Raw genomic sequence first — 548803 nt, 5'->3', positions numbered from 1 at the left:
AAAAATTAGAGGAATGATTTATAAACTTTAGGAAATATTTGTACCTGAATTCTGAAAAATACATCTTGTGGGAAACAGTTAATGCAGATATGAGTCCAATTAAACAAACTGTACATCAGAACATTCCTGAAGCATAGTCTTCATCCTGCAACATTTCTCCATCTTCAAGCTTCCACTTGGCATTCCTTTTAGTACTTCATGATTCTTTTGTAACTCGAAGAGCGAATCTTTTAGCTTCATGCACCCGTTGCCTGCCACACGAAAGCAATTAATCTTCCATATAAGAGCCACATTTTATGCCTAAATTTCTCAGGTCTTCCAACCTTCCTACCACTCCATCATTGAAACATATCACTGCATCTAGTACACCAACTTGTAATGTACAAAAGTATTCTTGGGTAATCTTTCCCGTATGCAGTGGTTGAAACTTTCATTTGTATTCTGAGTGCCCCCATGAAGAAATTTACTATGCAAAACAGGGTCACTCACGTCTCTAAAAATTGATTTTATTTTATTCATAACAGACTCAGGAAGAGAATGCTTATGATGGTATACTTGACGACTTTCTTTTGCCTATTCGTAACCACACCAAGAATCTGCCCCTTTAGGGCAAAGTCCTTGAACAGGGTGGTCATCTGTGGTCAACTTATGAAAGTAGGTGGCCCATACAGCTTTTCTCATTGCTGTAAAATCATTCCGAGGTGCAGTTCGTCTAATGGCCAGTCCGCAATAACTCTGAAGAAGGTCTATTTCAGTTTCTGTCAATCTGCCTCGGCCACACAGAGATTTTCCATAAGATTGCAACTTTCCTTTCATTTCTCCTCATAGTTTTCTCAATCTAGTACCCATCCTCTTTTTCACATGTGCACAACACTCCAATTTTGTTACCAGGGTATCACCATAAACGTTGAACTCATTAATTTTATTGAAAGCTTTAGAGTTCCCATCGCCTAGGTACTCCTTATATTTAACTTTACAAACGGGCACCGACCTCTGAAATATTTTTAATCCATCATACTCCCTACCTCCACTGTAACCATCATAGTTCTTATAACATTTACGTTCAATATGTCCTTCAGTGTTACCATGGCAGTACTTAGATAAGTTCTCGAGAGAAGTAACACTTATAACACCATTCAAGGAACGATGTCCTCGACGTTGCCATGTCCCATCAAGTGCTACAGCAATATCAAAAATGGTTCAAATGGCTCTAAGCACTATGGGACTTAACATCTGAGGAGATGTTTCATCTTCTCGGGGGGTGATGTGGATGACACGACCTGATGCAGCTCGTCGTGTCGTACGGCGTTCCACGAACCATTGTGCACACACTCGTTGCACTGTCGAAACACTTCCTCCCACAAGAGCAGTAATTTCCCGGATAGATGCATCACATTCTCTCATGCCAAAAATGCGCCCTCTTTCAAACTCAGTGATTTGACAGTACGGTTCACGCATACGTCTGCGAGGCATCCCACACGTCTGCTCAAGTCGCACTGATCCATCACATTCGGTTTGTAGCGCCTACGAGAGGCGCAGGCACATTTTGCCGGTAGGAGGTGTTGCGCCGCGATATCGATGTTGTCCCTGAACCCGCGGGCCGACGTGGTTCAAATGCTAATCATTTCTGCAGAACTAGTAACGTACATGTCTTGTGAATATGAACGTCCTATCCCAGCCGTTCGAGGTATTCTGTTTTTTTCTGAACATGAGTGTAATACGTCCACCCGTCTTGGCTGTACCTGTGAATAACTCTGAACCTTTCTTCATCTTCTCCGTTTCAGCTACACGATTCTCGCGCAAATTACCCACTAACGTGCGACTGATTCAAAACCTCTCGTATTCAGATGAATATTAAATATTTACTTGCTGTCATCAGCAAACGTTCCCTCTCGGCATATCACAGCTGTCCAACAGCGAACTAGTATTTCTGTTATATTGTCAAAATTATACCACCTTTCCTCATACCAATCTATTCCTGTTCTTTTTCTTCCATTTCAGCTGCTAACATTATCCTATCACTTCTCACTCTACCCTGGACGAGGCATCCTCTTCTCCAAAATTGATTTCTTCGATACTGCTGACACACATTTCTGGTGGTATGTCATTAATTCCAGTCGATAGGCAATAATGAAAAACCTACTAATCAGTATGTTAACAACAGTGATTTTTCGGAAGTAATATATATTCATAATTTACATCACATAGCTGAAAGTAAGAACATGTTCATTCCATTTTACATTTAGCGTTCTATTAGAATATAGTATGTGTTTTTCTTTAAAGGCTATAACTTTATTTTCTGAAATTTTCAAGTTATGGAGATTGCTTATCAAATGCAAACGATGTAGAGTAAATTGTAAATCATCCTCTATCTTTTGTAAAATCATTTGGTCTTCAACAAAGAGTACAGGAATTAATTTTATTCCGGAGTTAACTTGTTTCCATTGTCTAAAAATGTTTTCGGTTTATATGTTTAATAAAGTGGGAGAGAGGCTGCAATCTTCATTATTAACACAAATGTGACTAAAAAGGCTATCATTTTTTTCATATTCTTTCCAATTCTTGTTAAGTCTTCGCGATCATTTTGTATTATTTTTGTAAAACTGGATCCCAGAGCTCTTTAATCAGCTGTAAGAACATTGTTGCAGTTGTCATCTCCAGTCAGAAGATAGATTTGATGCAGTTCCCCTGGGAAGTCTGTGGTGTACAAACCGCTTCATCTCTGCATAACCAGTGCAACCGATATTCCTTCGAATCAGCCTATTGTAGTGAAGTCTTGGTCTGCTTCTACGACTTTAAGCTCCCCCCTCGCCCAATACGTCTCTCCATTACCACAATGAGGATTCCTTAATGCCTCGGAATGTGTCGAATCAGCCTAGTCCCTCTCTGTATCAAGTAACGCCATAAATTTCATTGCTTCCCAGTTCGATTCAACACCTCCTCATTAGTTAGTCGATGTTCCCATGTAATCTTCAACATACTTCTGTAGCACTGCATTCCAAAGTGTCTGTACTCTTTTTATCTGAACTGTTCATCGCCCACGTTTCGCTTCCGTACGAGATTATGTTGCCGGCAAATACGTTCATAAAAGACGTCGCAACACTGAAATTTCAATTCGATATTTACACATACCCATATTTCAGAAATGACTGTCTGGCTACTGACAGTCCGCGTTTTACGTATGTCACTTGTACTTCTACGGTCATCAGTTATTTAGCTACGCGGATATCAAAACCCACTACTTAGATGGAGTAAGTTAATATTTATTGTAAAGGAAATCGCAAGATTGTAAGCCAGTGCCCATAATATTCAATTTCTGCATGGTGACTGTACAGTATCATACTTAGCTGTGCGCACTGTCGCCATTCTTACACTGCCTTCCAGTTGCCTCGGCGACTATGACCTTCCATTCATTGTTCGCCCTTACGTCAGTAGTCCGTTGTCTTAGTTTTCTCTTTCCAATAGTTAATGTCTCCTTGCTGGAGTTATTAATATAAAAATACAGCTGGTCAAGGCATTCATGTGGAGAGTGCATTCATGTGCTTGTGAAAGCTGGACGTCGTTGAAGACAGACAGAAAGCGCTTTCAAGCGTTGGGAGGGCGACTTTGGACAAGACTAACAAGGACCAGTTAGAAAGAAAAAAGCATTAAAGATATTCTGAAAGGGATCAGTGAGCAGGGAAAACTCATAAAAACTGTTCAAAATAGAATAATAAAACCTTTCTTGAAGTAACCAACTGCCAGATTTATAAAGGCCTAGAGTTATAAAACTACTGTAGGTGACCACCACAAGTAAGCATAGCCTACGGCAGTTTTCCTAGTAGACTTGGTCAGTGACCGGATTGTCTGTACATTAGGTGTGTTGCAGATCTACCGGGCGTTACCTCATTTCGATCGCTTTGTACATGCGGCGAGTGTCTTACTAGATTCCCCCAGAAAACCGATGCGGTGAACCATGTAGGAACTAAGTGAGGATATATAAAGTGCCGCGTACTCTACGGAACATTGTTGTTATACATAGTTATGCTCCGCCGGCAGCTGTGACCGAGCGGTTCTAGGCGCTTCAGCCGGAACCACGCAGCTGCAACGGTCGCAGGTTCGAATCCTGCCTCGAGCATGGATGTATGTGATGTTCTTAGATTAGTTAGGTTTAAGTAGTTCTCAGTCTAGGGAACTGATGACCTCAGATATTAAGTCCCATAGTGCTCAGAGCCATTTGAACCATTTGAGTTATCCTCCTGTCTCTTAGCTAAAATAAACAGTATTTATAGCAAAATTGAAATCGTCAATGTTTAATTCAGATTGTATTCGAAAAATATTGATTTGTAATGTGAAGCAGACGGATGTTACAGTAAAAATAAAAAAAGATGCATCTTAAGCAAATAGTGGTATATATAACCTTTTTTGTGAGGGAATTCTGTTTTCCACACAAAAACATCGCATCAATACTACGTCGATCTTATGTAAAACATATTTCTGATATTCATAAACAGCTTTCGCATTATCAATATCTTGCCTTTGATCATGAAGAAGAACTATCCGTTGGGCACAAAATAACAACAATAATTATAGAGCTTTTTTATCTTTCTGTGTGCAACTGTACTTCCATCAAAAGTAATTGCTTTGGTCACATAAAAGGGCAGCAGGCACGCGATCAACTAATTGTTATTACTTATAAAATGCAATTTGTATTTTGTAAGAGTATAATTAATTCTAAACATGTGCCCAACAAACAAAAAAAAAAACAAAGAGAAGTCTTCGGTTCCCAGTTTCTGTTCCAGACGTCCATTAATATTTTTGTCCCTACCAGTAATCCTACGATTTATTAGATCATTTACGCAGTCTACTAAAACTACCGAACCTAGAGCGCAACTCTGTAAAGAAGCGAGAGTACAGCGCAAAACAGGGGAGATTGACTGCAGCGAAAAGACTTTAGAAGATGACGATGCTTGAGACGCTAACCCGACCCTGGTAATTTTCGGAAGATTGTCGGCCAGGAGGTAAAAATATTCGACACGGTACCTCCGGTTGCCGCAGTGGAAGGCGAGGCGCGGCAGCGGACCGGTGACCCCGGCTGGGGGCCGCGCGCTGTAGATGGCCGATAGCGGGCAGCCTCACACGTTGTCACCTGTGTCCGCCTATCGGCTGAGCTGTCGGCCCAGGGCGGAGGTATGCTGTGCTGTGCTGTGCTGTGCTGGGCGCGGCGGATTTTTTCGGCGCCGTAGATTCGTGGAGCCGCGGACCGTGCAACCGTGACAAGCGGCAGTATATAACTGGCGGGCCCCGTGTAATTTGGTGTCGTGTGTGGAAGTGTTCGCCGGTTTATCTCGACGCCTGTTTTCCTCTCGGCCGCTATAATTAATTACCGCTTCGTCTGTAAGCAGTGCTCGAAATGGGTGGCTTCACTCTGCCTTATGATATATGGTCCCGCGCCTACCACATGTTATTTAGGATCGGCCCGCTGATTACGGTTTTCAATTAAACTATCCTTCTTGCGCGGTTTGCGCTCAAACACATTACTCCGCCTGCGGAACTTCTCCCGGACGTGGAACGCTAAATCAATTTATCTTTCGGCTGTGTTAGCACAGCGGAACCCGGATAATTTCACCAGACACTTGTAGGAGATATATTCGATACGTACAGTTTTACGTCGGCCGCGTCATATACGTTTGTTTGATACTTGTGTCTTCGCAACCTATTCGCAGTCGCTTCTGGGGTTTATGATATTTCTCTGCACGTACACTTTCTCGTCGAAATGATTGTAAGCTTTGGACCAGAATCCCGCATATACGAAATTGCGGCTTGTACTCTCGGAGGCATCTTCTCCGTGATCTCTGTCCTCAGCACCCTTTCTTGTGTCATTTTATTAACACTGTTCTCGTTCCTTCTCTTTCATCTCATTCTCCTCTCTCTCTCTCTCTCTCTCTCTCTCTCTCTCTCTCTCTCTCTCTCTCTCTCTCTCTCTGTGTGTCTCTCCGGAGCAATGTCCGTAGGACTCTGCACCCCAAGGCGCCCAGAAAAAAAATAAGGAAAAAGTAAAATGGGAAGTATTTACCAAAAATTTCAAAGTTGTTGATGGGCATCAGTTGTAAATAATCCTTAGAATGCCAGCTAAATGGAGTCCGATCTGATCATTCTGAAATAATGCCTTACTGTAGGTGACTGCAGACAACGGTGGCTGATTTCCGACAGTGCACCAACTCAGGAGAAAACAAGAGAAGAGATTTCCCCGATTAACTGAATATCTTCGGCCGATTTTGTATTAGCCTGCGTGGACGGTCCATAAAGCTGATTGATACACTGATGTGTCCAAGAGAAAAAATTTTAATGGAAGACTGTGAGGCACTAGCTTGCGAACATCACGCAGATACAGAACCACAACCGCCAGATTCACGAACAGCATGTTTCGAAGACCAAATATTGATACAGCTATAAATTATTAATGAAGACTTAGATTAAATAAAATGTAAATGAATGTACATCATAGTTAAAATAACAACAGCGTAAGAAAATGAACCTGTGCAAGGCAACTTCAGAAATATATTGAGTCGAAATGACTAAATGCTTACCATAAATACTATAAAACTTAAGAACAGTAGTTTCCCTTTTGAAGGACCACGCGTGCTTGCCATAAAGATACACCTTGGTGCATGAAACTAGTTCACATTCGCACATACATGTCCAAGCAAATACCAGCGAAACTAATTTTATACAGTTCAGTAATGGAATAGCCGGCCGAAGTGGCCGCGCGGTTCTGGCGCTGCAGTCTGGAACCGCGAGACCGCTACGGTCGCAGGTTCGAATCCTGCCTCGGGCATGAATGTTTGTGATGTCCTTAGGTTAGTTAGGTCTAACTAGTTCTAAGTCCTAGGGGACTAATGACCTCAGCAGTTGAGTCCCATAGTGCTCAGAGCCATTTGAACCATTTTTAGTAATGGAATCAGAAAATAATCATGTGTTATTCTATCAATAACATAAGCTACTCTTGCTGCATACGACCAGCCGACAACATACAATCGGTACAAAATATGTATCCTATACAGCAAACATAACACACTGTGGGCAGCCACCCCGCGTCATCAGTTATTAGCACTGCCTAGCAACACACTGCCAGTAGGTAGGTGTTATATAATGCCAGTTTCGGCAGGCTACAGATTACAGTACCTGTTTAGTAGATAAATCTGCTTGGCGCAGCTAGCTATATACGCACCACGGACACAGTGTAGCTTCGTGTGTCTGATATACAAGCAACGCCAACGCGCTGCAAGCAACAGGTTCGAGCGCATCAAGTCTGCTCAGTTCAGCAGGTGCGCCCCCACACAAATGCGCCTGCTCTCGACTTCTGACTGCTGCCGCAAACCAACCAGCGCCGCCAACATTCGTGGCTCCACTCACAGTTGCCTCTCTCATCGTTCTGTGCTGGCGGACAGGCGTTTCCTCCGCCAGGAAGTCACACCACATTCACCAGCCACAGAAACAAGTGCAAACCTAGGAAACCTAGACAAAAACAGTGCTGTACTTGCCACAACAGTAACAGCAGCTACTGCTAACAACACTAACACTGACAATAATAACAATAATTACCGTAGAAGACAGAAAAGTGTTCAGAATGATTCAGCTGCCCCTACGTAAGGGTTTTATGCAACCTGCAACACCTTCAAGAACTGAACGCGAGATTTTCATATTTGCTCACTCGCTGACGTGAAAACTGTTACTGCTACAGAAAAAAATGAACAGTACCTTTTTGTAGGAAATTTAATATAGTTAATTTTTTACAGGGATACGCTTTCACTCGAGACCACTGTTTTCGATTTATTAAAGAAAAACGCATTTGAAGATCTCTTTTGTACGTTTTTCTTGAGCAATTGGAAAACTACGGACTCTAGCGAAAACTACGTTAAATTTCGTACAAAGAAAGGTCCTGTTCATTTTTTCTGTAGGTTTAGTATGCTTGTAGCGAGTGAGAGAATATGAAAATATTGCATATGGTATCTAAAGAACATGAATATCTTGCACGTCCTATTCGAAGGCGCTTCAGGTAGGACAGATGAGTAACGCTGTATATGGTCGTACGAAAGTGAGTTGTTATGGCAAAGCGAGTTATAAGAGAGGTAAATTCACATGGACCGCCCAGGTAGAGACTTCTGAAAATGAGAAATGCTTGTTGGTAAAGCAGGGTACTTAGTTACAACGACGTAAGAAGTGCTTACGAAAACAAGGACATGCGTTGTTGTTCGAATGTTGTTCGTTTGGTAGGTAGATTATTAGATGTGTTTGGAAGCTGGAGATGTGATTCAGGTCTCTGATATTGTGATAGAGACGGTTTCAGAATGTGTTTCCTGCTGCCGGGAAGGCATCAGTGAAGGTGGTTGTATGATGACTCGAGAGATAAAGGATTGTACTCTGACGTGAAGAGTCAGGCTGAGGAAAGATATGACAGCAAAGGGGATAGTGCACAAAAATCTCTGCACGTAGCGAGGATAAATGGCAGAATATAATCGAAATGACGAACCTCAGAAATGACATGTTCAGATGCTGCCTACGAGCATATCGAACAAGCGTTGCTGAGGCGTACGCCGTAATGAGGTTTCCATCCGCTGAACAGATGAGGCAGGCCGACGTTGGGAACGAGTGCGGTATTCGTGTAGGGAGGTCTCCGAGGCTGGGAGCTGGAAGGGCCACGCCAGAGATGGCAGCGCCAGATGGGGCCGCGGTCGTGGACCAGCAGCGGGACCCGGCTGCCGGCGTATCTCCCGCCGCGCCGTGGCTCCCACCGCCCCTGCGAAGTCGAGCTAACGAGAGAGCTGGCTGAAACTCAGGCACCTGCTGCGGCGAGCGCCCTCGTGAAACAGAGCAGACTCGGGAGGGCAACAAAATACTTCCATTCTCCCTCAGAGTGAGGCACGTTGGCCGCAACGTGGCTATGAAGTTAATGGAAACTATTTGCAAGGACTTCTTTTGCAAATCGTATCACACGTCCTTGATGCAGAAAGCTTTCCTCTGCGACAGTGATACTTACCTACCTTACACCGTCAGGCTTCATATCTCGCAATGACAATTTGTAGAAAAAAATGCATCTCAGCTGCTCTGTTTAAGACCCATCCGACAAAGGACCTGTTCGGTCGCAATTGATTCACCTGTATGCCTATGCATTGATGTCTGCTGCTTCGAGAAAGCTAACCTAATGCAGGGCAAGAACCATACGACTCTGTTCCATACGGTATCCAACGACTATGCCCATAGGTCAGGTTCTCAAAATGACTCCCAAGAGTTCGATTTCCGTGCCACAATTTTCACTTATTTCTAGGCCGTCAAATAAGCAGAAGAAATACTGTTTACAAAAGCGGATTTTTTGCTTTGGAGGAAACTACTATATAACTGGCCCTTTGTAATGCTCTCCTGGACGGTGCGCATGGTTTGTTTTCTATAAGATTTATCGCACTCTCTCGGAATTCTATAAATCCCTGTCTGAAACAGCATTCAACAGTGTTTGACCGATGACAGTTGCACCGAAAGTTTTTTGTAGGATGAAATATAATGTTTTTCTGATATTTTTTCAGTATTTCACCTATTTTCACGGAAGAATTCGCAATGTATTGTGAATACTGGGCAGGTCCGAGTGTATGAAAGTCTATAACAGCCTACCTAGAACTGCAAGTTTTATTCTGTTGACGACGCCAGAAGGCGGTTATGTTGAGCACCTGGCGATTAGTCGGCACAGCACTAGAGTGTACTGATTAAGACTATGTAGATAGTTATTGTACGAACCTATAATCTATGTTAGCTTACGGCAGTTGTAACTCCTCAACCTCTACAGTCTACAGTTTTCCCAATTATGCTTTTGGAGACTCGTGGAGTTGTTAGCTTCCTCAACTCCTGTCACCCTTCTTCTACGAGGGCGACCTCTTTTCCTTTTTCCCTTATGGGATCCACCTCTATAGCTTCTTAAACCTCCAATTACCATCCATTCGTTCTAAATGGCCATACCGTGGTACCCTCGTCCTCTCAATACCTTCCATCACTTCAATACTTCTTATATCGTCTAATCTTGAGATTCCATCACTTCATCTTAGATAATCCATTTTCATGGATATCAGTACATATTTTCTCTCTTTCTTATTTTCCAAACTTCCGATTAAGATAATTAGAACTAATAGCGATTCCGGCTAGGACAGGAAGAGCAGGAGGGCAGAGGCGAAGAGAGAAAAAATCGAAACAGAATTTATACAGTTTAATTAGTTACATATTCCATAGATTAACTTTTGTATCCAAATGATGTTAAACTGTCAGTGTACACGGTGTGTGTGTGTGTGTGTGTGTGTGTGTGTGTGTGTGTGTGTGTATGTGTGTGTGATTTTTGTGCGGTTTCCCCACATCAAATGGTTCAAATGGCTCTGAGCACTATGGGACTCAACTGCTGAGGTCATTAGTCCCCTAGAACTTAGAACTAGTTAAACCTAACTAACCTAAGGACATCACACACATCCATGCCCGAGGCAGGATTCGAACCTGCGACCGTAGTGGTCTCGCGGTTCCAGACTGCAGCGCCAGAACCGCGCAGCCACTTCGGCCGGCTTTCCCCACATCCTACTATGTGAATACTGGGCTGGTTCCCATGTTCCGCACGCCACCCAAATAATTAGAACAATTTCTCGCACGTGCACACAGAATTTACTCTGTATGCGAGCAGATTGCGTCCACTGCTTCTGTGAACAGGATACTGACCACCTTAGCTGTTTGGTCTCCTTAAGCACTTAATCAGCAGCGGCAACGATGTATATATACGGTTAGCCACTGTGGATGTCTACTACATGCTGGCCATTTACTACAAGTTCCTAAATGGCACAGTGTCCTACATTTACCATTAATGGACATTTTATTTTTCACTCCTTCTCATGCAGCTACACTTAAAACTAGGTTTCTTCTTACATTCTACCAGATTTTAAATAAAATCTCGTCTATGGAATAGAAGAAATGATTTTATCGTTTCTATCTGTCAGCCGCAATATTGTATTGGGAAAATGATCAAAAGATTTTTTGATGCCGACTGAACTCCTTCTTGAGCCTCTGACAGCTTCACTAACGGGTAGTAAAGGTCACTGTTTTCTTCTAATGTTTCACCCATGAACATCACTGTTCTTTTGAAACTGTGATGGATTACTTACGATGAATTTAATTAGTGACTATATATATTGCGAAGATGACCGATACATGACGACCTTCGGTGAGGACTACGTATTATTCTTACTGTTCGCTTTTGTGTAATCAGTATTTTATTTCTTAACTGTTTGAGTTACCCCAGAAAATAATTCCATAAGACATTACTGAGTGAAAATGTGCAATGTTAAGCGGTAGATTCGTTTGTTTCCAAGACTAGCAATAACACGAAAATCAAAAGTAGCTGAATTGTTTGAGCAGCTCTGTAATATTTGTTTCTTAGAGTTCAAGTTTTATTAATGCATGTATTCAAATATTTGGAAATTGTATTCTGTTAACTACACATGTGCTACCTCAATTGCAGATTGCTATTTGTTGTACAGAACTGAGCACAGTGTATTTTCTGCCATTTAATTGGGAGACTATTTTCAGAGAACCATTTAATAATTCTTTGAAAAACATGATTAACAATTTTTTCTGTTGCTTTCTCTCTAATGGGAGTTGGAGTAAAACTAGTATGGTCTGCAAAAAGTATCAATTCTTTTTTATGTTAACTGGTAAGTCATTCACATGTACAAGGAATAGGAGCGGTCCCAAAATTAAACCCTGTGGGGTCCCTTTCGTGATTCCTAAAATTCTCTCTCCATGTAACACTGTTTGAATCATTCAATACAAAATTTTAGAATTTAGCACTCTCCACTCACCCTCATGCTAAATCATAAATTTTAAACTTGACGAGGTTCAGATTATTTCACTGAGTGTGTGACATTTTCTGGCAAGACTTCCTCTTCTGGAATGTGTACCAGAGGGTTCAGAATGGCGTCGCTGGAGACGGAGGAATAGCGGGGCAGGCCGCCGGGAACCGTTACGATTGCCATGCATGTGAGCAAAACGTGCCCGCAGATGCGCTATCGCGGCTCCCGGGCCGGACCCGACCCGACCCGGCCGCCTGCAAATTCGCGATGTGCGGTCTGGCCGCGGAGCGAGGTCCAGCCGGCGGGAGGGGAAGCACGCGCTCCGCGCACAGCGAGGCAGTGGTGCACCAGGAGGCGAGAGGCTTAACGCGTAAATACTGTCAGGCCTGTCAGAAACGAGGTGCGGAACATACACGCATTTACGGGGCAAGCCATAGAACAGTGAGTGGTGAAGGCTACCAGTGGCGGTGGATTTCTCCTCTACGCCATCCACGGACTGAACGAAGGAAAATACATCTGTAGGAACACTTCTCTCGTTTTCATGATCACTATGCGAGATATAAGATGCTGCCAATTGAACTGATGCACAGTCTTTCTCGAAAACCGCATCTCTAAATGTACCCAAAAGCTACAAAATTATTGAGGCCTTCGTGGCAACCTGTCGACAGACTGTCTGTTGACCTTTCATCTGTTCTTCGGGCGACGTTTGTTTGACGATTTTTCTGACGTGGCCACCAGCAATGGAAGGTGAAGCTTTGACAGTAGTCGTGCTGACGAAACGTCAGAAAAATCACCAAACGTCGGCCGAAGAACCCGAGGCAGAAGCTAACAGTTACCCTAAAGGGTTTCGCTAGAACGACCTACACAAATTTCCCATTTTAGTCCCCGCGATCAACTGTGCTACACTTCCGTACGGCCGGCCGGAGTCTGGAACCGCGCGACCGCTACGGTCGCAGGTTCGAATCCTGCCTCGGGCATGGATGTGTGTGATGTTCTTAGGTTAGTTAGGTTTAAGTAGTTCTAAGTTCTAGGGGACTGATGACCTCAGCAGTTAAGTGCCATAGTGCTGAGAGCCATTTAAACCATTGGTTACATTGACCTGTTACGATCTTAGTGGTACATGAATTTGTGCAATTCAAGGTGTCGTGCCCACTTGGTAAGAACTCGAATGCTGGCTCAATACTCTATAACTGGTCGCACTAGCGTCTTTTATGTGATTTGCGTTGCAGATGCACTTTTCCAGAACCAGAAGACAATCCGAAGCTGTTCACTTCGTAACACATTTAACAAATTAACTGTCGTGCGTTCTTCATCACTTCTGCAACACAAAAAGATTCTACAATAGCTCATCGATAATGTGTATATTATTTGAGGATGCTTGAGCTACGGCAGTAACAGTGTTACAACTTTACTGCCAATCACTCGCTGTTTTCGTAGATCCCAGCGACCGTGATGCTGTTATGTACCTCAAGGTGGCAGAATCTGACGTGTTAGAAATATGCTCGTTCTACGTGTTTCCACAATTTATTGGAAGACGGTGACCCTCATGTGCAGGACTATGGCATAATTTTTTTTCTATTCTTATGAGCCCTGCGTGATGCCGACAGCTTAGGGTTTACTCTAGTACTTTTCTGCCGTTGGATAAAAAAAAAAAATGTTGCGCCCTTATTTGACATCACGCGCATGGCCGTCTTCGCACAGTGACACTTGTTAAGACATGGTTCCCTACAGAAGCCGGCTATGACCTCATGCAGGGAGAAGAAGCCGTCGTGGAGTGGAGCACAATCTCTGCAGACAAAGCTCGTGTATACGTTCTCTAGATTGTAGTCTCTGTCCCCCTTCTTTACTATGATTCGACCGCTGCGCTATTTTTTTTTCCCCAAGTTGTTTAGCGTCTGAGTGAAGATTGGACATACAATACCGGAGAAACATACCGCGTGGTTATAATTGACGTACAATAACTCACATAGATCCACAGTGAACTGTAATTATCGTATGACAGCGAAACTTGGTAGATATTGTAATGTGTTAGTGCGGGACAGATTACGCTGGAAAAAAAAAATTAGTTCCAATTTTGGCCACCAGGTGCAAACCTGGTACTGTGAATGCAAGAAAGACGTGTAATGGATAGGAAAGAAGAAAGACGTGTAGTGGATAGGAAACAGAAGGTGCGCAGAAAAGGTCAAACAAGTGAGAAAGGGATAATGTCGATATCATTATTAACCGCCGCTTGCACAGTGTGTTCAGTACGAGCACCGGACACTTCGGTGAGATGCTGTACAGCGCCAGATTTACACCTGCTGGCCAAACTTTGAATTGTTTAACGCGTCAACACGCCTACCAAGTTTTGCAGCCCAGACTGTAACTCCGTGAGTGGAGGCCTTTCAATTGTAACCGCCCGGTACTTCTGCTTTGCATAAATTCTGATCTCAGTTTTTGGTGAATATGATTTTCATGACCGGTTCCTCTTACGACGACAATTTTGTGTAAACACTTCTGTGTTCGCTCAGGACGAGAGGTTCTGCCGAGCCTCTGCTTTTACTTTACGGTAGCGTTCTCTGCATATTTCGACCTGCTCTTTGGCGGCGAGGCGCCTCGCGTGTTCCTTTTTTCTCCCTTTGCCGCACTCGTCCTCATTCTGCCTGCCGGCTTTTGTTCGCCGTGCGGCAGAGGGGCCGCGTCTTTCCGCTCTCGTTATTTCGAGTTGCATGTGCACTATTTTAATTTCGCGTGTATTGTTTATAGGCCGGGCGGCCGGGGCCGGCCGCTCTCCGGCGCGCTATTGTCGGCGATGCAAATGACATATTCGGACATTCCGCGGGGTCGTCGCTTGATGAAGCACCCGCCGCAACAAAGGCTTCATTTGTAATGCAGGGGGACGCGGGGAAGGCGGGCAGCGGGCGGCGACGTAGGGGCAGCGGGCAGCGGGGCGGTGGGGTGCGTGCGAGGCGCCGCCGGCAGCGGAGTGCGTGCGAGGCGCGCCCGGCCACCCGTCACAGCCGAGTCCGCTGCAGGAGAGCGCGCCCAGCGTCCGAGGTAGTCCGGCCGCGACACGTCCACCCAACAGTTTGTACGTGCACTGTCGAACACGAAAACCAACTCGTCTCTTTCGTATACAGGAACTGATTTCTCCATATAATAAACAGTACAGAAGGTGAGGTTGGCGATTACATGCAACCACTCGCCTTTTCAATTTGACACAGTCTAGTGACTTTAATTACTGTGTGCGGCTAGACGCCAGCTAGTGTCGTGGTGCTGGCGAAAGAAACGAAACTTGAGTTATCAATTACAGAAATGTTTATGTAACGAAAGGACCGTTACGTTTTAGGATACTCACATGACACTGTCTCTCGCTACCCGTGGCGAATACCTGCTAGCTTAAGCACACGTACACAGTTGTGTTACCGCATCACAAAGAAAAGTTAAGTTTATATACACATTACAGCTTTCAGTGGTTATCTTTGTATGCTGGTAACTCGTTCACTCTATAATTATATACTAAATATTTTAATTTATTTGTTTGTATGTAGCTTTTCTATCCGTATCTCATGTACACTGTCAATGTATCATTATTCTGCAGTTTAATGCAGCTTATGTCGAAGACCGTGATGTGGCAAAGTTTGTAATCCAGCACCTTCGTATACAGGGTTCCCCAGAAGGAATTGCCGATATTCAGCGATATGACAGAAACGCTCGCTCGAAGTGAAAAAGTCTACTAAACATGGACACTAAAATGAATACAGTAAGACTTATGAGCGCTTCCTCATCTTCGATGTGTGAAACAAATCTCTTCTATTGCACGCTCTTTGCCTTCCATATTTTGAGAGGTGTATTATGTTCAAAAACAAGAAAACTGTGCAAAAAAACGTAAGCTCTGCAGTGCGTACGTAAGAGTTGTGAGGGCTTATTCGTCTTCGCTACAGACATTGTAATTCCGTCAGAGACAGAAAAGGACTTGGAAGAGCAGTTGAACGGAATGGACAATGTCTTGAAAGGAGGGTATAAGATGAACATCAACAAAAGCAAAACGAGGATAATGGAATGTAGTCCAATTAAGTCGGGCGATGCTGAGGGAATTACATCAGGAAATGAGACACTTAAAGTAGTAAAGGAGTTTTGCTATTTGAGGAGCAAATTAACTGATGATGGTCGAAGTAGAGAGGGTATAAAATGTAGACTGGCAATGGCAAGGAAAGCGTTTCTCAAGAAGAGAAATTTGTTAACATCGAGTATAGATTTAAGTGTCAGGAAGTCGTTTCTGAAAGTATTTGTATGGAGTATAGCCATGTATGGAAGTGAAACATGGACTATAAATAGTTTAGACAAGAAGAGAATAGAAGCTGTCGAAATGTGGTGCTACAGAAGAATGCTGAAGATTAGATGAGTAGATCATATAACTAATGAGGAAGTATTGAATAGGATTGGGTAGAAGAGGAGTTTGTGGCACAACTTGACTAGAAGAAGGGACCGGTTGGTAGGACATGTTCTGAGGCATCGAGGGATCACCAGTTTAGTATTCGAGGGCAGCGTGGAGGGTAAAAATCGTAGAGGGAGACCAAGAGATGAATTCACTAAGCAGATTCAGAAGGATGTAGGTTGTAGTAGGTACTGCGAGATGAAGAAGCTTGCACAGGATAGAGTAGCATGGAGAGCTGCATCAAACAAGTCTCAGGACTGAAGACCAAAACAACAACAACAGCGAAACACACCTCTTCTGCTGAACAAGTGCTCATAGATGTCAAGATATTCATTTTAGAGCCCAAGTTTACTAGACAATTTCTTCTTCTTTGGTCGACACTATTTCCTACCAAAATGTGGAACGCAAAGAGGCTGCAGCAGAAGAGATCTGTTTCAAAATATCGAGTATTAAGAAATGCTCTTAGCCCTCAAAGTGTGCATTTTAGAGCCCATCTTTACTAGACATTTTTGCTTTGAATAATCGTTCCTGTTATATCCCCGAATAGTAGACCATTCCTCTTGGCACACGCTCTATAAATAAGACTCTAACAGAAGAAAAATCGTTCAAATGCCTCTGAGCACTATGGGACTTAACATCTGTGGTCAACAGTCCCCTAGAACTTAGAACTACTTAAGCCTAACTAACCTAAGGACACCACACACACCCATGCCCGAGGCAGGATTCGAACCTGCGACCGTCGCGCGGTTCCAGACTGTAGCGCCTAGAACGGCACGGCCACACCGACCGGCCGAATCTAGAAAGGATACATTTACAGTGTACAAGAGAGCGCATCCAGACGATAGAACAAAATGGATAAATCTGTTAGGGAAGATGCTCAACACTCTTATTCCAAAGAACATACATCCATGTCACACAGGGTGACGATGACAAAGGTAAAAAGATGGAAAGATCAGGTCTGCAGACAATAATTGCAAATCGTCATAGGCTACACTTCTTAGTCGTCCATCTTTTCCTGTCTTGTGTAATATTTTCATCTCTTTGCAGATACTACCCCCTATTGGTTTCCAGCTCTACAGTTCCTTCCGGTGCAGAGAGGTAACGGATGCCCTTAACTTCTCGCATCTACTAGTAAGGGCTCCCACGGACTTTTTCTTCCCCACATGCTTGCTTTAGCACTTCACGTCGTACGTTAACCGGCCGCTAAATTTTTAACATGTTTGACTGCAAAACATCAGCTCGTGAAATAGGCAACTAAATCTGTAAAATTGTGAAAGGTTTTTGCTTAGTTTCAATCGGTGGAAGAATATAGAGTGACATAGTTCCATCATGTTCTAGAGCAGTGGTCCGCGGACCCCCAGGGTCCGCAAGGTGCTATTAGAATAAAAAATATATTAAAAATATTTCGTATCATAACAAGTTTTTTGTTTAGGACGCTTTCTGCATGAGCAGAGCTTTAGCGAACGCTAACTTCTACGTCTAGCGTCTTCCTAGAGCCAACTGACAGCCAGCACACTCTAGCGCAAAACTAGAATTAGATCGAGGCAAATAGTTCTGCTGTATGCCTTATTTTTCACACATGTCTACTCAGTGCAATCTCAAGTGTAGTACGCTTGAAAGACCAATACACTCGATTTTAATTGTTTCCTGTCATTATCAGTTCATAATCAATTTTTATTTTTTAAGGAAATTGTTATACTATACACCAAGATTTGAAGACAAAGACTTTGAGCAACAATCAAAAATTTAACAATAACAATGATGGCTAAATTGAAAAAGTTTTAAGCTCAATATTTTTTCAATAATGAATATGTCAGTGTTTTTTCTAAGTACGAAAAATAGAAAACGTATAAAAAGACTCTTAATTTGGCCTTTTTTAGGTACTCGATACTGCGATATGACAAGGTACCAATCATGCTCGATGAGGGGGTCCTCGAGAAAATTTTTTTGGGAACCCCTGCTCTAGAGTGATGCCGCTCCAAGTTTGTCGCCAGCAGTTAAAGGCTACAACGAAAGCAATACTAAATACAAGGGCGGCAGCAAGCTTCGCTACTAACGCCGACTGCTAGTCGCACGCGGCGGCGGCGGCGCGCCTGTTTGTTTCCGCGGGCAGCTGCCGCGCCCGACCCGACTAACCCCGCGGCTGCGGCTACGCGAGTGTTTTAAGAGGCGCTCGCCGCCCGACACAGTCAATGAGTCAGCCTGCCTGCCGGGAAAGTAGGGGGAGGCACGAGGCAGGGGTCAGTTCGGCGCTTTGTGATGCAAAATAGTGACCGCCGGCCGCCGCGCCGCGCCGCGCTGCCTTACTGGGAGGATAGCGCCGGGCGCGGCAGGGCAGGGTGGACGCGGTAGGATGGGACGGCGCTGTGCACATCCTCCCCGTGGCTGGGTCGCCGTAATCGATACTAGTCGATACTAGGCGATTAAATCACTGTTGATGGTGAGCTGAGCTTTGCCTGATTCTTAACAAAAGGTACGAGCAAGATATGGCGTACAACAATTATCTGCACACAGCCCTTTCTGTTGACAGCAGTCTGAGGCACGGTGTAGATCAGATGCAAAGGAAGCTGATTACAATTACCTGAATTCAGGTTGAGACTCCTCTATTCAGTTCCATGTATTAAGTGTGATAAATTTTTTAAAAGTATGTCTCCCTCTTTCTTTTGTCGTCTGTATTAACAAAAATGATGTACGTTTGCAGACTGAAGCGACGAATGAAAATTTGTACCAAGGTCCGGATTCGAACCCGGGTGTCTTTCTCTCTAGGCGGATGCGCTAGCCAGTACGCCATCCTGGCTCAGTGGCTCTGCACAACTGCACAGACTACCCTAGCACGCCTTCCTCCTGAATCCAAATTCCCGTTCACGCCTCTGCCCAAATGGTATTCCTCCTAAACTCGGAAAGCATTGCAGGAGCTCTCCAAAGAAATTGGAATAGCACCTCACCGTCGTAGGGGATCACGCCTGAAACCAAAGTATAGTTGCTTTTCATTTGTCGCTATAGCCTACATACATTGTATTGTATTGTATTGTATGTTAACCGGGGACCTAGAAACGGCGGAGAGGCTCCGTCCCGGCCACAGCCGCAGTGGTCCACAACCCCACGACGACTACCGCAGTCCACTTCACCCCTCCGCCGTCCCACACCGAACCACTCTTTCAGGGTTATAGTCCACATACATACATCATAGATGGTTGACACTTCAAAAGGACGCTGGAACCATATGGTTTCATTTGATTAAAGCAACTATGCCTGGGCTTCAGGCAGGATCCCCCGTTTGGTTCGAAACTGAGGTGGTGTTTCAATACATTTGGAGAGCCTGTTCGAGTTTAGGATGAATACCAAGTGAATTGGAGTTTTGATTGAGGAAGGCGGTGTGCTTGTGTAGTCTGTGAAACTGTGCAGAGCCACTATACCAGGGACGCGTAGTGGTTAGCGCATTTGTCGAGTAAGTAGCAGACGTGGGTTAGAATCCTAGCCTTGGTATAAATTTTCAGTCCTCGCTGCAGTCTGCTTCTATACGTCATAGATGTTTGAGACTTAAATAAGGTCTCTGAAACCATATAGTTCAGTTTAAATAAAAAGAATTTAGCACGTCCCTGACTTAAATAAAATCATTACCGTGTGGCACCTTAAAGTGTTTGAAACGGTGTTATACTCAGCGTTCAAAGTTGAAATATAATTACAGCAAAAAAGATGTCGTATGGCCCACAGTCGCATTCTGAAATACTCGTAGTCCGTTGTTCACTGTGTCTAAATGTACTGCTATCTTGCGTATGTTTTATGTGCGGTCAGCTTGATTGCTACCATTGTCTATGAGTCTGTTACTGGCGAATAAGTAAGTTTGTTTAAGCAAGGCGATGTATCTCATATATTATAATGTTCAGAAAAGAAACAGAACAGCTTGAACCACTACAGACAGGACGTTCACATTCAGCTGACATTTACATTAGTATGTTCTGCAGAAATGATTAGCATGTCAGTCACTTCGGTTCAGCATTATGTCCTGTTGCCTAGTAGGCACAGAGTCTGCCATGAGCCCCCATAACTTGTTCCATGCATGATGGCGTATAAGGCGCTAATGGCATCCTGTGGTATAGCAGTCCATGCTGCATTCACCTGGTTCCAAAATTCATCAGTCGTGGTTGGCACTGGGTCACAGCGCTACAACCGTCGTTTCACCATATCGCACACATTTTCGATCTGGTGATCTGACGGGCCAGGGCAAAAGACTGACATCCTGTGACACGTGTTCGTACAGCAGCTTGCGGTCGTGCATTGTGTTGCTAAAGAATGGGGTCTGGGGTGTTGTGTAGAAAGGGTGTGACTACGGGTTGAAGGATGTCATTCACGTTGTCATACTGGTCACAGTGCGCTGGACACGCACCAACTGTGATTTGTAGTTGTACCCAATAATATCCCACACCATAAAGCTTTCAGTTGGCGCTGTATGTCTTATGCGAATGCTGTAGCTGTGATGCCGCTGGCCGGCCGAAGTGGCCGTGCGGTTAAAGGCGCTGCAGTCTGGAACCGCAAGACCGCTACGGTCGCAGGTTCGAATCCTGCCTCGGGCATGGGTGTGTGTGATGTCCTTAGGTTAGTTAGGTTTAACTAGTTCTAAGTTCTAGGGGACTAATGACCTCAGCAGTTGAGTCCCATAGTGCTCAGAGCCATTTGAACCATTTTTTTGTGATGCCGCTCCCCCTATCTGCTGCGAATCAAAACGCGGCCACCATGTCCAAACAAACAGAATCTGGATTCGTTCGCAGAAACTATCTGATGTCATTGCTGTCTCCAGTGACGTCGTTCCATACACCACTGCTGTCTAGCATGTTTCTGCTCTATCGTCAAACGTCGGCGGAAACGTGGGCGACGCGCACCCAACCCATACCGTAATAAACAGCGACGGATTGTGATACCTGTTAGTGTACGATGTGTCGCTCTTTTCCACAATTGCGCCAGAGCCGAAAAAGACGCAGATCTGTCCGGCAAAACCATTCGGATGAGGTGTCGATCTTCTCGGGGGAGGGGGGGGGGGAGGGGGTGATCTGGGGGGTTCGACGTGACCCAGCTGGTCGTATTCTACGGCCTTCCGTGAACTATTCGGCACACACGTGTTGCACAGTGATCCATTATCTTCGGTTTATAGCGAAAATGAGAGACGCACGCACATTTTACTGGTAGGTGGTGTTACGCCGCGATATCGATGTTGACCTTGAACCCGCGGGCCGACATGGTTTAAATGCTAATCATTCCTGCAGCACATACAAATGTACATGTCCTTTGAATACGAACGTTCTATCTCTAGCCGTTAAAGGTGTTCTGTTCTTTTTTTCTGAACATGAGTGTAAATGACGAGGCCCCATGTAAGTGAGCCTCACGTGTTCGATGAACAGGCGTTGGTCGTTATACACTTAATTTCGCTTTCTAGTGGTTTGATGGACAGCAAATAATACTTTCGTACAATGAAATTATTTCTTGTTCACAACTAAAATGGGACATAGCTATTCGAATAAGAAGCTACTATATTTAGAAATTGCGTCTCTTTTGTTACTGAATGGTATTACTTTAACCCCATTTGTTATAAATGACCATTAATCTTTTATTCGCAAAATTCGTCGAGGTCTTTTGGAAAAATATTCAAAAATATTTTACTTACATTTTTTGATAAATATTTTTTTGTAATTTGTGTGTCTGCAAAACTGCATGTACGTGGTCACATTACCAATATTCGTAGAGAGCTCCGTCATTTCAAATAAACAAAACAATGGACAATGTTAGAATCTGATTGACAGCAGATAAACTCCAGCTGAAACCCTGCACACGCGCAAAAGCAGCGCAGTGAAGAGCTGAACTATCGGATGGATGCTGTTTCCCACCAATTCGATGTCAGGCTATAAAGGTGTTACAGTGAATGTGATTTTAAACTCTCTCCCTCTCTGACGAACAAAATGTCAGACGTAGCTCTTCCCACCCGCTGCACGTGCGCCCACTTTGTATTAATTCTCACATACCGTGTTGACTGTAGTGCAGCTGTAGGAAGCATTAATACCTGCACACCTGCGCGACTGTCAGTAGCAATTTGCATACAATAATAGGCCGCTAGTGTCCACGAGTTCGAGCGTGCTAAGCACAAGGAGACTAGAGTAGTGTAAACGAATTGTATACGTTTATTTCCTCGCCGCCTGTGTAGTAGGTGAATTAAAGCGACGGAATCACTGCAGCTCGCACCAACAAATAGAGGGGCTCCATGCCACCTACTGACCACACTTGGAAACACGCCGTAATGCTAACATTGCGTTTCCTCCTCAGGCGCGTGTCGTATTGTCTTCTTAGGCTTCTTCGTTTGGTAAACTATATTTAGACACGTCACACATCTACTTTACTACCGTTGTCACTTCAAAGTTGAAGCCATCTTACGGATGCGTTTTATTCGTGAACCATCTGCAGCAATTTCTCGGTCGAAAAAAGCATTTATTTCTGCGGTTTCACAGAAAAGAGTCAAAACTGGCAGGTTACTATGTGTGCTAGAAGAAATTAAATACTGAATTAATACTATATAACCAGTCGTTAAACTTTCATTCTTCAGTTACACCTTTCGAATGTTTTTCCCCATCATTAGGTGACATTTTTTGTTTTTAGATCCACAGAATTGCTCCCAAGAAAGGAAGTCATCTAAAAGTAATGCTGCTGAGCTAAAAAAGAAGTAAAGCCATCGAAATTCTTCGCAGTTGAAGAAATATAATTTAGTGCCTGGTTACACAATTTTTATATGTTATTTATAGTTTAAAAGTACAGTTGCGAGCAGCCTGTGAAACATGTTTGTGTGTCAGTAGCAGGTCTGCAGTTCTGCACTTGGCGTTTCAAGCTGTCAGGCGACAAGGTACAGTGTCTCGTACCAGCTGCATTAGCACCACTTGTAGGGTTTGGTCCGTCTTCCGAATAATGAACCCCACGTCTTCTCTATTGATTTCCCTCCGCTCGTGTCTTCGCTGCAAACGCGTCTCTTCAGTAGTAAACGACGCTCTTCTTTTTAGTGAAGGTGATACGTGCCAGAGCTTCCCCCCACGTTCTGCGTGTCTTCTTTGTTGAGGTCCTCGTTGCAGGACGTCTACATTTCTCTCCGCTGCTGTTGGCTTTGCTTTTACAGCACCCGTACGTGACCTAGTTACAACTTAGCCAACTTGCCGTTCGCTCACTGCTGCTGTCACTTTTTTTTTTTCTGGAGTAATGTGCGCCGGCTTACTCGACACAACCGGATGTCTTTTAGAGAGCGCTCCGCCCCCCTCCCCCGGCATTTGATTGCTGTCACGATGTTGATTCGTCGCAATGACGAGACCTTGACCAGGAAATAAGAAGTCCTTACGAAGTTCGAACGTACACTTGCAGGTTTTTGTAAAACAACAACGAAGAACTACTGCTTCAGCCGTTTCACAGTCTTGAGATAAGACGAGATGAACAATTGCCTTTGTACTCACCCTGTCCACCTCTCCCAACTCTTATATCTGACACATCGTTAGGCATGGTAAGGTCGCCATTCTCCACCTTTATTAAACAACGGCCATGGAGACTTGGAAGGAGGAGAGTTCATCGTAGCTTCAACCCTGATGTAGTAAATGCTCGCTCAACACGCTCGGCTTTTATTGGTCGTCAGACTTCTTGCCGCGTCAATTCAGGGTAGAACCTCGAGTTTTCGACGATTACCTCCATCGTCTTCGTCAGCAGCAACTGACTGTCAAAACTGCTGATGTGGCAGCCTTATATAGTCCAAAGAGAGCTTCTAATTGGCCAGTAATTACGTCATGCTGTCGCAGATGGTGTCAACGTCTTCGCCGATGGCGACACCTCTCCGGCCGTAGCGTAAACATTGCGACGAATATCTCTGGCTTGTGACTCCATAATCAGAGAGGCTGTATAAATATGAATATATGAGAAAATCTTCAACCGTGATAGCGGATATAACCTTGGCGGTGCGTCGAAGCGTGTTCTCGATGCAGAGAAGATCCAGAGATATTCTCCACAATGTTAAGGCTACGGCGGGAGCGTTGGCGCCATCAGATCAGACTTTGACACCATGTGCGACAGCAAGACGTAATTACCGACAAATCAAAAGCCGTATTCGGGCTAGATAAGGCCACGACAGCAGCAGTTTTCACAGTCAATTGCTCCTGACGAAGACGATGGAGTTAATCGTCGAAGGCTCGAGATTTTACCCCGAACTGATGCGGTGAGAAGTCTGAGGATGTTTCATACAACAATGCCATCACGGAAGACTTCGTTCTCATTTCAGTTACTCTGTTGGTGAATTGTACAATGGAACACGGTGAAGTATTAGTAGTCTAGACTGTTTCTATATTCCAATCACCAAGTTAAACTCGAGTTATTCGTGCTCCAGGTCTACATTCGCTCACTTTCACGTGAATAGCACTGCGCACAGACATTTGGGTACACATATTCAGTCCCGGTGGAGAGACGAGGGGTCATTTGGCACCCCATTAACTAACACTACCAAATCTGTTCATAACCACGCCGACTCTGTCCCTAAGCGTGACAAACGCACATAAAAAGAAGATATTCTTGTTTCAGGCCTCACTGGATAGCCGCTTTCTCTGTCTCACTAGTCGTGCTCATACATGCTGTGAAAAACTGTGAGGTTGCTATGTGTTCTGTAGGATAACATACGTGCGGGAAACCGTTAAAAACAGCTATCAACAGGTTGTCTTTCAGAAGGCTGAGGGGGTAAAAATCCGTCGCTACCCGTACGGGAGAGTTAAAAAATAACAGCAGAGTGTACCAGTGTTTCCATGTCCAGTACATTAAGTGCGTGGAAAAACGCAGAAGGTATGTAAACTGCTTACTTCTGAGCAAAACGTCAAGTCAAAATCGTGTATGTTACGAAAATGTGACGACTACATGAAAAATGCTGCGCGGTCGAAGATGCACTCGTGGGGACTGCATGGCTTCTACACATGTTGTTGATCGGCTCCTCATAAAATTATCAGATGGCAAGTCCATTTGTGAACTGGGTTCCAAAAAATCTGATAAGGAAGGAGTTCAGAGACTACCCGACGACGAACTGTAAGTAGTGCCTTCTGTGTATCCAATATTTGGTTATGTGGTGAAGTCTCGACAATATGATTTTCACCACACATACTTAACGCACCCGCTCTGATAGTCGCGTGCTTTAGTTACGAGCTTGCGGTATTGCAGGAGGTGCGGCGGTCGGTGTGCTGGCCGTCCGGGATATGGTTTTTAGGCGGTTTCCCACATTCGACTAGGTGAACACCAGGCTGGTACCCACATCTTAGCTCTGTTGCACGATTCGTAAACGTTCAGAAAACGTTCTCACAGTTTCACCCGAGACAACACCAGACGCAGACAGATGGAGTACACAAGTAAGGGGGAAGGGGCAAGGGATTGCAAACGGGAAAGCGGACGCGGCCGTCCTCTCCCGCTAAAATTTCCAAATCGAAAGAACAACACGTGAAGACACGTCCAGGAAGGTGAAAGAAGCCTGTAGCAGGTGAAACATCCTATGTTTACCACTGATTGCTCAGCTGCTCTTTCGATTTCCGCTTCGCCGGCCGCTGTGGCCGAGCGGTCCTAGGCGCTTCAGTCCAGAACCGCGCTGCTGCTGCGGTCGCAGGTTCGAATCCTGCCTCGGGCATGGATGTGTGTGATGTCCTTAGGTTAGTTACGTTGAAGTAGTTCCAAGTCTAGGGGACTGATGACGAGCTCAGTCCCATAGTGCTTAGAGCCATTTGAACCATTTGATTTCCGCCTGGTCCCTATCGAAACGTATTACGGTGTTTTACCGTACATTACTCGTCATTTCAAGTACTGTGCTAAATGGAATTTGACGTTATACTGTTTGCTTGCTGTTCGTCGCTTTAACGAATCACATATGCAGGGAACCTGACGCTTTGTTGTTCTGCTGTTACGATGCGTAGCGTGATCCTTGCCTGGCGCGGACGCCGGGGGCAGGGACGGCAGCGCAGGAGCAGATCATAGGCGCCACCGAGGCAAGTGTGGGGCTGCAGCACAAACGTACCGTAATAATGGTACGTACGCGTCTACCCCTGGAGAGGGCACGGTGTACGTTCCGCAGGAGGAATGCACAGGACGGTGTTTACTTCCGTGTCGAAGTTAGGACGAAGCCGATTTCCGGACAGAGGCCCACCAGTAGTGCCCCGGCGCGAGACAGGGCTCGGGCAGCGGGCTGGCACTAAGAAGGGCGCAGACTTATGACCTCCGGCGCGGCCGGCCGCCTGTCTTCACTTTGTATTCCGCGCACAATGGGGGACGTCGCGCTCCCGGTAAGGCCGTGCGGCGAGCGCGCGGCGGCGCGATCTCCCAATAAATGGCCGCCATTGTGTGCGCGTCACAGCCCCTAATTATTGCATGCGGCCGCTTTTGAATATGGAACGCGCGTCTATCACCTCGGGCCGCGCATCCGTGGAAGACGACAACAGCCGCCACTATTACTCCGTTTCCGGACGTCTCACGTACCATTCCGTTAGATGTAAATATCCTAGCTCTCTATTGCACGAGGGCGAGTTAAAAGTGCTCTTTGTCTCTCGGATGCGAGGTCGTTTCCTGACCTTCGGCAGAGCACGAGTGCTTACGAAAAGCGCACGTTCGGCCGAGAAGCGAAGAAGGACGATCAGTGTTTAACGCCCCGTCGACGATGGGGTCATTAGGGACGGAGGTACTGGAGGGAAAACACGGAAGACCTAAATCGGGACGACTGAATGCGGATTTGAATCGTCGTTCTCCCAGTCCAAGTCCGGTGTCTTGACACTGCGCTACCACACTCGGCGTTCACATTACTTCGAAATCATCGAGCCGGCCGCTGTGGCCAAGCGGTTAAAGGCGCTACAGTCTGGAACCGCGTGACCGCTGCGGTCGCAGGTTCGAATCCTGCCTCGGGCATGGATGTGTGTGATGTCCTTAGGTTAGTTAGTTTTAAGTAGTTCTAAGTTCTAGGGGACTGATGACCTTAGAAGTTAAGTCCCATAGTGCTCAGAGCCATTTGAACCATTTTTGAAATCATCGAGGAATAAAAACTAGGAGCAAAAAGTTCTCAGTTGGCTTTTCGACCTACAAATGACGCATCCATTCCAGAGAAAACTCTTTGATCTAAATGAGCTATTAAGTAATCCAAATTCTTGCTGTAATTCATTGTACAAAATGTTAGAGTCAGGGTAGCAAATCCCTTATCTACAAAATAAAAAAAAAAACAAGAAACAACTAAACTCTACCCGGACAGTCCACGAACGCCCAACGGTACCGACTGACCGCCGTGTCATCCTCAGCTCACAGGCGTCACTAGATGCGGAAACTGAGGGCAATGTGGTCAGCACACTGCTCTCCCGGCCGTATGTCAGTTTACGAGACCGGAGCCGCTACTTCTCAATCAAGCAGCTCCTCGGTTTGCGTCACAAGGGCTGAGTGCAGCCCGCTTGCCAACAGCGCTCGGCAGACCGGCTGGTCACCCACACAAGTGCCAGCCCAGCCCGACAGCGCTTCGGTGATCTCACGAGAACCAGTGTTACCGCTGTGGCAATGCCGTTGGCAAATCCATTATCTGGCGATTTAAATCGGCAACGCTACAGATCTTTTTCTACTGCATTGTGAGCGGCTGTAATCAGAGTCATGCCGCAGAATGAGCTGTGTGTTATTTATCGTAATTGCTTGACACACAAAACAATACATTTCTGATGGCGAATCTTAGATCCAAACGCAAGTTGGAAATAGCTTTGAAAAGTAACAAACTATTCCTAGAGAAGATAATAGTTAAAGGCGTCAGAATGTGATATATGTAACGAAAGTTTTCATCTTGTAAATGTGAAACGTTGCAGATGCAAAAACTTGTAGTTTTGTGGTAAGAAATAAATGTAATTATCAATAAACACTGTCTTATATCTTATATACACATCAGGTAGTGCGAGAGTTTAAGAGTAACATTAAAACCTGAACTACTTCGGACACTCTGGAACAAGTTTACTCTAATGCAAGTTGTCTCGTGTGCAAAAATTTATTCAAAAACAGTAATTAGATTCACCGCAATTTACGATGATCCTCTGGACATCACAAAACACGGAACACGCTTCCTCATATAGTGTGTGATCATTACAGACGGCCTACTAAAGTCCGCCGCTCGTGGTCTCGCGGTAGCGTTCTCGCTTCCCGAGCACGGGGTCCCGGGTTCGATTCCCGGCGGGGTCAGGGATTTTCACCTGCCTCGAGATGACTGGGTGTTTGTGTTGTCCTCATCATTTCATCATCATCCCGGAAAGTGGCGAAATTGGACTGAGCAAAGATTGGATAATTGTACGGGCGCTGATAACCACGCAGTTGAGCGCCCCACAAACCAAACATCATCATCATCATCACAGACGGCCTACAGGCTCTGCTTCGTGCTGGCCATAAGACTGGTAAAGCTGTTACTGGTAGTGCATTCCATTCTTCCACCAGCGTGCTTGACAACTGCTGAATAGTCGCTGGTGGCTGTGAAAGTTCTGCAATATGTTCCCACCGCACCCACACGCGCTCGATGAGATTTAATTTGGGGGGAACAGATAGGGCAGTCAACTCACCGAATATTCTCTCGTTTCAATACCTCCTCCATCTGACCTATCCCATGCGCTCGTGCGTTATCAACCACAGAAATGAAATCAGAGCCGAATGCAACCCTGAAAAGACGCGCACGAGTTACGAGCACAGTGTCACAATAACGCTAACCGCTCATCGTACTGTGTTCAAACATTTGGAGGTCAGTACACACACACACACACACACACACACACACACACACACACAAAACTGTGCCTCCCCGTACCATAACACATGGAGCATCAAAACGACCATGTTCCATAATGTACCAGGGTGCATTGCGTTTTCGCACCTGTCGCCATATGAGGGTAAGTACAGGACCATTAAGGAGACTGAAACTGCTCCCATCCAAGAACAGCATGTGACATCACTCCTCTTCGATCCAGTTCCTATGCGAGATCACCCCCATGCGGTCGCCGTGTCACTGTGGAACGTGAGATTGCTTGCCTTACAGTCCTGTTACATGTGCACCCGCTGTTTAACGTGAGTCTCCTCTTGCCTGCTGCACAATGGAGTGGTTCTCTGCTGCTATAGTTGACCGTGTTCGGGCAGCAGCACCTACGGTTCGGAACGCTCCCCCAAGCCAGTGAAACAGTGCTGTGAGCAATACGAAACTCACACCACACTTAGTCCTTCTTCCAGTTCCCCGATAGTTCTTCTCTGTGTGAAATCATCTGTATCTTGGGGCTATGCTGTACACCCCCGCAGTCCACCGTAACTGCTCGCTGATTGACAGAAACACAACTGCAGTATGTTGCGAGGCGAGTCCCAAGTAACTCTGCAGTCACGGTGACCTCGCGCCGCCTCACGTCCAACCTTGCACGTATGACAGGGAGACCTCTAGCAACACGACCCCCCACTTCCTTTTATTTCCACCGATTCATTTCCACTGAGTTGCTATTGTGTTAAGTTACTTTATCTATCACTGTCTTAAGTTTTGTAGAGTAGTGTATTTGTAATTGGGAACTGGTAAGGGCTGTTCTTCCTTATAGACGAATTGCCTGGATCAAATGAAAAAGAAGTGGAAGAGACATATCAAATATACTCACATGGTTTTGAGAGTTTGAAACTGGGATTTCTACGACATGGCTACTGTCATTTCTTTAGGTAAATCTTATTAACGTCACGAAATAAATATTGCGTAGCATTGCAGTAAAAGACCGCGAGAAAAGAAGCAAGGTGGAGACGTATCGGAGCGTGTTTCGCGTGCTTTCACAGCCACTGGCTGTGCGTCGAGAACGAGGCTGTGGAACAAAAAGTGACGCCGGCGCCGGTTCTTTCTCGTGTGATACTGCCAGGTGGTTCAGCTCACGACATCTAAGATGAATACAGGGATTAGTCGTGTGACAAGAATTAATTCAAGGCTGCTATCGAATAAAGGCGGTGTAAGGCTGGTCGATGGGATCTTTCTCGGACTTGCAGCTTTTTTTTATGGGGACAACGTTTTGTAGTGTGTGAGTTCTGTCCTGGCATGAAAAGCGTAGCTAGTAATACTTACGTTGGGCCAGTCGACAGTGTGTACGTAATGAATATAGCTGAAGAGTTCATTTGTAATTCTTTGCGCTTCACAAATTTTAAATCCTTCAAATATGCCATACTTCGAACTTTCAATTACTTATCGTGAATAACAAGATTTTGGTGAATAACGTAAAATCACTTATTGAAAAGAATTTTCCTGAAGTTATTCCGCGTGTGTTAATTGGACTACAATCGTGATTGGTCATCCAGCATCGATTTTGTATTCGTTCATGCTCGTAAAACCTTAACCCGGAGATGATTCTGGCCCTAACACCACTTTTCATTTAACCATATCTTACTGTACTGAATGGTAAGTGTAACACGCTATCAGAACGTATAAGGGCAGTCAAGTGAAAACGTGACGGATGGAAAAAAAGTGAGTCAACTGTTTATTATGTCCAAAGTAATCGCCGTAACTGTTAATACATTTATCCCACTGTGAGACAAGACGGTCAATGCATTCATGGAAAAATGTTGTCAGTTGCCTACGGAACCACGATTGTTCCCAAGCGTGCACCTCTTCGTCCGAAGCAAATCGGCGGCCAAGAATGTCTTTCTTTAGGGCTCCAAAAGTACACAAATCGCTTGAGGCAGAGACCGGGATTGTGTGGAGAATCTCAGAGCTTCTCAGCGAAACTTCCGCAGCCTTCGCCATATGTGGGCGGACACTAGCCTGCAACAGTGAGATGCCGCCCGTCAAGATTCCTGCGTGTTTGGGCCCCATGGCGCGTTTCAGTTTTTGCAAAATGTCCACGTACTGCTGTGCGTTAATTGTGGCGCCATTTACCAGAAAGTCAATGAGCAGCGGACCCTCGCAGTAAAAGAAAAATGTCAGCGTGCCTGCAGAAGTTTCACTGGAAAGCCATTACACATCCTCCATATGGTCCCCATTTCTCCCAGTGCGATTTCCATGTTTTTCCAGGCTTCAGAATGACATTCGTGACAGTCAATTTGTTTCGGATGAAGAGATGCACGCCTGGATACAACCGCAAGCATTTCACCATGAAAGCTTTGACGGTCACGTCTGACAGTGGGAGAAGTGTATTAACAGTTATGGTGATTACTTTGGAAATAATAAACGTTGTCTTACTTTTCTCGATCTGTTTCGTTTTCATTTGATTGCCCGTTGTAGCTGTATCATTCACATAACCGTCGCCGAAAACGTGACGTGAGAGAGAGACACACACAGGCTGAATTTAATTCCTTTTTATTTTTTGCAACGTGAAAAACTGCACTCTTATATATCACTGTGAGGGAACCAGGTATGACATTTGACTGTTGACTATGACAACGGAAAATAGTTTACTTAATATAGTGAACACTGAAGACTCATAGTGGAGGTAAATAAAGACCGTGTATAGAGCTTAAAAACTGTACAGAATCAGATTTTCCGCTAACGTAACTCGAAGGGTCAGTTGGAAGGATTAGGTGGTAAAATTATCCACTAGTATGAAACTTGCTGGCAGATTAAAACTGTGTGCCGGACCGAGACTCGAACTCGGGTCCTTTGCCTTTCGCGGGCAAGTGCTCTACCCGCGAAAGGCAAAGGTCCCGTGTTCGCGTCTCGGTCCGGTACACAGTTTTAATCTGCCAGGAAGTTTCATATCAGTGCACATTCCGCTGCAGAGTGAAAATCTCATTCTGTATCCACTAGTAGCTCTGCGCACATGTTCATACGTCTTTGTGTCTTTGCAGAATCTTTAGTCTGTCATCATCCCCAAGACGGATATCAGCATAAATGCTGATCCTAAAATTATCTAACGTATTTCCTGCATTTAAGCTTTGGTCTACGTCTTCAATGCCCCCCTCAGTATCCAAATTACCCATCCATTGACATCTCAGGATGTATTCCATTGTGACCCATTAGTGAAGTTGTGCCGTAAAGATCTTTTCTCTCCTCCTTCATTAGCTGCTCGATCAACACATCTAATCTTCGGCATTTTCCTGTAGTACCACATTTCAAAGGTTTCTGTTCTGTTGTATGTACTGTTTATTGTCCACTTGTCACTTCTGTGTAATGCTACACTGTAAGTAAATACTTTCAGAAAAGACTTCGTAAAATTGAAATTTACATTTGATGTTCATGTTAGAACCTCTTTTCAAGACACAATCAATTCCTTTCAAGTAATCTCCCATGTACTTTGTCGTCTCTAACAGCATTGCAATGTCATTGGCAAACCTCAAAATTATTCTCTCTTCTTCCTGAACTTTAATTCCTTTTCCAAATTTCTCCACAATCCCCGTTACTACTTGCTCAATATGCAGATTTAATAACACGGGGAGTATGATATAATCATGTCCTACTCCTTTCTCACTCACTGCCTACCTTTTACGGCTTTCGACTCTTAGAACTGCAGTCTGATTCTGTACAAGTTGTAAACTCTATACATGGTCTTTATTTACCTTCATTATGAGTCTTCAGTGTTGATTATATTAAGTCAATTATTTTCGTTTGTCATAGCCAAGAATCAAATGTCATACCTGGTTCCCTGACAGTGATATATATGAGCGTAATATTGATATGAATTCGATACGAATTATAATATGAAGTGATACATCTTTTTATATACATGACGATGAATCTTGTTTTACAATGCACAAGACACGAAGTGAGTAAATGTGGTTGACTCAATTACTATGAATGAACATGTACTGACGTGTATTGACGCACTTAATACTGAGCAGTTACTTGAGAACGACAGATACAATACCTACTTTCTCGGTTGCAGACAAATTTAATAACGGACCAGACGGAAAACGTAATTTCTAAAAGTCTTTCTCAGGATGATCTCGTAAGCATGGTCTTAACACCTTAGAGTTCGCTTTGCAATTTGCAAGTAACGATACTAAACAAGCTGAGCGTAAGATTCACGTTTCTGATCTGTTGTGGCGACACATTACAGCACTTGAATGAATGTCAGTACGGGACTAAGTTTCGTTCTTATCACTTGCGGAAGTATGACGACTTCAGAGAAACAATCACGTTAAGTGTTTCCCGATTATTCTGTATTCAGCTTTAGTGTCTGTGGGACAACCAAGGGATAGTGACAATGGAAGGTTCCACCTGTTGGAGGATATCCTTACACATAGACTAATTTGGGTAAACAACGAACAGTGATAACCGGAATTTGTAGTCTTGCAGTTCTCCAGAGCACGGAGTCGGTAAACGTGACAGCTGTAGGTGGGGCACAGATCCGTAGCGTGCACACCGTTACGTTGAGAGCCACGTGGCCAGGGCGCCTTCTAAAGGTCTGTAGTCTCCTGGCTTTTGGTCACCCCTGCACTACATCACCGGACACACAACGGGCTTAAGCCGTACGAGCATGAAGGGCTTTATCGTAATTAATGTGCCGAATTATTGTGAAGGATTCCCCACCTCCAACCGCAGCTGCTAAGCTCCCCTCTTCACATCCTGCTTCTCCCGGCCGAGAACATATTTCCAAGACAGACAGGCGAGGGGCAGGAGGGGGAGGAAGAAAGTGTGTGCGAGAGAGAAAAAGTCAGAAAGAAGTACGCTGGAGGAAAAAGAGCAGATGGTGAGCAGCATTTATAAGCATAAATCATACGGGTTTATAAGTGTCACCTCCTCGGAGTTCGTGCTACCCAGCCCGAACGACTCGTTCCCATTAGAGTCGCAAGAACTCGTCGACCGGCGCCAAAATTTCTCGATCTGAGGAGGCAGAAAAGATTAGCGAACTGTGTGCTTCTTCACACTGTCAAAAGAACTTCAGGAGGGAGTAATAAAGTACCGGCAGTCTCATTGTGCGGGCCTGCGGGATACGCAGTGCACTGGCCGCCCCGCTGCGGGCGAGTTTACACAGTTGTCGGTACGAGGCTGGGATGTGCCACGAGGAATTTCCCGCGTGCGCAGCGATTCCTCAGTCGCTATAAATCTCAATTAAGCTGAAGGGCATTTCCAAGTGGCTGCTTATCTCAAATAAGAAACGCCGCCGGCACGGTCAAAAGAGTTTCCCGGGTACCGCGCCGTCCCGTGCAGAATGAGGCTCGTGAAGTCTCAAACCGAGACGGGGATGCGTTAGTTGTGAAAATAAATTTGCCTCGGACCACTGATAAATTTTAGATCCGTGTTTCTCTTTCTCTTATTTTCGGACGCCACTTTATGCAGAGCCGAAGACCTTCATTGCCCGGTGTATGGCAATTTCTAGTGTTTCTATAAATATTATTACAAAATAACTGAAAATCTATCGCTTACGTGCTTCTCTCTGTCTGAGTGAATCTTCGTAAAACAGTCTGCCAAAACTCCACAAAAATGGTTACCAAACAAACTAATTCATAACTTAAAGTTGTGTACCGTGCTAAACTCTTAATTGTATTGAATTATACGAAGACATAATGTGATTGGCTCAGTACTGTCTACAAACTGAAGCTAACTGTTTCTATAAAAATGCAGTGCTATCCTCAATTTATCCTGACTTCTGAAATAAATACACAACTAAACTTTCAAAGAAATTCCTGGCTCTAAACTGCATTTTCATTTACTTCGTGTTTTGACAAACATTTTTGCAGATTTCACGAAAGCAGCGCACAACATGGAGCAGCAAAGCAACATTAAAAACTACGACCGCTAATTCCGTACCTCAAAGAACAATGTGCGTACGTACGTAATAAACCTAATAACAGTGGGAATTTTAACTGGTAAGAAATAGTTTCTGATAAAATTCAAATGGAACTCTATACTCATAAGTAATGCTTTAAAAATAAACTAAACGCACGCAACAGTATTTACGTAACATGAGCAAACGAAATAACTGTAAGCAAGGGGAAGCTCACCTTCCTATCAGAGCAATACATATAACAATTGTATTTCTGAGCTTAGTTACTACAAGCTCAATTACACAAAACAATGCTACGTGCCTGCGTGCTTACCTCAGTCTCTCAGCATTCCAGAAAAACGCACAAATAATCTCCTTAGCTTCTCTCTCCATAACTGCATCAAAAAACTCCAATTCTATTAATCTCATATCACATTTACAAAGAAAATTTCACGACCATTCTTAAAAATACGTCTGCTGCCCAACACTGCTCAACTTAAAAAGCGCTTACCTCTCAGGCAGAGGTGGTATAGCAACACATAGATATTGTAGCAATAGCCAAAGATTACTCAACAACATGGTTTTTCTCTGTGTGAGCTATGCATATTGATATTTACGTGAGAAATATTTACAGAATGGCCAAAATAATATGCGTACCTCACAACAGTCATCACATTTGTTTTCCAAGTTTGTTACATTCGTCATTGAGGGCTTTATTAATAAACTAAATATATGTTGTAATTTCATCACTGTCTCTCCGTCTCGTGTCACTTCAAGATTCCGACTGTTAGCTGACATGTGTCCAAACTCATATTTCACATAAATGTCAAAAGAGTATTCCACACATTCTAAACCACAGCCTAGCCCGTTCAGAACTTGCTTCTTACACAATAAACGTGATTCCTTTCGAAATATTCTGCTGGTAAGAAGCTGTAATTTTATTTTTACCGCTTATTATGTCAAACGGTTATTCTGTTATAAATTTTTACAATCAGGACAAGACTTTGTGCTCACCCTGTATATCAACTAATAGAAGACCTCGTCACTGGATTTAAAGCTGTCGGCGTGAGGGGAAAAAAAAAGAAAGAAAACGGTGCTGTAATGCGAAAGCAAGCTAACAGTTACAGTAGGAGAAACTGCCTGCTGAGCGTTAGCGTTGGCCTAGCAGTTTTAGAACGCTGAACTGTGATGTGTTGTTGTGTAGTCCTTCGTCTCCGACTTGTCCTTTCACTTTCTTCCTCAATAAGTGTTTGTTGTTTGACGGCATTTAACGAATGACTACTGTAAAGATTATTAGGTTTTCTGAGAAGGTATAATGTAATATTTATGTAGATAAGGCTATTCATCTCTCTTTAAAACCAAAATACACAAAAATAGTACAAGAAGGAACGCCACGTTACTGAATTACAAATTATTGCGGAAAGGTAATCTACACTTAACGCAACGACACAGTAATTGTTGCTAGTGTTAGTGGTTGAGCGAGAAGTACAATACGTGCTAAACTCTTAATGCACCAATTTTCTGTTAGTAGATATGTCAGTGTTGCCGTAGTTATGGCTGTTAGGCACACTTCTTAATCTGCTAATGTCACTGTTCCACTAGGATAGGAAGTTAGTAGCCAAAGCCGAAAACAGTTCCAGACGTTGAGTGTTGCCATAGCTTCACTTGTCTCTGAAGGTAAAATTTTCGTGGATGACACTAATCTGTGAGAGCAGTCCCGACTTCGACTTCACGAAAAGAACGTTCGTACAAAATTACTACCATATACTCCTGTTACAGAGCGCTGGACCGTTAATACTAATCTAAATGTCGTGGAATCAAACCAGGTTCTTCTCATTTCTTTTCCTAAAGATACTGCATCTGACGACATAATAGAACAAAAAAAGAGGAACACCGCACAGATGCATTCGAAACGTGAACTTCTGTAGCCACAGTTTCCTGGGTGCGTGGCCTGTCGCAACTGTCCATCACAAAAATGTTTTCTTACCAGCATTTACACTCTAGTTTTATAGAAACCGCTGCCAACTATAAGCAAAATAACGAAGAATTAAATTATTTTAATTTTGACTCATGTTTCGAGTAGTGACCTCATTGTCAGGCAAGTAAGGTAATGAAAATACATTTCCTTAAATGTACATAGATTTTAAGAAAAAATGGTTCAAATGGTTCAAATGGCTCTGAGCACTATGGGACTTAACATCTGTGGTCATCAGTCCCCTAGAACTTAGAACTACTTAAACCTAACTAACCTAAGGACATCACACACTTCCATGCCCGAGGCAGGATTCGAACCTGCGACCGGAGCGGTCACGCGGTTCCAGACTGAAGCGCCTTTAACCGCACGGCCACCACGGCCGGTTAAAAATGGCTCTGAGCACTATGGGACTTAACTTCTGAGGTCATCAGTCCCCTAGAGCTTAGAACTGCTTAACCCTAACTAACCTTAGGACATCACTCACATCCAAGCCCGAGGCAGGTTTCGAACCTGCGACCGTAGCTGTCGCGCGGTTCCAAACTGTAGCGCGGTTCCAAACTGTAGCGCCTAGAACCGCTCGGCCACTCCGGCCGGCATAGATTTTACTGTAAGCTTTGTTAGCCTCGGATTGTGCTGTACTGCAAATTGTGCTGACTGCGGATGTAGAGAAGTGTGGCACTTCTGGGACATTGCTTGTTTAGTTTGTTGATGTGTTGTTAATCACTTACTTTATTCAACAGAATTAACTGGGCTCGTCCTGCGTATGGTCCTTTCTCCATCACTGCTCTATACATTTTGTTGTCCACCATCTGTAACGTCGTGAAGAATACCAAGAATGCGCTGAAGCATACCAAGAACAATCTGTTTGTTGTTTGTTGTGTACAATATCATTGAGTACTAGAACCAAGACGATCCGAAGACATCCTGGTTCCACTTCACTACTGGTGGTTGCACGGTCTTCTATACACCTGGAAAAAGCAGATTTGATGTCGGTAGACGGAGTGTGTGGCCATATTACTTCTAACGACAAATAAGTCTAGGGGACTGATGATGATCTCAGATTAGAGCCATTTTGACATCGTTATTTCATTACTTTTCTGTTAAGAGTAACTTTCTGGTCACCTGCCGCCGTTACCAGAAAATTTGGAGTAAATTTCTAATTTTCAATTTCTTCATTTTGAATAAGTACGACTTCCGACTTCCATTATTGTATGGAACCTATATTTGTTTTAGGCTATCCGTAGGAGATTGCTAATGGATCGGAGTGAAAGGCACAGAGTTAAACACGCAACTTTTGCGTAGAGAAAGTACAGAATTGTGGATATTCTAGATGATAATGCAACTGTTTTATTGAATGATACGTTTAAATGTGCACTTAAGGTAATGCTATATAATTTTGAGAGTCACAATTGCCGTTTGATGAATTTATAGTGCAAATTTCTTAATGCAAAGAATTTCACATCACAAGTGATAAAATAGCATTGACCAAAAAAAAAAAAAAGGTTCAAATGGCTCTCAGGGCTACGGGACTTAACTGCTGTGGTCATCAGTCCTCCAGAACTTACAACTACTTAAACCTAACGAACCTAAGGACATCACACACATCCGTGCCGAGGGAGGATTCGAACGTGCGACCGTAGCTGTCGCGCGGTTCCGGACTGTAGCGCCTAGAACCGCTCGGCCACAACGGCCGGCAAAATGGCATTGACATTGTGTTGCCATATGGGAAAAGCTAATTTCATGGCGTTAACTCAAAATTTATTTCCAATGCACTTTATCTAGGACGCACTTCAAATGGTCCAAGGATTCAAGAAAAGCCAAGCAATTAATTGAATAAAATTTGTAGCTACAATAGAGGATCTACTACGGTCAGTTCTGCTGCTGAAATTTCAGCAGTAGTTTTTCTTGAGTGAGGATACGTGACATTTGTTATTATCGATCGGGTCCAGTGACTATGTGTAAAGATTCGTGTCATGTGCAGTTAAATTTTTTATGATTTTAACACAGTTGGTCGAATTTCGACCACAGACAATATTAGTGTCTAGAAATTGATGCATTCCATGACTCTGCGGAAGACGACAATGTTCCCAACCGTGACAAATTGTTCTGTTGGCAAAGTGCTGGTCGATTTCACATACTTAGTACGTGGAGGCAACGCTTTTGTCACGTTTGCGCTCGCGTCAGAGGTGAGTGCGACCGGCAGCCGGCGCTACGCGGGGAGGTGGGGCGGCGGCGCCGCGCGTTCGGGAAAAAAAGGGCGTTTGTGGGCGGCGGCTGCGGCGGCGGCGGCGGCGGCCCCTAATGACTTCATTGGCAGCCGGCGCGCCTCGCCGCCCTGCTGCTTTTGTCCGGCGGCCTGTCGCGCCGCATTCCTGCGCGGCGAACACCGGAATGAGCGCACCTCTCCGTGAATTATTGGCAATCCGCGGCGGCAAAAAAGTGCCCGCAAGAACGGCGGCGCGAGCACGGCGACAGCGGAAGTCGGCCAGCTGGCCTGCGTCTACTTGCTCTCTGCGCAAGCCTCTCGACAGTGCGTGCTGGTGTTCCCAGCCCCCACTGGCAAATAGAGCGGGGAGCGTATCAACGTGCGTATCCCTCTGTAAGAGTCGAAAACCTCCTCATTTTGTGCTTTCGGTCCTTTCGCGAGATGAACCTTATAGTTACCTGCATCTACACGTGTCCTGCGCAAGCCGCTGTACATTTCGTAGTGGAGAACATTGAACAAATGTTATCAGTTTCCTTTCCCGTTGCATTCGCGTATTGAGTAAGGCAGGGGCGGCCACGAGTGCTGCACGTGTGTCCGGTGCTCTCGCCTGGCCCCACACTTACCCCGCAACCACGCCGAGCTGTCTAGAGCGGGGAGTACGAGGGGTAAGCTGCGAACGGCCCGCGTTCACGTGCCAGTCGTAATCCGAGAGCCACACTGAACGTCTTGCATACCGCTCGGTGTCATACTTGGTGTCAACAAACATCAAAGCCAAAAATTTTCACTATTATTCGATTACTTTTTGCACACTGAAGACGTAATAAAATTTATATCTGGTACGAACTGTCGTCATATAAACAGCTGCATGCAGTTTCGCAAATTTTTTTTGTAATCGGGTCTCAATTAGTTTCACAGTTGTAAAAAGTCTTTTGCAGAGATATTTTAATCGGAAAGTTTGCGACTTCATTATACAGGGTGATTCACTAACTATTGTCAAATGGCTCTGAGCACTATGGGACTTAACATCTGTGGTCATCAGTCCCCTAGAACTTAGAACTACTTAAACCTAACTAACCTAAGGACATCACACACATCCATGCCCGAGGCAGGATTCGAACCTGCGACCGGAGCAGTCGCGCGGTTCCGGACTGCGCGCCTAGAACCGCTCGGCCACCGCGGCCGGCCACTAACTATTGTCACCTAAAATATCTCCGAAAGTATGAAAGTAGCTGAAAAGTATGTGGGAAAAATGTTGCATGAGAGGCAGCCGTGGTGGTAGAGCGGTTCTACGCGCTTCAGTACGGAACTGCGCGACTGCTACGGTCGCAGGTTCGAATCCTGCCTCGGGCATGGATGTGTGTGATGTCCTTAGGTTAGTCAGGTTTAAGTAGTCCTAAGTTCTAGGGGACTGATGACCTCAGATGTTAAGTCCCATAGTGCTCAGAACCATTCGAACCATTTTGTTGCATGGGACAACGGGGCCATAATGTAACGTTGGTTTTTAGTTGCTAGGTCGGGTCACGTCAGAGATACGAAGGTCAATGTTTTTTAAATGGGCTGCTATAGTTTGGTACTTGTTTTGTGAGGTGAATCCAATGATGTGCAACAGTAAGGTCTTTGAAGGTCAACGAAGGTTACAAAGGTGGAATGGACGTTCATTTAGAGAATGTGTTCGAAGTGATGACCATTGGTATCAGTGCAGTGCTGCAATCTTCTTATCGTGAATTGAGTGGTATTCCTTATGACTTCAGCACTTATCGAAGCACATGCTCTGACAGTTCTCTCTCGTATATCGAGTAAATAGTAAATATTCGCAGAATACGGCGTATCCATGTAATTCTTATGACACAGTCATAACCGGTTTCGGCCATACAATGACCATCTTCAGATTCTATAACAATACAAAATAAAATTTATATTAAAACCTAGAAACAAGCGCAATATTTAACCAAACTTATTAGTAATCTACTGAATGTATGCGAAATACATATAGTTCATATCTAAAAGCGGCATACACTGAACGCAGGTTCATGCGTTGTCAAACTAGCTGTAAAATGTAAAACCCCAGTCTTATATAGATATAAAAATTTGTTAAATTTTGTTCCACCTCTTTGCGCTAGATGTGCACGTTCTCTATAAGATGGTCTTCATTTTTCAAAAATCTTAAAATATCACAAATTTACTATTAATATTTAGGTCAAGTGTGTATAAAATTTAAAATTACAAAACAGATCGTTAAATCAGTGAAGTAACATTTTTAATTTTAAATTTTATATACATTTGACCTAAGTTATTTCACACTTTGCAAACGTCTTAGTATACGTAGTGTGCAGTCAAGTCCACTTAACGTGAGAAACCTGCAATCCATTCCGGATTTTCTAATTTTCGCTCCTGCTTTTCCTTTTTCCTTCATAAATTCAGCAACAGCGGGTCTTAAGTCGAAGAGCGTGCTACGGGAAGCGCTAATCTCGGCCAGGCCTGCCCTATACTGAAGCGAGCTGGACCGTCAGCATGTCCTCCAGCCCCGCTTACATGCGAGCTGCTGGCTCTCGGGACAGGAAATGCCGATGCCAGCCAGCTCGGTTTCACTTTTGGCCGATCATACTCCTGCGAACGTAATAGCTGCTCCGTCCCTCATATAGTAAAAATGAGGTGTACCCTGTATTGTAAAATTATCGGAGGATGAAGGAAGGAGAGGCACACAGCAGTCAGTCGCAGTCCCGTTAGTTGTTATTATTATTCCAAATCTAGATTTCGGCCATCTTCAGTGCATTTGCGTTACAATTCGACGGACTTGCGGCAGTTCACGTTACCATATTTTCTTACAGGTGTACAGGCCTGGGAGGGCAGCGGCCTTGCCGCAGTGGTGACACCGGTTCCCGTGAGATCACCGACGTTAAGCGCTGTCGGCCGTGGTCGGCTCTCGGATGGGTGACCATCCAGGCTGCCATGCACTGTTGCCATTTTTCGGGGTGCACTCAGATTAGTGATGCCAATTGAGGAGCTACTCGACCGAATAGTAGCGGCTTCGGTCAATAATACCATCATAACGAAATATACGAGGGCCATCCACAAATAATATTACGTTTTGGAATTAAAAATAAATAAAGTATTGGAAATTTTTTTTATTATATACAGATGAAAGCCACACTTAAATACTACTTTTCTACATAGTTGCCGTTTAAATTAAGGCACTTATCGTAGCGATGGGCGAGCTTGGAAATTCCTTCGTCGTAAAATTCGGCCGCCTGCGCCTTCAACTACGTGGTTACCTCTTCTTGAAGCTGTGCGTCGTCATCAAAACGCTGCATAGCCAACCACTTTTTCATTGCTGGGAATCAGTGGAAGTCGCTCGGTGCCAGGTCGGGACTGTACGGCGGATGAGGAAACAACTCCCACTTAAAAGATTCGAGAACTTCACGAGTGGCATTTGCCGTGTGGGCCCGGGCGTTGTCGTGAATCGGCAAGATCTTTGGGCCCAACTTTCCCCTGCGCTTGTTTTGTATTGCTCTTCTGAGGTTGTGCAGAGTTTGGCAATACCTTTGAGAGTTTATTGTAGTTCCTCTTTCCAGGAAATCCACAAAAATCACACCTTTTCTGTCTCAAAAGACAGTCGCCATCACCTTCCTTGCTGACATTGTCTGCATGCATTTCTTGGGTTTTTGGGGGGAATTTGTGTGCCCCCACTGCATTGACTGCAATTTTGTCTCGCAGTTCGCATGCTTAACCCATGTTTCCTCACCAGTAACGATGCGATCGAGTAATGAGTCGCCATCTTTCTCGTAAGCGTCCAAAAACGTTAATGTTGCAGCCATTCGCTGATTTTTGTGAATCTCTGTCAAGATTTTTGGTATCCATCTTGCACAAAACTTGTGGTAACCGAGCTTTTCGGTAATGATTTAGTGCAACAAACTTCGTGAAATTTGTGGAAAACTCATAGAGAGTTCCGTTATTGTGAAATTACGGTTTTCACGGACCGCGGCATCGACTTTTTTGACAAGTTCGGCAGTCACTAAGCTGGGTCTTGCACTTCGCTCTTCGTCGTGAACGTTAGTTCGGCCATTTTTAAATTTTATGACCCATTGGCGCACTCTACCTTCAGTGATTATGTTGTCCCCATACACTTCACAAATCTGCCGATAGATTTCTATCGGTGTACAGTTTTTTTCAGTCAGAAACCTTATTACAGCACGCACTTCACCCTTCGCGGCATTTTCAATTAACGCTGACATTTCAGACTGTCACAGTAACTCAACGGAGTACAGCACGAACCTCTCACTAGCACGGCACGATGCCGACTGAGCGGCGGAATGCCATGACACCAAGATGGCCGCGCTAGCCCCGCCCCTAAAGGACACAAACGAAAACGTAATGTACTTTGTGGATAGCTCTCGTAGATTAGCAAGAATAATAAAAATTGACGGGATTCCAACTGACTGCTGTGTGTGTCTCCCCTTCCTTATAGTCTTCGGTCGCTGTGCAGAACGGTTCGCGGTGGAATCAAAATGAAATTAGAATTATACATTAATACCTCCAGCTGCTGACGGGCGTTGATATATATCAACGGGGACAGGTGGAAATGTGTGCCGCGACCGGGACTCGAACCCCGGATGTCCTGCTTACATGGCACACGCTCTATCCATCTGACCCACCGAAGCCACAGAGGATATTTGACTGCAGGGACTCGCGCACGCCTCCCACATTCTCACCTTATACGTCCACACACTACGTTCATAGTGTCCGTACCCAACACACTCATTACTCGCGGAAGCGATTCTCACCGAGTCCCGTAAGAGTTCGGGTAATATGTGTGCATCCGCACAGAAGAGGGTCATGGCCGGTATTGGTAGAACTATGTGCTTATATGGATGTGGTGTCTGTTCTTTCGGTCGTGTGCGAAAGGACAGACACGCCACATCCATATAAGCATATAGGAATCAAAATTGGTTTATCGGAGGATTATTTTTGTGCGTGACGGCAGCGACTCACAGAGTGGTGAGTGCGGAAGGCCAAGGACGCGGAAGGCAGTGAGTGGCGGGCAGCGGCGGCCCGGGTCGTGCCTCGGGCTGGTAGTGGCAACTGGTCGTGGTACCGCGGCCACGCCCACGTGCCGCCGCGGCCTTGGCCGAGCGCCGGCGGTAATGAACGCGCCGCGTGTCACCTCGCCGCTGCCGCTGCCGCGAGCAGAACGTGCGCTACTTGCTGGTGCAGCTGCCCGCCAGACTCGGTGAACCTAGCCGCGGTTGGCCGGCTTGTGTACCTCAGCGACGCGTGGACTGCCCGGTTAAAAGCATGCGGACACCCCTATTACGATGCGGAATTGGCCGCTAGATGTCACCGGAGACGGACACGCGAGCATAACACGAGGCAGGGGAGCACTATGTTGTCAGTAGAGAAGCGGAAACAGCTGAATGGTTAGATCAGGAGAGCTCGGTCGCTTCGAAAGTAATCGTATATCACCTGAGTAACAAAACTATCATGGACAGTCTGAAAGCTGCCCAAGTCGGCTGTTGGCGATGTGATTGTGAAGTGGCGGAAGTGGAGGAAAAATCGCGGCCATCCACGAGCAGGGAGACCTCGTGTATCTGACGGACAGGGACCGTCGGGCACTGCGGAAGGTGGCTGTAAAAAACTGCACGACATCAGCGGTAGGAATCACTCGCCAGTTCCATGTTGGCACTTAAAGAAGAAATGGGGTATAACGGTCGGGCAGCTACTCATAAACCACACATTACTGCCAGTCAGTGCTAAGTGACGCGACTGGACAGTGGATGAGTGGTAATTTGGAGTGACGAATGAGCCATATCCTGTGGCAGTCCGCTGGAACGGTTTGGCTTCGGCGAATGGCTGGGAGACGTTACCTCCTGACATGTGTAACACCAACACTGAAGTACAGGGGCGTGGTGTTAGTGGTACGAGGATGTTCTTCGTGCTTAGGATCTGATCGCCGTATTCCACTTAACAAAACTCTATCTGCAGAAGGTTTTGAACGCATTTTAAGCATTGTAGACTGCTTGTAGGAGAGGAGCAGTTCGGAGATGATGACTATTTGTGTCAGCATGGCGATGCACCTGCCACAAAGCAACATCTTTGTAGACAGTAACATTCCTGAAATGGATTGGCCTGCCTACGGAATCGACTTGAACCCAGTGGTACACCTTTTGGGGTGAATTAGAACGTCGACTTCGCTAGAGGCCACAGCCCCTAACATCACTACCTTCTCTGGCTTTGGCTCTTGAGGGAGAATGTGCTGCCATTTCTCCGCAGACATTTAGACGCCTGACTGAAAGTGTCTCCAATTCTGTTCAAGTCATCAGGAGCGAAGGTTGGGCAGATCCCGTATTGATATCCACAAACTGGTGTCAACATATGTTTGATTACATAGCGTATGACCGTATATGCAACCGCATGAGACGAGCATCTGTGATCAGACCAGAATGACGTATTTCCCTTTTCGTGTCTGGGGTTCAGACGCTAAAAAAAAATTACATTTCTGATTTTCTTAAACTTCTGATATGTACTGACTCACAGTTTTCGCAGTACTCCATTTGATAATGGATCACGGGGTCCCGGGTTCGATTCCTGGCCGGGTTGGGGATTTTCTCTGCCTGGGCACTGGGTGTGTGTGTTGTCATTCCATCATCATTCATGAAAGTGCCTGGATTGGACTGGGTACAGACTGAGAATTTGTACGGGCTCTGAGCGCCCCGCAAACCAAACATCATCTTGGTCATCCATTTGGTAATGACGGCTGTCATGTTGGTACTTTGTATGGATCGCAAGGAAAACTACAATCTCTATATTTCCTGACGACATAAGGGCGTTATCATAGAGAGAGAGAAAAAAAATCTGGCGTAGGTACAGCTTATTGAACTTAAAATCAGAATGGATAGGTTGAATTTAGTGATGTGCAATAGCAGAAATAACAGAATTTTATGTCATGTTATCACAGGGTTATCAACACAAAATCGAATTGGGCCAATGTAGGAGTAAATCTAGTAACAAACAGGAAAAAAATAGTTCGGGAAAACTATTACGAAGAGTATAATGAACGCCTTATCATAGCCAAGATAAAAAAAAGATCCACTACATTAGTGCAATTGTGTATGTTCCACTGATGATGAAGACTTCAGAGAAGTGTGTGAGAAGTTAAAAAAATAATTTAGTACGTTAAGAGAGATGAAAATTTAATTGTGATAGAAGAGTGGACCTCTGTAATAGGAAAAGGAAGAGAATGTAAAGTTGCATGAGAACACGGACTGAGGAAATGAACTAAATGTGGCCCCCTGAAGAATTTAATCAATGCTAACACTTATGCCCTCACCCCCATGAACCATGGACCTTGCCGTTGGTGGGGAGGCTTGCGTGCCTCAGCGATACAGATAGCCGTACCGTAGGTACAACCACAACGGAGGGGTATCTGTTGAGAGGCCAGACAAACGTGTGGTTCCTGAAGAGGGGCAGCAGCCTTTTCAGTAGTTGCAAGGGCAACAGTCTGGATGATTGACTGATCTGGCCTTGTAACAATAACCAAAACGGCCTTGCTGTGCTGGTACTGCGAACGGCTGAAAGCAAGGGGAAACTACAGCCGTAATTTTTCCCGAGGGCATGCAGCTTTACTGTATGATTAAATGATGATGGCGTTCTCTTGGGTAAAATATTCCGGAGGTAAAATAGTCCCCCATTCGGATCTCCGGGCGGGGACTACTCAAGAGGATGTCGTTATCAGGAGAAAGAAAACTGGCGTTCTACGGATCGGAGCGTGGAATGACAGATCCCTTAATCGGGCAGGTAGGTTAGAAAATTTAAAAAGGGAAATGGATAGGTTAAAGTTAGATATAGTGGGAATTAGTGAAGTTCGGTGGCAGGAGGAACAAGACTTTTGGTCAGGTGACTACAGGGTTATAAACACAAAGTCAAATAGGGGTAATGCAGGAGTGGGTTTAATAATGAATAGGAAAATAGGAATGCGGATAAGCTACTACAAACAGCATAGTGAACGCATTATTGTGGCCAAGATAGATACGAAGCCCACACCTACTACAGTAGTACAAGTTTATATGCCAACTAGCTCTGCAGATGATGAAGAAATTGAAGAAATGTATGATGAAATAAAAGAAATTATTCAGATAGTGAAGGGAGACGAAAATTTAATAGTCATGGGTGACTCGAATTCGAGTGTAGGAAAAGGGAGAGAAGGAAACGTAGTAGGTGAATATGGATTGGGGCTAAGAAATGAAAGAGGAAGCCGCCTGGTAGAATTTTGCACAGAGCACAACTTAATCATAGCTAACACTTGGTTTAAGAATCATGATAGAAGGTTGTATACATGGAAGACCCCCTGGAGATACTAAAAGGTATCAGATAGATTATATAATGGTAAGACAGAGATTTAGGAACCAGGTTTTAAATTGTAAGACATTTCCAGGGGCAGATGTGGACTCTGACCACAATCTATTGGTTATGAGCTGTAGATTAAAACTGAAGAAACTGCAAAAAGGTGGGAATTTAAGGAGATGGGACCTGGAAAAACTGAAAGAACCAGAGGTTGTACAGAGTTTCAGGGAGAGCATAAGGGAACAATTGACAGGAATGGGGGAAAGAAATACAGTAGAAGAAGAATGGATAGCTTTGAGGGATGAAGTAGTGAAGGCAGCAGAGGATAAAGTAGGTAAAAAGACGAGGGCTAGTAGAAATCCTTGGGTAACAGAAGAAATATTGAATTTAATTGATGAAAGGAGAAAATATAAAAAATGCAGTAAATGAAGCAGGCAAAAAGGAATACACACGTCTCAAAAATGAGATTGACAGGAAGTGCAAAATGGCTAAGCAGGGATGGCTAGAGGACAAATGTAAGGATGTAGAGGCTTATCTCACTAGGGGTAAGATAGATACTGCCTACAGGAAAATTAAAGACACATTTGGAGATAAGAGAACCACTTGTATGAACATCAAGAGCTCAGATGGAAACCCAGTTCTAACCAAAGAAGGGAAAGCAGAAAGGTGGAAGGAGTATATAGAGGGTCTATACAAAGGCGATGTGCTTGAGGACAATATTATGGAAATGGAAGAGGATGTAGATGAAGATGAAATGGGAGATACGATACTGCGTGAAGAGTTTGACAGAGCACTGAAAGACCTGAGTCGAAACAAGGCCCCCGGAGTAGACAACATTCCATTGGAACTACTGACGGCCTTGGGAGAGCCAGTCCTGACAAAACTCTACCACCTGGTGAGCAAGATGTATGAAACAGGCGAAATACCCTCAGACTTCAAGAAGAATATAATAATTCCAATCCCAAAGAAAGCAGGTGTTGACAGATGTGAAAATTACCGAACAATCAGTTTAATAAGCCACAGCTGCAAAATACTAACACGAATTCTTTACAGACGAATGGAAAAACTAGTAGAAGCCGACCTGGGGGAAGATCAGTTTCGATTCCGTAGAAATACTGGAACACGTGAGGCAATACTGACCTTACGACTTATCTTAGAAGAAAGATTAAGGAAAGGCAAACCTACGTTTCTAGCATTTGTAGACTTAGAGAAAGCTTTTGACAATGTTGACTGGAATACTCTCTTTCAAATTCTAAAGGTGGCAGGGGTAAAATACAGGGAGCGAAAGGCTATTTACAATTTGTACAGAAACGAGATGGCAGTTATAAGAGTCGAGGGACATGAAAGGGAAGCAGTGGTTGGGAAGGGAGTAAGACAGGGTTGTAGCCTCTCCCCGATGTTATTCAATCTGTATATTGAGCAAGCAGTAAAGGAAACAAAAGAAAAATTCGGAGTAGGTATTAAAATCCATGAAGAAGAAATAAAAACCTTGAGGTTTGCCGATGACATTGTAATTCTGTCAGAGACAGCAAAGGACCTGGAAGAGCAGTTGAACGGAATGGACAGTGTCTTGAAAGGAGGATATAAGATGAACATCAACAAAAGCAAAACGAGGATAATGGAATGTAGTCGAATTAAGTCGGGTGATGCTGAGAGAATTAGATTAGGAAATGAGACACTTAAAGTAGTAAAGGAGTTTTGCTATTTGGGGAGCAAAATAACTGATGATGGTCGAAGTAGAGAGGATATAAAATGTAGACTGGCAATGGCAAGGAAAGCGTTTCTGAAGAAGAGAAATTTGTTAACATCGAGTATAGATTTAAGTGTCAGGAAGTCATTTCTGAAAGTATTTGTATGGAGTGTAGCCATGTATGGAAGTGAAACATGGACGGTAAATAGTTTGTACAAGAAGAGAATAGAAGCTTTCGAAATGTGGTGCTACAGAAGAATGCTGAAGATTAGATGGGTAGATCACATAACTAATGAGGAAGTATTGAATAGGATTGGGGAGAAGAGAAGGTTGTGGCACAACTTGACCAGAAGAAGGTATCGGTTGGTAGGACATGTCCTGAGGCATGAAGGGATCACCAATTTAGTATTGGAGGGCAGCGTGGAGGGTAAAAATCGTAGGGGGAGACCAAGAGATGAATACACTAAGCAGATTCAGAGGGATGTAGGTTGCAGTAGGTACTGGGAGATGAAGAAGCTTGCACAGGATAGAGTAGCATGGAGAGCTGCATCAAACCAGTCTCAGGACTGAAGACCACAACAACAACAACAACAACAACACTTATGCGAAGAATCATGAAAGAAGGTAAAGTGGAAGAAACCGGCACACACGAGAAAGTTTCAGATGGATTCCATTGTGGCATGCTAGATATTTATAAACCATATTTTAACTGTACAGCTTTTTTAGGAGTAGTCGTGGATTCTGACCTTAATTTGTTAGTTACGAACTGCGGATAAAATTACAGAATGTGGAATTAAGGGGACATTGAGTAAGTTGAAACATCCAGAGATTGCTGAGACTTTCAAAAGGAGCATTAAGAAACGACTGACAGAAATAGGATAAAGAAGTACAGCTGAAGACGAATGAGTAACTTTGAGAGAAGAAATAGCGAATGCAACAGAGGAACAAGTAAGGAAAAACACAACGCCCAATAGGAATCCTTGGATAACAAACGAGATATTAAATTTCACCGAAGAAAGAATAAAATGTAAAAATGCAGCGAATGAAGTGGACAAAAGAGAATGCAACGTCTAAAAACTGAAATTGACAGATGGTACAAAACGGCAAAGCAGGAATGTCATAACGGAAAAATTAAAGAAACCTTTGAAGAAAAGACAAGCAGCTGCATGAATATTAAGAGCTCAGATGGCAAACCAGTACCAAATAAATAAATGAAAGCTTAAGGAATGTATAGAAGGGCTATACAAAGGAAACGGACGTGAAGACAATATTATGTAAAGGGAAGAGTAAATGAATGATGTGATGGAGGATGTGATACTGCTGTTGTGCGTTGAAAGACTTAATCGAAATAGAGTACCCGGAACAGATGATGATCCCTCAGAATTAATAATATTCTTGAGAGAACCAACCACGAAAAAACTGTTCCATTTGGTATGCATTTCATATGATGAATATATTGTAATAACTGCAATACCAAAGAAGGTAGGCGCTAAAAGATGTGAATATAACCGAACAGTTAGTATAATAAGTCATGGCTTCAGAAAACTAATATGAGTTAGGTACAGAAGCGTGGAAAGACTGCTATACTATCGTTCTGTCGATTATAGATTATTACTCGTCACTCTGGGAACCTTAGCACGTAAGCTTAACAAAAGAAATAGCGATCCGAAAAGACGTGGCGCATTTCTTGACGGGCTGCTGTAGTAACACATTACGGAGGTGTTCATCATTCTGACACTGCGAAGGGCGTCGAGTGTAAGTTTAATGTGAAAATTTTCAGAGCTTACATTTGAAAAATAATCGTGCTACAAAGTATTTCTTCCCGCATACATCTCGCGAAATGGCAATAATGGGAAAATCATAGAAATTGGAGCTCATACGCAAACTACAAATCGAAAAGTCTCGGATTCGATCCCCGGTTAAACGTAGGATTTTTATCCGTCTCTTATCACTTCTTTTACACTCCTGGAAATTGAAATAAGAACACCGTGAATTCATTGTCCCAGGAAGGGGAAACTTTATTGACACATTCCTAGGGTCAGATACATCACATGATCACACTGACAGAACCACAGGCACATAGACACAGGCAACAGAGCATGCACAATGTCGGCACTAGTACAGTGTATACCCACCTTTCGCAGCAATGCAGGCTGCTATTCTCCCATGGAGACGATCGTAGAGATGCTGGATGTAGTCCTGTGGAACGGCTTGCCATGCCATTTCCACCTGGCGCCTCAGTTGGACCAGCGTTCGTGCTGGACGTGCAGACCGCGTGAGACGACGCTTCATCCAGTCCCAAACATGCTCAATGGGGGACAGATCCGGAGATCTTGCTGGCCAGGGTAGTTGACTTACACCTTCTAGAGCACGTTGGGTGGCACGGGATACATGCGGACGTGCATTGTCCTGTTGGAACAGCAAGTTCCCTTGCCGGTCTAGGAATGGTAGAACGATGGGTTCGTTGACGGTTTGGATGTACCGTGCACTATTCAGTGTCCCCTCGACGATCACCAGTGGTGTACGGCCAGTGTAGGAGATCGCTCCCCACACCATGATGCCGGGTGTTGGCCCTGTGTGCCTCGGTCGTATGCAGTCCTGATTGTGGCGCTCACCTGCACGGCGCCAAACACGCATACGACCATCATTGGCACCAAGGCAGAAGCGACTCTCATCGCTGAAGACGACACGTCTCCATTCGTCCCTCCATTCACGCCTGTCGCGACACCACTGGAGGCGGGCTGCACGATGTTGGGGCGTGAGCGGAAGACGGCCTAACGGTGTGCGGGACCGTAGCCCAGCTTCATGGAGACGGTTGCGAATGGTCCTCGCCGATACCCCAGGAGCAACAGTGTCCCTAATTTGCTGGCAAGTGGCGGTGCGGTCCCCTACGGCACTGCGTAGTATCCTACGGTCTTGGCGTGCATCCGTGCGTCGCTGCGGTCCGGTCCTAGGTCGATGGGCACGTGCACCTTCCGCCGACCACTGGCGACAACATCGATGTACTGTGGAGACCTCACGCCCCACGTGTTGAGCAATTCGGCGGTACGTCCACCCGACCTCCCGCATGCCCACTATACGCCCTCGCTCAAAGTCCGTCAACTGCACATACGGTTCACGTCCACGCTGTCGCAGCATGCTACCAGTGTTAAAGACTGCGATGGAGCTCCGTATGCCACGGCAAACTGGCTGACACTGACGGCGGCGGTGCACAAATGCTGCGCAGCTATAGTCTGTCTGTAAACTGAAGAGCGAGCGAGCGAGTCCCCACTCTGCCAACCCAGCTACGTCACAGGGCGCTTCTACAAGCTGTTTCACAACGTAGTACCGGCCCTGCCGCGGCGCGCGATTTAAATCTGTGGCGACGCCGTACACACATACGTCTCGGCTGCGTTTATTTTCAGACAAATGCATTAAGGCCATAAGGAATACAAAAGACGATAGCTTCTTTCGAAATACAACAATAGAGTAAATAATATTAACATAGGAACTGACGTCAGGATTCTACTACAAACATAGAACCGAATGCCTGGTCATGTGAATATGGTATATGTTCCTCCACTGCTATTCGTAAAACGAACCGCACATAATTCAATAAATCTGTAGAATTTATGGCTTGTTCTTACTTTGTGTTTCTACTGAAAGGTAGAAGTTTTCATTGAAGGACTGTGTTGAAACTTAACAATTCTTGCAAGATGAAGAGTGTTAAAAAAGTAAGCAGAAATTTATAATTTTATGTGCTAGTCCGATTTGCACTACTTTTTTGTCACTGTCTTCGTGAACATGTCTCTAAAGTATGTGTACAATGTTATGCATATTGGCTATTTACTCTGTTGTCAGTTGTCAAAAAGATTACATGTGTTTTGGTAGCATCAACGATTATTTGTTTTGTATAAAAATAGATCAGATAATCTGTATCAAATTTTGTTGTAAGAATGGAATAAAATGTATGAAATTTTTAGAAATATTGAATATTGCTTTTGTTGAACTTGTTATGAGTAAACCAAGGGCCTACAAGTGGTATAAACATTTCAAAGTGGGTCTTAAAGGGCAGCAGTTTTAACAAGTATGGATGAGATAAAAAATATGCAGTTAGAAGACCTATAAACTATCCCACAGAAACAGTTCCTAAAGTGTTTCGGGAATTGGAAAAAGCACTGGCATAAGTGTGTAGTATGTAATGTGGAATATTTTGAAGAGTATAACATTGCTGAAGACTAACAAATAAAATTCTTACCAAAAAATAAAAGTTAATATGTAAGCGCACCTCGTATGTCAAGCTTTCTGCTTGGAAGTCCAGAATCGGGGTATGTGTTTCGAAGTGTTTACGATAGCTATTGTGCACATGTCTTAAGCAGTATGTCTTAGAATCGGGTGAATAGTGACCGAGACAGAGATTTAGTGTTCCATCAGCATCAAAGGTTTTACGTGATTTTGAAACTGTCTATAAGGATGGGTTTCCTCACAAAATTATTAATTTCCTTCGTGGCGATTCCAGTAAACCATGCGGCTTACTTCCGCGTTTCTTCTTTATGCGTCCTATTGGGCGAAGCTGACGTTTGACTAAATTACAGCCGTTTGGTTGGGAGTAGTAATATTAGCCAACAGTTCTTTTTGCGTCGCCTCTTTAACATACGCTGTACTAACATTAGAGACGATCGCACGCTTGTTACTCCGCAAATATCTTCTTCGTATTCTGCACATTTTCTTACAATGCTAGACGATTATCCATCACTTCCGGATATCGAAGTATATCAGTAAGTGTACAAAGTTAACTGACACTGGCAACTAAAATCCCACGAACAGAAACGACGCATATCACTGCACGCCGATCTGCACCGCTATACAGGTAACGGGCAACAGATTTTGGGTGCCCCTGTAGTCCGGTGGCAGCGTTCTTCCGGGAAAGGCCACTTCCCCCACCAAAAGCGCTGCTCGCTCTTCAGTTTACATTCGACGGCCAACACCGCGGTTCCTGGTGTGTCCGCTGTGCCGTGCGTGTGATCATTGCTTGTACAGCCCTCTCGCAGTGTCCGGAGCTAGTATGGTGGGTCTGACACATCGGTGTCAATGTGTTCTTTTTTCCATTTCCAGTAGTGTATTTCTGGGAATGTTTGTCGATGTGAAAGAATGCCGCGTTGTAGCGTCGTTCGGAATCGATGTCAAATTATGGGTCCCCCTGTAATTGGCGGGTATACCTGTTCGAAGGTGGGAGGAAGCCCAACGATATACCACCTCCAACAGGAACATGCCTAGTAAAGCACTATTGTGTTGAAACCAATCTTCAGATTGATGAATGCATTACTTTTTTTTTTTACGGTAGATTACCGACAGTCGTTCATCCCGCAGACCATTCGTGAAAGAAAGAGTGAAGGGGGGAGATATAGCGGTTCCAGGTGTACCCTCCGCCACACACCATAACCTTGCGTGCTGAGTGTAGATACAAATATAAAAAGGGTTTTCTACGTTGCATATACAAGACTTCCCATAATGTCTGCTGTTCTTCGTGTTTTTACGAGCAAGACTCGTGCGTTCGTTTTAATTCGTTCGCTTTCTTTAATCCGAAATATACGGCCATACTGTAGTAGATATTGGCTCTTCGTTATGGAACTTTACTCTGAAGCGCCCACTCATAGACAAAGCATTTTATGGATTAGAAAACTTTTCTCTGGTGGTTGTGTACTTTTCACTTTCCGAAACAGGTGAACAGTCTATTGCTCAATAGGAGTGGCGGTTAGTGGTATCTGACGATGGGTTTCGCACTTAAGTTTCAGTGTTGCATTTTCACATGATGCTTTTACAGTTCTTTATCTCGGCGCTGGCGCTGGCTTCCCGACATTCGCTACCATGTTAACACACCTAGAGTTCATGGTATATGAAGGTCACAAAGTCCAGTTTACCCAGTTTACGATCCTCCGAAAATTTAGAGGTTTATCTATGACAGAAAAGTATACTATGATTTATAGACTATCTAGAAAAACTATTACCATTACGTAATGACTTAGATTCCTAGTAGAACTGAAATAAATTCATCGTTTAAAAGACTGGAGATAAGAGAGATTATGCGTTATAAGTTCACTTATTTTTACCTCAGTTGTACTGAAAATTTACCGTCCTCTGTGTCATTATGTAAACTTATCAGTCACCTACTGACTGAAGTCTGAGATCTCTACCACAAGATTTTTTTCAATCGAAAGCATCGCCAAGCCCGACAACCTTTCTTGGCTGATAGAGTTGCCTGCTCGAAGTACGATGCATCGCGGTATCCACCAGGGATAATTTCATTCTTTTTAAAATTGAAAAACACTTGTCTGCTTCGACCGCTTCATGGATATTGTGGAAAGTAGCGTCAACAGTTAGGAGAATCTTGTAATTATTTACGCTACTCATTATCACTCGCTCTCTGCAACTTAGGAACTACGTGACAAGCTAGTTCGCACTGTCCAGGATGTATCAGATGCAGAAACAAATAGAAAACAGCGGTACTGAGAAACAAAACGCCACAATATTTACACAGAAGGTTCTTGAAAATGATGTTTACACACGTAATTGACATAAACATAAAACACAAGCAATCACAACACTCTAGCCACTTTCCCAAAACCTCACAAGGTTAGCACTAAACTAAGCTCTATTTACGATTGACAAAAATATAAAATGAAGTTTTATTGATGAGAAAGTATTCCCTCCGAACATCTACGCTAAAAAAGAAAGTGAATGAAACGAAGTCATTATGATTGCTGTTGAAATATAGATATTGGTAATATTGTGGGTGGCGGGATGGCGTACCCTAGCGACTTGGATAACAAATTAACGCTATGCGAGGAGAGAAAGCTGGGAGAAGTGTCTTCTGCAAAGTGGTGCTACCTAACGGGGCATTTGAAACTGTTTCTAGACAGGAAGTTTGCACGCAGAGTGCAACACCCTGTGACGTCACTGGCGAGCATGCTATAAGGTGCTACGGACAGGTCTCGACGCGCCCCTACTCGAAGTACAATGCGTCGCGATGTCCGCCAGGGAGTCACCGTAGGAGTGGAAACCCTCGCAGAATGTTTCGATCCCGTCAGTGTTTTTGGGTTTGTTTGGAGGCAGTAGGCTGGACGACCAAAGATGGTTGGTTGTAGCATAGTTTACGGTAATATTAGGATTACTAAAGCAAAAAGTATAAGAAAAGGGGACGTTGTTGAGAGCTGTGCAAGACGGCAACAGTACGACGCGCCGCCACTTCTCAGTAGCCTGTATCCGCATATACGTCCAGCGGGGTGCCGTGTCGGCTGTGGCCGAGTCTGGTACTCGCTGCTGTCAGCAACAGCGTACCTCACGGTAAGCTGCCGCGCGAGGTAAGGAGCGGAGCGGAGGTGAGTCAGAGGGGGTCACACCGGACACGGGAGGCGCGCTCTGCTGGCCGCTGCGAGCCGCGTAAATCAGCCGTGGCTGGCTGGCTGGGCTCGGCTTTACGAGGAGAGAGGCCGGCCAGCTGCTCAAACGCACCAGCCTTCTCTTCCGTTTCGGCCTGATCGGATCGGACCCGGCCTTTGTCACACAGACAGATAACTTGTCTCGGGCATTTATGTAGCAACGCTACACCGGACTGAAAAAACATTCGACTCGCGGCACGGTACGCACCAGCATTCGAGTATAAATCCACTTCTTTTAAGTTATCAGTCGTTCTACTGGATCATTTTCAATCCTGTTTCGTATCTACATAACGACTACTCGTAAAGTCTTCCATTATCTGTTTAGCATATTATGCAGGTGGAGCCTCATTAATGTTTTCGTACTTAAGACACCACTTCGAAACTGGCTTCCTTTCATCGAATGCGAGTCTCTCACCAGCCATGTTTACTCACATAACTGAGAACATAACAAAACAACGCTTATGTGACGACTGTCACGTAACAAAACAAAATAACGCTAACTGCCGTCTGCCTAAAAATAAAATAGCGCCTACGTGGCGCCTGCCATTGCGATGAACTATTAAACCACCAAAAATGAGGCCTTTCTGTCACTTAATTTGGAAATTATGAACAGGTAAACAGTGTGTACATTTTTTTTGGCCACTCTGTAGATATCGGACCCCATTTCCTTTGGGCAAGTATACGTACGTGCGTGTTTTCTTTCTCCGGCTTACAATTATTTCTTTGCAGAAAGACATTTGATACATGTGTAGAGTGACGTTAGAAATGTTCGAGTGTGTTTTATTTTGGTGTTTTTTTTTAGGATGTATTTCTGTGTACTTGATGTTCCTAGTGTTTTCGTGTAGCTTGCAAGATCTCCTCGTTGTATTAAATCTCCATGAAAATTTCTCACATTAGCCCGGAGTCCGTAGAAAGCGGCATTGATGATGTACAGTACAACTAATCATACCTTCCCGCTCGAGATTGCGCAACGTACGATAAGCCTTTCTTAGATTACTTTAATAAATCGGTGGTTACGATTTACTCTTACCAGTATCTGTGAATGTCTCGTTGATGTCCCTCGAAGCAGTTTTTGTGACGCATCAGACTCGTTAGGTGGTGCCATGACGCGACGTGTGGTTATAAGTGGAAGTGCGGGTGGTTAATCTACTTGAAATAAGCTGCGGCTTGCCATTTCGATGTATTTATTAGCGAACACCGTAAAACAGTTACAGTTAGTGTGAAATGATTCATCTCAAAAATTAATGAAATTCGAGAGCATGTAAAACCGACTATCAAAGGAGGACAGCCCGGGACTGCCTCCTGTCTCCGACTGCCGAGATTGTCGTGCGGCCGAAATCTGTTGCATACTTCATAAATCTTCGCAGCTACTCGTATATTGTCGGCAGCTTAACAAAGTTTGTTAGCTTACTGATTTAACTAGTTTACTGCGTAGTGGTACTGTCGTATTGAAAATCTGACGAAACGAAGACTCCCGCTAATAACTACTATGCGAAAAGTGGACATTTGTTACTAACATGTAATGAAAAATAATAATTTTCGCGCGGGAGTGTATGTGGTTCTTCCCATATCTACAGATAGCGAAGCACGATTACTTCTCAAAGCTGGCCACCTCTTCTCACTCCCAATGATACAATACCGCGCCATGTGGTCCATCCGTTATCGACGGATGCGTGGGAACTGTAGAGTGATTGAAATTAGTTGATAGTTGACACTTCGTGGGCTGGAGCTGGTTTCTTCCAGTCAGAGCGCTCAACGTTACGCCCGAACCGTTCGCCATTGCCAAACAGCCACAGCGATTGTTCAGTTCAGCTTTTCCGGATTTCTTTCTTTGTATGCCGAATCCTGGATCTGACCCCTCAATTTCATATTTCGTCACACATGATAACCGTAAAACAACACCGCCCCCCCCCCCCCACACACACACATACAAACACAAAAACACACACAAAGATGCTAACGACGTACACAGCCCTACTGGATCCTTCCGCAGTAGGCGCGATTCAGCGTCACATGAACAGTTACTACAGTCCTGGAAATGGAAAAAAGAACACATTGACACCGGTGTGTCAGACCCACCATACTTGCTCCGGACACTGCGAGAGGGCTGTACAAGCAATGATCACACGCACGGCACAGCGGACACACCAGGAACCGCGGTGTTGGCCGTCGAATGGCGCTAGCTGCGCAGCATTTGTGCGCCGCCGCCGTCAGTGTCAGCCAGTTTGCCGTGGCATACGGAGCTCCATCGCAGTCTTTAACACTGGTAGCATGCCGCGACAGCGTGGACGTGAACCGTATGTGCAGTTGACGGACTTTGAGCGAGGGCGTCTAGTGGGCATGCGGGAGGCCGGGTGGACGTACCGCCGAATTGCTCAACACGTGGGGCGTGAGGTCTCCACAGTACATCGATGTTGTCGCCAGTGGTCGGCGGAAGGTGCACGTGCCCGTCGACCTGGGACCGGACCGCAGCGACGCACGGATGCACGCCAAGACCGTAGGATCCTACGCAGTGCCGTAGGGGACCGCACCGCCACTTCCCAGCAAATTAGGGACACTGTTGCTCCTGGGGTATCGGCGAGGACCATTCGCAACCGTCTCCATGAAGCTGGGCTACGGTCCCGCACACCGTTAGGCCGTCTTCCGCTCACGCCCCAACATCGTGCAGCCCGCCTCCAGTGGTGTCGCGACGGGCGTGAATGGAGGGACGAATGGAGACGTGTCGTCTTCAGCGATGAGAGTCGCTTCTGCCTTGGTGCCAATGATGGTCGTATGCGTGTTTGGCGCCGTGCAGGTGAGCGCCACAATCAGGACTGCATACGACCGAGGCACACAGGGCCAACACCCGGCATCATGGTGTGGGGAGCGATCTCCTACACTGGTCGTACACCACTGGTGATCGTCGAGGGGACACTGAATAGTGCACGGTACATCCAAACCGTCATCGAACCCATCGTTCTACCATTCCTAGACCGGCAAGGGAACTTGCTGTTCCAACAGGACAATGCACGTCCGCATGTATCCCGTGCCACCCAACGTGCTCTAGAAGGTGTAAGTCAACTACCCTGGCCAGCAAGATCTCCGGATCTGTCCCCCATTGAGCATGTTGGGGACTGGATGAAGCGTCGTCTCACGCGGTCTGCACGTCCAGCACGAACGCTGGTCCAACTGAGGCGCCAGGTGGAAATGGCATGGCAAGCCGTTCCACAGGACTACATCCAGCATCTCTACGATCGTCTCCATGGGAGAATAGCAGCCTGCATTGCTGCGAAAGGTGTATATACACTGTACTAGTGCCGACATTGTGCATGCTCTGTTGCCTGTGTCTATGTGCCTGTGGTTCTGTTAGTGTGATCATGTGATGTATCTGACCCCAGGAATGTGTCAATAAAGTTTCCCCTTCCTGGGACAATGAATTCACGGTGTTCTTATTTCAATTTCCAGGAGCGTATAATCAGGGAGATCGGCTAGCAATTGAAAACGAAAATTTTTGCAGGCTGCAATTTGTCGTTGATACTGGAATATGAGTCGCAAATGTAACAATCTGAAGCGAGGAAGTGTCATAGCGTAGTGGATGGCACATGAACTTTTCATGTATAAGCTCGGATGTTCGAAACCTGGGGAAGAGAGCGAAAGTTTTTTTTATTTCTAAATCTATTCTAATTACTTTCATTATTATTTTTATTCAATTAAACGTAATTTTTTAAATTTATAATCCTTTTCCTTGTCATTTTCACTACCGTATTCACTTTTTTATTTGCCCACGTTTTCTTCCTATTTTTCTTTTGTTATTTGGAATCTGCCAGTATTGTCTATAATCTACAACCAAGTGCAAAACTGGACTGCTCATCGGTTGATAAACACCAGTTCATGTAGTCGTTGTAGGGGTAATTTCAAGTAGCGAGAAATTACAGTTCGTTTTTTAGCGCTGAAGCGGAATTTTTTTTGTCTCGAGTTTACTCGTAGAGTAGCCACGAAGAAAGCGTTCGTGATTTGAGTTTGCCGCTGACTGGTGATCGCCATTTTTTCGGATACACTGCAGATCACAAAGTTGTGGTTAGGTTACAACACGAGCTTAAATTCAGGGCCACAGTACGCGTCGTCTACCGCAGTTCGGTCACAGGTCACTTAACGTCAGCAGCATTTCAGTCGTACCTCGCGGCGGCCGCCTCGAACATAGCTCCGCGTTACACAGTGACGGCGTTTGTGAAGAGACCCGCCGTGTTTCTGGGTCACTATAAGCGAGCGGTGGCCGGCAGGCCGCGTGGAAACACACTGTGCGGCAAGTGGCGGGCGTCAACTGTCGAGCAGTTCTGAAGCAGACTACAGCTCCTCACTCGGCGCTGTTGCATTCAGCAGCGCCGCTTAAGGCAGCGGATTGCTTCTGTTAACTGAAGCGTCCCAATGAAATGCACAATTTAGGAAAACATAATGCTGTCCGAGATGTGAGGAGCCGAGCGAGGAGGGAGCAGCGCGTCGCTCGGCGCCGGCACAGCACGGCACGGCACAGCACAGCACAGCCGGGCCACGGGCCACAGGCCGGGCCTCCTGCGGCGCGCGCGCCATTGTGCGGCGACACACGGCTGCCTTTAATTAGCAGCGAATTAGTCTCACCCGGCGCTCAATCATACGCCGGCTGGCCGGCGACCCCGGGCCGCGTATCGCCGCGTATTTGTCGGCGCGGCGCGGCGCCGCATTCTGCCCGCGCTAGCTCACCTCGCCCGCCGCTGGGGCGCAGCGGGGCTCCGCTCCGTAAGCGCCGCACGCAATTACGTAGACCGCGTCGCGGCCGACGGCCCGGTGCTGTAGCCGCCACCGCCTCTCATTCAACCTGGGCCTCGTTATTCGCCAGTGTTTTAGCAGCCTCGGTGGGCCGGTAACTTGTTCCCTGCGTTCATTCAGAAGTCGGCGACTCGGGGAGGTACCGTGGCGCCGGTTCGGTAGGCTTCGAGTAAAACGTCAGGGCTCTATCGCGGCGCACAGCTGCAGCGAAAAAAAAAAAGGTTCAAATGGCTCTGAGAACTATGGGACTTAACATCTGAGGTCATCACTCCCCTAGAACTTAGAACTACGGAAACCTAACTAACCTAAGGACATCACACACTTCGATGCCCGACGTAGGATTCGAGCCTGCGACCGTAGCAGTCGCGCAGTTCGGGACTGAAGCGCCTAGAACCGCTCGGTCACCGCGGCCGGCTAACTGCAGCGAAGTGAGAAAAGAAATTCATTTGAACATCGCGTGCGAGGGGTAGTTATGAAGCTTTTAAGATCACATCCAAAACATTTCCTGTGTTCGCAATTCGAGTCCGCGCTGCTGATTTTTCGTGAAAATGTCGGGATTCAATCGTAAAAAGTGTTTCGTATTAATACGTCATTTACTTATCACAATCTCTGTAACATAATCTTTGTCACTCTGGCAACAAGAGTGGGAGGTTAATTATAAGGCGCGCCCTATATACAACATATTCCCAGGTATTTAGGAGCGGCTGAAAATCAGCTATGCCGACCTCAGCCGTGGCGTGGTTCACTTTCTGACCGGAATCGGCCCTTATCCCACTCGTCTACATCGCGTGACACTGAGCAACGATTCAAACTGTGCATGCGGGGAAACTGGAGCCCCGGAGCACACCGTCCTGACCTGTAGCCTGTTCGACAACCCAGGCCAAACAGCACAACACAGAAATACACTACGCACAACATAGTGCGTAACGAAGACACACGGAACACACTGAACACACTAGCCGACACAATATGCCGCGCGGTCAGCGGCGTCTTGTCACGGGTCGCGCGGCTCCCCTCCTCGGAGGTTCGTCTCCTCCCTCCGGCAGGGCTGTGTGTGTTGTACTTAGCATAAGCTAGATTAAGTAGTGTGTAAGATTAGGGACCGATGACCTCAGCAGTTTGGTCCCATAGGAATTCACACACATTTACGACGCAATATCTCCTGCACTATACACTGAGCACCGGAATTGACGAGTTAGCCACAGACAACATAACAAGCAGCACCAAGATTAGCTCCAATAGGGTAGACGATTACAGAGAACGGACGAAAAAAAAGCAACAGCCAATATGGACATAGCACAAAACCCTCAAAAGCAAACATGTAAATACAGGCTAATCACATAGTAAGCTTAGGGACGTAAAGGGACCAGAAAATAAAGATATTAGTACCCTATAAAACAAAGTTGTACTACAAGGAGTCACTGTAAAGTTCGGCTTATCCCGGCGGAGGTTCGAGTCCTCCCTCGGGCACGGGTGTGTGTGTGTTTGTCCTTAGGATAATTTAGGTTAAGTCGTGTGTAAGCTTAGGGATTGATGACCTTAGCAGTTAAGTCCCATAAGATTTCACACACATTTGAACTGTAAAGTTGGACTTACATATGTAGAATTACAATTGTTATAAAAGTCACATTACAACAAAATTACCAGACTCCCTAGACAAAATGCATATTAGTTCAGTTTAGGATTAAAAATGGGGGTTATAATAATTCAGTACAATTAAAAGCGTCAGGAAGTCAATGTCTCGACGACGTAACCGAGATTTTCACCCCCGGACGCCTGAGGTGGGACTAACCTCTCCCCTCCCCTCCCCTCTGCACTGTCCCGTCGTCCGTTAAATCTAAATTCCTTCCCATCCTTTTGTTTTTCTTCTGTTACATAAAGTGTTGCGTTTAAGTATTTAATTCCGTAACTAGTTTTGAGTGTACAACTATTTAAAGCTGCAGCATCGTCACACTTGTCTTAGCCTCTAGGTGGCAGTTCTCTGTAAAAGATAGCAAATAAAATGAAACAAAATAGAAAAGCATAGTGGTCCGACACAGTAGTATAACGGTTAAAGAATATATAAATCACAAGTTGGGACTGCGCCGTTCTTTCATTTCCTTTTCAATACTGCCGTACTTGTCGCATTTGCTCGGCGCTAGACTTTTAGCTCTTTGCATTCCTTTCGCGCGCGCTCTCCAAATACTTGAGTTTTCTACAGTGCACAGCATATTTACGAATCATATGAGATGACATCTTCCACTATTTTGTAATTTTTAGTTTAATACCGATTTTCACTTATATCCCGGCGAATATCTGTATTGTCCCACTTATGGTCGTATCAGTGCTCCGAAGCTCTTCATAGTGACACATGAATCGACGTCCTAGCTAGATACGTTTCCAAGCTACATCAGTTTATAACTTTGCGGAAAGCTCACAATTAATGCATGAGTGGTTCACCTCCGTGCTATAACACTGCTTACTAACTGGTGCATAAATACTTCACCTCTTTACTATTACCTGTTGCATGTACCTCACGTTTTTCGTTCTAAATATTACAAGTATATTCATACCTATTTAAAAAAAAATCATGATCACAAATTTTCTGGAGTGTTTGAATGGCATTAGGAATCTGTATGGGGGGTTGGAGAAATTATTTTATGCTTTTTAGTCCAATTTAAAAACGTGGCATATTAAAAATTTATTTTTATTTAAATAATTTTTTTCATTTATGAGGTTTCGTGGCATCATGTGAGCCAATGCCACTTGTTTATGGAACGACTCATTATTTAATTTGCAGAAGGGAGAATTGAAAATCTGTAAAGAAAAACTTTAGAATTAATAAAACACGAAAAATATTTTGGGCGAGTGCGTGAATAAATACAGATTACAGAAGAAAGTACTCAACTACCGATAGACTCCCCTACAGAATGGAATTAGTGTGCCACGAAGAAATCTTTCAGGTTGATATGAAGAATTGGAGTTTACGCTCAATTTCGTTTCCATTTCTTCTCGAATCCTATTGAAAATGAAACTTGCTGAGCAGTGCGGATGCTTCTGTACAGGGCTTAAGAAAGAGCAATCCAACTGCAGATCCTTTTTCTGTCTAATCTCCGGTGAACGAATATTTCAGTTTCTTCTTCTAGCTGAGTCAATGGGGTCAATGTCGTGAACAACAAATCCTATATTGGAATATATGCACAGGAACGGCAAAGTTGGAATTCAAAGCACGTAATCAACAGCCCACAGATCTGCTTGTCCACCCTTTCGTAAGCCAAGAATGTTCTTGGTGAGTGCACCGAATTGACACAGAATATAACACTTACAAGATAAAAGCGAACGTAAGAAAAAGCAAACAAGCCTTCGCGAGCGGTTCTAGGCGCTTCAGTCCGTAACCGCGCGGCTGCTACGGGCGCAGGTTCGAATCCTGCCTTGGGCATGGATGTGTGTTTTGTCCTTAGGTTAGTTAGGTTTAAGTACTTCTAACTTCTACGGGACTGATGGTAAGTCCCATAGTGCTCAGAGGCATTTGAGCCAAGCCTTCGCGTTTCAGTGTTAGAGTCCGTGGAGATTGTTCTTTTGACGAACATAACAGCGTTTAGTTTTTGCACAAGATCTTGAACGTGGCATTTTCGAGAAAGCCTTTGATCTAATCTCCTTTGAATTTCAAATATCGACTTCAACTTGATACTTCCAAGAAAGTTTATTAAATGCCCTCAGACCTAAAAAAAAGGACTTCAGGCACGGTTTGACCACCGTGTGACAGTATAAGCTCGCTTTTAGAAGTTTTCCGTTCCAGAAACTGTATGCATTACGTTCTGTTGCAGTTAAGCGTCAACTTGTTCTCTGAAAGTGACGTGGTGACGTTACTACCGACTACTCTGTTAGCTGTAACGTTTTCGTTGCGTTCCAAGTCTTACACAAAGACACTTGTGTCATATGCAAAGAGATATATTTTGTTTAATCGTATGTCATACTTGGAAATTACTGATGCGGCATCGACTTGTTGAATTAAGGATGTATTTTTTTTTCTTCGCGTGGGCTGGTCTATTGTAGATTGGACAGCCATGTTCGCTTGCAGATCCATTCGACGCTGTTTTGAAGACAAGACCAGTTTTCTTGCTGCAATTTTCTCGGCTGCACGCTCACAGTTGTGCCGTGAAGTTACCTGAGCGTATACACGTGCTTCGGCGACTGCAGAAGACGAGTGAGTGACGGCGCGTGTCTGCTCTGCAGGTGTCGGCGACGGACCCGGACTGCGGCGTCAACGCGATGGTCAACTACACGCTGGGCGAGGGCTTCGGGCGCGGCGGGCAGCTCGAGGTGCGCTCCGGCACCGGGGAGCTGTGCGTCGCCGGAGAGCTCGACTACGAGGCGCGCAGCTCGTTCGAGTTCCCCGTCATCGCCACCGACAGGGGTCAGTACACCTCTCTCTCTCTCTCTCTGCTCTCCGCTGCCGCTGCTGCTGCTGCTGCTGCTGCGCGTGCGCGCGCGTAGGCCGACGCACTTCCCAGTCTCCTCCACGGAGTTTTGGCTGAAATTAATTTACCCCTTAACAAGACCTTCTAGTGTGGTCGGTGGCGTAACTAGGTCATCTGGCGCCCATCGCAGACTTCGATTTTGTGCCGCTGGCGACATCTTCCAGTATTTTGTCTAGACCTAACCCTCATCGCTGCTGAGCGACCGTACAATCAATTAAAAGGTACACATTTCGATAATTCTTTTCCCATTATGCAGTTCCAAACATGGAACAACGCACAGTCCAAATTTGTGTTGTCTGTAGCAGTAATGCGATTCCTTTACCGTTCTTTCATTGAGAATCAGTTCATCATCAGCAGCAGCAACGTTCTGCCCAAAGGCAGGTGTCGGCGTCGTTACTTTGCGCGCTCTCCTGTCTCCTGCCGTACTCTTGGGATCCCCGTAATTTCCGCTTCTCTTTATGTCTCTGTCATCTCGTATCTCCTGCTTCCTCTCAATCTCCTCTCACGAACTATGCCTTCCAAAGCGCCTGCGAGCAGGCACTCCTGTCTCGTCGAATATCCCACCCAGTTCACCTTCCTTTCTCGTATAACCTGCAGAGCTCTTTTCCTCTCACCGACAGTTTCCAACACTCTTTCGTTACTTACTCTTTCCACGCAGCTTATCCTCTCCGTACTCCTCGACATCCACGTCTCAAACGCTTCTATCCTTCTCTCATCCTCTCGTCTCAGTGTCCGTGTTTCCGCCCGATACGGGCCACACTCCAAACAAAACACTTGCCAAGTCTTTTCCACAGGCCTTTATCTAGTTTTCCACATAATAATCTCCTCTTCCTATCGAATGCCTCCTTCGCTATAGCAATGCGAATTTTCACCCCCTGACTGCATCTCAAGTCTTCAGTAATCGTACTTCCGAGATATTTTAATGCTTTTACTTGCCTAGTAACAACTTGTCCCATCTTAATATGTGCCAATCTCCTTTCTTTGCCGATCACCTTACTCTTTGTTTTTGCTGTATTGATTCTCATCCCATATTCCACACAACCATCATTCAGATCTTATGGCATTTTATTTACAGTTCGTTCACTTTCTGCCACAGATACGATGTCATCAGCAAATCGTATACATTCTATTCTCTTTCGTCAATAGACACTCCTTCTTTTTTCCATCCGAGTCTTGCAATAATCTCTTCCAGGTGTAAGTTGGACAACAAAGGAGAGAGGCAACGGCCATGTATAACGCCCCTTCCAATGCTGCTTCCTTCAGAATTTCATTTCCAGTCCTTATTCTTACTTTATGTTGTAAATGTAGGTTCTGCACCAATCCTCTCTCCTTCCAATCTACTCCTTTCCCCTTCAAAACACCCATCAGCTTGTTCCACTGTACTCTGCCGAAAGCTTTTTCGAAATCAATAAAAACAGCATAAATTTCTCTACCTTTCCCAATATATGTTTCCCCTGGGGGTCTAACCGCACAACAACCCCGACTTCGTTGTGGGGCAGCGGTGGGGTGGGTGGATTGCTGTGGCCTGTTGTGGGGCTGTGAACCACCGAGGTCTATGGCAGGGATTAAGCCTCTCCGTCGTTTATAGGTCCCCGGTTTCAATACACAATACACAATTATAAATGCACTCAGAATGAATTACATCTTTGCATCGTCCATGACATTTGACTTCATTACTTGTGGAGCTTACATGGCAAAACTCCGCTTGCAGTTACTATCTGTGACGTCAATAATTATGTCGTAGTTTCTGGTCATTTTTACGACTCTATGCAGGCTTTTGTGTCAACTGCTGGCACGGTTAGAGTGGCTGTACATCGCACATTTTACCTGCAGATCTAAAACAACAATGTTACGGACGATGCAGTAGTGTTGTACGCTGCGAGTGCATTTATAATGCTACATGTGATCTGAAGATAATAGTAAAGGTACCGAAACTGGTCACCAAATTTAAAAAAAAATTAATGTGAAGTGTAGTTGAGACAATATATAAACATTTTTTTAAAGTTTTAAAAAGTTTTATAGAACGTTTTTAAAATTTTTATGATTTTACGTTTGATTATCTGCTTACGACCGCTTTTTCCCATTCTGACAATGTGAGATGTATTCGTTAAACCTGCAGTATCGTTACGTAATGCAGGTTGTGTAATAAAAATTGTAATTGTACAAATATTAAAGCATACATTCATACAATCTTTATTCGGTGTTGAATAACTCTGCAAACTTCTTAAAACGAAATATCAGGATTATTTACCGTCGAGTAGATACGCCATTTAATAAAATATGAATAATGACATAGTACTCCTAGAGCAACTGGTGCTCTGACACTCAGAATGTATACCATTCTGAAGAACTAAATACAACTACTCATTATAACTGTTGACTGTACGCTACTGTCAGAGTACTCATGAATTATTCTGTGCACGTTACGGTATCTAGTCCACTGGAAGCCTTTCTAATACGAATTATTTTTTCTCTCTTGGAGTACGAAATGTCCAACCCCTGTCAAGAAAGAATTCCTGATCTCACATTGGTGGCTCGTCCGCCCCTGGTAGCTGAGTGGTCAGTACGACGGAATGTCATACCTGACGGCCCGGGTTCGATTCCCAGCTGGGTCGGAGATTTTCTCCGCTCAGGGACTGGGTGTTGTGTAGTCCTTATCATCATCATTTTTCCCCATCGACACGCAAGTCGCCGAAGTGGCGTCAGCTCGAAAGACTTGCACCAGGCGAACGGTCTACGCTAGCCACACGGCATTATCTTACCATTGGTGGCTCTACATCCTCCCAGCATCCAAAATCGCCTTTCCACCGGGCTCATCAGCAGCCATTTCTCCTGGAATATCCGAGGAGAACACGCCGCCGGACACTGCCAGAGAGTCTCGCGTCGCTGAAAAGGTCACTTCCTGATCTTATCATAACTCCCAGTGATATTTCTCCATCTGGATTGCCAGAGGGAGCAGTCTTCGAGACTGCGAGTCCAGCATCTTGCCACTGTGTCGCCTCGCTCGGTACGAACAATCTACAGAGGTTTTTACACCGCGTTAAATAATGTCGAAGGTTGTAGACGGTTGCTACCGATTTCCTCCGGCTGCTGCGCTTCCGAAAGCAAACCCGCCAGTCACCGGCGGTGGCCGCCAGTCATAGCTCGCTCCTAAATCAAAGCGGGCCGGGTGGCTGGGAGCTGTCACCCGCGCCTCCACATAAATAAGCGGCCGGAATCCCAGCGCCGCGCAGACGCCGGGCTTTTTCCGGCGCGCCGTCGCCGGCCACCCGGCTTTTTTATTGACTTCTCTCCCAGCCTCTTTCTTTAAATCCCGGCTGCCGCGGCTCCTCGTGTTGGCGCCGGTCTTCGCCCCCGAGTTCTGTAATCCCGCAGTCTGATTTAAATTACAGGCCATCTAGCACTCCAGGTTCATCGTTGTCGCTCCAAGCACTGTCTGCATCCCGTCACGACCCTTCCCCTATCAGCGGCGTTGGAAAATTGATTTTACTTCTCCCTGATCTTCTCAACACGACTCCTCATCCTGTTTTCCCAATTCTCACCCTATTTTTTCCTCCATACCACTTTTCCAGTGCCTCCAGCCCTCCTTGCTGATCTGTTACGAATGTCCGCTTACTGCACCGTGTAAAATTGTGCCCCCTCGTTTCCTTAGGTTTCCGTTCTTACAAAAATCAAATAAAAAGCAAGTAAACAATCATAATCCAATGGGTAACACAGATGGTGACCGAGAAACAAATGGATTTAGTTAAAACGGAACTGGTTGTAAGCCTACTCCATGAAGTGAAGAAGACGAAGAAAGATCTGAAATTCCCCTACGGCGTAAGTGCTCCGTGAAAACCTATTAATAAGAAGGCTTTCTGACATTTAGACGATACTAATTTTAAAATTTTATTTTTGTGGCGGTCCACAGCCTCAGCGTGTTTTGAGAATGAAAACATGGTCCACATAGGTTGTATTTTTTTATTATTATTATTATCTATACGATTGGCCAATTTCGACAATTGGACATTTTCAGGCACGTATCTTAAGCTTCCAGCTTTATTTTACATTATAATATATCGCTGAAAGCTTAAGATACATGCTTGAAAATGACCAAAGTTGAAATTGGCCAATCGCATAGATAAAAAAAAATGCAGCCTATCTGAACCATGTTTTCATTCTCCATACTAGTTACATTTACAAATTTTATCTTGGTTTCTGTATTATTAGTTATAATTTAAATTTGAAGTACTTACTGAATAAACCAAGTTTTCTCAATTTTTAAAATTTTATGAACCTTGGAAGTAAACAGAGTTTCCATCAAAGTATCAAATTCTCAAAGTGTTTCGTCAGAGGAAAAGTCTGGGAACCCCTGAATGTGCACTGTATCTAAGCGTGTCAATAATTTGTGCTTCATTTTTATTAGGGCCGGTGTTATATTAATTTCTTTTTTGAAATGAATGAAACTTTTCCGCATGCGAAACAGCTTCAAGCAATCACGTCGTACCTTGAAAGCTACTGATTTTACTGAAACCCTGTTTCATTAGTTGATTACGAAAATACCTCGCTCCGCAACTGATTTTTCCTAAGTTGCGTATCGTATTGCATTGTTATGTGTTTCCTGGGGGAATCGTTCATTCGGCTCGGCATTACGAAGATGTTCAGATAATTCCAGTGGCAGAACCTCCAAAAGAGGCTTTGTGCAACACGGAGAGGTTTACAGTTGAAATTCCGAGAGAGTAAGTTCCGTAAAGAGTCGGGAAACGTATTTCTTCTTCCTGCGTACGTCTCGCGAAACGATCACATCGAGAAAATTCGACGAATTAGAGCTTGACCACGCTTATTATTCCCACACGCCATTGGCGAATGTAACAGGTAAGTGCGACGAGATAGTAGTAACAGAAATACCCTCCACCACACCCCGTATTGTGTCTGCGGAATATAGATGTAGTTATTTAAATCGTGACAAGTACAGAGTTTAAAGCTTCTACCTCTTAGAAAAAAATGAATAAATAAATAAATAAAAATAAAATAAAATAAAAACACGAAAAATCCTCAAATTCATAAATTGTGTTGCACTGTGCAGTGCCTCTAACGATGTGAGAAAACTGTTCTCGATTTAAATTTCGTCCGAAGTTGCGTTTACTGTGCACATGGGTGAGTCCTGTTAACTGTACGAACAATATTGTGCGCAGCGTAGTCGCAACACTGTCAGAATCTAAAATGCTAGCCTCCCACTGACACATTGCCGGCGGGAGCATTTCTATTCACTACCTGCCAATGGCGGACTAATTTAAATCGGGCTGTAGATGTGCCGTTGCAACTACTCACGCACTACGTTTACTTGCCACACAACTGACGGAATTCGAAAATCAAATATCAGAAACTATTTTTTCTAGCATGTTTGAATGTTAGGACTGAACAGATTTTGCCTGCCCAAATAAGTGTCACCTTTCAAGCGTCAGTTTTACGCGAATGGTGCTTGTAAATCAGCTGCTCTGATTTCGTCAGCACGGTGTAACCAAGTCATCGGTACCTTAATAGTATTTTAATTGTGAGAGATTACGATTTCCTCATTGATATCAGTGAACTCGTAATAAGGTGGACATCGTTCGAGAAGAAGTGTTTAAAAATATTACACATCCCATGCGAAACTGCGTGTCTATATCGTGTACTTTGTAGAAATAAACTTGGCTGCTATAATTAGCGGAACATTATTGTACTCCAAAATTTTGGACACTTGGACCAGCTGGAGGACTTTCTAATGACTGAAGACACGTTCATATTCTTGTGCACATAATCAGCAAATGCTTTATCACAAGCCATTGATTGTTTACCAGTGCCTTAGCAACTCTGAGAGAGTGCAAGCAGACTAGCACTTACGTATCTGTTTGCAGCTAATAAAGATAAAATGCGCTTCTCTTTAAATAAATAAAGGAAATTAATAAAACTTTTACTTATTCTTCACTCCACACAAAATCGGTTACTCCACATTAAGTAACACTCTAAAAACAAAGAAGTAACTTGATTACCGACTCACAACTCGAATTCGGTAGAGCGTTTACGTGAAGAGAAATCTGGCAGCTCAGCGGAATTTCCAGAAGCGATTCTTAAGTGTTTACTTGGCTAACGAGAAGTGGAACTGGGAATTCGGCTCACAGAAAAGATGATTTGAATAAACGTAACAATTGCTGAGGCAATTGCCAATTCCTACGCTTCTTCCGAATAATTAAGTCCGGTTACCATATTGTCACCATTTTAGATTGAGTCTTGGTGCGTGTGTTCATTCCACGCCGTAGCCACTCGTATTACACTTGCGAGCACTGCAGCGCTCGATTTCCACCTCTAATCATTCCTCCGGGGTTCGACGAATGAGATGCGGTACTACTTTGTGAAACGAGGCCATAAATCCGCGTCTCCAGCCATCACGATATCAGTTTAAATTCTAGCTCGTGTTTTATTGAATCGAGGAGACAAAGGAGTGGCGCCCGTTTACACACTTGTCCGTGATTTACTCGACATGTAAATTGTTCTGGAAGCAGAAGGTTCGGGTGAGGCTAGGGCGCTATTTACCGATGGGCCCCTCCGGAAAGGGGAACTCGCCGAGGGGGGCAGTACGGAGCCGGAAAATTTACGGGTGATAAAACACGGAGGGGCCTGGCTCGTTACGCGACACGCGGGGAGCGGCGGCCACCCGCAGCCGCGATGACGCGCAGGATTTACGAGTTTTTCCCGCGGACGCGGCAGTCGTCACCGGTGGCGCGGCGCGCACAAAAAGCCGCGGTAAGTGGTCCATTTAGGCGGCCGATCGGGGTGCGCGCGCGGGGAGGGTGCATTGTCTTGTGCTAATGACGGCTCAATCCGGCGCTGCCCCCGCAGTAATGGCGGCCCCGCCGGACCCGGTATCAAACAATTTGGCCGCCAGTTTCAAGACAAATTGGGCAATTGCTCTGTGATGATGGGCGCCGGCCGCGCGCGCTCCGGAGAGAGCAATGAAGCGGGCGACTCATTAGGGAGGAAGGAGTCGGCGCCGCGCCGCGCTCGACACTTTATTGGCCGCCGGTGGCTGCGTAATGGACGCGCCGAGCTGCCCGCAGTCCGTCCGCCTCGGACTGACGACCCCCCCCCCCCCCCCCCCGCCGCCGCTACCGAGGCGCCTTCCGCCTCGCAAACGCGCCGTGGCGTCACCAGCAGGTGCGGGTGCGAGGGGGCTCCGTGGGGACCGGGACTCGCCCCCACGAGAAACCTGTAACACTGCAATACGTGTTTACGTGGCTCTTGTAATCAAATACCAAATTTGGTTTATTACGTACTATGCCCCAACAGAACAAACAGTTCTGTCACGGAAAAGCAACGTATAAAACTACCGTCCGCTGCTGCTATACCATAACCTCAAAGCTGGAGGCAGTTTGTAAAATGGAACTGTTTTGTTAGAGTAATTATGGTATAAAGCAACAGAGCAGTGTTACCCTCCGAGAGGAATTTTGTTATGTTGACCGTGATATACCTAACGGAGGTTGCGTATCGGAAGCGAAAGTCAGAAATACGTAAATATTTAAACCAGGGGCGGGCAGGAATCCTGCACGTGTGCGGTGCAGTTAACAGGTGTTCTGCGTGCACACAGGGGCAAGCTGGCCACCCGCTTACCTCCTCACCCCTTCATACCTTCTGCCCACTCCTTCCTCTGTAATGCGTTTTGTTTTTCTAGCTTGCTTTATTGAATGATGGAATAAGGTTAGCAGGAGTGCTTGAAATATATCATGGTTTGAAAGAGTACCTATTAACTACGATACGTTTTATTTAATTATCACAGGTTGAGTTTACAATACGTTTAATATCTGGAACAAAATTTCTGCATACAGACAAACGCAAACAGTTACGTAAATTTTCATCACTTATGTTTGCTCTTAACCGAGGCTTATTAATTCAGCAAATGGTTTTCCAGCTCTCACTATATTAAGCGCAATTTTATAGCTTGCACGTACCGCTGGGCTATTATTGTTGTCGTCCTGAAAAATTGAAAACAGTGCTCCATAAAATGTTAAATCAGTTAGATGAGAGACATGACGAGAGAAAGTCGCAGATCTCTCGTGACAACGGCAACTAAGACAGATGCATCTAACATCGTCAGGTCGCTCTTCTTAAGCTCAGTCAATTTTCCCATCCGCTCGGAATCCGACAATAAACTGTACTCGTCCTTGTGAAATTTATTATAATGGCCTTCAATACTAAACTTCCGCTGACCAGCGAGAATACTGCCACATATTAAACATTTCGAATTTTCACGTCTTTGCACGAAGAAAAAATGATTCTCCCATTACTTTTTAAAAGATAGCAAATCTCCACGTCTCCGTTTCCTTGATTCACTCTGCATTTTCCGGTTATTGAAATACAACGTTCACTACGTAGTGGTCGCTTCGCATCAACGCCCGCGGCTTAGCCTGGCACTACACTGCCGCAACCTGCGGGCTGTCGCCACAGCCCCAGTCGACGATTGCACGCGAGCAGCACACGTGCAGCGCTGTGCGCTCAGGAGCCGCGTGCAACGTTTGCCCGCCCCTGATTTAAACAGTAATAAATTATATTTAACCTATCCACACTGTTTAAAGGATAAAGAAAATGGTCGACAGCCTAATTAGGCAAGAGAATGATTAACATTCTTGTTCAAGAAAATAGTTATTAGTAACTTTAACGGACAAACACAACCTATACTTTACCACACGCGAGTGCAGTGGACTCTGACACCTGCATATGTCACTGTTGAGGTTGGGACTAACAGCTAGAGCAGCACAGACTATTTGCAAAAATATAACAGATAACGAAGCACACTATTACTTTCAGGGCTTATCAAACTGAATGCTCTTTATAACATTACTATTAATATTCACTGTAGAATCTTAAATTGGACATAGGTTCAGTATTACTTTTCACACATTTCCCTAGCTGACATAAAATTGTAAATGTAGTTCACTGCAAAATTATGAAATGATCACAGCTTCAATCTCTCTCAACTAAATACTTTTCTATTAAGAATGAAGGTTAAATGGAATTCGTTAACAGGTTACTTCTCACTGTCTTTTGAATAAAGAAATTATTCTTTTCATAAATAGTGGTCTTTCTATTAATTGTTATTTTTCATGGATCCTATTACACTATTAATATTCACTTTCAATACACAAAAGAAACAAATGCTTAGCAAGCATGAGTATACAACTTTCCACAATTCCAGTTTTCCACTTTTACTACAGTGAGACACAAAATTAACATATTTATAACATACTGACTCACCTTCTGTGATTTACAACAGGCAGCAATGTGATCATTTACTGAGCAAAACTTTATAAGCCTCAGTCTTAAGAAATTTTACTTTTGAAGTTGGCAGCAACATATTAATAATCAGTTTTAATATAAAAATTATTCTTTGCAAGCATCATTTACTTTAACTCACTCTCTTGCCACATTAACTTTAACTTTAAAGAGGCATTAATTAGCAAAACACTGGGATTTAATGTTATTTCAGTAAGGACACTCGGTAATCACTTTAGTTCAAACGGAGAGGAACCGGAGAGGTGTTATGATAAGAAAAAAATCAAGGTAGGTACATAAATTCAGTTATAAATTACCTTATGTTTGAGCACACTAACACATTCACTAAGCTGATCCTTCATTGTACATTATTATAGTGTTCCGTTACAGCGATTGCATTTTGGTAGGTCGAATTGCTGGACTCTGTCATTTCTTGGTGGCGATGATAGATACCAATTTCAGAATAATTCCAGCACTTTGTCCATCCATCCGAGGCACTGGAAAACGTCAGTAAAAGCCTCTCTTGGAACCAGCACAATATACAACTTTTACATGTGCATTTCGCAGTTTGGTACCTCGTCCCCGACTGACTCTTGGTTCCACCTTTTCTACCTAAGCCGACCACAATTTACGTGCGCTAGACAGTTCCGTTCCCGAGGGGAACCACTACACCTTTTACATACAAACTAAGAACCCTAAGTGAAGGTCAGCAGTTTACATAACAGCAAACAAATGTTTTAAATAAAACACAACATTTGCACATATTAGTATTTCTAAACAAAATTATTTAAATAAATTTATTTAATTTTAAACATAACTAAAGAGATTATATGAAGAAGACAAAAGATCATTTGCTCATATTGTGCATATTACAGAGATTACACTTCATTACAGTATCGAATTAATCGTACACTAATTACAGAAGTTCAACGATGAGCTGTTGAGCACAATAGAAAGCTAAATGAATCAATAAAAGGTATGTAGTGTCTAAGCTATGGTGTTACAAACCGATCGGTTAAAACCGGTACCGTTATTTTAGGTCTGAATCTCCCCTATTTTTCGGTATTTGACTAGTCTCGGTTATAACATTTTTCTTAAATTTCTTACTAATAAGCGGGTTAAAAATATCAATTTGCCGTAGCAGCAGTGCTAAAACTTTTGTTTCTTTAAATCAGACTTTCTTTTACGAACGAAAAATGTTTATTTGTAAAATTTCCATTCCTTTGAAATATTGGGTTACTATTTAAAATGGGAACAGCGACCAATGCTATTTTAATAACAACGCCAACAGTTACAAACTAGCAACAAGCAAATGCCATAAGAATCGCTACAGCATTGCTGAGAAAATAGTGTACTTTTATACCATGTGGCGTGGCATATGAAACGGTACGTGTGCCTTGCCACCACTTGCTCCCTATCGCCTTTGGACATCGGTTGTATTGCAGAATCGCACCATCCCTAGGTTCGAATTATTTTAAGAAGTGTGACAGCTATGAAGTACGGCGCTTCTCCGTTTGCTCTGAGAGATTAAAAACGTAAGGAGCCACATCAGACTTGCAACACGTTGTGAGGAGAATACATCAACAATGTCCCTCACAACTGAAGGCAAATTTAATTGATATACCTGTATGTTGCTTGAGGCTTTCCCGACGGACATGTTGTATATATGGTTCTCGGGCGAGACGTCGGATGTCATAATGAAAACTCCACAATATTTCATCAGCGCAACTGGCCGACATGAAGAATACCTATAATTTTATTAATGTGCTATAAAATTGGAATGATAACGGAACTCTTAATTTTGTGGTTGCTTCAGGGTGAAAAATCGGCACAAACAAAAGTGACGATGTAGGGAGGTCATCAATTTGTAGACATAAAAAACGAAAATCGATTATTTCAGAAACCGGTTATTTTGAACGGTTTTAAGAGTCGGGTTAAACTGGAGACGAAAAAGTCGGTATAACCAAAAACTGGTTTCTTTCACCTGTAAATGCCATCGCAGCCCCAAAGAACATTTTACTACAAGGTTTTACAAAACTTATCCATTACGGATATTGTTGAACCGACGTGACTGTGTATTAATTCTATATAAATCCATGAAAATGCTACGAGTGACTCATTGTTTCCTCTTCTTCTTCTTCTTCACTGGATTTTAGTCCAGACGCCTCTTCCGTTGTCTTCCAAAATGTAGTTTTCCTCGCGGTCCGCCATCAGCAATGGAGGGTGAACCTGTGACAATGTGCCAGGCAGTCGTAATCAGCGAAAGGTCATGAAAATCGTTCAGCAAACGTAGGCCGAAGTCGTCGAGACAAAAGCCACGACACATTATGTCAACAAGTGGCCACGAAAGCGTCAACAATTTTGTTATTGTTCCTTTTGTCATCATATCCAGGTGCTCTTCTCAACTTACTCCCTTATGTTTTATTAATCCGTTGACCAAATCAGCACTGATGTCTGCATTTCTTATCTGATTTCTCAGACTGTAACGTCTCGTGTGCCTCATAAATTGCATTTCAGTGGCTTGTAAAATCTTTTTCTGTCTTACTTTCTTATTGTCAGACACTCTGAACCGTACTCAAAACAAATGTAGCTATTACTTTACAAAATTGTATTTTGCGCACTTCGTTTTCTAATGTTCTTTGTATTCTACCACACATCTGAAATTTATTTAATTTATTGTGTTTGTCATTTCCATTCAGACAATTTATCTAAGAAATTAAAATGAGAAACTTGTCTTAAAACATTACCCTTTAGCACTACTTTAGAACGTAGAGGATATTTTCCTTTAAAAGCCATAATCTTAGCCTTTCAGTGAGAAATATTAAAATTTTTGCCCTTTCACTTCTGATCCAGACAATGCACTTTTCTTTACAGATCGTCCTCACTCCCTTGTAAAATTGTTCAATAATTACAACTAATTTTTCTATACTTTTGAGACTCCAGATGTGCCATACAGAAGTTACATAATTATGTTTGTAGAATGATGCTGTTAGTTACGTAGCGCATTGTGTTGCAAAACGAATTCTTTCACATTCTGCGGCAATATGGGCGGTATTCATGTTAATATCTATCTGGCAGCTTTCATTTGCATTGTCTCTCTGCCACAGAATCACTAAATCACAACATTAATTTACCTTCCCTCCTTTTATTCTCTAGTCTTTGTCGCACGAGAAACCTGTACGCAATTTCCTTTACTGATGGACCCCGCCTGTCTGGAACCCATCCAACAAATCTGTCTTTGATTCGCTTTACCTGTCCACAATGGGCAAATGTCTATAAGGTGCATTACATATGTAGAATTGTGGACAGTTGAGAATGTGAGTCTCACTGGAAGCGTGGAAGGGATAAGTCCCTGCAGTCACGCTATTCATCTGTGTCCTCGGTGGCACAGATGGATAGAGCGTCTGCCATGTAAGCAGCAGGTCCCGGGCTCGAGTCCCGGTCGGGGCACATATTTTCAGCTGTCCACATCGAGGTATATCAACAACACCTGTCGGCAGCTAAGGGTTTCAGTTAGTCATCATTTACACAATATGGCTTTTTGCAGGCAATAACTACTACCTATTCATCCTCTTTTTTACGGATAGATTATCTGCTTTTAACCATGTTAAAAGAGAACTGCAACTAATTACATCAATGTGAATGTTGTTCAGATCTTTCCGCATTTTCTTACGATCGTGTCAAGCTCCTCCATTAATCGTAGCTATTAAGTGCACTACTGGCCATTAAAATTGCTACACCACGAAGATGACGTGCTACACACTAGAAATTTAACCGACAGAAAGAAGATGCTGTGATATGCAAATGATTAGCTTTTCAGAGCATTCACACAAGGTTGGCGCCGGTGGCGACACCTACAACGTGCTGACATGAGGAAAGTTTCCAACCGATTTCTCATGCACAAACAGCAGTTGACCGGCGTTGCCTGGTGAAACGTTGTTGTGCTGCCTTGTTTAAGGAGGAGAAATGCGTACCATCACGTTTACGACTTTGATAAAGGTCGGATTGTAGCCTATCGCGATTGCGGTTTATCGTATCGCGACATTACGCTCGCGTTGGTTGGGATCCAATGACTGTTAGCAGCATATGGAATCGGTGGGTTCAGGAGGGTAATACGGAACGCCGTGCTGGATCCCAACGGCCTCGTATCACAAGCAGTCAGGATGATAGGCATCTTATCCGCATGGCTGTAACGGATCGTGTAGCCACGTCTCGATCCCTGAGTCAACAGATGGGGACGTTTGCAAGAAACAACCATGTGCACGAACAGTTTGACGACGTTTGCAGCAGCATGAACTATCAGCTCGGAGACCATGGTTGCGGTTACCCTTGACGCTGCATCACAGACAGGAGCGCCTACGATGGTGTACTCAACGACGAACCTGGGTGCACGAATGGCAAACGTCATATTTTCGGATGAATCCAGGTTCTGTTTACAGCATCATGATGGTCGCATCCGTGTTTGGCGTCATCGCGGTGAACGCACGTTGGAAGCGTGTTTTCGTCATCGCCATACTGGCGTATCATCCGGCGTAATGGTATGGGATGGCATCGGTTACACGTCTCGGTCACCTCTTGTTCGCATTGACGGCACTTTGAACGGTGGACGTTACATTTAAGATGTGTTACGACCCGTGGCTCTACCCTTCATTCGATCCCTGCGAAACCCTATATTTCGGCAGGATAATGCACGACCGAATGTTGCAGGTCCTGTACGGGCCTTTCTGGATACAGAAAATGTTCGACTGCGCACTGGGCAGCACATTCTCCAGATCTCTCACCAACTGAAAACGTCTGGTCAATGGTGGACTAGCAACTGGCTCGTCACGATACGCCAGTCACTACTCTTGATGAACTGTGGTATCGTGTTGAAGCTGCATGGGCAGCTGTACCTGTGCACGTCATCCAAGCTCTGTTTGAGTCAATGCCCTGGCGTATCAAGGCCATTATTACGGCCAGAGGGTGTTGTTATGGGTACTGATTTCTCAGGATCTATGCACCCAAATTGCGTTCTAGTATAATATATTTGTCCAATGAATACCCGTTTACCATCTGCATTTCTTCTTGGTGTAGCAATTTGAATGACCAGTAGTGTATCTCGGATGGACGAGCAGTATTCATGCACGGGTCGAACGAGATCTTTGTAATCCACTTCTTTTTCAGTCAGGCGTGTTCAAGTTTTCGTGTTTCTGGAGAAATCTGTGCCGATCGCCGTTGGCTGCCCCGGTCTGTAGTTTGGCGTGTGGACGCTTGTCGCAGGTGGGCTGAGCACGACCGCCATGGTGAAGGTGCAGCTGACTGACGTGAACGACAACGTGCCCACGTTCTACCCGCGCACGTACAACGTGTCGCTGCCCGAGGGCGGCGGGGGCGGCGGCGGCGGCGTCGGCGTGTCGGCGTCGCAGCCCGTGGTGGCGGTCGTCGCCACCGACCCCGACTCGGGGAAGTTCGGCGCCGTGTCGTATCGCATCGTGGCGGGCGACGCCGCCGGACTCTTCCGCGTCGACAGGTCCACGGGCGAGATCTTCGTCACGCAGCCTGGCAGGTGAGTCTTCCAACGTGTCTACCTGGTGTTTGTTTCCCGTCCCGCTTTTCGAGGTGGACTGACAGTAGCAATATATCTACTCTGCAGCCATGAAGTTGAAAATAAAAGTCGTGTAAGATATGATAAAATATGCAGATCTCGTTAGTCTAAAATGCTGATCTTGATGGGATGGTGTTACCGATGGTAGTTGTAATTCTGCAGAGGGTGTTGATGAGGGTGTTGATGTTGGAGTTGTAGGTGGTCTGTCTAGGACTTGATGATCAGCTCAGATTAAATGCGGAGTCTCGAAGTCTGAGATTATCGGAAAGAGAGCGGAAATAGGTGGTAGGTGGGGGGCTGATGAGAGAGAGTGGGTTGGAGAAGACAGTCTTCTGAGGACTGTGGAGGGTTGCGATGGAGGAAGAGGTTCTGGCTGAGTTTGTGACGCGGATCAAGAAGAACTAGAATGGAAATGTTGAACTGGATAAACACCCAACTCCATAACATTTCATATGACTTGCAGAACGTAGCAACGTTACACTGGAGGCAATAAGAAAACCTCACAACATGAGAGGATACGTATGAGGAGACAACATGGATTCTAGTTCTGTGTTACAAAGTATATGAGTCGTAGGTTACTGAGGTCCTTACACATAAGTGTTGGGCAACATACACATGATAGCCACAATTTGTATTACCGACGAAATAACAGTACCAGTTTAGGGGTTTATGTTTGAGCAGGTCACTGATGTCATACTCGCACTCACTGACGAAGGAGTGTGTTGGTTGAGGAAGGAGGTTTGGCATGAAAGCTTTCAGATATGGAGCGGATCTCCTCTGAAACAGTCTTTATTTGTAAGTCATTGTGAATCGTAATGAATCGTGGAGCATTTAGTATGATTCGCAATGCATTTTGAACAACCAGGAAGTTGTTGAGAAGCATAGATACCACATGTCTCCATATGGGCAGGCATACAGCATGGCCGGTTGTATTGCCGATTTATGATGCAGGAGACTGCTTTTCCTGTTCAGAAAAGACCTGCTTATTAAAAGACATGAGACAGAAAATGCGAGGGTTGTGCAGACTGTAAGTTCCGATCCGTCTCGAAGCGGAAACAACATTGAAAATCAGAAATGCAAGAGTCGGCTACACCTTCCAAGTTTCTTCTCTACATAATCGCTGCTCCGACTTGGACATTCGTCCCAACCTTCTAACAGTCTCGTCAGACGAGGCAGCCCGTGCTCCCCGCCAATTCCCTGTGGTCGCCTGCAGCTCGATGTCTGTGCCAAAGTGTCGTCTTTGTAGACAGCGGTTCGTGGTGAGCAGAAATGTGAAAATCAGAGGGAGCCTCGTCCCGACTGTACGATGGGTGATGAAACACTTCCCGTCGAAAATGCTGCAGGGACTTTCTCATCGCCCCTGCAGTGTGCAGCCGTGAATGGCCGCGAAGAAGGAAATGCATGGCAGTTGCATTATGTGGGGATGCCTGAAATCAGGCGCAGTGTCTTGGGAGGCACCCACGCTTGGCGGGACACGCTATTTCTAGGTATCTTTACGTGCTAACTGTGCCCTCAGAATTGCAAAATGTAACGTGACGCGGCTGACGTGTATACAAGAGACACTGCCCAATACATCTGTGCAAAGCTTCATCGGATTTTCTCTATGACTTCCATTTCGCGACCATTCAGAACTTACTTTCCGGACACCCCTCGTATAATGTTTGCTTTGTTCTCTACGCCGCTTATATGTACTTAAAGATAGGAGGTTTATAACAAGGTTATCAAGCCTGCAGAAAAAATGGAGTTGATTTGGGAGTGTGTCGCGGTCATGTTTAGGTGAAGTACAGAACGGGCTGCTAGTGTGATTTATTGGAAGACATGGAGCCGTTCAGCTCAAAGGGATGGATAAATTACGGAGAGCCTTGCTGATGAAACAGATTGTATCTTCGGTGGTGCGGTGGGACGTAATAAATTATTTGGAGGAAGTGTATCGACAGAGCGGATGTGGACGGCTTGTACTGGTTTGGTGGAAGAAGACACAGCCTTACATTTACAGGAACAGGTTTGGGGAAGGGGTTCAGGGGTATGATGTAGGTGTTATATGAGAGTGGAGATTTTAGTTGGGACACAGGACATTGATTCGAGGTATAAGGAGCTTTGCTATGGGAAAAGGTGTGTGTCGAATGAGGTGGCAGTTGTAGGTCACCATTATGATTAGACTTAGTGTCCTGAGGGTTCAAAGCGGTGTCTGCAGTGGGGGCATCATCATTAACTGGGTGATCGATACTTGAAAGGGATTCTTAGACTGTACAAATTACACTACTGGCCATTAAAATTGCTACACCAAGAAGAAATGCAGATGATAAACGGCTATTCATTCGACAAATATATTATACTAGAACTGACATGTGATTACATTTTTACGCAATTTTCGTGCATAGATCCTGAGAAATCAGTACCCAGAACAACCACCTCTTGCCGTAATAACGCCATTGATACGGCTGGGCATTGAGTCAAACAGAGCTTGAATGGCGTGTACTGGTACAGCGGCCCATGCAGCTTCAACACGATACCACAGTTCATCAAGAGTAGTGACTGGCGTATTGTGACGCGGCACGCGCTCGGTCACCATTGACCAGACATTTTCAGTTGGTGAGAGATCTGGAGAATGTGCTGCCGGTGGCAACAGTCGAACATTTTCTTTATCCAGAAAGGCCCGTACAGGACCTGCAACATGCGGTCGTGCATTATCCTGCTGAAATGTAGGGTTTCGCAGGGATCGAATGAAGGGTAGAGCCACGGGTCGTAACACATCTGAAATGTAACGTCCACTGTTCAAAGTGCCGTCAATGCGAACAAGAGGTGACCGAGACGTGTAACCAGTGGCACCCCTTCCCTTAACGCCGGGTGATACGCCAGTATGGCGATGACGAATACGCGCTTTCAATGTGCGTTCATCGCGATGTCGCCAAACACGGATGCGACCATCATGATACTGTAAACAGAACCTGGGTTCATCCGAAAAAATGACGTTTTACCATTCGTGCACCGAAGTTCGTCGTTGAGTACACCATCGCAGGCACTCCTGCCTGTGATGCAGCGTCAAGGGTAACCGCAGCCATGGTCTCTCCGAGCTGATAGTCCATGCTGCTGCAAACGTCGTCGAAATGTTCGCCGAGGTGGCTTCTGCATTGTAAACGTCCCCATCTGTTGACTCAGGGATCGAGACGTGGCTGCACGATCCGTTACAGCTATGCGGATAAGATGCCTGTCATCTCGAGTGCTAGTGATACGAGGCCGTTGGGATCCAGCACGGCGTTCCGTATTACCCTCCTGAACCCACCGATTACTTATTCTGGCAACAGTCATTTGATCTCGACCAACGCGAGCAGCAATGTCGCGATACGATAAACCGCAATCGCGATAGGCTGCAATCCGACCTTTATCAAAGTGATGGTACGCATTTCTCCTCCTTACACGAGACATCACAACAACGTTTTACCAGGCAACGCCGGTTAACTGCTGTTTGTGTATGAGAAATCGGTTGGAAACTTTCCTCATGTCGGCACGTTGTAGGTGTCGCCACCGGCGCCAACCTCGTGTGAATGCTCTGAAAAGCTGATCATTTGCATATCACAGCACCTTCTTCCTGTCGGTTAAATTTCGCATCTGTAGAACGTCATCTTCGTGGTGTAGCAATGTTAATGGTCAGTGGTGTAAGAATGTGGGGCCGAAGCTGTTGCTGACGAGAAGTGGGAACGAGGCTCGGCTGTTAGTTCCAGCTCAGCCTCACCTGCCACGATTTCGCGATGACGCCAGTGAGGCTGGGGTGGACTGGGCTTCGCTGCGACCGGAGTGTTTGCCGGCAGGCTGGTGGCGCGCTCGCAGCACCGCATCAACGTGTCGGCGACGGACGGCGGCGGGCTGCGCGCGCCGCACGACGCCGAGGTGTTCCTGAGCGTGAGCGACGCGTCGCAGCGGCCGCCCATCTTCCAGCACCCGCGCTACACCTTCAGCGTGCGCGAGGACGCGCCGCGGCACTCCGTGGTCGGCTCCGTCAAGGCCAGCAGCAGCGACGTCGGTGAGTGCCCACCCCAGCTGCCGCCCCGCGCGCTGCCCCGCCTCGCCTCACTGCGGACGCCACGCCCCTTCTCTCCATCGGAGACCCGGCGACGCTTATCCTGCCCTAGAAGGCCGGCGCGTGCACCCACAATGTTACACTTAATTGCACAGGCCAACTGAGATATACGTCTTTTTAATGAAAGCGTCTTATTCCCACAGTTTTTAACCAACTGAATCGTAATACGATAGCAAAAAACTCCTGTCATCCACCATGTTTTTTCTATCAACGCTCGATATTTGAAGAAAAATCAGCTCTTCTAACGAGATGTATTTTACACACTGTTTCAATCAATAATATTATGAAGCTGAAATTTCAGCGATAGTGATTGCACTGGTCAGTTTTCTCCTTATTTTTGCGTAAAAATCTCGTGGATGCGATAAAAAAGGGAGCTTAAAATAGACACTACACCAATAACAACGATGTTGTTTTGTCCGCAGCTCGTGGTCGTACGATAGCGTTCTCGCTTCCCGCGCCCGTGTTCCCAGGTTCGATTCCCGGCGGGGTCAGGGATTTTCTCTGCCTCGTGATGACTGGGTGTTGTGTGCTGTCCTTAGGTTAGTTAGGTTTAAGTAGTCCTAAGTTCTAGGGGACTGATGACCACAGCTGTTAAGTCCCATAGTGCTCAGAGCCATTTGAACCATTTGAACCTCTTTGTGTTTTGAAAGTGGTCAGTTTGATTTCTTCATGCGTTAAGGGCGGCCGCGGTGGCCCAGTGGTTCTAGGCGCTTCAGTCCGGAACCGCGCGACTGCTACGGTCGCAGATTCCAATCCTGCCTCGGGCATGGATGTGCGTGATGTCCTTAGGTCAGTTAGGTTTAAGTAGTTCTAAGTTCTAGGGGACTGGTGACCTCTGATGTTTAGTCCCATAGTGCTCACAAGGGAACGTCCCCATCGCACCTCCCTCAGATTTAGTTATAAGGTGGCACAGTGGATAGGCCTTGAAAAACTGAACACAGATCAATCGAGAAAACAGGAAGAAGTTGTGTGGAACTATGAAAAAATAAGCAAAATGTACAAACTGAGTAGTCCATGAGCAACATAAGCAACATCAAGGATAGTGTGAGCTAAGGAGCGCCGTAGTCCCGTGGTTAGCGTGAGCAGCTGCGGAACAAGAGGTCCTTGGTTCTAGTCTTCCCTCGAGTGAAATGTTTACTTTCTTTATTTTCGCAAAGTTACGGTGTGTCCGTTCGTTCATTGACGTCTCTGTTCACTGTGATAACTTTAGTGTCTGTGTTTTGCGACCGCACCGCACAACCGTGCGATTTTGTTATTGAAGTCGCGAGCTATATTTGCTGGATTCATATTGCCCACGGGATACATGTCACGTATTTAATGCACTCCCGTCCAGAGTAGCGAACAGTCAACTGCCAACCAGGGAGCCTCGTTAGCAGGAATACTCTCTTCCGTGCGCTGTAGTCGACTGACGTCTTGTGTTTCGATGTTTGTTGAGGTGTAACGTCCCCATACTACGGCGCAGTTACCTCGCATCGGACGGATGGAACGACAGATAATAATAACTGTCTGAAAATAAAAAAATAAACTTTTCACTCGAGGGAAGACTTGAACCAAAGACCTCTCGTTCCTCAGCTGCTCACGCTAACCACGGGACCACGGTGCTCCATAGTTCAGGCTATCCTTGATGTTGCCTATCTTGCGCATGGACTACTCAGTTACATTTTGTTTATTTTTTTCGTAGTTCCACACAACTTCTTCCTGTTTTCTCGATTGATCTGTGTTGAGTTTTTCAAGGCCTATCCACTGTGCCAAATTATAACTAAATCTGAGGGGGGTGCGATGGGGAGGTTCCCTTGTCAGAGCCATTTGAACCACCCGTTAAGGGTTCTTAAAGGAAGTATTTAGTCGCGCAGTTGTGCATTGGTAGTTCCTTCTCGGTAAGGATCAGGAAAGTAGGTGGGCGCGTGAGACATTATTTCCTGTTGCGCACGTTAAGCATTTCCCATATTCGTCGTAGACTTTGTCGCTCATCATAGTGTTGCAGCATCACGCTTCTCGTAAAATGTGTTACAGGGCAGTAGTTACAGCGTCTGTCGCGTCTTTCGGTTTGGATCTAAGAGTAATTCCTTGCAGGTGGTGCTGTCTAATGTTTGTCAGTTTACCTCTGTACTTTTTGCAGTAAGTGTCAACATTCAGGGCCTTTCCACTTTCAGACAATTCTCGAAAATCCAAAATTACCGCCTCCACCCACGGGGCATACCCTGATACGTGTCGTCGGCACCACCGCCGGCTATTGAGCTGATATAAAGGCTAATTAACAGCGCACAATGAGCGGCCGCGCCGGAGCAGCGAGCGCAGCCGGCGGACTGCGGTTTCGGTATTTAGAAAACGCGGCGCGGACGGCGAAAAGCGCGCCTCGCAGCAGGCCAAATACTTGAGTCGTCGCGCCCAATTTACGACTCAATTGTGGCGACCGAGGAGGCAGGCGGTAAGCGGCGGCGGCGGCCGCTCCTTAATGACGTCGGCGTCGCGGGGGTGGGGCGCGGCGGCGGAGGCGGCGTGCTTGCGGGCGCCACTGCCAGGTGTCAGCACGGTCGCGCCGCCGCCGCGTCCCACGCTCTGCTGACAGAGGCCGCAGCCGCGTAAATTAAACGGCGGGCGCGGGCGCAGGCCCGAAAAAGAGCAGCCAGGGGGCATTCCTCGCCACTGTTGACCTCCAGCGCCACATAAAACACCGCGGCCGGCAGAGGGGGCCGCGACAATGGCCGCGGCGCATGCACGCGCCGTCGCCCGCGTGCCTGCCCGACTTAATGGTCGCCCGAGTGGGCGACGCCGCACCCCGCCCCCTAGCAGCTGCTGAAAAGTGTGTTTTCGGGAAATTAACAAGGCCCGGCCCCGCGGCCGTCCTACCCACCTACCTGTAATTGTGTGCCGCGCCGCGCCGCGCCGCGACGCCTCGTGGCCGTTTTATTTTCGCGCCGCGGCCCGGCGTGCGGATTGTCTTATTGTGCGGGTCGTTACACGCGGTTCTACCAGCGACGCCGCATTCCCGGTACGGCGCGGGCGCTCGGCGCTCCGCCGACACGGTGGCCACTCCCCGGTACACACTGGTTTTATTACGAATCTTACATCACGACTCGAGACTTAAGAGGTAGCCACGCAGCCCTCTCTCTCTCTCTCTCTCTCTCTCTCTCTTTTCCTTTTGGGTTCTGTTACCTCCGAGCGAGCAGAGCGTAGCGTATACAGCGCTTGTGTCGCTTGCGAGGCGCACTTTTTATTTGGCGGATCTCTATACACAATTTATTGGAGTCGTGAGTCCGGCGACCGCTGCACGGCCGCTCGGTGCTCGGCTTCTGGGGCAGCGTTGGAGGGGAGGGGAGGGGAGGGGAGGGAGAAAGGGAGGGAGGGAGGGGTGGCGTCTCGCCCCGTAAGGGTGGCTGCGAAAAATGAAGCGCGCCGAACGGTTTTAAAAAGCGAGCGCCGGCTATCAGGCAGACATCTGTGGAGGGGGCGGGCCGCCTGTTTAACACACGGGAGTTACACGGCGCGCCAGCTGCAGCAGTCGCGTAATCAGGAGCATAAAGAAGTCGCCGGCGGCCGACGTAAGGGGCGCGGGGCGGCGCGGCGCCGCCTGTATAACACAGACGTCGGCCGCGGCGGAAGAGCTGCCGTGATTCACTGCGCTGCCGCGGCAAGGCACAGCACTCTCTCTCCGCGTTGTTGGGTTCACCGCCAGGCGCTACTCCTCACTGATCATATCGCGTCCAATACACCCAACAGGGCAGCAGGTACCGGCGCCCAGGTTGATGCTGTGTTCCTCGGCTTCCGGAAGGCGTTCTGCACAGTATTAATGCCGCTCTTTCGAAATTTCCTGACAGATTAAAACTGTGTGTGCCAGACCGAGGTTCAAACCAGGAACCTTCACTTTTCCGGGCACACAGTTTTAATCCGACAGGAAGGTTCACGTTCGATACCATTCCGGACTGTCGCCTAACGCACAAAATCTGTGGAACACCAATGGAATGAGGAGTTACGTAGAACAGAGCATGTCATTATTAATTTTTTTTAGGTGTAACAGTAGCTTCGGACGTATCAAAAAAAAAAAAACAAAAAAAAAAAAAAAAAAGAAATGGCTCTGAGTACTATGGGACTCCACTGCTGTGGTCATAAGTCCCCTAGAACTTAGAACTACTTAAACCTAACTAACCTAAGGACATCACACACATCCATGCCCGAGGCAGGATTCGAACCTGCGACCGTAGCGGTCGTGCGGTTCCAGACTGTAGCGCTTTTAACCGCTCGGCCACTCCGGCCGGCTCGGACGTATCCCACGGAATCTTGAGATTTGGCTTGGAAGCTTTTTCTGCCAGAGGCTTTTTCTGGCTGAGTGGATCTGCCAAGGTATTGATATATCTTTCAAGTGCATGTCCCGTAAGTAGGTTTGCAGTTCTGATTATTTATTTTCTTATTACTGACTTTAGTAGGCGTATGTTGCCCTTCAGTACATGCGCAAGTGATTAGTCTTTGAGGCCTCGTATTAGATCTGAAGTAAGGACGAGCAGTCCACGTGTGAACACAATGACAATGTATTTCTAAACGACCACTCTTTGTATACTGGAGAGAAACAGCCCACGTGCCGCGCGGGATTAGCCGAGCGGTCAAGGCCGCTGCAGTCATGGACTGTGAGGCTGGTCCCGGCGGAGGTTCGACTCCTCCCTCGGGCATGGGTGTGTGTGTGTGTTTGTCCTTAGGATAATTTAGGTTAAGTAGTGTGTAAGCTTAGGGACTGACGACCTTAGCATTTAAGCCCCATAAGATTTCACACACATTTGAACATTATTTGAACAGCCCACGTGTCGGCATTGCTATCTCATTTTCTTATGCGACTACCGTGTTGATTGAAGCTTCCGACTTTTTAGAGTCTAGACGATCAATTTAGTCTGTATTACGTTGAAATAAACTGTGTTCATCTGACATGCTTTTTACAGCCGTTGAAAGTGACGCTCGATTTAGTCACAATAATGCTGAGCCTCATGAAGGTGACGCGATCTTACTTACTTTTCGAGAAATTGTCAGTAACTTGGCCGCCGGAGACAGGAAACTAATTTCAGAAGAACTCACTAGTGTACTAAACCGTGTTTTTGCTGTTTGGAATCCCGAATTCTACCGAGCGAGGTGGTGCAGTGGTTAGACACTGGACTCGCATTCGAGAGGACGACGGTTCAATCCCGCGTCTGGCCATTATGATTTAGGTTCTCCGTGATTTCCCTAAATCGCTTCAGGCAAATGCCGGGATGGTTCCTTTGAAAGGGCACGGCCAACTACCTTCCCCATCCTTCCCTAATCCGATGAGACCGATGACCTCGCAGTTTGGTCTCTTACCCCAAATCAACCCAACCCAATCCCGAATTCTGCAGAGAGTGAGTGGAATTAAAATTTTGACTGTATCCGAATACAAGCTCAGTGCTTTAACAGTCCCTGCGATCTGTCGACTGGAGGGAAATCCTGTCGGCGTCAGTGTGTGCGGGTCCTCTGCGGGAGGCAGCCGTGTTTGTTGGCGCAGTGTGTAGCAGACAAGTGGTCAGCGGCGCTGTGGGGCAGACCGCGGCTCCTCGTGGCCGCGGGGCGAGGTAAGGGCGGCCGAGCCGCGGCAGCCGGCGATGCGTATCTGTCCTCCGGCCGGGCTCTCCTCTGGCCAGGTTCGCATAAATATGCATGCGCCCGGCGTTCGGGCACGGTCCTCTTTGTATATTTTAACGTGACTGTGAGGTATTAATTGGTTTCCGAGACAATGGGGGAATGGTAAACTGCGCTCTCTAAGTGAACGCCTAGGAAAACAATTATATGCTCTTAGGTTAACATCTAGGGCAATTATATCATAAATATTTATAATGCGGCCAGCGACGACGCCGACTGCGAGTGTCGCCTCGACATGAATTCCTCTCTCTCTCTCTCTCTCTCTCTCTCTCTCTCTCTCTCTCCCTCCCTCCCTCCCTCCCTCCCTCCCTCCCTCTCTCTCTCTCTCTCTCTCACACACACACACATACACATATACTCACACACACATTCACACACGGAGAGTTTAATTTTTGGCTGGGACCGTGGGCAACACTGTCTCAGTACTAAAATAGTTCCCTACTTGCGATCGAGATTTTCGGAAGGTTTCGCTAGGTCACCGAGCGAATGCCCCAGCTGGAAACCCCGTCGTAATAATTTCTTATTGACAGTCCCTCTCCCCCGCTCCCACCCTACTGCAATATTTTGCTGGAGAGGACAGAATTCCACAATAGCACTCCACTCTCAGATCTTACAAACAGGGAACGACAAATGGCAAAAAGAAAAACCTTTCCCGCAGCACCAACACTTCCCTGTGTCCATTCCAGTACGCACTCTGCCCCTTGTGCTAGTTTCGTGATGATCGCGCTAGAGGTATGAAAAAAACGGTTCAAATGGCTCTGAGCACTATGGGACTTAACTGCTGAGGTCATCAGTCCCCTACAACTTAGAACTACTTAAACCTAACTAACCTAAGGACATCACACACATCCATGCCCGAGGCAGGATTCGAACCTGCGACCGTAGGGGTCGCGTGGCTCCAGACTGTAGCGCCTAGAACCACTCGGCCACGCGCCGGTGGAAGACTGCAGTAATTTACTGGTTACCGATACTGAATTTTATTTCCTTCGCCGGCATTCACTATAATGGATAATTATCGAAGCAAGCTGCATCTATAGGAACTGTCCTCGATTTGCAGCTGCTGTATACAGGCTACTTACGTAAGGTCTGGAGCCACAGAAACCGTCAAACTCAAGAGATATGGAACGTATCCCGCTTATGGAAGTTGGCGATCATGCGGGATTGAAAGTTCAAATTCCTACAAGGCCGTGGTATACGACGACACATTTGTACCGAACAAAAATTTCCACCATCATTCGCCTCCTCTTGAACCACAGCGCTTTTCCTGTACGTCGACTCAGAATTTACCGTTGTCCTATATGTGAGAATCATCCTGAGTTAGAAGCTGATGTAAAGCGCATCTTGTTTTCGTGTCCCAAGTCTGACAGAAAACGATTGTAATTTTGTAACCCATTGATCAGTATTGGTGGCAATCGCCTTGCCGCAGTGGATACACCGGTTCCCGTACGATCACCGAAGTTAAGCGCTGTCGGACGTGGTCGGCACTTGGATGGGTGAATATCGAGGACGCCATGCGCTGTTGCCATCTTTCGGGGTGCACTCAGCCTCGTGATGCCAATTGAGGAGCTACTCGACCGAATAGTAGCGGCTTCGGTCAAGAATACCATCTTACGACCGGGAGAGCGGTGTGCTGACCCCACGCTCCTACCCGCATCCTCCACCGAGGATGACACGGCGGTCGGATGGTCCCGGTAGGCCACTCGTGGCCTGAAGACGGAGGGCTATTGATCAGTATAGAATAGCACCTCGCTCAATCAGTCTCCTCTGTTTCGTTTGCTAAAGACATTCATATTTATAAAGTGACTGGTAATTTCCTTAAGATCGCTGGCCGAAATCTGTAGGTTTTAATAGTATTCACTTTTGTGTATAGCTTTACGATTAAAAAATAGTGTGACTTGATAACACAAAAATATCTACTTTACCTCCCATGCGGTTTGTTAAAAATTTACTGTGGGAAAAAAGGTCTCTAGGGAGAAAATGTATAAACTCCTACTTACAATTAACTATACAATGTAAACCCATGTTTTAGGGTGCTAAATAGACTACCAACTCTGGAGGCCAAAATAAAATTGGGAAGTCAGCAAAGAAAGAATTACGGGACTCTAAAAATCGTGTAAACGCTCTTGAAACTGATATAATAGAAAATTCCTTTTCACAAAATGCAAATACATGACATTACGATACAGTTGTTAAAGCAGAAGTATTTTATGCATCTGAGGCTATCATAAACGCTGGTAGAACTCAAATCAAAAACACAGAATATATAGTAATGCAGCAACGTATTATCTCACATTATTTCCTGTGTACCAACTTTTTAAACTTCTGCATTTGCTACGAAGTAACGGAAAAGAGTTGTGAAACCGTGTGACGACTGTGGCGAAAGTTTTGCGAACTCTGGGCAACTCTGGAGCCCGGCATTCGCGAGCGTGAGAAACAAGTCGCGGGCCCACAAAGAACAATGAGAGAGAACACAGGGATGGCATTCCTGAGCACATTTACCTTCAGAAAGAATTTATACTAAAAGAGTAGTGCGCCTGCGATTTTTACTTATTTTTATTTTTTTCCATATAAAGAGACGGCGATAGGCCGGCAGCCGGTCCGGGTTCCCGGCGGACAGCAGCCGCTTGTATATTCGCCCCTCGCGAAATTTACACCGCGCGGAACGTCTTTACACTGCGGGCGAATAATGTCACCCCGTAGCTGGCCGGCGTGGAGCCGCGCGCGGCAGAAATAGAGAACCGCAGGGCCCTCCGCACGCTGAAAGCCGCGCGGGCCTCTTCGGCGACCAAGTTGTGCAAATGTTCCCAGAAGCCGAAAGTGTAACAGAAGTTAATGATCGCATTGCGTTCACCTGCGGCGATGCATTTCCCAGCAAAACGTTCGCATCGGCTCCCACCATCTGCGCGTGACATTTAGAACTTTTAAATGATTTATCTTACGTGCAAATGCCACCACAAGTTGAAGACTGGCACAACAGAGGAATTTGTGGCGGACCGCATCAAACCCTATTACAAGACTGATGATTTGTCATATATACACTCCTGGAAATTGAAATAAGAACACCGTGAATTCATTGTCCCACGAAGGGAAACTTTATTGACACATTCCTGGGGTCAGATACATCACATGATCACACTGACAGAACCACAGGCGCATAGACACAGGCAACAGAGCATGCACAATGCCGGCACTAGTACAGTGTATATCCACCTTTCGCAGCAATGCAGGCTGCTATTCTCCCATGGAGACGATCGTAGAGATGCTGGATGTAGTCCTGTGGAACGGCTTGCCATGCCATTTCCACCTGGCGCCTCAGTTGGACCAGCGTTCGTGCTGGACGTGCAGACCGCGTGAGACGATGCTTCATCCAGTCCCAAACATGCTCAATGGGGGACAGATCCGGAGATTTTGCTGGCCAGGGTAGTTGACTTACACCTTCTAGAGCACGTTGGGTGGCACGGGATACATGCGGACGTGCATTGTCCTGTTGGAACAGCAAGTTCCCTTGCCGGTCTAGGAATGGTAGAACGATGGGTTCGATGACGGTTTGGATGTACCGTGCACTATTCAGTGTAGGAGATCGCTCCCCACACCATGATGCCGGGTGTTGGCCCTGTGTGCCTCGGTCGTATGCAGTCCTGATTGTGGCGCTCACCTGCACGGCGCCAAACACGCATACGACCATCATTGGCACCAAGGCAGAAGCGACTCTCATCGTTGAAGACGACACGTCTCCATTCGTCCCTCCATTCACGCCTGTCGCGACACCACTGGAGGCGGGCTGCACGATGTTGGGGCGTGAGCGGAAGACGGCCTAACGGTGTGCGGGACCGTAGCCCAGCTTCATGGAGACGGTTGCGAATGGTCCTCGCCGATACCCCAGGAGCAACAGTGTCCCTAATTTGCTGGGAAGTGGCGGTGCGGTCCCCTACGGCACTGCGTAGGATCCTACGGTCTTGGCGTGCATCCGTGCGTCGCTGCGGTCCGGTCCCAGGTCGACGGGCACGTGCACCTTCCGCCGACCACTGGCGACAACATCGATGTACTGTGGAGACCTCACGCCCCACGTGTTGAGCAATTCGGCGGTACGTCCACCCGGCCTCCCGCATGCCCACTATACGCCCTCGCTCAAAGTCCGTCAACTGCACGTACGGTTCACGTCCACGCTGTCGCGGCATGCTACCAGTGTTAAAGACTGCGATGGAGCTCCGTATGCCACGGCAAACTGGCTGACACTGACGGCGGCGGTGCACAAATGCTGCGCAGCTAGCGCCATTCGACGGCCAACACCGCGGTTCCTGGTGTGTCCGCTGTGCCGTGCGTGTAATCATTGCTTGTACAGCCCTCTCGCAGTGTCCGGAGCAAGTATGGTGGGTCTGACACACCAGTGTCAATGTGTTCTTTTTTCCATTTCCAGGAGTGTATATAGATCGTTCATCTATAGGTTTTGATAAATGAATTTGCTAGTATCAAAATATGTGACATAAATGGCCGTACCTTTTGATTCCATTGACTTAGGAGCTTAAATTTTATACAACGGCAATTTCAGCTTGACACCACTACCCGTTCCTGAGAAGAAGGGCTCTTACCAGACAGGCAGACAACGAACTGACCCTACAAAGAGTTTCATTTTTACCGACGGAGGCACGGAACCCAGCCGCTATTTTTTAGAGCACAACAATGTATGGAAGTGAACCATGGACCGCATAAAAGATGGAAATGAGATACGAGAAGGAGGATGCTGAAAATTAAGTAGACTGACAAGAAATGAGGCGCTATTCTGCAGAATCGGAGACGAAAGCGTTATGTAGCACATACAGACTAGAAGAAGGGACAGGATGATTTGACATGATTTGTTCTGACATCAGGAAATAACTCGCATGGTACTAGAGGGACGCGTGGAGGACAGAAGCTGTAGAGGAAGGAGAGTGTGAAGTGTATCCAACAAGGGATCGAGGACTTTGGATGTAAATGGTACTGCGTGATGGGTCTGGCACAGGAGAAGAAGTCAGCAGAGAGAAAGGGAGAATGCGGACAAGTGGTGTATAGAGCGTGATACAATTAGCTGACGGCTTAACTATTAACAAAGCAAAGACGGAGGTGATTGGTTAGTGGGTTGATTGGGGGGGGGGGGGAGGGGACATAACAGTGAGGTCATGGGCCCCATCGGATTAGGGAAGGATGCGAAGGAAGCCAGCCGTGCCCTTTCAAGGGAACCATCCTGGCATTTGCCTGAAGCGAGTTAGGGAAATCACGGAAAACCTAAATCAGGATGCCCGGACGCAGATTGGAATCGTCGTCGTCCCGAATGCGACTCCAGTGTGCTAACCAGTGCACCACCTCGCTCGGTGACGAGGACTAGTGCGAAGAAGAACGACTTAACATGAAAACTGCAAATAATACAATTCATAGAGATTTGGAGGAATTCTCATATCTGACACGTAAAATCACACAGGATGTTCCAAGATATCAGAAAGCACATTCGTACAAAAGGAAAATGCGACAGAGTCGGAAAATTAAAAAAAAAAGTTAACAAATGTAGCAATCACGGTCGCCTCCAAACGATAAAAATTTCTTTTATTCATAAAAAAAACTTAAAGTAACGAAACATACGCAGCTGACTGAAAGGATGGATCAGTCAGTATGTGACGGGTTAAAAGACTGTGATCCGACTACAGAACTCCCAGGAAGAAAAGCTAGCACAGTGACAGACTGCGCGAGCTTCCAGAGTCTGGCCTAGGGCTAAGCTGCACCTGCAGCAAATTCCATATTTTCCATGTTGAACTCCCTTCCTTTACATTACAATTCTTTTACGATGACATAGCTATATTAGGAACACCCCACAGGTCTAGATTATTCAGCGATTTTTTAAAATTAATTACAGGTGAACTGAGCAGAGCTTCATATTACGGTCCAGTAACGCCTGTAACGAGTATTTTCCTCTTGTCCTGCAATTCACGTGCCAACAAAGAAATAACTATCCTTCATTCGACAAAACGCAATGGTATTATTTTGTTTTTGTTTACCTAGAACTATTTCGTTTGTCGTGAAGTTTTCGTTATGGTTTTAGTGGCTAGAGGAAGCCGGCAGCAGCCGCGCGGAGTGGCCGCTAGGTTTGAGGCGCCATGTCACGGAGTGCGTGGCCACTCCCGCCGGAGGTTCGAGTCGTCCCTCAGGCATGGGTGTTTATGTTGCTCTCAGTTTAAGTTAGTTTAAGTAGTGTGTAAGTCTAGGGACCGATGACCTAAGCAGTTTGGTCCCTTAGCAATTCACACACAAAAAATGGTTCAAATGGCTCTGAGCTCTACGGGAGGTCATCAGTCCCCTGACTTAATTTTTAAACCTAACTAATCAAAGGACATCACACACATCCATGCCCGAGGCAGGATTCGAACGTGCGACACACAACAAGCCGGCAGTATAAACAAATAACAAAAGAACTGACGCAATACGTGCGTGTTCAAATGTGCATCAGCGATGTTAGAGAACAGTATGAAATCTTTTGGAATGTTTTGTGATTCCGCACATTCTCTCCCAATTCCATGTCCTTCGCCTTGGTCACGATCGGACCCATCTGTAACTCTGCAAACCATCATTTCTTTTGCCTCGTGAAGTCCTGATGAATAAGTGCATGTATAATGTTCAGGGAAAGAGATTCATTCTTTTCTTGCTGCAGACGGGTAAGCTACTTCTCCTGTTGATCTGTAGTCCTTTGTGAACTTTGTCCTCGTCAACAATTCTCCTTCAGTTACAATGTAACGCTCGACTTTTCCATACCCTAAAGATCATTTTCTATAGGTCCTCCATGACTCCATCTATCTATCCATTTGGTTCTCGGTAGACCCTGTCCTCTCTCTCTCGATTTCCATCTAATAACCTTTTAGTTACTTCCGTATCATCCCTCCGTACCAAGCTGATTTTCTTATCCTTTCGTTATACGGAGCTTATACGTTGCACTTCTTCAAATAACGTTTATCTCAAAGAAATCAAGCATTTCAATAGCTTTTGATTCTTAATTAATAAGTTTCCGAGACATCGTAAACACTGGTCTTTTAAATGTTTTATAAATGGTTAATTTGGTAACACTTGTTAACAACTTTGAGGGAAATCGTTTTTTATTGCAAATTAGGCTCTGTTTCCTGCTATGAATCTATATTGATTTTGATAAGATGTGATATTTGAGTGGGCGACCTTCGATCACAGGCGTTTATAACTGCTCAACTCTCTCATAAATATAACTGACCAAAGTCATTGAGGGCAGCACATCGTCCTTACGTGTGCCTCCAGCAGCCACATATTTTGTTTTCTGTTGGTTGGTATTCAATCCAATATTCTGCTGGCTTGCTCAAGTGTGATGAATGTCTCCTCCATTGCTTTCTGAGTTCTTGCAACTATATCTAAAGTGTTACCTTCCATTGATTTATTCCAGGAATTTGGATAAAGTTCTCTAGACTGCAATGCTTTTAGAATAAGCGTATCCTATTATTATATCATTAAATGGGTGGAGTTTATTACAATATCGTGCTTGTAGTTCTTTCGGTGACACCAAATAATTTCCTCCGGTAGTTGTATTACTTTCAGTGTATGATGAAGTGTTATCCGGTGTGAGTAACAATAGTTACGGTAGCCAAGATGTTTCTGGCGCACAACGCGAATAGGCAGTGCAAAGATAACCGAAGGACGTGGCGCGGCCGAGTGCGCAGTCGTCCGAGTAAGAATCCTCGTTAGCGGTCCACCCTCCTGGTAGCGCCGGGTGGGACCGCCAACACAACTCTTAAAGAGCTGCACACTGCATTTTATTTTTGCAGTCCTCGTCTGGCTCGTTTCTTATTTCTGCGAAATGGGCGCGGTTTCCTGTTTTATTGCGTCGCTGAGGAGCCAGAATCGTGAGCACAGCCCGGTATGCTCCGCGAAATAAGCTATACATTCTAGTTTACACATGGCGGCCTTCTGCCTGCCTCATTGTTTCCGATTCGCATGATTAACTCGGTGAATATATTAACGTGCTGGCCGCAGCCTTATATACGACAATGTCTTTTAAATGCCGATGCATCTTTCATGAGTATGTGGGAGCGCAAAGAAAAAAATCGGCGATCAGAACTTTGCGAGCGGCTGACGGCTCTTAGTCTACAGAACGTTGAAATATCAAAAAAATTCACGGAGCACAGAAATAACGTAAAAAACGTAGAAAATGTTATTTGCCAAATGCTCACGATTTGTACCTATCTAGTTGTGAATAGAATGTGCAGTAGGCTCATAGGGACTTGTGTGTATTCTCTGTATTTTCATTTGTATGTTCAAAAAATAGCTATTGCGCCGTCCCAATTCGTAATGTAGAAGCATACAACTTTTTATTTCTTGAGAATATGTGTTCCGATACGATAGGATAATTTATAGCAACAGTACCGTTAGGAGAGGCAGCTACTTATATTTCTTGATATTTTCTTTTTACTCAGTTTATAGAGCGTCGCAAGTACACTGATGAGACTCACAGAGATCAAAATAGTTTATATTTTTTACGTGATGAACTATTTGTAACAACTTAATGTAACTTAAACCGACAGCCAGAGAACAGGATTGCGTTAACAGAATCTTGTATTAGCTTAGGAAGCCTTCTTTCGTCTATTTTGTTGATCTGATCTTTCTGTTTTCTCCTGTTTTGAACTGTTTTATTCCGATTGTTACCTCCGCATTTTACAATCTTTTCTTCTTGTTATTCAGCGTTCGTGTCGTAAATTCTTTACCCCTAACATGTATGACATCCCTCGAATAGGAATGTCACGAATAACTGTCTGTGGTCGTATATGAGAACTACATTGAGAAACCATCAATTTACGTGCAGAGGTGTAACGTGAGGCATGTTCAACAAAGACCGTCACTGAGTTTCCAAAACTTTATTTCCGAAGTTCGTACTTCTGTTACTGTCATCGTACATCTTACCTAGTGCGATGCACTTGCTCCCTCTGCGTTACCACTGCTGAAAGATGTGGTGGAGGCCGTTATTTACCACACATTTCAAAATCGCCTCTAAAGCTTTTACTTTCAGGATTTCATTACCGAACTGTGTCCCTTAAGGTCCTTTTTGACAGTGGGACAGAGGAATAAGCGCAATGTCGGGTCTAGATTGAAAGTTGGATATGGTACTGTACAAATCCTTTTCGCTTCACAAACGCTACCAAATTTCGGTCAATGTGAGTACCGATATTATCCTGATGAAGTGTCTACTTCTGACAATTTCTTCCCTTTTCATCGGAATGTTCTTCTTTGTCAGTTGCCTCAGGAACTGTCTGTTGTATTTTTTCGTGACTGTAGGTCTCTTGGAACAATGTGAGCGTACGTCATGACTTCATAGTCGACTAATTCGCGGACTACCGTACTTGAATTTTTTTTTTTGGGGGGGGGGGGGGCGTATTTGACCGAGTTTCGTGCACTGTGCACGGCTCCGATCCTTCCTGGGTCGTACTAAAACACTCGCTTTGATCTATAGCGAAGATGTTTCGCCACCATGCATCACTCTCATAATCAGCACACTGTTTTCCGCAGCGACTCACACCGGCACGTCCCTGCTTTTGGTCTCGAGTTAGCAACCGCGGATCCAGCGCGCACACTCTAGACGTGTGCAGAGTGTGAACACTTCCAGTCGACCAGAACACGCACAAGTTGTCTGTTAGTGAGGCGTGGATCACTGGGAATAGTGGCGACTCAGAGTCCATTTCCAGGGGCCTCTGGGAATGTATCTGCAGAATGTCTGCAATAATAACTACTTTGCGATTAGAAGCTAAAGTACAGTTGCCAATATTGTTATACGATTTTCGTCAAATTCTGATACTTAAGGTTAGCGAACACAATTGAACGGAGCGGCAGCGTACTTTTGTTTTAAGGGTAGCTGATACTTGATATCTGCCGTCATTCTTGCAATGTTTGAAGGCACAGGTTGAGCGAAAGACTGTTTCCTTCCTTACTTTTTGAATGTCAGTGCTTTAGGGACACCTAGCCACTCTATTTTACCACGAAAATATCTTTTCGGCAGTCTGTTAAGGGAGTTCTGTACGACATTAGTGACTGCTGACTAGGTGCGAAGTGCGAGTAGTGGAATTTCTGTTACCCCCAATTAACGTTTTTCGTTGCTGTAGTTACCACCTGAAGAGGGTATCGGGCCAAACATTACTGGCAGTGCGTTAGTATAACTAACACTACGTGCACAATTTCGTGTAGAGCGAAGCGAGATACCAAATTGAAATAGGCGGTTTCGACGAATTTTGCTTACATTTTTTTTTCTTGCTGAGGAGAAAGTCAAAGATTATAGTGGCTTGTTTTGCGTCTAAAAACACATTACTGAATACTCGCACGCGGATCAAAGACTGTCTATTTGACGTTACCATTTTCTTAGCCGCACAGACGTCTACTCTTCCCCATACGTGGTCACCAACCTGGGTGCAATTACCCCTTTAGATGTTAAATGAAATTTTCTGAAGGTTAAAACAAAAGGGTTCGATTGTGTTCCGCTTACAATTCAAATTTTTTCAGAGAACATTACTACTACCCTTATTTAATGAAACTGTAAGTTGCGAATAATTTCATTTTTTAATACTAGCATTAACACGTGACACAATGTAGTGGAGACTGCAGCTTGTGAAACGAATGTATGATCATCTTCTTCCTCTCAGAGTCCATCCACTACACCCGACTTCGTACGATGCATCTGTGATAGTGAAACTGAGACATATGCATCGCATATGCTTAAATATCTCATGAAAATGCCTTCTCCGAGTTGTAGGTAGTTCCCAAAATTCACCAGAATCTGTTTCATTATTCATTTCTCAACAGAAAAACGAACTAATTGACAGCAGAACGTAACAGTAACTAGCCCCACGCAATGGCTACTACCCTGTTGCAGAGTCTACACCTTACTATTAGCGCCAGTGGTCAGATACAAAGCATTTGCAGCCTGAAGTCTTCCAACTCCTGCCGGTTCAAAAGTAAAGAGACTAAGAAGTCCAACAATCAAATGATTTACGGACAATAGATACAGCGCACACATTTAAGTTGGTTGATTTTAAATGGGTGTGCCTGGTGTGAATGATGGAGGTGTCGCTAGGGAGAGGAGTTATGCAGACGAATCGTGTTTCGTAGCAAGAGTCATAGCGCAAATGCAGATGTTCCCTTTCTTTTCTAACAATGAGTTGTAGGTACCACTTGCGACACACTTTGTGAATTTCTTCGTCATTCTATTAAGAAAAAGGTTTTTAGGAATAACCAGTACCTGTTGTTGTTGTTGTTGTTGTTGTGGTCTTCAGTCCTGAGATTGGTTTGATGCAGCTCTCCATGCTACTCTACCCTGTGCAAGCTTCTTAAAAAAAAATGGTTCAAATGGCTCTGAGCACTATGCGACTTAACTGCTGAGGTCATCAGTCGCCTAGAACTTAGAACTAATTAAACCTACCTAACCTAAGGACATCACACACATCCATGCCCGAGGCAGGGTTCGAACCTGCGACCGTAGCGGTCGCTCGGTTCCAGACTGTAGCGCCTAGAACCGCTCGGCCACTCAGGCCGGCAAGCTTCTTCATCTCCGAGTACTTACTTCTGAATCTGCTTAGTGTATTCATCTCTTGGCCTCCCTCTACGATTTTTACACTCCACGCTGCTCTCCAATGCTAAATTTGTGATTCCCTGATGCCTCAGATGTCCTACCAACCGGTCCCTTCTTCTTGTCAAGTTGTGCCACAAAACTCCTCTTCTCCCCAATTCTATTCAACCACATCAAACCTTCAGCATTCTTCTGTAGCACCACATTTCGAAAGCTCCTATTTTCTTGTTGTCCAATCTATTTATCGCCCATGTTTCACTCCCATACATGGCTACACTCTGTACAAATGCTTTCAGAAACGACTTCCTGACACTTACATCTATACTCGATGTTAACAAATTTCTCTTCTTCAGTAACGCTTTCCTTGCCATTGCCAGTCTACATTTTATATCCTCCATACTTCGACCATCATCACTTATTTTGCTCCCCTAACTCCTTTACTACTTTAAGTGTCTCATTTCCTAATCTAATTCCCTCAGCATCACCCGACTTAATTCGACTACATTCCATTATCCTCGTTTTGCTTTTGTTGACGTCCATCTTGTATCCTCCTTTCAAGACACTGTCCATTCCGTTCAACTGCTCTTCCAAGTCCTTTGCTGTCTCTGACAGAATTCGAATGCCATCTGCGAACCTCAAAATTTTTATTTCTTCTCCATGGATTTTAATACCTACTCTGAATTTTTCTTTTGTTTCGTTTACTGCTTGCTCAATATACGGACTGAATAACATCCGGGAGAGGCTACAACCCTGTCTCACTCCCTTCCCAACCACTGCTTCCCTTTCGTGTCCCTCGACTCTCATAACTGCCATCTGGTTTCTGTACAAATTGTAAATAGCCTTTCGCTCCCTATATTTTACCCCTGCCACCTTCAGAATTTGAAAGAGAGTAATCCAGTCAACACTGAGAAAAGCTTTCACCAAGTCCACAAATGCTAGAAACGTAGGCTTGCCTTTCCTTAATCTTTCTTGTAAGATAAGTCGTAAGGTCAGTATTGCCTCACGTGTTCCAACATTTCTACGGCATCCAAACTGATCTTCCCCGAGGTCGGCTTCTACCAGTATTTCCATTCGTCTGTAAAGAATTCGCGTTAGTATTTTGCAGTATTGACTCATTATTCTGTCGTTGAATGAAACACCTACAGAAACTAAGTATAATTCATCTTCTGTCATTTTAAAACTAAGCGTTCGAAGAAAATTCTTTTTCATTCTGAAGTCTACTTCGTGATGGTGGAGAAGGGGTACCGGCTACACTGAGGGGTGACGGCCTCACACCACACAGGCTGGCACAGCGCACGCAGGCCTGTGGCCGTGTATCGGCGGAGCGACCCGCGGCCGTGTGTCGGCGCGCTGCGCCACCCCTGCACTCAGTATGCAAAACTGCCGGCCCGCCATTGTATTCGGAATGTGGCGTCCGCCGTAAGCCCCCCCACCCCCACCCCGCCCCCACCTCCGGCGGGCCGCTCGCGCCCAAATCCGGTCCCGGGCGGCGGGGCTGGCCGGCGCGCCGCTCCGGAGCCTTATTCCCCCGCGAGCGCGATTCGCCGATGGCATCGCGAAGGCCATGAAATTTCAACAGTGTTACAGTTGCCCTGGCCGCGCACTGGGTTACAGCGCGAGGTCGATAACCCGCAGGCCGCACGTAAAAGTGCAGCAGCTTCTGGCTGCACCGTTAGTTAAACCCGAATGGAGTATCATATTCCTTACATACGCCACCTGACAAAAACTGAAGCAGCCAGAAGAGAGTTACAGTTCTCTGTGACAGGTACACGACACCCGGGTTTTATATGTGTTGTTCATTTTTTACCAGCCTGGTAGGGGAAATAAAGGGCTTTAACGAAGTCAGATGTTGGGTAACCACTGTGAAGGACACGCAGATGCCTGGTATTCGTGTGAGACAGCGTTATCAGCCCATGGCAGGATTTGGAAGGGGCCTCATAGCAGGCCTCCATTTGGCTGGCTGGTCAAGTCTCCACACTAGTGGCGCATTCGAATGTGACAGTGGCCCGATGTCACCAGCACGGGAACGTTAGGGCAGGCGTGCTCTCCGTCCGAGCTCCAGTCGATCACGTCTGGCCACCAAAAGGGAGGATAGGCGTACTGTGCACCAACCACGTCTTAGCTCTTTCACATGTACGCCTGCCATCCGAGAACAAGTAGTCGACTGTCCGTAGCGTTCCGTGTCATCCCACTCCATCGGTTGGAGAGTAGCAACGACCGAGCTATGGAGTTACCGTTCCGTGTATAGGCCGCCATTAACACTATAGCACAAAAGGTCGCCGTTGGTGTGGTCCTCGGCCGGGAAGCACGGACTGCTGACGGACCGCGATTCTGCAGTACCCCGGATGACCGTGGTCGACGGCGACACGGGGAGACATCCTACTCCTCCAGTGGTTCGGAGAGCGACAGTGAAGTTCCTCTAAGCGTCGCGGTGCGGGGAACCATCGAATGTAACTTAAATTTACGGTAGTGACTGAGGGAAACCTGGCAGTACGACTTACATGTGTGTCCTCACATTTTACCTCTCATGAGACGGTATCATTGCGCCATTCTTCAACAGGCCACTACTTCTCGACGCATAGCACGTGTCTGTATGAACTTTCTGCGGAATGCTGAGATACTCCTCTGGACTGCAATATCCTCAGATCTGTCCCACGTAGAAAACGCGCGGGACCAGCTTCGACATCAGCGCCAATATCCGGGACACCAAGAAGCAATTGGAGCAGTTGTGGCTTCGTGACACCATTTGTAACCGAATCAGTGCCTCCAACCAGGACGGAAGTGAGACAGCATCGTACTGAAAAGTGGATTCATACTGCAAAGTTCTTTATAAATTTTACTCGATTTTGTAATGAGTGAAATCACATCCCGTACACTCGCAACCCGTGAAGTTTCCTTTTGTTCCCACCTCCCATTCTGGGTGCTTCCGTTTTTTGTTGCGTCTATTGGAAGCAAAACTGAATAGAGATGTTGAGTGCAACGAAAAACACATCAGCTGCAAGTAAAGGCAGTCTTTGATAATTGTGTCCAACAACGCAACATGTCAGTTTGTATTTGATGGAGAATGTTTCTATTTTATGGACTACTGCTCGAAGGAATGGAATTCCAAGCATGCTGTACTAACAGCGTGTGCCAAGGGTAGTCATAAAGCTTTATCACTTCGGAAAATAAGGTTACGTAATTTAATTTTTGTTTATTTGCCGGTTCGTTTCTGCAGACTTGATACACATTAAAATCGTGGTGCCTCGGTACCGCATCACCGCACTACGGAAGTCAATACGACACAGAGCATTCCATTGTTAAAAGTGAAACATCGTGCGTTAACTAGTTTTCAGCAGCAGTAGGAATGTTGCAGCTATGTCCGTCGAACCCAAATTACTTTTTTGGATGTCTGCATTGACTAATTCCGGTGCAACATTTCAGATGCTGCCGAAAATTGATTAACACACAGTATTCCACATTAACGATGGACGGCGCCATTTCATTTTGATCCATCTGGCGGCATCCCGAGGTGTGGTGGCGCGAGGAATGAGATTTGTATCAAGACTGTAGAAATGTTCCTACAAACAAACAAAAAAAATTATCTAACTTAAGTTTTAGAGTTGATAATTAAAACTTTATAACTACATCTCGTACAAAGATTCGCGTAACACAAACTTGTAGCTAACAGAAATACTGAAAGCTCTCAACTACCAGATACATAAGCACGGTTACTTTTTCTCTACACCTTCTTACGAAATTACAATACCTGACAGGCCACATTCCACGAATATCTCCACATGTTCTCCATACCCTCACCCCAAGAATTTTTTTCCGTAGGGCCTATTACAATAAAATTAGACCAATAACGGGTCACTGAGAGCACACGAACCAGCCTCTTTTCAACGCTATATCTTAGACTGAAACGAGAAGAAATTGTAGTATACGGTGTAGCGCGTATGATATCTGGCGTATTTAATACCGCCTGAAAGGACATATTTTAGTGTGAGAAGTATAGATGACGCAAGACGTGACGGCAACGGGAAAACCCATAGTTGAGGCGTGAATAATAGTAGAGTTTATTAATTATTGTAATACGAGTCGCTAATTGTCGGTATGATGTACCAAGACAAGAATTGTGATCCTTCTGAAGTCTTGTAAACATATCAAGAACTGATGGCGCTGTCGTAGCCGAGCCGCGCGGGATTAGCCGAGCGGCCTGAGGCGCTGCAGTCATGGACTGTGCGGCTGGTCCCGGCGGAGGTTCGAGTCCTCGGTCGGGCATGGGTGTGTGTGTTTGTCCTTAGGATAATTTAGGTTAAGTAGTGTGTAACCTTAGGGACTGATGACCTTAGCAGTTAAGTCCCATAAGATTTCACACACATTCACACACATTTAAATATCGTAGCCGAATGCTTACGGAAGGTAGACAATAGTATTGAGCTAAAGTTGCAGTGCACAAAAGTTTTAATTGACTTCGAGGAGCGATTCGAGTCATTAGCTCAGTAGTAATTTGTCGTATTTCAACACCAATGCTCAGATTTTTTCCGAATCAATAAAAAAATTTGCCGGCACCCTGAATTAAAATTTTTTGGTAGAGGTTGCATCTCGGCAGGTAATACTAAGCTACATATTTCAGAGAGTCACGACGCCGATCGAAGCTATCTTCTGCAGGTACATCGTGAGGCAAACGGATAATTAAAAGTGGCTGTAGCCGCCCGCGGTGGCCGTGCGGTTCTACGCGCTCCAGTCCGGAGCCGCGCTGCTGCTACAGTCGCAGGTTCGAATCCTGCCTCGGGCATTGGTGTGTGTGATGTCCTTAGGTTAGTTAGGTTTAAGTACTTCTAAGTTCTAGGGGACTGATGACCACAGCAGTTGAGTCCCATAGTGCTCAGAGCCATTTGAACCATTTTTAAGTGACTGTAATCCACCTACTTCTTGATTCAACAAGTTGCAAACCAGGGAAAGAAAGAAAGAGTAGAATAACCGAAATGAAGTCCCCAGTGCCAGGGTTTTAGCTTGCAAACGCTTGCACGAGTGATGTGGGTAGTGGCAGTGTAGATCACGAATCGCAAAGGGACGTTTCAAGCAGACTTAGTCAGCGTGTTGTAGAGAGTCCTATAGTTTAGCGTGGAATCTTTAATACTGAGCAACGTTACTTTTGCTTATACTACGTTAACTGCCTACCGTGCAACAGGCCGTTGGATTCTTATTTAAACACTTGGCTACTAACCCACATACTGATGAGACAGTGGTGCGCTCTTAAGCCCTCTGTGTATCGTAGAGCGGACTTGTGAAGGGAACAGGTCAGCCGCCATGTTTCACGGGGAACATCGAAAGAGCCGCCCGAGTCCTCCCACGCTCCGCCCGAACTGCTCACAAATCAATGTAATGCGATTAGCAGAACTCAACCAGCGCCGGAAGCTAATAGGTCTGGCCGCTTCCGCCGGTGTTGACACACACAAGGCGAGCAGTCAAAATATTACGTCTCAGCTCGGCACACGGGCGGCCGAATCGCGTAAATCCTGCGTCGGAGGCGACACGTGACGCGGATAAGCCGAGCACGAGTTATTAGGGGTCTGCAGCTGGAGAGTGCGTGCTGCCCACACGCCGGCCGCCGCCTCCTTCTTTTCACAAATTATCGCAGTCTAGCAGTAAATACACAGCGCACCGGCCCTAAATTTCGTCCCTGCGCCGCCTGAGGATTGGGGAGTAATCGGTCTAGTTCACTGAACCTTATCGCGTGTAGTGTAAAGGAGTGCGTAGCACTCGCCCAGTGTCCGCGTTTCAGCAGTCTAATTGTGGAAATGGGATTATTGCGCTCCGGTCCCAGATATATATCCGCTGAGACTCCATTAATAAAGCCGATGCCTGCGAGAGAGAGTAAAAAAAAAAAAAAAAAAAAAAAAAAAAAAAAAAAAAAAAAAAAAAAAAAAGGGAAGGCGTCGAAGAAGGATGAGGGAGGGGTGGGGATGCTTGTTGTCTCCTCGTAAAATACACGCAAAAGTTCTTCCGTGGAAATATATTTATTAGAAAACACCCGCAAGTGTGGATGTCCCAGGATTTATGGGTCCGGCCGGGGCAGATGCTATCTGGTCTCCGGGAAGGCCGGCGCTGCCCCGAAAACAGGCTGCGCGTTCCGCTCCGCTCCTCTCCTTGCATAATGAAGTCATTGGCCGGCGTCTGCGTCTGCGTCCGCGTCCGCTCTCCCGCCCCCCCCCTTTCCCCCCATCCCCCCACCCCCCTACTCGTGTATCTCTGGGCTGTGGATTAGCGCGTGCGTCTCTGCGGCGCCATGGCAGGGAGCGCTCTGCACGTCGCCTCTGTTACTCGGGTCCGCGGGCTGTCTCTTGCTCCTGTCAGCCCGTCCGGACTGCTCTCCGTTTTCTCAGTGGCCATTTACGCGTTGCTTAAAGCGCGCGCTAAAGCGAACGGGAAAGGCCGCAGAGCCACCACAAAGCGCACATCAGGACTGGCAGCACAGAGAGCAAGGTATCGTAGCGTCGAGTGCTAAAAGGTTACCAGCAATATCCAGATAGACGCTTTGCTCCATTTTTGCTTAATCGTGCCAGGATGGTTCCTTTGAAAAAGGCACGGCCGATGTCCTTTCCAATCCTTACGCAGTCTGAGCTTATGCTCCATATCTAATGACTTCACAGTCGACAGAGGGGACAATAATTCTGATCTTCTTCCCTCCTTTTCGTCGTGGCAGTCGACAACACGATAAGAACGAAACGGTCATTATTCGTGAAATAAGCGGTGAGCAGATGGCAGACGAGGAAAATCTCCAAAAATAACTTCTTTTATAAGACCAATACTCTTTTCCAGATTAACTGCGAATGAACGAGGATAGCTACTGATTCTTACGTGACCCTCCGAAGAGGAAAACAGTAACTTCTTCCGAGAAGTACGTAAACACCCTCACTGCCAGCTTCACCTCTATTAGACGCCTCAATGACACGGCTTTCACGCACTATTGTGAACGCAGAGATTTTATGTTCTTCTTAACTCCCTTCACTGTCATCCGCGGTCTAAGCTCATTTAACGTACTACATATTTCGTTTATTCGTATATCACGTTTGTTACTGTTCTGATAATCTTTACTTCTCATGTCCAAAAGACTGTGATTCAGTTCATATTGTTCAACTGAAAGCCTTTCTTGTTCTTTACACCAAGTTGTTGTAGGCTGTCTCCTTTCTTCTTGAAATCACTTCGTCATCGAGTCGCGGGAACTGTGGAGTGCTCAGCAGCAGACGACTTCACCGGTTGTGAAAGCCGCACTTGACAGTGAATGCATCGACATCGGTCGTCAACATTTGTGTAAGACAGTATGAGCTCTCGCGCACGGATATGGACTCACCTCCGTTTCCGTGCAACATGCAACAGTGAGGTGAGGGTAACGAGTTTATGCTTTCTGCACATTGCTAGGGTTCTTGTTATGCTCTAAAAACGACGCGGAAATAGGCGCCTCCAGATCCATCGTGTTATAGATCCATTCGTGAAGTTTCACCGAGAAAAAGGTGAACTGTTTCAAGACTAAAAATAATAAATTGTGTGTTGTTGTTGTGGTCTTGAGTGTGAAGAGTGGTTTGATGCAGCTGCCCATTCTACTTCATCCTGTGCAACTCTCTTCATTTCAGAATAACTACTGCGACTTACACCCTTCTGAATCTGTTTACTGTATTCAGCTCTTGGTCTCCCTCTACAGCTTTTATGCCTCCACACTACATTTGTGCTCCTTTGATGTCTCAGAATGTTCTCTATCAACGGACCCCGTGGTTTGGTCAAGTTGTGTGTTCTATTCAGTTCCTCCTCATTGGTTACGTGCTCGACTCATCTAATCTTGAGCATTCTTCTGTAGCACCATATTTCGAAAGCTTCCATTCTCTTTTTGTCTAAACAGATATCGCCGATATCTCACTTCCATACATGGCAACATGCTATACAATTACCTTCAGAAAAGATTTCCTAACAGTTAAATCTATATTAACAAATTTCTCTTCTTCAGAAACGCTTTCGTTCCCATTGCCACTCAGCATTTTATATCCTCTCTACTTCGGCCATTATCAGTCATTTTGCTACCCAGATAGCAAAACTCGTCTATTACTTTAAGTGTCTCGTTTGCTAATTTAATTCTCTCAGCTTCACCTGATTTAAATCCTCGTTTTGCTTTTGTTGATGTTCATCATGTATCCTCCTTTCAAGACACTGTCCATTCCGTTCAGCTGCTCTTCCAATCCTCTAACGGAATTACAATGTCGTCTTCAAACCTCATAGTTTTTATTTCTTCTCCATGAACTTTAATTTCTTCTCCAAAATTTTCTTTTGTTTCTGTTACTGTTTGCGCAGTGTAGAGATTGAATTTTACTGTTTGCTCGGTGTACAAATTGAATAACATTAGCGAGAGGCTACAATCCTGCCTCACTCGCTTCTCAAACACTGCTTACCTTTCATGCCCCTCGACTTTTATAGCTGCCGTCTGGTTACTATACAAGTTGTAAGTAGCTTTCCGCTCCCTGTATTTTACCCAGATTGTTAAAATTCAGGGCTTAAACTGTAACATATCGTTTCCTGTCCGTGCCTTGTGCGAGTCCCGTTCGCTATAATGGTACCCATGTCCAGCTTCTTATTTCAGAGTACATGAGCATTCCTTCAGCATGAGTGTGATGGGCCGGTCTTTCCCTAATCCTCCTGAATGGTTGGTGGTCAGAGCGGACGTGGCTGCTTTCAAAGGCGAGTAATTTTCCAATGACGTTTGGTGTTTTCCAACATTTGTCGCTGAGAAACGTAAGTCCGGACAAGAAGCAGCACTTTACAGCAGCGCTAAGATGGCCATGATGGCTTGATGAAAGAAAAATAGCACACTAGAAATCGTGGAAAAATTCGGAAATTTTTGGTACGTTTCTGTGGGACCAAACTGCTGAGGTCATCGGTCCCTGCGCTTACACACTACTTCATCCAACTTAAACTAACTTACGCTATGGACAAAATACACACTCATGCCCAAGGGAGGACTGGAACCTCCGACGGGGGAAACCGCGCGTACCGTGGTAAGGCAATTCAAACCGCGCGGCTACCCCGCGCAGCAGAAATCTTGCCTGGCTGATCGACGGACTACAGAGAGATGAGCCAGCAGCATTGAAACATACTAAACCCTCCAACCTAACAGTTTAGGCTAAAGTACGGAACTCACTATTTAGCACATAAAACAGATAGAGAGAAAAAATGAAAAATAAACAACGACATGTATTGAGGTGTAGCAGAAATGACATTTGCGACAAACTTTACATCGGAAATTGGGATCACATAGACGAGAAGAAAAATTCTACTGCCTTCAAATCTACATAATGGATGAGAAATTAAGCAAGGAGGGTATAAACAGCTGACTAGCACAGGTAGAGAGAGCATTCCTCACCAAAAGAAGGCTGGTAAAATCAAAGGAAGCTCCTCGAGAAAGCAGTTTCTCACGATGTCCGTCTCGAGCACCACACTGAATGAAAGTGAGTATGCCCGCATCTCGTGGTCGTGCGGTAGCGTTCTCGCTTCCCACGCCCGGGTTCCCGGGTTCGATTCCCGGCGGGGTCAGGGATTTTCTCTGCCTCGTGATGGCTGGGTGTTGTGTGCTGTCCTTAGGTTAGTTAGGTTTAAGTAGTTCTAAGTTCTAGGGGACTTATGACCACAGCAGTTGAGTCCCATAGTGCTCAGAGCCATTTTTGAAAGTGAGTCATGGACTGTGATATAAACTAAGAGAATCGAAACATTCGCTGTGTTACGAAAAATTTAGTATACCATTAATATGAGAACTGAGAAGTCCAAAAATTTTTGGGGATAATAGAGATTAGAATGTATATAACATATAATTCAGGACGCTCCGTCTAAGTGCTGTTCTGAGAGGAAGTGATGGCACAGTGTAAGAAATCTTTGCAGTCGGTAGACAGATGACCTAAAATTTTTTTTAAATACTCACATAGTTTGCTAGGTATTTGAGAGTGCTATAAAACTGTTCAGCCCAGTATAGTGTACACATTACTGTTTTATAGCAAATCATTTGTTGGAGAACGAAACTTAGCTAAAATTATTTGTAGCTGTTAGGGTCGTGGATGTGTAATAGCGTACTATTGTTAGAACAGATCCTCGAGCAACTCACAAATCCAGAAGTCCACTCAGTCGTTCCAACTGATTACGAACCGTAATAGGAACGCGTTTTTTTTCTAATCTACGTTGATACCTAACTGGGAATCACACAATTCACACAAACTACTGTGCCACAGTAATATTTATTGTCGCTAGACTAAAAAATGACTAATTTGATTACAATTGTTCGCATAAACGATTCATGCCTCTGCCGAAAGACAGATACTGCCATTGAAATAACGGTAAAAGCCCTCTTTCCAGACGAATCAATAGCGTTTCCCTGAAAGAATTTCCATTTACGTAGGTATAAATGTTTTGCAAGATTCTCCTGCAGATCGATAAAAAAGGATTCTGTACCACACCGTTTAAATATTTTACACGAACACGCAGACTAATACCGTCCCTGCAGTTACGCACATGTTTACTTAAGTTGTTAATTCTTTGAACAGAAGTGAAAAAAATATGTAGTAGTCAAATTAAAACTAAAAATCAACAGTATTCACAGTTCCGATGAAATTTTTCCAATTTATTTGCGGATTAAAATGATTCCTTCGAAACTACCTTTGTCAAGCTTACCAGAAAACTGTTAATTGTGGAAATACGTATTATAAAATTGCGTTCACACAGTGAAGTACTTGCGTCAATACTTGCTACAAAAATGACGCTTCCAGCGGAATGAAAATGGTTGGAAAGGGTGTTTAAGCCTCCATCCTCCCGAATTTAAGACCAGTCTGTTAACGGTAGCGGAACTTTTTTCGGCAGGCTATGTGTACTTGCTACCGCAGTACCTACCAACACGCTTGTAAAATCACCTGCGAGTGCCACTAAATCGTTTGGCGCGAAATTGTAATACTTTCGACAACACTGTGCTGTGTTGCTGCATTTGTTTGCGTCCAGAGTTCCCGACGAGCAAAGCGCCGTCAAGTGCTGCAACCCGCAGTACAGACAGCGGTACCTGGTTCCTACTGCACTCCACAGATTTGGCGCTGAGCAACATGTAAAGGCGCTCGCTGGGTGGCAAACAGCTCGTTATCGCTTACACAAATTTATTTCAGCCTCATGCAAAATCAGATGAAGTAACAAAGGTCGAGCACTTGTCCTAGTAGCCTGCCGTTTTCCTGGTAGCCTGCCCCCAGGCTTCTTTTAGAGATACGTATTTTTTCTGTGACCAGTTGCCTCTGTTTCCAAGCATGCTTATTATCACTACAAAATAATCCGCTGCAATCCTGATGGAGAAAGATTTTTCTTTACACGACACTACACTCTAGACGTATATTAATTATTTATGTTTATGACACGGCACTACAATAACTCATTTTTTTTTAATTTAGGTGTTTGTAAGCAATTTAAATTATGTGATGTCAGTTTCTATTTAGTAAAGTTTAAAGTAACATGAACAATAACTGACCATGCCACGAAGAACCTTCACATTAATATACATAAGTACTTTTGGTAGACAGTTCTCCAGTGGACTAGTTTTTTAACGATGAAGCACTTGCGTTCACAAGATACTATCGCTCTTCTAACATTCGAACGTCTAGCACCACTTTCTGCTTTAAACTGCAAGAGACCTTACGAATTATTCCTTATAAAGTGTTAATGTTCAGAAGAAAAGGAACCAAGTTCTCGCTCTCACAGCAGACGGAAAAGAAACGAATACCAAGCCCAAGAACAAATTATATTTGGAAATAAGTAGACGTTTGTATTACACAACATAGAGCACCGCCGTGTAAAAGTGTAGTTGTCGTTACATAACATAAAAATTTGCAAATGTTTCGTGTGACGCTCTCACCAACAGAGGTACCTCTGTGGCGAACATTTTTCGTAACAGATATTGTAACTTTCAGATTATCTCATAGTATGTTTTTGCCCACAGATAGGAATGCACTGAAATTTCCTTGCGGATTAACACTGTGTGTCGGACCAGGACTCGAACCACTAGCATTTGCGTTTCACGAACTACCCAGACACGACTCAACCCACGGAAGACAAAGGCTCTGGATTCGAGTCCTGGTGTCACACATAGTTTTAATCTGACACATTCCACTGAAGAGTGAAAATTCATTCATGAAAGTCCCGTTGTAGCCAAAAGTATCTTTTACACGTTTCAGTATTTGGCCAACTGAAAAGTTCTTCGAGTATATTTCAGTCTTGTAAACTGCTCGGATTTAAATACTACGGTATCGTTGACTGGTTTGATGCAGCTGTCCATGCTAGTCTATCCTATGTGAGTTTCTTCTTCTCTACATAACTACCACAAAATACGTCCGTTTGAACCTCCATTAACAAATCGACAATTCCTTGATGTCTCAGGATGTCTCCTATCAGCCGATCTCTTCTTCTCTCAAATTGTACCGTAAATTCTATTTTCCCCAAATTCGATTCAGTACCTCCTTATTTGTTATTCGACGTACCCATCTAATCTTCATTATTCTCTGTAGCACCACAATTGAGAATCTTCTGTCCTCTTCCTGCCTGCAATGTTTATCGTCCACGTTTCATTTCCGTACATCACGTGTTAACAAAATCCTCTTTTTCAGAAGTGCTTTTCTTGTTACTGCCAGTCAGCACTTTCTATCTTGTCTACTTCGACCATCATCAGCTATTTTACTGCCCTAATAATAAAACTTTCTTCTAATATAATTAGTTTTTTGTTTCCTGAACTAATTCCCTCGCCACCGCCTGATTTGAGGCGATTATACTCAATCACCCTTATTGTACTTTCGTCTCCTATTCTCTTTTGAAGACACTACGCATTCCTTTCAGCTGTTGTTCCAAATAAAACGCCGTCTCTGACAGAGTTACAATGTCAAGGGCACACCTTTAAGGTCATATTTCTTCTTCCCAACTTCTCATTGCTCTCCTTTACTGCTTGACAATGTACAGATTGAGTAACATCGGCAAGAGGCTACAATCGTGTCTCACTCCCTTATCAACTACTGCAACTCTTATAACTATCATCTGGTTTCTGTACAAGTTGTAAATAATCTTCGGCTCCCTCTACTTTATCCGTGCTACCTTCAAAATTTCAAAGAGTTTAGTCCAGATGTTAGTCATGTAGCATGTTTCATGGATACAAAGTGCGTTGTTGGTTCATCTGTAGTTTGTTTGCAGATGATCTGCCTGAAAAAAAAAAATCCTTGCGTAATATGGCTAGTGATTCTTCTGATGCAAATTACCTGCACAGAATCGGCCCCTCAGATTTTGGTCAGATACCGGTAGTGCCATGCCTCTCTGCCTGCGGTTGAGATATATGGAGGTCCGAAGAATGGCCGTTCTTCGGAATGTTCCCTCTCGGATAAAGTTCCGCGCATTCTCTGTCTCTAACCGCTTGATCCCTCTTTCCTGATTCTGTTTTATTTTTCTCCTCGCTCTTCTTCCCGCCAATAGCATCTTGTACCTCGTTTTGGATTAGACTGTTGTTCACGACAACAAATATCTGAATACTGAAGACTTTTGTGACCTCCGAGGAGGGTATCGACCGCTCTGTGAGATTTCTGGGCACTACGACTATAAAGAAGGAAACAAGATGAATGTTTAACGTCCTGTTGACGGCCATATCGTTTGAGACGGTACGACTACAAAGAGATAGCTGCTCATTCAAATTATTATTTATAGTAACGTTTCACGGAAGGTAGAAAAGTCGCCGTGTGTTCAAAAAGTGTCTTGCACAACACGGAAGTATCTATCAGTGCTGTTTGATTAAAATAAAGGTAAAGGCAGATAGGTATGACAGTTTTCCTTGTGAGAAAATTCTTGCAAGTGTCGTCATAGTGTACCAGAGTCACGGCGAGTTTGCAGTGGCTGCTATCACTTGTGTGTACGGGTGATTGAATTGTTCCGGGTGATTGCCGATGTCTTGATGGTGTGGTAAACGTGGTCTTTAATGCGAAGCGATTGTTGTTATAATGATGGTAATGAGGAGGACAATTGGAAGCTTTCAATAGAACAGTGAAGTTGATGTATACCAGCACCTTAATTTGAGTGGCAACGGTTTGGAGCTGGGTGCGAGTGGATACTAGAAAGGAGCCAGGCATTTGGTTGATGCTGTCTAGGAGAACTATCATAATTTAACCACGGTACACAAACCAAACTCTCATCCCCTCGGACATCTTAACTATAATTGAAGTTACTCAAAAAGTATATGAATTAAGAAGTGTAAAGCATCGAAGAAGGACTGATTCCATCTACGGGTATAATCCACAACACACTGTAAAATTTATAGCGGAGGTATGCGTACGGATATGCCTAGTGTCGTGCCTACCTGATAAGGACAATTTACACCGGAGCACAAGTTGTCACACTAGCTTTATGAGATTTCCGTTACACCTCCACTGCATTTTCTCGTAATCTTTTGAAGAAATCCAATATTCTGTTCCCATTACCCATTACAAATTTTACATGTTTGTACCATTTCAGTTCGGTTTTTAGTGCTTTTCTTACATATTTAAGCCGGTCGGTGAGGCCGAGAGGTTCTAGGCGCTTCAGTCTGGAACCGCGCGACCGCTACGGTCGCAGGTTCGAATCCTGCCTCGGGCATGGATGTGTGTGGTGTCCTTAGATTAGTTAGTTTTAAGTAGTCCTAAGTTCTAGGGGACTGATGACCTCAGATGTTAAGTCCGATAGTGCTTAGAGCCATTTGAACCATTTTTGAACCTCAAATATTTAAATGTGTTTCAGATTTCTGCCATAAATCTTGTGACGGATACTGTCGGTTTCTTTCTCATTGTTATTGACATTGTCTTGCATTAGTGCTATGTAAAGAGAGGCATAATTCATTACAGCAGGGGAAAACTCGGTCGAAGGCTTTTCTCGCATTTCCACACGACCGACCACTGTAGACCACAGCACGATGCTGCTGATCCACTGTAATGTATCGTTTATGTACACTGACAATGTTACGCGTCCTATTGCGCTTCCTAGGAATACACCGATGTTAGTTTCGTTTCTGTTGAACATTCAGCCTCCAATATAATTTACTGGGTCGTATTACCCAGTCATTCATCGAAACCATCCCCTATCTGCGAAGATGTTCCAAGTGATTTCGACGGGAATGAATCAAGTGCCACAGATCAGTTGAAGGACAACCCAATGGAAACTTCAGGAGGGAGGCACACCTGGAGCAAAGCGAACGCCGGACCAGGCGGCAGACTGGAGAGTCACGGCCGCCCGATAGCTGGAATTTAAAAGAAAAAAGGAGATGACGGCGGTGGCACACTGGAACGCCCACTAACCTCATCAAATCACGACGGCGTCGTCCGCAGTGAAAGGAGGCGTGGAGAAAGAAGTCGGGGCGTAGGGCCGTCCGGCGAACAAAACTGGTCCCCGGCGTTCCGCGAAGCGTGTGTTCCGGCTGCGACACCGTGAGAACCCACCAGCTGCGCCCGGCGCTCGGCCGGCACGCTGGCCGCGGTAAACCCGGAGCGGGCAGTCCGCGCCGGGGCTCGAACTCGGCTCCCTCCGAGTGGAAATCTGCTGCCTCAGCCACCGCGATGAACCGCACCGTCAGATACACGTTCAGAAGGTGAGCCACACAACAATGAAGTTCTAAGCCGAACGGTTTTCCAAAATAGATTTTGCAAAATGTCACGGAGCTTGTAACCTGTCCCTGTACGTCTGACTGCCAAGCGGATGTCGATGATCCGATTCCAAGTATTGCCAAGCATTTTTCTTCGACAGTAGGATTGGAACTGAGTACACTGTGCCTCGCGAGGTATACGAAATAAAGTAACGATTCGATATTAAAGTTTTTATTTTTGTTTAACCTGATGAGATTAATGCCTTACAAGGGTTTTACGTATAGACGATTTCTTAAATTACGTTTTTCTTAAATAATGATAATAACTGTAATACCATAAGTAGTAGTATTAGCGGTTTCAACAGAAATGAGGAGATAATTTGATTCAATGTTTTCATATGCGAGTATTTAAGGTCGTTTGGATAGTATGCTAATAATAATAATAATATTGGTGACAGTACAAGGTAAGATAAAATGTTTTTATGGGACTAAAAAGTGATACGTGCTGGAAAAGAGGATGTTTAGTAGTTGTGGGTCAAGGGGAGCATACAAAAATGAAGGCTAATATTACTGTTACATTTTGTGCAGGTAGCGCTTTGCATAAATATTTCAAAAAATGTCATATTTAAGATGCAAAACGTCACTTTTCTGGATATTGTTGGCGGTCGATCGCCGTGACTACACGGGGAGATGGTTTAGATTATCTAAATATAAAACCACGTTGCACTATAATATTGCCTTGCAGAAGGGTCTCTGTTACTCTTTTTTGTTGGAGGAAAGGAAGCGACTTGAAACAGAATTCCTCTTAAAAATGGATTTCATAAATTCACAAAATTTATTGTTGGAAGAAACAACCTACTCTGAATGAACAATGTATCATTGAACATGTAATACGGTAGTAGTCCCATATCGACAGTAATTATTGGAGCGGAGAGGACCTGCAAAGGGGAAACCGCATTGCGAATATTATGTCGGGGTGAGGAGCAGGAGGATGATCAGATGCACGGGAAAACGGAAGATAATCCGTCACTAATATTCTAGCCGACTCACACGCGTCTCAGAGCAGGCATGAAACCTTATATTCCTCCAGCACAGGAACTCCTTGGGTGTGCTGAGCAGTTCACAAGCTGCGAAATAGTGGTTACCATGGACAGGTGCTTCAAGTAGCAAGCACACTTCCGTATTACACGAGCTAAATAGCGTAACACAAATATTTAAACTCTAGTGATTGCTAGTGATCTCACAGGGAAATCTCACATAGATTATTATACTTGACATATCACTGAAAAGGACAAACTAAAGATCAAAAGCATCGAAAAATGAATCCGAAACAAGACGCAACTACTGTCTGAATTAACGTGACACACGATAACCAATAAAACGTAGCATATAATCATTCAGATGGGAGATTACTACTGAGTGCACATAGTCAGCGCCATCGTGAACGAAGCCAGGTGCTTGCCCACATGTTTCTCTCCTCAACTAACCAAAACGATTCACTGAAACGAAATAAAAACATTCCCGAACGTTCTGGAAACTTGAGTGAAATGACTTTCTGCTACTCAATAACGCTTTTCCACGCTAACAGAAGTACGAACATGTTAATCTGCTTTCCGAAGGAATAACAGGTCTAACCATTCCAGCGTCTGGAGCAGGTCTCCTCGATTTAAGACGGACAATGAAGGCGATAGGCATTGGAGAGCTGTTTCTTCTGCCTGTACTTCTGTATGACCTTACACCACCATAAGACTGACAGCTTAAGGCTTATGTTAATCGTTTTACGATACCTCATATGTAGCTGAGGGCAACTGATGGGAAATAAACGTTTATTTAATCAGTAGCCCTTGTTGGTTCTTAGATGTGACTTTCTTCAAACACTGTTGTTGTTGCAATGAAGAAATCTCTTACTGTCATTTGAAACTGGCGATGTTTCTCAGCTCTCTGACAGAATGAGGGAGACCATTCCAAAGATAGTTCCTGTTCCCGAGAAGTAATTAAAGAACGCGGCTATGTTGTGCGGTGGGACTGGAAGAATGGATATTTCTGCTGTTTCGTTAAGGAAATTTGTGGTAAGTTTCTATGTGATCAAACTGCTGAGGTCATCGGTCCGTAGGCTTACATACTACTTAATCTAACTTAAACTAACTTACGCTGAGCACAACACACACCTCCACACCCGAGGGAGGAGTCGAACCTCTGACAGGCAGGTGGGGGGGGGGAGGGGAGGGGAGCCGCGCGAACCGTGGCAAGGCGCCTAAGACCCCGCAGCTACCGTTAAGGCAAGAGCTTAAAGATCCAGGAGAGATGTGGAGGATTTCATTACGTAGCCAGTAAAGGTGCGTGTGGTATAGTGAAGTATCGTCAAAATTACGAACTTCACGCGGGTTTTCATCACCAGCTCAGACGCCGTGAGCTTTTCTGCAGGGTAAATGGTTCAAATGGCTCTGAGCACTATGGGACTCAACTGCTGTGGTGATCAGTCCCCTAGAACATAGAACTACTTAAACCTAACTAACCTAAGGACATCACACACATCCATGCCCGAGGCAGGATTCGAACCTGCGACCGTAGCAGTCCCGCGGTTCCGGACTGAGCGCCTAGAACCGCTCGGCCACCGCGGCCGGCTCTGCAGGGTAAGATCGCTGTACTTAAAAATTAAGTGCAGGCTCGGGAGCGGGTTGTGCCTTGCCGCCATGTTTTCGTGCAGTGACGCCGTCAGTGGAGGATAGCTCCGTGTGGCCCGGGAGCCCGAGCTCAACCGTAAACAAGCCGTGCACGTTTTGCTCGAGACAGTATTTACTTTTACGTTACACAGCACCACCAGCGGCACTAAGCGACGTGTAGGCAGTACTGTCGCCACAGGTTTGTACAGGAAGGGCGAACACAGGAAGGATAGCCGCAAACGCCTGCGAGGTGCGCGCTCCGTCCTGCCGCGCCCGTCCGACACGCTCGTCGCCGACTGGTTTGTGACGAACGAGACGAGTAAGCAGCGTCGGACACAGGCGACGATGAAGCGGGTGCGCCGCGGCGCGCATACAAAGCAGCCGCGCAGTATACTGCGCTGGCGCGGCGTCGCCAAAGGCTGATCGGTAAACACGGCGGCCGGCGCTGTTTGCAGAGCTGTAACTCACGCCGCGCCACCGACTGCGCGGCCTCTGCCGAGAGCGATAACTGTGTGGCGAGGCGGGGCGGGGCGGGGCGGGCAGAGCCGGGCAGGCAGCTGAAGGCCTTCCGTCTCCCATGCGGCCCGCGAGAGCCCAGCTGCTGCGCCCGCCTTGTTTCCTTACATGATTAGCAACATCCTGCCGTCGCTCGTGAGTTAGCGTTTACAGTCAAATCGTGAAACCGAGGACGCTTGGAGGACGTGCCTCGCACGCAACGAGTCGCACGAGCACGGTAGGAGGTGCGGGCGCAGCCGCACGCAGCGGCGCTCACCTACTTGCGACAGATTTCTGACATCGGAACGCCTGTTCGCCCTTCGGTCGAACGTTGTTGTGTGAGAGAGTACCGTCAGGTCTGAATCTCCAATAACAACCACATTAACGCCGGCCGCGGTGGCCGAGCGGTTCTAGGCGCTTCAGTCCGGAACCGCGCGATTGCTACGGTCGCAGGTTCGAATCGTGCCTCGGTCATCGGTGTGTGTGTTGTCCTTAGGTTAGTTAGGTTTAAGTACAGGGTTATTACAAATGACTGAAGCGATTTCACAGCTCTACAATAAATTTATTATTTGAGATATTTTCACAATGCTTTGCACACACATACAAAAACTCAAAAAGTTTTTTTAGGCATTCAAATATGTTCGATATGTGCCCCTTTAGTGATTCGGCAGACATCAAGCCGATAATCAAGTTCCTCCCACACTCGGCGCAGCATGTCCCCATCAATGAGTTCGAAAGCATCGTTGATGCGAGCTCGCAGTTCTGGCACGTTTCTTGGTAGATGAGGTTTAAATACTGAATCTTTCACATAACCCCACAGAAAGAAATCGCATGGGGTTAAGTGGGGAGAGCGTGGAGACCATGACATGAATTGCTGATCATGATCTCCACCACGACCGATCCATCGGTTTTCCAATCTCCTGTTTAAGAAATGCCGAACATCACGATGGAAGTGCGGTGGGGCACCATCCTGTTGAAAGATGAAGTCGGCGCTGTCGGTCTCCAGTTGTGGCATGAGCCAATTTTCCGCGGGCTACGCGTGAAACTTGCCCGCACGCGTTCAACCGTTTCTTCGCTCACTGCAGGCCGGCCCGTTGATTTCCCTTTACAGAGGCATCCAGAAGCTTTAAACTGCGCATAACATCGCCGAATGGAGTTAGCAGTTGGTGGATCTTTGTTGAACTTCGTGCTGAAGTGTCGTTGCACTGTTATGACTGACTGATGTGAGTGCATTTCAGGCACGACATACCCTTTCTCGGCTCCTGTCGCTATTTTGTCTCACTGCGTTCTGGAGCGCTCTGACGGCAGAAACCTGAAGTGCGGCTTCAGCCGAACAAAACTTTATGAGTTTTTCTACGTATCTGTAGTGTGTCGTGACCATATGTCACTGAATGGAGCTAAAGTGAATTTATGAAATCGCTTCAATCATTTGTAATAGCCCTGTAGTTCTAACTTCTAGGGGACTCATGACCTCAGATGTTAAGTGCCATAGTGCTCAGACCCATTTGAACCATTTTTGAACCAACCACATTAACAATGCGTAAACAGTGGTGTTCAGCCCAAAACGGATAGGTCACGCCTGACGTGCTTGTCGCGCAATATTCGTTTTGCTGTGAGTACGTCACCGTACCAGCGCATGCGCATGCGCGTCATTGTTACGAAGCAGCTTTGTGTAAACTTATCAACTGACGCAGCGTGCAAACTCGTTAAGCCACAATATAGACGCTGGTGTCATCACGAAATGCTTGCGGGGACCTACTGGGACCTTAAATGAGGCAATAAAAATTCTCGCTGGAATATAAGTGAAAATCGGTATTAAACTGAAAATTACAAAGTAATGAAAGACGTCGTCTCGTGAGACTCACAGGCATGCTCGGAATTACAGAAAACGCAAGTCAGGGGAAAGCTCGGGTCGAAAGGAATCCAATATGTCTAAAAAATCCAGTGCCGAGCGAATGTGAGAGCGACGGCAGCATCGAAAAAAAAGAAAGAAAAAGAAACGGCGCTAAGCGATTACGTAGCTGCTGGCCCACGGGACGTACAGCGGCCAGCTGTGTCGACAGTCGAAACTTGCGATTCATCTTTCTCGCAGCCGTTATACTACTGTGTGTAACCACTGCTGAAAAGTGGTGGATAATTAAATTAGATGTTAACACGAAACACTTGTTACCATTTCAGCCTGACGCTTTTACGCAAAATCTACGGCGCGAACTCGAACCGCGCACACAGAATTATTATTATAATTTTTTTCAGAAGCTTTTTACTTTGTTACATTTTCAAGGTCCGCTCTTATCTCTGCCACTCTTGGTCTCCTGACAGTATGGAAGTGAACTCTGTATGCCCGTGCTCCTACACCTTCACACATATACTGGATAAGTCATTAGTCTGTCCGTGGCGGAGAGTACTTTGCGCATTTGCTATTCACCTCTCTTTCTCATTTCTCTCTCTAATGCATCGAAGCAAGAATGTCTGTATGGCTCTGTACGTGCCCCGATGTCCTTTATTTTACCCGCATACGAGGTGATCGTTGGACGGAGCAGAATCTTTCTGCAGTCTGCTGCAAATCCTGCTTCTCGGAATTTCCTGAGTAGCGTTTCGCGATAAGATCTTTAATATGACCTCTTGCCAACCCCGAGCACTCGGGCGGCACTGAAGAACGGACCGCACAGGCTTTCTGTATGCCGCTTCCTCTGCAGATGCACTGCAGTTTCCCCATAGCCCTCCTGGCGCCCCATATGCCTTCCCCCACCTTTCATGTGACCGTTCCGTTTTGTGAGGTTACCTTTGCTGCAGCTCGATCGATACGAGAACAAATATACAACCTCTGCCAGGTGCGACAAAGCGCTGTTAAACTTCTTTTGGCTCAACGATGAGTATTATAGTGGCCTGTTTTTGAGCGCGCGATTGCGCTCCAGTTATTAATGTGGAGTCTTCAGGTGTGGTCCGACACAAACTCTCGCTCCTAGAAAACCAAGAAGTGCGCTACATTTTACGATCGCAAGTCGGCAGAATATTGAATAGTAAAAATCACACGTATTAAATGACCTCCATGTCTGAAGAATTTCTGAAAGGGGAAATTTTATTCGGATGTTATGGCATGACTTTAAGACTTATTCACTAATACAATTGGACAAAAGATGTATTAAACGAATACTGGTATCTCAATCCATTGTACTTAATGAACTTCACCCACCCTATCATTAAATAATATTAGTGACGAAACAATCAATCATCGTTATGGGGAAGTATAATTACCAACGAAGTGAAGAGAGAGAAGGAACCTCATAATTTCACATCATTTCTCCAAGATATTACCCGATGCGACAGAGTCAATCCAAACGTTCAAACGTAATAAGGACGTAGCATAATACTTAACGATAATACCTGTCATTGTTATCTAGACTTCGTCACTCATCGAACACCTCTCGACTAACACATTTTTATAATTTGTTCTGTGTATCTGACATATTCATGTTTCGTTATGGGGATTCTGTGCACCGTGTCCGAAATATTTCATTTTGTCAAGATAGTCACGAAATTTTATAAGCTGTTTACACCAAATTGTTGAATAGCTTCCACAAATACTCTAACGCTTATATTGAAGTTCGAGGAGTATTTCGTCTGGATGACGTTTTGAAGTGACTGAAATGGATCAAGTTCTTTTAGTCTTCATTTTATCATTACGTCTCTCGTTAGTGTACAATTCGTAATACATTCATAATTCGCCAGTGTACAAGTTAAAAATAATGGCACGGAGCTGGATTTTTTAGCGTTTGAAATCATTCGTAACGGCATGCTGTAGGAATTTAGTTTTAACTTTATTAAATAGCATAGAATATTTGCAACTGCAACCGTAAAAGCCAATAATTTATTGATTTTGTGATTTACCGGACAATTTTTAAGAATTTCTCATCCTCACAGTCCTGTAATTAAGCAAATAAGTTGACTCGTTTTTCTCATTAACTGTTCTTCCTTCCGCAGCAAGAGTATGTAAACTGCTTGTCACTTTCACTCATTGTGATGTATCAGCTGTCGCAGTAGTGATAGCGAATTAAGAATTAATTGACGATTTGTGCTAGCTCTGCGGGTCAGGTTGTATGTTTGTACCCAGAGGAACTGAGGTTCAAAATACCTCTTGTGACTGGCAGGTTTCCGTGTTTGAAGAGTACTTCAGCTTTGGTAATCGGTTCGAAAGCTCGCGGGAACGGCTGAATGCAGTGCCCCGTCATACAGCGGGTAAGTTCTTAGAATTCGAGACCGCCGACTAAAATTGCAGAATTATAGGCGGTACGGCAGCTGGGACCCAGACGTGTGGGAAAGAGGGGCAGTATCGCACCCCGAGCGCGGTTAAACTGCAATAAGTTATGTCCGCCGGCGTTTATTTACCACTTTGGTGGCAGTCGGTATTTCATTTGCACGCGTGATTTGCTGCGTTTGATCGATTACGATAAATAATTAGATAGGTGCGCGAGCGCGGCTCGGGCTGCTACACAGGCAGGCCGGGTGGATTTTTGCCTTCATTAAAACGTAATTGATCGCCGGCGCCCACCGGCGCTGCGCTCTGCCAAAGCCTACAGCGACCTTTCCAGCCCGGCGCCTATCTAATAAAGCAGCATAAGAAAGTATTTATGCCGCTCAGGAGGCGACGCGCCCCCCCCCCCTTGCTCTCCCCCCCCCCCCCCCCCCCCGTGTGTTGCGCGCGCGCGTGTTTCACATGCGAGAACTGCCCCCCCCCCACCCCGCCCCGCCATCACCACCCCGCGTCCCGTCCCGGCCGTCTGGACGGCGTCCAATGACATGCGAGCCGGCAGGCGGTGTTTTTCAATAAGTAACTGTAGGTGCGCGCTCATATAACGCGAGTGCTTGTCGGTGTCGAAGTCTCGCCGATGCATAACTCACGCTTTCACCGCTCTGCATCCCCCCCTCATCTGGCAGTCGCGGCGGGGTGCCGGCTGTAGTTCTAATTGAACGCCGATAGCGGCCGCGATACACTGCGACGCGAGCGCCAGCGCGCTCTCGCAGAAGAAAGCGAGCGAGTGGCAGAATCCGGCCGCAGCTTGACAGTGCGACAGTAGCCGATCCTCGCTCGATAGCAGATACCGTTTTTGTAACTTTATTAAATAGCCGCTATTTCATCAACGCCTGCTATCTTAAAAAACCAAGGATCACTATATTACAACGCATTGTTGTTCAGACTACAGTTATAAAGCTATTTGTAACAAAACAAAATGTTTAACGTAAAATAGTGAGCAAACTAAAATTAAATTCGCACGCGGAGACCAGAAAAAATCTAAACCCCATGTATGTACAAGGGACAGTCAAATGAAAACGAAACAGACTATACAGGTGGAAGGGTACAAGTACAGATATTTTTATTGGTGACTGAGTACGATGTAGTGAACAACATTACTTCAGTATTTACGTCATTTGCAGACTAATAATTGTAACCATAACAAGTCATATGTTTTTAGTTGCTTAGTACCTCCAAGTACATGTGGCAACAGCAAGCAATTAATGCAGATTTTCTCCTTGACAACAGGTCAAATGTTGAAGTGTGACGCATGGGTGCAAAATGATTAGTCTATATTGACAGTGGTGCAGTCACGATCGTGCAGAAGACCTCAGGTGGCAAATTGTGTGACATGTTTGCGAGAGAAAACTGTTGGACGCCGAGAAAAAAACAAGAAACACACAGACGTTTGTTTAGATGGTTCAAATGGCTCTGAGCACTATGGGACTTAACATCTGAGGTCATAAGTCCCCTAGAACTCAGAACTACTGAAGCCTAACTAAGCTGAGGACATCACACACACCCATGCCCGAGGCAGGAATCGAACCTGAGACCGTAGCGGTCGCACGGTTCTAGACTGTAGCGCCTAAAACCGCTCGGCCACCCCGGCCGGGTGAAGTTTGTACATATTAAGGTAGCAAGTACAAAAATATGTTCACTCACGCCCGTTGCACTCCGTATAAAGAGCTTGGCGCAGACGTTGATAACACTGGTACGTGTATGTACAGAAGTGACCTCTGTTGCGAATCAGGAAGGAACAGCGGGAAGGTTAACAACACTGTTCCATTTATCTTTCGGGCGTGCACAACGTTAGTTCAGCGAGTCCTGTGTGCGCCCAACTTCACCATGGAGGCCGGGATAGAGGAACAGCTAGGTGTAGTGCAGTTTTTGATTGTGGAAGCAGTGTCAGGAAGTGAATTTCATGCCCGAATGTCTGCTGGGTATGGGTTTGTGTAAAATAAACGATTTCGACGAGATCGAGTGTTGCTGAAAAACAGCAGTCGGGCAGGACAGGCTCATCAGCTCATTACTTCTTCTGTCACAACTGCGGTCGGAGCTGCTGTCAGAATTGACCGACGGCGGACTGCGGAAGAGGTTCGTTTCATGTTGGACGCAGTCACGGTACCGTTCACGCCATCATAAGAGAGCACCTGAGGTTGGGGATAATCTGTGCACCAGGGGTTCCCCACAGCCAGACGAAGGAACAGAAGTCGCACAGAATGTCAACATCGGCGCAGCACGCAGGACGGCATCACGATGAAGAATTTCGTTTCCTGCCCCCGTATTGTCGCCGGCGTCATCATTTTGAGCCGCAGAGCTAGCGACAGAACCAGCAATGGTAGCACATGGGTTCACCTCTACCGAAAACATCCAAAGCCGCCACTCCAGCTCCGGGGAAGTTTTGATAACCGTTTTCTTTGACTGCAAAGGCCCGCTGCTCATTGACTTTATGGAACAGGACGCCACAGATAATGCACAGCGGCACTTGGACACTTTGCAAAAATTGAAGCGCGCCGTCAAGTCCAAACGCCCAGGAATGTTGACGGATGGAACCATTCTGTTGCAGAATTGTGCCCGCCCACACATTACCAAGGTTCTCTCGACTACGCTGCAGAAAAATCGCTTTCAAAGCTTTGCACATCCTTCACACAGTTCCGATTTCTCCCCATGTGATTTCAATATGTTTGGAGCTCTGAAGAAAGACATTTGTGTCCGTCAATTTGGTTCGGACGACGATGTGCACGTCTGGGTACAGTCATGGTCCCGTAGGGAACCGCAAATATTTTCCGTGAGGACGTCGACCGTGTTATCTCGCAGTGGGATAAATGTATTAACAGTCATGGCGATTGGTTTCGAAATAATAATCTGCCTCGATTTCATTTGACTTCCCCTTAGGCTACTACATTGTTTATATTCTGCATATGTTAAACATTTTGTGGCTGTCTCGGGAGGACTTAGAATCTTGCCAGTCCCTTGTTGTGATTCTCAGCGCCATTAAGTAGGCCTACACCATATCTCATCTACTCGGTTCTCTCCGGTTGTCTGGTGACTAGGCGCCGTTCAAACGTTCGTAAGCCCGTGCGGGTTACTGCTGCGCTAATTCTTCTACATAACATCCAAGTACATCACCGGAAAGGGGTAAAACACAGCTCCATTTTTGTCAAGTTGTGCCCACTGATGAGCACAGTTCTGAATTTCTTAGAAAGTTATGAAGTTGTTGATAGAGGCTACTCAAAATGTTGTTTTGGGAGTACCAATCTGTTTGTATGGCTCATTTTACAGACACAGTATCCCATAACATTTTGCTTCTTGGAAGCCTGCCTCCACCAACTTAAAATAGGTTCACAACGTAATGGAGTTAGCCTCCCTGTATCAGCAGGACACGTGAAAAGCGAGACACTGTCTGAAAAGTAGCTTGTTAAGCAGGACCTTGTTCTTGACGTCTGTTATTTTCAGTACTTTCTGTGTTTTGCTTGTATGTTTTCCCAATTACAGCGAGGGGTGCGACAGGTGAAATCTCCCAGTGATGAGACAAGGGAGAAACAGAGCCATTGTTTCGTACACAGCTGTGAGTTTCTCCCATTCCAGTAGAATTACGCACCGAGGTATACACTTTTGCTTATCCTATACGAGTTCTCTCTGTCGCTCTACGGCGATTTCAGGCTGATAAAAGGTCGTTATTTTTTCTGCGTTGTTTCGTCACACTGATAGTTTAGACTGCATTGCTCCATTCCTCTGTAGCTTGAACGCATGTATATCTCGTCTCGAAAAATATACGATTCCTCTGAAACTTGCTCATTAACAGCTTACCTCGCTTGTGTTCTCCTGGACACGTTAGTGGGCCGCAGTTCTAGCCGAAAAACATAAGAAAATTGGAAATATAGCTTGGAATTCTACGCCTGCTTACGATACCGTACTGACATGGCAATCACAGTGGACCAGTAACAACATAAGCGAAACAGCATCTGCACTTCAAAGGCCCACACTTGCTTCGTACCTACAGTACGATTGCCGACCGATTCCTCAGTTTTCAGAGTAGACGAAGGTGCCGTGCGGTGTTTTAAGTTTCTAATGTGTTGCCACAGCAGCAATGAGTGTCTGAGGACGCTCACATCAGGTGAGTGAAACTACTTATATGAAGAAAATAATACACTACCTGTGGCGATTTACCTGCAGTTCACTTCCGAAATTATTTAAAAATACGCGACTTTCAGTCACTCCACCTCTGGACCACAATGCAGGCGTTCTCATTGACCGTTCCCTTGTTCCCTCTGATTCTTCTTGTGTCTTTTGGAACTTTCTTGAAAGTTTGTTGCCAAATGCCAAATTACGTGATGCTGGAGAAGAAACCTGACGTCACGGGAAAGGTTCGAGACCTTAAGCGAGCCCAATAGGGCGCGACCACAACATCTAGGATGCCTGCGCTACAACACGCTTTGCGCAGGTCGACAAGAAGATAACACTAGGCCACGAGACGCGCGTTGACTGCACTCTGACAGCGGCCGAGCCGAGGTCGCTGCACGGCCGTTTACCGGGTCACACTCAAAAGGAAATGAGATCCCTGCCTCGACTGACGTACGAATCGGATAATTACTTCTCCACAGCTCCGTCTCGACAGACTCGGGAATGAGACGTCACAGAGCCTCCATGCGACGCGCCGCGGCGAGCGTAGATGGGGGCGCTCGGCCGGAGAGCCGCTCTCGGCCGGCAGATTTGCAATTAACTCGAGTAACGGGCGCGGCAGTAAAACAATGAGATTTAAGGCTTTCATTACCGTTCGCAAGCCTCGGCCGGGGCCCCCTGTTGTCCCGGGATAGCTTCCGCGGCGCTGCCGACCGACGCCACACGAAGAGGCGCACTAACTGCAATTAAAGTGCCGCGACTGTGATTCGGCCAGGCAGTGAGGCGGCGCCGTCTGCGGCTTTGTCGTTAAGCACAGCGCCTGGTCCCCTCGGGCTGTCTGCGTCTGCAGCACGGCGAAGGCGGCACGCAGCGTCTACATCCGCAAGCCACCTAATGATGTGTGGCGGAGGGTACTTTCGGCACCACTGTCTGATCCCTCCAACCCTGTTCCACTCGCGAATTGTGCGTGGGACCAATGATTGTCGGTAAGCCTCTGTTGTTGTTGTTGTTGTTGTTGTTGTTGTGATCTTCAGTCCTGAGACTGGTTTGATGCAGCTCTCCATGCTACTCTATCCTGTGCAAGCTTCTTCATCTCCCAGTACCTACTGCAGCCTACATCCTTCTGAATCTGCCTAGTGTATTCATCTCTTGGTATCCCTCTACGATTTTTACCCTCCACGCTGCCCTCCAATACTAAATTGGTGATCCCTTGAACATGTCCTACCAACCGATCCCTTCTTCTAGTCAAGTTGTGCCACAAACTCCTCTTCTCCCCAATTCTATTCAATACCTCCTCATTAGTTATGTGATCTACCCATCTAATCTTCAGCATTCTTCTGTACCACCACATTTCGAAAGCTTCTATTCTCTTCTTGTCCAAACTATTTATCGTCCACATTTCACTTTCATACATGGCTACACTCCATACAAATACTTTCAGAAACGACTTTTTCACACTTAAATCTATACCCGATGTTAACAAATTTCTCTTCGTGAGAAACGCTTTCCTTGCCATTGCCAGTCTACATTTTATATCTTCTCTACTTCGACCATCATCAGTTATTTTGCTCACCAAATAGCAAAACTCCTTTACTACTTTAAGTGTCTCATTTCCTAATCTAATACCCTCAACATCACCCGACTTAATTCGACTACATTCCATTATCCTTGTTTTGCTTTTGTTGATGTCCATCTTATATCCTCCTTTCAAGACACTATCCATTCCGTTCAGCTGCTCTTCCAAGTCCTTTGCTGTCTTTGACAGAATTACAATGTCATCGGCGAACCTCAAAGTTTTTATTTCTTCTCCATCGATTTTAATACCTACTCCGAATTTTTCTTTTGTTTCCTTTACTGCTTGCTCAATATATAGATTTAACAACATCGGGGAGAGGCTACAACCCTGTCTCACTCCCTTCCCAACGACTGCTTCCCTTTCATGTCCCTCGACTCTTATAACTGCCATCTGGTTTCTGTACAAACTGTAAATAGCCTTTCGCTCCCTGTTTTTTACCCTTGCCACCTTCAGAATTTGAAAGAGAGTATTCCAGTCAACATTGTCAAAAGCTTTCTCTAAGTCTACAAATGCTAGAAACAAAGGTTTGCCTTTTCTTAATCTGGCTTCTAAAATAAGTCGTAGGGTCAGTATTGCCTCACGTGTTCCCATATTTCTACGGAATCCAAACTGATCTTCCCCGAGTTCGGATTCTACCAGTTTTTCCATTCGTCTACAAAGAATTCGCGTTAGTATTTTGCAGCCGTGACTTACTAAACTGATAGTTGGGTAATTTTCACATCTGTCAACACCTGCTTTCTTTGGGAATGGAATTATTATATTCTTCTTGAAGTCTGAGGGTATTTCGCTTCTCATACATTTTGCTCAGCAGACGGTAGAGTTTTGTCAGGACTGGCTCTCCCAAGGCTGTCAGTAGTTCTAATGGAATGTTGTCTACTCCCGAGGCCTTGTTTCGACTTAGGTCTTTTAGTGCTCTATCAAACTGTTCACGCAGTATCATAGCTCCCATTTCATCTTCATCTACATCCTCTTCCATTTCTATAACATTGCCCTCAAGTACATCGCCCTTGTATAGACCCTCTGTATTGGCTCTAATTTCTCGAATTTTCTCCTTGTGGCCAGTACACGAGATTTATGTGGGGGGAAGTAAAGTGCTGTCTAGGAATTTCAATGCGCAACACCTCTCTTGTCTGCCAGTGGAGATTTTTTAGCATCTCCGTAACGCACTCTCGCCAGCTAAATGATCCCGTGACGAAACGCGCAGTTCTTCGTTGGCTCTTCTCAGTCTCCTCTATCAGTCGTACCTGTAGGGATCCCAGATAGAGGAACAATACTCAAGAATCGGGCGAACAAGCGCCTTATAAGCCACTTATTTCGTGGTTGGGTTACATTTTCTTAATACTCTTCCGATGAATCTGAGTGTGGTGTCTGCTTTTGCCACTATCTGTTTTATATGGCCATTCCACTTAAGGTCGCTCTGGATAGTTACACCTAGATATTTTACGGCAGACGCTGTCTGCAGCAGCAAACGTCAGAGTGAAGCGTACTACATGCTCGGATATGTGAATGAGTAGCACTTCAGCGCAACCGCGCAAAGTAAGCGTGCCTGCCAGTACGCGTCCGTATTCGCCAGCAGCAGGGTCGTGACCCACCGATACAGCAATTTATCGCTCCGCAGTATTGCTGCTCACCTCGGTCCGGATCACAAGACTGACGTGCAGGTATGGAATCTATGGGTTCAGGAAAGAGACGCTGTATTTACATCTACACTCTGCAAATCATTGTGGAGTGCATGCCTGGGGGTACGTCCCACTGTACCAGTTATCCGGGTCTTTTCCCATTCCATTCTCATTCGGAACGCGGGAAGAGTACTTGTTTAACTGCCTCCCCGGACATAAAACGTCATCACGGATCGTCAAAACTCTGTTTGCTCCAGAGGACGTTTTAAGCGCCTTTGTATTCATTCTTGTCTGCACAGAATTCTTTCAAATTTGTTGTGTATTTTCTAGAATCATTAATGAAAACGCAGCCATTTCAGGCGTGTCTGTTTTCGTAGGCAAAATTTGAGTGTCTGTTGCATCAGATGAGCCAGAAACTGCCGCTTTGTCGAAAACCGTGTTGCCTAAATCACCTCGTGTGAACTTTTTGAGAACTGTGCAGCCGCTCTCGAAATCGCTACCACGGCCAACACAAACCAGAGCTGTTATCCTTGGCAGACGTGAGAAACTTCCACCGAACAAAGATGCAAAAGCTTCACGAAACAAAGGACTGGCAGAACACATTGCGTGATCATTCGGTCCACCCGGTGTTTGAAGACGCACTGCTCAGCCGCGAGCGAAGCACAGATAGCAGAAGGGCGCAACACTTCTTTCTTAATTGAAGTTAAGACGCCTGCTCCGTGGTCTCGAGTGGGCGGAGAGCGCCACGCTACGAGTATGTGTGTGTGTGTGTGTGTGTCCGTGCGTAAGGCACGCGGCCGCTCCGTGTCCCACGCGCACCTCTCACGTGGAACCCGCTACATCTGTTGATAAGCCGCGTTACAGTCGAGGCCTTAAATCCACGACTTATCCCCCTCCCCCCTCCCCCCCCCCCTGCTGCGGTCCGGTAGCCGCAGTTCCTCGCCGGTGTCGGCAGCTCTTATCGAGATGACGCGAAGCACTAATTTTTCTTCGCTTCCTCGCAGATTCTGTTACCTTTGACACTTCTTTGTAAATAGCTGAAATCCACGCAACGGCGTGTTCCTCCAGCAAAAAGTTTTATTTTCGCGCAAAGAAAACGCAACCATCTCAAACAGTTAATGTCTCATTCCGTACTGGAGCGACTCGGTAGCGTACTTCTTCGGGGAGAGTGATGTTCAGGTGGGCTGCTTTGGATTTTCGATGCCTTCTTCGATACCGGGACAAGCCCCAGGCCCTTTCTTCATTTTTGCCAGACTGACTAGTGTATCGGCTGAAGTGACGTTGATGGCTAAAATCGAACCTTCTTTATGTTAACAGGTTCGTTGGAGTAGTCAGTAGGTTGAAACCCATCAGTTTGAACGCTACGTGTACGACACCGCTGATCTTGCCAGTCGCAGCGTATATAGCGTCAGAAAACCAAGACTAGCCTCTGCTAGCTGTGCTCGTTTCCTTGTTGACGATGATCGAAAAAGCACAGTCGAGGCTGTGTGGATCAGATAAGCACGGATCGCTCATTTTTGTCCACCTAACACAACACTGCCGACCTTCGTGACGACGGGAGGCAAATCTTGTGCGAAAGAGCTAGTGCATTCCTCTACGTACGCCCCACGAGAAAATTACAGAAGATTTGTTGAAAACTTTTGTCGAGCAAAAGGGGAAACGCGTCTGGGAAATTAAAAGCCAATACTGTAGCAAAATAGGCGCTTTTTTTTACAAAGAAAGACTTCTTATTGAGACTTCTTATTGATACTTACAGTCGCTCTGATTACATGTAAGCTGCTGCAAATAAGCGAGTTCTTTAATTCTCATCGGTAACTTCACAAACGACAGTACTAAAGGGTGAGTGAAGTGTAGGCTTGCAGAGAGGACCTTCTCAGAGTATACAGACCCCTCTTCAACTCACCAAAACACACGCCTCAACAATAGATCTCTGCTTCGTTATAGTCTCTTTCGCCCCAAATAAGTTGGTTTATGAAGTACATTATTTTACATCCCATACTTATTCGCACGTCCACTTAATCCATTAAAGGTTTACGTGAGGAAATATTGATAATTAGGACTTCTTTCAGTATGAGTGAAATGGATTTTTGTCATTTAGTCTGTCATTTAGGTTATGCAGTATGTGCAATGTAAGTACTGTCAAACAAGCTAAACTAAAGAGAAATTCAGAATAGTAATAAATTACAGGAAGAAAAAAATAAAGATTTTTAAGGTTTGCGTGTGACATTGTAATTCTGCCAAAGACAGCAAAGAACTTAGAAGAAGGGTTGAACGAAATGGATACTGTCTTAAAAATGGGTAATGGGGTGTACAAATTAAAGCTGTGAAGAGTGTGACGATAGAGTTAGGTTATGGAATGAAGCGTTAAAAGTAATAGACGGGCTTTTCTATTAGACAGCGAAATAATGGTAATGACGGATGCAAAAAGGATGTAATGTATTGTAGCAGTAGCAAGTGAAATATTCATGAAAAAGAGAAATCTGTTAACATTGAGTGTAATTTTAACTTTTAGCAAATCTTTTCTGAAAGCAGTGTGTAGCTTTATATGGAGCTGTAATCTGGACGATAAACAGAACAGACAAGAAGAGAATAGAAACATGTGAAATGTGGTAGTGCTGAATTCTGAAGATTAAATGGGCAGCTGTAGTAACTAATGAAGACGAATGGATCGAATTAGAAACGACAGAGCTTTGCGGCACTACTAGACTAGTAAAAAGGGTGACTTGATCGTGAGACGATAAGGAAAAATTAATTTGCTGGTGGAGGGAAGAGTGGAAGGTGAAAAATGAGGAGGAAGACAAAGACCAGAGTACAATCAGCAGGTAAATAAGGATTTAAGGCGCGACCAGAGTACAATCAGCAGGTAAATAAGGATTTAAGGCGCAGTAGTTACGAAAATATGAAACAACTTCTTCTAGATAGCCTAACCTGTAGAGCTGCATCAGACCAGTCTTCGCACAGATGACTGCCACCACCACAACAACACTAACAAAGGAGATGGTGTGTGAAGTACACTGACTTACACCACACGTCTGCTCACTTGTTGCCACAGTCCATGAAGGAGTTACATCAGGAAGTAATGGTGAAGGCGGTTACCTTTAAAATCTCAATTCTGGACAATCAGAAGTACACTGACGGCAAAAAATCGTAACACCAAGAAGCAGTCGTGTGACTTAAACAAAAGGTGGTAGGCGTGTTTTTACTTCTGAAAGATGTTGTCTATTCAGTAGCATGAGGATGTTAATCAGGTTTGCTTTAAATACAGGCTGTAACGGTCGTGAGCGTTAGTTACGTTTGAGGTTGGACGTGTTGAATTGATGAGAGCCAAGAAAGCGTGTAAGGCGACAAAGACGCCATTATTAATACCTCAGTGAGTGTGAACGATGTCGTGTAATTGGGTTACGACAAGCTGGATGTTTCTTCTGCGATACTGCAGAAAGACTTGGCAGGAACGTAGCCACTGTACGTGAATGGTGGCAGCGGTGTTCACCAGAATGTATGGTCCCAAGAAAGCCGGGCTCCACCAAGAGGAACGGCACCGTAGTGCCTCGTACTGCATCTGCAGCACTAATACAGGGTGTTTCAAAAATGACCGGTATATTTGAAACGGCAATAAAAACTAAACGAGCAGCGGTAGAAATACACCGTTTGTTGCAATATGCTTGGGACAACAGTACATTTTCAGGCGGACAAACTTTCGAAATTACAGTAGTTACAATTGTCAACAACAGATGGCGCTGCGGTCTGGAAAACTCTATAGTACGATATTTTCCACATATCCACCATGCGTAGCAATAATATGGCGTAGTCTCTGAATGAAATTACCCGAAACCCTTGACAACGTGTCTGGCGGAATCGCTTCACATGCAGATGAGATGTACTGCTTCAGCTGTTCAATTGTTTCTGGATTCTGGCGGTACACCTGGTCTTTCAAGTGTCCCCACAGAACGAAGTCACAGGGGTTCATGTCTGGCAAATAGGGAGGCCAATCCACGCCGCCTCCTGTATGTTTCGGATAGCCCAAAGCAATCACACGATCATCGAAATATTCATTCAGGAAATTAAAGACGTCGGCCGTGCGATGTGGCCGGGCACCATCTTGCATAAACCACGAGGTGTTCGCAGTGTCGTCTAAGGCAGTTTCTACCGCCACAAATTCACGAAGAATGTCCAGATAGCGTGATGCAGTAATCGTTTCGGATCTGAAAAACGGGCCAATGATTCCTCTGGAAGAAATTGCGGCCCAGACCAGTACTTTTTGAGGATGCAGGGACGATGGGACTGCAACATGGGGCTTTTCGGTTCCCCATATGCGCCAGTTCTGTTTATTGACGAAGCCGTCCAGGTAAAAATAAGCTTCGTCAGTAAACCAAATGCTGCCCACATGCATATCGCCGTCATCAATCCTGTGCACTATATCGTTAGCGAATGTCTCTCGTGCAGCAATGGTAGCGGCGCTGAGGGGTTGCCGCGTTTGAATTTTGTATGGATAGAGGTGTAAACTCTGGCGCATGAGATGATACGTGGACGTTGGCGTCATTTGGACCGCAGCTGCAACACGGCGAACGGAAACCCAAGGCCGCTGTCGGATCACCTGCTGCAGCACTAGCTGCTCGTTGCCCTCTGTGGTTGCCGTACGCGGTCGCCCTACCTTTCCAGCACGTTCATCCGTCACGTTCCCAGTCCGTTGAAATTTTTCAAACAGATCCTTCTTTTCGGTGCTTTGGTTACATTAAACCTCCGTTGAAAACTTCGTCTTGTTGCAACAACACTGTGTTCTAGGCGGTGGAATTCCAACACCAGAAAAATCCTCTGTTCCAAGGAATAAACCATGTTGTCTACAGCACACTTGCACGTTGTGAACAGCACACGCTTACAGCAGAAAGACGACGTACAGAATGGCGCACCCACAGACTGCGTTGTCTTCTATATCTTTCACATCACTTGCAGCGCCATCTGTTGTTGAAAATTGTAACTACTGTAATTTCGAAAGTTTGTCCGCCTGAAAATGTACTGTTGTCCCAAGCATATTGCAACAAACGGTGTATTTCTATCGCTGCTCGTTTAGTTTTTATTGCCGTTTCAAATATACCGGTCATTTTTGAAACACCCTGTATGAGCAGCAGTTGGCTGCACAGTGACACAACGAACTGTTACGAATCGGTTACTTCGAGGACAACTACGAGCCAGCGCGCATTCCACTGACCCCACACAACGGCTACTTCAGTAGTGTCAAGCGAGAGCTCCTCGGATGGCAGGGTGGAAGCCTGTTGTGTTTTATGGTGAAAACTGGTTCTGTCTCGGTGCCAGTGGTGGCCACGTGTTGGTTAGGAGGAGGCCGGTTGATGGCTTGGAACCAACCTGTCTGCGTCCTAGGTACACTGGACCTACACCTTGAGGTATGGTCTGAGGTGCGATTTCGTATGACAGGAGGAGCCCTCTTATGGTCATCTCACTCACCCTGACTGAAGTTTTGTACGTCAGGCTGGTTATTCGACCCATTGTGCTGCCATTCATAAGCAGCACTCCAGGAGGTGTTTTCCAACAGGATAATGATCGCCCGCATACCGCTGTTGTAACTTAACATGCTCTACAGAGTGTCGGCATGTTGCCTTTGCCTGCTCGATCGCCAGATCTGTCTCCAGTCGAGGACATATGGGAAATCATTGGACGACAGTAAACAGCTGTAACCGTCCCTGTACTGACCGACCAAATGCATTAGGTACGGAACTCCATCACACAAACCGACATCCGGCGCCAATATGAAACAATTCATGCACGTTTGTATGCTTGCACTCAACATTCTGGCAGTTACACCGGTTATTAATGTTCCAGCATTTTACATTTGCAATGACTTATCTCGCGCCTACACTAACCTGTGATCTTCCAATGGTAATCACTTAAATATGTTACGAAGAGAAATGTATTCCCAAAATTTCATTACTCTACATTAACTATTTTTTTGGAATCGCGATTTTTTTTTCCGTGTGTGTATTTAGCTCCGTAGGCCGTTGACACAGACATGCTAAGAGGTGGACAAGAAACGACCGCGTGTCCGCCGCTGGTCGTTCTGGACGACGAGAGCCTAATGGCTCGCTAGCGTGACCAGCTCGGCCATCCGAACGACGAGTAACCACGCCCCCGGGAGCGTCGTACTCTCTGAAATTATAGGACAGCCTCTAAGAACCTCCTCCGCGAAGATATCATTGTTTCCTCAGCCATCCTATCTCTCTCTTCATGTTAATAAATCCCAGTTTTCTTATTTGGAGAATCTTTACACAGTTTGCTTTCTGCCGACTTCTTACTTCACACACATTCCGTGTGTCATAGTGTATCGTTTGTCTGAGTGTCACTCATCAGAAGGGAAAATTGGAGGATAGAGTCGCAGACAGAACCTTCTAGCGCCGGTGGAGGAAGTACAGAAGGGCCACCGAAACAGTCCGATGTCACTGTCCTCAACCGTGCTTGCAATATTTCTTTGTTTTGAAGTTGCAGAACGCAGAGTTCGCCATATTTTTGCACCTGTGCGTCTTGATATGTGTGGTTCCAGATGTGGCGTTCCAAATATCCAACATTCCAACACTATCGGGTGAAGAGCCAATAGCCAAGTTACCACACCAGCCGACGAGGCGAGAAGAATAACAGCTAATCTGCCGCGGTCTTCATTCCGTTTTCATGACGCGAGCTTCTCGTGGAAATCGCTAACGAGGCTAAGCCGTATAAATCACCTGCGGCGCCCCCTCACGGTCCGAGCCGGATACATTTTCTCGCTCTCGGCCCCCGTCCTTCGCTCGGCCACTTGTGTGTGCATCGTCCCCGCTGAAGTGCGCGGTAATTGACTTGTTATCGTCCCGTCAGCGGGGATGACGCTGTGGCGTGCTGTTATATCGCTCCCCATTTCAGCCTGCTAGTGTGTGTGTCTGTGTGTGTGTGTGTGTGTGTGTGTGTGTGCGTAGGGGACAATAAGATGTATAAATGTCGTCAGGCACGACTATGTGTTTGTTTCTAAAAACAGAAAGTGACCGAAGATGTAATCCTGCTTTCATTGGAAAGTCACAGAATGCTTAAGCCCATTCTATAATTCTCTCTGTTCTGTGCTACAAAGAGGATTATTGCTCTGAATAACTATAATCCCATGTTGAACTGAATGAATAAACTTCTATCCATTCCATTAACACTAATCCACGTTTATTTCTTATTTTTTCAAATTTATGTAAGCGGATTTGCTACATTTTATTCTAGAATAAGAAACCCATATCGTTTTACAGTTTCCGTCCCTGTCTGTGCAAACGGCTACTTTGTACACAGTAATGTCCTACGAGCTCATACTTATTATAATTTAATGTTTCGATCTTCTGAACAAATCTTAACACCACAGTGCGTGTCCAAGAAAAGCAATTTTATCACGAGTTTGCATCGCATAATGTATTAACGAAGGTCCAGGCAAGTTGGTATTTTACTTTTTCTCAGTGTCAGCTCCAGGTAAAACCGGGAAAAAATTAATTTCTGACAGCCGCGTTGCGATGATTCTCTATTCATGGATGCCACCATTATTTGCGAATTGTAATAACTGGTTCAACTGGTTCTGAGCACTATGGGACTTAACTTCTGAGGTCATCAATCCCCTAGAACTTAGAACTACTTAAACCTAACTAACCTAAGGACATCATACACATCCATGCCCGAGGCAGGATTCGAACCTGCGACCGTAGCGGTCGCGCGGTTCCAGACTGTAGCGCCTAGAACCTCTCGGCCACCCCGACCGGCGAATTGTAATATTTCCATACGCTTATTGCTTTACTGTACTGTACAGCGAGTCGTAGAATATCAACAGTCGTCAAGTGATGGCTGAGAAAATATGTTCCAGCAGGTGAAGGACAAGAAAAATGATTTTTTGCCCGCCGAAAATAATTTTCGAAATCGTATTGCTATTTGCATGACCCTGCGAGTGCAAGGTGACTGATACGGGCAGTCACACCATATGTTGCTGTTCCCACACGCTCCTGCCGAAATTCTAGTGGCAGCAGTTTCGACGGAAATTATTCGGACAGACATCGGTGGTGTCATGCAAGTTATGACCTTGTAAGTGAGCGAATTCAACAAGAAGAGGAGAGAGCGCAGATGTTGGATTTGGCAGTGGATTTTGCGCAGAAATAACACGAGGGTACCAAACACGCTTATAAAAGAAAATACCACTCGTAAACAAAATCCATTCGTGGACCACTCTGAAATAACAGAAGTAAATATCGAGTACTTTTTGATCTGTGTACAGAATCAGAAATCTCAAACGCACGCCAGAGATGCCGCACTGGCTCAAGTGAAACTAAGAGTAAGATGTTGAACATTTTGCGATTGCGTGATATACACTACGCCCCCAAAAGTACATATTCAAAGTTCTTGTACGATGTTCGAATGGCTCTGAGCACTATGGGACTTAATATCTGAGGTCATCAGTCCCCTAAAACATAGAAGTACTTAAACCTAACTAAGCTAAGGACATCACACACATCCATGCCCGAGCCAGGATTCGAACCTGCGACCGTAGCGGGCACGCGGTTCCAGACTGAAGCGCCTAGAACGGCATGGCCACAACGGCCGGCGTGTACGACGTTGATGGATGCTGTTTACAATGCCGTCAAGGCTCATTTTAAAGCTGGTATTTTCGCTCTTGTGCTACACGTCCGTTAAATAAGACGTTACAGCTTTTGTAAGTATTAAACTTATTCCATGTGGAATTTTGAAGTTACGCTTTGTGCAAATACACTAAAAGAGACGGTAATATTCATGTTCCTGCATTAAAAACTACTATGGAGCTGAAATTGTACTCCCGTAAGAAACGTTGTTACTTCCTTTCTCTAATTAATTGGCAAAGTATTTGAATGTTTCTGTGTCCTTGCGTTGGGAGTCTACAATCGGAAGATCGTGCCAGTATTGCATTACTTAATTTTTGTGATTCCATAAACGAGGTCGCTTTTTTTTTTTTTTTACAATGCGAAAAACTATACAGTTGTTGCCAACGACTCGTTGCCAACAAACATTTTTTTGGCATTTTTTTGGTGCTGAGAAATACACGCACGATAAAATTACTAACTCATAAGTGAGAACACAGCGATCTAACTTCGAAATTCATCCACGAGGTGGCTGTCAGATGAGGCTCACCAGGAAGAAGTGTGGCGTGACAAAGCTAAAGTGACTTTAACTTGTAGTTGCACGGCTAAACCTGGCGTCACACGAGTGATGGTACAGGAATCTGGGATATCCACACGCAATTTCGGTGACGCCACTCGAGAGGCCTCACTTTAGTTGCGCCGTGAACACGGCTTAGGTCGTCGCAAAATCCAGTCTGTACGCCAGTTCACTACGGAAGTCGCATCACGACTGCTGAACGCCAGCGTGACCCTGGCTGGTGCGGGCCGTCACTCTCCCACCACGACGGACGGATGTCCCGCGGGACGCCCCCTCGCGTGAACCACCTCAGCCGTGGGGCGCCCCCCCTGTGAACGGGCGGGCGGCCGCCGGTACGCTACGCTACTCTACGCTACTATAGGTGATGCCAGTGCCGCCTGCCCCAGCGCCCCACTCCCCCCCCCTCCCCCTCTCCATGTCCCCAGCAGCGCGTTAAGCGTAATTTACAGACGACCGGCGATTTCCACCGGCCGTGTAATCCTGAAATATGGATGCTCGCCCGTGCGAACAAGTCGGTGGACGGCGGCCAAAAAATTTCGTGGCCGGACCTCCGGACTGGAAGGTCGCGTCGGTGTCAGCCCAGAGCGCTCCACGGCGCACCACGCCACACGTGTGGCCCACACTGGCGGAGCCCCTGCCCCTGCTTCCGATATCCAGCTCGTCTGACACTGGTGAGGGAGTAACGACTTCGAGTCTTGCTATCAATACCACAAACGCTAAATATTTGCATTCGATGTTTCAGTAGATGTATCTCCTTATGATGGTAGTCTGCGAGTATACAAACAGTGAAACTTCCCCTTAGAACTATTATATACGACTGTACTTAAACTGACACACAATATTTTTAGCGCAACGCAGTCTGACTCAAAAATCCCTACAAAAGAATGGCCCTGACTAACATTAAACTATACCTTTCACAAATCACTTACCTCACAAAAATCTTCATTACTCGAACTACTGCAATACAGCGAGCGCCACTACTGCCAGCTAAATAAAAGATTCAAACTACTGAAGGCACTAACTACTGATAGGCATAGTTAGCAAATGAAAGATTTTGATACAGAACAAACAATGTATTTACCTTAACAGTGTTCAAAAGTCATAATATACATATCAGTTCATAATATCCAGTATTACAAATTTCAAAACTCCGCCATCTCTCTCCCCACACCCACCACTGCTGGGGGCTCACCTCCAACTGCGCAACGCTACGCGCTGTTCACGTCCAGCTGCCCAACACTACAATGGCAGACAACAATGCAAACTAGCCACAGACTGCACACAGCACAGCCAGTGATTTTCATACAGAGAGCGCTACGTGGCGGCGGCGTTACCAATATAAGAACCTAAACAGCCTACTTACAACACTTCAGTCTATCGACTATATCTCCAAAGGCTTTTGAGACTGTACCACACAAGCGGCTTGTAGTGAAATTGCTTGCTTATGTAATATCACATTAGTTATGTGACTGGATTTGTGATTTCCTCTCAGGGAGGTCACAGTTCGTAGTAATCCACGGAAAGTCATCGAGTAAAACAGAAGTTATTTCTGATGTTCCCCAAGGCAGTGTTGTAGGAGACAATCTGAGCCTAATGGAAAATTTGAACTGGCAGACCCTGAAAACAAACACCAGTTATCCCGCGGAACTTACAAAGTTTAAAGAACCAGTGACAAATGAAGAGCGTAGAAATCAGCTCCGCACTTACTGCACCTTCACACAGTCAGCTCGGATTTAGAAAACATCGTTCCCGAGAAACGCAACTAGCTCTTTACACACACGAAGTGTTGAGTACTATTGACGAGGGAATTGAAATGGATTCCACAATTCTAGATTTCCAAAAGGCTTTTGACACTGTACCACACAAGCGGCTTGTAGTGAAATTGCGTGCTTACGTAATATCATCTCAGTTATGTGACTGGATTCGTGATTTCCTCTCAGAGCTTCAGTCCGGAACCGCGGGACTGCTAGGGTGGCAGGTTCGAATCCTGCCTCGGGTATGGATGTGTGTGATGTCCTTAGGTTAGTTAGGTTTAAGTACTTCTAAGTTCTAGGGGACTGATGACCTAAGATGTTAAGTCCCATAGTGCTCAGAGCCATTTGAACCATTTTTTTTCCTGTCAGAGAGGTCACAGTTCGTAGTAATTCACGGAAAGTCATCGAGTAAAACAGAAGTTATTTCTGTTGTTCTCCAAGGTAGTGTTAGGAGACAATCTGAATAGCCGTCTTGGATTGTTTGCACATGATGCTGTCGTTTATCGTCTAGTAAACTCATCAGAAGGTCAAAACAAATTGCAAGACGATTTAGAAAAGATATCTGAATGGTGCGAAAATTGGCAATTAACCATAAATAATGAAAGATGTGAGGCCATCCACATGAGTGCTAAAACGAATCCGTTAAACGTCTGTTACACGATAAATCAGTCTAACATAAAGGCTGCAAATTCAATCACGAACAATTTCAAAAGGAAGGAATACGTAGAAAATGTTGTGGGGAAGGGAAACCGACGAGTGTGCAAAACACTTAGAAAATATAAGAGATCAGCAGACAGCTGTGCGGTCTGTTATCCTTACCAGATAGAATTAACAGAATACATCGAGAAAGTTAAAACAAGAGCAGCAAGTTTCTTGCTATTGCGAAATAGATCAGGGAGTGTCACGGACATGATACAGAATTTGAGATGGACACCATTAAAGGAAAGGCATTTTTCGTTGAAGCGGAATCTTCACAAGAAATTTCAACCACCTACTTTCTTCTCTGAATGCGAAAATATTTTGTTGACGCCAACTTGCATGGAGAGAAACGATCATCGTAATAAAATAAGAGAAATCAGAGCTCTCACGGAAAGATATACGTATTCGTTTTTTCCGCGAATTTTTGTGAAGGTGGTTCAGTGAGCCCTCTGAAGACACTTACGTGTGATTTGCAGAGTATCCATGTAGATGTAGATGTAGATGTAGATGCTGTCTCCCATAGGCAGATTCGACTAAATGCACCGCATACGGAAGTATTTAAACATTCATTATTCCCGCGCTTTATAAACTATCGGATCGCGGGAAAACCCTCAGATGTGGTGCAATACTGAATATCCTCTTCCATTTGCTTTAGAATGTTTTTCAGAGTAATCATGTAAATGTATGATCTTCCTAAATTCCTCCTTCCTCTGTGTTGATGCTGTAGCATTTTATGTGGAAATCTTGTTCTCTGGAATGCTTACAGCCATTAGACCGGTATTTTTGTACATAATGTTCCACTCTTCTACGGTCCATTGTTTTCCTATGTTTTCCTTTCTCAGTCTGTCTCTCAAAGTTTCGTCAGCCAGGGAACGCAAGAACGTCATCTGGGCGCTGTTTGATGTACTGTCACCGTCTTTGCGAACAGAGCGACATCCACCCCCATAAAAACTAGCCGCTTTTCTTACCTCATTGTGAAATATGATTTGTATTTCTTATCTCATTTCATTCCTAAAACTTCTCTTTCGTATTCCATTCAATTCGTTGTACTTTGTTACATTTTTCTGTGTATCTGTTTGGTTCATAAATTGCGAAATTGTTCCACATGAAAGATTCTTGTTTTGGTTTCCGAAATTTTCATTTTTACTTAGACGTCAGTATACCTTCCGGTCCCTCAATCCGCACTGTGCTATTGTAAAACTATTGATATTCTATCCCTGAACACTTAGTTAAATGACGTTCACACTCACCAACAGTTCGGCAGGGGCATTCATTTATCGTAATAATTCAGTTAGACAAGCAATCAATAAAATATAGGTACAAATCAAGGACATTTATGAAGTTATCCTAAGGACGTTTAGTGGAACCGATGACTGTAAATCGGAGGTTGCTCTTTCAAATGGCGGTACCAGCAAACACCGTTTTCCGAAAAGGGGAGAAACCGCTATATGACGTAAATCGTTAGCAATATACAAGAAAACGACCTCTCCACTATGCAGAATAATCTCTTTACTGATATTTTGTCTTTGTAAATACGCCAGCCATGTATAGCAACAGGATAATCCTCTATACTTTGATCCGAGATCTTTTGAACACTGAACGCTCGCACATCACTTACAAATGAATGCTACGGCGATTGTTGAATCTAAGTTTAAGACTCAGTGCTATTCCTCTCTTTCATAATGGAATAATTCAATAGAAAAAACAGATTTGGGCATCAAAATTCAGACGGAACCATTACAGATCACAAAATCTGGTGTGATCTGGTGTTTTACATTGCACTTCTCCATAAACATGTAATGAATTATCATGCAACTTCATAAAAAACATCCATTTCGAGGACTTGTTCCGAGGAAGTTGTTCTTCGCTTACTAAGCTGATAATTCTATTTTCGGACAGACGTTGTTGAAGAGATGTGGAATGGTAACTTGTGTCACTATTACCATAGCTCTCGTTTTCCAGTGTATGGTGTATCCACATACAATTGCCCGAGGTTGATAAATGTCTCCGATAAGTCAACGGCTCTTCGTCTTTGCGAATGTAATGTTTATCGTACTCCGATATAACCGTGTGAGCACTTATTAGTTGGTGTTTTACTGCCAGCGTGTTTACGACTGAAAGAAAATCTCGCATAAAGAATAGCAGCTATTACGTGCAGCGTCCTCGTTCTTCCAATAACGGCACTGGCCACGAAGATCTTCGCGAGAGAAAGCAAAATGGCGTCTCCAACCATGAGACTTCTAAATCACGGTTTTTATCGGTCGTGGCTGTGTTGCTGTTGGTCGGTATCTGCGATCTGGGGCACGAGCAAATATTATGCTACAAGGGTCCGCTTGTATTAATGAGCTAATTCCTCGAGAACAGTATCAGATTATATATTAGCGTACGTGATCGCCCTGCGCTATTAATGCGGTTGCCGCAGCCGCTTGTAAATTAGAACTCACAGTCCAAGCAGATGTTTCTACAATCGCGCGATTCCGAGAATGCACTCTCCCAAATCGTCAGCTGAGGTGGGTGGAGGTAGTTCGTTCCTTTGCTGTAGTAAATGCGTTGCAAAATAAGAAACAAAACCTTTAAAGCCAAAGAAAGCACTTTGCGCAGTGCGAGGTAATTTTTTGTCATTCTTGAGACAGCGCTCTTCTACAGCTATTATTTCTGTACGATATTGTTCTGGATTAGTGCTTCGAGAAGTAGGGAGTGCCCACGCACGGATCCATAGTTCGGGTCTGTGGGATACAGCTTCCACAACACCCACATTTGACGTGCCACAAATGCCTGGGACTTTTCAAAAAAATAGTTCCAATGGCTCTGAGCACTATGGGACTTAACTTCTGAGGTCATCAGTCCCCTAGAACTTAGAACTACTTAAACCTAACTAACCTAACGACATCACACACATCCATGCCCGAGGCAGGATTCGAACCTGCGACCGTAGCGGTCGTGCGGATCCAGATTGTAGCGTCTAGAACCGCTCGGCCACTCTGGCCGGCGCCCTGGGCCCAAAATAAATTACACAAAGTATTATAATAATAGTAATCTGTTTACATCATTAACTAGTGCAGGGGTTTTGCTTTTTTTGGGGGGGGATGGGGGTGGGGGGAGGGGTCGTTGCACTTATGATACTCTCTTGTATCCACGGCTGCGAATACAGTGTACCGAGGCAGCCGCATGTGTTCAGATTCATCTGTAATCTTATTCCGTACCCCACTCCAAAGGATCGGACCACTAGAAGAGAACGTGTAGACGCCCTGTATAATACGTGTTAAACTGTGACTGAAGAGGCAGTCAGGTGCCAGGGGTTAATGATTTACTTTCAGTGACTCTATGTCTGGATAAAAAGGAGGTAAAGCTGTCGACAGTTCGAAGGTCGCTTTGAACACCACAGTGGTTTATTAGATGAGGTCGTATTGGAGGTGATATAGCCCTTGCCTTCCTCCTACCGTCGAACTGCCTTACACACACAATTGTAGGAGGAACTACACGTAACGTGGACGTCGAATCGCGGTGTAGCTCGGCATTTTTGATATTAGCAGATAATTTTCGTAGGTGAAAGAGCCGATAAATGACACAAAAATTCTTGGATCGACCGAGGATGAAAACCAGGAGCTTCGGGTTTTTAACCTAGCACTTACCAAGCTAGTGTGGCGCACATTACTACTGAGTGATTCTGTGGTGATGGTACAAACTTTCAGGGATGACGGAAAATCTGAGGTAAGGGACCCTGGTTCGAAAACAATGGGCCGAAAGTTATAAACGAAAATAGTTCTGGCACCTCTGACAGTGGAATACACATAGCAGTAGTGGTGTTGGCAAGACTGCAAGGTAGGTAACTTTCACGGTAGTCTAGTAAACATCGCCTCTAAAATGCTTACCTATGAGCACTTGTTTATCTTCGCTACCATGAAACACATCTCTTCCGAAGAACAAGAACTCATAGCTCTTAATATATGCGTTTTAGAGCCCATGTTTAATACACAGTATTTTTCCTTTTTCGTCTGTACTACCTTGTTGATAAATATGGAAACCAAAGAGCTTGGTGTATGAGAGATTTGTTTTACTTTATTAAAGATGAAGAAGGGTTCGAAGCTCTTAACGTATGCATTCTAGAGCCCATGTCTACTGGCCTTTTTTTCCTTGTTCCGGTCCATACTATCGCTTCTGAAAGTTTCCTACCGTACAATCTCAGCGTCAACAGTATCGGTACACGTATTCCACTGTCAGAGATATCGGAATGATTTTCGCTTATAACCTACGACCCGGTGGTTTCCGGCCCAGGGCCCTTTACTTCAGATTTATACATTTATCCTGCTCCATCATCCCTGAAAGTTTGTAACGTCGTCACGAAATAACTCTGTATACACACCACCAAAGGTATTGTGCGACTTTCTGTCGTATTCCCTTCGCGTAATGAGCGATACAAAACCGATTGTATGCCTTTTATCTTGTTCTCATGAGTCCTACGTCAGATATACGATGGATGCAGTAGAACTGTCGAGGTCTTCCTCGAATTTAACTCGATAATGCAGCCAGCAGATTTTCGCAAGATCAGATTACAGGAATTATTCCAACAAAATTGACTGCCAGTGTTAGATTATAATTCAGATTTTTCCTTAGGTTGTTTATTGACGAGAGCGTCCTGAAAAGTAATGCCTCAGAGTTTTGTATGTGAAAACTCTAAAGCTTTTTAAATAATACAAACCCTTATTAACATTCTACGTCTTCATTCTTCACGTCTACACATTTACAGCCCTCTGCCGCTAGAGAGCTCCGAACTGTAGCTCGTAACGCGCAGTGTGTAGCGTTAAATATGTCGGTGCTCCTGTACGCGTGGAGAACGACGAGTGTATCAAACGTCAGACTTCTGCAAGGATTACAAAATAGGTGGTTCCGCTTCATCCTGGAGGCACCACGGTGGACTACGGTCCGGGATCTTCGTCTGGAACTCTACATGGCAACCATCCACTACCAGTTTGTTGAGAGGGCGAGAAAACTATTCGACAAGGTCGACGCTCTTAGACCAGCTACGTGGCAACTCGACTACGCAGGGACCGTCACACCAGAAAGGTGGCACCGTGTCAAATTCCCCGAGCAGTAATTGAAGCAGTAATTGAAGCACCCGTGTAACGCCAATCCCGAGCACCGACCAACACCATAGAAGGCTTTAAGGACCCACAGAGCCCACAGTCCTTCTCGAGCCTAATAAAGAAAAATGTATCCTTTCATGACTCAAATAGTAAGTCCAGTTACAAGGATGGTAGTACTTCTGCACAGTGAGAAACAGCATGGTGTAATCGATTTTCGAATCGAAGAGTTCGTTCGCACATGCAGCACCCTGTCCTTCAGCATTACAATGACAGATCACACACGAGCGCTGCGACATCTGCAACAATGCGACGCTTTGGATTCACTGTCATCGACCGTCCTCCATACAGTGCCTACTTGGCTCCCTCCGATCTCCATCTGTTTCCAAAATTTAAAGAAAACTCTAGACGACTTCACTTTCATAGTGATGAAGCGTCGTAAGTAGAGATGAAGTTACTGCTCCGTCAACAGAGTCGGACATTCAAAAATGATGGCATGGACAAACTGGTCTCTCGTTGGGAGAAATGTGTTAGCCGACAGGATGACTGTCCTTAGAAACAAATATGTAGACGTGACGAATGAAGATGCAGAATGTTAATAACCTTTGTTTTATTTCAAAAGCTTCAAGAGTTTTCAGATAAAAAATTCGGAGGTATTACCGCACTTTTCAGGATGGCCTCATATGACGCCATAACGCACCCCAGGGCTTCGGAATCGAAACTTCATGAAAATCGCCGCGAACAGTCATTCGTCTGTTGATACGCCCGTTATTGCGTGACGGTGATAGATGTGATAGCGTATCCCGTTGAAGACGGCGCGTCCTTCACGCAGGACGCTGCGTGCGCTCGCGGCATGTGTGAGCCAACAAAGCGAGAGTTCCCACCTAGCGAGAGAGCTAATCAAGCGTGCGCACGTTAAACAAAGGCGGGGTAATTAATATAAGTCGGGCGTCGCCGCGGGGGCCGCGGCCGGAGACTGGACCCACTCTCCGGGGAGCGCCGCGCCTCGCTACACTACGCTACACTACACTACACTACACTACACTACACTGCCTGCCTCGCCCCCGCGTCGCTCGTCGCCTGCAGTGGGCGAACCGGGGGCGGCCGGCACTGTCATTCTGTCAGGGACGGCCGAGGACTGGCGAGGGAAACTGAACTGGATGCACAGTGTAGTGAAAACGTGAACGTCTTTAGATGCGGCTTTACCGTAACTGTTACTGCTATCGAAAGAAACAACCATTTCACTGTTACCAGCCACTGTTTACTTATATCCACGACACGTTTCGATGGTTTGGACCTCCATCATCAGGCAGATTTACGTACGTCAGTATGACAACCTCCATCATCAGGCAGATTTACGTACGTCAGTATGACATGTGTGTGGTGTGTTACGATTTTGGGGTATCTTGTGGCACTGCCTAGTGGAGACACAAAAACACAATTAAAGAACATGGTTTGTTAACTAAACTTACATCTAACGGTGGAAAAAAAAACAAGTAAAATAGAATACCTCCAGTGATCACAGGTTCCTTCCTCCGTCTTAAAAGATCATACGTAAACTGCCAAAAACATTGTCTAGAAACTACTAGAACCACAAAACATATAGCAAAAGAGAAACATTATCTCGAAGTAGAAGGCAACATTATTATTTCGGAATAAGTTTGAAAGAATCTGGATATCTCTGTTTGACTTTTTTACTTTAAAGTCAGTACCGCCATTAGACTGTTGTTTATTTACAGTGTTACATTTACACTGACACAATCATGATTTCGGCTTCAAAGTGTCATTATCAAGTGTTTTAAGTGTTATAAATTGCCTAACATGGCATACTGTCGTATTAAAATACTCTATTAGACACATTGTCTAAGAGTCGATATTTCTGGCAGAGCCTACCGTTAGACAGTTGTGTCTAATAGTGTATTTTAATACGACAGTATGCCATCTTACGCAATTTATAACACTTAAAACACTTGATGATGGCACTTCGAAGCCGAAATCATGATTGTGTAAGTGTAAACCTAACACTGTGAATAAGCAACTGTCTAATGGCGGTACTGACTTTAAAGAAATATATTACGACTGTGGCCCTACATTATGAAAAAAAAATATTAAATCCCTGTTTGAGTTCTTGAATACATGCGTTGGAATAAATATTTCAGGTGGTATACAAATCCGATTCTGTTAAGTTTATATAGCTTAAATTTAATACTTGTTTATAAAATCAGGTGGCAAGTTGCGCAGTTTAAGTACAAGAGTTATGTTGTCAGCAGTGGTAAAATTATACATATATAGCAATTTTGGCTGGGATTCAGATAGGGATAAAAAGATGGACGTGGAAGGGGAAGAGAGAGAGAGGGGGGAGGGAGAGGGAGAGGGGGAGGGAGAGAACATCAAGTGAAACAACATCACGGAGTAAAGTCGGATTAAATCGGGTGATGGTGAGGGAATTAGGTCAGGAAGTGATACACTAAACGGATTCGAGTGATTTTGCTATTTTGACAGCAAAATAACTAGCGATGGCAGAATTAGAAACAGTTTGAAATGTAGACTGGACGTAGCAAGAAAATAGTTTCTAAGTAAACGGAAATTTCTTTACATCGAATATAAATTTGAGTGTTACAAAGTATTTTCTGGAAGTATTTGGCTACAGCACAGCCTTGTGCGGAAGCGAACCGTGGATAAACAGCTCAGAAAAGACCAGAGTAAATGCTTTTGAAATAATAATCCTACAGAATGATGCTGAAGATCAGATGAGTCGATCGAATGATTAATGACGAGGTACTGAATGGAACTGGGGATAAAATAAATGTATGGCACAACGGTACAACGTGACTGGAAGAAGGCAGCGGACCGTAGGACACATCCTGAGGCAGTAACTGAAGGTCACCTTGGCGAAGAAAGGCGCGCTTAAAAACATGAACGAGTTCAAACGTATGTAGTCTGCAGAAGATGAAAAGGCTTGCACGCCGTAGACTAGCATAGAGAATTGTGTCAAACTAGTCTTCTTACTGAGTACCACAGCAACAAAATTTGTGGATATCCGCAATAATAATTACTATATGGTTAAAAGTGTCGTATTATTATTTTCGTCTGTTTGCTTTACATAAAACATGGCTCTGAGCACTATGCGATTTAACTTCTCAGGTCATCAGTCGCCTAGAACTTGGAACTAATTAAACCTAACTAACCTAAGGACATCACACACATCCATGCCCGAGGCAGGATTCGAACCTGCGACCGTAGCGGTCGCTCGGCTCCAGACTGTAGCGCCTAGGACTGCACGGCCACGGCCGGCTTGCTTTACATACTATCGATAACAATAATAATAACTACCGTTTTGTTTTATTATTATTACAAATTGTGAACGGAGTGCCACTACAGTGGCTTCAGTTTTTTAGCGTCCTGAAAAAATAAATCCGTCTTCTTGGGTATCCATACAATTATTCTTGCATACTTATTCAGTCGTACCAACAGCTGCCTTACGTATCAGTCATCCCTGTATTGTTTTCAGTAACAGAAATCGCTTACGCAGTTACCGAAAGTAACCACGAAGAGATATATAAAGGGCTGAGTAACCTATGGCACATTTTTGCTCTATATAGTTGTACTTTTGTCTGTTACTTAAGAATGAACAATATTTAAAACCGAAACTGGCAATGGTTAATTGTGGTTTTATTCGAAAATGCTGTAACGTGACACAGAGGGATGTTCTAGTAAAAAAAAGCATAGTTTTATCGTATAGCGCCAGAGAACGCAATTTCCCAAAAAAGATAAAAAAAAGCTCAAAATAGAAATGTATCAAACATCGCTTCAATACTTCATCGAACTTATATAAAACATGGTCCTGTTTTTCATAAACAATTTTCGCATTTAATAATAACAATAAGGAGGTCTCGCCTTTGATTATCATGAAGAACGTTCTATTGAATACAAAATAACTGCAACATTTATATATACTTCTTAATATCTGTGCATGTAAACCTGCATCAGAAGTAATTGCTTTGGTAACAAACAAACGCAAAAGTTACGCTATCAAGTAATTGTTATTACTTACAAAATGCAATTTATATTCTGTAAGCATATAAAAGACAACACACACTGAATGATGTGCGGTTCGAATTATGTGCAAAACAAACAATCAAAAAAGAAAGACAAGTCATCAGCTTCCAGTTTCTCTCTTACATATTCTTGTACGCTTCTTTCCGTACCAGTTGTATCAATACTAGCAGTAATCGTAGATTTACTACGTCTTTAGATGCGGCTTTACCGTAACTGTTACTGCTATCGAAAGAAACAACGATTTCACTGTTACCAGCCACTGTTTACTTATATCCACGACACGTTTCGATGTGTACAAAACTACCGACATTGCCATTACAGTATATATTTTCTTTAATGTCGTTTTTTGTTAGCAATATTAGCCTATTCCCAAGAGTTAGTAGCTTTCACTCAATACTAGGCGGAAATCAAATCTGCACGTGGAATGCACTTCTTTGACTCTTGTGCAGAAAAGAGTGCAGTATTCTGCTGCATCTATTTTCAATAAGCTACCACAAGAACTCAAAAATCTTAGCAGTAGCCCAAACTCTTTTAAGTCTAACTGAAGAGTTTCCTCATGGCTCACTCCTTCTATTCTGTCGAGGAGCTCTTGGAAGAGCTTAGAGATTAAGCGAATTCCAGTGTTACTTGTTGATTTTCTTTATTTAAACTTACGACTTGTCGCCTGAATATGTTTTTTATATTTCATTTTATCTGTTTCTACTATCATGTTATAATTTCATGTATTGACTCGTTCCATGACCATGGAGATTTCTCCTTAATTTGGTCCCACAGAACAATAAGTAAATAAATAAATAAAACCGAACCGTAGTTTTGGTGGATCGCAACTGTAGTCGCTATCAGGTACCTAAATTTCACGTCTGTACGATTCCTAAATTCCACATCAGTGCGATTACCATAGAGAACTACAGTTTTTCAAGTAAAGGTATCTAATGTAATTCAGCAAGCGTTCTGAATGATTTTTCGTAAATCCAGCCAGTCATCGTTTTCCAGCAAGCGCGACAGTTCATCTGGACACCTGCCAGGTATCTTCAGACTGGCTGTAGAAGACTGCTTTTGGTGTCCCACCAGAAGAGTGTCTGAAAGGTGCTCAGATGATGAAAGAAATGTCGTGTTTGGTAGAAGAAGGTGATCGGCTGAACTCGGCAGACGTTGTCGAGTCTTCTGCACGCTGAGGAAATTTCAAGATTCGCATCAGCAAGTGTTGTTTAGTGCGAAGTCAGCCTCGGTATAAGCCCAGCGCGCACGGACGGCTCTGGTGGAAACTCGGCAAAAAAGATTTGCGAATTAATGTTAACTTCCGTTCTAGAGAGGTTACGGAACCAGCAGCGGATAGTTACGACCGATGGCTGCGCGTAACGAGGAGGCTGGCGGACGCTGTCTCCGTTCCCAGGTGCTGTAACGGACACCGTGAAGCGCCGGTAATTACACGCATTGTTCTGCGCGGCTCACGTCAGGCGAGTAACCGACCGTGCGACATGGTCGGCGCAGCCTGCTGACCCGCGGAACCTCTGGACAGCGTCCGACGTCCGCCTCGCATTGAAGGCCGGTTCCCACTAGGGCTGCCGCGCGTCAAAACCGCGCGTCAGCTGCGTGGTTGCCATGGAAACGGCGTCAGCGGCACGGCGCGGCGGGCTCTGCGTCGCGGTTTGACCATGTCGAACCGCTTCCGCTGCCGCGTGACGCGCCCCAGGTGCGCGCCGCCAATCACAGATCGCGCTGAGCGTGACGTCATGTACGCAACCCCGGGCCACAAGAACTTTCGCCGAACCGCTGGCGCGGACGCGGCGGCAGCTATGAAATACTTATCATCCGATTCCAAGGAAACTATTCGGTAGAAAAATTTGATTCTTCGGCATGTTACAGCCTGATATCTTCTCTCGATAAAGGGCCGAATTTCTTTTCGATATTCGTCGTGGTTACTTGCTGTATCGCATTTACGTAAACCTTTACACGAAATTTTAATGAGTGTGCAGAGGTAAAAAAACACATTGCGTGGACTTTGCGTACAGTTCATTTTAGGTAATACATTATTGCGTATGAAATTTAGTCAACATATCGAAATTGCTTTTAAAGCTGAGAGCAGAACGATAGCTATCACCGTTCTCGAGATATTGACTGATATGTCGGCGGACGGGCTGTGCGGTAACCGCGCGCGGATCGCTCGCGACGCGACCGATACTTCGTCCTGCTCGTCGTAAACCATGTGGTTGTATCAACTGCAAATTTCGTAAACGGTTCGAGAAATCTAAAAGCGTTTTTTTGCAAACTATAACTTGTAAAAAGTCATGTATTTCGTCGCATGATAAATATCCAAAATCTGTTTATCTACCGACATATGAAAGAAACTACAGTTTTTCAGAAGGGATAGATGATTTTTTTTTAACAGCATTTAATAGCGTGTGGAATGAGAAGTTAAACAGAAACTAATTTGCTGGTATGTCATAACATGTAATTTGCTAAGTATCTACAGCTATTGATTATTTCCTTTGGTAAGTAACAAACGTGTTTTTCTTTATCGAGTGTACTTTATTGGTTCAAGACGCGTTTCGCCTTTTACTTTAAGGAATTTTCGGTGGAACCTAGAATGATTCAGTTTTGTTTTAAATGCATAACTGATTACTTACAGTGAATCGAGTTTTTGGCGGACGTCCGCCTCGCACTGACAGGAGCAGCGCCGGCGCCGCGACGCCGCCTGGCAACGCCGCCCACGTATGAATGTCGTGTAATTTGACAAGACATTGTATAAAGGTAGAGGGAGGCCGAGCGTCGCGGCTCGTGAGAGAGGGGGGACAGTGACTGGCAGAGGAGTAAAGCGAGAGGGCGAGCGAAAGCGCCGAGGATACAGAACCAAAACGACGAGCGAGAGAGAGGCCCGAGCAGGGGGAGGGGAGGGGGCTCGGTTCGTAAATGAAAGACAGAAGAAGGACGAGATGGCGCCGAAAGCAAAACGAGCAGCACGATCGAGATGACGGGGAGGCTGAAAGCGAAACGAGAAAAGAATCTGCATGCATATTAATTCGTGTGGAGAGAGACAAGACTCTATTAAGGTATTGACAAGCGGCGTCAGCGGCTGTTGTGCCAAGAAGTGTCTGGTCAGTGGGAGATGGAGGACGAGGGGGGGAGGGAGGGGGAAGAGGGGGACGGGGGAGGAACAGAAGGGCCCTCGGCCCTCCCTGGCGGACGCCTCTAATTACTGACGCGACTTGGCTTTTATTACAGGCTCCGCCCCGTACAAATGTTTTCTGTCCGCGTCTATTTGTGACTTCATTACTGTCTGGCGGTGACCCGAGGTGAGGTCGCGCGACTCCCCCGCGCAGCGCTGCGCAGCCCCGTCCGGAGTCGGGCTGTCCAAATTAGGGGTGTGACAGGGGTGGTTTCACCGCAGCCGCTGTCTGGGCCGGAGGCCGCGAAAGTGTTTTGCCAGAGCCTGAGTCGGAGGTGGTATTTACGTAATTGTGATTTGTGAATAAGGATAGCACAGTGGAAAATTGTTTATCTCTTCTTCCTCTTCTGCTCCTCAACACATCCTCGTCTGTGCACTACTTTAATTTGGAGCAGCTTCCATTATTCTGGTATCTCATACTTTGCAACCTTGTTCTCTCTTTTGTCCATCATGTTTTCGTACAGGAACTCATTCTTTTCTGCAAAGTTCTGGCAGCGTGAATTTTTTATTAAAAACTCACCCTGTTGCGAATTTCTGTGTCCTGCATTCCCGTCTCATCTCGATCCTTGTGTACCTCTTCAATTTTTTCGTTCACTTGTCACACAAGAAACTTCATTGTCTGATGATACGTGCACCTCCTCTGGTTCAGTCTGAAAAAGTGTCCGAAGAACTTTGTTCTTCTTTCTCTCACAGTGTCGGAGATCCTTTCCATCTTTGCATACAGTTCTTTTTTCACTTGCCTTGTGTGTTGACCAGCTGTTGTTCTTTGAGACTCCAGTATCTTCCTGAGAATACTTCGTTTCATAAGATTGACCTACTTAGTAATCCTGGCAAACTGTGTTTTTACTAAATAACGAAATATTTTTATCGCAAGTGACTTACAGACAGCAAATTTGATGGTTAAACCGAGACATTCTAAAACTGACCGACTTATAATCTATCTATTAAGGGGGCGTATATAAACCCTGTAATTTGAGAAAGGTTCTTTCTTCCTACTGAACCGTTTGAAAGAGACAAATACGGTCGTTCCATGGGATGAAATATTTGGAACTTTATGTTTACGACGAAAGATACTCAACAGGAGAGTGCGTTTTAATCTTTTGTACCCAATGGGTTATCTTTTAGAAAACTGTTAAGGCTTTTACTAAAAATCTATTTATTGACACGATATTCCTTAGCTATAGAGTTACTATTATCATCATCATCGCAGATGGTTAAAATAAACTAAGACTGAACCATATTTTCACCCATTTTTGCCATAGTTTTAGTGCTAACGACCCGTTCAATAGACATTGCTTATAAGCTGTCAACGACTCTACTTTTTTTTTTTTTTTTGGAGGGGGGGGGGGTGTTGTAGGCTCTTACAGCCTTCAATTTGACTAACAAACTCACTCAATGAATCATTCAAACACGTTGGTTCTAACTGAACTTTTCTGTAACAGCGTCAGTCAAACACTTACTTTTAATAGTCAGAAGATCCGACCTTTCGGCATTACAGCTAACCTCCGTTACATCCCTAGTCTAAACGCCTGGATAATCAGCCAGTAAAAGAGAAACGTGAACTTCATTACTGGTACCTCCCCTTGTTTCTTTCCCAGCTACTGAGATCTGTTTGTGTGAACGTGGACAAATACTTTCGACTCTTAATGCTATCGCTTTCGTGAGTACTTAATGAAATCCACATTATTTTTAATGAATTCTGCAGTCATTTGATCTGTTGAAAGAACTTTTCCTGTCTTTTCAAACTTTGATATGCGTGATGGGAAGCGGAAATGTGGTGGTGGTGGTTAGTGTTTAACGTCCCGTCGACAACGAGGTCATTAGAGACGGAGCGCAAGCTCGGGTTAGGGAAGGATTGGGAAGGAAATCGGCCGTGCCCTTTCAAAGGAACCATCCCGGCATTTGCCTGAAACGATTTAGGGAAATCACGGAAAACCTAAATGAGGATGGCCGGAGACAGGATTGAACTGTCGTCCTCCCGAATGCGAGTCCAGTGTGCTAACCACTGCGCCACCTCGCTCGGTGGGAAAGCGGAAAGCTCTCTCCGAGGATCCATGGACTGACGTGTCCGATACAGTACACATTCAGCGTCAAGAGCTGTTTTTGAGAAGCCATAAAATGGTAAAATAAGAGTTGTAGTTAGCGAAAATGTGGTTCAATAGCGCAAACAGTCTGTAAAAATAACAGATATATAAGAAATTAGGATTTTAGTTGGCTAATCCGCAGTTCGTCCCTTAAGCAAAAAGATTACCTCATTTAAGCTTGCTCTGCGACAAAAATATAACATACCAAGAATGCCTCGGAATAAACATATAAGAAAATGACGAATGAACTTTTATACTTGTTGGAATGTTTTGAAGAAATCGCAAATTGTGTCAAATCTAGCTTTACCTTTGCAAAAAGACCAGTGTCAACGCAGTAAATTTGGAGGATACCTGCAACCGTGTGAAGTCACCAGTGTAGAAAACAACAGCCTACTAAGCTCATTTCCACTTCGTTGAAAATGTGAGAACACGATATTTTGATGCAACACTACCAACCACTTATTAAGACTGACTAAACTAACAGATTTACTGTCGGGTATTAAGGAGAGATAGCAGACTCGTAGCAGTTTCATAGCAGTATAAGAAAGTTCAGCGAAGCAGTTTTATATGTAAAAACGGCAGCTCTTTCCACAATCGACCAAAAATATTGAGCGTCATTATTCATCCGTTTTCTGAAACGACCGTATTAAGGGGCTCCGGAACGCCCTATACTTGCAATGTTAAAATAACGCTTATAAATTACATCTTTCCTCACAAAGTATTTGAGGTAGGAAGTTGAAATTTTTACAGATTATTTATTGGAATATGGGCTACAACTTAACACAGGGATTTTACAAAATTTTTGTTCAGTTATTAAAGATGATTTTTTTTTCAATTGTAATGAAAATTCACAACATTTTTTGCAATTTTTTATTTATATATTCAAAAATATACAGTTTTTTGGAGAAAGGCTGTGTTAAATTACGCAGAAGGTACTGTGTAACATTTACTGAAAGTTTGAAATAAATATGTTTGGAAGATCCTTAGAAAACATGTAATTAGTATGAGAAAATAAAAGTTTTGGGAATCGAGCGACAAAGATTGGATTAACTTTTTAGTGCATTCCAGGTCCATAGGATGGATTATCTTCATCCTCTGCAAACTCCTCCTGCAGTTTCCTCTTGTTCCTCCTCCTGTTTACTATTGCTTGTATTTCTAGACTCTTTACAGCCCTGTCTGCAGCCCGAAGGCGTTCCTTGTCTAAAGCAAGCATCGCTCGTACCATGTTAGAACCTATCTTCATTCCCATATTTCTAAATACCTTGCACCTTACAATGTTGCCGTCATTGAAAGTCGCAACAGCATCATACACACCAAAGTGAAGTGTTTCTATTCCAACAAATACAGTCTTGGGGATTCTCGACCATATAACACTATTTACACTTTCATTGGGGTTTTGAGTTTTTCCGTGAATACACTTTTTCAACAGTTCAGGTGCTGCTAAGTCTCTGAAAATAGGTTTTATCACCTCCATTATTGCATCTCACATCACTAAAATGTACCTGATGATCACGGACGTTAATAATAACACCATTTGACAGCAGTTTAACAGCGCCACAGTGGGTCACGCCCATGTAGAACACATTTAAAAAAAATTTAAAAATAGTTGTAGTCTTCGGAATTGAATAAATTATATATCTATTAAAAGGTAATAGTCTGCAGATTCAGAAAACGCAAAAAAGTAAAAATTGAACTTTTCATGATTTTGAGCCTTTCCGAAGCTTCATATTGTCTTACGTTACCGTGCCACGCCTTCCAGTAATCGTGTTCACTAAGCAGAGTAACCGTCGAGCTCCCTGGGAAGTGCCTGAAGGGAACCAGACTTGTGATGGTCCTCCCGCTTCCCCATATCCAGGGAACGTGAGAAATTTTACGGAAGCCTTTTAGTGCCGGCGGGGATTGCGCACGGACCCACTGCCGCCACTTGACCGGCGCGACCCGGCTGCCGATGCTATCTGCCGCCACAGCACCAGTTCCGCGTCGGAAAATTGCGCGGCAGGACGATGTGAGCCGCTTCGCTTTGCTCTCCGTCATCAGGGCCGCCCGCTAAGGTCACCTCCCACGGCACTGCGTGGGAGCGTGCGCGAGCCGGTCGCCACCGATAGCGGAAATTTGTTATTGGTTCTTGCGCGAAACACGCGGCAGCGGAGCATCGCCCGTCCGAAACAAAATCTCAATTTATGTTCTCGTTCGCCTGGATATTTGCTCACTTTCTTTATGGGCGGACGCCGACTGTTGCACACCGCCGATACGTTTCGACGATCCGATCCGCTGTTGCTTCGGCGAATTGCAGAAACCTGTTGTTTTACACTAAATCAACCTCCAGACGTATTGTAGCAGATAATTAAGTTAGAGGAACATATAAATAATTTGTTTTTCCTCGCCGGCATCGGTAGCGCCTTTTTCTTTGTGTTGGGATGACTCAGTAACGCGTTAACGCCTACAGTGAAGCGGCAAAATACCTGAGTGCATTCATAAACAAATGGTTTTTTATCGAGCTGTAACTGCAGCACTGGCATTTTTCTTCCCGCGAGCTGCAGCGCGCTGTGGGCTACATTAGTAATTCGATTTTCGTGACAACCGGGAGGCATTAAGTGATAAAATTATGCCGTTCTTCTGAAAAAAATAATTTTTCTTTGGATGGAGCACTGAAGCAAATCTAGCCTCTCATTCACAACGCAAAGTAACTGTTGTTAACGAGGCAAGTGAGCATCTGGAATAATCTCACAGAGTAACCTAAACTACTGTATCCCCTTTCCGTTTGCGTGTCTTATACGCCATCTGTGGATTATGAGTAACGTGAGTACACGAATGTGGGCAACACCTTAGTCCACCGTCATTGAATTTACTGAAATAGTCTGTTTAGTGGAAGTTAATATGCCTCCTAGTGGGAAATATGAAAGAATAAGTCCGCTGAACAAGGTCATTAGAGACCGAAAGAAACTTGAGTCACAGCGACAAAAATGGTAGACAGTAGTGAGTCAACGGCTGAAGTAAATGATTTGTAGAATTATAGACGACAGACAGTAGCGTGATTGTCCGGAAGCCTTATCCGTGATGAGTGGGTGTTGTGTGATGTCCTTAGGTTAGTTAGGTTTAAGTAGTTCTAAGTTCTAGGGGACTGATGACCGTAGATGTTAAGTCCCATAGTGCTCAGAGCCATTTGAACCATCTGAGGCCTTATCAGGAGTTATTTCCATCTTATACGTGGTCTTTGTTGTTTCTGAACAGCAGACGACATGACTGCGTGGGATGGTGTTGAGTGACAGGGCATTTGATACCCGTGCGTCGCCTGCGTTAATCATATTTCCGTTAAGTACGTACTCTCCTTCTCGTATTTTCGGCCTTTCTTTGTGATCACGAACGACGAATAGGCAACGTTAACACTCGTTTTCTAAAATGAAATATGCTACGCACACATTTTGTCAAAAAAATTAATTATTTTTTTACCAGTGTCAAAGAAATTCTCTGTCACTTTTTTCTTGTTTTAAATTCGCATTTTGCCTTATGATATGACACAGTTCTACACCATTTACCATCACAATTTATTTTAAAGAGAAACGTAGAGCTTTGCACTCAATTTATTGGTCCACTTTTTCGCACATTATTGCCTGTATGACAGAGAACAGTCTCACCAAAGATGATTACTTCTCCTCCCGAACAAAAATACTAGTACGTTTGACAGGATACAATCAATAAGTCGGATGGACACTTGGAAGTTCTGGTATTTAGTGCCGGCCGAAGTGGCCGAGCGGGTCTAGCCGCTTCAATCTGGAACCGCGCGACCGCTACGGTCGCAGGTTCGAATCCTTCCTCGGGCATGAATGTGTGTGACGTCCTTAGGTTAGTTAGGCGTAAGTAGTTCTAAGTTCTAGGGGACTGACGACCTCAGAAGTTGAGCCCCATAGTGCTCAGAGCCGTTTAAACCATTTTTTTAATTTTAATTTTTTTTATTTTTTTTTTTTACTTAGTAATCACACAGTCTCGAAAATCACACGTGGTTTAAGAGGGTCATTAATGCACGTGTGGATATCAAAATTTTCTACGATAGCATCTACTGTGGAAATATACTATGAGATAAAGGCTATTTGAAAGCGAAGAATAGGCCAACTTTACTATGGCATCTTTCGTAAGTCTGCAACGAGTACGGTCATTGCAGCAGGTGCTATTTACATTGCTCTATAATCGCAAGAAATTCGATGGAGACGAGAACCAGTACAGGTGGTGAACGATATAAAGTAGCACTGTGACAGTTAAGTTCGGTAAAATGGTAAGAGAGGCTGTGGGTACTGTTGGAATCATCCTCAGCGTTCTTGTTATCTTCGAGCAGTTATTATTATTTCGTGCCAGAATCGTGAAAACTATGACAAATTACAAGAGTAGAAAGATGATTGAAATCACGTGTCCCCAACAAAGCTTACAGACAGTTAAGCTGTAGGAACTGAATCAGATCTCGAGACAGGCTAGAGTTGACACCGATACATACGTACATCTCTAGTTCCCTGCAGTTACAATTATTCACTCGTCTTCTTACAGCTAACCCGATATCTTGAGGCTGCCCGTGAATTTTCTACCTCTACATCTGAAGAGGTTCAGCGTCTTCCAGGGTGTCGAGTACAGCTAAGTGTCTAGTACAGCTAGCTTGTAGAGGGTGGTCTTCAGAAGGAACCATTTCGTCAGACCTCAACATTTTGTTGTTGCCTACTTAATCAGAGTATACTGGAGGCTGTAAACGAAAATGCTCTTGCAAGTGGAGGACCACATCAAAATTTCGCATCAAAGTACGACCAGAGAAGAGGGGAAGTAGTTTCCGTGTCATTCTCTCCCTTTACCCCAGTTAATCAGCATGAAACAGACGCACACACACACACACACACACACACACACACACAAAGAGAGAGAGAGGAAGGGGGAGAGAGAGAGCCAGTCGTCATCCTGCCAGCTGCGCTGCGAATTCGTTTCGCGTGGTGATTGCTATTCTGTCACTGTCGCCGCCGCCACCCACGCCGACCGCCAGAGATCATGCGCGCCGCCGTGTAGCTGGCGCGCTCCCGCCGTGCCTTATGACGGATGCTCGGCCATCACTCACGCTCGCAGCGAGGCGCCGCCGAACACAGCGTACTTGTGTTAACAATATGCCGAAAACCGGCCCCGGCCATCCGGCCGTATCCCCCCCCCCCACCCCACCCCACCCCTTGCACCGCACCTCGCGCCCATCTGAAGCTGCCAGCTGCCACCTACGCTGCCACCACACAACCGACGGACGTCGTCGCTTGCTTTCGGCAACGTCCCTCGCAAACTGATGCCACCAACATAAGGGACTGGCACTTTCTACCACTTTAATTGCTTTCGGAAAGATTTCAAGATTCGACAGCTGCGGTGCAAATGTACACCGCTAACGGTCAATAAATCACCTCCATATACTCATCTGCAACTTTCACAGATATCTTACAAAGAAGGTTGTAACTCAAATCATCATCGGTCAAAAGTGATACCAAACTTGCCACGTAAACAAATGCAGTGTATTAGCTTTCATTAACCTTTGAAACGTCCCCTTAAAAAATTATACACGTGACTGTGCTTAAACTGACACACAATATGATAGACCACACAATATTTTTTAGCGCAACGCAATCTGACTCAAAAAGCTCTACAAAAGAATGGCCCTGACTAACATTAACCTATACCTTTCACAAATCACTTACCTCACCAAAAATCTTCGTTACTCGCACTACTGCAATACAGCGAGCGCCACTACTGCCAGCTAAATAAAAGATTCGAACTACTGAAGGCATAACTACTGATAGGCATAGTTAGCAAATGAAAGATTTTGATAGAGAACAAACAATGTATTTACCTTAATAGTCATAATATATATGCGATCCAGTCTTACAAATTTCAAATCTCCGCCATTTCTCTCCCCACATCCACCACTGCTGGCGGCTCACCTCCAACTGCGCAACGCTACGCGCTGTTAGCATCCAGCTGCCCAACACTACAATGGCAGACAACAATGCAAACAAACTACAGACTGCATACAGCACTGCCCGTAATTTTCATACAGAGCGCTACGTAACGTTGCCAATAAGAAAACATAAACAGCCTACTTACACCTTCGCCAGGCCAGCCTTTTTGATGAAACAACACATCCAGCCAGCTAATTCGATGACTTAGAGCCCTGTAATTCGTGGTCTCTTGTTTGTCAGTTGCGCGCCCACTACGCTACAAAAAGAGATGACGAGTCCACGGCCAATCACTGGGTAAAAGGTATGTTTCGGATGCCGTCGCTGGTGGTTTCCTCATAAAATCCGAGCGCCGCGTTTTTCGATTGAGTGGGGTTTGTTGTAATTCATTAAATTGTATCACGAAGAAACAAGTCGGATTCCCGTTATTCCTGTTATTAAGACGTCGGGAAAGTATACAGCAGAAGATGCGAAGTATGCAAAGAGACTAGTTTTTTGAACGTCAAGTTCAGTTGCGTCATTACTTCCGAACGAATTCCAGCACCCTAAATGAACTGCCTCACCACACACCTCTCAGTGTGCACAGTACCAGAACATTAAGTTTGACTGTCAGTGAAAAAGGTAAACAAGTGTTGCATTTTTTTTCTAGTTGTAGTGCCTTAATATTGTCTTGTGAAAGGTCCATAAGCGCCATGAAGAATACACTTCAGAAGTAAACATTAAAAACGACGTCAACCTAATGGAATCTTATCGCAAGTATAATAAACGTTCTTGGGATCGATTAAAGTTAATAAATCTCTCAACAAGACTAGGAGAGTTTTTATGCTGGAAAAAGAATGAGGTTTAATAACGAAACGTGGAAACTGCTGAGAAAACAAAGATGAACGGCAACAGAAAGATTCCCGTATTCCTAGATTTCCCGAAAGCATTTTTACATAATGGTACACTACGGACTGTAAAGGAAGATCCGAGCGTAAAGAACAGGTTTTTACATAGCGTGTCTCGAAGACTTCTTGAGTAACAGAATCGAGAACGTTGTGTACGGGAAGGTCGTGCCAGCGGGTGACTGCAGGACGACTTGAAAAGAATTTGTACCTTACGTTACGAATTGTAGGTGGTACGAGAAATGATCTTGTCATGTTCGACTACAGTATAGTTGTGTGCTGCATGACACAGTCACGTCGATTTATCTAGGCATGAAACTGCAAAGCGACATGAAACGGAACGAGGATGTAAGGTCGGTTGTAGTGTTGTTGTTGCTGTTGTTTTTGTTTGTTTGGGGCGCTCAACATCGTGGTTCTTTGGTACTAGAAAAGGCGAATGGTCGACTCCGCTTTATTGCGAGAGTTTTAGGAAAGTATATCTCAACTACAGAGCATTTGTGCAGCCCATTCTTGAGTACTGTTCGATTGTTTGGGTTCCCCACCAGGTCGAATTGAAGGAAGACATCGAAGAAATTCAGAGACGGGTTGCTAGATTTTTCACCGGTAGGTTCGATCAAGACGCGAGTACTTGGAAAATGCTTCGTGAACTCAGATGGGAATTCTTGGAAGGGAGAAGACCTTTTCGTAAAACAGCTTTGAGTAATTTCAGAGCACCTGAATTTTCGGTGGACTGCAGAACGATTGTACTATCACCAACGTAAATCTCGCTTGAGGACCACGAGGAAAAGATAACGGAAATCCGGGCTCGTACGGAAGCATATAGAGTCGCTTTTCGTCGCTCTGTATGCGAGTGGAACAGGAAACGGAGTAACTAGCGGTAGTGCAAGGTACGCTCCGACTGCATCGTACGGTTTCTTGTGAAGTATGTCTGAAGATGTAGATCTAAGGATTGAAATGACTACTGAAGTAAAACAGTATGTTGTTGTAACATTTTCTAAGACATTGCAAATCAAGAGGCTTATGTTAATGTAAGGAGTCGGAAGAATAACAGACAAGATGATCAGCGTACATGCTGCGGTCGACAGGAAGACTTTGTGCCGTATTTGGCAAGTAAATCGACGGACTTTGTAGAACCCGTGCAGTTAATAGAATTGGTTTAAACGGCACCATTATGAAACACCAGTGACTGCGATATAAAGTCTTATTTATCACACAGAACATGTTCGCATCAGTTCGTTTTCAAATCCGTTTTATATTGTTGTAACCAGTAGAAATGAAATGACAGTACCGTAATAAAAATGATAAACGTACTGACATAGGTACCAATCAAACACCAATGGTGGAACACGTATGTAATTACATGAAAGTACGAGAAACTACATTAGCTTTGTGATATCACCCTGGACCCGGCGGAGGTTCGAGTCCTCCCTCGGGCATGGGTGTGTGTGTTTGTCCGTAGGATAATTTAGGTTAAGTAGTGTGTAAGCTTAGGGACTGACGACCTTAGCAGTTAAGTCCCATAAGACTTCACACACCTTTTTTGATATCACCCCACTAATACCGGTAACATTGTACGGATGTGAAGCGTCAGTATTTAGAAAGAAAGATGAAAAAACTGTTAATAATCGAAAGAAGAAGTACCGAGGAAAACTTTTGGATCTGTCTGTGATAAAAGTAGCATGGAGTGGAGGATAAGGAAAAATAAAGAATTATGAGGGCTGTAAAAGACAATGGCTTATCGTCGAAATGCTAAATAATAGAAGTTGAACTAGCCAGGCCGTATTGCAAAAATGACGGAGAATAGACTGTCTAGAATGGCATTGTGCAGGAGAATAGAGCCGGCCGTTGTGGCCGAGCGGTTCTAGGCGCTTCAGTCTGGAACCGCGCTGCTGTTACGGTCGCAGGTTCGAATCCTGCCTCGGGCATGGATGTGTGTGATGTCCTTAGGATAGTTAGGTTTAAGTAGTTCTAAGTCTAGGGGACTGCTTACCTCAGATGTTAAGTCCCATAGTGCTTGGAGCCATTTGAATTTAGGAGAGTGGATGCAACAAGAAGAAGAGGAAGGCCCAGAATTAGGTGGCGCGATAACATCCGGGAGGTTACAGTTAGGATGGCCATCAACATCAGTTGGACAGAAAGAACTGGGAGAGGCTGTCAGAGCGGGCGTATGGCAGATGAGGCCGGTTTCACACCAGTTAGAACGGAGTATTGCCGTGATGTATATGACAGTTTTCAAACTTTAAACTGCATTTACACACCCATTCATATCTTTTGTTACCTCTTCTTCCGATTGTATATTACGTTGACGAATAGTCCATTACGTAAGTAAGAGTGCCTGTTGTCTTAAGTGGCTGCATTTAAACAAAATCGACAGATTTTTCCTTTAAACAGAAGGAGTACCCTGTCGATCAATACTCTTCTATTCGTATTGCTTATAAATGCAGGTCTTATTTCTTATCACGTTTATGACGTGTGAGAAACACAGCCTAGCTACTCATAACGCTGCACGGCAGCTGTCGATCCGCGCTTTAATTGGGGTTAGATGTCGCGCGTAATACCCCGCCTGAGTGTTAATGACAACAGCTGCACAAAGGGCTGTCTCGCCGCGATTCGCCGCCCGCTGTCGGTTCTGGGAAAAGCAATTATTGGTCGGGTGTTTCGCGGCGGCGTGAGGCCGCCGGGTTGCTAAGTAGCTGGCGGTGTCGGCCGCGGCTTGCCGCCACACATCTCGCAGGCTCCGTCCGCTGCGCTGGCCGGCTTCACCGCACTGCCGCGTCACGTCCACGGCCCTCGAACTGACTGGGCGTCACCGTCTCTGTTTCTTTCCCACGCACTGCCCCACTCTCGTTCTTGGAATTCCATCAGGCCATGTGGAGATGCGCATTAAACTATACGAGAATCTGACACCGTCGTAAGAAAAGCTCGTAAGAAGCTAATGGTATGCGCAGAAAATGTGGATTAGAGAAGAAGTGACGGGACCTTATAAAGAATCTTTGGTTTTGAACGTGAAACTTACTTTTCGGAAAGGCATTTATATTGTGACTACCCACATCACACGTAAGATGGACTATGGCCAATTTAAGCGATTGGCAACTGCAATCGTGATCAAAGGAACTTCACTTTGGCTTGTAACTCTTTGAACAAACTCTATACGGATCTAAACCGCTCACTTATTAAGTTTTCCCATGCAGAAGATAGCTCTGATAGCAGTCAGAACTCTCACGTAAGTGAGTTAGTACTGAGTGGCAGGATGCAAGTGGTTCAAGGTTCAAGTGGCTCTGAGCACTATGGGACTTGACATCTGTGGTCATCAGTCCCCTAGAACTTAGAACTACTTAAACCTAACTAACCTAAGGACATCACACACATCCACGCCCGAGGCAGGATTCGAACCTGCGACCGTAGTAGTCGCGCGGTTCCGGACTGAGCGCCTGAACCGCTAGACCACCGCGGCCGGCGATGCAACTTTTACAAAATCTTTAGAAGACAGGATCTCAGCAGATCTTCTACTGTGATTTAATAAAAAAAATCCTGAAAATTCGTGGACGTGATAAATATTACTGCCGAATTAAACACCTTTGTCTCTGCTAAGCCGAACTTCGTTTATTACTTAAAATTTGGCACTGTGCAGAGTTGTTCGGGTACTATCCCTACCCTCGGCAGTCATTCGGCTACGTTCTGTTGACAATAGTGACGTCTACTGATGTTTACTGCGCCTTCAAAGCAGTACTACTATTGTTGTTTACATACATCATATCGATAGTTACTGTCTTACGATTCCAGTAATTAATAAGTCCACATTACCATTAAAGTCTGAATTGTGGGTCTTCGCCGGCCGCGGTGGCCGTGCGGTTCTGGCGCTGCAGTTCGGAACCGCGGGACTGCTACGGTCGCAGGTTCGAATCCTGCCTCGGGCATGGGTGTGTGTGATGTCCTTAAGTTAGTTAGGTTTAAGTAGTTCTGAGTTCTAGGGGACTTATGACCTAAGATGTTGAGTCCCATAGTGCTCAGAGCCATGTGGATCTTCCGCTTGCTATCACGTCTTCTCTTCTACGCTTCTGTCGCTGAGCGGACCCCCCCCCCTCCCCCTCTCTCACCCAGGCGGTATTAAGCTTGTGAGATGCCACTTGCAGGCTATCTAGTTGTGCTCTTTACAGTGACAGAATATGACGTTGCAAAATTAATTTGGAAGAAAAATATGACAAGGATACGTTTGCAAGTGCATTGTTCTGCTGTATTTATCTTTCTCTATTATTTGTACACGGTCTTATATCCTTGGCTAATCTGCCTCAACAGTTCCATCTTCGTGTGTTTGCTGCAGTTTGTAAACCAGATAATTGCCTCATGGGAATTTTTTTGCAACTGAACCTCTTAAGTTTCTGTTTTCCGTTATTCTTTCACTTCAGAAGTAATTGGCTTTTCCTGTTATCCAGAATTACTAATAATATTTTTCTACAGCTTTCTGTCGTGCTTTTAATTTGATTCTTAAGGATTTTGTACTTGTTATTTACCGTTTCATTTATCAGTCGCCTTCGTTTCTGCAGAGACTTTGCTATTTGACTCTGACTTAGAGCACCTAGTCCAGTACTATTTCAGTGAAAAGTATCGATGCTAAGAAAATTCTTCTCTTTCTCCTCGAAGAAAATACTACATATGATTTGTACACGAGGTCAAACTCGGATTCTGCACATCTCTTCTTGTTTGATTCATCTCCCCCTCCTCCCCCCGCCCCCCCCCCCCCCCCCCGCGACAGTGATTGATTGTAAAGCTGCTGCGCCGGCCGCGGTGGTCTAGCGGTTCTAGGCGCTCAGTCCGGAACCGCGCGACTGCTACGGTCGCAGGTTCGAATCCTGCCTCGGGCATGGATGTGTGTGATGTCCTTAGGTTAGTTAGGTTTAAGTAGTTCTAAGTTCTAGGGGACTGATGACCACAGATGTCAAGTCCCATAGTGCTCAGAGCCATTTGAACCATTTTTTAAAGCTGCTGCCACGTCAGGACGCAGCCGGTGAGTCGAGTGACACGCGCGTCCAGTTCATACAAAAACGTTTCACAAACGTCACGAGGTCACTTGTTGGTCAGCCGACCTATGGCACAACCCGCTCATCAAAGCCAGTCTCGAGACCAAGTCCAAAAATGTTCAAATGTGTGTGAATTCCTAAGGGACCGAACTGCTGAGGTCATCGGTCCCTAGGCTTACACACCACTTAAACTAACTTAACGCTACGGACAACACTCACACCCATGCCCGAGGCAGGACTCGAACCTCCGGTGGAGAGACGAAATCCGTCACGGCACTGTCTGCGATGTCTACATGTGCATTCCAGTATTTAAAAATGTGTGCATGGCGCTTTAAACGCATCAGATGTGTCTTTGTGTTGTAGTATGATTTGTCACCACGTAGAAAGCTTTACTTTTTTATACTACAGATCTGTTGAAGTTAATAACACTATGAGGCAATACCTAGCGTTAGAGTCCAGTGCAGAAACTTGTTTCTGAGAAATTGTAGTGCAGTTGCGAAAGAAATCCTGTACACCACGTATACGCAAAGTACCCTTGAGTATTGCCCAAATGTTGGTCACCGTCAGCAGAGACAGATTAAAGGAGGAGTTTGAAGGAGGTTAGACGCATGCGGCAGGTCCAGTCAGTGCGAGGATGTTACACAGACACGTGGCCATCCTACAGCGGAATTGTTGGAAGAAATCACGACTTTAAAAAGACAATATTGGAGGCAGATTTTAAAGCAACTCTACTGCCTCCACTGTACATGTCCAGAAAACTCCCAGCATTCGACTCGCGCGTCGTACAAGAAAGGGATACGAAACTTCCAAGGTAAGCTGTTCTGTCGCGCTTAAGCAGTCCTCCCTACTCCCTCTCAGGACACCACAGCAACACATCTGTGCGGAGCTTCATCGGATTTTCACTGCGGATTCCATTTCGCGACCGATCGTTGCTTGCTCTCCGGATAGCCCTCGGACCAGGAGGTCGCTTGGCAGCACAGACGCAGTTGTAGACTACTGATTTTAGACAAAGCCACTAAATTAATGCTGGTGCTCGTACCTTTATTTTATCGCGATGGCCGTTGAAAATGGCCCGAAACATCTTCAGTGTGGGAAACAAAAATTTGTAGTGTGGCCACAAGTGTTTGATGTTGGTGCTATTTCAACGTTTCGGGAAGTTCTCAGTGTGAAATCCGCCCGTTTGACGTATATGTATATTTGTGAAATTTCACGTATAAAAAGCTCGAACTGCGTTTCACACAAGTGTTGCGTAAAAGGTCGTATTCGATTTTTGATTGGAAGCTAACTGAGGGTTGGCGCGCCGCCTTCCTCGGCATTAGTGCTCGAGATTTAATTACATTTGTAATAGAGGCAGTGAAGGTGAGTGTGGACGAGTCACGACCGGTGCCGGGGATGGAACGGCAGCGCTTCCAGGAAGCGCGGAAGTGTCGTGACGCTGTGGGAAGAGAAAAGTGAAGAGAGTGGAAGGGAAGGCGCACACCTCGCCACACCACACCACAGCACACCTCACCTCGCGTGTGTGCTGGCGTGCGGCTCAAGGACGGCCCGCGGCGGCGCGCCGCAGCGCACAATGGCCCGCGGCCGGCCACAAAAATTGAAATCTTAATTACTGCCGGGGGTCCGTATCAGACATAATGAGAAAACGCGGCCGGTACAGTCGCCGCCTCGCCGCGCCGCGCCTTCATTACCGCGGCCGGGTAATTAACGAGCCGCGGGCACGGGCACGGGCAGGGGCGCATGCGCGGCCCGCCGCAGAGATCGCGTGGCCGCCGGCAGCTGCCGCCTCTGCGGGCGCTAGCCCCGCCGGATCTGCATCTACATCTGTGCTCCGCACGCCACCTTACGCGATGTATTTCTGCTACCCCCATCATCAGCAACCGCGCCTCTCTCCCTCCGTTGTCCGTTTCCTTATTCCAGATGCGAATGTCCCATGGGAAGAACGTCGGTCGGTAGTCCTCCGTTTCAACTCTTATTTCTTTCACCTCTTATTTCTCCGACTTCGCTGTCATGCCAACGTCCCAAAAAGTTTCGAGAAGAGCAGTGGTGCCCCTCCTATCCTGCACTTCCATGCTATCACAGAACTACTGTCGCCTGTGCGAAAGGACTTGATTTCGCAGGCTACGGATCTACGTCGGTCTCCACACGTCTATGTGCGATTACCCATTAGTAGCGTCCCATCTGGAGAAGCTTTTTCAAGATGGTATTTTACAGCGGAGGAAACAAGTGTCACGCCAAGCTAAGATGAAAACAAACTTTCGCGTTAGTCGCATACAGGTGAAAGAGATCTTAGCAGATTATGCTGCCAACAGCGACAATTCATGCAATAGTACAAGGATTCTCTGGAATGGGAAAGTTATAATCGTTGTTGGACACCAGCGATGTCTCATCGGCCAACTGCAGCGGTCTCGATCTTACGAGGGTCACTCCAAAAGAAATGCACACTACTTTTTTTTGTAAATCCATCTATAATTTTACATGTTTGAAAGTTTTACAGTATGTAGCTACATCCTTTAGGAACCATATTTTCATTTCTCCACATAATTTCCATCCCTCTCAACTGCCTTACGCCGTCTTGGAACCAGCGCCTGTATACCCGCACGGTAAAATTCTGGACCAACCTGCTGGAGCCACTGTTTGGCAGCGTGCACAAGAGAGTCATCATCTTCAAACCTTGTTCCACGAAGAGAGTCTTTCAGTTTCCCAAAGAGATGATAGTCACATGGAGCCAGGTCAGGACTGTAAGGAGGGTGTTTCAGTGTTGTCCATCCGAGTTTCGTGATCGCTTCCATGGTTTTTTGACGGACATGTGGCCGTGCATTGTCGTGCAACAGCAAAAACATCCTGCTTTTGCCGATCTGATCGAACACGACCCAGTCGAGCTTGAAGTTTCTTCAGTGCCGTCACATATGCATCAGAATTAATGGTGGTTCCACTTGGCATGATGTCCACAAGCAAGAGTCCTTCGGAATCGAAAAACACCGTAGGCATAACTTTTCCAGCAGAAGGTGTGGTTTTGAATTTTTTTTTCTTGCGTGAATTTGCATGATGCCACTCCATTGATTGCATGTTTCATCACGTGTCACAATTCTTCCAAGAAATTCATCTTCACCATTCTCGTACTGTTCCAAAAGTTCGCTGCATACCGTTTTTCTTCTTTCTTTGTGACTCACTGTCAACATCCTGGGAACCCACCAGGCACAAACCTTTTTTAACGCCAACACTTTCAGTATTCTGCAAACACTTCCTTCCCCTATCCCATCATAGCGTGACAATTCGTTCACTGTGATGCGTCTGTCAGCAGTCACCAATTCGTTAACTCTCTGCACACTGTCTGGAGTGTGTGCAGTACGAGACCTGCCACTGCGAGGACAATCCTCAATATTGCCGTGCCCGCTTTCATCACGTAACCTACTTGCACACCGACTAACTGTACTGTGATCGACAGCAGCATCTCCATACACCTTTTTCAACCTCTTGTGGATGTTTCCCACTGTCTCGTCTTCACAGCACAGGAATTCTATGACAGAAAGTTGCTTCTGACGAACGTCAAGTGTAGCAGCCATATTGAAGACATGCTGTGACGGCGCCACTCACGGGAAGAGGTTGAACTAAGATTGAAAACAAGCGGGAAGGATGTATCTACACACTGTAAAACTTTCACACATGCAGAATGGAAACTGTATTTTTTACAAAAATAGTGTGCATTTCTTTTGGAGTGATCCTCGTATATCACGCCAAAGTTGTGACCATAGATGCCATCCTTGACCATAAACTGGGTTGCAGGATTTATTGCGAATTAACATGTTGCCTCACGCGTCTTCAGATGTACGATGTCGGCATTTCCACCAAGAAACTCTCAGTGATGTCGAACGCCTTGTCTTGTATCGCCTGTCACCGGAGTAGTTTGTTGAACACCCCTGTAACGTTAACGTGCCAGATTGCTGGGTATGTTACGCGTCGTATTGTAAAATAATTGTCACTGATTAAAACAGACGATTCGGCCGCTGCAGGCATAGCCGGAACGTCGGTTTTGTTCGGTGAAAGGTGTTTCACAATATGACGCGAGACTATACCCATAAATATTTTATATTAACTCACTCTGTCCGTGGAAGCGTATGCACATATGAAAAAGGTAACTGGACCAAGCGTAGTGAATGGACAAGTGACATCACACGCCGTTCTTAGGCATTTTCACACGTACATATTCCGGAAGCCACCGTTTGGTACATGGCGGAGGGCATCTGGTAGCAGCACTAGTCATTTCCTTTCCACTCGCAAAGAGTACGAAGGAAAAGCGACTTCCTGTATGCCTTCGCACGAGTTCCAATTTCTCTTATCTTATCTTCGTGGTCCTCACGAGAAATGTACGTTGCAACCATCAGAATCGTTCTGAAGACAGCTGCAAATTCCGGTTCTCTAAGTTATCTGAACAGTTTTCCGCGAAGAGAATGTACTTTTTCCTGCAGGGATTCCCTTTTGAGATCACGGAATACTTCAGTAATACTCGCGTGTTGATCGAACGCGCCGGTAACAAACCTAAAAGTACGGCTCTGAATTCCTTTGGCGTGTTCCTTCAAACCGACATGGTAGCGATCCGGAATACTCGACCAATACATTCGACTAGTACTCTAGAATTGGTCGCACAAGCATTATATACGCAGTCTCCATCATAGATGAGCTACACATTCCTAAACTTTTTCTGATAAACCAGAATCTACTATTCGCCGTGCATGCTGCCGACCTCAAGTGCTCGTTCCATTTCATATCGCTTTGCAGGATTATGTCTCACTATTTAATTGTACTGACAGTGTCAAATAGGATACCAATAATCCTGTATCCGAACATTACAGGATTGCTTTTCTTATTCATCTGCATTGGCTGAGGTTTTTATCTTAGTTTAGAGCAGGCTCGCATTCATCGCTGCAAATAGAAGTTATGGCCAAGTTATCTTGTTTCTCGCTACAGTCACTCAAGGACGATATTTTCTGGCACATTACAGCGTCAGCAGACAGTTGTAGATTGGCGCTCATGCTGTCCGTCAGATCATTTACGTATATAGATAAAAAGAGCGGAGCTACCACATTTCCCCAAGACTCTCCTGGAGGTGCGTATCTGTGTGATGAATAGTCACCCTCCAGGACACTGTAACGGGTGCTATTACTCAAGAAGTCTTGCTGCCACTTTCATATCTGAAAACCTATTCCGTGTGCTCGGACCGTTGTTAGCAGTCTGCAGTGGGGCGCTGTGTCAAATACTTTCTGGAAATCTAGGAATATGGGATCTCCCGCCCTGTTGCCATTCTTCTACGATTCGCAGGGTATAATGTGCGAAAATGGCAAGCTGCATTTTGCACAAGCGATGCTTTCTAAATCCGTGCTGATTTGCGAGCAGAATCTTTTGTGTCTCAAGCAAATTTACTATATTCGGACTTAGAATATGTCCAAGAATTTTGGATCACAATGGTGTCAAGGATATTGGTCTGTAATTTGCCGGCCGGCCGGAATGGCCGAGCGGTTCTAGGCGCTACAGTCTGGAACCGCACGACCGCGACGGTCGCAGGTTCGAATCCTGCCTCGGGATTGGATGTGTGTGATGTCCTTAGATTAGTTAGGTTTAAGTAGTTCTAAGTTCTAGGGGACTGGTGACCTTAGAAGTTAAGTCCCATAGTGCTCAGAGCCGGTTTTTTTTTTTTTTTTTTTTTTTTTTTTTTTTTTTTTTGTAATTTGCCCTTTTAATATAGAGGAGTCAGTTACGCATTTTTCCAGTCGTTTGAGACTTTGCGCTGTACGAGAGATTCGCGGTAAATACAAGCCAAGTAAGGGCCAATGCTGTGAAGCACTCTCTGTAAAACCGAACTGGGATTGCAATTGAACCTGGCGACTTACTTGTTTACTTTGGATCTTCTCCATATTAAGGTCTTTGCAAACCGGACTGGCGTTCCGTCGTGCCACACAAACACACCTATCAGTCTGAAGAAACGGAGAGCATGTTCTAGGTACTGGCTAATAACAAGTGTACTGAAAGCCATTTGTAGTGAAATATCGAAAGTATTTCGCCGTTCGCCGCTATCCTCCTCGTCACTAAAAATGCCAGGTAGCTATGGATTCTATTTGTACCTTCAGTTCGTGATGTTTTTTTCCTCGCGTTGCTGGCCAGTGTCAGACTATTCGAAAAATGGATATAAATAGTATCTGAACTGTACCTGCCTGACAGCTCAATAATACGTACAAATTTCATACAGTCCATACCGTCTCAGCTAAGAGCATCGAGATAGTAGATATTTGCCGCGCGGGATTAGCCGAGCGGTCCAGGGCGCTGCAGTCATGGACTGTGCGGCTGGTCCCGGCGGAGGTTCGAGTTCTCCGTCGGGCATGGGTGTGTGTGTGTTTGTCCTTAGGATAATTTAGGTTAAGTAGTGTGTAAGCTTAGGGACTGATGACCTTAGGAGTTAAGTTCAAAAATGGTTCAAATGGCTCTGAGCGCTATGGGACTTAACTTCTGACGTCACCTGTCCCTTAGAACTTAGAACTACTTAAACCTAACTGACCTAAGGACATCACACACATCATGCCCGAGGCAGGGTTCGAACCTGCGACCGTAACGGTCGCGCGGTTCCAGACTGTAGCGCCTAGAACCGCTCGGCCACACCGGCCGGCAGCAGTTAAGTCCCATAAGATTTCACACACATTTGAACAGCAGATATTTATTATAAATATTTGATGACCTACAAATACGATCTTCAACAGCTGTGAGTTTTATTTTATAAGAAATTCTGCTCGATCCCTCCCTCCCGCAAGTAAGAATCCAATACGACTCCTCCTCCCCTTTCCCTCCTCCGCCGAATCTCACATCGTGGGTCCACTCGTGGCCTCGCAGCCAGGCGGCACAGTTGTCGAGCCACTGCACTCGCTGACAGCCACGCTCGGCCACCCAGACGCAAGTTCTCCCTGGCAGCTGACGCCCCCGCCTCGTGTGCCCGCAGGTTCGCGCAGCTCGGTGCGGTACTCCATCTACTCGGGCGACCCGGACGGCTACTTCAGCATCGAGCCGGTGCTGGGCACCGTCGCCACGGCGGCGCCACTCGACCACGAGCTGCACCAGACGCTGCTGCTCAACGTGCAGGCCACCAGCGGGGACCCGCCCGTCTACGGCCACACGCAGGTCAGTCCGCGACCGTGTCGGCTCTGATCGACCGTGCACTCCGTGAGCACTAGTGTCAGTACTGTCATTGTTGTCGTAAGTGACGTGTTTGCCCGCCCGGTTGGCCGTGCGGTCTAACGCACGGCTTTCCGGGCGGGAAGGAGCGCCTGGTCCCCGGCACGACTCCACCCGGGGGATTTGTGTCGAGGTCCGGTGAACCGGCCAGTCTGTGGATGGTTTTTTGGCGGTTTTCGATCTGCCTCGGCGAATGCGGGCTGGTTCCCCTTATTCCGCCTCAGTTACACTATGTCGGCGATTGCTGCGCAAACAAGTTCTCCACGTACGCGTACACCACCATTACTCTACCACGCAAACATAGGGGTTACACTTGTCTGGTGTGAGACGTTCCCGGGGGGGGGGGGGAGTGTCCACCGGGGGCCGAACCGCACAATAACCCTGGGTTCGGTGTGGGGCCAGGGAGGGGTGACGTGGACTGCGGTAGTCGCCGTGGACCACTGCGACTGCAGTGGCGACGGAGACTCTCCGTCGTTTCAAGGTCCCCGGTTACAATACAATACAAGCGATGTGTTTACCGTTAGTTGGTTTATTCCCCACAGATCGTTTACACATTGACACACATTCGCACTTAACATGTAATATTAACGCTGAGAGATAAACTATTTAAACAGTTAAGGAATTCAGACATTATTCAGTGATTATTACAGAGGTGCTTAATTAACAAACGATTTATTTGTTAAGCACATTGCTTTTCTGTGTAAACATATTTGTAAACAGGTTAACCGATAATCATAAGAAGTGTCAGTATACCATCAGTCCTCACACGATGCAGCGCGCGCACACACACACACACACACACACACACACACACACACGCACAGACTGACACCAGGACCTTGGAGACATTTCTGCTTTTGTTTTACGTTCTGCTTGTTCCCCCATCTGCCATGACTCAGTATCCTTGCGCATGTGAGCGAGTTGTGCTCAGGAAAATCGAACGAGCTCAGAGAGCTAATCACCACAGATCTTGTAAAATAGACTATATTCTGATTTTGTTCCGCCCAATGACACAGGTGTTTATTATTACTTCACGTTAATTTTTTACCAGTCCCCACTCTGCGCCCTCTAAATAATTGTTGATTGTGTTGTATGTATTGTTTAACTTGTATTGTTCAACGAATCTTTTATGGATTTTTAGGTATCTCTTTAACCTCCTCAGGCGATGATTTGTACCAAACGTATCGACTGCTGCATAACGACATCTTCATAGTGAGTCCATTGACTATTTTTGGTCATTATTCATGTGGTCGTTTTATGTAATGTCAAAATGTCGTCCATGTTCTACATACTCGATCGACAGAAGTCATCCAGTGCTAAGGAGTGAATTTATACGGGAACTTTCTTTTTTGCATTGCTGTTTCTAGTCAGACCAGCCATCTAGATTCAAAGGCAGGTCCTATTCAGAGTAGTCAAAACTTTTACAGACAATTTGGAACTGCACTGCCGTTACTAAACGGCGCATTTCCTGGTCGCTCAGTCGCTGTATTCGACCACAGACCGTTCCGCTCGCAGCCGTCCCGTGTCCCACCACATGGCGGTGGACGGGGTTTCCTACCTGATTTAATTTAATATGTTGTTGTACAGCAATGGAAATTGAAAAATTATATTAATTAAAATACTGACAAACACGCGAAACTATGGACACTAAACTACGAACGAACGAAAACCTTGTCCCTCAATCAATGCAAAGATATATGAGCTTGGCTATATCCGTGTTGACCTAGACTCATCTTGTTGCAACTTACAATAAATACTAAACTTAAACGAATTAAGACCGAACGAGGTGGCGCAGTGGTTAGCACACTGGACTCGCATTCGGGACGACGACGGTTCAATCCCGTCTCCGGCCATCCTGATTTAGGTTTTCCGTGATTTCCCTAAATCGCTTCAGGCAAATGCCGGGCTGGTTCCTTTGAAAGGGCACGCCCGATTTCCTTCCCCATCCTTCCCTCACCCGAGCTTGCGCTCCGTCTGTAATGACCTCGTTGTCGACGGGACGTTAAACACTAATCTCCTCCTCCCTCCTCCTTTTAAACCAATTCCTCCAACTGATGCTTCTGATATCCGAGAAACCCTCGAGTTCACACAGTGCCTAATTAGAGTTTCCGGGCGGTATTTAGCCTACTCAGAAAGGTTAGAGTTCGGCCTATTCCACATAAAATGACCTCACAATAATGGTTGAAACATAGCACATAATTAACAGAAGTTGCAACATACAACAGCATACAGTACAGTAACTTATGAAGATTGTCACATAAATACAAAAAGTAAGAACATGACTAAAATAGTAATCTTTGAATACTACCTAAAAAACATATGCCGTGCTGTTTGCAAGTCTTTGATAGATCAGAATTGGCTGAGTCTGTTAATAACACTGTTGTCCTTCTATTCCTTTTGCTGGTCCATACAGGAAGACTTTTTTTCTCACTTGCTGCTGGGTGTAAGACCCACAGATTAATTTCTTGTGGTGGCTCGTTGAAGGCCTCTTAGCCTCTGCGTCTGTCCGGCGAGCTTCGAGGAGCCAAACAGCCCACCACCGATCCCTGCGTCCGTACGCATCGTTGCCCGTGTCCGCCACCTGGAGGTGGGGCCAATTATTTTACTCTTTTTTTTTCCTAAGAAAGAAAATAGAAGATAGGCTGATGACTGAGGGAGAATATTTCGGTTTTTGTTATCTAGCCGTTGATCCCCGGACACCATTCCTGATAAGCTGTTGGCGGTAAGGTAATTTGATTAAGCTAAATCTAAGTTCTTGGCTATAATATAAGTAGCACTAACGTTATGTGACATTCTGTAGATCCTTAGGTGACAATACACCAATACTGTTTACACACTCCCTTTTAGTTACTCCTATGTACATGTCTGAAGTAACCTTTCGGTAACAATAAGCGATCGGTATTTAGCCTAATGCATCTACAGGGTGTTTCAAAAATGACCGGTGTAGTTGAAACGGCAATAAAAACTAAACGAGCAGCGATAGAAATACACCGTTTGTTGCAATATGCTTGGGACAACAGTACATTTTCAGGCAGACAAACTTTCGAAATTACAGTAGTTACAATTTTCAACAACAGATGGCGCTGCGGTCTGGGAAACTCTATAGTACGATATTTTCCACATGTCCACCATGCGTAGCAATAATATGGCGTAGTCTCTGAATGAAATTACCCGAAACCTTTGACAACGTGTCTGGCGGAATGGCTTCACATGCAGATGAGATGTACTGCTTCAGCTGTTCAATTGTTTCTGGATTCTGGCGGTGCACCTGGTCTTTCAAGTGCCCCCACAGAAAGAAGTCACAGGGGTTCATGTCTGGCGAATAGGGAGGCCAATCCACGCCGCCTCCTGTATGTTTCGGATAGCCCAAAGCAATCACACGATCATCGAAATATTCATTCAGGAAATTAAAGACGTCGGCCGTGCGATGTGGCCGGGCACCATCTTGCATAAACCACGAGGTGTTCGCAGTGTCGTCTAAGGCAGTTTGTACCGCCACAAATTCACGAAGAATGTCCAGATAGCGTGATGCAGTAATCGTTTCGGATCTGAAAAACGGGCCAATGATTCCTTTGGAAGAAATTGCGGCCCAGACCAGTACTTTTTGAGGATGCAGGGACGATGGGACTGCGATATGGGGCTTCTCGGTTCCCCATATGCGCCAGTTCTGTTTATTGACGAAGCCGTCCAGGTAAAAATAAGCTTCGTCAGTAAACCAAATGCTGCCCACATGCATATCGCCGTCATCAATCCTGTGCACTATATCGTTAGCGAATGTCTCTCGTGCAGCAATGGTAGCGGCGCTGAGGGGTTGCCGCGTTTGAATTTTGTATGGATAGAGGTGTAAACTCTGGCGCATGAGACGATACGTGGACGTTGGCGTCATTTGGACCGCAGCTGCAACACGGCGAACGGAAACCCGAAGCCGCTGTCGGATCACCTGCTGCACTAGCTGCGCGTTGCCCTCTGTGGTTGCCGTACGCGGTCGCCCTACCTTTCCAGCACGTTCGTCCGTCACGTTCCCAGTCCGTTGAAATTTTTCAAACAGATCCTTTATTGTATCGCTTTTCGGTCCTTCGGTTACATTAAACCTCCGTTGAAAACTTCGTCTTGTTGCAACAACACTGTGTTCTAGGCGGTGGAATTCCAACACCAGAAAAATCCTCTGTTCTAAGGAATAAACCATGTTGTCTACAGCACACTTGCACGTTGTGAACAGCACACGCTTACAGCAGAAAGACGACGTACAGAATGGCGCACCCACAGACTGCGTTGTCTTCTATATCGTTCACATCACTTGCAGCGCCATCTGTTGTTGAAAATTGTAACAACTGTAATTTCGAAAGTTTGTCCGTCTGAAAATGTACTGTTGTCCCAAGCATATTGCAACAAACGGTGTATTTCTATCGCTGCTCGTTTAGTTTTTATTGCCGTTTCAAATATACCGGTAATTTTTGAAACACCCTGTATATGCAATCAGAATGTCTGCAGTTGTTATTCACTTAACAGAGTTATGTGTCTTCTCCATCCTCCGTATAGATTCTCTCGTTTTGCTGCAAATCGAGTTGCCGTCTGTATGGCCTAGTGCGCGGGTATTCTTTACAGGAAGTGCGTGCAGTTACAAGACACTGGCGGCAGCGCTCTGCAGACGGCGTTGCGGGTCGTGGTGGAGGGGGTGGAGGGGGCGGTGCGGAACACTGGCGACGCGCCGGGGACAATGGCGGCTGATGAGCGTGCTGGTCGGAATGTGTAATTAAAAGGCCGCCGGCATTCCTCGCGCCCCCCACAACGGCCCCCTGTTTAGCGCCGCTTAAGGTCGCGCCCCGCTCCACTTGTGCGTAAATTAAAAGCTCGCACCTCAGCCTGCAACGGTACCACTTACTCGCTTACTTGCCCACCTCGCTTAGCGCGCCTTCACCTTTGAAACTATTTGACACTGAAAACTTAGATACCGACCCAACGTCTATAATTTCTCCCCGTGGGTTAACCAGGAAAACTGCTCGTACTGTCTTGCAAAAACCCAGACAATGGTCGAAGGTAAAATCACTTCAGCTTCGCGTCATCAAAACTTCAACCGTACATACAAAAACGTCCAGTCCACTAAAATACCTTGGACTAACTAGCTCAGGACCGTCACCTGCTAATTATCTAAAACACGTTCCGCAATAAAGTGACCGACCACGAGAACTAAATGCCATTAGGCGCTACAGGAAAGGTATGATAGAATTTTTTATTTAGCTGTTATTTACATTGCCTCGCCGGACTTGCAGCTAGCATGTTGCCAACCTCCGAATAAAACAGTGAAAGTACACTGATTAGGGTGGAAACGGTGTTCTGAAGCTTGATGATATATATGGGCTACTCCTGGCTTTGAATCCTGTGAGGATAGTTGTATTCCGGGCTCGCGACAGCATTTTCTGTGCTAGGGACTGGGTTGCACATGGGACTGGACAGGTGCTAATATTAAAAAATGACGTGGTGTGAGTATTCGGAAAGTTGAAGACACAGGATGTTGGTGATAGGAGGCGGATAGGATCGCAGGGAAACGGTGGGACGGAAGAGGAAGTATAACTTATAGTGGCCGAGCGGTTCTAGGCGCTACAGTTTGGAACCGCGCGACCGCTGCGGTCGTAGGTACAAATCCTGCCTCGGGCATGGATGTGTGTGATGTCCTTAGGTTAGTTATGCTTAAGTAGTTCTAAGTTATAGGGGACTGATGACCTCACATGTTAAGTCCCATAGTGCTCAAAGCCATTTGAACCAACTTCGAACCAGCTATTGCCAGTGTCAAGTGCTGCCGAACCTGGGACACGTGTGTGGTACGCTAGGATTCTGTCACAGAGCCCTTGCTTAAGGGATTCGAATATGCTTCTGAAACTTCAAAGTCTATTTTCTCGAGAATTTTTGGAGTTAAAGCACGCTGTTCTGGGACATTGATATTTGAGTTCACATACCGCAAATGTAAAAGATTACAAAAATCCAATTGTCTTGCGATTTCGTTGTGAGTTGTTTAGTACGGGTGCCGTTAAGCACGTAGTTGAGAAACATAAACAGCTCCCCGTCCTGCCACCCTCTCCCTCCACTCACAGACACACACACACACACACATCGAGACATTGGTTAACCGGCTGTGTAGCGCAGGCCTCTGCCGGAGCACTCGGCAGGGGCGGGCCGCGACCAGAGGAGAGAGGTGTGTGTGGTCCTCTTGCTCCGCCGCGCCGCCAGCCAGCGATGGCCATCGGCGCCGCGCGCAGCCCCGGTTACAGGGGGCCGCCCGCTAGGGATACTCGTATCATTACCGCACTCGCATCGCGATTGCGTATTAGGTATTCGTTCTGGTCACGGCGCGAGGTATGCTGCCGCCGCGCCGCAGCGCAGCCGTGCTCTGCGCGGATCGCGGGCGTCCGGTTTCATTAGTAATAACTCTGACCAAAAACTGGGCGCCGGAGCCGCACTGCGGCCTGCCGTGAAATCCGATAATGCCTAATGAAGACGTGTCGGCCGAGCGCACTCTACACCTGCCGACAGCCTGCAAACCGTGATTTATTCTCGGGACAAAGCCTGTATCTTTTTCTGAACCTTCTTTTCTTACCTCACGTTTGCTAATGAGTTCCTGTTCTGCACAGGCGCTGCGTAATAATCCTTTTACTTAAGATGTTCTCTGAGAGGTTGCTTCCATACCTTGTACTGCACGGAACGAAGCTGCACTACTGGCCATTAAAATTGCTACACCAAGAAGAAATGCAGACGATAAACGGGTTTTCATCGGACAAAGATATTATGCCAGAATTGACATCTGATTACATTTTCAGGCAATTTGTGTGCACACATCCTGAGAAATCAGTACCCAGAACACCCACCTCTGGCCGTAATAACGCCCTTGATACGCCTGGGCATTGAGTCACACAGAGCTTGGATGGCGTGTACAGGTACAGCTGCCCATGCAGCTTCAACACGATACCACAGTTCATCGAGAGTAGTGACTGGCGTATTGTGACGAGCCAGTTTCTCGGCCACCATTGACCAGGCGTTTCCAATTGGTGAGAGATCTGGAGAATGTGCTGGCCAGGGCAGCAGTCGAACATTTTCTGTATCCAGAAAGGCCCGTACAGGACCTGCAACATGCAGTCGTGCATTATCCTGATCAAATGTAGGGTTTCGCAGGGATCGAATGAAGGGTAGAGCCACTGGTCGTAACAGATATGAATGTAACGTCGACTGTTCAAAGTGCCGTCAATGCGAACAAGAGGTGACCGAGACGTGTAACCAATGGGCCGCGCGGGATTAGCCGAGCTGTCTGGGGCGCTGCAGTCGTAGACTGTGCGGCTGCTCCTGGCGGAGGTTCGAGTCCTCCCTCGAGCATGGGTGTGTGTGTTTGTCCTTAGGATAATTTAGGTTAAGTAGTGTGTAAGCTTAGGGACTGATGACCTTAGCAGTTGAGTCCCATAAGATTTCATACACATTTGAACATTTTTGAATCGGAGGTCCTGCTGTCATTGTCTGGTCGGTCTCGTCGCTAGTCGTTTATCTGTCGAGCGTTCCCCGTTCGGCATGTGCGCGTGTTAAACATTAAAATGCTATTTCTGCTGAACCTCTCGGTGTAGTGTTATGTATACCTGACTTGTTGGATTGGCCTCAGCAATGTGGAGATCCATGTCCTTAAGCTGCTGCGGAGAAAATTATTCTCACAACAAGAGTCTGGTTGGTCTGGCCCACAGATACAATGAGCCAAACGTAAATAGCCTTGACTTGGACTGTGGACTGCTGAAACATAAACTGACATTCGCGTTTGCGATGCTAAACTTTTTTTTTTATTATTTGGAAATTTTTTAGTGTAGTTAATTCGGAGTCAAACCCGCTTTATCTCCTTGGCTTGGATGAAACTGGACACAACCAGTGAAGTTCAAAGTAACTGAGACTATAAAGTAGTGAATTCGTAGATAGTAGTCAGCTAACTTCCTCCTGGGAGGGACAGCTACTCGACATTTGACAAGTTTGGAGGAGTAATAACTGCAACAACTGTAATGCAACACTCAGTAATAGTTTAGATGAACCAAATGACCCCTCATAGCTCCCAGAGGAGGTGTTGTCAGCTTTCGCGCGAGGTAAGTGAATGTGGTTTTGCAGTCTGTCGCGCCGCTATCCTCGTGAAAATCCTCTCGGCCTTCAAGCCCAGTCATACCTGAGTTGAAACACGAGCTTTCGAAAATAGCGACTGTCTTCTTCGTCAGGAGATGACGAAGTACTTGTGGGATGTCACCGAAAGCTCGAATTTTATACGAGTGGCTTCAAGTCACAAGGCAATTTGACACGAGTAAGCGTGCTACGCGCGCGGTAAGCCTCGGCTACAAGCTGGACGGCCGGCTGCCCGCAGGTGAACATCGTGATCGAGGACGTGAACGACAACGCGCCCGAGTTCGACTCGAGCACGGTGCGCATCTCGGTGCCGGAGAGCCTGGGGCTGGGCGTGCCGCTGTACGCGGCGCACGCCAGGGACCGCGACACGGGCCGCAACGGCGCCGTGCGCTACCGCCTCGCGGGGGCGGCGCCGGGGGCGGGCGCGGGCGCGGGGGCGGGCTCGCCGGCGCAGCCGCTGTTCGCCATCGAGCCGCGCCTCGGCCACCTGACGCTGGCGCGCCACCTCGACTACGAGACGGCGACGCGGCACGCCGTCGTGGTCGTGGCCACCGACTCGGGGGAGCCGCCGCTGTCCGCCTCGCTGAGCGTGCTGCTCGAGGTGCAGGACGTCAACGACAACCCGCCCGTCTTCGAGCGCGCCGAGTACGCCGTCTCCGTGCTCGAGTCGCTGCCCGTCAACTCGCAGGTACGTCTCGCTGTCGGCGTCTACCACGCTGTCACCGTACTCCCGAGTCACGATTACGGTATTTGTATCATTAATTGTTGCACCCAACTATCTCCCTCACGTTAAAACTATTTCACGACGACCCTGTAATTTTCTCTCTCAAACAGGCTATTTGGCGTGTCCCCACACTCAGATTAGAACGTGTCCCTCCGATTTCCCTGATTTACGAGGGCTACTTCTTTTCTTTCCTTTTTTTCCGACCTCCGATCAGTCGAGAAGTTTGAACCACAGTAAAAATCTAATTAAGCCTTGCACAGATGTCTTGCGCAGTGTCTCCAGTATGCCCATAGATGGAATCACGTCACACTTTCCAGTTCTGAGCGTACGGTGAGGACATAAAGATGATTGGAACAATAGTCTCTCCTGTCGGTTGTGAACAGGCTCAGGAAGGGTTCCGCCTGCTTTCGTGCAGCTCACATAACGCGGCTGTCTTGCACGACAGTGCTCGGCCACACACTGCAGACGCAGCAGCGATGCTCCTGCGGCGTTTTCGGTGGGAAGTGTTTGATGAGCCACCGTTCATCTCGGACTTTGCTGCCTCTGATTTTGATGTCTTCGCTCGCACGAACCGCTGGCTACGAGGACAGCGTTTTGGCACAGACAGCAAGCTGCAGACCTGCGTAGTGAATTGTTAAGAAGCACACGAGGCTGGCCTTCAGTGACGGGGATACTGGACAGTTATTGTCGTGCTACGACAGATTTCCAAGTCGGGGCGGCGCCTTTACAGAGAAGTAGCTCGAAGGTGTAGCTAGCTGTTGCAAGTAAAACAGTTTTGATTTTCACCGTATTTTCGATTTCGCGAACGATCGGAGGTTGGAAAAATAGTAGCCGTCGCTGTTTCTTTGCGTTGACTTTGAACCAATTCGGGAGAATGCTGGGACAGCTTCCTCACAAAATCGTACACAACTTCCTTCTTCATCCTTGTCCAACTGAGCTGTAACACGTCATCTTTCGTGAGCTTATTTTGCAATGAGTCTTCACCATTCTTTCTTTCCGTCCTCCTCTGGAACATTCTCATACCCAATCGACCTGACTGAGTCAAGGAGCATTCCATTATTACAGCATTACGTGAATGTTTCTCTCACAAATCTGCAGTAAAATTTATTCACATTTAAAGCAAACTGCCCACCATAGCACCAAGTAGGAATTATGTACACGTCATCCCGGATTCATTGATTACACTACGATGTTTTCCTACACACAACGCCGACATTAGTAAGCAGTCTCAGACTGATTGTCACCCTATCTGGCGAATCGTTGACGTGTACGGGGAACGAGAATGGTCCACGAAAACTTCTCTAGCCTTACGTGACCGAGAGTCGGCTTGCAGGACTGCTGTTCTACCACTCAGAGTATCCAGTGAGTGGGTGGCGCCTTACGACGGCCACGTTTCTGCCTGCAGGTGGTGCAGGTGACGGCCGTCGACCTGGACACGGGCAACAACGCCCGGCTCACCTACCGCCTGCTCGCCAACGGCACGGACCACGGCGCGCCCTTCGGCGTCTTCCCCAACAGCGGCTGGATCTACCTGCGAGCGCCGCTCGACCGCGAGGCGCGCGACCGCTACCTGCTCACGGTCAGTACATGTTAGTTATCTAGTAAGTGGACCACAGCATGCTGGGCTGTGATGTTATCCGTGCGTCTCGGTAAGGCTACGCATTAACACGGTCCATCAGGTAATAGATAGTGGACGAAACGCGAGTGAGGGTAGCGATTTGAAGAGCAGAGGGAAAAAAGTGCCAAGGCTCGTGCTGTGGGAAAAAAACCTCTGCGACAGTGGGATGGGTAGTAATAGTAGTAGTGGCTTACTAGCTGCGATAGTTCATGCAAGGTTGGATTTGTTAGTGTGGGTATCATGCATCATTACCGTGTCAAGCGATGGCGATGTATCCCAGTTGCCGCAGCCGCTACATTCCTGGAACAATCGAGATCGTTATACAGTAGTGGGAGATCGGCCATTGATCATCTCACTGTGTGGGGGATGTGTGGAGCTTGTCTCCATGCAGCGTACGGTACGGCTTCCCTGCGTGGTGCCAGTTATTCGGCAGTGTATTCCAGCTGGATAACCAGTAATGGCGTCTGATTAACAGGGGCTCACCTGTACCGTTGTGTTTGCGTGTGCTTGGCCATAGATGTTAGGTCCTTACAAGTATGTCTTTTGGTCTTTTATGTTTCCATCTGTGGTTGTGGTCGTAGATCCGCACGGCGCCACGTAAACAGGCCGCCGGCTGTAGTGTTTGTCGGTACACGTCCACTACTGCACACATGGTGTACATAAAGTCCGGGAACACTATCAATTATTTACTGCACAAGAACCAAACACTGTAAAGATATCCTATATATTTCATTTTGAAGAGAAACCCGGAAAGTTTTTTTCATGTACACCGTCACACCGTAATTTTATAATCTGCCATTAGTCAGCGCTAGTCGCAAACATAGCGAGTTCAGGTGCGGAGATAACTTTCTGTGTGTTGGAGTTTGACAAAAACAAGTGTGCTACAGCTGTTCAACGGATGTTTAGAACCGAGTACGGTAAGAAGCCACCAACAAGGAAGGCCATTTACCACTGGCACAGCAAACTGAATTTGAGCGTGTTTCACCAAAGGCAAATATTTTTTGAGCCTTGTCACGTCGAAAACTGTACGGGCGATTCTTATTCACCGAGAGCACTGTCACTGGATATTCCTACTCGGACATGTTGCAGCAATGGCTGATGCCTCAAATGCAATCGGACTCTCCGTTCATCTTTCAGCAGGATGGGACTCCACCCCATTCTCATCGTGAAGTGCGTGGCGACCTGAACACGGAGGTGCCACATAGGTGGATCGGCCGCGCTACAGAAGGGGACAGCTGTTTCATGAAATGGCCTCCCCGATCACCAGATCTCACTCCGTCCGACTTTTTTTCTGTGGGGACACTTAAAGATCTGGTGTATGCACGCTGCCTGTACCACGTGATGCAGCAGAGCTCCGGGAGAGAATACGGGAAGCGACTGCCACACATGCTGGGACGGCTATGGCAAGAATTCGATTACTGTATTGACATCTTCCCGGTCACTCACGGTTCGAATATCGAATGTTTGTAAAAAAATTAAAATAACCTCTTCAAAATGCAATATGATGACCTCTGTACAGTGTTTGGTTCTTGTGCAATACGTAATTCAAAGAGTTCCCTGACTTTATGTACATCACCTATACAGGGTGTTTCAGAGTCTTCGCGACACATATCCAGGGCTGCTAGATCACGTCGTCACGGGGGATATCTTTTATTACAGACAAAATGTTCGCCGGCCACGGGACGGCGAACCAGCACGGACTACTAACCAGCTGTGCAGCGTTCTGCCTACACCTGTAAACTGATAAAATCGTTCTCAACAACGGAACTGGAAGAATAAGTGACTCTAAGCTGAGAAAGATAGTTTGGAAGCGAATCAAGAACTTATATTTTGCTCGGCAAAGCGCCTTTCGCGCGGAGAAGATGACTGGATGATAGGCAACACATGTTGCATACAAAGGGCGCAGAGTGCCTATGCCCTGTCGCCTCTTAGGGGCATAACAGTCAGAAAAGGTAGCGTCAGTGAACGTCCTGTCTCTGAGAAGCGTTGTCCCCCATGACGTGATCTATCAACCGTAGACGTTTGTCGCAAATACTTTGAAACACACTGTATAGAGTGTCCGAAAACCTTAGGCTCAAAGTTATACAAATGACATTGGAGGTACACTCTCTGTAATTTGAGTGATCGCAAATGAATATTTATTTCTTACTGTCATGAACAAATTACAAATTATGGCGGCAACTTGAACTCATACCCACTGCCCAACGTGACGGCCACCAATGTCAATGCATGCATCAAATTTTGCCGCACTCTCTCAGGTTTCAAAATACTTATATCTACATCCTGTACTGTCTCCATAACTTTGATCATGAATGTTTCTATGTACCTGTATTAACCTAAGAGAGGAAGAGTAGCAACTGCTTTGTGATATTAAAATTATCCTTCATTTTGCGCCGTCTCAGTTGCACAATATCTATAGTGATTACTGGTTTTGGATTGAGTTAATTATTTGTATTTTCTGTGGATAAAATTTTCGACCTTTCGCTGTCATATGAACGAGTAAGTTTTGCAATTATATAACATCTTCTCAGTGGAAAATATAGCACAGTCGTGACCATTTACATAATTTCTTAACTATTTTTTCGTTATGAGACCGTCTTTCTTACAAGATCATCTTCGTATTCCGTATTAAAGAAAATGAAAGAGAAAAGTATTTACTTTACTTAAGCTGTGAATACGCAGGAAATATTCGAGAAGTAATTATTACATACACCAGTTGCATTTACACCAGTTATAACCATATTACTATCAGAGTAAAATCAATTATTGCATACACTACAGTTTTACAAAATAACACCTGGTGTCATATCCACTTCCTGTTAGTTTTGTGTTGGCAGTTATGAAGTCTATATGTCTGGCAATTATTGAATATGTGAACAAGAGTTACTGTTTCAAACGGCAACGTAAATTGTAACGCAGTTTACACTGTTAGCAGTGTGGATGTAACTGATTGTATAGACAGCTGCATAGGTCAATGTTAAATTTAAATTTCTAGCTGCAGATCCGTTTGAAGAGTTCTGCGCAACTGCGGTTGCCACTTGATAAAACTGAAAACCCCGTTTCTGGATGTCCTGAGTCCTGGAAGCGCGTTGGGAACAGCAACACTCAGTACTGTGAGCTTACGTAAAGTAGTCTGATTAAATTTACTTGCTAGTTGACGCTTCAGGGACTGGAGCTTCAGAGCGCTCAAAGTCACGCCCGAGCCGCTCGCCGTCGCCAAACAGTTGGTGAGTTCGACTTATTCGGCTTTCTTTCTTGTTGTGCTTGGATCCAGAATCCTGCATCTGGCCCTTAGTTAAGTATTTCATCACCCATGATAACCATAAAACAACACACACAACGACGCTAAGAAAATACAAGCGTTTCAGACGCAGCACTAACCAAACACTACTAGATACTCGCGCATAAGACGTCACTCAGCATCACTTATACAGTTATTATAATCAGAGAGATCTGCTTAAATTAGAGAAGTTTCGCACGACATTAGTTGAAGCCAAATTTTTGAAGGTAGCAATTCATCGTTGTTACTGGACTATGAGTCACAAATGTAACGCCTGAACATCTTACTCTCGTAGTGTAGTCAGTAGCGCATTAACTTGCTGTGTAAAATGTTGTAGGTTCGAGCCTTGTGAAGAACAGCGATAATTTTTTATTTCTAAGGCTAATCAAAACACTTTCACTATTGTTTTCATGCAAAAAATTGATTTCAATGTATTTTTTGATTTCTGATACTTTGTCACGTCATTTTCATTATCGTACTGACTTTTTTATTGCCCTTATTTCTCTTCGTATCATTCTCTTTTCAATTGGAATCTGCCAGTTTGTCTACAAAGCGGCAGTTCGTGTAGCCAGTGTAAGGGTATAAATGAAACTTTTCCCCCTTGAGTTTACTCCTAGAGGTTGGCTTTAACCTCAGTGAACAATGCGATCGTGATTGTAGTTGTGCCGCCGTTTTCTCGGATACATTGCACATCACGAGGTTGTGAATAGGTCAGGACGCGAGCTCAAATTCAGGGCTACAATAAACGTCGTCAACCGCAGTTCAGTCACTGGTCACTTAAAATCATCTGCCGGCAGAGCATCTCGCGATTTCGCCATACCTCGCAGTGGCCGCCTGCAACATTGTTCCGCGTTACACATTGACAGCATTTGTGAACTGACTCGTCGTGTCTCTGTGTCAGCTGTAACCGAGCTGTAGCCGGCTGCAACACTGTAGTGGTAAGTGACAGACGTCAACTATCAAGTCATTTTAATCAGACCATAGTATTCTGTGTACGAGGGTCACTCCAAAAGAAATGCACACTATTTTTTTTTAAATCCATCTTTTATTCTACATGTTTGAAAGTTTTACAGTGTGTAGATACATCCTTTAGGATCAATATTTTCATTTCTCCACATAATTTCCATCCCTCTCAACTGCCTTACGCCATCTTGCAACCAGCGCCCGTATACCCACACGGTAAAATTCTGGACCAACCTGTTGGAGCCACTGTTTGGCAGCGTGCACAAGGGAGTCATCATCTTCAAACCCTGTTCTACGAAGAGAGTCTTTCAGTTTCCCAAAGAGATGATAGTCACATGGAGCCAAGTCAGGACTGTAAGGCGGGTGTTTCAGTGTTGTCCATCCGATTTTTGTGGTCGCTTCCATGGTTTTTTGACTGACATGTGGCCGTGCATTGTCGTGCAGCAGCAAAACATCCTGCTTTTGCCGATGTGGTCCAACACGACTCAGTCGAGCTTTAAGTTTCTTCAGTGTTGTCATATATGGATCAGAATTTATGGAGGTTCCACTTGGCATGATATCCACAAGCAAGAGTCCTTCGGAATCGAGAAACACCGTAGCCATAACTTTTCTAGCAGAAGGTGTGGTTTTGAATTTTTTTTTCTTGCGTGAATTTGCATGACGCCACTCCATTGATTGCCTCTTCGTCTCTGGTGAAAAATGTGAAAAATGATGGAGCCGTGTTTCATGACCTGTCACAATTCTTCCAAGAAATTCATCCCCACCATTCTCGTACTGCTCCAAAAGTTCGCTGCATACCGTTTTTCTTCTTTCTTTGTGAGCCACTGTCATCATCGTGGGAACCCACCACGTGCAAACCTTTTTTAACGCCGACACTTTCAGTATTCTGCAAACACTTCCTTCCCCTATTCCAAAGTAGCGTGACAATTCGTTCACTGTGATGCGTCTGTGAGCAGTCATCAATTCGTTAACTCTCTGCAGACTGTCTGGAGTGTGTGCAGTACGAGACCTGCCGCTGCGAGGACAATCCTCAATATTGCCCTACCCGCTTTCATCACGTAACCTGCTTGCCCACCGACTAACTGTACTGCAATCGACAGCAGCATCTGCATATACCTTTTTCAACCTCTTGTGGATGTTTCCCACTGTCTCGTTTTCACAGCACAAGAATTCTATGACAGCATGTTGCTTCTGACGAACGTCAAGTGTAGCAGCCATCTTGAAGACATGCTGTGATGGCGCCACTCACGGGAAGAGGTTGAACTAAGTTTGAAAACAAGCGGGAAGGATGTATCTACACACTGTAAAACTTTCACACATGCAGAATGAAAACTGTATTTTTACAAAAATGGTGTGAATTATTTTTATTTTTATTTTTTATTTTTTTTTTGAGTGACCCTCGTAATTTTATTTTAGACCTGATAATGATCTTGTTACTGCGTAATTGATCTCCATGAACATTGTGCATGTGAGATGTAGGAAATAAAGGATAATTTTGATACCATGTACTTATGTTTCTTAATGTGGCATGCATTACAATCAAGTGTGATACCTGGCGATTGCAACAAAGACGGGCAGCAACACGGATACGAGTAGTAAAGGTGGAAGTATGTGTGGGATTGTGGTATTTTGGAGGGAACGTGTGGTGTAACTGCAGGTTTGATGGATGTGGATGGTGATACGGAACCACGCGAGGAATTGCATGGTGAGTAATGGACTTGGGGAAGTTTAAGAAAAAGGATCTCGATACAAGCTGAGAGGAGCCCCTGCACAGAGGAATAAAGGAAGGCTCTCTTAGGTCTGGTCCGAAGTGTGGGCTCGGTATGGTGGAGCTAGAGAGTGGTGGTGTGGGTGTGGGGAAAGCGCTGGGCTGGAGCTGAGCGGCCGGAGGTGTGGCGTGCGCAGGTGGCGGCCACGGACAACGGCTCGCCGGCCAGCTCGGCGACGACGCGCGTGCTGGTGACGGTGCTGGACGCCAACGACAACGAGCCGCGCTTCTCGCAGGACGCGTACCACTTCTCCGTGGAGGAGAACCTGCCGCGCGGCGCGCACGTCGGCCAGCTGAGCGCCGCCGACGCCGACCTGGGCGCCAACGCCGCCGTGCGCTACTACCTCATCCCCGCCAACTCCAGCTTCCACGTCAACCCCGTCACCGGTGAGTGCAGCGGCTGCCGAGATGCCAGGGGCGCCGCGCAGCCTGCCGCGCTCGCGCGGCTGTCGCGTGTCTACTGTACCTGCGACCGTAGCGTGCATGTTGTCTGCTTTGCCTCTAAACAAAACACACGTTTACAAAATCCAGGGACGGATTCATAACTGGAAACGAAGGAAAAAGTTTCCTACCAACGTGTTGCCGGAAATGGACGTTGCGCGTCCAACGAAAACAAATCGTCCCGGCCCACAATACAGATGATGATGATGTTCGGTTTGTGGGGCGCTCAACTGCGTGGTTATCAGCGCCCGTACAATTTCCCAACCTTTGCTCAGTCCAATTTCGCCACTTTCCTGGATGATGATGAAATGATGAGGACAACACAAACACCCAGTCATCTCGAGGCAACCCCACAATACAGAGCTGCACCACATCTAGAGGGCATATAATTTATGTAAATAATATGCCCTCTAGTATTACGGGTAACTCTAAAGTATTTCTGTTTGCTGATGACACTAGCTTGGTAGTAAAGGATGTTGTGTGCAACATTGGCTCGGTTTCAAATAGTGCACTACATCACCTCAGTTCGTGGCTTGTAGAAAATAAACTAACGTTAAATCACAGTAAGACTCAGTTTTTACAGTTTCTAACACACAATTCAACAAAACATGACGTTTTAATTTCACAGAACGGGCATATGGTTAGTGAAACTGAACAGTTCAAATTTCTGGGTGTTCAGATAGTAAGCAGAAAGGTGTGCAGTATACTGCTGCATCCATTTTCAATAAGCTGCCACTCGAATTCGAGAATCTTAGCAGTAATCCACCCGCTTTCAAATCGAAACTGAAGAGTTTCCTCGTGGGTCACTCCTTCTATTCTGTCGAGGAGTTCCTTGAAAAATTAAGCTGATTCTTATTGTATTGCTGATAGCATTTACTTAAACTTATGGACTGACTTTTTCAGGTTCGTGAACGTTTATTTTTATCTGTTATTACTTTTATGTTGTAATTTCGTGTACTGACACGTTCCATGACCTTGGAGATTTGTTCCTCAATTTGGTCCTACGGAACTTGACCTGTAAATAAATAATAATAAATCCACGTCATAACCGAAGTTCAAAGTGGCATTCGTGGGATTTCAGGTGATAGAAATAGTTGTGGTTATCACGAGCCATACACGTAACCGTACTTTGGCTTACATCATGTTGGCGGGCCACTTGCCTGGCGCTTGTACTAGCGTTCGTCTCAGTGTCTTGTAGAACCTGCCCCTCCAGATCTGTTGTATGCACAGTCTGCCGTCTCCCTGCAAATTCGTCTGTCCGAAAGGACCCATCACACACAAACGCCCAAAAACCGCTCGAAATCTTGTGTGATGTAGTTGCTGCCCGTGATGGCACTTGTTTTGGTGTAGTCGGGCTGTGCAACACACAATGCACACACGGCACATGCTCAGAGAAACTGTCATTCGTCAGCGCCGTCTACCGTGGCGGCGATGCATTTCCAATCAGATATTCATACGACCTTTTTCCATCAATTCCAGTCAGGAATCCGTCTCTGCAATTTGTCAGCTTTTTTTCTAGTGTTGACCTTGTCTACTTGTATGTAAATGAATCAAATCTAGATCCGTTTCTAAAATTAATTCTTACGTATTCTTAGTGAAAATCAGTGGCGTACTGTTGATGCTAATATTAAGGAGTCATGATCCTCTAATGTTTCCTGTGAATGCCTGTTTCAGTACGACATTTTCTGTATAGCAAACCTGTACTGCTGTAGTAAGGTCCAGCTGTAAAGTAATGGCAACGAATACAGATACGACAAATGGGAAGTTTTGTGTGAACAACAATCTTCTGAGCTCTTTCCACAGAAAGCTACAAAGTATCCATTCCACATAAATGTTATCTAAGGATATCTGATGTCCATCCTGGAACTTCGAGTAAGGAACTGTATAAAAAACTCGGCATACCGCCATCTTCCACACAATACACTTTTCAGTTTTGTTCTGAATAATGAGGCACAGTTTGAAAATAATAGTATCATTGATAAATACAACGCTAGAAACTAAAATAACCTCTGCCATCCACAACTTAACCTTCCACTTGGATACAAACGACCAAAGTAGACAGCCATAAATCAACCATAAAAACATTCCACCATGTCTCTTGTGAATTAAAGGTAAAGGCTGATAACGAAATAAAAATAAGAATCATTTGCACTTGACAACTCCTTCTATTTCCATAAAGGGATTTCTGAGTTGATAGTATGTATGCAGTTGGCTTACATTTATCAGATTCGTTGTAGATTAAATATAAAAAGTCAAATTATGTCAATGGCGAGCCACGTTGTTACAGACAGAATGTGTGTTATTTGTACACCTTCTGACATCTTCCATGGGGCGATTTGTCACAAATATGACCCATGGAAGATGAAAAAAATCACCTAAACTGACCTAAAATCTAACGATGTAGTAACATTCTCCTTGTCATCTGAGATTCGGACAGTGAAACGGGAGATCTTGTTCTCGGATGTGGTATGAGATACTCGACGACAGTTCTTAAGCATTTCGAGAACTCGTTTCGGTACCCGACTGGCCCAACACTAGCCTGCAGCATCAGAAGGTGCCCGGCTCAGCTCGTTCCGTGTAAATGTCCAGAGTGGGTGACACAGTCTGCGAGATAGTGTCACAGAATATTTCAGTTACTGGGACAAACTTCGTATGGAGTACAGTACAGTACTTCTCAATTTTCTAGCGCGAGTTTCTACCTCGACTCTGGTTTTTAGGAGGATTCTAAAAACAGTGAGCGCAGAAACAGTATTGTTGTTATTAGTGCTGAAATCCACGAGAAGTCGGTGGCCGCATTGGAACCAGCCGTAGAGCCCACAACTTTGTCGGTTATCTCGACAGAAGCGTGCACGGCCGTGTACCTCTCCGCTGTGGTGCGCGGATACGCATTTCGCCTCACAGAAGAAAATCTCCGCAGCGCTGCGCGCTTACGGCTCGCCGCTGCCGGAAACACGACTAGCAAAACTCGGGGCAAAGTACTCGACACAATGGTAACACAATAATGACAATAACAAAAAGCGGCGCTGTTGTTTCATCGTTTTAAATGAACCACTCACGCGAAAGTAACAAAGTAATTTATTAGCAGTACGTCGTAGGACGGGCGGAGCGACCGTAAAGGAATTGGAAATTGAGTGGCAGCGGGGCTTCAATCACGGGTGTGCAGCCGGTAATGGGCGGGGGGCGGCCATCCTGCCGCCAGCCGCGACCCCGGGGGTCGAGGCCGCCGCCGCTACACGCCGCACACACACTACACGCCACACACCACACTCTACACTCCACACTTCTCGCACCGCTGTTTGCGAGACCGCGCGGCGCGGGGGTACGTGCTTCCGCCCGAGCGTCGCAGAGGAATCGCTGCAACACCGACGTACAGCGAAACGAATCTTCTTGTTCGTTCACTTTAGTTGACACGTACTGCTTCACAGGTTACTCAGTTCAGCTTCCATAGACGATTTGAACGATTTTTTTTAGAGAAATTGTGTAGAACGAGCAAGTCCGCGGTATATATAAACACGATTAGTGTTAACATTAATGAACGTATTATTTTTCAGTCATGATCACGCAACTACATTACAAGTAGCGAGTTTTTAAATTAAAGCTCGTCTCTAGCGTAGGAGAAGTTGTCCAGAAAAAAAATTTAAACTAGATTCAACGCTTGCTTTGTTTTCTGTCAGACATTTTATGTTATTGGGGAAAACATGAAAATTTTTGTTGATGAACATACACCGGCGTCCAAAATTAAAGCAACAAACGGAAATTTTGCAAGACTGCGTTTATTTTTCCACAAAACGGTATAAACAGGTGATAGTACAGTAGGAACTATGTGAAGAATACAGAACGTGATCAACTGCAACATGCATAACTGTAGACAAACATGTTCTTCGTTTTTTTTCCAACTGAACGGATTGGCACACAAATTCCGACAACTGGTTGATGTGCTCAGCATGAGGTGTGACGGCCTCCGGCACCAACTCAGGCCTGACAATAATGCTGTGAGTGATGTCGTCAATCTCATGTTGAGGCGGTAACGTCCATTCTTCCTGCGGAGCTGCTCACAACTCTTGGTGAGTGGTTGGTGGATGCTGAGGTGATGCGACCCGCCTCCCTTGTCCATGTCAGACATGCTCTGTGGTTCTGAGATCGGGAAAGCGAGCGGGTCACGCCACGCATGCAATATCTTCCGTTTCCAAAAAAACATCGACCACCCGAGCTCTATGAGGTCGAGCATTATCATCCATCACTACGAAGTCTGGGCCCAAAACACCTCGCAAGAACCGCTCTTGAGATCCCAAGATCTCCTCAAGAAATCTAACAGCAGTTAAATCTTGCTGATCCACCAGCACAATTTCATGAAGAGTGGTCAACATAATTCTTGCCCACACCATTATCCATCCTCCTCGATATCGGTCTCCTTTCACAAGGTTTGGGTCCCGAAATCGTGTTCCATGTGCCCTCCAGATGTGAATCCGTCGAGAATCGCTCTCCGGACCTAATCGGGTCTCGTCTGTGAAAGGAAATTTGCCCATCATTCGACCGTCCACATGGGATGTTGTAGGCTCCACTCTACACGTTCCCTTGTGTGAAGACACACCAGAGGTAAACAGACAGCAGGCCTCCGGCAATGGTTCAAATGGCTCTGAGCACTATGGGACTTAACATCTGAGGTCATCAGTCCCCTAGAGCTTAGAACCACTTAAACCTAACTAACCTAAGAACATCACACACATCCATGCCCGAGGCAGGATTCGAATCTGCGACCGTAGTGATCGCGTGGTTCCAGACTGAAGCGCCTAGAACCGCTCGGCCACACCGGCCGGCCCTCCGGCAATAAAAGCCACTCTGTCGAAACCTTCTCTACACCGGTTTCCCCGATACAACACGTGCAGTGGATGCTCAGAGGTCAGATGCCTGTTGCTACACAGTACTAAGGCGTTACCGTCGTGCCTTTAGAGCCAAATAATGGTCCTCTCTTTCTGACGTCAAGCGTGGTCTGTCCTGCCCTGGTCTTCGTTATACAGTTGTCCCGTGAGGATCATGGGAGTAAAGTAAGAGATGAGGAGCGCACGGAAGCATGGAGGCATTATGCGAATAGAATGTGATAGGAAGTCAATAATATCGCTACCAGACAGACTTCTCCACGCCCTCTACACTGGCTTGCGGAGTGTATACGTAGATATATACGAGAGAGAACTTTCCAAACATTGTGCTGTCTGACGGTGTTGTGATTTAACTTTCAATTTCTCCGCATCGTTACTCACATTACTGCCATGTGGCACTGTTGGTAGTCTGTCGGTCTGAGGAGAATATTAAGCTCTACAACGATTTGCTGGTGCTCTTCACAGCCACCTATTGGAAACATTGGTTTAATGTTGTGACACATGATTTACCAGTCGCCTTCTTGCTTCCCAGTACAGCGTTGTTAAGTCTGAATTACAATCACTTAATATTCTACACTCTTTTCAGTGTTCTTTGTTCATTATCGAATCAATCTTGCGACACAGAACACATGCTGGAGACAGCTGAATGGAGATCTTGTGCAGATGGGCGGCCAACCAGTCATGCCCAGTTGTCAGTGGCTTTTCTCCTTGGCCCATTGGCCACTAAGGAGTCGTGCATGAGGTTTTCCAAGACTTTTCCATCGTTTGATATTCTTCCTCAATTGTGTTGTTAATAATACATTGCACTGCAAAATACATCTTAAGTTTTCCAGTCTTTTTAATTGTTGTGCCCTTTTTGCTAGACGCTCTGTTGTTTCAATACCCTTTCAGCCACAGTGAGTTGAACACACAGCGTGAACACACGACAGTCACACTTAGCAATGAAATGTTGTGAATGGGTCGAATAAAGAAATAGTACTAATTTTCTGGCTTGGGCCTGCGAGTCCGTATCCGATGGGACATTACATTGGTCAGTAGAAATACCCAGCGGAAATACTCGAAATTTCGACGTGTCTGGAAAAAATAAACACAATAGTGGTTAAAGAATTCTCATTTGTTATCTTTTGAACAAGACGGAATATTTCCGTAGAAATGAGTATTGATGTTCTTATATAAGAACTGTGGTATATTATAAATGATAACAAGCTTTTTTTACTTCATATTGTTCCAAACCATCTTCGCTCCACCTCTTCAGACGTCCACAGTTCTTGCTCAGTACAACTCACATTTAATGTGACAGAATTTCGGAGAACCAGCTCCTGTAATTCCAGCTCTCTCACACACGTCCCTTCCCTACGTTTGTGTTGCTTGATATGTAACTCCAGTTGTGGCGTAGCAGAGCAGGGTAGTCGTTCGTAGAAAGATTTGTCGTCGTAGGCAAACAGATCCTCTAATTGCTACCAGTCGCGTAGTTAACTTCGCTGTTGATCTGCTTTAAAAAAATAGCTAAGACTCCAAAATTTCGATTCTACTGGATGCCTTGGCTACACTTTATACGTGCGTCACATCGGTAATACGATAGTATTCGATTGCATGATTAATGGAGAACATCTGAATCACGTCACATCGGTTAAACGTGTAGGCGTGATACTAAGAAGCAATGTGAAATGGGACGCACAAGCAAAGTCTGTAGTAGGTAACGCGAATGCAGGACTTATATTCATTCGAAGAGTGTTGGGAAAGTTTAGTGCATCACTAAAATAAATCACACATAGAACGCTAGTGCAATTATTTCTAGAGTACTGTTCCAGCGTCTGGAGTCCTCACCAAGTAGGTAAGGCAGCAGCCGTCGGAAGACTTCAGAGACGCCCTGTTCTTATCATAAGAGGTAGGCATAGCGTTTCCCCATACGGATGTGTAATAGAGAAGCTCGGGGAGCTTCTAGTGGGTAAATCTAGAGTACCAGTATTCGAGGAAGACTTTGTAGGGCCAAGGGAACGTGAGAATGAGATGAGAGAGTGTAGGGGGCACACGGAAGCACATTCACAATCACTTCACCTCCCTCAATAAGGAAACTGAATAGGACAATCGTTAGTGTGCGTACGAAGTACCTTCCGCCACGCACTGTTCAGTGGCTTGCGTAGTGTGTATGCAGATCTGTAACGGGGTCTGGTGTGCGTAGCCACCCATACGCGCTTGCATGCGGATTTGGGGCGGCAGCAGTAACTGTTGAGGGTCCCGCCCCTCCTCCGTGTCGCCATGTTGAAGCGGCCGGCGGGCAGCGGGCGGTATTGACCGACTTCAACTCAAGTCTAAATGAAGAGCAAACAGCGGGCCGTCGAGGCCCCGCCTCCCGCGGACAACAGCCGGCCATGAGAAACTGGCCGCAGGTAGACGGGGGGGCGGAAAAGTGGCGACCCCGTGCGTGCGGGTACAGACAGCTACGTCCGCAGCAGTTTGCGGATAAAAGCCTACACCGATTAGCATATGCGCCAGTGCATCTGCGGATATCCGCAATAATAAATTCTTTGTATTTGAAAGCTAGTAGATCGTGTCCTCATTGACATTTTCGTCTTTTTTGCATTACGTGGGATGGAAAATTATTATTGTTATTTTTGTTTTGAGTCGCTATGATTATTCATTTGGAACGGATTGCTAGTATCTTGGCTTCAGTGTGCGATGCCATAGAAAGGATAGAAGCATTGGCGACATCCGAAAGTCAGTTGTTCGTGTTTTCCATACACCTCCACGTGCGTGCTTCCTGTTTCCGTTGGTCCAGTAGATCTCACAAAGACCTCTTTCGCTGGCATTGCCAGAGGTGACGTAAGCAACCTATCGCAAAGTTACCTGGAAGCTCTTATGGAATACCCGATTTTTTGAAATCTTAGCTGCATTGCCCGACTCCTGTTTGTATAATAAATATGTCACAAACAATATTCGGTATAAAATTAGTTAATCTACCAATGTTCCTCTTAAATAAATTTAGAATCGCATAATGCGACGCTTATTATATTGAGGAGGGTAGCAGGTTAACATGATTTAACGTTATGCTGAATTAGCATACATTTCATAAATGAAGTATACACCAACTTTAATCAATTTTTGTTGAACTTCCAAAAATTGCAAAAATGCCCCACAGAAAATTCACAAAATCCGTCTCCTTAATTTATGACAGAGAGATATAACGTACGGAGCGTATCAGTAACATGACAAGCTATGCTGCAGTAACATAAGATCGTGATATGCCTCTACGTTTTTCAGCAGAAGAAAATCTAGCCCAGGAGCAATCCCTGGGCAGATTTCCCAGAAACAGATCGGGTTAAACTAGTTTACCCGCGGATACGGATAAGGCACTTGTGAATGCAGAGCTGATGTGCATCTCATTTCTCTTATCCGCGCAGAGTAATGATAGGCAGGAAACCCCTTACGGACTGGACTTGTTTGAGGCTTAGTGGAACTTCACCGTTTTCGTCGGCGCTATCTTTGTGGTGGACTGTGAAGTCTGCTTCGTGAAATAGGAATTCTCAATTTATCCTCTCGTCTCTTCTTCGGAAGTCCAAGGTCTCTGAGAGCACTCGGTTTGCAAACTAAAGCGTTTTTCAGAGGGGTTTTATCTAGTTCATTTGTCGGTAATAGGTAGTACATTTATATCTAACCCAGCTGATGCCAGGGTGTTCTCATTCAGCGAATTTATTCTCAATTAATTTCGGACGGCTGTCAGTCGTCATTAATGTCTGTTTATTGGAATTTGCGCAGCTGAATAAGCATTAAGGAGAAAAAAGGACATTTTACTAATAACTATATTTGCACATTCAAGAACAAAAAAATTTACAACGAACACAACAGAATAATTAGCGCACACAAAGAGTGTTAGACAATGCCAAAGAGGTCTATTTTACACGGTGCACTTTGCGCCATCACACACGAATTATATTGTTCACACAATTCCAACACTGTTCATCAGACACGCAAGGAAAACTTATATCTTCTGTTAGTAAGATATGCTCCCACTAATTACTTTTTTGTCCGTCTATCTTCTGATTTATGTCGAAAGTCTTTAATTTCTGTCTGATTTTTTTTTATTTCATTCAAAAAGTATATCCAGCCGTTTCTCTCAAAAATTTCATTTTTTGTATTTCAGTGACCCTCTTCTCGTTGCTGTTCGGAGACCAGTTCTCACAATAGTACAGCAGCATAGGCACTGCGGTCACTTCATGAAATTGCATTTGTCTGTCCTTTTTTGTCTTGTTGGTAAGCGTTCTCTTTGTATGTCACACATTACTTGGAATTTATTTATATTTTAATTTCCACTTGTATGCGCCCTCGTTGTCCGGAAGTAAGACCTGATTATCTGCAAATATAACTGCATTTAAAACTATTTCGAAATCGATTTTTGTAGCTGTGCCAGTCCTTTATTGTTCCGTCAGTAATGTATACTAAAGGAGTGCAGTGATCAGAGGAATCCTTATCCTTGGTTTATGATTTAATCCGTTGTCAACACAGACGGCAATATCAGTATACACGATGTCCCAGGATGAATGGTTAATATTCAGGGATATGACAGGAATATCATTCGAAACAAACAAAGTACAATAAACATGGGCTCTAAAATGCATATCTTAAAGAGTTATGGGCACCTCTTTATCATCGATATTGTGAACAAATGTCTTCTACTGAAAGCTCTTCGTTTTCCACATTCTGGGAGGAGGCAGTATGGGCCAAAACAAGAAAAAATGTTCAGTAAGCATAGGCTCTAAAATGCATATCCTAGAGCTGTGAGAACATGTTCGGATTCGCTACTCTGAAACACCTCTTCTGCTGAACAAGTGGTCATAGCTCTTAAGGTATGCGCCTTAGAGCCCATAATTACTAGACATTTTTGCTTCGAACGATCGTCCCTGTCGCATCCGTAAATACTGATCGTTCCTCCTGGGACACCCTGTATAACTACCGCGGAAATTTTGTGTTATTTACTGCGTTATTTATCCTGGACATTTTCGGATGATCTGTTACATCAATCAGTTGCGTTATATTTTATAATGCAGATATTCATGTTATTGCAGATAATTAACGGCGCTTTTATCAATATTTTCATCGATTCGTTATAATAACTGTCGTATAAAATTGAAACTCACAACGAGAACGGAAGAAAGAAGAAACAGAGAAAATAAAAGCAGAAGGGAAGGGACGGAAAGAAGTGAGGAAGGAGTAAGGCTGATAATATGTTTTGAAGCAAACTGATGGTAGTGGAGATGAAAGATGAAAACTGAACAACTGTTATTTCAAAGGAAAAGACATTAATTTATTGTGACTACTGTGGCTCAGCGAAGCGGTTGAAGAGTTAAGATCTCGGACTAGGATTCCGGAGGAGCGGTGTTCAAATCCCCGTCTGGCCATCCAGAGGTAGGTTTTTCCGGGGATTCCCCGAGTCACTTAATGCGAATACCAGTAGGGATCCTTTGAGCAGGTCACGGCTGATACTGTTTCCCACCGTCGTCCAACGAAGTACGTTGAGAGTATGTGAATGTCTGAGCGACTGAAAACTGTTCACCAGATAGATGTGACACTGCAGTATTTAGAGGAACAAATTCTGCTTTGTTCCATCGGACATATAATACCTTATTTACTTTGTCACACAAGGACGTTATCCGTAGAACAGAAACTTGTAGTGATGTCACACAGGAAGAACAAATGAGCGATCGATCGACTACTGGGCAGCATGTGCTTGTGTTAAACAGCCGCTAGGCGCGCAGGCTCTACCGATACAGCGCGTGTCCACTGGCCAGTTTACATGCTATCTACACTACTGGCCAATAAAATTGCTACACCAAGAAGATGACGTGCTACAGACGCGAAATTTAACCGACAGGAAGAAGATGCTGTGATATGCTAATGATTAGCTTTTCAGAGCATTCACACAAGGTTGGCGCCGGTGGCGACACCTACAACGTGCTGACATGAGGAAAGTCTCCAAACTATTTCTCATCCTCAAACGGCAGTTGACCGGCGTTGCCAGGTGAAACGTTGTTGTGATGCCTCGTGTAAGGAGGAGAAATGCGTACCATCACGTTTCCGACTTTGATAAAGGTCGGATTGTAGCCTGTCGCGATTGCGGTTTATCGTATCGCGAAATTGCTGCTCGCGTTGGTCGATATCCAATGACTGTTAGCGAAATATGGAATCGGTGGGTTCAGGAGGGTAATACGCAACGCCGTGCTGGATCCCAACGGCCTCGTATCACTAGCAGTCGAGATGACAGGCATCTTATCCGCACGGCTGTAACGGATCGTGCAGCCACGTCTCGATCCCTGAGTCAACAGATGGGGACGTTTGCAAGACAACAACCATCTGCACGAACAGTTCGACGACGTTTGCAGCAGCATGGACTGTCAGCTCGGAGACCGTGGCTGCGGTTTCCCTTGACGCTGCATCACAGACAGGAGCGCCTGCGATGGTGTACTCAACGACGAACCTGGGCGCACGAACGGCAAAACGACATTTTTTCGGATGAATCCAAGTTCTGTTTACAGCATCATGATGGTCGCATCCGTGTTTGGCGACATCGCGATGAACGCACATTGGAAGCGCGTATTCGTCATCGCCATACTGGCGTATCACAAGGCGTGATGGTCTGGGGTGCCATTGGTTACACGTCTCGGTCACCTCTTGTTCGCATTGACTGCACTTTGAACAGTGGACGTTACATTTAAGATGTGTTACGACCCGTGGCTCTACCCTTCATTCGATCCCTGCGAAACGCTACATTTCAGCAGGATAATGCACGACCGCATGTTGCAGGCCCTGTACGGGCCTTTCTGGATACAGAAAATGTTCGACTGCGCCCTGGGCAGCACATTCTCCAGATCTCTCACCAACTGAAAACGTCTGGTCAATGGTGGCCGAGCAACTGGCTCGTCACAATACGCCAGTCACTACTCTTGATGAACTGTGGTATCGTGTTGAAGCTGCATGGGCAGCTGTACCTGTACACGCCATCCAAGCTCTGTCTGACTCAATGCCCAGGCGTATCGAGACCGTTATTACGGCCAGAGGTGGTTGTTCTGGGTACTGATTTGTCATGATCTATGCACCCAAATTGCGTGTAAGTGTAATCACAAGTCAGTTCTAGTATAATATATTTGTCCAATGAATACCCGTTTATCATCTGCATTTCTTCTTGGTGTAGCAATTTTAATGGCCGTTCACACAAAATCAGCTGTGTATCGCTCAACACGAGCTTCGCAGCCGCCAGCGACCGACCAGGTGAGCCTGGAAAGAGTCGGAGTGACCTGTCACCGGACGTCCCGCGCGCTACATTCCTGTGACTGGGAACACAGCGGCTGTTGCCCAAGTCTCCGAGGCGGCACCTCCACACAGGCGAGGGTCCCGGCCAGACCCTCGCGACCACTGTGTTTGCAGGCCGGTCCGCCCTCCAAATATTAAACCAGCTATTGTCGGCGAGTCGCAGCGCCCTCAAAGGCTGTTTTATTTTTTCAGTATTATTTTTCGAAATATTGACCGACGGCTCGAGTTACCCCCGGAGCACGACCTCCCAGCAGAGGCCCGGCCCTGCCCGGCCGCCATGGCGGGTGGCGGTCCCTTTCCTGCTGCCCCCTTCCGTCTCTCTATTGTTCATTCACGAGCCTACATTCTCTCTCGCCTGCCTTCGTCTCCCCCTCTCCCTCCCGGCAGCGCCGCGCTTCGTACACAGACGATGCGCGTGGGACGGGTTTGGGAATTTCCCCAAGTACAAACACGGTCCTGGGTGTAATGAAAGTCTTTTCGAGTTTGAGCAGAGGACGAGAATCCTAAATGTGAATGTCGTGTACCAGGTTTACCCGTGTCTGTAAAGGGAGGGCTGCGTCACATTCTCGACGAGCCGTCGCTTCGTGTGTGTGTGTGTGTGTGAGAGAGAGAGAGAGAGAGAGAGAGAGAGAGAGAGAGAGATCTTCCGTTTGTGTGTCCGCTTAGCATACAGAGCACAGAGGCGCACAAACGCACGCTTAACGCAGTCGCTTCTTTGATTACTTCGCCAGCAGGCATCCGCACTTTAAGCACGTAGTTTCCCTGGCTGCCCATTTCCTCTGAGCATTTAGCGATGACGGCAGCTTCTGCCCTCGTTCACTCTCTCGAACAGCTGCTACTGTCCGTAATCCCAAGTCGGGTGTTAACGTCAGTGCGCAGTAAACGTGATATTGACTTTACAATTACGCTCTTGGGCGCGTACTGACTATTACCTGCAGAACCAAAGTAAACGGACCTATTAGCCGTTAAACTACTTATTAACGCGCGACTTTTGTAGCTAATATACGCAAACGTTAGGCCTGTCTTTTGACAGATATCGCCTCTATCCCCCGCTAACATCTGTGGACCAGAGTGTTTGAGAAAAAAAGACTCGCCCGTTTGCATGTTGAAATATACGTACATATGTCTCTTATATTTTATCAACATACTGACACGTATTCCAGTCACCACTTCTCATTGCTTTATAACTCAGTCACAACAACTCGCAAAGAAAGCGATATGCTACCTGTCACTTGCGGAAAGCCAACTACCTGTGTGAGGATCCGAATATGACCAAGTAAACCTCCGTTCGTACGCCAGAAGCCTAAATACCATGCTTAAGGTTTAGTCGTGAAACGTCCCATACGTGCATTGATGTTGCGCCGATAAACTTCGTACATTTTTATTCTGACACACAAATGAAAGTAGACCTATAGTATTTGATTACAGAAAATGTTCTCTTCCGACTACACAAAGCTCTCAAATGCATTACCGTGTTCTGTCTGTCGCGTATGACGTTCTTTGGTAGAAAAACCATGCTTTTAATTCTGTTTCTGCAAAATGACTTCGTCTATGGAATTCGTCTGTGAGCAATGAATCTTTGCTGTGCAGTAGTCTTCTTGTAATTTCTTCTACCTATCATCGTGATTTCCCTGATAGTGAAACCTGTAAAGGAAAATAAACTGAATCTGAGCCTGATGTCTTACTGTTGTGTAGACCTTGTAAGCCCATGGAAAGAAACGCAAAAAATTGAAGGAGATGGCGAATCAGCATAGTCAAAAATCTGATATAAATATGATAAATTGAAACAGAGGAGCCCCCAATAACATAGAAAGAACAAGTCATAACATCAACTTCGAAGGGAAATGGTTAAAATCAGCCTCACATATCAAAAATCAAGATGGTTTCGCATCAAAGGATGCAAATATGAAATTGTAGCTGCTCGTATGAACCCCTAAAAATCGTGAAATTTCTATAGTAAAGTGAGAAAACCTGCTAAGTTCATACTTGACGTGCTGTGGAATTAAAGACAGAAGAAAAAGTTATATTTGTAACTTGAATGAGAGGAATCCGAAAGAAGCATTGGGACACTGAAGTACTTATTGGTGACGTTTGAGTCGTTGTACTCTTCCTTGAGCAGGAACTAAAATAATAACGAGCTCGACTACGACAGAAAAACGGAGGTACGAAAGCAAAAGGGCTAAATTGGCGACCAAGTAAGTAATGGCCAGGGACAGATAACTTAGAAATAGAGATAATATACCTGAGGTGAAAAAAAAAGAGAACAGCCCAGGACCACGGAATGGTTCAAATGGCTCTGAGCACTATGGGACTTAACAGCTGAGGTCATCAGTCCCCTAGAACATAAAACTACTTAAACCTAACTAACCTAACGACATGACACACATCCATGCCCGAGGCAGGATTCGAACCTGCGACCGTAGCGGTCGCGCGGTTCCAGACTGAAGCGTCTAGAACCGCTCGGCCACACGTGCCGGCACCACGGAATGATTGTGCTCTATAGAAGAATGGAACATAAGGGCTCCCCTACTAAATTGTCACAATGCTTATTCAATTGTCATATTTTCCATACTTCTTAAATCTGTTAGCTATGAAGGAAAATCATGGAGAAAAGAGGGTCTTGTGCCATCGTATTAGCTATGTGAGTCGCCCTAACATTTGTGGCCAATAGCACCAAAACTTCGAAAATTCTGCTCCCCTCCCCCTCATTCCTGCCCCCCTCCTCCCTTAAACTTACCGATCGAACAAGAATAGCGTGTTTCCACAAGAAAGGAAATTGCAGGAAAATACAGGAACTAGTGACAAAAATCAGTCTGTCATGGCGTTTGCAATGAGCAGCCATCCACCTACTTTAGCTGCTCTTTCTGCAATAAAATAGCGTTTAAAGATAATTTTCGTTTCGATGGTGTTAGATTGTTAATTTTATCGTCTGCTCTGCTCTGTACCGTTTCTTTCATTTGCTGTCAACAACGTCTGTGTGCTCGGTAGAGCGAGTTTTAGGTTCGTCGATGAAATGGCCGCATCTACTGCGTAAGAAACGACGGACGCGCCTTCGCCTTGGACTTGTTGTTTATCATTATCGTCCAGAAAACGGGTGATAGGAGAGCACTCCTCCATATCTGATCTCGATACCCCTATTTCCGAAGTAATTTCGTCATCTTCTTCGTCGTTTATACGAGGTGCACTCCACAATTTCTATCATTCTCGAAATGAAGTCTAAGGTAAGTCAATTACAAAATGACGAAGACCAAAAGTGAAATTATGAGTGAGTGCGTATTACAGTACAAGATCGTCTCGTGCTTATTACGATTAACCGATATCGAAATTAGTTGTACGCGGGCACTGAGGGTGGAGAAACTTTTTCACAGGGTTTGTTAACAAGAAATGTTACGTCTAAAATGAGATGGAGAAAGCTGAGTTGAGAAACTAATTAAATGGGCACGGGATTTGAAGTAGTATTGGCCGTAATAACATAGTGCGACTAAGAAGCAAATATAGTCAAGTGTCCGAGCCGAGGCTGCAGGAATTAAGTCGGGGTACGTGATACCCCGGGGAGCGGAGCACGTTTTCTGACCGAACCTGCAATTAAACACAAACGAACCAAGCGGAGCAAAAATGAAAAAGAAAGTACCTCCCAATATAGATTAGAGTTCACTAGAACCTTAACAATTCCTCTTGTCTTCGCTTCTTCCCGTTTTTTTTTTTTTCTCCTTCGTGAAAAAAAGAAAACCTTTAGAAGCGAAACGACGCAAAATGATCGTCCATTTAAGATATTAATTGGATGCAAGGCATCAATTTGAGACAGAACGTAACTACTTTTAGTCAAGTGAGACCGGGTGAGGTGGTGAGGGGGGGGGGGGGGGGAGAGCACAGGGTTTCGCCGGCATGATGATCAGAACAAGAGGAAGGGAGAGAGAGAGACGCGGGGGGTATATGATGGGGAGAGAGAGAAATAGAGACAGAGAGGGGGCAGGGCTACTTTAGGGTGGACATGACCGGGGAACAGGCTAGCGTCAAATGGGAAATTAATATTCAATCACGGGCTCTCGTACAAGGTACCGCAACGACAGGTCTCCATCGAAAGCACGCAGGAAGTTCAGCTGACCAAGTTTGTCATGGTGAAACCAAGGTGATAGCTTTTTTTTTTATTTTCAGAATGAGAGTTTCACTCTGCAGCGGAGTGTGCGCTGATATGAAACTTCCTGGCAGATTAAAACTGTGTGCTGGACTGAGACTCGAACTCGGGAACTTTGCCTTTCGCGGGCAAGTGCTCTACCAACTGAGCTACCCAAGCACGACTCACACCCCGTCCTCACAGCTTTACTTCTGCCAGTACCTCGTCTCCTACCTTCCAAACTTAACAGAAGCTCTCCTGCGAACCTTGCAGAACTAGCACACTGAGTCGTGCTTGGGTAGCTCAGTTGGTAGAGCACTTGCCCGCGAAAGGCAAAGGTGCCGAGTTCGAGTCTCGGTCCGGCACACAGTTTTACTCTGCCAGGAAGTTTCATATCAGCGCACACTCCGCTGCAGAGTGAAAATCTCATTCTGGAAACATCCCCCAGGCTGTGGCTAAGCCATGTCTCAGCAATATCCTTTCTTTCAGGAGTGCTAGTTCTGCAAGGTTCGCAGGAGAGCTTCTGTTAAGTTAGGAAGGTAGGAGACGATTTACTGGCAGAAGTAAAGCTGTGAGGACGGGGTGTGAGTCGTGCTTGGGTAGCTCAGTTGGTAGAGCACTTGCCCGCGAAAGGCAAAGGTCCCGAGTTCGAGTCTCAGTCCAGCACACAGTTTTAATCTGCCAGGAAGTTTTTTTATTTTATTTTATTTTATTTTATTTTTTGACCTCGTAGATTACTGTTCCTCAAATATGTCGTTCTGTCATCTCTTTCTTAGAACTGTTTGAAATGGAACATATTTGTCGACTCAGCAATAGGGAACTCGAGAGGCAAGCTGAGGTAGCCCTATTGCTCTGCATGTATGAAGTGAAACATTTTACTTCCGTTGGGCTAAAAACTTGAAGTGTGCGATTGAAGAACTCAAAAAGTGAGAAATGTGTACCTGCAACTGCATTTTTCGGTGGGCACCAGGTTATGTATTTCGAACCAAATGAGGTGGCGCATCGTATTCTGGAGGATGTGCCTTCCAGATTTAGGTGCGCTATGGTTTCCTCAAATCGGATGTGGTGAATGCCGGGCTAGTTGTTTCCAAAAAGAAGTTTTGGATCCATCTGTAATGGCCTCTTCGTTGGCGGCATGTTAAATGTTCCTTCTTTTTTATTTTTTTATTCCTTTTTTATTCATACCACCCTGCTTTATTACGAGCGCTTTTAAACGTCAGACCAAGATATCAATCGTATTATTATTATTATTATTATTATTAATAATCACCTCCGAATGATGCACTCGCGATTCGCGCAACGCATGTGGAAAGTGTTTGAGGCCGTTAGCGTCAGCTGATCCACTGACCAGTGTCGAAGCCGCTGTGAGTTTACATTTGCATCTGAATCAACATCGATACTCCGCAGTCGACCTTAGGACGCGAGGCGGAGGGTACCAGGCACCACTGCTGGCCATTTCCTTTCCTGTTCCACTCGCAAACAAGACAAGAGAAAAACGACTTTCTATGTGCCTCCGTTGAGCCCTAATTTCTAGTGTGCTACCTTCGCGGTCCTTACGAGCAATAATGTTGGAAGCGAGAGGATCGTTCTGCAGTGAGCTTCAGATGTCGATTCTCTAAATTTTCTCAATAAGTGGTCCTGGAAAACAATGTCCCCTTCCCCTCCAGGGATTCCCATTTGAGTTCACGAAGCATTTACGCGTTGTTCGAAGCTACCAGTAACAAATCTAGTAGCGATGTCTTCCTTTACTCAAGAAAAGGACACATTAGCGTCCTATATGCGGTCGCCCTTACAGGTGAACCAAACTTTTCTCGAATTCTCCAAATAAACCGAAATCTACCACTCACCTTCTCTAGCACAGTCGTCACATGCTCATTCCATTTGATATCGCTTTGCAGCGTTACGCTCAGATATTTAAACGACAGGACACTACTAATGCTGTATCCGAACATTACGGGTTTGGTTTTCTTATTTAGCCGCATTTACTTAAACTTTTCTACATTTAGAGATAGCTGCCTTTCATCACATCAACAAGAACTTTTGTCTTGTATCCACCTAGAGTCACTCAATTTCGACACCTTATCGTGCACCACAGCATCGTCAGCAAACAGCCGCAGATCGCTGTCCACACTGTGTATGTCGTGAATATAGCGGTCCTATCGCACTTTCCTGGGGGCACTCATGATGATACTCTCGTTTCTGATGAACACTCGCCATCGAAGACAGCATTCTGGGTTCTATTGCTTAACTGTTCCGTACGATTGTGCCTTTGTTAATAGCCTGCAATCGGGCACAGTGTCAGACGCTTTCCGGGAATCTAGAAATGTGTAATCTGCCTGTTGCCCTCGAACCGTCGTGTGTCTGGCCGCGGAGAATGGGAACGGAATAAAATCCGAACGTGTTACGTCTCCACTGAGGGTTCGGGAAAGACCTGGAGGCAGGCGGTGCCTCGAGATTTGCCCGCGGGAGGCAAAAGGAAGAGGGTGACTGCGCGCCGGCAGCTGCAGGGGGGCGCGGCGGCCGCCGTAAAAACTGGTAATAATCACAATCACAGCGGCCGCGGCGGCGGCAGACAATCGCGTGTTGGCCCGTCACAAGGACACGCGGCCGCCGTAATGAAAGATGGGCGTGCGCGCGCCGGGAGCGTGTTGGCACGCCTGCCACCCGGCCACGGCACTGCACGGCACGGCACGGCACGCGGTCCGTAGCCGGTGGTTCTCAACCGTTCTCCACTACTCTAAAACTTACACGTAGCCGTCTCTCCACGGGCTGTAAGATACGCAATCAAATCGCATTTCAGAGTATGATGTAGGTATGCCTAACGTGACCATTTCTTTGTTGTTTGCCAGAACGGAACGCTTGCAGAATTTACGGAGAAAACTTATTTTACTATTTATAATTTATTCAAAACCAAAGACATGGTATTAAGTATATATAGTTTGAATGAATCAACTTTAGATTGTAGTTGCAAACGCATTTGTTTTATATTTATCGACGGAGGAAGTCAGTTTCAAATGAAAATGCATAAACAAAGTACACATTCGGGACTTAGACAAAAAAAATCACAGTCGAAGGATGTCAATGATAAGATACTCTAACAATATTGCTGCTCCCTTCGAAAGGGAGGAAGAATTAAAGGACTTGTTGAAATGAAGGAAAAGTTCACTGACCGCAGACTGTGGACTGAGCTTTGTCCACAGAAAGACGATAGTACTATGCGCAAAAGACATGAGATTAGTGATAAACTTATCATCAAAATTGGGTGGTCACGTATTATATGATAAAAAGGAATTTTGGTACCTTGGAAGTAAAATAATGCATTGTGGACTAAGCAAGGAGTACATAAGAAGCAGACTAGCAGGGACAAAGAGAGCATATTTTCTCAAATATTAATAAATCTAATAGCATCGAGCATATCCCTAATTTGAGAAAGAAATTTCTGAGAATGTACGTCTAGAACGTAGCATTGCATGGAGTGGAACATGGGTCGTCGGAAACCTGGCGGACAAGAGGAAACTGGATGCTTTTGAAATGTGTTGCTATCTAAGAATATTAGAAATTTAAATGGACTGGCAAAGTAAAAAATGAAGTACCAGAAAGAGTGAATGAGGAACTAAGTCTATGGAAAACTCTTACCAGAAGAAGGGATATTTTAGTGGAACATCTGCTACGGCATCCAGTAATAGTTGATATGGCGCTAGAAGGAGTGCTAAAGGGGCAAAAGTAGATGAACCTACAAAGACTCCAATATTCACGACACATTATACAGGGTGTTACAAAAAGGTACGGCCAAACTTTCAGGAAACATTCCTCACACACAAAGAAAGAAAATATGTTATGTGGAGATGTGTCCGCAAACGCTTACTTTCCATGTTAGAGCTCATTTTATTACGTCTCTTCAAATATCATTAATCATGGAATGGAAACACACAGCAACAGAACGTACCAGCGTGACTTCAAACACTTTGTTACAGCAAATGTTCAAAATGTCCTCCGTTAGCGAGGATACATCCATCCACCCTCCGTCGCATAGAATCCCTGATGCGCTGATGCAGCCCTGGAGAATGGCCTATTGTATCACAGCCGTCCACAATACGAGCACGAAGAGTCTCTACATTTGGTACCGGGGTTGCGTAGACAAGAGCTTTCAAACGCCCCCATAAATGAAAATCAAGAGGGTTGAGGTCAGGAGAGCGTGGAGGCCATGGAATTGGTACGCCTCTGCCAATCCATCGGTCACCGAATCTGTTGTTGAGAAGCGTACGAACACTTCGACTGAAATGTGCAGGAGCTCCATCGTGCATGAACCATATGTTGTGTCGTACTTGTAAAGGCACATGTTCTAGCAGCACAGGTAGAGTATCCCGTATAAAATCATATAACGTGCTCCATTGAGCGTAGGTGGAAGAACATACTGACGAAACTAAAATGAGCTCTAACATGGAAATTAAGCGTTTCCGGACGCATGTACACATAACATCTTTCCTTTATTTGTGTGTGAGGAATGTTTCCTGAAAGTTTGGCCGCACCTTTTTGTGACACCCTGTATAGGGCGTCGTCTGTACAAGCTACATACAAGTGAAACGTTTGGCAAGAGATAGGAAAATATAGTGGGCAGCATCAAATCAGCCGAAAGACTGACGAGACTTTTGTTTAAAGTGTCGCAGCCTCCGTGGACGTCCCTTCAGCTGTTTTAGAGTGTCCCGCTTCTTAATTACCTGTCCCAGACGGCTCTTGTAGACTTTCGAGACAAAAAAATGGAATGACTAGTAATTAGGCTAAGTACTTTTTTTTCTAGGAGAAAAACAAACATTGTAATCCCAGGAATAGTGCGAGTGCGCTTCCCAAAACGAGGATCTGCCGCGTCGCACAGAGGGAGGGAGAGCTGGGTGGTCCGCGCCCCGGCAGTCGGCAGCAGCAGCAGCAGTTCCCCAGCTGCAGCTGAATCATCGCTCTGCGGGGTAATTGGGATAAGAGGCTTCGTGGAAGACACGACTCGCTAATGTGGAGGCCGCCGTCATTTGTGGGAGGGCCGCGTCGCTCGGGAAACGCCGCCACTGTCAAAAACGGTTCACCTCTGCTGCTGCCCCGTCTAATGTTTCCAACACGCAGTTACGTTCAAATGTCCGCATATTCAAATTACACACCCTTTTCGCTCAGCTTACTCTGCAGGGACGATCGAATTCACGCGTCTGAAGTCTCCTCACAAGTTGCAGTCTTAGGCTTAGACAACAATTCTGCGGTGTTGGCACAGTCGGAATCTTCCGACTAAAACGAGTACTGCCGACCACCACTCGCTCGTAAACGTCTCGGCAACACGCGTCGGTTCGTTAGGCAGAGTAACATGAAAAACGGAAATTTAAAAGACACAAACTGCAAGCCATGTTTTATAAGAAATGCATCGGTAATGAAGTCCAGAACTGCTGTAGTTTTTTGTTTTCATCTGTCTACTGACTGGTTTGATGCGGCCCGCTACGAATTCCTTTCCTGTGCTAACCTCTTCATCTCAGAGTAGCACTTGCAACCTACGTCCTCAATTATTTGCTTGACGTATTCCAATCTCTGTCTTACTTTACAGATTTTGCCCTGTACAGCTCTCTCAAGTACCATGGAACTCATTCCCTCATGTCTTAGCAGATGTCCTATCATCCTGTCCCTTCTCCTTATCAGTGTTTTCCACATATTCCTTTCCTCTCCGATTCTGCGTAGAACCTCCTCATTCCTTACCTTAACAGTCCACCTAATTTTCAACATTCTTCTATAGCACCACATCTCAAATGCTTCGATTCTCTTCTGTTCCGGTTTTCCCACAGTCCATCTTTCACTGCCATACAATGCTGTACTCCAGACGTACATCCTCAGAAATTTCTTCCTCAAATTAAGGCCGGTATTTGATATTAGTCGACTTCTCTTGGCCAGAAATGCCTTTTTTGTCATAGCGAGTCTGCTTTTGATGTCCTCCTTGCTCCGTCCGTCATTGGTTATTTTACTGCCTAGGTAGCAGAATTCCTTAACTTCATTGATTTCGTGACCATCAATCCTGATGTTAAGTTTCTCGCTGTTCTCATTTCTACTACCTCTCATTACCTTCGTCTTTCTCCGATTAACTCTCAAACCATACTGATTACTCATTAGACTGTTCATTCCGTCCGGCAGATCATTTAATTCTTCTTCACTTTCACTCAGGATAGCAATGTCATCAGCGAATCGTATCATTGATATCCTTTCACCTTGTATTTTAATTGCACTCCTGAACCTTTCTTTTATTTCCATCATTGCTTCCTCGATGTACAGATTAAAGAGTAGGGGCGAAAGGCTACAGCCTTGTCTTACACCCTTCTTAATACGAGCACTTCGTTCTTGATCGTCCACTCTTATTATTCCCTCTTGGTCGTTGTGCATATTGTATATGACCCGTCTCTCCCTATAGCCTACCCCTACTTTTTTCAGAATCTCGAACAGCTTGCACCATTTTATATTGTCGAACGCTTTTTCCAGGTCGACAAATCCTATGAAAGTGTCTTGATTTTTCTTTAGCCTTGCTTCCATTATTAGCCGTAACGTCAGAATTGCCTCTCTCGTCCCTTTACTTTTCCTAAAGCCAAACTGATCGTCACCTAGCGCATTCTCAATTTTCTTTTCCATTATTCTGTATATTATTCTTGTAAGCAGCTTCGATGCATGAGCTGTTAAGCTGATTGTGCGATAATTCTCGCACTTGTCAGCTCTTGCCGTCTTCGGAATTGTGTGGATGATGCTTTTCCGAAAGTCAGATGGTATATCGCCAGACTCATATATTCTACACACCAACGTGAATAGTCGTTTTGTTGCCACTTCCCCCAATGATTTTAGAAATTCTGATGGAATGTTATCTATCCCTTCTGCCTTATTTGACCGTAAGTCCTCCAAAGCTCTTCTAAATTCCGATTCTAATACTGGATCCCCTATCTCTTCTAAATTGACTCCTGTTGCTTCTTCTATCACATCAGACAAATCTTCACCCTCATAGAGGCTTTCAATGTATTCTTTCCACCTATCTGCTCTCTCCTCTGCATTTAACAGTGGAATTCCCGTTGCACTCTTAATGTTACCACCGTTGCTTTTAATGTCACCAAAGGTTGTTTTGACTTTCCTGTATGCTGAGTCTGTCCTTCCGACAATCATATCTTTTTCGATGTCTCCACATTTTTCCTGCAGCCATTTCGTCTTAGCTTCCCTGCACTTCCTATTTATTTCATTCCTCAGCGACTTGTATTTCTGTATTCCTGATTTTCGCGGAACATGTTTGTACTTCCTCCTTTCATCAATCAACTGAAGTATTTCTTCTGTTACCCATGGTTTCTTCGCAGCTACCTTCTTTGTACCTATGTTTTCCTTCCCAACTTCTGTGATGGCCCTTTTTAGAGATGTCCATTCCTCTTCAACTGTACTGCCTGCTGCGCTATTCCTTATTTCTGTATCTATAGCGTTAGAGAACTTCAAACGTATCTCGTCATTCCTTAGTACTTCCGTACCCCACTTCTTTGCGTATTGATTCTTCCTGACTAATGTCTTGAACTTCAGCCTACTCTTCACCACTACTATATTGTGATCTGAGTTTATATCTGGTCCTGTGTACGCCTTACAATCCAGTATCTGATTTCGGAATCTCTGTCTGGCCATGATGTAATCTAATTGAAATCTTCCCGTATCTCCCGGCCTTTTCCAAGTATACCTCCTCCTCTTGTGATTCTTGAACAGGGTATTCGCTATTACTAGCTGAAACTTGTTACAGAACTCAATTAGTCTTTCTCCTCTTTCATTCCTTGTCCCAAGCCCATATTCTCCTGTAACCTTTTCTTCTACTCCTTCCCCTACAACTGCATTCCAGTCGCCCATGACTATTAGATTTTCGTCCCCCTTTACATACTGCATTACCCTTTCAATATCCTCATACACTTTCTCTATCTGTTCATCTTCAGCTTGCGACGTCGGCATGTATACCTGAACTATCGTTGTCGGTGTTGGTCTGCTGTCGATTCTGATTAGAACAACCCGGTCACTGAACTGTTCACAGTAACACACCCTCTGCCCTACCTTCCTATTCCTAACGAATCCTACACCTGTTATACCATTTTCTGCTGCTGTTGATATTACCCGATACTCATCTGACCAGAAATCCTTGTCTTCCTTCCACTTCACTTCACGGACCCCTACTATATCTAGATTGAGCCTTTGCATTTCCCTTTTCAGATTTTCTAGTTTCCCTACCACGTTCAAGCTTCTGACATTCCACGCCCCGACTCGTAGAACGTTATCCTTTCGTTGATTATTCAATCTTTTTCTCATGGTAACCTCCTCCTTGGCAGTCCCCTCCCGGAGATCCGAATGGGGGACTATTCCGGAATCTTTTGCCAATGGAGAGATCATCATGACACTTCTTCAATTACAGGCCACATGTCCTGTGGATACACGTTACGTGTCTTTAATGCAGTGGTTTCCATTACCTTCTGCATCCTCATGTCGTTGATCATTGCTGATTCTTCCGCCTTTGGGGGCAATTTCCCACCCCTAGGACAAGCGATTGCCCTGATCCTCTATCCGCTCCTCCGCCCTCTTTGACAAGGCCGTTGGCAGAATGTGGCTGACTTCTTATGCCGGAAGTCTTCGGCCGCCAATGCTGATTATTTATCAAAATTTAGGCAGTGGCGGGGATCGAAGACGTTTTGATTATGAATCAAAGACGCTACCCCTAGACCACGGGTAGTAATGGACTCAAATAGTAAAATTTACATGAAGCAGAGCCAGGCAGCTCCCTGAAATTTGAAAACAGATCGGAAATTCCCACGGACGCAAGTGGCGCGATGCAAGAGAGTCGTAATAGAAAACAGGACCGAAGACACCTATAAACGATACAGAGGCATAGAGATCAATATGCGCTGGAGCAGATTAGAGAGGCCAAGACAGTGCATTATAACTGGTGTGTGTTTGGCATCCCAAAGGATCGACCTTCACGTTTTCTGTTCTGTATGCCGTAGAACGTGTTATATTGAGGTAATGTAAAACACCTGTTTTACCTAATAAGGCGAATATTCACCGGGTGACATAAAATATCGACTTCTGACGGGTGTATGCCTTAATCTCCCAAGTTGATCGAATAAACTCGTGACGAATCTTGCACTTTTGCTTTTACTGTCTTTGTAGTTAGTCCAACTTGATAAGGATCGAAGACCCTCTATGTATGTTGCATAATTGAGAATAAATTTACATCGGTCCGACGACCCGACAAATTGATAAATTGAAAATGTTTTTTCGCTGTATGTGATACAACACTTTTGTAGTTAATTCTTAATGGGATGTTAGGACTATACATATCTGTTTGACTCTGCTTAAAAGTTGTAAGTTAACTCTATTTGTTTCCATTTTACCTATCAAAGCGTATTTGACCACGAACCAGCAGGCACTTCTTTGTCACATTTTTATATTTTACGACATTTTAACCCAGATAATCTAACATTTTATGTCGTACATTTATTAATGAGTCATTTTCCCATTTAAACAACAGAATAAAAAGTGACTATCCAAGCACCTTCTCAAAAGCTGCAAGTGGAATGGTAGGAGCTCATAAAGTGTTTTCGTAATTATTCTGTCTTTGCATTTCTTCGCCCAGTATAAATGTGCTTCGTGTGATGTAACGTATTCCACCTTCGTATACATCGATATGGCCCGTGCTTTCCCACGAGATGTCGTAAAGTTCCTTACTTGTTCGGATTATACACCTAGCGAGTGAGCCTGCAATAAATAATGCACGTCACAGTCACACCACTTTGTGTTGACGATGGCGCCGAAGGAGAGCGGAGCTTCAAACATCTAACGCATTGCCATCAGGACAATGACTGTCGTAAGTGACACTCTTGTTGTACACCGTAGCTTCCACTCATGTGGAGGTGCTCGCGTCTGATGACCGAAGGAAATAATATGCGACATGCGGCGGCAAGACTGTGCAGTAATTCCAAAGGCCAGTGTTCTCTGTCCAGCGATGTCTGCCAAAGTTCTACTCTTCGTCTGCTTCTGGAATAGCGTTGGCTGTTGCAAGAGGCGTCGATATTTTCTCTGTTTCCCGTAGCAGCAGCAGCAGCAGCAGTGGAGTGGACGGCGCCGGGCTGTCAGGCGGCCTGCGCGCGCAGCCTTTCAGGTTAGGCTGCCCGGCCGCTGCCCCTGACGTCAATTTAGGAGCTATAAAAGCCTCATTCAGCAGGGAATGCATTTAATGAGGGGACACTGCCGCCAGCTTTAATTGTACGGAGGGCACCGTCGTTCCCTAGCCCGCACGTTTTATAGTTTTCGGGAGGAGAATGGCAGGCCTCTTCCACCCGGGAGTGTCCAAAATGCGTCATAACGACGTCGAGGTCGCACCCAAAGCGAATATCTTCGTCGAGGGCGAGTCGCCCAAGTTGGAAAGCCGTGGCCCTTTTTTTTCGCTCCGGGCATTCTGCATAGCAGTTTCATTTATCACGTTCTCTAGAAAAGGAAGAAAGGAAGATTAGGGTTTAACATCCCATCGACATTAGAGGCAAGCTCGAATTGAAGAAATAAATCGGTCGTACCCCTTCGAAAGAATCAGTTAAGTATTTTCCCTACTTTATGTAGGAACCGATGGTGCGTCTAAAGCAGCGGATCTAGACGGGAATTCGAACCGCCGTCATCCCGAATTCAAGTCCAGTGTCTTAAACATTGCACCACTGCGATCAGCATGTTCTCTATCTGAACAAACACGAAGGAGACCATCGAAGTCATAATGCATTTAACGTCCACTGCTGAACAGAGATAACCTCCGGACGCCTCCATAAATTATTCTCTTCATCTACAGCTGTCCGTGTCACTCTTGCGTGTTGTCTGGTGATGTGTAGTCTTCTGACGTTACGTCGTCGTCCCGATTTGTTGTTACCTCTCGGAATCCAGGAGAAGCTTCGTCTTTCCACCTGCGCACCAATTCGCCTGTCTACATGTCCTCCACCTGCCTTTATTGCATTTTCATTGCCGTCATAACTACTGCTTCCACTTGAGTATTTTCTGTGATCCATTTGTCATTTGTTTGTTTTCGTTTAACTCCTAGTAATTTCCCACCATGCATCTCTCTCTCTATCTCTCTCTCTCTCTCTCTCTCTCTCTCTCTCTCTCTCTCTCTCACCTTTAGTTCTCGTATTGAAAGTTCAAGTCCCACGGCCACAACAAAAATTGTAATCCTTCCGTTTCAAACGAGAATTCTGCTGGGTGGTTATAATTATACTTTCGCCTCATTGATAAACAAGTGATCATAGGACAATGAAACTTTATGGAAACGTTTGTAAGGACATGCGGGAGAGAAATAACGAATAAACCATTGGAAGAAAGACAATTTAACTGCCACATGAGAGGGTAACATTTGTTAATTGCGTACCATATTTACATTCCACGCTACAAACGTTACTCAGTGTGACGAGGTGACGACCGTCGGCGTCCACGACAGCCTGAAACCGCACCAGAGGTCGCTCCACAGCTTCCCGAAACATCTCAGGCGGGATGCTGGACCACGGAATGTCCAGCTGTCGTCACACAGCACGTGCTCTGCTTGAAGGTCGCACGTTGCGTCCGGCATCAACGGCAGCTTCTTCAACAATTGGTGGCGCAATAGGCCGTCGGCCTCTCCCAGGACCAACTCCCAAATCACCATATAATTCGAATTTCCGATTCATTTTTTTTCAACCTCGGTGCTGAAAGAGGACTTAGTGCGTCGATACTCGCAAAGGGCAGCAGCACTGTTACTTTTATTTTGATAAAACAGTTTTACGAGTAAAGCCCTGCTCACCTTGTCCAGACGGAAGTTGACTACAACTGTAATGCACAGTTATGCTTAAGTTACATTTCTACATCGCCGTAACAGAAACCGGCGCCTAACGGCAACTCATCACACAGTCAGTACTAACAACACGAATCCTGGAGCGCACAGTCTGAACATCACTCCTATAAAGTTGGGTACCTGTACAGCAAGTAGTTTTCCGTCTACAATGGCTCAAGTAGCCAAAATTTAATCGCTGAACACCACAGCTCATAAACTGGTTGTATGACGTTGTTGTTCATTTGTAATACTTTCTTCTTAACATGCTAATTATATACTTCTCTAGTTTTGTTGTTAAGTGACATTCACACATACTTTCGTAGGAAAACTAAACGAAAGTTTACGGAAAGTAACCTGCAACACAAAATTTTACGCCATTAATGTGAACTGCATAAAAAATGAAATGTAGTTAGAGAAAAGCGATTTCCTAAAAGAAATTTTTGCTTGCAGTCTCTGCCAACAATGTACGGCAAGGACAATTGAAATGTAGAAACATATCAACTATAGAAAACTTTTGAAGATTCACAAGAGACTCGCCTGGAAAATATTCTCAATTTTAAGAACGCTTAAGACAGAAAAGGCATGTAGTACGTGTTGTTGCGCGAGTTTGTCACTAAAACACACAACACTGTGTAATACTGAATCTTCAAGGCTGATTAAAACTGTGTGCCGGACCGGCGGTAGTCGAACATCCAGAACCTTGTGTTTTGTGGGCAATACTTTTACCGACCTATTTTTTTTCTTCAGTCAGCAACTCTGTTACTGACTATTTTAAATACTTTTTTTACTAGTCCGATGACATGCCTTTTTATTATTCTCGGCAAAGTGAGATAGTGAAATAAATGCAAAATTTAATAATGAATTGTTTTTATTGTCTTTCGAGTCATAATAATGAAGCTGCGACTTCGAAAGATGCCATTATTTATTTATTTATCCTAGGGAAATGCAAACTGATGTACAGTTAACATACACGAATTTCTAATTTTTCAATCCATCGAAGGGCTGCCTCTGTCGCTTCAAAGAAAGCTCGTTTGCTACAGCTTCTTTGAATGTGCTTGATGGTCTCATTTTCATAGCTGGAATCCCAGTGAGAAGTCGCTATTCCTCGTCTCCGACTACTTCCTGTTCATATTGAAATCCGTTGCTTGCAGCGATTCTGCAAATATGACTGCTCATTCTAATTGCAGGGACATTAGAGAGGATTGGAAGCTGGGAGATTTTAATTAAATTTTCATATTCCTTGAGAAGGGCATTCTGTTTTTGAAGATCTGGTGGTGCAGTGTGGCTTAGAGATGGTAACCGACGAAGAGGAGTACATCTGATGCGTCCCGCTGTTGTTCTGATTGCTGCATTTTGCTGGACATCGGTTTTTCTCACACGTGGACTGTTAAGCAACACTGGAGCACGATATTCCACAGCGGAGTAGACGAGCCCTAAGGAAGACCATCCTAGTGTTGTAGTTCTGGCTCCCCATGACTTACCATTCAGATTCTGTGTTATTAGTTCTTGTTTATCTTTTAATATAATTTCATTTTTAACTGTTTAAACTATACGAAAAGCAAGATTTATAATTAAGCTTCTTACACTGTATAATAAAAAAAGGGGCGCTTATACTGAGAAGTGAGCTATCCAGACAGACAGCGCAGCACACAAACCGCTGCAGAAAGAAAGATTCACTCTGACTACGTAGTATTCTTTTCCTCGAGCTCAGTTGTCAGGTAGGGCACGGAAGTGCTGTTCCTCCGTGGACACCGAGGTTTGTCTGTACTACACGACCACGATATTATTGCACTTGGCCTCCTGTGGGCGCTATCGGAAACACGCGGTGCCGGCCGCGGTGATCTGGCGGTTCTAGGCGCTCAGTCCGGAACCGCGCGACTGCTACGGTCGCAGGTTCGAATCCTGCCTCGGGCATGGATATGTGTGATGTCCTTAGGTTAGTTAGGTTTAAGTAGTTATAAGTTCTAGGGGACTGATGACCACAGATGTTAAGTCCCATAGTGCTCAGAGCCATTTGAACCATTTTTGAAACACGCGGCGATGTTCCAGTAAACAAAAACCATATTAATTTTTTGACTGTCATATAACTGTGGAAGTCCGAATAGATTCACGAGCGCCGGCCGCGGCGGTCTAGCGGTTCTAGGCGCGCAGTCCGGAACCGCGCGACTGCTACGGTCGCAGGTTCGAATCCTGCCTCGGGCATGGATGTGTGTGATGTCCTTAGGTTAGTTAGGTTTAAGTAGTTCTAAGTTCTAGGGGACTGATGACCACAGATGTTAAGTCCCATAGTGCTCAGAGCCATTTGAACCATTTTTGAAACACGCGGCGATGTTCCAGTAAACAAAAACCATATTAATTTTTTGACTGTCATATAACTGTGGAAGTCCGAATAGATTCACGAGCGCCGGCCGCGGCGGTCTAGCGGTTCTAGGCGCGCAGTCCGGAACCACGCGACTGCTACGGTCGCAGGTTCGAATCCTGCCTCGGGCATGGATGTGTGTGATGTCCTTAGGTTAGTTAGGTTTAAGTAGTTCTAAGTTCTAGGGGACTGATGACCACAGATGTTAAGTCCCATAGTGCACAGAACCATTTGAACCATTTGAACCAGATTCACGAGCAAGTTATCTGATCGTTAGAACAACAGAGCACATTCTCATTGTATGAGAAAAAGTACCACCACAACTGTATTGTGAGAATTTCTTTATTCTATCAACGACTAACTTTGGCGGCACATTACAGCTATCCTCAAATACTCTTTTGGCAGTGGGCCTGTTGATGGCGGTAATGTGCCGCAGAAACTAGTGTAATATGCTGACGACAGTCTCAAGGTAGAGGTGTGCTGGTACTTTTTCTCGCTGAAGTTCCTCATCCATGCAGTAAGATGGACATCCATAAATTGAACATTCTCATTAGCCTCAAGAGCACACACAAAGACACGAGCCGACCGAAGCGCCCTCACTGCGAGTGCAATAACATCTACATCTCTGCAATTCACACTTAAGTGTCTGGCAAATGGTTCACTACTATACCATTCACTCTCGAATGGCGCGTGGGAAAAAGGAACACCTAAATCTTTCCGTTCGAGCTCTGATTTCTCTTATTTTAATATGATGATCATTTCTGCCTACGTAGGTGGGTGTCAAAAAAATGTTTACGCATTGGGAAGAGAATGTTGGTGATTGAAATTTCGTAAACAGATCTCGCCGCAAAAAAAAAAAAAAAAAAAAAAAAAAAAATAAAGAAAAAGAAAAAAAGAAACGCCTTTGTTTCAGTGACTGCCACCCCAAGTCGCGTATCATATCAGTAACACTCTCACCCCTATTGCGCGATAACACGAAACGAGCTCCCCTTCTTTGCACTTTTTCGATGTCTTCCATCAATCCTACCAGGTAAGGATCCCATACCGCGCAGCAATGTCCAGCAGAGGACGGACAGGTGTAATGCAGGCTGTCTCTTTAGTGGTTTTGTCGCATCTTCTAAGTGTTGTGCCAACAAAGCGCAGTCTTTGTTTCGCCTTCCCCACAATATTATCTAGTCTATGTGGTCTTTCCATTGTCGGCCGGAATGGCCGAGCGGTTCTAGGCGCTGCAGTCTGGAACCGAGCGACCGCTACGGTCGCAGCTTCGAATGCTGCCTCGGGCATGGATGTGTGTGATGTCCTTAGGTTAGTTAGGTGTAACTAGTTCTACGTTCTAGGGGACTGATGACCTCAGAAGTTAAATCCCATAGTGCTCAGAGTCATTTTTTGGTCTTTCCAATTTAAGTTGCTCGTAATTGTAATTCCTAGTTATTTAGTCGAACTGACAGCCCTTAGATTTGTGCGATTTATAGTCCATGTGGATGACCTCGCAATTTTCTTTGTTTAGTACTAATTGCCACTTTTCGCACCATGTAGAAATTCTCTCTAGATCATTTTGTAATTGGAGTTGATCGTCTGATGATTTTACTAGACGATAAATTACAGCGTCATCTGCAAACAATCTAAAGTGGCTGGTCAGATTATCACCTAGATCATTTGTATAAAATCAGGAACAGCAGAGGGCCTATGACACTACCTTGCGCAACGCCAGATATCACTTCTGTTCTACTCGATGATTTACCGTCCTTAACTACGAACTGTGACCTCTCTGAGACGAAAGCACGAATCCAGTCACACAACTGAGACGATACTCCATATGCACGCAATTTGATTAATAGTCACTTATGAGAAACGGTATCAAAAGTCTTCTGGAAACCTAGGAATATGGAATCTATCTGAGATTCCTTGTATGCAGCACTTATTACTTCATGGGAATAAAGAGCTAGCTGTGTTGCTCAAGAACGATATATTATGAATCCGTGTTGGTTTTGTATCAATAAGTTATTTTCTTCAAGGTGATTCATAATGTTCGAGTACAGTACATGCTCGAAAATCCTTCTGCAAATTGAGGTCAGTCATACGGGTCTGTTATGTTATGGTTTTAGGGCGCAAAACTGCTACGGTCATTAGCGTGATATGGGTCTGTAATTCAATGGGTTACTCCTATTTCCTTTCTTGAATACGGGTGTGACCTGTGCTACTTTGCAGACTTTAGGAACAGACCTTTCGTCAAGTGAGTGGTTGTATATTATTGCTAAGAAAGACACTATTGTGTCTGCATACTCTGAGAGGAACCTGATTGGTGTACCATCTGGACCGGAAGACTTGCCTTTCTTAAGTGATTTGAGTGGTTTCGCAACACCTAAGATATCTACTTTTATGACACGCATGCTAACAGCTGTTCTGGTTTCGAATTCTGGACTATTTACTTCGTCTTCTTTTGTGAAGGAATTACGGAAAACTGTATTTAGTAACTCCGCTTCAGTGGCACCGTCATCGGTAACATTTCCATCGCTATCGCGCAGCGGCGGTATTGACTGTTCTTTGCCACTGGTGTACTTGACTTACGACCAGAATCTCTTTGGGTTTTCTACCATATTTTGAGACAATGTTTCATTGTGGAAGCTATTAAAAGCATCTCGCATTGACGTCAGCACTAAATTTCGAGCTTCCGTGAAACTTAGCCAGTCTTGGGGATTTTGCGTTCTTCTGAATTTGGCATACTTTTTTCGTTGCTTCTGCAATAGTGTTCTGACGTGTTTTGTGTGCCTCGGTGGATCAGTCCCGTCTCTTATTAACTAATTATGCGGTATGAGTCTACCTGCTGCTGTCGATACTGTATCTTTGAATTTGAGCCATATCTGGTCTACACCTACATAATTAACTCGGAAGGAATGGAGACTATCTCTTAGGAAGGCATAGAGCGAATATTTATCTGCCGTTTTAAATAGATATACAGGGTGATTCAAAAAGAATACCACAACTTTAAAAATATGTATTTAATGAAAGAAACATAATATAGCCTTCTGTTATACATCATTACAAAGAGTATTTAAAAAAGTTTTATTTCACTCAAAAACAAGTTCAGAGATGTTCAATATGGCCCCCTCCAGACACTCGAGCAATATCAACCCGATACTCCAACTCGTTCCACACTCTCTGTAGCATATCAGGCGTAACAGTTTGGATAGCTGCTGTTATTTCTCGTTTCAAATCATCAATGGTGCCTGGGAGAGGTGGCCGAAACACCATATCCTTAACATACCCCCACAAGAAAAAATCGCAGCGGGTAAGATCAGGGCTTCTTGGAGGCCAGTGATGAAGTGCTCTGTCACGGGCTGCTTGGCGGCCGATCCATCGCCTCGGGTAGTTGACGTTCAGGTAGTTACGGACAGATAAGTGCCAATGTGGTGGCGGTCCATCCTGCTGAAGTATGAATTGTTGTGCTTCTTGTTCGAGCTGAGGGAACAGCCAATTCTCTAACATCTCCAGATACTGTAGTCCAGTTGCAGTAGCACCTTCGAAGAAAAAGGGACCAAAAAAGTTTATTGGCTGAAATGGCACAGAAAACGTTCACCACCTATCAGGAGGTTTAACACCATACTTCGTTCGAAATGCACGCTGAACAACTGTCGTCGATTCACTTCTGCCGTACTCAATAACACAAAAAGCTTTCTGTTGAGCGGTCGCCATCTTAGCATCAACTGACGCTGACGCCTAGTCAACAGCGCCTCAAGCGAACAAATGTACAACTAAATGAAACTTTATAGCTCGGTTAATTCACCGACAGATAGTGCTTAGCTCTGCCTTCTGTCGTTGCAGAGTTTTAAATTCCTAAAGTTGTGGTATTCTTTTTGAATCACCCTGTATTTTGCGTTTACTTTTAGTGGTTTTGGTTGAAATGGTTTTGAGCCTCGCTGCAATGACCTTGTGTTCACTAATGGCTGTATCCGCCATGAGGATCTCTCTGTTATGTCAGAAAGGTGCAGTGTGTTTTCGGTCGACTGCACGTTGTTTACCTGTGCGCAGGCGAGGTGGTGACGCGGGAGCCGCTGGACCGCGAGGCGCGCGCCTCGTACGAGCTGGTGGCGGAGGCGCGCGACCAGGGCGCGCCGGCGCGCAGCTCGCGCGTGGCGGTGCGCGTGCGCGTCGCCGACGTCAACGACTGCTCGCCCGAGCTGGTGGACCCGCGCGAGGACGTGGTGTCGGTGCGCGAGGAGCAGCCGCCCGGCACCGAGGTGGGCCGCGTGCGCGCCGTCGACCGCGACGACGGCGCCAACGCCTCCGTCACCTACTCGCTGCTCACGGTGAGCGCCCGGCCGCGCCGCGCCGCCTCGCCTCCCTTCCCGCCACACCAGCAGTTTCTCGCACTCCGTTTCTCGAACGTGCAACTGTTCCCCCAACACTGCTACTTCTCTTAGAGGAGGCTCCTGGTCGATTTAGCTAGTCCCTTCTTGTAGTCACAATTCTCCATATACTTCTCTCCGCCAAAATCATTTTACGACTTCTTCAGTTAGTACTTCATCATGTCTATTTAATCTTTGACGTCCTTCTGCAGCACCGCATTTCCTGTGATTTCCCACACATTCCACGTCCCCTAATTTTGCTTCAGCAACTTCTTCCTCTCTTCCACGCTACTATTAAATAGGTCAATATTTTAACTACTTTAGCAGACTGCAGACAGTTTATAAAAATGTCGTATATTATATTACTTATTTATTTGGAACACGTTCTTCACCTTCACATACATTTGTAATTTCCTTGTTTGGCCTTACCTTGTAATTTTACTACATACATACAACAATACTTTCGCTCCTTTGGGGACTGTGTGTACCAGAATTCTGATGATAACAAACTCGCTCTTCTGTTCGATTTCTGTATTTCCTTGCCCCGTAAGTACGCTCCCCATTTCAATGAGTAGGACTTGTAAGTGGTCTCTTCTTTCCTCCGCTAGCGAATCCTAACGTTTATTCCTCTTCTTAAATTTTGCATCACCTTCTTCATCATTTCTACGACGTTCACGTTAGACAAAAGGAATGGTAATATGGAGCTCTGCTCTACTCGAATTTATGTTCCTGCATGTATACATTTTATTGCTCTCAATTGGTTTGCATATCAGTGGCCTCCGCGAACGTTATGCTATTTTCCATCATCAGTCCTTCTTATATCCCTTAATTTGTTCTTCATTTTGTCTTTTATACCCTTTTCTATACCCGCTTGTTATTTCTTCCGTAATGTAAAAGTATCGCTTTTCTGGCAATATGATTGTAAAGACAGTGCTGAATAGAGTCTGAGCCCGTTATGAAATAACCTGCAACATTCCGTAACACAGATAATTTGCCTCCTTTTTCCCTATAGTTTCTCATTCCCGTAGCCCACAATGAGCAGAGGGGAAGGACGGTGTTTTCGATGATAAGAAAAACCAGTTGCCTTTTTTACATTCAAGAGAAAATATCAAAAAATGTCGAAACAAGGTAGAAAATCCTTTAAGAAAAGCATTGCAGTTTCATTTGAATTGGGAGGACTGCACTGGAAAGAGAATAAGTTTCTAGAGGGTAGGTTAGAGGATACATAGGACCACAGTAAGAGGGTGTAAGCAAAGGGGTCAAGTAACGTAGTGTGGAACTGTGGGGCGGGGGGGGGGGGGGGGCTATGTCAGAACACAGCAAAGGAATAGGAGGAGGCTGAGATGTGGCTGGGCCATAGTATGAAGAGGAAAGGAGTAGGAAAAGATGTAGGGTAGGTGGGACCCGTGTTGTGGGGTAAAATAGGGAAGGATGAATTATGTCATAAAATGGATAAGTGTCGAGCCGATGTCACTCTATGCGAGAAGGAGCCTGTTGAAGTTTTGTCAGAAGAGGGTATGCATCGTGGTTTGACGGTGTAGGTGTGACAGAGGAAACATTACTGCTTGTGCGAGCGCTGGTGTTCGATATGGGCGAGGGCTCGGGAGTTCGATGAGTTGATAAACGTAGAGGAACGGTAATGCGGAACACCTGTGCAGTGTGCGAGACGAGGGCGGCGGCTGTGAGCGCGCGCTGTGGCTTGCCGCAGGGCCGCGACTCGGACGGCGCCGGCGTGTTCTCGGTGGACCCGGTCACGGGCGTGATCCGCACGCGGGCCGTGCTCGACCACGAGGAGCGCGCCATCTACCGGCTGGCCGTGGCCGCCACCGACGGGGGCAAGCCGCCGCGGCAGGCGGTGCGCCTGCTGCGCGTCGAGGTGCTGCACCTCAACGACAACAGGCCCACCTTCACCAGCTCCAGCCTCGTCTTCAGGGTGAGTAGCGCATCCGCAAGAGTCTTGCCTCACCTCGTGGCACAGAAGACAAAAACTGGCTCTCAGGCACGCGCGTATAGGGTGGTCCACTTAAACGGTCCCTGGAACGACAATAGATATTGGAAAACGACTTTCACGTTTATGAGTCTAAGACAGGGGCTCACGAAAGTACATACGGCGAGACATCCTAAAATGTAAGAAAATATTATTTTCAACGCAGACTTACGTTTTCATAAATGGACACCCCGTATTAGTTCTTGCGCAATCTGTAATATGAAAAATTACACAAAGATTGGCATTGGTTGCATTGCAATACGTCAATTACATGCTGAGAAATTGCAAAGCGAATTTGACGCTCGTAATAAACGAAACCTGCCACTATTGCACATCCCGAGGTGCAAGTATGAACCCCACGTTGCTCGTAATCACGATGTGACTGACTTACTACGATGCAACGAACGCTGCACTTATTGCTATTTACTTTGTTATTAAGTTAACTGGAAGCAATACAGCTGTCCAGTCACACAACTACCATTTACCCCTCTGTTATATTTTTGGTCAGCAATAAAATATGTTTACCCTAGCTGGTGATATTCGGATTTTCGTTACTGTTGCGTCCTTTCTCGTACGGTAGTAAAGACCAGTAAAGCACGAACGACTAAACCGTTTTCTTATTTTTCATTGTGTCTGGACATCTGTATTGTTTCCAGTTTACATCATAACAGTAGCAATAAGTACAGAGTTTGCTGCATCGTAGTAAGTCAGTCACATCGCGATTACGAGCAACGTGGGGGTCACACTTGCACCTTTCGCTTTGCAATTTCTCAGCATGTAATTGACGTATTGCAGTGCAATCGACGCCATTCTTTTTGTAATTTTTCATATTACTGACTGCGTAAGAAATAATATGGGGTGCCCTCATAAAAAATAAGTCTGTGTTGAAAATAATATTTGCTTACGTTTTAGAGTGTTTCACAGTGTCTCTGCCCTACATACATACCCGCGAGACTCGTTTTTCAATATATATTGTTATTCCAGGGATATTTGCGCTGAAACTTTTAGTTGGGCCACCCTGTATATGCATTTCAAATTCAGTATGTGGTGCGACATCCTCTTGTTCGGATGCAGTTTTGAATAATCCAAAGACATCATCAAACCAGTCCTGGACGAAACTCTTCCACTCTTCAGTAGCGAGTGTTCGCAGTTCGCACAGAGTACGTGTTCACTGTCGACATCCAAACACAGGTCGTTACAATCGACCTCATACATGTTCGATGGGGTTAACGTCCAGGGAGTAGGCACCCTCGTGATCCTGGCGTGACGAAAGAACGTATTAGGGAAAACAGCACGGTGATCACGCGAGTTATCATCCATCAAGATGAAACTTCCTGGCAGATTAAAACTGTGTGCCCGACCGAGACTCGAACTCGGGACCTTTGCCTTTCGCAGGCAAGTGCTCTACCATCTGAGCTACCGAAGCACGACTCACGCCCGGTACTCACAGCTTTACTTCTGCCAGTACCTCGTCTCCTACCTTCCAGACTTTACAGAAGCTCTCCTGCGAACCTTGCAGAACTAGCACTCCTGAAAGAAAGGATACTGCAGAGACATGGCTTAGCCACACCCTGGGGGATGTTTCCAGAGTGAGATTTTCACTCTGCAGCGGAGTGTGCGCTAATATGAAACTTCCTGGCAGATTAAAACTGTGTGCCCGACCGAGACTCGAACTCGGTACCTTTGCCTTTCGCGGGCAAGTGCTCTACCATCTGAGCTACCGAAGCAAGCTGTGAGTACCGGGCGTGAGTCGTGCTTCGGTAGCTCAGTTGGTAGAGCACTTGCCCGCGTAAAGCAACGGTCCCGAGTTCGAGTCTCGGTTGGGCACACAGTTTTGATCTGCCAGGAAGTTTCATATCAGCGCACACTCCGCTGCAGAGTGAAAATCTCATTCTGGATCCATCAAGATGAAATTACCACCAAATTGTTGGCAACACAGTCCCGCTATTGGTTGCAGAATCTCGTCCCCGCTACACAGAGCAGTGTGATTTCCTGCGACACCCTCGATAGGTGCGCGGTGACCCACGAAATGACGCCCCACAATATCTGCCCACACGACTTTGTTTGCACCTGTGGGGCAGCGTCGGAGGCATTCCAGACACGATGTCTGCGATTATCAGGACATAAACAGATTCCAGTGTCAAAACTGTTAAGCCTTTAGTGGCCAGTTATTGACAAACTGCCTGTTGACTTCTGTCTCGTATCCTTCGGCCGAAGTTTGTTTGGTTATTTTTCTGACATTTCGCCAGCACGAGTGGCTGGCATTGTTAAAGCTTCACCCACCGTTACTGATGGTCCACCAGTCTGTCTGAAAACATAGTGACGTGGTGTGGTCGTAACAAGCAGACATTTCACATGAGCGTTACGTATATACACTTTGGTCACATTTCGCGAATTTTCTTTCCATAAGTCTTCCGTCTTCTGCAGTTGTGTCCCTTACGCAAAAGATGTGGCAAGGTCGTGACTATAGTGAGGATCGCTACATTTAGGCTACTTACCTACTGGTAATGTGTATGGACACTGTAATACTTCTTATTCACCACAGGTATCCTCGTGGGATATTATCACAAGCAATGTTAAAAAATATATCAGCTCAACCACTTGTTTATAGTGTAAAAACACTAAGATTGACGCGTTTCGGAACTCAAGCTTCCATCATCAGAATAATGAAATGTAAAAGAACCCGTTAAAACTCGCTAAAATGGAACATGCACCAGGAACAATAAAATTGACAATAAAATTGAAACATCGTGGCTACTTCCCTTGTTCCGAAACGCCTCAATCTTAGTGTTTTTAAACTATAAACAAGTGGCTGAGCCGATATATTTTTTAACATTGACATTCACAACCACAACCCCTCATCCAATATGGATAAAATGAAAATTATCACAAGCACTTTAAAATTATGGTACACAAATGAAATATAATAAAGTAGACCCTCCCACGCCTTTCTACACAAACGTTCACCCTCAGACTGACGCCATCCCTTCGCGTCGTGACCATCTGGAGTCTCTCTTCTCAAAGCAGCCAATCAGAGGACAGAAAACGCAACGCTTCCTTATAAGGGCACGCGCTAGACGAGAAAACGTCTTTCTCAGTCGTTTCACGTGGTGGAGCACGTACCCAGCACGTAATCGCTACACAGTATGTGTCGCCAAGTTGAGTTCATCCCGTATTGCACAACATTACAGCTTCCACACACAGCATTGTTTACCTGGAATAACTGTGTCCCAATAGAGCAAACTCATGTTTGAGATTGACAGATCTCAGGATAGGCACCATTAGCCAAAAACATTACAAACGGTATGCATCTTAACTCAGAAACTAAGATGAAACATCTACATGTAACATTGCGAAACACTATCAAATGGAGCGATCATCTAAAGTCGGTAGTAGCGGAGGCGAATGGCCGACAGTTTACTGAGAAAGCTCTGGGGAAGTGAAGAAGATCTATTGAGGACGTCACGTACAAAACGCGTGAGCGACAACAGTTCTTGAAACTGACAAATCTTCCGATCAGTAAAGATCTCGGCAGAAACAAACACTAAACGAGAAACATCCAAGGGAAGGTGCGCGTTTACAGTTTCTAGTTCACAGTGTTTCGTTTTAGGCGAAGGATTAATGAGCTCCTGAGAGTGCTGGTGAGCTGCAAGAGTGAAGCACGTACAGCATTCACTGTGGGTTCGTCTTTTTTGACGTATACTGCAGAACAGGCTTCGAACAACGTTGCACCAAGAGACGGTGGAAACGAAGGCGCCATCAGAAAAGACTAAAGATCGGATTCTGGAGGGAGTAAGGACTGCGTGGGGTACCTCTGCGATGTTTCCACATGGAGTGGACCTAAGTTTGTTGTATTTTATTGGTCATGTTGAGTATTCCTTGTTATTTTCGATGCCTTGTTGATACTGACGCCCTTGTGTACATGGTTTATATGGGGTTAGTATAGTTGCAGGTAGAACAGAGCCATACCCATGGTGCCATATATTATTTGAATCTGGTGACGTTCTAATTTTGAGAAATTTGCTCTATTTTATTAACATCTCTTTATAGTACGCCAATTAGTTATAGTACAAAAAGCAGGACTACATAGCGTTCTTTACAATATTTCTTTAGCTGGAGACCCTGTTTGCTAAAGTCGACTTTTGCCCCAGTGGTTCAGTCATAAGCCATCTATTCTGCCATAAGACGCTCGACAACATCAAATAGTTGTACCTATACAATTATTAAGTTTCCTTTCGCAAAAACGAGTTTAGTGCGGTAGCAGACTGTGAGTCTTGCTGTCTTGTCATTTAGTTGCCTGAACACGAAACAGACTCTACACTACAATGCGTACGTTTGAGGTCTGTGATAAAAGCATCGACGGTGTTTCGAAGGAGAAGAAGAAAAACACACGCCGAGTTAAAGAATAAGCGCAATGAAAACATGGAGGGGACCTGAGCCGTACTAGGACACCATAAAAAAATTATGAAGTAGTTCTTCAAACTCAGACCAAGTTAATTCAAAACGATACACCTAGAAATGGCACTTGGGAATACTGAATATGACCAGGGAAATGTATTGGCACGCATTTTGTCTGATCAGCACAAAAACGTGAAACTCCTGCTGACCTTATATCTGCTGCGTGTCCTCTGACAGGGTATTGTAAGTAATTGTCCGCTTTAATGTAAGGTAATACGTCAACTTCTTTTGTTTGCACTGCAGGAAGTACAGTCTAGTAACTTGTCATAAAGCCAAGAGCGCAGAAATACTTCAGACAAGTGACATATAGACGTTGCTGAGGTTCTGATAGTGTAAGTATCGTAATGGCTGGTGCATGTTCAGTATTGTACGTACAACTGTTTTTCACAAACGCTTTCAAACGTAGCCTAAGGTAAAAGGAACTGGGTAAAGAAACAAATTGTCGGAAAACCATAAAGTGAGTCCTCTCTCGGATGAAAATGAAGTCAGAGATGCGCTATTCTGCGTCGTCTCCACACTCCAAATTACCCTCGGATTAAGCAATCAGAGAACAAAGGAGTGAGAAGATTCACATCTCTTCACCAAAATATCGGCATGTTTCGCCATTAGTTATAATACTCCAAGCACAACTTTTTACGCAATTAAGAACAGTACAATGGATCGCGCAACGCATTGTCTGCGTAGAAACCGAATGGAAGTAGCGTAAAAACAAAAATTAAGGGCGCTGAACGGCGGATGCTTCGCAAATTCCACACGCCATAACTGTCGTAGCGACAACGCGACAGAGATATATACACGCACGGCGGGCCAGGGGAAAAAAAAGAAGGTAACAAGAAGAGGAGGCGGGAGGAGGCGGGGAAAGGGCGCGAGTTTAGGTCGGAGCCCGCTCGGCGAGCGATCTTACACGCCGTGCACCGTTCCGAGAGACGCGAGAACAAAGACAGCTGCCGAAGCGACACGCCACGCGCTGCCGCCATCACTATCGGAATCCGCCGCTAATTTAGAGCGGCACCGCCTTGCGTCAGAGATATTTGCAGTCATCTGCGGCGCGGACGCTCAAATTGCTGCACTCACTCGAACCTTGCGGGATGCACACGCGGGAGCCCACACCCCCACCGATATCTGCGTTCTGCACCAAGTAATACCCTCTGCAAAAGTCATGCCATTGCGTAAACACCCTTACTACAGAATCTCACGGGTGAGACGAAGTGAGAAGTAACGTTTAATCTTCTGTCTCTCTCTCTCTCTCTCTCTCTCTCTCTCTCTCTCTCTCCCTCCATCCCTCCCTCCCTCCCTCCCTCTTCTTAAGTAATACGGCGTACTATTTTTACGGCATATCGGACGAGGGTGTTGCAGCGGCTGAGACGATGAACTCGTTTGTGAGGTTGTGGGGCCATCTCATTGTCTGGCCATTCTACATAAGGGTGTGCGCTATATCCTAAACTAGTTCCGGCGAATGCCGAGGCAATATCGCCAAAAAGACTGTGGTAGGTTTCCTTATTTATCCTCGTCGGCGATAAGTAGCTTTCCGTACGCAATGCTTCAAGAGAACCGTAGACACCGAACTTGCACTGTTTCGGCACGTCGCAGGCCTCGTTAAGCCCGTCACTTCCATAACACACCACTGTCCGCTGGGCAGTGACTCCACGATGTGATACGGGGCTCATTCTAACAACCACACGGACACAGTGTAAGCCACAGATTTGACTGTAAATAGCGGTAAACATTCGTCAAATGTGAAACTGCAAACTCTTGTAAATTTCCCGTGCTGGAGTCAATGCTTCGTGGATCACTTTGGATCACTGACCTCCGCATTGAGAAATCGGTATTACTACCACAGCAACACCTGCTCTCAACAGAGCCCACCTCTCGTACACGCACAGCTGCTGCTGACCGGTTCTTCGATTGCGCTAGCTCGGAACAGTTCCCGACGAATGTTTTGACAATGAGGCCTTTCAGCCGTTTAATCCCAGAAGCAGATTGGAAGCATTCTTGTTCGTCATTTCGGTCTCCCGCTTATAACCCTCCTCTGGAAAGTGCCGCTTTCTGCGAGGACTTTTGTTTTCAGCAGATACTGGAGAACGCTTGCCGTCACGGGCAAGTCACCAGGCCCCCAAGCCGGCCTCGTAACCTCTGACCACATCCCACATTAAGAGCTACTTCGACATTAATTCGCCGCCTGCGAATTTCTTGATATGACCTGTATTACGTGTAGATCCACTGCCGAATACTGACATTTGAAAATTTGTGCCGGAACGGGGCTCGAACTTGGATTTCGCATTTATCTCCAACGGTCGCCTTAACCGCTTCGGCTATCCGTGCACGTTCCCCAGTCCGACCGAAACTTCTATATGACACTGCCTAATCCGTATACCGTAAATCGAATGGACTACTATAGCCGAAGTGGTTCAGGCAACCGCTCACGATAAGGTGGAAATCCAGGATCGAGCCCCTGTCTGGCAAAGATTTTTGTAGTCACTATTGGGTAGCAGATCTGTACGAAATGCAGCCGATGTCAAGGAATTTAGAGGAAGCGAATTAATTTCGAAGTATTTCGTACAACCGTAGATGGTCAGCAGTGTCTGTTCTTTCAGACATGCACTTTAGGAGGATCGAGGAAAGACAAAGCAAGTAACTCCAGGCTGGACAAAGCCGAAATTCGCAGAACGCTGGAAACCACCGCTGGAAGTCCCTAACAGCCGCTGTGGCTGGAAGTGGTGTGTTACAGCCTGACACCAAAACTGTGAGATATAGCATACCAGTCTCTCGTCTATTTATAAAAGATATTTATGATTATTATGAAGCTGTAGCAACCGTTTTTTTTTCCTAAGTGCAGAACTTTTTTACTGAGTAATCTTTGCTTTTAGCTCTCTGAAGCGTTTGCGCACGTGTATCTTTAAAGCAGACAGTGACGTCTCGGCGTCTCCTAGTCGACTGGTGGGAAAGCAGCGCTCGGCGGCGCTCAGCGCCTCCTCCCGCTCCCCCTCCCCCTCTCCCACTGCCACTGTGCAGCCCTTTCCGGGAGCCAGACGGGGCTGCCGCGCTGATATTTCACAGCGAGCGCCAGGGCCTGCCGGCTGCCCACGTGTGGTGTAGCGTGCCCGCACCGGCCGTTTGCCGCCTATCACGGGATGGAGCTTTCAGCGCCATTGTCGGTCCGCTTCTATACAATTCTAATACGGTTTTTACTGCCAGCTGTTTGCATGCAGCTGCTGTCGCAGGAAGACAAAAACCTCGTATTGTCGGGGCGGTACTTGTGTTTGTTGCGACACTACATGTATCCGCACCCCCACCTCTTGTCTGCCCGCCCTCCGACGGGGAAGACGCGCCATTTCCGTAGCGTTGGAGGAGGCTGAATGTATGTACCATTTGATGCACACAAATTTCATGGAATCACTTGACACATTATAATGTCGATATTGGCTTGGACGAGCTCTCCTACTCGTCCAATAATTAAATACAATTATGCTAGTATGGGAAGTCTATAAACATTACTTGTAACGAAACACAGTTCACAAATATGGCGATAAGGAAATTATAAATACGAAAGAAAAGCCAACAGCAGTTTCTAACCTTTGCAACACGCTGATCGTCTAACAACGGAATCGGAATAGCAGTCGCAGTGAGACTCTGAGTCGCATCCTGTTTTGGCGTAACCATCGGCCAAGAAACATCCAGACCGTTGCAGAGTCTTTGCATCAAACGACCAGCAACCGTACTGTAGCACGCGTCTTGGGGAACAACGCCTGTTAGAGAGAAAACTCTCGTTGACGCCTCTCGGCGACGCTAGGCCTCCTTTAGTATTCGCCGGATCTGGGACAACCAGATTTCACCAAAGTGGCAGGAAGTACTAACCAGGCATCTACGCCACTTAGCTGGTAGTGATTTTCAATAAAAAAAAGTCCGAAGAATGAGTGTCTTCAAGCGGAGAGAGATTTTTTTAAGGAGCGAATCAGGAACTTTTATTTACCTGTGCCTATAACCGTTCATACGAATCACGTGACTGAACTCCAGGCAACACATTCACGCACCTCTTCTCAGAAGTGTACCAAATACAAAACGATGCCTAGTGTTGTTGGAGAGCGGCACCGAATATTTTTTGTCCAACAAAAGATTTTTTTCCGATGGAGTGATCTATCAGCCCTAGACTTCTAATGGAAACAATTTGAAATACCGTTTATATGGCCTTTTGATAATAGTTGCGTCTATGGAAACCAGTAGGGTGCCGGCCGGTGAGGCTTGAGGTTGTAGGCGGTTTTAGTCTGGAACCGCGTGACCGCTACGGTCGCAGGTTCGAATCCTGCCTCGGGCATGGATGTGTGTGATGCCCTTAGGTTAGTTAGCTTTAAGTAGTTCTAAGTTCTACGGGACTGATGACCACAGATGTTAAGTCCCATAGTGCTCAGAGCCATTTGAACCATTTTTTGAGCCAACCAGTATGGCCAATAAACAATATATGTGAGTATTGACGGAAACACGCTTTATAATGAAAAATAACGTGCCGACTGGTTCTCTGAAGCAATGTAATGCCAAATATGAACAAATCATTTTGCTTTTGTACAACTTAGCACACGTTACTTTCACGCAGATTTCGCTATGGCTGTGAAGCAGCAAGAGAAGAACCAGGATGGTGAAGAAGAAAGTACGTTTTCTCGCCTACGGGCTCTTCCAGCAACTAGGAAAAACCCTGTTGGCTTCAAAATGTGCAGAAGGGAGAATTAATAGCGAAATGCGTCGTGTGTAGCAGTCTCTAAAACTGCAGTACACATAAGAGGAAAACGAAGGAATAAAGGGCCTCAAAGAAACATTTTTACGTAAAACACACAGCGAGAATAACAAGTTTAATTAAGTCCTTGAAATAAGTCACGCAGTAGCAATGAGTAATTTAATTGAAGTTTTCCGACGGTAAGACAATACTTATAGCTGTGGTAGCATATCATTACAACCGAAATTTTCAGAAAGTGTTCCAATTTAATTATTTTTTCGTTATTTGCTAAGCACACCTTCGGATTTTGTTTGTGAACATGCACTGCAATTATTTTTGTGAGTTCTTTTACAACTAGAGCATAGGTGGAAGCTGTTTCTGATTGCAGTAGAGTACTGGTAGAAGCTACGAGGTGTATATTTTTCTTAACTGGATTGTTCAGGACCGCTTCTTGCTGGATTCCTAGCAGCCTCGACATCTGTTAGTGTTTCACTTCCACACTCACAGTAGTATTGAAACGTCCCCTTAGAAAAATTAATGACTTACTGTGCTGATAAACGTCTTACATTATTTGATTTTCGAACAGCTGAGCAGAACTGGACGTACTCAGACATTTCGCTCTTTACCTATTCTGATCAACACTAAACTGACACACACAATATTTTTAGCGCAACGGAATCTGACTGTCAATAGTCCCTACAGAAGAACAGCCCTGAGTAACAGTAACCTATATCTTTCACAAATCAATTACCTCACAGCCCGCATCTCGTGGTCGTGCGGTAGCGTTCTCGCTTCCCACGCCCGGGTTCCCGGGTTCGATTCCCGGCGGGGTCAGGGATTTTCTCTGCCTCGTGATGGCTGGGTGTTGTGTGCTGTCCTTAGGTTAGTTAGGTTTAAGTAGTTCTAAGTTCTAGGGGACTGATGACCATAGATGTTAAGTCCCATAGTGCTCAGAGCCATTTTTTTTAACTTACCTCACAAAAATCTTCGTTACTCGAACTACTGCAATACAGCGAGCGCCACTACTGGCAGCTAAATAAAAGATTCAAACTACTGAAAGCACTAACTACTGATAGGCATAGCTAGCAAATGAAAGATTTTGATAGAGAACAAACAACGTATTTAGCTTACTAGTGTTCAAAAGTCATAATATATATAGCAGTTCATGACATCGAGTCTTACAAATTTACTGTCTCTGATGGACACACGTCCAGATCATCCGCTCTCAAAACCGCAATTTCTCTCCCCACATCCACCACTGCTAGCGGCTCACCTCCAACTGCGAAACGCTACGCGCTGTTGACATCCAACTGCCCAACGCTGCAATGGCGAACATTCGAACAATGCAGACCAGCCACAGCCTTCACACAGCCCAGTCAGTGATTTTCATATAGAGCGCTACATGGCGTTACCAACATAAAAACCTAAACAGCCTACTTACAGTATGTCTCACGAAGTCCAATGCCATACAGGTGATTTGAAAATTTCCTGCTTTTTAGCTTCACGCTTTTTTTAAGCTGTAGATTATTTCCTGATGTAGCGGGTCTTCTCGATGCGGTATTGCCTTCAGGTGCTGCGCAGTGCGTGCCTTTTAATTAGCCCGACGAGTTTCAGGGTGAAACCGTGTGAGCTGCTGTCGGCCGTCCCGCCGGAGGTTCTAGTCCTCCCTCGGGCACTGGTGTGTGTGTGTTGTTTTCAGCATAAGTTAGTTTACAGTAGTGTCTACGTGTAGGGAGCGGTGACCTCAGCAGTGTGGTACCTCAGGAACATGTTCGCTGTGTTGCAGGTGCGAGAGGACGTGCCGGTGGGTCACGTGGTGGGCACGGTGGCGCCGGCGGACGGGCAGCCCGCGGGTCCGCACGTCACGTACACGCTGAGCCAGGGCGCGCCGGGCGGCGGCGGCGGCGGCGGCGGCGGCTGCTTCGACATGGACCGCGCCACCGGCGCCCTCGTCGTCGCCCGCCAGCTGGACCGCGAGACGCAGGCCGAGTACCGGCTCGAGGTGAGGAGGCCCTCTCCCAGTACTGTACGTCGCACCCGCCCTGCAGGCATCGTACACTACACTCATACAGGGTTACTACAAATGATTGAAGCCATTTCACAGCTCTACAATAACTTTATTATTTGAGATATTTTCACAATGCTTTGCACACACATACAAAAACTCAAAAAGTTTTTTTAGGCATTCACAAATGTTCGATATGTGCCCCTTTAGTGTTTCGGCAGACATCAAGCCGATAATCAAGTTCCTCCCACACTCGGCGCAGCATGTCCCCATCAATGAGATCGAAAGCATCGTTGATGCGAGCTCGCAGTTCTGGCACGTTTCTTGGTAGAGGAGGTTTAAACACTGAATCTTTCACATAACCCCACAGAAAGAAATCGCATGGGGTTACGTCGGGAGAGCGTGGAGGCCATGACATGAATTGCTGATCGTGATCTCCACCACGACCGATTCATCGGTTTTCCAATCTCCTGTTTAAGAAATGCCGAACATCATCATGGAAGTGCGGTGGAGCACCATCCTGTTGAAAGATGAAGTCGGCGCTGTCGGCCTCCAGTTGTGGCATGAGCCAATTTCCCAGCATGTCCACATACACGTCTCCTGTAACGTTTTTTTCGCAGAAGAAAAAGGGGCCGTAAACTTTAAACGGTGAGATTGCACAAAACACGTTAACTTTTGCTGAATTGCGAATTTGCTGCACGAATGCGTGAGGATTCTCTACCGCGCAGATTCGCACATTGTGTCTGTTCACTTCACCATTAAGAAAAAATGTTGCTTCATCACTGAAAACAACTGTCGCACTGAACGCATCCTCTTCCATGAGCTGTTGCAACCGCGCCGAAATTTCAAAGCGTTTGACTTTGTCATCGGGTGTCAGGGCTTGTAGCAATTGTAAACGGTAAGGCTTCTGCTTTAGCCTTTTCCGTAAGATTTTCCAAACCGTCGGCTGTGGTACGTTTAGCTCCCTGCTTGCTTTATTCGTCGACTTCCGCGGGCTACGCGTGAAACTTGCCCGCACGCGTTCAACCGTTTCTTCGCTCACTGCAGGCCGACCCGTTGATTTCCCCTTCCAGAGGCATCCAGAAGCTTTAAACTGCGCATACCGACGCCGAATGGAGTTAGCTCTTGGTGGATCTTTGTTGAACTTCGTCCTGAAGTGTCGTTGCACTGTTATGACTCACTGATGTGAGTGCATTTCAAGCACGACATACGCTTTCTCGGCTCCTGTCGCCATTTTGTCTCACTGCGCTCTCGAGCGCTCTGGCAGCAGAAACCTGAAGTGCGGCTTCAGCCGAACAAAACTTTATGAGTTTTTCTACGTATCTGAAGTGTGTCGTGACCATATGTCAATGAATGGAGCTACAGTGACTTTATGAAATCGCTTCAATCATTTGTAATAGCTCTGTACTTCTGGTGTGATCAGGGCTACCTCTCAATCGACACTGAAACTAGTGAGCAGCAGGTACAGAGAAAACTACCCCTTCACTATTATGCCCTCTACAACATTACTCACGGTGCAATCCACTTAACTGAAACACAAAATACACTTGGTCGAAAACTACCTTGCAACCACCACCTGTCCAAAACAGACGCCACCGTGATAGTTGGCTGAAGATGGTGACCAAGTCGCGCGATTCTCATGTGCTCTACCATCACTTTTGTAACTGTCCTCCCATGTTTTAGCACTCCTTTCAAATCGTCCAACTCCGCCTCGTTTCTGCATTTGTCTCATCTGTTGCCCGTTGTAGCTCATAAAGTTCCCGCCTTTTCTCAAACACGTACAACACTGTACGTAATGTAGGCCTGCATTGCACGTGAACCTCAGTCCCACCATCATGCTGCATCCCCCGACCTCGCAAATCCTGGCTCGCTGCCTCCTTTCTGCTAGCTTATTCCACCTTTTAAGAACCTTCGACATCGCAGCGCGTCACCAATCGTTCGTTAATATCTTTAAAAAACTAAAAACCCGCCTCGATTGCGAAAAAAGCACCTAGTGTTAACCTAGGTTTCGGCGCGGATAACTACAGCTTCTTCAGAACAACAATAAAATCCACAAGTGCCTAAGAAGACCTTTGTCAATGATTAAAAGAACACCATCAAGTTAAGTAGTGCTTTTGACGTTGTACATATGTACTGTTTGTGTTCCCCTTTTTTTCGTTTATAAATGTATAGGTGTGGTGTTCTTTTAATCATTGACAAAGGTCTTCTTAGGCACTTGTGGATTTTATTGTTGTTCTGAAGAAGCTGTAGTTATCCGCGCCGAAACCTAGGTTAACACTAGGTGCTTTTTTCGCAGTCGAGGCGGGTTTTTAGTTTTTTAAGTTATTCCACCTTCCTTTCATCTCTAAATTCTGTACCTCTGTTTCCAGAGCAATTGTAACTACCTCTCTCTATGGCACCGTGTGTCCCACCTGTCGCATCCCAGGTGAACGCTGCAACCCAATGTCCTCTCGTCTTTCATATTACATTCTCTCCAAATCCTCCACATCCAAGTATCTTACCTACTGTTACCAGAAGTCATTACCGCTATCATCTTCACAGAGCAGAAAAATTTGCATCGCCGTCGAGATGTGATGTGATATCACGTTTTACATTGACGTTCTTTGCTAAGGCTGAAGAGTGCAAATCTGGCAGCTACGCTGTACGAGGGGAATGTGAACAACAGATAAATAGTAGTGATGCACGCAGCGCACGGTAAAAGCACTCCGTCTTCAGGCCACAAGTGGCCCATCGGGACCATCCGACCGCCGTGTCATCCTCTGATAAGGATGCGGATAGGAGGAGCGTGTGGTCAGCACACCGCTATCCCGGTCGTTACGATGTTTTCTTTGACAGTGCACGGTAAAGATGGTTATAAAATGGGAAGCAGCGTGTAAATTTATAAAAAAACAATAGAAAACTGCGAAGGTTACGTTAAAAGCAAGTTTGATAATTTTTTCATATCCTTAAGAAATGGTTGAAAACTAAGTACCTAAACAAATGTTGCATTGTAATGAATATGTCATGGTAAATGTACATTTATGCCTTACTGCGACTTGGATCCTGTGTCATTGATATCATATCAAGCCAATACCTATCACTGACTTCATTCCCATTGTTTCCATTAAGTTCAGCGTCTTTTATTTAACTGACGGAAACAGTGCAGAGTTTTTTTTTCTTTTTTTTTTTTTTTGGAAAACGCCACTGCAGTTGGGGTTACAGACGTCACGGAAAGTTAAGGCAATAAATGTTATTCAGCAATTGTAAAAAGCTGAAAGAAACTCTTAAGAAAAAACTGCTAAATTTGGAAGGATACGTAGGAAAAGCAAGAAACAAATGGGAGTTGAAGTGCATGAAAGAACTCGGGAGAAGAAAAGAAAATTAGAAATGAAGTTGGAGTGTTACTGTCGTTGTTAATACGTATGTGGTGTACAGCGTGATTTTCGTAAATGGAGACAAACTTTAGGAAACGATCTCTGAGAAGATAAGGACAAAGATCATAAGGATGCAAATGCATTCCAAGGGAGATACGCCCACTTGAAGATGCAGATTAAAGGTGCTGAACCCCAGCATGAGCACGACGCAAGTCACCCACCAGCACAGAGTTAGGCAGACGACCGGTCGAACATTCTGGACGACAACTGCCGCTATCCGTAGCACTTAGAACTCCTGCAGGCCTTATTGCCTAAGGATTTTATCCGCGGAGGCGATTTCTTCTCTGGTTTGTCGCTGATTTGTCAGTGGTTCGTCGCACGGGTCACCATGTTGCTGGGATTTCTGTTAAAAAAAAAAAAAAAAAGGTTCAAATGGCTCTGACCACTACGGGACTTAACTTCTGAGGTCATCAGTCCCCTAGAACTTGGAACTAATTAAACCTAACTAACCTAAGGACATCACACACATCCATGCCCGAAGCAGGATTCGAACCTGCGACCGTAGCGGTCGCGCGGCTCCAGACTGTAGCGCCTAGAACCGCTCGGCCACCCTCGCCGATCTGGGATTTCTGTCATCCATCCTATTCACAGGCGGGACCTTCACGATAGACGCTCTCATCAACCTCCACAGCACCCGCTTGAGGGTAGCGCGGGGAATTCGCATGATACGGCGACAGCGAACCATCAGCGCTGGTTCAGCCTCAAAATGCTGGCGAGTGTTAATGACCACCACCCCTGAGTGTGCAGCTAAAACCCTATTACAGACAGAACATCCCCACTTGTCTTGTGTGTTCTCAAGTGTGCTATAATTCAAATCTACCCTGCCAAAGACCTTTTATCTCCATTTTTAACTTTGTGTACCTCCCGTAGAACACATTTCTGGCCATATACCCATATGACCTTTTCTGCTCATTGCCATCTCTTGTGTCGTTTCCTCTGGTATGGTCCCATTTAACAGTGTCAGCTTTATGGTTTGACGTAATAGTAAAAACTAAATGTAAGAATAATATTAACTCTCATACCAATGAACATAAAGTAGAATGGACAGAGAGTAACTGTATGCTAGGACAGCAGCAAAATGGAGAAAATACTCGATGCAGGCGAGACAGGAGGATTCAGAATTCTGAGTGAAGAGGGAAGAAAGGAAACTGTTTCATTTGTATAACGTTTTTAATTCGCTTCTTGAACTATAGAAGTATTTAAAGAAGTAGTTTAATGCTTGTGCAGCTTTCTCTCGGTTGTAGTTACTGCAACATATTTTCCTGTGGTACCTTTGTTAAATAACTGTGGAATCGTCAGTTTTTAAAAACGTTCAAGTTCTTACCTAATTTAGTCTGGTGCACTAGCTTAAAAAATAAAAGGGCTTTTTTTTCGAGTCCGACCGATCGCGAAATTAAGAACACACTGAAAATCCGACGAAGCTTTGCGTAGATGTGTTGCGCAGTATGCCCGTCGATCGCGCAGTGAGCACGTGAAGATGCGTAGATCAACAGAGTCTGTCGCCACGTGAGCAGCGCGTGCTGTCATTCGATTTCTTTATGCTGAGAGGCTCCGTCTGATTTCATGCACCCCACGTAACGTAACCTGTCATGCGTGGCAGCAAAGTACGGCAGCGGCGCAGGAACTTTGAAGCTGAACGTACATACGTTTATGATGCAGGCCGTCAGGGAAGGTAGCGAGTGTCACTCGATGATCGTGTTCAGAGAGTGGATCAGACGATTCGAAAAATTCGTCTACGGAGGGTAATTCTGAACAAGCGAAGTGCAGCTGCAACAAAGACGCTTCTGCAGCGTTTTCGACGGGAAGTGTTTGATCACCCACCGTACAGTCCGAATATGGCTGCCTCTGATTTTCACCTCTTTGCTCACACCGACTGCTGGCTATGAGGTCAGCAGTTAGGCAGGGTCAATGAACTGCAGACTAGAGTAGAGAATTGGTGGAAAGCAGAGGCGGCTGCCTTCTATGACTAAAGGTATGACGAAGTCGGTACCACGCTACGATAAATGTCAAAATCGCAGCAGCGGCTGTATAGAGAAACAGGTGGAAGCTGTAGGTAAACGTTGCAAATAAAAACACTTTGGGTTATCACTGTAGTCTCCATTTTCCGACCGATTAAACCTTGAAAGGAAATGGCCCTTGTACTTTCTCTTTAATTAACACTTTTTACTTCTTGCCTGTTGAATCTCTTTGTATTCCTACTTTCTTTTAATCTAAAGTTAATGCATCTGAGATCACTTGAAATTATAAGTTATTTAGGGCTGCCATCTTTTACAAGCAGTTCTGAGGCTTAGTTCCAATTAGTCCCCGTCAGGTTCATTTCATGCCTGGCTTCGCCGAGAAGAATGTATCCTCGACAATTTCTACTAGCGTTTGATTTTTGTCATTTCTAGTTTCACACTAAAAATTCCTCTCTCAAAGATCGTTCATGATTAAAGTACCTCAATTTACCTCTTATAGCTTGAGATTCTGCCATTTATCAGCTACTGTAACTCCTCGTGGAGATCTGTCTTCTCATGAGAATGTCACCACGTTGGTGTACAGATCTGGACTGTATTCTACAGAACATCTTTTTTTTAAAATTTTTTAAAGAAGTCTGTCCACTCTGTTTGAGATCCCTTCAATATCTGTAATATTGTTTCCAATGACCCATTAAAAATACATTTTATCGACCACTTCTTCTAACTCCGTTTTATCCATCTTATGTTACTTAACTTTTCTTCCAGTTCCACTAACCTGTGATCGGGTTCTACAGTTCCACCGTTTATTGTGACTGGATAAAAACGAGTAAAGACAGTTGAGTTTGTAAGCTCCATGTTGTTGCTTTGGCTCGAATTCTGATAGACTGCCTTTCTTTCGTAAGTGCCTACCACTTCTCCAATTTTGTAAACTTCTGCGATTCATGCATACCGCCTGCGTATATGTTGACATGCATAAGGACCACCATGCAAAGCAACACACACTCCTGCACGGAATTCCAGCGTGAGCGTACCTGGAAAATTATCGCTTCCTGTGACAGATTTCCTTTGGCCTGTCATTCGTGCCACGGCGGCTTCATATGCGAGGCGTTGTCCATGTACTGCTTGCGATTCAGCGCGGCGCAAGGTTGCATTCCTCGGAGTCATTGTCTTCAAGGACTAAAGCAGTATTCGTGGTGAAAGTTCTCAATTGAAACATCTTTTTTTTTCTTAGTTTGCTGGCGAACTAACGAAGGTCTCTGCAACTGCTCCCAGTGGTACTTTTCCTTCGCCATGAATGAATGTTGTATCCGGAGAATAGCTTATCTGTTGATCACTGTGGCAAGTGCGTGTAGTAGAATGTGTGTTTTGTTTATGTTGTCGAAGACAGAGGGCGGTTATAATGCCGACACATAGCCAGCAGCAATGTTACAGCACAGAGAGCTGCCACTGCACTTAATTTCCCCTCCCCACGGAACGACTCGCAACCATTCAACTTATGAGGCGCTGCAGACAGGTGTAGATAATGGTGTAGAAGCTGGTGACCGGAAACTCTACCTCATTAGCTCTCCTATCTTTATGAGTCAAATCTCCGTGCTGGAAATCCTTACACCGCAAGAATCCGAAGCTGGTCTGTCCATTCTTAGATTCTGTTTTATTTATCGAGTCAGAAGAAAACAACCTTTAACACAAATACACTTATTTTAACAAAGACAAAGTAAATACTACAGATCTGAAACAAATGCATACCGGAACTTGTCAACATCAAGTACTCGGGCAACAGCATTTGGTAAGTCCTCCATGGTTCACGTGACTGAGCTGAAGTCTGATCAACCCCATATTCACAAATCACAGATTCCACATCGAGACCCATCTCTGGAGATTTGTGTTTTTTTTTCTTGTAACACATAAAGAATTCGGTTGAGTGGCTCCCAGGTAGTCCACTTTTCTGCGTGGTCATGAGCGTCCTTCCATATTTCGAGATAGTATGTCCCACATCATCACTTCGAAGTCTTATTTACTGTGGTGGTACTGTGAGAGTCTCACTTATCGTTAACGAAACAATTTTCGACTCCAGTTATGAATGTCTTTGTCGGTAACTGTAACCTTCAGGTGCCTAGTAGTACCGATCTACTGTTGATCTTGAAAAGCTCTGGAATTATACCCATGCTCTAAGAAATAATGTGTATGTGTGTGGAGGGGGGGGGGGCGGGGAGGGGGGGGGGTGTACGTACGTGTGTGTGTGTGTGTGTGTGTGTGTGTGTGTGTGTGTGTGTGTGTGTGTAAACGATCATTCGGCTATTTTCGATTAACAGGGCGCTACTGCAGATAAATAAACAAAAGAAAAAGAAATGAGTGGCGGAAAGGAAAACGATGATTCGGTTAAAAACACAGTCGAGGATGGCATAGTAATGGGAGAAGTGAAAGAATTCTTCCTGTCTAGAAAGTAATGTTACGCAGGACGGCGGGGTGAGATCATTGAAATAACTCGAAAACTTCACAGTGGGTCAAAAAAGTTACAATTTCAGTTTATTTGTCTCGGAGGGGGACAGTCAATGATACCACATTCGACCACACACCCCACCCCGTGCGTGGGTGGCGGGGGAAACTTCAAAATCTTCAGTGCTAACCCATCTTTTTTTTATCTCAGATTACGATACGGCGGCAAAATGTACATACGTTTTGTCAGAAGCATTTTGTTCGTTTCGCCACAGATGGCGCTGTAAACGGAGGAACAGAAACGGGTAGACAACCGTAATTTACGACATGCTACTCAATGGCCCTTGAATATCCAATGGCACGTGGGACGCCACCTCCACGCTGCAGGGGTAGGGCAGGCCAGTATTTCATGACTTGTAATTGGAAACCGCATTCGCAACGTTGTATTCCTCCGACGTATCTAACGAGAGGATTACTCGACGCGCCGCTGTGGACGTGGCTCGAGTCAACGCTGCTCTACTTTTCTAACTACAGTAAGTGTTCAAACGTAGTACCGCCGACTTCAATACACTCAGTGATCTGCTTTTGAAATGATAGTACACAGGACAGAAGCATCTATGCGGGAACGTCGGTATAAACGTTTTTGATGCAGTCGCCTATGTCCTCACGGCCTATTGGCACTTATTGTTACACATCTTTTAGATATCCCCACAGAACGAATTTCGGCGACGTCAGATCTGGCGACCTAGCGGGCCAAATAATAGGGCCACCTCTACCGACCCACCAGCTAGTGTAAGCACAGTCTAATACTTCCCGTGCTTCATTGAGTAATGCGCTGGGCAACCGTCATATTGAAACCACATACGTCCACGAACGTCCAGGGCAACATCCAGCAGTAGCTCCGGTAGTTGCTGTTCCAAAAACGTTCGATACTTTCATCTGTTCAGCGTGCCGTCGATAAAATACGGGCCAGTGCGTTTGTTCCGCATGATGCCACACCATACGTTAACCGTCCAAGGACGTTGATGATCAACCTGCCGTAAACAGTGGGGACTAGACTCCAGTAATGCATGTTATGCTGGTTAACGCTACCATGGTTTGTGAATGTAGATTCATCGGGAAATAGTATCTCGCAAAGAATGTGGAGGTCGTCTGCATTTGTTGACGTCCCAATTCACAAAACACTACCGAGTTATGGAAATCGCGCCATGAAGTTCTTGATGGAGTACCCTTCGTATGAACCGTACTTACGACAATGCAGTATTGTGACGATACTACCTACGGACATAATGGGGTCGCCCTGTAATTGCAGTGCGCTCATCCGTGGGTTGCAATGCACCGCCGGTAGTACAGCTATTTCATTACCTTCTTCTGTAACATGTTTGCTTCCTTCCGGTTTGTAAGCTGTCATCGTACATAAAGGCGTTCACAACCTTCTAAAAGAACGAACGAGAGCGAGCATTCCTGGAAAGCGCTGGGCATACAAAGCAACAGAAGCCTCAACATTTCGCTTACATTCTCCGTAAATCAGGATCATTCCACTCACTTTTGATATTCATCTTTCACGTGAAAAAAATGGTTCAAATGGCTCTGAGCACTATGGGACTCAACATCTTAGGTCATAAGTCCCCTAGAACTTAGAACTACTTAAACCTAACTAACCTAAGGACATCACACACACCCATGCCCGAGGCAGGATTCGAACCTGCAACCGTAGCAATCCCGCGGTTCCGGACTTCAGCGCCAGAACCGCTAGACCACCGCGGCCGGCTTTCACGTGAAAACCTGTTCTCCAAATGACAAGTAGATTTGCAGGCAGTAAACACTGCGGAAGTATTGTAATATTTAGAGCCGCCGTCTGTTCTACATCTGCACGATATGTGTACTGCGTGTTACGATACATCGTAGTTCGCTACACGGCCACGGTGGCACGTTTACTAATCCCCTGTTCGATATGTCGGAAGAATACAATGTTGCGAATAGAGTTCTCAATTACAGGTTATGAAATACTGGCCTGTACTACCCTCGCAGCATGGAGGCAGGGGTCCCATTTGCCATTGGATATTCGAGGGCCACTGAGTAGCATGTTGTAAATTACGATCGTGTACCTATTACTCCGGTTACAGCGCCATCTGTGGCGAAACGAAGAAAAGGCTTCAGCCAAAACGTATGTAGATTTTGCTGCAAAATCGTAATCAGCGATAAAAAGCGGGTGCTGTCGTTATAGATTTCAAACTCGTCCTCCCGCCAGCCACGCATGAGGTCGGGCCACGGGTCGAGTGTGGTAGCGTCGGATGTCCCCCTCCGAGAGAAACATATTGGATTTATAACTTTGTTTGATACGATGTGTAGTTTTCGAGTTATTTCCATCTCTTCAGTTAAATGAATATACGAGTATATCACAGTAGGCTTCAACAGGAGAGAATGCTTTCCTGAAAAAACAGCTCCACTGGTATCTGACACTGATATGAAAGAACAAGAATAGGAACAGATTCCTGGAAGTGTGCATCAGGAGCAGAGCACTGCTGGAAGAGAATCACAGACCGTTAGAAATTCTGAACAGAAACTGGACTCGTTGAAATACAGTGCTTACGAAGTATGTTAAACATTAAGCATATAGGCAAATTACGAAATGGAGAAGCAATAGAAAGAATAGTTGTGGAGAAAGGTCTATGGATGTCCCTTACCAAGTGGAGGGACAGGTTAATTAAACGTCTGTTGTGGGAGGTGGGAATAGTTGATTTGGTAATAGAAGGAGCAGTAAAGGGAGAGAACTGTAAGGGCAGACAGATTAGAATATACAAAAAAAATGCAGTAGAGGTTATTTGGTTGCATAGGGATGATAATAGTAGCACAAGATCGGATACTCTCAAATCCGTTGAAATGGTGGTGACTTACAAAGAAAAAAGCTCGCCGGTTTCTCGTAAGATACTGACCAGGTCAAAAGGTGGCGACATTAGTCAATCATATTTGAGAGAGTAGCCGGTTGCCGCACATGGCTTCCTACGATATTTCAGTTGGGCACCTGCGGGGCACAGTCGGGCGATTCGTCTGACATCGGCTGCCCACATATCCGACGTTAGGTTTAGATGACAGTCTCCGATTGCTCACCTGAAGATGTCTCGAATGTGCCCAGGTGAAGTATCACGCCTAAGTGATGATCGGCTACACTGCCAAAATACAGGGTGATTCAAAAAGAATACCACAACTTTAAAAATGTGTATTTAATGAAAGAAACATAATATAACCTTCTGTTATACATCATTACAAAGAGTATTTAAAAAGGTTTTTTTCACTCAAAAACAAGTTCAGAGATGTTCAATATGGCCCCCTCCAGACACTCGAGCAATATCAACCCGATACTCCAACTCGTTCCTCACTCTCTGCAGCATATCAGGCGTAACAGTTTGGATAGCTGCTGTTATTTCTCGTTTCAAATCGTCAATGGTGGCTGGGAGAGGTGGCCGAAACACCATATCCTTAACATACCCCCATAAGAAAAAATCGCAGGGGGTAAGATCAGGGCTTCTTGGAGGCCAGTGATGAAGTGCTCTGTCACGGGCTGCCTGGCGGCCGATCCATCGCCTTTGCACAAACACCCATTCTCTGTAAACTGTTTATACCAACGTTTAATACACCACCTATCAGGAGGTTTAACACCATACTTCGTTCGAAATGCACGCTGAACAACTGTCGTCGATTCACTTCTGTCGTACTCAATAACACAAAAAGCTTTCTGTTGAGCGGTCGCCATCTTAGCATAAACTGACGCTGACGCCTAGTCAACAGCGCCCCAAGCGAACAAATGTACAACTAAATGAAACTTTATAGCTCCCTTAATTCGCCGACAGATAGTGCTTAGCTCTGCCTTTTGTCGTTGCAGAGTTTTAAATTCCTAAAGTTGTGGTATCCTTTTCGAATCACCCTGTATCGTCAGCTGTTGAGGCAGTTTGTAGACCGGCGAGAGGCGAGAGTGCGGGAGGTGACGCGCGCTCCGCCCCTGCCGCAGGTGCGCGCGCTGGACACGTCGTCGAGCAACAACCCGCAGAGCTCGGCGGTGTCGGTGCGCGTCGAGGTGGTGGACGTGAACGACAACGCGCCGCGCTGGCCGCGCGACCCCGTCACCGTGCTGCTGTCCGAGGACGTGCCCGCCGGCTCGGCCGTCTGGAACCTGAGCGCCAGCGACGCCGACGCCGGCGCCAACGGCGAGCTCCGCTACTCGCTGGTGCGGCAGCTGCCGCCGCCCGAGGAGGTGGCGGCGGCGCTCGCCGCGTCGCGGGGCGCGCCGGGGGCGGCGCTCGGCACCGGCCCCGCCGCCGCCCCCGTGCCCGCCGCCGCCCCCGTGCCCGCCGCCGCCGCCGCGCCCTCCTTCACCGTGGACGCTCTGACGGGCACGTTGACGCTGGAGCAGCCGCTGGACTACGAGGCGCTGCGCGAGTACACGCTCGTCATCCGGGCCACCGACCAGGCCGCCAATCGCTCCGAGCGCCTCGCCGCCACGGTACGTACCCCGTGAGCACAGCGGCGCGCGCCGTTGTCTCCGTGTGCTGTGCTTGTGCTGAAGTGGCGTGCACGTTGGGCCATTACCGGCGTGCGCTTTCTGTCTGTCTCTCTCTCTCTCTCTTTCTCTCTCTCTGTCTACGCCGCTCTCTCCATGCGGTGCCTGCCCTCGTTACGTGGCAACACGGTGCTTGCCCTTGTAAGCGACAACGCTGCAACGCTGGGGGGCGAGAGGTGGGGGGGGGGAAGATACCACATTACTATTTCTGTTGCTGACTGTCGATAGATAAATATATTTCAAAAATACCTTTATAAACCTTGGAATCAGTTTCTTTACACCAAAACAAGAAAAACAAATCATATAAATATATGAAACTTCCTGCCAGATTAAAACTGTGTGCCGCACCGAGACTTGAACTCGGGACCTTTGCCTATCGCGGGCAAGTGCTCTACCAACTGAGCTACCCAAGCTCGACTCACGCCCCGTGCTCACAGCACACACTCACACAAAGGCAAAGGTCCCGAGTTCGAGTCTCGGGACCGAGCGAGGTGGCGCAGTGGTTAGCACACTGGACTCGCATTCGGGAGGACGACGGTTCAATCCCGTCTCCGGCCATCCTGATTTAGTTTTCCGTGATTTCCCTCAATCGCTTTAGGCAAATGCCGGGGTGGTTCCTTTGAAAGGGCACGGCCGCTTTCCTTCCACATCCTTCCCTCACCCGAGCTTGCGCTCCGTCTCTAATGACCTCGTTGTCGACGGGCCTTAAACACTAATCTCCTCCTCCTCCTCCTCGAGTCTCGGTCCGGCACACAGTTTTAATCTCCCAGGAAGTTTCATATCAGCGCACACCTCGCTGCACAGTGAAAATCTCATTCTGGAATCATATAAATGTATATCCGAAAGTCCTTTATTTTAGAATTATTAATGGAACTTTACAGTGTAAGTGAATGGACGTCATCAACACACAAACTCATAATAAACGCTCGACATATTCTCCCCCTCTTGCTTCTAATCATGCATGCACTTGTCGAATCATGGACTGTCGCATCCTTCAAACACTCCCTGATGGTGTCACAGGCTTCGACCACGCAATGATGAAGACTTTATGTATCCAGGTGCTCCCAGAGACAATAATACGAAGGACTGTGGTCGGTGCTGGCCATGAAATTGGTCCTCATCTACCTATCCATCCGTCATGGTAGATCCTTGCCAGGTGGTCTGTTGTGTAGATCAATTTTTCAGCATGCCCCCAGAGACAATAAGACGAAGGACTGTGGTCGGGGGCACGTGCTGGCCATGAAATTGGTCCTCATCTACCTATCGCCTCGAACACTGACACTGAAATACGCTGCAACTCGATCATGCATAAACCATAGGTTTCTTCTTACTTTTAGGCCACATGTTCTAGTACGTCTCGGACGATGTTCTGAATAAGGTCCCTGTAGGCAGCAACTGTAAGACGTCTTGGGAGAACGTATGGCCCTGTCAGAAAATCACTTACAATTCTAGTCCGCACATTTATTTTAAACTGATGCTGATGTATACCGTGTCCTGTAGCTTGAGGACTCCAATCGCGCCAAATGTGTTGCTTGTGGAAATTTGTTGTTTCACCTCTTCGAAACATTGACTCGTCTGTAAACAAAACTGAAGAGACATGAATGTATTGACAGGTTAGCAATAGTTCTCCAATGTTAGATGATAGGCGAGTGCAACGCCCCGCACAGAATGAAGATGACACGGATACATGGGCGAAGTATCCTCCAAGATCTGTCACAGACTAGGGCCACTTGTCTTGTACTGATACCTGGCTCTTCTTCGACAGCCCGTAGAACTCGCAGGTCAGGGGTACAAGCAACGCGTGGTCTCTCTCGGTCAAAGTAGTCTGTGGTGCTGTGGATCCTGTCTCGGCAGAGTGACACTACATAGCATGGAAGGTTGGATGAGTCAGGTCTCTTTGATCCGGAAGCGCCATCCCGTACAGCCGTGCAGCCTCGTGTCCATTACCATTCGCAGAGACGCATTTAAAAATCATGTCTGCCTATTCATGAAACGCATATCCTGTCGTGTCTGAACAGAGCGCTTCCTGTTAACACACTACGTCTAGTACATGTACACAAGCCCGCCCGGTTAGCCGTGCGGTCTAACGCACTGCTTTCCGGGCAGGAAGGCGTGCTAGTCCTCGGCACGAATCCGCCCGGCGGATTAGTGTCGAGGTCTGTGGATGGTTTTTAAGGGGGTTCTCCATGCGCCTCGGCGAATGCGGGCTGGTTCCCCTTATTCCGCCTCAGTTACACAATGTCCGCGATTGCTGCGCAAACACTTTCTCCACGCAAACATTGGGGTTACACTCGTCTGGTGTGAGACGTTCCTGGGGGGGGGGGGGGGGGGGGGCGGTGTCCACTGGGGGCCGAACCACAATAACCCTGGGTTCGGTGTGGGACGGCGGTGGGGTCAGTGGACTGCTGTAGCCTGTTGTGGGGTTGTGAACCACTGAGGGCTACGGCGGGGACGAAGCCTCTCCGTCGTTTCTAGGTCGCCAGTTCCATACAATACATATACACAATGGATTCGTTGAAGACAGACGAATGACGAGTGTGTAAACTCTCTCAGGTAACACAAAGCCATCTAGGATAGAACGAAGCAAATGTGTCCATACATAAGTGAAGTTGTTGGGCTGAACCTGGAAAGCCATTGAAAATCAACTTACGTTAACTAATTTTTCTTGTTTTGGTATAAGGAACCTGTCCTCGAAGTTCATAAAAAGTATTTTTGAAGCACCTGTATATCCAGAATCATACGTTTCACTCTGTAGCGGAGTGCGTGCTAATAAACTTCCTGGTAGATTAAAACTGTGCGCTGGACCGAGACTCGAACTCGGGACCTTTGCCTTGCCGGGATGGTTACTTTGGAAAGGGCACGACCGATTTCCTTAGCCATCCTTTTATAATCCGAGGTTGTACTCCGTCTCTAATGACCGCGCAGTAAACGGGACGTTAAACTCTAGTCTTCTTCCCTCCTCCTTCCCTGTCGGAACTAGGAACTCCCTCCCAAACATTCACATCTGGACCCCCTCTGCCCGCACTACCTGATCGTCTGACATTTGCCGAAAAGTCCTAGTGCTTGCCAACGAGATATGGCAAACACTTATTTGAATTTTTTTCTATTACTGGTTGTTGAAGTTCTTAACTCAAATAACAATCGAGCAAAGCTGACCGATGGTATTCTTAAAAATTATAGATAAAATGGACTTTAAACTTTTCGTTAGTCTTTAATTCCCCACTGAAAGGCCAGTTTTTTGTTGGGCCTCGTGGGTCTGCGGTAGAATGCTTACCTGTCATGGGCAGCCTGGGTTCGATTCCAGGCCAGCGCGAATTTTAAAACAAAACTCCAGTTCTACGAGCATTTCCCTGAAGTGCAAAATATATAAAGACGAAGAAAATATGATTTTTTTAAAATTTAAAGTCTTTTGTAAAAGATTGGTAAATAAATATTTATAGTTGCAGTGAAAACTGGATGTTTGTGTGCAATATGTCATTAGAAGTGATAAGAGGTGGAATTTTCATAAAAAAATTACAGATATGTGATAATTAGCATAATGTTATGAATTATACAGGACGTTACTGACGATGACAAAGTTCGAGGTGTTGTAGAGGCTGTCTTGAGGGACGGATTGAGAATACGAACCTGTTTCTGGAGAAGTCATGCAACGACGCTAGAAAGTGCTTAAGTTCCGCCGTGCCCCCCCCCTCTCCCCCACCCCTTTGGCAGCAAACGTGACTTTGTTCGGTGACGTCTCGCAGTGTTGTTTGTCATTTGGTGATCGGTGGTGCTTGCCACGATCGCCAGTGGGGAAGGTGGGGCTAGCTTGCTGCGTTCACAGGCGTTGTCCCCTACGAACGCGATGCTTTGTTGCCTCGGCAGATGACGGTTTTGGACACGGGTTTCCGTGTGCATTTCATTTTTCTGTAGGAACCCTCTAAAATCTCCAATTTTTTTCGGTATACAGGAGGAAAATAATCTTCAGATGGGAAAAGGTGTCCGGAACTGTCATCTATGAAGGCAACAGAGCATCGCATTTATAGGAGGCGAGACCTGTCTATGCAGTAGCTTCTGTATCGAATGTGGCATTCACTCACGATCAACGAATAACAAACGACATTGCGAAATGTTTCGCCTGCGTTTGGTCAGCGTACGAAGTCACGTTTGCTGCCGAAGGGGTGGCCTACCGGCAGTCTCTGGGGCTTACAGCTCCGACGCCCTCTAGCGTGGCTGGGTGGTGCTTCGTATCCTCGTTTATTCTTGAAGGCACCCTCCACAGCTCCTCGAAGTGCGTCGATATCGTTGTGTAACACCCTGTATATTAATTTAAACGATGTGAGTTTCAAACTAAATGCAAAAAATAAAAAAGGGAAAGAAAGAAAGGAAAAAATCCCGAAACGAGTCTCGGATCACAGATCCAGCAATTACCAGTATCGAGCGCTACCGACATTACTTCTTTATCAATATTTACTTTATGCTTCACGGAAAAGCTCATAGAAAATATACCTTTGTTTGAAAATTGGTATGGGCCAGGTATCGAACTGATTACACAGGCGAGCGTGCTACTACTGAGCTAAAGGGTCTATCGAAAATTTGTCCTCGAATTGGGGAATTAAAGACGCTTGGAAAACCGCACGGTCGATTTTGTCGAGAATTTTTGAGAAATGAGTCGAACTGCTTTGGGAATCTGATATTTGAGATCTGGACATCAGATAACACGAGTGTAAACAAAATTACGGAAATCCGATGCCATGTGGTCTTCTTGGAAGTGGTTTATTACTTGAACAGTTTGATGAGTCACGTGTAAAAACTACTGTGAGTCGTGAGGTTGGCCAAACATCACAGCGCCGAAACTGTTCGAGTTACCTGTATATCTGGCTTAAAACAGCCACGATCCAGTGTTCATTTCTCTTTGAAAATGTGGTCTCTGACTCTCTCTCTCTCTCGTCCCCCCGAAGCAGACGCCTTCGGTGAGGTGAGGATTGTGTGTGCTGGCCGACAGGTGACGGCGCGCGTGGTGGTGCGCGACGCGAACGACAACAGCCCCGAGTTCGTGTCGCCGGCGGCGTCGGCGGCGGTGGCGGTGGCCGAGTCGGCGGCGGCGGGCGCGCTCGTGTGCCACGTGCTGGCCGTGGACCGCGACGCCGGCGACAACGGCCGCGTCTCCTACTCGCTGTCCGCCGGCGGCGGCGCGGGCGACGCCGACGCGGCCGCCGTGTTCGCGCTGGACCGCGACTCGGGCGCGCTGCGGCTGCGTCGGCCGCTCGCCTCGCTGCCCGCGGAGCGGCGCGCGCGCGGCTTCGCGCTCGACGTGACCGCCGCCGACGCCGGGTCGCCGCCGCGCGTCGCCCGCCGCCCGCTGCGCGTCGCCGTCGCCGCCGCGGGCCGCGCGCCGCCGCGCTTCCTGCGCGCCGCCTACGCCGCCAACGTGTCCGAGGACGCCGCCGTCGGCGCCTTCGTGGCCCGCGTCGCCGCGCGCTCCGCCGAGGAAGACGCAGGTGCGCGCCGCCCCGCACTGGCTGACGAGAGCCCTGTGTGTGTGTGTGTGTGTGTGTGTGTGTGCGTGTGTGTGTGGTTGTGTTTGGAGTTCGGCGTCCTTAAAATATTTAAAGAAAGGAATGTGCAGAAAATGGCTAAATGTCTTGCCACACAACGAGCACCACAGAACCATTCCATCGTCCTCTTTACACGACAGAATTCCTTGCCTCGGTTCACTAACCGAAACAAGTGACTCTAGTGCAGCTCCCCTGGCCTGTTATTGCAGTACTGTGTCTCACCTGTTTTGAGTGATCACTCTCGTTCATATTTCAAAGCCAGTTCTAAGATAACAGAAATGCATTTGAAGTGTAAAAGATGGTTCACTGTGAAACGTCCCCATAGAAAAATTAATGAATGACTGTGCTTAAACTGACACACAATATTTTTAGCGCAACGCAATCTGATGTTCAATAATCCCTACAAAAGAATGGCCCTGACTAACAATAACCTATACCTTTCACAAATCACTTACCTCACAAAAATCTTCGTTACTCGAACTACTGCAATACAGCGAGCGTAAATATTGCCACTAAATAAAAGATTCAAACTACTTAAGGCACTGATAGGCATAGTTAGCAAAAGAAAGATTTTCACAGAGAACAAACAATGTATTTACCTTAATAATGTTCAAAGGTCATCATATATATGTATCCGTTCATGATATCCAATAATAGAAATTTACTGTTTCTGATGGACACACGTGCAGATCGTCCGCTCGCAAAATTCCACCATCTCTGTCCCCACATCCACCACTGCTGGCGGCTCACCTCCAACTGCGCAACGCTACGCGCTGTCCCCATCCAACTGCCCAACGCTACAATGGCGAACATTCCAACAATGCAAACCAGCCACAGACTGCACACAGCACAGCCAGTGATTTTCATACAGAGCGCTACGTGGGTCAACAGCCTACTTACATAGCCCCCATGCTCCCCACAAAAAAATTTTACAAATTGTTTTGGGCAGTGGCCAATACAGATTTGAAAAAAATTTACATAATTACAATAACAAAGAAATCAAATGCACACACTTATTGATATACTGTTGGTCAAAAGCAAAGATTTCCTCACAGTCCATGAAGACAGTCCTGATCGTTCATCACAATAAAACTGTGGTGTTTTCCTCAAAGTCTGAGCAGTAAAAGAAAATGCACACGGAAGTAGTGGATTTCCATGCAGTCTTGGAGAAGTAGTGTTGTCCTTCCAACGGGAAGACAGTGGTGACACTCGACATGCAGACAGGTAATGGGCCACAACAGAGCAAACCCACAGTAGAGTCAGTGATTTTCATACAGAGCGCTACATGGCGTTACCAACATAAAAACCTAAACTGCCTACTTACAACTGATACCTAGCACTGATAAACGTCAGTCTTGAGCGTCCTATTTCCCTAGGTATACATATAGAGTTTTCGTGTCGAAAGCATTGCTTGACGTATAACGTCTTGGCCAGCTGGGATGCCTACCGGCGTGACCTTCGCTTGCGCGGTACAGTCTAGTCCTTACCTACCTTCTAGACAGGGTGTTTGAGTTTTAATGCGCCAGATAGTTTCGTATAAATAAACCTCGTTTAAACTCTTTGTCTTATATTTCTTACGGTCCTTCTCCTTGTGCCATTTTGTTGTGCCTCGGCTTTGACGTGCTTTGTTTCCATTCGATCTGATCAACTGCTTCTTATTTGGCTTTTCTAAGTTGATTCTGCACGACATGGTAGTCACTACAAGGCGAACAACGGCGGTGCAACTACAAGCGCACTATTGCCGCTTGGCGCTACTTTCATCTGCAGTTGCGTTACAAACGGTCTTCGGTCGTTGCCGCAGAATGGTGTCACCTCTCGTCATCCCACTTGACCGGTGCCTTCTCGACCTGCCACTCTCTGGAAAGTTCGTTTAGTACTTTACACGTGAAACACGAGACATAAAATTGTCGTATGCCCAAACTCTCGTCAGGGTTTCGCTATCCTCATCTAATCTTTAGCTTGCTTTCTCACCGAAAACATTTTGTGCACTTATTCCAGTCCTGCGCGCTTGTTTTGTGCCCATCAGTAGAAAGCAAGGTAATAGCAAGAGACTAGCGCCGCCACTGTTATTTGTTTGCGCACTGTCTAAAGTATGATCGACAGCAGTAATTACTGAACATGCGGCTCCATCGCATAGCAGTAAACGACTTGCTTTGTAGATGGGACGCGTCTCGCAGACTCCATGCGAAAGCAGTTAAACACTCATCACTGAACGCAGTGTTATTCTAGTTAAGTTCTCTTACAACGGCTATAAATCATTCTTTTTTTTAAGGTTTTGCGGCGTGTGTTTATTATCCACTAACCATAATTCCAAGCGGGACAAAATGAATCTAGACGTAGTAATTGAGACCTGTTCGATAACGCGGGAAGTACATTTAGAGATGTAACGTCGTTTGCTGCGAGAATGCTTTTCTCTTCTTACATCTTTACGATATCGAGAGAATTACCCGCGAAGAAAGATGTCAACCGGCGCTGTCAAAGTCATGGCAACGACGAATGCTGTGACGGCTGGTGGAACAGCCTCGCTGTTGGCTTAAGATGCGGAGGGGCGACGGAGGGAGGGACGGAGGGAGGGAGGGAGGGTGGGAGGGAGAGAGAGAGAGAGAGAGAGAGAGAGAGAGGAGGCGACCACGTCTAGGTGCGTCGCGAGTGCCGCGCCGCCCCTCGCCCCACGGATAATTACCCGGTATTAAAGATGGCGGTCGGCGCTGCTGGTTTAATTTGCGTTTGCTCGTTGCCAGCCCGCGGGCCGATTATCGCGGCCGGCCGTCCCGCCCCCCGCCTCCGCCTCCGCCCCCGGGGGCAACGCTTCATTAGCCGTCGACGGCGCCGCCGCCACCGTGGTTCTGACGCCGCGCCCCATATGGAACGTGCTCTGCCGTGCCCAAAACCCGACACCTCAACCTCCGTACCAGGCGCAACTCTCTAGCTCCAATGAAACACACTCATCGGAGATTTCGTTATAACAGGAATTTGAGGAAATACCGTTTAAAAATTTTGAAGTACTAAGACACACAAACTAGTTAAGGCACCAAAAGTGTGAGGGAAAAGAAAGAAAGAAAGAAAGAAACCGGAAGGGGGATGCAATAAATTTTCATCAGAAAAACGACGGCGGTGCTAATCCGTAGAATGCGCGAACATTTACCATACATTAATGTGGCCTGCAACTATCTACGTTCATATAAGGGGCAGTCAAATAAAAACGAGGCAGATCGGAAAAAAATAAGCAAACTGTTTATCATTTCGAAAGTAATCGCCGTAACCGTTAAAACGTTTAACCCCCTGCGAGAAAAGGTCAGTCCCTTCATGGAAATACGTTTGCGGTTGCCTACGGGACGACCTCTTCATCCGAAGCAAATGTACGGCCTTGAATGTCTTTGTCCAGGGCACCAAACGTACGGAAATCGCATGGGAAGAGATCGGGACTGTATGGAGCATGTGTAAGGCCTTCCGAGAGAAACTTATGCACCTTAATCGAAACAACAGGCACGCCGGAGAACCGGGAAAGTCATGATGACCTATTTATTTCACAGTATGGGCCCGCTTCTCATCTCCTTTCTGGAAAACGGCTCCACAGTTAACGCAGACCGCTACGGTGGACACTTTGCAAAAACTCAAGCGCGTCATCAAGTGCAAACGCCCATGAGTGTTGACGGACGGTTTCATTCTGTTGCAGGATAATGCCGCCCCCCTCCCTCCCCCCCCCCCCACACACATATTGCCAAGATTGTTCCCATTGCCTTTTTTTTTTTTTTTTTTTTTTAATTCTTCATTGACATAATACTAATCATACATATTTGGCCCACCTCCTAACATGATTAGTGGGCCATTAATTGTTACATAAAACTAAGTTTTTGCATCTTAAGATTAGAATTATGTTAGTGAGCTACTGTTTAAGTTCCTGAAGTATGGTTAGATTCCTACAACAACAATGGGCAGTTTAGTTTTACCTACTTCTAACCTAGAAATGACTACTAACTGCAGCGTCACAGGTGTGCCAGTAAAATACAAACCTACTTGGAGTGGCCAGGCTCCTCGAGCTAACCCCGGCGAGCATGCCCCTGGCACTGGGCCGCCGGCCAAGGTTAGTATTCGCTGCAGTTTCCTGTGTTAGTGTTCTAAACTAAGTCCTACTACTAACTTAACCTACGTCATCATTGGTGCTTTAGTCGCAATCGGTGTGATTGACCCCAGCCCCCTAATCCCGTACGTGGCGGTTTCCAACTGATGGAAGTCGGCCATTCCACGCACAGGCGGTATGGGAATGGGATCAGGACTTAATTGGTTGGTTTATGAATTTGGTGTCTATTCTTGATCCCTCAAGTATTCTGTTAACACTTTTCGCGATACCTCATCTGCCAGAGCATTCAAAGTATGGAAAGTGTCTTCTTGTTCCCATTACCTTGCAGAAATTTCACTGGGGAAAGTTTACACATCCTCCTTACCATCCCCAGCTCTCCCCATGCGATTTCCGTGTCTCTGAACCCTGGCGGAAGATATTCGTGGCCGTCGATTTGCTTCTGAGGAAGTGCTGCAAGCCTTGCTACAATGATGGTTCGGAAGGTAACCATAATCATCTTTTCCGTGAAGGCATTGAACGTCTTGCCTCACAGTGGGGTGAATGTATTAACAATCACCAGTCCCCTAGAACTTAGAAGTACTTAAACCTAACTAACCTAGGGACATCACACACATCCATGCCCGAGGGAGGATTCGAACCTGCGACCGTAGCGGTCGCGCGGTTCCCGACTGAAGCTCCTAGAACCGCTCGGCCACAGGGGCCGGCTGAAATGATACACACTTCACTTTGGTTTTTCTATACGTCTCGTTGTCATTTGACTGTCCCTCATACTTTTAACTCCTGATTCTTCCGGTGAATGGCAGCCTGTGTCGTACAGTCTTTTAAATAATTTTATGTGGTCGCTCCGAACTGCTACGTATGCCGTCCTCGTACATAATTGCAGGAAATATTTCGTTAAACTAATAACTGTCTTAATGCCTCATTCCCGAGCGCTCAAGTTCACAAATAATACGGTTCTTCCTGTTCTAGCACGAGTGAATCGTCCGTCAAAACGGGGCCAATCACAGAAATCCCTGATTGTGCGCAACGGATAAATGCTTAATCTTCTTTGAGCCTTAAATTTGTATGTGACCGTGTAACCTCACGGAAGTCCTGCAATGGTAAGTGTTCCAGCACTCCAGACGAATATCAGTGTGAAAGAGTAACCCACCAAAATCAGGGAATAATTATCTTTCTCTAATTCGCACAATATTCATCAAATCGAAAGACAACTTTCACTACGCACTAGTAGAACTAAAAATTCCAGACACTCATGTTGTTGTTGTTGTGGTCTTCAGTCCTGAGACTGGTTTGATGCAGCTCTCCATGCTACTCTATCCTGTGCAAGCTTCTTCATCTCCCAGTACCTACTGCAACCTACATCCTTCTGAATCTGCTTAGTGTATTCGTCTCTTGGTCTCCCCCTACGATTTTTACCCTCCACGCTGCCCTCCAATACTAATTTGGTGATCCCTTGACGCCTCAGAACATGTCCTACCAACCGATCCCTTCTTCTAGCCAAGTTGTGCCACAAACTCCTCTTCTCCCCAATCCTATTCAATACTTCCTCATTAGTTATGTGATCTACCCATCTAATCTTCAGCATTCTTCTGTAGCACCACATTTCGAAAGCTTCTATTCTCTTCTTGTCCAAACTATTTACCGTCCATGTTTCACTTCCATACATGGCTGCACTCCATACAAATACTTTCAGAAATGACTTCCTGACGCTTAAATCTATACTCGATGTTAACAAATTTCTCTTCTTCAGAAACGCTTTCCTTTCCATTGCCAGTCTACATTTTATATCCTCTCTACTTCGACCATCATCAGTTATTTTGCTCCCCAAATAGCAAAACTCCTTTACTACTTTAAGTGTCTCATTTCCTAATCTAATACCCTCAACATCACCCGACTTAATTCGACTACATTCCATTATCCTCGTTTTGCTTTTGTTGATGTTCATCTTATATCCTCCCTTCAAGACACTCATACCTTATCAAAATATCAAGAAAAACGACGAGTTACTTGAACAACCCAGCTTCAGGATGTATTAGAAATCCATTTACATTCACAGTGCGTCGTAAAAAACTGAGTTTTCCTGTCACTCAAACACTATTAAGTTTCATCTCAGTGTTAATAGATCTGGCTTGTCGCAATAAGTGATTAGCATCAGTTATAAGAAAATGCAGTACTTCGACTTCTGCATTACATTGTAATTCATGCCTTCCTTTTAATCAGCAAACGCTTCTGCACACTCTCTGTCGTCCGGTCTGCTCTGAACTTGCCGTCACCGCTTGACGCCGCCTCCGGCGGGATGAAATACCGCGAGGCTGCCGTGACTCGACATGAAACAATTTTCCAGAAACTCTAATACGATGATAACAGCCCTACTTGCAGACCTAATTCCGTCACTCAGCAAATACAGCATGTCCGAGGAGGAATGGTCACTATTCGTAGGTATGAGTGAAGCCCGACATGTTCAGGGGCGAGGCGGCGCTCTTAATGTGGTTTATGCAGTAATTGTTTTTAAGTAAAAACCTTTAATGACTAGACCGCAATTTTCCTATCGCAATTAAAGTTCGATTACTAGTTTCGGTTGCTATCTGCAACCATCTACATATCGTTCAAAATATAAAAAGGTGGTGAATTATACCTGTTATACTATTGCAAATAATGAGCTTTTGATCCATCTTCTACTCCTGCAACTGGGCCGTTTCCTATATGAAACCTCATCCTGCGAAATTATCATCTACAACGTGGTTTACTCGCGGTGAAGTTTCCAAGTAAGTGCTGTTACTGTTTTGCTACTTATAAATGCATGTTGTTGCATGACTATATCTAACGATGCTTTCCAATGCTTATTTACCTCCTTTTCATATTTTGAACAATCTGAACATGGTTGCTGATAGCGAAATTGGTTATCGAACTTTAATTGTGACAGAGAAAATGCGGTCTAGGCATTAAAAAGTGTTTACTTTTTAGAAAAATTATTACATAAATTCATAGATATGACAGAACAATCATTCGAATCAAAACAGTCTAGTCAACATGGGGTCTGAAATGGATGCATTAAGAGCTGCGACCACTTGTTCTCCTTCGATAACGTGAAACACACATGTGCTACTGAAAAAGTGCCGGCAGCTTTTAAAGTATGCATTTTAGAGACTGTGTTTACCAGATATTTTTGCGTCGAATGACCGTTCTTGCCATATCTCTGAATGTACATCATTCCTCCTGGGACACCCTGAATGTTTACGGCACCGACCTGGCACCATTACTTTAAAGGGGAAAATAAGAAAACATGTTTACGGCCTGTATAGACGGACCTTTAAGTACTTCTAGATATTTTACGGTTGTTACTATTCCACGTCATTTTCCAACAGCGTCTAATGAAGCAGTAATGGATCCTCGCACCTATTTATGCGGAATACGTTACATTTATTTACATTGAGGGTCAACCACTATTCCCTGCGCCAATCGTCCATATGAAAGGAGTTTGCTACCGTTTTCTTGTGACGAAACATTCCTGCAGACAACAGCGTTCTCCATGAACAGCCTCACGAGCCTTGGAGATCGCCCGAAGTTACCGTTAGGCGTGCCATTTTCCTGCCGTTAGGTAAGATGAGTAGCGTTGTAGGCGCTCGAAAATCTTAAATCCAGAAAAACACCTCATCCTGTACTCGGTAAGCAAAAAATGACAGTACGGGACTGTAATGAAATATATGTTGAACCAGTCACTGTGTAACGTGTAAAGACTTCTGTCAGAGGTGGACAACATACAAAACTAGAAGTCTTACAGCTCCTGCAGTTGTTGTATTAGATGCGAAAGAGAGTAACCAAAACTGAGAGCTGGTTGGTCGTGCGTATAGCACGTACAACAGCTATTTTGCAGCATATATACACAATATTGTTAGACAGCATTGTAAATCGGACTTCCCGCGTCCCCTTTATACATAATCTTCCTCAGAACTGAAGGTCCTGTAGAACAAAAAAAAAAAAAAGAAAAAGTGCAAGACAACGGGGTCTATAGAAAGATTGTTCACAAATTACTACGAAAAGAAACATTAAAGAAATGTGGGACTGCCAATAAAAAAGCTTGGTAAATACAGCGTCGTAGTGTTGTAATGCAGTGGAGGTATCTACGTCACAATGAACACTACGCCAAGTTGAAACTCTGAAGACGGTTGTATTAATATTTCAGGCGAGAGTTTTAGTCGTTTTCGTACCGCAGCACAGCTCGGGCAGTAGTTTGCACAGAGAAATAGCACATTTGTCGATAACGTGTTCGTGCATGAAATTAGATGCCGGATGTAGGCAGCGCCTGTAAGTCTCCACGGCGACACGCGAACCGCGTCTCCTTCCAGTTCTCTGTCTCTGAGTCCCCGTACTCTTACTCCTCCGCAGGAATAATAGATTTCTCAATTGAAAGGATGTGATGGGCTCTTTGGTCCTCTCTCGGGCGACCGGGCTTTTGCGGGAAAATCCGATTCTCAACGGCTGCCCCGGAATTTGTTCGTGTTTCAATCCCCCGTAAATGCTCGCCCGTCTCCCCCCGCCTTCGTGTACACTGTTTCAGTCCCTGGCCCGATTCTGTTCGTTACGGTGATCGGTTGCTCGTAATTTGTCCTTTTTTTGTTTACCCTTCGATTACCGCTGCCTGTTGAAAGCTTTCTCGCCGGCCGTTTCCTCTTTTTTTTCCGGCCACAGAAAGGAGAGCATTCATTCGGCGAAGGCTTAGAAACTGACATCCTGAGATTCCGACGGGGCCCGCGCGCTTTGTGTCGACACCCCGCGGAAGGTCGCGGTCCGTGAGTGACGGAAAAGCGCCGGTGGGACTGTGGAACCCGAGGAAGTAGGCCAATGCGGCGTGGTGCCTTCACTACGCTAAGACCGCTGTTGGAATCTGACGTGCACTAGACGACACAATTGTCTCCCAGTTCCCTCCCAGTATCTGTTAAACGCCGGACTCTGGTCTCTGGTCTCTTCTTCTGCCTCGTGTCCTCCTGTAGGTACCTGTTCATTTCCTCTTTCCTCTCGTGCAGACTCTTCTCCGTAAAGGGTCAGCAATAACCTGAGATTGGTCATGGGGTGTCGTTCTCCACAGAAAAGTATCATCGTTGAACGACCATAAGGAAGTGCATAAAATGCACAAAAAATTCTGCATGCTCCATACTGTAATGTATAATAAAATGGTTCGGAAAAGAATCCAATAATATCTGGTTACAAGAGTATCAGTGAACATCTGGAAGAGATCACATTGGAAAAGTACACTTGTGTTCAAAACTTATGGACGAAAGTAACTATAGCACGATGCATCACTGCCAAGTAAGACAGCTCGACGAAACTTGGAGCATACGTAGAAAGAATTGCTACAGTGTAGTGCGGGAGATAACTGAAAGAAATGGATGACAATGCGAGACCATACCGAATTGCGCTGGTGGAGGACCACTTGGAACGAGAGATATTCGGTGCCCGTCCCCCGACTTACGTCTCACCTGGCACGTGTGGGTTGCGTTGGTGAGGCGTACTGCAGCAAGCCACGTGCACTGACCACTGCACTGTAGTTGGAGGTGTGGAGCGCCCGACGACAAATACTCCTGACCAACCTCGTATCCTGCGTGGGGGCACATAGCAGACCATGCACTGCTGTCCGTGTTGATCATACAGCATATTAAGAACCATGCACTGCCTTTGCAATGTCCAAGGGACCATCGTGAATCGCGGTGGCTTCGGTGTGATTATTGTCTGTAAATAAAAGTATCTTTTCTGTTCGTCTCATTCCGTATTTCTTACAGTTACTATGCTACATCCACATGGTTATTCTGCAATTCACACTTAAGTGCCTGGCAGAGGGTTCATCGAACCATTTTGATACTACTACTGTACCATTCCACTCTCGAATGGCGCGTGGGAAAAAAGGAACACCTAAATCTTTCCGTTAGAGCTCTGATTTGTCTTGTATTATTATGGTGATCATTTCTCCCTACGTTGGTAGGTGTCAACAAAATATTTACGCATTCGGAAGAGAAAGTTGGTGATTGAAATTTCGCAAATAGATCTCGCCGCAAAGAAAACCGCCTTTGTTTCAGTGACTGTGACCCCAACTCGCGTATCATATCTGTGACAATCTCACTCCTATTGCGCTATAACACGAAACTAACTGCCCTTCTTTGCACTTTTTCGATGTCCTCCGTCAATCCTATCTTATAAGGATCCCACACCGGGCAGCAATATTCCAGCAGAGGACGGACAAGTGTTATGTAGTCTGCCTCTTTAGTGGGTTTGTCGCATCTTCTAAGAGTTCTGCCAACAAAGCGCAGTCTTTGTTTCGCCTTCCCCACAAATTATATATGTGGTCTTTCCAATTTAAGTTGCTGTAGGAGTTCTTTCTGTATATGGTCCACACTTCGTCGAGCCGTGTTACTTGGCAGTGACGCATCGTGCGAAAGTTAGTTTCTTTTTTTAAGTTTTGCGCACCCCTGTATTTAAGGTTAATACCAGGAAGCTATCTTAATTGGCTTGAACGCCTAGGATCAGCTGTAGACAAGGCAAATGGAAGTCATGATATTGGTGGGCGAATTCTGGGAAAGTGCAACCCATCTCTGAAAGTATCCGCTTAAAAGATGCTACTATCACCAACTGTAGGGTACTGCTGCAGTGTCTGGAATGCTTATCGAGCAGGCGTCAAAGCAGCATTAGAAAGTCTTCAAAGACGCAAGGTTGGGATAGTAGTAGAACGATATAGCCCATACGAAAGCGTAACAAAGGAGAACTTAAAAGCTAATCTTAACGAGCAAGACGACTTGTTATCGCGAAGCGTTATTGGGTAAATTTAGAAAATCGTGATTCGAGGAAGATTGTGCGGTGTTTATCCTGTATCACGCGCAAGGACCGTTAGAATAAGGATAGGCTAGGAGAGGCCGGGGAGGTACAGAGGCGTATAACGCAGACAAAAGTGTCTTCAGCAATGTTTTCGCCCAAAAATCCTGTTGCATTCTGCTTCTCTCCCTGTTTCCTATGCTGCGCTTGCTCGTGTTCATCACTTGCAGGCGAAACGCAACAGAGCTCCTAAGTTGTATGAAGCCGCACGCCACTCGACGCGGTGCTGTAAGGAATTACGCAGTGTAATGAAAACGGAGATGGCGGCCTTGCGTTGGCGGCCATTCCGCCGCGCCGGCGCTGGTCATCCCGTGGTGTAAGTGACGCGCGGCCGTCTCCCAGCCGCGGGTCCGCCACTCTCTGTGCCGGTCGCCGGGGCGTTGACGAAACGTTGTGGAAAAGCGTCTCTTGCACGCGTGCAAAGCGGTGGATCGCACTTACTGCTGTGAGCCGCCAAACTGTCTCTTCCTATCGCTGCCAGATCAATGACGAGACTGTAGAGTAGAAATTCACGTGCTGACCAACCCTTCGACGAAGTTAGCTCGGCACATTACTCCCGTTACGCGAGCGAGCCTACGACTCCGGCGCTCGAGCTTACAGAGGTGTTAAACTCTGCTCCACTGTGAACAGAAGACTGGCCGGTAACTGCTCGGCACTTGAGCAGTGGCGTGTTCAGTGCAGAGGAATCCGGGGCGTGATGTGAGAGAGCACGACACTTCCACGGCAGTTCTCTACGTGTTTTGCAGGAGTCCAAAACTTCAGTTACACATTTCATTGTTGTTTAGCTGGCGAGTACCGAATTAATATTCTTCTTTCTTATGCACTAGGTTGCCTTTATTTCTATTAAAGCTGCAACGCTTTGGACTCGGTTGATGCCGTCCTCCATATCTTCATCTCTACATGCTTTTGGCACCCACCATCTTTTGTAGCAAGTTCTAGTCTTTGACTCGAACTACAGTTTTCCTCTCTGTTGTTACTTCCAGCGCTAAGTTATTTCGCCCCTGTCTGCCTTTTCTCAGAACCGTTAACTCTCCTCATCTTCCTAGTGCGTAAGTTGGTGCTTTATTTGTTCGTATTTAAAACGCTCCCCATTTCTTTTTCTCCAGACTTACCGTCACTTTCCTCATAATTCTGTGTTCCCGATGTACGCTATGAAGAACGTGTTGCATCATTCCATGTCAGTGTTTGACAACAACAGAGCCGCTTTTCTTCCACTACAGAAAGCTTTACTTTTCTGTGACAATCTACTTCTAAAAGGTGTTTTTATTCAGTCATCCCGTGTACACTGTTAGGTCTTAGAGAAGTGAGAGAGAGCCCTGTAGTCATTATCTTTTCACGATGAATAAAGCAGTAAATAAATGAACGCCGTACGTAGGTGTGTGACAGATAGGAGTACGTCTACATCAATACTCCGAAAGCCATCTGACGGTGTGAAGCAGAGGGTACTTCTGGTACCGCTTTCTGATGCTTCTTCCCGACTCCATTCACGAATAAAGCGTGGGAAGAATGATTGTCGGTAGACCTCTGCATTAGCTCTAATTTTTTGTATTTTCTACTTGTGACGATTTCGCGAGAGGGATGCGTGAGGAAGTAATCAGTTGTCCGAGTGGCCGGCCGGTGTGGCCGTGCGGTTAAAGGCGCTTCAGTCTGGAACCTCGTGACCGCTACGGTCGGAGGTTCGAATCCTGCATCGGGCATGGATGTGTGTGATGTCCTTAGGTTAGTTAGGTTTAATTAGTTCTAAGTTCTAGGCGACTGATGACCTCAGAAGTTAAGTCGCATAGTGCTCAGAGCCATTTGAACCAAGTTGTCCGACTTTTCTCGGAAAGTGCTCTCTCGGAATTTTAATAGTAAACCACTCCATGATGCACAACGCCTCTCTTTTAGCGTCTGCTCTGGAGCTTGAAAGAAAATGGCTCTGAGCACTATGGGGCCTAACTGCTGAGGTCATTAGTCCCCTAGAACTTAGAACTACTTAAACCTAACCAACCTAAGGCCATTACACACATCCATGCCCGAGGCAGGATTCGAACATGCGACCGTAGCGATCGCGCGGTTCCAGACTGTAGCGCCTAGAACCACTCGGCCACCCGGCCGGCGCCTGGAGTTTGTTGAGCATCTATGTAACTCCCTCGCGCAGACTAAATCGCCCTGTAACGGGACGGCCTGCTCTTCGTTGGATTTTCTCCATCTCTCCTACCTGTCAAGTGTCCCACAGTGATGAGCAGTACTCAAGAATCGGTTGAACAAGTGTTTCGAAGGCCACATCTTTCGTGAATGAGCTACACTTATTTAAGATTCTTTTTATGAATTTAAGTGTAGCATCTGCTTCTTCTACTATTTGTTTTGTGTGGTCATTTCAAGTAAGGTCTTTCCGATGGGTACTGCTAGATATTTTGTTGTAGCTGCTGTTTCCAAAAATTTGTCATCAGTGGTGTAGTTGTACGACACTGGATTTTTTGTCTTAGGTATGTTACATTTATTTGGCTCAGCGCCAACTGCTGGAGTTGTAGATCATTTTGCACGATACTGTCTTAAGCGTTGCTATTACTTTATAGATAGCCGCATCATCTGCGAACAGTCTTCAAGAGCTTCCGACGCTTTCTACTAGATACTTTACATACATTGTTAACAGTAACTGTCGTATCACACCTCCTGAAATCACGTTTATATCTAGATGTTTTTTCTTTAAGAGCGTCGTGTTGAGTTTTCTCTGCAAGGATGTATTGAATCCAGTCGTAACTCTGATCCGATACTCCGTAATCTCCTATCTTTTTTCTTTTTTTTTAACTAAACAACAATGCGAAATGGTGTCAAACGACTTCGTGAAGTCTAGGAACACAGTATCAATCAGAATGCTGATGTCTGTACCACAGTGGATTCCACGGAAGAACGGAGCGAGCTGAGTTTCGCAAGATCTGTTTGCAGAACCGATGTAGATATTATAGAGGATATTTTCGCTCCCCAGAAATTTCGTAACACGTGAGCATAAAACTTGTGGCATAATTCTGCAGCAGATTGACGTCAGCCATATAGGCCTATAATTGTGTGCATATGTCCTACGACTCTTTTTTGAAGAGGGGAATCCCGCGGTGGTCTAGCGGTTCTGGCGCTGCAGTCCGGAACCGCGGGACTGCTACGGTCGCAGGTTCGAATCCTGGCTCGGGCATGGGTGTGTGTGATGTCCTTAGGTTAGTTAGGTTTAAGTAGTTCTGAGTTCTAGGGGACTGATGACCTAAGATGTTGAGTCCCATAGTGCTCAGAGCCATTTGAAGAGGGGAATGACTTGCACTTTTTTCCAGTCGGTAGGTACCCTCGGTTGCTCCACCTACCTATGATGAACTGCTGAGTAGTTGAAATCATTCGTAAAAGACAGCTTAGCGGAATGTTTCTACAGAGTTTCCACCGGAAGAATGTCATTTTCCCTGCTTCAACCACTGGCTTGTTGGCTAGCGGTTTCGATGAATGTGCTTTTCAGTTCGATTGAACACCGTACAAGAAATAGACCGGTTCTAAACGTCCTCTCCTTTAGATACGTATGACATCTGAACCGAGGCCCGTCGCACTCTTCTCTTCTTAATTCGCTTCCGCCGAAGCTGTGACCCGCACGGAGACGGCCGCATCCTGGGACACCGGTACGTGGCTCGCCTCGGCGCGCTGCCCCCTAATCGCCCGGCGATGGGAGAGCGAGCACGAGAAAATTCACCGGCCAATCGCCGCAGCCTGCCTACGCTCATGGCCGGTAATAACGGGGCGACGTGGCCGGCACTCGCAGAAACGGAAGCCCTCCTTCAACAAATGCACAGCGTACCCGCCTGCGATCCCCCTCCCCGGCTTTTTATTGTGCCCGGCGTGCACCTGCGAACTGTAATTGAACGGGAAACGGGTTAACTACTCGCGAGAGCGCAACTGGAATGATCGGTGCGAAGCAGAATCCATTAGGCCACACCCACGTTATCACAGCGGCTAACGAGATGGCGAAAAATTGAGCATGCGTGGGAACAAGGAAGGGGGAAAAGGCAAGCTGTTTAACTCTGCTGACCTCGCGGTGTAAAGGGCCTATTAGCGGCGCTGTAAGTAGCCCACCCCCCTTTCCCTTTTTTTTTTTTTTTTTTTTTTTTTTTTTTTTGAGGATCAGCGGTTCCTCCAGATTCTTCGACCCGATCCTGCGAACTCGCCGATCTTCGTGGCTGTGGTCCAGTTTCAGTTTCTCGGGCTGTTGTACGTGCAGCTCCGAAAATATTCTCTGCTTCTATACGTTTTCTGCACGCTGATATGACGATAAGCTGTAATTCACGCAGCTCTGTCAAGTAACAGTGAAGACGCAACAAACGCCAACGCGGCACGTACGAAACTGCAGTTGCTTGCATTCTCGTTAAATCTACTTTCTACAAAAATGGTTCAAATGGCTTTGAGCACCATGGGACTTAACATCTGAGGTCATCAGTCCCCTAGAACTTAGAACTATTTAAACCTAACTAACCTAAAGACATCACACACATCCATGCCCGATGCAGGATTCGAACCTGCGACCGTAGCGGTCGCGCGGTTCCAGACTTAAGCGCCTAGAACCGCTCGGCCACAACGGCCGGCCTACTTTCTATAACCGGGGTCTTTTGTAGTAGGGATTAGGTGAAGAAAGGTTGAAAAGTAAGCGGAACATTCTCGTGGTTGTTTTCCAGGTAGGCCCAGTCATCGATTTATCATCCGCTCACACACTCACAGGGGCAGTATTGTCCCAGAAAGAAACTGAAACAGTTCCCGGCAAAGTTTCGCGGGCTTCTTCCCTCAGTTGTAGAGTAAATTCCGAAACTGGTAATCTCCACCCAAATGGGAACCACTTAGCCTCACTCCGGGAGCAGATTCAGGTTTCAGTTCGAGGTTGAAGGGGGGAGGGGGGAAACGGGGAGGTTTCACAGTCTGTTGCAGTCTCCCCCACACCCAATATAACTTTCTGCCAGCCATACTTTTAGCATGTCGCTGATCGCTAGGATTTTAATTCTTCTTCTTCGTTCAAACGGCTAACCCTTGTGTCTGCAGCCACAGCTTACTCTCTTCAGCAGGTCTCTTCGTCTCCAAGTATGAGCAACATTCCATCTCACTGATCATGTTTTTTAAGTAGGATTTTCTCGGTCGTCCCGTATGCTCTCGCCTTAGAAAATGTTGTGTAGAAAAATGTCGTGTCTAATTAAGCGTCCAGTGAGTTTTGCAAGTCTTGGTCTATAACATTCACTCGTTCCTCCTTCTGTTCAATTTCTTGTAGAACAATCTCGTTTGTTTTGTTATCAGTCCAGCTGGATTTTGTGATTTTCCTCCAGAGCCACATTTTAGCAGCTTCGAGGCGAGCTACTTCTTGCTTTACTAACGTCCTGGTTTCACATTCGTACTTCAACCGCGAAGCTGATATGCTTATTCAGTAAAAGATACTTCTTATTTTGGAACGCGTTTTAGGCCAATGCTGTTTTTCTCTTGATTTCCATGGGACATCTGTTGTTATCCTCCACAGTACTAACAACATAGTAAGTTCGGTTACTTCCTCCAGTTGCTCACAGCCGCCGGCTGGAGTGGCCGAGCGGTTCTAGGCGCTACAGCCTGGAACCGCGCGACCGCTACGGTCGCAGGTTCGAATCCTGCCTCGGGCATGGATGTGTGTGATGTCCTTAGGTTAGTTAGGTTTAAGTAGGTCTAAGTTCTAGGGGACTGATGACCTCAGAAGTTAAGTCCCATAGTGCTCAGAGCCATTTGAACTTTTTTTTTTTTTTCTCAGAGCCTATTTTTATCTCAGCGTTACCTCCATCTCCTTTCTTGTCTATAACCATCACTTTTGTCTTCTTGATATTTACTTGCAGTTCTGTTATCTCTTGATTTGACATCTTCAGCATTTTATTTAGTTCTTTCTCTGAATCTGCCACTATTGGAATGTCATCAGCAAATATGAAGCAGTGAATATGAATATCATTAATGTTGATACCAGTGGTCTTTCCTTTAGATGTTGTTACTGCCTCGTCGCTGGACGTATTAAATAAGTAAGCTGATGCAGGCTACCTATGTTAATAACAACAACAATAAAATATATTTAATGTTTAATATAATAATTATTATTATTATCACTTGTATATTCAGTGCTTAGAACATCAGTTTAGCACAACTTCGAAGAAAAGGAAAAGCATTCATCTGAAAATATGAAAAATTAATGTATCCTCCGGTTGATTCGAGAACAGGGGAGAAGCTTTGATAATATTGTGAAGTTCATAATTTACACAACATAAATTCGTAGTGTCCAGTCACCGTTATCATTGTTTCACTTAGCACTATGATTGTCTACACTGGTCTGCACTCTGATTGTGCGAGTATGTATACGCGGGAAATGGTGTTTCCTTCAATCGTTTCGTCCAAAAGTTGAGGAAGTCGATCTTTCTGGGTTTTTCTTTCTGCAGCTAACTTCCAAGAGTTCTGCCAGTTCTGTCTGTGGACTCACGGACCCTGTAAGATTTATTGTTGAAAGCAGGTGCAGTTAACCTGTCAACGTGCGTCTTTTTCCTGTCTGACATGCGCTCTGCAAGTGATCAGGCTGCAATATCCTGCGCATATGTTAGATCTCTCACAAGCAGCTGAAAAGTATCCTGTCTTGTACACAGCCTGTAATATTCTATAATTCCCTACTATTTTCGAGACTGGTAGTCTCCGTGCTGTGTTATTCTCTTGTTACCACTAACTCTGCCCCCACTCTCACCCCCGTTCTTTAAGGGATCGCACTCCACCGTATAAAGCGGCTTCAAACGTGTGATTACTTTACTTTGGTGGTCGCTAAGTGCCCTCATTATCTAAAACTGGACGAGCTAATTTGGGTAACTTGCGTTCCGTTTTAAGAAAGTCTAGTTTTTCACGCTTCTCAATGTTTATGCCATTACGGTGGAACAATATGCGGGCTGGGGTGGGCGCTAATTATTTGGGAACTAATTAACCGTCGCAGCTTGATGTCAACAAGTGTCAGTGTTCATCACATCAAGTGTCCCAGCGTCCTTTGTATTTCCTCCCCTGTATTACTACACATTAAACGCTGCTATCCAGATTTGTACTTTGAATGCAGAGTGTGGAGGGGTCATAGTTGTACTCTGCTGCACCAAAGTGGAACGTATGGATCCTGGTTACTCACCCGCCTGGTATCTTCTAAAAGTGCCCTGTGCAGAAGCAGCTCGTGGGTCGTGGATGTGAGGCTGTAAGAATCGTCTACGGAGTGGGATAAGGCTCTCTAACTGCTGCCGAATTCATAGATGGCAGTGACTTTTCACTAAATGGAACGACGTAACAGGTCAGGTCAGCTGCTAGTAAGTTACAGAACAAATATTTGACTACAACGTGACATGTGGTACAGGCCAAGCAGCTAACAGTGATTATCTTCGTCCACATGACTTTTCTGCGCAAATCGTTTAACACAATAACTTGTTATTCGCACACTCTACCTTGCACTGTTCGCAGAGCGGTTAACCAAGCTCGCCTACCGCCGTACCGAGCATCCATCGCAACCGTTCGCTCACTCGCCACTGCCCAGACGAAGCCGCCCAGAGTGCTTACATAACACTACAGCTATTAAAAAAACACCAGTAACGAGAAGAATCTAAAAATTGTATGATGCGTTACTATTGAGGATCGCTTGGATGACTGTCAATAAAATCTCAGTTATTTATCTTAAATAAATGTTAATAAATGATAGATAGTCTGTACCTCACTCCAGCTCTTACGTCATACATGAGTTAACATTATCGTCCTCAGTTACTAACAGAGGTTTGGGACTGAATGGTATGGCTCAGTGCCAGAAATGCTACGTCGTATCTCCGTAACTATTTATCGTACAACGGTATATCATTCTCCCAGTACAGCTAGTGGTCTGTGTGGATATTATGTGCAAAATACGTTGCAAATAGAGTTACTATTAAAGAAGTAATAATTAAAACGAGATGCCTGGTGTTGTTTTACTGTGCGAACAGCGAAAACGCAATAATAATTTTCCTTTCGTTATTTTGTGGAGGCTGTCACAGTGAAAAAGCTTCGTAAAGGTTTCAAACTATGTGTTAAGTTTTTTGCAAGTCGTTCTGAACAAAATAGTACAAATTAACAATCAAGTCATAGAAGTACATGCAGTGGACAAAAACACGGGAACACCAAAACCACAACACATTACTAAGCCTAATATCGTGTATGATAACCGTTAGAATTCAAAAGAGCTTCTAATCGTCTCGTAATGTGGAAACACAGGCCCTGTGTGGTTTTCAACTGAATCTCGTACCATTCTTCGTGCAAGGAATTTCAGGTGTCGAGCCGCGCGGGGTAGCCGGGGGTTCGCGTCCTCCCTCGGGCATGGGTTAGTAGATAAAGTAATGTGTAGGCTTAGGGACCCATGACCTAGTAGTTTGGTCCCGTAATAACTTACCACAAATTTCCAATTAAAAGGAAAGGTATTTCAGGTGACGAGGATGGAGATGGATGGCACAAAGGTCTCGCGATTGTCGTGACCTTGGGAGGTGCGACAGTTGCTGCTCGTGCTCACAAAACCAGTCTTGGACAATGAGAGCTGTGTGAACAGGGGCCCTGTGCTCTTGGAACACAACAGCACCATTGGGGAACAAACATTGTACCACGTGATAGAGATGATCAGCAATAATGTCCACATATTTTTTGTCCGTAATGTGCTACCTTGCAGAGTAACCATAGGATCCGTGGAATACTCCGACAGGTGGCCCAAATCATCACCGAAACCCCGCAACGTATCACTATTGGGACATAAACTCGGACACAAGTTGGAAACAGTGCAAATTTTGTTCCATCGCTCCATTGTCCAGGTTTCTTGGCTTCGGCATTACTGATGAGTGCTATTGTAATTCCAGCTCGCCCTCTAATCCCCTGCTTACGGAGCTGCCTCCGTGTTGTTTTGTCACTGACCACGTTCGCGAATATGACATTCAGTTCTGCAGTGACTTTTGCATTTGTCGTCCTCTTACTTTTCGTCACAATCCTTTTCAGTGACCGTCCATCACGCCTGCTCACCACACAGTTTCGTCTGTGTTGTGACTTAGCACATGATGGTCTTCGGTTTCCTCTGTATGCCCTATACACTGGAGAGCCAAAGAAACTGGTACGTCTGCCTAATATCGTGTAGGGCCCCGCGAGCACGCTGAACTGTCGCAACACGAAGTGGCCTGGGCTCGGCTAGTGTCTGGAATAGTGCTGCAGGGCTGTCCATACATCCGTAAGAGTACTAGGGGGTGGAGATATCTTCTGCATCCACCAGCTTGAACAGTCCCCTTCTGACATGCAGGATCCATGGATTCGTGAGGTTGTCACCATACCCGTACATGTCCCTCCGCTCGATACAATTTGAAACGAGACTCGTCCGACCAGGCAGCATGTTTCCAGTTATCAGCAGTCCAATGTCGGTGTTGACGAGTCCAGGCGAGGCAGTCATCAAGGGTACACGTGTGGGCCTTCGCGTCCGAAAGCCCATATCGATGACGTTTCGATGAATGGTTTGCGCGCTGACAGTTGTTGATGGCCCAGCATTGAAATCTGCAGCAATTTGCGGGAAGGTTGCACTTCTGTCACATTGAACGATTTTCTTCATTCCTCGTTGGTCCCGTTCTTGCAAATCTTTTCCCGGCAGCAGCGATGTCGGAGAGTTGATGTTTCACCGGATTCCCGATATTCACGGTACACTCGTGGAATGATCGTATAGGAAAAGCCCTTCATCCCTACCTCGGAGATGCTGTGTCCCTGGACTCGTGCGCCGACCATAACGACACGTTCGAACTCCCTTAAATCTTGCTAACCTGACATTGCAGCAGCAGTAACCGATCTAACAACTGCGCCAAACACGTGTTGTCTTGTGTAGGCGTTGCCGACCGCAGGGCCGTATTCCGCCTGTTTACCTTTGAGATCGCGTGCCTATACCACTTTGTTTGGCGCTTCAGTGTGTATGTACGATATGGTGTCTCTTGAGACGTCAAATACTCGATGACGGAAGCATCCACCATACGAGCACCAGCCATCTGCTCACGTTCCAGTTCACTTAGCTCTGACACGACGCCATCACAACTACACAGAACACTGTTTCGAACGCGACTCAGACTTGCTGTGTAGTGAGGACGCACAGGTGCCGTTAGTGGTCACATGCGCTCGAGAGCGCAACCATTAGTATCGGCTAGGACCTGCATTTATGTTCGAGCATGCATTTCTCGCGTTGGCTCCGTATTTTTGTCCAATTCCTGTATTTGTGTTTTAAGGACATTTCATGGTAAAGCCGTCGGCACACGGACCGTGCTGTCGAACTTTAACGTTGAGCGTGCCAAGTTCGACGTGCTGCTGAACTCTCAGATACGATGCGACTTGTGCATACGGTACGTGGGCCCCAACGTGGTATACGCGATCGCAATGCACTCCAGCGGCAGTTGAGGGATGTTTCTAGTTCGTAAATCACATTGTTTACTGAACGGGCGCGCGTAAAATTCCCACGTTACCTCTATTAAAACGCACATTTCCTCCATCGTCCATGAAAAGGAAAGTACCATGTCCAAACAATAAGGACACAGGCTTATAAAAGTTCCACTACAAACAGTGCGATACAAATTTTGAATACTTCTCCAGATAAGATAAACATTATTCCATCATTCCCACATTTTAGTAAAACCCCAGGGTCAGTCTTGCTTGATCACTGTTCCTATCCAGTAACAGAATCTTTGCAGAATGTGAATTACAAAGTTTAAAAGAAAAAGTAGCAAAATATCTTTATACAAGTAGCGCAAGCTGTCCTGTAGATGAAGCCAATCGAACAAAGTCACGTCTCTCAAAAAAAAAAAAAAAAAAAAAAAAGAGGAGTGGTACATACTTATATTAAACAAATAATAAAGTATCAGAACCTAATAAAAACGCGAATGTTAGGAAAAGAAAAATTTGAAAGTGTCAAGACGCGAACCAACGTCCCAACAAACAACTCATTACTGATTAGTGACGCTACTCATTACGCCATTATATATATATTGTTCGTTGCGTTTGGTCTGGGCGGACGTCACAAGATATCCGTTCAAGTTGATCGTTGATTCTTTGATTCAGTTTTTTTTTTATTACAGAGAGCACACAGCCCTCTGACTGAACACGCTGAGCTACCGTGCCGGCTTACGCTAAACCAGCGATACACGCCTAACGTCTGATCATATTATGTTACGCCTTGCTGAAAACCTTAATCGTAGATATGTTACTAATTGAAATTTAGTTATAACAAATTGTATCAAGAACAATGCGTTTTGGGTGGATCTTCAGTCTGTCGCTGCCTTCAAATACCCTACTCTCATAATATGCAAGTTACAATAATTGCCTCGTGATCACTGCGTGTTGTGTGATGTCCTTAGGTTAGTTAGGTTTAAGTAATTCTAAGTTCTAGGGGACTGATGACCATAGCTGTTAACTTCCATAGTGCTGAGAGCCATTTGAACCATTTACAATGATTCTTTTGCCACGAATATGATATTTCTCACTCAGTTAACAACGGGTTTTCCAGTGATTCTCAATTTGCTGGTGCTCAGAAACAGCATATATACATATAGGCTTGAAATGAATGCCAGTACGGCGTCTCACAACTCTGTACTGAAGGGAGACGGCGTGCGTGTGACGTAGGTGGCGTTGTGCCATCCCATTGGTCAACTCTCAGACGCACGCTCAGAATATCTGACATGCCAGATATTGCTCTGCACGTTCGGAAATACTCCCGAACGTGCTATTCCACGCTGTGACGTCAGAAACTCGGCACGCTCGACGCTCAACGTTCGGATGCACGGTCCGTGTGCCGACGGCTTTACGATTAGTTTGGCGGGTACAAATAAAACCTGTGGTTGTGTTTACTGTGTTTAGAGGGCGCTCTCGTCGGATGCGACGTTTGCGTCGTCACCGAGAGAGCGGCAGCGGGGCGGTCGTCTGCAGCGGCTCTAGCCCTTGTTGCAGGCGGCGGCGGCGGCGGCGGCGGCAACGTGACGTACGAGATCCCGGCGGGCGTGGCCGACGACCGGTTCGCGGTGGACGCCCGCACGGGCGTGGTGCGGCTGCGCGCCGCGCTCGACCGCGAGCAGCGCGCCTCGTACACGCTGCCCGTGTACGCGTCGGCGGCGGCGCCGGGGGCGGCGGGGGCGGCGGCCGGCGGCGGCGCGCGCCACGGCGCGCTCTTCGACGTGGCCACGCTGCGCGTCTACGTCACCGACGTCAACGACCACGCGCCCGAGTTCTCGGCGGGCGCCTGCTACCCGCTGTCCGTGCCCGAGAACAGCGAGCTCGCCGCCATCCACACCGTCGTCGCCTTCGACCGCGACGAGGGGCCCAATGCCCGCATCACCTACTCCATCACCGGTACGGCCTCACCTCCTTACCAAACTACTGTCCCGAGTCCGGTCTCCGAGCTTACACCTCAGCTGGAATTGCTCCTGGCAATGACAGGTGACGTGTCGAGCGGACCGTAAAGCGATTTGAAACTGCAACAAATAAAATGTGTTGAACGATTCGACCTCGAGTGCAGCAAAATTCATTTGAAACTTCCGCGGTCACAGTCCGTGGTCAACGCATAAAAGCAGTCGCTAACGTTTCGTCCCCATCAGCAGGAGACATCTTCAGAAATGAGATACCGGCAGAGGCATCACGCTCCGCCTGCAGCTGGGGAAGAAACGTTAGTGAATAATACTGCACGGCGGCCTCTGCCTCTGTCACGTCTCACCTCTGAGGATGTCCCTAGCGAACAAGAACGAAACGTTAGTGAATAATTTTACGCATCGGCCACGGGCTCTCAGTCCAGACCGTTTTACGATAGCAAACACTCGTCTTGAAAGGCTTCATTTTGAAACAAAATTTCTTCCTCTTTTACTTGTACCCATAAATGTTTCGGTTACTGTTACACTATCGTCAGTGACACTCTTTCTTATTTTCTAATTTCTGTGGACTACGTAATGCCTTCAGTGAATCCATTCTTGTTTCACGTGGCACACAGCGACAGTGATGTATACTGGCCGTAATGGGTGTAGGTCTACGTATTTCTGTCGCTGACTGAGGCCAGTGAGTGAACAACGCAGAGTCAGTATTTGCTTGATTTACAGACTGTACACCCGAGCATATGTGGCAACAGCGAGCCACTAGTGTTTATTTTCCCCCGGGCAGCAGGTCGGGTGTTGAAGTGCGGACACGTGGACGCACTTTGAGCTGCAGTTACGGCCGTGCAGAAAATATCAGGTCGTAGATTCTGACGCAGAGAAAAAGCAACCATCATTCTGATGTGTACACGTAATAAGGTACCGCGTATAAAAATATCTGCACCTATACTAGTTTCACCCAACAGATATAATATATATGCGTCGACAGTTAGTGTTTCGGTTTCGGTTTTTCAGCTTTTTATGATTCCGTACCTCAGTCGGTGAAAACAGAGCCTTGGTAGTTCAAAAAAATGGCGCTGAGCACTATGGGACTCAACTGCTGAGGTCATTAGTCCCCTAGAACTTAGAACTACTTAAACCTAACTAACCTAAGGACATCACAAACATCCATGCCCAAGGCAGGATTCGAACCTGCGACCGTAGCGGTCTTGCGGTTCCAGACTGCAGCGCCTTTAACCGCACGGCCACTTCGACCGGCCTTGGTAGTTCGTCCGCCTTTATGTCAGTCCGACTGCTGAAAATACTTTCTCTTTCTGATACGTATTTCAGAGAAATAATGTTCCGTCTTTAGGATTTCCAAAATTCACTTGAGGTTTTTCACCATAATCTGACGAAGCACACGCACCTGAGGGAGGTTATGTTGTTATATTAACAGAAAAAAGGTACGAATGCTAGTAAAAAACTACCTCTAGCTGTATATTAAGTATATATATGTTGCGAAAACCTGCTTTGTTGGTGGTTCATGCTGAAATTCCTAAACATTTTCGTTTTCATTACACAAATAATGACGCGCTGGATAAAGAAAATTGCTATCAAAGACTATTATGATTTTCTTATTATTATTTGTGAGAAATTATGTATATGAGAATTTGTGTACACTGTAATGAAGAGAAGTGCAAAGTGTTTTTACAGTTAATTTTGTGTCGAACGGATTTTGAAGGAAAAGAAGGGGATAAGACGAAATTACAGCCTAACAACGTGTGGGGTATCTTGAGCCAAATTTTCGTGGATTTCATTACGCACACAGACAGTGAGAAGTATAGGCCCATATTTTCGAAATTACGGTCTGTAAACTGCCAAAATTTCGCTTTTTTATTTATGTGTACGTATTTCAGAGCGAAAATTCCGTCTAGAAGGTTTACAAGTTCCGTATGAAGCTTTTTGTCGGAGCTTGGTGAAACATTCGCACCACAGTAATACGCAACTCTACTTCACTGTTGTTGTATGGTGAAATTGTTCTGTGCTGTTCCTACTTTATGTTATTAAACGAAAATCGTCACAGCGGATGTTCTATGACATCAGTTTTTTTGAGACAGTTACAGTTCAAAAATTGAAACAAAAAAAAACCTCTGATAAGTGAAACGGCCTATTAAAATCCATCCACGTGCTCTCATTTTCAGTCACAGATTTATACGGATGCGTGAATTACTAAAAACTGCTTGGCTGCTCACTACAAGCATAGCGCTGGCCAGCAGCCTTGAAAAATACACTAAACTCTGGTACTTAACAGTTCCACTCAGCCACCGTACGGAATCTGCGGGCTGCAGGTAAATCCGCTTGCGGTCCGTCGCAGCGTCGCTTCTCTGTTTACCTCGCTGCGCCACTCTGTTTCGTGCCGCGCTGTGACCTCCACTCGGAATGGCTAATGTGCCAACATCGAAGTGTTGTTAAATTGGCACTAGTGTCCATTAAATCTCTGTCATTAACGTCGAGTGTGATTTAGGCTGTATCCCACATGTTGCTCGCTATTCACGTGTCTCTCTTTTTCTTACTTACCGATTTTGACGTCAGTTCATTGATGCTATTTGACTAATGGCGTGCATAAAGAGAGGGAAACCAAACTCTCGTAACTTCTAATCAAAGCTAACGTAAACCTGAAATATGCTCGTAGAAGCGACGGCGTTGTTCGGTAAGTAATGGCAGACGGAGAAAGAAGAGGGAACGATCTCGCAAGTAAATCTGCTCGCGCCGTCTCCGTTCTCTCGTCGGGATAAAAAACTTCCGTAATTAAACTAGTTTCGGACGCGAAACATTGCCAGATTCGTGGTCTTTTGAGGGTGTAGAGTATCTCATTTACTTTCAATGTATGTGACTTCTTGCTACCATAGTTAACAACTTCTTTACGTATTAAGTCTAAAATTAATGTTTCGTCGTTTGTACTCGAAACTCATTGCCTCGGACCATTTCCTGAGCCCTTAAATCCTTATACATGGTAACCACGCCCAAAGTCTTCAGCTTTTTTTATTTATTTTGTCATATTATAAATGTGCAAAGACCTGTATATACTGCGTAATGCACTTGCTTCATTATGATTCCGCAAACACTTAATTTTAAAAAATGAGGGAAAATGTTTATAGAAGTGATTTTAATAGCCAATGAGTCAAGTTTAGCAGGTTAAGGCCTATGTAGGACTGGTGACGCGAAACTTGGGCGTTAGTCTGATTTATTGTAATCAGTGAAGTATGGACTCTCAGTCTCTATCAGTAGAAAAAAAAGTTTCAGTGTCTCTTTAGGTACGGCTTCGTGCTGGTGTTTCGACGTTGCAAACGACGAAGTGGAGAAAAAAATTGAGTATTCATTCGAAACACGGTTGCGAAAGGATCGTGGCCCGTTCAGGCGTTAGAGGTTGTCACATCTGGACTGGTTAATTATAATATGAAACATGGCACTCGCCGTCGTGAATAATCGCGTCAGCATTAGAATGTTTAAAACATTTTCTGTTGTGCTTTTTGCAAACCATACAAACGGCATTGTGAAACACGTTAAAAGTAACGTACATAATTTAGCAAGTAGGGTAAAGGTAACTCTAGCTCCTGGTGGAAAGAGAATAGAATTCACTGAATTTGAAAAAAAGAATCTGCTTCTGATCCAGAGCACTCGTGAAATCTTAAAATGTGAGTGAAGTCGAAAATTCAACATTCTAATGACTGAAGACAAATGACACATAGGTTTACAGGATCGTTTTCAGGAAATGAGTGCGTCGTCTTCATTACAACAATAATCTCCGTTCTTTACCGATACTGAAATTCGGAAGCTTGCGTACTTGGCGTTCTTACACTCTGTTAGCTGCTAGTATGTCAAGTTTTGGGGCAACTCTGTGCATTCGAAGGAAAAAAAGAAATATTTGAAGGGCGAGCTCAGAACAAGTGGTCAGAAGGGCAGTGCGATGTCAGTCCCTGAAAATCATGCAGACCGTTGTTCAAGCGTCCCGGAGGTGTACTTCTGCACTCCGTGTACTCAAACTCCCTCGTGGAATTTATGATTACCGCGTAATAGAGTTCCAAATGAGGATAGGAAACACGTGCGTCACCTACAGGTGATACAGCGGCCGTTTGAAATTAACGCGCTGATAAACCGCCACAGGGCGCGTGTTATTTTATTTATTAGTAGTTCTACTCGCCAGCTGTGATCATCTTTGCTTCTGCGGCGACACTTTAAAGGCTTAAAGCTGCACTCGGCAACGTCGTCAACCTAAAATCTGTATTGTTTATTGCGAACGTTTCACTTCGACAAAAGGCCGTAGTCCAAATACTTTTAGAAAAGATATGCTACCAGTTCAGTCCCCTTGAAAAGTCGTTCGTGCTGTTGCCTTGTGTGCATTTCATATACTCTTCATTTGTTCCATCGTTCAGTTACTTTGTTACTAAATACGAAACATTGTCTATGCCTCGATCAGAATAATAAAGTCATTGACAACTGAATTTGTAAAGGGGCGAAATTGTCGTTCGAAGGTGACCGCGCACGTGAAGTGGCTGCTGTAGAAATATCTGCGCCGTACCTTACTGGCTACGTTCAAACGCATCCCTTTTGCCGTACATAGTTGAGTTCGCTCTGCACGATGGTGGCAGTTTTGTTACTTCGCTGTACACTTTCGCTGCTAGCTGGGCACATTCTGTCACGTAAATTAAAAACGCCGCACAGAGAAACAACGTCAATAAATTGGAACAGTTGGAGAGATGTAACGACCAGGGAAGGTAGAGAAGGCGCGGCGAAGTTTGTTCTCCGATTGTTTGTTGCTAAGCCAAGCGCCCCGTGAACTGGCTGTCTGTCACTTTGCTATTCCGATCCAGGTACACAAACTGCACTGGTGTACGAAACATAAGGACGCACGTAACTTCCGCATGATGTGTCCCTGTCAACTAATACACCTTGATAAAATTTCGACGACACGTAGGAAGAACTGCTACAGCATAGCACAAAGATAACGTAAAGAAATGTGCAATCAGACGAACAAAATGCCATTTGATTCAAAGAGAATAATTACTGTGAAGTGACAGTGATTTATGACGGTCTCCTGTACATTAGAAAAGGCGGGTCGTTATTCTTAATAGGGTGTGTGATCACCACGGAGTGTAACGCACGTTGTGCAACGTGCTCCCGTGTGAGCCATAGTGTTGGTAAGGTGTTCTAATAGCAGAGCGTTGCCATTCCTGCGCGAGCGTGGTTGACGCCTGTTAGGCAGTCGCTGGTGCATTGGGGTGAGCTGCAGCAAGTGTCCGCAACGCATCCATCACGCGCTCGATGCGGGGGAAACGGGCGGAGCAGTCCGTTCGCCGAATATTCCTCTCGTTCCAAGAGCTTCTCCACCTGTGGTGTTCGATGGGATCACACCGTGTCACCCATAAAAATGAATCCAGGGCCGAATTCACCCCACTGAAAAGACACACATGGGGAAGGGTTACAGAGGCACAATGTCATTGAGAGTTGAGTGTACGGTATTTAAAGATTTGGGGGTCAGTACACCCATGCAGCATTATGCCTCCCAATGTCCTAACATCTGGGGCATCAGAATGTTCCTGGGTCTGTTACGTGTTCTCACTTCCCGCCATATGAGGGTACGTCCAGTGATCTGGAAGATAATGGTTCTGGTGGTCCGTGTGTTGTGATGTGTGGAGGCATACTGTTGCATAGTCGTGCTGACGCCCAAAACTTTGAACACTTTACTCTTACCAGTCAGCTTTGTTGTGTCACTGTACTCCTTCCCATGTTCGCCTTTTCAGGGGTGCATGCGCCCTTGACTTCAGTTTTACGGATGATACTGCACGACCTCATCGAGTAGCGCCGGTGTAGCAGCTCGCGGAACGCTGATGATGATGATGATGATTGGTTTGTGGGGCGCTCAACTGCGCGGTTATCAGCGCCCGCACAAATTCGCAACCTTTAGTCAGTCCAAACTCGCCACATTCACGAATGATCATGAAATGATGAGGACAAGAGAAACACCCAGTCGCCTCGAGGCAGGTGAAAATCCCTGACCCCGTCGGGAATCGAACCCGGGTCCCGGAAGGAGGGGATATTCGATGAATTTACTGCCCTGCCCTTTCCCCCGACTCGAATCTCATCGAACAGGTGTGGGATGGTGACGGGAGGGGGGGGAGGTGTTTTAGCACGTGTACAAGTACCAGCGACCGTGCAGCGGTTGTCAGTCGCAGTGGTGGAGGAACGGAACGCCCCGCCACAAGAACTTGGCAGAGCATGCCGTCCACGACGATCACGTGCCATATTAAGAACCACGTCCCGACTTTTCTAATGTACAGGGGACCATCATAAACCACGGTGACTTCAGCGTAATTATTGCCCCTCAATAAAGGCGTTATTTCTGTTCGCGTCGTTGCATCGAGCTACTTTGCTGGGTAGTGACACACCGTGCGGAAGCTACTCACTTCCCTGACGCTGCAGTGTGTGGTGTGGTGTGTGTGCGCAGGCGGCAACGCGGGCAACCGCTTCAGCGTGGACTCGCAGACGGGGCAGCTGGTGGCGCGGCCGCTGGACCGCGAGGCGCAGGCGCGCTACTGGCTGACGCTGGCGGCGCATGACGGCGGCCGGCCGGCGCTGTCGGCCGCCTGCAACATCTCCGTGTCCGTCGAGGACCTCAACGACAACGACCCGCGCTTCTCGCAGCCGCGCTACGACGCCGCGCTGGCCGAGGACGCGCCGCCGGGCACCGCCGTGCTCACCGTGGCCGCCGCCGACGCAGACCTGGGCGCCAACGGCCGCGTCTCCTACTCGCTCGCCAACGAGAGCCACTGGCTCTTCCGCATCGACAACCGCACCGGCGTCATCTCCACGGCAGGGTGCGTACCGAGACAAAACAAAACAAAAATAGCCCGCGCTCTGCACGCGTGTCTCATCGTGCGCGGCCCACCTGCCGAGAGTGCCGCCCTCGTGTAAAGGGCTGCCGTGCAGCTCGGAACCCTGATCTTTTGCTCTCACCACTTCCTCTCCAGTCTTGTCTGCATGCCTGTCTGTCTCCTCTTCCAGGTGATTCGCTCTCCAGTGGGCGCCTACATTGAGATTTCCACCCTAAGACGATTTTTCGTGTTTAAAAATAAAACTAGCGCAGCCATATATGAATTGAACAAGAAACCGGCGGTTTCGGCCTCCACCGGCCATCTTCAGATCGTTAGAAGTATGCATAAGTTCAATCCCTGACATTGCCCATCTGGTTTCCCCTGTGTTTGAGAGCGAACTGGTGCATCTGTCTTTTGATCTGGAGATGGCTGGTGATGGCTGAGAACGCTCATTTCTTTTGACATTAATTGCGACTGCGCTACAAAATTAACTTTTTGAAAACCATTCCAACAGAACGGGCATATAATTAGTGAAACTGAACAGTTCAAATTTCTAGGTGTTCAGATAGATAGTAAGCTGTCGGGGGAAGCCCACGTTCAGGATCTTGTTCAAACACTTAATACCGCCATTTTTGCTATTCGAACGGTATCAAAAGTGAGTGATGCTTCGACACGAAAATTAGTCTACTTTGCTTATTTTCATTCGCTTATGTCGTATGGTATTATATTTTGGGGTAACTATTCCCATTCTACAAGGATCTTTGTGGCCCAGAAACGGGCGGTTCGGGCAATAAGTGGTGTGAGTTCACGAACCTCTTGGAGGTTCACGAGTCTGGGTATTTTGACGTTGGCCTCTCGATATGTATATTCCTTATTGTCGTTTCTTGTTACCTATATTAGTTTATTCCCAACAATAAGCAGCTTTCACTCGGATAATACTCGGCAGAAATCAAACCTGCATTTGGATCGGACTTCCTTAACTCTTGTGCAAAAAAGGTGTGCAGTATACTGCTGCATCCATTGTCAATAAGCTGCCGCTCGAATTCAAAAATCTTAGCACTAATCCACGCCCTTTCAAATCGAAACTGAAGAGTTTCCTCATCGGTCACTCCTTCTATTCTGTCGAGGAGTTCCTTGAAAAATTAAGCTGATTCTTACTGTATTGCTGATAGCGTTTACTTAAACTTATGGACTGCCTTTTTCCAGGTTCATGAACATTTATTTTTATCTGTTATTATTTTTATGTTGTAATTACATGTACTGACACGTTCCATGACCTTGGAGATTTGCTCCTCAGTCTGGTCCTACGGAACCTGACGTATAGCCGGCCGCGGTGGTCTAGCGGTTCTGGCGCTACAGTCCGGAACCGCGGGACTGCTACGGTCGCAGGTTCGAATCCTGCCTCGGGCATGGGTGTGTGTGATGTCCTTAGGTTAGTTAGGTTTAAGTAGTTCTAAGTTCTAGGGGACTTATGACCTAAGATGTTGAGTCCCATAGTGCTCAGAGCCTGACGTATAAGTAAATAAATAAATAAATAAAGCACTAACGTCTCCAGTACTACTGAGATGTGGTGTGTAGCGGGAAGCGGGAAGCCGAGGGTTCCAACGATTGATTGAGCACCGTGGGACCTTCACTTTTCATATGCATTTATTCAAAGGAAAAAAAAGGACGCTCCAAAAATTAAAAAAAAATTCAGCACGCAATAGTGTCTGAAATTGTTCATTAACAAAAGGCATACGTAATTTTAGAAAAACATAACAGTAAACACAAGTCTGTTAAACAATAGACTTGCAGCTCTCGGGATCCCGAACATACGCAAATGCTGAATAAGAAAATATTTTAGGTATGTAGTATAAACTGGTACTTCACGAAAGATCGCCAGCTGGCAGTAAGAATATTTACGCAAGTTCCTCCTTGAAACGACATGGCGACTTGTGTATAATCAAAGGTGATAACAGCACAAAGCGTGACAGAGAAATAGCTCGCCTGTGCTACAGTCACCCAGCCTGTACGTCCGTTCAGTGATACCATCAACAGCACTACCTAAAAGACAGAGTAGCATTTAATTACGGTACAGTAATATCACCATCATTAGCATCGAACAAAAAGAAATCTTTCAAATAGGCATATATAAAAAGCAGTATGCTATAGCTATTAATGAAATAATGCAACGTGTCTTCATTCTATCAGTGTGTTACTGCGGAGTCAAATACTTGCATACGACGTCAATCTTCGCTCTTGGTTCTTGCTTCTCCCGCCAATACCAACACTCTCATAAACATCTCCTTTACTGCTTGCGGAACAACACCGTGCAATAAAATGCCACCTGTAACGAACTTGAGTTAATAACTTGCAGGGGCAACGTTGGACGGTATCCGCTCCACAGTAATCCACAGCCCACTTCCTCGGAAGCGCGAGAAGCACTGTAAGTGGTTTATTATGACACCGCGACCAATGCCAATCTCCGATATCGGAAACACTTAGCATCTTCCGCGCCATTGCCTATCCCCTTGGGCATAATCAATGCTTGGACACACAATCCACAATGCATGTTCCAGCCCAGTTTGCACGCCTCGCGCTCCAGCGAATAGCCGCGTCCTCGGCTTCGGACACGAACCCGATGCCCTTCGGAGGTGAAGTCGCGAGCCGCAAGCGGGCCCTGACCCGGCACGGCGTACGTTGTATCCAACTCAATTTTTGCTGTGTATTTCTTGCATTCTTATGCGTCTAAGGCAGGTTGTACGATGCACTCAGTACCCTGAATATACTCGACATAAGTGTTTCTTTTTTATTCTTAGCTCTAATACAACAACAGTAAAGCTTTCAGATTATACTTTACGACTTAACGTTAAGCATACAGGTTAAATCCGAACTCCACCGACGAAGAAACGGTAAATCATTTAGGTTATACCTTAAGACTTAACAATAAGTATACACGTTAAACCCAAACTCCAACGATAAAGTTTCGCAGGTTGTTCGGGGATATTCTCTGTGTATTTTGGTATAAAGCACCTCTGTTCACCAACGACTCATCACAAAGTAATGATGGAATTACGCTTTATTTCGTTTTTATCTCAATTTCATTGTTTCTGTGAAAATTCCTTCGCAGCAGTGACTGATACTGTATCGTGTCATCTCCAAAACGTACAACACAAAACATAGAGTAATGCAGAAGTACTGTTGTCGATAGTAGTTACCTCAGTGAATCGAACAAGTTCCGTCCAAAACAAGATACACACTGTACGCCGTCGAAATTTGCACTGTTGTCCAGATATTTTCAGTACGATACAGAGACAAAAAGATAAACTGTGGTACAAAACCAAACTAAATTCAGTTATTCTGTAACGAACCGCCAAAACTTTCAGAAAATATTCCTGAACAACCTCTGAAATTTTTTCGGTGCCGTTCACTGTGTATATAAAAAAATGCCGAATGAATTAGGAAGAATATCACACGAAAGTAGCTAATAAAACATAAAACGAATGGTTTACGTTGTGTCTAGCGTATTCAAGACTGTGGATTTCTTGGACTCCGTTGTGTTTGCGGCAAACACGGTACATCATCGACTGTTGTGGGGACCTATACTTGTTCTGCAAATAATGTAGGTTTACAGCCTCCTTGTGTACACTCTTTGTATTCTATAATGCGATTAGCCCTCTAGTTATTGTTTGACTCGGTAAGTCTCGGACCACCATAACCGCTTACGAATTTATTCCCTAGCCTATGGCAACAATGAGCTTCAGTATAGACGCCCTGTCATTCGTGTCTTGCCTGTGACTTAGTTACTTGCCGCGCTCAGCTGCCTCCCTGATCAAAGTTACTTCCCCAAACCGGTTTTTCTTTACCATCACATTATATTCTCGTCGTCACGTTACATGTTTATCAATATGTATTCAACTCCTAAACAGGAACAAGTTACCGTAGCATACGTGAATATACGCTCATGTTCAGAAAAACCAGAAAATCTTTAATGACGAGAGATAGGACCTTCATATTCACAATACATGTACATTAATTTGTTCTGCAAAAATGATTAGGATTTCAGTCACCTCGGTTCAGCATGTATCCCTTACCCAGTAGGCTCAGGGTCCACATGGTCCCTAATAACTTGTTACATGTGTGATGGCGTCGACTCATATAAGATTGTGGTATAGCCGGGCCAGGGCGAAAATCTGACATCCTGTGACAGTAAGAAGCCACGTGTTCGTCCAGCAACGTGTGGTCGTGCATTGTGTCGCTGAAAAATGGCGTCTGGGGTGATGTGCAGAAAGGGAATGGCTATGGGTCACAGCCCTCTGTGGACACGCACCAACTGTGATTTGCGGTTGTACCCAATAGCACCCCACGCAATAAGGCCTTGCGTCGGCGCCGTATGCCTTGGTGCGAATACAGTCTCTATACGCAACTCCACCTGTCTGCGGCGAACCGAAATGCGGCCATCATTTCCAAACAAACAGAACCTGCATCGGTCCGAAAACACTATCCGATGCCATTCCTGCCCCAGTGACGTCTTTCCATATACCATTACCGTCTAGCGCGTTTATGTACATTCGTCAAACGTAGGCGGAGAAGTGGACGACGCGCACGTAACCTACGCCGTAATAAACGGCGACATCTGTCACCCCTGATTGTGTACGACGGGCTGCACCGTTCTGTCGTTGTGCCAGAGCCGAGGGGGACGCAGGTCTGCCCTGAGGTGCCATTACGATGAGGTGTCCATCTTTCGGGGGTTGGTCTGGGTGGCGCGACCTCACCCATCTCGTCGTGCTCTAGGCCTTCCGTGTACCATCCTGCACACACCTGTTGCACTGCTGAAACACTTCGTCCCACACGGCAACCAATTTCCCGGATGGTTACATCGCATTCTCTCATGTCAATTATGCGTTCTCTTTGAAATTGACTGATTTGACGGTGCGGTTTGCGCGTACATCTGCGAGGCGTCCTTCACGTTTGCTCGAGTCACACTGATTTGTTACCTTCGGTTTCATAGTGACAACAAGGCCCGCAGGTACGTCTCACCGATAGCTGGTGTTGCGCTGTGATGTTGATGCTGACCTCGCAGCCGCGGGCCGACGTGGTTCAAATGCTAATCATTTCTGCATAACATACTAAGGTACGTGTCCTGTGAATATGACCGTCCTATTTATAGTCGTTCACGGTATTCTGTTTTATCCGAGCGTAAGGGATTACTCTCGGAATAACAGTTATGTTCGAACTTTATGTACTTCTTTATAGCAAGTAGACACGTAAAAGATTTTCCACTTCATAGCAAATGAAAAAAACAATTCATGCGTCTCTTGTGTCTTAAACGTTATTTTTTACATGTTACATGCTGAAAAATGGTACAGATATTACTTATTGCAACAGTTTTTATACTTAGATTGTTGGGCGAATCCGGCGCAGTTTCAGAGATGCTTTTTCGATACACGCAAGTCAACACTAGGTATGTCAGGGATCACTGCAAAGAAAAAACTCGTTTCGTGAATATAGTGAGGTTGTTGGTCCACGTCAGAGAGAAAATATCTTTATTTTAAACCACTGCGTCAGGTCCTATGAAGTCATTGTAAATCGCTGAGATCTGAGGCAAATACTCGGCATTTCGTCTCCTTTTGCCGCGGCTCTTTTGATTGCAAGCAGCAGTTCAGCCGATTGAAACAATATTAATGTTAATTCTAGGCTGTAACAGAATGGCAGAGGTGGAGAATATATCGAACTACACCTTCGGCTGCATTGTTTTTGGGTGTGCTCTGCTAGTCTGTAGAGATTCACAGACATTCTTACGACGTACGGTAAGAAGCCTTGTTTCAGTCCGCTCTGTTCATTAATTATATCATTCTTCTATGTACTTAGCGCTGTAGCATTTGTTAATCAACGAACGAGCGACGAAACTAACAAATTGCGCTTTCTGACTTGCCATGGTATTATTGTGAAAATCAGTCTTGTAGTTGAAGTTTAAACGCTGAAAACACAGTGCATACAAGATCCCAGCTGAATGGCGCAGACAGATTTTTCCATTTTCTTTTTCAAGTTCCTTAGTGATGATATCATCATTTTCGAAACAGTGTATTTTTGGCTGTGATCTAAGCTATGAGAACGGCTATGTGTCAGTTCTGGTGCCACCGTTATATACTTCGCTTAGGGGTTGTAAGAATAAGATAACAGAGATTAGGTCACATTCAGCGGGATATACAGTCATTTTCCCACTCTAAGTGCAAAAATGGATTATGACAGGAAATTCCACCAAGCAGTATAAAGTCGCTTCCGGAGTGGGCACAAAAATGTATTTTTAAAGAGCCCATTTAGTGGTGGCAGGTAAATAATGGGACACGTGATTTTTAGTCGGTCACTTTGCCATTCAGACATTTCGTCTGGGAGACACTCTGAAAAAAACAATACACTTTTATTCGGCATTGACCATATCTTTCCTAAGTTCCATTCGCTCGTTAGAGCTCACATGCCCGCCCCTAAGAGAAACCGTTCAGTTATGTGGAAGAAGCCGTTCGTTTATGGGCAACGGATAATGAACTGCGAACAACTGAGGAAATGGAAAAAATATTGGTATCCCTAGTGCTGGAATAAATATTTTTACTTTCTCATATGATTCGTATTAATATCAGACGACAGTACTTTTGGTGTTGGAATACCTCGCGAGTTTTAAAACTCGTGTCAAAGCAAATACTGTTAAAAAAATTGAAGAAAAATGCAGTCAACTGTTAGGTGGACTGATTTGCCTCAAAACAAGAAATAAAATAAATACGAGAAGCATCTGACGCTCCTTTGAATGATGCTCGGTAAATGTACAGCTTGTAGACTGCACTGTGTACAAAATCCACCAGACATCTATCCTCTGGTACTCTTTAAAATACTGAGATTCTAAGTTAAACATTAAACTTTAAATTCTTAATCGGATTCACGTTTACGGTAAACGATTTGGAGCATCATTCAAAGCTACTTCAAATGTTTGTCTAATCTGCTTTCTTTCTTACTTTTAGAAAATTCGTTTCATAAAAACATTTAATGTTTTTGTTCAGTTTTTTTATTTCCAAATTTTTATTGACGTTTAAATACCACACCAATGTAACTTTTTTATGCGCAAAATAACTAGGCCTTGAAGAGATGAACGTTTTGACACTTATTTCACATGGTTAACAGCAAGTATTCGTGAAAGATTTCCCTTTTCTCTCGAGTCTGTAATTAAGCTTTTGTTAATTACTTTACTTTCAAGCAATTACATTTTTTTAATGCAAAACTAGACTTTATGGCGGTAATTTTGTCCATTTCGCACTCTTCGTTCCCTCCTCTCGAACATTTGACCAGAAAAGAAGACTAAGAGGGAGGTAGTGGTGGACGCGTAGCGAGAGGCGCCTCGAGAACCCAAATACAGTGTTACGGCTGAAGGGGAGTGCAGGTGAATGGAGAGAGGCAGTAATCGCGTCAGTTTGATAGGCAGCGGTCGAACTGCGGCCTTTAATGACGATTACCGTAATTTACGACACGTTGAAACCGCTTATTGAAAATAATTCACCGGCTGCATTTCATTTGCCCGCCGGACAGAGTCGCCCCTAAGGTTGCGTACGACTCGGGCGTCCACTAAATCCGGCCCCGCTCGTCGGCCATTCATCTTGTCGAGATCTCCGGAGGCAGCCGCAGCCACCTGGCCGCGCAGATGACGTACCGCGTGTCCGAGCCGCTCGCTGGACAATGCGCGCCGCTCCAGGCCCGCCCCGCCAGTCGGGGGCTCCAGGGCCGGCGGCGCGCCGCACCCGTATGCAGATGGCGCCACTCGCCCTGATTTACAGTCGCCTCTCGGTCGCTCCCTGTACCTCGCTCCCCATCCCCCCCCCCCCCCCCCCCAGAAAGTCCCCGGTAATTTCCTCTGGCTGGGGTATTGGGCTGCAGGGCTGCCGGGACGGAACGATTATCCCCCGGCTAAGGAGATTGCTCGTCCCCATTTTGGTCAAGAGCTCCGTTGCGCCGGTGCAACTCTGTCTCAGGAAACCTCGGTGTCGGGGTCTCTGCTTTTTTATTCACAATTCTGTAGATCGCATTTGGGGACATTTTGACAGTTTACGAAAATAACACCTCAGGTGAGCACAACATGGTCACTTACAATTGGTTTTGACTGACCACGATGAGCGCTAAATGGTCATGTAACGCGTTATATTTGTAACAAGATGGGCTACCACTGCAGACGACGACTCGTAAAGTGTCGAAACCGGTAAACTGCCAAAATTCCAACAAATGTCATCAAGACAATTGTTAATAAAAATGTACACTCTTAAGACATAAAAAAAACGACGCACCACGAAGGAAATATCCGAATGGGACGTCAATATGTAGACGTGATGTACATGTGTAGACAGACATATGATTACAATTTCAGAAAAAGTGGATGATTTAATCAAGAGAAAGAGCCTTTCAAAAACTGAGGAACCCAATAACGCGTTGGTTGACCCCTGATCCTGATGCAGGCATTGCTTAACATTGATTGACAGGGTTTTTGCACGTCGTCCAGAGGATATCGTGCCAAATTCTGTCCTCTTGTCCTATTAGACCATCAAAATCCCGAGCTGCTTGTGTGTGTGAAATTTTACGGGACTTAACTGCTAAGGTCATCAGTCCCTAAGCTTACACACTACGTAACCTAAATTATCTTAAGGTCAAATAGACACACCCATGCCCGAGGGAGGACTCGAACCTCCGCCGGGACCAGCGGCACAGTCCATGACTGCAGCGCCCTAGACCGCTCGGCTAATCCCGCGCGGCCCGCGAGCTGCTTGGAGGCCGTGCTAATAATGCTGCCGCTGTGAGATACCCACCCGGATGCCGACCGCCGCTCGGCCTGACACCCAGCAATGTTGGTCTGGGCTGCCATTTCTTTTCGTAGCAGGACGCCTTCAGTTGTCATCCGCGCCACCATTCATCACAGAGCTGCGTCGACGATATTCTGCGCCCCGTTTTGTTGCCCTCCGTGGTAAGCCATCCTGGACTTACTTTTCAGTAAGATAATGGCCGCTCGAACACTACTGCTTGTCTTCGTCGTTTGCCAAATCCTACGTCGAACTGCAAGGTTACTGGATGTCTCCCCAAGGATTGTAGGTGATACCCTTCAGTCAGCTAGCGGTTTTGACATTCTGACGCACTCATTGGACAGAATTTTGTATGACATGCCTCGCGAAGACACCAAGCAACTCTTGTAAGTAGCCTATTTAGGTTTTTATGTTGGTAACGCCTCGTAGCGCTCTGTATGAAAATCGCTGACTCTGCTGTGTGCAGTCCATGGCTGCTTGGCATTGTTGAAATATTCGCTATTGTAGTGGGGGGCAGTTGGATGTGAACACCGCATACCACTGGGCGGTTGGAGGTGAGCCGCCAGCAGTGGTGGATGTGGGGAGAGAGATGGCAGAATTTTAAGAGCGGACGATCTGGACGTGTGTCCGCCAGAAAGAGTAAATTTGTAATACTGGATATCATGAACTAATATATATATATATATATATATATATATATATATATATATATATATAATGACTTTTGAACACTATTAAGGTAAATACATTGTTTGTTCTCTATCAAAATCTTTCATTTGCTAACTATGCGTATCAGTAGTTAGTGCCTTCAGTAGTTTGAATCTTTTATTTAGCTGGCAGTAGTGGCGCTCGCTGTGTTGCAGTAGTTCGAGTAAAGAAGATTTTTGTGAGGTAACTGATTTGTGAAACGTATAGGTTAATGTTAGTCAGGGCCATTCTTTTGTAGGGATTTTTGAAAGTCAGATTGCATCGCGCTAAAAATATTGTGTGTCAGCTTAAGCACAGTCATTAATAATTTTTCTAAGGGGACTTTTCACTCTGTCAGGCAGTGTCAAGACGAATAGTCAAAGTTCACGTTTCCGCAGTTACCGCAGGCAAGTAGGAAGGACGCGAATGCCACGCTAATCGCTTGTCAACATGTCGGTGCTTATAAAGTCGAATTGGAGTCGACCTACGTTCCGTATAAGCTGCAGCAACGCCGTCAAAAGAAAAGTTTTTGATCGCCCCTTATACACTGCTGGGGAAAAAATAGTACACCCTTTTAGAAGTTTACAGTTCACTGAAGATATGGAGTACATGAAGTGATTACATTTACAGATCAATAGCACAACGTATCGACCCGTGAGGAAACGCCGTCATAGTAGGTGGTGTAGCGTCTGCGGGCGGCACGCCTGGTCGTACTGTTCACGTAGTTCTGTAACACAAGTTGAAGGGTCGCACGAGTCGGTTCTCGTCCCATCGTATCCCACACGTATTCGGTTGCAGACAGGTCCGCAGGTAGCGCTGGCCAGGGAAGTTGCTGCACGTCTTGCAGACCGCGGGCAGTGTGTGAGCGAACGTTATCCTGTTGGAACAGCACATCACCTCCCTGTTTGCAAGAATGACAAAAGAGCCGTTCTGACAAGATTCTTCACGCACCGAGCGCCGATTAGTGTCCCGTCCACAAACAGAGGTGAACGAGAGTCGTAGGCTGAGGCCCGGCTTTGGGCCAGTGTGTCTCGGACGAATGCAGTGTGCGAGGCAGCGCTCACCAGATAGATGTACGTCATATGCGCCAACGACCTTCGCTTGCGTGCAGGCAGAATCTGCTTCATCACTGAAGACCACGTCGCTCCATTCCATCTTCCGAGACCGAGCGAGGTGGCGCAGTGGTTAGACACTGGACTCGCATTCGGGAGAACTTCGGTTCAATCCCGCGTCCGGCCATCCTGATTTAGGTTTTCCGTGATTTCCCTAAATCACTCCAGGCCAATGCCGGGATGGTTCCTCTGAAAGGGCACGGCCGGCTTCCTTCCCCATCCATCCCTAATCCGATGAGACCGATGACCACGCTGTCTGGTCTCCTTCCCCAAACCAACCAACCAACCATCTTCCGAGACATCCACTGACGGCGCCAGTACAGCCGTGTATGTCGACGCTGTGGCGCTAGAGGAAAGTTGGCGACAGGTGTGCGCGTCCGTATTCCCGCTCCTAACAACCGGTTGGCAACAGTTCGTGTTGACATTTCTGGCTGGTCTCACAAACTCTCCTATCTGTACTTCGTAGCTGTAAGGCGTGCCACCGATGCCCTTACAATAGGACGATGCTCGCTGGCGTCTGTGCTGCGTGGACGTCCAGAACCTCGTATGCAGATGTGAGAGTGCCGACGCGACCACTGATTGCGGCATCGTTGCACGTCTGGCGCAGCACCTCCAGCTTCTGTTGACAGTTCTCTGAAAGAACCGTCGCGCCACTCGGACGGCCGCAATTTGCCCCCTTTCGAACTCGCTCGGTTGGCAGTAGGAAGCACGAATGCCTCTCCGAGGCACAGTTGCCTGCTTGCTTCACACGTTTCAGCCTTCTGGCTGTCAGCATTCTCTATTAAAAGGTAGACACAGACGGCGCCCTGGTAACTATACCACTAAACTATCTTTGGAACCACTATCCCCCAGGTGGCATATGCGGATCAATATCGACGTCGCCTCTCCAGGTGCACAACTTTTGTTTCCGGCAGTGTATTTCCCTCAGTATGACGTGACTTAATCTGACCACACTGAGGGACTCGCAGTGCCAGCGTGGGGCCCCGGGGACCACCCCCACCCGCACCCCCGGTCGGCGGTAATTGCGGCCGCAGCCGGCCGGCCAGCCAGCTATCTATCGCCAGCCGCGCATCTGCGGCCGTTTCCACAGATCCGCGTGACCCGCGCCAGCCTAACGGCCGGCCCCGCCAGATACCATCGCACCGAATCTGCGGCGCCACGTGAATATCTTAATTGGCGAGCCTGGCACCCGCCCGTGCCTGCGAGGGCGATTACTGCCGTCCGTGCGTACGGCGACGTGGCCCGTGCCCCGTGCGTGCGCCCGCGGCCACGGCCGCCGACCCCGCTGCGCGTCCGCACCGGCCCGCTAGCTGCTCCTGACTGCTAATAGATAGTTCGGTTTGCGAGGATCGTTAGCGCACTCTCCTGTACGTACCGCCACACTTATACTTTTCCCGCAGTAAAATAAACTTCGGCAGTACCGTTGGCGAATCTTATGAAACCGTTACAGCTCCCATTTCATATACAGGGTGTTTCAAAAATGACCGGTATATTTGAAACGGCACTAAAAACTAAACGAGCAGCGATAGAAATACACCGTTTGTTGCAATATGCTTGGGACAACAGTACATTTTCAGGCGGACAAACTTTCGAAATTACAGTAGTTACAATTTTCAACAACAGATGGCGCTGCAAGTGATCTGAAAGATATAGAAGACAACGCAGTCTGTGGGTGCGCCATTCTGTACGTCGTCTTTCTGCTGTAAGCGTGTGCTGTTCACAACGTGCAAGTGTGCTGTGGACAACACGGTTTATTCCTCAGAACAGAGGATTTTTCTGGTGTTGGAATTCCACCGCCTAGAACACAGTGTTGTTGCAACAAGACGAAGTTTTCAACGGAGGTTTAATGTAACCAAAGGACCGAAAAGCGATACAATAAAGGATCTGTTTGAAAAATTTCAACGGACTGGGAACGTGACGCATGAACGTGCCGGAAAGGTAGTGGGACCACGTACGGCAATCACAGAGGGCAACGCGCAGCTAGTGCAGCAGGTGATCCGACAGCGGCCTCGGGTTTCCGTTCGCCGTGTTGCAGCTGCGGTCCAAATGACGCCAACGTCCACGTATCGTCTCGTGCGCCAGAGTTTACGCCTCTATCCGTACAAAATTCAAACGCGGCAACCCCTCAGCGCCGCTACCATTGCTGCACGAGAGACATTCGCTAACGATATAGTGCACAGGATTGATGACGGCGATATGCATGTGGGCAACATTTGGTTTACTGACGAAGCTTATTTTTACCGGGACGGCTTCGTCAATAAACAGAAATGGCGCATATGGGGAACCGAAAAGCCGCATGTTGCAGTCCCATCGTCCCTGCATCCTCAAAAAGTACTGGTCTGGGCCGCCATTTCTTGCAAAGGAATCATTGGCCCATTTTTCAGATCCGAAACGATTACTGCATCACGCTATCTGGACATTCTTCGTGAATTTGTGGCGGTTACAAACTGCCTTAGACGACACTGCGAACACCTCGTGGTTTATGCAAGATGGTGCCCGGCCACATCGCACGGCCGACGTCTTTAATTTCCTGAATGAATATTTCGATGATCGTGTGATTGCTTTGGGCTATCCGAAACATATAGGAGGCGGCGTGGATTGGCCTCCCTATTCGCCAGACATGAACCCCTGTGACTTCTTTCTGTGGGGACACTTGAAAGACCAGGTGTACCGCCAGAATCCAGAAACAATTGAACAGCTGAAGCAGTACATCTCATCTGCATGTGAAGCCATTCCGCCATACACGTTGTCAAAGGTTTCGGGTAATTTCATTCAGAGACTACGCCATCTTATTGTTTCGCATGGTGGATATGTGCAAAATATCGTACTATAGAGTTTCCCAGACCGCAGCGCCATCTGTTGTTGAAAATTGTAACTACTGTAATTTCGAGAGTTTGTCTGCCTGAAAATGTACTGTTGTCCCAAGCATATTGCAACAAACGGTGTATTTCTATCGCTGCTCGTTTAGTCTTTATTGCCGTTTCAAATATACCGGTCATTTTTGAAACACCCTGTAAATACCCACCCGAGAAAGTCTTAAGCTCCACGAGGCTGTTAACGGATGATAATGTTGCATATGGACAAGTCGCTGTGCCGCAATACTGTAGCGAAATGCGGGAAGACGTGCAGAGAATCGACACGCGGTGCAGGGACTGGCAGTTGACTCTCAACGTAGCGAAACGAAACACACTGCGCACGAATAGTCTGCAGCCCCCGTTATTGTACGATAGACAATTGACGAACAATCACGGGGAACAGGCAGATCCATTAATTATCAAGCAGTATTCATACGGAGCTAAAATAGAATGGCCACGTAAAACTAATGGTAGGAAAGGCAGACACGAGAAAAAAAATTATTGTAAGACTCTTCAGGTAGTGTAGCGTAATCACGAAGGAAGTAACTTACAAAACACTCGTTCGACTGCTATTTGAGTTGTCGTGGGACTCTTACCAAATACAAATTGATAGGGAAAACAGAGAAAATGCAAAGGAAGCGGAAAACTTTTCGACACAGAAAGGATGGAGATACCCCATACAACTCCGGAGGCAGTCACTGCAAGTGAGGCGTTGTGCAACACTGTGGGTTAAAATTCCGGCAACGTACGTTCCTAGAAGATGCAAACAGCACGTTTTGCTTTCGCCTACATATAACTCGCGAAAATACCTCGACTACAAAACTAAAGTGCTTACAGCTGACACGGACGCCTACCATTGGCGACTGGAACAAGAAAAGGGAGGCAAGTGAAATGAAACGACATAATCGTATGGCATTATTGGCGGGGAGATCCCGTCTGGGCTTGTTCGGTCGCCTGGTGCACGTCTTTCTATTTCGCGTCACTCCCGCGAGTTGTGCATCTTTGTGCTTCAAAAAAATGGCTCTGAGCACTATGGGACTTACCTTCTGAGCTCATCAGCCCCCTAGAACTTAGAGCCAATTAAATCTAACTAACCTAAGGACATCACACACATCCACGTCCGAGGCAGGACTCGAACCTGCGACCGCTGCAGTCGCGCAGTTCCAGACTGTAGCGCCTCGAACCGCTCGGCCACCCCGCCCGGCTATTTGTGGTGAAAATGAGGTTAAATGATTAGGAAAACGCAAACAGCCAGACCACGAGCGAAGGAAAACTCTGACCTGGCCGGAAATCCAACCCGCGATCTTGAGGCAGCGACGCTGGCCACGTGCTGCGGGAGGGGGGTGGGGGGGGGGGGGGGTTATGACAGCTCTACGCCTGCCAGCCGGAGTGGCCGAGCGGTTCTAGGCGCTACACTCTGGAACCACGCGACCGCTACGGTCGCAGGTTGGAATCCTGCCTCGGGCATGGCTGTGTGTAATGTCCTTAGGTTAGTTAGGTTTAAGTATTTCTAAGTTCTAGGGGACTGATGACCCCTGAAGTTAAGTACTATAGCGCTCAGAGCCATTAGAGCCATTTTTTCGCCATACACCATAATATGGCTTGCGGAGGAAAGACGTAGATGTACGGCGAATGGCGGAACGTAAATGGTTTAAGTGGTTGTTTCTCTTTATTTTCCCTCTCACAGATGACCCTCACAAATAAGGCCAGCTTCGTGGGTTTGTGTCACCGACGTCCTTTTATTTAAAACATCGTAGCTATGTTTTGCATAGTGCCGAGATGGTTGTAGATAAAGAAAAATTGCCCTTCTGTGTTCGCGGGGTGTGTTCCTTAAATAAAGAGTCGTAGGCAGCCTGCTAAATATTGAAGAACAACGCAAAAACTGGTTCCTGCCCTTGTTCAGATGGCCGCCGGTCGTTTCCGCGGATTTTTGTCATTACTCCTTGACTCCCTGTGCGTGTGTGCACGTGGCACGCCTCTCTGTCCCTGGTGGGTTTGTGAACTCTGTCAGCAGGAAACAGTTGAGGAAAGTGGTGTCCCGAGGAAACATGCAAGAAAGTGAAGTAAGGCACGCGGGGACCTATAGGACTGACTCATGGCTGGTTACGATGTCGTTAAAGTAGAAGCTGAAGCCGTCCTCAACCTGACGGCTGGTTTGAATACCGCGCCGCCATACTAGGTGTGGGCCTAGTGGACGTAGAATGCCTTTGCCTTCCTTAAACCTTCTAACTTCCATTTCACATTGAGTTGCTGTATTTTGAAAACTATGAGACGAATTTTTTTCTTCGAAAAATTGCCTCCAAAATTCAGGTGCGTCTTATACTCGAAATTAATATAAAAATATCCAGTGCTTGATTTAAAATTCCTGCCAGTCTTAAAAATGGCCATATATCGGTAGAAGTCATGTGCAAAATTCTGTGAAAGAGAAATTGAGACAGGGAAATACTGAGCTTGCTGTTACTCCGGTAGGACTTACTTCGCAGCTGCAACATCTTGATGTCTCGATAAATAAACCATCTAAAGTGCGTATGAAAGAGGAATGGAACACACAGATTACGAATGAGTCCGAACCCGAATTCAGGCCTAAGGGAGCTTTAAACCGACCTACATTCAAACAAGTGTGTCAGTGGATAAAACAGTGAGCGAAGATATTATTGTTAAATCTTTCAAGAAGTGCGGCGTAAGTAACGCTCAAGATGGCAGTGAAGACCATCTTATATATGAAGAGGACGACGATGACGCGAAGAGGAAGAAGAAGAAGAAGAAGAAGAAGAAGAGGGGAAAATTCAGATGACGATTTTCAGGGATTTTAAAGGCCTGTTAGGTTTTATAAACTAAGAGCTTTTTTAGTCTTGCTTTGCAGTCTAATAATAAAAATGGTAAACATTTCATTTTCTTAAAAAAATTGTTCAAAAATTAAGGTGCGTCTTATAATTAGTAGCGTCTTATAATCCGCAAAATACGGTATAGTCGACCTACATTACAACGTGGAGTCGGCAGCTAGGCATCATTCACGCACGCACTTACTCATACCATTGCCAGAGACCAGAGAAGTGTTAGGTGGCGGAAAAATTCCTTCTTAGAATTCAGCCTCCGACTTCTGGAGTTATAGCCAGATACGGACCGGCGGAGCCGTCTGACAGTGTCTCATGTTTACAACAACTCGTTACAATATGCCATATGGAATAATCAAGCAGCTCTTAACTTTATACGTTCAAACACCTGAAAAGGACAAATATTTTCTTTGATCTGCATTCTTACAAATACTTTCTTAAAAAAGGACTGTGCTTAAATTTAATTGAAGGTGGAACCAATTACTACAGATGCGCCGTATAATTTCTCCGTCCAGTTTTCTCCAAAGAAGAGCTTCCGTTCTGAAGGAAGCTTTTGGGAAAGCCATTTATTTCTCGAGCATTTCAACTCCGTAACTCGTGCTGATGTTCGCAGAATTTTTCGGTAACACAGCAGTTCGACTCGCTGCCGTTTGAAACAGATCTCGGGCTTCCTCTACGCAGATGGCTGCAGACGTCCGAATGTACCCCACCTGCGACTCGCCCCTCTTGCAGGAAGCGTTCGGCCGTGTCGCGTGTCCAGTTAGGCGCTGCCCTGCTGCCGACGGGCTGGCTCCTGCACTGGCCGGAGCTGGAGCTGTGCAGTGACTGGGAAACTCGAAACACACTGGCGTCCTGTGTAGGTCTGCTTCCCGATTCTGCACAGCAACCACCTACACAGGCAGTCTTTGACATATGGGCGGTATTCTTCTGGTATGGCTCGCCATGTAACCACATCTCGATCTACACTGTCGACGTGAAGACCAACGTCTTGTTGACTCACCTAACGTCCCTTTACATCATGTATCGCGAGACATATATAGACCTGTTGTACGCACATCGCTTTCTGAATGGTGCAATTTCGCACCGTCGCTTAGAACTCGGCCTGTAAAGGACGGAAGCCAGTCTGCTTTTAGGGAAGCCAGAGTGACGTGACGCCTGTCAGAGCGCGGACACCCCGACACGAAGATGGCAGGAAGGAGCAAGGGGTCGCTCCCCTGTTGCTGGTGGCGTGGGCGGCGGGCGCGCCCTCGGACAATGCTCATTGTACGCCGGTTGCATATTGACAATGAACAATTAGGCGCTCATTTTACTTTTACACCGGCGTCATTCAGAGGCGCGCATCCTCCTTTTGTGTCGCGTCCGCCGGGAGCTTGCCTCACGAAGGCGAGAGACGGGGTTTCCGTGATCCCTGCAGAGCCCTTTCTGCACCACGGCTACAGTACCCCTTGTCAACATAACCGCCAGCTCTGCTGCCATTTTGTCGCTCTTTCATATAGGGAACAAACACATCAGTGGAAATTAATTCTCTTCTAATCCAGTCGTGGTTGCTGTTTTAGGAGGCCAGTGGGCAGTAGACCTAGGTTAGTGCCTTTCGTACCGCTTCTTTTCGGTTTCACAAATAGATAATTTCATAGTGTTTTTCAATCTGTTACTCAACATATTCACGAACTAGATTGCAAACCGGCGGCTGAGTTATGTATGAGGAGTCGAACTGAAGACCACAGCTAGTGCAGCCTAGCTCCGTATTATGCATTTCCCTTGTTATCTGGTGATCTGGTGCTTGACGAACGATTTTGATTTGGTGTAGATACCTAAAGGTTGGACAGCTTCTAACATACACCGCTAAGAAACAATATGGTACACTTTGCTCTAATTTATACCTGTCAATGATGCCCTTCATGTACATCAGCTAAACGTGTAAATCAGGCATTGTTCGATGTGTGACACGTAAATCAGTTCGGAGCACGAAGTGTGCGACTCTATTGAAAAAGTAGAACATAAAGCAGAAGTGATAAGAAGTGGCGTAGCATTGAAACTCGCTACTTGTAAGTCGCCGGTTCATTTGGTTGCTGGCAGTGGTCTTCCAGGTGCAGCTAGGTAGCTTGTTCGCTGGCATGTCCTTTCATGACACATCTACATCACTACCCTGTAATTCATAATTAAGTTCTTACCAGAGGGTTTGTGGAACCACTTTGACGTTCTCTCTCTACCGTTCCACTGTCTAACAGCGCGCTCGGGAAAAACGCAACAGTTAAATAGTTCCGTGCGAGATCTGATTCCTGTTATTACATTACAACTGCCATTTCTGCCTATGTAGTGGGCACCAACGAAATATTTTCCCATTCGGTGGAGAAAGATTGTGATTGAAATTTCGTGAAAAGATCCTGCAGTAACGGAAATCGCCCTTGTTTTAACGATTGCCGCCCCAACTCGCGTGTCACGTCCGTGCTACCCTCTCTCCTATTTATCAACAATACGAAGTGAGCTGCCCTTTTCCAACTTTTTCGATGTCCTGCGTCAACCGTATTTGGTAAAGATACATACCGAGCTGGAATAATCTAGCAGATAATGGACAAGGGTTGTGGATTTGGTGCTGCTTCTGCGTTCTGCCAATAAAACGCAGTCTCAGATTCGCCTTCCATATAGCATTATCTACGCGATTTAAGTTGTTCCTAATTGTTATTGCTAGGTATTTAGTTGAATTGACAGACTTCAGATTTGTGTGATTTATCGTGTAACCGAAATTTAACAGATTCCTTTTGGTGCACACAAGGATGACCTAACACTTTACATTATTTAGAATCAGTTGGCATTTTTTGCACCACACATTTTTCGATCTTCTGATGTCTTTACTAGGTGGTAAATTGCAGCATCGTCGGCAAACAGCCTAAGACGGCTGCTGAGATTGTCTCCTGAATCATTTATATATATTAGAAACAGCAGAGGCCGTTTTTCAGCTCCTTGGGGAATGCCAGATATCACTCCTTGATTTTAAGACAGGTACTACGAATACTGAACTTTCTTGCCAGAGGTCACAAAACCAGTCGTACAACCTTAGGCACGCAGCATCGGTAGAGGCCACTTGCCGGGAAAGGTACGGAAAGCCTTCTGCATTTTCAGAAATATGAAATAAATTTGAGATCCGCTGTCTGTAGCACTCTTAACATAAAGAGAACATAGCGCTAGTTGTGTTCCAAAGGAGGGTATTTTCTTAATCCTTGCTCATTGTATGTCCCTAGATCGTTGTCACGGAGAAGGGACGTTGGTAAAATTTAAAGTTTCTATCTCCATTCGTGTAGTCTTGAGAAATCGGAGGGTTGTTTCGGAAACGTTATGTAGTACAGAACGGACAGATCACTGTGACAGAGCGAGGTGGCGCAGTGGTTAGCACGCTGGACTCGCATTCGGGAGGACGACGGTTCAATCCCGCGTGCGGCCATCCCGATGTAGATTTTCCGTGATTTCCCTAAATCGCTTCAGGCAAATGCCGGGGTGGTTCCTTTGAGAGGGCGCGGCCGACTTCCTTCCCCATCCTTCCCTAATCTGATGAGACCGATGACCTCGCAGTTTGGTCTCTTCCCCCAAAATCGTCAACTGTGACAGAATGAACTACAGCAGAATGGATCACACCCGTTGTTGCATCACTTACATCGTACAAACGCTGGAGCGGTTCGTCCGGCCCGGCCACGCCCAGCTCCTCGAGCCGAGTCAGTCTTCCGCCACGAGTAACGTCTCCGTCGGCGAGACGCCCCGCCCCGCCCCCCTGCCTGCTGCCACGTCACTGCCGAGGCACCTGAGTCGCCGTCACGCCGAGCCCGGCGCGCTTTCCCAGGGCCGGCGGCTGGCAGGTGCGGCGACAGCCCGCTCGGACGCCGGTACGCCACAGGCGGGCGTCAAAACCGTCTGCCGGTAGCCGCAGCGAGCGCTCCGTCGCGTCTCTCTTAATCCGATTCAGTCGGGCCGACTGCGCCAGCGCCAGCGCCAGTTCCAACTAGAGTAAACAGTTTTTGCCGGCGGCTCGGCTCGGCGCGGCCGCTCGTATGCGGCCCACGGCGCGCCTTGACGGACAGGCGGCGTCCGGGCGCTGACAAGCGGCTATCTCGCGTCCTATCTGCCTCCGCCGCCGCTGCCCCCGCTGCCCCCGCCCCCGCCATCGCGGCCCGCCATCTCGCGCAGCCGCTGCCGGCTGGGGTCAGAGTTCGCCTCCCCCACCCCACCGCACCCCGCCCACGGCTCGTTACTCAGCCGAAAGCCCTCCCCCCTCAATACGGCAGACACTTGTTAGGCGGCGTCACACTTGGCCCCTGCCGCCCGCCCGCCGCCCCTATCGCTGCTGCTCTTTTTACGCGCGCGACTCGCGAGACGGCGGCCAAGTGCCACCATTAACCGGCCGGCCGGCTGCCCCATCGCTTGTTTTATCAGCATAATCGCTGCATCGCCGATGCGCCGCTGTCTAACATCGCAGACACACCGCGCCAGAATGCCATTTTCCTACTGACTCGTTTGCCTCCACCTTGAAACGTTATCTGACATCGGCGCAGTCACTTGTGTGTGGGGCCGGCGAGTACTCGAAACTATCGGGGACACGCCGGATTCCGCAGTATCTCTGACGCGCAGCCACCGTCGATGCGAGCAAGACGTATTATGTCGCGCCACTACGACGACAGCGCGTCGAATAATGGCACTCGCCAACTGTAAGACAGTGGTTAGTTTTTCTTCTTTAATGTCACAGTGTTCTCACAGTCCATATTTGCACTATTGGTGAGTCTTATTATGTGGATGTTAGACCGTTGCCTAAGGCATCTTTCTGTGCCTTACTGTCCATCTCCTAAGGCTCGAGACAACTTTGGTGAACTACGCACATGACTTTCGAAAAATATACGTGTTGTTCGGAGATTTTGATGGACGTGCTATAGTTCTAGAGTTCACTGTACAAATTTTGGATAGTTGTGCACAATTTCACGAAGAAAACGACAGTACTCGGGAAGATTTTTTAATCTTGTATAAAACTTATTTGCGAATAAAAATTATGATCATATTTCTGAATACCCCCCCCCCAACAGTTCTACAGAAAATCTAATGGCATTTTGTTGTGTACATAGTTCCGCGTAGTCAGCATGTACACAACTTTCCCACTAGAGCGCGCCCCGCTAAGCACAACAGCGCACGCGCAGCGCTCGTCCGTCTCCGCACTACGAGATGGCGCTGCCATAGAGACGGACCATATTCTGCTTCCGCCGATCCCCGTATTAATATGTAACGCAGCCAATGAGATTGTTGCTAGCGTAGAATCTTTTCTCCTCGCGGATCACACTCGCGCAGTGATACATGAACGCGCGAGGTATTATAACGAGTGTAGAGACCTCTGATTAGTCAGTCTGCATTAGTCTATAGTTAAGTTTCAGTCTGCGCCTAATAAGATTATCATATTCCTGTACATAGCCATGAAGAGAAATGTATAGACACTTTGTCAAGTATCAGAGATATGTGAGAATAAGATTAACGTGCCAACACCAAAGGAACTTCAGATTGCCAATTGTAAATAGCATCCAGAACCAAGTTAAGTTATTTTTATGCTTGTTATTATTTTAATAAATGTGTGTGAAAATTAATCAAGTTCTGTTTAAAGGTGATCACCGTCAATCTGCTACTCTAAGCGTGCAAGTGGCATTGCTATCGTCTGACCTAACGACAGAAGATAAACACGCCACGATAAGACCACGAGACATATTGCTGACACTCGCCTACTTCGTTAGACCGACAAGTCAAATAATCTGATGGTGTGTGTACCGAAGGTCTTACAGTACGCACACCACACATTTATTGTGCAGTAATGACGGACTCAAATTACATACAAAAAAAAAGAAAGAAACCACTTCTGAACTCGGAAAACTTTGTCCTCAGGTACGAGAACTGCCCGACTCCCAACTGGTTGGCCATCTGCGCGACGATTACACAGTGCTTCGTTGTCTAATTTAAATGAACCATTCAAAATAATATTGTGGCAGGGGTCGATTTTGCAGCGTTTTTCATGGTCACGGTAACGTACTATTTTCAGTGTGTAGCGTTCTAGAATCTGAAGTACTGCGGACATTTCGTCACAGGAATTCGCGGTGCTCTTTTAATTTATTTATTAGAGGCAGCGAAAACTTATTTTCAGCTTTGCAAGACGATCATGGTCACATACTAGCTCCAGGACATTTATCAAACAGAAGAACACCATGAAACTCTATTAAAAGAAAAGGCGAATATTTGGATGACATGCCCTTAAGGCAAGAAGTACGTAACAATCGGATAACAAAGAAGACGTCGCTGAGAAACATACGCTAGATTGAACTATATAATTATCTTCGTTCAGTCAGTGCTCCTCTGCAGTTGTCGCTCAAGTGTAACTGAACCATAACACCCACAAAAATGAACAGTCTACCAGAACTGAAACGTCTCCTCGGCTTGGAAGAATTTTACGTCATCGGTGACAGCAGCATCCTATTCACTTACGGTTTTATGTAGAACTCTTCTGGAGCTATTCAAAATTGTGACGATAATTTTTTCTCGAAATTCTGCGGAATTATTCAAATTTTGTACAGTGAATTCTAGAACTATAGCATAACTACCAAGAACTGAGAAAAATCTATATCTCTCGAAAGTCGGGTGCCAACTTGATATGACTCTTCAGACATCCTAAGAGACTGTAAAGACTCAGTTACTATTTTCCAACTTGAAAAGCTCAGCAAGCCGAACTGTTTACATCTAACCACGGAACGCAAAGATCGCGGAGTTGCGTCGGTGTTTGTTATGAAGCTCGTACTGCGGGACAGTTGGCCCAGTTTGCTTTATTTTACATTAAATCAGATTTCAAAGAAGGAGGATTGAGTAAAGGAGGAGAAGTGAAGGGAGGTAACAGTACTTCAAAAATCTGATTAGAGCGCGGAGTACCAAAAGCTGCGAACTTACAATAAGCGACACCATACACCGAAGAATGCACTTGGAGCTTCAGTTGACTACGACACATTTCTCACATCCTCCAAGCTACTTGTTTGACAAAGTAACGCACAATATTCATATTTTAGGTTCTTGTTTCGTCGATATTTCTTTGATTCGCGCTCCAGTACCGTAAGTCTAGAAACAACAAGAAAAAAAACTGCTGCTTGTCTCACACACTTAGACCGCACTAAAATCTCGTACCTTTTTAAAGCTAGTTCGGCGCAGAGTCCAATTCTAGGGCCATCGATATAAAGACAAATTTAGCTTTTCTATACCCTAGTTCTCTCGAGGGAGAATGTATCCTTAGGGAACAAATTCAGCAAAAATCATGAATTTTCAAAAACAGCTAGATGCCAATCTTATCAGTCGTTTCATATTTCGTTTTATTTCATGATTTCTTCAGAATGCAGCAGTTATTTCTGTTTCACCCTTAACTCAGCGGGTAAGACAGAGAGAATGGTCACTTCAGTTATAAACAAAGATGCATGCAAACCTAAGGAAGGTGTGAAGTAATACATCAGAGACTTTCTTTTCTGTCTCATGGCTTCCGTTGCGCCGCGCAAATTCATCTTTGCGGCCACGGGCAGAGTTTACACTCTCTTGGCGACCTTCGGCGCGCGATACAAATTACCTGACGAAATGCTCCGCAGTCTGATCGTAAACGTTTATGGACGGAGCCGGATTAGTTCTCCGCACTGCTACAGGCGTATGAAATCAGTCGAAATAAGGATCGCCAGCCTCGCTTTCCACCGCAAGGCACGGTTAAACTCAGTATACAGTCAGCAATTAAAGAGCGTTTAGCAACCCAACCACTTACAGAAAGATTCCGACTACTTGATGCCTACTAGCAACTGCAGCCTGTAATATTCACAAAAACAAAATAGAAATATAGTATAAAAAGAGTAGGTCAAGAGACACACAAAAACACTGCAATCAAATTTCCATGGGAATGAGTATTATTTAGTGGCTTCAGTGAAAACCTCGCGAAGTCCACCTCGTTCAGTAAACACTGCCGACCGGTTAACTAAACGTCGCCGACCGGTTAACTACTGGGCTCCACATCCTAATTTCCTTAGTATGCCCACTGAGCGTGTGCGCACTCGCTGAACGCCAACAGTCGCCTAGGAAACCGGAGTGGCTCCACCCGAAATATACGCCAGCGCGTGGAAAAGCACTTTCAGAATCTCTCAGTCTTCCTTACTACCGGAAATAACTCTGCCAATCACGGAGAATCAGCTTCTCCCGACTTCTGAATTCGATTATGAAAACACACCTCCACCGCAGAGGGCACACTCGCTGGGCGCCAACACTCCCGTAGAAAGCCGCAACGGTTCGACTAGGAATCACGCCCGCGTACGGAAGGCACTTAGGGAATCTCTCCATTTTCTGTACTTCAACAAATCTCTTGTCTGATCGCGAAAGATCACCTACTCTCGACTTCTGAAGACACGATCCTCCACCTCGAGAGGTCTGCTGGCCGACTACTTGATTTCGCGAGCTCCAAACCGCTCCACAAAATGAAAACTTTTAGGTCTTCAGGCAGACAGGAACGGGAATGCAATAGTGTTGAGGTCCCATTCTCCGAGGACCGTAGGGGACGATGCGGGAGGCCCGCACCGCCATACTAGACTGGGTCCTAGTAGAGGTGGTTTGCCATTGCCTTCCTCCAACCTTAATGTGGATGAATGATGATGATGATGACGACGGCACAACACCCAGTCATCTCGAGGCAGGGAAAATCCCTGACCCCGCCGGGAATCTAACCCGGGACACCGTGCGCGGGAAGCGAGAACGCTACCGCGAGGCCACTAGCTGCGGACGGAGCGGAATAGAAGAACTTCAGTTGGTCATTTCCTGCTCTCATTTATAGCGATTCTGTAAGACTGTGCTTCCTGTCATGAATGTAAGAAGTTTCCCTGCAAAGGATGTTGGAAACACCAGACGTCACGGGTAAATTATTCGAAAGAGGCCTAGTCGGCTACGCCAGCAGCCATTTAGGAGGATTAGAACAACTTGGCCCGTCATCTTAAGATCGAACAAAATTCCTCTTCCCCTGCAACTTTTAATGAATAAAGTAAGAGCATATGGACTATCAGACCAACTGTGTGATCGGATTGAAGAGTTGCTAGATAACAGAACGCAGCATGTCATTCTCGATGGAGAGAAGTCTTCAGAAGTAAGAGTGATTTCAGGTGTGCCGCAGGGGAGTGGCGTAGGACGGTTGCTATTCACAATATACATAAATGATCTTGTGGATAACATCGGAAGTTCACTGAGGCTTTTTGCGGATGATGCTGTGGTATATCGAGAGGTTGTAACAATGGAAAATTGTACTGAAATGCAGGAGGATCTGCAGCGAATTGACGCATGGTACAGGGAATGGCAATTGCATCTCAATGTAGACAAGTGTAATGTGCTGCGAATACAAAGAAGGAAAGATCCTTTATCATTTAGCTACAATATAGCAGGTCAGCAACTGGAAGCAGTTAATTCCATAAATTATCTGGGAGTAGGCATTAGGAGTGATTTAAAATGGAATGATCATATCAAGTTGATCGTCGGTAAAGCAGATGCCAGACTGAGATTCACAGGAAGAATCTTAAGGAAATGCAATCCGAAAACAAAGGAAGTAGGTTACTGTACGCTTGTTCGCCCACTGCTTGAATATTGCTCAGCAGTGTGGGATCCGTACCAGATAGGGTTGATAGAAGAGATAGAGAAGATCCAACGGAGAGCAGCGCGCTTCGTTACAGGATCATTTAGTAATGGCGAAAGCTTTACGGAGATGATACATAAACTCCAGTAGAAGACTCTGCAGGAGAGACACTCAGTAGCTCTGTACGGGCTTTTGTTGAAGTTTCGAGAACATACCTTCACCGAGGAGTGAAGCAGTATAGTGCTCCCTCCTACGTATATCTAGCGAAGAGACCATGAGGATAAAATCAGAGAGATTAGAGTTCACACAGAGGTATACCGACAGTCTTTCTCTCCACGAACAATACGAGACTGGAATAGAGGGGAGAACTGATAGAGGTACTCAAGGTACCCTCCGCCACACACCGTCAGGTGGCTTGTGGAGTATGGATGTAGATGTAGATGTAGAACTGTCCCTGGCGAACACAACAGTGAACGGGACTAGCACACGGGACCAGTCTCGAGAAGATACGTAACCTAACACACACCTTGACCGACACTTGTAGTGTCGTAATTGTCGTAGTTTCTTGACGAATGGGTGCCGTCTTCATCCCCTCCTCAGGATGCACCGCCTAGAGGGGGAGGCCAACTGAAGCGAATCGCGCTTCTCCTCTTTAGTTGCAGCACCGGCGCTAGGTTGTCTGCCGCTGTTCGCTACATTGATTTTATTATCATTGCGGCGCGTTAGCTTCGCGCCGCTGAGCGAAAGATGCCTGACAAGCGAAAAAGTAAAGCAGTCGCGAGTTAAGACGGTGCATCTTCCTGCGTAAATGCGTGCCGGGTTGCGGTCGGCAGTGAATCACTTCCTCGCGCCGCGAAATTTACGAGCGGCGCGCACACCGGCGCTCGTAAACGTCCCGGCCAGTGCAGCGCAGTACAGTGCCCGGCGCGCCGCCGCGCCGCTGTCACCCACCCCGGCTCAGCTGGCGGGAGCGAGCGCCCTCTTCACAGCACTCGCGGCCGCTCGCACTCTGCTGGGGGCCTGCGATTAAAGGTACTCAGCGCACTTCTCACTGACCACTCCTCGCAGTATGCCGTTTCCGCTGCCCTTCTGACTCGATTCGTGGATGTGCCGCGAAACTCGCGAAACAAGATTTGGGTCAACGTTCCATCCTATACTTTCTTGCCTTTCCTTAAAATACAGCCGGTACGTCGGATGAGAAAATAAGAAAAATTCTACCACTCCCTGCTCTGAAATATGTTTCCGTTCGTCTGTGAACATTAAACTTCAGACACCTTACTCCTCCAGATGTTTTCCTTATTTTCATTTATTTATGTAGTTGTCTTCTTTACTTGTAGTTTCGTTACCTAGCAGCGGTGGCATTGAGCAACGTACACTCACTTTCGGCGAATTTTCGTTATGATTTTTTGTGAGATCGGGTAGGAAATAATTATAGATTTTTTCTGAAGATAGTATTTCAACATTCTTCTCATTCTTGTTAGAATTATAAAACTCTGTGTCGCAAGAATATATGCCGTTTGGTGTTTCTGTATTTTTTCATCCGTTGCATTTTGGTCATTTAAATTTTTGGTGGGCTGTATCGTACACGAAATTGTTATACGTAACAAATCATTCTTTTTAGGAAAAGTTTTAATTGGACCGTAAATAACTACTGATACTGAAGTAAGTCAATTAAATATTAACTTAAGTATAAGTTATATATGTTAGTACTAAGTTTCGACATAGGGGGAAGTAGAAAAAAATAAGCGAAATTCATAATGAAGTTATTAAATTAGTTTTGAACAGAATAGGGCTAAGTCAAAATATAACTGTAGCCTCTAGTAAAATACTTGTAACACGGATAGTTAAGACTGTTCAGATGTGTTTGGGCGCAATTGTCATGAGCCCAACCCCCACAAATTTGGGATTAATCCAGTCTTTTTCGTAGGCTGCATTGGTCGTAAGACGTTGTTTCCTGTAGTGGATGTTCTCACAAGCCTAGGATGCTATACAGTATTTCTTGGAACAGTATATTTCTCACTCGCTCCCCCGATTGTAATTTGGAGAAATGTGACTTTTTCTACTACTTCCTTTATGTTATTTTCATTCCATTTATGTCGTGACTTTTCCGTATCTGCTTCTTAATGTTAAGACAGCAAAAATTATGTGTTTTTCCGGTACAGCCCGAAACTGCTTTTTCCTATACAACCTGACTGCACCTCTGTGTAGTTTAACGTCACCATTGTTATAACTTGTTATTACATTGTCACAACCTACAATATCGAGAATAACAGGTATTGGATGTAAAAACGCAGTAAAATTATAATATTGCTCACCTCCAAACAGAACACAACAGTCCTCTGTTAAGTTCGTGCACCGGAATACTCATTAGAAGTAGATGACACGCACAGCTGTTATGATCCTGACTACAGCGGCGCTTTAGGTGCCCCACGTAGCGCTAGAGCCCTTCTCAGATACAAACCGCTGCCCCGACACTGTCCGACCTTCCACTACTGCTTTATTTACTAGCCTCTCCTTTTGAACTAAATGGCGTAACCTTTGAGCACATTTCACTGTAATTAAGATTTCCGGAATCAAGACCAGGGGATCAGGCGACGCTGACCGCTCGCCGTATCATTCTCTGCCAAACGGCGTCGTCTAGATGTGACGCGGAGGGTCACTGGGGTCAGCTCACGGCTCTCGCAGCTGTTGTCAGAATGCAGGACCTTGGAGCCGCTGCTTCCCACTTAAGTATCCTCTCACGTGCCTGAGAGGACTTTGGTCCAGGCCCCCCACGAAGTAAAATCCGTGTCAGTACTGCGAATTGAAGTCGGTTCCTCCACACACAGAGAGAGAGAGAGAGAGAGAGAGAGAGAAAGAGAGAGAAAGAGAGAGAGGGCGAGAGGGAGGGGCCGGGAGACACTCAGTGCTCTGCTACTGGGGCGGACACATTGGAATCGGACATTTGAAAAACGTCTAAACTAATTGATGGACTGGATTTAACTGTTCTTCACCGGCGCCAATAGGTCAACCCGTAAAGAAAACGTGTACTATGCACGATTATTGTACTTCCTGCCAGCTCAGACAGCTGAGACTAAGTAACGAAACGGTCCTCACTGACTGCCAGGTGTTTGCTATTTATAGCTCGGGCATCACTTGGCTGTATGATACTGAACCTCAACTAGCACATGTGCCTTTGTAATCAGACGAGAGCTCTTGTTGAACCCTTGTTTTGTTCGTCCTCTTTATATACTCTGCAAGTCACTCTACAATATATGGTGGAGGGTACTTAAGAGGAACGTGAGCGATTTGCATCTTACTCCATTCTTATACTGAGATATGAGAATCTGTATGTCTCGATATGCTTTCTAGCCCCTTTCACTCTCGCCATTCCTACGACGGAAATAGCAGAATTGGTAAGTGATTTTCATCGAATACCGATTCTCTAAATTTATCAAATGGTTCAAATGGCTCTGAGCACTATGCGACTTAACTATGGCTTCAGATGGCTCTGAGCACTATGGGACTTAACATCTCAGGTCATCAGTTCCCTAGAACTTAGAACTACTTAAACCTAATTAACCCAAGGACATCACACACATCCATGCCCGAGGCAGGATTCGAACCTGCGATCGTAGCAGTCGCGCGGTTCCGGACTGAAGCGCCTAGAAGCGCTCGGCCACACTGGCCGGCGACTTAACTACTGAGGTCATCAGTCGCCTAGAACTTAGAACTAATTTAACCTAACTAACCTAAGGACATCACACACATCCATGCCCGAGGCAGGATTCGAACCTGCGACCGTAGCGGTCGCTCGGTTCCAGACTGTAGCGCCTAGAACCGCACGGCCACTCCGGCCGGCTTAAATTTATCGCAGAGGATCTCCGGAGCACAATGTCCCTGTCTTTCAGAGATTCACATTTAAATTCTTTCGAAGTCTCTACTGCACTTGCATATGGGCTATGCTGACCCGTTACGTTCCTAGCAGAGCTCCTCTTAATTCGTTCGTTAACTGTTCTCGTATCTTCTCAACAGCGTCACATACGTACTTCCATTCTGAATGAATTCGTACTACCTACTAGCTCCCAAAAACACGGAATCACTACTTTATTATTTTAATGCTTGCACTTTCTAAAATAAGTGATACACAAAAGAGCTCCAAATCCGTGTTACGTTACAAGTACTGAGCTGATGAGCTCTGTCGCGAGTGGGCAGCCCCCAGCTGGTTTCGCCGCTTTCGCACGGTGGACCGGCAGGTGGCAGTGGGGGCCAGAGGAGGGCGCGGAGTGTGAGTCGGGTGTGTGTGGGATGCCGCAGGTTGTTCGACTACGAGCGGCAGCGCTCGTACAGCTTCCAAGTGGTGGCCACCGACGGCGGCCGCTACGACGCGCGCTCGACGCGCGTGCCCGTCACGGTGTCGGTGAGCGACGTGAACGACAACGCGCCCGCCTTCACCAGCCACCCCTTCACGGCCGTCGTGCCCGCCTACACGCAGCCGGGCCACGTCGTGGTGCGGCTCACCGCCGAGGACGCCGACGCCGGAGCCAACGGAGAGGTCGTCTTCGGGTACGTACCGCGTGCAGCACTGTTACACCGCGTGGAGAGCCAACTGGCAAACCCTCACTGTCAGACTGTGTTGTTGTGAGGTGTGTGCAGAGTCAACTCCGACTGTACAACTTCGTACTGTTGATACAAAAAGTATTACCGACAGCCTGCTTGAATTGGGACTATCGCTCTCCACATCCTGCTTTACGTCTCATTAAACTACACGGTTGTGAGAAACCTCCACAACCGACTTGCACTGCACAGCCGCGTTGTGCAGTAGATAGGAAAGTGCAACTGTCAACGTGTTTGATTCTGGGAATTCATCGGTGCCTATATTTTTCCTTAACTCCTCTTTCACTTCATGAACATGAGAAACTTGCAGAACTGGATTACGTTACTACCCAAATAGCAAAACTACTATATTTATTATCTCATGTCCTATCCTAATTCTCTCAGCATCGCCCGATTTAATTCGACTACGTTTCGTTAACCTTGTTTTGGCTTTTTTTTTTCTTTTAATATCGTCCTCTTAAGACACTCACCATTCCGTCCAACTACTCTTCTAATCCTTTTCTATCTTTGACAGAATTGCAATGCCATCGGCAATGCTCAAATTTCTATTTCTTGTCCCTGAAATATAATTGTTTCTCCAAATTTTTCGCTGATCGGTGTACAGACTGAATAACATCGAGGGCAGGCTACATCCCTGTCTCACTACGTTCTCATCAACTACAGTACATCCTTTTCATACCTTCTTGTTTCTGTACAATTTATAAATAACCTCTCGCTCCCTGTATTATGCGTCTGCTGCCTTCAGAATTTCAAAGAATTTATGGCAGTCGACATTGTCAAAAGCTTTCTCTGAGTCTATGAATGCTATGAACGCGAGTTTGCCTTTCTCTGACCTATCTTCTAAGGTAAATCTTAGGGGCAATATTGCCTCGGATGTTCCTACATTTCTCCGAAACGAAACCTTCCCTGAGGTGAGCTTCCACCAGCTTTTCCATCCTCCTGTAAATAATTCTTATCTTTATTTTGCAACCATAACTTACGGGAACATACAGCTCACTCTCGAAGTAGAAAAGAATGGTGCAATTCCATTTCTAGACGTCGAAGTATACAGGAGAACGGAGGACACACTGGGGCATAGAGTATGTTCACCCCTATGAGCGCCTTTTTCTTTGTAAGTGGAATTATTACCTTCCATATGAAGTGTGAGGGCATTTTCCTGTCTAATATATGTCCCGCGGCAGGTAGAATAGTTCTGTCGCGGTTGTGCCTCTCAAGGATATCAGTGGTACTAAAGGAATGTTTTTGTCACGGATGAAACCAGATAAGTAGCGTTGGTTCCAGCAGTGTTTATGTACGCAGATATTGTCGTGTTTTTGTTGATGAGGATGAAACAAGCAGATAACTAGTTGATGTCTCGGTTTAAATAAGGAATGGGATTTCCTAGTCTCGTTGACTTGGTGAATATTTTCGTGTGACAAGCTCGTTTTTGTGTACACGAAAGATCTAGTGGACGCGGAGCAGGCACATCCTTTTTTTTTTCTTTTTCTACTTTTATTTATTGGCTTTCGGAACGTGCCCGTACAGGTGGCGCAACACTGTAAATGTTATAGTACTGTTTGTTTTGACAATTGAGAGTATTCATTAGTTTAAGTCGTACCCTGGTATGAAGTTACAGAGGCTTAAGAAAGGAGAGATTCCGACACAAAACAGGTTTTACGTCCGCGGTATACCGGAGCAGGTGGCGCAGGATTAGACGGAGTGTGTGTGAGTGCGGTGCGGTGCGGTGCGCAGGTTCGCGGGCGCCCCGCCGGCCAAGTTCCGCGTGAACCCCAACACGGGCGTGGTGACGGCGGCCGACAGCCTGGCGGGGGACGCGGGCCGCCTGCTGCAGCTGCACGTGCTGGCGCGCGACAAGGGCAACCCGCCGCGCTCCAGCGCCGGCCTCGTCGAGGTGCGCGTCGCCGACGCCCACGGCGCCGCCGCCGCCGAGCCGCCCAGCCTGCGCTTCCACAACGCCTCCTACTACGCCTCCGTCGTCGAGAACGCCGCCCCCGGCACCGAGGTCGTGCAGGTGAGTGCAGCGCCAGCGTCACACGTCCCACTCTGCGTCTCTGCCAGCCGCGTCGTGGGCCGGCGCACTGTTGATAGTGACTGTGCCTCGGAATTCGTTGTAGTCCCTCCCCTTCTAACGAGTTACACTGTTTTGGCACACCGTAGCTATACGTAACGTCCTCTACGCTATATAAATGGATGGTCTCGCGGCGATATCACCGAATAAAGTGTTATCGGTCTTTAGGTCGCGTCAAATCGCATTAACCTGAACTCCGCGGACAAAATTTCGGACGTTGTCGGCGGGTATTTTCGACCTACGGTCTCCGGTGACTCGTAAGAGAATAGTTACGTAAAGACTTCTTACCCACGTTTGTCTTTGTACCAGTATTGCACTCGAAACAAGTATACAACAGAGCAGCATCGAAGATACGCATTGCCTGTCTTGTTTGGAAACGAACTTGTTCCATTAACTCACAATTTTATTACTGCCCTCTTTACCCTTCGTCCTCGAACTTGTTCGATTGTGTTTTGTCCTTTTTTCCCGGCAGTGTTAGTCGTATGTTAATAGTGAGACGGACCTGATGCTACTTTCGTTTATGCGGAACATTCGCCGTGCAGTACAATGTACTAGCGTCTAGTAGGTTAACACATACACATACGAGGGTCACTGCAAAAGAAATGCACACTATTTTTGTAAAAATACAGTTTTCATTCTGCATGTGTGAAAGTTTTACTGTGTGTAGATACATCGTTCCCGCTTGTTTTCAAATTTAGTTGAACCTGTTCCCGTAAGTAGCGCCGTCACAGCGTGTCTTCAGGATGGCTGCTACACTTGACGTTCGGCAGAAGCAACGTGCTGTCATAGAATTCCTGTGCTGTGAAAACGACACAGTGGGAAACATCCACAAGAGGTTGAAAAAGGTGTCTGGAGATGCTGCTGTCGATCGCAGTACACTTAGTCGGTGGGCAAGGAAGTTACTTGATGAAAGCGGGCACGGCAGTATTGAGAATTGTCCTCGCACCGGCAGGCCTCGTACTGCACACACTCCACGCAATGTGCAGACAGTTAACGAATTGGTGACTGCTGACAGACGCATCACAGTGAACGAATTGTCACGCTGCGCCGGGATAGGGGAAGGAAATGTTTGCACAATACTGAAAGTGTTGGCGTTAAAAAAGGTTTGTGCCAGGTGGGTTCCCAGGATGTTGACAGTGGCTCACAAAGAAACAAGAAAAAAGATTGGAACAGTACGAGAATGGTGGAGATGAATTTCTTGGAAGAATTGTGACATGTGATGAAACATGGCTCCAACATTTTTCACGAGAGACGAAGAGGCAATCAATGGAGTGGCGTCATGCAAATTCACCCAAGAAAAAAAAATTCAAAACCACACATTCTGCTGGAAAAGTTATGGCTACGGTGTTTCTCGATTCCGAAGGACTCTTGCTTGTGGACATCATGCCAAGTGGAACCATCATAAATTCTGATGCATATGTGACAACTCTGAAGAAACTTAAAGCTGGACTGAGTCGTGTTGGACCACATAGGCAAAAGCAGGATGTTTTGCTGTTGCACGACAATGCACGGCCACATGTCAGTCAAAAAACCGTGGAAGCGATCACAAAACTCGGATGGGCAACACTGAAACACCAGCCTTTCAGTCCTGACCTGGCTCCATGTGAGTATCATCTCTTTAGGAAACTGAAAGACTCTGTTCGTGGAACAAGGTTTGAAGATGATGACTCCCTTGTGCACGCTACCAAACAGTGGCTCCAGCAGGTTGGTCCAGAATTTTACCGTGCGGGTATACAGGTGCTGGTTCCAAGATGGCGTAAGGCAGTTGAGAGGGATGGAAATTATGTGGAGAAATGAAAATATTGTTCCCAAAGAATGTATCTACACACTGTAAAAGTTTCAAACATGTAGAATAAAAGATGGATTTTTAAAATAATAATGTGCATTTCTTTTGGAGTGGCCCTGGTATTTACGAAGATACTCCGCACGTCGGATGTCGGTTGGTAGTTGACGATGTGGAAAAATTGGAAGTCGGCATCTTTCTGTTCCATTGCTTCTATTGTTTGCAGGACGCCTTGAGTGGTGTTTCCCGAATTCGTGTAGATTCTGTAAGAGGTCCTTGTTTCTCTCCAGGAACGTTATAAATTTGAGCTTACGTCGTGACTTTGGGATCCCGTAGCAGACCGACGTCGGCAGGTTGACACAGCTGGTTAGGACCGAAATACCTTGACACCAGTCGGGGTTGCGCAGTCCTGAGTCACGAAATGGAAACACTGCTCGAGGTTCCCCAAACACTGCACAGGCTAGCACTGTCAAAACTTTCCCGTCGCCTGTCTGTTCACTATACTGCTCCCTTTGGCTTGAAACCTGGAGCCCTTCGCTTTGCGAAGATCTCGATCGGATGTTCCGGCATCCCCAACGAGCCACTACATCTCTTCATCTAGAAGCGCGACTGGCGTTCTGTCTCCAGTACTTCCCAGCTGGCAGAGAGTCGCGGAACTTGGCGGTGCGCTCACGCGGTGAAGTGTTTCCTTCGGACGAGGACGACAGACGGCCCACGGGCCGCGCAGGGCTACCCTCAGACGCCGCCGGCGGCCGGCAGTTTCCCGGCTGGGGTGACGAAACCGGCTGAGCGGCGCACTCGCTTTGTGCGCAGCGCCTGCCGCAGATGGTATCTGTGGTTAGCGCGCGAGCCGCGGTGTGCCAGTTCCCCTCCCCTTCGATGTCGCCCTTATCGCGCGCGCCTTTTCAACATTTTTGATTTAAGATCCGCGAACGGCGCCCGTAATGGAGTTCCCTTGAACTATGCTTTTGCTTGTTCGTCATCAACCGGTGCAGTAAAGTTGGAGCCGTGGTATTAAACGCTCGTAACTCAGCCGCCGGCTCGCGTTCTTCGGCGCGGCCGCTTTACGGCGGAAATTAAGCAGATAGGATCCCGCGAGGCAGCGGGGAGAGCTCCCGCGCGTCTGCCGCATTCCTGTGCTGCCTCCCTCGTACAAAGAAACCAGTGTTTGGGTTGCGACTTAACTGAGCCCGCGACGTCTCCCTCCGCGTTTAAGCTATGCACTCGGCTACACATAAACTCCGAGCTTAACGAGGTATACGGGCAGTACGTCAGTAAAGACTTGTTGCGCACTGCGAAAACGCTATGTTAATTTTGGTAACGCATTAAGCTCGATTCCAAAGGAGACTCTGCGGCTACTGAAACAATAACGCTGACACGTTCTCTGTGATATTTGTAAAGCAGGTGAATGTGGTCTGCAGTACACAGTCTAACCTGCATAGTAAAATTTCTTACACGGCCGGTGTCCTATGTAGCTTTCAATTCCTGGCTGCCTACTAGAAGATAAGACCTAAAGTTACTGTACAGGACATTTATTCACATGCTCTAATGTGGAAACTGTACAGGAAATTTATTCACCTGCTCATGCTGGTAGAATGCTTACAGTTAGTGCTGCAGCCATCACTTCGCCACGCAGCTTTTCTGAAGAGTTATTTAACTTGCCATTAAGCGAGGTAATAGGTGGAATTGAATAAATTATAACTTATAACATTTACGTAATAGGCAACATCGCAGTTTACCACCGTTATAGACAGTGAAGAAAGTAAATGACGAATGCAGAGTGAACCAGAACTCCAGTGATGAACTTTAAGAGATAGTTAACACATATAACACATATCTTCGGAGTATTTTGCTATTAGGCATCCACGGTCTCTGGCAGCTCTTTGCAAAGGTTCTAATGGCTCTGAGCACTATGGGACTTAACATCTGAGGTCATCAGTCCCCTAGAACTTAGAACTACTTAAACCTAACTAACCTAAGGACAGCACACAACACCCAGTCATCACGAGGCAGAGAAAATTCCTGACCCCGCCGGGAATCGAACCCGGGAACCCGGGCGCGGGAAGCAAGAACGCTACCGCACGACCACGGGCTGCGGACTGGGACTTAACATCTGAGGTCATCAATCCCCTAGACTTAGAACTACTTAAGCCTAACTAACCTATGGACATCACACACATCCATGCCCGAGGCGGGATTCGAATCTGCGACCGTAGCAGCACGGCGGTTCCGGACTGAAGCGCCTAGAACCGCTTGGCCACAACGGCCGGCTGACTTTGCAGATGATGCACCGTAGGCGCAACGTCTTTCAATGTTGTTTGCTATTGAGTGGTGGCGACTGATTGTCGCAATCGAAGGTGAAGAAGATCGAGCTAAATGCTGCGTCGAAAAGCCCCGTGTCCTATGAATACTATGCTCGGTTGCCCCAGGGCATGACGGCTTCGGGCATACGTTTCCACCCACAGTTTATTTTTCTCCTGGAACCGCCTAAAATCTACAGTGTTTTTCGATGTACAGGAGAAAAATAAACATCAGAAAAAACCCATCTCCGAAACCATAGTAACAGAGTATATCACTCACAGGCAGCAGCCGCCTCCATCTTCTCCGCTGGCGATCGTGGCAAACAACATTGCGAGGCGTTCTGTCCACGGTTCGTCAGCGTACAAAGTAGCGTCTGCTCCCGAAGGGTAGCTTAGTGGCAGCCGCTCGGGCATGTGGCTTCGACGTTCAATAGCGTCGTCGGATGACGTTTCCGGGCACGGGTTCCTATCCTCAATTTATTCCTCATCTCACCCTCTACAGCTCATCTAAGTTTGTCGCACCATTTCTGGCACAAAAAAATGGTTCAAATTGCTCTGAGCACTATGGGACTTAACTTCTGAGGTCATCAGTCTCCTAGAACTCAAACCTAACTAACCTAAGTACATCACACACATCCATGCCCGAGGCAGGATTCGAACCTGCGACCGTAGCGGTCGCGCGGTGCTAGACTGTAGCGCCTAGGACCCCTCGGCCATACCGGCCGGCGCTTTCTGGGACACCCTGCATTGCTGCTTGCATTGGTTGGGAACTCACGATTTCCATACGAATATGGAATTGAAGGGTTCGGGAGGGCTTACTCAACGCCGCGTAGGATATCGTGAGTCCCACGCGACTAGCGCCCGAGAGGGCAAAAACATTGTTCGCTCAGCCCTACAGGATCTTCCAGCCACATCACGTCCCTTGAGGTAGAAATGGGCGTGTTTGAGCAACCCAAATATAAACGTGGATAGTGCGAAGACGGTTGTAACAGCACTGACTGTTACCCTGGCAACCATTGTCGCAGCTTCCGTTGGCCCGGCAGCAGAGACAGATGCGCAGATAGTGGTTCCCCCAACGACAACGGTAAACACAGCAGTGGCACGAAGTCATTTTTTCAGACGAGTCCTATTTCTGTGTACAGCTTCACGATCGACGTATCCGTATTCAGAGGATCCGAGGAGAACGAATGTTGCCAGATTCCATGCGTCATCAACGAAATCTCTATTTAAATACCAAATTATCACACGTGGGAACCAATTCTGGAAACAGCTGACGGCGCCCGAACTTGTCTCAATTCTCTTCTGGGAAACAGTTCCACGTCACCGACTCTGTATGCGTGGGAAAGAGATTTCCTTTAGCGGGCGGTTGCAGTCAAAGCGTGTAGAGACCGGCGTGCCGGAGTTGGTCGTCCAGGCTCGCTAAACGCGATGCGCGCCGCAGTAACTGTGCCACCGACGGGTCTCCGGTTGCAGCTCCTCCCGCGTCCGCGTTCGGAGGGGCGGGGGCGGTAATGGGTCGTGGGGGGCGGCCAGGCGGTGTGTCGCCGCCGTCTGCCCGGCCATAGCCGCGCTGCCTTTACTGCCTATAAGGCACCCGTAACGGACGTCTCGCTTCTCGCCTCAGATTGATGCTGACCACCTTAATGCAGAGTACGCCGACGTTAATGACGCCCAGAGCTACGACGCCACCGGACTCAACGACTCCGTAAAGCGCGCCGCGGCGATTCCACCCGAGTGCAGTCCCGGACCTTTTCTGCATAAACCTACTCCCCCCCCCCCTCTCCGTCCCAGAAACCAGCAATGAGCGAGGAAAGATATGGGAGGATAGGAAATGAGATGCTAATGCAAGCCCCTAGCAAACGCTTTTCCATGAGAGGAGAACGTAAGGTCAGGTCACGTTCTACGATCAATACTAACTTGCAGGACGTGGCTCAGATCAATTACGCAGTGCTCCCGATGCTATCTCGTGAACTGATCGGCTATGAAGGGAACGCAGAGCTGACCGCTGGAGCTTTGTAATCGGTATCTAAGACGCATGACGTCACTGCTGTGTTATAATATTGAAACAGTAACGAACACTGCCAAGGACTTTCCACGACTAAACCGTATGAAATTATACGTTTGCTAATTACGTCTTTCTTATTACCGTCTGAACCAGATAGGGGTACGATATGAGAGTAGAAATTTTCTCGGCAAATTTCACCGAGGAAAACTTCTCACATCATCAGCCGAGTGGCAGCGTCGTCTTGTATCGACGCTACATCGAGTTTTCTGTTCGTCGTATTCGGGCGAATAGGGATAGGAAACTGACAGAAACGTTCATTCGAAATGCCACTGCCACTCGACAGACATTACGCGACGTGTTCAGCTGGTAACAGAATTTCATTTTTGAATCTGTTGCTTTGCTTAAAAAACATTGGCAGAGTATTAAGTGTCTCCTGGCTGCACGTCGCACTGGTACTCGTCATCATGAAAGAGTTTTCGGTCATTGGCTTCGATAGTGAAGCACCTGCCACTGTTTCGAAACCTCTGATGTAAGTCCTCAGGAGGCTGCAGAAAACGAACTTTCATAATCGCCAACTTGCTTCGAATTATCGTTGAAGACGACAGGTGCAGCGGATTTCAACTATGTATGGCAGATCATCAGCTGACACGTTCTTTAGCAAGGGCCGAAGCATTCCCTTTTCGTAATGTCTGGGGAATCTTCTGCTGCTCTCCTCGTCTTTTCCTACTTCATACTGCTGTTATAAAGAGTATTCCAAGAAGTCATACAATTCCGAGAATCCTTATTCGCCTTCAGGTGCAGATGTTTAAAAGTCGCGCTTCGTATGCGTTCCATAAGATAACACCCAGATTTTTCCTCCCCGCCAAGGTGGCCGTCCCCATTCTGTGACTAATGCGTCACTGCCATCGTATCGCTTCAGTTGTGCGCTATGACTTACCGCTCCAACAGCTGTTTCTATGAAATAATGTCTGTAGACAATAGTGTTATAAGTATAGCTATATGCTGCAAAACGCTCTGAAAGGGTACTTGCCATTTCTATTATTAAGGTTTCTTCCATTTCCATTCGGTTATGGAGCGCAGGGAGAAACATTGCTCAAACGCTTTTGTGCGTACGTTAATTAATGCTGTTTTGTGTTCGCTGGCTGTACGGTAGCTATACGTGATGACCACGACGCCAAAATTATTCTGGCTCATACAGAAGGGTACCGCCAATAATTCTTCCCGTGTACCAGCCGAACATTGAATGAGAAGGGGAGAAATTGGTACCAATTAGTTAGTTACTGACGCGTTATGTTGTGGAATGTGTCAACAGAACCAACGTACTGGGTGCCCTAGGACGATTGGTCAGCATTCGGGGATATGACAGAATCCAAGATTTGAGGCAAAAAAAACTTGATGTGGACATTTGTCCTATTCCGAATGCTTTTGGAGATAGAACACATGGAATGTACATTGTGATTTATTTTCTGTGTTATTCATTACATTGTCAGACTAAAACATGTACAACAGTTAGTAAACATATCAACACGCGTTTCAGAAAGTATTAACTGGAAAATACATATTTTTAAGACGTTCACCTCTGAGCATTACCGTACACGTCACATTGTAGCTGTTGTACAACAATGTGTTGCTATTACTGCAGAGGTTGTCGAACTAAACGTTCAGAAGACAAATGGCAACTAGGAGAATAGGTGTTGGAAGCAGTATGCTGAAAACTCCGTTCAACGCTCTGCGGCCAGGAAGTAGTGTCGCAAAGCGCCGACGGTATTCTTCGACAGCAACGGGGAGCACTCCCATAGCAAAGCAATGAAGATACACCATATCTGCAGATTATTCATTAGTGTAGATCTGTGGCACTTTAGCCAGCGCGTGAAGAAACACAGTTAACCGATGCTTCTCTCTCATAAAGTGGCGAGCCGTCGGACTATTTCGGTCTCAACACACCAATGCCAAGTGCGCGTTCAACAGGTTATTACAATGGCAGAAAGAGAATCCTAGCAACGACGTAGGTCGGGCCAGACTAAAACGTCAAAGAAGTTCGGTGGGAAAGAGACATACATACACGCCAGTAGCCCAAAAAGAAATCGGAATGGGGCATGCGTCTGAATGAAATTTTTTTGCGTTCCTATCACGCAGGGTGACTCAGATGCCCCTACTTATGGGTTTTATGCAAACCGCAACGCCTTGAAATACCGCAAGCAAGATATTCATAATCTCCTACTTTACATGCAGACTATTAGTCCTACAGAAACACGGAGAGGGCCTTTTGATAATAAATATAATGTAGTTGTATTTTGTGTGGGGATACGTTTTCGGTAGAGGCCGTAGTTCTCAATTATTCGAGAAAAACGTATAAAAGTGACCTTCAAAAGCGTTTTTATTGAGTAACTCGGAATCTGTGACCTCTAGCGAAAACGTATCCCAGTACAAAATTTAACTACATTAAATTTCCTACAAAAAAATCCCGTTCATTTTTGTGTAGGACTAGCGAGCGAAAGAATATGAAAAATCTCGCGCGTGGTGTTTACAGGTGTTACAGGTTGCATACAACCTGTAGGTAGGGGCAACTGAATCACTGTGTGTGTACCTCAACATCGATCGTTCCTCCCGGGGCATACTGTAGAATACTCGTCTGCAATTAAATAATAAACAGTGAAACAATAGCTAGTATAGTGTGCAACCTGAGCCACATAGCATAAGGCGGTGTACGGATGCACGTTGTAATTACTACATCGAGAAAATAACATTGCGTCGGTAATTTTTGTCTGTCTGTTTGCAGGTACATGTCTTTAGTCTTAGTGCACAGTGAAATCGTCGCACCACTGTAAATGTTTTGGCTAACGAAGCGGTACGCTACGGTGCAAGATGTACCGGGACTACAGACGTGTACTTAAGTATCAGTTAGTTGTAGTTGGAGAGCCGACTCGAGTGCGGGAGCGGTGGTGCCGGCAGGTGTCGGCGGTGCGCGCGGACGGCCGGCGGCACAACATCGCGTTCAGCCTGGCGGCCGGCAACGAGGACGGCGCCTTCGCGGTGGACGCCGGGTCGGGCGCGGTGGTGGTGCGCGACCCGGCGGGGCTGGACTTCGAGGCGCGGTCGCCGGCCGAGCGGCGGCTCGTGGTGGCGGCGCGCTCCGAGGCGCACGCCGCCTACTGCCCGCTGGTGGTGGCGCTGCGCGACGCCAACGACAACGAGCCGCGCTTCACGCAGCCGCAGTACTGGGCCGCCGTCTGGGAGGGCAACTCCAAGGGCACCTTCGTCGTCCAGGTCAGCCAAGTTCTTACCATTCACACTCACACCCAACCTGTTTGCTGTTTGTATGTGTAAGTAAAAAAAAAAAAAAAAAAAAACGAAATACGAGCACCTAAATAACAGTGGACAACAGGTGCACCGTGGAAAACAGAAAAGGGAATGAAACAGCTAACGCCATTCCACTTATGGAAGACAAGCACTAGTCATCAGGCCGCTAATCGGGCTTACTGAGAAATAAAAATGTCAAGTCATTCATCTCGACTGTTCTTCTATATGTCTGTGAGAGCTGCACACATTTGAAGACAAACAAAAACCGTTTTGAAACGATGGAAATGTGGCTTTCAAGAAGACTAATACGGGCCAGACGTAGGGAAAAAAGAAGAAAAAACTTTGATAATGTGCTGAAACGGGTCAGTGAACAGTGAAAACTATCGAAAAAACTCAAAAAAGCTTTGTTTCCTTGTATTGAGGCACAATATGATTTCACAGATGTGTTGCAAGGAAAAATATTGGGAAAGAATACCAAAATAGAAAATAGCCGAAGATGTGCTGGAAGTATCAGACTGCAACATTATCGACAAATGAAGAGAATAGCACAAAGTAGGGGAGAATGCTTGCAGCAACATGGCATAGCCTTCAGAAGAAGAAGAAGAAGAAGAAAGCATGATGATGATGATGATTATGATCATGATCTGTATGTCGAGAATACAAAATGCCTACTCACAGTAGGAAAAAAGTGAAGCACTTCTGAAATTTGCTAACGTGGACTATAGATTCATGTATTAAAAATTATTTTCTAAAGGTATTCGTCTGGAACGTACTGAAGCGAAATGTGGACAGCAAATAATTCAGACAAAAAGAGAATACAAGAGTTATCAATGTGGTCTGTGAGAAAAGAAAATGGCTCTGAGCACTATGGGACTTAACATCTTAGGTCATGAGTCCCCTAGAACTTAGAACTACTTAAACCTAACTAACCTAAGGACATCACACACATCCATGCCCGAGGCAGGATTCGAACCTGCGACCGTAGCAGTCTCGCGATTCCGGACTGCAGCGCCTAGAACCGCACGGCCACCGCGGCCGGCGGTCTGTGAGAAAGCTGAAGTTTACTATAACATATCAAGTAAGTGATGAAGAAGCACACAATCGAATTGGGCAGAAAAGAAATTTGTGGTACAACATGACTAAAGGAAGTGACAATTCGAAAGGATACGTGATACTCACCAGCGAATAGTCACTTTCCTAACGGAGGTTCGAGTGGTGACTGAGAACTGTACAGGCAGACCAACGTTTGGCTTCGTTAAGCAGTTTGAAATGGGTGTGGGTTGCAGTACGTAGGCTGGCTTCAAGAGGCTTGCTGGAGATGCGGCGAGAGCTGCTACAAATCACTCTTCGGACTGAAAACAATAACAGCAGCAGCAGCCCATACGTCATAGGCTCTACAGGCCGACCAGTAAACCAGAGAACACAGACTACGGAAATATTCAGGCAAATCATAATGTTCCTCAGTTTCGCCACTCACCGACCTAAATACTCTAGTCCTCTACGTGCAAAGGAGTAATGGCAAATCACTAATAGTAAACAGATATACAAGGTTAGCCCGAAACAGATTTTAAACTTTATTTGTGTTCTGTTCCACTAGGTTTGCACTTCTCACTTATACCTTTTTTGTGTGTAAAGATGGCCAGTGTGTGACAACAACTTGTAATGCTAGAAAATATGTTCCGTGAATGTGTCTAAAAGAAATGAAATGAATATGGTAATGGAATGCCCTTGGTGGAATATAAGTAATGGGACGAGTAAAGGGAAGAACACACCAAATGGTCGAGGCGCCGAGTCGGCCATAGGCACATAAACAAGACAGACAACGTTGCTAGCCTTCCGATACATCCTTCTTCCTTCCAACCGTCAGCCACCCTTCTCCAGTACCGTTCCCCATCTCCTTTCTCCCCTCGTGCCCTTCACTTGACACAACCTGCATATCCCACCTGAACTGCAGCACGATGTAGTCACCCAGGACGATGCATCCCTGTAGAGATCTACGTGTGTGAATGAATAAGGATTCGTCAGAAAGGTAGCAACGTTTCTGCTTTGTACGCGAGTGAGCGCCATACTTGTTACCTTTGCGTCTTCCGTCACAAGTAACACGTAGTGCGATGCTCCCAGCGACTGATTTGGAGATTGGAAGGAGTTTGTTGGTGATGAGTTCTGATTTATTGCTCTGTCCAATTATAATTGTCACAGACCTTTTAACTGACTCGCTGTCACAGGTGGCGAAGATTGTAGTAACCTGTGTAAGCGCTGGCCCGCGGTAAGTACAGAGCAGAGGCTGACGCCCGCTTCTGGCCGGCAGGTGTCGGCGACGGACGCGGACAGCGGCGCCAACGGGCAGCTGCAGTACCACATCGCCGACGGCAACCACGACAACGCGTTCGTCATCGAGCCGGCCTTCTCGGGCGTCGTCAAGACGAACATCGTGCTGGACCGCGAGATCCGCGACGCCTACCGGCTGACGGTGATCGCGACGGACGGCGGCTCTCCGCAGCTCACCGGCACCGCCACCATCCGCGTCGCCGTCGTCGACGTCAACGACAACCAGCCCACCTTCCCGCCGCACAGCGTCATCACCGTCAGCGAAGGTGAGCCGCGCGCCGGCCTCCCTCGCGTGTGCACTGGCCCACGACTAGAACCGGCCCGCAATGCAACGCTCATTAAGAAAACTACCCCCTAGCCTCTGGCAAAAACCATTTGTTGGCGACGGGCTTTCTTCGAGAGCCCTAGTCGAGCAATATAGGCACGAGAGCTTCTGTAACATTTGGAAAGCTACAGAGAGGATCTGGCGGATTTAAAGCTGTGAAGGTAGGTCGGAAGTAGCGCTCGGGTATCTCCTTCGCTTAGACCAGGGGCGGGTAAACGCTGCACGCGGCTCATGAGCGCACAGCGCTGCACGTGTGCTGCTCGCGTGCAATCGTCGAACGGGACAGTGCCGACAGCCTGCAGGTTGCGGCAGTGTAGTACCAGGCTAAGCTGCGGACGTTGAAGCGAAGCGAGCACTACGTAGTGAACGTTGTATTTCAATAACCGGAAAATGCAGAGTGAATCGAGGAAACGGAGAATTGGAGATTTGCTATCTTTTAAAAAGGAATGGGAGAATCATTTGTTCTCTGTGGAAAAACGTGAAAATTGGAAATGTATAATATGTGACAGTATTCTCGCTGGTGAGCGGAAGTTAAATATTGAACGCCATTATAATAAATTTCAGTATGTTGCCGTTCTTAGTGCAATAAAAGAGGAATTTCTCAAGCGATTTGGGGATATATCTTACTTATCCCAAGGTTTTGAATAGTTCTCGAGAGAATCTGGTTTCTGTAGATGATATTCATCTTAGTTTGCAAATGGAATTAATAGATCTACAGTGTAATTCTCGTCTGAGAGACACGTTCCTTTTGGCAAGGCGTGTAATAGATCTTTATCACGACTTTCCACAGCAAGAGTTTCCTCGTCTCCATCGTGAAGCCATGAAAATAGTCAATGTTGGGCTCGACATACTTTTGTGAGAGATTTTTTTCTGTTATGAAAATTAATAAGTCTCGGTTAAGAGCAAACATCAGTAATGAAAATTTACGTAACTGTTTGCGTTTGTCTGTATGTAGAAATTTTGTTCCAGACATTAAACGTATTGTAAACTCCACCTGTGATAATTAAACAAAACGTATCGTAGGTAATAGGTACTCTTTCAAACCATGATTACTTTCAAACACTCCTACTAACCTTATTCCTTCATTTAATAAAGCAGGCCAGGAAACAAAACGCATTACAGGGGAAGAAGCGGAGAGACGGTATGGTGGGGAGGGGTGAGAAGCGGGTGGCCAGCTTGCCCCTGTGTGCACGCAGAACACCTGTTAACTGCACACGTGCATGTGCACCGCACACGTGCAGAATTCCTGCCCGCCCATGGCTTAGACCGTCGCCAGAGAAACACAGAGGAGCGAGTCCCAGTCGCCATACAGTTCAAATCTGTAAGGTAGTTCTAAAACAGCACAACCTCTGCTGCAGAGAGGAATCTTTATCCTGGAATCTTTCAAGTATTCATTTATGCGATTGACACATTTATATAATGCTCTAATAGAAAGAACAGCGCCGAAGAAATAATATAAAAATCGTACGTAATGCTTACGAAATATCAGACGTTGTATGTGAGAGCAGTGAAGACTTGTTAGCAGTTAGAGCACACTTGGCCACTTGAATAGACATCGATAGAAGCGAAAGCAGCGTCGGGAACCATTAGGGAAGTACTCGTAGGACACTCCTCTCCTTCGTAATAGGCGTTTAGGAGAAATATTATTACGGAAACGAGCACGTAACTTTGTTAATACTCGTAACGTTTCTATCAGCCGAGATATTGACGCGAGAACGGGTTTTTCTCGAACGCTATGCTTTTTACGTTTTGTGAAGTTGGGGCCCCACAGTTCGTAAATATTAAAAAAACTCCATAGTTCACCGCTAAGAGTTGCCAATAAATATTTCTGTAATACAACCAATTTCAGTCCTCAGACCGTCATCAGGTGTTAATGCCTGATGATAGTCTCGGGGCTGAAACTGATTATAATATCATAGTACTCATTAGCGGCTGTTGACAGTGAACTAGATTTTCAAATAATTACACTTTTTAACGGTATTAGTAGTACAGTGAGATAATGTTGTTGCTGTTGGTGCTGGAACTGTTGCAAAATAATCTGAGAGATAGGTCAAAATTTAGAGTCGAGATGCCCGGAATCCGTTCTTCCTCTGCGAACACCTTCCCTCTTCTTGCTGCATGCAGCTACGGAATCTCGCGGGAGAGGCCTGTTTAGCCTCACGAGTTGCAAACGCATTTAAATGTCACCTAAGTGAAACGATAGTTTAGAGCTAGTAATTTAAACGGGACTGCATTTGAGGTGCCCTCAGTCTATAGCAGATCGAGTGTAGCCTTCGGCGTAAGCGATAATGTGACATCTTCCCCGAGGCTTCGTATCTACCTTCCTCTACAAAATCATCGCTCGCCGTTTGGTGGGTTATCGGACCCTTCCTCTGTGTCAGTTTTAACTGACTTCCCTGTTTCATTCACAGTTTTACTGTAATTTTTACGAACACTGTGCGAATCGGCTCCGCCACTTCCGGCCTCCTTTATTGCCCCGTTTCCAGCACATCTTCCGAGGTAGAGAACCTTGAAGTGGCGCAACGACAGCGAGTGAAACAAAAACAAAAAAAAACAAAAAAACAAAAAAACGTTACATGTGGGTGACAATAACGAGGCGTGAAAAAGGCGTAAAATAGCTCCGCACAACAGAAAAAGGCGCTTCCACCACCCGATAAATGTCTCCTCCGGAGATGTACGCCGAGTTCAGGACGAAAGCAAAAAGAGAAGGAGAAGCGAAAGTCAAATTGGCTGTGTGAGTTAGTTCGCCGAGCCGGCTTGCTCGCTCCCTTCACTCATTCATTCTCCGCGTGCGGCGGCGGCGGCGCATCGTAATAGCGCAACGCAATAAATACGTGCTTCGTTTGTCGTCGACGTACGCGGGACTACGGCGAAGCGCTACGGCCGCCTGCGGCTGGCTGCGACTCGGCTCGGCGCTCGCAGCCCGCGGCTGGCTTTATTTGCGCCCACCGCCCGCCCCTCAGTGCCAACGACGGGCAGCGTTCACCTTGTTAACAGCAGTGACTCTTCAGCTATTATTTCAACATTTTCAATACTGCTCAAACCTACGTTCGGAATGAGAAATATTCGCCATCAGCTATGATACCCTTGCACTTGTGGTCCGCAGCAACGGCACGGCGTTCGAGGAAATCTAATACGAGACACTTGTACGAGCGATTGTCTCGTTCCGGCGTTTCGAGTCCTTATCCAGCAGACATCGTAAGAGGCGTCGAACGAATTGGAGGACGATCTGCTAGGTTTGTAACGGGTCGATATAGCCCGCACTGAAGTGTTACAGAAATACTCTGTGAACTTAAATGGAAATTCTTGGGAGAGACACGACATGGTTCTCCTGAAAGCCTGTTCTCTAATTTACGAGTATTACTAAAGGAAATAAATTCCCTGAAACGAAATGACCGTGTGGCATTAATGACAGGGAATGTTCGACAGCCAGGGGCAAGACTTCTGTTTGATGAGAATTTGGCGACTTTCGCGTCGATGAAATGAGAGAAAACGATTCAGACGATACAGACACCTAGTTCGCCAGTGATGAAAATCCCCGACCAGGTGAGGAATCGAATCCGAACCTCACTTAACTAGAGGGAGCGCTGTTTTTACGTGGGGCCTCCTTACCACCCTCTTCTAGCCCATCCTTTCCCTGTTCAATTATGCTTCCATCGGCGAACTTACTCGCTGTCATTCTTTTTTTCCCGAGAAATGCTCTTAGTGCCAATTATTTTAGCACCTTGTTAAAGTCCATGTTTTTTGTAAATATATTTTAATAAATAATTATGTACTTCTTCGTGAGGCAGTTTAAAAGTGTCATATTATGATTAACGAAGACCGGTCTCCTTTTTTTATCATAAAAAATGAAATTATTTTTTCTTGTGAAAAATAAATTAAAATGTTCTTAAGTGAAAGATGATGGGAAAATATGTTTTACGTGACGTAAAAAGAAATTATTTGCGGTAATTAAGGATATTAAAAAAACGAAGAAATAAACTTAGACTGTAACTGCTTCCCAACAGTAGAGCTTCTGTACTTCGTCACTGCACGTTCCATATGATTTTTGAACTTTTCACCTGATTGTTATTTTTAGGAAATTTGTGTACCATTAAGCTAGGCTAATTTGCCCCTTGGGAGGTAGCTTTGCTCCAACTCTGAAATAAGATTTAATCCTGCCTAGCACCTACTATAATAAACATCTTGGAAGAGTTTTGATTCTGTCCAACAATTGACAGTTTCTACTAGCTCATCTATATGAGTTATTTTGCCACTCGCTACTCGTAATTTTCTGTCAATCAAATCTGAGCTGCTGTATTTTTCAGGTAATTTTTCCTCAAGAAAAAGTGGTATTTTGCTACCAGAAAACTACTTAAACATAAGCCAATGACATTGATTTATGTGTAGAGATATTGTCTAAATCATACCCAAAAACTTATAATCAACACGTTACCCATCAATCTATGATTGAAAGCAGCCGTGAAGATTAGTTTCTGGGAAAAAAGGGGCAACTTTGTACCACTTGACAAAGTGGTTCAAAGAGTTCCACTCTATTTTCGTTGCTTTGTTTTAGACCTATTCAGCTTGGAATGAATTTAATTACATCTGAAACTAGTACTACTAAGAGATTAATGGTGTTATAGTATGGTACTAGTGTAAACAGGAGCTAGGACGTCACCAAAATGCAGTTTACACCACTGAAAATCTGAAAGAATGCCTGGAATCCATAAGAAATCATACTGTTAAGGGATCCTGGACCAGTTACTATAATCAGTCACAATGGTCAAGAATCTAAGAGTACCTGCATCGGTTCGATTTAAACTGGAAAATTACATAAATCTAACGCTGGAGAAGGCAGAACACAGATTAAGGTTTATTTGAAGAGTGGTATGGACTCCAATGAAGGACGCCACTAATGGAACTCGTGCTTGAAATACCACAAGATGCTTCTAAACCAGAGCCAGGTAGTACTAGTAAACAAGATACGAAGAGAAATCACCGTCAGTGCTTGATTGTTCTAGTTATGAAGACATATTATAAGAAAAAATTCTTGATGAAATTTGGGACGAAGATTGGGAATCATACAGAAGAAATCAGATTGAAGTTTTAGCAGCATCTACTGAGAATGAAAGGAGCCTGTCAAAACTATAGGAAAAACTGAAACCAATCAGCAAGGAGATTGGCGTTTTTGTGGTTGCACATTATGAAAATAAACGTTATCCTAGTGTTATTGAAAGTTTTATTGGATATGGTGCAGCCCTAAATACCATGGTGACTGGGAATGTTCTGTAAATAAATAATACTTTTGCACAAATGGGGTGATATAATTGAAGATCATAAAACTTTTAAATATTGCTCTGGTTACCAAACTCCTCAGGTCTTCCTCATCAGTCCTCAGTGAGATGGGGGCAGTGGTAACACAGCGGACTCACATTCAGGAGAAATAATTGGTCCAAATCCCTGTCCGACCATCCTGATTTAGGTTTTCCGTGATTTCCCCAAGTCACTTAAGGCCAGGTTTGTTCCTCTGAGAAGGCACCGCCGTTTTCCTTTCCTATCTTCCCTCACGCTGAGCGTGTGGCTGGTCTCTAAGCAGCCTTAAACCATAATTTTCCATTTTACATCAACTGCTAAGAAATGCTTGCTCTACACTGTTCCACACACAACGTTCTTCATCTATACGCAGGCATGTTATTCTGAACGTTTTGTAGACCCAGTCACCCAACTTCCACTACGTTGTCGAAGTAAGATTCTCCTTACTCCTCTGCAGAAGCGCGAATTCCTCTTTTCTCTCTCTGTCTCTGTCTCTCTCTCTCTCTCTCTCTCTCTCTCTCTCTCTCTCTCTCTCTCTCTCTGCATCTTATGTCCTTTCTACTGTGGCCAGCGTCAGTTATTTTGTCGCCCAAATAGCAGAATTCAGTGATTCATTGTGCGAGATGGACGCTGGAGGAAGTAGCATATCTCTTAACTCGCCTTGGAATCTTTTACACTTAGTCTACCTGCAGTCGGAAACACCTGTCTTGTAGCGTTTCCCATTAGCGTTCGTTGACCATTCCTCTGGCACACTTGCACTTACTAAACAAACGCGTGGTAAAACGCCCGTCTCCTCTTTACGTCTTTTCTCTCTCTTGCTTTAATCCACCTCAAGAACTTCTCGAACGAGGATTTCATTAGCGGGCTCCTTCATTGAAGTCCACCCGTGTGACACAATAGATCTTAATCTGTGTTCTACAGTCCTCGCCGTTAGATTTATGTAACTGTTCAGTTTAAATCGAACCGATGCAGATACTCTTAGATTCTTGACCATTGTGGCTGTTTATAGTAACTGGTAACTGTTCCCTGGTTAGCACTCTGCATTACGACTTTTCAGGTGAGACACATGGCTTAGTCTACTACGTCCTATTGATTTTTTATATTTTGGACAACACATTTCTGTTCCTGAGTTACTACAATTTCATGCTTCTTTATTCAGAGACGTTGAGCACGTCATGTCTGTTTTTATTTGATCTATTTTTACGGAATGTGTGTTCTGGTACGATGAGTAATCCTGTAAGTGGGTTGTACTTTTTTCGTTCTACATACAGAACCTATCACTAGTGATTATACGACATTACAGACAATATAAGGTGCCATTACATGTTGATGTTCATGGTAGTGTTTTATCGTAAAATCCAGACTAGTGAAATCAATAGAACCATATAACCAAAGTTTTGTTTCATAATGTTAGCTGAAAATGCCCAAGAGGGGGAGGGGGGTTATTAACGGAAGTGTTTAAGTAAAAATCGGCCTCCTGGAGAAAATGACTTCATTCAGGCACTAGATTTTCTTTTCGGTTTTTGTTGTTCAAATGACTTCAGAATTATTTTGTATTACCATTGAGTACCTTTAGGGTACGTCCTGTCTCTAAAACACACTCACTCACACACACGCACACAGGCAGCCAACCAGAATGCTGCAAGACGTTTAGGGCCGTGCCCGCCCGTGATGCGTCTCAGTTTGACGTGACGTTTACGGGGCAGTAAACTGAGGTCGCTACGTCGGTAAGAAGCTCGGCCGCGGCTGACAGTGTAGTTGCGCTGAATTGTTCGCCGGAGGAAGAGAGGGGGGCGGGGGGTGGGGGGGTGCATGGACGTGGCCGAGGGCGGCCGCCAATCTAAACGGCGAGTGCAGACGGCCGATATTTACTGACACGCCGGGAAAAACACGCGCGCGCCCCTCTCTCTCTCTATAGGTTTGCCGGTGGCGCCTCTCGCGGCGTAACATAATACCAGGAAATGTTTAGCATACAGCGGCGGCGGCGGCTGCTGTTGGTTTTTGAGTGATAGGAGTAAACAGTTTATGGCGGCCGTTCGCACAGAGCTGCGGACTCGCGGCCGGCCACCTCGCTCTCTCCCATTGTCAGAGCAGGCGAGGCCCGCCGTAAATTTCCTCACGAGTCCGTCCGTGCGAAATTATTTATCTGCGCGGCGCACCGTCGATGCTTTTCAGCTGCGTCTCGGTCATCAGGCTGTGTTTGCCCCCTCTTTGTTGGACAGTGTCGGACAAAGTGCTTTGTGTGATAGAGTCGAGTACGCAAATGAACATTTAGACGTTCTAGCGAAGGTCTGTGTGACGCGCACCGACTCCGACGTTGTAACAAGTTAACCTTCCAGACGGTACGACACAGATACAAGCCATCGCTACGACTTTGTACTTGTTGGGAAATCCAAATCTGTTTTTTTTTATTTATTTATTTATTTATTTATTATTTTTTTTTTTTTTTTTTTTTTTTTTTTGTACACGCCGGTGCTTGAGTCTCATGTTAAGGAATCTGTTTGCCCTATACCTGTGCTCATAGCAATAAAAAAAAGGCTCTGAGCTCTATAGGACTTAACTTCTAAGGTAATCAGTCCCCTAAAACTTAGACTTAAACCTAACTAACCTAAGGACATCACACACATCCATGCCCCAAGCAGGATTCGAACCTGCGGCCGTAGCAGTCGCGCGGTTCCGGACTGAAGCTCAACATTAATCTGCCTGTGCGATTAAAAAGTGGGTTGAGAACACCGAGGAGACGGCGTGAACGACAAAGAAGGAAATTAGGAGACCAAAAACTGTGAAAACTCCGAACGTGTGAGAGTTGCCATTGAGAGAAGTCCTCGTCGCTCAGCTTTATGATTTCAAACTGGACGGTAAGAAAAATTTTACGCCAAGTTTTGCACTTTCACCCCACAAAGTCCGAATAGTTCAGCCCCTTAAGGAAACAAATTATGTGAGCCGAAGCCAGTTATGCTTAAAATTTTTGGACACGATTAATCAAGACGAGTACATTGTAAAACGTTTGTGGATGAATCATCAGACTCACTTCCATCTCCCCGGTTATTTGAACAAGCAGAAATTCCAATTTTGGAATGATGTTAATCCTAGAGAACTGCGTCAGCAACCACCGCATTCTGCAAAAGTTACTGTGTGGTGCGCCTTGTGTTCGTTGGGGATCATAGGGCGATGCTTTTTTGCAGTGGCCTTGGCAATGCTTAAACAGTGACTTTGAAGAGATACGCAGACATGTTGGAAAACTTTTTTACTCCACAACTTGCACACTACTAAGATGAGACGTTTTTCCAACAGGACGGGGCAACCTTCCACATTGCTGAAGTAAGCATGAAAATTGTCAATCGTTTGTTTCGAAATCATGCGATCTCCCGAAATACGGATATTGCATGGCCCTCATCGGACCTCACAACACGTGACTTTTTCTTGTGGGGTGGTCCGAAAAGCAAAGTTTACCAAGATAACCATCCTCGAACAATTGAAGCCATGAAAGAGCGGATCCGCCAAAAAATTGTTCAAATCCCACTGGCAGTGCTGGTCAGTGCGACGAGTCCCCTCAAGGTCCGGCTGGAGGAATGTGTGCGTCCAGACGGACGCCGTCTTACCGGAGTTATCTTAAAAAATTTACCGATGTCTTACTATTGCAGAAAATGCTTTTTCATTTATTTTTAGATTATGAAATTAAAAATTTTTTAACGAAGTATTTTTACTTAACAGCCTTTAAAAATGGCTCTTTATGATGCCTCACATTGTATCTTCGCGTTATGCTCAAACGGATAGTGATTTATCTCGTTAAATGTACTGACAAACGGAATGGTGACCATACAAATGCTTGGTCAAAGAAGGGTGGCATTGGTATCTGGTAGTTAGGAATTCAAACTGTGCGTATTTGACCTTTAGGAGGCATCAGTTTGCCGGTAAAGGTGAAATTAATCGCGATCGTTTCTTGCCGTAGAAACAGAAATACGTTTCTGAAAGAAGTATAGATTCGTCGTTTATTCCGCTGCCTTCTGAACAGCTGCAGCACGTCTGTTGCAAAGCGTACGAGTATGAAACAGCGCTGCTTACGTGTGCGATCTGACGCGACGACAAAGCACTGCATAGGGTGCAGGTAATTACCAGATGCCAGCGAAAGGCCAAGTGAGCGGACGCACGCAAAGGGCGTTCGGTATGGGCAGGCGGACACCCGGAAAGTGACGTAAGCGCCTAGCGCGGTTCGGTCGCGTGAACCCGACTGCCGGTGTTTCCTGGCAGCCGCGAGCGGGAAGGGAGTGAGGGGCTGCAGCGCCACCCTTACCGTCCGTCAGGTGCGGAATTGAGGCGGACGTCTGCTCGCCTGGCTACTTCTCACGGACTCGGGTCCACTTGTCGCCGTCGCGCCTGACGAGTAAGCCGTCATATGCAGATGGCAAAGCAGCACGCCCCTAAGCTTTGTGTCAACCGAGCTGTACCGCTGCTGCTAATCCGAAATCATCCTTTGCCTCTGAAGGACGCGTCAACAAAGATTTCCTGGCAGGTTGAAACTGTCGCACTGGACGTCGAACCACGAGCTAACACTTGGGGAGAAGTGCTCCAACTGAGACAGCCGTGCACGTGCGGTTCACGGGTACAATTTGCCAGTGCTTCTCCTCTGCGGTTTTACTCTATCAGGACGTTCCAAACGAAAGTACATTCCGTAGCATCTTGAGAAATTTACTCTCAACACAGGTAGAGTTAAAACGTCTTAGCAGATGGCCTGGGTGTCGAACCAAAACCGTACCTTCCTCCGGTTATGCTCTTACCAGCTAAGCTATCCTGTCACGACTCACGACTTCTCTTAATAGCTTCATTTCTGACAGTACCTCTCGCCTATTTCCCAAGTTTCAGAAAAGCTCCGCTACATATGTTGCGGGACCTACTTACGTTGCGAGGGCTCAGCAGGGTAAAATTATGTGTCTTCTGGTCCTGCAGAAATCTCTCCCACTTTATTCTTCTAAGTGCAGACGTCCTTACGTTGCTCGAGCCTACTTCTGTGAGAAGCCGAAGACTTGAGTACAGCCGAACAGATTTATAGCAGTACTCGGATACATAGACCTTCTCAACAACTGACTCTCTCTTACATCCAATTGCCGTTCCTTTTTCCACATAACATTATTGACATTTATTCTACGAAGGTCTCTGCTTGAAGTATTCGTTGGAATGACGCACGGCGTGAGATCTCTCTGCTGCACCTGTGCTGACGTCAGAGCGTCTGTCGCACCGCACGAAGCCCAACGAGTACCTCAAAAAGAAATTACACCGCACATGCAGAACCTTTATCTATTAGACGTTACACGAATAAAACACTGATTAACCACATCTATGTACTGGTAATTCGTAATACTTCAGGTTTACAGTATAGAACGTTTGTTCATTCATATTCAGTGCCGATACTACAGAAATTTTAAATCAAAGAAGATATGCGTAGGAATCTTCCCGTATTAAAACTCCGAAATCTCTATGCACTCACAACATACGCCGAAGAAAGGATATTGCGCAGAAATGCCTTCCAGTAACAAATTGAAGTTTCGGTCCGGCACGTAGTTTTACCTATCACGACGGTTAAGAACATAGTATACTCCATCACAGACTGGAAGATTGATTCTGGAAACTGGCTTTAAGCTGTGGCTAAGCCAGTTTTCCGCCGTATCATTTCTTGGAGGAAGATAGCCCTGCAAGGTACAGAGGAGACTTCTGTGTACGGTATATTGGCAAGAGTAAGAGAAAAACTGGTAGAAGTGAATACGTGAGTGCGGGTCGTAATACCTTCGCAGCTCAGCTGATAAGTACTGTCCGGAGAGGGTTCCGGCACGCAACTTCAGTGTGTGAGGAAATTTCAAACAGTGTACACCGCTGTAGCGAGAAAGGTGTATTTTTTTCAAACTGGTGCACGGGGCCCATCTGCACGATATCTACTGAAGAGACTGCCTACACTACGTTTGTCCGGGCTCTTCTGGAGTATTTCTGCGTGATGTGAATCCACATCATCAGACAGGACTGACGGAGGACGTGGAAAAAAACCAAAGAAGTGCTGTTTGTTTTATATTATTGTGAAATACGGGAATGCCACGGATATGATCGTGGGTTGGGGTCGGAATCATTAAAACAAAGGCGTTTTTCGTTGGGGCAGATCTTTTCACGAAATTTCAATCACGAACTCTATCGCCCGAATGCGAAAATATTTTATTTTATTGTAATGAAATAAGACAAATCAGAGCTTTCACGAAAATATTTAAGTGCCCGCTTATCCCGCGCGCTGTTGGAGAGTGAACTGGTAGAGAAATAGCTTGAAGGTTGGTCGATGTACCATCTGCCAGACACTTAATTCTGAACTGCAGAGTTGTCATGTAGACGTAGTTGTAGAAATGCACAGGTCCAGTTACCTCCATACAGATTATATTAGTGAGAAATACCACGTCCTCGATACCATACAATAGCTCTTCAGTTCAGTTCTCTAGTCTCCTTCATTACGTTCCTCACATACTTGACCCGGAACTGCAAAGAAAAAAATTATTTCTGTTTAAGCTTCGATTTTGTATCTGCGTCACTTCGCGCGGCGCATTTTCCAGTTGTTCAAATCATCTCACAGTTCTTCGCGTATTTTTTTCTTTTTTTTTCGCAACATCGCATTGCGTTAGTGTTTCTAGCATAAAGTTGTTTCAAACTGAGAAAATTTAAGAGTATGTACGCGCTAATTTGATTTTCTTTCCGGTGAACGGCAGTTAGTAGCTACGCAGTGCAGCCTTAAGATGAGCAGCTGCGGCCTCTTCGGCTGATTCGGCGCGTTACCAGCTCCGTAGCGTCGGCGTCGGCGTCTGCGTCGCGAGGCAGGCGTGGCGTTCTTTGTGTCTGCTCGTAAAACGCGGCCCGGCGCCTGAGCCTCATAAGTTGCCGATATGTTTCGAGCTAAACAGCAGGTGGAGATGATCGCTTATTATATACGGCGCTTTCGCCAGGAGATCACTGCTAATTAGCCACTCGGGAAAAACTTTTGCCCGCGGAAACCGAGTCTGTCGGCACGAAAAACTAGTCCGGCAGCGCGGACGTAGGCCCGTCCTGCAGCGCACGGCCGCGGGAACCGGACAGGCGAGAGATCTCGCCGCCGCCGTGGGAGTCGCGCGACCGATTCGTTCGAGAGCGTAGAGGACACGGGCGCAGCATCGCCGCCGCTTCCCCGCCGGCCGCAGACACTCCGCGGCGGCTGTGCGCACCCCGCTCCCCTGGCGCACCACATTACACGCCGTAAATTCCTGCATGAGGTACTTACCTGTCAGGTAACTATTTCGGGCAAGTGGTCGCTCTCTGCTTTACTTTTATGCACGCGAGCCCATCGTGCGGCGGAGTGCTTTTTGTTGCTGCCGCCTTCTGCGAGAAGCTCTGCGAACAATCGTCCCTGTTGCCTCTCGGGCCCTTACTCGCCAGCCGACCCACTGACCCGTGCGACGTCGGCTCGATGGGCAGCTGCGACGCGTTCCGGCGCGCATCGACTGCTCACCCTGAGACATTACTGGCGCCGGTGCCACCAACTAGAGGGGAAAGGGTGGGCAACAATCTGCGGTCGTTTGCTGACATTGCTGTGATGTCCGGTAAGGTATCGAAGATGGGTGACTGTAGGAAAAAAGTTTTGTGTTGTGCCTTACGGAAGGTCTTGTCATGGGGGAAGCCTCGTCAGGAAGGTGCACCGCATGAGCGTCTAGGGAAGTGACTCCAGTGGTGAGGAAATGATAATGAGGACAACACGACACCTAGTCCCTGAGCGGAGAAAATCTCCGACCCAGCCGCGAATCGAACCCGGGGCCCTTGGCGTGACAGACCGCCGCGCTGACCACTCAGCTATCGGGGCGGACTGACTGTAGGAGGATACATGATAACTTAGACAAAATTTCTAGTTCGTGTGATGGATGGCAGCTAGTTCTGAAAGCAGAGAAATGTAAGTTAATACGCAAAAGTCGGAAAACCCAACCAGTTATGTTCTGATACAGCGTTAGTAGTGTCCTGCTTCATTAAGTCACGTCGTTTAAATATCTGGGCGTAACGTCGCAAAGCGATATCAAATGGAACGAGCGTGTGACGACAGTGTTAGAGAAGGTGAGTGGTCGATTTCGGTTTATCGGGAGAATTCTAGGAAAGGGGGGTTCATCTCGAAAGGAGACCGCATATAGGACGCCACTGCGACCTGTTCTTGAGTTCTACTCGAGTCTTTTTGGGATCCCTACTACGTCGGATGAAAGGAAGACATCGAAGCAATTCAGAGGCGGGCTACTACTTTTGTTGCTGGTAGGTTTGAACAGGATGCAAGTGTTAAGGCATTTTCGGGAACTGAAATGGGAATCCCTGGAAGGAAGACTACGTTCTTTTCAAGGAACACTATTTAGAAAATCCGGCATTTGAAGCTGACTGCAGAAAGATTCTGTTGCCTCCAACATACACTGCGCGTAAAGAACACGAAGACAAGATACGAGAAAATAGGGCTCATATGTAGGGATACAGACAGCAGTTTTTCCTTTGTTCTGTTTGCGAGTGGAACAGGAGAGGAAATGACCAGTCGTTTCCCACTGCCACGCGCCGTGTGGTGGATTGCGGAGTATCGACGTAGATGTAGAAGTAGAAACTGCTTTGGAAGCAAGGAAGGTTGGTGTCTAACAACATCTAGGTCATCAGGAACGGTTCGTCATTCGAGTGTTATTTGTTGTATCGTAATATTTTCTTCCCTCTAAGGAAAACTTTCGCGTCTGGTAAGTCCGGTACATTCGCCCTGACTCAAGATTTTTTATTTCAGTGGCTTCCAGTAGACGCTTCACGAAATTGATTGTTCGCAAATATCAATCATAAAATATTGTTGGGCATGACTGCACAGTGGTAGAAAACTAGACTCGAATACATTTTCCGACGTAGGTGGCCACCGTTTTCGGAGGAATTCCTCCAGTAAATCCGCCCCCCCCCCCTCCTCGCACCGGCGAGCTGTGAAGACTGAAGAGGGAATGACGGCACAAGCAGTGCTTTCACAGCCACACGCAGCCTGCATTAGAGGCAACTCGCCAGTTCAGTAGGCGAGCTGCGGGGCAGCTTCCTTGTGTCCCACTGTGTGACTGGCGAAGACGCAGTGATCTGTGGCTGGCAGAACACTTTCACAGGACTGCTGAAGGAAAACGGCCTCTATCTCTAGCGCTAATCATACAGTTTGAAAATTAAATTTTACTTGGGATTCGAAGAAATGTAAACTCCGAGCTCGAATGAGGACAACTGCTCACCCGTATTTTTCACAAAATAACTCGTACACCCCCTGATCTGATAAATTCGAAGAATATTTGAACGTTGTGTCCCTTTTTTGTAATGATTGAATATTAATCGTTTGGAAGTCATTAAGTTGATACTGACATTACCACTGATGATGAAACAGTGTAAACATGTTCGCCACGATACATATAGAGGTATCTGACACAGTGGTTAAAGCATTCAATTCGTATAGGGAACAAGGGAGATTTATATTCGCGCCTAGGACTTTCAAAGGTTGGTTTTCTGAAGTTTTATGGTCCCATCTTACACCTACATGTGTTTCACGGTCCATCTTTGTACAACTGAGATAATGTTTCATCCTCAATGACGTCGCTGTTGACGAAACTTTAAAACGTGACGTCCTTTCCGTGCCAGAGCGTATCAGGGCGTACTGAACAGCACTGCCTCTGTTTTTTTTTTTTTTACCTGACAGCTAAAACCTTTTTAAATAAAGGAAAATTTATTAACATTCTTCGCCTTTATTCTTCACGTCTACATATTTGCAGCGATCTTCCGCTAGAGACACCCGAATTGTATCGTGTAACATGGCAGTGTGTAGTGTAACTATGCCGGTGCTTGAGAACACCGCGCCGTAGTCGAGTTTCGAATTCGAATAGTTCGTCCACACACGGAGCACCCTCTCCTCCAGCACGACAATGCCAGACAACGTACAAGCAGACACCTCGGCTTCGCTGTCATCGATAATCGCCCACACAGTTCCGAATTGGCACCTTCAACGAAGTCAAAATAACTGCTCTCTCGTTCGGAGAAAAATGTTCGTCACCGCGTTAATAGATTAATTCGTAGACACTAACAAAAAATTTGTAGACTGTTCATAACGTTTGTTATTAGTTTTAGGAGTTTTCACATAAAAAAGTCGGAGGCACGCCCTCGTAAGTAGTGAGCATGTGCCTCCATTTAGGAATCGTGGCGAGTGACGAGTAGAGTGCATATTGCCGATTTGAAAAGAGAAGCTTACAGATTTTATGAGAACAGGGGAAAAGTATATTACTTATTATGTTATACGTGGAAGAAAATACAAATGACTGCCGCAGATAACTGTTTTTAATTTGTCTTTCCAATCGTAGTTTACACATTCCTATAAATAAACGCTTGCACCTACGAATACGCTTTTAATTTGGAGCACAGACTGTGCTGCCAACTGGGAAGGGCAGAGCGGCGAGTGAGTGCGGGCGGCCGGGTTCAAGGCGACGGAGGCGGAGGCGGGGGCGGAGGCGATGACAAAGGACTGAAGATGGCGTCATTACGGCGGCTCTGCACGCAGCTCCTCCACAAGCGACCGCCACGCCTGCTGCCGCCGGGGCGCATCCCAAGGGCCGGCCGCTACCCCGCGCCCCCGCTGGCACAGACGCCCTTGTCACGAGCCTCCTCTAATCTCGCGCGCGTAGGGTCACCAGGCACGAGGTAGTCAACAGTTAGAGTGGCGAGGCAGACAGGTACTTCCGTGCGACCAACTGTTACACTGTGGTGGCAAGGAGGCAAAGAGTCAGACTCACGTATCAAACAGGTATACCACACACGAAACTTTAAAAGACGTCATTTGTCGGTTGTAGCTGTAGAAGTTTTTATTTGGCCATTGCAATTTAGGGTTACGCTATTATGAAGCACAAACAATACAACGTATGAGTGTAATTAATAGGGACGTAACAATAGACTCTGTTACTCGTCAGCCGCGCGGGATTAGCCGAGCGGTCTCTGGCGCTGCGGTCATGGAATGTGCGGCTGGTCATGGCGGAGGTTCGAGTCCTCGCTCGGGTATGGGTGTGTATGTTTGTCCTTAGGATAATTTAGGTTAAGTAGTGTGTAAGCTTAGGGACTGATGACCTTAGCAGTTAAGTCCCATAAGACTTCGCAGACATTTGAACATTTTGTTACTTGTTAGGATACACGTACTTAAAAATATTAGATGTATACAAGTAAAAACTGTAAACATGTAGCATTGTGTCCAATTTTGTAACCTGTTAACAAATCGAGAGTATACACGATACATATAATGCCACGAATGTGAGCGCGAAGGTCGTCACGGCACAGAGAATCACTAAAACAAGTAAAATAACGCCTAAACTTCGGCTATTCACATAGAGCGTGAAATAGAAGTGCGGCTGTGCAAAGTAAGTTAACAAGGCGCAAAGGTAACAACGCCAGAAGTATGCAACTACAGACTGACTAGTCAGAGCTCTTTTGGAACGAGGTTTTCTGAGTTTCTACTAACTACATGTTCTTGAAGTGCACTGTTCCCCGCTAAGAGCTTCCGAGTGCACACAGTGTCGCAGGCCCAGGTATTGGCCAGCTACCTTCTGATTTGGTACAGGCACGAAGGGTCCATTGTAGCCAAACATATCAAAACACTAAGTGTAAAATTCCCGAGGAACATACTAGCATCTTGGTTCATTTATCCTATCATAGCTGGGTTGTACATAGCACGAGACACGAGGTTCTTAGAACGAAGTACGAACGTCGGTCAACGGATGGCACAGGGCGGAATGTTAAACGCTAATTTTAGTTGTTACCTGCGATCTCTAGTTGCGACTCGTCACCGAAATCGCAGCCGCACTCGATAGCGTGACACAGGGTTCTCAGAAAGAAGTACGAACTTCGGCCAAACACATGGCACACGCATTTGAGTGTTAAACGGTACTTTAGGTGCTAGTTGCTACTTGCGACTTCTTGTTGTGACTGAAATTGTCGGTAGACACTGTAAATTTGTTAATCTGGAAAACTGTGACTTTTCAGTCACAGTGATTTGTATGAGAGACGTGATTTCTTGCACTCCCCTGCTGCATATTGCCGCTGGAAATCACCCCGCACCTGCCTTCTTACGTGCACAGCATTACAATAAATGTGTATATCATTAGCCGAGCCGGCCGCGGTGGCCGAGCGGCTCTAGACGCTTCAGTCCGGAACCGCGCGACCACTACAGTCGCAGGTTTGAATCCTGCCTCGAGCACGGATGTATGTGATGTCCTTAGGTTAGTTAGGTTTAAGAGTTCTAAGTTCTAGGGCACTGATGACCTCAGATGTTAAGTCCCATAGTGCTCAGAGCCATTTGAACCATTTATCATCAGCGACTCTCGGTGTTTCCTAAATACATTTTCTAGATGACACAGGTCGGCTCCGAACACGATGCGACGCGACGGTGCGCGGGTGTGTAAACGGCCGTGTGGTGTGTGTGCAGGCACGGAAGTGGGCGCGGTGCTGACGGCGGTGACGGCCAACGACGTGGACACGAACCCGCCGCTGACGTACAGCCTGGAGGAGCAGCCGGGCGCCGAGGGCTTCTTCAGCGTGGACCGGTTCAGCGGGCGCGTCACGCTCGTGCGCCGCCTCGACTTCGAGCAGCGGCGGCAGTTCCGGCTGCGCGTCGCCGCCTCCGACACGGCGCACCGCGCCGCCACCACGCTCACCGTCTCCGTGTCCGACGTCAACGACAACGCGCCCGTCTTCTCGCGCGCCCACTACGAGGCCACGCTGCCCGGTGAGTCACGGCGGCAGCAGGGGAAAAGAGTGAACTATGTCCGCAGTGCAAAAACTACCCTTCATGTTTACAGAGGTATAAGTGCAGAGCACAAGTTACAAAGCGAAATATTTCAACAATACTGTAATACTAAAGTTCATTTGCTTAGCATATAATCAGAAATGGGAGACGTAAAGAAAGAGAAGAACACTGAAATTGCAGCGACAATAGCTATCCAGAAAGAACAACTTTCAATATAGGACTATGTACAACAAGGTGCTGGGAGAAGTGCGTGTGGTGGGGGGGGGGGGGGGGGAGGTGGCATTATAATGAAGGGCATTAACAGTAACAGTATTACTCGTCGTGCGTGATTTTTTAAATTATGTACGTCGTAGAGTCGTCATGAGAAGAATTGTAACCTGTAGAAAGGGGAATAGCAGTTCCACTGGTGCAGATGGTCTCATCAGAGACGTCTTGCACATCATCGTCGATGCAGTCTGACAGAGAGGGGACGAAATAACAACAGAGGCAAACAACTGCCAGTTGACTCTTCGAAGCGACAGACGTGATAGTCAGTCCGTCTGGTCGTGGCAAGAAGGTGACGGGATAATTAGAAAGTGGCCATTGTCACAAGGTTCGTCATGTGGTGACTAATGCAGGAAAGCCGTGAGAACGGCAGGGCGGCACCGAACTGGGTAGGAGTACCATCACTGATGACACACAATTTACTGTTAGTAAGATGATGAGTAAGAAGCCTCCTATTAGATGAAGCGGTACTCTCCCACAGAAAGTGTTGCACATTGAAGTCCCAAGCAGGAGAAAAGTGGAGGGGGCAGTTATTGGATTGAGCTGGCCAGTTCATTGTTAGTAAGCCGCCTGCTGGAGGTAAATAAATATTACAAATAGTGATCGCCGAGGTCGTTCACAATCACACCAATATTGCTTCCAACTTGGTACGAAGGAGAATCCACTCAAAATCTGTGTGAACCAATGTATAGAGCCAGCCAGATGCTGTCTCAGCGGCAGCAGACTTTCGACAGAATTCACGATAAATACGGAGCATACGGGAATGGTCATTAGTGAAATATGTTTCTCGTAGAGCTATGCAAACTGAAGAAGAGGAGGAAGCAAGTGTTGTAGTTTTGGCAGGTGACAGTAACGTCCGATACAGTTCCACTGAATGATCACATTAGAGGTGCCCAGGTAAGATGTAAAAATGCTAGGAAGACTGGTCATTCCTCAGAGTCAGTATCTGTCACCAATGGGGATGGAACCGAATCAATGAGCATTCGTTCGGAATCTGCCTGCGTGGGGGGAGGGTGGGGGAGAGGTGATCTGGCACCTCCAGGGTCACTGGACTAGTCTTGTCTCCATTATTCTTCTCCTCCTCATCCTCTCTGTCTTTCTCTTTCTCTTCCTCTTCCTTTGCAGCTTTTGGTGGTTGAGGTTCCCGGAAGGGCCTCTCCACGAGGAGTGCGGGTACAGATGAAGAGTGGACAGCCCTGGCATCCAGATGCCGCAGTTCCTTCAGCCATTAGTTGTCGTCAGGCCTGTGATCCGTGAACCTCTGGGGAGAGGGTCCAAAGGAGCAACCCTGTTGTTTCTGGAGTTGGAAGATGCTTTTGTGACTGTTGCCACAGTAACCGCAAGAGAGGAGGACAGTGGATGATCTGGTTGGGAAAAGAAAAAAAACGAGGTAGTGTGGGTGATGGCTGTGACTTTCTTATGATTGATTATCATGCCAACAGGATGCAGGGATTCATATATTTTTGATGCCTCAGTTTATTACAGGTGGTCAATAGATTTATGTTGTTGTATCTAGGTAAACTACTGAGCGATTAGAATGATCTTCTATACAATTGACACACCAAGGCAGGTTTTCATAAGAAGTATCTTTGTGGTTGATCGTCTGCTGTTTCTGCATTTTGGCTCCGCCATGCAGTGGTATCACAGATGACTACATTGCGCGTATCGGAAGCACCCGATGGGCAATGAGACTTATTGTTTTACGTCACACATGTACACCACGTGTCTGTATCTGTTCTATTACCCTTTGGACCTTTTGGACGCATCAGACAAAATGTACAGTTCATTGCTCAAGATTAGCCTGTAGCTCCTCGTCTGAGAAGAGAGTAAGGTCTCGGTGGAAAATGACTCTTTGGCCCATATTTAAAGTTTTGTATGGAGTAATGATCAGTAGTGTGTCACCCAGACGTTCACATGCCTGAAGAGCTGTAGTTTGTACACCAGAGGATCGTTTAACTAGTAATGATCCATTCCACATTTTCCCCAATGATTCAGCTTTTTCGAATTTATCTTCATTGTGTTCCATAAAAAATAATGGCTTTATTGCATCAGTTCGAGTACATACTAAGTATTGGGTAAATTGGTTCACTCCTAAGCATGTGGCTTGTCCCTCTTCCCATGGCGTAGCCAGGGTAGGGGAAGCAGTAGGATTGTAACTGTCCACAATGAACGTTCTATACTCGTCTCATGAGACGCTCGGATCAGAACGGTGGCTGTTGGTTTGGTTTAATTTGGTTTGTTTCACGTGCAAAACGTCCGCCCTAATGCCACCTGCTCAAATCAAGAACTTTCTACACAAGTGTCATCGACCCACGGGAAAGGTCATCTGGCATGATGACCGTTGCTGGGAGACCTCATGCCCCAAGACGACAGGTATCTCATCGTTGGCATACGTGGGAAGTTAGCTGCTCGGGCGTTAGCATTGTAACCCCTGCGGTGTCAGGGGCTCTACCGAAAGGACACATAACGACCCCACCAAATTGTATTGGCTGCCACTTTGGCTTTTAAGCGCATTTACGAGTCTACACAGTTGTTGTGTGCAGATAATCTTGAACACTGCCTACAGTGCCTGCAGTGCCTATTTAAGGTGTTCTGCCCCAATCTGTCACACTTTACAAAAGGATTTGGAGAATGAAGGTCAAACCCAGAAGCGGACCAAAAATTACTTCAGCCAAGAAATGATGTAATGTAAATGATTATGTCGAGAAAGGAAAGCAGAACGTAGGGGATAGCTGGGCCAACATCAAAGGCTGTCATCATGAGAAAGTAAATAAGGAAAGGAAGACTAGTCTGAGATGAGAGATTTCAGCACAAGAAAGAAAGTAGGTGTTGCAATAGCTTGGGGCCCCGTGCTCACCACGCACATAATCACAAATCGTAAGTTCCCTGAGGGGCTCTTCATGCACGTGTTTTCCACATACTTGTGTAATCTCCTGTTTTAGACAGACAAGTTTTCGTACCTCATCTGGTCATTAAGTACTGACACTCTTCTGTAGCAGACTATTTCAAATTCTTCCAGTACCTGACTTGCATGTGGAGGTGTCTCGGTGTGTCGTGAAGGCTCAGTGGTCCTCGAGAGCACTAAAAGGGAAAAAAGGAGAAACGTAGTTGCAGGAACGCCTTGCTCTTCCATTACGTGATAATAAAGTACCTAGGCAAACGTACAGGAAAACAATTGCAAGTTTCCACTATGCTATGAATACAGAGAGGCTCTGAATATCGTAATATCTACGACACTGAAATGAATTCTTAAGAAACAAGTTCAAATATACTTCCTGTCGTCGTCATTTATTTGCTCACTGCAATTTGCTTGAACTACTTAAGTTATTTATCATTGCCTGCCTGAGCTGAAATTCCATTTCAAATACCCTGATCTGGATGTGAACACAACATTTATTTCCCCCTCTTCCTCACTTCCTTCCTACCTTTTATCTCAAATGTAGACATGTCCCATACATCTTGCCTTATTTCACCATCCATATGACAGACTTACATCACAAACGTTGCTTTTCGAAATATACAGAAATCGCGACCAACCGTACAACAAAGTTGATAGCTGGCATCGACAACTAGAACCATAAGAAACGGAGTGTCCAGCAACGACGTACTGTTTCGTACAGTCTACAGAACTTGCTGTCTCTAAGGACAGCGAAGGCCTTTTACACCACAAACAGCAGAAAACCCGATAATGTTTGCTGGAATATCAGTAGCTCTCTGTATGTGTCAGAATTCCTCCAGTGAAAAGAATCGTAGACCACAGTGCTCGTGCACTATAAATGCGGGGCCGATTTTATTTTACTTTACTTTCACTCAGATTCAGAATGGAAACTTAGACGAGCGCTGAGCTTCAGTCTCTATGCGTTTGATTATTCCTAGGTTGGAACACGTGCTCCTCGTGCCGTAGTGTTCTCTAAAATGGAGGCTGCCCCAAGTGGGCCGACCACGGTCCGCCGCCATAAACCACACCGCAATTCGCCACGGCTTGCGTGCTCTAAATTAAAAGCAACACGAATTAACGGTTCTTTTCTCTCTTTCTCCCTCATTTAAGCTGAAAGGGCTCACAAATGTCTGCCGCAGTGTTTTACAGCCGCCTAAGCCGACCCAGTCACTTTTCTGCTGTCCCGTTCCAACACTTGGCGTCTTTTATTAATGCTTTTTTTGTCTTTTCTTTGTCCTGTGTATTCTTATACTTATTTTTATTGTCGTTCGTATAGTTAGGAGTAAATCCACGAGAAAAATGAACTATTTTGCTTATCACGATTTAAAAAAGAGCCGCATTTCGCCAACTCTGTTTAACTAATCATCGTCGAGCTCTGCGTATTTTATGTGTGGAACTTTTATTCCTGTTTCAAGTATATTTCTTTATGCCCGTGTGCCCGTTATGTTTCAATAAAAACCTTACACTTATGCATAGCATCCTTCATTGCAGTCGTTGTCAGAAACAGAGTTCAGTGTTTGATGTCAGTTCTGCTCAATTGCTAACTCGAGATCGATCAACTCCAATTACCAAATCGATGCGCACTCGGTCTTTTTGCAGCGATGTTCTCCCTATTGAACATGGTAATACCAGTGAGATTCTTTACTAGGGATTCTTCCAGCGAACAGCTCTACTCGAAATAATCCCCGCAAATGCTAATAAAAACTGAAAAATAGCCAATGGTCATCGTCGTTCCCCACTTTTTTCCGCCCCAGATAGTGGTCCATCTTGAATGACCTCGATGTCCGCAAGATGTTAACTTTCCCATTTGACCCAGCGGAAACAAGCGGAGTTTTTTCTATGACGATAGCACCCGTCAGAAGGAGCAAGATATTGATAATGCCAATGAAATTATCAGTGTACTCTGAAAAGCGAAGTCTGTTGTCTCCTGGTTTCACCTTTCCAGCCGTTTCATTGACACGTTTGTCTTTTTGTTTTATATGTTCTGCTAAAACATGGTTCGAAATCCACTTGCGAGTATCACTTCTTCTGTTGAAAGCAAACAGGTTCTATCAGTTCTAAAGAATTTCCAGACTATCTGCTGTTGTATTCTAGGAATCGACCAAATTAACGTACCACATCTTTAACACATTTGCCGGCCGCTGTGACCGAGTGGTTCTAGGCGCCTCAGTCCAGAAGCATGCGGCTGCTACGGTCGTAGGTTCGAATCCTGCCTCGGGCATGGATGTGTGTGATGTCCTTAGGTTAGGTAGGTTTAAGTAGTTCTAAGTGTAGGGAATTGATGACCTCAGATGTTATGTCCCATAGTGCTTAGAGCCATTTGAACCATTTTAATCCATTCTCAGGAAGCATTATGGTAGTATATATTAATGGCTACCATCGTACGACATAGTTTCACTATTTGTTTTAGTGGCATATTGGTACAATGTGTATGCAGTGCCACATTAAATAGAGGAATCACCTTCAACAGCCGCGAGATGCTCTTGTGTTTGCCACTTCATGGTGTTCTCGTAGTTAGCTGCGGTGCGATATACTGGGTTTTGTTGTGTGATTCTTCTGGGAAGTATCGGTAGTGTGTATTCGCCACTTATTCAGTATCATGTGTCTTGTTAACTCGCGCGGCCTATCTTCTTTACTACCATGCAAGTAGAAGAGATTTGTCTAAATCTTTTTATAACCTAAAAACCATCGACTGTAAACTCTATTGCTCACTCGTAGGTTACTGAATTGACATATGCCGTGTTCAAGACTGCGGAACTCAAAAATGGATATCGAGGTTCCGTCTCATCTCCATAGATGATACTGATAGTGATAGCCATTATGAAGTCGAAAGTTCTCAAGTATCACAAATAGCTATGTGAAGACAAGGCCATCAACGACATGGCAATTAGTTGCCACTTGGCAATGGCCGAAGAGTAGTCGTAGGACAGTTCGTAAGAATTTAACCGCTTCATGCAGCAGGAAACGTGAGAAGGCTGCATTAATTCATATCGAAACCAGACCATGCATTCGTAAATTCCATAACAAATTTTATAAATCATGCTCTATTGTCCCTAATTCACACGGTGGTTACACATAAGGATATGCACAGCTCTGTGTTTGCATACCAGTAAAAAAAAAAAAAAAAAAAAAAAAAAAATTCCTAGCATTCCCTCGTCATAAATAATACACCCTTTTCATGAAGAACAGCAAGTATAAAATCCTTGCTCCAGAGAGCTAAATCTGTTTCGTGCTGACGGAAACTGGAAAGAAAGACCTACCGCGCAGTGCTCTTAAGTCTCTCTCGGAGAGCTTCGCCCTTTAAGACACAAGGGCTCGTGTAAGTCGCACCGAATATCAATTATTGTTTAAACCTTCTCGGTTCGCAGCGAGGGCTGGCTGCCGAACGCAGACATCTGGCGACAACGTCTACAGGCCTCTGACATATTCTCTCTCTGGCCACCACCTCGCCCAGCAGCAGGTAGCCGACACAAAGGAAACTGCGCGGACAACACGGGGTACGGTAATTTCGTGGAACATGTCAGTCGGGCTCTACGTTGGAAGCAAATAATGTAATAGCTGGGCGTGGACTAGTGTCGGATGTGGGTTCCCAGCGTGGCGGAACATCCTTTGTGTGTCGGGAGTCACTTGCAGCGCGCTGTCGCCATTCAAGTGTAATTACCGGCTAAATTGATGGTACCATCCACTGGTATCGCCTTACGGATCGACGGGTTTGGACCAGTATGATGGAGTAGCGATATTAAACTGAGAAGCGAAAACTGGTTGTTACGTGCGGACTGAACAATTAACTGATTACGAGCAGTGTCGAGAAGGAGATTAACGTTTCCGCCAGCAGCATTTATGACCAACAGCGAGACATTTACAGGTATCCGATACGCATTTCACATTGAATACAAGTAGTGTCAACGTAAGTGTCACTTCGACAGACAGTTATTTCTGCAAATGATCACGGAATTGGTGTTGATTCTCTCTCTCAGTTTGACAATGAAATTAACGCTCGCAGATACCAGCCGAGTCTCCATTTGGGAAAGAGAAAGCATCTGGCGGAATGCTTCGGCGTTTCAATTCTGTGAAGCCAGCGAGGTGGTGCAGTGGTTAGCACACTGGACTCGCATTCTGGAGGACGACATTCAAACCTGCGTCCGGCCATCCAGATTTAGGTTTTCTGTGATTTCCCTAAATCGCTTCAGGCAAATGCCGGGTTGGTTCTTTTGAAAAGGCACGGCTGACTTCCTTCCCCATCTTTCCCTAATCCAATGAGACCGATGACCTCGCTATCTGGCCCCTCACCCCCGCCCCCCAAATTAATCAACCAACCAACCTTCCAATCAATTCTGTGAAAAAAATTACATCGTACAGTGTGCGTTTATGGGGCTGGTGCGCGAAGCAGACGATGTTGTCGTCTCAGTGCCCTCGTGGCGATTTCTAGTAAAGCCTTAAAAGCAACACAGCACTCGGCCTTGTCATACTATTACGACGAACTAAAATGCCTGTGACTCTGAAACCTGCTGCAAATTATGTATAGTTTGGTTGAATATAGCGTATTACTAGCTCGGTTTCAACCCGGATTCGGAATTATACCAATGTTTTACAAATAAGTCGTATAGGTAACTGTTCGGGGTGTATCGTACTTGCGTCGGGGAAGTTACTTGGCTAGCCGCGTTTAGTCGAAATTCCGTTTGGATAAAACAAATTATGGAGTGCGCGGAGCATCGAGTGAATATTTTTTCTGCCTCCGCGTCGGCTACCTCGGTGCGTGGACTTATCATATCTGCAACTGGCATACGAGCAACCAGCGCCGACTGGCAACATGCAGTTCCCTGGCGGTATTCTTCAGACACTTGTGCCTCAGCCTACTTCACGAAAGGCTCCGCGGCGGACGCAAAGTTGGCGGGCGACCTCGCCGAGAAGCGAACCGCGGCCACTGGCGAGGCTGGTTTCTCGCCTCTGGCGGCCACTCTCGCTTTCGTTTTTGGGCTCGCGGGGCACTTTGCATTGAATCGGCGGCGGCGGCGGCGGCGCGGGGCCGCGGCAGGCGGACTGTGGCGCACGCAGACGACGACGCCGCTCCGAGGACGACGACGCCAGTTAATTAGGCGGGCTCAGCCGACGCCTCGCCACTCGCACTCTATGTAAATAATCTCCGGCGCGGTGACGTAGATTAACGTCTAGGCTCTTCTGCGGACCGAAGAGGTCACGCAGTTTGGTTGTTACGCCGCGGAACATCTCTACTCTGACAGTATGTCGTTAATTGTATCAACTATTACTTGAAGGCTGCAGTCCCTGCTGGATGTTTCTTCTTTGGGCCCTCAATTAGAAACTGCCCCGAGGAATCGGCGCGGCTCTGTAAGACATAAAGCGTTTACTGTTCCTCTCGATACGTCCTCGCATTTCACGCTGAATACTATCAGAAAAGTTTGAACAACAAAACCTACTTTTTCGCTTCTAAAGGTCGTTTCTGCCATATCCCTGAATACTGAACATTCCTCTTGGGATACCAGTATACAAAAATATACGTTCACATTACCTCGGCGTCTAAAAGATTCACTAAAGTCATCGTTGGATCAAACGCCTGTAAAATAGTTCTTATAAAATAGTTCCTTGGACTGAAGGGAATCGTAAAAAACATACTGTTTTTAACATAAACTCTTGACATGTCTGTTTACACAAGAAAAAAACGGTAATCATTCTGTGATGTCAATGAGAATCGGGTAATAACACGAATTCCAAGCAAAGATACGTGCACGTTATATCTGCGCACACGGTTGTGAAGACATAACATGATAACGCCAACTGGAGATATTGTTACGTGGGTCTTCAAAATTTGTACACAACATTCAAGCATTACCTGCCTGCATTGTAGCTTTTATGCTGTGATCCATTACCCGATTGTCTTTGACATCGCAGTATGATTATTGTTGGACTTATCGTGTAAACAGACATCAGCTAATCCAGTATTCAGCTTCGGTAATAGAGTAGGGATTTCTATGAAGTGAGCAGTTGCCTAAAACAACTTTTTTAAAGGTTGTAACGAAGTGCTACCAACTTAGGTCACAACCACAAAAAACGGTTCTGTGCAACTGCTGGACTTCCTTTGTGGATGGTCGAGATGTAACTTTATCGCAATCTTGATAAGAGCACGGAGCCTTAAGTCCTGTCGGATTTCGATAATCGCCCGAGGCAGCCGGAACCGGTGCCAACACTTCGGAGCTGATGTGACCCAACATTTTCCAGGAGACGTGACGTCAATCCTAGGGCTTATATTTCGTCCATGAACTTGCTATCCTCGACGGTTGGTTGGTTAAGCTCTTCATACAGATCACGGATTCTTTCCCGCCTAAGCGCCTCAAGAATGAGTCGAAGACATCGATTTTGCAGAGTCCGGATGGTTCCCCCACGTGGAACAACCATATAAAATGACTGGGAAGGCTGTTGCCCTGTAAAGACGAAGTTTCGTATTGACGTTCATCTGCGAGCTGGCGAGTAGGGGGCGTAGTGTGCAGATGAGCCGTGAAATCTTGATCCTCTTATCCTGTACATGCGGTTCGAAAAGTAACTCGTTGTCGAATGTGCTCCCAAGGTACTTGACGTGATTGCTCCAAGGGATTTCCTGATGGTGAAGAATCAGCTCTCTGTCAAATCCGGGCGGCGTCGAGTGAAGATCATCGCTCTCGTCCTGTCTGCATTGACAGTACCTCCATTTTAGTTGGCCCAGTGTTCTACCCTGGCGAGATGACGTTTTACGCGAGCGACTGGTCAGCAAGACGGTGTCGTCCGCGAATTGGGCAAGCACCACCCGAAGCAATAGCGGAATGTCATTGACACAGATGGCAAAGAGTAGTGGAGAAAAGACAGAACCTTCAGGGATGCCGTCTGTGAGAACTTTGAGGCTAGAGCGTTGCCCCTCGATCTTCACTAGTATACGCCTATTGTGCCAAAAGCTGTCGATGATCTTAAGGCCGTAGTCCGGGAGTAGTTGTAAGTTCGCCAGTTTAAGTGATAACTGCAGAACAGTTATTTTGTCGCCTACATACATTGGCTCCTAAAGTCACGTGACAACGCTGCGGCGCAAGGTGTGTCCGTAACGGTTCTGCAGATTTTGAACGTCGTTACATAGCTAATACAGACAGATCCCGTTCAAAGGTACCGTGGATTATGTGTAAACATTTTACAATCATTTTAACGATTTGGAGTTTCGATATTTGGAATGAAATTGGCTGAAGTGCTTTTTTACACGTTCATTTTATCGCACAAGCGTCCGTGAAGTTGTGCAGAGTGTCTAGACTCGCTACCCCCATCCTGCTGCTGCATGTTCCAATGAACCGAAGGCAATTCTATATCCGTGCCTGGAACGGCACGCGATGTCATACGAATGCTTACGATAGAAGCCGAAACGCGTGCCTCCGAGAGGTAAAGCACCTATGCACTTATAGTGCTCTCGCGCCGCGCTGACAAAGTGATTTCGAGAAGAAAGAAGGCGCAACACGGCAACTTGGTACAAAACATACGCAAGTGTTTTAATTGAACAACATGAACTGAAGCCGCGGCTTTCTGGCATCAGAAATGAAGATTATGACAAAAGGGACAAACGCGTTAGGGCATTATTCGAAATATGCCGCACATTAGAAGACTGTTGCCGCAGAGAAAGGCATGTCATTGAGACGTCGAATGGAAATGGTACAGGCAGTGAGCCTGTTTACGTAGCAGAAGTATAGATTTTTACAGACCTCTGTTGACCAGTGTCCGTTAACTCGTCAGAAGTAATAACTGTCTGCTTCCGAAGTTTCTGTTGAACGTACTCTATTAGGAATTGCCAGTTATCTTCGCTCAATCTCAATTTCGAAACGAATGTTGGTCCTCTAAAAGCCTAAAAGAAGGTACTTTTCCGAAGAAATGTCAGACGTCCGCCCTCTTCTGTCTCTTCATCTACTTTTTTTTCAGCGATAATGGTTCATTTCGTGCTTTTCACTTCCAGTGTATACAGGGTGAAAATTAATAAAACCGACAAACTGCAGGGAGGGATTCTGGACTGGAAATGGAGGAGAAAAGGTCCAATAAACATGTGTCCGGAAATGCATCGTTGGCACAGTACATGGCGCTGACAGATGAAAGTTCCTCTGACGACGTGTCGTGTGTTCCTCGTGTGTTGCAGGCTGTGAGATTAACGCAGCGTGCTGTAAGCACCACACAATAGTCTGATATGCACATCGCGAAGAAGGCGAGCCGGCCGATGTGGCCGAGTGATTCTAGACGTTTCAGTCTGGAACCGCGCGACCGCTACGTTGGCAGGTTCGAATCCTGCCTCGTGCACGGATGTGTGTGATGTCCTTAGGTTAGTTAGGTTTAAGTAGTTCTAAGTTCTAGGGGACTGATGACCACAGATGTTAAGTCCCATAGTGCTCAGAGCCATTTGAACCATTTTTTGAAGAAGCCGAGATAGTGTTTTCCTAGGGCCAAGCAGTTGGAAACGGTCGATAGTGAGCACGGCCAAATGAAAACAAGTCCCCTCACAGACAGGAACGCCACCACACAACATGTGATCACGGCAGACGAACGTGCAGGGAGCCGGCGAAGTGTGCGTACGCCACATTTGGACGACACAGTTGTGAAGGATATTGGGACGAACCCTAGTGCAAGCTGCAGGCAAGTGGCCCGCCAACAAGGTGCGGCAATTCGTGATGCGTCGCGTGATCGCATCGCGAGGAGACCACTTGGAACACCTGTTGTGAAGTGGATGCGATGGAGCTCTGCACTGTGTTCCGGGACTATTTGTCGTCGCTGCACGCACACCGTCCATTTACGAACACGTGCTGAAAGCACCTTTTTTTTCATCCGTTTCCGGTCAGGAATCAGAGCCCACAGTTTACCGGTTTTGTTAATGTCCACTCTGTATAATGGATAGAAGGCAAGAACGTAGTAAGCGACGCCACGAAAACTTGCCCTCTGTGCACGCAGTCGTGATGTGCGACCGCTCCGGGCAGCCGCGCGCGTTAGTACGACCGCTCCGGGACGGGGAGGTTCGCCGGCCCCGGATCGAACCCATCCGGCAGCCTAACGACGAGGGGCCAGCCCGGATGTGGTTTTTAGGCCGCTTCTTCTCATCCCACGGTGTGAATACCGGGCAGGTTACCGTGTTTCTCCTCAGATACACGCTACGCGAACATTTTCACAAATTTGGCAACTCGAATTTACTCTGTATGGAGACAGACTGCGTGCACTGTTTGTGTGAATGGGAGGGTGGTGACTTTAGATTTTTGGTCTCCTTAACAGTTGCTCGGTATCTGATGTGCGCTTTGTGGTGCGTCTAACCGAGCACGACTTTTTCCGTTCGCTCTAGCGCGCACTTTGTTGCTCGCTTGTTCAAATGTACAGGGTGTTTCAAAAATGACCGGTATATTTGAAACGGCAATAAAAACTAAACGAGCAGCGATAGAAATACACCGTTTGTTGCAATATGCTTGGGACAACAGTACATTTTCAGGCGGACAAACTTTCGAAATTACAGTAGTTACAATTATCAACAACAGATGGCGCTGCGGTCTGGGAAACACTATAGTACGATATTTTCCACATATCCACCATGCGTAGCAATAATATGGCGTAGTCTCTGAATGAAATTACCCGAAACCTTTGACAACGTGTCTGGCGGAATGGCTTCATATGCAGATGAGATGTACTGCTTCAGCTGTTCAATTGTTTCTGGATTCTGGCAGTACACCTGGTCCTTCAAGTGTCCCCACAGAAAGAAGTCACAGGGGTTCATGTCTGGCGAATAGGGAGGCCAATCGACGCCGCCTCCTGTATGTTTCGTATAGCCCAAAGCAATCACACGATCATCGAAATATTCATTCAGGAAATTAAAGACGTAGGCCGTGCGATGTGGCCGGGCACCATCTTGCATAAACCACGAGGTGTTCGCAGTGTCGTCTAAGGCAGTTTGTACCGCCACAAATTCACGAAGAATGTCCAGATAGCGTGATGCAGTAATCGTTTCGGATCTGAAAAATGGGCCAATGATTCCTTTGGAAGAAATGGCGGCCCAGACCAGTACTTTTTGAGGATGCAGGGACGATGGGACTGCAACATGGGGCTTTTGGGTTCCCCATATGCGCCAGTTCTGTTTATTGACGAAGCCGTCCAGGTAAAAATAAGCTTCGTCAGTAAACCAAATGCTGCCCACATGCATATCGCCGTCATCAATCCTGTGCACTATATCGTTAGCGAATGTCTCTCGTGCAGCAATGGTAGCGGCGCTGAGGGGTTGCCGCGTTTGAATTTTGTATGGATAGAGGTGTAAACTCTGGCGCATGAGACGATACGTGGAGTGGACGTTGGCGTCATTTGGACCGCAGCTGCAACACGGCGAACGGAAACCCGAGGCCGCTGTTGGATCACCTGCTGCACTAGCTGCGCGTTTGCCCTCTGTGGTTGCCGTACGTGGTCCCACTACCTTTCCAGCACGTTCATCCGTCACGTTCCCAGTCCGTTGAAATTTTTCAAACAGATCCTTTATTGTATCGCTTTTCGGTCCTTTGGTTACATTAAACGTCCGTTGAAAACTTCGTCTTGTTGCAACAACACTGTGTTCTAGGCGGTGGAATTCCAACACCAGAAAAATCCTCTGTTCTAAGGAATAAACCGTGTTGTCCACAGCACACTTGCACGTTGTGAACAGCACACGCTTACAGCAGAAAGACGACGTACAGAATGGCGCACCCACAGACTGTGTTGTCTTCTATATCTTTCACATCGCTTGCAGCGCTATCTGTTGTTGAAAATTGTAACTACTGTAATTTCGAAAGTTTGTCTGCCTGAAAATGTACTGTTGTCCCAAGCATATTGCAACAAACGGTGTATTTCTATCGCTGCTCGTTTAGTTTTTATTGCCGTTTCAAATATACCGGTCATTTTTGAAACACCCTGTAGATGGGTACTTGAACTGTGAAGAGGTATAGGCGAGGGCGCTTCGCGACAAATGTGACAACGCAGCTGTCGCTATTGCTTTGTGGTGACGGGCGTCGCTGGCCTGTTGCAGACGTGAGCGAGCCGTCGCGCGCGCTGCTGACGCTGGCCGCGACGGACGCGGACTCCGGGCAGAACGCGGCGGTGCGCTTCTCGCTGGCGGCGGCGGCGGCGGCGCGCGGCTTCTCGGTGGACGAGGCGCGCGGCACGCTGTACGCCAACGGCAGCGCGGCGCCCGCGGCGCCACACGTCACGCTGCTCGTGGCCGCCACCGACGCCGGCCGGCCGCCGCTGTCCGCCGTCGCCGCCGTGCGCGTCAGCATCTCGCGCGGCCCCGGCGGCGGCCCGCGCTTCGCCCAGGACGAGTACCGGTGAGTCCACCTAATGTTGTCTCTGTTGGCGTCTTCCGTCCCGACACCCGTACGCATTTACTGTATTCACCTCTCCTTCTGCGGTTTTTACACCCACCCTCCCCTCACGTCCATGACTTCCTGATGTCTCACAACGTGTCCTATCGACCGATCATTTATTTTAACCGAGTTGTGCTACAACTCTGTTCGGCACCTCTTCATTAGTTACTCCGTCCACTCGTCCAATCTTCCGCATTCTTGTCTAGCGCCACGTGCGGTTGTGCAATCAGTTTACAAAGGGAATTGCTTACAAATCTCTCGTGGGACTGATTCTAGACTACTGCTCGAGTGTGCGGGACCCGTACCAAATAGGGCTAACAGCGGATTTTGAACGTAATACAGAGAAGGGCATCACGAATGGTCACACATTTGTTTCATCCGTCGGAAAGTGTCACAGGGATACTGGAGAAACTGAACTCTCACACTCTTGAAGACGGACGTAAACTATCCCGAGAAAGTCTACTAACAAAGTGTCAAGAACCGGCTATAAACGATGATACTAGCAGTACACTACAACCTCCTACTTATCGCTCGCATAAGAGTCGTAAGGATAACGTTAGAATAATTAGGGTTTCGTGCGTGAATGGAACGGGAAGAAACCCTAACAATTTGTACAGTGGGACGTGCCCTTTGCTATCCACCTCACGGTGGTTTGCACGGTACGGATGTACATGTAAATTTCAAAGGCTTCTATTCTCTTCTTGTCTGGACTGCTTATAGTACGCGTTTCACATCCGTACAAAGCTACAATCTCGACAAATACCTTCAGTAAATGCTTACATTAGGAGCGATGAGCACTTCCTCTTGTCTATTGTAAAACGCATCTCTTCTACGGAACGGGTGCTCATACCTCTTAACGTATGCGTTTTTGAGTACACGCCTACTAGGAACTTTTTTTTCTTGTTTTGGGTTGTACTACCACCTCTCAAAGTATAGGAACCCAAGAGCTTCTAGTACAAGAGAGTTGTTTCACAATATCTACAATGAAGAAGTGCTCGTACCTCTTAAGCTATGCAATTTAGAGCCCATCTTTACTACACTTTTTTGCTTCTACTGATCATTCCTGTCTTATCTCTGAATATCGAGAATTCTTGCTGGGATACCTTCTGTAAAGGAATCAAACGAGACAGGAGAATGTTTTGTATTTATGGAATGATACTTAGGTTTACATTCTCAACACTTTCAAGATTCAACTTGTACGTCTCCTGTTGAAATGCAGGGCTTACGTATCGTGCACGTTGGACCATGATAATTACCATCGGAAGTGTCTGTACAAGATATCTGCCTGCTTCCTACAAAAATAGAAACAACAGCTATGTCGACATGAAAGCTTTTTCGTTGTAGCACACGGTTTCCGAGGCGTGCATGGAGGCATTCCGTCTGCCCTCACAATTTTAACGTGTGAACTGTTCAGCTAATTGACGCTATCAAAACTGGACAAACTTGTCCTCAGGGATTATACACCATCCTCATTTGTAGAAAATACATTTATTGTTTTTTTATCATCTTAAGCTGACCGATTTCGGACAGTGTTGGTTGGTTGGTTTGGGGAAGGAGACCAGACAGCGAGGTCATCGGTCTCATCAGATTAGGGAAGGACGGGGAGGGAAGTCGGCCGTGCCCTTTGGAAGGAACCATCCCGGCATTTGCCTGGAGCGATTTAGGGAAATCACGGAAAACCTAAATCAGGATGGCCGGACGCGGGATTGAACCGTCGTCCTACCGAATGCGAGTCCAGTGTCTAACCACTGCGCCACCTCGCTCGGTCGGACAGTGTCACCCATCTTCAGATCTCTTTAACTGTCTTTACATAAATGACGAATGGGCTCTAATCTTGTGTTTACAATATTCCAGGGCTAAAAACTTTTCTGTCCCGTTACAATAAAATGGTCGTGTACATACCATTTCTCGTAGTTACAGAATTACTGACTACTGACTTCAGAAACACACTTTAGAACACTACTTCCGTCCAAAATAACATACTGCACCAAGGACTGGCGGCTGACTCCTCGACTTCGCCACTTGTAGACCACTCCACAAAATTATTTAACATTCGGGCCTTTCGGCGAATCAGCCTCAGACGCCACATGCTGGCAATTTCATTGACCATTGCTCGCTCGCGCTAGTCGCTCCACTGAAAAATACTGTCTGCTGCCAGGGGTTTCAAACGTGTACTCCCAGCAGTTGCTCGGAAACGCCCATCATCCTGGGAAAACCGCTCGCCTTTAAGCCAGCCTCATATGTCGCCTCCAGTACCCATTTAGGAGGATTGGGGAAAGACCGACCCTTCACATTCAGGCTGAAGAAATTTCCTTCCCCCGGATACCGTCTCGGCGTGGACCGTAGCCTCAGGAAGAGCACGCAGCTGTTACGACCTTTTGGATGTCACCTCGTCGTGTTGCGTTCTGAGCGACTGTGCTAAGAGGCAGCGACCCAGTGCTGCGTCGTCGCCCGAGCGTTCGATCTTCGGACGCGACGCTTGCCGCGAGGCCTTCTACTGCTCTGTGGCCACCTGAAACGAATTTATCGAATGCGGGTGATGTGAGAGCGGTGTGTGCTTGTGCGCAGGGTCCACGTTCGGGAGGACGCGCCGGCCGGGACGACGGTGGCGCGGGTCGCCCCGCCAGAGGGCGCCTCCAGCGTCGTCTTCTCCATCGTCGACGGCGACGAGGACGGCGTCTTCCACGTCACCAGGTGAGCTGCGCCGCGCCTGCCGCCCCTAACTCTGTCTGCCTCCTCCCTACTGTGTCTCACTACATGCATTCCTTTGCTCTGTGCACGCTTACTACCGGACGGAACTATACGGTGAGTTACGCCCTGCTGCATTACAGCTCTAGTTGAGCGAGATTGTGTCAATACGTCTCCGCATATACCGGGCAGGTTGGTGGGGGAGGGGGGGGGGGAGACATCGCGCGCGTGCGCCAGCGTAGCAACGTGTGTGTAGTCTGCCTGGAGAGTGTGTGTGTGTGTGTGTGTGTGTGTGTGTGTGAGTATGTGCGCGCAAGTCTACATGCCTCTAGCGCCATTAGTAACAAGCCGCTGGCTGAACGTTTTTGCGAGTGCCGGCCATTGCATTCTCGAGTCGTTTGCTACACGCGGTAACTATGTGGGGCCGTTCTTGCGCAGAGCCGGCGACTGCTGTGTTTCTCACGCGCCTCCTCCGCCATAGTCTCCGCCTGCCTGCTTTCACTTTATGTACTCACAATGGTTACGCAGGTAGCACCTGGCGTAAATTTCACGCTTCCCACAGTAGTTACTTCGTCGGGGACGTCGGAGACCCGAAAGATTGCACCTGCAATTTGAAACCGGTACGTCCTTCCATTAAGCGAGAGCGTCGCTAGGGAATCCGCTGTTATGCGGACGCACTATTCCGCTCGTGCAAATTGTAACATTGTTGCGGCCTTTTCTGCGTCTGATGGGTGTAGGTAATGGGCTGTTGTAGTTCTCGTGTGCATAGGAAAAACGCCGCTGCGCATCTTTTAGTTTGTTTCATCCGCAGTGTGTAGCGGAACCTGTTGGCGTAGGCCACTTCTCTTGTTACGTCTCTAAACGCCGGTGTCGGTTAACTCACTATGTGGCCGTATCTCTTACAAGTAAGGGCCCCTGGCCTGATAGTGAGAATATGTTATCGATCCAGCAGGTTTGCAACTATCCCCTCGGACTCTTCAACTGTAGAATTTAATACAGATGCATCGGACGCTGTACGGTGAGCATTACTTACCACCCAATATTTACTCGAGCTGTAAGATACCAAAGAAGAAGAAATCACTTGCTTGGAAATGTGTTTCGTCAACACTGAGGTTTGACAGACCAAATAGACATTCGAAGCGGCTTATTCACTCTCAGACACAGTGAGAGAACGAATCATCGACGTTTTTATAGAGAGTTTACGCCAAGAGTTATTTATTTTATGTCCTTTAGCCATAGCTAGGTCATTATATACGTACACTCACTAGCCAAAACAAGTTGTTGGCCCATCAAGCGATTCTGCTTGCCACGTATTCGAGAACTACTTGGCATTTTCCGGAAGCATAAGCCACCGGACGTCTTACGCACAGATCACGCAAATACGTAAATTGTGGCCCAGTGATTTGCATTAAGCAGGTTGCTCGCAATAATGTTCACGCAGTCCACAGTTGTCAAGGTGCCTCCGATTACTGCCACAGATCCCACGGAGCCCAGGCAAATATCACCATAGCAGAGTACTGTATCCATTGGCCTGCGATCGTGGCGCGGTGTATGTTTCGAGCAACTGCTCAGCTGGACACGACCAGCGACTTGGTGTAACAAGAGGTTTGATTCATCCGACCACGCGACCCATTTCCACTGATCCACGGTACAATCTCGATGATTCAATGTGCACGGTATCGTAACTGACCGTATCGTTTCCTCAAACTGGGAACACGTACGGGTCGTGTGCTGTGGAGCTCACGTTGAACGGAAAGCTCCGAAACACTTGTGCCTGCAGCAGCAGTGCCCCCTGTCGTCGGACCTGCCACAGATGGCTGCCTATCCTGTTTTACAGAGCGCGCAGGTCTCCAGCTTCGTCGTTCCGTGATGAGACGCGGACGTCCTACAACGTGTCGCCTGCTCGTGGTTTCAACGACGCTCAACCACTTTCCGTAGATGCTCACGACAGCACCACGCGAGAAGCCCACCGGCTTCGCAGTTTCCGAGACGCTTGTTGCCAGGCACCAGTCCGTTACAATCTGCCGGTTGCCAAAGTCAGTTATGTCAGTACGGTCACTACAACGATTACCCATTCGTCTCTGCTCAGCTCGTACTTCCCTTACAGCGTCACGTGCCCACAACTTCACCAGGAGGCCTTACATTCAATCTCGCGATGTGAAGTGATACCGTTGTTTATGTAGAACGTCATCTTTCCTTTTCCAGCATCTGATGAATGAATGTTACTCTTAAAAACAGTCTTTTAGTTGTATCTTAATCACAACTTCGTCTGTTCTGATACGGTTGTGGAATTAAAGAAACGAGTTGGTCCTTGATGAGACCTATTATCCTGTTACGGTCTTTAGTTGGTGCAGATCAGTTCATGATAGCAAAATATAGGGGAAAGTATTACATCTTGTACAGAAACCAGACGGCAGTTACAAGAGTCGAGGGGTCTGCAAGGGAAGCAGTGGTTAAGAAGGGAGTGAGACGGGTTGTAGCCTATCCCCAATGTTATCCAATCTGTCCATAGAAAAAGCAATAAAAGAAACCGAAGAAAAATTTGGATTAGAAATTAAAGTTCAGGGAGAAGAAATACAAACTTTATGGTTTGCCGATGACTTATAATCCTGTCAAGACGGCAATGGACTTGGAGGAGCAGTTGAACAGAATGGGCAGTGTCTTAAAAGAAAAATATAAGATGAACATCAACAAGAAGAAAACAAGGATAATGGAATGGAGTGAAATTAAATCAGAGGATGCTAAGGGAATTAGATTAGGAAACAAGACACTTGAAGTAGTAGGCGAGTTTTTCTGTTTGGGCAGCAAAATAACTGATGACGGTCGAAGTAGAAAGGATATAAAATGTAGACCGGTAGTGGCAAGAAAAGCGCTTCTGAAGAAATTTTTTAACATCGAATATAGATTTTTAGTGTTGGCAAGTCTTTTCTGAAGGTATTTGTACGGAGTGTTGCCACGTATGGAAATGAAACGTGGACGATAAACTGTTTAGACAAAAAAAGAACAGAAGCTTTGGAAATGTAGTGCTACAGAAGAATGCTGAAGATTTGATAGGTCGTTCACGTAACTAATAACGAGGTACTGAATAGAAATGGGGAGACAAAAACTTCGTGGCACAACTTGACCAAAACAAGAGATCAATTGATAGGACACATTCTGAGATATTGAGGGGTCGCCAGCTTAGTACTGGAGTGAAGTGTGGAGGGTAAAAATCGTCGAGGGAGACCAAGAGACGAATACAGTAAGCAGATTCAGAAGGAAGTAGGTTGCAGTAGTTATTCGGAGACGAAGAGGCTCGCACAGGATAGAGTAGCACAGAGAGCTGCAGCAAACCAGTCTTCGGACTGAAAACCACCACAACAACGACAGCATTAAAGTGGTTTCAACATTCGAAATATGGGTTTCTTACAGGAATCCCGAAATACAAAATCAGGAGGTTTGTGAGAGACAAAAATGGAATTACGTCGATAGAAATTTTGGTCAGAGTCAATGAGGTTGTTATTAGGCATCGCGATCGACTTTGCTTCAATAATCGATTGTGAAATTATATCACTATTTGGAATCTGGTTTCTGTACAATTTTTTTAGATAACATTTCACTTGCAGTGGCAGCGCTCGTTAATTGTGCATTCGACGTGAGCGTAACAATATATTTGGTGTGGTACAGTCCGAGCGGCGACGTGGTGCTGCTCAAGAGGCTGGACCGCGAGTCGGTCGACTCGTACTCGCTGCGCGTGGCGGCGGGAGAGCGCGGCGCGGCCTCCGAGAACGGCACGGAGGCGGGCGCGTCGGTGCTGGTGCTGGTGGCGGTGGACGACGCCAACGACAACGCGCCCGAGTTCGGCGGCACGGACGCGCGCGGCGGCTACGAGGCGTCGGTGAGCGAGGCGGCGCCCGTGGGCCGGCCGGTGGTGCGCGTGCGCGCCGCCGACGCCGACCAGGCGGGCGGCCCCAACGCAGACCTCACGTTCGAGATCACGTCGGGCGACGACGCCGGCCTGTTCGCGCTGGACGCGCGCTCCGGCGAGCTCACCGTCCAGCGGCCGCTCGACTACGACGTCGGACCCGCCGTCTACAACCTGGTACGTCGCTGCCCGACTTACTCTTGCGCGTACTACCTCTCTGTCGTACTCTTTCGCTGACGTTCAGTCACTTTCCTTTTTGTTTACGAATATAAGAAGAGTAACTGTCTCAATTACCTTACATTGCCTATGTAAACAATGTCAGTCACGGCCACATTCCGTAAACTGACTCTGCCAGGGGTAAATTACGTCATACAAAGCCAAAAAGCATTTTTTGTTTTTAAATCTCTTACACACATCTGCCCAGTTAGTGGCTCTGTGTTCCTTTTCCAAAGAAGACGAGGTCGTCGAACTTTCGAAAGACAGCTGGTTAACGGCAACGGTGCAGAAACCTCGTAAAGACTGGAGAAAATTAAGTTCCCAGAGCCTAAGAGGAAAACGAGAAATTTTCGTGCAACAAACAGCTTGATGCTTAATATAAAATCTCCAAGATTATTCCGAATACAGGCGCCTGTTTGAATGTGTACGAGTCCACTGCATGGTCCTGTCACCACGAAAAAAAAGAATAAAATACCGAAGCACACAACAGTTTCAGAAGTAGCTGTACATCCCTCTTCGTTCGCAACTAATTGGCACTGAAGTGCTGTGATGATGATGATGGCAGAAGATATGGGTAAATAGAGAAACTGACAGGGCAGCACAATGTATACTGAAGAGCCAAAGAAACTGGTACACCTGCCTAATATCGTGTAGGGGCCCCGCGAGCACACAGAAGTGCCGCAACACGACGTGGCATGAACTCGACTAATGTAGTGCTGGAGGGAACTGACACCTAGAATCCTGCAGGGCTGTCCGTAAATCCGGAAGAGTTCGAGGGGGTGGAGATCTCTTCTGAATAGGACGTTGCAAGCCATCCCAGATACGCTCAATAATGTTCGTTGGTGGCCAGCGGAAGTGTTTAAACTCAGAAGAGTGTTCCTGGAGCCATTCTGTAGCAATTCTGCACGTGTGGGGTGTCGCATTGTCCTGCTGGAATTGCCCAAGCCCTTCGGCATGCACAATGGACATGAATGGATGCTGGTGATCAGACAGGATGCTTATGAACTTGTCACCTGTCAGGGTCATAGACGTATCAGGGATCCCGTATCACTCAAACTGCACACGCTCCACACAGTTCAGAGCCTCCATCAGCTTGAACAGTCTCCTGCTGACATGCAGGGTCCATGGATTTATGAGGTTGTCTCCATACTTGTACACGTCCATCCGCTCGATACGATTTGAAACGAGACTCGTCCGACCAGGCAACATGTTTCCAATTATCAACAGTCCAACGTCGGTGTTGACGCGCCCAGGTGAGGCGTAAAGCTTTGTGTCGTGCAGTCATCAAGGATACACGAGTGAGCCTTCGTCCTGGGAAGCCCGTATCGATGATGTTTCGTTGAACCGTTCGCACACTGACTCTTGTTGATGGCCGAGCACTGAAATCTACAACAATTTACGGAAGGGTTGCACTTTTGTCTCGCTGAACGATTCTCTTCAGTCGTAGTTGTTCCCGTTCTTGCAGGATCTTTTTCCAGTCTCAGCGATGTGGGAGATTTGATGTTTTACGAATTCCTGATATTCACGGTAAACTCGTGAAATGGTCGTACGGGAAAATCCCCACTTCATCGTTACCTCGGAGATGCTGTGTGTCCCATCGCTCGTGCGCCGATTACTACACCACGGTCAAGCTCACATAAATCTTGATAACGTGCTGTTACAGCAAAAGTAAACGATCTGATAACTGCACCCGACACTTGTCTTGTATAAGCGTTGCCGACCGCAGCGCCGTTTTCTGCCTGTTTACATATCTCTGTATGCCTGTGCCAGTTTCTTTGGCGCTTCATTGTGACCTTGCAATTACTTCCCTATTACGGAAAGAAAGTAGTACGGCGTCAGGGTATCCATACAGCCAATCTGCTTTAAATTTTCTGTCGTTCCCTGCATCAGTGACGACTAATGAGAGAACAGGATGATTCTTCAAAAAGGGCTCATCCCTTTGCTTGTTATGCTTCTCCTCAAGACAGCTAGAGTTGTGTCTTTTGTTATGTAGACTTTCAACAAGCTGAATTCCTTCTTAGTGGAGAATGGCATAGTGTACTCAGTGAGCGTTTACGTTGCGAAAGCAAAAGTACTGGAAACTGTCATAAGATACGGCATCCATTGCCGTAGTTTTAATTTGATTGCAATCTAATGTGAAGGAGTGCGATAGTTTTCATCTATGTAACTGCATGCACCATACAATTCTGCGAATAACAAAGTGGAATGAGTGCTGTGCATTCTTCACAGCCTCTGAATGTGTCACCAGTTGTTAAGGTGAAATTATTTGCATCCAGCTAACGTGGCTGTCACGATCCGTCTAAATGTAGGTCTTGAAAATTGCTGGTGTAATTGTGTATTTGACCAATGGCATGACTCGATGGACGTAGGTACAAAGTTTTTCAGTTAATGCTAATTTAGTCACATTGGTATCACGCTGTACAAATGCGTTGAAACGCTATGTGATTTTATTTCGGTGATCAGGAAACGAAATTGACAGTACGAGCACATTGCTGTTCCTTTGTATGTAGGATGTTTTATGCCGTTGGCTCTGAAAGCATATCCTGACGCTTCAAGATGGGCGCTACGCATCACGATTTCAGAACGCTGAACAGAAGACCGGGACTATCTTTCGACACAGCACCATCAACAAACATACAGTTATATTTCATTAAACGGAAGTCTCCCATGCCTTTAGCTGCTGCTATTGTGTCATCAAAGAAGCGAAGACGTTGAGATCAGTTTGTGCAACAACAACTTTCAGTGGGACAACGGCTGTACCATTAGTGATGCGTGGAAACGGGAGCTCGATGCTGAATGGCAACAAATAAGCTGAGTCGTACCCTATATAATGAAATCAACTTTCGGTACCGATGTTGTTCCATCGTAGACATCAACGTAAGGTCTGGTAGCATATGGAAATTCCATAGCTTCGTGAGGTCCCCATGACATAATTCGGCGAAGAAAATGTATTACCACACCGCCTGCAGATAATTCTTGACGATAACAAGGAGAAAACTTGAGATTGCATAAAATGTGGCAAGAACTCCGCGAAGCATTTATCCAACACTGCTTCCTCTTTCTGCCTAGATGTCTCACGAAAAGACCATGAAGGTAGAATTAGAGATCACCGAGCTCATACAGAGTAAATGGTTGTTCTCCCCATGAACTATTCATGACTGGAAGAGGAAAGGGGCGGGGTGTGGCAGTGGTAAGTGAAGTACTGTCTGCCACAACTTGTTGTACATGAATATGTAGCTGGGGCGAATGTCTGGGACCACAGACGCAGGGTGACGAGTTCAGAGAAATATATTCATTAGCCCGCATCTCGTGGTCGTGCAGTACCGTTCTCGCTTCCCACGCCCGGGTTCGATTCCCGGCGGGGTCAGGGATTTTCTCTGCCTCGTGATGGCTGGGTGTTGTGTGATGTCCTTAGGTTAGTTAGGTTTAAGTAGTTCTAAGTTCTAGGGGACTGATGACCATAGATGTTAAGTCCCATAGTGCTCAGAGCCATTTCAACCATATATTCATTAGGGGAGGCAGGACATGTGGCACGTCTCCAATGGACGAGTTAGCAGTAATTATGGGCCTATGTCCAGTTGATTTAATCTTTCGACAGCTTGCAGCAATGTATTGGTTAAAAAAGCGTGACATTATAAAGGTGGATCACATACGGGAAGAGCTTGCCAGAATGCACGGGAAATTAAAAATCTAGTTCTATAGATTTGGCAGACGGAATGGGATGCGTCGGAAATGGTTAGATGCATAAACAAGTTTCTGCCTTCAGTCAGAGAAAGATTATAACTGAAACATTTACAGCCAACTGAAGGGATAGTACACCTTCTGACTGGCCGTAGACACCCTATTCAGTGTATCTACACCAGATAGGCAAACAGCTGGGACCAGCCTGTGAATGGGAAGCAGAGGTGGGTATCCCAGAACACACAATCTTCGGGTGGTCAAATAACGCACAAGTTGCCTTCAATGAGAGACAAACCGTGGAAACTCAAAATGTAACAGAAGCTTTACGTGTTGTAGAAAAATGTAAAACACTGTGTGAATTTACTGCAAAAGTATCGGCTCACATTCAGAAAGAGTACCAAAGGGAAATGCTGCAGCATGACGAAAGATAGGGGAGAAAGCTGTGTGCGCTGAGGAGCACACATTGGCAGCAATTAGATCGAGCCTATATTAAGGTTATGTTTTCTGCCAGAAGCGATTTTGATAGCCTACGATTCAGGCCTTTCCTGTCTAGATTGGATATTAAACTAGTTGTGGTTAGGAAGATTGTCGAGGTGACTTCCTCACCTAGCGAAATCTAGGAATAGGGAGAGGTCTAAGGGTCGGATTAAGTAGATGGTTTGGCTCTTCCTAACCTTCTGACAAAACCAACCAAGTCACGATTTGCAGAGGTGCGCTTGGTGGTTGGGCATAGTACTAGTGGACATCTATAATTTGACATAGTTAAAGTATTTTGTGATTAACTGAGTAAATAAACTGTATTTATATAAATGTGACAGTAGTTTGTGGTAGGTGGTAGAATCCCGCCCATTTGCGTGTAGTTATGGACGGCTACTAGCCGCCTTGAGGGGCTACTGAGGATGTGGGTAAAATATTGTAAATCAGAGATGTGTAGGGCGATTCAAACGTAACTGTACACACTTCTTGGGTGTAATGTATGCATCAAAATGAGAGTAAAATGTTACATAAAGTTGTGTCTGTAACTGTTTTATTTTCGAGTAACAATGCGTAACTTCATTTGTGGTAGGCATTACATCATCGGCCAGTACAGGCTTCTGGCTTGTCGTGTTCGCTTGCATATCGGCTGATGTTACTTTGTACACCTCTCTACCCTACTCGGCTCATTCTGGCATAAAATGTCTTTGACTTTGCTGTGGTCTGTTGTACTCTATGGCGCTGTTGCAGTGTAGACGTATCGCATACACCCATTCTGTCAGTAGTTCATAGACTGCAGTCGTTGTGTATATTGTGATGGCCTACTCAGATCACGAATACGCGGATATGCACCTTTACTCTGCACCAGAGGCGATGCACGAGTGGCAATATGATGGTATACGGAAACGTTTCCAAACAGAAGAGTACCAAACCGTCAGACTTCCACAGCTTTGGACAGTGGTTTAGGGGAATACGGCATTCTTGACGCGCGACTGTTAAGTAGATACCAAATGAATGAAGTGGGTGTACAGAACATCCTGGAAATTGTAGAAAAAGATCCGACCGTAAGCCTTCGCCTTATAGGTGCCACTGTAGGGGTTCCTCAATCAACTGTATGGTACCTGCTTCAGAGACAGCAATTCCACCCATTTCACCTGCAGAAGATACAGGAGCTGACACCTGTAAACTACCCTAGACATCATAGTTCGTGTCAGTGTTTTTTCGGTCATTGGATACTATTTACAGATGAGAGCCTCTTTACCGGTGCGGGTATTGTGAACGCTTATAACATCCACCTGTGGACATACTAGAATCCTCGCTAATTGCACCACGAGGAAATGAACATCATTTTGCAGCTAATATTAGGTGTGATATAGTGGACAATCAGTTACTCGGACCACTTGTTATTCCGCAGTGCCTGACTGGCAGAGTGTATCGACAGTTTTCGGAACACGAATTGAGTAGTCTGTTGCACGATGTCCCACTAACTACACGAACCAACTTATTGTTCACGTACGACGGTGCCCGTGCATATAGGAGGCGACAGAGTATCCCAGTGTTGCCTAGACTGATAAGTGGACAGGTCGTGCAGCACAAGCTGCTCGGCCGGCCGTATCTCCGGATGTTACCCCTCGGACTTTACCTTTGGGCCGTATCGAGGAGCTCGTGCACGGTGTTGCAACCGACAATGCGACACCGACTACAGCAGCGACTGAACGTGGCTCTGCAACTGTGCAGAATTCGATGAACAGAGCGTGCACCATTCCGAGGGCAGTAACACGTCGAACGTGTCACTGTCTTCGTCTACAGGAAAGATGCTAGAACGTGTTTTCGGGGTGAATGTACAGTACGTAGTTATCACGAATATCGAGTTCCTCTTGTCGTTTCTTTATGAGAAGAATTGATTTTGTGTCGTCGTCTCGCACTCGTGATACCTACTCCATTGCACAACTCTGAAATAAAGCTGTTTCGAACAGAGTTTATTAACATTTGACGCTTATTTGTGTGCACGGACAGGTGGTGCGCGTGACGGACGGCGCGCGGCCGCCGCTGGACGCGCCGCTGTCGACGCTGGCGCCGGTGCGCGTCGTGCTGCTGGACGAGAACGACAACGAGCCGCGCTTCCCCGTGGCCGAGTACCTCGAGTTCGTGGCCGAGAACGAGCCGGCGGGCACGGCCGTGTTCACGGCGCGCGCCACCGACCTGGACCGCGGCGAGTTCGGCCGGCTCAACTACTCGCTGGCGGGCGCGCCCGACGACGCGGGCCGCCTCTTCCGCGTGGACGCGGCCACGGGCCTGGTGACGGCGGCGGCGGCGTTCGACTACGAGGCGCGCAGCAGGTACGCCTTCTCGCTGCGCGCCACCGACCGCGGCGGCAAGGCGGCGACGGTGCGCGTGCGCGTCGAGGTGGAGTCGCGCGACGAGTTCCACCCGCAGTTCACGGAGCGCACGTACCGCTTCGCGCTGCCCGCCGGCCGCCTGCCCGTCGGCTACGTGGTGGGCCACGTGGCGGCCACCGACCGCGACAAGGGCCCCGACGGCCGCGTCGTCTACCAGCTGACGACGCAGCACCCCTACTTCAAGGTGAACCGCACGACGGGCGCCGTCACGCTCAAGAAGAAGCTGGACGACGCGGCGGCGGCGCTCGAGGCGGGCCGCGACATCAGCCTCGTGGTGACGGCCAGCTCGGGCCGCCAGGGCTCGCTCACCAACATGACCGTCGTCGAGATCGCGCTCGACCCGCGCGCCGCCGACGTCGACGCCGACCTGGCGACGCCGGTGGCGGGCGGCGGAGGCGGCGCGGACGCCGGGGGCGGCGCGGCCGACGGCGGCGGCGGCGGCAGCGGCAGCGACGCGGCCGTGTCAGCGGCGGCGGGCGGGCTGGCCGACTGGGCGCTCGGGCTGCTCATCGCGCTCGTGCTGCTCGTGCTCGCCTTCGGCGCCGTCTTCCTCTTCCTGCACGTCCGCAACAGGAGGCACAAGAAGGTGAGCCGAGCTCCGCTCCTCTTTGGCACGCAGCGCACGGGCTTTTATTTACTTACCTTTTCGAGAGAACTTTTCCCAGTATTGGGTGTTTCACAATTCCTGTTACACACTTCTGAAGGTTGTAGAGAGGACTTAGTAAATCTAGTTTTACATAGGAACGCATGTCCAGGAACGTCATTCAGCGGCATTACACGGCGTCAAAGATACAGGCGCCGGCGCCTGTAAATATATCTATGAACAGGGTGATTCCGTGATAATGCTACCAACTTTCTGGAATAATCGAGAAGGATAAATGTACCAGTTCCAGGTAACACTTCCTGTACCAAAAAGGAACGAGTCGAAAGTTATAAGCGAAAACTGTTCTGATACCTCAGACAGAGCAGTACATGTACCCTTACTGCTGTTCCTAAGATTGTGGGGGATGGAACTTTTACAGATGGTAGTACGGACCAGAACAAAGAAAAAATATCCGGTAGACATGGGCTCTAACATGCATACCTCAGGACCTATAAGCACTTGTTCATCTTCGCTACTATGCAACGTATCTCCTCGGTTGAACAAGTTCTTATAGCTCCTAAGGTATGCCGGTCCATGTTTAACAGACATCTTTTCTTGTTTTGCTCCACACTATCACCTCTGAAAACTGCCTACCCTGCAGTACATGTACTCCACTGTCAGAGGTATCAGAACAGTTTTCGGTAATAAATTTAGATTCGGTCGTTTCTGGTGCAGGGACCTTACCTCAAGCTGATACATTTATCCTTCTCTATTATCCTTCAAACTTTGTAACATAACCACGGAGTCACCCTGCACATGTATACGTTTAGAGGCACCGCACCTCTTACTTTGACGTTGGGTGTCGTTTCCGCACATGAGTTCCTATGTAAAACTTGATTTTCTAAGTCCCCTTTACAACCTCTAGAAGTGTCTAGCACGAATTCTGAAACATTCTGTATGTAAGAGCACCATCATGTCATTACGTTGCAGGTGGCTTTCATTAGGATACTGTATATCCCACCGGCACAGTGCCACGTTCCGTTATTATGCAGAGTGTTTCAAAAATACTTTTACCAACTTCGGGGACAGATTCCTTGCACCAAAAGAAGAAAAGAGTTCATACAAACATAGTCCGAAAATCCTTTGTTTTCTAATTACTAATGAAAATTAACTTTTAACGGCTTTCCAGGTGCAACCTAACTTCACTTAGCTATGCACCTGTTTCACTCATCCTATCGTATATGGAACTGTGTCACCAGGGAGACCTCTTTGCATGTACTTGGATTTTTGCTGCGTTATCGTTAGTTTACTTGTAGAGCAACGTTGTGCAAAAAGGTTCTTACCTATGTTTGCCTTAAGACATCCGTATCGCTTCCGTGGACACTCCATCTCCGACAGGCGGGCGAAGAGCGAGGGCTATCACAGACTGTCGAATCCACCTTTGATGTACACCAAAAACTGATCCGCTGATGAAAGGCCAGATTGATATACTGCATTTTTTTCGAGCTGCTAGGACCGGTCATCTTATTACTTTATGCAGGCCGTAGTGCTCCACACAGACCTCTTAGCCAGCATCCGCGGCTCTCACAGTGCCCCAGAGTCGGAGACTGGGTGCAGTTCTTTTGTTTGCTCTTTAATGTTATCTTCTATTTATTTGCAGCAGTTATCAATATTTATAAGAAAAATACATAAAGCTGGCTGTAGGAAATTATAAATTGATGTTGTATTTCAAGACGAGAACAAAAAGAAGACAGAGAATAGAAACAGATGCACCTTCACTAACACCACCTGGGGAATGGGCCTTGGTCTTGAACTTCAAGTCCGGCGTCTACATGTGCTATCCTTCTTTGTATTACCCACACGAACACCACGTCTAGGAAAAACTCGGTTTGTTCCGTCCATCCGGATCTAATGTAATATACAGGGAGAACATTAATAACACCGACAAACTGCAGGGACGGGTTGCTACCGAAACTGGAGGAAAAAAGATCGTATGAACATGTGTACAGAAATGCATCGTTACCACATCAGATACCGCTGACCACGTGCCCGGTGTTCCTCGTGTGTTGCAGGCTGTTTGATTGACGCAGCATGCTGTAAGCAGCAGAATGGTCTGGTACTCGTGCCAGGAACAAGTCGAGATGATGATTGTGTACAGCGGATGATGCTCGTGTACACCCACGCAGTTGGAAACGGTCAATAGGCAGCACCGCTATACCAAAACAAGTACCCTCACAGACATCAACCACCTCACACAACATATGGAGCCATTTTCGGGCGTTTGTGTGTTCGTGGGTCATTTCAGACGGACGAACGTGCAGGGAGGCTACGAGCTGTATGTACACCAGATTTGGAGGACCAGGTCCTACAGGCTATTGGGACGCCCGCCAAAATGTTGTGAGCCAAAGTACGAATGATGTGTATCCTGCATGACAACTGCTACTACCCCTATCACCTGCAACGAATGCAAGGATTATCAGCACAAGATATTCCTCTAAGGGAATGATTTTGTCGTTGGTTTTTGCACCCGACCATCAAAATTATGGAATTTCTGTCATCAGTCCTCTTTTGGACGAACGTTTAACAAAAGTGGCGTCATCAGTCTGCATAATCGTCATCTGTGGGTTACAGACACGGCTTGTGGTTAGAGGAACTGTCATTCGTCAGCGCTATCTAACGTGGCAACGATGTGTTTCCGTACACACGTTCATAGGACTATATTTCCTCCATTTCCAGGCAGGGATCTGTCCGTGCAGTCTAACGGTTTTGTTAATGTTTACCCTGTATATTAGAGTCGTTTGTTAGTGTGCTGTGTGTGTTAATGTTTCTTAGGTTACAAAACAACTTTTCCGTACGTTAGTAAGTAGCCAAATTTTGCGCGGCTTCGGAACAATATCCTCCCACCGAGGAATGGATTATACACTAATAAATGCGGAAAAAGTGCCGCGCGAGCCTAATCTGCGCCGTCGCGTGTTGCAGGTGAACAAGCCGGCGCTGAGCGGCGGCGCCAGCGTGGGCGGCAGCGCCGACGGCTTCGTGGACCCGAGCGCGTTCGACACCATCCCGATCCGCGGCAGCGGCGCCGGGGGCGGCGGCGGCGCGGGCGGCGTCGTGCAGGGGCCGGCGTCCCCGTTCGGGCCGCCCAAGTACGACGAAATCCCGCCGTACGTGGGCGCCGTCGGCGTCGGAGTCGGCCCCGTCGTCCACCGGAACAACAACAACTCGGCGAGCTCCAATTCGGGCGCGGCGACCACCTCGGAGCTGTCGGGCTCGGAGCAGTCCGGGTCGAGCGGGCGCGGGTCCGCCGAGGACGGCGAGGACGTGGAGGACGAGGAGATCCGCATGATCAACGAGGGGCCGCTGCAGAGGGACTCCGGCATCCACCACAGGCAGCCCGACGACGACAACCTGTCGGACGTGTCGGTGCACAACACGCAGGAGTACCTGGCGCGCCTCGGCATCGTCGACACGGCGGCCAACACGGCCGGCGCCGCCTCGGCCTCGTCGCGACGCTGCTCCGACGCGCCGGTGGCGGCGGGCGGCGCGGCCGGCTCCGCCAAGGACGGCGGCGCCTCGGCGCTGCTGCACCACCAGGGCGTCGGCGTCGGCGTCGGCGTCGTGCCCATCGACATGTTCGACGAGGAGGCGGCCGGCGAAGCGGACATCGCCAACCTCATCTACGCCAAGCTGAACGACGTGGGCGGCGGCGCCGGTAGCGAGCGAGGCGGCGCCGGTGGACCCGGCGGCTCCGGAGCGGGCGGCGGCGGCGGCGGGGGCGGCGCCGCCTCGGAGGACGGGGGCGCGGGCTCGACGGCGGGCGCCGACCCCGTCATGGTGATGGGCGGCTTCGCCGGCACGCACCAGCCCTCCATGACCGGCTCGCTCAGCTCCATAGTGCACAGCGAGGAGGAGCTGACCGGCAGCTACAACTGGGACTACCTGCTGGACTGGGGGCCGCAGTACCAGCCGCTGGCGCACGTCTTCAGCGAAATCGCGCGCCTCAAGGACGACACGGCGTCGGTACAGAGCACCAACAGCGGGGCGTCCGGCGGAGGCGGGGGCGGCGGCAGCAGCGGCGCGTCGCTGGGCGGCAAGTCGGGCGCCGGCTCGTCGGTGAGCAAGGCGCCGGCGCCGCCCCCTCCGCCGCCGCTGCTGACGTCGGTGGCGCCCCGCTCGATAGCGGCGCCGGTGCTGGCGTCGCGGTCGGCGCAGGCGGGCGCGGGGGCGGGCGCGGGGGCGGCGGCGCAGGCGGCCGTGCCGGCGCACCACCAGCTGCTGCTGCTGCCGCGCTCGCCCATCAGCCACGACGCCAGCGGCTCCGGCTTCAGCACGTCGGCCGCCATGTCGCCCAGCTTCTCGCCGTCGCTGTCGCCGCTGGCCACGCGCTCGCCGTCCATCTCGCCGCTGGTGACGCCCGGCGTGCCCACGGCGCACCACGTGGTGTCGCTGCCCCGCCAGCAGCCGCTGGCTCAGCCCCAGCGCGCCGCCGCCGCCGCCGCAGCCGCCGCCGCCGCAGCGGCAGCCGCCGCCGCGGCCGAGACGGAGCTGCGTATCTGAGGCCGCACACACCTGCTGCTGCCACTGCTCAGCCGTGCTGTTCTACGCGACATTCGTCTTCACACATAGAAGCACTCTGTTCGCCGTACCGTCGTGTCCCCGACAAACAACTTATTAGATCTCATTTGCTGACTCTGTGTAGTTCTCATATATTTTTGGTGTCCCATCACTTCACATACATTACTGATCCAGTTCGAAACCATTAACACCCAGTCACTTCAGGTTTTCGCAGTAAAAATAAAAATCTGTTTTGTCGCATGTTACGTTTCCCATCGACATGTAATCAGTACAAGTCCCGCCACTTCATCACATTTTTGCTCAATAAAGGGACCTCTAAAATTTTTCACCATCAAAGCGAAAATAAAGTGTGTAACACTGTTTTGCTGTGTCCTTACAGTAAGGTCGAATATTTAGCCCAGCTAAACTGCACTACAACTTAGAGAACTGCCAGGTCATTCAGAACTTGCTTCATTACGTAGCATTAATATTCGAATTACACTATTTCTGAAATTGTCACCCATTCGCATCGTCACGAAGTGTGTAAATGCTCGACTCGTTTCTGTCGGTGCTCGGACTCGTGTATACCTCTGAACTTCACCTGCTATGTAAGAAAGAGTACAATTTCTCAATGATTTTTCAGGTACAGTTACTGCCTTGTATAAATATAATGTTTATTGATTCTGTGCCAAATAAGATTTCATTTCACGGATGAAATGTATTTATTCTTCTGAGTGTTCTCGGACTCTCGTTACTGTAAACAGAACCGGCATGTGTCGCACCACACACAGCCCTTACGTAATTTTCTCTGATGTAAACAAAATTAGTTTGCAACAAAAATGGCTGATTTACAGCAGCAGGGCTACGGACAGTGAACTGAGCGTGTGTGTTATTAACAGACGTGTAGAACCTCACGAAGTAAAGACACTGAACAAGTGCTCTGTACATAAGTGTGATCTTATAAACATGTATAAATGAGTGTAGTTACTGAGTCCATGTAAATACGGACAAGCATGAAAACAATAATCAAAATTTTCGTAAATGCAGTGACTATTTAACTGTAAATTTATTTAAAATGTGTAGCTAAATGATGATGTATGTAAACATTGGAAAAAAAGTGTGGAATGAGAGAATACATATTGCTCAAGGTAAAAATAAATGTTTTATAGCAGAACTGTTTGTATATTGACTGTTCACCAATGTTTCACTGACAGTGCTGTGTGAAATACCATTTCGGTAAACATCGTCGGTTATAGTACACGCCTGTACAATCCTTTGCCAATTGTCAACAGATTTTAGAATGAGTGACAAAATTATTTGTTCGTATGTTTCTTTATGTGAAACAAATCAAAACAACAATGGACCGCTTTTATTGTTTTTGGAAATGTATCTTTTGTGATTGATGGTTGAACAAATCAGCATTAGATGGCAAAGAAAGTGTGTACCTCAGTAATGTTACTGTCATTCTCTCAAATTTGCCTCACTCTCAGTTGTATTATATTACAATTGCAATGTGTAAAATTGTATTATGTCTCTGCGTGATTGTGTAATGTATGTGAAATACGTTGTACAAAATAAAACGTTTTCTACTATTTTAGAAAGAAATAAAAGTTTTTCATGTAGTCATATCATTCCTTTCGTAGCTTACCCATTAACACCAATAAAATATTTAATTTCTTAAAAAAGCATTATTTAAAAACATATTGCTGTATTATGACTGGGCCCTGGAACTTAGTTTTTACAGAATGTAATGAAAAATTACACTACTGATGCGGAATTTGTTTCTCGGCAATCAAGGGATTTTTCTGTGGAAATGCAAGCTGCTGGTAACAATTAGCATTTTCTGTAATTTGGCAAGATAGCTTTTTGATTTTTCTGTAATTTGATGAAACAGTGCATTTGATACAATCCAAGCAAATGAATGAAGCTGATATCTGATTAGCCTTTATATTAAAAAAAGATTAATATCTTACCTGACATGTTCACATTCATTTCCAGTAACTTGCTATAACACATCTCACAGTTATTTGAAAAAGCTGTTAAATATGCAACAGAATGAGTTCTCTCAATTTTACACACATTCAATATTGTTTGTGTACAGTAATATAAATTAGTTTCTCAAAAAAAAAAAAAATGCTAGATCAGTCATGACATTGTAGGCATGACATTGCAGAAAAAAAGCAAAGTAATGCAACACTGCAGTTTATCCTGAGAAGTATCAACAAGTTTGTTTGTAGTCTGTGATTCTGCCACCACTGTTCAACTGAAGAGTGGCAGCCTCTTGTGTACAGTGCCCAATTGTGACAGCTAGATATATCTAGTTGTAGAATGATGAGGCAAACATTATGACCACCTGTTTAATAGCGTGTTGCTCCACGTTTCAAACAGAATACAGCAGTGATTCTGCTTGACATTAATTCAATGAGTCCTTAGTTGGTTTTTGGGACCAAGAGTCACCATATGTCACTGCTCAGATCGGGCAATTCCTGTAAATTACGGGCCAGTGGTTTCCATGTGTGCAACTGGCACCCAATATATACAGATGAGGATCATTTGCCGGCCAAGACATCAATGTGAGTTCACTACCAAGCTCCTCAAACCACTGGAGCATGATTCTGACCCTGTAGGGGAAGACATCAAGCATTAAGTGATGCAGTTGGTCCTCAGTAATGTCTACATAGTCCACAGATGTCATGTTGACTTCAATTACAACCACAGGTCTCATTGAAGCCCAACTCAATGTACCCCACTGCATAATTCTTCGCTCACCAGCCAGTATCTCTGGCGCAGTGCGTGTTTCAAGGAGCCATTCGCCTGGCTGACACCGTGTTAGTTGAAAACCATCGAAATGTAGTTCATGTGACCAGACATCCCGTGTCTACTAATCCACACTGAAAGCTCAGTGATGCTGTGCCCACTTCAATCGTAATTGACGATGTTGTTGAGTCAAAATAGGAACAAGTAGGGGTCGTATGTAGTGGAACTCTGTGTTCAGCAATGGCCTTTGAACAGTATGCTACAAAACATATGTGCCTGCACCAGCATTGTATTACACTACTGGAAATTGAAATAAGAACACCGTGAATTCATTGTTCCAGGAAGGAGAAACTTTATTGACACATTCCTGGGGTCAGATACATCACATGATCACACTGACAGAACCACAGGCACATAGACACAGGCAACAGAGCATGCACAATGTCGGCACTAGTACAATGTATATCCACCTTTTGCAGCAATGTAGGCTGCTATTCTCCCATGGAGACGATCGTAGAGATGCTGGATGTAGTCCTGTGGAACGGCTTGCCATGCCATTTCCACCTGGCGCCTCAGTTGGACCAGCGTTCGTGCTGGACGTGCAGACCGCGTGAGACGACGCTTCATCCAGTCCCAAACATGCTCAATGGGGGACAGATCCGGAGATCTTGCTGGCCAGGGTGGTTGACTTACACCTTCTAGAGCACGTTGGGTGGCACGGGATACATGCGGACGTGCATTGTCCTGTTGGAACAGCAAGTTCCCTTGCCGGTCTAGGAATGGTAGAACGATGGGTTCGATGACGGTTTGGATGTACCGTGCACTATTCAGTGTCCCCTCGACGATCACCAGTGGTGTACGGCCAGTGTATGAGATCGCTCCCCACACCATGATGCCGGGTGTTGGCCCTGTGTGCCTCGGTCGTATGCAGTCCTGATTGTGGCGCTCACCTGCACGGCGCCAAACACGCATACGACCATCATTGGCACCAAGGCAGAAGCGACTCTCATCGCTGAAGACGACACGTCTCCATTCGTCCCTCCATTCACGCCTGTCGCGACACCACTGGAGGCGGGCTGCACGATGTTGGCGCGTGAGCGGAAGACGGCCTAACGGTGTGCGGGACCGTAGCCCAGCTTCATGGAGACGGTTGCGAATGGTCCTCGCCGATACCCCAGGAGCAACAGTGTCCCTAATTTGCTGGGAAGTGGCGGTGCGGTCCCCTACGGCACTGCGTAGGATCCTACGGTCTTGGCGTGCATCCGTGCGTCGCTGCGGTCCGGTCCCAGGTCGACGGGCACGTGCACCTTCCGCCGACCACTGGCGACAACATCGATGTACTGTGGAGACCTCACGCCCCACGTGTTGAGCAATTCGGCGGTACGTCCACCCGGCCTCCCGCATGCCCACTATACGCCCTCGCTCAAAGTCCGTCAACTGCACATACGGTTCACGTCCACGCTGTCGCGGCATGCTACCAGTGTTAAAGACTGCGATGGAACTCCGTATGCCACGGCAAACTGGCTGACACTGACGGCGGCGGTGCACAAATGCTGCGCAGCTAGCGCCATTCGACGGCCAACACCGCGGTTCCTGGTGTGTCCGCTGTGCCGTGCGTGTGATCATTGCTTGTACAGCCCTCTCGCAGTGTCCGGAGCAAGTATGGTGGGTCTGACACACCGGTGTCAATGTGTTCTTTTTTCCATTTCCAGGAGTGTATGTGCTGCATTATATGTTGTCAGATATGCCACAGATTACTGCCTATCCTACTTTACACAGCGAGCAATCCTCCAAAATCCACACTTAGTGATGACACATGGATGTCCAATACCACGTGGCCTGTTTGTTATTTCATCATCCTTCAATCATTTTCTGCAGATGCTCGCGACATAGTACGCGAAAAGCCGAACAGCGTCGCTGTTTAAGACATACTCGTTCTCAGGCTGTGGTCTATAACAATCTGAACTTTGTCAAAGTCACTTATATCAGTGGATTTCCATATTTCCGGTCCATATCTTCTCTAAAACGACTACCCATTCATCTCTGTTCCGCTTATGTTCTTACGTTACTGTGTCAAGTGACTGCAACACTATGAGAAAGCATTGAATCTCGTGGTGGGAAGTGGTCGTAATGTTTTGTCCCATCAGTGTATGTACATTCCATTGTACCACTTGTTAGTGCCGGCCGCTGTGGCCGTGCGTTTCTAGGCGCTTCAGTCTGGAACCGCGTGACCGCTACGGTCGCAGGTTCGAATCCTGCCTCGGACATGGATGTGTGTGACGTCCTTAGGTTAGTTAGGTTTAATTAGTTATAAGTTCTAGGCGACTGATGACCTCAGAAGTTAAGTCGCATAGTGCTCAGAGCCATTTTTTGAACCACTTGTTACTTCCTCTTCCATCCACATATGGGGTGCTGGAAATAGAAGAGCAAAGCTCTGTTCTCTAGCCCAGATAGGCCAATTGGGACTGACCAAACAGCATGGCATCCTATGCCAGTAATGTCGTGGGATGTGAGGCACTACTTCTCATTCAAGTAGCTCCTCATGTGGCATAACAAGGTTGAGTGCAGCTAGTACTTCACACAACTTTTAAGAAAATCGTACAGCCACATGCTTCCTGTGTAGCCAGGACCACTTGACACGGTAAGGAAATGATCAAACATTTGAACCCTGCACAACATATCTTTTTGGTCACTAAGCTAATCAATATGTTTGAAGAAAAGTGACTAAAGGCATACCTCAATTCGTGAAATGTTCATGCCACTATCTGTAAGTACATTTAAACAATGTGCCATCCTTATTTTCCATATGATGTCACAACAATATGTGGAGTGGAGAACACTCAGTTTCTGTGTAGAACGAATCAAGAAGCAAGACCATATCACACTGACCTTTAGAAGGTAGAAAGGAACGAAGGTCTCATCAAAGTCTATGTATCATTACTAACATTTAATAGAAAAAGTGTGCTTTTATTACACTTATTCATTCGATTTCCACTTCCCGTGGTGCATTACACAAACCCGTTATGACAACATCCATATCGTTCTTCATCGTATTACCAATAGATCCTATTACACAGTAGAAGTCAGGCTTCATCCGGTGAGTCTGGTGGTGCATCCTCCCAGGATACAATTGTTTGCTCTCCAGCCGTTTGTTATTGCTCATAGAGTTCTTTGACGTGTAACACAGAGATTGGCACAAAGTCAAAGTCCTTCTTTTCTTTTTTATGTTTTCTGATATTCGAGTCAGGAGTTTGCAGTTCATTTCTCAGCTTCTTCGCTGCTTACATGCTCTGTTTTGAACAAGTTACTGTTGCTGTTTTGTGCCTTCGCAATGAAGATTTTGGCAAGTACTGCAGGAAATAGCCGGCCGGAGTGGCCAAGCAGTTCGAGGCGCTTCAGTCTGGAACCGTGCGACCGCTACGGTCGCAGGTTCGAATCCTGCCTCGGGCATGGATGTGTGTGATGTCCTTAGGTTGGTTAGGTTTAAGTAGTTCTAAGTTCTAGGGGACTGATGACCTCAGATGTTAAGTCGCATAGTTCTCAGAGCCATTTTTCAACCATTGGTAGAAGAGACAGCGAACATCCAATGAAGAGCGGCGCGTTTCGTCACGGGATCGCGTAGTCGGTGCGAGAGCGTTTCAGACACGATCAACGACCTTCAGTGGCTTTTTTTTGTTTTTTGTTTTGTTTAAGAAGATCGGCTGCATTAATTGTACGCGGAAAGTTCCAGTATAATGCTTCCATCAGTCCAAGATTCGTCGTCGCATTTGTTTTCTGAATTCACAGAATAGCTCGTTTCACTGCATTTCGGTCAGATTTTGCTTTCATTAACGATTGCTGCCACATCCATATTCTCTTCCACATCCATAGTCGCATTCTGAAGTTCCTCATCATATGCGTCGTCAGTGACACTGATAGCGCCGTCGCTGACTGATTAGCTTTTACTGTCTGGTATGCCTCTCTCCATTCTGGCCTTCACCTCTTTGGCTAGAGTTTCACTAATGCTTACTGCCATCTCCATGTGCTCTTCCACTTCCATAGGCACATTCTTATGTTTCGCATCACGTATGTTATTAGCGACGCTGATACCAGCTTAGTTGATTGCCAAATTTTATTGTCAGCATTATTGCTCACCATTTCGCTCCCTTGCTCTTCAGTGACGTCCGTAACGTCCTCATTCGCATTTCTCTCACTCTCGGGCTCTGATGTACCCGTAGCGGGGTGTCTGCCATGAAAGAACAGCAGCGTATGTTATTTCTCGTTGTTGATTTGTTTCAGTAGGCAACTGCACAGTGCGTCTACGGGCAAAACGTTCCCTCATGTGTTTAGTGGAATTGCACGCGGACCATGTGCAGGTTGATTTTCACACACAACACACGTCCTATGACCACGATCACATAGTAGGGTATATGCTTTTGTTGAGCTATTCAGTTGCCGTGCAGAAGTTTTCAGTCCACACTTCTTTCACGATACCATAAACTGTCCCATAAAAGCTAAGCACCTCTGATCTTCTCGAACGCAAATTACAGACTCTCACTGAGCGCAAGCCAATAGTTGCGTTAACTTACTGAGACTGTGCTGACAGATCCATCATTATGCTTATATTTTATGCAACCATCAGTGTTCGCAAACTTCGTTATTTATATATTTTGCATATGGACTATTCACATAGTTGTTAATTTAAATAACTGTCACTTTCCCATTAATCATCCATTTCCGGATAGCGAGGGACGTGGGCTTTTCGGTGTTGCTATCAAAACTAGATATCAGTGCTTCTCTCCTCGAAGAAGACATCTTACTTACAGTTCAGTCCACATACCCCTTCCTTCAGCACAAAACAAGCGCAACGCTGCACAAAGCTGCAGCGTTCTTCGGTCGCCACAGCAGCCGTACATGGACCGCTGCGGAGGCGGACGGTGAAGGGACGAATGATTGCTCAAATGCGTCTTTGCTCTCTGTAATTTGTCTATTATGTATTCACGGTCTCTAAGGGAATGATAAATAGGGCACTGAAGTACATTCCTAGATTCCTCACTTAATGCACTCTGAAAGAAGGCTTTCGTTGTACAATTCCCATCTATCCTCAAGCCCCTACTAGTTTAGGTTTTCCAGTAGACCTGTGAGCATTCGCTTCGGAAGTGGCCCTAATCTGGAGCTCTGAAATATTGTTTGGGTATTAATTTTGTGGCTCTAATCTGGAGCTCTGAAATATTTTCTGGATATTAATTTTGTTGCGGCATTTACACAAAACACATTTTGTAAAATCTTTACTTATAACTACTCATACAGCACTAAGGTATATAATTTTGTAAAATCTTTATTATCATTCATACAACACCAAGGCATATAATTAAAAATCCTTTTTTAAAATGAAAGCTTTTGAAGAATATCTACTTACTGAGCTTTAGTATTCATAAAATCATTAACAATGTTACTAATTTTAATATGGATATTGTGCTCAGTACTTCACGCCCTTAGGGGCTGGCTCCCCAGAAATGCGGAAACACAGTTTTTTCAATTCTTACCCAGAAACCAGGTACCAATTTTCGTAGTTCTAGCTTCAAAATTGCCTTAATAGCAAAATATTTGCAAAAGACCTTTCATCTCCTATTTCACGCCCTTAGAGGTGTAATTTCAAAAAATTCCCTTTTAAACGATGCCTACAGATAAAGGACAATACCCCGCCCGAATATCAAGTTTCTGTCCTTTGAAATTAGTAATGAGATAGCGCTGAGCCCATGTTAATAACCAGTTTGGTGACCATCTGTGTACTCAGCCTTCGGCGCGCCCCTGGAGATCAGTATACTTCCTTATGCCCTCTGCTTTACCTACACCTGAGCCTACGAGATCACTCTATTTCATATCCCAACAAATTGTTACACTCACATATTTGCATAAGTTAAATGAATACAATTGAGGCTCTTTGATGTTGCACTCATTGGATATTTAATTAATGCGTTTTCTGAAGTGCACGGTTTTATATGTCTGAACATCTGAAGCAAGTTGCCAATATGTGCACCACTTTGATACTTTATCACGATCTGACAGGATATTTCTGCAGATATCACTTCACATCAGATAACTGCATCAGAAGTAGGGATGTCTCCTTTCATACTGCAGTTATTATTAAGGGAAGCAATCTTTTTTCCGCCTACAGCACTTTTGAGTGTGCAATGAAAATGCGACTTGGTTCTAATCTCATAAACATTAGTTTTCCATGAACTATTTTCATTGCACATGAAGAGCTCAGATGGAAACCCAGTTCTAAGCAAAGAAGGGAAAGCAGAAAGGTGGAAGGAGTATATAGAGGGTCTATACAAGGGCGATGCACTTGAGGACAATATTATGGAAATGGAAGAGGATGTAGATGAAGATGAAATGGGAGATACGATACTGCGTGAAGAGTTTGACAGAGCACTGAAAGATCTGAGTCGAAACAAGGCCCCCGGAGTAGACAACATTCCATTGGAACTACTGACGGCCTTGGGAGAGCCAGTCCTGACAAAACTCTACCATCTGGTGAGCAAGATGTATGAAACAGGCGAAATACCCTCAGACTTCAAGAAGAATATAATAATTCCAATCCCAAAGAAAGCAGGTGTTGACAGATGTGAAAATTACCGAACAATCAGTTTAATAAGCCACAGCTGCAAAGTACTGACACGAATTCTTTACAGACGAATGGAAAAACTAGTAGAAGCCGACCTCGGAGAAGATCAGTTTGGATTCCGTAGAAATACTGGAACACGTGAGGCAATACTGACCTTACGACTTATCTTAGAAGAAAGATTAAGGAAAGGCAAACCTACGTTTCTAGCATTTGTAGATTTAGAGAAAGCTTTTGACAATGTTGACAGGAATACTCTCTTTCAAATTCTAAAGGTGGCAGGGGTAAAATACAGGGAGCGAAAGGCTATTTACAATTTGTACAGAAACCAGATGGCAGTTATAAGAGTCGAGGGACATGAAAGGGAAGCAGTGGTTGGGAAGGGAGTGAGACAGGGTTGTAGCCTATCCCCAATGTTATTCAATCTGTATATTGAGCAAGCAGTGAAGGAAACAAAAGAAAAATTTGGAGTAGGAATTAAAATCCATGAAGAAGAAATAAAAACTTTGAGGTTCGCCGATGACATTGTAATTCTGTCAGAGACAGCAAAGGACTTGGAAGAGCTGTTGAACGGAATGGATGGTGTCTTGAACGGAGGATATAAGATGAACATCAACAAAAGCAAAACGAGGATAATGGAATGTAGTCGAATTAAGTCGGGTGATGCTGAGGGTATTAGATTAGGAAATGAGACACTTAAAGTAGTAAAGGAGTTTTGCTATTTGGGGAGCAAAATAAATGATGATGGTCGAAGTAGAGAGGATATAAAATGTAGACTGGCAATGGCAAGGAAAGCGTTTCTGAGGAAGAGAAATTTGTTGACATCGAGTATAGATTTAAGTGTGAAAAAGTCGTTTCTGAAAGTATTTGTATGGAGTGTAGCCATGTATGGAAGTGAAACATGGACGGTAAATAGTTTGGACAAGAAGAGAATAGAAGCTTTTGAAATGTGGTGCTACAGAAGAATGCTGAAGATTAGATGGGTAGATCACGTAACTAATGAGGAGGTATTGAATAGGATTGGGGAGAAGAGAAGTTTGTGGCACAACTTGACCAGAAGAAGGGATCGGTTGGTAGGACATGTTCTGAGGCATCAAGGGATCACCAATTTAGTATTGGACGGCAGCGTGGAGGTTAAAAATCGTAGGGGGAGACCAAGAGATGAATACACTAAGCAGATTCAGAAGGATGTAGGTTGCAGTAGGTACTGGGAGATGAAGAAGCTTGCACAGGATAGAGTAGCATGGAGAGCTGCATCAAACCAGTCTCAGGACTGAAGACCACAACAACAACAACAATGAAGTCAACTATACTATTAAATTCAACATCCTTACGGTGAAACTGAATGTTTAAATACTCATCCTCTTCTTCTGAAAACCAACTTGGTATGTTCCCAGTGGTGGTAGGTCTTAAATCCAAGGTGAAAAATAAACGCAAGTGGCAATTATTTCGCACGCTCGCACACACGTGTTTCAAAAATGACCGGTATATTTGAAACGGCAACAAAAACTAAACGAGCAGCGATGGAAATACACCATTTGTTGCAATATGCTTGGGACAACAGTACATTTTCGCAGGAGAGCTTCTGTAAAGTTTGGAAGGTAGGAGACGAGGTACTGGCAGAAGTAAAGCTGTGAGTACCGGACCTGAGTCGTGCTTCGGTAGCACAGTTGGTAGAGCACTTGCCCGCGAAAGGCAAAGGTCCCGAGTTCGAGTCTCGGTCGGGCACACAGTTTTAATCTGCCAGGAAGTTTCATATCAGCGCACACTCCGCTGCAGAGTGAAAATCTCATTCTGGAAACATCCCCCAGGCTGTGGCTAAGCCATGTCTCCGCAATATCCTTTCTTTCAGGAGTGCTAGTTCTGCAAGTTTCGCAGGAGAGCTTCTGTAAAGTTTGGAAGGTAGGAGACGAGGTACTGGCAGAAGTAAAGCTGTGAGTACCGGACGTGAGTCGTGCTTCGGTAACTCAGTTGGTAGAGCACTTGCCCGCGAAAGGCAAAGGTCCCGAGTTCGAGTCTCGGTCGGGCACACAGTTTTAATCTGCCAGGAAGTTTCATATCAGCGCACACTCCGCTGCAGAGTGAAAATCTCATTCTGGAAACATCCCCCAGGCTGTGGCTAAGCCATGTCTCCGCAATATCCTTTCTTTCAGGAGTGCTAGTTCTGCAAGTTTCGCAGGAGAGCTTCTGTAAAGTTTGGAAGGTAGGAGACGAGGTACTGGCAGAAGTAAAGCTGTGAGTACCGGACGTGAGTCGTGCTTCGGTAGCTCAGTTGGTAGAGCACTTGCCCGCGAAAGGCAAAGGTCCCGAGTTCGAGTCTCGGTCGGGCACACAGTTTTAATCTGCCAGGAAGTTTCAACAATGAAGTCAACTATACTATTAAATTCAACATCCTTACGGTGAAACCGAATGTTTAAATACTCATCCTCTTCTTCTGAAAACCAACTTGGTATGTTCCCAGTGGTGGTAGGTCTTAAATCCAAGGCGAAAAATAAACGCAAGTGGCAATTATTTCGCACGCTCGCACACACACACACACACACACACACACACACACTATATATATATATATATATATATATATATATATATATATATATACGTACAATACGATCAGCACAAAAAAGGACAAGGTTCATTTGTTGTGAGGGAACAAGTTGGAGGTGTTTTTCTCCAAACTGTGTCGATTACGTATTTAAAAATGGGGAATCTATAGCTTCCCCTCTGCCTCTATAGGGTATTAAGCTGTGTATCACAGGAGGATTTCATATGAAAAGAAATTATTTTTGGATCTTAACTGGATGGCATATACAGGGTGTTTAAAAAATGACCGGTATATTTGAAAAGGCAACAAAAACTAAACGAGCAGCGATAGAAATACACCATTTGTTGCAATATGCTTGGGACAACAGTACATTTTCAGGCAGACAAACTTTCGAAATTACAGTAGTTACAATTTTCAACAACAGATGGCGCTGCAAGTGATGTGAAAGATATAGAAGACAACGCAGTCTGTGGGTGCGCCATTCTGTACGTCGTCTTTCTGCTGTAAGCGTGTGCTGTTCACAACGTGCAAGTGTGCTGTAGACAACATGGTTTATTCCTTAGAACAGAGGATTTTTCTGGTGTTGGAATTCCACCGCCTAGAACACAGTGTTGTTGCAACAAGACGAAGTTTTCAACGGAGGTTTAATGTAACCAAAGGACCGAAAAGCGATACAATAAAGGATCTGTTTGAAAAATTTCAACGGACTGGGAACGTGACGGATGAACGTGCTGGAAAGATAGGGCGACCACGTACGGCAACCACAGAGGGCAACGCGCAGCTAGTGCAGCAGGTGATCCGACAGCGGCCTCGGGTTTCCGTTCGCCGTGTTGCAGCTGCGGTCCAAATGACGCCAACGTCCACGTATCGTCTCGTGCGCCAGAGTTTACACCTCTATCCATACAAAATTCAAACGCGGCAACCCCTCAGCGCCGCTACCATTGCTGCACGAGAGACATTCGCTAACGATATAGTGCACAGGATTGATGACGGCGATATGCATGTGGGCAGCATTTGGTTTACTGACGAAGCTTATTTTTACCTGGACGGCTTCGTCAATAAACAGAACTGGCGCATATGGGGAACCCAAAAGCCCCATGTTGCAGTCCCATCGTCCCTGCATCCTCAAAAAGTACTGGTCTGGGCAGCCATTTCTTCCACAGGAATCATTGGCCCATTTTTCAGATCCGAAACGATTACTGCATCACGCTATCTGGACATTCTTCGTGAATTTGTGGCGGTACAAACTGCCTTAGACGACACTGCGAACACCTCGTGGTTTATGCAAGATGGTGCCCGGCCACATCGCACGGCCTACGTCTTTAATTTCCTGAATGAATATTTCGATGATCGTGTGATTGCTTTGTGCTATCCGAAACATACAGGAGGCGGCGTGGATTGGCCTCCCTATTCGCCAGACATGAACCCCTGTGACTTCTTTCTGTGGGGACACTTGAAAGACCAGGTGTACCGCTAGAATCCAGAAACAATTGAACAGCCGAAGCAGTACATCTCATCTGCATGTGAAGCCATTCCGCCAGACACGTTGTCAAAGGTTTCGGGTAATTTCATTCAGAGACTACGCCAAATTATTGCTACGCATGGTGGATATGTGGAAAATATCGTACTATAGAGTTTCCCAGACCGCAGCGCCATCTGTTGTTGAAAATTGTAAGTACTGTAATTTCGAAAGTTTGTCTGCCTGAAAATGTACTGTTGTCCCAAGCATATTGCAACAAACGGTGTATTTCTACCGCTGCTCGTTTAGTCTTTATTGCCGTTTCAAATATACCGGTCATTTTTTAAACACCCTGTAAATGAAACTGTTGTGACTAATTATGGAGGTGGGCTACTATTGCCGTTGTGGGGCGGTGCGTGGAGAATTTTTTTGCCGTTCTCAATACAGGCTCTCTAACTACAATGTTGGCAAACCAGAAAGTGATTAGCAAAAACGTGATGCCTGTAATTAAAGATCACTGTGCCCACTCTATGGAGAAATAAAGTATTTGGTCATTGAAGTTCATTACGCTGAGGATTTAGGATGATGTCTGGGATTCATATAAAATGCAGTTTACCATAACAATTTTCATTATATTCTGAAAACGATAAAGCGTAAAATTTCAGACAAATGTTTACCCAAGCAATGGTACTATCAGCTATTGTGCTGTCAGAGCTGTTCAGAGTCTATTTTGCGGATCCTAATATCCCTAGATAATGAAACTGTTCAATAATCGTTATCGATGTAAATGTTCAAAGTGAATGCTCGCCAAAATTTGATGTTAATACTCATCAAATGCCACGCTAATAATGGCGGAAGGACTGTCCTGCGGCAACATGTGAAAATACAACATACGCAAACTCAGAATAAATCACTGAAGTTGTCCCACAATTAACACTTTACCACAATGTGAACTCATTGATACGTGCATACTGAGTTACATAATACGGCATCCAAGGCTGTTCTTTGCAACTGCACAGACGCGACGCGGCTTCCGACATGGAGTGTGCACTGATGTGAATCTAGAAGAGAACTGGGGCCCGACTCTAGCTCGCAGCGCTCTTATTTATATAGCCGCGGTGCGGACCGCCGAAGGCGCAGCCGACGACATTTGCCAACCTGACTAGCCACTGGGGCTAGCACAACACCATTTCAAGATGTTGCTGTTGTCTTCAGTCCTGAGACTGGTTTGATGCAGCTCTCCATGCTGCTCTATTCTGTGCGAGCTTCTTCATCTCCCAGTACTTACTGCAACCTACATCCTTCTGAATCTGCTTAGTGTATTCATCTCTTGGTGTCCCTCTACGATTTTTACCCTCCACGCTGCCCTCCAATGCTAAATTTGTGATCCCTTGATGCCTCAGAACATGGCCTATCAACTGATCCCTTCTTCTAGCTAAGTTGTGCCACAAACTTCTCTTCTCTCCAATCCTATTCAATACCTCCACATTACTTATATGATCTACCCCTCTAATTTTCAGCATTCTTCTGTAGCACCACATTTCGAAATCTTCTATTCTCTTCTTGTCCAAACTATTTATCGTCCATGTTTCACTTCCATACGTGGCTACACTCCATACAAATACTTTCAGAAATGACTTCCTGACACTTAAATCTGTACTCGATGTCAACAAATTTCTCTTCTTCAGAAACGCTTTCCTTGCCATTGCCAGTCTACATTTTATATCCTCTCTACTTCGACGATCATCACTTATTTTGCTCCCCAAATAGCAAAACTCATTTAGTACTTTAAGTGTCTCATTTCCTAATCTAATTCCCTCAGCATAACCGACTTAATTCAACTACATGCCATTATCCTCATTTTGCTTTTGTTGATGTTCATCATATATCCTCCTTTCAAGACACTGTCCATTCCGTTCAACAGCTCTTCCAAGTCCTTTGCTGTCTCTGACAGAATTACAATGTCATCGGCGAACCTCAACGTTTTTATTTCTTCTCCATGGACTTTAATACCTACTCCGAATTTTTCTTTTGTTTCCTTTACTGCTTGCTCAATATACAGATTGAATAACATCGGGGAGAGGCTACAACCCTGTCTCACTCCCTTCCCAACCGCTGCTCCCCTTTCATGCCCCTCGACTCTCATAACTGCCATCTGGTTTCTGTACAAATTGTAAATAGCTTTTCGCTCCCTGTATTTTACGCCTGCCACCTTTAGAATTTGAAAGAGAGTATTCCAGTCAACATTGTCAAAAGCTCTCTCTAAATCTACAAATGCCAGAAATGTAGGTTTGCCTTTCCTTAATCTATTTTCTAAGATAAGTCGTAGGGTCAGTATTGCCTCACGTGTTCCAACATTTCTACGGAATCCAAACTGATCTTCGCCGAGGTCGGCTTCTACCAGTTTTTCCATTCGTCTGTAAAGAATTCGCGTTAGTATTTTGCAGCTGTGACTTATTAAACTGATAGTACGGTAATTTTCACATCTGTCAACACCTGCTTTCTTTGGGATTGGAATTATTATATTCTTCTTGAAGTCTGATGGTATTTCGCCTGTTTAATACATCTTGCTCACCAGATGGTAGAGTTTTGTCAGGACTGGCTCTCCCAAGGCCGCCAGTAGTTCTAATGGAATGTTGTCTACTCCTGGGGCCTTGTTTCGACTCAGATCTTACAGTGCTCTGTCAAACTCTTCACCCAGTATCGTATCTCCCATTTCATCTTCATCTACATCCTCTTCCATTTCCATAATATTGTCCTCAAGTACACCGCCTTTGTATAGACCCTCTATATTCTCCTTCCACCTTTCTGCTTTCCCTTGTTTGCTTAGAACTGGGTTTCCATCTGAGCTCTTGATGTTCATACAAGTGCCTCTCTTTTCTCCAAAGGTCTCTTTAATTTTCCTGTAGGCAGTATCTATCTTACCCCTGGTGAGATAAGCCTCTACATCCTTACATTTGTCCTCTAGCCATCCCTGCTTAGCCATTTTACACTTCCTGTCGATCTCATTTTTGAGACGTTTGTATTCCTTTTTGCCTGCTTCATTTACTGCATTTTTATATTTTCTCCTTTCATCTATTAAATTTAATATTTCTTCTGTTACCCAAGGATTTCTACTAGCCCTCGTCTTTTTACCTACTTGATCCTCTGCTGCCTTCACTACTTCATACCTCAAAGCTATCCATTCTTCTTCTACTGTATTTCTTTCCCCCATTCCTGTCAATTGTTCCCTTATGCTCTCCCTGAAACTCTGTACAACCTCTGATTTAGTCAGTTTATCCAGGTCCCATCTCCTTAAATTCCCACTTCAAGTTACTAAATATTTAATTGCTTCATTCGCTGAAAGCCAATGAAGGTTCAAATGGCTCTGAGCACTATGGGACTCAACATCTTAGGTCATAAGTCCCCTAGAACTTAGAACTACTTAAACCTAACTAACCTAAGGACATCACACACACCCATGCCCGAGGCAGGATTCGAACCTGCGACCGTAGCAGTCCCGCGGTTCCGGACTGCAGCGCCAGAACCGCTAGACCACCGCGGCCGGCGCCAATGAAGGTCTCAGTTTAATTGTGCTGTCAGCACACAGGTAAGTATCTGTAATAAAATTCTGATGTGGCTATGTTAAATACTTTTGGTGAGAGAATTATGTTAGTTGTACTGCACGCAATAGATGAGCTCTGAACTTGCCCTTTGGAGAGGCGCTACAGCTATAGTTTTATAGCTACCTTTTGGAAACTTCTCACATCTTTTTTATTATAGCGTATCTCCATTCTATGTAAATCTAAACATCCTAGCTTTATCTAACCACTTACTTAATCTATTTTGCTACCGTATTCTTAGAACACAAAAACAGTAAAATCATTAATTTCAACCAAAATATTACTTTGTGAGCTCCAGCATGCTGTTTCCATTAAATTACAATGAAAAAGGAATCCGAATATAAATTTTGAAGTTTCTAGCTCCTTCCTGTTGCGACAATGATTTTTACATAAAATGTCCAAATTTCGAAAACTGTTAAGGTTACTACACTGAAACTTGACAGATTAATATATTAGCATCACTCCTGACATGTTATTAACGTTTTAGATCATTTGCTTTACCTTTAAGGTATTGCGCAACATTCGTGACGTCATAGCTAGTTACAGCGGACTAGGCTGGCACGCAGTGGAAAGCATATGAATTCTATATGGCGTGAGTAGGCTGCTTCCCTACACTGTGACGTCCTCGACATAAACAGGCGTTGGAGAGTACATGAGTCTTATCATAAATTCTGATTAGTCTTCTCCCTACGTAATTCAAAGAAAACTTATCATTTTACGCCCAGCGAAGTTTTTATCTTCCAGTATATCATTTAAAATTTACTATTTGAACAAAATTTGTGCCACTCCAATCAAGGTTGAACACTACGTTAAAAAAAAAAAAAGTCCCTTGTGTAAAACAGGTAGCCAATTCTCATCAACGACTTGTTGCGTTATAGGATTCCCAGTACAGCAACTTCACGGCTATGGTTCATTCAAGGTACGGCGAGATATTCCTTTCTATAATTCTGTCGTGCTTTCTTTAGGTGGAAATTGGGTCGGTCTACAGTCTTCCAGAAAATTGTATCATATTTGTTTCAAATAATACAGTCCTTGCAGGTGACAATATTTGACTTTCATTGTTGCTGTCATTTAAAAACGGAATGAAGGTTGAAAACGAATGTTACTAACAAACTCTGGCATGATGTTCAATGTTATAACCAGAGCATTTGAGATAAGGACCTCTTATAACATCTACGTACCTAACTAAATACCCGCGTTTATGTGTGCGGCTAGTGAGCCGAAACCTTATGACGACTGCCCACCAAGCGATTGAGCGTCACATTGCGGCGTTGGGGGCACATGGTGCGGTAAGGCAAGTCCACAGGCAAAAAAATCTCAGTAAACACAGGTCTGTGAACGAACCGTTTGCGAGATATTTGCGACTTCATGGTTACCAGCCATTACTGATGTGATTCTATGTAAACATCGCATGCCCGTCTTTATTTACGTTTTCGAGACGTGGAGTTGTAAACAGAGTGGATAGGACAGTCCAGTATGTAGTCAGGGAGCCACTCATGCCACGTGTTTGCGGTAAGTGAGTTGTATTGAACGAATGATTGTTGGTGGTAACATGGAACATTTCAATAACTGGGAGTACGTGGATACTCATTTCATTTCATGTGTGGCAGGGCTAACGGCAATGCACGGGAGGCCGCACGCTTGTACCTGTGTGAACACACCTCGAGAGTCGAACGTTTACAAGGGAGCATCAACGCTTCACAGAAACTGGGAACTTTGCACATACTTCGCGAGCGGATAGGCATGCACAAATTAGACCTGCGTTCGAATATGTTGTGCTAGAAACAGTCGAACACTCTCTAGGAAACTCGGCAGGGAGACTTTCCACACAAAGTCATAGAATGAGCCATAGTAGTTTTTGGAGAACAACAATAATGCATCGCAATGCGATGTATCCTTACCCATGTCCAACATAGACTAACGTTCTGCCAGTGGATGCAGCAACAATTTGTAGGCAATCCTACATTTGACAGTAACATTTTATTTAGAGATGAAGCAGAGTCCACTAGTGATGCGTTTAACTATCACAATTCTGGCCAATTGTTTACAATGAATCGAGTCGGTGGTGGCTGGTAACCACAAAGTCACAATTATCCCGCGAACGGTTCCTACGCGAATCTGTGTCTACAGAGGCCTTTACGCTTCTAGTATCGTGTAATTTCAACTTTATGCACTGGACGAATGGGGTCCACCACCATCATGACCATGTTTATTTTCAGTTACCATCATCATCACCATTACATTAGTAATTATATTTTAACTGTCATTTAAAATCATCTAAGAAGTTTTAAACATCATTGAAATACTTCAGTAATGTGTTTTTTGAAAAACATCATTTATTGTCATCTGTTTTTAAGTGTTCCAAAAACTTCTTTAAAATATGAGTAGCCTTCGGATGAAGAGTGATTTTTGTCTAATGCCAGCTCGCCCCTTCGTAGGGAGATGAGAGAACAACAAAGAAAAAAATGAATGGGAAACCATTATAGCTCCAATAATGTCCGCAAAGTAGGAAATCTACGTCCCAAGCAACTCTAAAGGACGGCGGCTAGTTATGAGACGGCGTCTGGGAACGAGGATCTGGGTAACGGCGGAGCTGGTCGGATGTACGTCTGCCGCTGTCGTCAGCATATGTGGAAAGTGCTTGAAGGACGGTGAAACGAGGAGTAGGTGATCAGGTATCACCACAGAAAGTGAAGGTCGCACGCTTGGCTGCTCTACAAAGAAGGGTAGGCGTCGATCTGTAGCGGATCTGACTTCGGACTACTTTGTTAGTGCAGGGCAAGTTTTTCAGGCACACCGGTTCACAGTGGTTATCATGGAGTCCCACAGCAAACAACCCCTACGTGTTCCCATGTCGAGCCAACGACATCGTCAATTACGATTACACTGGATACAGCATCACTGAGATTGCTCCGTGGATCGATGGAAACGTGTCACCTAGTCGGATGGACCACATTTCTTACATCTGGTCGGTGGTCCCAGGCGAACAGCTGCTCCAAACATACATGGCGCCACGGACACAGGCCGGTCAGTATTTTGACGTAGGCTTTCAGGGGATAGTGGGTGTAATCGAAGGCACCGTGACACCAGTGCTACTCTAACATTACTGAGGACAACCTGTACCCCCTCGTGCTTGGTATCTTCTCCGACGACGAGAGCTTCTTCCGACGGGATAACGGTCCGTATAAGTAGGCCAGAATCGTGCTACAGTGGTTTGAGGAAGACGATAGGGTACTTTCGTTGATGTCTTGGACACCAAATTTGCTTGATATCATTGCAATGAAACACTTCTGGCCAGGTCCACACCCACAAACCACCAGCCCATAATTTACGGGAATAGCCTGAACTGTATATAACACATCTAGTACCGTGTACTTCGGGAAAACTATCAAAGATTTTTCCAAATGCATGCTGTATTGCGTTGTGTAAAGATGGACCAGTTCGCTATCAGCCCTCTGTGTCCCAACATTATAAAAAAATAATTTTAAAATTGTTTCACAAAACTGACCTTTGTAATCAACAACGAATGCATGAAGGTATTGGCAAAAAGTAAACAATGAATTATTTTAGGAGGGTTGTTTCATTTTGGAATATAATCTTAAAATTTTTCACAAAATTACCCTTTACTGTCGTAGTAAGCAACGGATAGAAGACGAAATTGCTTTAAAGTTGTGGCCTCACTTTGGAACCAACGGGACATACAGCTTTCTACCACCCATCACTTGATGTGTTATATTTGAAAGCAATTCCGCATTCTTCCTAGATACGATCCCACATTCCGAAACTTCTCTGAACTCATAATTCCTAAAACAAATTACGGTCCAAAATAACAAGCAGAAATTGGCCTAAAATTTAATAAATTTTCATCAAAAGTCCGTACTGCTCCAGTGGTTTCATTTCGAGAAACCCATGACAGCTATAGTACAAACTCCAATATACGTAACAATAACTTACTTTCACCGTCAATGATCTCCTCAATATGGTCACTATAAAGAAAACACGCCACAATCTTTTACATCTACAGCTACATACATACTCCGCAATCCACCATACGGTGCGTGGCGGAGGGTACCTCGTACCACAACTAGCATCTTCTCTCCCTCTTGCACTCCCAAACAGAACGAGGGGAAAATGACTGCCTATATGCCTCTGTACGAGCCCTAATCTTCTTATCTTATCTTATCTTTGTGGTCTTTCCGCGAAATATAAGTTGGCGGCAGAAAAATTGTACTGCAGTCAGCCTCAAATGCTGGTTCCTCAGTAGCGATTCACGAAAAGAACGCCTCCTTTCCTCTAGAGCCTCCCACCCGAATTCCTGAAGCATTTCCGTAACACTCGCGTGATGATCATACCTACCAGTAACAAATGTAGCAGCCCGGCTCTGAATTGCTTCTATGTCCTCCCTCAATCCGACCTGATAGGGATCCCAAACGCTAGAGCAGTACTCAAGAATAGGTCGTATTAGTGTTTTATAAGCGGTCTCCTTTACGGATGAACCACATCTTCCTAAAATTCTACCAATGAACCGAAGACGACTATCCGCCTTCCCCACAACTGCCATTACATGCTTGTCCCACTTCATATCGCTCTGCAATGTTACGCCCAAATATTTAATCGACTTGACTGTGTCAAGCGCTACACTACTAATAGAGTATTCAAACATTACGGGATTCTTTTTCCTATTCATCTGCATTAATTTACATTTATCTATGTTTAGAGTTAGCTGCCATTCTTTACACCAATCACAAATCCTGTCCAAGTCATCTTGTATCCTCCTACAGTCACTCAACGACGACACCTTCCCGTAAACCACAGCATCATCAGCAAACAGCCGCACATTGCTATCCACCCTAGTCAAAAGATCATTTATGTAGATAGAAAACAACAGCGGACCTACCATACTTCCCTGGGGCACTCCAGATGATACACTCACCTCCGATGAACACTCACCATCGAGGACAACGTACTGGGTTCTATTACTTAAGAAGTCTTCGAGCCACTCACATATTTGGGAACCAATCCCATGTGCTTGTACCTTAGTTGGGAGTCTGCAGTGGGGCACCGAGGCAAACGCTTTCCGGAAGTCAAGGAATATGGCATCCGTCTGATACCCTTCATCCATGGTTCGCAAGATATAATGTGAAAAAAGGGCGAGTTGCGTTGCTTTCTAAAGCCGTGCTGACGCATGGACAGCAACTTCCTATAATCACGTAGCACAATCTCCGCGCCGACTGTTGTCTAGAACTTTGTCTACATTCGTAGAAGTGTCGCATTGCACCAGTAGATGTCTCTGACTTGCAATACAGGTACAAACCACTGGTACTCAAGTGGATAAGCAGACGGTCATGTTTTCGCTTACCAGTATTTATTAGTGAGTTCGAAAACGTTTCCTTTGTCCGTGTGCCGGAGCGTCTGTCTCCGTGCGTGAAATCACACTCACGGCCGTGGCCAGAATCCTTGCACTCTTGGTGATATGCAAGCTTGACAGAATTATGCGACTTACTGCTGTGCACCCTTAACCGATAACATGTACTGGCAGACCAAGATTAATTCTCCACCCTGTCACACCATCCAGTCAGTCTAAATAAGCCTCACTTCACCCAATTCAAAAGCCAGTAATTGATGCCCTTTAGCAGTCCTATTAATGTGAGAAAGATTCCGTGGTCCGCCAGCTGGACTGGAATATGTATACCGCAAATAGTTCCTACACAGCCTCCAGCTGGCTCCTTACAAGTTCCGCCCATTATCTCCGCACAACAAAACAGGAATACATTTCGACGTCAACTAATCAAAAGACTCTCAAACACACAACGCTCAAATTTCCATCCAAGCAAATGGAATTTATTTCCTTCTCTTACATCTCGGTAAGTCCAGTTCGCTTAGTAAACACTACATCCAGTCAATCAACAGCTCCACGCTCTGACTTACAAACAAGATGCCTGTTCCTATCGAGCATCTGAATGCTCGCTAAAAGGCAACATTCGAGTACAAAACTGGAAAAAAGACTAAGAATTTCACGTCTGCGCACGGGAATGCAATTTATATCGTTGAAGTCTTTCCGTAGTTAAGAAGTAACTTCGTTGATCATGAAAGATCACTAGCTGCTGACTTCAGAAATACAGTACGAATCATAAACTCTGCCCTGTGGGGCCCACGTCTTGCCACCTCAGCCACATGAGAGCTACCAGTTGACTCCCAATATCGCGATCTTCAAATATGCTCCATGAAATTATTTTCACACTTTGCTCTCTCAGACAGTCAGCTTGCAGAGCAGAATGTAAGCACTTTGACTCGTCATTTCCTGCTGACGCTAGTAAGACTGCCGTAAGATGCCTTTTCCTGTCACGGCTTTCAGAACTTTCGTTCCAACGAGTGCTGGAAAACATCGCCCATCATAAAAAATCACAAATCATCAAAACAGCCTAATCAAGCTCCGACAGCAATCCATCTAGGAGGATTAGGCAGAGACCAGCCCAGCACCTCCCTCGGATATCATAATCTCTTTAACCCATTCTATGTGCTTTTAGTGACAGTACAGTCTGCATAATTTTCCTATTTCTTTCATGATTCTTTTATAGGGGTCGAAAGAGTCACGGTATCGGGAAATGAAAATTGGTGTAATTTTTATATTTTTCAGTGTACGTATCATAGGAGCTAAACGAAATTGAGGGCCATTGTAAGAAATAAGTTTGTCGACATGTCCAACTTTTCTGAAAAAGTCCTTGGTAAATGCTGTAGAAACAGTGCTCGCAGTCCCTTTCCGAAGTGGTGTAAAAGAGACAAATACTGATGTTAGTTCCCCCGCCACAAAAATATACGAAAAACCTTGTCTGCCCCTTGGAAGAGGCGCATACAGGTCCACGGCTGCTAAATCTCGTAATTTAACTGGAATGATGGGAAACAGGTGAGCAAAATGTGAAGTGATGGATGTTTTAGCTTTTTGACGAGTTTGCATTTGGTCATAACACGTCACATGCGTTTTGCCATGTTGAGAAAGTAAGAGGTCTAACGAAGTATGCGAAAACATTTTTTACTCCATAGTGTGCATAACTAAGATGAATGTACCAAACCAACTTGTTAACCAAATCGCGTGGACTGCAAACAAGCAACGTACCGATGTCAGGTTTCAAACGTTTGAGGAGAACGTTATTCCTAAAAAAAAATTTTTAAAAAAGTTTAACTGTCGAGTTGTTTGTGTCTTTCCACAGCTGCTTCATGTTCTTCCATATTGGATCTTTAATTTGTTCTTTCGCAATGTCTTTTAAAGCATATGAAACATAATTTTCGAAAGCAACCTTTTTATGTTTAGAAGACTGACAGTAGATTGACAGAATTCTATGAACCAAATTGTGAGCCACCAAGAGAGCAAGCAACAATATTCTCTTTTCCAGAAATGTGTGTAACAGTAAAATTAAATTCCTGTAAATATAATGACCATCTCCCCAAGCGATCTTGAGAAACATTGTCGGTCATAAGAAATCGTACACTTTTCTATGACAGCCAAATAAAAAATATTGAAATTTTGTAAAGACCCAAACGACAGCTAATGGCTCAATTTCTGTGACTGAATAATTTCGTTCAGAAGTGGAAAGAACACGGCTGGCAAATGCAACGCACTTAGTAACAATAACACCATTTTTCTCTCTCTTGAAACACGTGAACGCCAAGGGCTTTCTTGGAGCTGTCAGTCACGATGCAAAAATCACGCGAAAAGTCCGGGTGAGTAAAGGTGCATTTAGTAAAGGTTGTTTCAATGTATCAAATTCATTTTGTGCTTGTTTGTCCCAAAATCAATTTGAATTTTTACCACTTAAATGATATAATCCTGGCCTGTTCAGAGCTTTGTAGTGAATGAAACGGCAAAAAGCTGACGAGGCCTACAAAACTTCAAACTTGGCGTTTAGCAGTAGAACTGCAATGTCATGAATGACATGAAATTTGTCTGGATCTGGTTCAATACCAGAAGCTGAAATTATGTAACCTAAAAATTTAATAAAAGACTTTTCAAGCTCAGATTTACTTAATTCCATGATTTGAAAATGTTTCCAATAACGAGTTCAAGACACTGTTATGTTGGTACCAAGTTTTCTCAGTAAGAAGTACATCATCGACATAACTAGAGATTCTGTCCTTCAAATGTGTTGGAAGACTGGAGTTCAATCTAATCTAATCTAATGGCGCTGAGCACTATGGGACTTAACATCCATGGTCATCAGTCCCCTAGAACTTAGAACTACTTAAACCTAACTAACCTAAGGACAGCACACAACACCCAACATCACGAGGCAGAGAAAATCCCTGACCCCGCCGGGAATCGAACCCGAGAACCCGGGCGTGGGAAGCGAGAACGCTACCGCACGACCACGAGATGGGAGTTCAATCCCCGATGAAAGTTGCAGATGAAATGTTAAGATCGAAAGGTAGTTTGCAAAATCGATAACAAATTGCGAAGCATAAAAAGGCTGTATATTAGCGACAATTGGGTTGTAATTTGATCTAACAAATTCATGATTTTAAATCGAGTGCAGAAAATACTGTGACTCCATGAAATTTTTGGAGCAACTAATATATTGTTTGCGGACTATCTGTTTCTGTTACTACGATCTCATTAATTAGTCTCCAATCTAAAACAAGTATGAGAGAACAGACTCTTACGAGGGCTAGATGCTGTTTCAATTATGCCTTCTGGGAGCATAGATTCAGTTTCCTGTTTTGCTCTGTCTCTATAAATTAGTGGAATGTTGTAATGTATAGGAACAAAAGTACTGTGGAATTTCACTTGAAACTCTTAAACAAATCCGCGTATGGTTCCGGGAACGTTGTCAAAAACAAGATGGTGAGTCCGCAGAACTGCCTATAATTGTTTCCTATACCCGATTGTTGCAGCTTAACACCTGTCTGTTTTTGTTTGTACAGTTTCCGAGACGACCAAATCTGATTCTTCATTTTCATTAATAATAGGAAATTCTGCATCAATGAATAATGATGAGTACAAATCACGTTTCTGACTGACGTTAAAAGCTGTACCCAGTCAATCTAATGTTCCGCCATTTTAAAACTCCTCAAAATGCCATGTAACCTGCCTATCATTATTTGTAGCGAAATCCATGAATTCTCAAAATCTAATACTACTTTTTCTCTGTTTAAGAACTCCATACCAATCATAATCTCTGTTGTCAGTAGTGGAACGATCCAGAAGTTTGCAAAGGAAGTGTAGCCGTGCATATTAAATCGTAAGCGTGTTTGCGATTTTACATCGACACCTTTCCCTGAAACAGCTGCTCTAACTTTTGTTCTGTATAACTGTAAAGTAGTGCAGGTTTCATCTTAATTGCATTTATTGAATATTGCATCACTAATTACTGAAACTGGAGAGCCTGAATCTAAAGCTGCGTTTAGAGTATGTTCGCTTAATTGTATGCTGACGACTGGATGGTAAATTTGTTTTTGAGGTTCCTCTTTTTCTTGCAACAACGTGGCCCTGATGTCTTCTAAGCAAACGATATTTTCAGTAACGTCGGTGGGATTGCTAACACATCGTGTTGTCTGTGTGTGTAGATCTTCTGTAGTGTTGCGAAACTTTAACTATTTGTACAGATCGTCTCGGTTCTGCATTATTAGAATTGGCTTGTCCTGGGTAAAAACGACTGTCCGATTTATTCAAAACAAAATTTTCATTTCTCCCATTCCCATATCTGTAATTTTCTCGGAAATCTTGGTTCTTTTGTCTGTTGTCATGATAGTTGTGACTGTATGGTTGCTGCCTATGCATATGCAAAATTGCTGTGAAGGATTGTTCATATTGCCCCTTGAATTATGAAAGTGCTGGTTGTTGTGATAAAAACTGGGATTATGTTAATGGTCGTACTGTGGTGATCTATTGAAATTATGTCCCTGATATTCTTTTTGGTACTGTTGTTTACTCCAGTACCTTCTGTATCTGTTGTCACTGAACGATCTGAAATGTTCCCTATTCGTATTGTCATTGTAATAGCGGTTGTTCTAAGAAAAATTCCTGTTTTTGTACATGTATTCGGATTTTTTAATCTCAAGTAATTATAAAAGGTCACGGAATACACTGATGTTTTGTTTCTGATGTCCTGTCAGCAAATAAAAATGTAAGGAATTCGGAAGTTTAGAAATACATAGCGGGATTAAAGCAGACTGCCTGAACAGTTTTATTAAATGTTGGTTCTGTGGTACCATGAAACGGTACAAACCCCCGTTACTAGATGAATAGGTCTAGTATGCAAGCATTGCTTCGTGGCACGCCCGCGCGAGATTTGCAACGGTCGGTGGGATGGTCTCCACCGCCTGGCGGCCACGTGGCCCGCAGCTTAGGACATTGTTTGGTTTTTCGCGCATTACGCAAAAACTATGTAACTTACGGTGCAGAGCGATGCGGCAGTGGATTGTGGTCAGCAATAGGCACCTTCTGAAAGATCGATCTTTATTTCAAGTCACGAGACGCAGAAGTTATAGTAACCTCAAAATCGGTTAATACAACGAATACTGAAATATTAATAAAAATAGTAAATAACAACTTACAGGGATGAGCGAACACTCATTAAAAACGTTTCGTCATAGCGGATCGAGTGCCGTTAAGATTCATAAATAATAAAGCCCGTAAAGAGCAATAAACAAAGTCTGAGGGAAAATTGTTTTAAAATTCAATAGAAAATTTGTGACGTAAAGAACGGCACTATATAATATTTTAGATGTCATCACACGTATTTTAAACTAGTTAAGTTATACTGTACACTTAACTTCCAATAGTTTTCATTGTTTCCAAATTTTTATTAACATTTATCGCCCATAATTAATTAATTATTATAGATATGAAGATTTTAAGCAGCGCAATGTATAGATCGCTATAGATTACGTCTAAAAACGATGCTATATGCAGTTCTATATTAAAACTTTGCAGCACAGATGTCAACAAACAAATCTGCGCTAAGTGGCGAAATTTTGCAAAAATTAAAACTTGATTTACGGGCGATAGAGTAATCCTAGAAATCAATGTAACATAGTAAATAAGATGTACTTTTTAGTGTGGTTCCGATGGTGTGCTTATTTCTGTCGTGGTATGTATGTATCAGTCGTTGGCCAGTCGTTTTAGAGGGTGGGCGCCGAGCGAGCCCCACTTGAGTGAGGGTGGCCCATGTGGTCGTTAGAGAATTCTTTTTTCGCGCCGATTTATTTCGACAAAGAGTATTGTTTAATAGTGCAAGTGTGCGAGTATATATTTGGTGAACTGGAAGTGCTACGATTATTTGTGTGAGTACGATTTACGAGGTATAGATCGTCGTAAGTGAACATGTGGCGAACTGCGATTTCGCGCCAAAACTGTTAGAACAAAGAGGACAGTGGGACTTGTGGTTCTGTTCGAGCTGATTGAGCAATTTTCGTTTATAGCAGCTTACATTACTGCTATTGAGGGCTCGGAGTCAAATTATTATTAAAGTAAAACTGTAAACCGTCTAACCAGTGCTAATTTCATTATGTGAAACAAAAGGACAATGCCAATAAATAGTGATTGAACAGTGTCGTGAAAAACTGATTGTGCTATAATAATCGCCTAATTTTTTGTTCCCTAGCATAAACTGTACTAATGTCTGAGTGAATAATTAATTCAAAAACTGTAACTAATGCGCGGGTGTGGAACAGTGTACTAATGCACCAAGTGTGGAAATCACCCCCTGAGATTTACGTTAGAGCCAAAATTTGCAATAACATTTTTTAACCAACATTTGTATATGCACATTCGCGTGAGAACTCTTCAGCCGCACTTCTTTATTTTTACCGCCCCGTCGCAACCATGTACTCAACGAACTACACTAAGGTTACAAATAGTGAATTTTCAAAAATTGGAAAACTGATGAATTCGTCCTTAACTCCATGCTGTGTAGTTCCTGACGAATATGCTGCAAGAAATGCATCATGAAATTCTTCTAAAGAAAAACATTTTCTTACTATGGGTTGCCTCCGCTTAGTTCACCTTCCAAAAAACTGCAAATAAATCTAACTTGTGTGTCACTGGCCGAGCTGATGGTAAAAAGAAGCTAAACTGCTGGAGTCAATCCAAGGGATGTAAATCATTAATGCCATTGCGAAAAACTTCAAACTTTCTAACAGGTAAAAAATGTTTGTAGTCAAATCCATCGTGTCTTGTTAAGACTTTAAAGTTCTGTCGGTTAAAATACGTAAGTGTTCACTTTCAAAGTCTCTTTCATGTCTAAGTCGGCCAAAATGTTATTCTTGTACGAAATCGTTTTCTCATTCGTCATAACTCTCACTACAATCAAGTGTCTCTTTTTCAATGTCAGCTGGATGAGTGCGTAAGATATTGGTTTCTTGTTTGTGTTCGTTGTTTACTGTCATCTGTCCTACCTTAAAACGCTCTAAAGATTAAAATTCTTCGATTTCCTTGAACTATATCCATTGCGTGTCTGCTGAGTGATCGTCTGTATTTACTTCGATTTGCTCAACTTTCTTTGAAAGTTCGTCGTTCTACGCTTCAGTGTTTAAAATTGTTATTTTTCACTGCATCTGTTCCGAAGCCTTTGTGATTTGCGCTGCAATTTTGCAACCGCTACACTAGGACCAACTTCAAATTTTTTTCAACAATGGAAGCTTTATCTTTTCGGTATTTATCCGCAATTTCTTTAAATTTTGTGTCAAACTCAACCACTATCTGAGAAAACTAACGTTGTGATTCTGTCTTTGTTTTTGCAATTCCTTCTATTCCTGTAGTGATTTTGCTTGATTCTGTTTTCGTGCCTGTCGTTACATTCTTTAGGATTGAATCATTTCTTTTTTGTTTTGTTTCATGTATTTTGTTGTGTTCTTGTAATTTTGCTTCAAGGTGACTTGATAACTGATTAGTTAATGTTTTGTTACTTTCTTGTAATTTTATTTCACTTACTTTGTTGTTTTCTTGTAATAAATGCTGATCTAAGTTCAAGATCGTTTTTCTGCGAAGATTTCGTCCTAACAGCTTTGTAATGAAGTGACTGTTTATCTTATGCTCAAATTGTTATAGGCACTGAAAGCTGACTAAAGCTGGATATAAGCTCAGCCGAAATTTTTGCGAAGAACCTAACGTTGTTCCGAAAAGATAAGCTAAACACGGTTGGCGGTGGCGTGTTTTTTGCTGTCAGTAGTAGTTTAACTTGTTGCGAAATTGAAATAGATACTACCTGTGAGTTAGTATGGGCAGAGGTCATTGTTGGCAACCGGAATAAAATAATAACTGGGTCCTTTTACCGACCTCCCAGTTCAGATGATACAGTTGCTGAAAGGTTCAAAGAAAACTTGAGTTTGATTTCAAACATGTACCCGACTCATACGATAATAGTTGGCAGTGACTTTAATTTACCCTCGGTATGTTGGCGAAAATACATGTTTAATTCCGGAGGTACGCATAAAATATCATCCGTAATTGTCCTAAACGCATTCTCTGAAAATGAATCGAGCATTTAGTTCATGACCCCACGCGAATAGTAAGCGGTTGTGAAAACACACTTGACCTCTTAGCAACAAATAATCCTGAGTTAATAACCAGCATCAAAACAGATATAGGAATTAGTGAACACAGGGTTGTCGTAGCGAGATTGAATACTGAAATCCCCAAGTCTTCGAAAAATAAGCGAAAAATATACCTATTCAAAAAAGCAGATAAAAATTCACTTGACGCCTTCCTGAGAGACAATCTCCACTTATTCCTAATAGATAATATAAGTGTAGACCAGATGTGGCTTACATTTAAAGAAATAGTATCGGCAGCAACAAACTAACAAAGACAGAGCTGATCCTCATTGGTACACAAAACGGGTTAGAACACTGTTGCAGAAACAACGAAACAAACATGCCAAATTTAAACAGACGCAAAATCCCCAAGATTGGCGATCCTTAACAGAAACTCGAAATTTAGCGCGGAGTTCAGTGCGAGACGCCTATAACACTTTCCACAACGAAACTGTCTCGAAACCTGGCAGAAAATCCAAAGAGATTCTGGTCGTATGTGAAGCATGTTGGCGGCAAGAAACAATCAATGCCATCTCTGCACGATAACAATGGAGATACTATCTAAGACAGTGCTGCCAAAGCAGATTTATTAAACACAGCCTTCCGAAATGCCTTCACAAAAGAAGACGAAGTAAATATTCCATAATTCGAATCGAGAACAGCTGCCAACATGAGTAACGTAGAAGTAAATATCGTCGGCGTAGTGAAGCAACTCAAATCACTTAATAAAAGCAAGTCTTCTGGTCCACACTGTATACCAATTAGGTTCCTTTCGGAGTATGCTGATGCATTAGCTCCATACTTAACAATCATATACAACCGTTCGCTCGACGAAAGATCCGTACCCAAAGACTGGAAAGTTGCACAGGTCACACCAATATTCAAGAAAGGTAGTAGGAGTAATCCACTAAATTACAGGCGCATATCGTTAACGTCGATATGTAGCAGGATTTTAGAACATATATTGTATTCGAACACTGTGAATTACCTCGAAGAAAACGGTCTATTGCCACACAGCCAACATGGGTTTAGAAAACATCGTTCCTGTGAAACACAACTAGCTCTTTATTCACATGAAGTGCTGAGTGGTATTGACAAGGGATTTCAGATCGATTACGTATTCCTGGATTTCCGGAAGGCTTTTGACACTGTACCACACAAGCGGCTCGTAGTGAAATTGCGTGATTATGGAATATCGTCTCAGTTATGTGATTGGATTTGCGATTTCCTGTCGGAGAGGTCACAGTTCGTAGTAATTGACGGAAAGTCATCGAATAAAACAGAAGTGATTTCAGGCGTTCCCAAAGGTAGTGTTATAGGCCCTTTGCTGTTCCTTATCTATATAAACGATTTGGAAGACAATCTGAGCAGCCGTCTCGGTTGTTTGCAGATGACGCTGCCGTTTATCGACTAATAAAGTCATCAGATCAAAACAAACTGCAAAACGATTTAGAAGAAATATCTGAATGGTGCGAAAAGTGGCAGTTGACCCTAAATAACGAAAAGTGTGAAGTCATCCACATGAGTGCTAAAAGGAACTCGTTAAACTTCGGTTACACGATAAATCAGTCTAATCTAAAAGCCGTAAATTCAACTAAACACCTAGGTATTACAATTACCAACCACTTAAATTGGAAAGAACTCATAGAAAATGTTGTGGGGAAGGCTAACCAAAGGCTGCGTTTTATTGGCAGGGCACATGCAAAATGTAACAGACCTACTAAGGAGACTGCCTACACTACGCTTGTCCGTCCTCTTTTAGAATACTGCTGCGCGGTGTGGGATCCTAACCAGATAGGACTGACGGAGTAAACCGAAAAAGTTCAAAGAAAGGCAGCACGTTATGTAATATCGCGAAATATGGGAGAGAGTGTCACAGAAATGATACAGGATTTGGGCTGGAAATCATTAAAAGAAAGACGTTTTTCGTTGCGACGGAATCTCCTCACGAAATTCTAATCACCAACGTTATCCTCCGAATGCGAAAATTTGTTGACACCAACCTACATAGGGCGGAACGATCACCACGATAAAATAAGGGAAATCAGAGCTCGTACGGAAAGATATAGGTGTTCATTCTTTCCGCACGCTATACGAGATTGGAATAATAGAGAATTGTGAAGGTGGTTCAATGAACCCTCTGCCAGGCACTTAAATGTGATTTGCACAGTATCCATGTAGATGTAGATGTGTTTCTATTCTCTGCTGCGTTTTCCTTGAAGTTTTGCGATGTCTGTGTGGTAATACCACCTGACTGCACAAAATCAACGACTTTTAATCTCGAGTGTCGCGTCTTAACATCAACAGAAATATTTAAGTTCGCAAAAATGTTGCCATCTGAAATCCGTGTAATCTCCATATTCCTCGTACCTGGCTGTCTGGGAGAAAAACGTCTACCTCAAACATTGTTGTGTTTGAATTGGTTTCTGTAACATTAATAAGGGACTCGTCAGTAGTTGATGTCACATGAATTTTGCATATTGACTGTCTGAGAGTGATTGCTACGTGACTTGCTATTCATTGCGTTGCGCGGCATTGTAATTGTAATAGCAAAGAAAAATATTTAAAAAATATAGACATTTTCAGAAATTATCCCAGTGAGGTGTAAGAAAACACAAATGATTATTAAATAGCGCAGCAACAAAACAAAACTACAAGCAAAAAGCGATCGAGAGCAGTGCACTTTATCTGACAACTTGAAAAAATTTTCAGAAAAACTCCCCGACGCCCGAAGCTAGAGTGAATGACATCAGGTGAAAGTTATGTATTTCGATAAGTTTTAGTGAGTGGAAGTGAATGCGTATCTGTAGGTAGCTTAAAGCTAGCTGTTGGTAACAAAATTCAACTGCGAGAACGCATAAATAAATCTAAATGCGAGAACATTAAGAAAATCATGCCTGTTTGAAACTTATTGGGTTACAAAAATTTGCCTATGAACTCTGATAAAAGAAAACTGCTTACTTTGAAAGTAAAGTTGGTCCCTGTGAAATTTTAAAAAAGAATCTCTTCTTTACACAAATTGTCTTATCGTGGTGCAAAGTGCTCTCGTAGCTATAGCGCGTCTCGACAACAGAGCTGCAAAATCTAACTACATAGATACGCAGCGGTGCAAGGCGGATTCTAAAACCATTGGTATCATTCTTGGTTCATAATTTTTTAAATAATTGAAAATTAATTAACCCATGGGATGTGGACAATGACTCTGGTTTAAGTGAACTCAACTTCAATTCATTTCCTTAGACTTTTCCATTTAATGAAACTTCAAAAATACTTAACCTTTCTCTGAAATCAGGTACCAGTAATCCAAGAACTACAAAAAGTGATCATACAAATATTGAACTTCACATATATAATCTCTCCTTAAACTAAATTCCAAAACCTAATACTTAAATCCATTTCTTTCTCAGAAAAGCATGAAAAGCTAAAAAATTCTGATCTTGATATCTGATGAATCAAGAATGCCGCCATATCAAACCGCTGCCGCAAATAAAACAAACGTAATCATTACCTGTGATCTATTCTTCAGAAATATTATCGTAATAATGTAAAAGTCAAGTCTTTTTCTCTCCGGAATGAGTCTTCTACTGATTCACAATATAACTCCAAAAATCGCCACTGTTTTTCCTTTGCTGCTGCAAAACCAAAACTCAACTGTTAGAACACCATAGCTCAACTGACTGACTTCTCTCCTCCACAGATAAATCTGGTGTGCATCTTCGCAGAGCAAAGATTATCTCTGACTTATCTCTGTGCGGCGCTCTTTCGAGTCTGCGCTCATGTCTAAGCAATTCAAACACTACGAACGCGATTTCAAATGTCCAAAACAAGTAAAAGTCCTACATGATTAAGACACACATTTTTCAACATAAGTCTTTGTACTACATAGCGTGGCGCTGATCGGTCCTACACGAGTCCAGTAATAGTGCTGCCAGACGTCCCGTATCTCCCGGGACGTCCAGTATTGGCTGCATAATTTTAAATGTCCCGCCGGGACAGATTCTTGCGAAATCTTTCTTGCTAGCTGGCAGGTACCTGTTACCTACCTACGTACTGCACGAAGATACGACTAACTCCTATCGGTCTATGATAGTGCCGGGCGGAGTCAATATTCATAAGTTCCCACCCTCTCGTGCTGCGCCGTGCGTCTCTGTCTGTTTGCTTTACATTCTTCAGTTTGTTTATTATCCATCCCACTTTCTTTCCACAATTTTGTGTTTAACATTTGCTAACTCGTTTAATTGCTACATCAACGCGTGTTGACAATACTGGAAGGATATTTTAATTCCAATCTTGATTGTCATTCTGTTTTAAGACTTCGTTCATTGCTCTGCAACAAGGGCTGAGTGTTGAGCGTGTTACTCTTATGAATTATTTCTAACAGTATAGACAGAACGAGTGATTTAAGTGACAGTGACACAGATAATCGTCTAGAAGGGATGGAATACCTTCTAAAAAAGCCAAAACGCTTACTAAGTATAATCCGAACTGGGAAAATAGTTACTCCTCGTTAAGTCAAGTAAAAGAGAACTTGTACAAGGCACACTGTCGCCTGTGCAATTAAGATTTCTTGTGTGCTCATGGAGGCGTTGCTGATGTAAACCAACATGCATCTACTAAAACTAACATGACCGTCGTACCTTATCCAAATATTTCTCGAGGCCTGAACCACCTGACTCGGAAACGGACAAGATTACTGCTGTTGAAATCATATCTATTTATCAAACGGTGAAGCATTTTCTTAGTTACAACAGTATGGATTGTTCACACAAATGATTACATATATCTGCAGTGATTCAAAAATAGCTCAAATTTTTGTTGCGGAAGAACAAAAGCGGAAGAAATTGTATACGAAGTATTGGACAAAGAACCTGTTACAAGTATGTCAAAGACCACCCAAGCAAGAAATCTATGCTCTTCTATAGCGGCAGATGCAAGTGAAAAAAAAATAGAAAATTGTTTCCAATTTGCTGATGATTCTTTGATTATGATACTGGGGTTGTAAATCGACTACCGGAATTTGTAGAATGTAACGATGAATGTGCATATCAAGTTTCGAAGTTATTAATACACACATTGAAGAAGAATGGATATCGTTAAATAAAGTTTCCGCATTCGCCGCTGGCAACACTAATGGAAACTTCGGCAGAAACCATTCCATACACTTCTTGTAGCTGAAAACGATAAAATTTTCGAAGCTGATTGCCCGCCCATATTCTCCATATACTGGTACTGATAAACCGGAAATGGATGTAGAAAGTCTGTGCTGAAAATATGTGGTCATTCATTAGATTTGCGAAACGAAGAGCAGACTTGCAACTCCAACTTGAAGCGAATTAGACGCAATGGGAAGAAATAATAAAACATGTTGCCACGAAATTTTTATCTCTTGGTACTGTTGCTAAAAGAGTGTTAGAAATGTGGCTTCCACTAAACTCTCGTTTCTGGAATTCCACAATGAATGGCCCGGTCTATTAGAAATGATAATCACATGTGAAGAAGAAGAGAAAAAAACATGCATAATGTAATATTTTCGGTGGCAACAGTACTGAAGGAGATCCAATCGCATTCTCTGTCAGTTGTTGAAGTGTGTAGGCTACTTGCCTACAACAAATAATTGGATAGCCGTCCGGTACAATGAGTTAACGGAGTACTATTTATTCGTGAAAACTCACACTGAGAAGAAAACTAAAAACAACAGAGAAGTAACAAAAACTAGGAGATCCTATAGTCTTACGGCAAAGATAAAAAACAATACATGACCAAAAAAAAAACTCTCGCGCACTTTTGATCTCACTTTGCACCAGACATGAAAAATATCACTGCCACACAGTCCCCCCTTAAAGTGCGGAGCCCCAGGGATATCTTGATACTTGAATTTTATTCGACGTCCAGCTCTGGTGTGCGTCGGGTGTCTCAGGGGCGGTGACGTTGTTGTTTGTGGTGGTGGTGAACCACCTGTCTCGGACGATGTACTGAGCGGTGTTTGGGTATGCTCTGCGTCCATCATGTGTTGATGCACAGGCGTGGTGTCAGAGGTCGGAGAGGGTAAAACCCATGCTGGCTTGTCACGTTCAATCGATACCTTTGTCGGAACACCATTGTACATTATGTCCACGGTATGCTTATTTCTACTCAGCACCTGAAATGGGCCCGTATATGGTGGTTGTAAAGGCGATTTGACATTATGTGAGAGCAATTGTACAAGTCTTTGTGTACAAACACCTTACGGTTACCATGGCGAGAAGGTGGCGGGCAACGTATATTTGTGCAGTGACGTTTTAGCTGCTGCACCCAGTGTGTGAGGCCCCCTGATCCAGGTAGTAAGGTTGGTACTAAATAATCTGCAGGAATCCGTAGCGGCTCGCCGTAAACCATCTCGGCAATTGATGCACCAACATCGGGTTTGTGAGCTGTCCGCAGGCCTAACAAAACTAATGGTAATGCTTCCGTCCATCTCTCTTGATGACACATCAATGCTGCTTTGAGTGTTCTGTGCCATCGTTCGACCATACCATTACTGGCAGGGTGATAGGCAGTCGTGTGGTGGCGTTGGAAACCGCACATTTTGGATAGCTAGAGGAAAACGTAGATACGAACTGACGTCCTTGGTCAGTTGTGACATGAAGGGGGCATCAAAAACGGGCAACCCACGTACACAGAAACGTCTTAGCAGTAGTTTCGGCTGAAATATCGACTATTGGAGTTGCTTCTGCCCATCTTGTGCACCTATCTATGGCCGTAAACAAATATCTGTAACCCTCTGACTGTGGGAGAGGTCCAATCAGGTCTACGTGAACGTGTGCGAATCTAGCATAGGTACCTTTAAAATCTCCAATATCAGCACGCACATGTCGTCCTACTTTACTCTGTTGACAAGGAATGCAGGAACGTACCCAAAGGCGCGCGTCTCTTTTCATAGAAGGCCACACGTAGCGGTCTGTCAGCAGCTTATTGTAGCGTTGGCTCCTGGGTGCGATAGTGTGTGGACACTGTCGAATGCCGTCTTGCGCAATATTTCTGAAATGAATGGTCTTGGTCTGCCCTGAGAAAAGTCGCACCACAGCTTCCGCTTGGAGTTAGGCACCAGAATTTGCTCGAACTTCAGAGCTGTAGACGGGTCGTTTAACAGCTGTCGTAGCTCTGCATCCTTGGTCTGTTCCACTGCAAGTTTATCATAGTCTATAATTTCTGAAATCCCGCAAATACGTGAAAAATAGTCAGCCACTAAATTTTCTGCGCCTCTTAAATGGCGTATATCTGTCGTGAACTGACTTATGAACTCAATATAACGGAACTGTCTTGGTGAGCATTTATCACTGGTGTTTTTAAAAGCCGATGTTATGGGTTTGTGGTCTGTAAAGACAGTCACTGGTCTAGCCTCTATTTGTGGGCGGAAGTATCGAATTGCTTCGTAGATCGCGAACAATTCTCTGTCATACGCGCTCCACTTCTGTTGTGCAGTCTGTAACTTTTTAGAGAAAAACCGTAGTGGTTGCCATTGCCGTTCTACACGCTGGTGCAGCGCCGCCCCTATTGCTGACTGGCTCGCGTCTACAACAATAGCTAATTGTGCGTAGTGAACTGGGTGAGCGAGCAACACTGCTTTGCTGAGGCTTGCTTGAAGATCATTAAATGCTTTGTCCATTTCTTGTGTCCACTTAACTATTCGTCGACCTTTGGCGTCGTGTCCCTTGAGTGCATCAGTGAGTGGTGCTTGCACCGCAGCCGTTGCTGGTAGGTGACGTCTATAAAAATTTATTAATCCCATGTATTGTCGTAGCTCTTGGTAGTTTGTCGGTTTCGGAAGGGCCTGTATCGCCGCGATCTTCTCTGGCAGAGGCAATATACCTTCTGATGACACAGTATGGCCGAGGAAAGTGACTTGGTTCTTGTGCATGACGCATTTATTTTCGTTTAAAACGACTCCGTAGTGAGATAGACGCTTGCGAAGTTGACACAGATGCTGTTCATGTGTTTGACTAGCCAGAGAGAAAACCAAAATGTCATCAAGATAAGCAAAGCAAAATTTTAATCCCTTTATCACCTCGTCGATAAATCGCTGCCAAGTCTGTGCTGCGTTCTTAAGGCCAAAAGGCATAAATAAAAACTCGAATAATCCAAATGGTGTAATCACTGCTGTCTTCTGAACATCTCTTGGAGCCACCGGTATCTGGTTGTATGCTTTCTTGCAATCGAGGACGCTAAAAATTTTCGCGCCGGCCAAAGCACATGTGAAGTCCTGTATATTAGGTACTGGGTATCTATCTGGAATGGTTCTTGAGTTTAATGCTCGGTAATCCCCACACGGTCTCCATGATCCATCTTTCTTACGTACTAAGTGTAGGGGTGAAGACCACGGACTGTCTGACCGGCGAATTATCTAGGCTACTTGCCTACAACAAATAATTGCATAGCCGTCCGGTATAATGAGTTAACGGAGTACTATTTATTCGTGAAAACTCACACTGAGAAGAAAACTAAAAACAACAGAGAAGTAACAAAAACTAGGAGATCCTATAGTCTTACGGCAAAGATAAAAAACAACACATGACCAAAAAAAAACCTCTCGCGCACTTTTGATCTCACTTTGCACCAGACATGAAAAATATCACTGCCACAAGTGCATGCTGGCCTGCATGGGATTCGCGAAAAGATTAAGTAAAGAATAAAAGACAACTTTTTCGGAAGTAAGACAAGAGAATTAAGCACCAATGCAAAATAATATGTTCGGAACGAATTTCTATTATCCTGCATCAATTTTGTAGGGTATTTGTTACCTCATATGATTTCTCAGAGACCTATATCCTTTCAAAGAAACTGTTTTTAAACTTAAAATCACCAATAAACTACGGCCATTTTCAAAAAGCTCCTGCGGCACTTTTACAGGTCGATCAACTGAAGATGGACTCCTTACACGAAGAATTTCAAATAATTAAAAGACGCCTGGCTTTGGTACAATCTTTTGAAGATAAAAATAAGGGTGCGGTTGAGAAATGAAAGAAAATCGTGGAAGGGTTTTACAAGAACGAAATCGTAACAACTGATGTACGAAATAAATATACCCGAAATTGATAAAAATGAGTTAATGAACATTTTCAACCATAATTATAACTGCATAGTTTTTTTAACTATGTAAAATCAAACAAAAGCATGTTAAAACTTACACATTATTCATTAATAAAACATAATTAAGATTAACAAACCACAAAAAATAATTTTGTTTCTCATTTATCCCAAAGCGAAATCCCGTTTTTTGTTGTTTTTTTTTTGTCTAACTGAACACAAGCCCCTCACAGGGTAAAAATATCTAGCAGCAACAGCCCATAATCAAAGTGTGCCCTTAGCAGAACCCGGTATTAAGTCATCGCTGTCCGCCAATCAGAATCTCATCACACTCACGTCATTGCTCTGATGAGATTGCATGCTTTTTCACATCCAATAATGATATGCCGGCTTCGATGAGCACATCTCGATAACCATCCTAAGTTGTGTGGTTTTCGCAACTGGAAAATTATGTTGCCGCAGTTGCATTGTTTGGGGAAGTGGAATCATATGGCGGGTAAAGACGATTAGAGTACACTTGTTAACGGAGATTTTGAGGCCACTTTCTGTACACCTCACATGCAGAAGTATGATAGTGGTTGGTATGCACTTTCAGTCGACACGACTGAAGAGAACAGTCTTCTGAATAGATGTTTAGTCGCTTGAGTACTGTAATGTTCGGATGTCACTGGCAAAGAGGTCATAAAGATCTGCAGTATAGACAGCGAATAATACGGGGGTCAAAACTGATCCCTGTGGGAGTCCTGTGCGAGTTTCTTTGGGTCCCAGTATAGTTTTGTGTCACAAAATGATTGTCTTCCTATTGTTTAGGAAGTTTAGAGTGATACAGACGAGTGGTTTTGGAAGTATTTCCTTAAGACTGACGCTATCGCATGCGTCAAATCCATGAACGCAGTTATCATATAATTATTCATAGAGAAATTCACCTGTATGTCAGTAACTAACCGTAGAAGGAATTCAGTTGTCCCGTTTCCTTCGCGAAGCCCAAGTTGTTTTTCCAGTAATATTTCTTTTGACTTTTCCAAGCGCCGCTTAACAACCCTCTCCATTACCTTTTCTGATCACGGTGGCACTTTGATAGGTCGGTACGACTCGGGTTTATCACATCTTTTTTCCCGATTTGTAGGCGGGTACAACGCGGCATGTTTTCAGCGAGTCGATTAGAATCTTTTGAATCCATACGGTATCGTAAATTTGGAGCAGCATCGGTTTCCCTTCATGTGGGATGTGTCGTAGTGTTGGGAAGTCAGTATAATCCTGGAGCGGTGCAGTGCCCTTCCCTTAGGAGAGCGTAATCTGTTGAATTTACACTGTTGACCTCTTCATATTCCGCCTCATCTTCATTGTCTATTACGTCAGGCTGGGTTATCATGCACACGAACGACTCTGTAAATCCGTCGGATGATGGACGTGTGTGCACGCTCATTGTCAGACGGTTTTTCTGTTCCTTATTTCATTCCAAAGCCTGGTTAGTTGTGTTTCTTCGTAGACCGCAGTGCAAAAAATTTTGCCACGATTTTCACTTTTGCACTTGAAAATTTTCTGAACTGTAGCTTGTGCGTTCTTAAGAGCAATAAAGTTTGCGTCATTAGAAACATTTATGTATTTTCTTAATGCCTCCCCGCGTTCACCGAGGACTGCGTCGAATTCAGAAACCCACCAACAGGGTAATGGCCTATGAGGAGTCCGCTTACATCCTTTTTAATCTATTGAAACTTCCGCTGCTTCACTAATAAGCGACACTAAGAACCCACGGTCTCTTTCGGGATCCCCTGTTTCGACAATCGATTTCAGTTTTTCTTCCAGTAGTGTTTCGTTCCAACTGGCTTTGTGTTTCTTTTCCGGCTGATTGCATGTTTGACATTCTCCCTAGGTTGATCATTATAATTTTAATTGGCAAGTGATCCGAACCTGAAGTATAGAGCATCATTTCCCATGTTGTTCCGGTAGACTATGCAGGTTACACTACGCTCACATCTACATGTGTCGGGACTTCATTTAATGGGACTATTCGTGATGGTGAGCCATCATTTAATACTATAATGTTTCCGAATCTAGTGTAACCATTAGTATTTCTCCCGTTGCGTAGGCAGTTCTGCAAGCACACAGAGCTTGGTGTTCGTTAAAGTCGCATAGTAACAGAAGAGATTTCCCGACGCAGTCAATTATTGTTGTTAACTGTTGTTTGGAAAGTCTGTCGTTAGATGCTTTATATGCTGAGACCAAATTCAGATAGAGGTCCTTTATCCACAGGCGGACACCGCCAGTATTGAAACGGATAAGTGGATATCTTATTTTATCGACAACGCCCCATCTCTATCTTCTCTAATGACAGAGTAGCCCGGGAAGACGAACGGGTCGTTCGGTTTTAACCACGTTTCCGTGATGCCACAGATATCTACGTTAGTTTCGAGCAGAAAATGGCGAAGGCTGTCTTTGTTCACCTTGTGTGATACTACATTCCATTGGATGATTTTGTAGGCCATTTTAGGGTGCATGGAGTGGGTTCAACATATTTTTGGATTGACATTCGGATCTAATCTGTTTGTAGTACTGGGAAGGGACATTAGTAGTTTCCTGGTACGATATATCATTCGTCACACTCATAAGTACACTCAAAATATTTTCAACGAGGTAGTTCCCATTTGTCGGTCGAGTCTGTGAAATTATTGTGACCAGGGGTTGGGATGCACTGGAGCAACGGAATGGCAAAGTTCTGTTTGGCACACTTGGTGTCTGGGGACCACGCTTTGGTGGGGACCTCTACGTTCTACAGAATTTACGTGGGGCTGGTGATGTAGTTGCGCTTACTGCATTAGCGAAATGGGCGGTGGTATCGGCGGTGAATCTACTGGAGACGTATGTTCCTGACGTCTGCGGCCTTGTAGTCATGACATGGGTTGGTCGCCGGAGATCATAGGCGACAATGTTGATATTTCCATTGAATAGCTCAGATGGAAACCCAGTTCTAAGTAAAGAAGGGAAAGCAGAAAGGTGGAAGGAGTATATAGAGGGTCTATATAAGGGTGATGTACTTGAGGACAATATTATGGAAATGGAAGAGGATGTAGATGAAGATGAAATGGGAGATACGATAATACTGCGTGAAGAGTTTGACAGAGCAGTGAAAGACCTGAGTCGAAACAAGGCCCCCGGAGTAGACAACATTCCATTGGAACTACTGACGGCCTTGGGAGAGCCAGTCCTGACAAAACTCTACCATCTGGTGAGCAAGATGTATGAAACAGGCGAAATACCCTCAGACTTCAAGAAGAATATAATAATTCCAATCCCAAAGAAAGCAGGTGTTGACAGGTGTGAAAATTACCGAACTATCAGTTTAATAAGCCACAGCTGCAAAATACTAACACGAATTCTTTACAGACGAATGGAAAAACTTGTAGAAGCTGACCTCGGGGATGATCAGTTTGGATTCCGTAGAAATACTGGAACACGTGAGGCTATACTGACCTTACGACTTATCTTAGAAGAAAGATTAAGGAAAGGCAAACCTACGTTTCTAGCATTTGTAGACTTACAGAAAGCTTTTGACAATGTTGACTGGAATACTCTCTTTCAAATTCTAAAGGTGGCAGGGGTAAAATACAGGGAGCGAAAGGCTATTTACAATTTGTACAGAAACCAGATGGCAGTTATAAGAGTCGAGGGGCATGAAAGGGAAGCAGTGGTTGGGAAGGGAGTGAGACAGGGTTGTAGCCTATCTCCGATGTTATTCAATCTGTATATTGAGCAAGCAGTAAAGGAAACAAAAGAAAAATTCGGAGTAGGTATTAAAATCCATGGAGAAGAAATAAAAACTTTGAGGTTCGCCGATGACATTGTAATTCTATCAGAGACAGCAAAGGACTTGGAAGAGCAGTTGAACGGAATGGATGGTGTCTTGAAGGGAGGATATAAGATGAACATCAACAAAAGCAAAACGAGGATAATGGAATGTAGTCGATTTAAGTCTGGTGATGCTGAGGGAATTAGATTAGGAAATGAGATGCGCAAAACTATAGACCTATATCTCTGACGTCGATCTGTTGTAGAATTTTAGAACATGTTTTTTGCTCGAATATCATGTCGTTTTTGGAAACTCAGAATCTACTATGTAGGAATCAACATGGATTCTGGAAACAGCGATCGTGTGAGACCCAACTCGCTTTATTTGTTCATGAGACCCAGAAAATATTAGATACAGGCTCCCAGGTAGATGCTATTTTTCTTGACTTCCGGAAGGCCTTCGATACAGTTCCGCACTGTCGCCTGATAAACAAAGTAAGAGCCTACGGAATATCAGACCAGCTGTGTGGCTGGATTGAAGAGTTTTTAGCAAACAGAACACAGCATGTTGTTATCAACGGAGAGACGTCTACAGACGTTAAAGTAACCTCTGGTGTGCCACAGGGGAGTGTTATGGGACCATTGCTTTTCACAATATATATAAATGACCTAGTTGATAGTGTCGGAAGTTCCATGCGGCTTTTCGCGGATGATGCTGTAGTATACAGAGAAGTTGCAGCATTAGTAAATTGTAGCGAAATGCAGGAAGATCTACAGCGGATAGGTACTTGGTGCAGGGAGTGGCAACTGACCCTTAACATAGACAAATGTAATGTATTGCGAATACATAGAAAGAAGGATCCTTTATTGTATGATTATATGATAGCGGAACAAACACTGGTAGCAGTTACTTCTGTAAAATATCTGGGAGTATGCGTGCGGAACGATTTGAAGTGGAATGATCATATAAAATTAATTGTTGGTAAGGCGGGTACCAGGTTGAGATTCATTGGAGAGTCCTTAGAAAATGTAGTCCATCAACAAAGGAGGTGGCTTACAAAACACTCGTTCGACCTATACTTGAGTATTGCTCATCAGTGTGGGATCCGTACTAGATCGGGTTGACGGAGGAGATAGAGAAGATTCAAAGAAGAGCGGCGCGTTTGTCACAGGGTTATTTGGTAACCGTGATAGCGTTACGGAGATGTTTAACAAACTCAAGTGGCAGACTCTGCAAGAGAGGCGCTCTGCATCGCGGTGTAGCTTGCTCGCCAGGTTTCGAGAGGGTGCGTTTCTGGATGAGGTATCGAATATATTGCTTCCCCCTACTTATACCTCCCGAGGAGATCACGAATGTAAAATTAGAGAGATTAGAGCGCGCACAGAGGCCTTCAGACTGTCGTTCTTCCCGCGAACCATACGCGACTGGAACAGGAAAGGGAGGTAATGACAGTGGCACGTAAAGTGCTCTCCGCCACACACCGTTGGGCGGCTTGCGGAGTATAAATGTAGATGTAGATGTAGAAAGTAGTAAAGGAGTTTTGCTATATGGGGAGCAAAATAACAGATGATGGTCGAAGTAGAGAGGATATAAAATGTAGACTGGCAATGGCAAGGAAAGCGTTTCTGAAGAAGAGAAATTTGTTAACATCGAGTATAGATTTAAGTGTCAGGAAGTCATTTCTGAAAGTATTTGTATGGAGTGTAGCCATGTATGGAAGTGAAACATGGACGGTAAATAGTTTGGACAAGAAGAGAATAGAAGCTTTCGAAATGTGGTGCTACAGAAGAATGCTGAAGATTAGATGGGTAGACCACATAACTAATGAGGAAGTATTGAATAGGATTGGGGAGAAGAGAAGTCTGTGGCACAACTTGACCAGAAGAAGGGATCGGTTGGTAGGACATGTTCTGAGGCATCAAGGGATCACCAATTTGGTATTGGAGGGTAGCGTGGAGGGTAAAAATCGTAGGGGGAGACCAAGAGATGAATACACTAAGCAGATTCAGAAGGATGTAGGTTGCAGTAGGTACTGGAAGATGAAGAAGCTTGCACAGGACAGAATAGCATGGAGAGCTGCATCAAACCAGTCTCAGGACTGAAGACCACAACAACAACAGCTGTTGTGTTGCAAAGGACGGGAATTCTGTCCCCTATCTCGTTATGTTTGGGGGAGAAGTAACTGCATTCAGATCAGACCTGTTTTCAAACACAACTGCTGCTCCTCGAAAGGAAATATTATGGAGAGATATAATTTTGTTAATTTCCGTTTGTTCTAGATACACTGGGCAGGTTCGAGATAGGGCGTTGTGAGCACCGGTGCAATGAATACAGATAGATTGATTGGCCCTCCCACTGACATCACTTCTGTGAGAGCCTAAGCAGTAAGCACATCTTGTGTTATTTCTGCACTGTTTGCTGCCATGTCCCAATGGCAAACAATTACATCATCGTAAGACAATGGATACATAAACGTCCACTGGACAACGAACCGAATGAATGTAACTGTGGGAGCGGCTGTGATCTGAACGTCACGACACAAACTGGTGTCAGCTTTGTTACCTTTTAATAGTTCATGTTTGTAAGTTTACTAATCGCCTGATGGCAATAACTTCGCAGCAACACGTCATTTCCCTCAGCAGTTCGTCCTCCGTAAGGGAGGTTTCAACATTGCTGATGATGCCTTGTTTAGTAGTAAAAAAATCGGAATATATGTTTCCAAATTAGCTTTGTCTAGAAAAGGATGTTGAACCAAGGCATTCGCAGTTAATCCTGGCACAGTCACAATTTTCACACCGTAATATTATGTGCTACAGTACCTACTCACAGTCCCATCGAATAAGTTTGCCTAGCGCCATACGGTGAAACTGCCTAGGTTTCCGTCTCTACTTTCAAGAAATAAGTGAAAGGTCCGTTGTCGGTAGTCGCTTTTAAGTTAGCAGTGCAACTTACATGTCGGTGGGCGTTGGTTCCTTTTTGGGTGGCGTTGTCACGTAACACTTTCTCCATTTTGCCTCGTCGGTCGTCGTGCTCTGCCTCTTTGTGCAGTTCCGTTGACGTTTATGCGTGGGCCACAGGTCTTCTGTTGTAGGCGGAACGCCAGGTGGAACAGGCTGGAGAGAGTCTGCGTGTTGGGACGCGATGATTGAGTCCCCAATAGCTTCTCTGATGAGTGCATCAAGTGAATCAGTAACCAGGCGACACTGTGCGTCTGGTTTTGCGAAGTTTGTGTTGCAGGGGGCCGCAGTCGCCTCCTTCCATGGTGGTGATCGCAGCGTAGCAATAGTTTGAACGATTTCGCAGAGCATACGGAAGTTTAACGAAAATCGGTAGAATTATTATTGTTCACACTGCTCGAGCGCTAGCCGGGTAATAAGTGTGTACGCAGTCGGAGTGCGTAAATGTTCACACTTCCGTGTCTCGAAGCGAACTGCATTCGTAGTTTGTGCACTAAAAGTTTTAACACTGGAACATTAATCTTAGATTTTCGAAGTTGCAGTTCATGTGGGTACAGAAAGTGTTTCCAAGCCTTAACATTAAAGACTGCAGTTTTCACTTATGTCAGGCATGGCATCGAAAGACAGTCTAATTTGGACTTCATTTAGAGTATACTAATTTGAATTATATGTGTTTTGATAACGAATGAAACAACAAGTTTACTGTTACCACTCACTGTTTATTTATATCCACAACGCGTTTAGAAGGTTTAAACCTCTATCATCCGGTGGATTGGCATGTGTTAATGACATATGTGTGTGTTGTGTTATGATTTTTGGGGGGTAAGCTGTGGCACTGTCTAGTGGAGAAACAAAAACGCTATTTCAGAACATGATTTTGGGGAGATTTTGACTACAATCAAAAGCATATCTAAAGATGAATGTAAAACAAATGAAATAGAATACTTGTTTGTTATGGCAGTGACTGGTAACAGTAAACTTGTTGTCATTCGACGTCAATAACAGTCAGAGCAAAGCCTAATCTAAAATGTTTGCATCTAGGAATATATTTTGATGTAAGATTTCTATTCCTCCCCCCCCCCCCCCCCTCGCCAAGGACAGTCGAGAATGCATTCGTAGAGTTGCATAGTATTGCTCCCAACCACAACCAGTTACATTTTTTTCTAGACTGTGTTCTTGCAAACTTTGTAAGTGAATATACTAAATTTCCGCCTTATTTATGGAGTACTATACCAAAAGATGAAATCAGAACTGCAAAAGGTGCGAAGTTTCATCGACGTTTGAAAGAACAATTGTACAAATCTCATCTTCAAATACGGCTTTATGGAAGTTTTAAAACAACTGCAAAGTGAAATTTATCTGTAATCAACACAGTGCATTATAAAATTAAAATAAACAGATATGACGGTGAAAGTCATCGTATTGCTACTGAATTTTGGGACAAATACCGACTTGGTGAATTATTGTAAGTATATGATAGTCGCCACTGGTGGTGCCGTATTAATTGCAGTAAAGAAACAGATAATATGTAGCGAAGATATTACGGATTCCGAGTGTGGATTACTCCGGGAGAAGTTAAGCATCAAAGGTCCGTCAAAAATGATAATCGGGTGCTTTTATAGACCACCTGGGTCGGGAGCTGTAGAAAGAACCTGCAAAATGTCGATGGCAATTTTCCCGATGATGCCGTTGTAATAGCGGGTGACTTCAACTTGCCAGGAATATGTTATAGCTATCAAAACTAGCGCCAGTGGCACAGATTCGTGTAGCATTATTCTGAATGTGTTGTCCTAAAATTACTTTGAGCAGATAATTACAAAACCAATTCGAGAAGGTAACGTCTTAGAACTCTTAGCAGCAAAAAGATTTGAACTTATCGAATCAGTTAGCATAGAGGAAGGTATAAGTGATCATAAGGCTGTGATTGCATCTATGACTACAGGTTTCATATGGGATGTTAAGGAAGGCAGGAGAATAGTTTTGCTTAGCAAGTGACATGACTCAAATTGCAGATTGAGTAGTCTGCATAAAATATTCGGTGCTGAGGACGAAGATGCGGAGCACAAATGAGGAAAATTCAAAAGCATCGTTCAGTATGTCTTCGAAATGTATATCCAGAGCTAGGTCTTAAGGAATGGCAAAGACCCACCGTGGTTTAATAGCCGTGTTTGAAAATTGCTGCCGGCCGTGGTGGCCGATGGGTTCTAGGTACTACAGTCTGTAACCGCGCGACCGCTACCGTCGCAGGTTCGAATCCTGCTTCGAGGATGGATGTGTGTGACGTCCTTAGGTAGTTAGGTTTAAGTAGTTCTAAGTTCTAGGGGGACTGATGACCTCAGAAGTTAAGTCCCATAGTGCTCAGAGCCATTTGAACCATTTTTTTGATAATTGCTACGTAAACAAAGAGTGTTTCATCACAGCTTCAAGAGAAATCAAATAATAACCGGCAAACGAAAGCTGAACGAAGCGAGAATGAGCGTAAAAAGAGCAAGAGAAACTTTGAAAGTAAAATTACGTCAACCGTCATGAGCAAAACTCCTAAAAGATTCGAATTCCTCTACACATTCACTCAGTGATCATACTGGCACCGAAACGGAAGATAACAGAGAGAAGGCCGAGTTAGTGAATTCGGTCTTCCAATACTGTTTCACCGCGGAAGATCGTAAAACGGTCTCTCCTTTCAATCATCGTACGAACGTCGAAATGGCAGATATTGACATAACCGATTGCGGAATAAAGGAGCGACTACAATCTTTTAGCAGTGGAAAGGCATCAGGGCGGGTCGAGATACCTACAACATTCTACAAAGATTATGCGAAAGAACTTACTTCCGTTCTAGGAGCAGCTTATCGTAGATCGCAGGTCATTCGTGTTTTCATGAAGGGACGTAGGACAGATGCATACATCGTTAACGTCAATCTGTTGTAGAATTATGGAACATGTTTTATTCTCATGTATTATGATTTTTTTTTGGAGAACAAAATTCTCCTGTATAAAAATATAAAAAAAACCTCCACACGTTGCTCTTAACGCAACAAACTAGACAGATGTAAATATAATTTCTCGCTTATTCCAAGGAAGTATGGTAGACGTTTACTGTTTACAATGTACAAAAGTGATCTAGTAGAAAGCGTCGGACGTACTTTAAGACTGTTCGCATATGATGCTGTTGTTTACAAGAAAGTAGCAATGCCAGAAGACTGTATCGATTTGCAGAACGTCCTGCAGAGGACTGATGAATGCTGCAAGCTCTGACAGATTACCTTGAACGTAAATAAAAGTAACATCTTATGCATACATCGAGAAAGAAATCCACTGGTCGCTGGACTGCTACGGTCGCAGGTTCGAATCCTGCCTCGGGCATGGGTGTGTGTGATGTCCTTAGGTTAGTTAGGTTTAAGTAGTTCTAAGTTCTAGGGGACTTATGACCTAAGATGTTGAGTCCCATAGTGCTCAGAGCCATTTGAACCAAATCCACTGGTGCACAACTACGGTGCAGATGTCGAAACTGCTAGAATGAGTATCTACCGTTAAAAAAAACTAGGAGTAACAGTCCTGAGCGACCTGAAGCGGAATGACCACATGAAACAAGTTGTAGGAAAAACAGATGCCAGACACTTTTGTAGGCAGAATCTTAAGGAAATGTAAGTTGTCCACGAAGCAAGTGGCCCACAACGACTTACAAGGGGCTTGTCCTGCCGATTGCTGGGTATTATTCGTCAGTCTGGAGTCTTTACCAGACAGGATTGGTAGAAGAGGGCCGGCCGGAGTGGCCGTGTGGTTCTAGGTGCTACAGTCTGGAGCCGAGCGACCGCCACGGTCGCAGGTTCGAATCCTGCCTCGGGCATGGGTGTGTGTGATGTCCTTAGGTTAGTTAGGTTTAATTAGTTCTAAGTTCTAGGCGACTGATGACCTCAGAAGTTAAGTCGCATAGTTCTCATAGCCATTTTTGAACCATTGGTAGAAGAGACAGTGAACATCCAATGAAGAGCGGCGCGTTTCGTCACGGGATCACGTAGTCGGCGCAAGAGCGTTTCAGACACGATCAACGACCTTCAGTGGCAGACGTTATGAGAGTTGCGTTGTGCATCAACGAGAGGCTTACTATTGAAATTTCGAGTTGGGTTGGGTTGTTTTGAGAAGAGACCAAACTGCGAGGTCATCGGTCTCATGGGGTTGGGGAAGGAAGTCGGCCATGCCCTTTCAAAGGAACCATTCTGGCATTTGCCTGGAGCAATTTAGGGAAATCACGGAAAACCTAAATCGGAATGGCCGGACGCGGGATTGAACCGTCGTCCTCCCGAATGCGAGTCCAGTGTGCTAACCACTGCGCCACCTCGCTCGGTAAAATTTCGAGAGGGCACTTTCGGGGAAGAGTCAGCCAACATAATAATTCCTCGCACACTCATCTCGGGAAATGACCACGACGAGAAAATTCGAGAAATTAGAGCTAATAAGAGGGTTTAACGACAAACATTCTTCCCACACGCCTTTCGCGAGTGGAAGAGAGAGGGGAAGATCAGTTAGTGGCACCAGAAGTACTCTCCGCCACACACCGTTATGTGGCTTGCAGAGTATGATGTAGATGCAGAACGCGTAAAAAGAATTGCGAATCGGTTCCAGCCTATCCCAATCCAGGACAGGTGTTCCTTCGGGGCAAGCAGTATGCTGTCCTGCCTCTTTTAAAGGTAAGTCGTTGTGGACTCTATATTTGCGGTAATTATTTCTAATATCTTGTGGTAAAGATATGTGCAATTATGCTACATTGAAAGAGGATCTTCTGCGGTGTAGGTGGATTATTTTGCGGAAATGGTATCCGCAGTCCAAAACATTGGGAGAACTGGACCTCCTCCCAGTTCGCCACCACAGTGAAAGAGGATCTTTTGCGGTGTAGATGGGTTATTTTGCGGAAATGGTATCCGCCGTCCAAAACATTGGGAGAAGTGGACCTCCTCCCAGTTTGCCACTATACCCGCTGACGATGGTCATTCGGGGAAGTGCAGAACAGAGAACCATCGCCGAAGCAATGCGTCGCCGTCCGTGATTCCCGGTCACAGCACCAGTGCTAAAGCAGCCATTTGTGACGGTGTTTCCCCAGTCCAGTTGCTGGTGGTGGTGGTTAGTGTTTAACGTCCCGTCGACAACGAGGTCATTAGAGACGGAGCGCAAGCTCGGGTTAGGGAAGGATTGGGAAGGAAATCGGCCGTGCCCTTTCAAAGGAACCATCCCGGCATTTGCCTTAAACGATGTAGGGAAATCACGGAAAACCTACATCAGGATGGTTGCTGCCTGTGTCTGATCGATCGAGCGGGATGACAGACAGCGTCGGTACTCGTTCTCGTATGGCGGGACCAGATATGAAGGGGTTACGATCTGCCTGGTGCTGCACAGTACTCAGATCCTGCTTTGTGGTCGGCAGACGTGATCGACCGGAAAGCTGACGACGAGTTACCTACCCTCACGTCCGCATGGATTCCAGCGTTGTACCACTGTCACACCCTAATGCCACACAAATTTGGATATTGCACTTTTCAACCTATCGGCCCCCTACTGCGCCAAAACTCCTTACAGCAATTAGTAAAAGAATAAAATTTCCATGGTTTGTCAAAAGATAATGGAGTCTGTTGCATACAATAGGGTTCAAATGAAAATATGTGCTAGCAAAAGAAAAATTTTGATTCAGAGTCCAAATATTGTCGCCTGGCGAGTAGAAAACTTGAGGACCATTAGAACTCTCCGTTCCCAGGAAGGAAGCATTGTTTATTTGGGTAATCTTGTGTTGACAATCATTTTTCATTTACTAAATACAGACAGAGCCAAAATATTATGGGCGTCACTGCAAATATCATCTTATCAAATAGGCTTATAGTTGTTCACGAGGGTTTCAGTAAGGTATTTTTCGATGCAGCAGAACTGATTATTAAAGCCGAAAAAAATCAGTGGAGACTATCAAGGGCAAATGCATGCTACAAATTTCGAGGAATGGGTACAGAAAGATTGTTCCACAATCCACCCAAAGCTGTCATAATATTGTTCATAATACTCATCACAGTACGCAAGAAAACCAAGTACTTCCACTATATGCTGTTAAAATCGATATGATAAATTCGCTGCAAAATAACAATGAACCACATAGCGAAAAACTGAAGAAATTCGAACTGCGTGAACTGAATCAATTTTTGACGAGTTAATGAAGTCATAGGTAAACAGTCCTCCGGTTGCCACCATGTTACACCGAAGAGCCAAGGAAACTGTTTTATCGCGTAGGGCCCCCGCAAGCAGGCAGAAGTGCCCAACACGACGTGGCATGGACTCGACTACTGTCTGAAGTAGAGCTGGAGGGAAATGACACCATGAATCCTGCACGGCTGTCCATAAATCCGTAAGAGTACGAGGTGGTGGAGATCTCTTCTGAACGGCAGCTTGCAAGGCATCCCAGATTTGCTCAATAATGTTCATGCCTGGGAAGTTTGGTGGCCAGTGGAAGTGTTTAAACTCAGAAGAGTGTTCCTGGAGCCAATCTGTAGCAATTCTGGCCGTGTGGGGTGTCGCAGTGTCCTGCTGGAATTGCCCAAGTCCGTCGGAATCCACAATGGATATGAATGGATGCAGGTGATCAGACAGGATGCTTGCTTACGTGTCACCTGTCAGAGTCGTATCTAGATATATCAAGGATACCATATCACTCCCACTGCACAGGCCCCACACCATTACAGAGCCTCCAACAGCTTGAACAGTCCCCTGTTGATATGCAGGGTCCATGGTTTCATGAGGTTGTCTCCATACCCGTACACGTCCATCCGTTCGATACGATTTGAAACGAGACTCGTCCGACCAGGCAACCTGTTTCCAGCCATCAACAGTCCAATGTCAGTGTTGATGGGCCTAGATGAGGCGTAAAGCTTTGTGTCGTGCAGTCATCAAGGGTACACGGGTGGGCCTTCGGCTCCGAAAGCCCATATCGACGATGATTCATTGAATCGTTCGCACGCGGACACTTGTTGATCACTGAAATCTGCAGCAATTTGCGGAAGGGTTGCACTTCTGTCTCGTCAAACGATTCTCTTCAGTCGTTGGTCCAATTCTTGCAGGGTCTTTTTTCCGGCCGCAGAGATGTCGGAGATTTGATGTTTTACCGGATTCTTGATATTCACGGTAAACTCGTGAAATGATCGTACGGGAAAATCATCGCTACCTCGGAAGTGCTGTGTCCCATCCCTCGTGCGCCGACTGTAACACCACGTTCAGACTCACTCACATCTTGCAAACTTGCCATTGTGGCAAAAGTAACCAGACACTTGTCTTATATTGGCATTCCCGACCACAGCGCCGTATTCTTCTGCCTGTAATATCTTTGTATTTGAATACGCATGCCTATGCCAGTTTCTTTGGCGCTACAGTGTGTAACAAAGATCAAATTTTTATTTGTTCCTCATAAATTATTTGCAGACTTCAGTCGGCAAGAGTCGGAAGCCTGCAGTTAAATAACATATGTGTTTCATCACCCACACGCCGATTATTTTGATCTTCAAATATGCCATTGAACTGCTGTCAAGATCTCTATTGTTGAACGTGATCGAGCTGTGTAGACAGCAACCGTATCAACCGAGTGCACTGTTGTTACACGAACCACGTTCTGTTGCGGTAGGGATGGGAAAAACCGCCCGGTAAAAATCGATACCGACATTTTAGTTCTGAATAACCGGTTTATTTCGGTATTTGTTTCGTCTCGGTTATAACAGACGGTTTTTTTTTATTTTTGCTAATAACCGAGTAAAAAAACCGAAATACCAAAAATTATTCGTTTTTAATTAAACCTCCTTTCAAAAAGCAATAATTTTTATTCATAATATTTATATTGCTTTCAAATATTGCATTATTATAGGAAGTGCGAAAGGCGATTACTGCTGTTTTGATAAAAATGCCGACAGAAACTAACAACAAATACATGTCATAAGCAGCAGCCTCCTGCATTGGGACAATCTCAGATGATTGGAGTGATGTGAGGCTAATCGTTGTTCTGCATCAGTGCGAAGCGTGGTCCAAATGCTGCAGCCTCCAGAATGACATACGGTTTCACTAGCTCATCCTGGTAGCACTGGATGTTTAACGCTCTAGGTGGCATGACGACTAGGGCCGTTTTCCTGTTTAGCCTGATTCCTCCCCAGATCACGAGAAATCTGCCCCTGAATGTGATCTGTGGGGAAAACGAGATCTGGATAATCCCTCGCCTCCACAATGCGATGCAAAACAAGGATCCTGCTCTCACGGCCTTCCATGGAGAGGGGTAACTCATCTGTGAAGAGCACCCAACACCAACGCTTCATACCACAGTATACGTGCTATCTGGCAAACTGCAACATGGCCACAAAAAAATGGCTCTGAGCACTATGAGACTTAACTGCTGAGGTTATCAGTCCCCTAGAACTTAGAACTACTTAAACCTAATTAACCTAAGGACATCACACACATCCATGCCCGAGACAGGATTCGAACCTGCGACCTTAGCGGTCGCGCGGTTCCAGACTGTAGCGCCTAGAACTGCTCGGCCACACCGGCCGGCACCTGGCCACACAATGTACATGTATCAAGTGGGCATCTCCACTAACATGCGTGGTAAAAAACACAGTTCTCACAAATGTCGTCAAAATGTCCGTACACTGTGGCACGCCTATCATTTTCGCAATGTATAGCTGTGACCTGCCACCTCCAAATAGAGCAATCGCTTGGCTAACCTTAAGCGAAACAGCTGTCTTCGTGCCATAATTTTGTGAAGCAGAATAAGCATTTCAGTTCCTCTACACTGAGATGAGACAGAGCCTAACGCACATGTTGTTATTCATAGAATCTTTACCATGCCCTTGTTCGTTTAAAACATTGTTAAATTTATTGGGCCACAAAATTGTTATTATTACCAATGCAAATTCAGCACCATGTAATTATTGTGAATTAGTTATTTTAACAAGGCAATCATTATTTCTTTAGAACATAAAACTTACAAGATAGATAAGAGAATTGGGTTCTCTCTCAGGATTCTTAAGTTCCATCCAAATGTCCTAATAAACAGTTTTAAGATTCTTTAGCTAAGAAAAAAAACTCACAAACAAAAGTAAACTTTACGAACGGTAAAAGTTGAAAATACCAAACGTAACGGGCAGAATACAGACGGAAGTGACGCCTGTAAGGCGTGATCACCAACAGCGCGTCCTAAGAGTGGTCAATGCTCCCAGGCGATACACAAACCAAAACAGGCACATAAAAGATCTGCCCAGTTCACGCTGCACATGCCAAGGCTGATGTGAGGGACCAGATTATAACTGACTTCTACAACACATCAAAATTCGTTAAGACAAGTGAGGAAACGCATATTACAACTGCCCTTTTAGACGTTGTTACAAAATAGGGGTGCCTCGAGAGAGATTGCAGCTTTTAACAGTTTCAAACATGAAATAACAAAAGGCAGCTCAGAGGCCCAAAGACGCTTCAAAAAAGTTGACAGCTGTAATGCTGGTCCGAAATTGACAGCGCACAAGTATAAAGCCCAATCAACAGCTGAACACAATAAAACAGAAACGCTTGGCAGTAGAAGCCAAAAGCGAAAAGAAATTACATCCAAGAGAGAGACTGAGCATAGAGTTGCTAGATCGACATGGACACGCCAAAAGCACTCTAAATAAACAATACGATTACGTGCCGAAATAAAGAAGAAAGGGATGTACTATAACAGAGCAAAAGGGCAAGGTGCCAAATAATATTCCAAGAACTGTTCCAAACACTCCACTGCCCAGACTTGAGGAAACCACCAACACACCAGGGTAATTATGGCGCTCATCCAATCTTAATAAGTCCAGGAGCAGCAAGGCTCGGATAAACCAGCACCAACAGCGAGATCTGGAAGGCAGAAGTTGCCACAGGCAGCACGGCCTCTGGTCGCAGTCTGATCCATCTTCAGGAACTTCCTCCTTAAGGCGTATTTACACTGTTTCTCCCTACTCGTCCAGCGAGCTCCAAACAAGAGTCCTTCGTACAGAGCGCCTTGTAGTCAAAGCAGACCCCCAGCGACCTCTTTCAATGGCAACGACCAGAAATCTTTGCCTGTGTGGTGCCCCAGCCTGCTCTTCCTAAGCAAATCAAAGAGAGCCTCACATACTCGCGAGTCGGGTGTGAGATATCGACACTGCAGCTCAGCTCAGCCTCCGCCCCCAAAAACTCGTCCACCAGGGTGAGATTGGCCAACAAGCTTTGGTCAGTTGGGGCCAGCACTTCTGACTTGGCTAACACGTACTCTCTAGACTCGCCCCGTCTCTTCATTCTGGATGCGCAAGGTGATCGGGGTGGGCGTCCCAAAGACGCGCCATGGGCAAGTGAGGCATGGCGCTAACTTTTTCGATATCGTACCATACTGCTTCCGCCCTCCAAACTTTTTAATAAAAACAGTGTCGCCTTCCTTAAAGTTAGCAGGTTTGCACTCGTGGTTATAGCGTTCCGTCTCTCTATTACGTTCTTTTTCAACGATCCTCTTCGACGTTTTCCAGTCATCTCGCAGAAAATTTGTGGTAAGGTCTCATGGGACCAAACTGCAGAGGTCATCGGTCCCTAAGCCCACACACTACTTAATCTAATTTAAACTAACTTACACTATGGACAACACACACAGCCATGCCCGAGGGAGGGTTCGAACCTCCGACGGGGGGAGCCGCACGGACCGTAACAAGGCGCCCCTGACCGCGCGGCTATCTCGAAGAACATCAGGTGTTGTTTTATCTGGGAGTAAATCCGCGATGTCCTGCAAGTAGGCAAGCTTGGAGTTAATTGGGTAGGCGAAAAGCAAGGAAGCGGTGGTGGCCTAAAGGGCCTCGTGTCCTGCCGGGTTTAAAGAAAAACTCGAGCACAGCAAGGAGCAACCCCATCTGGTTTGCGCCTCGGCATGGAAGGGGATCGTCGCTATCTGTAACTTTCGATTAAACTTTTCGGCAAAAGAATGTTGAGGGTGATATGGCGTAGTTGTCACATGGGTAGCATCATGCCAAAAACAAAAGCTCCGAAATCTGCGAGAAACAAAGACAGGAACATTGTCACTGACCAATACCTTTGGCAGACCAAAGAGCGAAAATATTCCACTTAGGCGTTAGACACTAATATTGGTAGTCACCTCCTACTCGAACACAGCAAACAAAGGTAGTCAAAGCATAAGCGTCCACGAAAATGTATTTGTACCCGTCCTGAGCAAGGGGTAACGTACCCACATAATCAATGAAAATTCTTTCCATGAATCATTTTACCCTAGACGATGCAGCAATCCCTTCCGCTTACCTGAACTGTGCTGTGCTAACTTACACACCTAGCACTGGCCGACTACCCACATAATATCTCTACACAGAGACAACAAAGTTACAACTTCTCCGTATGGTCTTGTACATGCCAAGGTATGCTCCTAGAAGGAACTCATGATAATATTTAAAGACTTCTGGCACCAAGGCGCGTGGCAAACAAACCTTCAATTGATACCCACATAGGTGCCTGAAACAGACGATCCTCTTCTCATTCCCTACTTCTAGATTCCCCGAAAGCATTTGACGTGGTGCTCCATTGCAGGATGTTAATGAAGGTACGAGAATATGGAATAAGTTCACAGAAATGTGAGTGGCTAGAAGACTTCTTAAATAATAGAACACAGTATGTCGAAGTTGAGTGACTGTGGGAGGATACAAGACGACTTAGACAAAATTTCCAGTTGGTGTGATGATTGGATGCTGGCACTAAATGTGAAAAAATGTAACTTAATGAGGATGAGTAGGAAGAACAAATCTGTAATGTTCGGGTACACTATTACTAAGAGTCCAGCTTGACACAGTCAAATCATTTAAATATTGGGTGTAACGTTGCAAAGTGACAAGGTGGAATGAGCGTGTGAAAGCTCTGGTAGGGAAGGCAAATGGTCGACTTCGGTTTATTGGGAGAATTTTTGGAAGGAGTGGTTCATCTGTAAAGGAGACCGCATATAGGAGGCTGGTGCGACCTATTCTTGGTTACTGCTCGAGTGTTTGGGATCTGTACCAGGTCGGATTGACGGAAGACATCGAAACAATTCTGAGGAGGGCTGCTAGATTTGTTACCGGTAGGTTCGAACAAAACTCAAGTGTTACGGAGATGATTCAGAAACTCAAATAGGAATCCCTGGAGGGAGGGCAGCATTCTTTTCGGGAAACACTATTGAGAAAATTTAGAGAACAGGCATTTGAAGCACACTGCCAAACGATTCTGCTCCCACCAACATACACTGCGTGTAAGGACCACAAAGATAAGGTACGAGAAATTAGGGCTAAAAAAAAAATGGTTCCAATGGCTCTGAGCACTATGGGACTTAACATCTGAGGTCATCAGTCCCCTAGAACGTAGAACTACTCGAACCTAAGTAACCTAAGGACATCACACACATCCGTGCACGAGGCAGGATTCGAACCCGCCACCGTAGCGGTCGCGCGGTTCCAGACTGAAGCGTGTAGAATCACTCGGCCACATCGGCCGGCTCGCCTTCTTCGCGATGTGCATATCAGACTATTGTGTGGTGCTTACAGCACGCTGCGTTAATCTCACAGCCTGCAACACACGAGGAACACACGACACGTCGTCAGAGGAACTTTCATCTGTCAGCGCCATGTACTGTGCCAACGATGCATTTCTGGACACATGTTTATTGGACCTTTTCTCCTCCATTTCCAGTCCAGAATCCCTCCCTGCAGTTTGTCGGTTTTATTAATTTTCACCCTGTATACACTGGAAGTGAAAAGCACGAAATGAACCATTATCGCTGAAAAAAAAAGTAGATGAAGAGACAGAGGAGAGGGGACGTCTGACATTTATTCGGAAAAGTACCTTCTTTTAGGCTTTTAGAGGACCAACATTCGTTTCGAAATTGAGATTGAGCGAAGATAACTGGCAATTCCTAATAGAGTACGTTCAACAAAAACTTCGGCAGCAGACAATTATTACTTCTGAGGAGTTAACGGACACTGGTCAACAGAGGTCTGTAAAAAATCCTATACTTCTGGTACGTAAACAGGCTCACTGCCTGTACCATTTCCCTTCGACGTCTCAATGACATGCCTTTCTCTGCGGCAACAGTTTTCTAATGTGCGGCATATTTCGTATAATGCCCTAACGCGTTTGTCCCTTTTGTCATAATCTTCATTTCTGATGCCAGAAAGCCACGGCTTCAGTTCATGTTGTTCAATTAAAACACTTGCGTATGTTTTGTACCAAGTTGCCGTGTTGCGCCTTCTTCCTTCTCGAAATCACTTTGTCAGCGCGGCGCGAGAGCACTATAAGTGCATAGGTGCTTTACCTCTCGGAGGCACGCGTTTCGGCTTCTATCGTAAGCATTCGTATGACATCGCGTGCCGTTCCAGGCACGGATATAGAATTGCCTTCGGTTCATTGGAACATGCAGCAGCAGGATGGGGGTAGCGAGTCTAGACACTCTGCACAACTTCACGGACGCTTGTGCGATAAAATGAACGTGTAAAAAAGCACTTCAGCCAATTTCATTCCAAATATCGAAACTCCAAATCGTTAAAATGATTGTAAAATGTTTACACAAAATCCACGGTACCTTTGAACGGGATCTGTCTGTATTAGCTATGTAACGACATTCAAAATTGCAGAACCGTTACGGACAAACCTTGCGCCGCAGCATTGTCACGTGACTTTAGGAGCCAATGTATGTAGGCGACAAAATAACTGTTCTGCAGTTACCACTTAAACTGGCGAACTTACAACGACTCCCGGACTACGGCCTTAAGATCATCGACAGCTTTTGGCACAATAGGCGTATACTAGTGAAGATCGAGGGGCAACGCTCTAGCCTCAAAGTTCTCACAGATGGCATCCCTGAAGGTTCTGTCTTTTCTCCACTACTCTTTGCCATCTGTGTCAATGACATTCCGCTATTGCTTCGGGTGGTGCTTGCCCAATTCGCGGACACATCCATGCCCGAGGCGGGATTCGAATCTGCGACCGTGGCAGTCGCGCGGTTCCGGACTGAAGCGCTTAGAACCGCTCGGCCACCGGGGCCGGCAATTAGGACTCATACGGAGGCTTACAGATCGACGTTTTTCCCTCGCTCTGTTTGCGAGTGGAACAGGAGGAGAAATGACAAGTAGTGGTGCAGGGTACCCTTCGCCACGCACCTTATGGTGGCATGTGGAGTATAGATGTAGATGATTTGATACCCAGGCACTCCTTGCCCAAAGCAACTCGCCACCTGAGAGCTCAGCATCTGCCTGTTGTTCCTCCTCGAAGTTGGTAAACAAAGCCAGTAGCTCAGCAAGAACAGCTCCCACGACTTCCAGCTCTTTAGAGGGTAGAACGAAATCTTCCGTCCCTTGCTCCTCGAAAATACGGTCGGGGGCATCACGCACCACATTCTCACTGACCCTGATATGCCTCACCGAGAATTTGAAAGCTGGTAGGCACACTGTCTTCTTGCAACAACTGCCTAACAAGTTCCACATTTGCATCGGTATGTGCTCTAGATGGGCGACCGGCTCTGGGATCGTTTTGCACTGAATCTCTGCCTTCATGAAACCTTTTGTGCCACTCGAAAACACGACTTCGTGAAAGTCTCTCACCTGCATATGCTTGCTTAGTCACTGTCCACGTTTAACTAGGTTTTTTCCCAAGCTTAACGGAGAACTTAATGTTTACTCTTTGCTCACAATCAGCATCCACTGCATCACTGTAACTAATGTGCCAAGAATCTAAACAGTGTGTTGCTAAGTACAACCCTGCCACCTAGTGAGTTTGTGCAGAAACATGGCCACGGTCATTTCAAGAACGTGCGCATGCTAGGTAACATAAAAACATCATTTGTTCCTTTTAAGCATTGCTAACTCAGAAATGAAGAAAACCTGCCCTGAAACTTTCTTGACAAAGGGAGTATTACGTCAAATCACCTAATTACTACAAACATTCACATTTATGGTTTCAGCATCTTCAGATGTGGTAACAAGCCACAAATAGTTTCGTCATAATGTATAATCCCTAGTTACGTGCATATTGAACATCGTCAAATGGAATAAATTTTGTCAATAAAACGTGATAAAATACTGACACAGAGCACACACCCCATCACAGCATCAAAATGTAGGCTGTCAGCATAGTGGCAGTGTGGCTGGTTAGCTCACCAGTATTGGTTGGCAATATATCAGCCATATTGTGGCCAGAGCCAGTGTCATTCATTGCCTACAGTACGTACAGAGAAGTGCCCATCCTCTGCAATGAATTCGGGTTGTCAATGGAACAGGAAGTCCAGTGGCAGGCAGCCACCTGATGTGAAGCCCTCGACGTCAGTGTCGACACACTGTGTCTCATGCTGCTGGTTCGCACTACTGGTTGTACCCGCTGGCCTGTGGTTCCTCGAGCCCAGTCGCATAATTTTCTTTTTCTTGTTTTTACTAAGGGTTTGTTAAATTTCTCCCTCTTAAATGATCCATGATGCGAATTATGAATTGCTTTTGGTTGCCTCCCCACACTGGTTAGTGGCTGTCTTCCCTTGTGTGAGCCAGCTGAGTCAAGTGGTGGCAGAGAAGGTTTCTTCACTGTGCTTGTTGTGAATGCTCCCTGGGTGCAATACTGTAGGAAGCATCAGAGCTACGGAGAAACAAGTCATTAATTTAGAGGAATGGGGGTGGGGTGGGGAAAGTGAATCACAGTTTCTTACAAAATAAAACTCAAAACTACTGAAATACTGCGGCAAATGCAGTGTAGCATAATTGTTAGCATCATTGGGTCACTGGCTGGCGTGCTGCCAGCTCATACCTGACCGCGGGCAATTATCTGTTATTCAGTATTTATCATTTCTTCGAGTTTCTAGAAATATCATATCTTTACGTTTATATATTCTGGAATATTCGATGTTTGTATAAATAGCTGCACTCTCCATCCAGATCAGTTCTGTTCAGGTTGAACTTTGATGTTAATAATAAAACGTGCTTTCAGTTGTAAATGGACCTCACTGACGACTCTACCTTCAGATTTGGAGATGATTGGGTCTTCAAAGTGACACTGTTTGTTGGAAGTGTCGTCTTCTTCAGAACATTTATATCACCATGGCTCCAACTAGGGAATATCGCCTACAAACCCAAAAGTTCCCAGAATTAATTTTGGTAGATAGCAACACTGGCTGGCAGGGCAGAGCTTTGGGCAGAGAAGTTGATGGGAGATCTAACTTTGAAATGTGACCAGCGTCCGTCGCCTGTTGGTAGTTGTTCTGACAGGGTCACGGTCCCATAGATCTACTGCAACCATCGTTGAGCAAAAAAAATGGATCAATCTTTGGAGCAGCATTATGCAATCAACTGCTGTGTGAAACAAGGGAAAGATGCTGGAAATGCTTTGGGAAGCCTAGAATGATTGTGCGATGAAACAAAGCCAAACTTTCATGTGGCACTCAAGGTTCCGAGAGATCAGAAATCCTTCAACAATGAAGACTGCTCGGCACGCCCATCAATATCAGAAACAGACGACTCGGTGCAAAAGGTGTGACAAGCTGTAGACAAGGACCAAATATTAAATGCTTGGATGATTGCAGAGGAGTGTGGAATACCTGAATCAATTGTTCACCACATTTTAACTGAGGATCTTCATATGAGGAAAAATCTGTGTGAAAATGATGGCAAAAGTCCTGACAAGTGAGATGAAGGAGCAGCGTTTATTGAAGTGCCAGACTTGCATGTGCTCTACAAAACAGATACAGAATTTTTGAACAGAGAGATCACAGGGGACAAGACATGGATTTCTGAGTACGATACCAAAACAAAGTGTCTGAGCTGTGCATGTCACATCAAGGAGTTCTCCTCGTCCAAAAAAATCAAGGAGGAGGAAACTGCAAATCAAAGTAATGCTATTTGTGTTTTTTTGGCAGAAAAGGTGTCAACCACAGTGAATTCATGCCACAGCTTGACATATTAATAATATGCAACTTACAGATGTCACTTATCTGACTGTGATATCCTAAAGGTTTACTACTACATCCTGTATGATTGCTGCGCCTTGGCTACACACTGGAAGTTTTGAACTAAAAAATAAGGAAACCTGTAGCCTCAAATGTCCAGGGTCTACATTTCTCAAGATGCCATCCTGGCCATGTGATTAATGTGCCTTATGAATAGTAGAAATGTGCTTCGTAGAAAACATTTCTCACCCACATCTTTTGCACCCTGCTCAGTCCAATGAAATAGCACATGTGCTACACTTTCTCCCTGTCAGCTTTGGCTGTATGTGATTCGTGGAGCAACATTTAAACTACCTACAGTGGGAACCCAGCCACTTAGATCATGTCATGAACAAGAAGAAGAGAAGAGACCTCCAAGAGTAGAAGCAGTATCAAGTGTAGCGGGCAAACGGAAAACTGTACCTCCATTACGTCTAAATGATTTTTTAGTAGAAGGCAGCAAGTGGAAGAAGGCAGCGAAGGGAAGAAACCCATAAGATAAATAGTGCCAGAGATTTAATAGCCTCTCAGCAAAATAGCGCATCTGTAAAGAAAGACAGGTTTGATTTTATAATCTGTTATCTTAACATTGAAGGCGTAAGGGATAAAGAATTTACTGTCAATGACTTTGGATTAGAAAATAAGTTTGATATCTTTTGTTTAAGTGAACACTGGGCTAGTGAGAGTGAACTTACATTTATTAAATTTGATAATCTAGCCAGTAGGTACTGCAGAAAATTGCATTTAAGAGGTGGTGTGGCAATATATGTTAACAAGTCACTTAGCAGTACAGTCAATAGATTAGATCTAGATTTTCTGTGTGATGAACAAAACTTTGAAGCTGTCTGGTATTGTAATAGACAGTTTTAAGTTAGTTGTAATTTCCATGTACAGGTCACCTAAGGGTATAATCAATGTATTTTTAGAAAAAACTGGACCTGCTGTTACATGTACTTACAGATACTAGATTGATACATTATGATATTGTGATAGGTGGAGATGTGAATGCTGAATTCGATGTTACAACACAAAAACGTACTGTCACTGAACTCCAAAACATACTAAGACAGTGCAATACATTCAGTCAATAACAAGGCTACAAGAGAACATGCATGTCTTGACAATATTTTTGTAAATTTTAAAACAACAGAAGAATCATGTTTTGTGACAATATTTCCATATTTGATCATGATTCAGTATCTTTAAATTATACAAGTAGGTTCCCTCTTAATAAGAGTAATGTAAATAAGCCTGTCCCAGAAGTTGTGGTCACTAGACCAGTCACAGATGAAAAATTGACAGGTTTCGTACGTCCCTTTCTAACAGAGATTGGTTTGGCCTGTGTTATGACGACATACATTATACTCTAAGCAATTATCTGCCAGCAAAGGTACTATTTGATAGGTTTCTTAAGGCATTTTTGGGACACTTTAATGACTGCATTCCAATAAAGAAATGCAAAGTAACTGACAAGAGTCCTAAAAGCAAAAGTTCCAAATAGACAAAATACATGGTATACAAAACAGCTGTCTACTATTAAAAATCAAGTTATGTTGTTGAACAATATTTATAGAAATCTGAAAACCAACCATGCTAAATTAGTCTATGTTAGATCTAGGAATGAGTACAAAAAAGTAATTGTGGAAGCCAAACAAGCACCCAATTTCAGAGGTATTGAGAAATCCACCAATAAGTGCATAGCAGCATGGACACTAATAAATAGTGTCGCCAAAGATAAAAGAAGTAACAAAATTAGTATCTCTCCCCAGGAATTTAATGACTTTTTTATTAAATCAGTTGAGGAAGTAGGAAGTGCTATAATTAAACCTGAAATCAGCTCATCAAAAAATATTGCTAGCTCAAAAATGGTTCAAATTGCTCTGAGCACTATGGGACTTAACTGCTGTGGTCATCAGCACCTAGAACTTAGACCCAACTAACCTAAGGACATCACACACATGCATGCCCGAGGCAGGATTCGAACCTGCGACCGCAGCGGTCGCGCGGTTCCAGACTGTAGCGCCTAGAACCACTCGGCCACTCCAGCCGGCATTGCTAGGTCATCAACAAACACAAGTACCTTCAATTTTTCTGAGGTCTCACTTGGGTTTGTGTTAAGAATAGTGAAGCAGTTAAAATTATTAGACAGTGTAGACATATATGACCTGTCTTGTAACATGCTGAAGAAAGTAATGGACTGTATAGTGTACCCCCAAACACATTGTATAAACAAGTGTATACTGGAGGGTTTATTCCCTGATGAGCTTAAACTGTCTAGGGCAGTTCCAGTACATAAAAAAGGAGATAAAAATTCTGTCTCAAGTTAGAGGCCAATGTCCATAGTTCCAGTTTTTTCAAAAGTTCTAGAATGTATAGTTTACCAACAATTGTCTGTTTACTTTGATAACATAGGATTAATAAGTGGATCACAGTATGGCTTTAGAAAAAACCTGTCAACCATTGATGCCATAGACAATATTGTTAAATACATCCATCAAGTATTTGAAGATAAATGCTTTGGTCAAGTGACTTTTTGTGACCTAAGCAAAGCCTTTGACTGTATAGAACATACACTACTACTCGAAAAAATGGACTTTTATGATGTTAAAGGTGACAGCCTTACGCTATTAAGATCATATTTACAAAACCGTAAGAAAGAAATGTCCAGTATAGAACAAGTTAAGGTAGGTATTCCGCAGGGATCCGTGCTGGGCCCTTTCCTTTTCCTAATAATGATACATGACCTGCCATCATTTATTAAATCCAGAACAGTACTCTATGCTGATGATACAACGTTTCTGAACAGCAGTAATGATCTTAATAGCCTTAAAACATGTGCTACAGAGACAATTGAGCAAGCTTCACTCTGGTTTAAAGCAAATGGGTTCTTGCTTAAGGCAAAACCCAGCAGATGGTATTTAGTTTAAAAGACAAGTTTCCATCAGATGATCCCAGTTGTGTTAAATTTTGGGGGGGTATATTTGGATGATAAACTTTCTTGGAATCCACATATTAAGTATATTAGTGGTAAATTGTCTAGGGTAATCTATTTGTTAAGGCGATTAATGCACTGTGTACCTAAAAATTATGTTAGAGTATCTTTCTACTCATTTTTCCAAAGCATCGTATCCTATGGTATTATTTTATGGGGAAACTCCACTTGTGTGCATGATATACTATTGCTGCAAAAGAAAGCTATTAGGATAATTACAGGCTCACCATACAAGGCTCATTGTAAACCTTTGTTTACTCAACAAAAAATCATGACAGTAATAAACCTATATATTTATTATGTTTTAATCTACACAAAAAAGAACTTACCTAAAGTAAAACGCAGGGCAAATATACATTGTTAGAACACTAGGACAGACAGCTGTATCTATACGCCCTACCACAGACTATAAAAATCAGTTAACAGTCATGAACATATGGGCCACAAATTATTTAACAAACTTCCACAAGTTATACAAAATTTACCGGAGCAACAATACCAACAAACACTTTATGACTGGTTAGTTGTAAACCCATTCTACAATATAAAGGATTTCATGAACTGTGACATTAAACTGTAACGTTATTAACAATTCTGTTCTTTTATAGCATGTACTGTATTGTATTATGTGTATGACTTTGTCTATTGCTGTTATGGCTTAAAGACAATAAATTATTATTATTATTATCCAGGTCACTGAATATATCGACAAATTGAACTAATTGTTCATTATTTATTAATCTCCTTCAAAGTGTCTTACAGTGACTTTTTTTGTACACCTTAAGGTGCTTGCTTTTGTGTTGTTCATTTGACTTTTATTTACTTCCCCATTTCAACTATTGTCTCTCTTTTGCCGTTGAAATTGCTCAGTGTGGCTTTTACTGTTCCTTGGTGACTGAGTTGCCACTTCTGTTCATTGTTGATAAAAAAATAAGCTACATTTTCTTCCTCCAGTCATCCAAATAATATTTTGCAAATCTTTCAGACAAAATTCAGAATACCCGTCTTTTTTGTCTTTGTTTTGTTGTGTGTGACTTGTCCAATCAGACCTCTACCTATTTTATTTAAGTACCATTTAATGCTTATTTTGTACCAAAGCACTCTTTATTCAGATTTGGTTTTGGGACAATGGCTGACACCACACGACTTTAACAGGTAACATGATAACAGAATCACTCAACAGAGGAAAGTCCACTGGACCTGACGGGACACCAATTCGATTCTACAAAGAGTACGCGAAAGAACTTGCCTTCCTTCTAACAGCCGTGTACCGCAAGTCTCTAGAGGAACGGAAGGTTCCAAATGATTGGAAAAGAGCACAGGTAGTCCCAGTCTTCAAGAAGGGTCGTCGAGCAGATGCGCAGAACTATAGACCTATATCTCTGACGTCGATCTGTTGTAGAATTTTAGAACATGTTTTTTGCTAGAGTATCATGTCGTTTTTGGAAACCCAGAATCGACTATGTAGGAATCAACATGGATTCCGGAAACAGCGATCGTGTGAGACCCAACTAGCTTTATTTGTTCATGAGACCCAGAAAATATTAGATACAGGCTCCCAGGTAGATGCTATTTTTCTTGACTTCCGGAAGGCGTTCGATACAGTTCCGCACTGTCGCCTGATAAACAAAGTAAGAGCCTACGGAATATCAGACCAGCTGTGTGGCTGGATTGAAGAGTTCTTAGCAAACAGAACACAGCATGTTGTTCTCAATGGAGAGACGTCTACAGACGTTAAAGTAACCTCTGGCATGCCACAGGGGAGTGTTATGGGACCATTGCTTTTCACAATATATATAAATGACCTAGTAGATAGTGTCGGAAGTTCCATACGGCTTTTCGTGGATGATGCTGTAGTATACAGAGAAGTTGCAGCATTAGAAAATTGTAGTGAAATGCAGGAAGATCTGCAGCGGATAGGCACTTGGTCCAGGGAGTGGCAACTGACCCTTAACATAGACAAATGTAATGTATTGCGAATACATAGAAAGAAGGATCCTTTATTGTATGATTATATGATAGCGGAACAAACACTGGTAGCAGTTACTTCTGTAAAATATCTGGGAGTATGCGTGCGGAACGATTTGAAGTGGAATGATCATATAAAATTAATTGTTGGTGAGGCGGGAGGGTACCAGGTTGAGATTCATTGGGAGAGTCCTTAGAAAGTGTAGTCCATCAACAAAGGAGGTGGCTTACAAAACACTCGTTCGACCTATACTTGAGTATTGTTCATCAGTGTGGGATCCCTACCAGATCGGGTTGATGGAGGAGATAGAGAAGATCCAAAGAAGAGCGGCGCGTTTCGTCACAGGGCTATTTGGTAACCGTGATAGCGTTACGGAGATGTTTAACAAACTCAAGTGGCAGACTCTGCAAGAGAGGCACTCTGCATCGCGGTGTAGCTTGCTCGTTAGGTTTCGAGAGGGTGCGTTTCTGGATGAGGTATCGAATATATTGCTTCCCCCTACTTATACCTCCTGAGGAGATCACGAATGTAAAATTAGAGAGATTAGAGCGCGCACGGAGGCTTTCAGACAGTCGTTCTTCCCGCGAACCATACGCGACTGGAACAGGAAAGGGAGGTAATGACAGTGGCACGTAAAGTGCCCTCCGCCACACACCGTTGGGTGGCTTGCGGAGTATAAATGTAGATGTAGATGTAGAAGTTGCCAATTTGAAACTTCATGTTGTGTCTTGTAACACTATCAAGGCAGAATTCATGAGCTAATGAAATATTATAGGAATGTTTCTTAAACCTATGGGCATACTATTGTATCCATATTTTTGTTACTGCCAAAAGTCATGCATCAGTTCTCTCAACACAACCAGCTTCTTTATTATGCAGTTTCACATCTGCATGACTCTACATTCCCCCATAACCTATATGTTACTCATCTTCTATTACCTTACTCAACAAAATTGCTGACACATTCTTTTCTGCTAAATTCTTTCAGTCTTTGTTGTTATTCTGGTGGTTCCTACAGCTGTCACAAAAGCTAATGTCAGTTACAACTTCTTCCACTCTGGGTGTATCCCACCTCTCATTATAAACCTGTCTGCCTTAAGTTACCATTTAGTTTCTCCATCATTGCAGGTTCATACCTGTGCCAGTGTACTTTTGCTATAATGGAAACCTAAAGATGGCATAAATCAGTTTCCTACTCCAAGTCCTTTTTTTTTTTGTTGGCTATTATTTGCGAGACATTAAAATTTTTGTAGTCTCTCTACCACTATTAATTTTGCTCTTATTATGACTATCCTGTGAATGAATTTTCATTCTCATCACTTCCCCATTTTTTTTTTTTCCTGTTACGTCCCATTACTATGACAGCTTCTGACACTGTCACTCATTTTCTCACTGTGAACCTCCTTTTGTAATGTGTACTACAATTTATAACTTAGAGCATCTGACAGTTAAGCCAAGAACCTCAAAAAAGTGAATCGTTGTTGTACCAGTATTCCGTTGGCTCACTACCTGTCAACCCCTAAATGCATCACATTACATATATACTTAATCTGGGCCACACCAAACGTTCCTGGCACAAAACTATCCATACACACTGACTCGAAATCAACTGGGTGGTACTTGCCCTCTACCATGAAACATCTATTTAAATCACAATGAGCAGTTTTGTAGCCTGTTCAGCCTCTAGTGTGTTGAGCGAGACCTGCATCTCATCAAAGTATTGGTGGTGTAGCAAAGTTGCCATAGTGATCTGTGCCAATGGAGTCATAAGTATACTGGTAAAGCCATTCATTCATCTCCTGCACCAGTTCTATTTGCTTCTGCAAATATTTCAATTTAACTCTGCAATTCATTCCTTACCCTGTCCATTCATCCTCTCAAGGCCTTATCTGCATTTTTATGGTAGTATAACCATGTGCCTCAATCAGAGTCATAGTTCCCTGGTTAAATGCCTTTGTGCACACTGTAATTAGTTTTATCTCATATTTGCAGTCCCTATGGGAGTGATACATAGGGGGTTGAAGAATATTTGAAGAGCCTTCACTTAATACTGGTTCTCGAAACTCTGTAAATAGGCTTTTGAAGGGTAACTGGTGTCTACGTTCAAGTATCTGCCAATTCAGTTATTTCAACATTTCTGTGATGCTCTCCTGTGAGTGAAACAAACCAATTGTGCTGCCTTTCATCATACGTATGCAATTTCCCGTTGGTCCCGTTTGCTATGGGTCCCACACATTTGAGAAATATTCCGAGATGGGACACACATGTGATTTGTAAGCAGCATGAATTTTCACTCTGCAATGAAGAGTGTACCAATTTAAAACTTTCTGGCAGAACAAAGCTGGTGCCTCATCGTAACTTGAACTCAGAACCTTTGCCTTTCACGGGCAGATATTCTCCCAATTGAGCTATCTAGTTGCATCATATCTGGGATAGGTCAGTCAATACAGCGTTTATCCACAGATAGCATAGGTTCTGGATTTGAGTACCATATGCAGCACAGTTTTAATCCATCGCAAAGTTCTGATGTGTAAGTAGTCCTTCTAGTAGACTGACTGCATTTTGTCAGAATATTGCTAATGAACCACTGTCTGTTATCTGTGTTATCTATGATGTGATCGTTCCATTTCTCTAAGATTTCCTATCCCCACAAATTGCTACATCCAGTTATTTTATTAGTTGAGTGATTACAACTATGATTCACAGATATTGCAGTCACAGAATAATACTTTTCCACATTTTGCAAGGTAAATTATTTTACATTTCTGTAAAGTCAAAGCAAACAGCTATACTTTATATCAGTTTCAAATCTTGTCCATATATGACTGAATATTTGCGCAGCTTTTTTCAGACTGTACTTCATTATATATAAGTGCATAATCTGCAAAAAGGCTGAGGTTACCATTAACATTGTTAGCTAAGTCATTAATGTACAACATGAACAGGAAAGGTCCCAACACATCTGCCTGGGACATGTCTGAAATTACTTCTACTTCTGTCAATGAGTCTCCATACAAGGTAACATTGCATGGAAATCCACAATCGTCATGAGTTTTTTTTTGATACCTCATACAATCATACTTTTGCCAATAAATATTGGTGTGACACTGAGTCAAATGAATTTTTGAAAGTCAAGAAATACTGCGACCATCTCACGGCTTTAATCTGCGACTTTCGGGATACAGTACGACAAAAGGATGTGCAGGGTTTTTACACAATCAATGTTTTTGGAATCCATGCTGGTTGGAATGGAGGAGTCATTATGGTCAAGATTCCTCATAACGTATGTGTTAAGAAAATATTCTAAGATTCTACAACAAAAGGATGACAATGAGTTTGGATGGTATTTTTGTGGATCACTTTTGCTATCCTTCTCGTACATTGATTTGTCATCAATTTTCATAATTTGATAATTTATTGTCCCAAATATTCTATCAATAGTTCCTATACTTATATCCAAGACCCTCTTGCAGTTGAGAGACTTTAAACTGACTTAATACACAAAAATAGCTGATTATCAGCTCTGCTTTCTGTCTTCAACAATAGGCAGCTTGCCTTACTTTCCAATTTCATGCTGCTCATGCTCAGACACTTTCCACTCTCTTCTTGATTGGTAAGTGCTGTGGAATACAATTCAGATTTATATTACATTTAGCTAGTCATCATTTGTTCTGGTGACTAGTGTGCCTAAAATGTTGTGAGCTCACGGAGTGGTGAAGTCGATGCTTGCTGCTGGCACCACTGCCAATGTGCCTGTGTCATTCTCACTTCATTTGTGGCCAGCTGCTCTGCCTGCACTGTTTCAGTTCTGCTGGCAGTCACACTAACCCACTCTAACTGGTCAACTGTGCAGTACAATCTTGACTGCATACTTTATGATGTTGGCTTGACAGTGCAAACAGCATGATTTTATGCGGGACACACTTTATCATGAATCTCTCACCCACAAAAACACAGGCGACTCTTGTGTACAAGATTGAATAAAAGAATAGATCCACAAAATAACAGACCAATGTCCTTAATGTTGGTTAGCTGTAGGATTATGGAGCATATTCTACGTTCGAATATAATAAATTTCCTTGAGGTAGGAGAGCTTATATCCACAATGAACATGGGTTTAGAAAGCATCACACATGCAAAACATAGTTTGCTCTTTCCTCGCACAAAACAGGAGTTTTAATGTTCCTGGATTTTCAGAAAGTGACCTAATGCCACACTGCAGGTGTAAAAAATCTTATGGCTCAGCTGATCAGCAATCTGTGGGTGTTTTCTGATGGAGCTGTAGGGTACAGACAAGTGTGGTATTTGAGTGACTTGAGAATACATAAAAACTTGGATAGAACTTCTATTTGGAGTTATGAATGGCAGCTTACTCTACATGTGGAAAAATTTAAGTTAATGAAGATGAGTAGGAAAAATAATCCTGTAGTGATCAAACATAGTATCAGTTGCGTGCTGCTTGACACAGTCACAGCTATTAAATATCTAGGCATGACACTGTAAAATGAAGTGAAATGAGCGAGCATGTATGGCTAGTAGTAGGGAAGGCAAATGGTTGAGTTCAGTTTTTTCAGAGAATTCTTGGAAAAGTGTAACTCATCTATAAAGGAGACAATGTACAGAACATTCATGCAAGCCATTCTTGAGTATGGCTCAGATGTCTGGGATCCCAACCCGGCTGGACCAAAGGAAGACACTGAAGCAGTTCACACATTTGCTGCCACATTTTTTACTGGTAGGTTCAATCTACATGTAAGTATTACAGAAGTGCTTTGTGAACTCAAATGGTAATCCCTGGAGGGCATAAGATGTTCTTTTTGCAAAACACTATTGACAGGGTATTTCTGACAGTCTGCCGAATTATGGTACTGCCACAAATTTACTTATCACCTAAGGATCATGACAACATGATAAGAGAAATCAAGGCTCATATGCAAGCAGGTAGACTGTTGTTTTTCCCTTGCTCCAATTTCAACATGAAATGGATGGATTAATAGTAGCACAGGGTACCCTCTGCCATGCTTGCAGAGAATGTATGTTGATGTAAATGTAGAACTGTGAGTCAACCATCTATGTAGAGCAAAACCAGAGTCTAACAATGTGGGCGAAGTGTGAGACTCCAAAAGTATTTATGGTTATGTCCACCTGTCTAGGAGAATCACACCCCTTGCAAATAGTAGTACTAAGAAACTAGATTGCTGCAACCTAAGCCGCACACACACAAATAATAAGTAATCAGAGTTCATTTGCATCAATATAAGTAAATAAAGTTTTATTAAAGTAAAAAATCACTTGTGAAAACTATTAAATTACAGAGAGAGAGATCATGGTTGGCCAACAATTACCTTCAGAAGAAAAAATTCTAGTACCGCTGATAGTTAAAACCTTATGCCTAGCTTTCAGAACTAGTTCCAAAAACAAAAAAATAGTCTGTCCACTTATAAACAATGGAAGATCCAAGTTGGAATATCAATAATATTATGAAAAGGACAGACTGCTGCTCATCATAACATACGTATTAGCTTTTGGCCAAAGCCTTCTTCATAAAAGAGAAATGCACAAACACTCCAGCCAGACTGCAACAGAAACACAGTGAATGGGAGCAACAATACAGAGTGGGGTGGTGAGGGGGATGGGTAGCAGGGTATGGTTGGGGGGAGAAGCATTGGGAGTCTGTGGGGGAGAGAGAGAGAGAGAGAGAGAGAGAGAGAGAGAGAGAGAGAGGAGGAGGGAAGAAATGGGGAGTGGAAAGGAGAGGAGCAGAGAATGGGAAAAGACCAGTGGATGTACCAGCAAGGAGCAGCAGCACACAATGAGGTTGAGAGAAGGTGAACTGTGAGGAGGGACAAAACAGAGGGGGGCAAAAACAGGTAGTCGGAGGGTGTGCGACACTAGATTACTGTATGTTGAGGCCACTTTTAAATGCACTGTCGCCAGTATGGGAATATTGTCTCCTGAAGGTAAGTACTGGCCATATGTTCTCCAACGAAATAAAATGTCCTAGATGAAACTAATTAAAGAATTGTAGCCTACTGTGCAAAATCACAGTATTTTAATAAATTTGGATTTATTCATTAATTCAGTTCCTCATATATTAACCAAATGTTGGCCTTACGAAAGTTCAGTTAACAACACCACTGCACTGAACTGCTAAAATTGAAATTTAGTCCGGTTTAATCACCACAATACTAAACACCAGTATGCAATTGGATAATATTCAGCGAAGTTCAATCCATATGACTTAAGCCTCTTTTAGTTCCCACCATCCTCTTCCTATGCCCCTGCCTTCTCCTTCTGCCCTGATAGTGGTTCCTCACATAACTCTTTTCAGTCCTGACACTGTACACTCCTTTTTCTCTTTTGTCTCTCTCTCACACTTCACATCCTCAGTTGTTTTTCCCCTCTACCAGGGAGTGCAACTTGCCTACCTCTCTACATCTTCCAACAATTCCCCAGTCCTTCCTTATCTCCAAGTCTATCCCTCCTCACCTTTCTGACACCTTTTTCCTCTCCTGCTTTATCTATCTGCCCAGACAACAGTTCATCAATATTCAGTGATGCAGCAGCTCTGAGCAAGAGCGTTGTATGGATAGTTGTATTTAGAGAAAAACAAGCAAAAGCTCAAAAGATAGTACAATTAACTAATCTTTAACAAGCGCCTATGTGGCCACTCACCATTCATCTGCAGGTCAGTGGTTGCCAAACATCGTTGTTTGTACATTAATTTTGCATTCAAATTTCTCATATTTGAAGCCCATGTTTAAATAAACTGTTTTCAGTCCCTCAACAGTATAACTGTGATGTGAATTTTCAATATTGTCTAATTATAATTGGAGTGTGAATATGAATTGGAAGTTTGTAGACAATTAGTGTAAATTTGTGACACACAGATAGGTGAAAGATATTTGAAAAATCCTTCTTGCATTTTTCTTTTGCTCCTTTTTTGGCAACATCTGTATGTAGTTTACAATTAATTACAAAACCATGAAGAACCATATATTTATACTTACATCAATGGAAGGTGTTTTTCACCAACTAATAGCTATACTAGTAGCAAGTGCATTTTATAAACAAATAAAATACTATATTCATTCTGTATCATCAACAACAGATTACTTACAATTAAATGTTTCATGTATTTTCTTAAAGTAATAATTATTATCAACATGAATGGTATGAAGATTAATAGTTAAAAATAGTCAAATAAAATAATCAAGCAACTACATAACAAAAATTGTTAGTTACTCTTAAATGTTTAACAATAAACTTACAAAAAATCCCAGTAAAAATAATAGCAAATTAGACTTACAGATATGTCTCTTATTTACTTTGCATGAGTTGTAGCAAGTTTTTTCTGTAGCATAACTACAAGGGAAATTTCAGAAACTGCTACAATACATGAATGTTTTTACTATTGTTAACCAAAAAAATCAAAAAAGTTCTAGAAAACCCCATACAGTTCTGTTAATCAATTAAACCGACGTTCAACACTAAGTTGAAAAAATTGCAACTAAAGGAACATTTTTTGTACACATGCAGTTTGATAAACATCTTAACAATATTTGCCCATAAACTCTAAATTCTGACCTCCATCTCTTCAACAGAACAAGACTTTATTGGTAGTTTTTCTGAATGGATAGACAAATTCTGGTTTCTCTGCTGTTGTGAATATCTAGTTATGGGTGGCTATGCTTTATTGCTGCAGGTTGATTACAGGAAGACGAGCCTGTGAAAGATAAACATAAAAGTTAACACCTATTAATATGAATATTGATCTCTAGCCTTCAAGCACTGTGAAAAAGAAACACACACGCACAAAACACAACTCATGCCTAATCTTAACAGTTACAATTTAATTCCAACTTAACGTTTCATAAGTAATTTTTAAATGTCTACATCCTTTGGAAACACAACGATTAACACACGAGGAGGAACTGCTTGATGCACACGGACCAGCTCTGTATTCAGCCAGTCAGTTTCTCTTATGTCTCATGCGTGGCTGAAGAAGATGTGATTAATGTCCTGGAGCTCCCCAGTTTGAGTACGGCAATGGTACCAGATGGGGTCTGTAAAGCTGTTGTCAGTGGCAGCCTTGGTTAAATTTCAACCTGGCAATGATCCTCACAAACTCACTCATTACTTAATGCCTGTACAATTGCATTTTGGAAACTACTTTTCAGTATTTCATTGTGTCTTTAGTAGGTGCAGGTGGATTTGCTTGTACCTGGTGCCCTTGTGCAGATCTTTGGACTCCTGTGCCCTGTTCCAGTCATATTTGGTGATGTGTCTAACTACTGCAATGAGATAGTTTACTGGGATGCCTTGCTCTTGCATGCCAATCATCCCTGCATCTTTAACCAACTGGTCAGCTTTCTCATTACCAATAATCCCAGCATGGCCCTTGATCCACCCTAATTATACCCCCTTACTGGTGTTGTGCATCGCTGATACAGCTGCAGCTACTTGGTATGGTAAATAACAACTCCCTTTGTACTTTCCAATTGAGGATAGTGTTTGCACTGCAGAGAGTAAGTCCATAAGTATTACAATATGGGTGGTTGCTATGATCACACCGTATTCTAGTACCCGTTCAACAGCTACGACTTTAACCATGTAAATGATGCCTCTTGCAGTAGGTCAAATAGTTCGCTCTTTTTATTTTTAATATCTACACAGTCTCCCAACAGAATTCTTGTATTTAGATGCACCTGGCCATTGTGCGAAATTTTACTGTTATTGATTACTGGGTTCTCATAGTAGCAAACATTAAGGTATACATCTAGTACCTGGTTGATATGTTGTATTCTGGCTCTAAAAAGGGAACTGTCCAATCTGACACGTGTTGAAACCAGCCCTGAACTTTTTTTATACAGGAAGAAGACACAGAAAGAAACACTATGTCAAAATTATAGCTGCTAAGACAAACTGCAAGTTTTTAATGTTGAAATTTGCCAAAATCTTAGTTCATCAGGCAACTGGGGTTATGCACACCACTGTCATAGCTGTAGCAGACAGTACATGTGCAACACAGTAGGTACATTTCCTTGATTGGCAGCACATCAGTAAACAGATAATGCGGCACAACATGATTGTAATATGTAAATTCATTTAATATCCATAATAATTAGCAGTTTCCTATGTGGTGTCACTATGTGTTAACAATGGATATAAAACTGGATTCATTTTCTTTGTGATTTCTTGGCATATGCTTGCTAATAGCGTCTGTCTTTGTGCACGTTCCAGAATTTCACAGTAATGTAGAATACAGTTAATTTTTTTCCAACTTTGCAAAGACAAAATATGAAGAATTTGGTATGTAATCGAAATCACCTTCTTCTCCTGAAGACTCACAAATGTGTTATTTATTAGTTAATTTCTTGGACGTTCATTTCAATAATGTCAACATTTCTTTAGAAGTGTGGTAACACTAGAACAAACAGGAAATAACTTTGACAATTACCTGGGCTGTGGGTCAGACAATGGTCACCGTGCTAATTAAACTCCAGAACAGAAACAGTGGAACTTCCAAGCTCAAAGAAAACACGTACAGTAATAGCTTTCAGTGACAAAGAAACGGCTGTACATTTTTTGGTTTAACAAAGGTGGGAAATAATGCTTAAACTTAAGGATGTGCAAAGCCAGTTTTGTTTCGTAAAAAAATGGAAGAAAGATTTACACAAAGTATGAAACATGCACCAAAATGAAACTTGCAAAAGTGCAAAAGAAAAACTGCTTGAAAGATTTAGAACTGCCTATGAGGATAAATGCACCATTACCTATGGAGATATACGAGACTGGGCACTCTGAACTGTAAGTGAGATGAACATTATTGATTTCCAGACATCTTCAACCAGGTTAAACAGAGGAAAAGGAAGTTGTAAAATTATGAAGTTTACCTCAAGTAAACATGTTGAGGAGATGTTGTTAATAATATTAGAGAGATTGATGTAAAGATAAAGCTTCTTGTTATTCCATAAAAGCTGTGTATAAAGCCAATCAGTCAGGTTTCCTGGAAAATGAATTTCATCACTTTGAGTGAAAAAAAAAAAAGACAGATTTCCTTGTGCAGTCAGTGAATGCTGCGTCACATTCACATACAACAATGCTAGTATCAGTGGATTACTGTTTCTGAAAGTTTATCTCTGTTTTAAGGAACATGAAGGCAAATTAGGGCCAAAAATTTAAACAGAAAGGACTGTTTACCTACAAATGTTTTGTGATTGATACAGCAAAATCTGAAAAAATGGGAGAGAATAATCTTCATTGTTACATCCTAAATGTCTTCTTAACATTTGGTGAGAATAATTCAATCCTTTTGTTGGACTGTTGGTCTGGATATAATGACACATTTGTCTTTACTGTTAATATAACTCGGATTTCACCTAGGCTAATAGTGTGATTCAGCCTCTCACTAAAAAAAATTTTCAACATTGGAAAGCATTTTTCAGATAATTTCTGACAGCTGTTTGTCATTTTAGATCTATCTGAAGAAAAGTATTCTTAAACTTCAGTCATTACTACACTGTAAATCTGTCACACCACATTTTATTAATTTCATCAAGTACGGCTTACTACACGGTAAAATATGCAGAATAACAGCTACGATCTTTTCCCATTCCAGTTATGTCTCAATACATATAGTAATAACTGTGAAGTGTCTGAATGAATTATTTTTTCTTTTACCAGATGTGCCTGGTGTATGGAAAATGTCTGTTTTCATCATCCAACGGACACTTCACATTTTTGTGACAACTATTGGGAATAAACAAAGAAATGTTTCTTGCTTAGTAAAATATATACAATATGCGATCAAAAGTACCTGGACACTCCCAAAAACATATTTTTTTCATATTAGGTGCATTGTGCTGCCACCTACAACCAGGTACTCCATATTTGTGACCTCAGTAGTCATTAGACATCATGAGAGAGCAGAATGGGGAGCTCCGTGGAACTCACAGACTTTGAACGTGTTCAGGTGATTGGATGTCACTTGGGTGATACGTCTGTACATGAGGTTTCTGCACTCCTAAACATCCCTAGGTCCACTGTTTTCAATGTGACAGTGAAGTGGAAATGTGAAGGGACATGTACAGCAAAAAAGTGTACAGGCTGACCTTGTCTGTTGACTGACAGAGACTGCCGACAGTTGAAGAGGGTCGTATTGTGTAGTAGGCAGACATCTAACCAGATCATCACACAAGAATTCCAAACTGCATCAGGATCCACTGCAAGTACTAAGACAGTTAGGCGGGTGGTGAGAAAACTTGGATTTCATGGTCGAGCGGCTGCTCATAAGCCACATATTATGCCAGTAAATGCCAAATGATGCATTGCTTGGTGTAAGGAGTGTAAACATTGGATGATTAAACAGTGGAAAAATGTTGTGTAGAGTGACCAATCAACTCAGGTAGACAGAGAAGGTTATGTTGAAGAAAGAAACAAAGCCAAACAGATAATTGCAGCATCCAAGAAGAAATCTTGGGAAGACTTTGGAAACAGGTTGGAGACTTTGGGTCAAGTTGCTGGAAAACCATTCTGGAGTGTAATTAGCAGTCTTCGAAAGGGAGGTAAGAAGGAAATGACAAGTATTTTGGACAGGTCAGGAATACTGCTGGTGAATCATGTGGATTCCTTGGGCAGATGGAGGGAATATTTTGAAGAGTTGCTCAATGTAGGTGAAAATACGATCAGTAATGTTTCAGATTTCGATGTACAATGGGATAGGAATGAGGATGGAAATAGGATCACATTTGAGGAAGTGGTGAAAATGGTCAATAGATTGCAGTGCAATACAGCAGCTGGGGTGGATGAAATTAAGTCGGAACTCATCAAATACAGTGGAATGTCAGGTCTTAAATGACTACACAGGATAATTGAAATGGCCTGGGAGTCGGGACAGGTTCCATCAGACTGGACAAAAGCAGTAATCACACCAATCTTTAAACATGGAAACAGAAAAGATTGTAACAACTACAGAGGTATCTCTTTAATCAGCATTGTAGGTAAAATCTTCTCAGGTATTGTTGAAAGGAAAGTGCGAGTATTAGTTGAGGACCAATTGGATGAAAATCAGTGTGCGTTTAGGCCTCTTAGAGGTTGTCAGGACCAGATCTTTAGCTTACGGCAAATAATGGATAAGTGTTATGAATGGAACAGGTAATTGTATCTATGCTTTATAGATCTAGAAAAGGCATATGACCGGGTTCCTAGGAGGAAGTTATTGTCTGTTCTACGAGATTATGGAATAGGAGGCAAACTTTTGCAAGCAATTAAAGGTCTTTACATGGATAGTCAGGCAGCAGTTAGAGTTGACGGTAAATTGAGTTCATGGTTCAGAGTAGTTTCAGGGGTAAGACAAGGCTGCAACCTGTCTCCACTGTTGTTCATATTATATATGGATCATATGTTGAAAACAATAGACTGGCTGGGTGAGATTAAGATGTGTGAACACAAAATAAGCAGTCTTGCATATGCGGATGACTTAGTTGAGATGGCAGATTCGCGTGAAAGTTTGCAAAGTAATATTTCAGAGCTAGATCATAAATGTAAGGACTATGGTATGAAGATTAGCATCTCCAAAACGAAAGTAATGTCAGTGGGAAAGAGATATAAACGGATTGAGTGCCAAATAGGAGGAACAAATTTAGAACAGGTGGACAGTTTCAAGTACTTAGGATGCATATTCTCACAGGATGGCAACATAGTGAAAGAACTGGAAGCGAGGTGTAGCAAAGCTAATGCAGTGAGTGCTCAGCTACGATCTACTCCCTTCTGCGAGGAGGAAGTCAGTACCAAGACTAAGTTATCTGTGCACCGTACAATCTTTCAACCAACTTTGTTGTATTGGAGCGAAAGTTGGGTGGATTCAAGGTACCTTATCAATAAGGTTGAGGTAATGGATATGAAAGTAGCTAGGATGATTGCAGGTACTAGTGGATGGGAACAATGGCAGGAGGGTGTCCAGAATGAGGAAATCAAAGAAAAACTGGGAGTGAACTCTATAGATGTAGCAGTCAGGGCGAACAGGCTTCGATGGTGGGGTCATGTTACACGCATGGGAGAAGCAAGGTTACCCAAGAGACTCATGGGTTCAGCAGTAGAGGGTAGGAGGAGTCGGGGCAGACCAAGGAGAAGGTACCTGGATTCGGTTAAGAATGATTTTGAAGTACTAGGCTTAACATCAGAAGAGGCACCAATGTTAGCACGGAATAGGGGATCATGGAGGAATTTTATAAAGGGGACTATGCTCCAGACTGAATGCTGAAAGGCATAATCAGTCTTAAATGATGATGCTGATGAGTGACCAATCACGGCACACAATGTGGCGATCCGATGGTAGGGTGTAGGTGTGGCGAATGCCTGGTGAACATCATCTGCCAGCGTGTGTATAGTTTAGTTTAGTTTAGTAATGTCACGTTCCATAGATCATTTTCACCAAGAAACACTGTCTGCCTGTGTCCATTCATGCGAATGGACAGTTTGTTGCTGGTCATTCCCACATAGAAAGCTTCACAGTGTAGGCAGGTCAGTTGGTAAATCACGTGGGTGCTTTCACACGTGGCTCTGCCTTTGATCGTGTGCACCTTCCGGGTTACAGGACTGGAGTAGGTGGTGGTGGGAGGGTGCATAGGACAGGTTTTACACCGGGGGCGGTTACAAGGGTAGGAGCCAGAGGGTAGGGAAGGTGGTTTGGGGATTTCATAGGGATGAACTAAGAGGTTACGAAGGTTAGGTGGATGGCGGAAAGACACTCTTGGTGGAGTGGGGAGGATTTCATGAAGGATGGATCTCATTTCAGGGCAGGATTTGAGGAAGTCGTATCCCTGCTGGAGAGCCACATTCAGAGTCTGACCCAGTCCCGGAAAGTATCCTGTCACAAGTGGGGCACTTTTGGGGTTCTTCTGTGGGAGGTTCTGGGTTTGAGGAGATGAGGAAGTGGCTCTGGTTATTTGCTTCTGTACCAGGTCAGGAGGGTAGTTGCGGGATGCAAAAGCTGTTTTCAAGTTGTTGGTGTAATGGTTCAGGGATTCCGGACTGGAGCAGATTCATTTGCCACGAAGACCTAGGCTGTAGGGAAGTGCCCGTTTGATGTGGAATCGGTGGCAGCTGTCATAATGGAGGTACTGTTGCTTGTTGGTGGGTTTGATGTGGACGGACGTGTGAAGCTGGCCATTGGACAGGCGGAGGTCAACGTCAAGGAAAGTGGCATGGGATTTGGAGTAGGACCAGGTGAATCTGATGGAACCAAAGGAGTTGAGGTCGGAGAGGAAATTCTGGAGTTCTTCTTCACTGTGAGTCCAGATCATGAAAATGTCATCAATAAATCTGTACCAAACTTTGGGTTGGCAGGCCTGGATAACCAAGAAGGCTTCCTCTAAGCGACCCATGAATAGGTTGGTGTACTAGGGGGCCATCCTGGTACCCATTGCGGTTCCTTTTAATTGTTGGTATGTCTGGCCTTTGAAAGTGAAGAAGTTGTGGGTCAGGATGAAGCTGGCTAAGGTAATGAGGAAAGAGGTTTTAGGTAGGGTGGCAGGTGATCGGTGTGAAAGGAAGTGCTCCATCGCAGCGAGGCCCTGGACATGCGGAATATTTGTGTATAAGGAAGTGGCATCAATAGTTACAAGGATGGTTTCCGGGGGTAACAGACTGGGTAAGGATTCCAGGCATTTGGGAAAGTGGTTGGTGTCTTTGATGAAGGATGGGAGACTGCATGTAATGGGTTGAAGGTGTTGATCTACGTAGGCAGAGATACGTTCTGTGGGGGCTTGGTAACCAGCTACAATGGGACGGCCGGGATGATTGGGTTTGTGGATTTTAGGAAGAAGGTAGAAGGTAGGGGTGCGGGGTGTTGGTGGGGTCAGGAGGTTGATGGAGTCAGGTGAAAGGTTTTGTAGGGGGCCTAAGGTTCTGAGGATTCCTTAAAGCTCCGCCTGGACATCAGGAATGGGATTACCTTGGCAAACTTTGTAAGTAGTGTTGTCTGAAAGCTGACGCGGTCCCTCAGCCACATACTCCCGACGATCAAGTACCACGGTCGTGGAACCCTTGTCCGCCGGAAGAATGACGATGGATCAGTCAGCCTTCAGATCACGGATAGCCTGGGCTTCAGCAGTGGTGATGTTGGGAGTAGGATTAAGGTTTCTTAAGAAGGATTGAGAAAGTTTGGAGAGGGTGATTTTGAGGAAGAGGAGGTGGGTCCCGCTGTGACGGAGGACGGAACTGTTCCAGGCAGGGTTCAATTTGGATAGTGTCTTGGGGAGTTGGATCATTAGGAGTAGGATTAGGATCATTTTTCTTCGTGGCAAAGTGATATTTCCAGCAGAGAGTACGGGTGTAGGACAGTAAATCTTTGACAAAGGCTGTTTGGTTGAATCTGGGAGTGGGGCTGAAGGTGAGGCCTTTGGATAGAACAGAGGTTTCGGATTGGGAGAGAGGTTTGGAGGAAAGGTTAACTACTGAATTGGGGTGTTGCGGTTCCAGATTGTGTTGATTGGAATTTTGAGGTTTTGGGGTGAGTGGAGCTGGAAGTGGGAGATTGAGTAGATGGGAGAGACTGGGTCTGTGTGCAATGAGAGGAGGTTGAGGTTTGCTGGAAAGGTTGTGAAGGGTGAGTGAGTTGCCTTTCCGGAGATGGGAAACCAGGAGATTGGATAGTTTTTTGAGGTGGAGGGTGGCATGCTGTTCTGATTTGCAGTTGGCCTGTAGGAGGCATGTTGTGTCTGTGTATATGCGGATGGATATGTGTGTGTGTGCGCGAGTGTATACCTGTCCTTTTTTCCCCCTAAGGTAAGTCTTTCCATTCCCGGGATTGGAATGACTCCTTACCCTCTCCCTTAAAACCCACATCCTTTCGTCTTTCCCTCTCCTTCCCTCTTTCCTGACGAAGCAACCGTTTGTTGCGAAAGCTTGAATTTTGTGTGTATGTTTGTGTGTCTATCGACCTGCCAGCGCTTTTGTTTGGTATGTGTGTGTGTATATATATATATATATATATATATATATATATATATATATATATATATATACCTAAAAACAAAGATGATGTGACTTACCAAATGAAAGTGCTGGCAGGTCGACAGACACACAAACGAACACAAACATACACACAATATATATATATATATATATATATATATATATATATATATATAAGATGATGTGACTTACCAAATGAAAGTGCTGGCAGGTCGACAGACACACAAACGAACACAAACATACACACAAAATATATATATATATATATATATATATATATATATATATATATTTTGTGTGTATGTTTGTGTTCGTTTGTGTGTCTGTCGACACTTTCATTTGGTAAGTCACATCATCTTTGTTTTTAGGAAACAGAAACACAACGAGCGAATGAGGGAAGTTTGGGCAGCAAGGAAGGCAGCAAAAGGAACTGGCCATGTAGTTTAGTCCAAATGCGCTCTTTAAGGGCAAAACACCAATAATAATAATAATAATATATATATATATATATATATATATATATATATATATATATATATATATATATGAGGGCAGTTCAATAAGTAATGCAACACATTTTTTTTATGAAACAGCAGTTGTTTTATTCAGCATTGAAATACACCAGGTTATTCCCCAATCTTTTAGCTACACAACACTATTTTTCAATGTAATCTCCATTCAATGCTACGGCCTTACGCCACCTTGAAATGAGGGCCTGTATGCCTGCACGGTACCATTCCACTGGTCGATGTCGGAGCCAACGTCGTACTGCATTAATAACTTCATCATCCGCGTAGTGCCTCCCACGGATTGCGTCCTTCATTGGGCCAAACATATGGAAATCCGACGGTGCGAGATCGGGGCTGTAGGGTGCATGAGGAAGAACAGTCCACTGAAGTTTTGTGAGCTCCTCTCGGGTGCGAAGACTTGTGTGAGGTCTTGCGTTGTCATGAAGAAGGAGAAGTTCGTTCAGATTTTTGTGAACAATTGTGACAGCACTACCAACAGAGATGTCTGAGTTGTTTGATGGTGATCCATCGATCATCTCGAACGAGTGTGTTCGTACGCTCCGCCATTGCAGGAGTCACAGCTGTGCACGGCCGGCCCGCACGCGGGAGATCAGACAGTCTTGCTTGACCTTGCGGCGATGATGACACACGTTTTGCCCAACGACTCATTCCAGTCCCGGGAGTGGAAAGACTTACCTTACGGGGAAAAAAGGACGGGTATACACTCGCGCACACACACACACACACACACATATCCATCCACACATATACAGACACAAGCAGACATATTTAAAGACAAAGAGTTTCAAAAACTGAGTTTTTCTAAGAGTGTAACAAGATCCACACAGTCAAAATGCCTTGGAAAGATCACAAAACATACCAACTGGCGATAACTTGTTATTTAGGGCTTGTACTAACTGAAGGGTAATTGTGTAGATAGCATTCTCAGTCAAGTAACCCTTCCGGAATCCAAGCTGTGACAAGCTGAGTAAATTATTTTCACTTACATGTGAGACTACTCTTGAATACATAACTTTTTTGAATATTTTAGAAAATGAAGTCAGCAATGAGATTGGTCTATCATTATTTAAGTCACTCTTGTCCCCTTTCTTATGAAGAGGTTTGACAATTGTGTATTTCAATCTGTCTGGAAAAATTCCCTGTGCCAGCGAAGCATTACATATATCACTAAGGACTCCACTTATTAAATTAGAACAACACTTCAAAATTCTGTTAGAGACTCCATCAACATCACATGAGCTCTTGTTTTTCAGTATATTTACAATACCCTTAATTTCAGTGGGGGATGTTGGTACTATTTTTAAAGGCCTAAAGTCCTGGGGAATGACATTTTAAACATATTTTTTTGCTTCTTCAACTGAACCCTTTAATCCTATCTTTGCTGCTACATTCAGAAAGTGACTGTTAAAAATACTTGCAACTTGTGAATTATCACTCTCAACACCATCATTTCGCTTTATTGCTATTGTATGCTGTGCACTGTCATGCTGCCCGTCTCCCGTTTGACAGTATTCCATACAGAATGAGATTTTCACTCTGCAGCGGAGTGTGCGCTGATATGAAACTTCCTGGCAGATTAAAACTGTGTGCCCGACCGAGACTCGAACTCGGGACCTTTGCCTTTCGCGGGCAAGTGCTCTACCATCTGAGCTACCGAAGCACGACTCACGCCCGGTCTCACAGCTTTACTTCTGCCAGTATCTCATCTCCTACCTTCCAAACTTTACAGAAGCTCTCCTGCGAACCTTGCAGAACTAGCACTCCTGAAAGAAAGGATATTGCGGAGACATGGCTTAGCCACAGCCTGGGGGATAGCTCTGATGGTAGAGCACTTGCCCGCGAAAGGCAAAGGTCCCGAGTTCGAGTCTCGGTCGGGCACACAGTTTTAATCTGCCAGGAAGTTTCAATATTCCATACAGTTTTAATCTTATTATCCGCCAACAGTAAAATTCAGAGGCAGTGGCGTTATGTTGTGGTCGTGATTTTCACGGAGGCGGCTTGCACCCCTTGTTGTTTTGCGTGACACTGTCACAACATTGGCCTACATTGATGTTTTAAACACCTTCTTGCTTCCTACTGTTAAAGAGAAATTCGGGGATGGCCACTGCATCTTTCAACATGATCGAGCACCTGTTTGTAGTGCACAGTCAGTGGTGGAGTGGTTACATGACAATAACACCCCTGTAATGGGCTGACCTGCACAGTGTCCTGACCTGAATCCTACAGAACAGCTTTGGGATGTTTTGGAATGCCGACTTCATGCCAGGCCTCACCAACCAACATCGATACGTCTCCTCAGTACAGTTCTCCATGAACAATGGGCTACGTTTCCCCAAGAAACCTTCCAGCACCTGATTGAACATATTCCTGCGAGAATGGAAATTGTCATCAAGGCTAAGGGTAGGCCAACATCATATTGAATTCCAGCACTGCTGAAGCAGGGCACCACAAACTTGTAAGTCATTTTCAGCCAGGTGTCCAGATATTTTTAATCACATGTTGTATTATTTAAAAATTAATCTAAGTCACAGTGCTGTAGGAACTGTTATAAATTATTTAGTGTCAACAAATTAAAGTCCTGATTGATGAAAATTGTCTGTAACGTAACACTGTACACCGCCTTGCTTTTCTTTCCACTGCTGGTCACTTGTGTAATAATTACATGTGCAATAATTTAGATGTCAATATGAACTGCACATCATTCAAAAAAATTAATGAGGTGAGACTTTTTTTTGTATGGTTTAAGTGCTTAAAATTCACGTGTATGTACTATGGACTTAGTGCTATGTACTTTTGTCACTGCTATGTCAGCTTATTCACTGTTATGAGCAGTTCTGCCTGTGGCAAAAATGAGTAACGTTAACATTTTTTAAAATTCTATCAGTGCACCTTATCAGCCAAAATTCTGACACTGCATTTCTTTCAGTGTACTCTACCTGTGTGAAAAATCTCAGGGTAGGTTTTGACATGTAGGGTTGGATCATTCCCTTGTACATAAGGTAGCAGTCACATTCTTTGAATGATATTCTAGTACTTGCTGAGTGTTTAAAATTCCTCCACAAGTGGTGGTGTTAATTTATGGATTTAGTAATGGTCAGTGTTCCATCACACCATAAGGTCATAAATGTTACTTGCAAACACATCCCCCAAGTATTGTAAGTATTTCAGAATAAATTTTCTGCTGATTTAATATCTACATACTGATGAGAGTGTTTCCACTGTTTCAACTAACTGTGTGTTCATTGCGGTGAATCCAAGAGCTCCCATGCATAGTTGCAGTTCTTTGTATTGATATCTGTTAAGTGTCTGCAGTAGCTGCCTGGAGGCTGTGCCACAAGGCATGCAGACACAATATGGGTGAAGGCTCAGCATTACGTGATACAAGATCCATAACCCAAGGGTTTCCATCATGGCACGAAGTATATTCAGAGCGTTTTCACACTTAGGTTTGAAATGGACTATATGGTGGAATCATAAAAGTTTACTATCTATATGAAGGCCTAGATATCCGACACATCCTTTGTAGAGAATTTGGAATCAACCTAGTCATTAAGATACATCGGAGGTCATTGGTTCAAATGTTAAACAAGTGCCAGCTGTGTGCTGGTTGTCCTTGGTCCAATACTGCCTTGATTCAAAAACATTATTATCTCCTATCCTGAAACAGGGACAGAAGACTGCAGACAAAACTTTGTGGTAACTGCAAGTTTCTCAGTTTCTGAGCAACAACAAGTAATAAGACTTCATCGTACAAATGACTTTTGTCTGTATAAAATGCCAGTAAGTATTTATTCAGGAATAACACAACTGGATGTCCACTATTAGGTGTGATGACATATCTGTCGTGTCCTGTCCATGGCAGAAACTTAGTTAAAAATTGGCTACCAGTAGAAAATGCTCTACGTACCATTCCAAATGCCATTTAACCAAATGTTCCAACATTTTATGTGTATTGTTTTCATATCTGCAATCTTAATGCAGTCCTTATACATAGTGTTTAAGATGCATTGTAACATATGTTTGGCCTGTGAAGGTAAGAACTTGATTATCGGATAGCAGATATTATCCAGTCCAGGTGTTGTGCTTTTGGATGATTTGATTGCTATTTATAGCTCAAGAAAGGTGAAAGACTGCATAAGTTAGCCGTCATCATTTTCAACTTGGTCAATTTCAATCACCTTCTCTACCGTTGGATGGACTACACTGGACAATATTTCCTCTGTCACTAAGTGGTTAGTAAGTTTGAGGTGGTGTGCAACCATAGCATTACGAAACCACCAAATTTGTTTCCAGATTGTCATTACTGGGGTTTGATGATTTAACTTCTTACAGTATTCTATCAACTTACATCTTTTATTTTCTTTAGGCTTCCTATTCACCCATGCCTAACACGCTTTACGCCAGGGGTAGCCAAGATTTCGGCTTGCGACCCATGCCCAGGCCCGAGTGCCAAAGGGCTCAGCCTCGCTTCACATTTCCACCACTGCCACGCCACGCTGTCTAAGCACTTGGAGGTGGAAGAAGGGGAAACAGTGAATATGTCCCATTTAAATGACAATGCAGTCACTCTGCATGTGACTTGGTTTTATATTTCACATTTCTCAATAACATAAATGACAAACAAAACAAGTTTTCAGCATTAATTAATTATTTTTGGTGTGCTGAAGACATAATATAATCTTTATCTGGTACTAACTACTGGAATATGCACAAATGCAGACAATTTTACAAAGTTTTGCACTTAAGTTGCCACCCAATTGTGACTTATTTAGTTTCATAATCAAAAAATCATCTTTCATGGAAATATGTTGATTGAAATAATGTAGCACTCTTGCAACCTCATTATGGAGACTTTGAGAATCTACCTGAGGAAAGCAATGTAGATGTCATGGAGAGTTTTAACATAAAAAGAATTGTCACTGATTCTGGAATAACGTTGCAAGATAGTTACACGCATGCACGCACAGGGTGCTTTGAACTGAAATGGCAAACGGTCTCAAAAACGGCTCAAAGAGAGATGTAAGACTGACAATGTCCTCAAAACCTTTACAAATCTCTCCTTTTAATTCTTGCTAGGCCATAAACCTCACACTTTCTTTAGCATCAGCTTAGGGAACTGGAATGTCTTTGTACGAATGTGTCCCTTCAGCAACACAATTTTCGTTTTATATAAACTCCTATCCTATCAGAAATAGGTTTCTCACCTTACAGTGTCTTAATGTGGGCAGTGCGCAGGCAAGTCCATGTAAAATGTGAAGTCTGCAATCCATTTCTGATGTTCTAATTTTTGGCCCTGCACTCCTTTTTTCTTTATAAATTCAACAATAGCAAGTTATAAATCAAAAAATTGTTTCAGGCATGGCCCTTGACTTAACCAATGTACTTTGCAGTAATATTTAAAGTCTCCATACTCTTAATCGAATAATGGGTGCAACTTCAAGAATTTCACTATTCATACCACCAACTTCTTGGTGCCCCATACCTGAAAATTTAGCACAGAGTTCTTCTTGATGTACAGAACAATGAATCCCAGCTGTCTATCATTCTTATTTTTTGCTCTTTCACTGTCGTCCAAATGTTCACATTCTCTCTGCATGGTACTGTGGTGTCATTTCATAGCAAAATTGCAGTACCCGTTGCTTATGCGAGAGTTGTACTGATGAAAAAATCCTGCAGCACAATGCTAAATGAAAGGCTGCAGAGTTTCGTGTACTTCTGAGGAGGACTGAGCAAACCCTGAGTGACAGGCCGAGCCTTGGCATGCCCGCTGCCCGCATGGAGTTTGGCACGCCACAGCCAGCCCTGTTTCAGGCCAAATGAAATTTTCCTCACAACTAACTTTTTTGTGCATTTGTAGTGCTTGTTTCCTTTCTGAAATCCTAGTCACACCATGAAGTCTCCTTCTGTGTCCTTTGCCTGGCATGCATAATCCACAGTATCAATGTCCCTGCAACCATTCAACAATCCATGCCAATCCTTTGTTATCTTTCTCTATGTCTCCGGATTAAATGATGATATGAGTTCTTTCTCTGCCACCTCATGGTATTTTTCCCAGTTGCCTTTTTCTTATATTCAAAGTTGTGCGTTGTGATGTCAACAGTGATTCCTACCATTCCCTTACTGTGTGTGTGTGTGTGTGTGTGTGTGTGTGTGTGTGTGTGTGTGTGTGTGTGTTTGTGTGTTTTCTGGTTGCCTGAAATCTGCCCCTTTTCCTAGACCTCTCCAGTCCTTTTCCTTCACCCCTCTTCCTTCTCCTTCAACTCCTCTGCCTGAAGAAGGAGCCACAAGCTCTGAAGGCTTGTCTCATTATAACTTTCTTTTGTGTGTTCTGCAGCAGCTTGGTGAGTAGACTTTTTATCTATCCAATTAAATTATTTTGTCAAAAATTGATTGTTTTTATTTGTATTATTAACTACAAATGTCATTATGCAGTAAATGTTCTGGGAAGAGAGAAAGAGTAAATATTGTCAGACCTATGAGGAAGCACCTGCCAGACTGTGTACTTTACAAAGTGTTCTTAGTGCTTATTTTGTTTTCAATCAATACTTTCAACATGAACAGTTTTGACCCAGAAGGTAATTCTGTAAGAGAACCAGTAGTAAAAGCATCCAAAATTAGGAACCACCCTCGTTTTCATGCCAACATGAAGAAAGTTCTAATCCACATCTACGTTTACACTCCGTAAGAAACTTTATGGTGTATGGTGCAGGATACTTTGTGTAATGGTGTCCTGTCCCTGTTGCATATGGTTCATGGGAAGAGCGATTCCTGGTAAACCTCCGTGTGGGCTCGGATCTCTCTAATTTTATCTTGGTGTCTTTTTGTGATATATACGTAGGAGGAAGATATGTACTGATTGACTCTTTTACAAAAGTATGCTTTTGGAAATTAGTTCTAAATGCAAAAAACTGGAGCTTCTACATTAGTTTATCTATGTGCTGACTCCAATTTAACTTGTCATCCTATTGAACCCTTGCAATTTTGTAACAAATGATATTTATAAATATGAATTCTGACAAAAAACAGATTGCTGCAGAAAGCCACCCAGTCAGTCTGTGCATTTTGACACATTAACAGTAAACATTAATTTTTCTGTATTAATAATTCAGCACAAAACAGAACTAGATTTCTCTCTACATAATAGAACTTGAAGTTGAGTTCTAATTTTGACATACAATATTTATCATATACCGTGGAACTAAGCGAAATTTACACTTAATATGAAGCACAACATTCAAGCAGCACACATTTCTCAGATGAACATGGGTCAGTGGAATAGCTGTGTGGATAGCATAGTGTGCAATCAACAATCCATGCTATTGATTTCAGTTACTGTTTTATGCAATTACAACTCCTTTTAGCTCAAACTGTACAGGATGTATACATACATACAATGAAAGTTTTGAATCATCCTGTTATGTCGTAGATGTGTGTTACTATTGTAATTGTTAATGTACTGATCAGAAGGTCACCAATGTTGTTTGTGAACATACGCATAACTACCATGAGTGCTACTTACAGGCAGATTTGCCAGACTTGAATGGACTGCAGTATGGCAGTTGGAAGTAAAGCACCAATAGAGATGCAGGACAGATGTCTGTGGAACAGCAGACTGAACATCCATCATGCCATGAAGGACAATCACGACCAATGGTCAGGTCCGCATAATCATGTTAAGTTCAGAAGGCATGTCAACAAGAGAAGTTGCTCATTGTGCGCACCAGAGTCAAAGTGATGTGATGCGGACATGGAATCGGTTCCAGGTCAGAAGTAATGTTGAGGACTTACACCATACAGACAGTCCACATTACACAGCTGCACAGTGTGATTGATATCTATGTGTCTAAGGAACTATAGGCTGTGTGTTCCAGAACTGAGCTTGGCATTTGAAGTGGCTACAGTATATATCACAAAAAACTGTTAGGAAACAATTGCATGATGTGAGTCTTCATTTTTGGTGACCATGGCAAGCACCACGTCGTACACCACAATAGCGTGGACTCTGTTACAGATGGGTAAGAATGGACACCCCAAGATTGGTGTTGGGTATTGTTTACGGATGAAACTGAGATCTGTTTGTACCCCGATAATCACAGACAACATGTTTGGAGACAACCTAATAACATCAAACGTGTCCAACACTGTGTTCCACACGAGCAACAACATGGTGCTGGAGTGATGTTCTGGAGTGGCATTGCATGGGGCCACTGTACACCTCTAGTGGTTGTTGGGGGCAATCTCAATACTCTACGGTACATTTTCTTCTGCAACTGATATTTTGGCAACAATTTCATCTAGATGGAGGATAACATGCATTATCACAGTGCTGTTCTTGTGAGCATGTTCTCTCAGCATGCTAGGATCACCAGAATGGAGTGGCCAGCCTGCCTGCCCCCCCCCCCCCCCTCCCACACACACACACACACACATATATATACGAACACAATCTAACATTGTGAGATTGACTGAAACAAGTTGGTTTTGGACATTGACGAAGTCCTCGTACTCTGTGAGACTTACGCAGGATCGCCACTGAAGAGTGGAAAAATTTGGATCAGTACTGGCTTGATGATCTCATCGATGGTATGCCACAATGAATTCAAACTTGCATCTGACCAAGAGGTCATTCCACCATATGCTGACATTGATCACGACTGCAGTGAAAAATCCTCTATTGGGAACAGCCAATTTTGTCGTTACACAAATGTCTGTTTCTTTGAATTGGTATTCTGAACACATTAGAAATAAATGCCTACACATGCCTCAGGGCAAATTTTTCTTTCCTTTTGCATAAGCTTTGAAATAAAGGACTGATGCAAAACTTTTGTTGATGTGTATATGATGGCAATTTTCAAAGTGGTGTTCTGAAATAAGATACATTCTATCAAAATATTTCCTTGACTTACCTTAGAAGTCTTTTCTGAAATTATTTGTATGGTGTGTAGCCACATACAGAAGTGAAACATGGATGATAAATAAATTAGACAAGAAGAGATGAGAAGCTTTCGTAATGTGGTGCTACAGAAGAATGCTGAAGATTAGATGGGTAGGTCATGTAGCTAATGAGGAGATACTGAATAGAACTGGGGAGAAGAGGAATTTCTGGCACAACTCGACTAGAAGAAGTGATCAGTTGGTATGACATGTTCTGAGGCATCAAGGAATCACCAATTTAGTATTGGAAGGCAGTGTGGAGGGTAAAAATCGTACTTGGAGATGAAGAAGCTTGCACAGGATAGAGTAGCATGGAGAGCTTCATCAAACGTTTCTGGACTGAAGACCACAAATACAACATCTTAGAAGTTTTCTGTCACTTATGAGGTCACTTGGATTTAACAGAAATTCTGTTTTCTTTCACTTTTCCTCTCTTTCATCTTTCTATTTCTACAGCTACTGGTGTGACTGTGTTTCTTTTCTGTTACCACCTTTTTCCCCCTTTGTATTTTTTTTATTTTATGTTTTCTTCTTCCAGTTTTTTTCCTTGGCTCTCATATTTGATCTATTAGTTATTAGCAAAATCATTATTGTTAATCAGGAATCTTAAACTTGAATGCTCCCAACTATAAACCTTAGTATTACAAACATGATCAAGAGTATATGAATGATGTACTCCTCCATTCCATGATTTAAAAGTTATCAAACAATTTCCAAATGGTTCCCAATACCTTTTGATGACTACTTGGCATTCACAGTTCAAGTCATCCACTTGTATCTCATAACTACTTTCAGTGTGTAGCATTTAGTTTTTGTTTATTCCACAAACCCAAAAATTTCTAAGATGTATGTTGTGGCAACTTAAGTTTAGTGCAATGACCAGTCCATCATTTGGATAATGTTAAATTAACTGATATGTCATCTCAAAGCTGTATGAGCTTTGGGCATGACACAATATGAGAACATGTTCAGTCTTGTGACTGGACTACTTATAATGGACTTCGTATTGCCACTACCCGTTACCTACTCAAATACTTACTGACACCACTGCAACACACAGCACTGTAAGAGCACTAGTATCCATTTTGTATCACAATAGTTGCTGAGAACATCAAGCAAGCCATAACGGTTTTGTTATATTATACAAAACAAATGGATAATGGACACTATAACTGGTAAACTTCTCTTGAGAGCAGGTCTGGTAGTCTGAAACAGTAGGAGCAGGAAAAATTTGAGCTGTTAACATTTTCTATCCAGTCATCAACAACTTCTTCTCAGAAAAGATAGTTCACTACCAACAGACAAGGTAGATATGCAGCACAAGTCACAAAGAATAAGTATAGTGGCTGCAGAATGTGAGGGAGGTGGGGAACAATAATCTCCCACACACACTGTTTCTCTCCCGTTGTTGTCTATGTACTGGTTGGAGATTACATCCTCTAATCTAGGTGCTCCCCTCGATTAGAACTCTAAAGCAAGTATATAGAATACACATAGAATAAATTACATGCTGAACAAAAATAGCATCTTTAAGTTGAAAATCTCACGGTTTGATCCAAATTTAAGCATGATCATTGTACAAGGGCAGTTTGAAAAGTTCTCAGAATCACCACGATAGGTCAGCGCTGGTGCAACGCATTCCTCACATGATATTCACTGGACTGTTGCCTGTAAACACGTGCCACATCGGTGCTATTAGAAGAGAGCTGTGGCAGTGACATGGCTCTGTTGTTGTTCCCGTATAGTGATTTGAAAAGATGGAAAAAAATCGAGATTCCAGCAGTGATTAAGTACTTCATAAAGAAAGGTACGAAAACAAAGAACATTCATGCCAATTTCCAGAATACACTGTCGGACTCTGCTCCTTCATATTCAACTGTTGCCAAGTGGACAGATGAATTTAAATTTGGTCGGGAGAGCTTAGATGATGATTCGCGCAATGGTCGGTCTAGATGTGTCACTACTCCAGAAATCATTGCAGAAGTGCACACAATGCTCGTAGAGGATTACTGATTGAAAGTGCATGAAATTGCTCACACTTGCCAGATGTCATCTGAAAGGGTGTATCACATTTTAACTGAAGAATTAGAAATGAAAAAATTATCTGCAAGATGGGTGCCGCAACTCTTGACATGCGCCCGCACGAATGTGCTGTTGCCATGGCAAGATTACATGAACTAAGGTATGAGTTGTTGCCACACCCACCTTATTCACCAGATATGGCTCTGTCAGACTTCCATCTCTTCCCAAAACTAAAAATTTTTCTTGGTGGATGAAGATTCTCTTCAAACGAAGAATTGATAGCCGGAGTTGACAACTATCTTGCAGGCCCGGAGAAAACTCGTTTTTGAGATGGGATCAAAGCACTGGAACAGCTTTGAACCAAGTGCATTAATCAACAAGGACACTACATTGAAAAATAAAAAAAAGTTTCAGTGATGTAAGTACTTTTTTTGTATTCCGTTCCGAGAACTTTTCAAACCACCTTTTGTATCAACAATCTGACAATACTGATGAAATTAATGTTCTTTTTTATTATTTTGAGAAATTTACTTACTTGACTGAATGTTTCACATACTTTTCTTTACTTTTAATAAGCAGTTAATGTAATGCTTGAATGGTGCCGACTCTCCTATGTGACGTAGTTCCTCCATTGGCACATTCTGTCGTAAATACTCGAGTCTTAAATTTGAGAAGCATGAAAATTAAGGCACATATTAGAATCACAACAATTAAAAAAGTTAGGTCAGAAAATGACCTTACAATAAACTATCTGATAAACAGAAACATAAATTACAAATATATAACGTGTCTATGACCTTTATCTCTGCCACATGAAAATAACAATCAAACAATGGAAAATATGGGACACAATAACAAAAATATGAAAGGGTAGATTTCTACTCACCATGCACAGGAGATGCTGAGTGGCAGAGTGTCACAAAGGAAAATACTGCTACATGTTATTCAGCTACTGGACTAAGTACTTCATCAGGGATTTTTCATTGTGCCCGTCTACCACTCCATGCCTCCACTATGTAGTGAGTAGCACTATTCTTTCATTATTTCTGTATTTTGTAAGAAATACGATGTTGACCGTGTTAATTTTACTTTCTCTACACTATGAACCTCTAAATCAAATGTAGAACACTTTATTTTCAATACTTCAACACTATTTGTTTTCAGATTGGATTTAATTATGAAATTACAGTTATAATTTGCTATGGGCAAATTTTAGGTAGAACACAAACAATGGGATGATTAAAAGACAGATCACCATATATCTGAGCAATGGATGGCAACACAGGGCCTACATAACTCCCTTTTCCACCAGTTCTACTGCTAAAATAGCATAGTTTGATTAAGAAGTACTATTTTTTTTGTTTTCACAGAGTTCAGTGTAAGCTGTTGTTCAATTTATTCTCCTTCTATACCTCAGTAATAATACACGTTTTTACATTCAAGTAACTTACAATTGATTATAAGTCGATTTTTGAGGTACCTGATGGAGAGATTATCTGGTTTTGAAATTCACTGTACATGAATTGTATCTCTAAATAAAAAGTGCGGTACAGCTATATGAAGAAACTGACAGTTACCTGAATAAACTCTTTCAGCTGTTGTGCTCTGGGGTCTTCATACATTAATTAATGTCATATTGTGCAAACTTGACAAATAACTACGTATTTAGTTAGTTGGTTGTTGTTAACACTACACGCAGTTGTACTTTGTTTTCTTTGACAACCTAAAATATTAAACTTGTCTGCATTTTATTTTGAAGAACAAAAGCATCACAAGGGTAAGTATGACGGCTGCATTAGCACCACAACCTGAACTCTTGAACACAGAAAGCCCTATATGACCATTCCTTAAGCAAACTAACAAAGATTTCTTTCCTTAGTCCATCAGTCATATGTAGCAAAATTTTCTACACAACATGATCATAAATATAATGCTTTTCTTAACACATTTCTCATGCTCTTTGAGAGTTGCTTTCCATTAGAATGTTCAAAATGGGGTACAAGCAGAAGTAGGCAGCCTGGGTGGCTGACTAATGGGATAAGAATATCGTGTAGAACAAAGCAGGAATTACATCAAAATGTTAGAAGTAGTCACAAGCAAGCTACAGTAGCCCATTACAAACAGTATTGTAGGGTGCTTAACAATGTTATTCGGAAGACAAAGAAATGTGACATGCAAATAGCAGAGCTAATTCACATGATAAAATTAAAACCATATGGTCAGTTGTGAAGGAAGTGTCTGGTCAGCAGCACAAGGTCGACAATATAAAGTCAGTTCGTAGTAAAAATATTTCTGTTACTGATAAATCAGATATATGTAAAGTATTTAACAATCATTTTCTGAGTATTGCTGGTGAATTAAATAATTTAGTTTCTACAGGGAATCATATACCTTTCTTGGCAAATGACTTTCTGTCTGAAATACTCGTTTGTCATACAGACAAGGGGGATATTGAGTCAGTAATTAAATCACTGAAGACTAAAGCTCTCATGGTTATGATGGAGTGCCTAGCAGAATATTAAAGTACTGTGCTGCACACGTAAGCCCTGTATTTAGCCATATTTGTAATTTTCCCTTTAGGAATGGTCAGTTTCCTGAACGATTTAAGTACTCAGTAGTAAAGCTGCCATATAAAAAGGGAGAAAAGGATAATGTAGGCAATATTAGACCTATTTCTATGCCATCAGTGTTTGCTAAAGTTATTGAAAAGGTTGTGTATGTAAGGATAATTGATCATTTTATATCACATGATTTGCTATCAAATATACAGTTCGACTATGGAAGTCATTTAACATCTGAAAATGCTATATTCTCTTTTCTATGTGAGGTACTGGATGGATTAAACAAAAGGTTTTGAATGATAGTTAAATCAAAAAATATGCCTAAGGCGTCTGATTGTGTTGATCACAAAATATTGCTCCAGAAGTTGGACCATTATGGAATATGGGGAGTAGCTCACAATTGGTTCTCCTCTTACTTTGGCACCAGACAGCAAAAGGCCATTATTCACAATGTTGAGAAGGGCTGAGATGTGGGGTGTGAGTGGGGTACGGCCAAGTGGGGGTGCCCCAGGGATCAATGTTGAGGTCACTCCTGTTCCTTATTTGTATAAATGATATACCCTCTAGTACTACAGGTGATTCTAAAAGATTTCTGTTTGCTGATGACACTAGCTTGATAGTAAATGATGTTGTGAGCAACATTGGCTCAGTTTCAAATAGTGCAGTTCATGACCTAAGTTCATGGCTTGTAGAAAATAAACTAATACTAAATCACAGGAAGACTCAGTTTTTACAGTTTCTAACACACAATTCAACAAAACCTGACTTTTTAATTTCACAGAATGGGCATATGGTTAGTGAAACTGAACAGTTCAAATTTCTAGGTATTCAGATAGATACTAAACTGTCGTGGAAAGCCCACATTCAGTATCTTGTTCAAAGACTTATTGCTGCAATTTTTACTATTCGAACAGTATCAGAAATGAGTGATTGTTCGACATAAAAATTAGTCTACTTTGCTTATTTTCATTCACTTATGTCATATGGTATTATATTTTGGGTAACTCTTGCCATTCTATAAGGATATTTTTGGCTCAGAAATGGGTGGTTCGGACAATAAGTGGCGTAAGTTCACAAACTTCTTGTCGACTCCTGTTCACGAGTCTGGGTATTTTGACATTGGTCTCTCAATATATATATTCCTTATTGTCATTTCTTGTTCACAATATTAGCTTATTCCCAAGAATAAGCAGCTTTCACTCAGTTAATACTAGGCAGAAATCAAACCTGAGTTTGGGTTGAACTTCCTTAACTCTTGTGCAGGAAGGTGTGCAGTATACTGCTGCATCCAATTTCAACTAGCTACCACTGGAATTCAAAAATCGTAGCAGTAATCCATGAGCTTTCAAATCGAAAACTGAAGAGTTTCCGCATGGGTCGCTCCTTCTATTCTGTTGAGGAGTTCCTTGAAAATTAAGCTGATTCTTTTTGTATTGTTGTTTGCGTTTACTTAAACTTATGGATTAACTTTTTTGGGTCCATAAACATTTTATTTTTATCTGTTATTACTTTTATGTTGTAATTTCATGTACTGACACATTCCATGACCTTGGAGATTTGTTCCTCAATTTGGTGCTACGAAACTTGACATGTAAATAAAAAAATATCGAACATTTTATCGGAATTCAGAGTTTGCAAGGAATATTATTCCTGTTTATACACACAGTGTGTTTTGAAAACAGTTTCCACATCCTTGAGATAGTACCGGTCAAGACTAGAAAAACATTTCCTATGAATGTATGCCCAGAAATAAATACCTGTTGACATTTGGGGCATTCGTTTCACGATAGCATACCTGTTGACACTACAGGATGTGTTCAACGTGGTTAGAACTCAGTCTTACACATCCTTCATCCCTTGTGCTAAAAACATCAAAAAACTCAAGTGGACACACATGAGTGCCCTCTGATTTGGTCACATGCATGGCATGTGTGCACTTTGCAGGTGAGTGTGGAGTACAATACCTTTAAATGCCTGCACAGCTGTAAAGCTAAATGATTAATCCTACAGCCACGGGAGATTTCCCAATTTTTCTGTATATAAGTGTAGACAAATTTTAATTGATAATTAAACTGGTGTATCAAAGGAATGTAACAAGAAAACCAACAACTGAACTTAGAAGTGATTTTTAATTGATGGGCAATGTACATAATGTGGGAAATGCAAAAACTGTGTTCAACATTACAAACACAGGAGAAACTTATTGACAGTTTTTCTGAGATACCAATCTTGAAACAGGGTTCTATACACATGTGCACAAAAATGTTACAGAACTGCTGGCACAAGCAGGTACATGCGAAGTGTGGCCGATACTTGAGAAAGTATAAAACACAGCTCCCGATGTTCTTGAGCAACAGAAAAGGATGTAATGGTAAAATATGAATTTCAATGCTCCAGGGCTACAGAAGAAAATTTGATGGGAAAATAACAACTTTTGATGTACAAACAGCCCAGAAATTACATCCGACATAATAACAATGTGCCACAGAAATCATACAGAAAGAGCTGAATGCAAACATGTGTTGCTTGTGGTTAAGGGGTAAAGGTCTAGTGAACATGGTGGTCATGCTACTAGACTTTCTCAATCAATCTACCTTTCATTAAATATTTTTATAGGTACTGTCATAACTGTCATAGGAAATCGTGTGGCATGGAGTCGTGTACAAAAAACCACATCTGTCTGTTGTGAGTCGCCGACCATTTAAAGCGCCGCCGCGCAATTACGCGCGTCCTCTACATGCGGCGCTGTCTGCCAGCCATGCAGCAGCTGCGCCACCTAAGCGGCCACCCGAGCAGCGGCCGCTAGACTGGGACTCAGTGCTCATTCGAATGCTAACGTGTACACATGTCTTGCTTGTCAACTTACTCTGTGACTTATATGTGTTGTGTTGTTCTGAAATATATGTGTTAAGCTTGACACTATACCAATTGGCGACGAGGTAGTGGATATTTCCTTTTCACCGTTGACCCACAGATTTCCATGGCTACTGTCAAGCAACTATTGCAAAATCTCCTTGAACAGCAAACGCTTCTAACAGCGGCGATTCGTGATTTCGTCGCAGCGTCAAATGCGGGGTGTTTCTCGTCATTGGCTATACCTCCTTTTCCTCCTTACGATGAGACGGCGGAAGACTGGTCTGATTATGAAAAACCGTCTTCGACAGCACTTCTTGGCATTTCATGTCACGGACGAACAGCCATGTAAGTCTCTGTTCCTTTCCTGGATTTCACCTCAAATGTATCGGTTGTTGTCGCAATTGGCTCCTTTGAAGGATCCTGCGTCTTTGTCCTTTGCTGAAATGTGCTCACTTCAGTCTGTCTATTTTCAAAAGCAAACGCATGTGGTAGCCTCTCCTGTTGCCTTTTGTCGTTGTCAAAAACAGCCACATCAATCCTATCGCACTTGGGCTGCTGAACTTCACGGCCTCAGTCGAAAGTGTCAATTTGTTACTGACGTTCACAAAGAATCCTATGCAGATTCCATGGTACGGGATGCTATTATCCGGTCGGCACCCGAGAAAAAAGTTCAGCAACGTGCCCTTCAGTTGGCAAATCCGACTCTAGATGAAGTTCTCTCCATTGCGCAGTCTTTTGAAATTTCTCGCGCCACTGGGGCGCAAATAGAGGCGTGGGGTGATGTCGGGGAAATACAATCTCTGTGCGCTGTTAACGACGCACGCAGCGCGTCCCCGCCGGCCGACGTGGTCGCAGTGTGCTCCCACGCGAAGCCTCAGCCTAACCGTAAACAACCCACTAAGAAACTGCAGCAAAACCCCCGGCAACATCCTTCATGTCCACAGTGTTTTACGAAACATTCACACGAGGATTTTCCCCAAGGTTGGGCTGTGTGTCACAATTGCAAAAAGAAAGGTCATGTGTCTTTAGTTTGCAAATCCGACCGCATACATGGTGTTCATGAACATGACGCTGATTCTGATTCTGTGTTGTCTGTCAATTGCACTTCTACCCTTTCAGGGAAGTTACTCCTCACTGTACAAATCATTGGTCGAGATGTTCGCATGCAGGTGGATACCGGTTCTGCTGCCACTATAATTAATTCTCAGACGTATCTTCAGTTGGGTTCTCCACTCCTGTCACCTGTCACTCGGCAATTACGGACGTACAATAAACAGAAGATTTCTCTCTTGGGACAGTTTAATGCTGAGGTATCTTACAAATCCGTCGTTCGCACTGTCCCCATATTTGTGGTCGACCAGAGTAATGCAGAGAATCTTTTTGGTTTCGATGCCTTTCACGTTTTTGGGTTATCCATAGATGACTCTGTCAATATTGTCTCTGATGCTATTCCTTATGCTCAACTGGATTCCTTGTCGACGACATTTTCGTCCCTTTTTTCTCCTGGGTTAAGCCGTGCAAACGACTTTGAAGCCTAAGTTTTTTCGGGCTCGGCCCATTCCTGTGGCCCTTCGCGATCGGGTAAAACGGGAGTTGGATCGTCTCACTGCTTCAGGGGTCTTGCTTCCTTTCACTTCCAGTGAGTGGTCCTCTCTTGTCATTGTCGTTGCTAAGCCAAATGGTGATATTCATCTCTGTGGCGATTTCAAAGCCACTGTAAATGCTCAATGCCTCATCGACACTTACCCTATGCCCCGTCCTGAAGAACTGTTCACTAAACTTGCTGGAGTCCAGTATTTTTCTAAAATTGACCTGTCAGAAGCTTATCATCAACTTCCTCTCGACGCTGCTTCCCGGCAGTTTCTGGTCCTTAACACGCCTTTTGGCCTCTATCAATACCAACACTTGCCATTCGGGGTTGCTAGCGCCCCTGCTCTCTTTCAGCGATTCTTGGAACAATTATTGCTCCCTGTCCCTGGGTGTATCAATTACATGGACGACATTGTCACTGGCTCCACCACTGAAGAACATCTTCAAAATCTCTGCACACTTTTTCATGTCTTACAGACTGTCGGTCTTAAGTGTAATCTTCAGAAATCACAATTTTTTCAGGCATCTATCATGTACTTGGGGTTTCAACTCTCTCGGGATGGTATTCGTCCGCTTCAGCAAACTGTTGCTGCGATCGATGCCCTTCCTTGCCCTACATCTGTTAAGGAACTGCAGGCCTTCTTGGGGAAAATAGCATACTATCACAAGTTTTTACCGTCTGCGGCTTCAGTGGCTCAGCTGTTGCATCGCCTGTTGCATAAAAACGTGCCTTTTCACTGGTCCGTGTCATGTGAAGCGGCTTTCCAGAAGTTGAAGACTATGCTGAAACAGGCCCCGTGCCTGGCTACTTATCGACCTGGCCAACATCTTGTTCTTGCCACAGACGCCTCTCAATACGGGGTCGGTGCAGTCCTTGCGCACCGTTTTTCTGACGGTTCGGCACAATCCATTGCTTATGCCTCCAAAACACTCACGGATGCCCAACAAAAGTATTCTCAAATTGAAAAAGAAGCTTTGGCCATTATTTATGCACTTCATAAGTTTGGTGTTTTTCTCTATGGCTCAAAATTTCATCTTGTTACGGATCACAAACCACTTGTTTCCTTGTTTCATCCATCAACGTCACTTCCCGACAAGGCTGCACACCGCCTCCAGCGTTGGGCTCTTTACTTGTCTCGTTTCAATTATGAGATTCATTTCTGGCCAACGGCTCAACATGCAAATTCTGATGCTCTGTCTCGCCTTCCCATGGGTCCTGATCAGGCATTCGATAGGGACGAACTTTTGTGTTTCCCCCTGGATGCTACCAAGCAGTGGGTTGTGGACGGGTTCCCCATCACTGGGGACAGGCTGGCGGCTGCTACGGGTTCTGACCCTACCCTCTCCCGGGTTTTACGCTGTATTCAGAAGGGTTGGCCAGATCGCCCGTCCGCTAAGACTTCTGATCCGTTGCGGAACTACTAAGCTTTGCGCTACCGCGTCACGGCTAGGGATGTTGTTACCCTCCTCTCCACTGACAATGCTTCGCCACATGTTGTGGTACCTGTGTCTTTGCGTGCTTCGGTCTTGCGCATCCTTTACCAAGGCCACTGGGGTGTGTCTCGCACAAAATCTCTGGCACGCCGTCATGTGTACTGGCCTGGCATCGACTCTGAAATAGCACACATGGTCGCTGCCTGCGGCCCTTGTGCGTCACAGGCCGCTGCCCCGAAGTCTTCTTTGTCACCGTGGCTTTCGCCTGAGAAGCCCTGGGAGCGCATTCCTGCTGCCTTCGTGGGACCCTTTTTAGGTACTTTTTGGCTCCTTGTAATTGACGCCTACTCTAACTTTCCTTTCATTGTCCGTTGCATGTCGCCTACCACCGTGGCAACCACCAGTGCTCTCGCCCGCATTTTTTCTTTGGAAGGCCTCCTCTCTACTCTTGTTACTGATAATAGTCTGCAATCTGCCTCTTCCGAATTTGCAGATTTTTGTACTCGTCACGGCGTTATGCATGTCACGGCCCCACCGTTCCATCCACAATCAAACGGTGAGGCTGAACGACTGGTCCGCACATTTAAAGCTCAGATGCGGAAACTTTTGACTTCTTCTGCTGCTGATGATGCGCTTCTCCAGTTCCTGGCGTCTTACCGTTTCACCCCCATGGGCGACCACAGCCCGGCTGAGCTCTTACATGGCCGACAGCCCCGCACACTATCTTCTGCAGCCTTCCACCTCACGGCCGCGGGTGCCTTCACTTGGCCGGTTCACCGCCGACAACCTCGTCTGGATACGGGGATATGGCAGGTGGCCAAAATGGAGCCCGGGCCGCATCTTACGACACCGTGGCCAACGCCTGTATGAAATCCAGACGGACACAGGCGTTGCAGTGCGTCATTTGGACCAGCTTCGGCCTCGTGAGCCAGCAACGCCTGTTCTGAATGCCGCTACACCACCTACGGCTCTACCTGACACTCGGGATCTTGGCCTCTCTCAATACTCACAACGCAGCCCTCTCACCGTCATCGCGATGCCAGCACAAGAACGGACGCCACCAGGAGACGTGCCCATGCAGGAACCGGATGACCATCCTCTGTCAGAGCCAATCTACTCGCCTCCTCCTCCAACGGATGCCGACACATCGACCACGTCTCCTGTTATATCGACTGGAGTTGCCGCAACGGGCAGATTGGTGCATGGGGCCCCAGCAGATTCGGCCCCTACGTCTCCTATCATCTCGACCCGTTATCATCGGGGACACTTCCGTCCGTACGGGAAGCCTCCTCCTCGAGACTTTACGGTGAGTCAAACAATGCCTATGGATGTTAGCCATCTCCAGGACACCTCCATCAGGACCAGTGCAACAATTTCAAAGGGAGGAAAAGTGTTGTGACTCGCTGATGATTCAAAGCACCGCCGCACAATTATGCGCGTCCTCTACGTGCGGCGCTGTCTGCCAGCCATGCAGCAGCTGCACCACCGAGACTTTACGGTGAGTCAAACAATGCCTATGGATGTTAGCCATCTCCAGGACACCTCCATCAGGACCAGTGCAACAATTTCAAAGGGAGGAAAAGTGTTGTGACTCGCCGATGATTCAAAGCACCGCCGCGCAATTACGCGCGTCCTCTACATGCGGCGCTGTCTGCCAGCCATGCAGCACCTGCACCACCTACACGGCCAGCCGAGCAGCGGCCGCTAGACTGGGACTCAGTGCTCATTCGAATGCTAACGTGTACACATGTCTTGCTTGTCAACTTACTCTATGACTTATATGTGTTGTGTCATTCTGAAATATATTTGTTAAACTTGACGTTATAACACTGCCCCCCCCCCCCTTGCAAGGATAACTTTCTCCAACAGCACAGGCAATATGTTGCACAGAAATTAGTAATAATCTCATGTGTTAGTTTGTCAAGTCAAGTGCATGGCTCTATGAATCTGTCACCCACAATTACTTTCCAAATATTAATACTAAAATTAACATGATGCCTTGCTTCCATGATGCTGATGACAAGTACCTGCACACATGTGCTTATTGTCGTAATTTATTATTTCACGCAGTGTGAATTCAGCCTCACCCAGAAATAAAATGCAAGCTGTGAGCTGCAAATCTTCAGTACTGTATCTTTGAATATACTGGCAAAACTGTGACCTGGCATGGCAGTCTTGTGGCCTGAGAGCTGGCCCACACTGTAAGTGATACGGATGAAGTAACTGCTTGTGTGATAGCGTTGTGTGTTCGTTTAGTTACTCCAGTTCTTCACAGCCACAATAATCACCCCTCCAGAACCAGGCTTGTGAACTATGTGAGATCTAGAGACCTACGTGTCCTTTTTGCAATTAACGTATGGCGATTGCGATGGTAATGGTTCTAGGGTGCTCAACAGCAGGGTCATCTTCATGCTTGCTGAATATTTATGTGAGAGTTTGTGGACCATGCAAAAAATTCTTTCTATATAAGAAACTTTAATGTGAAAGCGCACCACTGTCTAAGGTTAAAAATTATTTTTCATGAGTGTGCCTACAATGTATCACAGATTTTTTCAGATAATTTAAATTATAATTTAAAACAATAAGTTTCCTGCTCTGTTTCATGCCTGGTCGCCCAAGACTCCTCTCAAGCAACCGTTCTGATGGCAATACCAGTGCGGATGCCGGATCAACACACAATGCTGCGATGCAGTACTCTCACCCTTATATCATCCTCCACACTGTAATGGAACTGACAAATAGACATCAATGTATTTTATTATACACTAAAGTCGTGTTAAGATAATAGTAAGTTAGGTGTTACGATCAATAATCGATATTGGAATTGTATGTTCTTTGTAGCTTATGACTGTGATCTTTGGTCTACAACAGGTTTTCGGCCACTTGAGTGTTGGTCGCGGTTGAGTGTAGTTGTGTATCTAGTTTTGACAATAAAAGTGTGTTTTTGATACAAAGAAACCGTGGAATACTGCGTCATGATTTCGATAGTCCAGTGATAATTAAAAAACCCGCACCTTTTCTTGGACCCAGAGCAGCAAAGGAATCATCGCCTAGACAACGAGAAGCCACATGGACAACACAGACTCAGCAGCATCAACGAAGGAGACATCATGGCCAACTCTACTAAAGTACTATACAGCCATTAGCCACACCGTAACGGTGCCCTTATGGAGATAACTTTTCCTGCACAGTAGAGTGGGTTCGTGACAACTGGGGACTCTTTGCCAGGATTAAGACATTTATATGTACTGGATTGACGAAATCTGTTTTGCAGAAGTCTAATGACCATGTGGTACAAAGAAGTGCTATACATGGAAGTAAAGGGAGACGAAACGAAACAGTAAAGTGGACTAACCACACGAGTGAGGACCCAGACTGAAAAGATAAGTACATTTGATTAGTGCTGTTTATTCCTTTTATTATTTTGTGTGTGAAATTTCACGAAAATGACCATTGTGAAAGTGGAAAGTGGTGTTGAATCCGAGCAGGATTGTGAAAATTTGTTAGTCTTTGGGGACGTAGACATGCCGATAAAAACGGAAGATGAGTCAGTCAAAGAAGTGGATCAAAGTCTTAATTCATCAGAACGTGAGACGTCGGACATTAAATCACTGTTACAAATGATGGAACAATCGTTAGCTTTAAATCAAACAGTTGCAGCCCGCTTACAAGCTAATGAAGATCAATTGCAAAACATGAATCGGACGGTCGTGGACAGTTTTCGGGTTATAAATCAGAAAGTGTCGCGTCTAGAAGGAGCTATGAACAAAAAAATTGATAATGTCTTACTTTGGGGTAATAAACTTCGCAACGACATATCAAAGATAGACAAGAAACTTAACAAGGCAGAAACAAAGATTTTGGCGGTAGAATCTAAAGCGGGAGAAGTAAAATCTAGTCTGAGTAACAAAATTCAGTCCGTAAAAAATGAACTGGTCACAGACAGAGAGAAAAATGCAAAGTGTTTTGTTAATGTTAATAGTCAAATAGATACAGTTTGTGTAAATGTAAAAGCTATGGCAGTAGATCTCGAAAGTAGAGTAGATTCGAAACTAAATGTTGTGAATGATAAAGTGGAAACAAGTCAGTAACACTCCACGAGATTGAAACTAAGACAGACGTTAGTGAATTAAAAATACAGTATCAGAGTTAAACCAGAAGTTTGAAATATTTAGCAATGATGTAGCTAGCAAAAATTTTTCTATGAACACATGTACCTTATTATCCAATATTCCAGTTAAAAACTTTTCTAATGAGTGTAGTTTGCATCCTGTTGACTTTCTGCAGAGTTGTAGAGACAATTTTTTTGCCCAATATGAGTGAAAGTTTCAAAATTAGGTTTGTTAAAAAATTATTGGAGGGGGAATCTTTGTCATGGGCCAATCAAAATTTTTCTATGGACATGTCTTATGCAGACTTTGAAATTGAGTTCTTAAAACGGTTCTGGTCTGAAACTGAACAAGCCAGGATAAAGAGCGAGTTCCTGAATGGACCAAATTATAAAGAAACACAGGGGACTATGAAACAGTTTTGTAAGGATCTACTGAAGAAACTTGTACATTTGAGTAAACCCTCTGATGAGCTCACACACATAGATGCTTTAAAGAGAAGGTTGCCAACAGATGTGCAATGGGACCTAGTGTATGGACCAGATGACAACATTGAACAATTCCTAAACTATGTGGACAAACTTGACAGGATTATAGTCGAAGTGGAGAAACCAAAAAACTATTTCAACCACGCACTAACGCGAATTCTTTACAGACGAATGGAAAAACTGGTAGAAGCCGACCTCGGGGAAGATCAGTTTGGATTCCGTAGAAATGTTGGAACACGTGAGGCAATACTGACCTTACGACTTATCTTAGAAGAAAGATTAAGAAAAGGCAAACCTACGTTTCTAGCATTTGTAGACTTAGAGAAAGCTTTTGACAATGTTAACTGGAATACTCTCTTTCAAATTCTGAAGGTGGCAGGGGTAAAATACAGGGAGCGAAAGGCTATTTACAGTTTGTACAGAAACCAGATGGCAGTTATAAGAGTCGAGGGGCATGAAAGGGAAGCAGTGGTTGGGAAAGGAGTGAGACAGGGTTGTAGCCTCTCCCCGATGTTATTCAATCTGTATATTGAGCAAGCAGTAAAGGAAACAAAAGAAAAATTCGGAGTAGGTATTAAAATCCATGGAGAAGAAGTAAAAACTTTGAGGTTCGCCGATGACATTGTAATTCTGTCAGAGACAGCAAAGGACTTGGAAGAGCAGTTGAACGGAATGGACAGTGTCTTGAAAGGAGGATATAAGATGAACATCAACAAAAGCAAAACGAGGATAATGGAATGTAGTCAAATTAAGTCGGGTGATGCTGAGGGAATTAGATTAGGAAATGAGACACTTAAAGTAGTAAAGGAGTTTTGCTATTTAGGGAGTAAAATAACTGATGATGGTCGAAGTAGAGAGGATATAAAATGTAGACTGGCAATGGCAAGGAAAGCGTTTCTCAAGAAGAGGAATTTGTTAACATCGAGTATAGATTTAAGTGTCAGGAAGTCATTTCTGAAAGTATTTGTATGGAGTGTAGCCATGTATGGAAGTGAAACATGGACGATAACTAGTTTGGACAAGAAGAGAATAGAAGCTTTTGAAATGTGGTGCTACAGAAGAATGCTGAAGATAAAGTGGGTAGATCACGTAACTAATGAGGAGGTATTGAATAGGATTGGGGAGAAGAGAAGTTTGTGGCACAACTTGACTAGAAGAAGGGATCGGTTGGTAGGACATGTTTTGAGGCATCAAGGGATCACAAATTTAGCATTGGAGGGCAGTGTGGAGGGTAAAAATCGTAGAGGGAGACCAAGAGATGAATACACTAAGCAGATTCAGAAGGATGTAGGTTGCAGTAGATACTGGGAGGTGAAGAAGCTTGCACAGGATAGAGTAGCATGGAGAGCTGCATCAAACCAGTCTCAGGACTGAAGACCACAACAACAACAACATGGTGTTAATGCCAGGGTCACAACCAATAGGCTCTGTAATCTAACATCTTATGAAGGAACCTGGGCAGTTGATAAAGATTCCCTGAACAGTAAAACTGACAGTGCAAGTAGGCTACCATTTGCAATGAACAAAGGTGAATTATTTCTTTATAATATGTGGCTAAATAGTGATGCAATTAAAAATGATAGCAATTTTACAAAAATGATTCTTAATATGCCTCAAATTTTATATCCTGATTGGTGGCAAAACACTAAACATGTTATTGTTGAACAACTGGAGGATAAATACCTTGGTGGTGAACAATGTTATATGGGTGAAAATATTTGGATTAATGAAATTATCAATGCAAGTGACAGTGCTAATGATGTGTGTGTTAATGTAATGACCGTAGATAATAAAGTTGACAGTAATATAGGTACCTGTAAGTCAGAAAGTCACTGTTTCAGTGAAATTCAAAATGATTTATTGTATGAATATGTTCAGCCTGAAAAAGGTGATGACATAGGTAGTCCGTTCATTAGAGCAAAAGTTGGTACCTGGGAAGGCAAGTGCCTTATAGATACAGGGAGTCAGGTGTCAGGAATATCTGAAATTCTAAGCAAAAAGCTGAAGTGCGAGAAAGATTACATTGAAATGCCAGTCATTGGGGTGAAAATAAGAGGGGCTACAGGAAAACATAGTAAAATTGTGAAAAGACAAACTTTGCTATCTTTTACAATTGAGGGAGTCACATTTACACAATGGATGCCTAATTATACCAGGCCTCAGTGAGGACTGTATTCTCGGGATGTCATGGATTTAGAGTGTAGATGCAAGATTTGACTGGGGAGGACAAAAACTTATCATAACAACACCAAATGAGGGGTGTATCTCCACCAAGTTTGTCAGATCAAATACAGTTTTGTGTAATGATAAATTTAACACTATAAATCTTGTAAAAGGAGAAGAGATACGTTGACAAACACATTACAGAGCTAGATTTAAGTGAAGTAGATTTCAACACTCTGGTAAACACTAAGATTTCAGAAGCTAGCGGTCTAAATGATGAGCAAAAACAGGAACTAGAGTCTTTGTTATGGGAATACAGTGATGTCTTTAGCAACATTCCAGGGAAAGTTAGGGGTTACGAATGTACTTTGCCAGTAAGACCACATGACCCATTTTTCATAAAACCATATGGTGTGTCCATAGCAAAATGTACAGCAGTTGACAAAGAATTACATAAGATGGAAGTGTGTGGCGTTATTGAAAGGAGTATCAGTGATTATAATAACCCACTGGTAGTTGTGTCAAAGAGGGATGGGGGAGTGAGAATAGTTCTTGACTCCAGGTCTTTAAACAAAGATCTTACACAGGGAAACAGACCACCCTGAAAACATTGATGAGCTATTGCACAAGTTCAAGGACATAAAATTAATGTCAAGTCTAGACTTAACCTCAGGCTTTCACCAAGTACCCCTGGCACTCAAATCTAGGAAATACACTGCTTTTCTTTACAAAGGCTGTTGCTATCAGTACTGTGTAGTCCCTTTTGTCTTGAACTCATCAGTAGCAGAATTCATTAGAGCTTTAGACCATGTGCTTGGGCAGGAACTTGTTTCCAAATTAGTGATTTATGTAGATGACATTTTAGTAACGAGACAAGATTGGAATGGACATGTTGAGCTTTTAAGACAGGCATGTGAGAAACTTAGAAGAGGGGGAATGACACTAAAACTAGAAAAGTGCAAATTTGCAGTACCAGAGTTAAAATTTTTGGGACATGTCATGACAGAAAAAGGAATTATGGCAGATCCAGACAAAATTAAAGCTATTGCAGACTTTCCTATACCCCGTAACAGAAAACAACTGAAATCATTTTATGGGCTATGTGGCTTCTACAGAAAATTTGTAAGTAAACAAAGCTTAAACACACCCTGTCTAAGTAACTTGTTAAAGAAGGACACTGTTTGGATATGGAGTAAAGATTGTCAAGAGGCTTTCGACAGAATAAAAGAGGAACTGAATAACCAGAACCTGTTACACGGACCAGATTTCAATTTACCTTTCTGTTTACATACTGACAGCAGTGATTATGGGATAGGTGCTGAATTATTTCAAGTAAAAGAAGTCAATGGGGAGACAGTTCATGCTACAATTGCATTTGCAAGCAGAATGTTACTGAAGCATGAAAAGAACTATACAGTCACAGAAAAAGAGCTATTAGCCATACAGTGGTCATTTTCAAAATTCAGGACCTGTTTACTTGGACATAAGGTAATAGTGTACTCAGATCATAAAGCCTTAAGCTATATACAAGAATGCAAGCTCTATCATGATAATTTCAAAGTTGAATTGTTGTAAATGCAATGCCCATCTTGTAAGCTTAAGTATATTAAAGGCACTGACAACATAGTTGCAGATGCTCTATCAAGGCTACCAGTAGGAGGGGAAACAGAAATTTTTGATCAGAATGAAGAAAAACAATTTAAAATGAGGTATATTAAAGGGGTCACAGATGAAAAAGTTGTTAGATCATTGTGTGATAAAATCAGGAGGAGCCAGAACCGTGATGCAAATTGGAAATTAGTAAAGATCTGTTTAGGAAAAAAGAACTATGAAAAATTAGACAAGTACTATAAGGTGTTTAAAGGTACTTTGTTTAGGAGAACTGACGAAGACTCGGACAATTGGAAATATGCTGGCCTGAGGAGGAAGCTGAGAGGTTAATTAGGTATACGCATGAGAGCTATGGTCATTGTGGCATAAAGAAGTGTATGCAGAAATTACAAGAAAAAATATATTTCTACAATATGGCCACGAAAGTTAGAAAAGAATTGTCAACTTGTGATAAGTGCCAACGAGTAAAAGTAAGTAACAGAAAATGTCAAGTTGAAATGCAAAACATTATTCCTGCACAACCTCTAGACTTAGTCGCTGTTGATTTGTATGGGCCTCTTCCAAGGAGTAGGAGTGGCCACTGCTACATTTTTGTCATGGTGGATGTATTTTCTAAACTAATCAAGTTGTATCCTGTCAGAAAAGCCACAGGTAAAGAGATAGTTACAAAAGTTGTAAAATACTATTTCTTAAATGTTGGAAAACCAAAAGCAATCTTGTCGGATAACGGTTCTCAGTTTTTGTCAAAAGTTTGGAAAGCATTTGTTGATAAATCGGGAATCAAACATGTTAAAATATCTGTATATAATCCGTCGTCAAACCCAGCTGAGAGGTATATGCGCGAGATTGGTCGTTTATGTCGTACATATTGCAGTCATAAACATCCTACATGGTACGACCATGTACGAGACTTTGGAGATGTTATGAACAGCTTGCAGCACACTTCCACAGGATTTTCACCTTATGAAATTATGTTTCATCTAAAACTAGACAACATTATCACTGAACTCGTAGAATTTCCACCATGCACAATATGACTATGCGTGAACGTGAAGCCATAGTCAAAGAAACCATGATAAAACAGTGGGAAATTAGAAAAAGACGACATGATGGCAAGATAAAAATAACCAAGTTTAAAGTAGGAGATTATGTTTTAGTAAAATCACATGAGAAATCAAAAATTCTAACTTCTGAAATAAAGAAATTCTTTGATATATACATGGGTCCATTCGAGATTGTAGAGCATCCACACACCCAAATGCATACTGGTTGGTGTATCCTAAATCCAGGAAAGTTCTCGGGCTAAGGAATATTGTTTCATTGAAACAAGACTATTCTGAGAAAGTTAAAAGGTGACTCAACAAAGGTTTTTCACTGGAAATTATGAAATTTTATACATAAAAATTGTCTGATTTTGATACAGTTTTGTGCCCTTTAAAATGGCAGGTGGCCAAAATGGAGCCCGGGCCGCATCTTACGACACCGTGGCCAACGCCTGTATGAAATCCAGACGGACACAGGCGTTGCAGTGCGTCATTTGGACCAGCTTCGGCCTCGTGAGCCAGCAACGCCTGTTCTGAATGCCGCTACACCACCTACGGCTCTACCTGACACTCGGGATCTTGGCCTCTCTCAATACTCACAACGCAGCCCTCTCACCGTCATCGCGATGCCAGCACAAGAACGGACGCCACCAGGAGACGTGCCCATGCAGGAACCGGATGACCATCCTCTGTCAGAGCCAATCTACTCGCCTCCTCCTCCAACGGATGCCGACACATCGACCACGTCTCCTGTTATATCGACTGGAGTTGCCGCAACGGGCAGATTGGTGCATGGGGCCCCAGCAGATTCGGCCCCTACGTCTCCTATCATCTCGACCCGTTATCATCGGGGACACTTCCGTCCGTACGGGAAGCCTCCTCCTCGAGACTTTACGGTGAGTCAAACAATGCCTATGGATGTTAGCCATCTCCAGGACACCTCCATCAGGACCAGTGCAACAATTTCAAAGGGAGGAAAAGTGTTGTGACTCGCCGATGATTCAAAGCACCGCCGCACAATTATGCGCGTCCTCTACGTGCGGCGCTGTCTGCCAGCCATGCAGCAGCTGCACCACCGAGACTTTACGGTGAGTCAAACAATGCCTATGGATGTTAGCCATCTCCAGGACACCTCCATCAGGACCAGTGCAACAATTTCAAAGGGAGGAAAAGTGTTGTGACTCGCCGATGATTCAAAGCACACTTCCACAGGATTTTCACCTTATGAAATTATGTTTCATCTAAAACTAGACAACATTATCACTGAACTCGTAGAATTTCCACCATGCACAATATGACTATGCGTGAACGTGAAGCCATAGTCAAAGAAACCATGATAAAACAGTGGGAAATTAGAAAAAGACGACATGATGGCAAGATAAAAATAACCAAGTTTAAAGTAGGAGATTATGTTTTAGTAAAATCACATGAGAAATCAAAAATTCTAACTTCTGAAATAAAGAAATTCTTTGATATATACATGGGTCCATTCGAGATTGTAGAGCAAAAATTGTCTGATTTTGATACAGTTTTGTGCCCTTTAAAATGTTTATTATTTGTTTAATATGTATTCACTGTATGAAGTGTTTGCAATGAATTTTCTGTGTAATACGCTTGCCATGTTAGTTCTTGATATTTCTGTATGTTTATGCAATTTGGTTGATATTTGATAATTTGTGTAATTTTAGCTTGTGTAACTTCCTCACACCACACTTGTTGTAACATCATTTAAAATGCAAGCCAATAATCAGCACTAAATCTGTCTTGCAACAATTGAGTTTTTTTAATTTTTTTAATCTTAAAGGCAGAGTCCTAATTACTACACACTTAAGTGCTTGAGATGTCCAACTCTACTAGGAGACAATCATTTTTAGTAAACCACATGAATTACTGTACATTTCTTTCTCAACCACTGCAAAAGCATAGGCAATAATATTTTTTAATTTTGATAGATACATACCATTCCAAAACTTTCATCCATGATTCTACCTTTGCACTTTTACTGTGGATATGAAGCCTTGTAACAAACTGCCTGTAACTTTACTTTTGAAAACTATTTTATTTTGTTATCCTTTAAGTAAGTGTTATAGTCTGTGATAAGTCATTTTACACCCAATATGTTGATGCATTTGTATTACATGTTTATTGAATTTATTATTTTTTAAAGGATCTGTTTTGGACCAGTTCATACCTTTGTAGTATTACTCAGACAGATTCTGTAAACTTCTCCCACTAGATAAACATTACCAGAAGGTTAACTATGTATCCTAATCAAGTACTTATATATAAACATTATGTAACCAAAAGGTGATCTCTGTGTATGATTTTAGATAACATGGCATTATAGTCAATGAAGTGATACAAACAGCTAAGCTTTGGAAACAGACGCACTGTAGGAAAAGCAGAAATCAGACCTTTTAACGGAAGTCACCTATGTGCAGATGGACAATGTGGGACAGACTGTGAGTAGTGTGAAAAGTGGGCAACAAAAGAAAATAAAACAAGCATGCAGTTAAAAGTTACAGTCTTTCAATGGTTTCATATGAAGTGCTACAACATTATGGACTCTTCTAAGTGAAAATTGTGAATCTTCTTTTGTATTTCATTTACTCTAAGGTTAAAAATTGTATGTTTTCCTTTACTTAATATAACAATTTCAGTGTTAGCATAAATCAGAGGAAACAGTCCTATTAAAAATTTTAATTTATTTAAAATCATATTCTTGGCAGTTCCATTATTCTGGAGTCAGAATTTTGTTCGCATTTTCATACTTACAAAATTCTTGGGAGGCTATTGTAATGGAACTGACAAATAGACATCACTTTATTTTATTATACACTAAAGTCGTGTTAAGATAATACTAAGTTAGGTGCTGCGATCAATAATCGATATTGGAATTGTATGTTCTTTGTAGCTTATGACTGTGATCTTTGGTCTACAACGGGTTTTCGGCCACTTGAGTGTTGGCCGTGGTTGAGTGTAGTTGTGTATCTAGTTTTGACAATAAAAGTGTGTTTTTGATACAAAGAAACCGTGGAATACTGCGTTATGATTTCGATAGTCCAGTGATAATTAAAAAACCCGCACCTTTTCTTGGACCCAGAGCAGCAAAGGAATCATCGCCTAAAGTGCGCGTCATTTATGTTGGCGGCCGAGTTTAGGTTCGTTCTGCGCATCTGACGTCACAAAACACAGTCAGCCAATGAACAGAGAACGACGTTGCCACATCTCGACTGCAGTGCAGAGCATGGACGAGTGTCTTCAGTTTTAGAAACGTTCAGTTCTAAATAAAGTAATAGAACAAAAGCAATGTCTTGATAGCAGACATTCTTTTATAGAAAGTTTGGAAAAAACATTCTTTATACCAATTGCTTCATATTCTATTAATTAATTAAACCAAACAAGCAATAAGACTCCTAATTCAGGCGATAGCAAGGAAAGGTGTTTGTATCACTCTCATTAACCGCTTTTTTGCAATAAAGAACAGCGGTAATTGCTTATTTCCTATTGTACTTTGACGAAGCGTGAGTAATTCATAGTCATACCAACAGTGTTTGTCAGTATTTTGCGTGACGTGTTATAGTCCCCATGGCATCACGTATTCAGGCGAGGTGTGTTAGCGTAACGGTTAAGGTGTTGGGCTGCTACGCGAAGGGTTACGAGTTCAAATGTTGTGCAGTGCTTAATATCTTCATTATTTGAAAACAATATCGAACTGCCTTACTTCACGAATTATATTCGTTTGAATGCAATTTTTTGAAATTTCTAGTGCTTTGTCTCTTTATTAACCCTTTCCCTGCTGCAGACACGTGCTCCCCGCATTCCGCGCTGTGCGCAATTTTGTCATCACTGCACTGCTCGCCTGTGCAGACACATGGTGTTCCCACTGCTTTGACATACTTATCATTCGATTTCACAAAAACTATTTGGCCCAAAAATTCGATTTTTACACGTCTTCTTGACTGATACCTTCCCCCCCTAAATGACTTAATTTTGTTTCGATGTTCAACGCAGTTATTATGCAGCATTAAATGTAGTAAACCATTGCACGAAATTTTGAAGAGTTTGCAGAGGTAGAAGTCCATAGCGTATACTTTCCGTATGGTCAATTTTAGTTGCCACAATGTTGAGAATGAAATGTGGACAAGATATAAAATTTACTGTATAACAATATCTCATTTAATTTAAGTACGACATAAGTGTCGTATGTAATATTGAGAAAAATTCCGTCTTTCGCGATTGTAATAAAAGTATTATTTACACCGGACGCGTTTGGCTTTATTTTAAAGCACTTCAATCAAGGAAAGGTATGGCACATACAAAATGGTACTCATGTTCTCTTTCTTGTTTTTGTTCCACAGTCACAGTTTTACCAATGGTACTGAAATATATTCCTCTTGTGCAACTGTAATAAGGGACTTATTTAGACCACACGCGTTTCTCTCTTTTGAAGCATCTTCAGTGGACAGTATTTTGTCTCCTCCATTGCCAAGTCACCTTTCGTAGTTTTGTGCTGCGGTAACACAATATTCAACGCTTGTGTTGGCGGATCAGTGTTTTAGCAAATAAATTATGTTTGTGTGTGCCACACACAAAAATTATATTTGACATAGCTCAGAGCACTTCACTGATAGACGGTATATTCAAGTCCTAATGTTTTTGTAAGTCCACAGTTTTGTTTAATGTATTTTGTCTACTTCCTTTTGATTGATTGAAGTGCTTTAAAATAAAGCCAAACGTGCTCAGTGTAAATAAAACTTTTGTTACAGTCGCGAAAGACGGAATATTTCTCAATATTACATACGACACCTATGTGGTGCTTAAGTGAGCTATTGTTATACAGTAAATTTTATATGAAATTTAGGTATCTTGTCCACATTTCATTCTCAACATTGTGACAACTAAAATCGACCATACAGAAAGTATACTCTATGGACTTTTACCTCTGCAAACTCTTCAAAATTTTGTGCAATGGTTTACTATATTTAATGCTGCATAATAACTGCATTGAACATCGAAACAAAATTAAGTCATTTATGGGAGGAAGGTATCAGTCAAGAAGATGTGTAAAAATCTAATTTTTGGGCCAAATAGTTTTTGTAGAATCGGTTTATAAGAGTGTCAAAGCAGTCGGAACACGATGTGTCTGCACAGGCGAGCAGTGCAGTGAGAAAATCGCGCACAGCGCGGAATGCAGGGAGCAGTCTTTGTAGCAGCAAAAGGGTTAATGCGGCCGTGGTGGCTTTACTTCATGAACTGCGTGCTCCCCCCTAAACGTAAGCTTGCGAACTATGCTATACTATGGAGCTGCTTCTATTGGTGCGTGCGTCGTGTGCAACTGGCAACGCAGCAATCTCCCGCGTCTGGGCGGGCATGCGCGAGCCGCCAAAATAAAAGAATTGAACTATAGACAACGAGAAGCCACATGGACAACGCAGACTCAGCAGCATCAACAAAGGAGACATCATGGCCAACTCTACTAAAGTACTATACAGCCATTAGCCACACCGTAACGGTGTCTATTACAGAGATAACTTTTCCTGCATAGTAGAGTGGGTTTGTGACAACACACAGCCTCCAAGTCACTGCATTACAGGAGTATGCCACCAGCCTCAGTACATTAAAACAAAGAATAAAGATATCAAAAATTGTGCATATTTCATCACACATACTCAAGGCAAAAAACAACCATGCTACCTAGTGGTGGCAAATAAAGCCATTAAACAGCAGTTTTTAGTTGACATGGGTTCCGTCTCTGTGTATCCTAGTGGGCACTCCAGTGGCAGTGGGGGCCACAAATACAACTACAATCTTGTTGCAGTAAATGACTCCCTGAAAGCAGGTTATGGCTGGGTAACATTAAATGTGAACCTAGGTTTGAGGAGTGCTTTTGAGGAGTCTTTTACTGCTGTTGACATCAGCTGCCACATTATAGGCCTGGATTTACTGTCCTTCAATGCCTCAGATTTGACCTGTGGCACAGCTGGCTCTTGGACCGAACAACTACAGTAAAATCAACTGACCAGCTAGCTCACTGCTGTGATCTGACTTTGCATTTAAGTACAGAACCACCTCCACTGTTGGACTTCTTAACGCAATTTAGATCAATGATACATTCCAGCAGGTGTACTGGAACCCACACACCACTCAACAGTGCACTATGTTCTAACTTCAGTTGGCCCTTTTCTTTTCTACACTACAGCATCTTGTTGCCAACAAGCTTCACATCACTAAGGCAGAATCTGAAGTGATGATTCAGGCAGGCACAGCACAGTCATCACAAAGCAGATGAGCATAATAGCTTCACTTGGTTCCAAAGAAGTTCAGCTGGTTGGTGGCCATGCAGTGATTATAGAGCACTGAATGCTCGAGCAATTTGAGACTGCTATCTGGTAGGGTACAGTACAGTAAGGTTTATTGATGAGGTGCTAAGGAGCCTAAACTTCTCTTTCACCTACAGTGACAAGGATCTGTGGGCCATGTGGCTTGCATGTGATATCATGATGTAGGCACTTTGTGCTATTTTTCAGTTGTGCACTTGACTTGGCCACAATACCATCTGCTGGCCATCTTGTGCAGCTGGGAGTACTGGTTCCGGGTCATAAGGACTGAGGTACAGACACCAGTGAACAGTAGGTACTTCCTTCTTGCAGATGGTGCGAGGTGGTGTTCTGGGATAAAAACTTTTAACTATTTAAAAACTGATTTGCATAATCTTTTCTCATTATTACTGAGTTGGGTAAAATCATTTACATATGAGTCCTGCTGATTAATGTAACTTATCATTATTGTTGTTCTGGGATAAAATTTTTTAAATATTTAAAATATAATGTTGTGAATAAAGTTTGTCATTTATTGTTGTGGGATAGAACCGCTAACTATTTACTGTGGAGATAACCTTTGGTTATTTAAAAGGGATGACTGTCTGAGTACCTTGTTATTAATTATTTTGAGGTTTGATACCTGTAGGCAGAAATTCCCTGTCATGGATTTATTATAATCTGATTTAAAATACAGTCAAGTCATGTAACTATGGATGCTGCTGCCCTTGCACATTTTTCTGATCCAGCCATATAGTCAACAGCCACTTGCACTGCACCTCGCATTGTTTTAACCCAAAGAAGCAGGTCATTTTGGTGGAATCATCTTCACCAGAGTAACACAAAAGTCATCTTCGAGAAGTTTTCTGCCACTTCACTGACAAAAGCTGCTGCCAACACATGTCCATCACAGGAATAAATAGCCACCCTGAGATAGTATCTGGCGCCAAAAACACTCTGGGAACTGTGATGTATCTATGCACAATAAACTTCGATCAGTATTTTATATCCCACAGTGTTGAAATCCAGGTGATGGTACACTCAGTAGTAGTTGGTGCCACAGTGCATGTTTCCATACCTCTCATGTGGAATAACAATCTACAGGACGCGTTCCAAGCATACCAGGTGAGCTTCACATGGGTTGTACTGCTCACACATCTTGTTGCTGAAGCCCCTTTGTAATATTTTCACAGAGGCTTCAGCATATTCAAATGAATTGTGATTATTGTCTGCCCATGCTACAACAAACAAGATATATTTGCATAAAAAGTTCTTGGTTTACTTACCGCGTCAAATTTGGATAAAATCCCAAGCTTTCGATGACTACCTCCGTCATCTTCGTCAGGACTAAAACTGACTGTCGTGGACCGGTGAGGCTTCCGCTTTTTTATAAGCAGTGGACGGCTTCTCATTGGCTGGATGACGTCACGGTGAAACCGATGTGTACTGAGGTGGCGGCCTCTATATCCATAGATTTTGTTTGCGTGCTTTATCCAGCGTTGCTTGCAGCGCCATCCATCGAAACAGGAGGAGAACTGCGAGGAATGTAAGAAGTCTCCCTCTGCGCTCTTTCTATATCAATTGCGCGCTTCCATGCATTGCTGAGTGCATAACCGGAATCTCTGTTGAAATTATTTTCACAGAGTCTAATTTCAACTGCTTCCCTGATGACAGAGTCCCAATAGTTTGAAGCGTGAGCAAGTAGTCTTGTTTCATCGAATAAAATCTTATGTTTATTTAACAAACTGTGCTCAGCCACCGCTGATTTTTCTAGATACCTGTATTTCAGGTGATGCTGATGTTCCACACTGCGATCGGCGACAGTTCTTATAGACTGGCCCACATAACTTTTGCCACACTCGCAAGGAATGCTGTAAATTCCCGGCCTTGCTGGCTCAGGACTCAGACCAGTCTTCCAGCCACCCAGGAAGATTAAGGAAATGCTGCGACCCGTGAAAGATAATCTTGGCCTGAGAGAACCGGGAATTTACAGCATTCCTTGCGAGTGTGGCAAAAGTTATGTGGGCCAGTCTATAAGAACTGTCGCCAATCGCAGTGTGGAACATCAGCGTCACCTGAAATATAGGTATCTAGAAAAATCAGCGGTGGCTGAGCACAGTTTGTTAAATAAACATAAGATTTTATTCGATGAAACAAGACTACTTGCTCACGCTTCAAACTATTGGGACTCTGTCATCAGGGAAGCAGTTGAAATTAGACTCTGTGAAAATAATTTCAACAGAGATTCCGGTTATGCACTCAGCAATGCATGGAAGCACACAATTGGTATAGAAAGAGCGCAGAGGGAGACTTCTTACATTCCTCGCAGTTCTCCGCCTGTTTCGATGGATGGCGCTGCAAGCAACGCTGGATAAAGCGCGCAAACAAAATCTATGGATATAGAGGCCGCCACCTCAGTACACATCGGTTTCACCGTGACGTCATCCAGCCAATGAGAAGCCGTCCACTGCTTATAAAAAAGCGGAAGCCTCACCGGTCCACGACAGTCAGTTTTACCCCTGACGAAGATGACGGAGGTAGTCATCGAAAGCTTGGGATTTTATCCAAATTTGACGCGGCAAGTAAACCGAGAACTTTTTATGCAAGGACTCCGTCGCGAAAGACTTTGTAGTCAAGATATATTTGTTTTCATAAACTTGGCCATGATAAAATGTCTTTGTGCACTGAGGCTCATTACACAAAGCTTTAGAGCTGCCTTACCAAGACCCCTATTTGGTCACAGAATAAGGTGACAGTTTGCTGACTCTTCAGGTAAAAGGGAGAAAAGGTCCATCCATCTGGGTAAGCCAGCTATTTGAGTGCTGAAGACATCGATGAACTGCCTGCCACTGCCGCATAATGGCTTGTGTGCATTCCTCACCTCCAGCAACCACCAACTGGCAGCTGTCGCACATCCAGGCATAGATGCAATGCTGTGCCTGATGTGAGGAGATGAGAGCCCAGCTTTGACGATGCCATAGAGACAACGTGATTCGACCTGCACCCATGGGTGATTTCAACAAAACAAGCAACTACTTCTACTTCTCTCTGAGCACAGAAGGGCTAAACCACTCTCCTTAATGACAATGAATGGTTCTGACACTATAGCGGCCTGCTACAAGTTACTTCGGTTGCCACAGTGAGAGGAGATCAGGGGGAGACCCCTTCTGGCCTCACTTAGCAGGTTATCATTCTGAAGTACGGGGAGTTTGTTATGTTGAATTAGTCAGTTCTAGTTTGATTCCATGCAGCTAGAGAAATGGCAGTTGACTCAGGCAGTGTCATGCATACCTGACCAAGTCTAATATAACTGGGTTTCGAAGGTGCCAAAAAACTTAACTGGTGATGTATGATTGCTTTGATTCAACTACAGTCCACACAATCAGTGCACAATACAGTTAGAATGCTAGAATTGCTGGATTCCTGTGAAGAGAGATTGTCTTTCTCCCTGTCTCGAAATCTATATTTAGAAAATTACAACAATTTTTGAAAAAGTTCTGCTCAAACCTTAATTCCTCTTTCCAATAGGCTTTAAATGCTTAAAAAATTATATTGTCCCATAAAAACCACAGTCACTTCAACATCTCTGTATATAAAAAGATACAAGTGTTACATCTATAACAAACTACTCACATATTCATGCACTAGCATTTGGCCACAAACTTTATTTCAATAATATAGAACCGTTAGTAAAATATTCAGGGTTTCACAGAAACTTAAAACTCTGCATCACTGCAATAAATTTGTCCTTGCTGGAGATTGATCATTGGGACCCATCCTGAAATAACTAAATGCCTGGGCATGCTTCAGTTTTCATGGTTTGTTGTGCAAAGCAGTAGACCAGTGTGTGTCTTGGACAGCGACTTAACAGCCGGGATCAAATGGGCACAGCAAAAGAAAATAGATCAATAAAATAAAAAAAATTCTGTGCATGATTTGGATTGTTAGGCTACTTTCTGAGACACAAAAATGTTCCACTACCATCTTCAGCAAACAGTTTGCACATGTCTCATCTTCACCAAATTGGTAGTTACATCACTTCTGAAGGCACACAATGTTCAACCACTGTGTCTAACAGTGATCACTGAAGCAGGAGACCTGGTGCAACTGACTGGTCTCCACTCACAGAACATTAACTGAAATTAGCAGTACGTCCAAGTAATTGCCTAGTCGGTGACAAGATCTACAAGCCTGATTTTATCAAGAGCTTCCTCAGATAAAGAAATAGCTGCAATTTGTGAAATGTCAGTTGTACAGAATTAAAAATGTTACGCTGTATCTAAACATGAAACATTAAAAAACCAAAGAAATGTCTGTGACATGATACTGTCAAAACCATATGAACATAATAATTAAAATAATCAAAGAATTAGAAAATAATATATTTTATGAAGAACTTACATATCGTCAACATCAGACCTGTGAGTAATTTGAGCAAAGTCAGTAAAAATCTCCATAAAATCAAGAAATTTGGAGCAGTTTTCATGCTGACTAATGTGGAAGATCACTCTCTTCTGGAGAGCAAGAACAGCTTCTCGACATTCACTAGAATTTGCTTCAAACACAGCAGCAAATTCTTTTGCCATTCCCTGTAAAATATTTGATTATAAAGACACACAATCATAAAAAATATTACAAATCCAAAACTAGGACATCAGTAACACTAAAGAAACTTTGTAGCCACAGTTGGGAACTCCACTCCCGTCATTTAACACATCACTCCTTCCGCATCCAGACTTGGCATTCACGTATCCTTCAAATTCACATTTTTCAATCCCAGTTTTTTTACTCCCAATGATATCCACTGGTCTTTTCCTCTACTATGCGTGCTATTCTGTCCCCACCACCTCTTTGCTTATGCATCTTATTCCCTCCAAGTCGCCACACATCTATCCTTTCTCAAATTACAATCCAGTTAATCTTAACAACCATTGGTGAACAGTCAGTTTTGCCATGCCACAAGTGAGAGTGTCAGTGTGTTCTGTGCATGTGTGGGAATGTGTACGCAAACTAGAAAAACGAGCAGTAGCTCAGAAGTTAGCAAAGACAGGATGGATATGAGTGGTAACAACAAGCAGTATAATCGGAGTACAAGAAATGATCAATTAGAATTAGTATCAATGATTTATACTTTTTTTTTACATGTTTTTACTTTCTTCCATTTTTATCCTTGGTACACTTAGGTTAACAAAGTTACATTTCAAGATTACTAACAGAAAATGTTTCACAATATTGTAACTAAAAAATCACTGTAATTAGCACTTGAAATATATGTGAACTATTCGTCTAATTACGTACCTTTCTTAGTTTAGCACTCTAATGTGTGTTAATCCACTTTGGATATCGCTCAATTTTATAGTGCCTTTCAAGTTCATTTCATACAACAGAAAATAATTCACAAAATGTGACTACAATCATGTAACAGCAGAAATTGTAATATTAAAAAAAATAAAGATAAAACCCTCAACTTCTATTGCTATAATGGAATGGAATTTCTTACAGTGACTTGAGCAGGAAATTTAATTGTAAACAAGCAAGTTTCCAAGGGAGTCTTCGATATATTTGTATGTCTTGTTTGTTGCAACTTGAATTAAAGGGTTGCCTATGAGTGTGAGCAGCAACTAGCAGCTTGGTATGAGTCACACAGTAAGGGTACGGACCATTAGTGTAAATATTTTTCTAGGTGAATAACTAAACAGATGCCCAGTTCCTGGCCCATGACATTAATAAAATGTTAGTGATTCAGGTACTTTATGGGTTCCATCGTCTCCTCCAAGGTGTGGAGCAAAGGCATGGATCGGGAAAAATGGTACACCATGTGCTAAAATGTGGTTAACAGTTGCTGCCGACTGACTTGGCAGAAGCTTTGAGAAATAGCCAAGGAATAAATGAAATCAAACAATGGTGAATCCAGGATGTAATGTAACAATATTATGAAAAGGATAGTTGCTACTCACCCTATAGCAGAGATGCTGAGTCACAGAAGGGCACAACAAAAATCTGTCACAATATAAGCTTTTGGCCAACAAAGCCTTTCTCAAAAATAGATCACACACACACACACACACACACACACACACACACACACACACACATGACCACAGTCTGTGGCAGCTGAAGCCACAAATGGTACTGTGACTTCAGCTTCCACAGACTGTGGTCATGTGTGTATGTGTGTGTGTGTGTGTGTGTGTGTGTGTGTGTGTGTGTGTGTTTTGTCTATTTCTGACATAGGCCTTGTTGGCCTCATCCTTACCCAATCCCTTACCTCATGGCTCATACCCCTGTAATAGACTAGATGCAAGACCTGTCCCATACATCCTCCTACCACCACCTACTCCAGTCCGGTCACTAACATTACCTATCACATCAAAGGCAGGGCTACCTGTGAAACCAATCATGTGATCTACAAGCTAAGCTGCAACCCCTGTGCTGCATTCTATGTAGGCATGACAACCAACAAGCTGTCTGTCCGCATGAATGTCCACCGACAAACTGTGGCCAAAAAGCAAGTGGACCACCCTGTAGCTGAACATGCTGCCAAACACGATACCCCTCATCTCAATTACTGCTTCACAGCCTGTGCCATATGGATCCTTCCCACCAACAAGGCTTTTCTGAATTGTGCAGGTGGGAACTTTCCCTGCAATATATCCTACCTTCCCGTAACCCTCCTGGCCTCAACCTTCGTTAGTCACTGTCCTCACCCATCCAGCCTCCTCCCTGTTCCCATTCCAGCACTACACAGCCGTCATTTCACCGCCACACCCAGTCTTTTAATTTCTTTTATTATTTTTATTTCTCTCCTTTCCACTAGTTAACCCCTCCCCCTCCGCACCTTCTCTCCTACCCTCCGTCTAAACTGCAACACTTCACTGTCCGCCACTCCCACCATACTATTCCTCCACCCCCCCCCCCCCCCCCGCCCTGCGCCAGCCTCCTCCTTACCCCCACCCAGTTGCCACTCCCATCATGCACTGGTGCTGCTGCTCACAGTGTAGTTTCAGCTCTCTGAGACTGCAGACGTGTGTGCAAGTTGTGCTTGCATGAGTGTGTGTGTGTGTGTGTATAAGTGTCTACAGCTGACAAAGACCTTAATGGCTAAAAGCTATGATTGTGTGAATATTTTTATTGAGTCTATCACGACTCAGCATCTCCGCTACATGGTGAGTAACAACTTTCCTTATTGTTACAAGGAATAAATGAATAATATTATGAAAAGGGTAGAATGCAACTCACCATAAAGGTGAACACTGACTTGCAGACAGACACAATAAAAAGAATATTACACATTGAGATTTCTGCCAAAGCCTTCTTCAGAAAGGGATAACCCCCCCCCCCCCCCCCCACACACACACACACAAATAAGTGCTATCTCCTCTGGCCAGAATGCACTGTGTTGCATCGAGTGGACGTAGCAATCTGGAGTATGGCGGGGAAGAGGGAATGATAGCAAGTTACAGGTGAGGGAGAGAGGAGTCAGTGCTGCATGGTGGAGTGTGTACGGACAGGGTTCGTACCAAATTTACAAAATAAAAGTTAAGGACTTTTAAGCACTTTTTCTTTACTGACAGTAGTGCATTCAGCACTGCAGTGAGGTCAAGAATAAAATAAACATGCTCAAATAGATGACAACTTCATTATAGTATCACTATAATAAAATTCAACAGTATCATCTTAATACAAATAACGCAAATTCTTAAAAAATTATCAACACTATCCTTCATTGCATGTCTGCTTGGTCTTCAATAAACATTTTTCTTATTAAAGCAGTTATGGTAAGTATGTCACATTTTATAATCCTCTCTGGAGTTTCTATCATACTATAACACATAAAACTAAATCCAAATGCATGAATTTTAATGAAACTGAAAATGAATTGTCAATAAGAAAAACAAGTAAGCATTAAAAATAAATTAATTAATTACAACAGGTCAGAATAGATAAAAAAAGAGTAAATCATAATATGTTTTTAAGTTCGTCAGGTTTTCCTTAATCGGGCTGTGTCTAATGCTTGAACCTCTTCTTTCTTTTCATGAGCCTTTTTCCTTTGTGCATTACATTGTGAACAGTAAGAAATGATCCTTGTATTTTCTGCAACCCCTGAAAGCTGATCAGCTGATTTGTGCAACAAAAGAAATGTCAGAATCAAGGTGCATTCTTTTCTGCTTTAAACCTTCCAACTGCTCTTGCAATTTGTGCTTCCCTTCTGATAGTGCCTTGGTCTTCTGCAGCTGTTTTTGTTCCTCAAGATAAGCCATGGATTTTTTCCTTGCAGAAGATGCAGATGTCAACAAACCCTTAGTAATTTGTAGATTTTGCAATCCCTCACAATATTTTATCTCCCATTACCGGCAAAGCAATAATGAGTTTACATACGGAAAATGGTGTCAGTTATCAGTACTCCATATAACCACACCCCCTCTCTTATTCTTCATGCCTGATGGGAATCGTACCCCCATTCTATTCTACATGCCTGAGGTGGGGATGCCTTATCCTCCTTGCCCTACATATCACACAGTTGAGAGATCCTCATAACTGCTTTGGCCTCTGACCTATCCATGCAGTCCTTTTTCACCTTTTTAACTTCAACAAGTTAATCAGTTTTTAAGTTTGAATGTAACTGCCAAGACAGACTTATATGGACTGTAATAAAAAGGACAAAATAAGCATTTATAAGGACTTTCATTTCACAGTACAAAAATTAAGCACTTTTAAGGAATGTACAAACCCTAACAGAGACTAGGCGGCATGGCAAAGGTGCCAGCTGGACTGTTGGGAGAAGGAGAGGAGCAGAGAAGGGGAAAAGACTGCTGGATGTGTTGACAGAGAGCATCACTCAGTGAGGGTGAGGGGATGTTAAATGGGAGGGACAGAGAGGGTAGAAACCGTGAGGTGGAGAGTGCTGGGATATTAAGTTACTGTACATTGAGACTGGGATGATTTTCTTGAAATCAAGCATGTTATGTTCAGCTGCATTTTATGCCACTATGTGGTCCACGTTCCTCTTTGCCACAGTTTGGTGGTGACCACTCATTCTGGTGGACAGCTGTTTGGTAGTCATACCAATATAAAAAGCTGTGCAATGACTGCAGCAGGGCTAGTATGTGATGTGGCTGCTTCCACAGGGAGCCTGGTGTCTGATGATGTAGGAAAAGCCTGTGAAAGGGGTGGAATAGAAAGTGCTGGGTGGGTGGACTGGGCAGGTCTGGCACCTGGGTCCCCCACAGGGACATGGACCCTGTGGTAAGGTGTTGGGATTGGGACTGGCATAGATGTGGACTTTACCTTTGAGGGGCAGACATGCAAACAGATGGCCATGGGAATCAGGATGGCTCCTTCCTATGCCAACTTTTTCTGTGTTCCTTGGAGGGGACTTCTCTGGGATTCATATGCCTCGAGTCCCAGGTTTGGTTTAGATTTATTGATGACATCTTTGCCATATGAATTCATGGTGAGGCTGACCTGTTAAAATTTTTAGACTCTCTTAATACATTCTCCCAATTAAACTTCACATGGTCCTATTCTGAATCTCTTTCCTTGATATTGACCTCACCCTCACCGAGAGTCAGTTACACTCTTCTGTTTACATTAAACTTACTAACAAACAAAGAGTACTTATACTCTGATAGTTGCCATCCTTTCCTTATCCAATGTTCCCTCCAATACAGCCTTACCATTTGAGGCAAACATATTTGTTCAGATGCACACCATTTACAGCAATACATCACAACAGTCACCTCAGTCTTCACTGGACGTAATTACCCCATCAGCAAAGTTCAAAAGCAGATTTCCCAGGCCATCACATTCAATCCTGGTACTACTGACCCCTCCAAAAACTGCATACCATTACTCTGTATTATCCTGGTCTCGAAAGTATTAATCAGTTACTTAGACAAGGTTATGACTTCCTAAAATCATGCCTTGAAATGAGGTCCATTCCGTCTGACATTTTGACCCCCACATCTAGAATTGCTTTTTGCCACCCCTTCCCCAATCTCTGCAATATCTACATCTACATCTACATTTATACTCCGCAAGCCACCCAACGGTGTGTGGCGGAGGGCACTTTACGTGCCACTGTCATTATCTCCCTTTCCTGTTCCAGTCGCGTATGGTTCGCGGGAAGAACGACTGTCTGAAAGCCTCTGTGCGCGCTCTAATCTCTCTAATTTTACATTCGTGATCTCCTCGGGAGGTATAAGTAGGGGGAAGCAATATATTCGATACCTCATCCAGAAACGCACCCTCTCGAAACCTGGCGAGCAAGCTACACCGCAATGCAGAGCGCCTCTCTTGCAGAGTCTGCCACTTGAGTTTGCTAAACATCTCCGTAACGCTATCAAGGTTACCAAATAACCCTGTGACGAAACGCGCCGCTCTCCTTTGGATCTTCTCTATCTCCTCCGTCAACCCGATCTGGTACGGATCCCACACTGATCCAACCCTATGCTCCCTTGCACCCAGCTCCATACCCCATATGTTTCCTACCCTAGTGATCATCCCCACGGTACGACTCAGTCTATGCACCCTCCTACTAGAACTTACACCAGCCTCGCAACTGGAAAAACATCCTATCAAAGGGAGAGATACCTGTTAAATGACACATGCTATATACCAACTGTTATGTAAACAATGTTCAGCCTTTTCCATGGGTGTGACTACCACAAGCTTATCAGTTAGGATGAACAGGCATAGACAAATGGTGTATACTGCCAACACACAATATTCTCTTGTGGAGCATGTTCTACTATGAGACAGTCATGACCTTGGTGCCCATTTCACCACATGTGCCATCTGAATTCTTCACCCACACAATAGTTTCTCAGAACTCCACAGGTGGGAACTGTCATTATAACTTGTTCTTGGTTCTCACCACCACCTGGACTTAATTTACAGTAATTATTTTCTTTAATTTCCTTGGTCTTGGCATTTCTTCTCAGTAACTATTTGTACTTTCATTCCCTTTTAGTTTTCTGCATCTTTATTTTATGACCTGTCTATTTATCCCCTATGCCACATATAATGCTCTTAGTTTTCTGTTCTTATAACTCTTGCATGATGTTTTGTCAGCAATCTTTATCTTGCCTATACCACCTGTCTACCACCTGTAAGCTCTCATGTTCTCAAATCATGCCTGGCGCAGTCCTGAGCAATCAGGCTTTTCCTCTCATCCCGTCCAGTAAATCTTCCCTGACCTGGAGTTTTGTGCAATTTTTTAATTCTCCCCTTTTCCTAAACCTAACATGTCTTTTCTCTTATCCCTACCCATCAATTATTCTGCCAGAAGGTGGAGCCACTGGCTCTGAAAGCTTGTACATTTCTTTAACCTTTATTTGCATTTTCTCCTGCCACTGCTTGGTGTGTAGGTTTTCTTATCTATCCAATTATATAACAATTTTTTTAGTAGTATAGTAGTATGCTGAAAACCAAAATAACAAAGGACCCTGATGACTGTAGGGTGGTGAGAGTTGCATCCATGGTGAGCTCAGAAGAAGTCAGAAATCCACCCTATGGGGAATTGTTGAAAGCAATGCTAACATCAATGAACAATTTAGGGTGCTTATGGTCTGATTTGAACTAGTTGTCACCTGGAAGGTAGTGGGCTACTTGACTCCCATCATCAATTAACCAATAGGAGCCTGGCAATGTCGGCTCCCACTGTGTAGCCCACTTCCGCTGCACTGCCTTAAGTATTGTGGCAGCCAGTCCTCAGTGAGCTGTTATAATAAGAGATTTGGGTGAGCTTTTAGATTCACGTGCCTTCAACATGCGATGAAAGCAGTCATAAGAGGGTCAGATTGAGGCTGCAGGCTTCTATGAAACTTTTCAAAAACTTTTGGACATGGTGTGATTATAGACAGTTGTGTGTTCCTTGAAGGAACATTTTGAGAGAGAGGGAAAAATGACTGTCTATAAGCCTCCATATGACTGAAAAATCTGTTAATACAAATAATACCCAAGACCGGTGTGGTTTCTCGAGCTGTCTATTTTGTCACTGTCTGCTAGATACAACAAAACAGGCCTTTCTAATATGGCAGCAATTTTGTAACACACCAAATAAACGAGACTGTTTTTACACAAATGGTCATTTTCATAAAACGACATATAATAATCCAATAATTACCAATATCAAATGCCTATTAGGCCTACTACAAGCAAAAAGCTTTATGTTAGGGAATAGTTTCACATTTCATTCATACACACCAGGTTCTCAAGTGTGAGATCGAAAAGTAGTATTACGAAATTTTTATATAAATTCTTCCATAATTTGTGTGATGTCCCAATGTCTTCTCCTTCCTCGTTCTAACAAACAATCTTGTCATCACGAATTCTGTAGCTATTTCTGCCACTGTCAAAATTTGTTCACCTATTAACTTCACTAACCCTGCCAGAATCACAGGTTTAGTTATCCCACAATTATTCTCCAGTTAGGCGTTGTTACATGTTCGTACAACACGTTACTTCCAGAACAGAACTTAGCGACTGCTAGCTGGGGACTGTACTACTGGTCCTTACTATTGTAGCGATCTGGCCAAAAACTTTCTGTCAAAATTTCATTTTCTTGGATACACTGAGAAGATAATACGTAATCTTTCTCATCTGTTATTCCTGTCAGTCGCTTATTTCCATTTGGGTAGTCTGAATCTATGGATGCTGATCTTTCGCAAACCCAATCAACCACATAATCAGACAGCGATTTGCATTCATACGTTCGGCTTTACTCCCTCAGTTCGTATTGCCCCGTCCCCTTTTTTGTCTGCGGAAAGTTTATTTCTGGATACGACGATGAATCTCTTAACAGAGACATCACGTACGTTATGCATGCATTCAAAAGTCAACATATGATTCTTTCATAAATCAACTTAAAATGTGTTCAAAAATGTTCAAAAACCAACAGGGAAGCATTTAAAAATCATATGAATAATCGATAGGCAAACTTGCACTGGATGCTAGGTGTTTTGTGAAACAAGTTTTTTTCCTCAAGAATATGAATTTGACGCCCCCTTTTCTCGGTAGCATCTAGCTGCTTGCTGTGACTGCTTGCACAACCAACAGCCACATTCCTATTGCCAGAAGCGAGAGAATCTACTACTCAAACGTGACTCAACTGCGCATGCGCATGAGCCCATGCGTAACTGCTAAAACAAATTGAATGTAAAAAGTTGCAACTTCACACTCATTGGAGGCAATTTGTTGTTATGAAGCACTGCATAGCACTCCTTAAGCCTTTGACACATTTTCAATTGGCAGATGCTTCCATGAGCAACATGTGTCATTGTTGTATATGGCGCATTTCATTTGCAATTTAAGTTATTTTCGTTTTTTTCTCTCGTTTATGTTTTATTGTTGAAGTATTATTCTGCAGTAGTGGGATACAGTAATATCTTTTGTTAGAGTATCGGGTTCTTACCAGTCAAAATTACAAAAATTTAACTGAAAACTAAAACAATGAAAATTTCCCGGAATTCTAAAAATATCCCGGGTTTTTCCCGGTTTTCTCCCGGATGAAAAAATTCCCGGGTTTTTCCCGGATCTCCCGGCTGTCCCGGGTCGTATACACCCTGGCTTCACACCACATGATACTGTGTTTTTCAGGGTTTTTAGCGGCAGCATATGGTAGACAAGAGGCGAGATCTTTCGTCGACTAGGCACACGCATGTATCTCTCATTTCAGGCCCTGACAGATTGCAGCACAGATATCACAAACAAATTAGCCACTGTCATGTGCATGGTGATCCTTCGGTATCTCTTCTCCCAGATTCATGGATCCTAAGGACAGTGTGGCCACAGCAGCCGCCAGAGGGTGTCATCATGACACCACGAGACGACCCATGGAGACAGAACCCTTGCCTCCTCTGCCTCATCTTGACTTACCAATGGAGCTGGACCCATCCACACTGCAGCAGCCGATGCCTTCTACAAATGATTATGGGCCGCAGGAGTTGGACACATACCTGGGCATTTTCTGAGGGACCTTTCCACCAGAGTGACGGCCAGGTGGCTGGGTGGAACTGGACGTCTGACGTCCCCTGCAGCCACCACTTCCAGTCCCTCAGAGAGTCCACGCTCCTGCCTCCCCTGCCATTGTCGTGCTCCCTATATGATGATGGTCCATCACTTTGGGGAGGGGGGGGGGGGGACGTTATGGTGTAAAGTCAAGCGCTGGCATGCCAGTCGAGAACAATAGAGAAAACATCAGCCAATCGCATGCTGACTGACTCCTCTGCAGGATGACAATGCGACAGCAGCGACCCTTATACAAAGAGGACATAAGCGTCACGCCCAACTGGTCATGGCCCAGTTCAATAGTAGCTTCAAGACTAGTGCTTATATAACAGTGACTTAAGATTGCCCATACTGAAGAAACTTGATTATTTTGTTTGTCACCTTATGCTTGCAACATATCTGTGTAATTGCAAGTTAAGTATTCTCTCTTTTAATTTATTAATAAAACTCATTAATCTGGTTTGTTTGATTTGATTGTCTAGTGATCCGAGAAGTCAGCCTTCCTAGACACTCCGTATTTGATGAGCATAGAGACATAAAACCTCTGAACTGCTTTGAAGTCTTCCTTTAATCTGACATGATGCAGATCCCAAACACCTGCGCAGTACTCAAGAAGAGCTTGCACTGGTGTCCTATATGCTGTCCTCTTTACAGATAAACCGAAGTCAGTCATTCGCCTTCCCTAGCACAATCCTCAGACGCTCATTCCCATTTCATATTGCTTTGCAGTGTTATGCCTAGATATTTAAACGATGTGACTGTGTCAAACAGGGCACTATTAATGCTGTATCCAAACATCACAGGTTTGTTTTCCCTAGTCATCTGCATTAACTTACCTTTTTCTACCTTTAGAGCCAGTTGGCGTTCTTCACACCAACTAGAAATTTTGTCTACGCCATCTTGTACCATCCTTTAGTCACTCATCTTTGACATCTTCCCATAAACCACACCATCATCAGCAAACAACTGCAGATAGAAAATAACAGCGATCCTACTACACTTCTCTGGGTCTCTAATCCATCTCTATGCCACTCCCAGTACCAAAGTGTTTGCACAGAGTTAATATCCTTGTGGAGGACCCAGGTGCAAGACTGCTCAATCCACCCACCCAGCACTTCCTAATTTAGTCCTGTTGAAATGAAGCCATATTTACCTGTGCATATATGCCCTTGGTAGCTGAGCCTCCAGCAAATCTGGCTGAACAGGATTTGTCTGAAGTACACTATGTTAAATTATGTGGCCAATGCCAGGTTTTTAGTGCAATTACTTTTAATTGTACTCGGTTGTTGAACAACCTACAGTTTATGGCCAGATTGAGTCTCATTCACAAGAATATATGTACAGATAAACAGCTAGTCACATACTAAACTTGAAAGATACCCTATAAAGAGATTGTTCAAGTGCAGTAATGCAATGCTGAAGTGATCTAAAAGCTTACGTATGGCAAGTAAATAATCAACATATTCCTTAATTACACTGTTCTTTCAAGTGTATAGTCATATCAAAATGAAAAAAACGGTGTGCACAGTAAATATCATTTAGAAATAACACAGTTCAATGTTCATTACTATTGTCACAGTTCGCAAAATGCATTATTGAAGTTCAACACAATTCTTGAGATTAATTGCAAGCTCACAGTCTCCATAAGTGAAAAACAGTCACTGTAGAAATACTCAGACCCTGAATTTAAATAAAACTCTGCACCTTTTAGAAGTTGTGCTTTGTGCTAACTCGCCTGCATACAATGTGTAATAATTTCAGGCACGTATCTTGTTTGTATCATAACCATATGGTATTATATTTCAGTAACAATGTTTTAACTATAAATGCTAATTACTCTGAAACTAAATAAGACAAAGTTACTACCATGTCTCCGAAATTAGCTTTATAAGTGCTATAATAATTCATATATACTTTTGACCTACTTCATCTGAAAGTTAACAGTTGGGTAAATGCTTACATAACAACAACAATAATGAAGTTTTATATTATTGGTATTTGTAATTAGCACAGTATTTAGGTACACTAATTGAACCAATGGCTTCTAACCAACCAAATGAATGTAATGGACAATAAATTTAAGTTGGATAATCCCAGACGTAATATTGGAGATTTTTGGGTATTGTGCACATGCCGCACAAGTGAAAATCTCAAAGACATTTAAAAAAAATAGAGGGAGGGTGGGAGGAAAGGGGGGGGGGGACTTAACAGGGGGAAAGGGTCCACTGCTTTGTTACACTGTCACAGGCTTATCCTACCTCATCAGAAGCCAGACCAGCTGTGGAAGCAGCATGTCACGTACCAGCTCTACTGCAATCACTGCACAATTTTTTTTATATTGATAGAACTACCAACCAGCTGTTCATAGAGATGAATGGCCACTGCCCAACTGTGGCAAAGTACAAAGTGAACTACCCTATGGCACAACACACAGCTGACCATAACATGTTGGATTTCAGTGGCTTCTTCACAGCAAGGGCCATCCACATTCTCACCACCACCAGCTTTGCTGAACTGCGCAGATGGAAATTATCCTTATAAAATATTCTCTGCTCCCAAAATCATCCTGTCCTCAACCTACAGTAACTTATTGTCCCCACATCTGACAGTTTCTGTCCCCTCTGTCCTATCGCCACCTCCCCATTCACATCTCCTCACACACATTGCATGCTGCCCTCTGCCAATGCACCCACCCATCTTTCCCCTTGTCTGCTAGACAGCACACTCAACACTCTTCTCTCCCCCCACCCATACCCTGCTATCCCTTCCCCTACCCTGCCTCCTCCAGATTGCTACTTTTGTTCAAAGTGACAGCTGCCTTCTGGTTCGAGCTGCTGGAGACAGAAGTCATGTATGTGTGAGTTATGCTGTTTTGTGAGAAAGCATGTGTGGGTATTTTCTTTTCTGAAGAAGAATTCAGCTGAAAGCCAAATCGTAACAATCCTTTCGTTGTGCCTGCCTGTAACTCAACATTTCATATTTACAATGATTAGTAATCTATCTTCTTTCTTACATTGTTCAGGTAGAATAATATACATAAGAGGATGCAAAATTCTAAAATGAACTGATGCAAATGAAGACAAGAGGAATGGCAGTTTAATTATATCTGACATTAGCAGTGTGTAATATTAACTGCTAAAAACAAACATAATTCAAAGTTTAGTTTGGAAAATACATGAATTTATTAAATCTTACGATAGGGACTGCAATCATAGTTTGTGATGTGCATGACGCATTTATATAGTTTTGTAAACACAATTTGTAACTGTAAGACAATTAAAATGTTATTTTCAATACTGCTTGTACTTGTTGACGGTGTTAAAACAACACATATGCGTCAGTGGCTATAAATTTCACAGGCATTATTGAGTGACATCCATACTGGGGAGGGAGTGATGTGGGAGCATATAAAAGTGAAAACAGTAACTAAAATGTAAATAAGAAAGGAATACTAGTTTTACAAGATATGCAGGAGAACATCTGTGAAGTCTGGGAGGTAGCAGAAGAGGTACTAGCACACGTGAACCCATGAGAACAGGTCACGAGTCATGCTTGGCTAGTTCAGTCAGTGCAGAACATGCCCTAAAAGGCAAAATCCCACATTCAAACCACATCTAGCACACAGTTATCTCTTCTGAGACAGATTTACATTTTGAAATGTGAAAGTGTCTTACTTTTGAAGATTTCAAGTTTTCTGGTACACTACTCTTCGGCCATAGTGTATTAACCAAAACTTCAGCACACAGTATACTGTCAAATTTCAATAAAACTTGAAGCATCTGCTGCAAACAATCTTCATATTCTGGAAACTGAAAACAAAATACAATATATTATTACTTGAATCACATAAAAAAAGCACAACATCGGCACCAGAAAGCTAATAGGAGCCAAAAGTGCAATGTTTAAACAGGGGAAAAAAAGAAGATGAAAACAGAGTTACTACACACTTTAATTACTACACAGGGAGCTCAACATATTTCTTCTTAATACATGTGGCCATAGTGTTTGTAGTTGTTTTACCATTGTGACTTAAAACCATCTATGCACACACAAAAATTCACCACACAAAGCTTCAAAATCATAAACATAGACACACACTTCAATTCTAAACAAGGGCTGTCAATCTTACAAACACAACACTAGTAATAATAAATAGCAGCTCTTAGAAAATTGACCAAAACACGATGTTGATGCCCCAACAAATGAACAACAAATAGAAGGTCTCATTACATGATCTGAATATATTCTCATCACAAAAAAAGACCACAGTAACGTAAATACGGAGCTTACTACAGAATTAATAAAATAAGAAATTAAAAAAACATAACAACACTGAGTAGAAAAGAAAAGAAGCTCAAAACTAATTGTGATGAATGAAAACTTAAAAATCTAAACAAAAGGAGAAAATTGTTAATATAACAAAAGCTGACAAAGGAATACTGGAGTGCTCATGGAAACTAGAATTCATACAAAAAACAGAAAAATTCACCACAAAAAGGAATATAAAAGAAATTAAAATCTAACACAATACATATATTTCAAACGCATGTTAAAAACCCTCTGAAAAACATAGGGCATACATTTTCACACAGGGATAAACAGGGACTTGTATATAAAACCTCGAGGCACCCATATATTATACCACCCATAAATCCATGACAGACATTCCCATCAGGCCAGTAGTAAATTTCAGATCAGCTTGCACATACCTACTAGTGAAACAAATGCAAACACTGGTCACCCAATACTATTAACTTGTCAATGATAGGGAATTAAAAAATACTGTTCAGCTAATAGAAAAAAAAACAGTTACAAATATCTCACACACATAGACATTGGTTCCCTTTCATTTTTTAAAAACAATTATGGTTGCATCTCTGTTAATGATAACATTAAAATAATTGGAGAAAATCTGAAAACATGTAATCATCCACCTCAAGAATATGTCGCTGAAGCAATACAACTATTACTGTAAACAGCAAAAAAACTATCTTATTTCAATCAAGAGTATTACATGTAAGAAGCAAGTTTACTCATCTATTCACCTTCAGAAACACTAGCCAATGTCTTCCTAAATCACATAGAAAAATGAATATCTGAAGATGTAACACCAAAGAAAGGCTGTTTTGTCATCTACTGGTATCTGTACATGGCTGACAATATGCATGGTAGATGAACTTCTGAACAATATACAACAATTACAGAAAGACATAAATACACTCATGTCCAGAAAAAAAAAACACCTTGAATGACTAAAGATAGGATGTTCATATTCACAGGACATGTACATTAGTATGTTACGCAGAAATGGTTAGCATTTGAACCATGTCAACCCCTAGGTTCAAGGTCAAGACTGATATCGCAGCACAACACCACCTACCAGTAAAATATGCCTATGGCTCTCATTGTTGCTACAAACTGAATGTAATAGATCACTGTGACTTGAGCAGACACGCAGGATGCCTCGCAGATGTATGCATGAACCATAGCATCAAATCAGTGAGTCTAAAAGAGGGTGCATTATTGGCATGAGGGAATGTGATTCATCCATCCAGGAAATTGCTGCTTGTGTGGGACGAAGTGTTTTGGAAGTGCAACGGGTGTGTGCAGAATGGTCATGAAAGGCCATGGAACACAACGAGATGTGGCAGGTCACGCCACCCAGACCATCCCCTGACAAGATTGACACCTCATACGAATGGCATTGCAAGACAGATCTGTGCCCTCTTCAGCTCTGGCACAACTGTGGAATAGTGTAACACATCGTACAATTTCCAGAATGCGATTTTCAATCTGCAGCAGATTGTGCGCTGATATGAAACTTCCTGGCAGACTAAAACTGTGTGCTAGACCGAGACTCGAACTCGACTCTCCTTTCAACTACTTTATATTCCTTACCTTTACTTATCATTAGCTTTGTCTGAACTGCCTTCGCATCCCCTTCCAAAAATATAGGTTTCGTTTCGATCTTCATCACTTCCACTACTCCTTCATTTCACTTACATATTAAATAAGCATAAATTAATATTATTAAGATGATATAATACACATATGTCAAACCACACATGAAGCGAAAACTTTTAAATCAAGTGAAAACCAAAACTAGTTGTTAAGTTAGTATCACTACCCACACAAAACACACAGACAAGTTTAGCCAGGAGTACAAAAACAAACACTAGTGGTGCTATGTCGTATTATATCTTGCTTCAGAAAACGTTTAGTGCTGCACATCAATGTAAGATTAGGCAAAAAGCATCAGTGCAAAACGAAGGGCTTATAAAAAAAAAATGTGCAAGCAGATAATAATTCCTATTACAAATGAAAAACTGGACATAAAATACTTTAAGTAAATAATTACCTCTTTTATCATTTGCAATGAACTGTTTTTAGAGTTAGAAAACAATTGAAGTGATAAACATGTTCACATAGCAGACACTGATAACATTTTATATCACTAAAACAAAACCCATATGATGATATAAATATAAATTTTCTAGTAGCTGTGCAGAGATATTCAAATACCTATCAGAATAGACGTACATTTATGGCAGTTCTGTAATACATTCATATTTAATGTACAGTAACTTGGTGTTTGTGCCATTCACTAATTACAGGGCAACATTTACATAAACTCTCTCTGCTGCAAGCATGTGGAAGACAGCAGGATGGCAGAGCTAAAGATATACAGTAGTCGCAAAATAAAAATTCTCTTTTGAATCTTCTGTGTCTTATCTAAGACATTTGTTTATGTAAATAAAACTATGTTTTATGGATTACATGATCATTACATGCACTGATACTAGTTCTTCACAAAAAGAAAGTTGCACTTGGTAGTCCAAGAGAAATTATAATGGGCCATCCACAAGGTCTAATCAAAGTTGATCTGCTGTTACTGCTCTATGCCAATGGTTTATCATTTTATGAGGCAGAACAGTCTGTATATGGTTTGGTATTATTGTAAAGCCATCAAAGAAGCAGCAGTGAAGAAAATAGCAAACAATATTCTGGTAAACAATGAGAGGGCATTTTGCACAAATGAGCATCCTTGAATTCTGTATTGGTGGTTACAACTTTGATAAACACAGTATGGCATGGAGAAATTCAAGATAAAAAGTTATAAGCTGTTTCAGATTTACTTTCAGGGAAATTAACATTGCAAAAATGTTACGGCAAGGTCACTAACAAATGTAGCTGCAGCTCCACCTTCTGCACAAGATGAGTCGCAAAGACACAAAAGTGAGGAAGATAAAATTTGGTTATGAAATAATTGATGGAACAAAGGTAATGAACAGGTATGTAAATAGGTGCAAATTGTTGTTAAGCTTTTGGGCAATGTCCTTTCTTAGAGCTAACTGGGAGTTGTGTCAGAAGGAAAGGGTGCAGGAATCAAGGAGGTGGGGAGGAGAAAGGAGGGGTGGAGGGAAGGAAGGTGATGGTTGGGAAGGAAAAGCAGCCAAGGAACAGTGTGGGAATGTGGCACCAATGCATCCGCCCAGGGTAAAGCAAGGGAAGTTGTGTGTGATACTCAATGAACTGAAGAGGGTTGAAAGGGGGGCACAACAAAACTAGAGCGAGATGTTGGGGGGGGGGGGGGGCAGTGTGGGTGTAGGTTAATGTAATTAAGAGGTATTCAGCTGTTATTTATGTGGTAAAATTAAAAAAAAAAATTTTTAATGTTTCTTTGATGGAGATATTTCTGAAATGCTTCTTCATGTTGGAAGAAGGCAATACACGATTTTCTGGTAAAACAACATTACTGAATTACTTGTGTGCTGGTATAAGTTGGCGCCAGTAGACTATGTGGTAAAGAGGTTGTGAGATTGATTGAGGCCAATGACAGACTCACAGGAAACGTGCTGCCAATGCCCTCTTGGCTGCCAGTATTTAGATCACCACTGCGGTCCGGAGGGACAGTCTGAGAGTTCCAGCCCGTCACCAGTCGCAGCCCAGTGAGAATCGCACGTAGTAGTTCGCTCCGCTGCTAACCCAGAGACAGGCAGCACATAGCGACCAGAATGGTGTTCATAGCGGACCTTTTACTTCACCAGCAATCAGGTGTCCGCCCCGGGTAGCTGAGTGGTCAGTGCGACAGAATGTCAATCCTAAGGGCCTGGGTTCGATTCCCGGCTGGGTCGGACATTTTCTCTGCTCAGGGACTGGGTGCTGTGTTTTCGTAATCAACATCATTTCATCCCCATTGACGTGCAAGTCGCCGAAGTGGCGTCAAATTGAAATACTTGCACTCGGCAAATGGTCTACCAGATTTATTTTTAGCAGCAGTGAGGTTACCGTGGACTATTACAAAGAACTTGTACCACAACAACTATCTTGCGTGAAGTAATTTTTGTGTTATAGGAAGAGGATACTGGCCACAAACAACATCCCCTCCTTGCTCCCTGGGTACAAACCTACATAGACAATGAGACGACATAAAAGATGGTGATGAGAATAATTCAGTGAAGAAGAATTTGCTTGCCTCTCTTGTGTTTCAGATTGCAAGATGATCATGTTCAAATGTCTGATAATTTTTCGTTGTGTTCTTGCATGTATTCCAGGAGGGGAGCTGCAGAACTAATCAAATTTCTCTTTTCAGAGCCTTGGCTTGCTTTTTTGCTATAACTTATCTGTGTAAATCAGGGCTACCCCGCCCCCTCCACTACCTGTCCCCATGCCTCAGACACAGACAGCCAATGTGATTGATCTAACATAAGCTTCTCTGTTTCAGAACCAATGAACTGTTGCCTTGCTAGTGACAGTACTTCTGGCTGCACAAGCGGCATCGGCCACACAACAGCCAACAAGCCCTACAAGTGCTGCCGACCAACACACCAATGTTCTGGCAATTTAACAAGAACGAAGAGGAATGGTTCAAATAACTGCCACAGTTCCAAGCTCATTGTGCAGTTTGTTGAGTTAAAGGTACTGTGATGCTACAATTGTGGGGTCTTCAGTGTTCAGATTAATACAAAAACTATTCCCAACCTCACCTCCCAACAAACTCAGTTAGAACCAAGTAATCGCTGCATTAACTCAGTACTGTGACCAGCAAGTTCAAGTAGCTGCAGCAAGATATCAGTTCTTTTGCTTGCAGAAAAAGCCAGAACAGATGTACCATCAGTGGTACACACAATTAATGGGTATGACTAGGAAGTGTAAATTTAAGTGTAGTTGTGGCAGCTTTTACAGTGACTTGATGATTGGAGATGCTATTACATTCAATGTCCCAGATAGTAGAATACAGGAACAGATCTTAAAGTACTCTGATCCATCACTTCCTCAAGTACTACAAATCTTAGAGCAATATGATTCGGGTACTACAGCGGCCGATAAGTTTGACTGGGCCATGATTTGTTGGGTTGAGTCGCCCATTGCTCACGACCACCCCAAATAGCCACAATAACGAGCATGTACACAGCTGCACAGACAGCCACCTAGACAGGTAAGCAGACCTGTGAACTTAGTGAAGTCTTGTCCTAGATGTTTCGCTTGCCATCAAAGATAGGATTATCAAAATATCCACGGGTATGCTGCCGGTCTATAGTGTCCAACGGGCACAATATTTCGGCGATCAAACATGTCGCCATCATCAGGTGAACTGACGGACTGAGCTCCTGTGAACGTGCCGGCACGGAGATCCGTACGCTATGGCTGCTCAGAGGGAACTTCCCTCTGAGCAGCCATAGCGTACGGATCTCCGTGCCGGCACGTTCACAGGAGCTCAGTCCGTCAGTTCACCTGATGATGGTGACATGTTTGATCGCCGAAATATTGTGCCCGTTGGACACTATAGACCGGCAGCATACCCGTGGATATTTTGATTATCAAATACGCCGGGAGAAACTCAAGAATCACAAAGATAGGATTGCCTATCACGTAACGCAACACGTATGGCAAAAAAAGGCCTTGTCCAAGCAGTTTGTTTGCAATGGCACAAAACCGCCAATTCTGCCCATTCCCAGAAAAAACAGGCTCATGCACATGCAGTGAACATTGTGTTTTCCAAACCTACAACAGGTTCTGGCAAAAGTAAGATTAAGGTTGTGCCTACTTCCTGCCCTAGTGCTGTGCAAACTATTTGTCTCATTACGCATTGCTGGCCGTCACGTGAACTTTCAGCTGGACACAGGTGCCTTTGCTAAACCATGCCACGTATGAACAGTTAGGGTCACCACACCTTTCTAAATCTAGCAAGCACCTCACTGCTTACACTGGACAGAGGAAAGTGTAGTTTACTTGCCACTTACAAATCTCACGCTAGGACAGTGAATGTTACTGTATTAAAATCAAGAGACAGTGAGAACATTTTCGGTTTAGATACCTTTGAATTGTTTGAACTTAGCATCCATGACAAAGTTCTGTCCACATCAGCTTTTGATCCAAATGGCAATGTAGCTAGCTTGCTTAAAGAATTTCCTGAACTATTTTCAGAAGGAAAGCTAACAAGTTTGTAGTGTGTGTTACATTGAAAGACAATGCACAGCCTAAGTTTTTCCGGCCCTGCCTCATTCCAATTGCTTTAAGAGACAAAGTAGCCAGAACGAATTTCAATATAATGGTGCAATTGCTCCCATTCATGCTAGTTAATGCGCAAGCCCACTAGTTTTGTTGCATCGCGATTGCTCCATCAAGGACATTGGGGAATTGTTCGCACTAAACAGGTAGCACGCTGGCACTGTACTTTGCAGGGCATGGACACCCACACTGAACAGATGATGTCACAGTGTAGCGCATGGACGATAAACCAATCCTCCCCATCACAGCCATTCTCAACTTGGCCTAAGACTCAATCACCATAGCAACGAGTGCACATAGACTTTGCACGACCATTTTGGAACACTCGTTCGCTCATAGTGGTAGACTCTTTTTAGCAAGTCCCCATTGGCAGTGCCTATGGCTTCTACCACATCAAGTAGCACCATTCAAGCATTGTTCTCAATATTTTGCATCTAAGATTTGGCAGAGGTATTTGTATTGGGCAACAGACCACAGTTCACTTCACGTGACATTGAACAACTACACTACTGGCCATTAAAATTGCTACACCACAAAGATGACGTGATACAGATGTGAAATTTAACCGACAGTAAGAAGATGCTGTGATATGCAAATGGTTAGCTTTCCAGAGTATTAATACAAGGTTGCTGCCGGTGGCAACACCTACAACGTGCTGACATGAGGAAAGTTTCCAACCGATTTCTCACACAAACAGCAGTTGACCATCGTTGTCTGGTGAAATGTTATAGTGATGCCTCATGTAAGGAGGAGAAATGTGTACCATCACGTTTCTGACTTTGATAAAGGTCGGATTGTAGCCTATCGCAATTGCGGTTTATCGTATCGCGACACTGCTGCTCGCGTTGGTCGAGATCCAATGACTGTTAGCAGAATATGGAACTGGTGGGTTCAGGAGGGTAATATAGAATGCCGTGCTGGATCCCAGTAGCCTCATATCACTAACAGTCGAGATGACAGGCATCTTATCCGCATGGCTGTAACGGATCGTGCAGCCACGTCTCGATCACCAGGTCAACAGATTGGGACTTCTGCAAGACAACAACCATCTTCACGAACAGTTCCATGACATTTGCAGCAGCACAGACTATCAGCTCGGAGACCAAGGCTGCGGTTACCCTTGACGCTTCATTACAGACAAGAGCGCCTGTGATGGTGTAGTCAGTGACAACCTGGGAGCACGAATGGCAAAACGTCATTTTTTCAGATGAATTCAGGTTCTGTTTACAGCATCATGATGGTCGCATCTGTGTTTGGTGACATCACGATGAACGCACATTGGAAGCGTGTATCCGTCATCGCCATACTGGCGTATCACCCGGCGTGATGGTATGGGGTGCAATTGGTTACACGTCTCGGTCACCTCTTGTTCACATTGATGGCATTTCGAACAGTGGACGTTACATTTCAGATGTGTTACGACCCGTGGCTCTACCCTTCATTCGATCCCTGCGAAACCCTACATTTCAGCAGGATAATGCATGACTGCATGTTGCAGGTCCTGTATGGCCCTTTCTGGATACAGAAAATGTTCGACTGCTGCCCTGGCCAGCACATTCTCCAAATCTCTCACCAATTGAAAACGTGTGGTCAATGGTGGCCGAGCAACTGGCTCGTCGCAATATGCCAGTCACTATTCTTGATGAAGTGTGGTATCGTGTTGAAGCTGCATGGGCAGCTGTACCTGTACACGCCATCCAAGCTCTGTTTGACTCAATGCCCAGGCGTATCAAGGCAGAGGTGGTTGTTCTGGATACTGATTTCTCGGGCTCTATGCAGCCAAATTGCATGAAAATGTAATCACATGTCAGTTCTAGTATAATATATTTGTCCAATGAATACCCGTTTATCATCTCCATTTCTTCTTGGCGTAGGAATTTTAATGTTCAGTAGTGTATGTCAACGCAACAGCATTCAGCAACTATTAAGTGGTCCTTTTCACTCGCAGTCCAACGGAGAAGCAGAACGCTTTTTTCAAACTTTTAAGCAACAGATGGCTACACTTCAACCACCCACACACGGGAACAGGTGCTGCAACTCTTTCTTGCCTCCTATCGCTCCCACCCACGAGACGGACTGTCACCAGTGGAACTTCTGCTTGGCCGCCGTCATCGGACACTGCTACACTTGCTACACCCACTGCAGCATCAGGCGCCGCCAATGGTTCGCAAGTATTGCTTTGCGCTGCATGATCTTGTTCTTCCCTGGGATTATGGTAACCGTGGGTGCTAGGTAAGAGGTGTGATCCAGGAACACATTGGCTCTTATATGTACTGAACTGCAGATCCTGGTGGTTTCGAGCGCTGCCACCACAACCAAATTTGTGCACGGCATATGCCCCCTAATTCTGCTGCTTTTCTTCCCTAGATTCACAGCTTCACAGGACTGCACGACCTTCACAGCCACCTGCTGGTGCCATCAGGGCACCTGAGGAGAAGCGGATGGACGATGTGCCCTTGCCCCTGTCATCCCCACTCGCTGACCCCATGGACCCTGTGGGCTTTCTAATAATAAATGAAATGATGAGTGGTGTGGTCCTCAACTATGTACCCTCTCACTCAACACGGAAATATTAAAAGTTTTTGCTGGTTTCGTTGTCTAGGGGCTGGGATACGTAGTTGCCACATTACAGGCCAAATACTGCTGAGTCTACAGTTGTTGTTGTTGTCGTTGTTGTTGTTGTCTACAGTCCTGCGACTGGTTTGATGCAGCTCTCCATGCTACTCTATCCTGTGCAAGCTTCTTCATGTCCCAGTACTTACTGCAACCTACATCCATCTCAATCTGCTTAGTGTATTCATCTTTTGGTCTCCCTCTACAATTTTTACCCTTCACGCTGCCATCCATTGCTAAATTTGTGATCCCTTGATGCCTCAGAACATGTCCTACCAACAAGTCCCTTCTTCTTGTCAAGTTGTGCCACGAACTACTCTTCTCCCCAATTCTATTCAATACCTCCTCATTAGTTATGAGATCTACCCATCTAATCTGCAGCATTCTTCTGTAGCACCACATTTCGAAAGCTTCTATTCTGTTCTTGTCCAAACTATTTATCGTCCATGTTTCACTTCCGTACATGGTTACATTCCATACAAATACTTTCAGAAATGACTTCCTGACACTTAAATCTATACGCTATGTTAACAAATTTCTCTTCTTCAGAAACGCTTTCCTTGCCACTGCCAGTCTACATTTTATATCCTCTCTACGTCGACAATCATCAGTTATTTTGCTCCCCAAATAGCAAAACATCTTTACTACTTTTAAGTGTCTCATTTCCTAATCTAACACCCTCAGCATCACCTGACTTAATTTGACTACATTCCATTATCCTCGTTTTGCTTTTGTTTATGTTCATCTCATATCCTCCTTTCAAGACACTATCCATTCCATTCAACTGCTCTTCCAAGTCCTTTGCTGTCTCTGACAGAATTACAATGTCATCGGCGAACCTCAAAGCTTTTATTTCTTCTCCATGGGCTTTAATACCTACTCTAAATTTTTCTTTTGTTTCCTTTACTGCTTGCTCAATATATAGATTGAATAACATTGGGGACAGGCTACAACCTGTCTCACTCCCTTCCCAACCACTGCTTCCCTTCATGCCCCTTGATTTTTAAATTGCCATCTGGTTTCTCTACAAATTGTAAATAGCCTTTCGCTCCCTGTATTTTACCCCTCCCACCTTTAGAATTTGAAAGAGAGTATTCCAGTCAACATTGTCAAAAGCTTTCTCTAAGTCTGCAAATGCTAGAAATGTAGGTTTGCCTTTCCTTAATCTATTTTCTAAGATAAGTCGTAGGGTCAGTATTGCCTCACGAGTTCCAACATTTCTGCGGAATCCAAACTGATCTTCGCAGAGGTCGGCTTCTACCAGTTTTTCCATTTGTCTGTAAAGAATTCACGTTAGTATTTTGCAGCTGTGATTTATTAAACTGATAGTTCGGTAATTTTCACATCTGTCAACACCTGCTTTCTTTGGGATTTGCATTATTATATTCTTCTTGAAGTCTGAGGGTATTTCACCTGTCTCATACATCTGGACTGGCTCTCCCAAGGCCGTCAGTAGTTCCAATGGAATGTTGTCTACTCCCGGGGGCCTTGTTTCGACTCAGCTCTTTCAAACTCTTCACGCAGTATCGTATCTCCCATTTCATCTTCATCTACATCCTCTTCCATTTCCATAATATTGTCCTCAAGTACATCGCCCTTGTATAGACCCTCTATATACTCCTTCCACCTTTCTGCTTTCCCTTCTTTGCTTAGAACTGGGTTTCCATCTGAGCTCTTGATATTCATACAAGTGGTTCTCCTTTCTCCAAAGGTCTCTTTAATTTTCCAGTAGGCAGTATCTATCTTACCCCTAGTGAGATAAGCCTCTGCATCTTTACATTTGTCCTCTAGCCATCCCTGCTTAGCCATTTTGCACTTCCTGTTGATCTCATTTTTGAGACGTTTGTATTCCCTTTTGCCTGCTTCATTTACTGCATTTTTATATTTTCTCCTTTCATCAATTAAATTCAATATTTCTTCTGTTACCCAAGGATTTCTACTAGCCCTCGTCTTTTCACCTATTAGATCCTCTGCTGCCTTCACTACTTCATCCCTCAGAGCTACCCATTCTTCTTCTACTGTATTTCTTTCCCCCATTCCTGTCAATTGGTCCCTTATGCTCTCCCTGAAACTCTGTACAACCTCTGGTTTAGTCAGTTTATCCAGATCTCATCTTCTTAAATTCCCACATTTTTGCAGTTTCTTCAGTTTTAATCTACAGTTCATAACCGATAGATTGTGGTCAGAGTCCACATCTGCCCCTGGAAATGTCTTACAACTTACAATCTGGTTCCTAAATCTCTGTCTTACCATTATATAATCTATCTGATACCTTCTAGTATCTCCAGGATTTTTCCATGTGTACAACCTTCTTTTATGATACTTGAACCAAGTGTTAGCTACAGGGTGTCTACGTGGACAAGGAAAAAAAATTCCCGGATTTTTCCCGGATTTCCCGGTTAAAAACACACTTTCTCCCGGATGACAGTATATTTTCCCCTATCACTCCTTTGAATGGTTATGGTTTTGTACACGGGCGTACAATTTCCCGGCACTTTAGAAAACGAAACTCAGAGAAAAAGACACGTTTTGGAAATATCTTTGATGTGCAGCAACATGTACGCTGCGTATTTTCGTATTACGAAAACATACATTAGAAAATCCACCAAACACCGCATGTTACTTTCCGAACCATTGAAACCGAGATTTCGAAGCGCTTTTGTAAGCCGTTCGTAAATCATGTCACGTGATCTCGCCAGCCGATGACAGAGGATATTCAGAGCATAGGACACGTGATGTAGTCAGCCAATAGCAACATCAGTGTTAAGTAGCGCGCCAAACAGGGAAAGTTAATAGTTTAAATTAATATACATAGTGTTGTTACAAGAAAAGCAAAGCTTTCACATAAAATATTGGTCTCAAGCCGCAAGAGAAGCTAAGCTTTCGCATATACTGTTGATCTTTTTTGCGCGTGTTACACTTTAAGAGATATCATACAAATGTGCCTGTAAAATTTTTAATAATGACATAAATGTCTGATCTTCAGGGTTCGAGGGTTCGAAATGCTTCTAAATGGCTCGTCATCAGACGCCTGATTTTTAAATGAGAGTCAAACGCTTTGTGATTTAATAAATTCACGGTCCATTCTTGTACGTAGTTCAACTTACGTAAAAGGATATTTACTTTGAAAGTAACGCTTTTCAAACCACCAATCGTAATATTTTCCCGCGACCTGTTACAAATAGGTTCGTTTCAGCAGTTGCCAGAGAGCTCAGGTAACAGGCGACACTGCGCTTGGGTAGATATCATGACTTAGGAAGCCCGTATGTACGTACGTGTAAAAGATCATCAATGAAAGATGATACTGCAAGAGCATCGGAATTTCGTGAACCATATTAAAATGTGCACATTTAAAGTGCATACTTAAAGGCACACTCGTATGTCCAGATTCCCAATGAAGTACCGTAGACCCCGACCTGATATTAAGCTTTTAAGTGTGGTTTTCAGGATGTAAATTTTCTTGGAGCACCAGTACTGTATTATATCATGTTTGGTTCTTTATTATGGCATAATGCCATACGTGCTAGAAAATGAAAACGTGCACTTGAAATGCAGCGAACAGTTGAAACTACCCAGTACTGTGGAATTAAACATTTCGTTTCAGATACACTGACTGCCTCTGCGGAAAAGATTAGCAAAAGTCAAATTTCTTTAGCAAACAGACAAAAATAACTTCATTGTTCCGCAAGGCGATTAATGCTTGACTGTCAGAAAGGTGGAAATAAAATAAAATCTGAAACTAATGACATATTTCAGCCTTTAGTAATTATGTGAATGTGTTTTAATTCACTTGATAGCTCCCGGCCACGTATATCCGTTTTGTTTTCATTTGACGTTAGAGTAAACGAAGGGGAAACAGCAAAATCACTGAACGTAAAAACGGGTCACGTGGAGACTACCCACTATAGCTCAGATTGTTCTGCGCATCAGCCCCGGATCTACGACATTTGCGAACCGGGTCAATACTAAAAAAAATCGAATTTTCAAAATATGTTCATCTTGTAGCGCACATCTTTCTGAAAAGTCTGAAACCTAAAACGTATGTATTCGAGGAAATGTAAGACATGTTATTTGGTCTTAAGTATGCCCAAGTGCAGTTCCATGCCTCTTTTTCTACTGCACGTCCAAACTATATTCAGGAGAGTGGAAATTGAAATGTCCTGTGGTGCCTCTCCTGCTCCCAGTCGGCCGGTTTGGCAGCCTGCCTCTCTTTAAAAAAAAATCTCGCAATTAATAGCGGATGGGATTATTTGTAATCGAGAGAACAAGAACTCTTCAGAAAATCTGAACTCTTCATTGCCCATTAGTTAATAACTTGCTGTTTTGTGTGTCATAAAATTAAATATAGGATATATAAAACCAGTACTGACAAGAGATAAGCAAGAAATTACACAGTTCTTCAAACCTTAGCTCCTAGCATTTTTTTTCTCTCTAATCTTGCTACAGCTTTACATGGCGTGTTTTCCTTTCTGTGAAAGAATCTTTTACCTCATCAAAGTTTGTCAAACTTTTTGCTACATGGAAAATCGAAATGTAGTTATCTAATACTGAAAAAGCTGTTAATACAAATAATACCCAAGACTGGTGTGGTTTCTCGATCTGATTACGTCTATTTTGTCACTGTCTGCTAGATAAAACAAAATAGGCCTTTCTAATACGGCAGTAATTTTATAACACACCAAATAAACGAGACTGTTTTGGCACAAATGGTCATTTTTATAACACGACAGAATATAATCCAATAAGTATCAATATCAAATGCCTATTAGGCCTACTACAAGCAAAAAGCTTTATGTTAGTAAATAGTTTCACGTTTCATTCATATGCACCAGCTTCTCTAGCATGGCATCGAAAACTAGTATTACGAAATTTTTATATAAATTTGGAATCGTCTTTTTCTTCCATAATTTGTGTGATGTCCTCGTTTCTTCTCCGTCCTCATTCTCACAAACAATCCTGTCATCACCAATTCTTTAGCTATTGCTGCCACTGTCAAAATTTGTTCGCCGATTAACTTCACTAACCCTGCCAGAATCACTGGTTTAGTTCTCCCGCAATTATTCTCCGGTTAGGCGTTGTTACGTGTTCGTACAACACGTTTTCCGCGTTACTTCCATAATAGAACTTAAGCGGCTGGTAGCCGGGGACTGTACTACTGGTCCTTACTAGTGTAGCGATCTGGCCAAACATTTTCTGTCAAAACTTCATTTTCTTGGACACACCGAGAAGATAATACATAATCTTTCTCACCTGTTATTCCTGTCAATCGTTTATTTCCATTCTGATAGTATGAATCTATGGATTTCGCTAGTAATTATAACAACGCTGAGCCGGCCGCGGTGGTCTAGCGGTTCTAGGCGCGCAGTCCGGAACCGCGCGACTGCTACGGTCGCAGGTTCGAATCCTGCCTCGGGCATGGATGTGTGTGATGTCCTTAGGTTAGTTAGGTTTAAGTAGTTCTAAGCTCTAGGGGACTGATGACCACGGATGTTAAGTCCCATAGTGCTCAGAGCCATTTGAACCATTTTATAACAACGCTGATCACTCCCACACTCAATCAGCCACATAATCAGACAGCGATTGCCATTCATCCATTCGGCTTTACTCCACTCAGCTAGTATTGCCCCGTCCCCTTTTGTCTGTAGAAAGTTTATTTCTAGATGCGACGAGGATTCTCCTGACAGAGACATCACGTACACTATGCATGCATTCAAAAGTCAGCTTATGATTCATTCAGAAATCAACTTAAAATGTGAGAAGCGTTTCAAAATCATATGACTAATTGATAGGCAAATTTGCGCTGGATGCTAGGTGCTTTGTGAAACAAGTTTTTTTCCCCTCAAGAATATGAATTAGGCGCCCCCTTTTCCCGGAAGTATCTAGCTGCTTGCTGCGACTGCTTGCACAGCCAACAGCCACATTCCTGTTTACAGGAGCGGGAGAATCTACTACTCAAACGTGACACTACTGCGCATGCGCATGAGCCCGCGCGTTAACTGCTAAAACAAATCTAATGTAAACAGTTGCGACTTCACACTCATTGGAGGCAATTTGTTGTTATGAAGCACTGCATAGTCTTCCTAAAGCCTTTGACACATTTTCAATCGGCAGACGCTTGCATGAGCACTTGTGTCGTCGTTTTATATGGCGCATTTCCTTTGCAATTTAAGTTATTTTCGTTTTTTTCTCTCGTGTATGTTTTATTGTTGAAGTATTATTCTGCAGTAGCGGGATACAGTAATATCCTTTGTTAGTGCGTCGGTTCTTACTAGTCAAAATTACAAAAATGTAACTGAAAACTAAAACAATGAAAAATTCCCGGAATTCTAAAAATATCCCGGGTTTTTCCCGGTTTTCTCCCGGGTGAAAAAAATCCCGGGTTTTTCCCGGATCTCCCGGTTGTCCCGGGTCGTAGACACCCTGTAGCTATGATTAAGTTATGCTCTGTGCAAAATTCTACCAGACGCCTTCCTCTTTCATTTCTCTCCCCCAATCCATATTCACCCACTATGTTTCCTTCTCTCCCTTTTCCTACTCTCGAATTCCAGTCACCCATGACTATTAAATTTTCGTCTCCCTTAACTACCTGAATAATTTCTTTTATTTTATCATACATTTCATCAATTTCTTCATCAGCTGCAGAGCTAGTTGGCATATATACTACAGTAGTACTACTGTAGTAGGCATGGGCTTCGTGTCTATCTTGGCCACAATAATGCGTTCACTATGCTGTCGGTAGTAGCTTACCCACACTCCTATTTTTTTATTCATTATTAAACCTACTCCTGCATTACCCCTATTTGACTTTGTATTTATAACCCTGTATTCACCTGACCAAAAGGCTTGTTCCTCCTGCCACCGATCTTCACTAATTCCCACTATATCTAATTTCAACCTATCCATTTCCCTTTTTAAATTTTCTAACCTACCTGCCCGATTAAGGGATCTGACATTCCACGCTCTGATCCGTAGAACGCCAGTTTTCTTTCTCCTGATAACGACGTCCTCTTGAGTAGTACCTGCCCAGAGATCCGAATGGGGGACTATTTTACCTCCGGAATATTTTACCCAAGAGGACGCCATCATCATTTAACCATACTGTAAAGTTGCATACCCTCAGGAAAAATTACGGCTGTAGTTTCCCCTTGTTTTCAGCCGTTCGCAGTACCAGCACAGCAAGGCTGTTTTGGTTAGTGTTACAAGGCCAGATCAGTCAATCATCCAGCCCCTGCAATTACCGAAAAGGCTGCTGCCCCTCTTCAGGAACCACACGTCTGTCTGGCCTCTCAACAGATACCCCTCCGTTACGGTTGCACCTACGGTATGGCCATCTGTATCGCTGAGGCACACAAGCCTCCCGACCAATGGCAAGATCCATGGTTCATGGGGGTAGTCTACAGTATACGATAAGAATACACACATGAATTGAATGCTGGAAGGTTTCTATCACTGGGCAATTGTGAAGTATGAAAGTAACGTATATATTTATAAATAGAAGGCTGCAATTTAAAAAATCTGTAGGTACTATAGTAGAAGTACTTTTGAGAATTTGGTGTATTTTTGCAAAACACTTATAGGTGTCAACGGTCCAGCAATTAAATAAAATATAAGTTGAATAACAGGGAAACAATAGATTTCTACTTCACGTAATTAGTCATGAACAACAACGTGGCTCGTGAGATATTCACTTCTGAACGCATACTACGACTTCACTGCAGAAGCAAGGGAAATCACACAAGAGCACAGGGCGGGGTCAGGGATTTTCACCTGCCTCGAGATGACTGGGTGTTTGTGTTGTCCTCATCCTTTCATCATCATCCAGGAAAGTGGCGAAATTGGACTGAGCAAAGATTGGGTAATTGTATGGGCGCTGATAACCACGCAGTTGAGCGCCCCACAAACCAAACATCATCATCATCATCAAGAGCACAGGTCGGCACTCTGAAATATTTTTATCCTACGCGACCATGCGCAAACTGCTCCACTGTCCCAGTCTCTCTGCTGACTCCGCGTCTGTCGCGTCCAGCACTTCCCGTGTCCTGTGCCATACTCCAACTGCTGCACTCTGCCGAAACGACCATCCTCCCCCACTTCCATACAGTCTCACCATTAATGAGCACTGTGATTGGGTAGAGCGCTCCCTCCATGTCTCCAAGCCAACGTACACTCACAAACGTATTTAAACACATATGAAATACTGGATTTACATTTAAATAAGTTTAAATTAAATAAATATTCATATGGCTGGACCATAAACACGCTCTAACACACATTATTAAATACATAAACAAATTAAATAAACATATATCAAAGGAACAGCAACAAAAGGTAGGCCAGTAGCCTAATGTCTCTGGCTTTCTAACACAAAGTAAATATTTAACAAATTTCTTCATGAATCGTAAATATTAGATATAGACAAAGACATAGATGAATGATATATTTATAAGCATGCTGCTACCGTTTTTTTGTGCAACTGTGGAGTACTTATGGCCTGCCGCGATCGATAGTAATCGGCCACTTTGACCCCAAATAACTCATGTACTATTCTAGTTACATGCCTGTAATTTATACCAATTTAGGTTTACACTAATAGCTTTTTAAAGACACAATGACTGACGAAATCGGATGAAGCGTTTAGATTTTGGAAATTCGTTGCTGGGTGTTACTTGTTTAATTTACTGTCAGATACTAAACTTTAAACTAATAAAGATATTGAAAATCTGATTACACCACCAGAATCGTCGTGCAAATAAGGGTAATGTACGTGTTTCTTTTTGAGCTATCATGATTCATCTGGCTACTGCTGATGACAGCATAGGACACATGATGTAGTCACCGAATAGCCAGATCACTTTTCAGAAGCGCGAAAACACAAATAAGAAAAGTTAATGGTTTAAATAAATATACATAGCATTCACATATAATATTGGTCTCCAAAATTAATAAGCTGGAAGAGAAGCTAAGCTGGAAGAGAAGCTAAGCTTTCACATATAATGTTGATCTTTTCTGCGCGTGATACACTTTAAGATACATCATACAAATGTGCCAGTAAAATTTTTCATAACGACGTAAATGTGTGATCTTCTGAGCTCGAAATTCTTTCTAAATGGTCGTCCTCAAAGAGTTGATTTTTATATGAGAGTCAAACGCTTTGTTATTTACGAAATTCATCATACATTCTCACACATATTTCATCTTGCGTAAAAGCTAATTTGCTTTTAATGTATATAACGCTTTTCAAACCACCGTTCGCAATATTTTCTCGCTACCTGTTAGAAATAGGTTCGTTTCAGCAGTTGCAAGAGAGCGCCAGATAACAGTCGTCACTGCGCAATGACGCAGGAAGGCCATATGTTCGTACGTGTAAAACATGAAAAGATCATACATTAGGTCATAAAAGAAACAAGACATCAAAGGATACTTCAAGAGCATCGGAATTTCGTGAACCATACTAAAATGCATAATTCGGCTTAAAGTGCACATTCGTATGTCCAGATTCGGATGTAAATTTTCTTGGAGTACCAGTATTATCTCATGTTTGATTCTTTATTATGGCATAATGTCATATGTGCACTTGAAATCAGCAAACAGTTGAAACCAGCCAACAGTGTGAAATTAAACAGTTCGTTTCAAACAAACTGACTGCCTCAGCAGAAAAGATTAATAAAAGCCAAATCTCTTTAGCAAACCGACAAAGATAACTTCATTGTTCTGCAAGGCGATTAATGCTTGACTGTCAGAAGGGTGGAAAGCCATCCGTAATTATGCGAACGTGTTTTAATTAATTTGATATCTCTCGGTCACAAAAATCCGTTTTATCATTTAATGCGAGAGCAATAAACAAAGAAAAAACAACAAAATCACTGAACGTCGACACAGGTCACGTGAAGACGACCCACCTCCCCACCACAACTCAGACTGCTCTGTGCATCAGGCCCGGATTTACTACATTTCCGAACCGAGGCAATATTAGGTAGTGGCGCCAAGCCACACTTCTGTAACAAGAAGTGGGAGAAGGTACTACTCATATGCGACTCAACTACACATGTCCAAGAGCCCGCCCGCAACTGCTCAAAGGAATCTAATTTAAACAGTTGTCACATCACGCTCATCAGAGGCAATTTGTTGTTATGAAGCATTGCACAGTCTTCCAAAAGTTTTTGACACATTTTGTGTTGGCAGACGCTTGTATGAACACTGTGTTTTGTTGTTGTATACGGCGCATTTCCTTTGCAACTTAAGTTTATTTTACTTTTTTTTTCTCCGTACATGTTTCGTTGCTGCAGTAGCGGGGTACAGTAATCTCCTTTGTTGAAGTATTGGTTCTTACCACTCAAAATCACAAAAATTTAACTGAAAACTAGAACAATGAACAATTCCCGGAATTGTAAACAATTCCCGGGTTTTTCCATTTTCTCCCAGATGAAAAACTTCCCGGTAGTCCCGGGTCGTATACACCCTGGTCAGAAGAGTTAGAAATTTGGGCTTTAACTTCATGATAGTCTGATTAATGAAGAAATGGGAAGCATCTGGAACTGTTTTTTTTTTTTAATTTCTGAAGGGTTGTTTCTTGACCGAGATGAATAAGAGAATTACCTTCCCGAGTCACTTCGGGAATGTATGATTTAATTCAATGTCTTTTCAATGCCCCTTGTTGTTACACCCGAAATATTTTTGTGAAATAATATACCAGTTACAGCGACCCAACACGAGCAATGTACTCCACTTTGCAAAGTAATCAATACATGAAATTTTGTGCATGAATTTAATATGTGCTTTGGTCTCATCTTAAAAGACATATTTGTATATTAGACAAACAAGTTATCACCTTATGTGTGGGCAGTTTTTCAAAGGAGTCCCACAACTTTTATTTTTACGATTATTTATAATGAATACAAACAATTTCATTCGGTAATGTTATTCAGTAAATTCCTTTTAAAAATTGCCAATGACCGGAATGTGGAATACTGCATAATTTCAGGTTTTTATATACATGTATGCTACATTGTGTATTTTGATGAGAACCTTCCACACAAGCCACGCAACATGCGCTTGGCACACACACCTGTGCGCCAATAACCCTCTAGCGGGCATTTTGTCTTGTTCTGCAGCACAGACAGTTCAGCTTGACACTACAGTTCTAGTCTTATGCCTGTTAGGTTTCTTGTTGGCATTAAGCTTTTAATTGATGAAGCTTAAGCTTCAATTTACGATACATGATTGGTATGTCAAAGTCATATGGCACATATACTTTATAGTATGTTTTAAAGGTTTACATTTTATTACCCTTGACTATTGTTTTATTGTAATGATCATTATAAGACTCTTGTCACTGGCACCATATGTAAAACAAAATTTTGTTTATTTATCAGGTCATTAGATGACAAGATAACCCCAAAATGTGTCTTGATAGGAAACAATAAGGAAATTCACAAAAAAGTGAGTATTCTTGAACAACCTTAGATAATTTTTAAAGTCTATTTCATAATTACAGTGGTAATGGTTGCATTCTTCTTTAAGGATTTTCACCTCAATTGAGTTAGAATATATTGAAGGACTTCATTATACATATGGCTGTAGGAGCTGGGGAGATCCGGAGGTCACAAGTTGCCATTGAATGAAGCAAGCCATGCATTGTGGCATATACTGCCAATGGTTGGTCGAGTTCACTACTTGGGACAGTTTGGTAGCAGCCAGTCATTTGGGCAGACAGGGAATCAGTGATCATCTCCACATAAAAGTCTGTGCAGAAGTTACAACAGAATTGGTATAATATGACATCACTGCTCTCAATGGCAGCCCTCCCTCTTAAATGTGGGACATCTTTGTGACACAATTTAAGTCTTCCACAGGGGTGTGACCAGATTCATGCCATCTGCGATCACAGAAAAAGAGCATTTTTTAATTCAAAATTTGACAGGCTGACTAAGTTTCAATTGGATGAGGAAGATAAAAACAGAGAAACTGGCACAATTACTCAGATAGACACGGCAAATGGCTGCAGAGAAACTGATATTGGAAAGATGGGTGATAAAGTGCTTACGAAAATAGAAAATAAAAATCCTTCTAACGTGTTAATACGAAATACATATCTCCGCCATATTATGGCTTGTTATTTGAAAAAGTTGCACAGTGCTTTCAGAAAAAAAAGCATACAGGTAGGTTTCCGGGCAAATAGGAAGTTAGGGCAACTTTTGCGCCATAGTTTAGAGATCTCCCTAAACAAATTTTGTAATGTAGGAGTGTTTAATACTAAATGCGATCATACAGCTGCTGTTATATTGGGCAGATGGGTAGTGTGATAAGGAGCATGGGACATGTGTGAAATAAGAATGGACCAGAATACTTTATGGATTGTATGAGCATCAGAGTACTGTCTTGAGAGAGGTGAGAATTAAGTTGGTATCTTATGAGACAGTCAGCTAAATTAATAATTTGAAAATAGTGATACCAGTCTCAATTTGTACCATATGACACAGTTCCAGATTTGTAGTTTGCAATACATATTTATAGCTGAATAAGGTGATACATTTGGGCCACTGCACGAACATATAACTTTTACCTTGAGAATGATCTTTTCAATTGTGGTTTTTAAAAATATTTAAACATGGCAAAATAATATTGTAATGGAATCTACTACAGGGAAGAAGTGGCTGAGCAGTTCCCTGCTGGAGGTTAGTGATGGAGCGGGTGAATAAGGCAGTCAATCAGTTGATAGAACACGTTATTGATGAATATAAAAGATGTGGTTCAGTACATCTGAAACAGGCAATATCTTCAGACCCCAATGCACTGGTATGAGCATGTCAATGCACATGTTTCCTGTGGATGATAGCGGCGGCTCGGCTACCACAGTATTTTGGTGGATGGAGGCCGACAACTACGGGCTGGTGGAGTGGCAGCAAGGTGATGTCCCCGTGCCCGGAAACTCAGGCCATAGTCTCTGGTTTGCGGCCCAGAGGAGGCAGTGTCACAGATGTGGTGACTACTGACACAAGCTGTGCGTCATTGGACAGCCCAGCTGGGAAGACTTGCTGATGGACTGGTCCTGGTGGTTGAGACCTCATTTCCATGTGTTCCAGTTGTGGAAGGCTCCCCCTGTATCGATGGCCTGGTGTGGAGTAATGAGTAGGTCAGTCAATCTTGCAGTGACATCCGTAACGCGAAAGTGCCACAGGCAGCAGAAACTGTGTTTTCTGGACCTGCTAAACTGGCACAGCCTTCAATTGCAGACTGTGACCTAGTTTCAGTTGCTTGGATGCAATCCCAGCTGTCGGTGTTTCAGCCATTACATTTCGTCTCTTCTCAGATTAATTCAGTCCTCCGGGTTCCTATTTTGTTGGTCTGACTGTAACAGACACACTTTCACATCTATCAGTGTGTCTTTATTGCTTGAATAAGACTTTGGTGTGTCATCCTTTCATTTTACTATCACTCTTATGATGCTTGAGCACCGAGGTTCACTGTTCCTCTTTATCTTTTTTTCTTTCACAACTTATTAATGTTCATGATGGTTGAGTCACTTCTTCCCTGGTACCACCATGACTATTGTGAACCCGCATGTGGAAGAAAGGAAAGGGGTGGGATTTGGATATCTCTCTGTCTGAGATGGCAATACACAATGGTTATTACACTCAAAATTACACAAATGACTGATTTCCCTATGGTTATTTGTTGTGCCTTTTGTTCCAATGTTTTATTATGTGGTTGAGTAGATGTTCCATCATCACATGGCAATTTTGTGCTGCTATCATCTGGTCCAAGGTAGCCACAAAATTTGGGTCTAATGTGGCGTTTATGAAAGACAGGTTTCTCTGGGGCAGGACTTTGGAAGGGAGGCCTGGTAGGTAATTAATGAGTAGCTGGTGTTTAAGAGTCGCTGTTCTTGTAATAATGGCATGTAATCGGAAAGTGGGACCTGAAACTTCGCACTGCATACCATTCATTAGCAGTCCCTGACCTTGTAGCTCTATGCACTGGGTGCTGTCAAAATGTCCTTGGTCATAGCAGCTGGCAATGACTACTTTCAGTATTGCTTAAGTGCTGCCAATGTGACCCTATTTTCTGGAAAAATTCGGTTTCACTTGTAATGACCTCCCTGGGGCACTTAGTTGCAAGCTTCTTGGAGTGAAACAGTCTATTCGCATTACTCAGGTACGGCATGTATTCCCTTTGCGGAAAAAGATGCGGCTTTCCTGGCTCAGCACAGCAGTGGTTTCATGGTGGACAGTAGTACTTCAACAAATCCCTCATTATATTAAATTACTGAGGTGACCTAAAAAACACCCATCATAAAGAATATTCAACCATTCAAGTTTCTAATTCATACTCTGAAACCTCTAAGTTATCAAAGTTATCAGGGTTCCTTTTGATGGTCTCATCTCCTCTGAACCAAAATTATCTACAATGATGGGTACAACTCAGCTACCATCTAATTCTTGCACATATGACACAATACTAACTACTAACCAGTGGGTCATCCTGTGCTCATTCAGAACAGCCTCCCTGTACCTTTCAGAACTGAATCCTGCAGGTTGAGTCTAAGACACCATGTATGTAATTTAACCGGCTTACCAGACATCTCATCTCAGCTATTTCAGCCATAAGATCAAGACAGAACAACAGTCCCATCCCGCTCTAATGTGCGCTGTACACTGCTGCAGATGGATTTTATTAAGGAAGTCCAGATCCAGAATGACATCATAGCTAATGCCCACAGACAGCAGAACTTCCATACATATTCAGAAGTCCCTCTCTCCCACTTGGAAAATCAACACTGATTTTGTACCAGGTTGTCCTATTGTTGAACTTACTGGGAGTGCTGCACAGTGGTCACACAGTTTAATACTGGGGCATGAGTGTTACACTGATTCCATCATCTATGTGCTTGTGGACTTTTTAAACACAGCACTCCCCTTTTTGCACTTCTTGCATTGTGGTTTCACAGAAATGTTGAACATGGCCTGGAGCACCACACCTAACACACCCTCTCCACATTAACTATTATGCTTCTTCCTTGGTCTAGTTACAGAATCAATTTCAGTCAAAGCTATCACAATTGCCACTGCTTCATCCAGGCTTCTCAAAAATTCCATTCATACTTTCCGTGACATTTCAGATGGTAGGCTCCACAAAAACTGATTGTAAACCTCTCACCTATATAAAGAGTATTACCTTGCCAGCTACCTCTTCTGACAATGAAGACAGTACATCTGTTTATGTGTCAGTGCTTGTAGTTATGTGATGAAACAATTACATTAAATTTACAAATTTGAATTCTGGTACTTATCTAGTTGGTGTGCCAATCTGCTTCTGCTTTCTCCAGCTGTTTTCAAAGTTATTTCCAAAAGCCATTTCATTTCCTTATTAGTGCTGTATATAATCATAACTTATAAAAACACAGTTTTTTGTGC

General features: G+C 44.7%; 1 protein-coding gene across 1 annotated transcript; it reads left to right on the top strand.

Moving 5' to 3' along the window:
- Positions 1 to 65557: 65557 nt before the first annotated feature.
- LOC126092406 (protein dachsous-like) lies at positions 65558 to 387662 on the top strand (the record flags this gene model as incomplete). The annotated part of the gene is made up of 26 exons (XM_049907980.1): positions 65558 to 65759; positions 80368 to 80653; positions 84502 to 84713; positions 177271 to 177449; positions 185878 to 186327; positions 187769 to 187942; positions 194130 to 194379; positions 228975 to 229252; positions 231000 to 231224; positions 242228 to 242443; positions 254263 to 254488; positions 254597 to 254754; positions 259796 to 260270; positions 283279 to 283677; positions 290173 to 290542; positions 320774 to 321022; positions 322805 to 323084; positions 332182 to 332496; positions 334838 to 335123; positions 352965 to 353264; positions 367523 to 367820; positions 370428 to 370553; positions 374214 to 374628; positions 380839 to 381807; positions 384784 to 386307; positions 387651 to 387662. Coding segments are annotated over 26 exons (8874 nt in total), but the record flags the coding sequence as incomplete, so codon positions are not given.
- Between the last annotated feature and the right edge of the window lie 161141 nt (positions 387663 to 548803).

This window comes from Schistocerca cancellata, chromosome 7, assembly GCF_023864275.1.
Source record: "Schistocerca cancellata isolate TAMUIC-IGC-003103 chromosome 7, iqSchCanc2.1, whole genome shotgun sequence".
In the NCBI taxonomy this organism is placed as follows: Eukaryota; Metazoa; Arthropoda; class Insecta; order Orthoptera; family Acrididae; genus Schistocerca; species Schistocerca cancellata.
The sequence above is the reverse complement of the archived record's forward strand: the minus strand, read 5'-3'. Positions and strand labels throughout refer to the sequence as shown.